At 39.1% G+C, this 478,185-nt stretch overlaps 9 protein-coding genes and 2 non-coding genes across 32 annotated transcripts; 1 reads left to right on the top strand and 10 right to left on the bottom strand.

The window, feature by feature from the left end:
* Positions 1–32,523: 32,523 nt before the first annotated feature.
* Positions 32,524–131,532, bottom strand: col18a1a (collagen type XVIII alpha 1 chain a). 6 transcript variants are annotated; one of them, XM_088082974.1, is made up of 44 exons: positions 131,297–131,532; positions 131,133–131,206; positions 74,887–75,428; positions 71,400–71,483; positions 68,003–68,068; positions 60,971–61,049; positions 57,982–58,044; positions 56,964–57,106; positions 55,746–55,772; positions 55,258–55,464; positions 54,544–54,570; positions 54,297–54,359; positions 54,085–54,162; positions 53,960–54,010; positions 53,585–53,713; positions 53,389–53,451; positions 51,894–51,938; positions 51,567–51,650; positions 50,573–50,704; positions 50,132–50,203; positions 48,844–48,870; positions 47,717–47,815; positions 44,442–44,477; positions 44,021–44,110; positions 43,889–43,918; positions 43,199–43,234; positions 41,572–41,631; positions 41,387–41,464; positions 41,214–41,249; positions 41,060–41,113; positions 40,837–40,908; positions 39,959–40,024; positions 39,630–39,660; positions 39,203–39,256; positions 39,044–39,078; positions 38,825–38,956; positions 38,491–38,650; positions 38,317–38,381; positions 37,474–37,602; positions 36,058–36,090; positions 35,638–35,958; positions 35,071–35,268; positions 34,112–34,227; positions 32,524–33,946 (listed from the first exon to the last, which is right to left on the bottom strand). In XM_088082974.1, exons 1-44 carry the CDS (start codon positions 131,323–131,325, stop codon positions 33,733–33,735), a joined length of 4,230 nt encoding a protein of 1,409 aa, XP_087939100.1. In that variant the 5' UTR covers positions 131,326–131,532; the 3' UTR covers positions 32,524–33,732. The 6 variants fall into 6 exon arrangements, with proteins under 6 accessions (XP_087939100.1, XP_087939098.1, XP_042350655.2 ...); XM_088082972.1 differs by lacking the exons at positions 131,133–131,206; positions 131,297–131,532 and adding an exon at positions 85,946–87,222; XM_042494721.2 differs by lacking the exons at positions 51,567–51,650; positions 131,133–131,206; positions 131,297–131,532 and adding an exon at positions 87,242–87,690.
* A 6,868-nt stretch (positions 131,533–138,400) lies between these two features.
* obsl1b (obscurin like cytoskeletal adaptor 1b) lies at positions 138,401–181,453 on the top strand. 13 transcript variants are annotated; one of them, XM_088082976.1, is made up of 38 exons: positions 138,401–138,759; positions 140,340–141,446; positions 142,853–143,122; positions 144,325–144,585; positions 144,682–144,993; positions 145,128–145,394; positions 145,620–145,895; positions 146,068–146,343; positions 146,603–146,878; positions 147,180–147,455; positions 147,791–148,063; positions 148,239–148,511; positions 148,616–148,690; positions 149,338–151,146; positions 151,604–151,879; positions 154,261–154,536; positions 155,298–155,576; positions 155,740–156,015; positions 156,289–156,564; positions 157,816–158,076; positions 158,530–158,805; positions 158,902–159,174; positions 160,513–160,788; positions 160,876–161,151; positions 162,035–162,310; positions 162,395–162,670; positions 162,800–163,069; positions 163,171–163,437; positions 163,580–163,849; positions 164,720–164,986; positions 166,053–166,319; positions 167,004–167,116; positions 168,596–168,749; positions 172,127–172,288; positions 172,488–172,592; positions 172,706–172,972; positions 175,067–175,340; positions 179,618–181,453. In XM_088082976.1, the coding sequence occupies exons 2-38, from the start codon at positions 140,432–140,434 to the stop codon at positions 179,619–179,621; spliced, it is 11,376 nt and encodes a 3,791-aa protein (XP_087939102.1). In that variant the 5' UTR covers positions 138,401–138,759; positions 140,340–140,431; the 3' UTR covers positions 179,622–181,453. The 13 variants fall into 13 exon arrangements, with proteins under 13 accessions (XP_087939102.1, XP_087939101.1, XP_087939105.1 ...); XM_088082975.1 differs by having other exon boundaries at positions 175,067–175,336; XM_088082979.1 differs by having other exon boundaries at positions 154,261–154,491; positions 175,067–175,336.
* Positions 181,413–208,075, bottom strand: LOC121949393 (carboxy-terminal domain RNA polymerase II polypeptide A small phosphatase 1-like). Of its 2 annotated transcripts, XM_042495066.2 has the most exons (7): positions 207,726–208,075; positions 197,100–197,248; positions 191,702–191,803; positions 187,115–187,171; positions 185,357–185,449; positions 184,161–184,346; positions 181,413–183,987 (listed from the first exon to the last, which is right to left on the bottom strand). In XM_042495066.2, exons 1-7 carry the CDS (start codon positions 207,808–207,810, stop codon positions 183,859–183,861), a joined length of 801 nt encoding a protein of 266 aa, XP_042351000.1. In that variant the 5' UTR covers positions 207,811–208,075; the 3' UTR covers positions 181,413–183,858. The 2 variants fall into 2 exon arrangements, with proteins under 2 accessions (XP_042351000.1, XP_087939114.1); XM_088082988.1 differs by lacking the exons at positions 197,100–197,248; positions 207,726–208,075 and adding an exon at positions 193,529–196,468.
* A 405-nt stretch (positions 208,076–208,480) lies between these two features.
* LOC121948753 (SPEG neighbor protein-like) lies at positions 208,481–212,911 on the bottom strand. Its single transcript, XM_042494203.2, has 5 exons — positions 212,489–212,911; positions 211,578–211,684; positions 211,189–211,496; positions 210,703–210,844; positions 208,481–210,468 (listed from the first exon to the last, which is right to left on the bottom strand). The coding sequence occupies exons 2-5, from the start codon at positions 211,682–211,684 to the stop codon at positions 210,330–210,332; spliced, it is 696 nt and encodes a 231-aa protein (XP_042350137.2). The 5' UTR covers positions 212,489–212,911; the 3' UTR covers positions 208,481–210,329.
* Positions 212,912–213,280: 369 nt separating this feature from the next.
* spegb (striated muscle enriched protein kinase b) lies at positions 213,281–259,245 on the bottom strand. Of its 2 annotated transcripts, none has more exons than XM_042494392.2 (41): positions 258,107–259,245; positions 245,384–245,467; positions 244,693–244,759; positions 242,223–243,778; positions 241,907–242,050; positions 241,605–241,787; positions 240,375–240,541; positions 239,560–239,648; positions 236,578–236,753; positions 236,053–236,313; positions 235,812–235,970; positions 234,556–234,745; positions 234,151–234,380; positions 233,152–233,271; positions 232,900–233,004; positions 232,344–232,550; positions 232,126–232,249; positions 231,428–231,600; positions 230,492–230,604; positions 230,202–230,370; positions 229,942–230,038; positions 229,545–229,745; positions 229,214–229,271; positions 229,029–229,106; positions 228,711–228,883; positions 228,275–228,301; positions 227,982–228,134; positions 227,600–227,642; positions 227,398–227,466; positions 224,543–227,282; positions 224,242–224,391; positions 223,646–223,762; positions 223,077–223,244; positions 222,780–222,902; positions 222,084–222,248; positions 220,687–221,503; positions 219,372–219,611; positions 218,994–219,217; positions 217,672–217,747; positions 216,652–216,801; positions 213,281–216,499 (listed from the first exon to the last, which is right to left on the bottom strand). In XM_042494392.2, the coding sequence occupies exons 1-41, from the start codon at positions 258,522–258,524 to the stop codon at positions 216,244–216,246; spliced, it is 10,860 nt and encodes a 3,619-aa protein (XP_042350326.2). In that variant the 5' UTR covers positions 258,525–259,245; the 3' UTR covers positions 213,281–216,243. The 2 variants fall into 2 exon arrangements, with proteins under 2 accessions (XP_042350326.2, XP_042350325.2); XM_042494391.2 differs by having other exon boundaries at positions 244,693–244,765.
* Positions 259,246–262,830: 3,585 nt separating this feature from the next.
* cxcr1 (chemokine (C-X-C motif) receptor 1) lies at positions 262,831–266,433 on the bottom strand. Of its 2 annotated transcripts, none has more exons than XM_042494597.2 (2): positions 266,290–266,433; positions 262,831–264,669 (listed from the first exon to the last, which is right to left on the bottom strand). In XM_042494597.2, exons 1-2 carry the CDS (start codon positions 266,390–266,392, stop codon positions 263,594–263,596), a joined length of 1,179 nt encoding a protein of 392 aa, XP_042350531.1. In that variant the 5' UTR covers positions 266,393–266,433; the 3' UTR covers positions 262,831–263,593. The 2 variants fall into 2 exon arrangements, with proteins under 2 accessions (XP_042350531.1, XP_042350532.2); XM_042494598.2 differs by having other exon boundaries at positions 262,831–264,642; positions 266,290–266,339.
* Positions 266,434–268,703: 2,270 nt separating this feature from the next.
* Positions 268,704–273,499, bottom strand: nabp1a (nucleic acid binding protein 1a). The gene is made up of 6 exons (XM_042495155.2): positions 272,407–273,499; positions 272,077–272,215; positions 271,807–271,878; positions 271,550–271,634; positions 270,326–270,395; positions 268,704–269,760 (listed from the first exon to the last, which is right to left on the bottom strand). The coding sequence occupies exons 1-6, from the start codon at positions 272,498–272,500 to the stop codon at positions 269,558–269,560; spliced, it is 663 nt and encodes a 220-aa protein (XP_042351089.1). The 5' UTR covers positions 272,501–273,499; the 3' UTR covers positions 268,704–269,557.
* Positions 273,500–274,033: 534 nt separating this feature from the next.
* trnas-cga (transfer RNA serine (anticodon CGA)) lies at positions 274,034–274,115 on the bottom strand. The gene has a single exon. It is a non-coding gene; the product is annotated as a tRNA-Ser (tRNA).
* Positions 274,116–275,068: 953 nt separating this feature from the next.
* cavin2a (caveolae associated protein 2a) lies at positions 275,069–295,985 on the bottom strand. Its single transcript, XM_042494457.2, has 2 exons — positions 295,256–295,985; positions 275,069–278,992 (listed from the first exon to the last, which is right to left on the bottom strand). The coding sequence occupies exons 1-2, from the start codon at positions 295,793–295,795 to the stop codon at positions 278,117–278,119; spliced, it is 1,416 nt and encodes a 471-aa protein (XP_042350391.2). The 5' UTR covers positions 295,796–295,985; the 3' UTR covers positions 275,069–278,116.
* A 12,098-nt stretch (positions 295,986–308,083) lies between these two features.
* Positions 308,084–308,165, bottom strand: trnas-aga (transfer RNA serine (anticodon AGA)). The gene has a single exon. It is a non-coding gene; the product is annotated as a tRNA-Ser (tRNA).
* Positions 308,166–311,876: 3,711 nt separating this feature from the next.
* Positions 311,877–453,962, bottom strand: tmeff2a (transmembrane protein with EGF-like and two follistatin-like domains 2a). Of its 2 annotated transcripts, none has more exons than XM_088082989.1 (10): positions 453,164–453,962; positions 438,254–438,363; positions 397,678–397,807; positions 382,547–382,573; positions 339,842–339,938; positions 327,210–327,358; positions 322,888–322,935; positions 322,560–322,686; positions 315,575–315,733; positions 311,877–312,707 (listed from the first exon to the last, which is right to left on the bottom strand). In XM_088082989.1, exons 1-10 carry the CDS (start codon positions 453,351–453,353, stop codon positions 312,611–312,613), a joined length of 1,134 nt encoding a protein of 377 aa, XP_087939115.1. In that variant the 5' UTR covers positions 453,354–453,962; the 3' UTR covers positions 311,877–312,610. The 2 variants fall into 2 exon arrangements, with proteins under 2 accessions (XP_087939115.1, XP_042350816.1); XM_042494882.2 differs by having other exon boundaries at positions 322,560–322,689; positions 453,164–453,960.
* Between the last annotated feature and the right edge of the window lie 24,223 nt (positions 453,963–478,185).

Raw genomic sequence — 478,185 nt, forward strand, 5'->3', positions numbered from 1 at the left:
ATGCTATGGCATGTCCCAGCATGCTATTTTATGCTGTTTTGAGGTGTTTTTATCTGTTTTTGGGACATGTCAAATTTTGACATTTTTGCCTTACTTTTTTGGTTATTTTTTCAACACGCTGTTATGATGTTTTGTGTCGTTTTTGCACGTTTCATTGCTGTGGCGTGTCTCAGTAGGCTATTTTATGCTGATTTGAGGTGTTTTTAGCTGTTTTTGGGACATGTCAAATTTGGACATTTTTGCCATACTATAGCCTTGCTTTTTTGGTCATTTTTTTGACACTCCATATTATGGTGTTTTGGGCGCTGTTTGCACGTTTTATTGCTATGGCGTCTCTCAGCATTCTATTTCATGCTGTTTTGAGGTGTTTTCAGCTTTTTTTAGGACATGTTATATTTTGAATTTTTGCCATACTATAGCCTTACTTTTTTGGTTATTTTTCAACATGCTATGTTATGGTGTTTTGGGTCGTTTTTGCACGTTTTAATGCTATGGCTAACTCAGCATGCTATTTTATGCTGTTTTGAGATGTTTTAAGCTGTTTTTGGTACATGTCAAATTTGGACATTTTTGCCATACTATAGCCTTGCTGTTGTCATCATTTTTTGACATGTTACAATATGATGTTTTTGGCAATATTTGCATATTTTAATGCAATGGCATGTCTCAGCATGCTATTTTATGCTGTTTTGAAGTGTTTTCAGCTGTTTTTGGGACATGTCAAATTTGGACATTTTTGCCATACTATAGCCTTGCTGTTTTGGTCATTTTTTTGACATGTTATAATACGGTGTTTTAGGCTATATTTGCATATTTTAATGCTATGGCTTCCTCTCAGCAGGCTATTTTATGCTGTTTTGAGGTGTTTTTAGCTGTTTTTGGGACATGTTCAATTTCTACATTTTTGCCATACTATAGCCTTGCTTTTTTGGTCATTTTTTCGACACTCCATATTATGGTGTTTTGGGCGCTATTTGCATGTTTTATTGCTATGGCGTGTCTCAGCAGGCTATTTTATACTGTTTTGAGGTGTTTTCAGCTTTTTTTAGGACATGTTATATTTTGAATTTTTTGCCATACTATAGCCTTGCTTTTTTGGTGTTTTTTTTAACGTGCTATGTTATGATGTTTTGCGTCGTTTTTGCACATTTTAATGCTATGGCTAACTCAACAGGCTTTTTTATGCTGTTTTGAGGTGTTTTAAACTGTTTTTGGTACATGTCAAATTTGGACATTTTTGCCATACTATAGCCTTGCTGTTGTCATCATTTTTTGACATGTTATAATATGGTGTTTTTGGCAATATTTGCATATTTTAATGCTATGGTTTTTCTCAGCAGGCTATTTCATGCTGTTTTGAGGTGTTTTCAGCTCTTTTTGGGACATGTCAAATTTGGACATTTTTGGCATACTATAGCCTTGCTGTTTTGGCCATTTTTTTGACATGTTACAATATGGTGTTTTTGGCAACATTTGCATATTATTGCTATGGCGTCTCTCAGCATTCTATTTCATGCTGTTTTGAGGTATTTTGACCTGTTTTGGGGACATGTCAAATTTTGATATTTTTTCCATACTATAGCCTTGCTTTTTTAGTTATTTTTTCAACTTGCTATGTTATGATGTTTTTCGTCGTTTTTGCACGTTTTAATGCTATGGCGTGTCTCAGTAGGCTATTTTATGCTGTTTTGAGGTGTTTTCAGCTGTTTCGAAACATGTCAATTTTGGACATTTTTGCCATACAATAGCTTTGCTGTTTTGGTCATTTTTTTGACATGTTATAATATGGTGTTTTTGGCAATATTTGCATATTTTAATGCTATGGCTTTTCTCAGCAGGCTATTTCATGCTGTTTTGAGGTGTTTTTAGTTGTTTTCGGAACATGTCAAATTTGGACATTTTTGCCATACTATAGCCTTGCTTTTTTAGTTATTTTTTCAACATGCTATGTTATGATGTTTTGCGTCGTTTTTGCTCATTTTAATACTATGGCTTGTCTCAGCAGGCTATTTTATACTGTTTTGAGATGTTTTTAGCTGTTTTTGGGATATGTCAAATTTGGACATTTTTGCCATACTATAGCCTTACTTTTTTGGTCATTTTTTGACATGTTACAATATGATGTTTTTGGCAATATTTGCATATTATAATGCTATGGCGTGTCTCAGCAGGCTATTTTATGCTGTTTTGAGGTGTTTTCAGCTCTTTTTGGGACATGCTATATTTTGACATTTTTGCCATACTATAGCCTTGCTTTTTTGGTCATTTTTTTGATATGTTATAATATGGTGTTTTTGGAAATATTTGCATATTTTAATGCTATGGCGTGTCTCAGCAGGTTATTTTATGCTGTTTTGAGGTGTTTTTGGGACATGCTATATTTTGACATTTTTGCCATACTATAGCCTTGCTTCTTTAGTCATTTTTTTGACATGTCATAATATGGTGTTTTGGCAATAATTGCATATTTTAATGCTATGGCTAACTCAGCAGGGTTTTTATGCTGTTTCTAGGTGTTTTCAGCTGTTTTTGGGGCATGCTATATTTTGACATTTTTGCCATACTATAGCCTTGCTGTTTTGTTCATGTTTTTTTGACGTTATAATATGGTGTTTTTGGCAATATTTGCATATTGTAATGCTATGGCTTTTCTCAGCAGGCTATTTTATGCTGTTTTGAGGTGTTTTTAGCTGTTTTCGGGACATGTTATATTTTAACATTTTTGCCATACTATAGCCTTGCTTTTTTGGTTATTTTTTCAACATGCTATGTTATGATGTTTTGCATCGTTTTTGCACGTTTTAATGCTATGGCATGTCACAGCATGCTAATTTATGCTGTTTTGAGGTGTTTTTAGCTCTTTTTGGGACAAGTCAAATTTGGACATTTTTGCCATACTATAGCCTTGCTTTTTTGGTCATTTTTTTGATATGTTATAATATGGTGTTTTTGGAAATATTTGCATATTTTAATGCTATGGCGTGTCTCAGCAGGTTATTTTATGCTGTTTTGAGGTGTTTTTGGGACATGCTATATTTTGACATTTTTGCCATACTATAGCCTTGCTTCTTTAGTCATTTTTTTGACATGTCATAATATGGTGTTTTGGCAATAATTGCATATTTTAATGCTATGGCTAACTCAGCAGGGTTTTTATGCTGTTTCTAGGTGTTTTCAGCTGTTTTTGGGGCATGCTATATTTTGACATTTTTGCCATACTATAGCCTTGCTGTTTTGTTCATGTTTTTTTGACGTTATAATATGGTGTTTTTGGCAATATTTGCATATTGTAATGCTATGGCTTTTCTCAGCAGGCTATTTTATGCTGTTTTGAGGTGTTTTTAGCTGTTTTCGGGACATGTTATATTTTAACATTTTTGCCATACTATAGCCTTGCTTTTTTGGTTATTTTTTCAACATGCTATGTTATGATGTTTTGCATCGTTTTTGCACGTTTTAATGCAATGGCATGTCACAGCATGCTAATTTATGCTGTTTTGAGGTGTTTTTAGCTCTTTTTGGGACAAGTCAAATTTGGACATTTTTGCCATACTATAGCCATGCTTCTTTGGTCATTTTTTTGACATGTCATAATAAGGTGTTTTTGGCAATATTTGCATATTTTAATGCTATGGCGTGTCTCAGCATGCTATTTTATACTGTTTTGAGGTGTTTTCAGCTGTTTTTGGGACATGCTATATTTGGACATTTTTGCCATACTATAGCCTTGCTTTTTTGGTCATTTTTTTGACATGTTATAATATGGTGTTTTTGGCAATATTTGCATATTTTAATGCTATGGCGTGTCTCAGCAGGCTATTTTATGCTGTTTTGAGGTGTTTTTAGCTGTTTTTGGGACATGTCAAATTTCTACATTTTTGCCATACTATAGCCTTGCTTCTTTGGTCGTTTTTTCGACACTCCATATTATGGTGTTTTGGGCGCTATTTGCATGTTTTATTGCTATGGCGTGTCTCAGCAGGCTGTTTTATGCTGTTTTGAGGTGTTTTCAGCTGTTTTTGGGACATGTTAATTTCGGTCATTTTTGCCATACAATAGCCTTGCTGTTTTGGTCATTTTTTTTGACATGTTATAATATGGTGTTTTTGGCAATATTTGCATATTTTAATGCTATGGCTTCCCTCAGCAGGCTATTTTATGCTGTTTTGAGGTGTTTTTAGCTGTTTTTGGGACATGTTAAATTTGGACATTTTTGCCATACTATAGCCTTGCTTCTTTGGTCATTTTTTCGACACTCCATATTATGGTGTTTCTGGCGCTATTTGCATGTTTTATTGCTATGGCGTGTCTCAGCAGGCTGTTTTATGCTGTTTTGAGGTGTTTTTAGCTGTTTTTGGGACATGTCAAATTTGGACATTTTTGCCATACTATAGCCTTGCTGTTTTCATCATTTTTTTGACATGTTATAATATGGTGTTTTTGGCAATATTTGCATATTTTAATGCTATGGCGTGTCTCAGCAGGCGATTTTATGCTGTTTTGAGGTGTTTTTAGCTGTTTTTGGGACATGTCAAATTTTGACATTTTTGCCATACTATAGCCTTGCTGTTTTGGTCATTTTTTTGACATGTTATAATGCGGTGTTTTTGGCAATTTTTGCATATTTTAATGCTATGGCTTACCTCAGCAGGCTATTTTATGCTGTTTTGCGGTGTTTTTAGCTGTTTTTGGGACGTGTCAAATTTGACATTTTTGCCATACTATAGCCTTGACTTTTGGTCATTGTCTTTTTACATGTTATAATATGGTGTTTTTGGAAATATTTTCATATATTGATGCTATGGCGTGTCTCAGCATGCTGTTTTATGCTGTTTTGAAGTGTTTTCAGCTGTTTTTGGGACATGTCAGATTTTGACATTTTTGCCATACTATAGCCTTGCTGTTTTGGTCATTTTTCTACATGTTATATTATGGTGTTTTGGCAATATTTGCATGTTTTATTGCTATGGCGTGTCTCAGCAGGCGATTTTATGCTGTTTTGAGGTGTTTTTAGCTGTTTTTGGGATATGTCAAATTTGGACATTTTTGCCATACTATAGCCTTGCTGTTTTGGTCATTTTTTTTGACATGTTATAATATGGTGTTTTTGGCAATATTTGCATATTTTAATGCTATGGCTTCCCTCAGCAGGCTATTTTATGCTGTTTTGAAGTGTTTTCAGCTGTTTTTGGGACATGTTAAATTTGGACATTTTTGCCATACTATAGCCTTGCTTCTTTGGTCATTTTTTCTATTAATTCCATATTATGGTGTTTTGGACGCTATTTGCATGTTTTATTGCTATGGCGTGTCTCAGCAGGCTGTTTTATGGTGTTTTGAGGTGTTTTTAGCTGTTTTTGGGACGTGTCAAATTTGGACATTTTTGCCATACTATAGCCTTGCTGTTTTCATCATTTTTTTGACACTCCATATTATGGTGTTTTTGGCAATATTTGCATATTTTAATGCTATGGCGTGTCTCAGCAGGCGATTTTATGCTGTTTGAGGTCTTTTTAGCTGTTTTTGGGACATGTCAAATTTTGACATTTTTGCCATACTATAGCCTTGCTGTTTTGGTCATTTTTTTGACATGTTATAATGCGGTGTTTTTGGCAATTTTTGCATATTTTAATGCTATGGCTTACCTCAGCAGGCTATTTTATGCTGTTTTGAGGTGTTTTTAGCTGTTTTTGGGACGTGTCAAATTTGACATTTTTGCCATACTATAGCCTTGACTTTTGGTCATTGTCTTTTTACATGTTATAATATGGTGTTTTTGGAAATATTTTCATATATTGATGCTATGGCGTGTCTCAGCATGCTGTTTTATGCTGTTTTGAAGTGTTTTCAGCTGTTTTTGGGACATGTCAGATTTTGACATTTTGCCATACTATAGCCTTGCTTCTTTGGTCATTTTTCTACACTCCTTATTATGTTGTTTTGGGCGCTATTTGCATGTTTTATTGCTATGGCGTGTCTCAGCAGGCTGTTTTATGCTGTTTTGAGGTGTTTTCAGCTGTTTTTGGGACATGTTAAATTCGGTCATTTTTGCCATATTATAGCCTTGCTGTTTTCATCATTTTGTTGACATGTTATGATATGTTATTTTTTGTCAATATTCACATATTTTAATGCTATGGAGTGTCTCAGCAGGCTATTTTATGCTGTTTTGAAGTGTTTTCAGCTGTTTTTGGGACATGTCAAATTTGGACATTTTTGCCATACTATAGCCTTGCTGTTTTGGTCATTTTTTTGACATGTTATAATACGGTGTTTTAGGCTATATTTGCATATTTTAATGCTATGGCTTCCTCTCAGCAGGCTATTTTATGCTGTTTTGAGGTGTTTTTAGCTGTTTTTGGGACATGTTCAATTTCTACATTTTTGCCATACTATAGCCTTGCTTTTTTGGTCATTTTTTCTACACTCCATATTATGGTGTTTTGGGCGCTATTTGCATGTTTTATTGCTATGGCGTGTCTCAGCATGCTATTTTATACTGTTTTGAGGTGTTTTCAGCTTTTTTTAGGACATGTTATATTTTGAATTTTTGCCATACTATATCCTTTCTTTTTTGGTGTTTTTTTTAACGTGCTATGTTATGATGTTTTGCGTCGTTTTTGCACATTTTAATGCTATGGCTAACTCAACAGGCTTTTTTATGCTGTTTTGAGGTGTTTTAAACTGTTTTTGGTACATGTCAAATTTGGACATTTTTGCCATACTATAGCCTTGCTGTTGTCATCATTTTTTGACATGTTATAATATGGTGTTTTTGGCAATATTTGCATATTTTAATGCTATGGTTTTTCTCAGCAGGCTATTTCATGCTGTTTTGAGGTGTTTTCAGCTCTTTTTGGGACATGTCAAATTTGGACATTTTTGGCATACTATAGCCTTGCTGTTTTGGCCATTTTTTTGACATGTTATAATACGGTGTTTTAGGCTATATTTGCATATTTTAATGCTATGGCTTCCTCTCAGCAGGCTATTTTATGCTGTTTTGAGGTGTTTTTAGCTGTTTTTGGGACATGTTCAATTTCTACATTTTTGCCATACTATAGCCTTGCTTTTTTGGTCATTTTTTCTACACTCCATATTATGGTGTTTTGGGCGCTATTTGCATGTTTTATTGCTATGGCGTGTCTCAGCAGGCTATTTTATACTGTTTTGAGGTGTTTTCAGCTTTTTTTAGGACATGTTATATTTTGAATTTTTTGCCATACTATAGCCTTGCTTTTTTGGTGTTTTTTTTAACGTGCTATGTTATGATGTGTTGCGTCGTTTTTGCACATTTTAATGCTATGGCTAACTCAACAGGCTTTTTTATGCTGTTTTGAGGTGTTTTAAACTGTTTTTGGTACATGTCAAATTTGGACATTTTTGCCATACTATAGCCTTGCTGTTGTCATCATTTTTTGACATGTTATAATATGGTGTTTTTGGCAATATTTGCATATTTTAATGCTATGGTTTTTCTCAGCAGGCTATTTCATGCTGTTTTGAGGTGTTTTCAGCTCTTTTTGGGACATGTCAAATTTGGACATTTTTGGCATACTATAGCCTTGCTGTTTTGGCCATTTTTTTGACATGTTACAATATGGTGTTTTTGGCAACATTTGCATATTATGATGCTATGGCGTCTCTCAGCATTCTATTTCCTGCTGTTTTGAGGTATTTTGACCTGTTTTGGGGACATGTCAAATTTTGATATTTTTTCCATACTATAGCCTTGCTTTTTTAGTTATTTTTTCAACTTGCTATGTTATGATGTTTTTCGTCGTTTTTGCACGTTTTAATGCTATGGCGTGTCTCAGTAGGCTATTTTATGCTGTTTTGAGGTGTTTTCAGCTGTTTCGAAACATGTCAATTTTGGACATTTTTGCCATACAATAGCTTTGCTGTTTTGGTCATTTTTTTGACATGTTATAATATGGTGTTTTTGGCAATATTTGCATATTTTAATGCTATGGCTTTTCTCAGCAGGCTATTTCATGCTGTTTTGAGGTGTTTTCAGCTCTTTTTGGGACATGTCAAATTTGGACATTTTTGGCATACTATAGCCTTGCTGTTTTGGCCATTTTTTTGACATGTTACAATATGGTGTTTTTGGCAACATTTGCATATTATGATGCTATGGCGTCTCTCAGCATTCTATTTCCTGCTGTTTTGAGGTATTTTGACCTGTTTTGGGGACATGTCAAATTTTGATATTTTTTCCATACTATAGCCTTGCTTTTTTGGTTATTTTTTCAACATGCTATGTTATGATGTTTTGCGTCGTTTTTGCACGTTTTAATGCTATGGCGTGTCACAGCAGGCTATTTTATGCTGTTTTGAGGTGTTTTTAGCTGTTTCGAAACATGTCAATTTTGGACATTTTTGCCATACAATAGCTTTGCTGTTTTGGTCATTTTTTTGACATGTTATAATATGGTGTTTTTGGCAATATTTGCATATTTTAATGCTATGGCTTTTCTCAGCAGGCTATTTCATGCTGTTTTGAGGTGTTTTAGTTGTTTTCGGAACATGTCAAATTTGGACATTTTTGCCATACTATAGCCTTGCTTTTTTAGTTATTTTTTCAACATGCTATGTTATGATGTTTTGCGTCGTTTTTGCTCATTTTAATACTATGGCTTGTCTCAGCAGGCTATTTTATACTGTTTTGAGATGTTTTAAGCTGTTTTGGGGACATGTCAAATTTGGATATTTTTTCCATACTTTTTTGGTCATTTTTTTAACATGTTATATTATGGTGTTTTTGGCAATATTTGCATATTTTAATGCTATGACGTGTCTCAGCAGGCTATTTTATGCTGTTTTGAGGTGTTTTTGGGACATGCTATATTTTGACATTTTTGCCATACTATAGCCTTGCTTTTTTGGTCATTTTTTTGATATGTTATAATATGGTGTTTTTGGAAATATTTGCATATTTTAATGCTATGGCGTGTCTCAGCAGGTTATTTTATGCTGTTTTGAGGTGTTTTCAGGTGTTTTTGGGACATGCTATATTTTGACATTTTTGCCATACTATAGCCTTGCTTCTTTAGTCATTTTTTTGACATGTCATAATATGGTGTTTTGGCAATAATTGCATATTTTAATGCTATGGCTAACTCAGCAGGGTTTTTATGCTGTTTCTAGGTGTTTTCAGCTGTTTTTGGGGCATGCTATATTTTGACATTTTTGCCATACTATAGCCTTGCTGTTTTGTTCATGTTTTTTTGACGTTATAATATGGTGTTTTTGGCAATATTTGCATATTGTAATGCTATGGCTTTTCTCAGCAGGCTATTTTATGCTGTTTTGAGGTGTTTTTAGCTGTTTTCGGGACATGTTATATTTTAACATTTTTGCCATACTATAGCCTTGCTTTTTTGGTTATTTTTTCAACATGCTATGTTATGATGTTTTGCATCGTTTTTGCACGTTTTAATGCTATGGCATGTCACAGCATGCTAATTTATGCTGTTTTGAGGTGTTTTTAGCTCTTTTTGGGACAAGTCAAATTTGGACATTTTTGCCATACTATAGCCTTGCTTTTTTGGTCATTTTTTTGATATGTTATAATATGGTGTTTTTGGAAATATTTGCATATTTTAATGCTATGGCGTGTCTCAGCAGGTTATTTTATGCTGTTTTGAGGTGTTTTTGGGACATGCTATATTTTGACATTTTTGCCATACTATAGCCTTGCTTCTTTAGTCATTTTTTTGACATGTCATAATATGGTGTTTTGGCAATAATTGCATATTTTAATGCTATGGCTAACTCAGCAGGGTTTTTATGCTGTTTCTAGGTGTTTTCAGCTGTTTTTGGGGCATGCTATATTTTGACATTTTTGCCATACTATAGCCTTGCTTGTTTTGTTCATGTTTTGTTGACGTTATAATATCGTGTTTTTGGCAATATTTGCATATTGTAATGCTATGGCTTTTCTCAGCAGGCTATTTTATGCTGTTTTGAGGTGTTTTTAGCTGTTTTCGGGACATGTTATATTTTAACATTTTTGCCATACTATAGCCTTGCTTTTTTGGTTATTTTTTCAACATGCTATGTTATGATGTTTTGCATCGTTTTTGCACGTTTTAATGCAATGGCATGTCACAGCATGCTAATTTATGCTGTTTTGAGGTGTTTTTAGCTCTTTTTGGGACAAGTCAAATTTGGACATTTTTGCCATACTATAGCCATGCTTCTTTGGTCATTTTTTTGACATGTCATAATAAGGTGTTTTTGGCAATATTTGCATATTTTAATGCTATGGCGTGTCTCAGCATGCTATTTTATACTGTTTTGAGGTGTTTTCAGCTGTTTTGGGACATGCTATGTTTGGACATTTTTGCCATACTATAGCCTTGCTTTTTTGGTCATTTTTTTGACATGTTATAATATGGTGTTTTTGGCAATATTTGCATATTTTAATGCTATGGCATGTCTCAGCACGCTATTTTATGCTGTTTTGAGGTGTTTTTAGCTGTTTTTGGGACATGTCAAATTTTACATTTTTGCCATACTATAGCCTTGCTTCTTTGGTCATTTTTTCGACACTCCATATTATGGTGTTTTGGGCGCTATTTGCATGTTTTATTGCTATGGCGTGTCTCAGCAGGCTGTTTTATGCTGTTTTGAAGTGTTTTCAGCTGTTTTGGGGACATGTTAAATTTGGACATTTTTGCCATACTATAGCCTTGCTGTTTTGGTCATTTTATTTTTTACATGTTATAATATGGTGTTTTTGGCAATATTTGCATATTTTAATTCTATGGCTTATCTCAGCAGGCTATTTTATGCTGTTTTGAAGTGTTTTCAGCTGTTTTGGGGACATGTTAAATTTGGACATTTTTGCCATACTATAGCCTTGCTTATTTGGTATTTTTTTTGACATGTTATAGTAAGGTGTTTCTGGCGCTATTTGCATGTTTTATTGCTATGGCGTGTCTCAGCAGGCTGTTTTATGCTGTTTTGAGGTGTTTTTAGCTGTTTTTGGGACGTGTCAAATTTGGACATTTTTGCCATACTATAGCCTTGCTGTTTTCATCATTTTTTTGACATGTTATAATATGGTGTTTTTGGCAATATTTGCATATTTTAATGCTATGGCGTGTCTCAGCAGGCTATTTTATGCTGTTTTGAGGTGTTTTTAGCTGTTTTTGGGACATGTCAAATTTGGACATTTTTGCCATACTATAGCCTTGACTTTTGGTCATTTTCTTTTTACATGTTATAATATGGTGTTTTTGGAAATATTTTAATATATTGATGCTATGGCGTGTCTCAGCATGCTATTTTATGCTGTTTTGAGGTGTTTTCAGCTGTTTTTGGGACATGTCAAATTTGGACATTTTTGCCATACTATAGCCTTGCTGTTTTCGTCATTTTTTTTACATGTTATACTATGGTGTTTTGGCGCTATTTGCATGTTTTATTGCTATGGCGTGTCTCAGCAGGCTGTTTTATGCTGTTTTGAGGTGTTTTTAGCTGTTTTTGGGACATGTCAAATTTGGACATTTTTGCCATACTATAGCCTTGCTTTTTTGGTCATTTTTTTTGACATGTTATAATATGGTGTTTTTGGCAATATTTGCATATTTTAATGCTATGGCGTGTCTGAGCAGGCGATTTTATGCTGTTTTGAGGTGTTTTCAGCTGTTTTTGAGACATGTCAAATTTTGACATTTTTGCTATACTATAGCCTTGCTGTTTTGGTCATTTTTTTTACATGTTATAATACGGTGTTTTTGGCAATATTTGCATATTTTAATGCTATGGCTTCCCTCAGCAGGCGATTTTATGCTGTTTTGAGGTGTTTTTAGCTGTTTTTGGGACATGTCAACTTTGGACATTTTTGCCATACTATAGCCTTGACTTTTGGTCATTTTCTTTTTACATGATATAATATGGTGTTTTTGGAAATATTTTCATATATTGATGCTATGGCGTGTCTCAGCATGCTGTTTTATGCTGTTTTGAAGTGTTTTCAGCTGTTTTTGGGACATGTCAGATTTTGACATTTTTGCCATACTATAGCCTTGCTTCTTTGGTCATTTTTTCGACACTCCATATTATGGTGTTTTGGGCGCTATTTGCACATTTTATTGCTATGGCATGTCTCAGCATGCTATTTTATGCTGTTTTGAGGTGTTTTTAGCTGTTTTTGGGACATGCTATATTTGGACATTTTTGCCATACTATAGCCTTGCTGTTTTGGTCATTTTTTTTTACATGTTATAATATGTTGTTTTTGGCAATATTTGCATATTTTAATGCTATGGCGTTTCTCAGCAGGCTATTTTATGCTGTTTTGAAGTGTTTTCAGCTGTTTTTGGGACATGTTAAATTTGGACATTTTTGCCATACTATAGCCTTGCTTCTTTGGTCATTTTTTCGACACTCCATATTATGGTGTTTTGGGCGCTATTTGCATGTTTTATTGCTATGGCGTGTCTCAGCAGGCTGTTTTATGGTGTTTTGAGGTGTTTTTAGCTGTTTTTGGGACGTGTCAAATTTGGACATTTTTGCCATACTATAGCCTTGCTGTTTTCATCATTTTTTTGACACTCCATATTATGGTGTTTTTGGCAATATTTGCATATTTTAATGCTATGGCGTGTCTCAGCAGGCGATTTTATGCCGTTTTGAGGTCTTTTTAGCTGTTTTTGGGACATGTCAAATTTGGACATTTTTGCCATACTATAGCCTTGCTGTTTTCGTCATTTTTTTGACATGTTATAATATGGTGTTTTTGGCAATATTTGCATATTTTTATACTATGGCTAACTCAGCAGGGTTTTTTATGCTGTTTTGAGGTATTTTGACCTGTTTTGGGACATGTCAAATTTGGACATTTTTGCCATACTATAGCCTTGACTTTTGGTCATTGTCTTTTTACATGTTATAATATGGTGTTTTTGGAAATATTTTCATATATTGATGCTATGGCGTGTCTCAGCATGCTGTTTTATGCTGTTTTGAAGTGTTTTCAGCTGTTTTTGGGACATGTCAGATTTTGACATTTTTGCCATACTATAGCCTTGCTTCTTTGGTCATTTTTTCTACACTCCATATTATGGTGTTTTGGACGCTATTTGCATGTTTTATTGCTATGGCGTGTCTCAGCAGGCGATTTTATGGTGTTTTGAGGTGTTTTTAGCTGTTTTTGGGACGTGTCAAATTTGGACATTTTTGCCATATTATAGCCTTGCTGTTTTCATCATTTTTTTGACATGTTATAATATGGTGTTTTTGGCAATATTCACATATTTTAATGCTATGGAGTGTCTCAGCAGGCTATTTTATGCTGTTTTGAAGTGTTTACAGCTGTTTTTGGGACATGTTAAATTTGGACATTTTTGCCATACTATAGCCTTGTTTCTTTGGTCATTTTTTCGACACTCCATATCATGGTGTTTTGCGCGCTATTTGCATGTTTTATTGCTATGGCGTGTCTCAGCAGGCTATTTTATGTTGTTTTGAGGTGTTTTTAGCTGTTTTTGTGACATGTCAGATTTTCACATTTTTGCCACACTATAGCCTTGCTTCTTTGGTCATTTTTTCGACACTCCATATTATGGTGTTTTGGGCAATATTTGCATGTTTTAATTTTTGCTATACTATAGCCTTGCTGTTTTCGGCTTTTTTTTTGACGTTATAATATGGTGTTTTTGGCAATATTTGCATATTTTAATGCTATGGCTTGTCTGAGTAGGCTATTCTATGCTGTTTTGAGGTGTTTTTTGCTCTTTTTGGGACATGTTAAATTTTGACATTTTTGCCATGCTTTAGCCTTGCTGTTTTGGTCATTTTTTTGACATGTTATAATACGGTGTTTTGGGCAATATTTGCATATATTAATGCGATGGCGTTGTCTCAGCATGCTATTTTGTGCTGTTTTGAGGTGTTTTCAGCTGTTTTGGGACATGCTTTATTTTGACATTTTGCCATACTATAGCCTTGCTTTTTTGGTCATTTTTTAACATGTTATATCATGGTGTTTTTGGCAATATTTGCATATATTAATGCAATGGCATGTCTCAGCAGGCTATTTTATACTGTTTTGAGATGTTTTCAGCTGTTTTTGGGACATGCTTTATTTTGACATTTTTGCTATACTATAGCCTTGCTGTTTTCATCATTTTTTTGACATGTTTAATATGGTGTTTTTGGCAATATTTGCATATTTTAATGCTATGGCGTGTCTCAGCAGGCGATTTTATGCTGTTTTGAGGTGTTTTTAGCTGTTTTTGGGACATGTCAGATTTTGACATTTTTGCCACACTATAGCCTTGCTTCTTTGGTCATTTTTTTACATGTTATAATAAGGGTTTTTTTGGCAATTTTTGCACATTTTTATGCTATGACTTCCCTCAGCAGGCTATTTTATGCTGTTTTGAGGTGTTTTTAGCTGTTTTGGGGGCATGTTAAATATCTACATTTTTGCCATACTATAGCCTTGCTTCTTTGGTCATTTTTTCTACACTCCATATTATGGTGTTTTGGGCGCTATTTGCATGTTTTATTGCTATGGCGTGTCTCAGCAGGCTGTTTTATGCTGTTTTGAGGTGTTTTTAGCTGTTTTTGGGACGTGTCAAATTTGGACATTTTTGCCATACTATAGCCTTGACTTTTGGTCATTGTCTTTTTACATGTTATAATATGGTGTTTTTGGAAATATTTTCATATATTGATGCTATGGCGTGTCTCAGCATGCTGTTTTATGCTGTTTTGAAGTGTTTTCAGCTGTTTTTGGGACATGTCAGATTTTGACATTTTTGCCATACTATAGCCTTGCTTCTTTGGTCATTTTTTCTACACTCCATATTATGGTGTTTTGGGCTTATTTGCACGTTTTAATGCTATGGCATGTCTCAGCAGGCTATTTTATGCTGTTTTGAGGTGTTTTTAGCTGTTTTTGGGACATGTCAAATTTGGACATTTTTGCCATACTATAGCCTTGCTGTTTTGGTCATTTTTTTGACATGTTATAATATGGTGTTTTTGGCAATATTTGCATATTTTAATGCTATGGCTTCCCTCAGCAGGCTATTTTATGCTGTTTTGAGGTGTTTTTAGCTGTTTTTGGGACATGTTAAATTTGGACATTTTTGCCATACTATAGCCTTGCTTCTTTGGTCATTTTTTCGACACTCCATATTATGGTGTTTTGGACGCTATTTGCATGTTTTATTGCTATGGCGTGTCTCAGCAGGCTGTTTTATGGTGTTTTGAGGTGTTTTTAGCTGTTTTTGGGAAGTGTCAAATTTGGACATTTTGCCATACTATAGCCTTGCTGTTTTCATCATTTTTGACATGTTATATTATGGTGTTTTTGGCAATATTTGCATATTTTAATGCTATGGCGTGTCTCAGCAGGCGATTTTATGCTGTTTTGAGGTCTTTTAGCTGTTTTTGGGACATGTCAAATTTTGACATTTTGCCATACTATAGCCTTGCTGTTTTGGTCATTTTTTGACATGTTATAATGCGGTGTTTTTGGCAATTTTTGCATATTTTAATGCTATGGCTTACCTCAGCAGGCTATTTTATGCTGTTTTGAGGTGTTTTTAGCTGTTTTTGGGACGTGTCAAATTTGACATTTTTGCCATACTATAGCCTTGACTTTTGGTCATTGTCTTTTTACATGTTATAATATGGTGTTTTTGGAAATATTTTCATATATTGATGCTATGGCGTGTCTCAGCATGCTGTTTTATGCTGTTTTGAAGTGTTTTCAGCTGTTTTTGGGACATGTCAGATTTTGACATTTTTGCCATACTATAGCCTTGCTTCTTTGGTCATTTTTTCTACACTCCATATTATGGTGTTTTGGACGCTATTTGCATGTTTTATTGCTATGGCGTGTCTCAGCAGGCGATTTTATGGTGTTTTGAGGTGTTTTTAGCTGTTTTTGGGACATGTCAAATTTGGACATTTTTGCCATATTATAGCCTTGCTGTTTTCATCATTTTTTTGACATGTTATAATATGGTGTTTTTGGCAATATTCACATATTTTAATGCTATGGAGTGTCTCAGCAGGCTATTTTATGCTGTTTTGAAGTGTTTTCAGCTGTTTTTGGGACATGTTAAATTTGGACATTTTTGCCATACTATAGCCTTGTTTCTTTGGTCATTTTTTCGACACTCCATATCATGGTGTTTTGCGCGCTATTTGCATGTTTTATTGCTATGGCGTGTCTCAGCAGGCTATTTTATGTTGTTTTGAGGTGTTTTTAGCTGTTTTTGTGACATGTCAGATTTTCACATTTTTGCCACACTATAGCCTTGCTTCTTTGGTCATTTTTTCGACACTCCATATTATGGTGTTTTGGGCAATATTTGCATGTTTTAATTTTTGCTATACTATAGCCTTGCTGTTTTCGGCTTTTTTTTTGACGTTATAATATGGTGTTTTTGGCAATATTTGCATATTTTAATGCTATGGCTTGTCTGAGTAGGCTATTCTATGCTGTTTTGAGGTGTTTTTTGCTCTTTTTGGGACATGTTAAATTTTGACATTTTTGCCATGCTTTAGCCTTGCTGTTTTGGTCATTTTTTTGACATGTTATAATACGGTGTTTTGGGCAATATTTGCATATATTAATGCGATGGCGTGTCTCAGCATGCTATTTTGTGCTGTTTTGAGGTGTTTTCAGCTGTTTTTGGGACATGCTTTATTTTGACATTTTTGCCATACTATAGCCTTGCTTTTTTGGTCATTTTTTTAACATGTTATAATACGGTGTTTTTGGCAATATTTGCATATATTAATGCAATGGCATGTCTCAGCAGGCTATTTTATACTGTTTTGAGATGTTTTCAGCTGTTTTTGGGACATGCTATATTTTGACATTTTTGCTATACTATAGCCTTGCTGTTTTGGTCATTTTTTTTTACATGTTATAATATGGTGTTTTTGGCAATATTTGCATATTTTAATGCGATGGCATGTCTCAGCAGGCTATTTCATGCTGTTTTGAGGTGTTTTTAGCTGTTTTTGGGACATGTCAGATTTTGACATTTTTGCCACACTATAGCCTTGCTTCTTTGGTCATTTTTTCGACACTCCATATTATGGTGTTTTGGGCAATATTTGCATGTTTTAATGCTATGGCTTCCTTCAGCAGGCTATTTTATGCTGTTTTGAAGTGTTTTCAGCTGTTTTTGGGACATGTTAAATTTGGACATTTTTGCCATACTATAGCCTTGCTTCTTTGGTAATTTTTTCTACACTCCATATTATGGTGTTTTGGACGCTATTTGCATGTTTTATTGCTATGGCGTGTCTCAGCAGGCTGTTTTATGCTGTTTTGAGGTGTTTTTAGCTGTTTTTGGGACATGTCAAATTTGGACATTTTTGCCATACTATAGCCTTGACTTTTGGTCATTTTCTTTTTACATGTTATAATATGGTGTTTTTGGAAATATTTTCATATTTTAATGCTATGGCGTTTCTCAGCAGGCTATTTTATGCTGTTTTGAGATGTTTTCAGCTGTTTTTGGGACATGTCAAATTTTGACATTTTTGCCATACTATAGCCTTGCTTCTTTGGTCTTTCTTTCGACACTCCATATTATGGTGTTTTGGGCGCTATTTGCATGTTTTATTGCTATGGCGTGTCTCAGCAGGCTATTTTATGGTGTTTTGAGGTGTTTTTAGCTGTTTTTGGGACGTGTCAAATTTGGACATTTTTGCCATACTATAGCCTTGCTGTTTTCATCATTTTTTTGACATGTTATAATATGGTGTTTTTGGCAATATTCACATATTTTAATGCTATGGCGTGTCTCAGCAGGCTATTTTATGCTGTTTTGAAGTGTTTTCAGCTGTTTTTGGGACATGTTAAATTTGGACATTTTTGCCATACTATAGCCTTGCTTCTTTGGTCATTTTTTCGACACTCCATATTATGGTGTTTTGGGCGCTATTTGCATGTTTTATTGCTATGGCGTGTCTCAGCAGGCTGTTTTATACTGTTTTGAAGTGTTTTCAGCTGTTTTTGGGACATGCTATATTTTGACATTTTTGCCATACTATAGCCTTGCTGTTTTGGTCATTTTTTTGACATGTTATAATATGGTGTTTTTGGCAATATTTGCATATTTTAATGCTATGGCTTGTCTCAGTAGGCTATTTTATGCTGTTTTGAGGTGTTTTTTGCTCTTTTTGGGACATGTTAAATTTTGACATTTTTGCCATGCCTTGCTGTTTTGGTCATTTTTTTGACATGTTATAATACGGTGTTTTGGGCAATATTTGCATATATTAATGCGATGGCGTGTCTCAGCATGCTATTTTGTGCTGTTTTGAGGTGTTTTCAGCTGTTTTTGGGACATGCTTTATTTTGACATTTTTGCCATACTATAGCCTTGCTTTTTGGTCATTTTTTTGACATGTTATAATACGGTGTTTTTGGCAATATTTGCATATATTAATGCAATGGCATGTCTCAGCATGCTGTTTTATACTGTTTTGGGGTGTTTTCAGCTGTTTTTGGGACATGCTTTATTTTGACATTTTTGCCATACTATAGCCTTGCTGTTTTGGTTTTTTATTTGACATGTTATAATACGGTGTTTTTGGCAATATTTGTATATTTTAATGCTATGGCTAACTCAGCAGGGTTTTTTATGCTGTTTTGGGGTGTTTTAAGCTGTTTTTCGGACATGTCAAATTTGGACATTTTTGCCATACTATAGCCTTGCTGTTTTGGTCATTTTTTTGACATGTTATAATACGGTGTTTTTGGCAATATTTGCATATTTTAATGCTATAGCGTGTCTCAGCAGGCTATTTTATGCTGTTTTGAAGTGTTTTCAGCTGTTTTTGGGACATGTTAAATTTGGACATTTTTGCCATACTATAGCCTTGCTTCTTTGGTCATTTTTTCGACACTCCATATTGTGTCGTTTGGGCGCTATTTGCATGTTTTATTGCTATGGCGTGTCTCAGCAGGCTGTTTTATGCTGTTTTGAGGTGTTTTAAGCTCTTTTTGGGACATGTCAAATTTGGACATTTTTGCCATACTATAGCCTTGCTGTTTTCATCATTTTTTTGACATGTTATAATATGGTGTTTTTGGCAATATTTGCATATTTTAATGCTATGACGTGTCTCAGCAGGCTATTTTATGCTGTTTTGAGGTGTTTTCAGCTGTTTTTGGGACATGTCAGATTTTGACATTTTTGCCACACTATAGCCTTGCTTCTTTGGTCATTTTTTCGACACTCCATATTATGGTGTTTTGGGCAATATTTGCATGTTTTAATGCTATGGCTTCCTTCAGCAGGCTATTTTATGCTGTTTTGAAGTGTTTTCAGCTGTTTTTGGGACATGTTCAATTTGGACATTTTTGCCATACTATAGCCTTGCTTCTTTGGTAATTTTTTCTACACTCCATATTATGGTGTTTTGGACGCTATTTGCATGTTTTATTGCTATGGCGTGTCACAGCAGGCTGTTTTATGCTGTTTTGAGGTGTTTTTAGCTGTTTTTGGGACGTGTCAAATTTGGACATTTTTGCCATACTATAGCCTTGACTTTTGGTCATTGTCTTTTTACATGTTATAATATGGTGTTTTTGGAAATATTTTCATATATTGATGCTATGGCGTGTCTCAGCATGCTGTTTTATGCTGTTTTGAAGTGTTTTCAGCTGTTTTTGGGACATGTCAGATTTTGACATTTTTGCCATACTATAGCCTTGCTTCTTTGGTCATTTTTTCGACACTCCATATTATGGTGTTTTGGACGCTATTTGCATGTTTTATTGCTATGGCGTGTCTCAGCAGGCTATTTTATGGTGTTTTGAGGTGTTTTTAGCTGTTTTTGGGACGTGTCAAATTTGGACATTTTTGCCATACTATAGCCTTGCTGTTTTCATCATTTTTTTGACATGTTATAATATGGTGTTTTTGGCAATATTCACATATTTTAATGCTATGGCGTGTCTCAGCAGGCTATTTTATGCTGTTTTGAAGTGTTTTCAGCTGTTTTTGGGACATGTTAAATTTGGACATTTTTGCCATACTATAGCCTTGCTTCTTTGGTCATTTTTCCTACACTCCATATTATGGTGTTTTGGACACTATTTGCATGTTTTATTGCTATGGCGTGTCTCAGCAGGCTATTTTATGCTGTTTTGAGGTGTTTTTAGCTGTTTTTGTGACATGCTATATTTTGAAATTTTTGCTATACTATAGCCTTGCTGTTTTCGGCTTTTTTTTTGACGTTATAATACGGTGTTTTTGGCAATATTTGCATATTTTAATGCTATGGCTTGTCTGAGTAGGCTATTTTATGCTGTTTTGAGGTGTTTTTTGCTCTTTTTGGGACATGTTAAATTTTGACATTTTTGCCATGCCTTGCTGTTTTCGTCATTTTTTTTGACATGTTATAATTTGGTGTTTTTGGCAATATTTGCATACTTTAATGCGATGGGGTGTCTCAGCATGCTATTTTGTGCTGTTTTGAGGTGTTTTCAGCTGTTTTTGGGACATGCTTTATTTTGACATTTTTGCCATACTATAGCCTTGCTTTTTTGGTCATTTTTTTAACATGTTATAATACGGTGTTTTTGGCAATATTTGCATATATTAATGCAATGGCATGTCTCAGCAGGCTATTTTATACTGTTTTGAGATGTTTTCAGCTGTTTTTGGGACATGCTTTATTTTGACATTTTTGCTATACTATAGCCTTGCTGTTTTGGTTTTTTATTTGATATGTTATAATACAGTGTTTTTGGCAATATTTTTATATTTTAATGCTTTGGCTAACTCAGCAGGGTTTTTTATGCTGTTTTGGGGTGTTTTAAGCTGTTTTTCGGACATGTCAAATTTGGATATTTTTGCCATACTATAGCCTTGCTGTTTTGGTCATTTTTTTGACATGTTATAATACGGTGTTTTTGGCAATATTTGCATATTTTAATGCTATAGCGTGTCTCAGCAGGCTATTTTATGCTGTTTTGAAGTGTTTTCAGCTGTTTTTGGGACATGTTAAATTTGGACATTTTTGCCATACTATAGCCTTGCTTCTTTGGTCATTTTTTCGACACTCCATATTGTGTCGTTTGGGCGCTATTTGCATGTTTTATTGCTATGGCGTGTCTCAGCAGGCTGTTTTATGCTGTTTTGAGGTGTTTTAAGCTCTTTTTGGGACATGTCAAATTTGGACATTTTTGCCATACTATAGCCTTGCTGTTTTCATCATTTTTTTGACATGTTATAATATGGTGTTTTTGGCAATATTTGCATATTTTAATGCTATGACGTGTCTCAGCAGGCTATTTTATGCTGTTTTGAGGTGTTTTCAGCTGTTTTTGGGACATGTCAAATTTGGGCATTTTTGTCATACTATAACCTTGCTGTTTTCATCATTTTTTTGACATGTTATAATATGGTGTTTTTGGCAATATTTGCATATTTTAATGCTATGACGTGTCTCAGCAGGCTATTTTATGCTGTTTTGAGGTGTTTTTAGCTGTTTTTGGGACATGTCAAATTTGGGCATTTTTGTCATACTATAGCCTTGCTGTTTTGGTCATTTTTTTGACATGTTATAATATGGTGTTTTTGGCAATATTTGCATATTTTAATGCTATGGCGTGTCTCAGCAGGCTATTTTATGCTGTTTTGAGGTGTTTTTAGCTGTTTTTTGGACATGTCAAATTTGAGCCGTTGAAAAAATCACCAAAAATCTCATACTATAGTCTGGCAAAAAATCTCCAATTTTGACATGTCCTAAAAATGACTGAAAACTGCTTTACATACTATAATATGGTGTTGCAACCCACAGATGTGAAGTCTATGGACAAAGGGAAGCAACACAATGCAGTGGTTTTGAGCAGGTGGGAAAGCAGTTTATTACTCAGCACAGGCATGTATGAATGAACTTGCCCAGCACCACAGGGCAATATGCACACAAACAAACAAAGGGAGAGGGCGTCGGGCGGAGGCAAAACAATAAACTAAATAAGGAACCCGTTAAGCGTACCCAAATGTATCCCACAGACTACTACAACTTTTTATTCATTGCCAAAAACACACACACCACAACCACCCCTAAAGCCTAGTGTGCCAGACATTTGGTTGCCTATGTGTGGTGTGACAACATACAATAATAACAGCTAATCTAGAGCCCAGCTCCCTCATACACGAGTTAACAGTTACAAGTTTACATTACTCACGCCAGCACAATATTAAGGCGAACTGCCCATGGGTAACCAGAATCACATGACTGGAGGAAGCGCTCATTGAAAGGAAGGAAGGCGGGACCACTGGCACCACCCAATTAGTTGGAAGGACGGCTTGTCGCAGGAGGAGGAGAACAAGCTACAGGCAGAGGAACAACCCAGGGTACTGAAGGAAGGAATCCGCCATGACATGGCTAACCTCCGTTGAAGTCATCAGTCATGCGATCTGAAAAGCTAGGCCGCCAAAACCCCCATACACACAACAACCAAATCAACACTGGCATCTGTAACACATGGCAAAAAATTGCCGATTTTGAAATGACACACGCCATAGCAAAGCATGTTGAAAACGGGCCAAAAAAGGCCAAAAAGTCATAATATACCATGTTGAAAAAATGACCAGAAATTGCTTATTATAGCTCACAAAGACGTGCAATAGTATAACATGTTGAAAATAGGGCCAAAAAAAGGCCATAAAGTCATATTATAGCATATTGAAAAAATGACCAAAAATGGAAAAAAATCTCAAATTTTGACATGTCCCAAAAATGGCTGAAAACTGCTTTTTATACCTCATAGTGACGCGCTATAGCGTAGCATGTTGAAAAAACTGGCCAAAAAAGGCCAAAAAGTCAAAAAATAGCATGTTGAAAAAATGACCAACAATCGCATATGGCAAAAAATCTCCAATTTTGACATGTCCCAAGAATGGCTGGGAACCACCTGTCATAACTCATAGAAATGCGCAGTAGCATAGCATGTTGAAAATAGGGCCAAAAAAGCCCAAAGAGTCATATAATAGCATGTTTAAAAAATGACCAAAAATCGCATACTATAGTATGGCAAAAAATCTCAAATTTTGTCATGTCCCAATAATAGCTGAAAACCACTTTTTATAGCTCATACAGATGCGCCATAGCACAGCATGTTGAAAAAGGGCAAAAAAGGCCAAAAGTCATAATGTATTATGATGAAAAAAATGACCAAACATCACAAACTATATTATGCCAAAAAAATCTCTAATTTTAACATGTCCCAAAAATGGCTTTAAATGACATATTATTCCTTGTAGGGATGTGTCATTTAAACATACAAAGTGGAAAAAGGCCAAATAAGTCCAAAAACAATTTTGACATGTCCTAGAAATGGCTATAAACTGCTTATTATAACTCATAGCAGCATGCCTTTGTATAGTATGTTGAAAAAAGTGCCCAAAAAAGCCCAAAAAGTCATAATATAGCATGTTGAAAAAATGAACAAAAAAATCGCATACTATAGTACAGCAAAAAATCTCATGACATGTCCCAAAAATGGCTGAAAACCACTTATTATAGCTCATGGAGACACATGAAAAAGGGCCATAAAAAGGCCAAAAAGTCAAAAAATAGCATGTTGACAAAATGAAAAAAAAAAATCCTGTACTATAGTATGGCAAAAAGTCTCAAATTTTGGCATTTCCTAAAAATGGCTATAAACTGCTTATTATAACTCCCAGAGGCACGCCTTTGCATATTATGTTGAAAAAAGGGCCAAAAATCGCATGGCAAAAAATCTCAAATTTTTTGAAAAATGGCTGAAAACTGCTTGTTATAGCTCAAAGAGACGCACAATGGCATAGTATGTTGAAAAAAGTGCCCAAAAAAGCCCAAAAAGTCATAATATAGCATGTTGAAAAATGAGCATAAATCGCATACTATACTATGGCAAAAAAATGTCAAACTTTGGCATGTCTCAAAAATGGCTGAAAACCGCTTATTATAGCTCAGAGAGATGTCCCATAGCATAGCTTGATGAAAAAAGGGCCAAAAAAGGGCCAAAAAGTCAAAAAATAGCATGTTGAAAAAATGACCAACAATCGCATACTATAGTATGGCAAAAAATCTCCAATTTTGACATGTCCCAAAAATGGCTGAAAACTGCTTATTATACCTCATATAGATGTGCAATAGCATAGCATGTTGAAAAAACGACCAAAACTGGCCAAAAAGTCATATTATAGCATATTGAAAAAATGACCAAAAATTGCATACTATAGTATGGCAAAAAATCTCAAATTTTGGCATGTCCCAATAATAGCTGAAAATCACTTTTTATAGCTCATACAGATGGGGCAAAAAAGGCCAAAAGTCATAATGTATTATGATGAAAAAAATGACCAAACATCACAAACTATATTATGCCAAAAAATCTCTAATTTTAACATGTCCCAAAAATGGCTTTAAATGACACATTATTCCTTGTAGGGATGTGTCATTTAAACATACAAAGTGGAAAAAGGCCAAATAAGTCCAAAAACAATTTTGACATGTCCTAGAAATGGCTATAAACTGCTTATTATAACTCATAGCAGCATGCCTTTGTATAGTATGTTGAAAAAAGTGCCCAAAAAAGCCCAAAAAGTCATAATATAGCATGTTGAAAAAATGAACGAAAAAATCGCATACTATAGTACAGCAAAAAATCTCCAATTTTGGCATGTCCCAAAAATGGCTGAAAACCACTTATTATAGCTCATGGAGACACGCTGTGGCATAGCATGTTGAAAAAGGGCCATAAAAAGGCCAAAAAGTCATAATATAGCATGTTGACAAAATGAAGAAAAATCGCTTACTATAGTATGGAAAAAAATCTCAAATTTTGGCATGTCCCAAAAATGGCTGAAAAAAGGGCCAAAATAAGGTCAAAAAGTCATAATGTATCCCAAAAATGACTGAAAAACACTTATAATACCTCAGAGAGATGAGCCATAGCATAGCATGTTGAAAAAAGGGCAAAAAAAGGCCAAAAAGTCATAATATAGCATGTTGAAAAAATGAACGAAAAAAACGCATACTACAGTATGGCAAAAAATCTCAAATTTTGGCATGTCCCAAAAATGGCTGAAAACCACTTATTATACTTCATAGAGATGTGCCATAGCATAGCATGATGAAAAAAGTAAAGAAACTATTGTATGTCAAAAAATCACAAATTTTGAAATTTTTCCCAAAAATGGTGGAAAACTGCTTTTTATAGCTCATAGAGACGCACAATGGCATAGAATGATGAAAAGGGGCCAAAAATAGGCCAAAAGTCAAAAAATAGAATATTGAAAAAATGACCAACAATCATATACTATAGTATGGCAAAAAATCTCAAATTTTAGCAAGTCCCAAAAATGGCTGAAAACCGCTTATTATAGCTCGTGGACACGTGCCATGGCATAGCATGTTTAAAAAGGGCCATAAAAAGGCCAAAAGTCAAAAAATATCATGTTGACAAAATGAAAAAGAATCCCATACTATAGTATGGCAAAAAAAACCCTCAAATTTTGGCATGTCCCAGTAATAGCTAAAAACAACTTTTTATAGTTCATAAAGATGTGCCATAGCATAGCATGTTGAAAAAGGGGCCAAAAAAGGCCAAAAAGTCAAAAAATAGCATGTTGACAAAATGAACAAAAATCGCATACTATAGTATGGCAAAAAATCTCAAATTTTGACATGTCCCAAAAATGGCTGAAAACTGCTTATTATAGCTCGTGGACACGCGCCTTGGCATAGCATGTTTAAAAAGGGCCATAAAAAGGCCAAAAGTCAAAAAATATCATGTTGACAAAATGAAAAAGAATCCCATACTATAGTATGGAATTTCAAATTTTGAAATGTCCTAGAAATGTCTAAAAAACTCCTTATTATAGCTCATAGAGACGCACAATAGCATAGCATGTTAAAAACAGGGACAAAAAAGCAAAAAATAGCATATTGAAAAAATGACCAAAAATCGCATACATAGTATGGAAAAAGTCTCAAATTTTGACATGTCCTAGAAATGGCTGGAAACCGCTTGTCATAACTCATAGAAACGCGCCATAGCATAGCATATTGAAAAAAGGGCCAAAAAGACCCAAAAAGTCAGAATATAGCAAGTTTAAAAAATGACCAAAAACTGCATACCATATGCCATATAGTATGGCAAAAAATCTCAAATTGTGGCATGTTCCAAAAATGGCTCAAAACTGCTTATTATAGCTCATGGAGACGCGCCGTGGCATAGCTTAATGAAAAAAGGGCCAAAAAAGGCCAAAATTTCACAATATAGCATGTTGAAAAATGAGCATAAATCGCATACTATACTATGGCAAAAAAATGTCAAACTTTGGCATGTCTCAAAAATGGCTGAAAACCGCTTATTATAGCTCAGAGAGATGTCCCATAGCATAGCTTGATGAAAAAAGGGCCAAAAAAGGGCCAAAAAGTGAAAAAATAGCAAGTTTAAAAAATGACCAACAATCACATACTGTACTAAAGCAAAAAAAGTCAAACTTTGGCATGTCCCAAAAATGGCTGAAAACTGCTTATTATAGCTCATGGAGACGTGCCATGGCATAGCATGTTGAAAAAGGCGCCGAAAATAAGGCCAAAAAGTCATAATATATTATGTTTAAAAAATGACCAAAAACTGCATACTATAGTATGGCAAAAATTCTCCAATTTTGACATGTCCCAAAAATGACTAACTTCTTATTATACCTCATAGAGATGTGCAATAGCATAGCATGTTGAAAAAAATGACGAAAAAAGGTCAAAATGTCATAATGTAGCATATTGGAAAAAAAAATCGCATACTATAGTATGACAAAATAATCTCAAAATTTAACATGTCTCAAGAAAGGCTGAAAAACCACTTGTCATAACTCATAGAAACACGCCACAGCATAGCATATTCAAAAAAAGGGCCAAAAAAGGCCAACTAGTCAGATTATAGCATGTTTAAAAAATGGCCAAAAATCGCATACTATAGTATAGCATAAAATCTCCAATTTTGACATGTCCTAAAAATGGCTGGAAACCGCTTATTATACCTCATAGAGGCACGGCTTTTCATGGGATTTTGAAGAAAGGGCCAAAAAAGGCCAAAAAAATCAGAATATTGCATGTTGAGAAACTGACCAAAAATCGCATACTATAGTATGGGGAAAAAATCTCAAATTTTGACATGTCCAAAAATGGCTGAAAACTGCTTATTATATCTCACAGAGACGCACAAAACCATAGCATACTTAAAAAAGGGCCAAAAAAAGCCCAAAATTTCCCAATATAGCATGTTGACAAAATGACCAAACATCGCATACTATAGTATGGCAAAAAAAATCAAACTTTGGTATATCCCAAAAATGACTGAAAACCGCTCAATATAGCTCATAGAGATGCGCCATAGCATGACATGATGAAAAAGGGGCCATGAAAAGGCCAAAAAGTCATAATATAGCATGTTGAAAAAATGACCAAAAATCGCATACTATAGTAAGGAAAAAAATCTCTTATTTTGACATGTCCCAAAAATGGCAATATAAACTTCCAAGGCCTTGGCGGTCCGATCCTCGGCTGCAGAAGCTAGCTCTGGGTACGTGGAATGTCACCTCTCTGGTGGGGAAGGAGCCTGAGCTGGTGCGCGAGGTTGAGAACTTCTGACTAGATATAGTGGCTCACCTCGACGCACGGCTCGGGCTCTGGAACCAGTCTTCTCGAGAGGGGATGGACTCTCTTCCACTCTGGAGTTGCCACTGGTGAGAGGCGCCGGGCAGGGGTGGCAATACTTATTGCCCTCTGCTCGGTGCCTGTAATGCTGGAGTTTACCCCGGTGAATGAGAGGGTAGCCTCCCTCCGCCTTCGGGTTGGGGGACGGATCCTGACTGTTGTTTGTGCCTATGGTCTAAACAGCAGTTCAGAGTATCCACCCTTTCTGAAGTCCTTAGAGGGGGTGCTGGAGAGTGCTCCTTCTGGGGACTCCTGTTTCTGGTTGGGGACTTCAACGCCACGTTCAACGCGAACGATAGTGAGACCTGAGGGGCGGATCGGGAGGAATGGCCCCTGGGATCTGAACCGAAGGCTGTTTTGTCATTGGACTTCTGTGTCGCCACAGATTGTCCATAACGAACACCATACAGCTCAAGCATATTCAAGGGTGTCCATATGCGACATGGCATCAGGATACCCTAGGCCGCAGTTCAATGATCGACTTTTGTAGTCGATTGCTGGACTGCAGCCGTATGTCTTGGAGCGCTGGTGAAGAGAGAGGGTCGAGCTGTCAACCGACCACCACCAGGTGGTGAGTTGGCTCATGGCGGTGGGGAGGACGCTGTCAGACCTGGCAGACCCAAACGCATTGTGAGGGTCTGCTGGGAACGCCTGGCAAGTCTCCCGTCAGAAAAAGTCAACTCCCACCTCCGGGAGAGCTTCACCATGTCCCGGGGGAGGCCGGGACATTGAGTCCGAGTGGGCCGTGGTTCTGCGTGCCTCCATTACTGAGGCGGCCGACCCGGTGCTGTGGCCGTAAGGTGGTCGGTGCCTGTCGGGCGGCAACACCAACCCGCTGGTGGACACCGCGGCAGGTGCCGCTGTTGATGAAGGAGTCCCATCGGGCCTTCTTGGCCTGTGGGACTCCGGAGGCAGCAGACAGGTACCGACAGGCCAAGTGGAGTGCGGCAGCGGCGGTCGCCGAGGCAAAAACCTGGGCGTGGGAGGAGTTCGGCAAGGCCATGGAAAACGACTTCTGGACGGCTTCGAAGAGGTTCTGAACCACCATCCAGCATCTCAGGAGGGGGAAGCGGTGCTCCGTCAACACTGTGTATGGTGGGGACGGGGCGCTGCTGAACCGACTCGGGACGCCAGGATCGGTGGAAGGCTCCTCATCTCTGGGGCTGAGGTTGGCCAAGATGGTCAAAGCTGCCTCGGTGGCAGGGCCCTGGGTGGACAGGTCCGCCCGAGTTCCTCAAGGCCCTGGATGTTGTGGGGCTGTCGTGGCTGACGCGACTCTGCAACATTAAGTGCGGACATCGGGGCAGTGCCCTTGGACTGGCAGGACTGGGGTGTGGTCCTCTTTAAGAAGGGGACCAGAAGGTGTGTTCCAACTACAGGGGGATCACACTCCTCAGCCTCCCTGGTAAGGTCTATTCGGGGGTACTAGAGAGGAGGGTCCGCTGGATAGTCGAACCCCGGATTCAGGAGGAGCAATGCGGTTTTTCGCCCCGGTCGTGGAATTGTGGACCAGCTCTGGACCCTTGGCAGGGTCCTTGAGGGTGCATGGGAGTTTGCCCAACCAGTCCACATGTGCTTTGTGGACTTGGAGAAGGCATTCGACCGTGTCCCTTGGGGAGTTCTGTGGGGGGTTCTGTGGGGAAAATGCTATAGTATATTCATTCATTCATTCATTTTCCGTAACTGCTTGTCCTCGTAAGGGTCGCAGGGGGGCTGGAGCCAATCACAGCTGTCATCAGGCGGAAGGCGGGTACACCCTGGACAGGTCGCCAGACTATTGCAGGGCCAACACATATAGACAGACAACCATACACGCTCACAGTCACACCTAAGGGCAATTTGGAGTCACCAATCAACCTGCATGTCTTTGGACTGTGGGAGGAAGCCGGAGACCCCACACACACAGAAGGGCACCCGTCCACGGACCGAACCCCGTTCCAACCGGGTTTCTTGCTGTGAGGCAACAGTGCTTATAGTATAGCGTGTCGAAAAATGTCAAATTTTAACATCTCCTAAAAATGGCTGAAAACTGCTTATCATAGCTCATCAAGATGCGCCATGGCATAGCATGTTGAAAAAAGGGCCAAAAATACCATAGTAGTATATCCAAAAATGTCTAATTTTAACGTCCTAAACATTGCTGAAAATGACATATTATAGCTTGTAGAGATACGTCATAGTATACAAAGTGGAAATAAAGGCCAAAAACGGCCAAGATTATCATAATTTAGCATGTCAATGGCTTAAAATGCCATAGTATAAGTATGTTGGAAAATGTGAAATTTTGACATGTCCTTAAAATGGCTGAAAACAACATATTGTAGCTTGTAGGGATGTGTTATAGTAGACAATGTGGAAATAACGTACAAAAAGGCCAAAAACTTAATTTAGCATGTTAAAAAAAAGGCAGAAAACGCCATGTCATGCCATGTCGAAAACATGTCTGGCGAAAAATGTCAAAATATGACATGTCCAAAAAACAGCTGAAAAACATATTAAATAGCCCGCCAAGACACGTCATAGCATTGAAAGTTGCAAAAGCCTCCAAAAAACACCATAATAACGCATATCGAAAAAATTACCAAAAATGCCGTTCCATAGTTGCTAAATATGGCATGTCCAAAAAACAGCTGAAATCCACATAAATTAGCGTGCCGAGACATGTCAAAACATTGAGTGTTGCATAAATGGCCAAAAATACCATAACACAGCATGTCGTAAAAAACGACCGACTTAAAACGCCATGCTATAGTATGTTCAAAATACGAGTCATGTTATTCTGTTGAACGCTGTGATTTATCTTATTATTCAATCATGGGAACAGCTTGCCATCTTCATCTGGAGTTACATATAGATGTATACGTGAGGTAAGAAACTATCTTCTGGTTGGCATATCATTTCAAAGTAACAACTAAATTAGGCCAGCTCTGAATAATTCAAATTAATCTTCTTAATCAAATATTATCTTGAAGCGCCTCCTAACTTTAAAGAAGAGATTTAAGGGGATTTCATGAGCTATCACCAATGACTGGTGACCTAATTCAGTTCTCTTTTAAAATCCACTTTACTTGTAGACCTACAGCAAATGTGTTCATGATTAGCTGGTAAAATCTTTACACATTCAGGCAATTTAGGACAGTTGTGCAAGTGTCCTAATTAGTGAACAACAAAATAATAACTTTACTTTTAATCAAGGCAACAGACTGCATATTATCCACTTCTGGCAGATAAACTGTCCAAAATTTATGACAAATAAATTAGTTATGAGTTCAAGGTTAAACAAAACTAACTCAAAGGTCTTGATTAACTGTGAAGGTAAACAGATGATGTGTAGTCTGACTTGCGGGATGTAGACTGTGTGAGGGCTGGGCAATATATCAATATTATATGTCTGTATTGTGATATGAGACTAGATATCGTCTAAGATTTGTGGATATTGTAACATCATAAGTGTTGTCTTGTCCTAGTTTTAACGGCTACATTACAGTACATTGATGTAATTTTCTGAACTGACCAGGCTGATCTAGCTGATTACATCGACATTACAAATGACGATATATAAAAATTCTCATTGTGTAAATATTTTGTGAAACTACCAATAGTCAGCTCTACAATATCATCACAACGTCTGCATCAAGGTTTTCTGTCAAAGATTGTGATTTTCTTGTGAATTTCTCCAAAGTCCTCAGTCCTACATATAAGCCTGCCTCTGGCTGTCTATTTTAAACACAGCTCTCCCCTTACACTATGTATACCATTTTCAAAATCCTTCTTCAAAACTGCTCCATGAAGAAGCGAAACAACCGCCAAGCTAGCAACCCACATGCTGAAAATGACAAGCACAAAATATCTGTAAATATATGTCTTTAAAGGTTTTTCGAGGTGTTTTCTTTTGTGGGGATTTTGCTGTTTTAATGCTGGGGCTGGCCTCACTATGTGCAGATGTTATATCAACTTCCTATCTTCACTGTTCTGCAAGGTCAAAGTCTGCAGCATTTCCTGTCTTCATGCTGCCTAGGACCGCTGTGATTGGTTCAAACAAATACAAACAACTCAGAACATTTTTTTGTTTGTTTGCGTTGGGGGTTTTTTGGCTTAGTGCAATAATAATGCTCACTTTAGCCACACCTTCCTACATCACTATCAAGGTGCTAAAATGAAGTGTGGAGAAAGGTCTGGCTCCTAGACTGAATATGAAAATGGAGAACATGAAAACCAAAACATCTTCATCGCCCCCTGGTGGCTGGCTTCAGTATCGGTCATAAACCCTACCCCCTTCATAGTGTGTGGGACATGAGCCAAACCAAGAACTCAGAAACCATCTTTAAATTCAACTGACATGTACTTTGTAATTTTAGGTAGTGCTTATCGCCCTGATGTTGCTTTAGTTTTCGTTTTTATGATAAGTTTGTTTTTTAATTTGTTATTGTGATGCTATAAACAATTACAGTTGATGCTTGCGTTCAATGACATGACATTCACAAGCTTGCGATTCCCACAGGTCTATGTGCAGGAACGATACCACAGAGATCAGTACTGCACAGACCATGGCTATGCGAGAGTAGATGATGTATGACCCAGGTGTGTTGAGGGGCTCTTGTTCCCACTGGGGACACTGATTTGTGGTTCAGTCAATGCCACCAGCAACATGTCATTGAGTAGGACATAAAACTGCTGGTCAGGGCTGCTGTGTGAAAACTATCACGGTCACAGTGCCATCAGAGGTCCCTGTGACCATTTGGTGTAGCAAATAAAAGATTTTAAGCCATTGTTCAGGCACATGTACTGTGCATCACATTACTGTTGTAGTTGAAAAAGACTTTTATTCAGTGCCTGGGAGAAACAGTACTGCACAATTTAGTTATAAAAATGGATATCCACAGGTTCAGTCAAGCCATCAGTAGCACTAAGGCCAGGTTAGTCTCTGAAATTCAAACAAGGCTGCTGCAAAAACTGCTCTCTCCTTTACATACTGGTTTTCTTGTCCCTAACACCCGTGACAGCAATCACTCCAACAAAGATTAGCAGCAAACTAATCATTTCCAGCTTACTCACTGATAGGTTTTCATAAAGTGGTAAAAGGGAAGATAATCATTTTAGATTCAAAAGGCTCAATTTCAGCTAGAAGGACTCTTGCCCTCTGGATGTGGGATTATTCATTACAGTAGTGTCCGTGTCCAACAAGGTCATTCAAATTTAGGGTGGAGTAAAAGCATCGGAATGCATTTAAGCAAAAGCGGCTGTAACATTTACATATTTGTTGAATAATACATATGAAAGGATTGGTTTACTATATGAACTTGTTTTTTTAAAGCAGTCTCGGTTGTGTAATAAGGCAATCTCTGATCAGCTCTTTTGAAAAAGAAATTAAATGTCCTGTGCTGTGTAGAATATAAATGAGGGTATTTAGCATTTTTTGTTTTTCCAAATCATTTTTTTTCTTACATAACTTCATTTAAAAATAAATACCTATTATCTTCTTTAAAATAAGTCTTAAAAAATTTGCTGTTCCCCATCATAAACCACAATTCTAGAATGAAATTGAAAAAAAAAAATGTGGAAATGATCAATACCTAAAATTTTAAAAAAAAATGGATGGATAATGCATTTTTAGAAACAGTTCAAAAGGTAAAACATTGATAACCTCAAAAAAAAAAAATTCACAAACAACAAACATGTAATATACAGAATTTAAAAAAAAAAAAAAAAAAGGATACAATTTGAGAACGCATTTAGGTTCTCTGGTCTCGTTCTGCCCCTTGGAGAAAATATGTGCCAATGTCCCCGAGAAAAAGTACCAACACCCCCTCTGTTCGACCCATCTCTTTGGCGTTTATGGAGGGGAGGAGCAGACGATGCAAAGCGTCTCTGCCAGGCAAAGAGCCACAGGGCCAGTTCATTGGATGCCACATGCTCACCAGGCGTGTTCTCGGGGAAATTCAAACTGTTTTACTAGGGCCCAGAACAAAAAACAAAACAAAAAAAAAAAAAACATGGGAGGGTGGTCATGATTTATTTTTTGGAGTGTGATGTGAAGGCGTTCTCAATGCAGAGGACAATATAGGAGCCGGAGCAGCTACTGGAGGACTGCTGCAGGAGGTGGCCACTCTGTAGTGATGATGCCAGACCAGTCACAGCGTGGTCGCCTGCCCGCCATGTTTCGCAGTAATGGTCTGTTTGCCGGTGGCCTTTGTTATTTGATCCATGCCAGACCATTTTCTCTGGCCTGCAGGACAGCAAAAACAAGCTCATAGGTCATTATATACATACAGTATACAGCGTGTGGCCTCAGATTTAAACGGAGACAAAGGCCTTTGCTATACTAATGGCTACATGTTGGCACAAAGGATGTTGTATTGAGGATTATTGTGTAATAATTAAACAAACTCACCATGCACTGTCCCTGAGGATGTCTCTACCATCAAAGGAGTAGATTGGTACATTCTCCTTCATTTTGTTCGCATTGTCACCGAAAATAGACTCCCAACTGCTGAACAACACTTGGTCCTGCAATAGAGAAACACTGAGTTAGTTAAGGCAACAGTGAAAACACAGTAGTAGACAAAATCCTAATAAGGACATTTATGAAATCATATTTGATAGATAATCATATTTGACCTGTAAAAACAAAAAAAAGTTAGCTACAGGGTGTACATCAGGCCTTTTCAGGCCTATGGACACTGTTCAAGTGAGACCAACCTGCTGATCAGTTCTCTTTAAAAATAAAATATGAACCTGAAGGAGAAAATAATCAATGGAAAAAAAAAAACAAATACTAAAATGAGCAGATCATACTTGCAGTGACATTGTAAAGCATGTTGAAAAAAATGCCCTAGTATGTCAACAGAAGTCATAAAAACATAGTACAATATGGCCGAAAATAGTCAACTATATAGCATGTTCAAACAGCCGTAGTGTAATAAAAAACAGGAATAAATCATAGTACAGAATGCGATCGTAAAGTATGACGAAAAATTCCATTGTGTTGTATATCTGTAGAAAACAAACTCATAGTATAGTGAGTCCATCCCAAGTCAGCATAAATGTAATTTTAAAAAATGCTATAGTATAGTATGTCAAAAAATATTTGTTCATTAGCCATAATTGCTTTATCATCTCTGGCATGTAGAAAAATATGCCACAGCCATAGGATAGTATGCCAAAAAAAAAACTACTGTGTACTATATCTGAAAAAAAAAAAGAAATCATAGTACAGTTTGAGGATATGAAGTCACAGCGTAGTTTGATCTGCACTGTTAAAGGACAAGTTTGCGCCTCTAAGTATAAATAGAAATGTGTCAATTTTGGCCCGTTAGTAATTTTGCCACCTCCTCAGCAGCAGTGTCTTACCTTGAGGTTCACGATGGGGAAGCTGTCCCTGTCCGACCTGCGGACGATGGTGTAGAGGTCCTGAAGCTTGGAGGACAGGAAAGCTCTGAAGGTCCCCTTCAGGCCCACGGCGCGCGCCTGCTGGAAGCACAGGAAGTCTGCCCCACGAATTCCTCGCATGTTACCAGTTTGAGGGGCATTCAAGGCGATGAGGTGTAGCTGGTGAGGAGAGCACAGGTTTCTGTTAAAAGAGGGGCCTCTGTAAGACCTGCACATTGGTATAAGATCAATTATTTTAATTTACTAAGTTTAGTATATTATAGCAGATTGTCACCATTGGACAAATATGGCACCATTATTTTTAGTATAAAAGTATGTCCCTGTTTTAAATGCACTACAATGCGACCTCCTCCTCTTTACCACACAGAGCAACAAAAAAAAAAACAAAACCCTTATCATCACTTAATAGCTGAATGTTGAATATTTCAGGGTCACAGTTTAAACCAATTTATCCTGCTTAGCGTGATACCCTAAATAATAAACTAATTGACATTAACATTCATGAGCTTTTGCTGTAACTCCACTCACTCCTGATGCTGACGGCAGCACATGACCAGCAGGCTGCGGTACAGGTGGGCTAGGTCGTCGCTGCGGCGTGACAGCGTATCTGTTGTCAGTCTGTTGGGTGGCTAATCTTCCATCTGTCTGACCCGTGTGTCTCGGCTCTGGGAATCTGGGATCGTACTGTGGGGGGTATCTGGGGTCTACAGGCGGGTGTGGGGGAGGCTCAATGGGTCGTATGACACGATCGCCCTGGGAATAATGGCCAGCTCCGTTGTTTTGGGACTGGTCCTGGGACTGGGGATACAGGATCACTGGTGGAGGCTGGACCTCTGCCACCTCGTTCTCCTTTAAATGAAAATGAGAAAGTTTAAAAAAGTAAAAAAACAGACAGTGAATGAAAAAGGCAAAATATGTTTATTCTGTTTTTAATCGTGGGGCACTTACCAGATCTCTGAAGAAGGGGCTGTACTCTCCGAGCTGAGAGGGGAGAAGAGCTGTTTAGCAAACACTGACATCTCATCTCACAATGACTGAGTTACCTGATCTGACCTGGAGCACGTCATAATGTAGGTATTTTATGTAAACGGCCAAACACACTGAAAAGCAGTAACTGATGCACATCAGTTTATCTTCATTTAGTTTTAGTATAATATGTATATAGTCTAGGCTAAGCTAACAAAGCAGCTACCATAAGCTGTCAAAGCTCATAATAATTTTGGTGCATGTTTGGCAAGAAATTGGTATAGACCATGTCACGTGCTTTCAGTGCTTTGAGGCCTGACTGTGTTTTGAGCAGTAAACATGATTGAAATTTAAGTTATTTTACATAAATATAAAAACTAATAAAACAAAGTACAGTTTTATGATTCAGCATATCTACAACAAATACAATATTTTTTTTATAATCTCACTCTGTGGCTTTATTTCTTGCCCACTGCTGGCTGTAGGTCTGTCACAGCATCTATAAGTCTGTCACAGCAGCTATAAGTCTGTCACAGCAGCTATAAGTCTGTCACAGCATCTATAAGTCTGTCTCAGCATCTATAAGTCTGTCTCAGCATCTATAAGTCTGTCTCAGCATCTATAAGTCTGTCTCAGCATCTATAAGTCTGTCACAGCATCTATAAATATGTCACAGCAGCTATAAGTCTGTCACAGCAGCTATAAGTCTGTCTCAGCATCTATAAGTCTGTCACAGCATCTATAAGTCTGTCGCAGCAGCTATACATCTGTCACAGCAACTATTAGTCTGTCTCAGCATCTATAAGTCTGTCACAGCATCTATAAGTCTGTCACAGCAGCTATAAGTCTGTCACAGCAGCTATAAGTCTGTCACAGCAGCTATAAGTCTGTCACAGCATCTATAAGTCCGTTTCAGCATCTATAAGTCTGTCTCAGCAGCTCTAAGTCTGTCAAAGCAGCTATAAGTCTGTCACAGCATCTATAAGTCTGTCTCAGCATCTATAAGTCTGTCACAGCAGCTATAAGTCTGTCTCAGCAGCTATAAGTCTGTCACAGCAGCTATAAGTCTGTCACAGCAGCTATGCGTCTATCACAGAAGCTGTAAGTCTATCACAGCAGCTGTAGATCTATCACAGCAGCTATAAGTCTGTCACAGCAACTGTAAGTCTGTCGCAGCAGCTATACATCTGTCACAGCAACTATGAGTGTCACAGCAGCTGTAAGTCTGTCACAGCAGCTATGAGTCTGTCACAGCAGCTATGAGTCTTTCGCAGCAGCTATAAGTCTATCAGTATGTCACAGCAGCTATAAGTCTGTCACATTAGCTTTAAAGTTTAACTGAATCAAAGCTGTAAGGTATAAATGCCAATTCTGTAATTCATTTAAAAGAAGCTGTACCACAACTTGCCGCAGTCCATCCCGAACTCTGAGATAGAGATCTGCTTTGTCAATGATGTAGATGAGACTGCCCTCGGCCTGGCGTCTGGCAGTAGCCAACATTGTGTCATATGACCTCAGAACTGTGACCTGTGGAAAACAAGCATTCACAGTGTTACAGTTTTGCTGAGCATAGATGAAATAACTACAAAATGACTGCAAATTTTTCTTAAAATGAAAAGTTTTTTTTTTTACATGATATATGAATAATTTCACTTAGTATTATTAATGCCAGCATAACAATCACACAATCAGTTGGGCGATATTAAAGAAATACATCGGCCAGAAAATTACCATTTGTATATCGATTATTCACTGCAAGTCACGTTGAATTTTTTACATAGTACAGCAACACTTCAGTAAATACAGTATCATGCATGTCGGAGAAGCGTAACTGGGCATATGCACGTTTGAGCTATACTTAAATGGAGCGCGTACACACATGCATGCTTGTAGGTAGAAGTATTTTTTTTTACAGCTGCGGTGCTGAAGTGCTTGAGTTTTATTTTGCACTGCTGGAAGATATTTAGCATGAGAAGGGCTCCAGACACATTTGTATACAGCTGTAGATGTTGAAAATGTTGCTTTAGCATTGGCACTGCCAAATGCATGTAGGAAGAACATTACTCTTGTTAAATGAGGTCCCTAATAACCTCAATTTATAAAGAATTATTTCACTTATTTGGATTCTATGTTCCACATGAAGGCAAGTTCTCTTCACCAACCCATCGTAACGCGCAGTGAGTAACTGATATACAATCATTTTTGCCAGGTTTTCTTTTTAAGTGCAGTGATGGTACTCACCCCAGAGGAGTGACCAGGACTTCCAGGTGGACCAGGAGGACCAGGAGGTCCGGGAACAGTGACAGCTGCAAATGAAAACAAAAGCTTGTTAATGATTTGGCTTGTGAGGACGTCCAATAGAGTGTAAAGTTTAGAAATACCTCAATTATTGAAACATAGAAAAACGCTGCTTACAGTGATTGGGCCTATATGCTCCGGGAAGTGAGGAAGATGCTGGGGGTCCTGGAGGTCCAGGTGGTCCTGGAGGCCCTGGACGTCCATTGTAACCAACCCCTGGTGGCCCTGTTGGCCCCTGGGGTCCAGGAGGGCCAATTATGGCATCTCCTTTTGGACCCTAACATGAAAGAAAAAAATCTAAATTACTGGAACACATTTTTAATTGTCTCACCTCAGTCATGACAAGCAGCTTTGGTTTGGGTTTAATAAGGGGTCATGTGTTTCCTGCTCAGGTGAAACCATAAGTCTGCTGACTAAATGTCATCTGGGCCACTGTACTCCCTGAACTCACCGGTAAACCTGGTCTGCCAGGAGGCCCTGGTGGGCCTTGTACTCCTCCAAAGCGAGGGTCATAATATCCACCACCAGGCTCTCCCTTTTCTCCCTTAACCCCAACATCTCCACGCTCTCCCTTCAGTTCATTCTGTTGGAAATAGTTTAACACCATGAAACACAGGACATGCAGCACACTGATGAAACTGACTGGTGGTGTAGAGATAAGCTACTTTACCTTGAATGTGTAAATGTCAAAATTAGAAGCTGTTCCTGGAAAAAAAGAAAGGTTTTTTAATGACTAAGTAAAAAAGAATAATTCACATCCAAACAGTCGGGCAGTGCAAGTCAAGTCAAGTCAATTTTATTTATACAGCCCATTATCCAAAAAAATTACCTGGGATTCCTGGAAGTCCTCTGTCACCACGCTCTCCTTTTTCCCCTTTAAGTTCTACAACAAATTATCGTTTTTGACATCAGTGAGTTAAACACAATATCACACAGGTGGATCGAACATTAAAGAAAGCCTAGCACTCTGTATCAATGATAGAAATGTCTTCTGTGTTTTATCATTTCATTCCTCAAATCTAGACTTGACAGCTTAATCTCTTGACAAAAGAGTGTATATCCCCTTCAGGCTGAGGCAGCTGGATCAAACTGAAATTAAGATATGAGTGTTTATCTCTGCAGACACTTTAAAGCCTTCCTTAATCTCACTTCCTCGACTGGCACTTTTACTAAACTTCCCTGTTGTGATCCCTCTCTATCTTACAATATTATGTATTGGTGTTAAGACAACAAACAGTGTGAGTTGGAAGTCGTACCTGGGTAATTCCTTGAAGTGTCATCATAGCGCTATGAGCAGAAAGAGATGGTGATCAATTAAGAAATTCCCGCACCAATAACAGAGAAACATATTTATCTGAGGTTTGTGCTAAATTGTGGCCATTTTATAGTATCAATATTGCTTAAACAACAGAACAAACACACCAGATAATGGCAGGTCATTAATGCCCTAACAAAAATCAAGGATGATATGCTTTAGCAACCAGAGGATACATCAAGAGACATGAACTTTGTGTTACACTAACCAGTACATATATATATCCAAAGATTACTCCAAGGTATGAAGTTTTAGAGCTTGTGTACTCACATTGAAGCGATCTAAAGGAAAGGCTGGTCCAGGAGGTCCAGGTGGTCCTGGTGGACCAGGGACTCCCTGATGAAAACACAGTTATTTACTCTTTCTTTCTGTCTGGTGTGTATAAACACAGCCCTACCCATGAGGTAGTAGTGAGATTACTGACATGCAATCCCTAATTTAGGCAGTATTTTGATATTTTACTTCTACTATAACACAGTGGTTGTTAGCACTGATGAAAACGTTTGTATGTATGTAGGGCTGGATATCAGTACTCGCTACTTTTAAGGTATCAAGTGAAATAATCCAGTACCACTAGTATAAAAACTTCTCCAGTCCAGATTCCTGTATTAGACTGTTTTTGCACCAGGGGTCTAATCACTAGTGGTGTTGCAGTGATTCACCAATTTTATGGTATACCATGATATGAAAGTGGACTATTATGGTACAATGTACATTTGCTTATCTATATTAATAAAAAGAAAGTAAAAGTACTTTATGATACACAATAGATAGATAGACAGATAGATAGGTAGATAGATAGAGCCACTTTAAGAGGCCTGAGTTTGGTTCTTCTAAAGAGTAGTATATGTGAAAACACCTTTACATACAGTACTTAAACAGTACAGAACTTAAATGAAACAAGCTAACGAGAGAGACAGTTTTTGATGTGAAATGTAAGACTCTCTTCGTTTTTGCTGATTTATATGTAGTTGACAGGACACATTTAAAAAGGAACTTATAAAATAAGCACCTTTTGTGCCTCTTATTAAACTCTGGCATGACATTGGGATTGGAAAATACACAAATTGATGTTGAACTGTCCTTATTAACATCTGCCACTATAAAATCTGCCTGTCTGAAGCATTAGTAATAAGATGAATACTTACTGGGTAGCCATAACCAGAACCACCTCCCGGCTCTCCTTTCTCACCCTTGTACCCATTTACACCAGGGCGACCCTGAGGGGAGAAAGTCATTGATTAAAAATTGGGTTCTAAATGTAAGCTACAGCAATATAAACACAGGTGAGAAAAATGAGTATGTGGCACTTAGTATAAACACAAAGTACAAAAATATACCAACATAAGACACCTAAAAAAGGGGACTTACAGGGCGCCCAGGCATTCCAATTTCACCCTTTATTCCAGGAGGTCCGTACTGACCCTACAGAAACAAATCAGAAATAAATCAGAAAATGAAAGACAATGTGGGCTAACTGGAGATGGGAGTGGGTAAAAAAAAAAGTGGATTTGGAAACACTTACAGGTGGTCCAACAGGTCCAGAAGGTCCTCTGTCTCCCTACAGGCGTGGTAAGATTACCAGATAAGTTTCAACAATGAATGTATCATAACGTGAGGAGAAGAGGTGTGTATGCATTTTATAAGACAAAACAAGACGTACATTGAATGCACGCAGTCAAATGCAGTGAGACTCACCTTCAGACCTGTCAGTCCTTCCAGGTGCAGAAGATTTCCATCAGGTCCAATTACTAAGCCTGGTTCACCTTTCTCACCCTGAACACAGAACAGCAGCAATGACATGACACAGACCCAATGACAGCAGTGTCTTCACAGTGACGAGTGGCTAAATTAAACACTTGAACAAACAGGCAGAACTTTACCTTCACTCCGTAGCCTGGAGGGCCGGGGTCTCCTCTGTCACCCTTTGGTCCAATAGGACCCTGCAGGATAAAGACATTAAGATTTCTCAAATTACAAGAGGTAAGAACCACAGACATTTGGCAGTAGGAAATATCTGCTTTACCAAGATAAATTCAGCTGTTACATTAGTGTCTATGAGTTTCTGAGTGTGAGTTACTGTTTGGATACTGAGTTTAGAAATCAGTGGATGAGATGTGGGCTTCTTTTGGTAGATGCAGCGCCATCTGCTAACTGTATTAAAGAGAAGCATTTCAGTACTTGCTTTGGTTTGTTTTGTGGATACCAAACTTTGTTATGTTATCTGAATATGGGTATTCCAATTAAATGGAGCTTTAGGTGAGTGTTAAAAAAAGTCAATACTTTTTGCCTATAACAGTATTTGTTCTGTTGTGCTGAGGTTCACACAGGAAAATAACCTGGCCAATACAGAAGCTCATCTCTCTCTCTCTCTCTCTCTCTCTCTCTCTCTCTCTCTCAATAACAATGAGCAGCAAGGTGTGGGATGCATTGACCTGCAGCAGCTCTGCATCCCTGCATCTGCAAGCTCTTCATCTACTACGCTGCAGCTGCTACCAGTATAAAACCCTACGACTGCTCTGATTGGTTGTGGTCATATCGCGATAGTTCATTCACGAGAGTGGACAGGTTCAAGTACACAGTATGTTAATAAATTACATTTTATCTTAACATATAATGTATGTATTTGACCTGGGTTACCCCTAGACACATTTAACCAACATCAAAGAACTACTGGTAATTAAAAAAACAACTGTTGCGTCTCCTCTCGTGGCCTGTGTCTCGGGCAAAAAGTTACACCTGAACACACCACATAGACTTCAGCCAGCAGCACATAATAACTCTCCATACCAGCAGACAGCAGTAGTCTGTATTCTTCATTCAAAAAGGAAAACCAGAAGAACGACAGTACAGATTTAAGACGCCGATAACAAACATCTCCCTCCCTCATGACTTTAGCGGTTTGTTTACTTTCTACACTTACATTTCTCTTCTCTTTAGACTGGAGACAAAAACTAGGGAGAGAGACTCTCTGATGATGCCACATTGATTGATGGTGGACAGCCGGCCTGGTGTGTCAGGGCCTGTAATCATGTCTAATGTGATGTTTTTATCTGTCTGTTTCATTGAGCTCACTCACCATGCTGTACAGAATGCAAATTGTGGCTGTTTGGTTATTAATGACTGATTGTTAACAGTATGAAGCTGATAAAGCAAATGGGTTTATTGGCCTTTAATGTATTTTGAGAACCAAAATAGGTGAAATAAGAACTCTAATTTGGTAAAGGTCGGTGTCTTTAGTAGGAGAGAATGGTCTTCAGACTGTGGGCTCCAGCCAGGGAGGGGAATTTGGGCAGAACTGAGAGGTGCATTAACACAGCGTTGGTTTTGGTCTTTTCATGGGATTTATTCACAGTAATAATAATTTTAAAAAGAATAATGTTGATTAGCATCAAGTATAAAACACATGAGAGACATAGATAAGACACAAAGACGATGCATGTTGAGTAAAGACACTCCATATCCATACTAAGGGCAAGGTACATTTGTTTGTAATGCAGGGAGACTTACAGGGAATCCAGCTTGACCAGGCCGACCAGGTCCTCCCTGTACAGGAAAACATATGTTTCACTTCATCAGATTGGTGTTCTTCTGTGTTTTGCTAACTATTATGCACACATTGTTTTTACTGTTTCTTACAACTGACAAAAATGTTCAAGCAGATTCAAACTCGCCGTACTCTGGCCCTGATGGGTGTGATTCATTCTAAAATGTTAGCAGTGAAATATGTGCAGCTGTCACTCAGTGCAGATGAATGGTATAAAGCTGCCTTTAATAACAGATTGAAATGGAAACAGATGTTTTGTTGTTATATTTGATAAAGGGTCAGCACAGACGTGTGTACTGAACAGCTGTTCCATAATCACTCTAACACAATCAACGATTAGTTAATTGTACGTTTTACCACTTGGTAAAATACTGGTTAACATGCTTGTCTGTCATGTCTCAGGTGATGTCCCACCCTATGGTTATGATTACAAATATACAATCAACTGTGTGTGTAAAAAGCTCAGTGACATTATAGGGCCTTGTTTATTGTATCATCAGACAAAATGCATTTAGATCTCAGTCTGAAGGCAATCTCTCATCCTTTGTGGTACCAATGTAATTTGTTTTTTAAATACGGCAAAATGAAAGCTATGCAAGAGTTGTTTTGCCATATTTTGGTATCAGTATTACTGTTTAACCATGAATACAAACCTGAGGGCCAGCATTGCCAACAGCATCAGACTGTAGTGACACAAAGAGAACAAAGTTAAGTTGAAGACTATCACTGATTAAAACGGGTCTAAGTTTTGGATTTCAGTCTAATGTTTGTTTATGACTACTTACATTGCCATGTGCTTGGTAGATGATTTGTCCTGGTGGTCCAGGTGGGCCAGGTGGACCTGGAAGTCCAGTTCCATCTCGACCTGGTTCACCCTAAAACCATGACACACAGACATGCATAAAATGATAAAGAACTGTCCCAACTTGTAAGAAATCCATGATCAGAAATTAATCCAATGATAAATGTAACAGCTTTAGTTTTTATGTTTGTATTAAATATAAAGAATATAAATATCTTCAAAAATAGTTTTTAAAAAAAAATCTTTTTCCTTTTCAGAAATCTCTAAAGGTCCAAGAGATTAACAAAACTACAGTGAACAATTTACTGTAACTAAAAAGAAACTTACAGAAGTTATTTTATAGACATGTTCATAGTCAGCATAATGTTTACATAAACAGATACACAGGGTTAAATGATATTTACCCTCTCTCCTTTGGTTCCACTCTCACCCTTTGGTCCCTGTAAAGTTAAGGAGGGATGAGACAAAAGACACAATGGTGAAAAAAACTATATGTCCGAAATAAAAGAATAAAAATATATATAAATAAATAAATAGAAAATACAGAATAAATTTGATATCATAATTAAATTTAAAATATTTTTTCTTTGTCAAATATCATTAGGGCCCAAGCACAAACTGTGCGAGGACTCTCTTGGAGAGCAAGGAATTATTATTTTTCTGCCAAATGAATCACATTTTTGGAGGTCTCAACATTCTCAAAAACTCATGAAACTTGGTACTGGTGAAAAATGTTGTATTTTGTTGGTTTCAGATATGGGCGTAGCAAAATGGCTCCACAGTGCCGCCTAATGGCCCCAATGGCCAGTTTCACCTACAATTACGAAATTTGGTACATTTATGTATCATGCCCAGACGCACAAAACGCCCCTTGGACCCACCCCCCCAAACCCAACAGAAAGTCGGCCATTTTGAATTTCATGCTCATTTTTGGTGATTTCCAGCCTCGAATTTTCGCGAACTTGTCCTACAGGATTATTCCAATCGAGTTCAAATTTGGTGTGTCCAGTCTTAATCCCTTGGTGATGAAAAGTTATCACAGGTCCGTGCAAAACTTTTGTGGTTTTCCCATGGTAGGGTGTAGAATTTTAACGTTTAGCTATGAAACAGGATATTGTTATAACTTTGGTGTACATTGACCGATCTGCCTGAAACTTCTTAGGTTTGATGAGGGTCTCTCCATGAACACATCTGTATGACAATATACACTAGTCGTAATAGCGCCACCAACTGGCAACAAGAAGTAAGCCTTGCAAGACAGTTATGTTTTAATTTACATGAAATTTTCATGGTCCGGTCTAAAAATGATGTACACCCAGATGATGAAGAATTTATGTGCCCTCCAGTGCCATCTAGTGGCCGCTGGAAGTACTACATCATGTGAAATATCTCACTCCAAGGTCCAAATTCTCTGCGTGCATTATCCGATTTTCACAGAAATGAACGACCATTTTAGCAGGAGTTCACCTGTACCCCAACATACATGGGTGTGCAAGGACCCTTTCATCACTGCCTGCAGCTTTAATTTATGTTTACTTCAGCAGATCGATGTATTTCCTCACTGAAAACAAGTGTTTTTAAATATCAAATGGGGGGAAAATGCTTTCTTCATTCATCTCAAAAGGTTTAAGAAATGGATATAAAATTTTTATCAATTCCAAACTTTCTTGAAAATATACTGAGTATATGGCCAAAAAAATCTTAACTGAAGGGCTATTATAGGCCAATAACAGGACTTCAGTCGCTTACAGTGGATGGAGTTTTCTGAGCTGTTGTGACCAAAGTATGAATAACAACTTAGCTGTTTCCATGAAAATTGGACAAACTCTAGCAAATGAAAGCTCTTGAAAAAGGTAGAATGCGGACTTTGAGTTAAATTGCTATTTCCACGGTCAAGAATGACTTTCACTGGTGCGTCACTGGCTCAGTGGATAGAGCAGGCACCCCATGAACAGAAGCTAAGTCCTAGCTGCAGCAGTCACAGATTCGATTCCAGCCTCAGCCCTTTGCTGCATGTCTTCCCCCCTCTCTCTCCTCCTTTCACACTTAGTCTCTGTCCTATCCAGTAAAGGCAGAAATACCCCCCCCAAAACAAGAATAACTTTAATTCTTATATTGGGTATGACTTGTGATAGATCCCAACTTTACAGTATATTTAAAGCAGTTTTCCTGACACTGATAAACTCTAAAGCTCTTCAGTGCCTCTTCATTGTGGCCAAACTGTGTTTTAACTTCTTCTGCACTGCTGGAAACAGCAGCAGGATGTGCGAAAGATGATTATTCTTTGTCCCTGCACAGTCCATTTCATTCCCTCTATTATGGTTACTTTTTTACAAAATTGTTTGACACAGGGGTTTTTGTGAGGGGTTGGCACTTTCTGCTACTGTTACTGCATTCTGCCAATATTTGTATGACTTCAGTCTGCATACTCGGTTGTTTTTCCTCAGAACAACAAAATAATAATTTTGTCACCCAGAATGCACTCAGTATAAAAGATGTTATGAATTTACCTGTTAAGGCCTCAAGGGGAAATGTTCCACAAACATAAGCATTTAAAATAGTAAATTATGTTTACCCCGTTGTTTGTTAGGTTATGACATTGTTGGACCGCTGTGTAAAATTTTGTCAGAAATAGTGTATGAATTCTTGCGTTATGACCAAAAGAATGTTTTTTTTTTGCTGTCACAGTGACCTTTGACCATCCAAATCCTATCAGTTAATCCTTGATGTGCCAAAGTTGAAGAAAATCCCTCAAGACGTTCTTGAGATATCATGTCCATGAGAATTGGGGGACGGACAACCTGAAAACATAATGCCTCTAGCAATGGCGCCGGCATGGCGGCAAAGAAACAAAACACAAAGCATGAATGTTTCCTTTAAAGTCACATATCATTTTGACAGTTGCTGTCTGTAGTGTAACATTGTAAACCAAATGCTGCCTAAAATCACACAGGTTTCAAACATCTAACACTGTGATAACACTACAACAACCTCTGCTATCCAGCTGATGTGTGAAATAATCTTATCCCGCCTCAGCACCAGCGACAGCCATGGCCAGAGGTGTTATGTTTTCGGGTCATCTGTCTGTCTGTTCATCCCGTTCTCAGGAATACAGTATCACAAGAACAACATGAGGGAATTTCTTAAAATTTGGTTCTAACATCCTCTTGGAGTCAAGGATGAACTCATGAGATTTTGCTGGTCAAAGGTCAAGGTCACTGGCATCAGACTCATCATCGTGAAAGTGATATCTCATCATTGAGAGTATTTCTCAAAATTCAGCACTAACGCCCACTTGAACTGATTAGATTTTGGAGGTTAAAGGTCACTGTTACTATGACTTCCATTACTTAAGAATTCATATGCCAATCATGACAAAACTTCACACAAATCTGATAACATTATAATCAAAGTGTCACTGTGACATTATAATGTTCTGCAAAAACACTTTTCTGGCCATTACTCAACGTTATATCTAAGGGAAGGGGAGATATTTGGTCAGATCCTGAATTGGTGACATTAGTTTTTGGGTGTTCACCTTGAAACTGTGCTAATTGTGTGGATCTTCTTTGCTGCTGTTGGGAAGATGTGTGTAAAGCGTCCCATTCAATTTGACTGATTTGCGGTGATGTACAAACACAAGATGCTAATTCTAGTTTTTCATGTAGATCTATTTTACCTGAGGTCCGGGGAAGCCGTCCAACCCTGGCCGTCCATCTATTCCTGCACGACCCTCAGTTCCCTTCTGACCCGGTATACCAGGCAGCCCAGCTTTACCCTGCAGAGGTACACCAACAAAAAAAAAACAAAATTCAGTAAAACACAAAAAGTTATTACCGCATTACTTCCCACAATGTGAAAAGTTTACTTGAATTGCCTTTTTTCCCCCCTCTATTTGTTTCATCAATCAGGACAAGGGCCTTATTTCCCCTTAGCAATCAATAAAACTGCAGCGTATTTTTCTGGACCTCAATGGTTTAGGAAAAAAACAAGTGAGACGACAGTAGAGGAGAGTTGCAAGGATAAGTCTACCGCCAATAACCAAACCTGAATTCTAAATAATCTCATTAAGAGCCTTGAGGGTGTGCCCCCTGCTCAGTCCTTGGTGGCTCTACCTCACCTCAGGCTTGTTTGTGTGTTTCAACCATACACTGTATATAAAGATGGACGCCATGACAGCTCTCCCAAAGTGAGGTTATTTCAATATTGATCACCCCCTGGTGTCTGACTGCAGTACAGGTCCTAAGGCCCGCCCCTCCGTGTTAGTGAATGGTCATAGGCTGAACTAAAAACTCAAAGTACACGCCAAATAAATTTTTCCCAAAGATGGTTTCTGTCTCTGAAGGTAGTTCTCATCGCCCTGTTTGTTCAAGTGTTTGTTTTCATGATAAGTTCAGTTTTAATGAGTTATTAAATTATTCAAAAGGGGCTTATCCACCATGATTGACAGCTGTGACAGTCAATCCATGCGCTCACATTCAATGGAGCTGCTCACGATTGGTCAGACAGGTGTTTGGGCGGGAACTCCCCCACCACAGATATCGATATCGGCTCCCAATGACATCACCTTCTCAAAATGGCAATGCTCGTATTTGGGATATTTTAACCTCAATTCAGCATACAGGTGGTAAGTGGGGGCGCGTCATCCATCTTTATTTACAGTCTATGGTTTCAACTAACTTCAGTAGTTTTCAGTAGTTTGCTATTATAAAAAAATAAAACAGTAAATAAACAATGTGAGTTGGAGAAGGGGGAAAGACGACCAGCTTATGACAGATAACTAGAAAAATGACTTCAGTTACTTACAGGAAGTCCGGGCATGCCAGGAGGACCCTGAAAGCAAACATATGATTATTTGCAGCTTCGAGTATATCTTCCTTGCCTATGTTAGCATGCTCACTAAAATTCCACCATATGATAATATGATAATATTCTGAATTTAGTATGGTTTAGTATCATGTAAACAGCATATTCTGTGGAATGCTCTAAAATTTTCCGAATTCATACATTTCTGATTAACCCTTTTAAACCAAGATTGACATCAGCTTTCTAGTGCTGCAATCACAAGTTTTTAAAACCTTTAAACCCTGGGCTCATTGGATTGATTTCCCTTTAAAAACATGGGAAAAAGGCAATGAGCAACTTTTTTTGACTTTACCAATTTTATTTATTTTTCTTTTGTTTTTTTGTTTTATTTCTTGTTTGTTTTTTCTCCTAAATTTCTTGTACTTTTAACTAATTTCTTGCTAATTACTGGGACATTTCTTTTAAAATTGCTTAATGCCTATTCTCATGTCTTTTTTTTTAAGAATTCAAGCCAATCTGCCCAGTTTTCAAAGGGTTAAAAACTAAGGATATGCTGATTTATTAAGGGCATTTATACAGCGCATTTGGAATTAGTGTCTGATTTAGTGTTTTTAACTTTTTTGCAAAAGTTAAAACCAGTAAACAAGGATTTGAAAAAAGTGCTGGTTGCATCCATTTATCTGCTTGAGCTTGCAACTTTTTGTTCTTACTACCATGAAAACTTTACTGACCTCGGCTACAGTGACCACAGCATTACTTGATAGCGACTGTTATCTGAGCTATGCCAAGATGCTTATTTCTGCAGAAATACTACACTAACATGGTTGATCAACAAATTTAAATTACATTTTCAGGTGAAATGTAAATAGAACATGCGTGTGAGGCTAGCTATGGTGATGAACATTTATTTTGCTGCTTCAAAATTTACAATAGTGCTGCCACAAGACTGCATTTTGATTAAGAAGCAAAACCGTAAAAGACTAATCTTATTTTCAGATTTAATTTCTCCTAACTTTCTCTGTCAATGGCACTCTGGAAAATAAAACAGCCAATATCTTGCATCCGATTCTGTCCTACAAAGTGGCTTCATGAACACAGTTTAAAGCTGCTGATCAGATCTGGGATCACAGATGTACTCTGGCTTGTAATATGGGGCATACAAATATTTTAAGAATTGTATCCCAAGTAAGAACTATTGCCTACTTTAAACACTGTAATGTGAAGATTTTAAAACCGCAATATCATCTTCCATAGGACCTGAAGTATTCCTTCAATACGGGGTACTGACCTGTCTTCCTTCTGGTCCTCTGACGCCAGGAAGTCCATTGCTGATACCTCCACCAGAGCCCTCCATGTCATCCTTCAAACACAAAAAAAATTTTAACACAAAGAGCCAAACTAAAATTTGGCTTTTTTTCTCCAGTTTTATTTATTTTAACATTGAATGCTTTCATGTCACCTCAGATGATTTACCTCATTGATATACTGAACAAACAACCTGACCACACCAGTGTATCTGCACCACAGCTGTCAATACACACTGTTTTGTATTGTTACTGAACATCTTTTCAAATCGTCATTTATTTTATCAGAAGCTATCCTGGTGCTCTGTCCCAGACAACAAAATTACACAAATAAAATGATGGGTTTTTTAAAAATCTTTTTCTGGGAGATTTTTTTGTCAACTCAATCAAAAGGTATCTTCACGAAAAACAAAGCAAGAACTTACAAATCCAACACGATAACTTGGTCCTGGAGGTCCAGGAGGCCCAGGTGGCCCAACCGGTCCAATGGGTCCAGGAAGACCAGCCAGTCCAGGTTCTCCTGGAGTTCCTGGTAAACCGGGGTCTCCTCGAGATCCCTGTACAGTGGAATGACAAAATCAGAGTTAAGAATAAAAATACAAAGTTAGGTTAGTAGGCCACATTTAGACGAGAATGGCCCCACTTGGAATGGAAAAGTCTTCCCTTTTCATTTAAATAAACCAAAAATGACACTGTGAGAACTATCTTCGTGTACATGGATCCTCAAAACAACTGAAACTATGTAGTATGCATGCCAGGCCAATAGCTGGTGGTGTAACATGTAATGATAAACATAAAAGAGCACCACACGAATGCACAACGTGCGGCCGTGACGTCACTGTTCTCACAGGATCTGCGCGTTGTAAGTTTACACAGCGACAGAAGGGGTTGTGTTTTCAAAGATTTCCCTCTGAAACACGGTTTCAAAAGTTTGAGTTTTCAGGCCCCCAAAACGTTGTCGTCGTGTGAATGAAAGGCCAAACTGCAACAAAAGTTTAATGTTTCATGCAAGAACCGTTGCCATGTAAACAGCCCCTAAAAGCAAAATCAAAGATTTCACCATTAGTAAAATGAATCTAACAATGTTAAGGTAATGTAGATTTTTTAAAAATCATTTGTTAGTAACAATAATAATAATAATTTCTCATATCCTGCACAAAACCTCTCATACTTGTGTAATGCAGCATTTAGTATGGACGAGTGCAATTTAGTAGTTTGCAGGATAATGTAGCTGCTCAGTGACCCATGCTCATTGTTCTTGGGCCAAATTCAGACATCCCCAAGTGTTAAACCAAACCATAGCCAGCACTCAGATTAAACTTTAAATCAAGTCTGTAGCTGACAATATTTGAGAAACATTTGCATATTGTTAGAAGACACAAATCCCCTTTGATGGCTGACGTGCTGGAGCCCAGTTACCTGCACATGGGGAGGCTTAGGAAAGTAGGAGGAGGATAAATAGTGGGGCAGCAGATTGATGAGGAAAGAAAAGTAGGAGCTCGGCTGGAGAAATGAAAGGGATGAGAGCAGCTTTAGGAATAGTTGGATGGAAGTTGATATGTCATTCTAGTTAGTGAACCTGCTTTACGCAGTTCTGGTATTCCCAAAAACACACCACCAACTTACATTCAATTTATGTACCTATATCTCAGGAGTATGTCTCTTGGAGTGTAGATCATACTATAAAATAGCAGCTACTTTAAGGTAAAAAAATGAACAAAAGGAAATAGGGTCATGAATTCGTACCTTCTCTCCAACTGCTCCTGGAAGGCCCAGCTCACCTGAATCACCCTGGTGTAGCAGAGAGCAAGACAAAAACATTTAATAGAAATGCCAGTTACAGTCAGACTGACATTTAAATTCTTCTTTTTTTGTACGGAAATATAAATTGTAATAATACTTTGGCCTAGTGCAGGTTTGCAACATTTTAAAAAAATATTTGTGGAAACATCATCCAAACCTCAAGCCTCTGAGTGAGTGGTTCCCATGGCAGTGGTTGGCAGACATCAGAGACCCAGTGTTTTAGCCACACGTCTTAGCTCTTTATAGCCTACATATGCTGATACAAGCTGTTGTTTCCCCCTTTTCAACAAGCTAATGTTGGTTATGCACAATTAACAATTTACAGTGTGCCTTTGCAACATTTAACACTTGTGAGGACTGAGAGCATTGAAGTTTTGCCCACTAAGTAAGCTGAAGCAAACATGTGAATGGCTTCCACTGCAAAAGCCCCCAGAAATTGCACCACCAACTTTGTAGCTGGTTTGACACAGTGGCCAAACTGTGGAACTACAGTTTTCAGGTCCGTCATCTGATGCCATTGGGCCTATAAAGACTTTTTTTCCATTGACTTTCATTGGGAAAGAGACGTCTGTTTTTTGTGAGCATCACAACCCCTGCAAAGTTTCACTATCTGGATTTAATCTGTTCAGTCCAAGAACATCTTAAAAGTATTGAAAAGACGCAAGATTTAATCATTTCTTCCCCATTCAGGTTAGTGGAGTGCTAAACTGGAAGTTAGCCACTCAGCCGACAAAGTCTGTCATGCACTGGCTCTGCCCGATGATGTGGAGGATCTGGGTAATATCATACCTTTCATGGCTTCATTAGCCACTGAGCAAGTTTCATAGGAATGAACATGACCCGCCCCCAACGCTGTATCCAGTTTTTCTTTATATATCCATGCTCAGGAAGTGGAAGCTTATTAGCCTAGCTTGCCGATGTTAGTGTTTATTCCCACCAAATGTATTTTTCAACACCCACTGAGTCACTGACAGCTCCCATCACTCAGTGTTGTATTATAGAAAGGAGGGGAAGACGGTCTAGCTAGCGTTAGCTGTGTCTCTTCAATGGGTCCAGTTATGATTGGTGACAAAAGCTGCCTCCATATACATCAACAAACAGAGTATCAGCCAATAGCATATCTCAACTGCCTGGTATGAGGACAGTTTCCGTATATTCTCATAAAAAAATATGTAGAATTTAAATACTTTGCACTAAAATATAAATATTTTGACCTGAATCCATCAACAGCACTAATAAATATACCAGTATACATCGATTTTCAGCTAAAAAAAGAAGTTTGAGGGTTTAGTTATGCTTTCATTTCAGCTTGACTGACACAGATTGTTTACACTGTGACTACTGTTGAGAAGTTTTGTGGTTTAAGTTCACGGGATACCAATATTACATTTTGTCAGTTTTTACAGAGGAAACAATTAATGTCACAATGTCACATTACCTTTTCTCCCTTGGGACCAGCAGCTCCTGGGAGGCCATCAGTACCCGGCAAACCAGGCAAGCCCTAGAGTCCAACAGATTTGGTTCAGGTATACAGTTGATTAAGTTACACTCTATAGTCATATTAATTATGATTCAGAGGGCTTAAAGTTTTATTTAGCTAGTAGTGTTGGGAGACAAACACTTGGGACACCTACAGGTTGACCGGGTGCTCCATCCTTTCCTGGTGGTCCGAATGCCCCAGAACTCGATGCTGTGCCTCCTCCTGCTATAGAGGGACCAGGAGGACCGGGGGGACCAGGGGGACCTGGTGGGCCAGGCAGTCCCTACAACAACAAAACAAAAATGCGTTTGCATAAAGTAGATGTATATTAATCTCTAATGTCTTTTCAGATCTAAGATCGCTATCATCGTATCAAAATGGAAGTATCCAGAAACAGAAACATCTTTTACCTACAATTTATCTTCTTTGTGGTTTGACATTTACAGATGCTAGTTAGAGTCTTAAAGTAATAAAGATGACATGCTTCACTACTGTTGAGAGTAATGTTTATATATTTAATTCTTCTCACCCGAACAGACTCCAGATCAGGAAACCCTGAGCCTTCCATGTCCACAAAAGTCTGAAATACACAAAGTGAAATCAGTTGTAGCTGCAGGACATCACAGCATGTGACCGAGGCCAAGATTAACTCACAGATCTGAGTCCTGGTCCTGGGGGTCCTGGAGGTCCTGGGGGTCCCCTTGGGCCAGGTTGACCCTCTCCACGGTCTCCCTGTGTGCATGAGACTCATTAAGACAACGAAGATTTCTACAACCATTCATCCATTGAATCCATTCAAACTGAAATAATGTGTCTATTTGACACATTCTACTGTACTTTGTCTTTTACTCTGTTGATCATCTGACCTTTTCTCCTTTAGTTCCAGGGTCACCTGGGGTTCCTGGGAAACCTGGAGGTCCATCAGGACCCTGTGTAAGGAGACAATGTTAGGGCATTAGAGGTTGTCCTGGTGTTAATACAATGAAAAGATGAGTGTTAAGGAATAGATATCTTTTTTAAACAATCCATCATCACATGACCTTCTGACAGTTAGTAAGAGTTAAAGTCATTTATAAGTGATCTTGGTATTGTGCAGGAAAAACAAGCGCTTACGGTTTTGCCATCCTCACCAGGATCACCCTGTGAGAATGAAAAAACAAAACAAAACAAACAGAACAAAATTAAATACATGTCCTTGGAGACACATTTGTGATTTTAAAAAATGACAAATAACATTTAAAACTCAAGAGATTTTTTCTCTTGGTTTCTCAATTGAGCATAAAACAGAGAAGATGTGCTTCACAGTAAGGCTGCCCAAAGTATCATATCACGTTTTTTGGTTCAAAATTTAATTTTAAACATTGTACATCCAATAGTATAGAAAGTACCAAAGCTATAAAAAAAAACCCAAACAGATCAGACCAATCAGATTGTCAATATATGGCTGCTCTGATGAAACAAAGAGGAACATGACAATATGGTCTTTAACCTGTGGCTGATACGGCATTCTCTCTGGCAACAAACCCATCGACTGACTGGAGGTGTGAGTTTAGTGACTCTTTCTGTATCAGCAATTTGCACTGATTGTTAATAAAAACATTATCCCATTCTGAATGCCTGAGACTTCTGTTGCTTTTTGCCAATGTATCCATAGAGGTTTAGAGTATCTTTTCAAAAAAATATTTTTATAATAGTATCAAAGTTTAAAATTCTGGTATTGTGACAACATTACTTTACAGTAAAGACACAAATGTAACAAATACAGAAGCATTTGGTTTAAATTTTATGCTTGTTTCAATTTAAAGACTTAAACTATAGTCTACTAACTGGCTCTCCGTCATTTCCTGGTGGTCCCTGGGGGCCTGTGTCGCCTTTTGGTCCAGGTGGTCCTCGAGGTCCGGGGACTCTGGCAGCACCTGTGCCATCACTGCCGACTGAAAACTCAGTTGCAGGCCCTGGAGGGCCAGGGGGACCGGGGGGCCCAATGGGGCCGGGCTCTCCCTTCTTTCCTTGGTAGCCAAAGCCTGCGCTGCCCTGGAGATGAAGAAGCGTCCGTGTTAACTGAGGTTAAGACTAAAACTTTTCCACATCTGTCAGTTCAGGGTGGACCTGTGTTATTTTACTGTGATTACTTTCAACTTCAACGGATATCTAAACAATGAAATCAACACTACAGTTTCCTATTGTAATGTTGTAGCAGCCCTCTCTGTCATTTTTTTTCCAAGACCCCTGTTAGATCATCATCTGTAACTTGATTTCTCGGTGACTTTAATCAAAGAGCCAAAAGCGCAAAAATAAGATAATCTCTAACTTACCTTTGCTCCCTTTTCCCCTGGTTCTCCCTGGAAAGGACAAGCAGAAACACTGCCAAGTGAGTGCCAACAGTTTTCGTCTTGCTTTCTCACCTATGTATGACTAAAATCCACTGACGTGTATCAACAAAAGCACTTCAAATTTCATTAGGAGTCTGCTGAGTAACATGAACTACAGGCTCAAATGCTGTATTAAAATCTTAAGGGGAAAAAATGAAATTAAATCCTGTTTCATTAGCATCAAATCATTACAAACAATATACATCAACCTACAGTAACAGGACAGTAACTTATGTTTGTCAATAGAAATAAGTTAGATGCGTAATACCTGCTAATATAAAGTTAATTTTTGTCTTTGTGTCCATATCCCCTGATAGACTCAATCTGCGTATTAGTTTTCTTTTCTCCTTATTTAATGTATGTTATCACACCATATTATTAAGGTTTTTTTGAATTGTGTGAATGGTGTTTTAAGAAAATGAAATCAATGTCAGGCCCACAATATTTTCCTCATTTGAAATGTGTTCCTAAACTTACAATCACTTTAAAAAACATTTTGGCACAATAAGACATTATACAAGAAATTAAATGTAAGACCTTTTAAATGTATTTTTTTTTAACCAAATTTAAGTCATCCATTCATTATTCAAGCATTGCAGATAAGTATATATGGTAGGTTTAAGTAGGAATAGGGTTGTAGATTAAAATGTAGTTTAATCTACATTTTACCAGCAGATAAGTGCTAGTATAAAGTAAAAAGACAGCATTAAGTTCAGGAATGAGACTTTCATGCAGAAGAGCTTGATTCATTTTGACAAAAAAAGAAACCAACAGATGGATAAATTATATTATATATTTTTTGTGACCTCTTAAATTTATGTTGAAGACTACTTAATGACTTTAAAGCCCTTGTATTTATAAAACAGAATTTAAGATTTTTTGAGGACTTGCAGACACAGTGTTACATTGCATATGCTTGAAAAACAAAAAGGGCTTGCAGCTCCCTCTAGTGTTCCTTTGGGACACTTAACCACATGTCACTGCTATTACTACCACTGCTCGTCTTTGCTTCTGCTTTCAGCCCACTGCAACTTTCCCAAGGACAGATTATGTCAAAAGAAAAAGTTTCCTAGCATTATCAGTGCGTCCTGTTCCCCTCATGCTGCATGACAAAGGCTATTTTGTCCACTATCACAGCAGATCATAAAAAAAGGTCCAAACCTTCTCTCCACGGCCCCCACCCCGCGAGCTGGAGCCAGAGCCAGAGCCAGAGCCAGCCTCTCCCTTCGGCCCAATTGGACCCCTGTCTCCTTTCGCTCCTGTATCCCCTCGGTCACCCTTTTCTCCTTTAGCCCCAACTGGCCCTGAAAACAACAACAAAGGGAGAGAGTCATTTATGCCCTCATGAAAAGACCTTTCAAAAATGATGAATGATTGTATCCCACATCCCAAACAATATACAGGACCCAAAAGAAGAGGAGAAAAGAGCGAAAGAAAATGACTTTTTGCCTGATGGAGCGAGAATCCCAGTGTGCGGGGCTGTGATTTAAAGGCCATGTGAAGGTTTGGAGGAATGCACCTTCCCACACCTGCATGCATGCACTACCATCCTGATATTTATATTCTGCTGTGAGCTGAATTGACCTTAAACTCTTCCCACAGAGTGTGTCACTTTTAGCAGAGCTTGTTTCAGATGCATACCATTTCCTCAGTTGTATTGAAGTCGCACATCTCCAATGCTGCTGACATGCACAGCAACATGATGTCCACTTCAAGCAGGCTTTTTCAGTGATACATCAGCATGGAATATTCACTGAAAAAACTAATACCTCATATCACAGCATAAGCAGCCTAAACTAATATGCAACATTTTCCAATCCTTGTTATTTTTAAGAAAGAAACATCTCTGTGAAGAGCAACAAAAATTGCAAATTCATCTCTCTCTCTCTCTCCCTCTTCTAAAAAGAACTTTGTGTACATTTTTTTTTAGAGGATTACAGCCAGAACGACCCAATTTTCCATCCCCCTGCTGGCTCATATACCAACATGTCTGCCATCCTGCCTGAATTCAAAAGCATAAAGTAGACAGCTCATGCATTCTTTGGATTGTGTGCTTTTGAAATCCATGTGAGGTCCTGCAGGAGGAGCACACATGAAGCAGGCAAAACATTTAACGATAGAATAAAGCACAGGAGGTTTGAATGTTTGTCTCTGTGTTTTTAATTCCACCTCGACCCACCTGGTGACCCAGGAAGTCCGGGGCTGGACTCCACAGAGTGTGAAACGTGCTGGGAGTCACTTGCTGAACACAACGCAAAAGACAGTGTTAAATTCAGTTCCAGAAGAACATTAATTCAAGTCAGTCACACGTGGGCTCCAGGACAAAGTGAGGCCATGTGTGAGAGCTGATCCGCCATTCTGTACATCCAACTTCTTGAGCATTTAAAAAAAAGGTGTTTTTTGAAATGTTGATTTTACTGAGTGTATGATTACAGCTAAGGAACCATTTCAAGTAATCTGTTATCCAATGTGAAATGGACTGGATCCTGATTACTCTGCTTACTGATGCATCTGACAAGACGCTGTGTCTTTGTCCTACAGTTAGCTTAAAATACAGCAAAGTACGTCAACGTCTTTCCAGTTCATGGTTGAATTTTCACAGTTTTAGTCAGTAGGGATGCACAATACTGTACATTTTGTCAGTATGCCAATATATCACAACACATTTGGTCAATAACTGATACCAATAATGATACATCCACTTTTCTCCCAACCTGATTTAAGTTAGCATTGTCTCTTCTGTTGTGGAATTAACATCTTATTATGCACATTCTCATCATGAGGGCCCACCAGCAGATGGAGACATTAAATACGATGCTTTTCAGTGTATGTAATATTCATTCATTATGTAAAAAAAAGAAAAATACTTCAATTTTTGGTTAATGTTTTGTACATCTTCACTTTGTCAACAAAATATAATATTTCAGTAAGCCAGTATCTGCTGATGGCAATGAAAGGGCCCCGTAGGCTCAACACACTGCAGCATTTAGAAAAAAGTGCTGCTTGAAACAATCCAAAAACATAATGGCCTATCAATAACTTAATAAACCAAAAACTATGGCAACAAAAGTATGTCTAAGCCATGTGCCCAACTTTTTAGTGTACCCACCCCCATTGTAATTGTGATCCACTGAGTTTCTCGCAGAATGTTTTTTTTAATGCTGCATGTGTTGTCTAATTGGTGAAGACGTTTCTTCATTTGCTCATGTCGTGTCTATATGCATGTGCTTTGCTAGACTCCACTGGAGGACCCTGTGCAATTTGTAATATGGAAAATGCAGTTAAAGCAGACAAAAATCTGTTTTACTTTCTCTATGGGTCAATCTCTAAGTAAGATTTGGGGTATATTATTCTCAATAGATGCAAGAAACACACACAACACTTTAGTGCCCAAGTTAGAGACTTCAAACCCCTACGTTCAGAGAGACCCCAGATCCCTAGTTAATGACTTAAATCAAGACATTTTTTGTATTAAAATGTTTCTAAATTTGTTTAAATATGCAAATGATTCATTATCTAATCAAATATGCACTAATTTGTGTACATTGCCAGAACAGAAATCTAAACATCTGATAAAGCCAGGTTTAAAACTTTTGTTTAACTTTGTTGTTATATTAAAGTCAAGAGTTTTTTTTTACTGAGGGAATTTTGGATATCTCTTTTTACCTCTCCTTAAACCAGAAAATACTCTCCACAGCCATGAAAAAAAAATCATGTCAATTTTATCAATTTTTTTTTATCAATTTTTCAATTTTTCATCATGTTTTTAGGAATAAAATGTTCTGGAAATCAGGCTATGAATGAGTCATGAACAACCACCTCTGTATAAACCTTCAGAATATCAACAACAGGAGTAAAACTGGAGTTTGGTGTATGTAAGTGCTACTGAAGTGGATATTTTTGGCTGAGAGAATGAGACTCAGTTTTGAGAAAACAGCCTATAAATACATGTATTGTAATAAACCAACATTTTTAGACCAAAAATAACCAAGAAACTTCCCCAGTTGATTACTTACATTTAGACAAGGTTTTGTTTCACATTTTCTGAAATTGTACGTTTAACCCATTGAAACCTGGATTGACATCAGTTTTCTTGACCTGCATTTAGACACGTTTCACTGAAACCTGAAAAAATTGATTTGATTTCTTTTAAAAACATTGGGGAAAAAAACATAATGAGCAACTCAGCAAGAAATGTCTCATTAACTTAAAAAAACATATAAAATGGGAAAAGGACATGGTCAACAAAATATATTTATCTTATTTCTTTATTTAAATTAAGTTACAAGTTAAGTTGTCTTTGCTTTTTTCCAGTTTTTTTTCTTGTTAACTTTTTTGTTTTGTTTTTTCCGAATGACTTGCTTATTTTTGGGCCATTTCTTGTTGATTTGTTTGTTGACCTCAAATGTATTTTTAAAGAAACCAAGTCCATTTGCTCAGGTTTCAAAGGGTTAAATATGCAAATGAGGTAGTACTTCATCAAATATCCAGTTTTTGCATATATTTCCATAACAGAGCTCTGAATTATTTAAAAACAACAACAATAACAACAACAAAAAGACAAAATACATATTTTGAGCATTTTTTTCTAAAATAAAGTCTAAAAGAACATGTTAAGGAAAGAAAATAGCCCAAAATCTCAAAATTTACCAGTGCATGTTTTCACCTGCCTGTCTCACATGAATCCTTATGTCCACTAGATGGAGACATGTGTCAGCATATGCATTTGGTGCAAGCTCTGACTGGCTCAGCTATGCATGTTGAAGGAATATGAACTTTGCAGCACCACGTGCCATTTTAAACATCCCCTCCATACCCAACAGGTGAGCTCAGTCACGTGTGAGCGTCTGCTAGTAATATCTTTTTTCTACCTCTGAAGGTAAAATGATGAATGTATGAAAGGCAGTGATGCTTGCAACACAGCGAGGGGCAGATCAGAAGGCATCTGTAAAAACACTCTGAAAAAGGGCTTAGATGAAGAAAGCACACTAATCTTTTTCACTTCAGTCCGGTAAAGAAATAACATAGAAACATGAAAAATATTGCATCTCAAGTAATTGTTGATCTCTCTCTACAAGCAGAATTTAAGACTGTGAGTGATCTTTAAATAAAAAATAAAAAAATGTAAAATCTTTTCAGGAAGTGTCACTGTGTCCAGATAAACTCACCTGTTTCTCTTGCGATTGTCAGCTCATCTGTCCTGGTCAGTGGTGGCTGCTGAATGGGCCGTGAAGATGGAGGAGTAGTCTGCAGGAAAATAATCATGCAACAGAGAGAGATACATATTTCAAAAGGACAACAGCTGACATTTGCAGGAAGCTACACTGAGCCTGCTCTACATTTAATGGCTCCGGATCCCCCGGTATCCGCCTGTGTTGCAGAAACAATACAATAGCCATGTGTATGGCATGGGAAAAAGTCAGCATTGTGTTACCATTCAATTGCATTAATGTTTATAGTTTGTGCAGCCAAAGCTCTCATCCTAACTAACAATAACAAGCTTGTTTCCCAGCTCTACATGAAGCCTTTAAACGGGGTAAACATGATTGAGTCAACATGTGAAGAGCAAAACAAGTACTGAACTAAACCTTTTTCCTCTCTTATTTGGCAAATGTTATCGCTTTCAGTAATTGCAGTTTATGTGTTAATCACCGTCAGACATCTAATGCCTGAGCCGTGTTGCCAAACTCCTCTTTATGTGAACAATATGAAAGCTGTCGGGGAACATACCTCCCAGGATATCACACTGATCTACACTGCTGTAACCCAGAGTAATAATGACACTCAGAGTACAATAACTGAGTATGTTTGCAATACATATGACATGCACCAACATTTATTACTATTCATTTATGTGTATTTGTGCATGATCCTACCATTGCTGCCACTCTAAACCCCATTTGTAAGCTGCATGGCTCAACTAAAAAAAAACAATGATCAAATAAACAGGGTTCAACTTAGGAAAGGATAAGAGGTGTGTGTGTGTGTATGTATGTGTGTGTGTGTGTGTGTGTGTGTGTGTGTGTGAGAACCCCCATAGACTGCATATGAAAATGGCAATGGCAGCTCTTCAAAACTGAAGCAAAAACATGATCATTCCCTGGTGGCCGGCTGTAGCTTGTTTGGTGGGACATGGGCCAAAGTAAAAACTCGAAGTACAAGTCAAATACATTTTTCCTTATGATGGTTTCTGTCATTTTAGGTAGTTCTTATGATCCTGATGTTTGTTCAAGTGTTCGCATTTCTGATAACTTTGGTTATTTTGTTATTTGTTGCTAGAAAAAGGCGGCTTGACAACATGATTGACAGCTGTGCGTGCCAATCTGTGTCCTTGTCTCTGGTGGTTCTGCTAGTGATAAGTCAGACAGGTTTTTTTGGTGGGAACTTCAAATTGCAAAGATTGCCTTTGTTCACACTGGCTCCAAAAGACGTCACCAATGCAAGATGGCAGCAGCGGTATCTGGGATATTTTTGCTTTAATTTTGCATAGAGGAAGTAGCACCTCCTAGGGTGGTGAAGGAATTGCACGCCTTCCTCTGCTTTGATTGGCTTACCCTGACATTACCCTTGTGGGTCGTGGTCCATTCTAAATGGACCGCAAGTGACTTGTTAACTTGTTGCATTTGTAAAAAACACACTTTATTTTGAAGTTCTGTGAATTTCCAGCACAGAGCTTTTATTTTGAAATGCCCATCTCTGTTTATAATTTCAATGTGTTTTATTTCATTGTGTTCCAAGCCAACATGTTGTTTATCTACTGTGTGGTCTTCAAACTAACAATTAAGCAGAAATCTGGCCCCTGTGGCAAGTCCAGTTGGAAACCGCTGGTCTACGACACCTCCTTATCAGACATCTACCCAGCTTTTTTTTTTGTCCTGCCTTTTCATGATTGCATTAACAAACCAATTTCACTGTCATCTTAATAGCTCAGTATACAGTATTTGAGATAATGCTTTTCATATCTTTGTGTACTTGACAAAATTTAAGATATTTACAGCATAAATTAATGCAGAAAATTGCATCAAATGCTGCTTAAAAATTCACCAGAACGCAGGACATTAGACGTCTGAAACTCAGTATTTTTAGAGCATGTGTGTCCCTTGTAGAAACAAAACCTACGCCTTTGTTAGTGGACAATGGAAAGACAGGTCAGTCTCCAACCTCCCAACAATCCTCTGTCACTAAAAACACAGCTGGACTGAGAGAAGCAACAGGAGTTACTGAAGGTCGGGGGAGGTGGGGTCACTTCTGCTCTCAAACTCAAACTGCCTTTGGGTGAAAAGTAACGAGGGGGAGGAATCAATGCAAATACCCCCCCTAGTCTGCAGCTCATTCCTCACCGCTGATACACCTCAAATTGTCACCTGTGGAATTCAGGCTGAGTGGGATATGAGAGAATGTAGCAGAGGGGGTAGCTGAGGGGGCAAAGTGAAGCCACTGTTGATAATTAACCAGTTTCCTTTTGGAGGAATTCTCCCCACTGTGTTGCACGGCACTGGCTATGCTAAGAATTTGGCCCCGACCGCTAATGACTGTTCTAAGTTGATATATGTATTAATGAGATAAAGAATACCCTGCTTGTTCACTCCTTCACTTATCCATCATAGCTGAGGGCTGACGGGTGGGAGGCTCCGATCTTTAGAGCACAGTGTTGATGGATTTGAACCACACAACCCCTTGAATCTAAGAGCAAGTATGCAGCTCCCTCGGCAATGAGCATGTTCCACCTCCGCAGCAGTGTGTTTATTTTTTCTTTTAGTGCATGCCCTATAAAGTAACACACGGGGAAATGAGTTGGTTTTAGGATGGAATAAAAACTGTTTATAAAATGCAGCAGCCAAGTTTTGCCTCACATTTGTTTGACTCTTATTGACTCTTGCATAATAAAGTGAAAAAAGAAAAAAGAAATTATTCAAGCAGAAACAATTATGTCTTTTCCCCAAATATTGCTGCGTTTCATTAAGACTGCAAACCAAAATGAAAGACTTGCTTTTTTGTGGCAGCAGGGAGAAATAAGATAATATGCTGGAGAGGAGAGAAACCGTTGACTTATTTATTTATTTGTAGAAACTCATGAGTTTTATACTAAAAGCCTAATTTCTTTAATCTTAATCAGGAGATTTCTCCTTTTATACGGTTGCAAGCAGCTGTAACTTAAAGGGACAGTTCACCGAAAATCAAAAACACTATTACCTTTAGACCTATTTATCAATTTAGATTATTTTGGTGCGAGTTGCCGAATGTTGGAGATATCAGCCACAGAGATGTCTGCTTACTAACTAGACGGCACTTGGCTTGTGATTTTTATTTATTTTTTATCTATCTATTTTTTTAACTCATAGGCAATGTCTCTGTCCAGAAATAATGACCTGGCTACTCAGGATAACTGATAGACCTTGTTTTGAGCAGCTTCATGCTCCGATTAATTGTGCAGAGGGAACACCAACTGGCTCACACCAAAACAATCTAGACTGATAAATAGGTACTACTGGTAGGAGTGAAAATAATGTAATTCATTTTTATTTTTTTAAAATTTTGGACTGAACTGTCCCTTCAGAGTTTGCATTAGATTATGGATAGTCTGCATCCTGGTTGTTATTAATTATTCAGGACAGTTTGGCAGGTCTCGAAAAGGCATAACTCCACTTAGTAGCGGCCTTTTCAATTTTTATGGGTCACCAAGTCAAGTCTCTTATTCTTCTCATCTTATTGCCTAAAAGTGTCAAGTCGAGTCTCAAGGCAGTCGAGTCCAAGCTGAGTTGCAAGTCCTTACAAACTTGTCTCAACCTTAAAGCTCTGTCTTTCTTGACATGATGGGCATTACAGACAACTAGCTGTTCTCTACCTAAAACAAGCATCACGTGCAGTTAGAACTAGGCTCTTGAAACATTTCCTCTTTGGGCTTAATGCTCAAGGAGACACTTGGACTCCAGCAGTGACACTGCTCTAAGGGTGACTGACTAGCTCTGCCATCTATCACCATGAATTCCAGGATGACAAAATGGAAAGTTTCCCTTCTACAACCCTCCCCCTGTAACTCATCTCTGCCCAGACTTGCCTTAATTGCACCAGTTGGACAACTGTGCAGAGTTCCTGTGAACAGACATCAGGTGGAAAAACAGCGGCAGATAGGCATTAGATGCCAGCTGTTGTCTTTTACTTTACATCGAATATTACATGATGTTAATGAATGCCTACTGAAGCGATGGAAAAGCCCCCTTATAAAAGCTGCAGAGTACTTGGCAGTAATGATGAGGAGACTTCCGACTGGAGGTGCCTGACCCTGCCCTCCCCTGTCTCCCTCTCGTACTTTCTTTCCACCTCAGTCAGTTCCTGTGCAACGTTGATTGAGAAACCAGCCAGAATAACAAAGCCTTGAGGCAGGGGGCCTCAGACTTGGATCAGATCGAGTCCAAATTGACATCTGGTTTTTCTAACTCTCCACTATAATTGTGAGTGGGAGTGCACACACGCACAAAGGTGGTGGTTGCAGGGTGGAGGCTGTGCTGCATTTCAGCCTGCGTGGCTATCTCTGAGGGTGGGAGGATGTGAGTGGGTGTCTGTGGAATCTGATTGTGAGAGTGAGAGAGACAGAAAGCAGAGAGAGGAAGACAGAAAGACAGAGCAGGGTAGATTGAGACAGTGACAAAAGCAGAGATGAAGGAAGACACCAAGAGATACAAGTACATGCAGTGATTTAGAAACCTTGCATGGGTGATCACAAAAACATAGTAGGAATAACAGTACAAGCATGAGTGAACAGAACAATGCATATGTGCATGATGGTGAAGAGGCTTCATCCGCCAGCCTTTTTGCGTTATCTGTTATGTTAGGCCTTTATCCAGGTGATAAGTCTACATTTCAGAGCACACACGCCTCATCAGACACCAGGTAAAGCCCCTGTTTAAGCATGTGTCGTTCATGCTGAATAACTGTGCTTAAATTAACATTCGGAGCTTAAAGGGACAGATCCTTGGACGTGGGGCTGTTCAGCACACTCCCAGGGGCTGCAGCAAATCATATATTAGTTACCTTAATATCCAGCCACTTCACCTTCCAAATTTATCAAATACCGCCGCTTAGTTAGTGATTTCAGCATCAGACACTGATGTCAAATGCCCCCTCTCACAGCGCTATGATAAGCCAGCAGACGATCTCAGTTTATAATGCAGCCAGACCAAACCTGACATAGCAGTATGATACACCACTGGACGACATCAGTTTGAAATGCTGCCAGTAACAAAGTAATATAAGGAGCTCCAGAGGCCCTATAGAGTGTGGTGGGAGGGGCATTGGATGAGTCTATCAAACCCTGGACTTTCATCTGGAAGCCCCATTGTTTGCTTCTTGTATGCAAAACCATGTTTTTTTTTTACACCTTACCTTGTGCTTTTGTTGCACAAGGAAATGTAGATAAAAACAGAGTGTTTTAACAACGTTGTAAGTTTATTTTGAAAAAGACTGTTTGCCTCTAACCAGCATAAACAGTATATTTCCTGTGAAAACAGAAGTGACACAATGCATCTTAAAGGTGTAAAGTGACACGCTTTTCCTGAATGTCAACAACAAATGCAGGAGGATTTCTGAACGGCACTGACCGGGCAGTGATATTTGACAAATTGGGATGATAATGTGTTGAAATATCAGTTTAAGTAATACATTTAGAGTATTTTTAGGACTTAACCTCATCGTCAAAAATCCCTTTCTAACAGGGAACTGAAGCATTATTTATCAAAAGATGTGTATCAAAAGATGGCGCCGCGGATGGCTGCCTCGGTGTGTTGGTGCGCACTGTTTTGTCTTTAAAGTTGCACTCAAACCTGTATAAATGTGAATTTCAATGTAAATATCAATATATATTTTGCACTCCAAACATTCTTGTATATAACTTTAATTCCATGGTTCTGTTTCTTGCACTGTTACACTGTTACTTGTGTTACTTGTTTTGTTTTGCACTGTAAGACTCGTACTTTTTATATTTTATATTTTATATTTGTATCTTCTATTTTATCTGTTTTCTTTTTCTATATTTATGTTGCACCAACCCACCAGAACAAATTCCTCGTATTGTGTTAACTATACCTGGCAATAAATCTTTTTCTGATTCTGATTCTGATTCTGATTTATGCTCTCTTCACAGCCACCCGACTACTTTGACAAAAACAGTCATTTAACCTTGCACATGGGAGCTGCTCTTCTATTGCTGCCTCAATTGGATAGTTTGTTTGTTACTGTGTGACTTAAATGAACAAGAACTAACACTATAAAACACCAAAGTCACACAATAACATTAAAAAACAAACCGACTGAGGCAGCAGTAGACCAGCAACTCCAGTGTGCTGTGAGTTAAAATGATTTTTGTCATTGGATCTGGTGGCTTTAGAAATAGCTTAGATAACGGCTTCAGTTCCCTGTAGGAAAGGAGTGTCTAAAGTCAGCGAAGCAGTGGTAATATTCTACATGTAGTAATGTCCGCCATTTACTGTATGGAATGCACTGACTATGGGTAAGTACCTCATACAACCCCACATCAAAAATTGGAACTATCCCTTCAATGTTCTTCTTGCTGGCCTTACTGTAAAAGCACATGCAGTAGTGATTTAACCTCAGAATTATATTATTAACTCCTAACTTTAGAAAGCCCTAGTTTTAACTCTACAAGGTAATTTCCTTTGAGTCTTACAAGAGAAAACTCTCCATGATAAAAAGTCTTTGTCTCCAAATCTATAAGACAGAAGCAGCTCAGTTCCACACATCAACTCAGCAGTTTTTAATCTCTCTTGAGGGATGAGTGTTCGCTCACTTATAGCGAGTAACTTGAGACGTCAGTGGTATATCATCTAATACTGAGATGACTCGGTTTGCAGAAGCAGGCCTGCTGTTAATAATCTTTATCGGCCAGGTATACATGTCTGATCAGCTGATTGAGTCCTCCTTAGGGAACAAAGCATTCTTTGTTCATTTTTCCTTTTCAGGTTTTTATATCTTTACACACTTTCCTGTGAGAAAATGGTCAACCAATCCATAATGTTTCAGTACAGTGTACCAAGAAGAATAAGGGTCATATACTGTAAAGAACAGTCATCAATGAAAAATCATTCCTCCTAGCTTAAATGATTACGTGAATACTGTCATACCTATGTAATAAGTAAAAGAGCAAAATAAAAAAAAAAAAAATAAAAAAAAAAGTTGTTCCATACCGTCCATCTGTGTCTCTCTGGGTTTGGGGGTCTGCTCTCTACATAACCACTTCCTTCACCAGAAGCCTGAGGAGACAAAACTGACAGTTTTAATTTCAAGATGTTCTTTTGTGTTTTATTGGACGCATTGACAATTTAAAACCTGTAACATCTGAAAATGTTAACTATAATAATAATAATAATAATAATAATAATAATAATAATAATAATAACTTTATTTATATAGAACCTTTAAAAACAAAGGTTTACAAAGTGCTTTGACAAAAAACAAAAACAGACATATACACATACATATACGCACGTAAACAGACACACACACACGTACACACACACGTACACACATATACATACATAAACACATGCATACATAGATGCATACATACATATATACATACATACAACAACACCAATAATAATAGAATCCATCTGACATTGTTAATTTAACTTTTACAAGAACTATCACAAGGACCCAGGCAACACAAGAATCCAAACAACATGAACTGAGACCCGGAGCACTGTAAATGTGTGTGTCCTGGCACCACATGTTCATTAACTTGATCAAATTAAAGTCAGCTATAAAGGAATTTAGCAATTTAGTTGCAGTATTTTTATTCAACATGTATATGTAATTTATGTATGTTATTCCATAGCCTTTATGGTTTTTCCCAGCCAACATTTGTGTGTGAGGTCCATGTGGGTAGTAAATGGACTGAAAAATAGACCCTATATGGAATTGTCTGCGGGTTCTATAATGGTCCCATGCTAGTTGCCTACATGGGCGGGTTCACCCAAGTGGGCCAGACACAGGTTATGCTCGGGATACCTGGGTACCAAGTAGGTTGAGGCCTAACATGGGCCTCTTATTTGGGGCTCCACAGCAAATACAAGCTGGGCTGAGCTCTTTGTGACGGTATCACTGGCCTTGTTTAGTTGTCTGTGTTGTTTTTATTGCTGTGAATGTTTTTTTTATATGACAAAGAATTCTTTTATTCTTCCCCTAACCCACTTTCTTGGTCAGGTCCCTCTTGAAACAAATACCTTGATCTCAATGTGCATTTTACTTGAAAAAATGAAAATGTTTTTAATCCTGCAATGTATTGTCATTAAGTTAAATGCTGGTATATTTGTTGTATCAGACAATTTAACAATTAAGTAAGTATGTCTCACACACTTCCCTTAGAGGCAGAGTTCTTCAGTATATTTAATATATTGACTGTATCTTTTCTCTGTGTGTGTGTGTGTGTGTGTGTGTGTGTGTGTGTGTGTGTGAGAGAGAGGTTTAAAGACTGAAATCAGAAATCTGTCATTCTCTCATCTAAAGATCTGATGACAACACGTGGTAAAATTTTGACCCTTATTCTGTCAGTAAACACAAGGTTTTGGTGGTCTCACCAAGTGGAGCAGCTGCGAACGCAATGTTTTACTAAACAACAGTAAAGGCTGCTGGTGGGCCGCAGTGAGGCACCTGTGTTTGTGTGTGGGTGGTCAGGGTCAGTGGTGAAAAGGCTGCTCTCACACGCTTATTGGTTACACATTTATAATGGCTAATATGTTGTGCTACATAAAAGAATAACGTCCTGTAAAATACAGTTTCTTCCCCAGACTAATTCACACATGTGAGTTAGTCCAGAACCTCTCAGTTCATTTTCGATTTCGAAAAGCTCTTTATCAAGCACCATTCAATGCCTCTAGACACAAGCTCTACAAGCAATCAGAGCTATGAAACATGTGACAAAGCATTGCACTACAGACAAATGTCCACAGACTACAGTGTGCCAACTGTGATGGCGCAGCATCAGTATGTCTGTGAACAAGTTTTTCTATTTTTGCTTTCAGAATTTGTGCATGAGCCAGAAATGACATCACATTTTTTCATGTCAGTCATCAAATGAAACATGCCCTATATTAGACACTTGTGATTGGCTCAGCCTGGGCCATGTCGGCCAAAAAAAATTGTTTGATTGGGAGGGATACCACATGTATCTCACAAAGCAAAACAACACAAGTTTGTAGACTTGTCTGGTTACCAGGCTACTACTTTAGGGCATCCCAGGCCTAATTTAACTCTTTGTTGAAATTGATGGATCAGTTTGAAATTGTACTTAATGTTCACTGGTCAAATTATTATTATGTAAGGATAAATTTAAATCTGAGTTGCTATGTACTCTTCACCAGCCCTCTCCTGGTTACTGTTTTGCTTGTCAAGCTCTTCATTCTGGCAAATATGCAGTTCACAATAGCCACTTTTTAACTGCCTGTTTGTTGTGTGGAATGGGTGAGTTGTTTGGCTGCCAACTGAGGTAATAACAGCACCAAATCAAGGAATAAGTGTAAGTATCAAGTGTAAAAGGGACAGCCAGAAGGATGGGTGTGACAGTTTCACCCACACTAGATAAAAAAAGTAGCTAGCAGCAGTTAGCTGCTACCTCAAAGAAAAACAACAACTGAAAATGTCCTTTAATTGTTGTCTGTTGCTGCGTATGTTTTATGTCGCCTCTTGTGTTTCCATGACGCCAGCATGCTGTCTTATATCAAACACTGGAGCAGCACGATGCTGCTGCTGTTAAGTTCTGTGTAACAATGCAAAGGTGACATAAAAAAGGACTTTGCAGTGTCCCTATAGTGTGTAAAAAGGGTTAATGATTACAATGACAGATCTGTAGCATCTGTTGATATTTTTATCTGAACTAATCCAGCTTTCAGGTTTGATTAGCTGCAGTTAATAAGCCAATAAAGTTAATGTTAGCTCCATGAGTTGGACAAAAAACTTTTATTTTCAACTGACTCTCGAATGTTTCCAGGTGATTCCTTTTAAAATGTAAAGCTCACTATGCACACTGATGGCTGAAATACTGAGGCTAATGCTGCATGTCCAAAGCAAAAGAAACTGGCATTTTCAACAGATGATGATCATTGTCAAAGAGAAAAAAAAGGAAAAAGAGGAGTAAAAGGAAAAGGAAAAGGAAAGAACAGCATTGTTTTTGTAGTGTAAAGCTGATATGTCCTAGTTGAACAGGTATAATAAGGAAAAAAAATACATCACACTTCATGTCATTCTAACATAACCCTGTGTAGCTGCTTAGCTCACATTCTTGTTTGTTTTTTCTCACAGTATGTAATAAAAGAAGAAAATTTTGATCAGGATTAACTGATGTGTTTGGTAAATGGGCTTGGCTGGGATTTCTATAGTGTAAACGTCCCCATGTATAATACACACCAGGGCGGAGCTGCTGGGCTAAACTCTGACAGCATCCAGCACCTGCTTCCCCACAGTGGGAAATATTACAGTAAAAGTCCTTTTCGTGAAACAGGTCTGTCTTAACTGGAGCTTACATTGTCATGTGTTTTCAATCATATGTCGTCAGTTCTCTTCAAAATTGGATTAGGTGTCATTTACCATGTCTGAGTCATCTTCATCCTCTTCACAGTGTCTCTCAGCAGCACGGGGGTCTCCCACCACCCTCAGCTCACCGATCACCCCCTGTGCAAAACAAGTACATGGCGTATGGATGTTAATGATACATGTAATAATGTCAAAACAGCACACAGACAACATGTCTAACTTTCAACATACGAATATAGGTGCTTATCTCTGAGCTAACTGCTCAGATTGTGTTTATAATTTTCAGGGAATTCCCCGTTTCTGCAAAATCAGAGGGGCTATTGATGTCTCCAGTTTTAGCCTGTGAAGTGCCACTATCTCTGTCCCGCACACACCATCTGATACATGTTCCCACACAGGATACATGCACAGATAGCATTCATGCTATTTGACTGCCTATCAAAGGACCATTAGCTGTGAATGAAGAGGTGGTTTCTCCGCTGCTTAGTTATTTGAAGTCGACTCTTCAGGACACATTTATGTCCTGAGAAACAAAGTTAAATGGATTTTTTAAGAGAACTTTGAAGATAAACAGCAAAGGCTCTTTGACATTTTAACCCCGTCTACACACAGGCTTTTATTGGTCATCTGTTTTTTTGTGTGTAATGTTTAGTCGACGTGTCATGGTCTATTTATGACAAATTGCTTCAGATCTTCACGATAAATCTCAGATCCTTTGCACGGGACAAACTAAACTGTCACTGCAGCATGTTCTTGCATGTGATGGATAACATGAAAAGGGACAGCCACTAAACAAACCCTGTTTCAGAGTGGAATGTCCTTTTTATAAATACATAATGAAAATATTTAAATACCAAAGAAGCTCGTTGAGTCTTGATTTGATTAGAGAAATTAAATTCACAAGACCTCTCTAACTTAGGGCCATAATGGGGTCAACCAACATCGCATGGCCAACAAGTCCTGACACAAGATTCCTTTTTCCCAAATAAGCAGTTTATAATAAAACATTCGGAAAATATCTAACTACAAAGAAATACCTTAGACGGGCTTGCGCAAAATCTGAGCCGTGTGGCAACTAAATAAGCAGATGTCTTCAAACAGAGCAATAAAAAAGATTTTAAAAAAGTGTTACAGCTGAGAGAGGAAGCAAGAGATGATGTTTCAGCTGAGCAAACATGGAAAACTTCATATCAGTGGCTAGACTCAGATAGGAAGTGCTCATTTGTAATTTTGACATATTTAGTAGTGTAAATATTTCTTTATTATGTCACAATATAACCATTGTTATGAAAGTATACTTTTTAGCAGAGGATGGAGGGAATATCCTGCTTTTTTTGACATGCTGATAAAGTTAGTCAAAAGTGCTTCTGCTTTTATGGCTTCATGGCCTCAATTCAGGGAGGTCATTTCTGTCCATATAAGCAGAGAGACTCCGTACTTGGCAACAGTGAACAGTGAAAATGGCAAAGAAAAGCACCACTATCATTTTAGAGTGCAACTCAAAAAGACAAAGATAACAAAGCCATGTTGAAAGTTGTGTATTTGTACTGATAAGGTATATTGCCGATAAAAGCCAGCCATCGAATAAAAGTAATTGAGTAGCTTCTGTCTGACAGTAAAAGTCTTTTAAAGGGGACCACTACCTAGCTTACGAACTCTACTATGCTATTTCCATGACCTAGGGAAGTTCAATCAATATCTGTGTCAATAACATGAGCAACTCTCTCTAAGCCGCAAACCAGAGAATTAAGTCCCAAACTTAAAAAAAAGTCTGGAGCCTGTTTTATGAGCACACAGATGTTTGTTTTCTTTTTTATGACTAAATGAGCTGCATTCTTGTCTTCTCAACCCTAAAACAGAAATAGTTCCCATATACTCAGAAAATTCCCCTGGCTGGTCTCGGTGTCATCTAGAATATTTTTTCTCAATTTGCTGTCCATGGAGCAGCTCCAGAACATCACAAATTTTAGCTTTAGCACTCTTCATTTTGGATTTGGGAGAAAGTTGTTCATATTTACTAATATTTTTGTACCATCTTAGACCATTGAAATAACATGAACATTTTTTTGAAATGATGAAATTTTGATAATGGGTGTAGTTTGCCTTGTGAGAGATTTGCATGGATTAAAGACATCTCCTTACCCCAAAGGACCTGGGTTGTATTTTTGGATGGTACTTCAATAGGAGTGAACTAATGTAATCTACCCCTCAAGACTTCCCAAGAGATGGTCTCTGTCATTTCAGGTAGTTCTTATTACTCTGATGTAAATATAAGTGTTAAGTTTAGTTTTAATGTGTAATTTGATTTTTTAAAAAGAGGGTTTGAGGTCATGATTAATAGCTATTCTAGCAAATCTGTGTGCTCTCGAACAATGGTGCTGCTCTGGTCAGGCGAATGTAATTGCAGACTGCATATATTGCTACTGCACAGAGTCTGACTCCAAATTACATCACCAGCAAAGGATGGCAATGGACGTATCTGGGATTTTTATATACATGGGGTGCCCGCTCTATCCACTGAGCCCCCGACGCCCCCCATATCCGGGATATTTGATTTGATTTTTGTATAGTTGTGGACTTTGGAGACGTGTTGATTATCTTTATACACAGTCTATAGTTGCGCCAGAAGATAAAATCGCCACAGTTAATTTTCCATAGATGTTAAATCTTGTTGCACAGAATTATAAACAGCAGTGCAACACTTTGACTCCTGATAAACCTTTCAACTCATGGCTCCATCACTTGAAGCAGGTCTAGATTAACAGTTTTAACAGTTGTGTTTTTCTAACACAGTACTGTTTTTGATCCGATTGCCTAATTACTGGCTTTCCACCATCACACTAACCTTTTCACTTTGCTCCTAACAACAGCATTTGACCTGAAACTCAACTCTTTTACTGCGCTCCCCCATTAGCTTCTCACTCTGCTGCCCCATCCAACCTAACCCTCTGTCCTATAATGTCAAGTGACAACATGCTGTTGCAGGTTTTCTCTGTGCAGGTAGCCATGGGTGAACTACAATAACACTTTAACAGTCAAGGTCAGCAGTTGTTGTGGTCAACTGCTGGGGTTTACAGCAGTCAAATGACTGAAGTTAATTAAATCCCAGCTGTGAGGTCCTCCAATTATTTGCAGACTGCTCTCAAGAATACAGACAAGTGATGCAGACATTTATGTTGTGGTTTAGAGAGGGCCAATTTGAGCAATAAAATCATATGAGAGTTATTGAGCCAAGATATTTCACATGATTGATAATTGGAAGTCAAAAAACACTTCACACAGCTGGAGTTGTTTCTTTTAACAGTTGTGTTGGTTATAGAAAGAAGTAGTATGGGAATAGTAGATGTGCAGTGTTATGAATTAGTCTGACTTAATTAATGAGTGCAAAAAGCATCATGCAAATGTTTCTTCAGCTAACATGAATGTTATTAAAATAAATAGTGTTTCTTCCAATATAATACAGCCCTTAACTTATTGAATTTCCTGATTTCATGGGCCTGAATACTGTTTTGTTAGAAACAGATGAAGCTTTTGTACATACCAAAAACTTGTCCGGATCAGCTCCTCCAGCTTGCCCGACAAACACCCCAGCACCAGTCTCCAGCTCCATCTCGTCCGGGGACCTCTCAATGCGCGTCACCTGAGGGTCCGTGTCACAGTTGAGGTAGAACATCACCTTCTCATCCCTCACAGCGATGGCAAAACGAGTCCAGGTATCTCTTATGGAGGGCACGAGGAACCTGGCCGCCTCATATGACTGCTGCGAGTCAGGCTCAGTGTAGTACAAGACGACATTCTGGTTGCCGCCCTGCACGGCCGTCAGTTTAACACCCACGTACATGATCTGTTGTGCGGCATCTGTGACGGAGAAGATGACGCCGCCCCTCTCAGAGGTGGGTTTCAGGTTGAAGATGAGGGCGAAGTCTCGGTAGAATGGGCTCGGCAGGTGGGCACGGGCCAACTGACCCGTGTTGGCGTCAGGGCCAAAGACATAACCGGGATTGTTGTCGGGACCGTAGACCTGGGTAATGGTACTTGGAGGAGGATCCCCAATCAGCTGGAGCAGGGAGACTCCACTGTCTTCTAGAGGGGGTAAGAAAAAGGATGTCAGGCCACAGTATGTATGAAATATACTGGAGGTTAGAAGGAAGGGCTGCATGGCAGGGTTTGATGTTAGACCAGACTAAATTAGGCTGCTGGGGGATGACTTAGAGTTAGTGTGCCTGATGGGTGCAAAAGCAACTGTTGTTGGTTGCATTGGACTGTAGTATTTTAAATCTTTGTTGTACTAGAAGAAAGGATAAAAGTAAGATACAGGGAATTAAAACATTGCATAAGGAGGATGGAAAGTTACCACAATCGCCTCACACCAAACGTCATGGAAGCTTTTTTTTTGAGAAGCACTGGCATAGCAGCTGTCCTCAGGGGGCCACAGACAAACAAACCATTTTATATTGCTTGACCAAAATACGGAAAAGGTAGACATCCCCCCAAAAGGCAAAGGAAAAGTCCAGATGAGACGAAGAAAAGTAGATCACTTTAACAGGCATTGCAAGGCCTGTATCCCAGAGACAGGACCAGCTAGTGCCAGAAATTGTACTTGCTAAACTAAAGGGGGATATAAAGGAACAGTCCGTAAAATACACACAGTATATGAAGAAGTGACAACAGAGTTGAATGATTTAGCTCTCAGTGGACCCTCTGAAACCTGGATTGACATCACTTTTCTTCATCACTTTCAGACACAAATATTCACTACTATTTAATGAGAAACCCTAAGCAAATTGGTTCGATTTCTTTCAAAAAAATATGGGGAAAAAAAGGCAATAAGTAACTTGGCAAGAAATCTAGAGTTAGATTTTGCCCAGAAAATTGCATTTTAAGTTTTCATAATTAAATATGAAAAACATATTAAATAAGAATTTAAATTATTTTAAGCACTTTTCCCCCAGATCATTTCCTTGTTTGTTTTGGTTTTTACTTTTCTTTATTTTTATTTTATTTTTGCTAATTTGTCTGTTAATTTTTTTGTAACTTTTGACTATTTTCTTGTGAATTTGGGTTTGCCTTCTTCCCATGTTTTCAAAAAGAAATCAGACTAATTTGCTCCCATCTGAAAGGGTTAAATATGAGTCAACATGTGTTGTAGCTACATAAGAAAAGTTTTAAGCCTCATTAGTTAATATACAGATTAAACAGTCAGAAGAAGAGATATCAAAAGAAAAAGAGTTACAAGTAAAATGAAATCATGCTTCTAGATTTGTTCTCTGCAAAACATCTATGGCAGAAAAATCTTCATAAAGAAAAGGTTTGAAATTTTCTCTCATTTTGACCACTGATACGTCTTCTGTGTGCCGATTAGGGTAAAGATGGATATCTAAACATCTCAGTCCTAAGACAATAAAATAAAAAGCAATACAAAAATAAGACATTTTTTTCTGACTTGTGTGACATCTGCTAAATGTCAGCGCTCCAGGGCACACAGGGACCAACAGCTGGGCCTCCTGCATATCTCTGCTCACTCTTCCATCACCCTGGGTGACTCTGGTGAGGTCAGTGCATAATAATTGGAGCAGTTTAGGAAATACAAGGAGCACAAAGAGCGTTGTGTTTTCATTCAAATAATAGTGGAGATAGTTTGGGGTTTTGCAAGAATCAAACTTGGGAGTAAACCTTTCTGCTTTGATCAAAAGTAATGTGTTAAAAGGAAAATCTCTGTTTTGGGAGAACTCTTAACGTAGTTTCGGGCGCTTTGAAGAAATGCTTTGGTTTACCACCTGGTGACTAATGTGCGAGCTCTGTTGCTGCGTTCAAAGCCTCCCCACTGCCCTGAGTGCTGGAGATCACTGGGCTCTGCAGTTGGCTTTGTTGATAGCCTAAACACACGAGGTGTTTAGCTGAACCCGAGGTCCTGCTCTCTGCTGTACAACCATAAACACCAGTCTGAATTTTTCTGCACGCTGTCTGAGAATTTGAATCTGAGCTAACAGAGAAACCAGTCACACTGTAAGTGGACAGCAATAAAAAAATGTTTTCCAGTGTTAGGGAGTTCCCCTCCGCACCAAGAATCCGACAAACATTACTGAGGAAGATTCTTAATAACTGGATTGTGCATTTTAATGTACACATGTAGCCAGAATATATCAATGAAGCCTTTATAGTATAACATGCCAAGGATACCAACCAAAAGAAAGTAATTTAGATTAAGTGATGCAAATGTGGAAAAAGTTCACGTCTTTTGTGAGATGTGCTACATGACTTGACCGTACAAAATATACTTGCTGGGTCAATTTTAAAATAGTGCATCTTAGTGGAAAATTTAATAACATACTATATCACATATAGCAATATAAAGTCTATTAAACGAGGACCCATATCTATTTATAGTACATCTATTTATAAAGGACACTACAAATGCTACTCTTACATGTCACTTGATAGAATTCTCTCTGAATTTTAAAATCCTAAAACAAAAAAAACTCCAGTTTCCTATCGTTCTGAACACTACATTTTGCCTGATAAAGCTCTAGCTACTGAAATGTTAAAAATTAACATAATTTAATTTCTATTATTATTACTGTCTAATCTTCCCACAAATTTTTGCGGGAGTTTGTCTGCGAACTGTGTCCCACTCATCCCTTTTTAATGCCCTTGTTTTGAAACAGATGTGCAAAGTATTCTTTTATTTTGAACACACTGTTTCCCAGCTACACGCTAATGTCAGGGAGACCCGTTGTCTTAGTTCATAATGTTGGCAATTTCTCCCCGAATTCAAATCATATTTTTTATCTTGCATTATTCTTAGAGGCTATTATTGGTGATTTTTTCAGGCTAGTAAGTGCCGCGATTATGCCATTCCTCAGCTGCAATGACAATGAAGAGACACTGAAATTAGGAAGTCCTGGAAACACTGACCAGTCAGACCTGACTTGGCTTTTTTGGCAAAATGCCTTAATAAGACCTGCTAAACGAAGTTTCAAACAGAAACAACATGAGGAAAATGCCTTTTAAATACGGATGTCATCAGTTAACTGGGGACAATGTTTATGACCAGTTACACAAGGGTTAATTTTGCTACTCTTCACTTTACTGCACTTTTCTACCACTCATTAGGCTATCACGGCTAGCAACGCCATCCAAACCCATAACATCGTGCCAAACTTCCTGTCTCAACTCGCCCCGGTGAGAAAGCGGCTTGATTTTGAGCTGTAAAACCTCTTTAGCATTGTTGACTATGTAATCACTGTTAGCAGTGTCAGCACAACTAATGGGGCTCCAAATAAAGCCTCTTACTCACCAGGGTGACCTCGAGGGTAGAGAGGACAGTGGGCATAATGTTTATGCAGCAACACGTTTCCCCACCCAGAAGGCCTTTCCAGCTGATAAGCGAATGAGCTGCGCCAGCTGTCTGACAGCAAACCAACAATATATGAAATATAAGACATTACCATTTCATCACCACTAAAATTTCACCACCTCTAACTGCATTGAACTTTGGAATGACGCACTAAAGCTCACTGAAGCAATGGAGAACCTGACTAAAGGAAAATCCTTTTCTATTTCACGTTTTTTTCTTAAAAATGAACCTGTTAGTTGATGGTTAATAGGAGCACGCCTATCAAACACAAAATTAATTCAATCTGACATCCCTATTTTTGACCATAAAAGCATGTGAGCACGTTCTAATGGAACCTAGAATACAAGTATGAACCTGCAAAAAGAGCATAATCGTTCTTCTTTCATAAAAAACAGACATTTTCGAACCTAAATTAATAAAAGTCAATTATAAAATTAAAACAGTTCCAGGTTCAGAGCACCTTAGGTTGACTTAGACACCTTGACTGCTGTATGAATGGCAGTTAACAACAAACTCATTTGCCCCCTGCCAACCAGATGTTTACTCTGATAAAGTCAGAATGAGAAACCTTGAGGGTCTCTTCAATGGGCCTGTGCTCACATGTCTGAACCTGGCTCCCTCTTATGTGCACAATTCCAACCAGAGTATGCTTGAAAAGGGCAAAACTTTGCAGTAATTCAGTGGTTTAATCCATTACGTGGGAAAGCAAACCATTTTAATGTAATCCTCTTGCTGCGGATGCTGAAGCTGATATGTGAGCTATTTTTACAACACAAACACTCCATGACTGAGCATGTGTCAGAACTCTTTTAGCTCTCAGTGACGTCACTTGCGCTGAAAAATGTCTCTACTATCTGCAATTCACTTTGTTCCAATAATCTGCAAGCAACATACAATTTGTTAGCGGTAGATTAGCTGTTGGTCATGATACTTTTTGGATTTGTATGCAGATTAAACTTCAAGGCCTGCAATAAGCTGGAATGTGAGGCCTGTCAAACAGAGTCTGGTTGTCCCTCTTGAACAGGATGAATAACCGTCTCCTATAACTCAAACATCTGACTGTCTTATGCATTTGCAGACAGTCTCACACTTGCACACATAATCCAAGCTTCCCAACCTGTCATTAGTGAAACATCTCAACTATTATTAGCCATCACTCACACTGACCAGATGTGCACTTTTTTTGAACCACGTGCAGAATTGACCAAAAAGAAGGCAAATCCAGGACACTAAATGCAGAAAAGGATCACTATTTCGGACAACTCTAAAAAAGGATGCTGGTGTTAATTGTGCCCGATGCCAGTGTAGAAAAATGAAAGCTTGGAAGTGTAAATAAAAACAGTTTAATTACCAGATCTAAAGCAGATGAAAAGCTTCGACCTGCTTTAGGCTTGTGTAGGAATGCTTTTGCTGAAGCCTGCTCAGTGTGTCTGCATTGTCAGCAAAGGGGCCAGCCATGTCATTCCTTCTTAGAGATCAAAAATTGTTGGGTATACAAAAGGTTCACCATTAGCATTTTAAGTGCAATTTCAATTCAGGTTTTCCAAATAGCTTTTGTTAACCAATGACAGCTTCAAGGCCAATCGGGCTTAGAAAACGCCTGCTGATGAATGGAGCGGTGCTGGGTTTATGGTGCTAGTTTGTCTTGTCAAGCAGGCGGCTTACTGACGAGGAACGCAGCTTTTTTTCACTTCGTAACATTCCAGGACGGGGTACCAGAGTTTGTGATACCCTGTTGATAAAGCTGTATATACAGTGTGAGGCTGTATATACAGCTTTGGGAAGTACAGGATCCTGTATAATCCACGGGGAAACATTTGAACATCTGGACAGTCCCAGACAACTTTGCCGTTTCACTGACTACACTCCATCACCATTTCAAACATCCCTTGAGGCCTGTTGTGAAGGGCAATGATCTCTCACCTCATTCTGCAAAAAACAGCCAGTCAGTTGTCTGACCACACTACACCTCTGGAGACATAAAAATAACTTTCAATGATTGTAAAAGAAAAAAAATGTCTACAATGTCTGCTGTATTTGCAGCCAATCACATTAAAAGTGAAGTAAATTGAATTTGGTCACATGATATGGTGGCTGTGTTTGCTTTCTGCTTATTTGATACCTGTTTGATCTTATTTCAATGTATGTCTGGCTGCTTACCAGATTAAGGAGTGTCATTTGCAATGCTTGTGATGTTAAAGCAATGTCAAGTACTTGGTGGAATCAATTTTATGTGGCAAAATGAATGAATTACTAAGAGATGGTTTTATATGATATCAAAACAACTCTCGGACAGTCATTTATTTTTAGCTGATCTTAGAATGTCCATTTTGTTGCTGGATGGAATATAAATAGGGAAGCATATTTTATATTGTGCCGATAAATTATCAGCTGATTATGGGAATTTTATATTATTATATATTATTCTGACAATGAAACTACAGCCGATAAATAGAGCCCATAATACAAAGCCGGACTGCTTTTATTGATTTAACAAGGGCAGCATCTACACATCCCGATACAGTAGGTGGCAACTGGCAAGACACCTTTAAAGTTGGTTTGTGAGCCGCTAATAAACTCAGAGAAGAAGAAGAGTAAGTGCAGCATGCTGACCTGAGAGCCAAACATATAGCAGCTGCTGTGGGCATCTTTCACAGTTTCAGAGGAGGAAAATACAATAGAGCTGATGGTCTGACCCCCATCTGCCCGGCTGCCAACTCAGCAAGCCTACTGCTACTGGTAAATAGGTTAGATGCAGTGCTGAACAACTGACTCCAGAGCAAGCTAACAAAAAGCTATCCCACAGCAAAGTATGTTTAGGAAGTTATTATATACTTCACTTGAAAAAATGAATGAAGGCTGGGTCAAGGCTATGGAATATTAAATCATCCATATTTTCTCACTACATCTTAGACTGTCTTACCCTCAGAAGTGCATAAACTACAGGTTACAGACTTCTTTATCAAAATACAGGCACTTGAAATTAGTGGTTATCTTATCTTTAATGGCCATTAAAAAAACAGGTAATTATTAATTACTAGCATTGACCGAAAAAAATCCACATCCTGCATCACTACATACAAGCACATTGATATACTCAGTTGTAGTATACACACAGCAGCACTTTAATCATTTTATCCTCTGCAAAGAGATACAGTACCATGGTTACTGGAAGTTACAAACTATAACAACATAAGGTCCATTGAAAGGTTTATGATCACTAAATTGAAAAATAAGATGTTTCAAATATCAAGGTTCACATTAACACCATGAATGAATGGACCTTTCCTTTTGTAAATGATATTCTGTGAACCTCAGGGCAAACTTTGCGGTCTCTCTAACCTGATGATGCAGAATGCGCGGAAAAATACTGGAAAAATATATTAAATCAAAAACCCACATCACAGTGCAGGAAGGGGATTTCATGTTGGCTCACCCCGAAGACTCAGCTGTGATCCCCAAACCACAAAAAGGAAGATGGGCCTACCACAAGCTGGGCAAGTTACAGTTTACGGAAGGAGTAATATGATACTGTTTAAGATCTCTGCCATGTTCTCTACCTGTAAGTGACGAACGTTTGAGGCAACATGCAGGGTGTACACAAACCCCTTGCCTCCGCTAGTCTCATAAAAATGTCTTTTTGAAACTGTGGAAGAAAACAGTACATATGATATTCACAGAGGCAGAGTGGAAATGCTTCTATATAGATGTGTTCAAAATACTGAGACAGCACCACTCTCCTTTAGAAAGTCTTAAGAGTGTCACAATTGGGCAATTATCCAGCTCAAGACATCCCAGTGTTTCAGTGCTGTTTTGCAACACTGCCTCATCAGTTCTCGGTTTGAACGTGGTGCAACACAAACCGGAGGGGGCAATGAGTTTTTGGCAGCAAAGAAGACAGACTACGCTGTGCCCATAATTGGAACCCTCCTGAGAGCCAACTTAAAATGATTCCCTGGCAAGCAGCACGCTGAAGAACTGAAGCCAGCTTCGGGCCTTCCTGTCATGAGATACAATATCAATCTCGGCTCAGTGGAACCATGGTGCAACAAATCAGTGTCAGACCACCAAAAGGGTGTACAAGCCACAAAACAAAGACTGAATGTACACACATACCACCAAAAGAGCAGCAACAAGGCATATTTTTAGACCACCTCAGAGGTGCACAGAGACAGGAGTCACTACAGTCTGAACTGACTGAGAGTAAGGGAGTTTCTCAAACAGGATATAGTTTTACCAGCAAGAACTAACCCAAATAAATTGCCGTTGACCTCTAGACCTTGATATGAATGACTGCTCATCTTTCAAGCAGGAGACTGGTAACCATGGAAAAACATCATTAAAAGGCCTATTGTGCCCTAACAATCCTGTCTTACCACAGGGGTGGCCCCCCCGCGGTAAAAGGATCACATCCAACAGATTTCTGACAATGTTTCAATGCACACACCAATATCTCTGCAAGCTTGCAGCATTAATCTCCCACATACACACATCTATAGGCTACATGCAAATATTTTAGTTTATAAACTATTCCATTGTGTTTCTTCACTGATGCCGGCGCCCCTTTCTTAAATCCAACTCAAAAAATATATCATGACACATTCTTCCAAGACAGGTCATAGTGAAATGATAAAGGAATGTGGTGGTATTAAGGAGAATATGAGTGCCCTCCTCCCACACATCAAGCAAACAGAGCTGCAAATAGTGAAAGGGTCTGAAGCTTCCCAGGCATGGAATAGTAGGGGCTCTGATCAGTGAATTTGACAGGTCAGAGGACTCATAAGTGGGTGGATGGAGTAGAAAACAGCCCAAGATTAATTTATTGGGCTAATAAACTGGGAATTTCTGGGCTTTAGGGAACACATTTACAGAGCTTTGTAACACATTATCCTAGCTATTTATGTGTGACCTCATTTAGCTTTCAGCCAAAGCCCACCAACCTGTTAACCACTTTTAAACATTTACTAGTATGACCACTGTGGCTGCAGTAAGAATCTCGGATATCTGGGATATGCATGAGGCGTTTTGTTACCAGAATCCACGTGAATGCTCACAGGAAATATCTAATTGACTTTGAAGATTATCGGTCATCTTCAGAGGCAAAGAGACCTCACAGGGACAGCAGTCACTCAATAGTAATTTCTTAGATCAAGTCTATTAGGCCTCACTCAACCATCAGTCCAACAATCAGTGTCTTTTGGAAGATTTTTAAAGTTGCTTTGTTGAAATGAGTGATACCAGATGGTCATGACTGCGGTGGCTTTATGTTTATCCAGGAATGATTTAAAGTGACTGACGCCACTCAAGTGATACCCAAAGGCTACTCTTAACAGGTGATACCCAACACGCTCATCTTAGTGATGAACCAGCTTCTGGAGAGACTATAAAAGCTGTCCTTAAGGTGTAAATACTTTTTCAGTTGCCTAAGGTTGCAAATAGCAGTCCTACTGCATACTTTAACTTTTTTTTAAGCTTACCCAAACACAAATATGGAGCAGCACTCCGCAATATGAACCCTAGCTTAAAATTTCCCCCCCCCTCCCCAGCCCCCACTCCCCTGATGTAGAAAACCACACTATTGACACACCAACTAGCAAAAAAAATATTAAACAATATTAAACAATTCAAACAAATCTATTTGGGCCCAAATGCATCACTTAGTCCTGGAACCAGAGACATATGTCTACTCATGTCTGTCAATGAAGCAGGCTGTTAGAAAGATAGTGAAGCTGTAAAAAGACACAGTCTTGAACTCTCAGTGATATGAGGTGAAAGTGGACGGCAGGACAGTACCCTGGTAAAAGGTCATAGGCTTTAAAAACATTCATAATAACAGCTCAAGTTTGCTCACAAAAACACATTTTCTCACATAATATTGTTTGATATAATACTAAGAAAAGAGGATGAATCTGAATCTGCACTCATTTGTAGTGTTGAATGTTTGAGTTGTATCCTCCATTATGTCTTAAGTTACCAGGGGCACACATTGTACTTGTTAGACATAAACATTTCCAAAATTTTTCCTATTAATGTTTAGAATTTTACTGTCAACCAGTTTAGTTATAAACTACCATATGATCAATAGTTTGCTGGAATATGTGGAACCTTACTGAAATTTCTGCAACCTCTTGGCTCTAACACTGCTGTTTGAAAGGGACTTTTAACCGTTCTAGTACTGGCATGCAAAATCCATTGAATCCAAATGCATTCACCTGTTAAATGTTTTACCTGAGCACAGTAACTTTCCAACTGCCACAAATACTTTTGCCACGCACTGTAATAAAAATTGACATCCCACTGAAAACCTTTGATGCAAGCATGACTGCTTCCCATGCATGACAACCTAATTTGTCCATTACTAGATGGACAAATGCACATTGAGCTGCCTGCAAGTCACTCACTGTCAAAAGAGACATGCAACTCTACATGCCGAATTATCTACAGTGTTTCATGCACGAGTATTTTACAGAAGATAGGCCTGCGTCAAATGCAGTTTTAGATGCATTAAGGCTAATAAGGCCTGAGGAGAAAAAAAAAACGAATTAGTACTTTATTGCTTACAAATAATTATGTGCGGAAACCTTTTTTACATTTGTTGCAAAAAAATCTGCATATGGAAGCTCTGTAGCTAAATTTGAAGATGGCAGTTACTTCAATCCACTTTTTTGTGGCATGTCATGCTTGAGATTTGCTTTACACTATGGACTGAATGTCTGTTGATGCTATGATTGTACTGACTTAAGTACAAAACCATGTAATGTCCATCACAGCAAAATATTACCCTTTGAATTAACAACTTACAGAAAAAATATGCATCAGTTGGTTTGGTAATAAACCATGAACCTGCTGCACTGTGTGTGTGCATGAGTGTGTGTATGTTTATTATAATGACCTTTAAGTAGTAAGTCACATGCGATCCAATGGACAAGGGAAAAACATACATGCAAAACTGTAACAAGTGCTGGCACCATGCTGTAGCCCGAACGGAATGATAACATCACAGTACAACAACAGCAACAGGACAAACAAACTTGAAACATGCTTCAGTATTATTTTGCAGTGCATGGGAACCAAGATATTGTTAATTTCTTTGACTGTGCCAACAGGGACAAATGTACATTTTTTGGGTGATTATTGGGTATTTGGTAGTGGGAGGAAACACCAGACAAACTGGGGAGTAGGGATACTGAAAACTGGTTCAAAATGAATCCATAAGTTAGGATTCATTTGAACCAGTGATTACCTTTCAGGTTACTAACTGACAAGCACTGATACCCATCCTCCTCGTCTGGTAGAGTGTGGCACTCCACAGGGAGACGTCCCTCATCCAGGAGTGTCCAGCAACTGTCCACCAACACTTCGCAGAAACTCCGGCAAGGCAACACCGGCGGCGGGGCCAGAGAGCCACACTTTGGTACCAAGAGAAGGCAGAAAAACCACTCCAAACTATGGTGGCAAGAAGACTTCAACAGCCATGCCCATTCATTTAGGAGTGCCCTGACTTCCTCCACACTGCTTTGATTGAGGTAATTGGGGACAACAAACCTTTCCCCAACCATGGAGGAGCAAAAAGGGAGAGCAGTATCTAGCAACAAGCATTGTGGGGGTTCTACAACTAGTTCTGATGAAGCTACCCCTGTGTGGCTTTCAGGTGCTGGGCTCATTAAGGTTGCTTGGCTAGGCTCACTTAATGATGTCTGAGTTGCATCTAAGACTTGACCATCTTGGCTGGTCACTACTTTCTGGCTAGTGCCTGGTTCTTGAGGTTGGGCAGCTATGGGTATTAAGGTAGAGTCTGGTCTGTTGCTAGCTTTTTGTGGTTGGGTAATTAAAATGTTGGGGGCAGTAGCTGGTGCTTGGGTCGAAGAGAGTGCCTGGCTAGCATATGGAGCTTGTGTTGTCTGTAACACTTGGTTAGGTATAGCTTCCTGGTTAGCTGTTGATTTACCAGCTGTTAACTGAGCATCTTTCACTAGTTCGTTGTCCATTGGTACCTCGGTAGTCTCTATGGAGTGGATGTCTATAGTTGGGGTTGATAAATCTCTTGGGGTAGAGTTTTCCTGAAAATATTTAGTTAAATTTAATCCATTAGTATTCCAATTCGAGCTACTGTCAAGTTTTACGTTCTCTCCAGTAGTGGTATTGGGGGTTTTGACAAAAATATCAAGTTTTTGCTTTGCTTGCTGCTTATGGACCACATCTGTTTTGTTATGAATTACCCAATCCTTCTTCTCAAACTCCAATTTCATCTCATTTGTCTGGTACTCTACACTACCACCACTATGTAATCCGCTATGATCAGTGGGCATTACAAATCCTTGTTGGTTTTCCTCAAAAACCCCCTCTGTTTCAAAGCCAGATCCCCAGCTAGTTTCAGCTCTTGATACAAATCCTGATCCAGAGCCAGACCAAACACCTGACCCAGTGCTGAATGCCAATTCAGGCTGAAGCCCAGATCCAAGTTCTGAAACATATTCTGTAAAGCTTAAAAGATCAGATCCTCCAGAACCCATACCCTCAAGAGAAGATGTGCCATTACCAGGTTTACGTATGCGTGACGAAATCCTTGCTGTTCCCCTTTCTGATGCATGTTCGTGCTCTGGCTGCGTTGTGGGTATTAGAGTGGTGAGTCCAGGTCCCTCAGTCTGTACAACCTTTTGGATCCCGTGTCCCTCATCAATGATCTCCGCTCCAACCCTTGCAATATTCTCTGATGGTGATTCTCCACTACCTGCCGGACTGCCAGACCCTTCATGGTCCACTGTTGGGGGCAAAGTTGTAGTACCAGTCCAGGCCCAGAACCAAGCATCAGAGTAGACCACCCACAGGGTCAACAAAAACAAAACTCCAAACTGGGTCCTCATTTTAGGTACAATTTTAAGTCCTGACCACATCCACCAGCTTGATCAAGCTCCCAGAGTGAACTGTGACATGTCCACACTGCCACCACACTCCTCACACACACTCTCCAGCTCTGTCTCAACACACACTCTACTATGCAGAGAGGAAAAGTGAAGAGGAGTGCCCCATTCAAAAGAGTGAAGGGGGAGAGCAGGAGGAGGTGTGCTCCGTATTGGCTGCCCTGGCAATATTTCCTCTCCTAACTCCTCCTTCCTCCTCCTTCTCCTTTTGTCACAGCAGTGAAAAGCGATCTCTCCTGCTGACTGATACCTTAGAATTACGGCAGCTTTGCCTTTCAATGTACAATACTGATGCTTTCAGTGTTTTACAGAGAAGGGCAATTTGTTCCCCTTGACTTGTTCTCTTTGTTAAAACATGATAATGGAAAACTACAGATCTAGCTTTAAAAAAATGCAAACTGTTTAAAATTTCAGTGAGAGCTTAAGTTGATGTTGTGATATGTTTAAATCTTTTAGAATCTAACACAGTATCTTATTATAGTAATTGTATTATTTTATATTTCAAAACCACTACCTGTAAACTAAGGAAGTTCAATACACCAAAGCCAGTGAAAGTTTTAACAATTATTCCTCAATCTAAACTGTCAAATTCAAGCAATTAATTCATGCATATCATCTAGTCTCTGCATAGATTTTCCCTACACTACACGTTGCCATTCATTGTTTAATCCAGTTAAGACCCCTGTTTTCAGTGCTCTGTGGTTTCACAATAAACCACGACTCACTTTCTTGCCCAGACTGGTTTCTCATACTGCCTGCCGTGCTGTGATCAGTTGACAGAGACCCTCAACATCTGCTAATGGGAGATTAGTGTTAAAAGGAACAGGAGTTTTGTGCAAGTGTCTTTCTAATAGCACCTGGGTTTAAACTACAGGAAGGCATTTTGTGCATGTAGCCTGCATCGCTGATAGGGAACAAGGGTCATTTGTGCAAAGTGTGCAATCCTCTCAATGAATGTTTCAGATGCTTATGTTGAGATGCATAAATGTCTTGATAAAAGCTGTCATGGCGTGTGGCCACTGATGATCATCCCTGTCTGCAAGATCATGTTTGTTTGAGCTAACATAGTCAAAGGATCAACAACAATGGCATTAAAAAGTATCATGGAAAATACTAAAAGCTATAAAATCCCTGAAAAATGAATACAGCCATCATCTATACAGCTAACAAAAACTGCAAAGACTAGTTAACTGTGACCTATTACAGAAAATAACGCAGTATAGCTCACATAATTATCACAAGGCCAAGCTATTTTTGCACTTTTTGCCCTGATGGCAGTTTCAATGAAAGAAAAATATTGTGTCTAGTCATATGAAAAGAAGCTTCCTTTTGGGTAAAAATGACTAAGGGACTTGTGATTGTCTTGAGCTGGTGTTTGTCTGACTTATTTACAAGAACATTTGTTCCTTTAAGGAATAAAAAAGAAAAGAAAAAGTTTACTTGCCACCATTGAAATAATTTTTAAAGAATCTTAGATCATAAAGAGTGGTGATCTAAGGTGTTTTTATTCTCAATTCAGCGGCAGAATTCTGAGAGGCTAGTTGTAGCATGATTTCATGAACGGAAATTACTTGACCCTCTAGGCAAGAAGGAGTTAACACTCCTAACCAAGCAATTGTTCACTCTAAACCTGTCAAAAACAGACAATTTAATTACAGCAGTTGCTTGAGTAAAAAAAAAAAGAATGACAACTTTCTGTGGGAAACTCATTCTCAAGTTGACTTCAAGCAATGCTTTTCAAGACAAGGGCCATCACGAAATGTTTTAGGAAACATTAAAAGTGGACGGCTGAATCTCGGCACACAAGCCCATTTTCCTGTGGCCAGACAAACTTAGTGATTAAGGCAATCTTTCGTCAGTCTGTAAAATAAACAAAATGTTTATAGTAGGGACTTGGTTAATAAACGCCGGGGTAATAAACTCTGTCTTGTGATAGGTAATGATTAGCCTTAAAAAGTAATTCTACCCCTGCTAATGGACTATGGTTTATTGCATTATTGTATAGACACTTCTTCAGCAAGAATTTTCACAGGGGTCGTTCTCAGACTTTGAATGAGAGTTGACAGTTTTGTGGTTTTACCTTGTGGTTTTATGTCCTTTTTGTAAACAGTTTGTTTTTTTATGTCCTATTTTATGATATTTATGCTATTTTTTCTTATCTATTTTCTGATGTGCAGTACTATGGTCAACTCTGTTGTTTTTAATTGTGCCTTGTTAATAAATGTAGACTGGATTGGAATTTGGAAATCAGATCAATGTAACTTAAAGAAGGCAGAGGTGCCTTTACTGTTCTACACTTCCCATCTCCTGCGGGGAGTCCCACCTGCATGATCTGCTCTTTTATTTTGTCCCTTTCCGCTCTCTAAAAAACACAAGATGCCAAATCCCAATCACTCACAGAATCCAGACAGAAAGAAGAAATCATCTTTAAAAAAATACTCTAATCAGTATTCCAAGGATGGCACAGAATTAGCCTGAAGATGTTTTTGTATGACAGCGAAAAAAAGATTTAACAGAGTCCTGAAATGTTCATACACACTTACTTACTTAAGTGGGAAACTTGCCAAAAGACTTGGGTGGCCAGATATATACCCTGTCACCTTAGAACTAGGAGACAATCTTGGAAAAAGCTGTCAAGGAACAGACAAAATTGCACTTAATGATGGTAGTGCTTTTGTGCTTATGGAGTGACAGTTTTTTCAGCACAGGTAATCTGCAGATATCATAACATGCCTTGAACTTTGTCAAAAGTCCCTCTTTTTCAGCATCCCTTTAATGTCGGCTGCTGCCGGAATAGAGTACAGGCTGCGAGTTTTAATGACAACACGGCCAGAAGATTTCCTGTTTTCAGCAGCGGCATTTGTAATTGGAACAGGTAATTACAGAAAGGATGGTTGAAAAGTCTGCACTGTGCTGTAATAACAAAGAAAAACATCCACTGTACTTTGCAGATGATGCATCTTTTTGAGGGAATCAAATTCAAATTGGGCAAAAAAGCAGTCATTTTCATATGTGTTATTATGTGTTAAATGTGAATTCTATAAAACAGCAGCAAGTATAACTAGATTACTGAAGTGGTTCCTATCCTGGAGGCCGCTGTGCAGTTAAAAGATGTCTTTTAGAAGGGTTTAAGCGCGTCCCTTTGACACAGTTCACATGCTGGTCACTGCAGCCTGCTGATAGAGGACTATTATCTCAGCAGGGTAATCTAAAGGGCCAGTTCACCCAAATTACATAAAATGAATGTTTCAGTGCTTTGGCACCACCGATGGAATTCAAATCACCCTCACTGTATTTGACTGGTTGCAGATAATTTAGCAGCAGAATAAACCAATTACAAAACCAAAAGTATCTCCATGGCTCAATACAAAGACATGTTTTAGACGATTTTGGTGAAGTGACCCAGTAACCTGTCAAGTATAAATTTAAAATGTTTAAAGTTTGCCAGAAAAGTAAAAAAACTAGATCATTAAAAGAAGATAACAAAATCCCAGTATATCATTACTCTTAAAAAACAAACATTGTGGGGAGCATTGGTGTCCTGAGTAGAGAATGAAGTCATGCTACATCTGTGTTTGTGAATATTATATATTTCTTCACCTTTAAGAAATGAAAACCCTAATTTATACATGCAGATATTGCAAAATGGCTTCCCTTAAAAATGTCTGTGATGTCTGCGACCTGTGAAATCCTGAGATGTTTGAGCAGGGGATGAACTGAAATTCCAGGCCACCCTAGTGTCTGTCCTCACAATACAGAGACAATAGCATGAAACCTAAGACCAGGAATGAGTCTGCTGGCTGAGACCATCAATGGGAGGATAAATGATCAACTAATTACAACACCAACAAAACCTGCTGAACATAATCCACAAGGGGCCAAAGGCGTCCAATTTTCTGCCACTGCACAGTAGTATTTTATGCCAAACTGTCATTCAGCTTTCCAAATCCATCTGCAGAGTGCCAATTTCATCAGTGCTAAATATAGCGTCTCCGAATTATTAAAGAATACGAGGGGCATGTGTGTGAAATGCAATCTAGTACTGGAAAGAGAGAAAGGATATATTTGTGGTTTATAATATGGATGTCCTCATCAGATCCAAAGGATTGATCAATGTATTTTTTTAATTAATTTTGTAATGCTGCAACTCCAATAAATAGAGACACATTTTTTTATGTTAAACTTAAGCTGCTGCACCACTCTAAATGGAATTTATTTTTTTTGTTTATTTTAAGTGAAATAGTTTTGCGACTGACAATGTTCAGCTATAAGAGTACTTTGAAGTGGAATTGTGACTATAATACTCATTTTTAGTTTTCTGTACTTTTACTACAGTGCTACACTAAGTGGTTTTGAGAGCAACTCCTGAAGACATTTTTTAGTTTGTTTACTTGGTTAATTTATTTAAAAAATGCTGCACTAAGTGGATTTGTGATAAGAGCTATATAAAAATACCTAGTTTACTTTGTTATTTTGTAAAAATAAACTGTCAAGCATAACAATCTTAATAACTTTAAATTACTGCACTGTGTGCACTGTGCAGCTGTATTATCCAGGTAAATATAAGTACTCTGTGTCGGCAGATAAACAGTATCACATGGCTCAGATCGGGATTAGGGACAAAAAAATTGATCAGGACATTAACACTTAAACACTAACACGGCAAGTCATTTTGACCTACAGTGTAACTGCTGTACAAACGGAGAGGCATGAAACTAGAAGTATGTTACAACCCAGGTTAACAATACAAAACGCAAGGGTCTATTTTCTGTAGCCCTCAAAGCAGCTTGAGGGCCTTTTGGCAGCCCTCCCTGCACCTTCACTAGTGTTATTTCAGCAAGCAGGGGTCGTTGACCTCTCGCTGTGAGTCATAGTGTAGTCACCGTCACAGCCGTTACACAAGCATTAAGCTCAGAGGCACTCAGAGCTGGGAATTTAGAATGACACACATAAATTAGGATGTCCACACAGACACTCATGGACGCGCCCACATATGCTTGCACACACACACACACTCACACACCAAAAAACTAACACAGGCTGCAGTCACACAGCATGTCACCACTGGTGCTAACAGACACAAATTGGAGAGAACATATGGCTAGACACACACACACAGGACTGCCCTGCCTGAGCTGCAGGTTGCAGCTGAGCTGTAGTGTAAACTTATCTCAATTTGAATCAACCACAGAAATTTGAAAAAGCAAAAGGAAATACCTGTGACACAATCATCTTTTAATCTTCAGCACTGTGCATCCACTCTCTCCACATGCTTTATTTTTCTGTTGGCAAAAAGCAAGCCTGTATCCCTGAGCAACAGGTTCTATTCAACGGCTTTCAAGCTAAATTTAAAGCATGTTGTGAATCTTGAAAGCCGCTTTCACATATCTAATCCCTTCTTTCAAGGGCACAATTAGTAATTTGTGGTCATGTACCCTGATCGATCTCGTCTCATGTGAATTAGTGCATGTGTAATTAACTGTATGTCCCAGAATGTCACTTCACTGTCTTTTGAGTAAAACGTTCACCTTGCTAGATGGCAAGCATGGTGGCGTCAGAGAGTAAGACAGTCACTGATCCCATGCTGAGAACAGAGAATAAACTGCATTTGATTAAAAAAAATAGACTCTTTCATTCATCCCTGAATGAAAGAGCCTAATTCAAATGACATCTCCTCTTACATCTCTAAGATCTTCTGCCAGTGAATGTGTGTCACGGACTGTGTGAGACAGCCTGCGAATGAGAGGTGGGGGGTTGGCTAACAGAGTGGAGGTCAGAAGGTCACAGCTATCAGATTAGGAGGGAAAAGGGGTCCCGTTTCCCACAAATAGAGATTTATCACAGTCCTGGAGTGGCCTGCAGGCTGTGAGTGAGTAACCTTGTCAACGGGGTAAATGCTTCCCACTCAAAAATGATTTTAAACTCAAACAGTTCAAATTTCTTTGATTTACTGTTGATGGAAGAGCTGCAGATGAGCAAAAAAAACGTTAAAGCAGTGCTGGAGCGCATACACACTACAACACTGGGGCAAACATCACAAAGGACTGCATTGGTGTGGGCGTGAAAAGACGAAATATGAATCAGGTAGTCAAGTGTAAAGCCTCAACAAAAGGCTTTTTACACTCGCGGGGGTGGGGGTGGGGGGGTTGTTCCTAAAATGAACTGTCTGTCTGACCCGCTGTTCTACCCTGTCAATCACGACACCAAACCATCCAAGGTTTAATGTGAGGAAGCATTTTGGATTCAACACCATTAATGGAAAATTTGCAGATAAAAGTAAGACTGTAACTTCCTTTCTGTAGTCAGTGGCAGTTCTGAAGCCAGCCTCAAGTGGCCGTTCAAAGAAGTGCAGTTTTTGGCACATCCATGTTGGCTTCATTTTTTTTAGCCCTCGATGCTACTCCTTGGATTGCCGCAATGTTAATGGTAATCCGAAAGCCCCATTAGCCCTTTATTCTTGTGTTTGGAGATTGAGGCCATTATAACAAGCATTGATCGAGACCTGAAACAATCAGTAAATACATGGTTTCAAAAGGAAATGGTCAATGATTTTTGGCATTCTCTATCTGTGGCGAGTAGCAACAGTGATAGAAATTGTCTCATAAAAACACTAATTCTAACCTTAAGTTAAAGGAAAGCGAGTTTGCAAACCCCATCACAGGGCTAAGTAAGCACTGATTTGTTCATACACTTCTTTCAAATCCCTGCAGATCTTCAATATTAGGGCAACATTTGGTTGAAAAGTAGTAAAACTACTGATCGCTTTAGAGACTGCTAGGCTGCATCTTTCAAGTGTCTCCACTGAACAATCCAGTATCCTGTAGAAAGAGACAGCCGGGGCAGACAGAGCCCTGCGGGGTTCCTTGCAGTCCTGCTCAGGCAAGCAGAAACAGCTTGGCTGTCACTCTGAATAAGACACATTCCATAACAACAGGAGAATATGTAGCCTTAGGGGGCTAAACAACAGTTACAGTATTGGAAAGAGGTACTGTATATGGGATAAAAGGGAGGCACACATGTTTAATGCATTGAAGCAATGTCATTTTCTCAGTAAACACGCTCATTTCTAAGAGCAGATCAAAGATAGACTGCTGTTCTGCACAGAAATTGCACCCTGAGAGTATGACAACTATATGTTCCACTTAGTGTGAAACACCATGAAACCCCCTGGTGACCAATGAGTGATTGGTTCCTTTGTTGATTCTCTGGCTTTAGATTTAATCAAACCCCATGAACGATGTATGTTTTGAGAACTGCTACTCAAGCACCAGCACAACAGAGGAATTCTTTACATCACTGTATGTACATAAACTCTGCTAAAAATAAATCACAGCCACACAGTCACTGAGATGGGTGCAGTCTTCAAGTCAAATTAAGGCAGGAACCAGGGAATTCCAGTTTCGCTCAGCTGCATCATCACTCTCAGGGAAAACAGCTACCGAAATATTACAATGGTTAAAATAATTATTTAATCAGGTCATAACCTGAAACGTGATATGGTCTTAAAAAGAGATGTGATGGGAGGAATGACCTAAGAACTGAAAAACCAACTGCCAAAATCAAACAAATCCCACTGTAAAAGGACTACTTTTTTGTCAGTGACTCCACTAATGTTGCACTGTGAAGTCAGAAGATATGGAAATGTCTAAACTGTAATTGGCCCATGATTTCTAAGAGGTGTTATCTTAGCTAATGACAGATTGATTCTTCTGCCTAAAACAAAACTTCACAGAGGAGATGAGCTGAAACTGCAGAGCACACACTGACACGTACAAGCTGTGTGGGCTGCTTTGTGGACATTTTTTTTTTAGAGAATAGGTTTATTATTGCCGTGTATAAACAATATTAGTTGTCCTGTTGGAAAGAAAGAATATTCTCACTGTTCTGCTGATCCATTGGGATACACAATCTTTACCACATACTAAGCTGAGGACTACAGCTGCATCCGAAATAACAAGCAGCATGTTAGGAAATCTGATTGTGGCGTAATTTCTGCCTGCAGTATCTCTTCACATCACAGAGTAGCGATGCTGTGAGGAAATAGCTCCCTCTACTGTTTATAATGTGAGCCACTACTACATGCAGTCAAATAGGGTGACAAACTGCCTTATGGAAGTACTTAATTTCTGCAAAGATGGTCTTTATGTAAAATCAGGTTGGTTGTCTATTCAGTAAAAAGACGTAAATACTTTCGAAATTGGTGCTATCTAACCAGAGAAAACAGAGAAAAGAGGATTGTAGCATTCACTTTTGCTTTAAGAGGTAGAAAACCTACAATTCACACCACGCACAACGTGCCACCAGAAAAATAAACATTTCAGCTGGGGATTGATGTAATTCAAGTTTATAACTTTGACACAATAGTGGCCAGCTGGTGACAAACAATCTCACATTACAGCCAAACAGAGCACTAAAATATGTTTCTATAAGCATTTTAGGAGAGAAAAAGGCAGTGCAGTGAACAAATCTTGGTTTATTTTGATCTGTACTGCTTAGTTTTTCCATCTGATCTCCATTTTTTGGCATCTGTTTTCACTGTAGAAAACATGCAACTACCAGAATGCACTGCACTGTACCAGACCAATAAACACTTCCACTCGTGGGTGAAATAATGTGAGCTCATCAGTTTGACATTATGTCGGCTGGCTGGTAACAAATTATCTAATATTACAGCTAAAAAGTACACTAAAATAACTTTCTACAAACATTTTAGGTAACACATGCAACTTAGTCACAGAATCTTGGTTTGTATTTGATCACGAAGTGGAGATTTGGGCAGTGTTTATATAGAGGGAAGCTGGCTGATAATCAGCAAAGTACCCCTTTAATTACACAGCCTTGCCTCAGTTGTCTGTTATAAACCGTTTAATTTTTAAACAAAATGCAGCCTCAGTAGAATGAAAGCAGTTTATTATGTTTTTCATTCAGTGGAGTGTAGCTGACTGTATTGTCTCACAAAGAATACGATGTTAACAGACATTGCAAGTTCACAAAAATCAACATGCTGTCCCACATCCTACCAAACGATGACAAAAAGCAAACCTCTGTAGACAGGTGGTGCTGTCCTAACAAAAACACACCTGTGGAAAATCAAACACAATGTCCACACTGCCTGTCAACGGCAGACAGCACCTCCTGGCAGATAAGGCACGTGATCAAGAGAAAACTTTTCTCTTTTTCTTATTTTTACAAAGCTCTGAAGTGTGTTGCTGGAAGGTAAAAGTATGTGACTGTGCTAAACACTGTTTAATATGATGCTCACTACGATAACAATCTAATTACAAGGTGTTTATTTTCATCAGCAACATCGACGTGGTGGCCGAGCCTCGAGCTAAACTCTCGACACACCTGCACTGTTGATGTCACAGCACACAGAAAAACCACAGACGTGTTCACAGTTATTATGTTTCCTGAATAATGGAACTCGATAATTAAGTCCTTAAGTTGCCGGCTGTCTGACATTTAATAGCCCATGAGATGACTTGCAAGACGACGTATGGAGAGATTATACAATTATCGCCGCTGCCAAAGCAAACCTCTTTTTCTCTCGAGCAAATAACTCAAAACAGATTTTTATCTTTGTGTAAAATATCTACATAATCCGTGTATTGTGCTTCAAAGACACGAGGAAGCGCTTAACACCATTTCTGCTGGTGCTGTTCACAGTTTTCATCAGCAGAGGGAGACGGATTCACTGTCAGGTTTAAGACAGGGCTCAATGGGACACTGACCTTATTACAGTCCAAAGCACCCAGGTCACACGTCTGTCATCAGCATGCACACACACACACACACACACACACACACACACACACACACACACACACACACACACACACACACACATACACAAATATCAAATGAGGGACGGGCAGGGAAGACACACACAATGACAAAGTCCACTCAGGTCATCACGGGGAACAGAGCCTAAATATTTAGTTACACTAGCCTGCAGTAAAGTGCCGTGTTGCACACAGGCGTCTAAATGAGGAAGTCTCCTCCAACTGCTTTTCACCAGCACCTAGCCTCAGAATCACTACGTATGGAAGTTATTTTTTTATTACTTTAAGTAATGGTAGTTTTATTTAATAATGCACATTTTATTTTATTTAATCTTTTTAATAGTAATAATAACTTCAAACTTGCATTTAAAGCCAAGTTATACACTACAAAATATATTTTCAAAATATTGTAATGAAAACATTATACTTAGTATAGCTCCCTACTTAATCAAAACAATTAAATAAAATGAATTTAAATTTTTTTATGCCTAATATTTGAAATGTCAAATAAATACACTAACAACAAAAATCATACTCTTTTGCTTCAAGTGGTTCCTTACAAACCTGAAAAATTTTAAAAAGTTAAAACTGTGTTTAAGGAAATCCTATGCACTTAGCGCTGAGAGATCGTTGTATATAGAACAATGTGGCACTGCTTGTTTGTTTTTTCTCTATAAATTGTTCTTAGTTTTAGAAAACCTGAATGGTAGTTCAGTTCCTTGCTTCCCTGAGTTGATTATTCAGAAGAATGACACAAATACTTGGAAAATAACTAATTTTACAATGCCTTACACAATAAAGGATTGACAAAAGTTATACATTTAAAATTGATTTAAAAAAAAAATATATATATATATTTTTTTTTTTAACATCAATTTTAAATGTATAACTTTTATATATATATATATATATATATATATATATATATATATATATATATATATATATATATATATATATATATATATATATATATATATATATATATATACAAGAGCTCAGTTCTATATCAAGTCTTACTATCAACCACTGGACACAATCTGCAGCTTTTTTATACTTATTCTTCGCAAACCTTGAATCTATATTTGTACATCTTACATTGCTTTATCGTGTGCATTTAAGAGTCAATTCATTTTTCAAAGGACGGCCCGCCGGGACTTGAGGTGAACTTGAAGTAGAGGGTCATCCCGCTCTGACAAATCATTTACCTGCTCTCTAGACCTGAAAAGAATGGAGAGGGACTCTCCCACACCTGGAATCTAGACACTCTGCTTGTCTAAGATGGGCAGGGTTAGAGGGTCGCAGAGTTGGAAATGTCACACTCAGGTTAGCTACATATTTACTACAGAATATGTGGGTCTGATGACCTGTTTGACTTAACAACAAATTTCAAATAACTGTATTCTTATAATGTTTTGTCACAATAAAAACACAAAGCATTTGAAAATGGGATTTCAGCAAATTCGACAGGGTCTTTTTTTCTCGTTGTGGTGGAGGACGGGGTCAGCTGCAGGCGCCAGGTGGCTACAGGTCAGAGGATTGGGCCTGTTTGCTGGAGGGTTAGGAGTTTTACTCTCAAAACCAGCTGGGAAAATGTGGATTGAGGGTATAAATGAGTGAAAGTGTCACCTCCTTTGATGAACTGGCAAAGAAGGTGCTTAACCTTGAATAGGGGCTGCTCACTAGCTCATAATAAATGACTGTAAAGAGTCGTGTGTCAGTCGTTCAACCACTTGGCTGGAGTTCAGAATAATTTCATTATTATAACTTTTGTGTATTTATGCTTTGAACAGCTGTACTTGGTAATGCACAGCCCTCCAACAAATCACACTTGTGTGCAGAATGCAAATTGAGTGAGTTCAGTTTGATCAAATGCAGCCTGTTAATAACATCTCCATTTTAAATCACCAAATTGACAGTTGGGGGAAATGAAAGAAGAAAATATGTCATGTTTTCATTGGTAACCACCAGTTGAGGGGAGTGTGGAGGCGGAGAGGTTAGTAGAGGAATTGCTTGGACCAGCTGTTTCCCTGTGGGTGCCTAACAGGACAGTGAAAGGCAAGTCTGAACCTTTCCTTCCGCAGACATGTGACACACATGAAAGAGGCCAAGGGGTCCAATTTGGGGCCAAATGCTATTTTGTCATCTCATAAAAAATGAAAGATTCCAAGAAAAACAACGAAGGAAAAATGCTTCAGAACTGAAAAGCAGATGCGTATGCAGCCATTAAGACACTGGCTCAGATTTAGAGGGGTTAATAATTTCAGCTTTTGTTAAATCAGCTCATCACCAATCAAAGAGAAACCCTGGTTTTTGCTACATGATCAGCTATGGTGTTGTGTTTGGGCCAGCTGGTGATGACAACGCTGTCATTTTCACTTCACACAAAGATGAAACAATGCGGAGATCGGAAGTCCGGCATTAAGGGTGTTGACTTTGGGGATTAGGATCCATAACCGGATGGGCAGAAAAAAGAGAAATTATCCAGATACTTCTTTGAGAGGCATCTGTAAGTGACTGCAGGGAAATGGAAAACAAAAATGACATCCTTTAAATAATCCTTTGACCTTTTTGTTTTCTCTTAAAGAGGTCATGCCTGTTTCTCTGTGACATGTCTGTGCTAATATATACAGGACACTATGTTTGTCCCCCGAGGATTCGTTTGTGCATATATTTATTTTTTGTGTGGGTTGTTGTTTTTATTATTATCCTTTCCCAGAAGAACAGCCACAATGAATGTGGGTTATGAGAGTTTCTGTATACAGTGTAATCTCAGGGAAATGGAGCATGGGGAGAAACTCTTGATCCCGAAGCATCAACACCAAGACAAGTCAAAACTAGAATTATCGCTTCATGGTTGTCTGCCTCCACCAACGACACAAGTATCAGTTTCCATCCATGTCTGTCCAGACTTATATGAAGCCATGACAGTATATAATGCTTCAAATATGGACACTGCTGCACAGAAGCTACAAATTCTAAAATATGAACTTCACACAAATCCTCCCATAAGCAGCACAGAAGATCTGTACAATCAGTAGTTTTAAGGTGGACAAGGCAAGTGTCACCAATTTAGTATCTGACCAAATTTCTCTCCTTCTGTTCCTGAGTTATGGCGCTGAACAATGGCCAGAAAGTTGACCTTTAGGATATAATGTCACCACTTTATCATATTATGCTGTTAGTTAATTGTATGAAATTTTGTCATAATTAGCATATGAATTCCTAAGTTATGGCAAAAAGCATGTTTTGTGAGGTCATAGCCACCAAAATCTAAATTCCGTTTGATTATAACTGTTTTGTGAAATGGTCTGCTGTCTGCAAGTGTTGCCTGACAATAACTAATAATTTAAACCACAATTAACAGGCTGGTTTCTTTAACTGTCACTCAGACAATCAGCCTTTAGACATCATCATCATCATCAAAGACATCAAAGAAATCATGATGAAAGACATTATGATAGCCATATGGCCTAGCACTAATTAAAGTAAAATAGTTAATATAGCAAGGAATGAATCGGGGCTTGTGGTTTGATAAGTCACTACCATTGCATTCTGTCAATTACAATACAGGCGTAGCAATGTGTATCACCCCCAGCGCCACTGTCTCATCCAAATTTGGTCACCCCATGGCTCCAAAAAACCCAAAATTGTGATGGCCAAAATGCCAAATACAAGAGTTGAAAATGTTTGTCCACAAATCAATAGATGAAGCCACAGTGGCTACAACCACTGCATTACAAAGTCTGTGATTTAACTAACAAGATTAATTTAAAAAAAAAAAGTTAATTACATATCTTAGACCTCACCATAGACCTTCCATCTTTGTTTTATTGTTTTAGTTGCTGCCTATAGTCAGTACTGTAGCAGGGAATAAGCTCTTTATAGCTTGATCAAATGAACTATTAAAAGTTCCCAATTTTTTAAAGGTAAATCAAGTAAGATTTACGACTAAAAGCCTCATATAAACAGGAGAGAGATTGGGTGTTCTTTTGGGCTTGCTTTGTTCCATTAACATGATAACCAAAAAAATCTCACTACTGTGGCCAAGTCCCTTTTTAATGTGGGTTTTGACTTCATGTTTAACTTTGCGAAATGAGTAATTGTGCTGTTTACCCACATTATTTAAGAACTTCCCGTCACACAAAGACTTTGGCTGTTTTTCACTGGTGACCTCTTCAGTGTTTCTCACCCGTGTAATAAAAGGCATGGCAGATAGACTGGTAGACTTGGCTTCGGTGCAAACCAGCCACCGTCATTTTGGATCATTTTGTGTGATGAGCCAAGACATGAATTTACTGGAGTGTTTTTTTTTTGTTATTACTCACCTCATTCCCGTTTTCATTCATCCCAACCTTTGTGAACACTGTGCGAGTCAAATTTATATTTTAAGTATACACAAGCGTGGTGCCAGAGACTTACTACTACTACCACTGTCCAGAGAAAGACAGGTTTATCTATAAAGCTCAACTTAAAGTGTGGTTAGTTCATGTGTCAGGGTTACCGCAGAACACTCAAAACAAAGCATTTTGGATTCATTGCAGATGATATCTCAGTCTCAGTGGCTCACACTGTGTTTATTTCCGCTCACTGACTCATGCCAAAATGACTAAAACTTTGTTCTGCAGCTAAAAAGCATGAGTCAGGATAAGCAGAGGCAAATCGGAAATTTCTCCCACTTGCAAACAGATGGAGGGGAAATCCAGATGCCTATATTACCAGACAGTCAATAACACCAGGGCCTGGCCTTTCATGCTGGAAGGATTTGCAAACATTTATGCTTTTACAAACGTTTATGTCGCGTTCACAAAGATGCTCACGCTAGACAAAGCATTATCTGTTCCAATCTGTTCAGCTTTATGGATAAAGAAGATTGGGAGGCATGAAACAATGGTTTGATCCTAAAAGAGGCTGCCAATCCCTAAATCTAATAGCATCCCATGTGCAACTAGTTGCACAGTAGATGTGCCGAATGGGAACCACCCAGGTTGTGATTCCAGCTAACAGAGATTAAAAGCACACAAGTATATCTGCTTTTGATACATTTAGTTACGGTACGTGTGTGTGTGTGTATGTGTGTGTGTGTGTGTGTGTGTGTGTGTGTGTGTGTGTGTGTGTGTGTGTGTGTGTGTGTGTGTGTGTGTGTGTGTGTGTGTGTGTGTTGAGGGGCACTTGCACCTATATAAGCCAGGGAGTCTTGTTGATACGAGAAGAGCAGAAATTAAGCCTTGGATTTTACAAATCATTGGGTAATTCCAGCAATGTCAACCAGGCCATTTCCTCAGCCTCTTAATCCCAAAATGAGTGAAGCATGTGTTTAAACATCAAAAGGTCCTGGGACTGTGTCCGTTAGGGGAGCATTCTTCTGCGACCATGCCAATGAATGGGAGTCATTTCCAGAAGCTTTACTCAGCCGACCAAGCATTAAGTGCCCTCAATTGGTCTATTAGGGGAAAAAATGACTATAAATTCAATGAAAAACTTTTTGGTGCAAGGCAATGTCATCACCATATCACGCTGAAATCATTAACTTTTATTAAGCTTCACATACCTGCTCATGAAACGTACTCCCAAAAGAGTGTATTTGAAAAGGGGCAGGGAAAGGAAATTAAAGGGGATCTACGCACATTTTGAAAATTAGCACGCTATTCTTAGGGTCTAATACAGTCCAAAACTAAATATGAACAACTTTGACTAAAGCGCTAAAATTCAAATTTGTGACATCAAACAGCATAAAGTCTGGAGCTGCTCCAAAGACGATAAACTCGAAAATATGTTCTAGATGACACTAAATGCACCCAGGCTGAAAGAATGTTCTGAGTATAAAGGTACATTTTCTGTTTCAAAACATTCCACTAAATTAGAATAAAACTCATTTGGGTATTTCAAAGAATACAAACACTCTGTGGGTCCATAAAATCAGGCTCCCATTCATTGTCTATGAAGCAGCTCCAGAGTTTATGCCCTAAGACATCCCAAATTTGAGACTGAACCTTTCTAGGCCAAAAATATATTGGAATTCTTAATTTAGTTTGTGTTCCTCTTTGACAACCTGTATTGTGCTGTGTTTAATAGAATACACAATTACAATATTGTGACACAATTGTAAACAAATATCATATTGTCACTATAGCTGGGCATGCATTTTATTATGTTGTCAGTCCACAAAAAATGCCAGGTAAAAGAATAAATAAATTTAAATAAATGCTAAAAACAAACGTGGCCTACCTTATATTTACATAAACCATTTCCAAAATACTGCTTAACCTTAAGTGTAACAGTGCCATACTGTAGATTACAAAGTTATACAATGCTGTATAAAATGCTGACAAACTATAAAGTCCAAACTGATATTTAATTAAAATGACTACATTTATCAATCACGCCAAAAAGCAAGAAGATTTATTATCAAATTTATGAAAGTGTGTAGACAAACAGTCAAATACATACATACACACACACACACACACACACACACACACACACACACACACACACACACACGCACACACACACGCACACACACACACACACGCACACGCACACACACACAGAGAGACCTCCTAATGACCTTTGCAGGGTCATGTATTATGATGATGGCCGTTTAAGCCATATTTCAACCCAAAAAATGTTTGGAACGTACTATGACAACTGAGGAGTAGATTACCTGGAAGGCGTACATGAAATATTTCTAAGGATACTCTGATAGATTTGTTCCACTGTGTTGTCATTACTGGAAACCGGAACTGTCAAATTCAAGTTCAAGTTGATCACTCTTCATGAAGGATGAAACATTTTACTGTCACCTTTTAAGCCTTTAGGGGTGAGTGTATAACACTCAAAACACTGACTTTGGTAAAGTGAACCATGGTGCTACCCTACCACAGAATATTAACTTTGCGCCTCTCGTGTGAAAGCATTACAGTCAAGCTGCAGTGGTAACCATCCATTTCTCAGAGAATTATCATAAAAAATAAAATTTAAATTAAAAAAAAGTCATTTAACACTGTTCTGAATGCATACATGATAGTCACAGACTGGTACTTTGCTCTAAAAATGATTCAATTTTTTTTTTAGGAAAATAGTTCAGAAGCACATGCAAATGGAAAGCTTAGCAATGAGTCCCCGAGGTGCACCAAGCATACACCATACACATCCACACTTACAGCCATTCACACATGACGTACGTTTTACAGAAAAGGCATATCAAAGGAAATTGTTTTTTCAAGTTTTGCAGATCCATTCTAATAGGCAAGTTGTGGAGGAAAAATCAGGATTAAAAAAAGAGGAAATTCTGTGGCTTTGCATGCTCAGTGGAACTTCATCTCCATGATCTACTGTAAGCAAAGAAACTGTTTGCAGATAAAAGCCCCTTGTGCAAGACAAGACAATACAAGCATGCAAAGACGGTGGTAATAAAACCCCAGAATACTGCTGACTCATCTTCGGCACACAGCAGACTATCCAAAGACACAAAAACACCAGGGTTCAGGATGAGCTCATAGCACCTCCAGAGCAGTGAGACATTTTGATTACACTTCAGTGATAAGCAACTTAAAGATGACAACCACCACTAAAGCAATGTTCAATCATCCTGTGATTTGTGTAATTATAAACTTTTTTTTCTTTGCAATAATGATAAAGATAGCTGTTGCAAAACTGTGGTAACATTTAAGATTTTTTCCAAGTTATACTGGCCATACCTCTTGGGTTCATTCACTAATTCCAGACAGCCAGTGGTAAAGGTGTTTATTTGCTGCATTAGAACCCACCTCTAAACGTCATCTGACACAGGCAATAGTAGATTTTTAACACTTTCACATTCAAATCGCTGTTTCGTATTATTTCAGCCATTTGGGAACACACACGGAGAACTAAGAAAGAAAATGTCCCTGCCTTCAGTTCCTATGATTTGTGGTTTATTCTTTCAACTACTGCAGCGTGCTCTTATTCCCTTCACTTATATTAAGACTCACCTTCCCTTAATCATACCCCTGTCAAGCCAGCAGACAAAACAAAGCACCACAAGACACTGCTGCGAGGTTTAGGCTTCCTGTTCCAACAGGGCGATAAAAATGTATCAATGTTTGATATAATTACCCATACACATAGAAAAAAGAGGGCACTAGTCAGTCAGTCAGTCATTTTCTGTAACTGCTTGTCCTCGTAAGGGTCGTGGGGGGCTAGAGCCTATCCCAGCTGTCATTGGGCGGAAAGCCGGGTACACCCTGGACAGGTCGCCAGACTATATATAGACAGACATAGACATATGGACAGACAACCATACACGCTCAGTGTCACACCTAAGTGCAATTTAGAGTCACCAATCAACCTGAGCTGCATGTCTCTGGACTGTGGGAGGAAGATGGAGAACCTGGAGAGAACCCATGCAGACACAAGGAGAACACGCAAACTCCACACAGAAGGGCCCCTGCCCACGGACCGAACCCTATTCCAACTGGGTTTTGAACCAGGGACCCTCTTGCTGTGAGGCAACGGTGCTAACCATGACGCCACCGTGCCGCCCAAGAGGGCAAATGCACCTTAAATGCAAACTGCCACCAGCCGTTACACAGATGTAGAAGATGAGACCAGCAGCCAAGCTTTTGTGTACGGTGACATTATTTTTTTTTTTTTTTACAGGTCCAGGAGCACTAACCATGTCCAATAAACTGACCTTTATGCAAAAGATTGGTGTTCTTTTAACAGTAAATGAGTGTGGTCATTGAGTTTAAACCCAATTCACTGGAACATTATGATACCAAAAAAGGACATAAGTGTTTAGATGCTGTGTCAAAGCTACGTAAACAGTCAGGACAAATTATTTTAAAGAGAGAAAAAACGCAATAAGGACCGGACTGAATAAAACAACAAACTGAGAGAGACAGACCATCCTTGACCAAAAAAGGTCTTTCTGCAATGTCCATCTTTTCTATCTTCAACGCCCCCACCCCCGGCTCCAAAACCCCAAAGTGAAAACATTCCTACTTAAATTATCTAATTAGAACAAAAGAGCCTCTCTACAAAAAGGGGACAAAAGGGGGGAAAAAAGCATTCCAATCGTGTTGGTTCAGGCTTTGCAATACCAAAATGCTTTAAGTGAAAGAGGAACGGCAGGCAGGCGCACCAAAAGTATCGCCCCAGGGCTGTGGTTTTGTGTGGTCAGTCAGAGAGGGTGGAGTTTTCTACCACCTACAGCCTCTCGGAAACAAGACAGTCTGACTCAGTGCAATTATCAGACAGGAATCTGTTTGCACTTTCAAGTGGGTTTTTTTTTTGTTTGTTTGTTTGTTTTTAACATGAATGGACGGAAATTGTGGCACATCAACAGTTTTACAACCTTGTGTGCCCCTTCACATCACTTTATCTGAATGTCCGGTCCAGACCAGGTTGCCAATCAGTAAATAAAAGTAAATTTCAGCAAAAACTACACCCCTGAGTTGTAAGATGAGAATATCAGAGAGCAACATGAGTCACTGCAAACGCCTCTTATTTCCTCAAAGTAGGAAAAACTGCTGCAAATAATGAATCTTTATGCCGCTGCACAAACTTGTACGCGGGGGAGTAGCAGAATCAAGTGTCGGATGATGGATAAAACATGTCTAAATGATTTGGGCGAGGGAAAACATGGAGGTGTTTTCAAACCCCATGTGATTTACTTCACATCTGTAACACTTTCATTGGGCATAAGGAAAAACGCAGATGACAGTGTAGGAGGAGGGAGAGACAGCAGAAGAGAGGTTGCGGCAGAATTTGTCATCTTCCAGACATATAACAGCAACTGGATTACTATGGGCCTCGATCACTTAAACAGATGTACAGGGATTTCCTTTGTCATTGCTTTGCATTAGTCATTTCACTAAATGGCTGCAGATGGCTGCAGCCATATTTTTTCACTGCAGGGACTTAAGGAGGGGATATAGTTGTAGCCGCAATTCAAATATAATTTTTAAGGGTTGTTAAAGGTCATTTTTTCTAATCACAATCAATCGCAAAATTTCAATAGTATTAATTAAATCGATTAATTGTCTTTGTTAATCACGTTTTCAATCCCATTATTTTAAATTACAAAGCACTCATGTATTCAATTCTTACAAAATTGTCTTAATTAGGAATAAAATGACAGCTGCTGACAGTGACGAGCGCAGCGTTTTATCCAAATTTCAACATTTTTCGACTCTCATTTTTCATTGGAAAATGGACAGATGAATTCAGAACACATTCAGTGTTAAATTAATCCCTATGGATTTATTTTAACAAGTCTCCAAAAAGACACAGCAGTTCAAGGCTGGATTACAAAGCTTCTGAAAGTGAAACGATCACACCGGAGCTCTTGTTGGAGTGGCAGGATGGCGTTAATGTTAGCTACTGGGCTAAAAATAGTCTCTCGCTCACACAAAGCATTACAGAGATATTTGACATTAATGGTGAGACTCGTACACGCAGCTCAATAAGAACAGTGTTGTTGTGCGCAGTCTATTTTCACATAATATTAAAGTGGAGAACACAAATATCCATCATCCATCAGGCATTTACCTTGCCTGAACACAGATTTTATTAGCCCTCTGTAATCGTTAATGTTGAGACCGGTAACAGAAAAAAAGCTTCAGTGATCACACAATGCAACCAGGTAGCGTACACTCAGTGCACTGCAGTGATTTAGCCTTGAGATAACAATCAAGACATTTACTCAATTGACCAAATGATTGATTAAAGAGTAGCTAGAATTTCAGTTGACAAAGATTTTCTGAGAGTTTAATTTGAGGGGCCACCTGTGGGTCTGCGGACTCCCCACAAAACCTATCACCAAAAATGTTCGTTTTCATACTGGGTGAACTATACAGCAGGACATAAAAAGGGGAAGCTACAGACAAGGACATTTTTTTATTTGATTCCTCAGCTGGCCTCAACTGGCCCAGGTCAGTCACCTTCATCCAGCTGAGCATGTGTTTTCTTTACTTAAGACCAGATGGTAAGTAAAAAAAAAAAAAAAAAAAAACCTGAAGCATTTCCACAAGAAGTGAAGCTGGCTGCTGTCTGGGCCTGGCAGAGCATCATCTGAGAACCTGGCATGAACACTCCGCATTGTGCAACCAAATATTGAAAAAATGTTGTTTATTTTTGCCAGTAATTTTCTGTTCCCTAAAATTGTGATATTCTATTCCTACATTGTTTATGTGGATAAGGACGCACCAAAATACAGAAAGTGAGCAACACTTAAAATCTCAAAGCCACTGGGTGATTCTAATCAAATGAGCTGCAGTACAAAAGTTAACGCAACTAAAAATGAGTCACTGTTACGATACTTTGTGACTAAGTTACAGTTGCAGACTTGGCACTGAGTCTTCAAGGACAACTAAACATCACCAAAACTTACAAGACAGCAGTGAAAAAAACAGGAAGTGTCCTAAAGGATTATGTCATCTGGACACAATACTACTACCTTTTAAAGTCTGGGTGGGGCGTACAAGTCTGGTCATCTGAATACCTGCTCTCTTTACTTGTCCCTCTTTCTGTTCCTTGTAAGTTAACTTTTATGACCGGGTCTGAGGAGAAATGCAATGGGTGTGGAGGACACTTAAATGTACACAGGCTGTCCTTGTAGACGAAAGACAAAATGGGAAGGCTTCATCCTTTCATCCCTGGACATCAAAGATTTGACAGAGCCGAGTGGGCTCACCCAGACCCCCAAGTACAGAGCTGAACAACCTAAACATTCCAGCGCTCTCTCTCGCTCACACACACTCTCACACACACACACACACACACACACACACACACACACACACACATACATCAGTGTATCACTCAACAGCAGTGGGCCACTACGCTGTCCCTTCACAGAGCACATAATGGTCTGTTGTCTTTTCACTGTGGTCAGCGTCATACACTGTATCTGACAATTTTCCAATGCTATCATCCTAACGTTTTCAACTTCATCTTTTTTTTTTTTTTGACATTTGGGCCCAGTGGATGAATCCCATGACTGTGTTGATCCCTCGCCTTTTTCTCTAGTGCCACCACCAGGCCAAATAAAATACTACATGTTCTTTTCAACATTTATGGTAAAATATCTGCAAGACTAATGACATTCCAATTGTTCTCCGAGATATAGGCCTAGCGTTTGGTGTTATCCTGCCAACATACCAAATTAAGATGGTAAACATGGTAGTGTGTTGTGATATGATATGACATGATACTGGAATTTCTAACTACGATTTAACTTGAAAAATCCCAATGTTAGTGTTTAGCCCAAAATACCTTTAAGGCTATAAATACAGCCTCTTGGTGGTGCTAGCATGGCTGTAGACTCTAAATCTTAGGGTTTCCCGCATATTAATTTTTTTTTGGTGGCCTGCCATGATTAAAACATCTTGCCGCCACAAATTGATGTTACAGTTTTGGGAGATGGACCATTCATTAAGAACACTATTTGGAATATATATATACCGGTTATTCGGTTATTCATTGCACCACACTCTCAGAGCGCAGATCATATTCTGGGCACAGATGGAGCAGCACAACATCAAACGCAGCTGAACTTCATTGTTCATTGTCCTTGGTAAATAGTTCACTCTCCATCACCTCTGCAGCAGCTGCTTCACTCATCTATTGATCTATTCTGTTCAGCTCTGATCGGATCAAGGGATAAATGATTAATTAATTTTCAATTAAAAGTTGAGATGAGTTCAATCTAGACTGCATTCACGAACTGGCAAAAACATCAGAATTTAGAGAGGGGATGCAGAATGATAAAAAACATAGATGGTACTTCTGTGGGAAGCATTGAATCTTGTGTCCTAATATCGCTTATATTAGGTCACAATATAAGTTAAGTAAAAACATGTTTAAAAATAAGGGGTTAGTAAGTAATTTAGAAAAACAAAAGTTAACTCAAGCACTGTTAATACCCACTTCTTTCATTTTCTTGGACTTATTTGTTTGTGTTCTTTTCCCCCGTCAAATTATTCAGAACATGTTTTGCTTTGGTCTCAGTCCAACTGCCCTGGCTGCCAAAATGAAGACAGATGAATGTGATTATCGTTACTGTCACACGCCTGGCATTTATTTATTCGCATTTTTAGGTTTCATGTCTACTACACTGTGGTGCTATATGTCCAGGCCTTTCAGATTGAAACTTCAAAGGTTTTTCAGAGACAGTGTCAGCAGCATTTAGCTTTTCTGACTGCTTTAAAAACTGTCAGCCTACTTGCTCACAAGTCAAACCGGGACGCTTTGAGCTCAGAGGGCACACAGACTAGATCTCAGAGTCCTGCAGTGTTTCAGTTGGATGGTGGGAGAAGTAAGTGAGAATACACGGCTATTGTCTGCTCTGAGGCATTCTCAACAAGCTGTGACTATTCACCAAGGCGACTCCACTGTGTGTGTGTGTGTGTGTGTGTGTGTGTGTGTGTGTGTGTGCGTGTGTGTGTGTGAGACAGAGGAGGCATGCCGACCCCTCACTTTGACTTTAGCCACTGAGCTTATGGCCATTTGGACTCACTGAGGGGGAGCAGAGATAAAGTGAAGTCAGGACTTAGAGATGGGGCGAGGGAGGGGTGAGGTTGTGACAGAAATCCTTCACCTAATGAACACACACACACCAGAATTTGGAGCTACACACAGCTTAACGCCATGGCATTTCTGGCAGCAGAGGAAGGTGAACTCCAGTTGGGAGGAGGAGGTGGGTGTGTGTGTGTGTGGCCTCGTTTTCTTCGTTCTGACAAACAATGCGCCATTCAAATGGAGAATAAATACAACAAACACTACAAAAGGTATGCCGCAGCGGCTACAAATTGTTACAGGAAGGACATTCGGAGCCTGGATTTCATGAAGCCACACAAAGACAGAAATCATTAAGTGAAAAAAAACTGATGAAGCAGCAGGAAAAGTTGCACTTTTCTTTTGTGTCTTTGTTTCAAGCTTTTGTTAGACAATAATACTTCACCAGAACCTAAACAGCTCAAGATGAGTGGCACATTTCCAACCTTCTCCTTCTGCAAGAAAAACACTACTATGATCCCACCTTCACAATAAAAGACCAGGAAACTATCCGTCACGGCTTGTTAGTATGTGATGAGCGTACATAAGCATTTAATAACCCCTGGGAGGGCTCTGGCTGCTGCTTAGTTCTATGATACACCTTCAAGGGAATAACTTTCTTTTTTTTCTTTCATTTAGAATGAAATGATAACACTCACACAAAAAAAGATTTAAGCTGATAATTTGCAGGTACAGTAGGTGAAAAGTTTTGGCTCTGCCTTTTTTAACCTGCAGAAAGGTACAATGTGCAGACTTTTTTGCCTCCTCGACTTAATAGGTAAGCCAATCTTATAAGTATGCCGCTTCTGAGCCCAGATCAGACCTATTAGGTAACGCTGCAGTAACCCAATAGCACTGCCTCGCTGTATGGGCTGAGCGGCGGTATGCGCGGCCGGAATGTGTCCAAATACCTGAGCAGTGGCAGGACAGAAAAAGGCGTATGGAAGTTAAGGAGCAGGAAGTGAAGGCAAATACACACCTTGTATGAGCCAACACATCCTGATGGCTTTTTCTCCTGACACAGTTCAAACACTATTAACACCCACACATCCGCATTGTCCTACATCCTTTGAAAGATCGTCTGCCATCGGCTCGGTTCTCCATTGAGTTTATCAAGGAGTTATTTCTTGCAAGTGTACTTTTCACCCCATTGTGAATTTCCAGTGATGTATTAAACTCTTGGAAGGTGGCCAAAGTCTTAAAGCAAGGCCCTGTGGACCCCTGCCCCCCACCCACTCTCACAGACACACCTCACCACTTTTTTTTTTGTCCTGGTCTTACACACAATCAGCAGCCTGAGGCAGGACCTCTTGGGTTATAGAGGGTTTGGAAGTGAGAGGTTTGACTCGCCCTCAGGGTGAGCATACTGCAGTGGTGTTGGGGGTATAAAAAAAAATCCATCAGTGCAGTGTTACAGCAGGGCACGACTCACATTCTGCAACTTTACTGGAGATACTGACAACACGTCTGAATGCTTAATTAATGCTCCCTTTGTGGTAAATTGCACAATATTTCAACTTCAATTCATCTTTACACTCAACCACAGTTGATTCTCGGCTGGATTCTTGTCAGTGAAACATAATTTATGCACATTATCTCCTACAACTGTGACAAAAAAACATAGATTAGATCAAAGCATCTTGCGCCTGGAGGACAAGCGGACTTTCAAAATGTACAGTCCACAAACAGCAAAGCGTTTCAGACAAGACTTTAAGTGGCTTGTTGCGAACGAGTTGAAGCATGTCAAATGACTGCGTGCCTCTAAACTAATGCTGCATCAGTTCCTGTTGTCCCTCATGTTCGGCCAAAAACAATCTGATCTGGGTCAATCCAATATCAGGAGTCAGAATTAGTTTAGACGAGAAAAATTTTGGCCACAGTCCTAAATTGAGAGGTTTAACAATAATTGCAAGAAAGCAAAAGAGGTCTGAAGGCCTCCACTTGCCTTATTCAAACTAAACTTTTTAATAAGCAGCTAAAAAGCAGGCTACATGACTTAAACTCAGAGGATTTGACCTCTGACTTTAAGTTGTTTTTTTTTTAATTGAAATGGGATTCAGTATATTAGAAATGCAGTTCTTTTTACTTTACTTCATAAGTTTCATTTATTAGCTTTTTCCAAAACAATGAAAAACATTTGAGCCTATAGGTCAGGAATAAAGCAATACATTGCTTCCACTACCCAGTTTTAACAGACAGGCTGCAATCAGTGAGATAAAACACAGGCTGTTTTCTGACTGCATATATGCAATACCTGGAAGTCTTGATGATCTGACATCAGCTGGTAACAGCATGCCAGGCAGATTTCATCAGCTAAAACAACAATCTCTAGAAGTGAAACGAGGAGCTCAAGGCAGCTTTTCTCAGACCTGTCTGAACTGTAAGTGATGGGAGAACATGGCCTGAAAAAAACTGTACAGTCTAACCAGAAAGTCCTGCTATAAACTAAACCACTAAACAACATGGATGTGAACCACAGACCACTGGGCTCACACATTGTGAGCCTGAGCTCTGCAATTTTCCTACTTGATCCACTTTAACAGCAGCTTCATAACCCATTTCACTCAAACAGTTAACCACCAAGAACATACCAACAAGGGACTGGTTGGAGAAGAATGCCAGCTTGACTCTGTTCATGAAGACTGACGTTTCAGTAGAGGCTATAAAACATCTGCAATAATTTTTTAAGCTTGAGAATGTGTGTTGATTAAAAAAAAAGAAAAATAATTCCTTTTAAAAGGTCACTGGCATATGATTATTTCAACTTTCACAACAGTACCTAAGGGTTTTCCAGGAACAGAGAGAGGTGGAAAAAAAAAGTGGAAGTTGATACCCAAAGCAGATTTGGGAACCCTGCCAATGAGTGACATTGGTTAGACATTTCTTCCGTTGGTTTAATGATTGTGGGAGTTTTCTCCCAGATGATAATAAGCATTATCCAGCAACAATCAAACACTGAAAATGAATGATTCGGATCAACTCTTTAACCTCAAATTAAAATCAAAGAAACCCAAGCCAAGTATCCTCAGGTAAATGCAAAGCTTCGCTCTGACTCATTGATGTTTTGTCGGAAAACATGCCCCTGAGCACAATTTCCTGCCTGAAAGTGGAAAATGAGTTTACATCAAGCTGAAAATTACAAGATGAAGCAGAAGCCACAATCAATTCCATTTGCTTTCAGGGCTCAATGAAAAAAAAAAATCTATTTTCCGATTATTTGAATGATGGGTTAAATGTGAACATGTTAAGTGAATTTGGTAATACTGCTTTGCATTTCTTTATATTTATATATTTAAGTATACTTTTAAGTTCAAATCTGGCTTTGCAATTTTTAAAAAAGACCTTCTTTCACACCATTGACTATCATTTTGTGCTGCATTTTGGAAAAAAAATGTTTTTGCACTGTTAAAAAACTCAAACCAACCATAGGTAGCAACAACTGAAGCCCTAAGTGGTTTCATACATGGCAGCATCGCCTGCTTTGCGAAACTCAAGTTATTCAAATGTGTGCAAAAAAATATATGTTTCCTTGACGAACTCTGAGAAGTGCTTTATGCAACAATGGTATTTATTTTATTCCAGCCATATTTGCTTGGGGGTTTTTTATTGTGAAGCAGCTGCAAAAAGTGTTGATCGTGGACTTCATGCCAGCAGCACCTGCTTTCTGACTACAGTATCGGCTACAGGCTGCATTGTTTCCTTCCAGGTGGTGGTAAGCGCACAAATAGCGTTTTGGACAAACAGCAATTAGAGATGCATATTCTTAACTGGATATCTTACTCTGTGAATCAGACAGCATACAGAGAATTGGCCTGTCTAAGTATTAATAATCAAACTGCTTAAAAATATGAAACCATAAATGAGTATTTTTTGACAAAAACTGGGAACTCAAATGTCTTTAGAGTACTACAACTTGCTGGAGCTTGTTGGCTCTATGAGTCAAAAGGTACATTATGGTCACATTCCAAGACATGCTCATATCTAATAAAATAGAGGCCCACCTCTTTGGCGTGCAGACTGTCCACTGACAAACTTCCCAGGCTATCAGCATTCTTAAGATTCTCCTGCCAGTCACACAGGACAATTTATTGACTGACCATCTAACAACCTTGATGCAATGTTTCAACACAGAAAACTCAAGGTTTATACTTCCAAATATTACACAATGACAACCGCATCAACAAAGCTGTTGCACAGTATCAACATTTCAACAAATCCACAACACTGACACTTCAGGGGTTTGGCTGGAACAGGTGAGTTTTCATCACCCTGGAAGACTTAAGACAAAGACTCAAAGATCAAATGTCTGAGCAAGAAGTCTGGATCATTAGCCACATAATATAAAGCCCATGTCTAGGCATGTGCCGAGACATTGATTCCTCAAGCACTTTCCAAATGCTGCACTCCAGTATGAGAGAACCAGACAGTGTTTGCATACCGGATTTATCTTGTTCAGTGTTTTGTCAACGTCTGACAAAGACTTTCAAATGCTTTGTCCTCATAGACCATCCATGAATAATCATCAATGATACAGATGTTGTAAAGTAAAAAGATAATAAGCAAAGGGGAGTACATTTTTTTACTAAAAGAATTTCATGTGTATATATGAGATAACATTTATCTATTTAAGACAACATTTAACATTTTAACTTTTGCCCAGAGATTTCAAAGCTACATTTTGCAATGCTTGTCAGATGCTGACCTTTATATGGTATTTATTCTCTCTGCAGCAGTGACAAGCTCCTAAGCCATGACCATATTGGATTTTGGGCTGGGCAATATGGCTAAAAAATGATATTGCAATATTTTAGGCTGTATCATATAGGCTAGACAACATATATTTTGATATTTTTAACCTCCTCTCAACAACAGTAGGCTAATAAAATACAACATTATTAAATGACCTACACCTGGAATAAAAATATATAAAGTAGCTATTGTCATATTATGAAGAAAAATTAAGTACAGTTATAATAAAGTGAACAGAATAAAAGCATTGGCATTACAAAGTTCAATAAAACACTGTTATAATAAAGATAAATAAAGTACTCTTATAAAAAAGATAAATAAAGTTCCCCTTTATTAAAGATAAATGAAGGACTGCAATGATAAAGATAAAGAAAATACTGTTATAATAAAGTTCAATAAAATACTGTTCTAATGGCGTTCAATTAAATATAATTAAAATAACTGATGCTTTTATTTTAAAGCATGCATCTTGTCCCAGGACAGAAGTGTCGATGTTTTTTGTTGTGAACTTGGCACTTCCCAACAGTTGCTGTTAGGAGGTAAGCAAAAAGCAAAAAGTTCAACTGTTACTGTAGCACTGTTAAGCGTGATGATTTATTCACTGCTCACTCAAGTTGGAAACAAACGAACAGCTCTCCAGTTAATATATTAATAGCATTAGCAAGTTGTACTGATTCTCCATGTTCACAAAATGTGACTAAATCATGACAGTGTGGAGCTCTGCAGAAACTAAAACTCTCTGCTCAAAGTGGTTTGGATGGGTGGAGGAGTGTGTGTGACGCATCATGTCTGAGAGTCTGGTGCCTGTGGCTTAAAAAAAAGACATCACAATTTAAACTCCATATTCATGATATATTCATGTTTTACATCATTTCATACCTGGAACAAGCCACAATACATGGAATATATTTGATATGTCGTCCACCTCTGATTGAATTTTAATCAAAGTACAGAGAATTAAACTAAATGATGTAGGACAGCTGTATGAAGTGTTAAAGCAGTCGAGAATGAAAAGTGAAGTGAGTTATCATTCCTGTGCTGCTGTCTGTAATTTCATCCTCCTCTAATTTCCTTCCTTTTTCATCATTCTGAGTGTCCTCAGATTAGAACCTTTTTTGTGCAACAACTCAGGTCTCCTCTACTTACAGTATGTTAAAAACAGTTGTTTGACACAATCTAGGTAAGATTTTACAGTTTCAACGGCTTTGAAAAATTTTGAACCTTTTGAATTACAAGGAAACCTTTCCAGTGAGCTATATAAAGCTGAGGGAAAGTAAATGCACCAATGTGACACTTAAAAATACTATTATGCCATTTCAATCCCTCTCTGATCTCTCTCTTTTCATGGCCCATCACATCCTCAGATTCACCATGAACACACTAATTCTACCTGCCTACACAAGTCTGTGATCTACCAAGCAGCTGAAAACGCTGGCAAAGGTGCAAATGCATATGCGGCATATATCAGCATTCGGCATAAGCCAAAATCAATTTCCTTCCATTCCTGTTGTTGCCCCTGAATGCATAAGTAAATAACATCCTTCAGCGAAGATGCGGGCTTCATGTGGAAAGAATGTGCATGCAGATCTCATTTGTGTATTAGCCAGGTTGTGCAAGGAGCAGATTGTTAGATCAGTTTGTCGGCTGGTCCCTTTCTTTGTCCTTTTGCCGGTTCTTTGAACCCGCGAGGCCTCACTCAAGTGTTGAGTTTCAGCTTTGCATAGCACTTCAAGAACGTGTCAATGCAGATCAACACTTTGACAGTAAATCCGACCATGAAAGAGGGGTACAACACTTCTTTTTTTGTCACAAAGCTTCCTCTTTGCATAGGAGGGAGTCATAGGGCCAAACCCTTGACATTTGCAGATACAAATTCCACATTAAGAACACGGCTACAGAAAAATGAAAGCAAAGACAAGCACTTATCTACCCTACACTGAACAATCACATATGTAAATGTATTTTAAGTGGACAATCTTTTGAGTTGGTTCTAAAAGTTGTCGCCATATTTGAAAAGAAGCGCACCGCTGAGAGGCATTTCTTCAATCTTTGTTACTGGGTGACCAATAACCAATCACATCTAACTCAACAAGTCTTTCCCTCAGATGTTCCTCTCCAGACCCCAAAAGACAAAGTCTCATCCTCTACAGTAGGATGGGTGTTGACAGGGGGGCGAACTTTTAGCTTACGGGGCACAACACCTTTAAACACCCCTCAGTGAATAATGCCAGCTCACTTATACTCCACCTTCAACTGACACTTTAATCCCCTGTAATGAATGGTGACAATGGCTGGAGGGGAATGACGTTATGCCTATGGCTATATCAGAGGCCCGGGGGATACAGTAGATGAAGAGAAGTATGTGGGACAAAGAGGGCTTTCATCGACAAGACAATATCAGGGCCCTCAATTAGTACGGGCCAGACTGGGGTCCAGGGTGCCAGCGTTCATTGTTCCCCCCGCTGGGCACTTTAGCACATAAAGCCCACAGGTCATGCTCTTCCTCTGTTTCAGCTTAAGCCAGGCAAAGGCATGTTATAATCCACGTGATGGGGCTTTGGTGAGCTGGTACACCAACTTCATCTGAAACAAGTGAACTTAGTGAACCGGCTGGAAAATATCTTGACCCCACAGCCGAGATGTAAATTGAACTTTTTAAATCTAGCTAAGTATTTCAAAAATAATAACCGGCATAAGAGCTAGGACAGCATAATGTTTATCCCGTCTATAAATATTCTGTCTCTTGTCCAATGTAAACATGTATAACGCTCTGCCAACTCTTCAGACAAGCAACAGGAAACGTTTAGTTTCATGCAGACACACAAACCAGCTCAGATAAGGATCAAAATATAAACTGAAGGTTGGAGAATTCATTCTCAATACAACCTCTCTGCCTGATCCGATCTATGTATAGTGTGCCAAACCAGAAATCTACTTATTCTCACCCAAAGGCATTCAGAGCAGTGACCTTATCATGCTTTCAGAGTTTCACCGAGAGAGAAAGGAAACAAGAGACTGAGAAAAAACAAGCACAAACCCCGCCAAGGCCTAAGGCTATAGCGTGTGCCTGTTTACGGGTCCAGACACTTTAAGCCGACAGCAGGCTGCCAGGTTCAGTTCAGTCACGGACTGTGTTGCCAACCAAATACAGACTACTTATTGGTTATTTCCTCTTCAGCAGTCAGTAGGCCTTATGCTGTATTCTTTTTTTAGAGTGCATATTTTTTGTTAAATTTTTGTTTTGGGAGTTATGGCTACAAAGTAGAACCAACTGTGAAATTCTGGGCCGATACAGATGTTAAAAATATCACTTTGACTGAAGGCCAAAACCAAAATCTTTTGTTGTTATTTATTTTTGCTTTCATAGTTATTTATTCTCTTCTCTTTTGTGCCAGAGAAAGAAAGAAATCTTCAGTATAAAAATAATGATAATAACTGTTTTAAAGCCATTTAACCCTTTTATTACACTACCTTTGATAAGATAAAAAAAAAAAAAATTCAATAAATAAAAAATTCAACCACACACTAATGGAACAACTTTTAAAATAACTTTCTTTCAGATTCTTTCTTTTAAATAACTGTTTCACAAGCCTTTTTCAAAAATATATAGCACACTTCCCTCTCTAACATTATTAGCTAACGCCAAAAAGCTCTCCTCTTGCTGATTTTAACACTGACTGGATTTTCTGTTAACAATGTAGCATAATCGAGGAAACAATGCATCCCCTGACACATCAAAAGTGACTTTTATGTGTCCTTTCACCCCGCCTGCATCTCAGGGTTACGTTTCTGTTTTTCCAAAACGTATTTATTCTATTGTCCCTGAGATGACAAGCTGTTAGTCTCAAACTGCTTTTTAGTCTATACAAAAATTATGTGACACTACAGAAAAACACTGGCCATCAGTGGATGTTGATAACAATAAAATTATTAACTAATACTGATAAACGGCCAGTGAATCACAGATGATATACAGTGTATATATATATATATATATATATATATATATATATATATATATATATATATATATATATATATATATATATATATTAGGGCTGAAACGATTCCTCGAATAATTCAAGTAACTCGATTACAAAAAATGATCGAGGAATTATCTCTGCCTCGAGGAATCGTTTAATTTTGCCAGCTCAAAGCATGGTATTTTGCCCGGACTACTTTTAATGTGGCACAACGCGCTGACGTCACGCACGTAAAGGAATAAAAAAGAGGCGGCGGATATGTTTGGTTTTAACCATGGATGAAGAGGTAGCGACGAAGAAGGCGACGAAAGCGAAGAGAAAGGCACAAAGAAAAGGCAGAAAATGCCAAAAATGTGGGAGCATTTCAAGCTGGACACCAAGGCGAACACTGCTGCGTGTATTCACTGTAAGACAGTGCTTGCATACTACAACAGTACGCCTTCAATGCTGCAGCATCTCCACCAAAGGCACCCTGTTTACTCTGAGAGCGGAGGACCGTCACCGAGACAAGGCAAAATTAAGTTAACGTGGCGCTAATTACTGAGATTAACGTTACTGTACCTTGCTAACATAACGTTTGCCCTGCGGAGGGCTAGGTTTCTATTAATTATGACCACTGTCGATGCGTGGCTAACGTGCCTTTCATACAGGCTTTATTTAATCTGTACAAACACAGCGCTGCAGAGTGATGAGGGTGGAAAATAAAAACATAACAAAGCTAACTGGGTAGTTAAAAAAGGAAACCAATGGTGCATTGTTAGGTGAAATGTCTTATTGTCTCATGTATATTTATAATTGCTCTTTAACTAAACAAAAATATGTTTTATCCGATTACTCGATTAATCGATGGAATTTTCAGTAGGATACTCGATTACTAAAATATTCGATAGCTGCAGCCCTAATATATATATATATATATATATATATATATATATATATATATATATATATATATATATATATATATATATGTGTGTATATATATGATAGATTTTGATTTATCTAGTCAGAAAGAGTATTTGTTGTAAATTCTATTACATTTGCAAAGGTGTTTTACATTACAAAAGTACTACACAACCTTTGTAGCAAAGCAGAGCAGAGCAGCAGCAGGTTCAGTGCTACATCTGTGTCTACACAGGATATGTGTACACACAATCACTGTAGTTAAAAGCACCACATTTATGCGAGGACAGGGCAAGGGAAATATGAGCCGTTACGTGGCCCCTGTGGACAACTCTATCGATTAAAATAGAGGCATATGCGTTCTGTCAGATGCCATTAAGACAGGTGACTGAAAAATCATGGCTGACACACCCTCTGTGTAGACATGCCGTTAGTTTAGAAAGAGCAGAGCCATTAAAATGTGCCAAGAGATGTGAGAAAAGTCAGCACAAGGCAGCCTGGATGCATGCTGACACCTTTACTATTTAACAATTATCCTCTTGCCGTCTTACCTTCTATTCTGCCTTTAACTCGGGTGGACACATTCAAGACAAGAAACTCAAGGTTACAAAAACTTTACACAGCCGAGTCTATTACCGCACCCAAATAACAAGGTTATAAACTGGACTTGTGAAACCGCAGGGTTCTGTTGAACATGGCACTAACTGAGTTTCATGGATGTTTCGGTGAGTCAAGTGGCCACCGAGGGAGGAATGTGACATCAGACCTTTCAGCCCGTCACTGGACTGACAGTGCTACTTTCTCAGTAGAGGAATGGCCCTGCAAATCTTTCACTGGTCCTCTAAATATTTAACGTCCCCATGGTTGGCCTATGTTCCTCCTCTCTCAACCTCTCAATGGATGGCACTGTGCCACCTGGCCCATAACAACCACCCAGTGAATAGAGGGCACCCTTCATTGTCTGGGAGCTCATGATTCACACAACAATTAGCAGCTTCCAAGTTACGAAGAACCGAGGCATTCGCTTCATAAAAATCCAGGCTCAGCACATGATCCAACAACATTTAGTCTTCTGATGGAATGCAACTTAGTACATTTACTCAAGTACTGTACTTCTCCAATTTATGCTCACTGATACTTCTACTCTACTACATTCAACTTTAAGTCAGCTTTAAGCTTTAAGACAGCTTTAAATACTGCTTAGTTTTCAGATATAAATACAGAAGTGATCAAAAAATACATTGTTGAAGATTACACTAGTGGTTGCCAAACATTTTGACTCGTGAACTAAAAAGAATTGTCACCTGAGGCTTTTTATTGTACTACAAATACCAAAGATAAGGATTTGTTAGCAGCAGTTTTACCAAAGAAGCAACTCTCCTTTAATCTTCTCACATGATTTCATTTAAATAACTTTTTGAGGTTTGACTCCTTGACACTAAATTATCCAATATTTCATGGAGAAACAAAATTCCAATGATGAATAGAGATTTGTGTGTCACAACTGTGTTTTTTATTCTCTCCTCTCCCATTCATCATCTCATGACTACCCAAATTTATCTTGTGATCCGAGGGCACGAGGTTAGGAACCAGTGGACAAAACTACCAAACTTTATATTAAGTCATTAGAAGTAGCTCCACCCTGACCTGCTACGACAGTGAAATACACTGATGCGTCATTATTAATAATGTAACTAATTGTATCAGTCAAGAGGAAAGGTTGTTTTCCCTGTTTTGTTTCTTTTTCCACCCCCATCTTTTAATCTTTAAAGGCATACCTCACCCACAAAATGACCATGTGTATATCAATTACTCAGCTTATGTTACATTGAATTCTTTTGGAACATTTTGTTTTTCTAGCATGCCTCCACGGAGAATCCAAAAAAGGCAAACATTCCTCATGAACTGAAGGTCCATAATAAATAACAGTTAAACTATACCGGATCAAGCGCGCTACTTGTCCGTGTGCAGGACTGTTGGTATTGACGTATTTTAAATGTTTTAGTAAAAATGTGTGTGTTTGGGAACACATGACTGAGTGAATGAGACATGAATTATACTCTGGCAGCAAGCTCAGAGTCTGAAAAGTGAAGCCAAAGCGAACAAACCAAAAACTGCAGTTCATCGTATGGCCACTTGACTCCAAATAAGAGAAAGTCCCCATAGACCCCATGCTGAAATGTCCAACTGTCCTGGGGGGTGATTTTTTTTTTTTTTTATCACTCATCCGTTTACATTTTATTAAGGCTTAAAGTTAGGCATATTTAATGGCGGGTTACTTGAGTGACAGGCTGTTTGCAAAGTGTCAATGCAATCTTTGAGTCAGATCCATCCTTTGCTCCTCTGCAGCACCACTTTTTCACCCAAATATGGTCACACACACACACACACACACACACACAAAAACAAGATGGCAACAGCCAAAATGCTTAACTCGAGGCTTCAAAACTGTCCATTATTTATATAGTCTAGGATGATACTGCACGAGCTGTGTGACAGTTTGTAAACTGATGTTTTAATATAGTTTTGCTGCAGTTAAACTTGTATCCTGATTACCTCAATTCACGGAGAATGATCGCCTTGTATTCTTCGTGCACCGTGGAAACATGTACCAAAACCACATTTGGCATCTTCCTAAATTCAAGGTAACTCACTGTGAGTAAGTGATATACAAATAGTCATTTGCAGGTAATTTTTTTTTTTTCATTACCAGAGATTACATCCAATACTGAGTGCACCTGGAAAGTCCACCTCTCAGTTTCGGACAGGTACACTGTAGACAGGCCATGTCATCAAATGCCAAACCTCGCCCAAAGCCCTACTTCCGGCAAGACCATACGAAAGTGGAGGACAGAGGTACAGGACTCAGCAAATCCCTCCTTTGTCACAGGAGCTCTAGGCCTGATGGTAATCTCTCCGTCCCATGGGATTCTCCTCAGTTCACACCCCCATGGTGTGAGATTTGTGAGGGGGTAAAAAGAGAAGTGCCTACAGACATGGCAGCTCTTGAGGGACGGGTGAATGAGTGGAATTCAAGGATGCCTTGAAAAGCGGCCTGCACATCATGAGAGTCAATCACAAGATAAGAAGACGTGGAGAGCAAAAAGAGGGATATAACCACAAAGTGAGGGTCGAATCGCACAATGGCATTCCCGAGAGGGGCCTCGTGAAATGCTGAATGGTCTATTCATTCATTAAAAAAAACGCATTGGGTGGTAGCCGGTGCTTGTATTAACAGTGTTCACATCTGACAGTTAAAATATGCTTATTTCAAGTGTGAATATGTGAAGTGCCTTCGAAATATTGTCAAAGGATCACATCATAACTGTAGGCAGTCTGTATGGTCACTAAAGATCAGCCCTAGTTCATGGAGAGCGTATGGTATAGATTTCTTTGAACGGGAGAATGTAAATGGGTGGAGGAGGGGGTCTCTAGTTTCATGCCTCCCTGTGTTCAGCAGGCTGTCAGTGAGGACAAGCAAACACTCCCTAAAGCTGGAGACAGGGACAAAGTGCCAGGTAGACAGATCTGGTTTCCTTTGCTACGGCCAAATACAGCTTTGTGGTGGAAAAATCTGCACCTGGTGGCCATGGAAACCAGTGTTCACCCAGGATACAGCCTACAGTGCTGACAAACTGACCACGAGAGTACAAGTAAGCCTGAAACGTAATGGTCTCTAAAGAGGCTGAATGCACTTTGCCAGGGAAGTCTGGGCGGTTGACAGGTCTATAACATTACAGTTCACTACTGCAACTGCTGCTGTGGCCAGGACAGTTTTCTTTGTGTTTTTGTTTTTTTGCTGATTAAAGTAGATTGGTAGCTTGCTCCAACATGCTGTAGTCTCTTAGTACTCCTGCAACAGAGCTAATGGACTTAAAATCTACATATTAAGAAGCATTAGCTGTCCTGCCACAGTACTTATTGCATTATTTTGTGTTATGTGTACTGGAACCGCAATTCATTTTGTACAAACGTGTTCCTGAAGCAAATATATTTTAAAAGCATCTCAATATGCATAACTGTGGTTACAGAGATGAACAAGGCTCCGTGTTACTTTTGTTGTTGTTTCCATCTCGCTCCACGTCCAGATCTTTTCAACAAAACCTGCATACACTGTACAGTCCTGTTATTTGCGGAGCTTCACACCTTCCACTAACTGTTACCTCGATTGCGGCTGGGAAAGACAAGCAAATAAGTGAGGGTTTGGCAGCAAACAGGAAAGAGGTGCTGAGAGGTAAGAGGGCACTCAGTGTGCCATTAGTGCTGGAGATAGTTGGGTGTAGAGAGCAAGTGGCCCTACAAATCCTCTTCTCTTGGAACAGAAGCAGTAATTATGGTGTCGCTCTGTATTTTGCCGCTGTCAACCCGGCATTTTGACATCAGGGACGACATGAGAGAACAGCCAAGCGCACCTGAAACACTGAGTTCTGGGAGCACGTAAAAATACAAATAACAGCTGTCAGCTACATTCAAAAGGATGCTCTGCTCTGGAAAGCAAGATGATAGGGGATCACAAATACTGAGCGAAGCCCTGCCAGTGGATTTCTGTACACATGGCAACCAGACTACGTTCAATTCACTCTTTTGACTCGAGTCAGTCTTTTGTATTTTAAATAATAAACACAATCCTAATTTCCTGTAAAGTGAGATCTATGGGCCAGCTAACATTCAGGTATGTTTCTGATGTAAGCACTTTAAGGTAAACAATTGGGCTACATGCACTATATACAATGGACATGCACATAACCTTCAGAATCACAACACAAGAAACACTAACCATTAGGGGCAATCAATGACAATATTCATCATATTACAATATTATATACATACACAATATTGCAATATTATATCCCTCAGTTTGCACAGAGCTTAGCAAAAAGGTATTTTCTTACTCTGCCTGTTCAACCTGGAACACGCTACAACAGGATTGGAAGCTGTCCAGCTTGATCCCACAAGGGGATTTTAAACTTATTTTAAGGGCACTGGAAAAAGAATCTTTGGAGCCTTGTTCCCATTTTTGGTATTTTTTAATCTGCTTCCACTTTCACTTAAATGTTGTATGTACTGTATTGATAAATCAAACGGTCTGCAACGAACTGCCATTATATTATATGATGCCCGAAACAGGTCTCTCTTGAGAATGAGATCCTGTGTCTCAATGAGATTACCTGTATAAATAAAAGTTGCATAAATGAAAAATAAAAATATGTTGATTCTATGGGCAACAATAAAATACTTGCTGATACACTGATCAGAATGTCTGCACTGAACTGCAACAATATGATTTCCATTCAATCCATTCCATTCCATTCAGTTCAGCAGCCTGTGATTGATTTGAGATTATATCAATGAATATCCTCATTGTCTTTTTCTGGGTTGCTTGCCATTATCTGCCTGGTGCTAGCAATGTTTGAATGTTTAAGAAGGAGGTGCGCTTGGATGGAAATGGTGACACAGACACACCATGGGAATTTCATAATACAGGCATATTTTAACTATGACAATGTATCTAGACGTTTAAACTTTGCTTCTACGTATAATACTGGATCCTGGATACCTGAACAGATACATCGATCCTGATCAATGTACCGTTACACCACTGCTCATCATGAAAAGATCCTCAGGCCAGGCAATGACAAACATGCAAAATCCTCCTTTCAATTAATCATGCTGAGCATCAGCCAAACTGATGAATTTCAAATTAATGCAGCGAGTAGGAGCTTGCTCTACTGTGATACATCTGCCATTCAGGCTCAGTGTTTTCCCTTAAATTGATCAGAAACACGTTACCACAGGACTCTGGCCAAATGCACTTCCTCACTCTATTGATACATAACAAAACTATTATTAAATTCATTAGGTTTACGATTAAACAGGTGTAACTCTTTCTTTAAGTGGGGTTCAAATGAAACGGTTAAAAGCAGATGGTTTAAATTTGGTCACATTGTTACATGTGGGTCAAATCTGACACATTCACAAACATTTATCTGGGTTGTGCATAAGGTTACCACAGTGCATTTACATGGCTGTGTATGGTCTGTGTGTGTGTGTGTGTGTGTGTGTGTGTGTGTGTGTGTGTGGTTGTGTGAATTCTAATAGAAGGAATTTAAAAGGTAAGATCTTTTGCAGAAATGGCCTAAAAGTGCCTGAATTATATGAAATACAAATTATTTAATCAGTAGATACAAATCATAAAAAAAGAATATGATAAACAAAGTAACACACATTTACTTGATGCTTCCGATGTGTACACACACTTTAATTCAAACAGCGTGTCCGGTGACGCAGGGGTGACTCTCAAACTGTCTCAAACTGACTGGCCGTGTTATTCAATGTCCAGCACAGATATACAACTCTTCAGATTCACTACAGGATCCAGATGGGTTGAATTAAGTTATCAAAGCAGGATGTGACCACCGTGGTTTTCTTATAAAAACACATCCACACTGGAGTAAACTACACCGTATCTACATCTACATTTTCCTGTCTCCTTAGGAAGTGTTTCTCATATAGAGACGCTTTTTTTGTCCCGGTCTTGGCCAGCTGTGCTGCGTTAAGAGTGTGGTCCTGCTACGCTGTATGAGTTTAAAGAGACGGACAGAAATGACTCCATAAACATTGTTGTGACAGTCTTTATGAAACAAAAAAAACAGCTACATATGGGGTCTCAAGTGTTTTTACAGCAAAGTATCAAGTAGGATTTTAAAAGGCCTATTCAGTCCATTACTGAAGCGCCTAAAACTTCTAACCCAATGATCAGCAGAGAGTTTGGATCAGGTTTGTGTCTTGGTGAGTGACAGACAAAAGACAGTTGCCACATGTGCACAAGTAAGAGCATAAATGCATAAAAGAAGTGTCAATCCTGTATGTTAAATGTTGTAAAAAAAAACTTTTAAAAAAGCAGCCAGAGAGGGAAGTACAGACACCCACTTGACATCTGGAATGACCCCCACCCACAACCTCACACACGTAAGTCAATACCGAAAGTCTCAAGTCGAGCTCGACACTCAAAGATATAAAGAATTGTCCTGGCAGAGCTTTAATGAGCTTTTAAATGCTAGCGGCTGACACAATACAACTAAACAATGCTGGATGGAACTTCCAGGCCTTGATATGAGGCACCTCCAGGGACGTCGATCATGAATAAGTAGGTTTAGTGACTAGAAAATCCAGGGATTAGACATCACAAGGTTCACTGAGTCAGCCGAATCTGAGCACAGTCGCTCCATTTATTTCATTTGAGAGTTGCAATGATCCTAACAGGGGCGCCAATCTAATGGTCGTTCAGCACAGAAAAACAGGCTTTTATTCTTAAAAGGGTGGACTCTAACAATCACAGTACATACTGTGAGATCGAGAGTTTTCCATTTTTGCATCTTGTCAGGAATTCATTCAGTTCAGCATATGTCCATGTCCTGCATGGACTTGTGTTTCTGAGAGTTTTGTCAAATAACCTGCTGAATCTTATTTATTTTATGAATCAGTCTATATACCTGAATCGAAATTATGTTTTTTTCTTTCTTTCTTTCTTTCTTTCAGAATGTCCTTATGTGCCCTTTGATCTGCACGTATGAATATGGGATGTCAATTTACATACAAGGTATCTGACAGGGGCATTTAATATCAAATCCAAAAGTAAGACTTTTAGAAAGGCCACTTCATAAGAATGTGTGTGCAAAGTTTATTGTGTACTTTGTCCTATACACATCTACTATGTTATCATGGATTTCTAAAACCATCAAAATGTATGGCTTTAGGATCTATAATATTGCATTCACTTTCTGAATAATTCATTGCAATATTAAGCAGTTTATTTTGCCCAGGAGAAACTGGTTTAAGACTTTTATTTTGGAAACTTAATTTCTGTCTTTCTCCTGTCTTCTAGCTCTCTCCTTCTGTCAGAGCTCATGGGATGTAGACTTTGTGGTTATTAAATATAGTGTGTCATGTTGCTATTCATTGGCAACCACCTGGGCTATCACTACAAATACTAATACATAGGTGGGGTTTCCTGTTGGCACAGTGGGCCAAAGCACATAATGCACGTGTCACCACAAAGTGTCAGGTCTGAACTCAGTCAAGGACCCTTACTTCCCTCTCTGTCTGTCCCCGAATTTCCTGCCAGTCTCTCTGATATCTAATAAAAGCAAAATGTGATAATAAGACTGCAAATACTTCAGAGAAAATAATTTAGGCAGATATTCTGCATAATAAAACTACTGTTTCTTCATACTACAGTGTTATTACTTGTTCTGATCATCATTCCAGAGTCACGCCTTCAGTGACTGCTCATGAAAACCACAATAGCCACCACTGTAACAGCTATAAACAATCCATTCACTAAAAAATATAAATGTAAATATGTATGTAAATATAAATGCTCTAGTAGATTAAAACACGTGGTACCATGAAAGCCAGAAAATTCTCAAAAATCCAAGAAATTGTCTTTAAAAAATAATCAGCGAAACTGATTTTTGCAGCTGCAGAGAGAAGAAAAACATGAAAGTTCAGATCATCATTCTCAGGACACATCAGAGATACGGAAACGGATGCTTTCCTGCAAAAACTGCAACCATACAATGCGTGTCAACACATGTTTGTCAAACGATGCTCTGCTTTAGGCCCACCATCCCATCATTACAACATGAGTATCACCAACTACAGCTCATCATAATCACATGGAGGCTGCAGAATTACTTCAAATAAAAGAACTGCCCATCAAAAAGCTTGCCACTAATCTTGGTAAAAAATAATATGTATACACCATACACAACTAATGGTCATTCTAAATGTGCTAGAGTAGATAAAGTAATGTGGAGATTAAAAAAAATGCTCTGTTATCCTTTTCCCAGCACACCAAAGCCTGTCTCATTTACCACTTTCTCAAATGTTTCAAATGGTCTTCCTGTACCTCTGGCCATCGTGCCCCTGCACTGAAAGGGAGAAAACCCCAAGCCAGCTGTGATTTTTAATGTGGCATCTAATTCAGCCATTAAATGGCACGGCGGGGTGTCCCCCTACAGCCTGTCCCCTCCCCCTGCCTCCCCCTTGCTCCCCCCAGGCAAAACCACGCTGGGTGCATGTCAAAGATCACATGACAATAGGGATTCCTGACCCAGCCAGGGACTGGGAATGAATCAGACCTAATTCAAGCATGTCGCAGGCAGCCAAAGGCATTGGTCTTGAGACAGAGTGGCAGGCTTTTTCAACCTGGACACACACAGACGGGACAGCATTCCTGTGAAAAAGTTCACGTTGGTTGACTGTTTTACCCTTTTCAAGTGTCTCTATCTGTTCTGATCTCAGCTAAATTTAAATACTGATCATTCTCAAGATCCTGCATGTTAATAAAAATCACAACAAAGAAATGATGGCCAACAGAAGACAGATGAAGCAATATTTGATTAAACCTGTTGGTGTTTATAGCACTACACGGGTTTGATTCATTATAATAGACAGTACAGTGAGTACTAAAAGGAATACAGTCCTCTCTTAAACTTCTAAAATACTCTGTCTAGCTAGTAGTGATCACAGTCAATCAAATATTAATCAATGTCCTCTCAGTTTCCTCTCCCTATCATCTGACAGCGACACAGTTGTCCAACTCAACGTTTACTAAATTAAATGAAGGACATTAGTGAGGTTCAGAGATAAATAATTCAGCAGCAGAAGAGAGTTCTTTCATTCACTGGCTCATATAGACCCTTAACACCATGACCATTGTGTGCGTAAAAGAAATGATCCTTTGTTATTTCCTCTTTGTTCGCATGTGCTCATGTTATAACAGCTGGAAAAATACAAGTAACAACTTGCTGGTGCTAACAGGTCATCACACAAGAGCAAAAGGAGGGAAAAAAGCATTTTTCAGTACTTAGATGCAGCCGCTACACTCACCAGGCTGTGGTCAGACAGCGGACAAACAAAGAAGGAATGTAGGTTTTCTGAACACGACAGACTTTGGACTTGAGAAAACCTGTAAACAGCTCCCAAAGCCACTTTGACCTTCTCAGAATGGACACACTGCTGTTTTATCACTGAATCATAACAATGTGTAATTGCAGTGTTGTAGCAACCATGCAAGTCGGTGTGTTAGTGATACATAAAAGGCTGCTGACAAAGTAGACAAATGTCACGAAGCCACAGAAAAGACAGCAGTGAGCAAACTTCATGCTCAACATACTGTAGCAGATAGGCACTGATCTGAAAAAGTGTTGCTGCAACCTTTTCAAGATAGTTGAGCAAAAAAAAAAATCCTAGTGCTTTTTGCAGCATTTGAATCCTCACTTTCTCAAAGATCACAAAGACTAAATTGAGCAGATAGCTTTAAGCAGCCTTCCAAAACGGACATCCCTCAATATAAGGCACTACTTGTTTTAATTTCAAGCTTTAATTTTGAAGGAACTCTATGTGCATTGTAAGATTTATTCAGCAGAGGATATTAACGATGCACAGGAGATCGCGAAAATGTTATGAATGATGCAAATCTTAACTAAAGAGCGTTTAAACATGCCATGCGAGTTACTACATTCACACTCTGAGTTAGTTCTTACCTGGCCACTGCGATGCAGCTGAGCTGACGAGAATCAGGACGCAGCAGAGAAGGCGCTCCAGCCATGAGGAACACCTGCAGAGGTAGCAAGCAACCACACTCACAACTTTATCACTTCATTCAAAGCGGCCCAAAAAAAAAGTTGACATAAAACGCAAAAAGTACCTCATCTTCATGTCTTCGTTTGTCGACATCGAGTGGGACAGCTACATGGACTGCTGGGGTGTGTTATAGGGTGAAAAGTGTTCACAGCTTCTTTACTGGTCCTGCACCGCTGCTGCACGCGGCTCGAACAGCTGATGGGGACGCAGGCAGCGCTTTGCTGGAGACAGAGGAGACGTGTGGAGAGGAGGAGAAGTGACCTGCAGGAGTTCACATCAGGGACTTCCGCCAGGTCCTAAAAGGGAACAAATTCCGCCGACTGTCAAGTTACACTTCGTGATGGGCGGACTGATATTTTTTTCACAGTGTCGGTTTATGTGAGTTGAAACACTAACAAATTGGTGTAAAAGTATGGCAAAATTCCTCAAGTAATGTACAGTATTTTTCAGCCAATATTACACAGTAAACTTCACATACTACTGTAGAATACTGTAAGGAATTTAACTGTAATTTATCAGTTCTGTATTGCTAGATATTTTTATTTATATTGGTACTTTTTGGGTGCAGCTTTAATATACTGTTGAATAATAACAACAATACCAATTGCAATAATAATAATAACAACAATAACAATGTTATTTTTTATTATTTTGAAAAATATTTTAAAAAATATTCACATTTATGTTTGTACTTTTAGACAGCGACTGTAATGTGGGGTAGAATAATAATAATAATGTCAGTATAATAATAATATAATAATGCCAGTAATTTACAGTAATTTCACAGGAACCTTTCACACTGTAATCTTCACATTCTACCATAGAATACTGTAAAAAAATATATATATAAGTTTTATATTGTTAAAATAATTTACAGTGGTGACACTGTAAAATAATGGTAGGATGCTTGTAAATATAGCTGCCAGTAATTTACATATAATTTTAGAGGAAATTTTGTGAGTGAAATGTATGTAACATGTTGTCGATTATTGTATATGCATGTTCGACAGCTAATGCTGGCCATCCCACAAATACCAGTCATCATGTATAAGTTTACGTTAATAAACATAGAACAATGATTTTAAATGCATTGACTCAACATGCTTCCGTTGTTAGTTTACTATGCAACACAATGCAATGTTATAGTCACTGATCACCAATCTGTTGTTCTCTGGGGGTTAAGTATCAGACATCCCATTTCTTCATGGTGAATTTATGTGATGTCCAAATCATCTGTAATTTGAGTTCTCAATTATATTTCATGGCTAACCTGAGCCCTTTTCTTCCTTTTATAATAATAATATACGTTTTTCTATCACTTTGTAAGGGGTTTAAATATTGTAAATATTCACTTTTTTATGGACTTTTTGGGTGCAAACCTCTTTTGCCTTTTTCTCAGGTTTCCACAATGCTGAAAACAGACACCTTGTGTCTCCCGTGATAAATCTGTCAGGTTGTGCCCCTCTACTGTCATTAGCTGGAGTGGCTGTGAATAGGTGAAAAACTACAGCACGAGCTGTGTAAACCCAACTTTTCCACAGGAAAATCTTGTGTCATTCACGCAAAGTTTACTCTGTCACTACCTTCTCAAGCTGTAGTGGGCTCACAAGAATGGACTTGACAAGATAATGACCACATGTAGTCTTAGTGAAGGCTTATTTACTTTGGTTTATCTTGCTGAGAGGTAAGAGAGAGGTGAGACCTCCAGGAGGAAGAGATTTTTTCCCCTCTTTTCAAGGGATATAAATATGCATACAAGAATGAATAAAAGTGGTGGATCTATTAACATTACAGGCCACACTGTATGTAAGAATTCATCCAAGGGCGATCTTCAGCCCAGAACCAGCCTTACTCACTAAACAACATAAACCATTGCTTAGCCCACCTTAGAAAATTATTTTTTTAACTAAAAATGGGACAAAAACAAAATAAAATTGAACTTCCTAAAAAGCAAATCCTACTTAGGGCCCCCAAAAGTTTAAGGCTGGCCCTGCTTCAGCCTCAGTCCTGATCTATGACATATAAAACAATCAAATCATACTTGAATGTAAGCAGTCTTGGTATCTGCCATGAAAAGCATATATGACCTTAGTTGCAGCATGTTGTACTTACATAAAATGACCACCAGAGGACGAAGTTGTTGCTTATTTCTGCAGAGAAAACATTTGATTCTGGTCCTGTACAGATGTAAACACAGCCCTGTTCACGTGTGGAAATTGCTGAACCTAATAAACAACAGCAATCATGACTGAACTAAAAAAATATATCTTTTGAAATGTTTGTAAAATACACCAAATCCATAAAAAAGGATGCAGCTCAATATAAGAACCTAATATTAATCTCATATTGCAGCAATGATGATGGAAGCCAAAGAGGAAAAAAAAAAGACTTCACCCATTTATTGATATGCATCAGTGGAGTAGCAAGGCAGGAGTGCAGGCATGAACTTATGCATGTCTTAATTTCTTCAGGTATGATTGAACAGTTTTATGACATTGATAAAAAATGTATTCATCAGTGAAATTATACTACATTTACTTGTGCCAGGTACTACTATCGTCTTTATAACATCTTCCAGCATTTAAGGTGAGTTTGTTACCATAGGTAAAGGCACTGGGTTCAGACCTCTGGCACAATCCGGCTGTATTAGCAGCTCTATCTGGAGGCCTCCAGGCTACTGCCTGAACACGTCCACAGCTCAGTAACTGTCTGCTTTGCTCACATTCCAGTGTCAGGGAAAAGAAAGGCAAAATTGTCTGTTAAATGCTATGCTGCAGTGTAACCTTACAGAAAGCAGGGCGGGACTCTTTCTACAATTACTATTATATATAGTGCCTATTTCAGCTCTTTCATCAAAACATAACTACGATTATTACCATTTGATGAACAATGTGTCACAGCTGTCATGCTAATTGTTTTGACCCTTTTTTTTAATATTGGGAGCAAATATGGTAGACATGCTTCAGTGCATAATCACAGAGGATCAAAGGTAAAATGACAACCTATTTATTTTTAAATCATTTAATAATTTTGTACATTGAGTAGAATACCATTTAAAAAAAAAAAAGCCTAAAACTTAAAGGTTTAGTGTGTAGGATCTAGTGGCATCTAGTGGTGAGGTTGCAGACTCACAACCAACCAACCCCATGTACCAAACATGTAAGAGAACTATGGTAACTGAAGCAAAATACGCAGATGGTCCAATTTAAAGCCAGTTTTTGGTTTGTCCCTTCAGGGCTACTGAAGAAACAACATGGCGGAATCCATGGAAGAGGACCCTCTCGGTATGTTGATATAAGTAAACTGCTCATTCTGAGGAAACAAAGACACAATAATTCTTAGCTTCAGGTGATTATAAGCTAATGTAAACTTAGTTATTAATTTTATAATGAATTCCTGCCAACATATCCTCAAGCTCTATATGCTGGACCTCAAAACGTCTGTTTTAAAGGTAGATAGGGGTTACAAGATTTGTTGTTTTGTGCAACAAAAAAAAAAACAACTACATTTTTCTGACCCACAAAAATATACTTGGGGGGGGGGGGTAACTTGGTAACTCTAAATTGCCCATAGGTGTGAGTGTGAATGGTTGTTTGTCCATATGTGTCAGCCTGCGATAGTCTGGCGACCTGTCCAGGGTTAAACCCCGCCTCTTGTCCAGTGACAGCTGGGATAGGCTCCAGCCCATCCGCGACCCTTACGAGGACAAGCGGTTACAGAGAATGAATGAACATTATAATGTAGTGCATATGTTGAAACCTAACGTGACGCTGTCATGTGGTTATGTTTTGGCCAGGCCCGTAACGTCACATGTGGAGGCAATCAAATACATTTTCATGGGAGCATGCACTAGTGTGTGGACTTTATTTATTCTTTCACTTCTGCCAACCCAAGCATTTATTTCAGGGTTCAGATAAATACATTGTAACCAAACCTGTCAGTTGGCAGGTTGCACAATAGACTAATTTAAACTGTTTAATGGGCACAAAAGTTGTGTAAGAAAAAATTCAGAGCAACATTTAAAGAAATAGTCCTTTATTGGAAGATGTATTCAATGCAACATTTTGGTTCTTCTAACTTTTGACACTGCATACCAAATCACCTGAAAACTCGGAGTGGTTTGTTTAATAATTAATTGGTGAAATAGTCTTGACACACTCAGTAGCAAAAATAGACTGTAATGATAAATGGTTCAGACTAACCCACAATCCCGATCCTGTTGGCCAAAATTAAGTAATATTATTTTCTTGGTAGAGTCACTGTTGATGAAACAGTGTTTATAACTAGGTAGTCGCTCTCTTGTCAACACTGTTCAGATTTGAAAGCTTAACACTATTTTCCAATCAAAAGATTTACTGGTCTTGTGATTGGTGACAGCTTGACCCAAGTTTGTTTTCATAATTTTACCCCAGCTTTTTTTAATTTGTTTATCAATCAACAGTTCTAACTGACATGAGTTTAGTGCGACACAGATATGCTCAGGCAGAAAACATTATCAACATCCATGAATTTTGAAACAATAGCTAAAAGGGCATCAAGAAAAACATTTCAGTGTTTATTTGTGTAGAAGTAAAAGCATTTTAAGACCTGGGACTAAAATAGAGGAGAGATTTAATGGTATTTGTAAATCATTTGAAAACTAGTTTAGCCTGTTTGAAGGCAATAGATTGAAATTTGCCCTTAGAGCAATAACAAAACTGTCATTATTGGCAAAAAAAATAAAACAATTTTTTTCTTGAGAGGGTAAACCCAATACACCTGTCTTTTCCATAGCCTATAATAGCGGTGACACTTTTACTTAGATCTGATACAACATACATTAACAATATGCTCTTGTTTTCCGTTCAACATATGGGAGTTCTGATAACATAACAACCCTATAAGTTGTTACTCGGTGGTAGGCACAAAGTCTTTCATAACCAGCTACAGGGCTCTGAGTTATATCAGATTACTCCCAACAGCTGAAATCGGGGGGGGCTTTGGAGCCACTAAACAGCTGAAGGGACACTGCAGCCCACGCTGAGACCAGTCTCACAATCACACAACAGACTCACACACTGAAAACCCCAGGCCCACGTGCTGTCCAATCCCACATGGCATCGGACCACACAAAGAACCGAAAGGTCAAACTGTATAAACTGTTGATACTGGATAGACTAGTATAAAAGCAATTTTGGCCCTCTGATCCTACAAAGCACATGCTGAAAATATATTAATTGGTTGAATCAAAACACAGTGGTTTATTAACTTGACTGCAGCTTACTAAAAAGACACAGTAACGTATTTTAATGAGGCCAAAAATATGACACACACAAGAAAAAGATTCAATCCAGCATAGTTACAGTAGTCACCTCTGAAATCACCCGTTATTTCATTTTTATCTACAGTTTTGTTAGACTTCCATCTTCCATCTGCCTCTGAACCAGTGATAGTACCACTGCTGACACAGCTCTAACACAGAGATGTAAATACTACATGAAATGAGTTACACAGCATATATAGTAACTCATAAGTTAGTATGTGTACTCAAGTGCTGTCCCTGTAACTTTGGTATCTGTAACTCGCTATGTAAACAAACACAGTGGAGTAATGGCGTCCTGAGCAGAGAATGAAGCCGTGCTACCTCTGTGGGTGTTGTAATCCGAGTTTCTCTGTTTTTTCAAGTCCGGGCAGGTGTAAATGTCAGTGTACATGTGTATCCCTCATGCTAGCTTATCACTGCCACTTTGCACAGCATTTATACAGCAATTACACCTGACATTGGGATAGCTTTGTCACAGAAGCATAGCGCCCACACTGCAGTTCCTCTGTGGTTAACACCATTAGCTCTGTCAGCACTGTTGCTGTTGTTTAGCATATTTATTGAGTTAGCACCATTAGCTGCTAGCTGCCACATTCAAGCTGAGAACCTTGTCCAGACAACTCATACACTGAATTTTGACTTGAGAAACTTGAGAATTTCTGTCCACTTCATACTTCTACTTCACCACATTTTAAAGGAAATATTGCTCCTTTTACTTCACCACATATATTTATCAGTTATAGTTACAGTACTAGATACTTTGCAGACAAAGATTTTACAAACAAAAAATAAATAAAATGGTAAAAAAAAAATAGCTCCACCTCAACCATGTACAACATTCAAGTACAACTTGAATATTACGGCTGGGGTAGGCAGTTTAATGTAAGCTACTGGGCAAGAATACCGTAATTCAAATGGACTGAGAGAAAACTAGACTTTGCCTCCTCTTTACTCTGTTTTCAGACTTTGGAGACTTTTCAATCACAGGTCTTTCCAGCGAGAGGCTGGTCCTGTATTCTGAAAGCATGTGCCTGTCCCTTCTCTGAAAAACTGATTCAATGGCAAAGAATCCTGCTTAGAAAGTTGCAGAATTGGCAACAACTGCCTACGCTGCAAAGCAACCCAAAAACAAGATGGACTGATCAAAAGAGAGTTTAATAAAAGGTCTGACAATAAATGCAATAAAACTTGGTTATATAGTTGAAGTGTTTCAGAAATGCAGAGAAACTGTAGCTAATGGTTAAGCCTTCTGCTGACCAAAGCAAAGACTCGCAGCTTAATAATGTATATTTTTTTAGATAAACTGCCATGGCAGCCAAATATATCATATATAATACAAACAAAAAAAATAAATGCAAACTTAAGATACATGATACTTTTTTTAACTGTCAGAGGTCAACAAACTCATTATTTAAAAAAAATATGTCAAGCATCGGAGATGCACAGAGTTGAGGACAGTTTGTTGTAGGACTTTTTAATAAGTTTTATATTTCATAGCGTGTTTTGTATGTGTTAGTATTTACCAGCCTATTGAGAATACACCATAAATTGTAGATTTCTGAGCCATAGTTAACAATGTCAGGTAGGAATAGCTAATAGCTTTTTTTTTTTTTTTTACTGGCAGCACATGGAGCACAGACTTTGTAACTTAAGAACAACTTGTTGAACAAATATTGGAGATTTAATGAAGGTGAGCTTTAACATATTTGGAGACCAGAAGCTTGTTCTTCTCCTTAGACTTTTATTGCAAAGCCTCAAGTAAGCTAAGCAGTCTGCCATGCACTGGCCACCTGAACTATCTTTAGTCCCTGCTGGCAAGTGAATGGAAGTGCCTGACTTATCTTCACTGCTGTCATCGAGGCAGCCAGTATTTTTAGAGGACAGCAGCAGCTGCAAAAGCATTTAACGGTATTCCACGAACAATGACACTTGGGGTGTCTAAGGCTTGAACGACACAGAGATTGGGGGACCACTCTGAAGTTGTTAAACAGGAAGCTGGTGTGGATATTCTGAAAACCTTTTTTCTATTCCTCCTAGCAGACAAAAGTCTGTAAAGATGTACTGGAGTAGAGCTTGGGACCTTTGAGAGGAGCATGTGTCTGAATCTGAAGTCAACTTGGGACATTTCTCAGCCTTCAGGAGACGGGTGGCATTGCTTCTTACCTCGAAGAGAGATTGCAAGTGCGGAATGTATGTTGACGGTCGTTCCCGGCGACTGAAGCGAGGTAGGTCATGTGAGGGGTACACAGCACAGCTTCACAAGGGGCAGAGGTCATTCCAATTAAATCAGACAAGTAAACACAGGGGTTAATCTCCTCTCTTTAAACCTCCGGAGGGAATATTTAAGACACTTTCAACGCAATGTCCGAACTCTGTTAATAAAAACATCTTGCATAACCGACTTTATGCAACTTGTGAAATTCATGTAAACAGCCAATTGTATCAGGTAATATATTTAGGGATTATATCAAATATACTAAATAGATTTCCATCATCATTGAGTTTTTTTATTGTTGAGCAACTGAAATTGTTACTCTAATTTTCCTCTTTTAAATCAACATTTAAAATGAAACATTCAACATTTTTTTAAGAGTTAAGCAGGGAAAAAGTACTCAGAAGATGTTTTTCTTTTTCATTCTGCATGCGTGTTGCATAAGGATTGGCAACAGTTTGAAAAGTGTTAAAGAATTCAAAACATTATTATTTAGTTTTCCAGTATTTGACCATGGGATATTTTTTGTGTATAGCTGTAGTTTATTACTAAAATTACCATTAATTATCATATTTATGTTATGAAATGTTTCAGTAAGAAAAACTACAAAAGAAATCCTGTGTAATATTATCATCGACAACTAGGTGGCTTCAAAAACACTTTCCTGAGATTACCTTGTTTGAGACCTGAAACTTGTTTCACGCAACCAAGAGGACTGAATTACAACACTCCATTGGAGCTGCCCCAAAACACATAAACTCAGTTTACTGATAAATATGTTCTTTCAAGTTCAGAGGCTCTCCAACATTTTAGGCAAAGAATGAGTTTACACAAAAAGGGGGGTATAACTTTTAGTTGGAGAGAGTTACAAACTGTAGTATAAACAAAATTTCTTGGATTGCCTAAGTGATATTTATGACTATGAGGACTGACTGAGCAGCCAACAAAGCATGTGATGGCAGCTCTGTTAGTCTTTATTTGAATGTCCCTGTTAAAATTATTTTCATTTTAACAGTGACATATGATCAGCATATTTTGACTGCAAGGTCTCTTGGGTGGGCAGACTGTGATTTCGGCGTGTGTTTGTGTGAGCACGCGGGTTTCAGGACCTTCTTTGTGATACCTGACACGCACTCCCTCGCAGGTCTTTATTTAGGGCGTACTATATTAAGCACTTTCCCATTGAAATACAGCACCAGCTGTACTGGCTATGTGTTGTGGCTGCTGTTGCAAGAGGGCTCGGCTGTCCCCCCTCTCACTGCTAGCCTGTGTTTTTCTCTCATGCAGACAGATCTAATTCAATTAGCCCTAATAATCATACCATCCGTTTGTGCTGAAACACATGCACGCAAAAGAGGCGGAGGCTGAGCATTTAAATGACAGAAATTGTATTTTTCATTCCAAAATATGAGGGTTGATTTCCGTTTTAACAGTAAGGGTAAAGGTATAATTTTATGACATATACAGTAATTTCATGTTAGTTCTAGCTAGATTGGCTTAGAAAAAAATACATTTTAACTATTTTTATGTCCAATATTATCTCAATCTCAAAAACAATCTATTTAATTAATCCATCTGTTATTTCTTTTTCAGAAATTTGCAGTGCAGAAGTTGAACTGTCTTCCTGCAGTGAATAATCTTTCACTCTCCTGGACTGCTGAAGTGAGGCTGACAACAAAGCAGACATGGATGTGTTTGGTGGTGCACCACGTTTCTTTGCCTATCCAAGACCTGTGGTGGTACAAAGTGGAGCTGATGCAGTTCTAAAATGTCAAATTGGTGGTGATCCAAGGCCTGCAGTTATCTGGGAACGAAACAATGAAAAGATTGACCCACAGGGACGATACAGGGTCTTTGAGGATGGAAATGTTTACAATCTCATCATTTCAGCTGTGACCACCGAGGATAGTGGTCAGTACATATGCAAAGCAAAGAACAGCATTGGGGAAACATATGCTGCGGCCACACTGAAGGTGGAAGGTGAAGCACAGGAGATGGAGTTACGAGAGGAAAATAAGCCACGATTCCTCATCAAGCCCCTCTCAACTCGCGCCGGTCGTGGGGATGATGCCGTCTTCTCTTGTAAGCTCTGGGGAAACCCAAGACCAGAGGTTGTCTGGGAAAAGGATGGCAGGAAACTCAATGAAATATTTGAAAGCACACATTTCAATGTGGGCTTCCAGGACGGTGGATGGTTCCAGCTCAAGATCTTTAAGACTCGTGCTCCAGATGGGGGTGTGTATACATGCAAAGCCAGAAATGAGTTTGGGGAAGCGTTGGCAGGAGCTGTGTTGCTTGTTGATGCAGGCCCGGGACATGAGGACGATGGAAACCGGAATGGCTACACAAATGGCCACTGGAAGGCCCACCAGGGAAAACAGAGGAGCGGTAGGCAAGTGCCAAACCGGCTCAAAGACGACACCATGACCAAGTCGACTAAAGTGAAAATGTTTGCAGTGACAGAGGGTAAACATGCCAAATTCCGCTGCTTTGTGACTGGGAAACCCAAACCAGAAATAATTTGGAGGAAAGATGGCAGACTGATACTGTCTGGAAGGCGGTATTTGTTATATGAGGACAGAGAAGGATACTTCACTCTTAAAGTTCTGTACTGTAAGCAGAAGGATAACGGAGTTTATGTCTGTGCGGCGTCAAATACTGCCGGGCAAACCCTAAGCGCTGTACACCTCTCCGTAAAGGGTAAGTCAAGAGCATTTCAGGGACTCCGGTATTCCAGTTTTGTAAAATGTAAAGAAATGTCAGTGTACATGGAAGAGTAAAGGCTGCCACAGTTGAAGCCTGTGAGGCTTTTTGCAGCGAGTTAAGGAGTGAGTGAGGGTATGGTGTGTTCTTGGATCAGATTTCTATCCATTTGATGCTACGATGATGTCAGTGAGATATCTCTAAAGAGGTACTCTGAGATCATATATTGGGGTAGGGCCAGACAGGGAAGGCAATAATAAACTTTTTTTTAAGTTTTATGGTGGTATAATGTGTGTGTATTGTGTATATACATACATACATACATATGCCTATACATAATATTAAGAATGTAAGTATATACTTGAGAAGTACAATAAAGATAATTCTTTCAATATTATAGAGGCAGATAGTGGCAGATGTGACCAATGCACACTGACGTAAATTTCAAGTACATGGCTGTCTCATCAGTCAGTTGAGTTCGTAAAAGAGCAGGTCATTAGGCGAGTGAGCTGCAAATACAATCAGTAATCAAATGATTTGGCACCAGCTGCATTAAATGCCATCCAATCCTGGTCCACTGGAGGATTAATGAAATGTAATAATGATCTGAAATTCAACCTCAGAGATATCTAAACAGGCAAAGTTCATCAGCTTGAGGTGGATTCCAACAGCAGTGTGATGTCTGCAAAGTCACTTAGCTTGTGAAAGGTCTAGGGGCGTCCATGTGATCGAAGTCTTTGGGTAGGGCATCATATTTCTCACATGGCCCAGAGAAGTCCAAACTCATGGCACCAATGGACAGTATTGTACTGTGTCATTTAGAGATAAAGAAAGTTATATTGAAGTGGGATTAAGGTCAGTTGTGGACAGTAGCAACATTTAAAGGAGATTTAATTGGAATATGGTGACTGTATTTCATTGGTTGTCTATGTATTTGAGATAAACTGGAATTAAACATGATTAAGATAAGGAAATGAAGAGCTTTGCAAACAGACTACTAAATACAGTCCACATTCTTTTGTTTACAACTGTCTGGTACTGTCTGACGGTGTCAGTTACAAACAGTTTATTTCCTATCTAACACCCCGATGTGTTAATGACCCTTCCATTCCTCAACTAAATGAGCCACTTGTCTCATGATTTTGCTCATCTTGTTTGCTTCACTGGAATTTACTGCCAAATATATTTCAATTTACACTGTTTACTACAAGGACATAGAAGATGTGCTGTGTTACTTTTTGCAGGGTTGACTTGCCTGAAGAATTTATATTGATCAAGCAACACTAACATTTTAATAACTTCCTAATAGGGACATCTTCAAAAATATTTTTAACTTAGGTTATAATTAGGAAATGTTATGTTGGCTTAATCAAACTGGTGTGTTTCCTCTTCTTTGGTGCCAGAGCCGCCTGTGCGGTTCAAGCAACCTCTCATTGATCTAGAAGTATGGGAGCGAGATTTGGCAGTTCTCGAATGTGAAGTTCCAGAGGACTCTGTTCCTATCACATGGTATCTGGAGGATAGACGACTGCAGCCAGGGGCCAAATATGGAATGGAGGAGTGGGGAACAAAACGGCGACTAACTATCCGTGACATCGGAGTTGATGATGATGGGATTTACCTCTGTGAGATGCCGGATGGGGGCAGAAGCATTGCAGAGGTAGCAGTGAAAGGTAAATCCAGATGAAATTGAAAAGTACAAGAAAAATGCTTAAGTATGGGCAACATAATTATACCATTTCAAATAAAGACTATGTGGTACATTTATGTATTAATGGAAGATCTTAAACTGTGATAACACTAAACCGTAATTTGTCTGTTTTCTTCTGTCGTCTTGAAACATGTATGCTGACAAAGTCTATGACTAAAACTTTCAAAACCCTCTTGTTATACCATTTTTTTCTCTCATCCTTTAAGCCAATTTGGCAATTGAGAAACAACTCACATCCTTGTAGATGAAAATTGTATTGGCAGTGAACATAAAGTCCAATGTCTCAATGTTCCACCCATTCACACACACATTCATACACTGGTGGCCGAGGCTACTGTGCAAGATGCCATCTGCTACTCAGTTAAACATTCACACACACACTGCCATTCCAATGCACAGCCAACAGGAGAAATTTGGGGTTCAGTATCTTGCCCAAGGACACTTCAACACGCAGGCTAGAGGAGCCAGGGATAGAAGTGCCAATCTTCCAATAAGTGGATAACACACTCTACCTCAACCCCCCCTCAACTAGTGCCAACTGGAAAACACCAAATAATAGTCCATTATAAGACTGTCCTTCTGAGAAAAACGACAGTATCAGTCGTTCATAAAATATTCCAAACCATATGTGTGTGTTCAAGTAAGAAAGTACCGTAGTGGGTTAGAAAAGGTGAAAGTGGCTGGACCTGTCCAAAAATCATTGAACTTTAACATGGGAGACAGTTGTTCCCTTTGCATTATCGACCAACAGTCAACAGTTTCTTGTAACCATGACCACAATCATTTCCCAACCCTTACCATCTAGTTATTTGTTTAATAATGACAGTGGACGTCCCATAACCTTAACAATGCAGTCATTTTAACCAAAACAATAATGTTTCCCTTCACCTCATGAAGTTGGTTAATTGCCTAAATCTAACCAAATTTTTATAATACCAGTGCCAGATCAGAAAGGGTTTTATTTGTAACAATACTGAGTTGTTACAAATTTTGGAAGGTAATGCAAACAATGTTATCCTGACAATAAGAGTTTAGAAAGAATCAGAAAACACTTGTGTCATACCTTTTTTTGTCTTTGTTTAATTTGTTAGGTCCTTGTTTTCCATTAGATAATCAAAGTCCTTGTCCTGGTAATGTGCTAATAATTCACTCACTTTCTTACAGGGACAATTTTGCGGAAGCTTCCAAGAAAAGTGGATGTTTTAGAAGGCGAAAATGCAGCCTTTTGTGTTGAAGTGGAAAAGGAAGAAATGGACATACATTGGTACAAAGATGCCATTGAGCTTCGTGAAACGCATCAGACCATCCTAAAGTCCTTTGGTCGAACTCATATCCTAGTTTTCGTCAATACAATGCCCCAAGACTCTGGCCTAGTGACTTTCCTTGTAGGCAGATCCAAAACTTCCTCTCAGCTAAGAGTGAAAGGTAGGACTCCTCGTGGATTATAGCATTCCAAAGACAATATTTGCACCAGAAGTTTATTTATATACATTGATAAATAATGGGTTTCTCCTGTTTTAGCGGCCAGACATTGTCCTCCGAGTTGTCCAGTTGGTGTGCAGATCAACACGGAGCGTGCTAATGCAGCTCTTCTCTCATGGGTTCCTGCTCAGGACTCACGAAAGAACCCTCCATCTGGATACGTGCTTGAACGACAGGAAGTGGGTACTGGCTCACAGGAGTGGCTACAGTGCCTGACCACAGACTCTGCAACCTCTGTGGAGATCCTTGGTGATAGCGTACCATGTGAAGCAGATTATCGATTTCGCATATGTAGCGTAAACAAGTATGGAAAGAGCAACAATGTTGAGTTCCCCAGAGCTGTTCACTTGGGTAAGTTCAGTTACATCAAAACAGCAGAGCTAAATCAGTTATCCTGTGTGGTTCTTTGATCTTGATTAATGAAATCAAACCATGGTTGAGGATATTTCCTGCTAAATCACATATAAACTGATTCTCTTCTCCAGTTCCAGTTGCCAGAATACAAGCTCCCCTACAGGATGCCTTGGTGCCCGAGGGGCAAGATGCCCTCTTCTCTATTGAGCTCTCTGCCTCAGTTATTGGCACATGGTTCTTAAATGGAACTCAGCTTCAGGAAGATGAACGTTATTCCATGCGCAGGTCACGAACACACCAATCTCTTCGCATTCGGGGAGTACGAGATACAGACAATGGAGCTGAGATCACATTTATTGCCTATGGCATTCGGGATTCTGCAGCACTCTACATACAAGGTATGTATGGGTCACTGTCATAATTTGCTTCATTATGTGTCTTGGTATGCCTAACATGTACGCCATTTTTCATTTGTTTATTTATTGTAACTGGAATTTGGACAAATGTCCAAACTTTGTTCGACACCAATTAGATGCAAGATGACTTTAATGTACTGTATTCTTCAGTCCATTATCATAATTGACAAGACTCAATTACACAAAACATTCTCAATGTTTTTGCAGCTCCTCTTGTCAAATTTTCACCAATGTCCGAAATGGATCGAAACAAATTTGTAGAAATTGGGAACCCCATTGTGCTCTACTGTGAGCTGTCGGACCCTGCAGCTCCAGTACATTGGTACAAGAATGGGGTGGAATTACACACAATGGAGGGTCTGCATATCCAATCTGAGGGCACTATGAGAAGAATTGTGATCCAATCAGCAGAGTTCTCACATTCGGGAGTGTATTGCTGTGATGCCATTGATGACGTCATCAGGTTCAATGTCGAAGTAGAGGGTGAGTGGAGTGAGTTTCTTGCAATACTGGTGTCTTTTACTAACCATCTTTACTGTAATATTTTACCCCCCTTTTCCTTTTATTATTTAAAGTACACTTGGTCTTCTCTTACAGTCTAACTAACCAAAACATATTAGATTTATAATTTAACAATTTATCAAAATATCCATAGCCCCACCTCTGAGGTTTACAGCAATTCCAGATGCTGAGAGGAACAAAATCGTCGAAGCTGGCTACCCCATTGTTTTATGCTGTGAGCTCTCAGATCCTTCTGCCCAGGTGTACTGGTACAAAGATGGGTCAAAGCTCCATCCTCAAACTGGAGTAGATATTCTAACTGAGGGCTTGGCCAGAAAACTGATTGTCCATTCAGCAGAATTTTTCCACTCTGGGTTATACTGCTGCAAGACAAAGGGTGACGCCATCACGTTCAGTGTGGATATCAAAGGTGATTTGTTTAACCTTTAGCAATGTAAAACATTAACAAGTTCCTTCCCAGCAAAGCAACTAACTCCAATGACACTTTTATATGTTGTCTGTTGCCTTTCCTCTTAGCACTCACGAGTGCAGCTAAGCTGTCATCTTTTTTTTGACTGCAATATAGCATGTTAGCAATGTGGCTGTTAGTAAATAGATTATGATGAATAATCTCACAGGCTGGCATGAGGTTGATTTTAGGTTGACATAAGCTCTAAACATATCTATAGCTCCACCTGTGAAGTTCTCAGCAATTCCTGAAGAATTGAGGACCAAGTCGATCGAAGCAGGCTGCCCTATTGTACTCCAGTGTGTGGTGTCGGATCCTGAGGCCCACGTGTGCTGGGACAAGGATGAAATGCAGCTCATTTCAAACTCTGGATTAGAAATCCACTCAGAGGGCAACACAAGGACATTAATTGTTCAGTCTGCAGAGCTGTGCCACTCAGGTGTGTACAGATGCACCACACAGGATGATACCATGGAGTTTCAAGTGGAGATCAAAGGTGACTTTACACATTTTATCTTGTGCGTTAATATTATAACCCAACCTCCTCTTTCTAGATGCCACTAATAATCCCTGCTTGTATTGTATGTGGTTTGAAGAACTGTTTCACACATATAACCTTAAAGAACTGTTAATATACTAGGTAATTATTAGCTACAATAATTATTTTTTGCAATTGCTGTGCCCTGAATTGAACACTTCAACAGCCTTTTAATTTTCTGTTCAGCAGTTACATTTTTGCAAGGTATCTATTTCCACAGTCTTGATTTTATTTAGCTGTCCTGAATTCCCATTGCTAGCTTTACCAGTGACGTACTCGACTATCTTTGATGTTGAGAGAACCAAGTCACTTGAAGCGGGCAAACTTTTGGAGCTGGAATGTGAGGCTGCAGACACCACTGTGCCTGTCTGCTGGTATAAAGACGGTGTAAAGCTCTCCCCGCAGAATGATTGGGATTTACAGAGTAAAGGCACATTGAGGAGACTCATTATCCCATCTGCTGAGCCCCTGCACTCAGGGCTATACAGCTGTGAAACCTCTGATGACACTATTCACTTCACTGTGGATATCAAAGGTGATTTTTATTTAAATATGCTGAATCTTGGAGCAAATCCTAGAGCTTTCTGGTGACTAGACGCAACTAACATTCACTATATGCATATCTGTTTGTCTGTGTTCAAGTCGTGTTTTGCGTGAAGTCATAACTTTTTTATACAATGGTAAATAATCTCTACTGACAAAATTAAAATATATGTGTAATCCTTGATAATGTGAGTTATTCCCCTTTAATTTGATTTGAGTTATAAAAAAATAGTTACCCATTTGGGAAAGCTGAGCCTATAACCCCTTTCTTAAGCAGAGTGTAAATATGCATATGTTCGCAATTATAATATGAATCATCATCTTTAGCTCCGACGCTGCCGTTGTCGCCCTCACCAGAGGTTGTGGAGACGCAGTCACTTGAAGCAACCTGCCCAACTGAGCCAACACATGAAATCTCAGACCCTGCTTTCCAGGTGTCATGGCAGGAGGATAAAGAACATGATTCTAATACAGAGCCAGATTTTGAAATGGAAGGCATCAAGAAGACCCTTGTTATTGAACCAACTCATCCTTCAAACTCTGGAGCATACTATTGTGCAACAGCAGATGATGTTGCCCAATTAATAGTAAACAAACAAGGTGATTTTGCAAATGTGTTTTCAATTTTAGTTAGGACTAACTCTTTGTGTAGCTTTTAGTTTGTCTTCTTATTTGTTGTTACAATGCAGAGCTAATATCTGTAAAACTATATTTCTTTGAAATCACTAACATCTGGGATGTACACTGAAATTATCCCCCCAATGATTGTCTGTAGTGCCACCTCCAACATATCTGCTTGATCCTGATGTTGAGAAGACCGAGTCTGCTGCAGCGGACTGCCCAATTGTTCAGCAATTTGAGATTTCAGATCCCATTGCCAAAGCCTGTTGGTACAAAGATGGAACCCAGATCTATCCAAAAAGGGAAGCTGACTGTGAATCACAGAGCAGCAGCCAAGCCATACCCCATCAGTCACATGACTTGTCTGGTGATGGGAGGTTTGGCTGTGAAACATCTGGTGATGCAAAGTTAAATGTGGACATGAAAGGTGGTGTTCCACATTGTACCTGCACATTTAACAATCAAGTTTTTAGTCTCATACGTGAAGCCATCACCCAGCTCATTGTTTTCTCTTTGGCTTTGTCCAAACAGCAGAGCAGTGTCACTATGGTGACGAGATTGGTGAGATAGCTGATGCATCTGTCCAATACACTGTGGATGTCGAAGGTGATTTGATATATTTCAACATCAATCATCCATCTTAACCCAGCACATAAATGCCACTAACAATAGTGGTGTTAGCTCAATCATCTGAGGCATCTGCATTTTTTTTCCCTTTTCAAAGTTGCTTTTTGTCATATTGAGTCCTGGTCTCATGTCATTTCCTGCAGTGTTTGGCTCTTAAACATGTGGGTGTTCAGTAGCTGCATAGCTGCTCCTCATACTAACATATATGTTGTGTCTGTCAATTAATTCTTCATTTTAACAGCCATCTTTGCTTGTAATAAGCAGCTTACCACTCTTTAAGTCCATCTTTTGTCTTATTCATCACAAGATCCTCTCATTCACATTGCTGCCCTGAACCTCTCAATGTTGCAATGACAACGAACTCTTATCAAAGACAAGAAAATTTTTGTACTTTTAAGGTGTTAGAGTACTTACTGGTGGTATGACAGTTTTAGGAGTCAGTGGAAGGGGCAATTGTGGGAGCTCAATCTCAGACCAAACCTGGTCGATCTTCTTGTTTGTCTTTGCAATGAATTATCCCATAACTCCATGCTAACCCACACTGATGTAAAATTCTGTTATGAGAAGACGTATTGAGACCATCATCCACTGAAAACCTTTCTCTGTGTACATCACAATGCTTATAGCTACATCGCCAAGGATTTCTTCTGACCAAGAACAGAAGTCCACTGAAGAGGCTTATCCTGTTGAAGTTGACTGCATGCCCTCAAAATGCAATTCTGGCACCTTTTGTGGCAAGAGAGGAGATACAGAGACAAATGAAGAACATTCCAGGCAAATGCCAGCTTCTCAATCAAGTTATGAATGTATGACTGACTGGATTACAACTAAACCGCCTAAGGAGCTTGCCAACAGTCAACGAACAACAAATGCCCAAAATCCAGTTTACTGTAACTCTGTAAAGCCAACAATAATGCAATCTGACATACACCATCACACTGATAAGCCCACAGATTCACGAGGTGAGGAGTTCATTTACTATCTACAGCATGCAAAAGCCCCATCCGAAGAGCTTGATAATTCCCTGCAGACAGCTGTCCAGACAGAAGAGTTCTGTCATTTTCTACAAAGTGCAGCTGTTGAATCAGAGGAATCCACTCTCAAGACTCTAACTGTCCAATCAGAAGAGCCGTACAGTTCAATACAGATGCCGACTGTCCATACAAAGCTAGGTAACCCCCTGCAGACTTTAACTGCCCAGTCAGAGCACCTTACTAACCACTTACAGATTTCCACAGTCAAATCAGACAAGCTCTGTCACTCCTTAAAAGCTGCTACCCTGCAGTCAGAGGACTCATTTAAATCCTCACATACTGGAACTGTTAAATTAAAGGAGTCCTTTAAATCCTCACATACTGGAACTGTTAAATTAAAGGAGTCCTTTAAATCCTCACATACTGGAACTGTCCAATTAGAGGAGCCATTTAAGTCTTCATATGCTGCAACTGTCCATTTAGAGGAGCCCTTTAAATCCTCAAATACTGGAACTGTCCAATCAGGGGAGCCGTTTAAATCTTCACATATTGCAACTGTTTATTTAGAGGAGCCTTTTAAGTCTGTACAGGATGCAACTGTCCAATCAAAGGAGACTAAATCTGTACAGACTGCGAGTGTCCAATCAGAGGAGCTTTTTAAATCTGTACAGACTGCGAGTGTCCAATCAGAGGAGCCTTTTAAATCTGTACGGACTGCATCTGTCCAATCAGAGGAGCCCTTTAAATCTGTACGGACTGCATCTGTCCAATCAGAGGAGCTCTTTAAATCTGTACAGACTGCAACTGTCCAATCAGAGGAGCTCTTTAAATCTGTACAGACTGCAATGGTCCAATCACAGGAGCCTTTTAAATCTTTACAAGCTACAGTTGTCCAATCAGAGGAGCTCTGTAGCTCTATACAGATGCCAGCTGCGCTGTCAGAGAACCTTCATAATTGCTTACAAACTGATACAGTCCATTCAGAGGGGTCCTGTAACTCCTTGTGGACTGCAACTGACCAATCACAGGAATTTAACAGACCCCTACAGATGACAACTCTCAAGTCAGAGAAGCTCAGTGACTTACCTCACACTGCATCCCTTCAATCGTTGGACTTGTATAACCCTAAAGAGGCAGAAATGGTCCAACTAAGGGAGCATTTGCCACATATCAGATTGGATGACCTCTATCACACAGGACACACAGCACCTAAACACCCAGAGGTGCTGTATCAGTCCATGCGGGCCACAACAGTCCAAGCAGAGTGTCATCCCACCATGAAGGCATCAAAAGACCAAGTAAACAGCATAGTTAACTCTGGGCAAAGATCATCTTCCCAGTTTGTGGAGCCGCACTTTATCAAGCAGGCATCCACTGTCCTATCAGAAGAGATCTATCTGTCAAGGCCATGTGACAGTCACTGGAGTGACAGTGTCACTGCAAATAAGGTGGCTGTTGAAGGTGATTTAAATGGTTAGCATTATGAAAACAAAAAAATGGACGGGCACAATGTTGATATTGTGCAAAATGAAGAGATTGCTTTTTGCAATCCTTGACATTTTGACAATTTCTACATTAACATACTTGATTTTTGTTCATACTAAAACTACTTAAGTAGTCAATGTAAAACTTTGAGCTTGGGTGGTCTGTGAGGAATATTAAAGATAGGGAAAAGAGTAAATACATTAGCCTAAAATTCTAACATGAATGCCTAGTTATCAAGTCTAACCAGATATACCTTTTGTTAGATTACTAACATAAAGACATATGTTTTACCACAACTTATTTTAACTCTTAAGATTTATTGGCATGACTAATCTTGATTTGAGATTTTGCTCTTCTGTTGTTTGAAAGCATACTTGTTGTAGTCAGTAATAGTGATGCAATTTTCTCTTGATGTTACCTCAAACATCCCCAGCTCCACCTGTGACAATTACAACACTTTGTGAGGCTGAGAGGAACAAGTCTGTTGAAGTTGATGAACCTATAGTGCTGCGATGTGAGATATCAGATCCTAACGCTCAAGTTAATTGGTACAAGGATGGAATAAATCTACGTGAAGCAGCTGGGCAAGACATGCTGGCAGAGGGTTCCATAAGAACACTGGCTCTCCAGTCAGCGCGGCTGTCTCACGCAGGGACTTACAGCTGCAAGACAACAGATGATGCAATGCAGTTTCATGTGGATGTTAAAGGTGACAAAAGTTGTTTTCATCTGTTCTGAAAATAGATTGAAATCAGGGCAAAGTGCATCCAAATGCTTTCGCTTTGCTTATAAAAAGTTTTTTTTTCCCCTTGGATTGATAAAATAAAGTTTTTTTTTTAAGAAACAGAGTACCAGAAGAAGTTTTGACATTGCCATTGTTTAAAAAAATTATCAAATCACAATTTGCTCTCTTAAAAGATATACCATGCAGCAATTGTCGGTCACTGTTTGTAAACACAACATCTAAACCTGCTCTCCATCATGGGAACACCTTCAAGGTGACGCCAAAGATTAGTGGCACCAATACAGCAACTGACCTTATTATCTCTAGATGCAATATTTTTTTTCATCAGTGGTAAAAGCTACTCTGACATAAGGTCTCAGATTTCAGCATTTTAGCTAGAGTCATGAAGTGTAACAGGCAACTCACTAATGGTGTAAACTATGAACAAAAAAAAAAAAAAAAAAATAGCCAGTATAAGCCACCTAAGTGAGGCATAGCATAATAAGCATAAGTTCTGAATTCATTATAAACACCAACAGAAAGTGATATTTGCATTTTGGAGCATAAAACAGCAAACTTAACACCAAACTCAAAACTACTCAGTCCAGCACTAGGGCATGATGGGAATGGGGGCATCACTACAATAAGTCGGCAACTGGCTGGAGGGAGAGCACCAGGAAGTTGATTTTTTTTTGTATATATTGAAAATTACTGCGGGATACTTGGAAGATAGCTTGTATTACAAAGTGGAGATGACGGTATGATATAGTGTAGAAGCTACAGCAATGACATCTAAAAGTTACCCAGGATAGTACTGCTGTGAATAAGTATAATGAGGAACTAAGTACTCACAGATCTCTTCTTAGTGGTTATGTCTCTGAGTGCACCGCCTATCACTAAGTGGTCTGTTTACACGACGTGACGGAGTTCTGTTTTATCAGATGGAGTTTGGACAGAGGGCGTGCGATGTGACACAATATCTGATGCTCACATCCAGTTAGGACATGGTGGTAAATACAATAAGTCCTTAAGTAAAACCTACCTACCATCTACAGCAACCGCGTTCTGAACTCAGCTAATTACTTGGCCAAGATAAAAATTACCTGTCACTGCATGGTTCCATCTGCTTCTCCTTTTTCTATGTCCGGGAGTATTTAGGTAGCTCGCGTCGTCTTTCATTTGCATAAAGTGTTGAGCTCACACTCGCTTAAGTTAAGTTCTTACTAACACTTTTAAATTTAGTAACAAAGCTGCATATGTCTGTCCTTTTTTGGAAGGTGTTCACATGCTATTAAGTTGTTGGTTGACTAAATTAGGACAAATATGAGTAATGGACACAAGCAAAACTAACTTAAGATGGGTTAGCTAATGTCACTGGTAGTGATCATGGTTACTTTGGCTTGGGAAGATCATTTCTAAACACTGACTAATCAGCCAGAGCCCTTCCCTGATCTTGAACAACATTCAAGGTTGCTCAAATTTCCCAAACAGTACAGTAATATACACTCATTTAGCCTTGAAAACATATTTCGGTTCTTCAGGAAAATGGACATAACAAAACTTCTAAGAAAATATGTTATTTCGGCAGAGGCAGAATAGAACACATAGCTTGAGAAAGAGATGGGACACTGGTTCTCTATGGCACATGACAAGGACATGTCAGTCAAGCAAACATGCCCTGAAGAAACACTACCCCTTTCTTTAAGGTTTAATATTCCTATTAAGACTCCCCCAAAACCCAACCAGAACAAACAGAAGAAGCAAACCATTTTAGCAGTCAGTTGAGCTATATTTGAGCCTAACTTCTTGGAAGTTTTCAGTCACATCATACAAAAAATAGAATGGCTTATGTCAAGTGGTCAAGGTTTCATTATTCCTTTTCACGTTTTGCTCTATCATGTTGCCACAGAAGTGCCTCCAACTTTACAACCTCCTGCTGGCAATGCAGGAAACTCTGTGCTGAATCATCCTGCTTGCACACCAGCAATGCCAAAATGTGTTTAAAAAATAGATTTACTGGGAAAAAAAGGCTAATGACTGAACATGAAACTCCCATATTAATAATGAAAGCCATCAATTAATTATATCCAATATTTATACTTCATTTATCCTTTCTCATAAAAATCTCAGTTTTCTGTTTTACTTTTACTTTAGATCCACAAAGTGTTTAGTGTCGAGGCTGAGTCAGGTATAATTGAAAGCCACATATTTTCCTATAAATACTGAATCAAAATAGCTGGGTAGGATAAAGGTTTTTATGTATATTAAATATATGCTGCTGAAGCCTTTGGATTGCGCTTTGCTTCATTTGGTTAATGGCAGTATCTGTTGTATTGACCAATTCTATTTTACATTCAATCCTGTAGCTCCGCCTCTGAAGTTTTCAGCTTTATCTGAGGGTGACCAGAAAAAGACAGTCATGACGGGCTCTCCCATTGCTCTACAATGTGAGCTGTCAGACCCCACGGGACAAGTCAGTTGGTACAAGGATGGAACACAGCTCTTACCTCAAAATGGAGTAGAGATCCAGTCAGAGGGGAATTTGAGGAGTCTAGTTGTCCCATCAGCAGAGAGGGCTCACACAGGCGTATACCGCTGTGAGTCAAAGGATGATGACATCCAGTTTGCTGTGGAAGTAAAAGGTGATGCTTAGAAACTCAGCAGCGCTTTTGCTGTCTTGCACGGCCAACTAACCGGTAGCAGCAGGGTTTAAGTCATGTTTGTCTAATTACCAAACAGAAGTGGTTAATTTTTCCTCTTCCCTATTTTGGTCTGATCTACTTTGCTAAAACAAATGGAAATGAAAAGGATTCTACTTTAAAAATGTACGTAAAGTTCAATTTATGTTAATTTCTTATGGAATGATACAGTATATTATGTCAGTCTAAAGATATAAAACTCCTTATCACATCTAATCATGTTGCCCATTATTTACCTGAGTTAATCAGTAAATACTGGACGTCCTAACTCTAAGTATCTTTTTAAAATGTGCAGCTTCACAATGCAGCTTCTTTGCATGTCCATTATCTTAAGAAAGCTAATGCTTTATGTGTCTTGTTCTTTTTCCTTAAAGGCACAATCTGAATACTTTATCATAAACAAACAATTCGTTACTTTTTATGTTTGTGTATTACCAGTGCATTTTGTCTCTGCTGTTTGTCTGTGTACAATAACTGTGGATTACTTTGAAATTTCTGAACTTGACTCTTTTAGCCCTTTGAAAATCTTTTTCTTTCACTCATTGTCCTTGTTAAGCAGGTCGTGTTTATGTTGTTTGTTACGTTGTTTTGTCATGAAATTATTGGTAATTGAATATACAGTAGGTTGTATATTTAATTACAACAAGAAATGACATTTATGAAGTTCACTGAGACGTTCTCTTTGCAATATCTTAAACCTATAGCACTACCTGTGAAGTTCTCTGAGCTTCGAGAGACTGACAGGAGCAAGTCCGTCCAAGAAGGTTCTCCCGTTGTCCTCAGCTGTGAGCTCTCTCATGATCCTTCTGTTCATGTCGACTGGTACAAGGATGGGGTGAAACTCCTACCACAAAACAATATGGAAATACAGTCAGATGGTCTAACGAGGACACTACTCATCCACACAGCTGAAAACATACATGGTGGCACCTATGAATGTTCAACATCAGATGACACCATCACATTTAAAGTGGACGTAGAAGGTGATTTATTTATACCCTTACTATCTTCTTATATAGGTCCATCTTATTCTGTGGTGTGACTGGTGAACCAAATTTGCTTTATTCTGATTGTTCATGGGAACATGATATGACTGTCTGGACAATGTGTTGGGTCCACTAAACCCTTGTTATTCCCTTCTCTTAGGCCGATCGCCTCAGATCATGCCAATCCCACTGTCAGAAAAATACAAGATGATTGCAATTGGTTGTCCAATAGTCCTCCAGTGTGAGGTCTCAGACCCTGTCGCCCAGGTTTCCTGGTTTAAGGATGAGGTGGAGCTGTTTTGCAAAACTGGCCTTGATATGAAAAGAGACGGCTGCCTGAGAAAATTGATGATTCACTCTGCTAAGGTCTCTGACTCTGGCCTCTACAGTTGTAGCCTTGCTGATGATGTCGTGACATACCATGTGGATGTTGAAGGTGATTTTCTTGTATTCAGTTTTAATTAATAAGCTTCCAGGTGTGAGATGCGCATTTAACGATTTCCCTTATTACCCTTCACTGAACACTTCTTTGCCCAACTGCATCATTTTTTTTATAGTATTCTGTAACACTGTCCAGACACATAGAGCTTCATACACTCTATATACTGTGCTAAATCATGAAAACCAAAAAGTTTGATGAACACTACTTGTTAAATGACGTTGTGACAGCTTAACAACAATGCTCTGCAAATCTTGTAACACCCTCCAGCTACTCCTGTAAGGTTTTCAGCACTCCCAGATGTCGCAAGAAACAAATTTGTTGAAGCAGGCTGCCCAATTATGATGCAGTGTGAAGTCTCAGAGCCAAATGCCCAAGTCTATTGGCACAAGGATGGAGAACAGCTATCTCCAGAGAGTGAATATGAGATCCAAACAAAAGACAAACTGAGAGCATTGGTTATTGCATCAGCAGAAGTCAGACACTCTGGGGTGTACCGCTGCGAGGCTGCAGATGACCATATAGAATTCAAGGTGGATGTTGCAGGTGATCTAAGTATTTTGAGCTTTGTCAGAATGACTAACTTCTTTTAGTGAACGCTTGGCTACTAGATCAACTTTTTATTTTATGCTTTAATATTCAAAGATAAGGTGGACTGATACGTAATTATGTACTTGCTATGGTTTTGGTGGACAAATACTAGAAAATGTATTGTTGTGACGTCTTAAATTTGACCAAAATAAGCACATAAGGGATCAGCCATTATTCAATATTCAAACTGTGGCAGTGATGTGCCGCTCAGTTTTTTGAAAGGAATTGTGGTAAAACTGCACAATCTAAGTTTTATTTTAGCAGTCGACCGAATTACTATGTGAGAAAGAGGTTGCTCATAGTAACAAACCACACCACTTCTATAGTTTACCTCAGCTCCATGGAGCACATTGTTTTGGTCTTACAGCCAGCAACTTTACTGTTTGGTTCAGTCTAACTTTCGTTAATCCTGTTTCAAGGCTGCAGCAGACTATTGTTTTCAGCCCAAAAAACTTCAGATTGTATTCTATTTGTCTAGCATAGGATACTGACAATGTTAGCAACTAGCTGATGTATAGTCGAGCATTTAGCAGCTTAAGAGCCAGATATTTTCCTCAGGAGTTGGTGGAGACCCTAAACTCAGCTAAAAGGACTAGGGGCCATGAACATAACTCCCAATGATATGTTTGCTCTCTGTCTACTGAGTTTGTAAAAAGGCAACTGTTTGCTAACAACTTTGCAATATGTGAACTACAAGAGGTCAATCTAATTCACCTGCTCAGTCCAGTTAACTGTAGTGGCGCACATGACTCCCAATTTTTGAAAGCTGACACTTGTTGCAGAATGCAGAGCAGACTGTTGTGCTCACCACTGTTTGACTCTGGTGAGACTTTTGAGTTGCAGATGCTGAAGGCCTCCTGGTCTGAAAGGACATTAAGGTTGTTCATGTCTTGTACTGACTACTAAGATTTGATGAACAAATAAGAGAGACAGAGCAAAAAAAAAACAAAACCTGATTCATGTTTCATTTTGCTGGCTCACTCTTTGCATGTCTTGCAATGTTGAACTGACTGATCTCACTGTCACCCTGTGCCTGTGTAAAAACGTTATTTTATCAAACATTTTTTTAACCATTTGTTTAATCTGGAATTAAAGAGTAAAGCCTTCAGCCGGTAAATCCAAGTGTTACATAGCATAGCAAATCTGATTATTTGCTGGTTACTGTTCGATGAACTGAAATTCCTATAGCACCAGTTTGATTCTCAGCTGTTCCAGAGGCTGAAAGGAGCAAATCTGTTGAAGCAGGCAGCCCGATCAATCTGCAGTATGAGATCTCAGACCCCACAAGCCAGACCCGCTGGTGTGAGGATGGAATAAAACTCTTGCCAAAATCGGGAATAAACATCGATTCAGAGGGCAAAAAGAGGACACATGTTATGAAGTCAGCAACATCTTCATGCTCTGGATCGTACAGTTGTAAAACTGATGATGATTCAGATTTCAACGATTTCTATGTGGAGGTGAAAGGTGATATGCTGAGCATTTTCTTGGCAAGATGTTGACATTGTAGAGCTTTGTTCACCTTCATGACCTCTAATATCAAAGGAAGCAGAAGCTGATCATCATTTTCATCATAGACAATGTCCCTCTAAATATCCTAAATCCATTAAACATTTAGTTGCTTTTCACAGAAGTGCTTCACATTTAATAGCATGTATTTTTGTTGAGTCCACTGGGTTTTCCAACACACCTATGTATTGCATTAAATCAATGCACTGCTTCACTTTTTTTTTTTTGCTCCAAAAGTGGATTAACACCCACTGATCATTATAATGTGTAGGAGTTGCTATCTCAAAAGGCTTGAGATCAGCATGTCTAAGCTGTGAAAACTTGGCCTTACAACTACTGCATGCATTAGAATAAAAAGTCAATGCAATGTTTAGACATCAACTTACTTCTTTTGTGTATTGTTTTCTGCAGCGCCACCGGTAACATTTGCTGATATCCCAGAGGAGGACCTTTTCAAGAGTGTTGTGGAGCAAGATCAGCTTGTTCTGTCATGTGAAATATCACGGGCTGATGGTGTGGTCCAGTGGTATAAAGATGGCGCTGAAATTCAACCAAGCAACAATGTTACAATCCAAGGAGAGGACACCAAGAGGACTTTGATAGTACATTCAACCCAACTGTCTGACACAGGCACGTACACATGCCGAGCAGGAGACAACATTCTAATGTACAAGGTTAACATACGAGGTAATACATTACTTGAAAACGCACACACACGAAAAAAAATACTTCAATTCACTCACAGTGGGAGATGTCTCATTGTCATGTATTATTCTTCCAAAGAACCTCCAGTGATGATAATCTACCCCAAGGAAGATGTCCATCTTGACCGTCATGTCCCTGAGGAAATTATTCTGAGCTGTGAACTGTCTCGTCCAAATGGTGTTGTCAGCTGGTACAAAGACGGCCAAAAGCTGCAAGAGAGTGAGAACATCAAGCTCAAGATTGAAGGCCCTTATCGACGACTGAAGATTATTTCCAGTGGAGTCGAAGATTCTGGAGAATACGTCTGTGATACAGCTGATGCGTCAATATTCTTTCACCTTAGTATTACAGGTAAAATCCTTGATACTTCATACAGTTTATGACATATTCATATATATGTAGGTACTGTGGTGTCTTACTGAAACCTTGTGAGTAAAAAAAATGTCCCATTGCACCAAAAGGCCATTTGGTCGATGCCCCAGTATTTTAAAAACGAACACACATTGCTCTGATGACCCTGTGAAGATTCATACACCCTGCAGTTATAAAGGTCCATATAAATGGCTGTCAGAACTGACATCCGGTAACTTACGAACTACACTACTTGGCTGCCCCAAACATCAGACCTCCAATCTGACAAATAATCAACCATGTGTGTCCATAAAGAAATGTGATTAGCTCGTTCCTCTTGGGGGATGAAGCCCTCACTACCATCGCATCACTGCTGCAAGGAATGCCACATAATGCCAAACAGAGAAGAAGGATTTTTAGATTAAATAGCAGACTGTGAGGTCTTACAGCCTAGTTTCTACAATATTTTTTTCTCAAATGGCAAAGGCACGACCTGATCTACTCTGCCTCTGACTCGCTTATCATGATATGATGATCTTATACTAACCCTTTTCACTCTTCATGCCTAAAGCAAAGTAGGGCGGGTGATGCCTTTGCCACAGTAGGACGCTGCAGTGATGTTATTCTGCAAAGCAATTAATCATGTGCTTCTGTTTGGGCAAGTGTGTAGGCCATTTTTTGTAAAATGGGCCTGTAAAGCAATGTGCATTTCTTCATGGGATACCAGGATATCGAGCTGTCAACAAATGGGCTTAAGGTCAATTGGGATATTTTTGGACACCTGAGGTTTTGGAATTGTGATCGGTCTGAACAGGTGTAATGACAAAAGTGTTTGCCTGTTCTGAATGGCCACAATCTAAGTTTTTTTGAAAGGGCTGCCATCATAGAAAGGGAAAAGACATAATTAATAGTGCAAATAGGGACAACACCCACTTTCAAACAGTCTCTCCTCAAGGGCATTTGCGATGTTTCATTTTAGTTGTACACAAAAAGTGAAAAGTTCACATCTTTTCTTCCCCTCACACCTGGCGAATTGTAATGTGAAGTAGGCATGCTTGTTAAGTTATTGGTTTTGGGCAGTCTGGAAAGAAAATTGTTGAATGCACCCCAATCAATTTTGATGTTTTAAAGGAGTTGGAGGAGTAGTTTTAAGAGGCTGTTCAATGATCTGACAAGCACTTTGTTTAAAGCAAACCACGATTTTTAACATTGCCAAAGTTAAAGCTTAAATGATTCATTCGGGGTCAAAGATGTATGCAAAGACAGTCCTGTAAGTGATACATTAACTTGACACCAAGATGAGTAATGGCAAAACTTGATGATAACATTCCTTTCCAGAACCACCAGTGCGGATTGTGTCCCCAAGTCAGTCCCAAATGGAACTCTGCCAGCAAACCTCTGAGAGGATGGTGTTGAGTTGTGAGATCTCGCGGCCAAATGCAGTGGTGCGTTGGTATCGAGATGGACTGGAAGTGGAGGAAAATGACAACCTTATTCTAGAGGTGGATGGTGTCTACAGAAGACTCATTATACCTGAAACTACTGTCAAAGATTCCGCCGAATATGTCTGTGACACTGCAGATGACTCCATGACATTCTTTGTAAACATAGCAGGTAAAGAAGAATGAAAAAGTCAGCCTAAGTGTGTTGCTCTGTCAGAGTTTCTGTCCATTTCTAACATGTAACTTTCCAAATGCACAGAGCCTCCTGTTCGCTTTGTACGCCCAAGGAAGATGGCAGGTAGGGTTGATAAAATGGCTGGGGAGACCCTGGTTCTAGACTGTGAGGTTTCAAGATCAAATGCAGAGGTCACCTGGAAGAAAAATGGGGAAGAAGTAGAAGACTCCAGGAATATCACAATCCTTGAGGATGGTGTCATGCGTCAATTAACCGTTCACTCGCTAACACTGGAAGATGCTGGACAATATGTCTGTGATGCAAAGGATGATGTGATGGATTTTCATGTAAATGTGCAAGGTAGGTTATTGTACTTAACTCTGAAACAAGTCCTGAAAGATGAACATTTTGAATCTTTTTATCTTTACAAGTCCTGTAAATTGTGCACTCAAGATCCAGACAAAGTCAATACAAAGAACATGTAAATACAGACCAGATCATTAACTTCATGTAGATACTAAAGCCTCATTCCTACTGCACAAAAAAAACTGCTCACTCCCCTTAACAACTTTAATGCAATAAGAATACGTACAATCAGCAGTTACACCCAGGGCACATGACTCTGCAGTAGTAGCGGGTATTTATCACCTCCCATAAGCATTGAAGGAAAAAACAACATCTGAATGAACATGCTAATTTTGGCTCCTTAACCAGCGAGATGCATTATTGCACAGTCACAAATCGCCCTCCATCTCCTCTGAAGCAGTGCTAAAACATCTTTCCGAAGTTGTCTGCACAGAGTTTGAAAGGAGACTGAACAAGTAAGAAAGAGAAGGAACCACCGTAAAGCTTTCACAGACCTCTGTCCACGCTGCTCTCTGATGTTTGTCAAACTTCAGTGGTAATTATACTGAAAATTTGCTTTCTACTGTTTACCAGTTATCCAGTCTGTCCGTGACATCGCACAGACACACCAAAACAACTTTAACACACATACTCGTCTGCTGCAGAGCTGTGTATTCAGCAGTCTGGGAAAGCTGTCTATGGCCTATTTTTAGTGGGTTTACCCATGTTAAAAAAAACCTACATGCACACACTAAGGTTGGTGGGCAAGGGAGAGATGAGATAACTTCTAGGCACAATGTAAAAATATCATCTTTTGTGTACTTTTTTTTGTGAGTGTTAAATTTAATTCAAAGGATTTTCTATTCCAACAGAAATGTTCTTTCTTGTTCATTTTCAGAGTTGCCTGTAAAAATTCTTGGAAAAACTGATGCTAAAACAGAAAAGCAGTTCTTAGTATCAGATGACATTATTTTAGTGTGTGAATTATCAAGATCCAATGCCTCAGTGAGCTGGTACAGAGATGATCAGCTAATTGATGACACTGAGCGATACTGCAGCGAGGAGCAGGGTGTTTTCCGATCATTGGTTGTCCTAAATGCCAGGCTTGAAGATTCGGGAGAGTACACCTGTGATGCAGTGGATGATAAGATGGTCTTCTATATCACTGTCAAAGGTAATCATGTTACTAAGCAATATAAATATTATCTGTCTTTCCTTCACTCAGCAGGAAAATAATGCAATGTCCTTTTATGTTCAGATCCTCCAGTACAGATCATTGGAAACTCAGGCCACCCAGAGCATCATATCCTGGTAGCAGGGGATGATCTTATTTTGGAGTGTGAGGTGTCTCGGCCAAACGCCGCCGTTCAGTGGCTATGGAATGGCAAGACACTGAAACCAGACACTCGTATAAAAATTGACAGCTATGACGTTGTGAGGAAGCTTGTTCTCTCTGGACTTCAGCCATCAGACTCTGGAAAATACATTTGTGATGCCTTTGATGACAAACTGACAACAATCGTTGAGGTCCAAGGTAAGATTTAAATTACTTTGAAACATGTTTTACGTTTATTTTCTATAGTTTCTGTTTGATTAACAGATTATTTTATGAATGAACATGGAATTTACAAGAAACTTCTTCATAAATCTTTTTGTTTCTCAGAACCACCGGTCAAATTTGAGAATAAAAAAGACAGTAATAATGTCTCAGCCTACGAAAATGAGAGTGTTACGCTGTGTGCCACTGTGAGCCGGGCAAGAGCTAATGTTCGGTGGCTGAAAGATGGCCAACTATTGAACGGGGACAACATTCACATCTCCAGTGAGGGTAATACCCACAAGCTCACTATTAATCCCCTGCAGCTGTCAGATTCTGGAGAATATGTCTGTGACGCAAAGACAGATGAGATGTATTTCAGTCTTTTAGTCAAAGGTAAGAATTTGACACTCCTACGTCCAAGTAAACATTAACTTGATTGTAACTTTCATAAAGTTAACATCTCTGGACTTTTATTTTTTTTCTCTGCTCATCAGAAATGCAGGCGAAATTTATTAAACCATTGGAGAACATAGTGTCTGTGAAGGGCAGCAGCCTTATATTACGATGTGAGATCAACAAGCCCAAAGGAGATGTCCAGTGGCTAAAAGACGGCCAAGAAATCTCTCCAAGTCGACGGCACACAATACGGGCACAAGGTCGAGAACGAAGCTTTACTATCCACCAACTGGTGGAAGAAGATGCTGGAGAATATTCCTGTGAATCCACAGATGACAGGACATCAGCAACTGTCATTGTAGAAAGTAAGTCCATTTTAATCACACGACATTAAGGCAGATCAGATAAAAATAATGCATTAATAATAAAATAGTTTTAAAAAGTTCACGTGCCCTTGTAATATTTTGAGCATAATGAATCTAATTTAGCTGAATGCTTTGCCTTCAGTTCCCCGTGTTGTTGAGTTCATAGCGGAGCTACGTAACATCACGGTCCGTGAAGGAGAAGACGCCGTATTTAAGTGTGTGGTTTCACCAGAGGACACTCGGCTGGTGTGGCGCCTAAATGGAAAGCAAGTTGCTCTGAATGAGCGCACTGTCATTTCAAGTAATGGACTATGCCACATGCTCTGCATCCACAACTGCATGGTTTCAGATAGCGGCAGGGTGACAGCTGATGCAGAGGGGTTGGTATCACAGGCAGAGCTCCAGATTCAAGGTGAGTCACTGTCCCCTCCATTAACACTATGTCCATGTTTTTTTTGTCTTAATGAATCACCAATGTTAAAACATTTAACAGCCAGTTACTGTACAGCAATCATCTTTCTGGTGTTAATTTTCAACTACAAGAAGTTTTAAGAGAGATTTAGACAAAAGTATTGTAGGAGAGTTTAAACGCCTTTAAACTATTACTACCATATCAGCATATGTATGTGACAAATAATGACCCTTTCAGACAAACGGGGTTCCTACAGATTCAGGCAAGTTTGATTTAAGTCTTTCTAAGACATTTGAAATGCCACTCTGAATTAAATTTAAGACCAATTTTACATTAATCAAAATTGAAGGAATATCCCAATTATATACCAATCTGTGTGACGTTAATGCTAAAAAGAGGAATTCAGTAAAAAAAAAAATGTGTATTCATTTGTTTGTTTTGTTTAGGTTTTTTTTAGATTTTACAATGCAACATCTGACAAAAAAAGATTCACAATATCATGCTTCTTAAGTCTAAGCATTATTAAGACTATTTTGAAAAACTAATTCAAGACATTTTAATACTAATTCAGGCCTTTTTTAGATGAATTAATTTAATGCCTTTTAAGACTTTTTTAGGGTTTGCGGGAACCCTGACAAATTCCTCTGGTAGTAGAGACAAGTGGCTCAAGCTCACTTTTTGCTTGATCTCTGTGTTTGAACTCATATGTAATTTTGCTGATTATCTATATTGTATTTTGCTTTGTCGGGGAGTTGCTTCAGAGTACCGTTAGGCAGAACTATCAAAGAATTCATACATAGTGTAATCATACAAAGTTCCTGATGGACATGATGGATGCTGCTATCTAGTAATTCCTAAAATTGTTTTTAGAGCAACAGGTGTTGTTCACCAAGCAAATGTCACCAGTTGTAGCCGAAGAGTACAGCGATGCGACTCTAGAGGTGGAGGTGGGTCTGGACACCGGAGAGGTGCAGTGGATGAGGCAAGGAGTACTGATCCACCCCGGAGCCAAGTATACGGCAAAACACAAGGGCCAAAAACACAGTCTCACCATCCACAAACTGGCCATGTCTGACCGGGGCACCTACAGCTGTGAAACGCTTCATGACCGCACGCAAGCGCAGCTCACAGTGGAACGTGAGTGCGCACGTGTTCTCACTATGCCCTGTTGTTGTTTGTTTACCGCCGTTGCTGATGCCTCCACCTCTTGCACACCCTCGATTGCTGCTTCTTGTGAAGGCGATGCTTAATTAACTGAGTAAGAGTAATTTGAGTGAGTGGGGACCAGGGTGGCACTTGTACTGGAGCATGATGGCAACCAACAGGTGACAGTGTTACAGCCCACGCTGACTTTCAGACCAGGATTGACACAGGATCAATCAAGCCCTGATGATTTCATTACCTATGTCAAAGGCAAATCAGATTACTGTTTTCAGGGAAGTGCTTAATAAATAACGAGTTAAAATACTACGTTTTGGAACATTATGCAAACAAAGTAATCCTTTAATATAAACAACTACCACTTAAATGTCTTGAAAGCAGCAAGTTTGACACACCATAAAACCGGCATCCTGTAGTGATTAAGACGTACTTATGCTTGTTTTTCTTTGTGCAAGCTTCTTATATTTCTTAGTCCTATGATCCACAGGCCAGTGGGTGAATTAAAGGCTGTTCTTTCAACACTAGTGTGGGTGGGAAGGGGAAAGTCAGGACTTCAGGCTGCTGTTGGCACCTCCTATGAATTTGGATCTCCTCTCATTGCATCTAAATTTACACCCTGGCCTTCAAAACTAAGGTTGCTGTCATCAGGTCTCCAAAATAAACACTCCTTTTTTTCCACAGGGAATGCTTGTCTGTGTTAGAATAAGTGAAAAATGTTGGCAGTTTCAAAGCCGGCTTTTGTGTAAAGCCCCATACTCAAATGACTTAACTATTGGCTTGTCAATGTGTGCCAGCTCGTATTGTTTAACTGCAGACGTACAGAACAGACTCCAAGCCTTTTCTGTAACAGAAACTGGACACCATGTCTGCTGCTCAGTGTTAAAGTGGAATGAAAATGCTTGCTGCTAAGGCCAATCTGTCAAATGTAGCCTTTGGTTAACTATTATTTCACTAAAAAGTGCCCACAAGGTAAACAGTTCTAAGTATTATGTGCACTTGTTGGAGTACAGTCTTTTACACAGTTCTGCAATTGTCCTTACAGCTCGAAAAGTCACAATCAAGAGAGGGCTGACTGACATTAAAACCACAGAGAGAGAGACGGCAACTTTTGAGGTGGAGCTCTCCCATCCCAATGTCCCAGGCACCTGGACGAGAAACGCAATCAAGCTTAAGCCGACAAATCACTTCCGTATGAGTGCCAAAGGAGCAGTCCACAGTCTAACCATCTCTAACCTCTCAGTAGAAGACACTGGCACGTTTGTGTTCTGTGTGGAAAATTTGAAGACGTCTGCAAGGCTTGTTGTGAAGGGTAGGTAATTCAGGAAAGTGATTTTTGCCAATATTTGATTTCACCATTCATCTTATATAACAACAGCAGTTTATGTGGTCTAATTTAAAAAAAGTGAATAAAATTATTTATGAGGAAATGCACTTATCACAAGGGTGTAGGGTTGTCAGAAGTCCCCTACAAGGCCTGCTTTGTAATTTTCCAACTCATAAACCATGTACAGTATACCGCAGTACTACCAAAACAAGATTTTACTGTACTAATTTTGTTGTGACCTCAGACTGGTAGCTAAAGTGGTCCACTCAGAGCAGACCGGATGCCAACGAGTTGAGGCATGATAATAGAATAGAGTGACGGCTCTACTTCTGTTGGCTTTATCCGGGCTCACGTTACAAACATGAAGTAGCCTAGCATAACCCAGTGAAAAGCAGTAGCTCTGTTCACTCATATCTGTCAGGTGCTAGTTTAACCTCCTGCTGTAAAATAATCCGCTCCATGCCAAGTCACTAAGTATGCATTATCCCTTTGAGCCAGTGGTTAAAACTCTGGTGATGACAATTGGATGAAAATCTCATCATGGTAAATTAGTCCACATAACTGTATCGCTACTTTAATTTTGAGCAGCAACGCACACACTTGTGCCTTGTTTTGAGAAGTTTAAGAATGTTTTTTCTTACCTTACCGAGCATGCTTTTTCTCCACCAGAGCCCCCAGTGACCATTCTCAGAAAGCTGGAGGACCAGAGGTTCCCTGACGGGGCAGTAATCTCTCTTGAGTGTGAACTGTCAAGACACAACGTTGATGTGAAATGGACGAAGGTAAGTGTTGGATTGGTTTGTTTGGTTTTTTTATAGCCAACAATATTCACGATTTTCACAAAACGCCAGAGCCAAGACAATCGATGATAAATTGTTACAAGATGTTATTAGTTGTTATTAGTTATCAACATCAGTTCACTTCTAACAAAAGAAGTCAAAAGTCAGAAAAATGCATAGCCAAAGTAAAATCTCCTGCTACAAGACGGTTTAACTCATGGTTCACAAAAGCTTTATCAGCAATATTGTTGCCCAAAAAACTACGGGTTGGATTCATCAGAGGCCTTACAATATAATATTATCAGGATAAGTTAGTCACAATAAAATATACTGCAATTTTAAATGTTTTGCGATATGCTCATTATTCCAACAAATATGATTTATAACCTTTTAACTGTGAATAATGTCCCCAAAGGAAAAAAATGTCAACATCTGTTTCATCAAATAGGATAAACCTGCTCATGCTGATGATTTTTAATGCAGCAAGATATATAGCAGAATGAAAAAGCAATACATTTTTTTATTATTATAGTACCTTTCCAAAAGATTAGTTTGTATTTGCTATAGTAATTGTGTATCTAATAAAAAAATGTATACTTGGCATTTGTGTATCAGTACAATATAGCCTAACAAAATATTATACTCTGCTGTATTGATTTTTTTCCCTGACTTCTCCCAATTACACACTGTGAACACACCGTTTTTTAACTTGACAAATTGAAAAGCTCTCTGACAGGGTGTTAAAGGTAAGCAGATTTAACTTTAAAGATTTGTCCAGAAGTTCCAGCTATCACAATTCAAGCATGCTTTAACCCATAAACTGTAGTTACTGCAATATACACTTCCATAACACAGCAATCTTCAGACTGCATGTAAGTCAGCAAAGTTAAGGAATGCTGATTGCTTGTTTACATGACTAGCCCTTACACAAAGCACTAAATCATCGTGATGGACACCCTAAAGATCACAACTCTCTCTAAACAGCCAACATCTTTAATGACACATTATGACACAACTTTGTTATGATCAGTATAGACCAATAACAAAAATATATATTTCACTTAAAAGTATGTGAAGGTAACTCACACAGTGTGGGGCGAGGGTGCCACCTTGTGAGGTAAGCGCTGTATCACCAAAGTGTATGCACAAAGTCCAAAAGCCAGATATAGTTGACAAAGTGTGGGTATGAGAGTGGAAGAAGTACATCGGGATGTGAAATCCAGACTTAAGCTGCCAAGTCATACGGACCCATGCTGTTTGTCATAGTTAGTTTTTTCAAATACTGCTATTTGACCACCGTAGTAGGAGCAAACAACACAACATGATCCTCACAAGCTAGCACCCTGTCCAGAACAATTTGCATGACATGATGTCAGCTTTACAATCGCTATTGAAAAAATGCATCACATACAGTTTAGGATGTTTGGCTATTATTATTGTATTTGAAATTAAATCAGTGTTGTTGTTTTTTATACTTTTCAGAATGGGGTTGAGGTGAAGCCAAGCAAGGATTTGCGCATTTATGCAATGGGACGGAAACGTTTTCTTCAGATCATGAAATGTCATGTCAGTGACTGTGGCATGTACACCTGCGATGCTGGAGATGCCACTACATCCTGCACCGTGGACGTCTATGGTAAAATCAGCTGTCTTTTACTGTAAACTACACACAAAGCCACAAGTTTCACAGCGCTGTGATACAGTGGTATGAGTTGGCTGAGGATGTGTAATATAATTACACAGAACAGCACTTAATGGGTTGGAAAATACTAAAACACTGAAAGCCCAGATCATAACATACCAAAGGCCTTAAACCCTGGGTAATGTCATAGTCCATTTCTACCTAATTATTGTGAGAAACTAGAGGCCACAGAGCTATTAGCTGCATACACAAGCTGCATCTTACATTTTTTTACACCACCTTGCATCAGTAATTTGTCAAGAAATGTGGCTAACTCAGCTACAGGACACTTAATTCAGATTTTTTGAGGCGGGGTTTAGGGGAGTATTTAAACATTGCATACAACAGTCAGTCAGCATGCCCCCAGTTAGGAAAAACAGACTGGAGTCCAACATGGAAGCTAAGCATTGTTCAACTTTGGATGGGTCAGCGGCAAAATGTACATTAGCCACCTAAAAAAGAATTTTTTTTTTTTTTAAATCAATATCAGTTTAAGTATAAGCTAAATTTAGTGGTGGATGAGGTGCCTGAACCCACAGCCTATTTTAGTAAAAGTACAGATGTCTTACTAAAAAAAGGCTGATAGAAGTTGACATCACAGATTAGAATAATACTTGAGTAACAATTTTAAAGTATAAGTTTCAAAAGTAACATTATTATATTGAAAGAAAGCAGTCAGAATTCTAAGGATTAAGAGGTTTACTTGTTCGTAACGTTTCCCACCATACAAATGGAACCTATAATTTACTTTTAGAAAAACAAGGTCTCATTTTGCAACTTAGTACAGATAGTCCCAAACAGTACTGTAACAAAGTATTATTATTTAGTTAGATCACACCACTGGCTATGTTTAAAATATTTTCATAGCTTAACAATGTTCTAAGACAGTAATTCACATCAGGAATATGAGGCTTTCTCTATATCTCTCTCTTTTAAGCCAGACAGTAAATAAACTTGCTGAACACAGGAGCTTCTGGTCTACCACTTCCTCAGAAAGTCAATTTTTCTGTGTTATTGTTTGACTTGGGGTTTTTAAAAGGGTTGGCACAGATTCAACAAAGTCACACAATAACACAAACTGACTGATGAAAGCAGCAGCTGACCATCAGCTCCGCTATTCGGCAAGCTAAAAATTCAGTTATTGACTATTGAGTCTGGTGGCTTTGAAGAGAGTATACATGGGGAACTGAAGCCATAAACGGCTTCCTCGTGAAAATGGGTTGTCTGACAGAGAGGCACACTCAGGTTGATAATGATTTTTTAGGGATTTTTTTCGGTTTTGTTTGTTTGTTTGTTTGTTTGTTTGGATGGCTATAATAGGTTTTGTTGCTGACTCCCATTCACATGAATACATTGCTTTAATTCTGAATCGGACTCCAGCCTGCTTCTTTAATGAGGGGGCATACCAACTACTGCATTTAATATAGTGTCTCTAGATAAGTAGCATATTCAACCCCACTTCAGAAAATCCTTCTCTTTAGAGAACTTAAAGACGTTTGACCAGCTACAGGTAGGTCCTTTACATACAAATGACATGATAACTTGATCCAGTCCCTCACCGACTTTTTAACAGTTAGCTAGAATGACTCAAAAGTTATTTTAGCTAATCAACAATGCAGCTGGTCAGTGCTCCAAAAATAGAATTTTGACTCAGCACTAAATCTACTCAGAGAAACATATCTTTAACGTTAAACTAACACTTAAAAATACCAGCAAAACAGTGGGCAGACATTTAACATGACATAACATGAAAAAACACAGGTGTTGTTAAGAAATAAATACTTCATGTATTCAATTTATCCTGACTTGTACTCTGCACAATAGCTCACTGTGACATTTCACCATACTTTTTGACATTAGTGCCGCCTGTGCTTTCACTACTTTGACAGTCGTTCCTTGTAACATTCGTTATGACCATAATGTGAAAGAAACACAGTTTAAGTTTGGGTGATATGTTTCCAATTAAGTGAGGTTGTAACTGCAAGTCATAGTAACGTAAGCTAACCTTCACAGCACTGTACACACAGTGTATAGTTTGGCGATGCTAGGTCAGATCATTTTAAGCAGAACAACTGTTAACAGCACCTACCCTTACTTCACTCTCGCAATGGCAGATAAGTGCTGGCATCTTTGTTGCTGTTAGCCGCTGTTAGCCGCTGTTAGCCACCCCTCCGTTAGCTGCTACAATGCGCTGCTTCTCTTTAAAAGTGGGAAGTGTTTTATTTCCGAACATATGGCGCCAAAAACATCCTCGGTTAAGTTGCTAGCGATAGCTTGAGAAGCGCAAAATTGTGCAAACAGTTGCTTCGTTCACCCACACAGGTGACTCCAGGTGGGGCTGATTGGACAGTTTCCGGTCTGCGCCATTCCCACGCCGGCGCGCGCCGAGTGGGCGGAGCCTCCGCGTTAAATTTGAACTGCGTATGTACGTCACCAAGACCATACGTTCAATACAAACAAGATCAAATAAGCATATAAGATTAGTAAAACAGAAAATTGTTGAATGTTGTTCAGGCTTGAATAAAATGACACCGTGAACATTAACTGCCCATGTAGGCAATTACTTGTCACTTATGAAAGTGACCATGACCTTTGTCCTGTTGACCAACATTGTTGGTTGTTTTTTTGGTCAGGTGACCAATGACATGTTGCTGGTTAAGGTCATTGTGATAGGTAATGTTACAAATTTAAATACCTCATCAAAGTCATGTAACCATGAGATTTATGGTTGTTGTAGTATTGCTTTCCATATTTCGAATTTCTTCTTTTGCTTTGTTTGTCAAAGCACTTTGTAAACACAGGGTTTTAAAAGTGCTAGCCTATACAAATAAAAATAACAAATATAATAAAGATAATTATAATAATAAATATTAGCATTATTAGTTTTAAGCTTTATGAAAAGTAGGCACTGCCATAGTACTGTTACTGGTGGCTAGACTGGTAGCAATATTTAGCCTACTATTATATGCAGTAATATGCATAATACAATGATGACAACTCTGTTATAGAAATGTACTTGTTTATTTATTTATAAAAGTCTTAAAGTTTCTTATTTGGCTTTGAGTTAATGACAGAACAACATCACAGCCTGAAATTACCAATGAATGTACACTTGCAGGCTGTAGCACAGAGAGTTATATTTACAGTCTTTAAAGAAGGAAAAGGGATTCATATACTGGAGCACAGACATCATGCTCCTTCCTAGGTCATTTTCTGACAAAAAAAAAAAAAAAATTGTAAACTGTGGCTGTTATAAATGTTACTTTTTTAATTGAGGTTTGACAAATTTAAGATCCAGGCGCCTATTTTAATTCTATTCATCCTCTTGGCAGAGCGTGAGCTGCAGATCCTGCAGGGCCTGGAAGACTTGGACATCCAGGAAGATCAGAACGCAGTGTTTGTCTGTGAGGTCTCAGTGGAGGATGTGCCAGGAGAATGGTACAGAAATGGAGAGAGGATACAGCCCACAAGCACCATCAAGATCCGGCAGGAAGGTCAGCTTCTGAATTACAAACATGCATTTCATTGTTCCTGTACAGCTCTGATGATGATTCTCTGCTTATAAATAGTGTAAAAAAATACTTTGATAGTCTACACACACACACACACACACACACGTTAGATATTTTTAGCCATTAGAATTAAGCAAATTATTATCTGGCTTATCATTTGCTTATTTTATTCTTATTTCAGGGACCAAACATTTTCTTCTTATGTGCAATGTGAAAGCAGAGGACTCTGGAGAGATCAAGTTTGTCACCAGACATGTTGAATGTGTTGCTTACTTGGAGGTGGAAGGTAAAATGAATAGATGATACAAGGTGGACATATAATATAATGCCAAATGTGGAAATGTTAGGTTTTTTATGAATGGTTTATGATGAATCTAAATTGCACTTTGTCCCTCTCAGAGCTTCCTGTCAACATAGTGAAACCTCTGCAAGATACGACTGCCCTTGAAAAGAGCCGCGTGCTCCTCGACTGCACTGTATCTAACCCCAGATGTAGCATTCGCTGGTACAAAGGCGCCAATGTCATCCTGCCCTCAGAGCGATTCGAGATCTGCAGCGAAGGCTGTTATCGCAAACTGATCATCCAGCAAGTGGTTCTCGATGATGAGGGCATGTACAGCGTGCAGGTTGGAGAGTACACATGCTCTGCCAAACTGACAGTAGTGGGTAAGAGGGTTCATGAGTCATTTCAGCACTAAGTCATTTATAATTTTGCAAAATTATTAAAAATTATAATCTGTGTGATAGAATGCAATGCAGTGCAAAAAAATGTAATCTGACTTTTAATAGGCATACTCATCCAAAAAAAGAAGCTATACTAGGTGCTATTTGTTAACAGGATAACATATATAGCATACCATTGCTCTTGTTATTGGTGTGTGTGTTATTGATTGTCCTATAAAAAGTATAGACAGGAGTGACAAATACCAGGGCTTAAGATGTCATAGCCCATCAACCATGCTTCCTCCACTAAGGCAGAGGGAGCAGAGGATCTCATACATAACTTCATAGCTCCCCCTACTGGAGAAAAGCTCACACTTGTATTTTCTTCCGTCATAGTGGGACATCACAGTCAACCTCCTTTTTTTGACATGCCCATATTCCTTTAACTCTAGCCATTTTGCACAGTTCTTGATTTTTTTTAAACATTTGTTGTGATGAAGGATTGAAAGGTGACTTGCAGCCCCTCACATACCTCTTTTACACCAAATAAGCTTTGTTTCTTTGAACCGGTTCTGGTGAGGTTTCAAAGAACCTTGGGGCTGTCTCGTGGACAAGCCATGCTAATGTAAGGCGCTTTTTGGCTGTGCGTTAGCTTGCTTGCCATTGACTTGGCCACCTTAAAGGCCATGACACACCAAGCAACACAGCAGGGGGCGACCCAGCAGGGGGCTTTCATCACTGTTAGTTCTCGCATGTCAGCTTTGTGTGTCATGGCTTTAACCACTGTAATCAGGGTGTGTCATCAGCGCAGGGCGTTGCACAGTGCACAGTGGAAGTAAACAAAAGCAACAAAATTGCAGATTACATTGTTTACCTGCAAACTTTTCTTCTGTTAATACTTCTAATAATAATTTGTTTTTAGCCAATAAATCAGCATAGACAAACTATCAATGAGACCACTGCAAACTTTTTTTCTGACAATTTCCCACTTGACCTTTTTTATCTGTGCAACCTGTGGAATATGACGCACCCACTTATGGTGTTATGGTTTACACTTAAGGTCAGGAAATACCTGCTTTTCTTTTTAATTCTCAGCTTTTTTTTACTAATTTATTTTAATTTTTTGGTTCTAAAACTTTTTTGTTTTTTGGTTGAAATAGTTCAAAATTAGGTGCTGGAACCTGAACTGAACCGGCTCCATGTTGGTGGAAAAGGGGCAACAGAGCTGCTCACACAACTGCTGTGGTCAGCTTGAATTCATATTTAATTTCAGACCTAATCCAACCCGCTGGAGACAGACTGTCATAATAATTCTTTTTATAAATTAAAAGCGTCCTGATGAGCATGGTACTTAACCCTTTGAAACCTGGATCAAAATTACCTTTTTGAGGCGCATTCAAATGCCTTTCACAAGTATTTAAACCACTGAACTCCAATATATTAAAAAGGGGAAAAAAGTCAATATGCAACCTGTCAAGAAAATGTCCCGCAACTTGCAAAAAAACAGTAAATTTTGAAGAAAAAAAATAGGGAAAAATTATATTTATTATTATCATAACTATGTATTTTAAATTATTTGCACAGAATTGCTATAATTGTAAAGCAGTTTTTCAGGTAATTTCCTTGTTATGTTTTTTGGTTGTTTCTTGCTAATTTCTGTGTCATTTCTCCTTTAGTGTGCTCATTGGCCTCTTCCCATATTTTTAAAAGAAATAAAATTAATTTTCTGAAGTTTCAAAGGTTAACTTGTTAAATGATAACATTTCTTAGTAACCAAACCTGACCTTATCAAAAGGGTCAGGACTTTTTGGACACATCACAGCAGAAAAATTAAAAATGTCAAAATGTCTGTTGTGAAACACATATAATTATTATACCTTGAGCCCAAAAAACAAAGGGAGTAAAAATCAAGCAAAAACAGACTCTGGTTCAAGGGGTCACAAGTTAAAGATCTATCACCACTCACCACTTAGGACAAGAAATCAAATTAGATGAAGACCAATGAAAAGACTCCAAATTCACCAGGAGGCAACCTTGCTGAAAAAAAAGAAAGTGTTATAAGTTCACAGCTTTCTCTCTCTCTCTGCTCTGACTCAGCTCAGTCACAGTTAATGGTCAGAGAGCTGACAGATGTGGAAGTCATGGCCCCCGATGAAGCCTGCTTTGAATGTGAGGTGTCAGTCCCCGTCCTCAACGCGCCCGTGTGGACTCTGAATGGAGAGCCCTTACAGCCGAGCTCCCGGGTCCTGCTGGAGAAGATGGGCACGGTCCACAGGCTGACCCTCAGACAAACCTCCCCGGACATGAGCGGAGTGGTGGAGTTCACCTTCGGGAAAGCAAAAAGCAAAGCCGAGCTCCGGGTGCTGAGTAGGTAAAAGAAGTCACAGTTTACTTGACATTTATTTCTCAACATATTTTCATTTTAACTGTATTTGCATTAGTCAGTAAAAATCATAGGCATGAAGTAATATATCTATGCACATGTAGGTCTCTTTCAGACTTTTAAGTTATTACAGTGTTGCTATGCATTTGTGTAACAGGATTTCACTTCATTCACAAATATGTCAAAATAACAAAAAAAAGCTTAAAAAAGCAACTTTGTAACAGATTACAATAAAAGGAAAAATAAAAAATGATAAATGTCCTTAATGATAAGTTAATAACACTTTTTTTTTTGTAATAGCCAATAATTGAGTTTGTATCCTTGGACATGCCATCAGAGATTAACGGAGTACTAGATAGGGATGCATGATATTGGATTTTTTTCCAATATCTGATATATAACAACTCATTTGGTTAATAACCAATATTGATATATCCACTTTTTCTCCACCTAATTTTAGTGATCATCAAGTCTCTTCTGTGATGGAATTTATATCACATAATATTATTCCACCAGCAGATGGAGACATAAGATACAATGCTTTTCAATAATAGTCCTTCATTGGGCAGCACAAGAAAAATACTTCAACTTCAGGTTGATGTTTTGTACATGTTCACTTTGTCGTTACAAAAATATATCGGTTTGTCATATTGGCAGAAATCAGCATGTTGGCTGATTCTGATATTTTAATTTTAAAGCCAATATCTGCCAATACCACTGATGTTCTGACATTATCGTGAATCCCTATCAATTGAATATTGTTTTAATATTGCAAAGTCAATTGCGTTACATGTTTATACTATTGGAACAACATCAGCAATATGACCTTTTCTGTCCAAACTAACTGTTCAGTCCTTTTCTATAGACAACACTTTCCAGCCTGTGCACAAAAGCGATTATTAATTATAAATATACAACCACCTCCCTCATTGTGGACTTACAAAAATTAACTATAAAAAAACCTATGAAATGGATTGCAATGAAAAATGTAAGCAAATATAACTAGTGAAACTCTGCTGTCTTGGCCAGGACTACCTTGGAAAAGAGATTTTGAATCTCAGTGGGAGTATTCCTGGTTAAATATAGGTATAGAAAAAAGGGTTTTATACATTTACTTAAAACTTAGCTATATTTGCTTAATTTTGTTAAGTTGTTGCAACCTAAAAATGACAAGATTAAATAAATATTTTATAAATTTTTCAATTTTTAGCAACTTCAACAAAGCTGTGCTATACTGTATATCTGTATTCTGCCGGCATACTAGTCAGTCATATTTGCACGTTCTTAAACATGTCAAGAAAACAGAACTTGCAGACCTTTTAAGTTCATTTATGGCAAAATCCTCTTTGTCATGAACAAGTAAAGTCAGACTAACTTGGTTTCCTGAAGTTGCTCAAACTTAGAAAGAACAAGATCATTAAACTTGTCATTTTGAAGTTGCAGCAACTTCACAAAATGAAGTAAACTCAGCTAAATTCAAGTACACTCAACACTTACATAAATTAGGATGTATAGTTATTAACATGATGTATGGTTATATTTACTTTCAATCAGTTTCCAAGATTATTTTATTATTATTTTATCTTATTTTAAGTAAGATCAACTTGTCAGATTTTGCAGTGTGATGAACAATAGTTTCCTATTTAAAATTATTCTTAAAAATTGGGGTTTAAGCTTCTAAAGCCTACAAACAAAGACAAAGAAATGTATTTATAAATATTCATTTGTTTTTATATTATTTATTTATATATGTGATTTAGTGAAGACTGATCATTTTTTACCCCAAGGTTAAGAGGAGTAAACAGAATGTTAAGACTACACAAGGGGTTAAGGGTATTTTGATGCCAGTAACTTTCTGAACACATTGTAACGGAGTACCTCCAGTGTAAGTAACCCAATGATGTAATTCAAAATACAACCACTAGATGGAGGTAATAACAAAGTCTTAAATTTTGCTCTTACTGATTTCATCAAGTATAAAGTCTATGGAGCAGCTCAAGGCTTCACATCCAGTGACATCACAAATTCTAGTTCTAGCAGTATTAAGTGTTTGAATTTTGGAGAGAGATGTTTATGTTTACTAATACTTTTGGACTGTCTCTGACAAAAGAAATAATGTATGGGATTTGAAAATGGGTATAGTTCCCTTTCAAACCTTTTGAAACCTGAGCAAATTGTTTTGATTGCTTTTATAATATGGGAAGAAGACAATGAGCGATTTCAACATTTTGAAAGAAATTAGTAAAAGCACAAAATGATTACCTGTCAATTAGCACCCAAAAAATATCCATAAAGTAAAAAAAACAAACAAACCTGCAAAAAATGCTTACAAAGTACTAATAATTTTTTAGCAGCATTTAAAAAAAATTATGATAATTATAAATAATGTTTTCTGGACATTTTTTCACTAGCTTTTTTAAGAAAAAAATCCAAATTGACTAATTTCTTTCCATTTGTGAGAAATTTCTCGTTAAGTTGTTCCCTGTCTTTCTTTCCCCATTTTTTTGAAAAAACGTCAATCCAAGTGGCTCAGGGTTCAAAGGTTTAACTACTTGTGTAAACGTGTCTCGCAACACAAGAAAAGAGATGTCCGTCCAGGTTGGGTTTTTAGGGTTTTTAACTTTTCAGATAAAGAGCCATATCTGCAGTAGAAGCACCACAAAAAAGGACATAAATAAAGATAAAAGAAAAAAAACACTGACCCGTCAGCTTGATCCTGAATTGTGAAGATGGTGTGTTAAAGTGTGTCACACGAGTTGCCGCTGCACATGCTGCAGTAAATACAATAAATGCTTTGGCTCCTCGAGCGCTAAATTCTGTAAATAATATAGGGTGTTTATGGTCCTACTCAGTCTGCATGCATGTAGGTCAAGCAATATAGGGCACATGGCTACAGAACCATCTCGAGCTATTCAAATGTGTAAGAAAGTAAACTATTTTTAGTTTTATTATGTTGGCTTTAAATGAAGGAGTATTATGTTTAATCATCTGGCTCAGATTGTGAACTGATGTGAATTCATTGGGCTTTAAAGAGAAGCAGGTGTGCAGCAGAACCAGTGCTCGTGTTCAGCTGAGAAAATGAAAAGAAATAAAATAGTCAGATATGCTAAATGTGATGTGATGTACTGGTGGAAAGTACATTAACTGAACCACTGTACTGAGAAACTTGTACTTAAGTACAGTAGTTTCATTTTCTGCTACTTCACTACACTAAAAATATTGCTGTTTTTAGTCCACTGATATTTTTAAGTTGGTGTTATTGTTGTTGCTCTTTGGGTCTTGTGAAAATATAAATTTAAGTTAGCTGCTGTGGATGGGGACCAGCACCAAAATGTAATTTAGCCACCAAGAAAGTCCCACCTGAAAAGCAGGTTAAATCGGTTTAAATGCATGTTATATTGAGTTTTTTCAGCTGTTAAGGGCTTCAGCCGTCACACAATAGCACAAACTGTGACACTCCAATAACACTAACTGTCTGAGGCAGCAGTAGAGCAGCAGCTCCTGTGGTCAGCGATATTAAACTACTGTTTTTCTCAATGGAGTCTGTCTTTGAAGAGAGCCATATAATACCTCCATTTTTCAGGTGGAAAGTAATGTCTGACATTAAGATAAAGCAGTCAAAATACTCTTAATATTGCATACAGTTAAACTGATATTGATTTTTTAGGGTGGGACCATATTTAGGTGGTTTAAATACATTTTGTAGCTGACCCCCTCCACAGCAGGACATTGCTCAGCTTCCATGTCGGACTCCAGCCTGCTTCTCCAAGCTGAGGGCATGCCGACTAACATCCACTGTATGTAATATAATGTTTATGGATAAGTAACCCTTGAACACTCAACACTTTAAAAAGGGTAGATTTCTGTTGCACAAAATTATTATTTTGGAGTTTTCTCAAATTCTTTGCTGGATAATTTCAGCTCATTAGGCTTCTAAAAACCTTTAAATGCAGCAATCTGAGAGAGAAAAGTCACTCTCTGGTCAGTTCTTACAGCTCATGTCCACACTATGGCCATAACTTGAAATAGTGGGTCTCAAGGGGTCACACACTAAAAAGCTTTGGAAGTACTGGCATAAAGTTAAAAGAAGTGCAGTTTTAATAAAATAATGAAATAATTTGCAACCGTTTTGTAAATGTAAAAACTATCTTTTGTGTATTTGGAAGATTACACAACGCAGGTTTACAGTTTGACAGAATAAGGTCAAACTTGAGCGATGCTCTCTGGTTCTCGGTCTAATTTTTTCCTCTGCTCACATTTCACAGGTGATCCGTGAGTGACATCTTCTATCTGTCATCGCCTATTGACAGGGATTGATTGATTTTTGTATTGATGCTTTTTAATTGTAACATTGACATTGCTTCTATATTCTACAAACAGTATGTCTATAAAATTGGTTTAAACAGGGTTGTGATGGATTTTCATGCAGTTCAGTTATTTCAGGGAGTGGATTTTCTTTCAGTAACTCGCCTTTGAGAATTTCTGTTCACATAAGAATGTCATAGTCAGTGTGTGAATACATTTGCAACACCTCCTTTATCATAATACAAATTGCAGTTTGGATGTAAATAATGTGTGCAAGTGATCTGATGTTTAGGCTGAATGTGTATCTGTGCCAATAAATCTGATTTGAATACTGTAAAGATTGAACAAGTGGAAAGTTACGAGTTCTACATAGTTTGAATGCAATTCAACCACAAAACATGTAAAGATGAGAGTCTGTTAAAGGCCAGATGCTAATGTAGAGCAAATAAATGTAAAATCATCTTATATCTTATATTTAGCCAAATCTTGTTCAAGTTGCATATACTCATTGAATGTGCATGTGCTTGTGGTATTTTAAAAAAAATGCCATTTTAAAACCCTTTGAAACCTCAGTATATTTGGCTTGATTTCTTTCAAAATATGGGAAAAAAAGCAATACATATTAAAAGAGGAAATTATCCAAAATGAGCAAGAACTTAGTAAAATGAACAAGAAAATGACCTGAAAATAAGTGAAAAAATAAAAAATAAAACATTGAAAAAACAGAAAAAAGAAAAATCAAACAAGACAAACAAAACTTGGAGAACTCTCTAAAAAAATCTATAATAAATCTGTAACAGTTTTAAATACGTAATTATGATCATTGTAAATACTTTTTTCCTAGATTCTTTCTTTGTCTTTTTTCACTAGACATTTTCCCTAGCCTTTTCAAAATATTTTTTTAAATCTACTAATTTCTTGCACTTTGTGGAGCATTTCCTACCAAGTTGCTCATTGCCTTTTTGTCAATGTCTTTTTTTGTTTTGAAGAAATCACACCAACTTGCTTTAAAGGTTTAAATCCTTGTAAAGGGCATCTGAAAGCACCACAAGAAAAGTGACATCACACCAGGTTTAAAAAATGACTTTTTGCTACAGATGCAATTTTGGTCCTTTCCACTACTTCAGTTGGCTGCTTTGACACATACAGCATCTTTAACCATGGCTGATTTACAGACTACATGTTGTGCCACTTATTATGCAATATAACCTAATATGCACTCTGTGTAATTTTCCCATATTTGACAGCATGTTTTTGTGTGGCTGTTGTGACAGTGACTTTTAGTCTTAGTTCTCAGTATTACCACACAGGAAACACAACATTAGTTTCCAGTTGATTACAGCCATCTATCCATATCAAATTCAGATATTAGAAAAGATCATCCAAGCAACAATTAACATCTCTTTTCATCATTTGTCTGTTGTATAGAAATCATTTTTTAAGATTTGATGAGAAGTTTGAATGAGGAGAGTTCTGTCTTGCAGCAAAGGGCTTGTAATGTAAATACATTGGGCCAAAAATCAGGTAATTTAGGAAAGAAATAGGATAAGAAATTACTTGATTACCTTGATTGATAATCAGGGCATGCTAGTTTTGTTGCTGAGCGGGTGTTGTGTTTGAACTTTAACAGAGAATGATAGTTGTTTTCATATGAAATCTGTTTCCATATTCCATTTTTCCATTTGACTTGTTTCCACCTCTGCCATGTTGTGTTGAACGTTAGCTATGTGAAAAAAGTACTGTAGTGAAATATGACCTGTTTCAATAAAACATGCTTTATTGACGCAAGGTAAAAATATCTCTAGTCGTTTTCCAATCTTTAACAATTGTCAGCAGCAATTTAAGAACTCAACTTGTTTTTTTGTTTTTTTTAAACTTGTGTCACAATGTTAATACTCTCGTTGCTTACAGTAAAAAAAAGTTAAATCATTATTTAAAGACAGGTTATGGTTTTTCACATATTGTCAAAGCATCTTCGTTTTTTCAAAAATCTGAAACCAATGTACACACCGACGCAATCACACTGAAACCCACACGCACACATACAAATATACACACTCGCTTCAGACTGAGTTAAAGTGAATCGGGGCTCGATCATGTCAGACGCCAGTTTCCCCAATTAAAACTGTATTTGGAGCTCGATGCGGCAGTACAGTTTAATGTCTTACACAAAAATCAAAGTTTGGATTCAAGTTTACCGATCAAAGTGTGCTTTCAAATCAAACATCAAACTTATTGAAGTCGCCATGGCAGGGATAAGCCCCCTCCTGCACACATGAACAGTATTGCATGATTGATGGGCCACGCGCTGAGGTGGCCCACTCAACTAAAAAACTCTAAAGATAAAATAACATTAGGTAAAATAACATTAAAAACCAAATTAAAATGATTGCTTAAAATCCTGTTATACTGTATATACAAAAATAATCTCACCATTTCTGCAGTAAATTATTGTGTGTGGAAGGTCCGATCACTGAGCAGTCAATCTGTTTTTTTAACCCTGATCCACATTTTATATGTCTACCAGAGTTGCTGGTATAGATGTATGAGGTACACCAGGATGCAGGTGTTTTCTGACAAGACTGGGCATAAAACAAAGGGTATAAAAGGGTTACTACACATTACCAATTAGATTCCAGTAACATTAGAATTTAGTGATTCAACCTTATCAGTCATCCGTAATGTAGTGAATAAGGATTTCAATCAATGGCAATGGATTTCAGGATACATTTTCCCACAACTACTGTTCCATTTTTTTTCTGCCTAAATGCAAAAGCTTAAGTGTACGGTGCATTTTGGAGCCAAATTCCTCCAACAAAAATTATTTGTTCAAAGCTTTCCGAAGACATAGCGAGTGCACAGTCCATGTCTTTTGTAGTGAAATGTTAAAGACATAATTACAAGAAAATTATCTAAGTTTAGTGATTGTCTTTTAATTATGGAAGCCCACTTCCACCAATGTGATGGGGAAAAAAAAAGATCACGTAAGCCATTATGATAAGAAAGACTTTGTTTACCTCCATGGTCCAGTCAAGCAGATCTGACAGTAAATTGGGATATAAAATGATATGGGATATAAAAATGGGATATAAAAAAATTAATAACTTAATTTAATCCTATTGGACATTTGTGTGGATTTTTGTCATAATCAGGGTATGAATTCTTGATTTATGGCCAAAAAATATATTATTATTGTTCATTGTTGAGTCCAAGTGGGCGTTTGTGCCAAATTTGAAGAAATTCCATTGAAGCGTTCATGAGATAACATATTTACAAGAATGAGATAGATGCAAGGTCACAGTGTCCTTTACCTTTGACCTGTGACCACCAAAATCTAATCAATCCATCCTTGAGTCCAAGTGAAGGTTTGTATCTAATGTGAAAAAATTCCCTCAAGGTGTTCTCAAGATATTGCCTTCACGAGAATGTGACAATAACATCATGCTATTTCTCAAAATAATGACAATCTCAAAGAGATAAGAAATTTTCTCAAAATAATTGAAGTACCTTGGTAGCTAAGATACAAGTCATTATTTCGAAATGTTTACTTTTCTTTTTTTCTTCTTTTTGCAAAAAGTCCATCAATATTTTGTGATAGGTCATTGGTCTGAAATACTAAGTCAGTTTTCTTAATAAAGTTTCTTATCATAATGAATAGCAGGATCTTTTTTATCATCACATGTAATGGACATGGGCTTTCATATTTACTACATACACATTCAGCCATTTTAAGCAAAAAAAAAGTAAGTTACGGGGGCTTGAGGAACAGTCTTGTGCTGAAATGAAAATGACTGACGTGGCTCATTTGTAGAATGGCACTGACCAACTGTTAACACAATCTAGGTTTACAGCATACTTACATACTAGGTCACTGCTGTCAACGTAACGACAACAGCGACACACTAGCTGCACTGCAAAAGATAACTACTGCAGTCATTGAATCTCATATTCAGGCTTTATCTAGTTTTTTTAAAAAAGGAGAAAAAAATCTCTCACTGGTACCAAACCCTGCTGAAAATTGCTTTTCACTTTTTTTGTTTTGTTTTGCAATATACCGTGTGAATACGAGATTAAATGAGAGGCATTTTTTGCAGTGTGGTCCTTGTAGTTGGAAGCAGCGTGGAGCCTGTGGCCCACCAGCCTCCGTGGCCCCGTGACAACAGCTGCTGGTGATTATTTTCATCCTAATATCCTGCCTCTGTTAACTTGAAGTCCTCTGCTGCTGGAGAACATCATAGATGTCATCCACTTTGCTTAGTCTCTCAAAGAAGGGGATAAGGTCGAGGAGCTCGGTGTCTGACATGTCGTCAAACCAGGAAGCTACAGGAACCTGGAGGTTTGAAGAAGCAAGAGGTGGTGGAATTAGAAGAGCTTTTCAATGTTCCATAGTTCTTAATATTATATACTTACTGTATTAGTCTTGTTCTAAAACATGATTTTAGTGAACATTACAAATTTTTGTGCATTTGGTGTATTGTAGAGAAAGAAATAGAAATGGCATACTGCGTTGTCGGGATGGAAGATGTAGGAGGCTGGGGAGTTATCAATGATGATGACCTTGTTGAGGTCTCTTCCTAAACGGCTCAGGTCTTTTACGTAATTCCCTTTGTGGAAGACACACGACTCTCGGAAGAGACGGCTCCGGAAGGCCCCCCATTTGTCCAACAGGTCAGACACAGGATCTGCGTACTAAAGTGGCAGCAGAAATTATGATAAATCCACTGTTTACTCTCTTTTATCTCTGTTTTTGGTCTCCACCCCATCAAGAGAGAAAAAATTGTCTCTTCGGCTGCTAAATGCTTCACCTTGGTTGCTAGTTACTCTTTGTTGTTTGGTAATGTGCAGTGGGTTTTTTAATAGCTTTTTCACAAAAATTTTGATCGGGGTGAACCGAATAAAGCTAGCTAAAACAAAAATATAAGTTTGAGGACACTGAAATGCCCCATAGACCTTGAGGTTCATTGTCTCTTGGGTCGTCACTTACACATACACATAGTTGTTTGATCCATTGTTTATCTAAATAAACTGATTATCACAGATAATAAACCAGAGCCCATCTATACCCTTTTCATTAAGTATTTAGTATGTTAATGTTGTAGTACTTTACATATTATTTTTGCATGTATTATTTGTAATAGTAAGCTTGTTAAACTAGAACATGATGGCCTATGCCGACCTACAACCAATGTGCATAGAATTTCAATGAACAGTTTGAGCATGAACCTATTGTACGTGTCAGTAATAGAAAAGTGATAAATACAACATTTAAAGTTGGAAATTTTTTTTTAAATTCAAAAGACGGCAGATCAGTATTTGATTTCAGACGACGTACACAAAATGTACCCATGATACTACTATCTGTAAGTGTTTTGGACAAACATAGCAACCATAAAGTATCAAGCATGAATGAGTTACGAAGTCACAACCGACGAGATGATTCACAAAGTTAAATTAAGGTTAGCACAGTTCGAAGTAAATGTGAAAGGTTAAAACGTGCAATCACCTGACAGGTATCATAAATATATCTTTATGTATGAGGGCTCTATGTGGGTCACATACAAATCAAACCCATATGAGGCTGGACTCCCAGTTATTCTATAACAGGTGTCACTTATCACATCAAGTCTGACCGGTCTGCAAAATGCTGGCCTGAAAAATCACAGTCAGTAAGTAACAGAGAATAACAATTTCAATCTGACCTTTGATAAGCTTGCGGTGAACAAAACGCACTCGAACAATTCTCCCATCCTCTTGAGGAATTCGTCAACATGCGGTCTCTTTAACACGTACACCTGGGTGGAGACACAGAAGGCATAGGAGTATGAAATCCACAGTTGTTGTTGTACCACATTCTTCACTTATGAGGGATGTGATCAGCAACACAAACTACTTAAGTAAAAATATGTAGATAAAGGAAATGGTGATCGTACTTCTGACCTGTGCTTCAAGATATTCTGAAGACACATCAGCACCCAACAATTTGTATTTGTGGTCCATGTGGGTAGTAAACAGGCTGAAAAAAAGGCCCTATATGGGATTGTTAATGGGTCCCATAATGGCCCCACGCCAATTACCCAAATGGGTGGATTTTCTGAAGTGGGCCCGAGATAGAAAGAATTCAGCCCACTTACTACCCACATGGGCCTCACATACAAATGTAGGCTGGAATATAACTAACTGACTAATCTAAATTTAGGCTTTTTAAAGAGCAAATCTTGTGTAAAGGTGTTTGCTTTAACTTAATGTTATAAAGTAAATGTTGACTGGAAAACGGAGGTTTAATTTACAACACATAGGAAGTGCGTCAACCACAGTATCAATGTAAGTTCTTTGCAGTGACTATCCCCAGTAGCATCCAAATGGTGGACAGTGGAACAACAAAGCCAAGTAACTAAAAACTCTACCCAGCTCTGTTGCTAAGCTCTAAGGAAAACAGAAAGCGATCAGTTGTCTTTGTGACAGCAGCGCCAACAATAATACCACTTGAAAACGCAAGGTGGTGGGGGATAATAAAAAAAGTTACCACTTTCTGTTTCCATTTTAATACATAATCTTTCTCTCTTTTATATATGTATACATAAATATATATAAAACAGTCTCTAAGCATGACAGTTATGTCTTTATTGAGATAATTTTGATAATTCTGTATTGCCCAAATGACATCATATTAAAAAGAAAACACAAAAGCTATCATTTTTATTCCAAAAACATTTCATGTAAACATTCCAACAGGACTTAATATCTACTTCCACTAAGATGCTGGCGGCCTTGTTTCTGAACCAAGTCATCCCGAATAGGCTTTCCCCACTTTAACAAGCCTATCCTGGATTACTTGAAACAGACCCAGGCCCTTTGGACAACAAAGCTCCTCTGTCTTCTGGGAGGCCCAGCACAACACACTGCGGTTACCACTTTGACGCCTGCAGGGAATAGTCACTGCCATTCCCCCGCACCAATGAGCGGGACATAATATGCACCACAGAGCGAGATTGATGGCCAGTGATTTCTGAGAAGCCTGCCAGGGTTTCCTCATTTCGTCAGGCCACGTAAATAGCCGCCTGCTGCTTGGAGCCATCAACAGCACGGGCTACAGCACTGTCAGGGGGCTAGCACAGTGCTTCCAGTGCAAAATAACCATGGAGGGTTTTTCAATTTTAATCTCTTCCTTTTGTATTTGAGAGTTCTTGAGGTATCATACTATCCTGGGTAGATTACAGCACAGATTTTGGTTACTGGGGAGTGATATATGCACTACAATAATGGTCAGTGCACATTAAATGGTGTCCGAATCAATCCTGCTTTTTTTAAACAAATGCTTAGGGCTTTATGCAGGAAGTCTATTAAGCTTTTAGTAACTTCTATGATGTCTACTTTCTGCTTTGTGGTGATGTGACTGAAGCAACATATACTAAGATGACAGTGTAGCAAATGGTCACTTAAGCAAATCAAGTGCCTACCTGATGAACTGTTCCATCAATTTCCACTGGAATGATAAAATCAGCATTGTTCACTGGCTGTTGAAAACAAAAGTAGAAATGTTAGGTCACTTAGATTAAAAATAAATAATACTTTTCATTTTAATCTCCAAGGGAAATCTACACTTTCCCACACAGATGTGAGTGATAGCGACAAATCTGGAGGGAGAACGTGTCAGATAGACACAAAGATGTCACCTCAGCATCTTTTAAATAACACAATACTGTAAATAATATGGATCTGTCACTTCCATCATTGAAATATGGGCCCCACAGAACGTGACAAGGGTCATTAAATGTATGATATATTGAGGCAGTTCTCATGTCTAATATATGCTTCTCAAATGTTAGTATCACTCCAAGCATATTCTATAGGAGGCATCACAGCATGACCTAGATTGGTAAACTGTGAGGTAATGCAAGTCGGACGGAACGAGGTTAACAAGAACAGAAACAAAAAGTTAGAATTAAAGCACAGTGATGCTGGTTTATGTTCCATCCTGCAAGTTTGAATTTAGTTTAATATTTTTCATTTGAATAATAATTAATTAGAATAATTATTAATTAATTGATTAATTAATTAATAAGTTACTTTTTTCTAAGAACAAAAACGTGTAGCATTCAAAGCAGCCTGAATATGTACTAAAGTGCATTTTTGTATCACCACCAGTACAAGTCCAGGATTGGCAGCTGTTTTTTTCTTGTGGTTTTATCTGCCTCTTGCTTTGAGTTGTTGGCTCACTTCTCCGTCAGTAACCACTGACTACTCTGATCCTACTTTAAATGATATAGTCACTATCTTAACCTAAATACTTGCTATCACAACATACTTCCAAAAACACTTTCAAGAATATCAGCTACTTCAGCCAATTCAATTAGTATATTGCGTTTTCTGCTTTATTGCATATGTGGTTTATTTGTCATTAGTAATATTCCCATTCAACTGTCAAGAAATTTTGAGCAACATTTTGAAATACGTTAAAAAATAGTAGGAAATTTGGTGTTATTTGTGAGCTGTTTTGAGTGAATGTATTAAGCTTCGAAAAGCATAGTTTCATCAGAATTGGGCAGTGTAGGCTACCAGGGTTTCCCGAACATTCATTTATCTGTGGCGGCCTGCCACGATTAAAACATCTGCTGCCACAAATAGATTTTCTATTTTTGGAGCTGAACCACTCATTAGGAGTGCTGCTGAAACATATACCATTCAGTAATTTATTGCACCACACTCTCGGAGCACAGAGTGTCCTCTGGGCACAGACGGAGCATCAGGAAGTTAGGCGCATTGAAGTGAAACTTAATCGTTCATTCTGCTGGGTCTAAAAGTTTGCATTCGCTCGCAATAGCTGGTCCTCTCATTCATCAATCTGATCTGATCAGCTCTGAAAGGATAAACACACTGTTGAAAACACTGGGCTACACTTTCTGCATGGCTATAACCTTCCATTAAACATAGAACAAGTAAAAGTTGCAATTCAATCAAGCAAGTTTTAATTGTTCTTTCATGTCAGCTAGTACTTGCCATGCATGCTGTCCAGATATGAAGACAACTTAATTCAGTGATTCTGTGGAAACAGCTTATCAGTGATGTGAGTTAAATGTTTGCTACATCAGAACTTATACAGCGAGGCCTTTTCCATATCACATTGAGTGAATCAACTTTTTCTTCAACAAAGGCAAAAACCACCTTAAGCAAGCATGAAAACTTTAGTATAAGTTAGGAAGTTTTAGTGAAACTTTTTCAGGCCATTTGTTTATTTTAAAAATAAACATTGTTAAAACTTCTAAACTTCTAATACCAAGTCTAATACCAAGCTCTGCTATATTATACTACAAACTTTGACCCATATCTGAATTCTGGTCCAAAATGACACCATTAAAGGCCAGCAATAAAATATATGAGTTTCTGATTCTTTATTATAAAGGCAAAAATTACTATTAAGAAACTGGTGACATATTACTGGAGTTAGACAGGCGGTTTGACTTTGTTGGGATGACTTAAGGGTAATAGAATTAATCATTATTAGTATTCAGGAGTTGTACACCATTGGGCACTTTATGGTAGAGGTGCATTTGTTTCATTTTATCCAGTATTTCATGTTATATCAATATTTTATATTCAAAGAGTAAAAAAAAATGTCTCTTAGCACACAGGCTATCCTCTACCTTTCACTTACAACCAACACCAAAACTGTGTTACCTATGTTTAGCATGTGTGTCAAGTAATAATGAGGTTTATTATCCACCTTATGTTAAACATGGAGTTCACAGAGTCTGACCCTGTTTACACATAGCTAGTGGCAATATCCAGTGTCATCCTTTAGGACAGTCTGTGACCTGAGAAGGACCAAACACCACATGGCATTCATTACATAATTTGTCGTGACATGGGAGCCTTGACTTTTGGCATTGACCACTTTGTTCACCCAATGCTACCTTAAAAGGTATCAGACTGATCAAAGGAAGCCAGTTATTTGTAGAAACAATGTAAAACTTAATACGTTATTTGAAAGCATCTATATTCGGATTATATTACCACTGAGAGCTAAACATATCTGTGTCCTCAGCAAACTACTAATCATTCTTGTAAATCAGATTTTAATGACTTTCTTTACATCTCACTTGGATTTCAGGGTGCAGGTGGTGGTGGTCTGCATCGTGTAACCAGAGCATCATAAAAATATATGGTTAATGTTTAGGCGGCACATGAGCCCGGTACTTTACGATAAAAATAAATCATGTGCCTCCTAAAAATATGCAAAATGATGTAGTGCAAATCCCTTTGCTATTTTCGCCTTGGCAAGTAGATTGTTTGCTTTGACAGTCAACATAGACGCCTAACAGCGGATACTTAATGAGGGGGTTTGGGCTATTTTTGAATACTTGATGACCTTTAAATAATTAAAGGTCACAGGTATAAAAATGTATAAATGTAATTTAGTGCAAATGAAACAGGTGGTAAATGACTCAGCTAATTTGGATGGAAGTGAGTTATTTTTTTTTAGGTTTAAATATAATGAAATATTTTTCAAATTCATACATTTGCAATAAAGTTTTTTCAGTGATAAAACAATTATAGTTACCCAGCGTGCACCACTGTTCCCACTTAGATTATTACACTTAGTGCAAAAACCCTTTTTGGATGAAGCTTATGTGCTTAGAATGGTAATGAAGACATAAACTCAAAGTGAACAACTGCTTTTGGACTGTAACTAACAAGCTCTTAAGTAAATTTTAATGAGCTTCATTGTGCCACGGTGACTGAAGACATGTTTGTCAACATCTGAACACCTTGGTAAATCTCACTTAAAGAGGTAGCTCAACACTTTAAAAAAAATAGTTATACTCTTTCTTGGTTAGAGTTATATGAGAAGATTAATACCACTGTCATATCATAATGCAAGAACCAGCTAGCCTGGCTCCCAGCATCTTTTCCTTACCAGAATCAGATGTCAGTATGTCGTTGGATTTTGGATGTTGAATGTCGGACGTTGAATTTCGGAATGAAAATCAGGTTGGCAATATCTTAAATGTCAAATAATGTTAAAATTTCATGTTGTGTGGATGTTGACATGTTAACGATGTGCAGATGTTGGGTTTTGTTCTCCATACCTCACAATTAAATGTCTTCATTCTATATTACAATGAAATATGTTTGATTTTGGTTACTTAACAACACAACTTTAAAGCAAAAAAATATTGTCCTCATCTGTTGTCAGTGTTCTGGTCAAATATACATTGCCATTAGACGTCTCACATTTTAATCACCCAACGTCACAACCCAAATTTGATCAAATATCAGTGTCTAACAATGTTGGTGACCAGCTGGGCAAAGCTGACTGAATAACACATTATATCTTGTTTGTTTTTAACAATAGTGTTAAAGTGGCAAGTTATGATTTTATGGGGGATTATACATTGTGTTTTTTTGATTGGGACATCTCCACTGTTTCCCTGGTAACCTCACAGTTGAATTAAAAACTCCAAGAAGTTAGTGCTATAAGTGCATATAAGACGTGCCAAATTGAACTGGAGTGGAAACCCAACGGGCACAAACCAGCACTATGCCAATTAACAATGCACACAGTTATAAGCTATAAACTCCGGTCAGAATTACAGACATAATCTTACTTTTCATGATAATTATCTGCATTTATTTTAAGAAATCAAAGGAGGAAAATATTAATACCTGTGAAGTAACATTTTTAAATCATAAGAAAACTTTTAAATCAAATTGCAGCAAACAACACTGCATGACTCTATCCCCGACTTACAGAGATCCAACTCAAAAACACTGAGATGAATCGACGATATTCTAACCAGTGCAGTCTAATTTTTCAACTAATTAAAGCTGACACCATTATTTGAATAGTGTTGAAACCACGTAAGTATTCTACACATAGTTACGCAAGGTATTTGGATGGATGATGTAGGAGGATTTTGGATGAACTAATGGTTTAATCATCTCTTTTGGATAACTGTCTGCTAGAGGTTGCTCTCCTTTTTCTCTCTCCCCATAGATCACAAAATATACATATGTGAGAAATTAGGTCACGCAGACCAGCTTACCTTAAATGAACTATGGACTAGTGTTTCATCCAAATCAATGACCACACAGATCTTCCCTGCGTCATTGGATTTCATCCGTGGAAGCAGCGGTTTTGCTGGAACCTGAAGACAAAAGGCAAATTTAGATCTCATAGCTCATTGCATACTTAAATTAAGACTTTCTTTTAGCTTTCATGCCCTAAATATGAGCAGCAGCCTTTCACTATAAGAAATTACCATCTCGATTTGTTGTGAAAGACTTACAGCTCATTGTGTGTGTGTGTGTGTGTCTGTGTATGCGCTTCTTGCAACTGAATTGGCATTTGTGTTAGATGTTACAAGAAACCTTGGATGATACAGCTGCTGCCACATTGATGGAGCGTGTAAATATCACCTTAGTGTGTGTCGTCCTTCAACAAGTGGTAAGAGATGGATGTTTATTAATGTGATTCTGATTCTAAAAACAAGCTGGCATAATCAAACAAGCTGCCTGTAACACTGACGCATGTGTTTGTCTGTGTAGAGTGAGCTGCCACGTGAGGATAATGGAGTTTGACACTGTCTGCCAAGCTGGGATCTCCAACTTAATCACTGCCGCAGTTGGTAGTACAGTCTCAGTGATTTAAAAATAAACCAACAGTACTAACTACAGATCTGCCTTGGTTCTGGGGAGGGATGTCAGCACTTAACTGTCAATTGGTATATTTAACTGGTAACACATGTTGGTCTATAATTTAATATTGCTACTCTTCATTTTGCTGCACTGCACACCACATGGGTCTGGTAGAAGCTAGACAGCTAGCAGCGCCACTCATTCGGCGATTTCCGCACATCGTCCCAATGTCTTGACCCAACATCGTATCTGTAAAAAGATCATGCTCATGCTCCTGTCTTCCCCCAGGTTGCTCGGAAGTAGCTCAATTTTATGTCATAAAAACCTTTTTAGCATTGTTGACTATGTTATCACTGTTCGCTCTGTTACCACCGTAACACTGTAATATCAGCATAGCTAATGGTGCTAATATAGTTAATGATTCTAAAAGGGTTTTGCAGCTCAAAATGAAGCTGCTTACTCACTGGAGCGGCGTGGGGGAAGACCGTAGGGTGGGCACAGTATTTCATCAGTAACATGTTCTGCCACCTTGACACCATTACTGGCTGTAGTCTCTAAATGAGCAGCATGGCTAGTTACCCAACATTAGCTTCCTCCCAACCCAGGTGGTGCACAGTGTTGAGCAGCACATTCCTTGTGCTGCTTTCAGATGCCTTTCACCCCTTGAAACTTCAGCAAATTGGCTTGATTTCTAAATCTACTAATTTCTTGCAATTTGTGGAACATTTCTCGCCAAGATGGTTGCCTTTTTCCCCAATATTTTTTGAAAAAAAAATCAAATCAATTTTCTCAGGTCTCAAAGTTCAAACATTTTTGATAGGCATCTGAAAGCAGCACTAGAAAAATGATGTCGCTCCAGGTTTTAAATTGTAAAACCTTTGAACCCAGAGAAAATTAGGGCCACTTTCATGGGAAAAGCTAGGGAAAAACCATATACACTAAATATTTATAATTATCATAATTCGTATTTAAAATTATGTTACGAAAGGTCATTTCCTTTTTTTTCTTTTTTAAACATATTTTTAAGTGTTTGTAATTTTTACAGATTTCTTTCTAATTTTAGGGTAATTTCTTCTTTTGTTGCTCATTGCCTTCTTAATGGATGCCGACCTGTCGAAGCAAAACTAAGTAAAACCTACATATCTAAATGTGACTTTTAAGTTTCCCCACAGTTCTGAAAACTCAGTGTTATCAACTCAAATACATCACAGCTTTGGTGCAAAGACATATTGTACCTCCTCTATTGGTGGATTGCAGTACTCGCAATCACAAAGCTCAGAGGATTCATCATCACTCTGTTCCTCTTCTGAATCCGTGCTGTCTTCTGAAGTCTTGTTTTCCTCAGTACTTCCCTCAGTTTTTGTAAGTTGCAAGACAACACTGTGAATAATACTTGAAGTAGGTTTGTTACCAAATCCACAGTTGTCGTCTGATTCTTCAGTTTGTTCATTAGTTAAGCTGTTGGCTAAATTTTCCCTCAGTTCAATAACTTCAGTAATTTCAAAGCTTCCTGCCTTGCACTTCTCTTTTTCATTCCTTGAAGCATCCCAATGGATTATCTGATCATATGATCTTCCTTCCATTATAAATCCATTCAGGGCCTGTTTCACAGATGACTGAATGCTTTTGATCTTATATGCATAGTATTCCTCAACACCTGGCTCGCACATCTCTCCACTTTCCTCAGGGTCTACAAGTGACCAATATGGCTCCTTTTCTGAACATGCGAGAAATACTTTGTCTTCAGGCTCAGTTGTGGGTAAACATTCAATGGTAGAGGTATTGTCACAAATAGATTCATAATTTGGAACATTAGATTCTTCTTCATAAGCATCACCTCCGACAAAAATGTCCTCTGCACATGGCGCACTCATACTCTCCTCATTACCATGGGACAGGCAGGTCTCACTTTCTTCTTCTTTGCAGATTTCAGAAACATGGCCATCAAACGCAGAAGGTTCCTCATCAAAATTGTCCTCGTCTTCCTCTTTTTCCTCACTATTCTCTGCATAGCTGGCATGAGCTTCTGAGTCATCTTCCTCAACTTCATTCTCTGCTAAACTTGATTCTGTTTCATCTACGAGTTGCTCCTCTGACTCATCACCTCTCTGACTTGCATCCTCCTCATAAGTATCTTCACTTTCTTCTTCAGGGGCATCCAAACATGTATCAGTTTCCTGCACAAGAATTTCCTCATTGATTTCTTTATGTTTGGTCTCACATTGAATTTCAAGATGCAGGCGGTCGTGGATATCTCCTCCATCAAAGCACGAGATGTAACGTTGCTTTTGCGCAAATGTGTGTCCATAATAGTCAGCCCTGTCGAATAGATCGAAGTAATCCTCAATAACCACATCGACATTTGGCATTTTCTTTTTATCCATTTCACTTTGGTCAGCATTGCTTTGCTCTATTTCTTCATCATCTTCAAAAGATTCCCACTGGGTCTGCTCATCACTTGAATCTTCCTGAGCTCCTTTGTCTGATTCCCCGCATGAATCAAAAGAGCGATCTGAAGGAATGCTGCCACTGGGACAAGTCTTGAAGGATTTGGTTTCAACAGAAGAGCAATCTGAGGAACCGTCTTCTTCTGTGCCGAACTCCAAGGCCTTATCAGAGCTCTGCTCGAAAGTAGCACGTTCTTGATCATACTCTTCATTTGTTTCAGAGTAATCAGTTTCGCACATTTCACAGTGATCTGCAGATGTTTCTGATGCAGTGGCTTGCGGAGAATCTTCCTCAGTGAGATGGTGTGTCTCGCAGAATTCACTTGCAAGAGGACCATCCTCACAGTCATCCAAATAAATATCTGCAGGTGAGTTGAAGTGTGAGGGATTTACATATTCAGATAATTCACAGGTCTCTTCATCAATAAGCTCTGTTTCATTCTGTTTGTCTTGTTCAGGTGGATGACTCTCTTCATCGTCATCATCATTAGTGCATTCATCATTCTCACTAAATTCAGTACCACAGTCCAATAAGTCCACTGAGTCAGAGATGTAGGGTGTGAAACCAGTCATTTCACATTGCTCAGAGTCCTCTGTTGATGTGTCTGGCTCAGAGTCAAAGGACTCACTCTGCTGATCAGAGGACTCATATTGTTGCAGCAAGTCGAGGTGGTCTGTGCATTCAGGTATGAAACCAGACATTTCACACTGCCCAAAACTGTCACAGTTCACTGCCAATTTATCTGGCTCAAAGTCAAAAGACTCGAACTGCTGATCAGAGGGCTTACATTGGTGAAATAATTGGAGGTGTTCTGCACAGTGTTCACAGCAAGGACTACATTTGGAAGCTAAGCTATGATTAGCACGTTGCTCAGAGGACTTGTAAGGTTTAAAACACTCACAGTGTTGAGCACATTCGTCAAATGGTTGGCTTAACCCCGAAGTCTCACACTGACCAAGGATCTGGCCGGATTCAAAAAATCCATCGCTTGAGTATTGCTTAAAGCTTTCAGAGTGTCCATTGCAATATGTGCATGATTCAGTCTCATCTCTGTTTATGTTGCAATGTTCCACACAAAAGATAGAAGGGTCCATGTCACTGCTGACAACAGTCTGCTCAGTATAATCCACAAGGACCTTCATGCCAAGTTCAGCACTTCCCTTTGAGGGGCTGGTTAAGTCTGCAGGCTCTGTTAATTTGGGAACCTGGCATTGTTCAGCAAGCATGGCCTCAGTAGACAGCTCCCCTTCCTCGGAGACTTTGCTCTGCTCAGAGTTTTCCAAAAACATCGCAAAATGATTTCTCTGTCTGGATTTTGTTTGTTCAGGGTTTTAACTCCATGCATTTGTTCCGGATCATTCAGAGTCCAAGTCCAAATGACTGGCAGGTAACTGGAGGATCCATTCAGAGTGGATATTCACATGGCTGGTGGGGGGAGTCACTGAGACCACAGCCCCCAAGAGAGAGTAACAGCAACAGGAGCAGCATGCATGTTGATATGACAGTTTGTCACAACCAAAACTGAGCCTAGCACTTGACTCGACCCTCCCTTTGCCAGAGACCAAGCAATTTATTTTGGGGACTTGGAAAGACGTGACAAATAACTTCTGGAATATCAAATCTCTATAAAAGGCTGAACTAAGGCATAAATCTGAAACTGACACCTGAGAACGTCTTGACCACTTGATCTTCGGACCATAACTGCCAAAAGCCCTGCTGTTTTCCAAGAATACACTCAGTGAAACCACGGCGTGTATTGTCAATTGTCCAAAAATGTTACGTAAAGAGATAGTGGTCAATAATTGATGGACTATCTGGCACTGTAGCATGTGTAAACATCCTTATTTTTCACATTTTTCATATTTCATATTTAAACAAGCTTTACACAGGTATTCTCTATTTCTAATATTAAATAATTGATTAAGTGATGATTATTAGTTTCTATAATTGAGCCCTCATGCATCCAAAAATGCTTTTAAGACAACATATTCGTTATCGATCCCGATGATTTGTAGCATACCTACAGTAGCTGATTTTTGCGGATTTTTGCAAAGCAGTGATCTTCTGGTCAGACATCCCCTTCTGTAACATTAACACCACTTCTACCCTTCTTGTTACACCAAGTCATCTTGATAGATGTCTGAACATGAAGTGCTTTTCAACACCGCTATACATCACTTCCCAGCCCGTAAGAGATGCTCTTGTAAACACGAAAAGCTTTGAGCCAAGAAAACATGTGTTTCAGGCATCACACGGCTTACAATCAGTCTGACCACATGCAGCGTGAAGACGATAAGGGTGAGCGAAAGTCGATATCACGAGGAAGAGTCAGAGAGGGATGCAGAGAGATGAACTTACTTTTGACAGAGTTCCATTTTCTTCTACCAGGAGGGGGGCATTGTTTTTTAGCGGAAGGGGCTCTGATTCTTTGTTACATAGACAACAGAAGAGACTGTGGAGAAGGCCTCTGCTGCGAGGCTTCTTTGAGGGGGAAACTTCATTGGCACCTGGAACAGAGTGACACAGAGAAAAACCATGAGGCGTGATGCTCATACTGTACCGACATTATTCTTTCCTGGTACTAATTTCAGTGCTTGAATAACTGTGGGAAGTGGGCTGATATCAACCTAGAAATGTTGCTAAGCAAACCTGAATAGGACTATTCTTCAGTGTGGAGCATCAACTCAAGAGGTGTAACCAGTCCAACTGCTCATTCACATATATTTTATTTGTAATTCTATTTTTATTGTTTATAATGATAGAATTCACAAAAACTAAACAACTGAATTTGGGTTTAATTCATTTTTTATTTGTTGTTCTTTATCTGATTGCACAGCTAGTTTTATTCTGTCATCGACTAATAAATACTCTAGGTTTTGTTTCGGTCACATCCGGCCAGGACTCGACCCTTCTCATGACGTCCATATTGGCAGCAATGCTGATCCAGTATATCCGATCTGTGCATCACTCAGGCTGGACAGACTTCAGGACCCCTACTGTGCCCTGGCATCTTGTGTATTGCTTGTCCACTGCTATTTTAGTTGTGCTGCAAAAGGTTAAAAGACATTGCATAACAAAGTATAGGTGTAGATTTCAGCCCTGGAAATAGTCAGGTGTAGACATCTTGAACCGGTTACCTTTTCAGTGTATATTTTGTTGTTCAAATACTAAGAATTTGTTTAAATGGATGACATGAAGGAGAGCAATACTGAACTCAATGTACTGTAAACATAGGTGACATTATTTTTTTTAAATAACCATTTTCATTATTTTCTGTATTGGTTGTTAGGTCTTTATTTTTGTGATCACTGTGCAAACTGTTCGTGCAAAATTCTGTCATGACTTGCACAGCAATGCTCTTTTAAAGAGCAGCATATGGTAATTTTGCTTGATTTTATGGCATATCTGAAGATTAGGCAAACCTTACCCCTAAGCCTGCAATACACTAACAGATGTATATTGTTGCAAGTGGTAACAGGGCTCAGCAGTAGAAGAAAATATTAACTATTTAAAAAAAAACACATATTTGCAGAATTCATGCTACAACTAATACTGCAAAATCAAATGACAAGTTGTGATCAAAGTTCCTCTTTAAATGTAATATTGATGGGAAAGGTTTCTGTAAAACAATACATTCATGGGGATAATGTTTATTTTATGTTATTATTGAGCATGCATTCTCCTCCACCTGCACTTGTGTTTTTACAATACCCACTGAGAACAGATATAAACAACAGTCAAATTCAAATAGATTTCATCCTTGTGGCCATGTCTTAAGACTGCATTCACATTTGATCCACCTTAACATCACTGACCCATGTACCAACTGCCATTGGCACACACATGTGGTAGCAAACATCCCATCAACTGGTGTGTGAGTGATGAGAGTTTACAAAAAAAGAAAAAACTCTGACAAATTAGCTGAGCCTTGATGAGCAGTCAGAGCTGTCAGCTAAGGCATTAGCATGTCGCTCAGACGTGACTAAATCTGTTGCCTCAGTATGGGGTATATCACGGACCTGTCGGCTTGCTTTGGGTGTAAATGTGTAATGATTGCAAAGTAGCGCAGATGAGCAATGGGTTTCTTGTTAAGCCGAAAACAAACAGAGTCTGTGGACAACACAAAGAAGTGTTGTACTTCTTGGCAGGATGTCTGAAACACTTCCTCTAATGTGGGGATTGGAAAACAGAAACACATTATTAAAGGACGCAGTGTAATAGTTTAAAATATGATTTTATTGTTGACTTGCTCCTGGCTGAAACAAAACTTTTAAACAAAAAAATTCTAAGTCTATTTAGCACTATTTTTCACTAAACAAAAGCTGGCTATTTTCATTACCTTATATTATATTCACTAAAACAGTCCCTTGAGGTAAAAGGTGGTCAATTTAATTACAAAACACAAACCCAGAAAGATAAGACAAAAAAAAACATGAAATTTGGACAAAGTTTCTCAAAAGTTAAAAATTTAAGTTAAAATTTTAAAAAATAAAATAAAATTAGTCAAAAGTTTTCATATCAAATACAAAAACAGCATTTATAATAATAACTTTTACAAGCTTTATCTATTCGGTCCGACTTAATCCCCGAACAAGCCTGACCTACTTTCAAATGTTATTCTCTATGACTTTGGCCTGCTGACTACTTCATTCAACAGAGGCTCAAAGCAGACGAAGCCACTGGAGAGCAGTCATAATGGCCCGGGCATGCTTGTCGGGACATACTTCTGTTGGTCCCAAGATGAAAGGTTAGTGTGCAAACACGTGTGAAGGGACAGGGCAGGTGAAGCTTGTAGTGTCAAAAAACATCACGCTGCACATTGCATTACATCTTCTGATATTACACATCATTCAGAGTGCTTAAAATAGCCTCCAGAGCAGCTGCTGACAGCGGTTAATGATGATATTCTGTGTTTATGTATATATATAGTGTCGTATAGTGCCACCAGGCCATAAACAGTCACAAACAAAACCTTTTTTGTAACCTACAATCTGTGGCAGGAAATGGATAAAGTACTGTATGTGTTTGTACAGTACAAGAAAGCTTCAAGGCAATGCGAAACAATTTTATCTGTATAATACATTTCATACACAGAGGCAACTCAATGGGCTCTAAAAAAGAGAAATAGAAATGCACTTAGCTTCTTCTTTGCATAAAGATGTCTATAAAGATGCAGGAAGCAATAAAAAAAAAGATTCAGCTCATGCACAGAAAAAATAACTAAATTATAGCTGCTGTGCAGCTGTGAGAAGGAACCGGGCAATTTGATGGAGCAAGAAGGAGAAAAAGAAAGAGGAGAAAGACAAATGAGAGATACAGGAAGGCCCATTAGCGGAACTTCCTGAACCATAATTATTTCAAACTTAATAAATTAATTAAATTAAAAATATCTTTGAAAATATGTCTTTAATCCAAAAAGCACAATGCAGGAGTATGCAATGACATGAATAAGACTCAAACTTGTAACAACACTAAGGACAAGTCATGATCTTTTAGAGCTAGTTACCAAATGAGAAACCACAGATTGGGCTTACGCTTTGACTCTGTCAATCACCATCTGCAATTTATTTTTTACAAAGATTGATTGCTTCATAGAGAAATGAGTGATGTTTAAAGATGCTCTTATGTCCACTAACTGCAATAGTCTACATGTGGATAGAATTCAAATATACTGACAAAAATTCAGTTTTTGAGATACAATTCTGACGTTTCCACACTATTTCACCCATGACATCAAAGTGTTTTCTTTTTTCATGAAAACTGGACATTTATTTCGCTGTCTAAACGATGATGCACGGTGGACACATTTTTTTGGTATCTGAAAAAATCTGGTTGGATCATTTGTGGAGGACAGTCTTAAGATGCCGAGTATTAAATTTGGTGTCAGTTGAGTGGAAAATGTGGGAGAACATATAGGCCCAATTAGTTTTAGAGATTTTGCAAAAAATAGAGAGATGGACTTCATAATTCCTGCTAGCTCAAAGCAAATAACTGGCTCAGGTGGTGCTACATTGTGGTCAAAGCTGCAGTTGTAGAACATAGAACTGATTTGTTATGAATGCGAGTTTTAAACTCTAGACTGTTGCTGTAACCACCATCAGAGCTTTTTCCCCCAAAACTTTAGTTGAGGGGATTTTGGTGTCGAACCGAACCTTTGTGCAAATTATTATTTTCATGTATCCAAAGACACATTTTATGTTCAGAAGAAAAGAAGACGACGAAGAGGAAGATTGGCAAAAACAAGAGGGACCAGCAGAGCTGCCCGGCCTAATTAAGCCACTGACACTGAACACCCTGTAACATCATGTTATTCCCAAAGCTTCCATTTCGGGCCTAGCCTGGAATTTTGTAGGGGCGTCCAGAGGGATCCACCCCAGAGATTTTATTTTAAAAATAACAAGCTCAAATCATCATTTTTTTAAAAAACCCCTCAGCCGTCTTATTAATAATCAAAGTACATGTCTTGACCACTGCAAAAATGAACTGTGTATCTCAAAAAACGTTGTTTACAGTTGCAGATTAGTTAGGAATTGTGATGTTAAAAAATATAGTTCTGAGAAATTAGCGGTATTTTTTCACCTCTGTATGATAACATTAGTTTATTAGAAAATTAAAGGGGGTTTCTTTCACTTACACAAATTTACAAATCATTTTCAGACAGTTTATGCAGTGTTCACCTCAGCATCATCTGCTGTTATCTGTCCATCTTTGTCAACTGTGACTTTAGCAAAATATGTTGGTGGGTTGGATTTTTACCTATAATAAAATGAATCAGAATAGGCTCCCACAAATGTCTGCATTACAAACATCGAAATGAAAAGACTCCTGCTGACTCCTGATAGAATCGGTTAAGGTCCAAAATAAGAGAGGTCACAAAGTACAAACCGCAAGCCATTTGAACTGGTTTCGGTTACATTCCCCTTGGGTTTTTGGTTTGGAAGTAAAGATAGCTAAAGGTCTGGTGGATGACATTTTGTAAAAGCATCAACATGATCTCATCCCTACTTGTCATATTTTGACTCTGTATTAATATCCACATAAACATGTTTATTTCTGCCTTAAATTTGGGCATTTTAACGTGGGTGTCTATAGAGACTGACTGGCTTCTGAAAGCACCCTCAAGTGGCCATTTAACTGCCGCTTGGTCAAGTATTAGATTTTTTTTTTTTTTTGTCCTGATGATCATCAGAATCAAGTTCAGGAATCACAAAAAATGTTACACTTCACCCTGTGGGGGACATGAGTATGTGTAGTAGATTTTGTGGCTATTCATTGAACAGTTGTTGAGATATTTTAGTGTGGACAAAAGCCAAGCAACAACAACACTGCCACCCCCCACCACTAGCATGGCTAAAAATATAGTGGGAGTGTGACATGGGTGGACCCATGTCCTCACAATGGGATACATCAAGTTGAAAACACTGGAACAATAATGAAACTGATCAGACAGATCAGCCCAAAATCTAAATATCAATACAACAAGTACAAGTTAGCCCTAAGTATCTGAACAATAACAGCATATTGTGTCAAGTTATTTCCAATAGTTTGTTTACTTTGCTCAAAAATGTCTCACAACATGTGCAGAATAAGTGATCAGCCAAATGTCACGTGCGGGTTAGATCCAGACTTGCAGGTGGGTCAACTGTGCGACATTCAGGACCAAGGACACCTTAAAACACGACTGACACTCAGCTGATATGTAAGAGCTACACACTGATCAAAGTTGTCTGCAACCACATTTTAAACAACACTAGGGAAATACAACCCTAGTTTAAAAGAAACATAGCCAGCAGCGTTCTAATAAGTAAGCTCATTCACACCACAGCAGGTGTTTAGATGAATGTGTCCCATTTATGATTAATCACATGAATGACGTGGCTGATAAATGACGGCAGCAAATTGTTGTTGTGTTTTAATGCCTGTGTGTCCCCTTTGGTCATTCTGAATTTTTCCACAAGCTCCTTTTTCCTCAGCAGCAGTTTGTCACTCGCGGGGTGAAAAATGTATCTGCTGGTCCGTTAAGAGCTGATAATGGATGAGGAGGGCTGCTGCTGCGAGTGACCGCACACCCGGCAGAATTCATTGTTAAGTTTCATATCTTTATCTATATCTGTGTATCTCTGTCTCTAAAAAAATATAGAGATAGATAAAAATATACAGATATATAAAAACATACAAAAAAAACCTTTGGGATTTCTAAATACCTTACTGTACTGTAATACCTTTTAAGCCTAATGGGAAGAGGAGGAAGTTAGTGTACTCTTCTGTATATTACAGGGTTTTTCAGCTGATAGGTGGCTAGGAAAAAAATATGGGTATACCCTGTATACCTGCGTATACCCTCCACTACGCCACTGGAAAAAGGAAAACTGTACTGCAACATTCCTCACGCCTCTCTGCCCGAGAGGCTCAGACACTGATAATGAGGTTACAGCATATCGGAGAGGCAGCAACGACCTCACGCCACATCAGCATGTTTCAGCCCACTTAGTTGAAAGCGGGCTTATCTGGGACCCTTTCAGGCTGGGCATGGCTCTGCACCTCAGCTGCTTCTATTCCTATCCAGACACAGAAAGAATGAGGCCTCCCACGGCCGACTTTCCGCCACTTTGACACCTGATATCCTGTTACAATCTGACAACTCGCTTCACGCCCCTCCAGAGCAAATGGTATAGCAGGTTCACGGTGGCTCAGCTGCTCAGGTCAGATCAAGGTTTAAATATTTTGCAGCTGAAAATATTCAGCTCACATGTCCAATTACGAACAAACTACAATATTCATTCCAGTTGAAGTTACTGTGCTGACATCAGTTATCAGGAAATGTGGCTTAATGGCGCAGAAAATGATCACTGAAAAGAATCTAAACTATAAATATACATTAGTAGCAGTATCATCATGGCCATAGAGCTGATTAGAAATGCAGAAGTGTTGCTAAATAAAGACGCACCCAAACATAGATTCAAACTTAGGTCAGAACTTTGCAAAGACTTTTGAAAGAAAGTTCCCTGAAGTTAATTCCAATGTGGCTGCAGCAACTTGTGAAACTACAGAAAGGCTGAAGTCTCCCCTTTGTGTTTCTCTGGCCCCTCACTTGTGGATAGCAGCCATGTTTTGGGCTCATGACCTCTTGGCCAGGAGGAAGTAACCTGAGAGCAGGATGGAGTTGGCCTTTATGAGTAAACTGGGAAGTGCTGCCACCCTCTGACTGAATTCAGCACTGACAGCAGAAACACAGCACAGTTTAAGAAATACTTCACCCTCACTTTTCTTGCTTGTCCTGCTCCCCCAGATGCAGAAGTCTAATACAGTGCTGTTTGGTTGTGCGTTTGTCATTAATTAGTTCATTCTGATTATATCAGTCGAATGTATGAATGAAACTTTTATTGCCCCCAGGGGGATTTTCTTTGCACAAATGAGCATACGTTAGTGTGCTGAGCATAAGCACATTAACAACAACACAACATGAAAAAAAACGCAAACACATCATAAAATGTAATAAAAAAGCATCATCACTGGAAATTTGATAAGAAATAAGTTATTAATTAATTAAAGTTAAGTTGCTTTTAGCTTTTTAGCAATTTTTTAATCTAAACTGAAACTTTCAACATCATATACAGCAAGTTCCCTGCAACTTTTTATTTATAGCCAAGATGAAGTTTAAATTAAAAACTAAGAAATATAAAGCTCCCTGAGGTTTTACAAAGTAAAAGTTCCTTCCATGCTGACACTTTTTTTGCACTTCTTAATCAATGAAATTTATCGGCAATCATTAAAATAAAAAATGACGATACAGATAATCAGCATAATGCCAAATATCAGCCATAATAATCAGCCTGGCTGATAACGTGGCGACCCTTACAACATGTGCAATACAATCTTCACTAAAACATGACTATTTAAAACTGAACTGAAAGTGAAACTTGTCCACTCACTCCTCAAAGCCAGAATCCAGCACCAATGCTTTTAGTGAAAATGCATGTATTCAGAGAGTTTGTAAAAGGATGCTATCCTAGTTTTACTGCTGTCAAATGTAGTCCCCAATCAGTCACCATATAGTATATGGTTCAGTATATTGTCAACATTTTTCGTGGAGACATGCACAAAAAAAAGGCATGACAAATATATTTACAAATGGTCACTTTCTGGTTGAAGTATTGCTTTGAGCATTTCATATTTACAATCGACTACTGAAGTTGAAGAGAAACCGAGATGTTGAGTCTTAAAGCTATGTTTAACGACGAAAGCACATCAAGCAGCTGCAAACTGCTGCTCACTGCAGTAATTACATTTTTCTGCAGCTGGGATGTTTGTTCATGTGTTTTAGGCAGTGGAAAAGTCCTTCTTTGTAACAGCGGTCAACATGTCACAAGTCACAGGTCTCTGTTGAAAGTTAAACTATCCCTAACTTTTAGTTTGGCCACGCTCCCTGCAGAAACAAGCAGGCACAGCTCGAAGCAGCCGCCACAACTTTTCACGGCTTGGCAGTTCACCACTGCTTGGTGTGTTTTTGGTGTTATATTGTTAAGATGCACATTATTGACCCTCACTGGGAATTTTGTCTTCATGACACTTTAGCCACCATTGAGCAACCAGCAGCCAACTGTTCTGACACCAGAGCCTTAGACAGATAGTAGGGAGCATTCCTAATGATTAACCTGTCTTTGTCTTTAAGATGGGAGGAAGCCAAACTAAAAAAAAAATAAATAAATAAACCTCAGGCAAATAAATACTAGGCAGTGCTTTGCATTGTAAAATAAATGTTCTGCATTAGTACAGCAGCCCTTAAAGAATATTTCATGTTTTGAATCCCCACAGACTTTTATCTTAAAATGTCCTAATTGGGGCACCCTGTAGCTCACCTGAGAGAGCACGGCCTGGTAAGTAAATTTGTTTTGGTCACTTAAACTAATTTCAACAAAAAGTGAAATGAGCGTGAATTTTTCACAACTCACCCCTTTAAATTTTATTCATTAAGCACCAAAGTTATGCATATTAAAAGGCTTGCATGACGGGCTGCGTGGCCTCACCAGTCTGTGAGTCAGCTCAAATACGGTCACTTCTGGCCCCAGAAATCCAAGGCAGCAACGACCGAAATACCAAACAAAAGTCTACAAACCAATGTGTAACATCATTGTAGCTACATCCATTATTTATACACTCTGCGGTTCTAAATCTGCAAGACTGCACGAGCCCCTGGCACTCCCTCATCGACTGCCCTCGTCACAGCCACCACAGTTAACACATGCATATGGAGCCCCCTGTGGAGCAGCATCCACGTCTCTCTGATCTGCCTTCATTGGTGGCAGCCACCCAGGTAATGATTTTGTTCTAAGCCTCAACATTGTTGATACTGTTGTGAAATTACATCACTATGCATGAGTGCATGGGTATTGAAATAAATTAATATGTAAGTAAGATGTGCTACTTTATATATATGATAAATATTCAAATAATAGCCCGGGCTATTATTTGCTTAAATCATTGACCTCAACAGGCTTATATTTAGGCATGGCATCTATATGGGAGGGGCTCTTAATTCTTGTTGCTCAGCAAAGATGGGAAATACAATCAAATTATATATTTAACCCTTTGAAACCTTGGGAAATTATCTGTTTTTTCCCCAAAACATGGGAGGAAGGTTATGAGCAACATAGGAATAGATGACCCGAAAGATGTTAAAAGTACAAAAATTTGCCTAGGAATTTACCCAGGAAATTAACCCAGATAGTAAAACAAACAAAGAAAGAGCAAGGCATTAACTGTTTGTTTTAATGACTATAATTCTGTAAACATACTTTTAAATATAGAATTATGACTATAGGCTAGTTAACTGGAGACTTTTCCTTCACTCTTTTGAAAATAGTCTTCAACCTCTGCTAATCTCTTTTTTTTGTATCTCTCATGTTTACTATGTCAGTACTACTGTCTTTTTTGTTGCTCATGTTGTCAGTAAAATTAATTTAATGATTGAATTGTGGGGAATCTTACCAGGCTAACATTGTGAGTCGTATGTCCACATTTCATGTCAGTCTAAACATATATAAATTATATAACATATATTGTATGCATGATCTAAACAGCTAATTAACAATAACTCCAGGACGTAGCCAACAACCCAACTTTATAAATCTTTATAAATTTATAATTTATAATCTTTATAAATACTAAATTTCCATCCGGGGATCAATAAAGTCGTCTAAGTCTTAGTCTAAAGAACTTCTATGAAAATGAGCATGGCAACCAGACTGGACCTGAAACTGAGACAGACCTTTATTTATCAAAATGTGTAGCCACACCGGGCTTGTAAAAGGGATTGGCTGTTTAACTGGGAATAATCTTTTATTTGAAGTTTAATGTTAACCATAATTTTTAAAAAATATTTATTTGAGAGGTGCCCTTTTTCAGTATGAGCACCAGCCCCCTGGAATGTCTGTGCACGGCCCTGCGTAAAATGTCAATTTTAGTATCATTGTGTACTAATATGTTAAAAAACACCATGTGGATAACTTGAGGAGATGATAAGAAGAAGCTCAACATCAAAGTCCAAAACAATAACAGTGACCTGTCAAAGTGACCCCGCCCCCTCTGAACGGACCCATTCTTTGACATGTCCTACTCAGCCTGCATTATCTCACTATTAAAACTCGACACAATAGCGATAAAATAGTAGCCTTTAAGCTTTCGGAGTCGTATTAATCCAAATTCATGTTCTTTTTGTACTTATACAGCTCCTGAGAGGGTGCCCACGGCTTTGGCCTACCCAGAAGGAAACCGGTTTCAAATTTACTCAAAACTAGTCAAAATGTTCACAACTATGAGCCGGAGGCAGAGGTTACTCAGGGGGAAAGGACACTACCAAAGCTCGCTCACAGAGCTACGGTTTGCATTTGTGACACGGTGGCAGCCTAAAAACACCACAGTCTCGTGCCTCGCTGATATTGTCATGCGCAGCTGAAAAGTTCAGAAAACTTTTCCCAAACTCACCGTCCTGACGACAAGTCGCATTTTCCTCCTCGTCTCTGATTACTTGCGTGATTATCGACGGCGAATGGTCCATTACATCCGTCATTAAGACAAGGACCTTGTTGCTGTATAAAAGTAGTTCCGAGGAGTTACGGCAAAAAAACAATTATTTATATTTTGCCACTCCCTGTCTGCAAACGCGCATACTGACCGTAAAAATAACGAAACGCTCTAACCGGTGAAAAAATGAACAAAACAAACCATCTCGGACCAAGCTGCTCAAAAATGCAAAAGGTTAAAAGTGTCTAAAATAGTTTATTTGTAAAAGTTTTTACGTTGAAGAAGTTCATCAATTTGACCATGCTAACATGGAACTTGACGGTTTCAAGGAAGCCCCATTCTTAAAGCCACAATGCAGGATGTGAAGCTTTTCACTCGCGTTAAATATCACCGTGCAGCTAACGGGTCAGTCGGAAAATGTTATGCGGACATTTCAGTACGTTTCTGGCGTTTTATTCTTTTTATTTTTTTTTATTTATTGTGAGTGTTAATTCGCTAAATATAAGTACTATAACATGTGTAAAACTGGCCTTTTTCATAATTTTACTTTCAATAGGAAAATGTCTCCGTTTTCTAGCGTTCAAGTGAGATGTTTCTTGCGCGTGGCGAGGTTTTAAAGTTTGTTCAGGCACAACTTTGACGTTTGCCGGGGGCAGCCTTGAAACCGACCGGCAGAAAGAGGAAGTTAGGGACAGTCTTTAAAGTGCCCACAACGAACATCAAAGTAACTATTTTCTTAAAAAAGAAAATAAAAAATCTCCAGCATGAGTCATCTCACATGTAACCTAAACAAGGATGATTTTTTAAATTCGGGGCTAGACATTTATAATACAGGCAACAGGCTATTTTTTGTTATCTATTTATTAACAGAAAATGTTGGTGGAAAGTGGCCTTAAAAATAACAAGAAAACGAAGAAATAAAAGTGTCTAAGTTATATTTAAAGGGAGCACAAATTATTATTTTCATTTTCTCACATTTTCGACCTCCGCTAGACAAAAGCAGGCTGCCAAATGTCAGGCCAGATCATTGGCTGCTAGCCTTTTTTTGGCACCCAGAAAGTCAGGTCTCTCTGGGGACCCTGTGAATTGGCACAGTTTGAGTTCATTGGTGGCTTTAAACACCACTCTTGCCAAACAACACAGAGGAAATGCAACCCCACTCATCCTTCTCCTCAGGAACACACTTATTTCCGATGCCCCTCTCTACCTTCTCTGTGTCTTGTTTACATGTGTTTAGTAGTTGCACTTTATGTACATTGCCACCCAGCTGATCCACACATCAGAGTGAGACCTCCACACAGCCGATTCAGTCAGTTTGATTTTAACACAAAAAGAAGCTTTAATTCATATTCACATTAAATCTGCAGATTTAGTTCCTCCTCACTCAGATTTGTCTTTTTAATGTGTGGGTTATTTGATTATTCTATATTATCACACTATTGTTACATTATTTTGATACAAAGTGGTAGCCACTTTATGAGACTTCAGATATCTGCCTTCAGAGGACGGCCTTCTTTAGGCCAAGAAATGTCTCCCCTCACTGGATATATAATGATCTGCAATAAACAGGAGCTTAAAATGTGCACTGCACTAGTCATTAGTAATATGTCAACATTTGTGTACCTGCTGCTTTTTGTCTTTGATAAATCACCTTTCACAGGAGACATTATAGTCTCTTTTCTTTTTTTCTTTCTTTTTTTAAAACAAGAATTTCAGTGGAGAGTTTTGGTGTTAAATACATTGTAATCTATATTTCTATCACTGCAGTAAATATATGTGTGTTCTTCCACAGGTTATATCAATGGTCAAAGGGCTCTGATAAATGACATTGTACTTTTTTTCTCATTTGGTGTGATATGTACAAGAAAGGGCCTTTTTTCTTAACATCAGTTCAAATACATGAAAATACATGTAAAATTACCATTAGAATACACCCCCACACACACAATATGTGTGGAAAAGCAAGTGCATTATACCTGACAAGCTGTAATTCCTCTGATCACAGCTAGATGCTGCTGACGGCAACATCTTTGACTGTGCATAATTACTTCCATTACTGTCAGCCTTGACTGTCAAAATGCAAAATCATTTTTGTGCACAGGAAGTTGTTGCCCTTATTGTTGTTTTCTAATGAGTGGCATGCATCATTCCATCAAGGATAAGTAGGGGAGAATGGGGTCAATTGGGACATTTTTGCATCAACATGAAATAAGCTGCTATCACTCATAGACTACATAAACAGCAATGAAAATAATTTAATCCCTGAACAGATACATGTGTTTGTTCATAATTTATCATTTTTTTTACGCTGGGTTTTGCAAATCTAAGTCTTAGCTGTTATTATTAGCTGGGACAGGAGAAATAGTGCAAGTTAATGATTTATTACAGTTATAAAAACAACACAAGCCTCTCACATATGCCCTTTAAGTAACCCTCTCATTTTAACACTACTCATTCATGATTGAATCAATAGCATGAAATACAGCACAGTTTATTGTCTACTGGATTGCACTTTAAGGGAACAGAGGCTCATCAGGTTGGTATTTGTGAAGTAGAGAGGTTGCATCAGAGGATGTCGACACGAGCGAAGGACTGGTCTGTGCCCAGATTGTTTTCCACAAACACCTCATACTTGCCAGCATCAGACAACTTTGCATTTTTGATGGTCAAGATAGTGTTGGTGTCTCCGACATCAAAGAATACCCTGAAAGACAATGGTGACCCTTATTTATTAATATTTTAGTTACATTTCCCGAGAATTAGAATCACAATCAGTACATTTGCAATTTCTCTCTTGGAAGGTGTCCTGATAGCATTAGATTGGAGTCAATGCCAAGTCTACATGTACACAGATCTAAAAAAAAAAAAAAAACATTGTAAACATATAGATAGAAATTATAAAGCATTCCTCCTAACCGAGTCTCTAAAGAGAGCCTACCTGTCATCTTCTTCAATGTCATCTCCATCTTTGAGCCAGGCAACATCTGGAGGAGGCTCCCCGCTTATTTCAGCCTTGAGGACAACTGTTGTCCCTCTCTTGGTCTTCATGTTGTCTGGACCTTTGGAAACCTTAGCAGGAACTGGGAAAGCAGGAGGCAAATACTCTGTCAGCCACATGATTTGTTAAGGATTGTATATTGCCTTAAAGGTAAAGTTGTGCTGCAGACATGAGCATTACTTGAGGAACAGACTATAATGAAGTCTTGGCCTCCAACATGTCTGAAGAGGTTTCTAACAGGAGCAAATTAACTGGCTCTGTCCAAAGGTAACAAAAGTGTATTCAGAAAATGTTTGACAATTAAACTAAAGTACATTAAAAATTCAGAGTCCTCCAAACATGCCTAATGAACAAGACATAAATTCATGCATTACTGTAATGTACAGAAACAACGACTGCCAGCTAAAGCCAAAAATATGTGCACACCTTCAACGAGAATACACGCAGATCCATATGTCTGTCCGAATGGATTTTTAATGGAAACAGTGTACTTTCCCAGATCAGCCAGAACCCCATCTCGAACCACAAGTGCCACAAAATCCGGGTCTTCAAAAACATAGCGGTACTTGGGACCATCCTTCAGCTCTTTGTCGTCCTTGAACCAGACAATGAAAGGATCTGGAAAAGCGCTGACCCTGCATTCTAGCTTTGCAGCGCTGCCCTCAACAAGAACCACGTCTTTAAGCTCCTGCAGGATCTTGGGAGGGCCCTTTTCTCGAAGCTCTTTACGCGACCTATATGAGAAACACAGGAATATAAGATTCATGCTTTGACCTCTGCTGGAAGGGCAATGATGCCAACAGACATTGAATTACCTGTGGCCGCGGTATGAGGCTTGGATTCGGATAGCAGCCTCCTGGATCTGAGGATCGTTGATGTTCAGAGTGCACCCAGGAGGGGGTGCAGCCTTCGCTTTAGACATCTGCAATAGTTAAAGGAGGTTAGCACTGGATGGGTTAAAATGTATCAAATATCCAATTTGGCCCGTTTCACAGCAGACCTTTTGGCATGTCATTCCAAGAAAAGCATAATAATGTAACTGATGGCTCTGTTATACTCAGGCAGTCAAGTAAGCCATGACGACGTAAGAGCTCATTTATACTCCTGTTACATACGAAAATAGATACATCTGTTTCAAACATTGTAACTGTCACTGCCCTCATACTTCCATGTGTCCTTTGTGATGGCACAGATACAGACAATAGATGGCGAATTAGGGCAGAAGTATCAGAAGTATCACACAACAACAACAACAGAAAAAGGTGATGGTGGTGGAGAGGCAGCTTTGTAAACAGAGGTGGTTTGTGAGGCTGTTAAATACATTGTTACATGTGGATGGAGAATTCTTTTCACTGTTACTGATTCATTCTGTTTAACAATTTTTTAAAATATCTTTGTCGTCTCCTACGGTCAAATCTGGCGTGAACTACTGTCGGACTGTTCAGTTTTTATCTGTAAATGTAAGCTTTCCAAAAATGTGCACAAATTCGGACAAAATGAAGGCAGAGTACTGACAGAAGATTCCAATCACGTCCATGTAATGTTCAGCATAAATGAGCCCTTATGGAGCCAGCACACAATAAGAGCCTGAAACTGAAGCAGCTAAATGGTATTCAGCCATCATTAATTTCAACAGAAAGTATATACTCTAACCACTAGAAAAGAAGAGTTAGGAGGAATTATGTTTTACAAATGAATTCATATGCATTACTTTCACATTTCTTACCTTGGAGATCCTCTTGAAACTGCACTCTACTTGAGATCCACTCCAGAGTCAGCAAACCTGGAACACTTGATGCTTTATATCTAGAGCTCCTCGAGGATCAAGGAGAACAGCTCGTCACCCAGACGTTCCCTTTCCTTCTTTGGATTGTGGAAATACTTGACATGACAAGAGGGATTGAGGATGCGCAGCAAATGTTGCAGAGATACTTTCCCATCCTTATAAAGCCTGTATATCAAGTACTCCTGAGAATCCTCGCAGCAATTAATAGTTTTGGTTGGGGTTGAAATGTGAGTCGTCCCTGATGAGATTACACAGATAATTGTTGGAAGGCATGGCTTCAGCCTGAACTGAGAACTTTCTATGACAGTATCATAAAACCATGTCATGACTGTGACCTTTCGTTAGAGTGGAATCACTTTTTTATGTTGTTTCTTTTGTGTTAATCAACTACAAGCACCACATATAGCCATTTTCCATCAAATTAGCTCTAGGTCATGATCAGGTTCAATTGAAAACTCTTAGCGCCTCGATGACATAAAGCAAACCAGCTGTGTTTTCAAAAGAGAGCAAACAACCGAAGTAAACACAAAACTAGATGGATGATTGCATTGATTACCTGCAAATTCTTGTTCCGTTTCTACAGATATTTGTTTTTACCCCAAAAACATGCATTGACAAGCACAAATCATCAATTACATTTTTTTTTTTTTTAAATTCAGGAATAGTTCATAGTGAACTTTTCACACGTAGTTTTAATGGTTTGTACAAACAAATGGCTCTATTGTATTCACATATTTGTAATATTTTCTTTATTGTTCATAGCCTTAACAGCTGTCATGCCTTTTTCCATGCCAGATTCAGAAATTTCACAAAATAAAAAGCAGCAGCTATAACAAACACAGTCACTCAATAAATAAACAAATTGCGAAACACACACAAAGCAGTCACATTCATATAATCAAAATAAAGAACTTGTCATTCATTGAACAAACTATGTTCTCTGTGGGTCTAATATCCATCACGAGGCACTGCAACACATTCCACAACATACGGCATAGGATTGTAATACAAAATGTGGAGCAATAAACATGTTTTTTGTTTTTTTTTTCAAAACCCCGTTGTCTGCTTACAAATAAACTCATTTTATAGGTTAAAAGAACATAATATATTGCACAGACGTTTAGAATTGAATGCAAAGTTGCATTCTCATGCTGATCTTGCATGTTTTCATTCAGGTTTAAAACTCCCTCTTCTTTTCTGCATAGGAAATTGACGGAGGCAAAAAGACCGAGCTGCAGAAAAGGGCAGTATTTATCTAGCCATAGCATTAGAATATATAGAACTAGTAAAATAATTTCATATAATCACCAACGATCTGTCAGTCAATACACAGATCAGAACAACTTTTGCTGAATGTGACGCAGCTTTATCATCGTTAAAAGAATCATCAGTGTCTGATTGCGAGTCGTCGATGCTCTTCTTTCACATGAACACAATCCGTCACAGAAATTACATGTTGCGTGTTAAGTGTGCAAATCTGTACTCAATAAACACGTGTGAAAGCAAAGTCAAAAAAATCATAAGTCTGACATTTGTGCAAATGTTTCACATGCTGGTCTTAAAACTGAATTTGCCCTCATGAGGCAGAGAAATATCAAAGAAAATACCAGAAAATAAAAGATCGATTGAATAATGCCTCACTGATTGATGATCGATGTAACGTTTAAGCAAATGTGCTGGTACTGACGCCCGAGGATGCACTTCAAAAACAAATATTTAGGTTTAACCATCTTTTCTCTGAGGTTAGACTGAATAACAGATTTGGAGACAGACATTAAACACTGAGTCATTACCTTTACCTAACTTTCAGTCCAACTGAGGGACAAACAATGTTGTCCTTGAAGAGGATAAGTTCCATGTTTTGAGGGACTAAAATCAGAGGGAAAAAATAGATTAAATGTTTAATTGACCTATTTTGTAATAGTTTGATAAACCAGGCATGTATCCTCTCATTTACATTCTCTTCATGATCTTCTTTTTTCATAATGTTATATTATGTATTTATCAGGAGATACATAAATCACTATATCATATATGGTATGGAATAAGAGAGGCTGTCTCTTATAAATTAACTGAATATATCCTGGGGCTAAAATTTTATGTATTAAATTTATGTCTTGATTAATTTATACAGTGTACGCTTGTATGGGCTGAAAACCAAATGGGTGTATGATGCTTAATTAAGGGAATAAATAAATAATAACTTAGAATTATAACCATTTTAAATGTTACATAAATGTATTTGTAAAAAAAAAAAAAAATCAGCCTTTTAAAAACTAATTTATAAAAACCAAATTACTCTTTTCAAAGCAGTAGCTGTTAGCAATTAAAAATTACAGCAAAAAAAAAGAGAACTAAAACACTCAACAATGTCTTTATAAACATCCTTTCTCAGTTTTTTTAATGCTGACTAATGCTTACTGGTTAAGGGCACTTGGAGGCACCCCAGTATCACCAGTGGGTTTCTAAAGCGATTCAGTTTACCACTAACCCCCTGAATAATCTTACATTTAATAATGAGCTCAGGAAAAGTGCTGTATGCACATCCTGAGAATACATTGACTGACTCAGCAAACTTGTAAACTTCATTTCAGTAAACTCTGCATGGCTAATCACACTGGATCCTTTACACTGGGCTGAGTGGAAGAGCTTAGTTGAACTGGAAGCCAATGTGCTGGTTGGTAGCTTACTTGTGGTGAAGGGACTGTCAGCTGCCGAGCACCAACACAGTGACAGTCCTGCATGGAGCCACTTCTATCACTTGGAGCAAAAATGACGATCGCGTGATGAATTCCAAAACAAAATTCAGATTTTAACAATGAGCTAATCCTCTTAAGTAACATTAGGGAAGAATTTTGTGCTGATTTTAAGAGTGCTTTTCTAATAGCCCTTGTAGAGAATCTTTCAATGTATCCTCTGATCTCAATAGACACTTCAAAAACTCACAAAAAAAGTAACTGGAACTGCTACACTCTTGACAATCACTTAGATGCTACAGCAGTATAAAACTCAGGAACTGTAGCATTAATAACACAGCTCTAATTAAAGTTGGTGAATGGAGAGCACTACTCCTGGCTCGCAACCAAGGAAACAGAATTAGACATCATAGAGTGAACTTCTGGTCAGAAACATTTGGATATGAGACTATAGACGGATGCAGCTGAGTTGTTACTATGGAAAGGCATCAATTGTTTTTTCTTGTTTTGAAATTGTGCTAAGTATTCGTTATTTTGGAATCTCGTGAGTAACGCTTTCATGGTGAGTTACTACAAAGTATCAATATGCATTCCCTCTAATCATTGTAGAGTTGACAGTAAGAAAAGAAGTCTGTTATCCAAAATGTTTGCGAAGTTACAAACCTTGAGGTACTCACTTGACGACAACATCCCGCCTTACATGAACAAGGTCCACCATAGAAAAAAAATACAGTCAGGCTCTTGTAACTTTGTAAAAGTTCCCTTAAGAGTGAAAACTTTCTTTTAGATTCTCTTTAAGAACCAGAAAAGAAAAAGAAAAAACAGACGTCTCTGTAGATCACAGCCACTGCTGGTTTCTTGAGTTTCTTCTTCCGACCAAGTTCAACAACTCAAACCTGAAGTGACCACCCCACCTCAGGGCCCAAAGTCTTGTCTCGCTCTGAGGATGCCCCCCCAACCCCCCTGAAGTCCTGACAACTGCTGTTTGGAAGCCTGTTTTCACTGGGTGACAGGTGTGGTGGGTGACGTTGGCACATTTGGCGTGGCGGGGCTGGTGGGGGTTTGTGGTGAGCTCTGGTAGGACCGTAGGAGGACTTTGTGCTTGGTGGCCACCTCCTCTCGCCTGCGCTGCTGGTCGGCCAAGAATTCCTTGAGACGGGTGGTTGTAAAGGTGAGAGTCTGCCTGCGGAGGCGCATCAGGTAGGCATCCTGAAGCCAGGAGTTATTATAGCAGTCCTTAATGGAGGGACGGGCCCTGTATGTTAGAGATATTAGAGACATTTGAAAAACAAAGTAGGCCACATACAATATTTTCTAAAACCTGCTACTCCGTGTAGTAAAATGACATCTCAGCAGAAAGCAAACAGACATGTTAGGAATTAAAAAAGGGACTCGTGTTCAGCTTACCAAGGGTAGCTACAGAGGATCTTTTTAAGAAACAGAGAGGCACTTTGGGACACATTCTGGTAGAGTTTAGAGAGGTCAAACTTTGCCGCCTGGATCCTGGCTTCAGTCTCCTGCGGATCATTTTCAAGGAAAGGCGACCTGCCACTCAACCTGCAAAATAAAAAGTAGTTTTCACGCTCGCGTATCAAGAATACACAAGTGGAAATAACCATTTTTTTGCTTTAACTTATCATTATAAAGTAAATGTTTATTGAACAAAGTAATATCTGTAGATTAATAACACCAAATGCGTTTAGATTGGTTCCCTATAATCCTCACTTTCACTGTGCAGTTCTGTCTGCCACCAGGTACCATCTCCCAGGAAAATGAAGGCTCGATTTTTGTCACAAATTAGGTGCATCAACTATTGCATAACTAAAACAAGGAAATTTAGTTAAAGGAAAAGTTATTACAGCACTTAAATTTTGCATTGGTGCCTAACAAAACCACCTCTGCAGAAAGGAATGAGGCTGGAACGATAAATTACAATATAAGCCATCATATCTTAGTGGTTTCACTTTGGACTAAAAAAAAAACACAAATTACATGATGTTGACTGATATTTTTTATCTGAATGTGTGTGTTAGTTTTCCTTGTTCTCCTCAAATTCTTGCAGCTTTTTGTACCTTGTACCTTGAAGTTGAGATGAGGACATTGTGTTGATAATGTTTGCTTCTCTCGTTGCGCAGCTGAACTGTCATCTGAATAATTTCTTACTAATGGCTCCGCCAGCTCCACCGGGGGGTTGAAAAGGTTTTTCTTGGTTCAACTTTAATTAGGTCAATTTTGAATTTAATCAATATCACAAAACAACAAGATGACTGTACAATGTAAAAGCACAGTGCATGGAAAGACCTGATATCTGAAATGTAAATGCAGCAGGCAATCTTTCAATCACAGGCCTCGTTTGACATAGATAACACTATTACATTTCTATTTAAAGAGAGCTTACTGGGCGGAAGCTGTGAAAGCAGAACTCACATGATGAAAGTCAGGACGCCCACGCTCCAGATGTCAGCTGGAGGACCCACAACATCCCCTTTCAACATCTCTGGAGCTGCAAGAAGAACAGTATTCTTTATTTTACACACAACTTCAATTACATTTGCAAACAGTCTTTGTACCTCACAGAGTACAGTTTATAACGCGATGCCTTAATTCTGCACCTGTAATAACTTAATATTGTTTATAGCTTTTTAAAATATGTGAATGCTGAGGCTTAGTCAGTTTATAATTCTCCTGTGTTTTCATAGCTGGTACACACCCACTCAGAATACAGTTATATAAACCGTACACATCAACAGTAATGCCAGAAGATCTGTATCAATAGAGTAAATCAACAAACTATCTTTCATTCATACTCTTTTGGAATTACATGTGTCATCAAAGGTGTTTCTCATTTTCTTCCTAAAGATTATATAATGCACATATAAAGGTGCAAAAAGTTATGTTTTTACTACCCCAGTGCACAAAATGACTAACAAATCCTGAGCAAAATTTCTGAATGGGGGCAGTAACAGTAGCGTATAACACTGTGGCAAACAAAATCAGAACTCCGTACAAGACACAGAAAATTAATGCTCTGCAATAAGGTGGTTAGCTTAATCTGTTAATAGTTATGCCTGTTAAGTCCTGTTTGCAGCTGTGTCAGGGAGAGACACTACATAGTACTTAAAATGTCCTCATTTTCATATGTTGTCCTCACAGTCACTAATAGCTGATGGATGTGGTTGTGTAAAACTGAGCATGCGGCATGATCTAATCGTCATGCTGCAACTGCTTAATGTTCCCAAATTCATTCATTGTTTACAACACCAATTAGCATTAGACCAGCAGAAAGAAAACAACAGAGTAATTACCAAAGTGGATAATGCTGCTATGGTTAATGCGTGAGCCAACAACTTCATCCAGCAGACACAAAGTTCAATATTTACTATCCTCTCAACTCTGATTTGGTCTCTACCACCTCCTAAACTATATATCTGGTTCACTAGCTGCTAAATGCTCCACTATGATCACCAGCCAGTAGCTGACTTTGTTTGTCAAACATTTGGTGCTGTGCAGGAAGTGTGCAGTTGGTTTATTATAATGAAAAAAGCTGCCTGCTGTGATGGGAAAGGTGCTGATGAGAGCAGTGAGACTGACTCACAACAGTAAAGCTGTGGGCCATAAACCAATGAGCTGAAAGATGCAAATAAGGTCCTTAGAGTGAAGAAAATTAGGGTGTAATTTGATCTATTGTTAACATAAAAACATTGACTAAAGCAGCTTCAATTTTACACTCTTAGTGGTCTTCGTCTTACACATGTACTCCAGTGTTCCTATGGGAGGGCTGAACTGCTTGAGGAAGAGAGGGTTATAAGTCTGAGCACTGCCAAAGTCGATGATCTTGATGACGTTCATGTAAGTGATGATGACGTTCTCTGGCTTGATGTCCAGGTGGAGGATGCGTCTCGTGTGGAGGTAGTCCAGACCCTGGAGGATCTGCACGATATAGGTGACCACGTCATCCTCTGAGTAACGGAACCTGACAAACACCAGGAAACAACTTGTCAGAGGGAGAATATTTTGAGGCTCATTGATGCATTTCTACGTCAATTCTGCTTATTTATTATGAATGAAAAACCAGGTAATGACTTCACATCAGAAAATCAAACTGAACAAAGCTGCGGTGGCTTCACCTGTCTATGAGGCTGAAGAGCAGCTCCTTTCCACTGCAGTACTCAGAGATCAGCACCAGGTAGCGGGGTGTGACATAAGCTTCATGCAGAGCCATGATCCTGTCGTGATGAAGTGACTTGAGGATGTCATATTCCTGCAACACCACCTGCTTGTTGTCGGCCTCATATGGAACAATCTTAGCCATGAAGAGGTTGCCTGTGGCGTTTTCCCGGCACTCACGGATCACACCAAAACGCCCCCTGTGTGATAAAGAATAAGTCAATAGTATGTCCCTTAACTTTTGGTAAAAAAATCCAAATGAAACATATTCATAATGCAAACATTTTAAAACAGTTTACCCTTTGCCCTTTGAAATGAGTGAGTACTAATTTTGAGGGGCAAAAAGTGAACAAACTTCAACATGTTTTACTTTTACTTTTCAATGGAGAACTAAGCAGAACATGCTATCAAACTGTTAACTGCTCCAAAGGTTTATACACGTTTTTTGTCAGTTTATGTTTTCTTTACCTCCTGATGATTTATATTTGTTTTATTAGCAAAAGCTGAGCTGTGCTCTAAAAGAGAGCCACTTGGCACTAACTGTTTTTTTTATTGGTCACTTGTAGGCAGTGGAACAAGCTGTAAACAAAGTAAGTATTATTGGAGTTGTGTCTCTAGCCACCTAACGAATGTCAGTCCAGTATACACTAGCTCTGTTTTCATACCAACTCCTGATGCTCATTAGTTAGCGTACAATCAGTTTGTAGAGCTTTTTTGCTAAAAACTTTGGTGTTTTCACCTGAGTCACACACTAGCACAGAAACAAAAACAAAAACAAAAGCAGCAAGGTAAAATGACTGTTTTTGTCAATGGAGTCTGGTTTTGGAGGGAGCATAGATAATTTTCACTTTTAGTTGAGTTCCCTGTTGTAGATGGTTGTCTGTTTGGGAAGTACTGAGTGTACGACTGAACGAATAAGACTTAAACTATACTGCATGAGATGTGTGAGTTTGTAAATGGATGCTTTGAAGTAGTTTTGATGATGTTAAACACATCATCTATGACTTCAATTTATCAAGGCTTTTCTCTAAATTTTGTATTCTCTATCAAGGTAGAGGCATGTGAGACAAACAAAGTTTTCTTCATAAATTCACGTAACACAGTGTGTAATTTATATAGAAATGGTCATTTGGGCAGTAAAGTATTCTTATAATCTATACGTATCAAAAGTTTATTTTCAAGGTACAATTTGCTGTGAGCTCACCTTTAAGTTCGTGTCTCTATATCTCTCTCTAAGTATCAATATTACAGTCAGGTTTTGTCAGTAGTCACTACCTTGCTTTCTCATCCATGAAGGTGTAAGGCTTCTGTGGGACTCCCTGGCGCAAAGATCCCTCTCCAGGCTTGCCCAACGGCGTCCTGCGTCCCGAAGGTGTGGCCCGTCCTGATGGCGTGATCCGCCCAGATGGGGTACCGCGGCTGTCTCCTCCCTGCATCAGTGGTGTCAGACTCTGCACCACCACCACAGGTGGCGAGACGGGTAGCGAGACAGGCACGGGTGGTGAGACGGTCACAGGAGTGACTGAAAGTGTGGTAGTTGTTGGGGTGGAACTGGGTTGAGAAGGTGGAGCAGCATGAGCGCTCACAGCTGGCACGTACATGGGAAGAGAGGAAATAGGTTTCCCAATGGCAGGCCCAGGTGGTGGTACAGGAGAAGGGGATTGGGTGGTTGTGGGTCCCACATTTACAGGACTCTTAGGTTTGGGAGGGACAACAGGGGGCGGTGCGAGTTTGGTCTGGGGTTTGCTCACACTGATGCTAATGGTGGTCTTGGCTTTGGCTGGCGTGGTTTGGGCAGCCGTGGGGGTCTGAACAGGAGCTTGTTCTGAGGGAGCTGTACTGATGGGCGGAGTAACAGCAGGAAGGCTAGCATCAACCTGCACAGCGGGTTTAATGGTGACTGGAGAAGCAGATTTAGCCACCGATGGGGCAGGAGCTGACGTTGAGGGAGGGGCGGGTGTTAGTGTTGTGGATTTACTAGGAGCCAGTTTAATGGGAGGCACTTTCATGGATGACATCATCACCACAGGGGGAGGAGGAGAAGTTGCAGGAACAGTCTTGACCACCACTGTAGAACTGGATTTAGCTGGTTCTAATTAAAGACAAGGAGAGAGAGGATGACAACACATGCATTGTGATGATCTACAGCTCAGACTTATTTTGCAACACACCGTCAAATGTGCTTGAATCATTTTTAATGTATGTTTGCTTGGGCCCACTCCATCAAGTTTGAGTTTGATTCTTCTGGCATTGTGACATAAAAGAGTGATTTCTCAGTTTGAATATAATGACCTGTTGTCAAGCGTTTGTTAAGCGCTGCGCCAGAACCAGTGAGGAGTAAAAACAACAAAGGCAAGCCCTGTAGACAGGAAAGACACTGCTATCAAGGCTGTTATAAATCAACATGTCTTCACCACACATCAGTGTGGACTTAAACTGACATTAGATTCAGGTCTATACTAGATGTTACTGATTGGTTGGGGAATACTGACTCCCCTTCCCCCACCTAATTTGGGCAGACTGGAGATTATGTCAGACTGAAGATGGAGACGGAGTGTAAAGACTTAACACTGTCTGATATCAGGTAAGGACAGACATGAATGAGTTCACTCAGAGCAACTTAATGTTCATCAAACAGCCTTCTCTAAAGTAAACACAAAGGTCTCACATACCTGACACATCCAGGCTTACTACTTCAGAGAGGTTGCTGTAGGGGCCTTGGCCAGCTTTATTGACACATGCCACCCTGAACCTGAAGGAGCCCCCTGCTGGCAAGTCCACCACATTGTAATAACAGTCTGCCACGCCTGTAGCCACGATCAGCCAGTTGGTCTCACCTGGGGAGTAAAAATAACATCAGTGCATCCATGTTCTTTGAAGAGACAGTTTTTTTAGTGGATTTACATCACACTTGCCATTTTTCTACATCAAATACACAAACACACCTTGTTTTGTTATTTATAAGTCTCACTTCTCGTGTGTTGATGAATCATTATTGTATTGCCATTTTCATTCTTATAAATGGTGGCTCATATGTGGCAAGCCACTTTGTTGTATTTATGGTTCAGGTTTTTACAACTAATCTGTTCTCAACATATAGTTCACTCCTTTACCTTTACTACTGTATGCCACAGCCTACATGGTGCTACTGATTTGCAGTAAATGTATGTTGTTTAATATCGTGGCTGATGAGATTAGGTGTGTTTCATGGTTGTTTTGGGAAAAAAACAATAATTCCTGGTAAACTCTCCTCAATACTCTGACTTCATTATGTCTTGGATCTATTAAAACTTATGAAATAGATAACATTTGTGGACATCTCATTTAAAATGGAATAAAAAATGTAAACAATGCCATTAGACACTAACCCTCTGCTCTCCTCTCCAGAGAGTATGTGCACGGGGCCATAGTGTCTGAGGGCCTCCACAGTACCAGGGCTGTGTTGTTGTACTTCTGAGGTATTTCAGGGGTCCCAGGACGATTAGGTAAACCTGTAAAACAAATATATTGGTATGAAAAACATATCACTTGCCCCCCAGCTTCTTTCCAGGCTCTCTCTGGTCTATTCATCAACCATATTTATTTATATATAGAACCTAAAGAACTAACTGGGTTTACTGCTCCTCACAGACAGACTTAAAAGTGATGAATGTCTCAGTTCTTACGAGCAAGAGATATTGTGCAAGAGCTGGACACAGTGGCCAGGGGGTTTGTAGCGACACATTCATAGACTCCTGCATCCTTCTTGGTGGTCTGCATGATCATCAGTAGCTGCCGGCCATCAGGGCAGGCAATCATGTTCATCCTGGCATCAATCTCCAGGGGCTTCTTATCTGAGGAAACATGCAATAACAATGGTCTTTTACAGAATTATGAGATATAATGAAGACGGAATTTTATTATAAATGAAAACAATGAAAAGTGACAAAAAATATTATGATAGAAACTATAAAGCACTTATCAGAAGGTAATCACACACATAACTGCTGGTTACTCCATTTCTAGAGTAATGAGGAATTTGTTTATTTATTTGCAATGTATGCAACCTCTGTTGCATGGTGCATGGTACCATATGTTCATATGTAGCAATATGCAGTGCAAGCCATCATGGCTTTGCACTCATGCACCCAAGAATAATTATGCAAATTACTGTAGCAAGTGAAGTGATTCTGACCGTCCATCTGTGAGACCATCACTTAAGTAACACTGCCTTGTTTACATCAGAGATCTTTACCCTTCATCCAGGTGATGTGTGGGTGGGGGCTCCCTGCTGGCAGACAGCTGAGTGTGACTGGATCCCCCTCCAGCAGGACATGATCTCTCAGTTTGATGTGGAATACTGGAGGGAAATCTGTAAGCAAAAGACACGAAGCCAATAGTTAATAATGTTCTTATTGTTATATGATATAATGCTTACAGTCATTAATATAATGTATATTGATGAGCGAAATTAAAAAGTAGGATTTACTTTACCCACTGACAGTTAAGACCACCAGCATAGGAGTCAATGCATAATTTCTGTCCAAGGATAAGCTAGAAACATATGTGTTTGTGTTCTTCCCACAATTGTACATATATTATATGATAACATGATCAGCATGTCAGCACCTCCAATTTTGCAACCTCAGGGTGATGACAAGAGCAACAGTTTCCACTCTTTCTACTAAGCTAAGGTAACTGGCTGCTTCCTCTAGCCTTATATTTAATGGACAGATATACATGAGTGGTCTTCCCATCTGACGTTTGGGTAGAAAGGAATACCTTCCAAAATCTCAAACTTTTGACACAGTAAAATCAAAATCTGTTCATGCATAGTCTTGTGTGACTTACCAGAGGCCAGTTTGGAGTACTGGCGTGTGCGTAGGGAACTATTTTCTCTAGAGATTGCTGATGGTATGTCAGGCTGTGATACTGTTTTGTCACGCCTCCCTCTAGTTAGGCCCCATCGATCCCAGCGGGATCTGCGCTCAGCCTCCGCAACTTTACAGAAAAGCAAAACAAAAACAAAAAAAATAAAAACAATCAATCCATGAATCAATCATCATGCATTTAGGAAAGTACAACTGATAAAACTTAAGTTAAATGTGGAGTAAAAATATTTCAATAAGATGCTTAAGTAATGGCTTCATACCCTTTGTTGTTTCTGACTTTAGGCTGGACATAGAGTCTAGGGACTCCGATGAGGCACCATTACTGGCCTGAGATGCCAACTGGTTCTGAGGAACACTGGGAACCTTCGTGGCACGGCTCTCTGATGTTGCACGACGAAGCATGGAAAGAATGGGTGTCCTCTTGGTTTCCTTGTCCTCTGATGCTCTCCTTTCCTCTGAGTAGCTGCGAATTCTTGTGGAGATCCCAGCCACTGTTGATTCAATCTTTCTGCGCATTGCCAAGACTGGTGATTCATTAGCTTTCTTAAGCTCCTTTTCATCTTGTTCTACCACCGTATTATCTCCACCATCCATGCGCGTCATCTCAACCTCCTTCTTGTCCTGTGACCCTCTGCGGCCGATAGTCCAAGAAAGCCTACGTCTTGAAGCGATGGAATCTTCCTCTTTGGTTGTTTCGTCCTTGCGCTCAGTTGACGGCGTTCTCTTCAGGCGCATAGAGAGCCTCCTCATAAAGCCTTGGTCCTTTTGAGCTTCGCGAAGGTCCTGAACTGACTTGGACTTCTCCTCAAGTCTCCTTTGTGCTAATTCCAAAGGTGCACCAATTGGCCCAGGTCTGTATATCTCTTCACCCGACTCTGTGGAGTCTGATGAGGTTGCTTGTGATTTGTCCTCATTCTTTGACCGTGACAGAAATTTCAGACTTCTTGTTAGGGAAGATTCCCGTTTTTTGAAGCGGGCCTCAAAGACTTCTTCAGAGGTAATGTCCTCAAAGTCATGTCCTGCTGAGAGCTCTTGTTGGGATGAGGAATGTGCAATAGTCTTTGGCGGACTAGGTTCTTTTGTCATCATTTCTGGTGACGCTACCCTGGAATATACAGCAGGGTGCTCAGTGGTTGAGATGATGGCTGGCTGTGGTGCACCAGGTAAAGCAGCGGTCATGCTGGCAGGTGAAGGTGTGGGTGCAACTGTTTCAGTTGGCACAGAGGATGATGAGGTGGCTGGAACAACAACAGGTGTAGAGGGGCCTAAAGGTTGTTCATTGGGAGGCTGAATTGCAGGGACCATGATGGTCTGCATTATACTTGCATAAGCTGAAGTCCTTCCATCTGGAAGAACAACTCGAGCAGGAGGCGAGGGTGTTACATAAGTTGACACAACATTTGTTGATGGATGGGAATATTCTTGTGTTGGTCTCACCATAACTGAGCTTGTGGTTATGATCATATCAGAAGATTTAGCAGGTACTTCTTCCTCAACCATTTCTTCGGAAACATCTACATCTTCTTTAGCACTTGATTCAGCGATTCTTTCCTCTCCTTCTTTGATACTCTCTTCTTCTTCTTCTTCTTGCTCATTTCCTCCTTCTTCCTCCATCTTCTCCTCTAGTTTAGAGCTTTGGACCACAGGGGGTGGTGTGGGAATTCTCTGGCCCGTATACTCAGACTCAATCATTGGTTCTTCTGATATGCTCATGTCCTTCTCTGAGAAACCACTTGTGCTCGATCTCTCATCAAAATTACTATCTGTAGTCAGCCCATCCATCTTTTCGTTCATAGTGTCATCAGGTTTTATCTCTCTTTCCATTAATGATTCCTCGCTTTCTGTTTTGGTTGGACTTTCCTGCATAACAGACTCTGGTGTCGGTGGTTTTGGTGAAGGTTCCCTGGGAGTCACTGGACGAGAGTCTAGCTTGATTTGCTCAGTGAGAGCTGACATAGATATAGCCTCCTTGAGCCTTCTCTCTTCTACCTGTGCAACAGGAATCTCCAAAGGAGCTCCTGACCGGCGGTGTAATGCTATGGGTTCTGAATCACCTTGACTAAAAGAAGCAGTTTTGCGCAAGACTTTGGGTTTGGGAACTTCCTCTGTAGCACAATCGCTGGATGCAGCTCTGATTAGTGGTGGTGGGCCCAAACGAGCAGTGCGAGGGTAGCGATCTGAGGATATTGCACGTTTTTCATCTCCCATTCCCAATGTTTCCAATAGAGGTCCTCTCAGTCCGCTCATCTTGTTGTCCACCGAGCCACCACGAAGCAGTCGCTGTCTCATCAGTTCAAGTTTAAGAGCATAGTCTTCTTGACTCATCTTGGCAGTTCCTGGGCTGGTGCTTCTTCTTGGTAGCTCCATAGAGACAGCCTTCTTCAGAACTCTTCTTCCATCCTCTTGGTTTCCTTCTCCAGCTGCTTCCTCAGGTGTAATGCGGAGCAGCAATGCGCTGTCAGCTGAGCCTCCGCGTCTTAGTTCACCTCTTCGTCGTCCACCCTCTGGTTTGTCTGACTCCATGCTTGAACCTCTTCGCAGGGGTTTTCTAGTCAGCTGTGACTTTTGTGGTAATTCTGCAAGTGACTCTTCATCTGAGGAACCCCTGTCATTGTCCTGTGACGACCTTTTCCGCAGGCGGCCTTTGCCTGTTGATTCGACTCCTTCTTTGTCCATTTCTGTCGAGTCACACTCCATTGCCTCAGGGGCTTGATCAGGAGACCCAGACCATTTACTGGATCCTTCCTGCTTTCCTGTTTCCTGCTCATTGCTTTGTATGTCATTAAGTGACATCCTTGATCCAGAAAACTCCATGTTAAGTGGCATTGGGATAAATGGCAATTCATCAATGTCTTCATCAGAGTCTGAAGATGATGATGGCAAAGGTGAGCCTTCTTTAAGGTGCCTGGGAACTGCAATGGAGATATGGCTGGAGGAATCATTCAACAGCTCTGGGATTGACCTCAAGACCATTTTTGATTTATAGCTGATTAGTGAACGCTGTAAAATAGAAATATGATAGCATAAAAAAAAGATGCAACCATTGAATGCCTTATAAGCATTTGGGGAGTAATGCAATAAAGTAAACCAAAATAGGAAATAAAATAAGCCTCACCTGCCATTTCCTGCGTGACACAAACTTCTTCAGGGCCTCTGTACTTATGGCCTTCCCCTTGCTAAGTGTCTGTACAATAAATAGACATTCAATGTAATGAAAAAGCTGTGAAAAGGGCCTCGCTCACCATCTTCAAGAATAAATTACTGCAGAAAGAGGTTGTGGGTGATAAACTCTGTCGTGTGAAGTGGCCTTGTCTTACCTTGAACCAAGGGTGTCGGAGGCATTCTTTAGTATCAGGTCTCCTACAGGAAAATGAGGCATATTTCAGTTCTCTAGATTTATATACATTTGTTTTATTGTCTAGCTTGGTAAAGTGTGGTCTCTTAGCTATCCTATGTGACAAGGACCAAAGGGAGACTTTGAGTGTTAAAGACAGGAGCAAGAAAATAATTGAATATAAAAAAACAAATGTTCATCTGTTCAGCAACTATTATTAGAAAAAATAATTAACATGAGGGACTTTGTCTTCTTAATCACCTTATAGGGAACAATTTCTAAATGCAGTTACAGAATGGTGAATAAATAAATAAATAATAGACATAGAACACATCTTGATAAAGAGATCCAGTAATTTTACTCACAGTCTGTCTGCTACAAGCAGCTTTATGATGAATCCTTTAGCCTCTCTGCAAAGGTCAGCAAACATGCTCTCCTCAAAAGCTACATTATAGTTCCTGATGTTCAGTAGAGAGCTGCGGTCGTTCTCTCCAGCAAATGGAGAAACTCCAGTCAAACTGGAAACAGAAACAAACATTTTTAATAATCACCTATGGATAATCCTGAACAGGCAAACATATCAAAAACTAACACTGATATTCAGCATCCTGAAATACATTTAATAACATAGAAAATAAAAGATAAAAATTTTACTCACCACAGGTATGCGATAACTCCGACTGACCTAGGAAAATACAGAAGAGAATTAAAAAAAGGTAGTGTGTTGTGGTTTTGGCAAAAAAAGTTTAATTGATCACATATTAAGGCTGAATATTTGAAATGGTTTTAATACTGCTGTGCTTTTTGTGTTCTTTCTTATTGTTAATGTTTACTGCAGTTATTCTGCTGTTTTCTGCTTCTAACCAAGAACATTGTAATGTATAACCTTGTTACATTTATCTTTTTAATACAATTTTTAAATTTAAATCGTATGCCCTTAATGACAATTTTTTCCTCTGGTACCAACAATGTTATCGAAAATGGATATTTTTTAGTGTATTGTAACAAAGTTAGAAATTCCAGTATTGTGACAACAATAGTGTGTTAAGATAGAACAACAAATAGTTTTGTTATAAATTAAACTGATACTCTACCAGATGTCTGTTGCTTTTGACACAGGGGTCTGATTGACAATTTCTGGAGCTACAAATTCTGGTGTGCCATATTTGCAGTACTGAGTGTCATCGGGTGTGATCTGCACTGCATTGCCAAGGTCACAGATTCGGATCTGATCGCTGTGGGAGTCTGCCATGAGGACGTTATCAGGCTAAGGAAAAAAAAAATTATTTTATCTTGTTCTGCCATCAGAATACATATTTTATGGTGATTTGGTATATGTAACAACAACAACGTTTTTATTTCCAAAGGAAGACAATGAAAGTGCGGGAGAGTGAGGATCCACGAGCATCTACCTTAATGTCCAGGTGTATGATGTTTAGATGATGAAGGTAGTCCACACCCTCAAGCACTTGTCTTATACATGAACGTACCTAGGGTCCCAAAACACAAACATATCCGTACAGTTGTCATTTATGAGACAAATAAATTATATTAAATCGCAATAACATTTGTTGAGCAGTCACAAAACAGGACTTACATCAGACTCCATTACTGTAGATTTTCGTGTGAATCTGTCGAGCAGCTCCTCATGGCATCTTTGAACATTAATTAAGGCTATTCTTTCTGGACCTTAAGATGAAGTGTTAAAAAAGTGCTAATTATAATACATTTACAGTTAGTATGCAAGCACACAGGTTGATTTCCATTTTAACAAGACAAGTTTTTTCATAGAAATTTTTCCAGAACAACACAACGCTACATAAAGGAAAGAGACCTAAACACTTTATTCGTCATTTCACTTCCTTTTCAAGGCTAATTGTTTATTCTACATGAAAATACTTTGTGTGATGGCTGCATAAGAAGGATACAATTCAGTGATGATGATGACTGCATTCTTTTTCTCAAAGGCATCCTGAAAATAAAGGATTCTCTCATGGTCCAGCTTGGAAAGCAGGTTCATCTCTCTGAGAGCAGACGCCTTCTTTTTGGCTCGTGTGGAGATAAACTTTGCAGCATACTCCACTTTGCCAACCTTTTGGGTCACACGTTTCACATAGGAAAATGCACCTCTGGAGGAAAAAATCAGGAGGAAAAATTAGTTCATAGCTACTTAACTGATATGAGTAATAATTCCAAATATAGACGCAATAAGACATGAAAAAACACAGCCTCATTTTGTACATAAAAAAACTGATTCAAGTGCAGACAGTGGATTTCCTGTATTATATTGCATCAAAGTATGGAATTTCAAAAGTAATGTCCAACCTTCCAATTTCCTTGTGGATGTCATAGTTGTCAGTCAGTCTGCGCATTTTCCTGAGAATAGTCTCCTCGTCATCCATTGGATCCTCTTTACGTTTAGCTACAGTAGTGAGCAAAGGTTAATTAGAAATGGGCATATGTACAGCTAAATCCAAATAAATACAAGCTACAATGGTCATGTTAGTTCCTTCATTTAGCTTGTTAGCTGTGCAGTAAGGGGACTGACAGATATTTTTTATGGCTCTGAGAGATTGACCTCATACCGTCATGAATGGTGAGTTCAGCTTTACAGGACACAGATCCTGCCAAGTTCCTGGCAGTGCAGGTGTAAACCCCGGAGTCTTCAGGACGAGCATTTAGGACGACCAGGGAACATTCGTTATCATCGTACACAAATGTGTAATGACAGCTCTCTGACAGCAGGATATCATTCTGAAAGCAAACAGTAAATGATTTGTAAATTTACTTTTGAAGAAATTATTCTGCTGTGTAATTCAGTTTATCTCGGTAACTACTTATTTAACTACTTTTGACAGCTAAAAAGTGAAAAAACCTTGAGCCAGAGGATGTCAGGAATGGGCTTGCCCTCCACAACCACAGCAAAACGAGGGGTCTCTCCAGCGCAAACATCCAGGTCCTCCATGATAGTTTCAAATGTTGGTGGAGCTGTGAACAGAGTTGCAAAGGTGAAATACCAAGTTAGCTTTAGATAGATAAATGCAAAGATGGATAGTAGAACTGTAGTGCTTTGTGTATTTTTCCGGTGCACAAAGCCACACTCAAGAAAGACGATATGAAGACTGACACTAGTAATACGAAACACGAGTTCACAAGTTTCACCCACAAACTGTTTGCCATACACCATTAACAGCATATCGAAGGTTAGCACAAAAGGTGTATTGCTGAAGTTCAAAGACCCGCCCGCAGGTTTCTGGTCAACTACAACGGCAATGGAGCCAAAGTTGTATTTAAGGCGAGGACGAGATGTTGCTGTGCTGGTATTGCCCATTCTAGCTCACTGAATTAGTTTACTGGGACACTTAATGAAACTAAGCTATCATTAATATTAATAAATCAACCTATGCTTTTTGTACTATGACGTCCCAAAATGTGAAAAAGGTCCATTGTAATTGTAATTTTTTTTCTTCTATTTATTTTGCATTTTTATTCAAATTTAACAATAGAAGTCATTCAGTTTTATAGCATGTTCTAAGATTTTGCCTTGTGGGACATTGAGATCAGTGCTCGTAAAAAAAAAATAGCTTACCAAAGCTGCCAGCGCATAAAATGCTACCTCAATGCCTCGCAAAAGGAATGTGTCTGTCTTTGACACTTGCACTACTGAGAAAAAATTTTTAAAAAATTAAAAAGTATCCTCTTTTTTTTGAGTGGGTGGGTGGGGAGAATCCTAAATAGGGGTATGAAACAAACCATGAATTTTGCGTACCATTACACCCCTAACAGATAGACAAATCAGTCTACCGCCTACCTGCCATCTCTACGTTGAAGGTGCAGGTGTCGCTGCCATACTTGTTGGAAGCCACAAACATCATCTCGCCGATGTCAGCACTCTTCACTTTAAGCAGCTTCAGCGTGTGCTGGTCATCATCTGGCATTGTCATCTCGTACAGGCCTGGCTTGCTGGAGAGGACCACCCCCCTCCTGTGAAAAAGTGTTTGTTTTGTAAACCAGGATTCATATGATGCAGGCAAGAGAGCCGGTGTGGTGAATGTTTGGCTCTTGCTTTAGTGTAAGTCAGGGCACAATATATGAATCTCTTCGTTGCTATGGAATCTTTGAAAATCAATTTAAGTGAGAAAACTGCCTGCATGCTTTGTCATGCTGCATTTATGTCTGTCACTCACATACGCTAACTATCCTGTAATACACTGGGTCCACAAGGTGGCAACCTTTCCCCCTAGATACTGCTTGACTTGCATGAATTCAAATCATATGATGACAACATGGATGTTACACTGAAAACTACAATGGCAGTGTTGTTCTATAACTATGGCTATACAAGTTTTACACATTTTTTCTTTGTTCAATAAGATTAAAATACAATTATAATTGACTTTATATAACTATAATGTATATGTATCAAGGAAAGCTGCAAGCTCAATCATGTAAAAATAAAGCAAAGAAAAAGAAATAGAAATAGAAACTTGATAGAAGAGTGACAGATACCTCTTCCAGATGACTGTAGTGTTGACATGATTGAGGGTGATGGTGATGGTGACTGACTGGTTTTCCATCACATATACAATTTCTGGCTTATCAATAATCACTGGAGCCTCCTGAAGATAGGGACCTAGAATTACATCAGAACAGACACATGGGTAATATTTAATAAACCGTTAATGCACACTGATGGATGGATGGTTGCTCTAGAAAGCTGAATGTACCTCGGTCCAGGAGCTGCACTGTGTCGGTGGTAAGTGAGGGCTTGCTGAAGGCTTTTGAGGTGATGGTCAGCACCCTGAAAGCATAGCGCACACCTTTGGAGAGGGTGGTGATGGTGTAGGTGGTTTCTTTCAGGCCAGAAGCTATGATGGTCCACTGGATGGAGCCCAGGGCTTGTTGTTGGATAGCATACATCAGGGAGCTGGGATCTGAAAAGAAAAGGTGTTTCATGTAAAATGCTACGCCACAATTTGAAGCAACTTTTTTTCCCCCCACAAAAATACGATAATTTTGTTACTCAAGGAAGCATGGCATTTTGCTATTTTTAATGTTAAATGCAGGTAGCACACACAAGATAAAATACTGTGTCAACTGTCTCAGTATGTATATCAGTCTTTCATTTTACTCTGTATTAAAGATCTTTATATATTTACTCCATGTTAAAATGCACAGTGTTGAATATGTTAGCTTTAATGTCATCAGGATAGATTTTTTAGGAATATAATTTACTTATTTCATAAAATGAACAAAATAATTATGAATATATTTTTTGTGTACCAATGGAAGGGTCCAGCCTCCTTGGTTTCTTCCAGCTTAAGATGATGGTTTTGCCAGTGATGGATTCTATCACCGGAGTCCCATCCGGAGGGTCAGGGAGGATATCTGAAAATGATTACAGTGGAATGAGAGGTTCATAAATGCTTCTGATATGCCTTTCTCCAAACAATTCTGTTTGTACAAGCAGTTCTTGTCTGAGGCCCATTGTGTTGCTATTGAGGTGCATGCCAAAAAAAGAGGAGTGAAAATTACCTGTGACATAAAGATGAGCATAGCAAGTGGCCTTGCCAATTTTGTTAGAGATGACACTCTTGTACACACCACCATGTGCATGGCACACAGAGCGGATGACCAGGCTGTGGACGTCACGATCTACAAGGGGAAGTAAATGTCTGTTACCTTTGTGCAACTTAGCTTGCTGTGACAATGTCAAATTGAATGCAGTCCCCAGTTATGAAACACTTTGACCACGACCTTTACTAACTTTGATCAAGTGGTTGTAGTTGCCTAAATCTAACCAGGCCTTAACCATACATATTTAAAAAAAAAAAAAAAACTTATATGAACATATTATGTAACTGCAATATGAGCAAACGTAACTGTTGTTAAGTTACACGGTGTTCTGTTTAACAAAATATATATTTAATCATGAATTCAATTGAGCACATACTCTGTTTTTATAAATTATCATTTTCTTTGTGTCCCAAAAGTGAAAATAAAAGGACTGCTTATTGTCCCTGAGATTATTTGCTCAAATCAAATGGGATCAAGTCACTGACGGAATGGTAACAAAAATACAGGACTTTCCTCGAGTACTTTCCCAGGAGACTGATGTGTAGGACCATGTGACCTTTGAGTGAACCTGTAAGTCATGAGTCTTGAGTCATCATGTTTTTTTTCCTAAACCTAACCACAGTGACTTTACTTGCCAAACTTTTAATTATGTAACTTTATGGTAAGGAAGTAAAGTAATTCTTGGGGCGCTAATTTGTAGTGTTGGTCTGAACGTTATACATTACATACTGCCTTAAAAGGTTTTAATTAATGCAAGGCTATTCTCCATTGACTTTATTAAATGATTTTTTGTTCATGTAGTTGCTCAAGTCCTTTTTTTATTTTGATTAAAATATTCATTTCACTTTAGCTTTCAATAAAAATGCTGAAATCAGTTGCCCAGAGTGAAATTGCTCTGTAAAGGTCGAAGTAATTCGATACACCTGAGTGAATGTTAGTCCATTTTGAAACACCTACACTGTGTCATCTTTCTGTCCTCGGTGCTCTCAATCCTTTTGCCGTTGTGGAACCAGACAATGGTGGGGTATGGCAAACCGGCCACTTTACATTTGAGCACAGCCTCCTTTCCCTCGATCACATCCAGGTCATAAAGGGGTTTGATGAAGTCAGGCATGGTGAAACGCTCCACCTCGTTCTCTGGGACCTCTGGCTCCTCTGGGATCGATGGCATCTTCTCCAGTTTAGCCCTAAAAGGAAGGGAGGTCCGGGAACAGAAGGATGGAGAGAGTGGCACACAGGATATGTGGTTTATTGCCCTGTGTCTGTTAGTGCATAAAGTAACACTTTATAATCTATAATCTAGAAACGTCCATGAACACGCAAGCACTATGTCCTAACATCCAAAGAGGAATATGGTCTTACATCTGTGAGGAGATGGCTGGTCGTGGTTCTTGTATGTAAAGTTCGGCAGAGCTCTCTGCATCACCGTGAGTGTTACGGGCCGAGATGGTGTAAAAACCCTCATCCTCATTAGTCACATGAGAAATGATGAGAGAGTGGCGGCCGCCCTCCTGAAGAATTCGAATGTCCTCACTTTCTGTGAGTGGATGGTCTAAAAAGAAAAAAGAGGTTTTATTTTTATTTATTTAATTTTTATACATGGCTTTAGTTATAAAGTGTGTTATACATCATAAAATAAAAAGCAAAGCTCAGGGAGGGCAAGAAATATCAAGAAAAATGTAAGAATACTAATACTAACAATTTCACAAAGGCTTGGATGTGAAAGGGAAAGTTTGGATTTTTTGAAGTGGGGCTGTGTGGGGTACCTCTCCATAATCAGTGTATTACCTACAGCAGATGGCAGTCGGCACAGCCCCAGTTTGGAGAGGTGGTAGGAGTTCCAACACATAAGCTAAGCTTAACTGCTGTGGATGGGGGCAGCAGCAAAACTTATTTTAGCCACCCAAAAAAAAGTTCCATCTAAATAAATCTATATCAGTTTAAGTGTCTGTCATATTGAGAGTCCGTTCATGGCTTTATCTTTCCGTCAGAAAGCCCATTCTGACAGGGAAGCCTTTAACGACTTCAATTCCCCATCTATGATCTCGTCCAGATTATCTTGAGAAAAGAGTAGTTTAACATCACTGAAGACAGGAGCTGCTGGTCTTGTTCTGCCATTATTATTTAGTTTGTACCTTGATTGTTTAAGTTTTTTGTTTTTGTGTCACTTCGGTGAATCTGAACTAACCCTTTAAAATGCCAAAGTCACACAGTGACACAGACTAAGGCAGCAATAGACCTGCAGCTCCTGTGTTTAGCGATATTAAAATATTGTTCTTCTCAATGGAGTCTGGCTTTGATGAGAGCGATATAACGGCTTCACTTCCCTGACAACAAGGTTAAGTGGTGAAAATATTCTAAATATAGCAAACTATATTGATATTGATTTTTAGATGAGATTTATTTAGGTGCCCCAGTCCACAGCAGTACTTTGCTCAGCTTCTGTGTCAGACTCCAGCCTGCTTCTCCACACTGTGGGTGTGCTGACTGTCATCTGTTGTATGTGATACACTGACTTTGGATAAGTACCTTATACAACCCCACATAAAAACATCCCAATTATACCTTTAAAGTTAAGATGTTCTGTGATGTTCTGGGTGCAAGGAGTACAATCCTACCAAAGTGACTCCAAATGACCCTTGGAGATGGCGTCCCACTGACTTTGCAGTCAAATCGAGCGTTACGCCCCTCTATAACTTCTAGAACGTCCAGCTTGCGAGTGAAGAGAGGTTCAATTGAAGGGATGACTTTGAGTCTCCCACATGAAGTCAATTCCTCTGAAAGGTAAAAACAGACAACAGATACATTCATTTTAATTTTACACCACACACATTGTGATCTTCTCTCCTTTCAACATACCTTTAGCTGTGCTGAGCTTGCACGTGTACGTCCCGCTGTCGTCCTCGTGTACAGAGTTGAGCAGCAGGCGGCACTTTCTTCCATCGAAGTGCATCTTACAGTTGAGCAATGCTGGCTGGATCAGTTTTCCATCTGCAAGCCAGTCCACATCCGTGTCCTTCGGTCCGATGACATGACACTCAAACAAAACTGTCTCTCCAGCCTTGGCTGTGATGTCCCTGACCGGGCGGATGATAGCCAGGCCTGGCTCAACTGGCGGGGCTGGGTGTAAATAAAGGACATTTTCTGAAGAGTGCTGTAAGTGATACCTGGTGCTGTGAACTCGTCACTGGTCATGTTAAATGGTTTTATTCACTTTAAAGTATGGTATTAATGTCTATGCTATCACAAGAAACTACTGTCGGAACGTTAGTAGCAAATACAAAATTGTGAAAAAGTTGAACTAACAAAAAGCATCATAATCAAACAGATAAAGAGAGTCTAATGTGTGACAACGATTAATGGAACATTTAAAAATAAGAGTACCTTTTACATCAAGCCTTCCTTCACACTGCTTTGTCCCATACTCGTTGATGATCTTACAGGTGTAAATCCCAGAGTCCGACCTCATTGCGGACTTGATGGTCATGTTAAAAGTGCCATCTTCTGTCTCACGTACAATGTGACGTGGGCCTGTTTTCACTGTAACTCTGTCCCTCAGCCTACAAAAGAGGAAAATAAAGGGGTTAATTTTTGTTTTAAAACAAGAGAAAAATGACGCATCATACCACTCAGAGCTTTTTTAAACTTAATTTATGCAACAAAGGATGACCAAGCACATACTTTTTGTCAACCACAGGCGCTCTTCTGGCTGGTATGAAGGGGGTGGCGGTGTGGGGGGATACATTATCCAGGACTGCGAATATTATGTTTAGCACATTCTTTTCTGCTATTGTCTCTCGAGAGTCAGGATGACTAACTCCAATGACAAAACTTGCCTGTGCGAATCAGCCTATTCTTGTCTCCTATATTAAGGGATAAGGCTGGCATTATTCTATATTACACTTATAATAATAAAATCCCATGAAAAGACCAAAACCTAAGATGTTTTAGTCCATCTGCCAATACATTCCACCTTCTTTTCCATTGAATTTTATTAATGAAACTCAAACTACCATACCAACTTGTTAAAATAAATCATATTTGATCTGCAATTAGTTTGAATTCAAAATTGTCAAAATATAAGTGAAAAAGGGCATGCCTTGCACTTATCTGACTCAGCGCATGCCCTGTTACTGTTAAATCAACATTGCATGCTCTTTTAATGATAAAGAAACAGTGCGTGCCTTTTGCTTTATCAGTAAAAGACACCAGTGTTGTTCTCGTCTTCTCAGTAAAATAGAGAAAACCAGCGAGCCATGCTGACAGAAGACCATCTGAGAAGTGTGAGAAATTATTTTTAATGCAACACCAAAGATGGTTCATAAGGGAGTATTTAGAGCAGAAGAGTGGTGTATGTGGGACTGACTCAAAACTACAGTGCTGCAGTGCTCATGCCCGTGGTAATGAGGGAACATGTCACCAAGTTCACAGCATAGCCCTCTGGTATGTTTTTAGAAGTTACTCAACAATAATGGAGCCGTGTGGCACAGAGGAACAAGACATAGCAGGCTTTGGTTTTTTCATGTGATATGACAAAAATAAAAATATAGAATAGTGCCAGCCTTATGTTTTGAAGCTGTCCGAGCTAACAGCCATTAAGACTGGCTGATAGAACATAACATTAGGTTCTACAAACACTAATAATAAAAGACCTCACCCTTGTAAGGATATTTCAATCCGATCCGGCTATTTTTGGATTTCCTAACTATAAAGCATAAAATTGCTGGATGTATGTATGTACAAATGCATATATATGTGTATGCATGTATGTATGACATTATGTATTTGTCTTTCGCATATATCAAGAACCTTCTACCTGATCTAGTTCACACTTGGTGGATGTATTGCTGGGGACCCAAGTACGTGCATTATCATATCTGGGGAAATTTAAACATGCAGCGCATTCAATGTTAATAAACTTGAATAAACAAGCGAACAGTGCTCTGTGACTCTGTGCAGCGGTGGGGTCAGGGCTACAAGGCCCTACAGGGATGAGCATATCTTCATCTATGTAAGCAAGAACTCTATCGCTCGCTTCAGTACATTCAACTACACATGAAAAAAGAGAGATGTTACATTGTAGCAAACTGAAACATATCAAGCATCCGTGATTAACTTCAATGCTTTTCAAATCAATGCTTTTGGTCACAGACCCACGAAGCGCAGGCCTCTACAGAGTCAAACAACATGTCGTCCACTGCGGGCTGGTGTCTGGTTATGCCTCATTGACTGCAGTTTGTGCTGAATATACAAACGTTATAACCAAACTCCTCTTCTCTTCCCTGGAGTCAGCAAGCATGAGTTGATAGCCTACAGAAAAACTGCCATCTGCCTTTGAAACCAGAAGTGTGTAATCTTGCCAAACTTACTACAGTAATAATGTTACTGCCTCTAATTAGATCAATGCAATACTGTTGCAAAAAACTAATACGCCTTTTCAGAAAAATTGTAAAGCCACTTAGCATTCCTCTAGTCCTCTTGACGATGAGTAGCTGCGGATGTACAGTATTTAGTGATTGACAATGTTTTTTTGTGAAGCAGAAGTATAAATATACACAGTAAGTAAGTAGTATATGAGATGCATTTTTTAAAAGTTCTTCAAGGCATGTTCTAAGTTATTTTGTTGTGCAATTCTCGAGAAAACTGCGAGCAGCGATACCACAGGCCAAGCCATCAAATGTTTTGAACGAGCACTGCACTCACTGACTGTGAATTCCAGATTGTTGTCTCAGAGCTCATTAGCTCAGCCAGACATTTGTGGGTCTGGGCAAAAAGCAGCTCCATGGTAAACAGGGGAAGTATGATTTTCTACTCTTTTCCCTATTAAGACTCTTTCTGTCAGCCTGGAGGTTGTTAGGCAGTAAACATGAATCTTCCACTTCCTTTAACAGATGAAATAAAGCTGCACGCTAGAGAACAAACTCTGCAGTCAAGCAGTGATGTGCGAGTTCACACTTCACAAGAGCTAATTCAAAGTTCAGTTGACACAGTTAAGAATGACTTAACTGACTACCAAGACACAGTGCCTGGAGAGTTTGAAGAAAAGGTTAAGCAGCCAAAATCTGTAAATCCGTATCCCAAAGTAGCATCCAGGACTCCCGATCACAGCCCCCCCCCCCAAAAAAAGGATGTAGTTTATGTGCATTTCTTTTGTTTTTTAAAACTTACTTAAAATGATATGACCATCATTCACTTGCTAATACGTGTTTCCATGACTGGTCAGATGCTTCAACGTGACATTAGGGTTAGGGTTCATGTATAACTCTGCAACTAAGCAAGCCTGATGACAGTTGTGATACAGAGAAAGTCTTTTCCATGTCCCATGCAACCAACGAGTTGAAGTGGTTTGATGAAGTGAGAACCTACCAATAGAGCATGGGTTTGGGCTGTCCACTTATTCGGACAGACATGGTGACTTCCTGTCCTTCAATGACAGCTTGATCACTCATAGTTACCTGTTTGAAATGCAATGCAAGTTAGAAACTGAGAGGTGCATTTTATTTACTTGTACAAGTTATATTTGACAGATGTGTTGATGTGATGACCACAGTGGATAGCATGTTCATACAGAAAAATTAATATTGACAGAATAAAGGTCATCCTGTACACATAACATTTTCATGCAAACGTTTACCATTCATCAGAAATACAGCTGATTAAGTGTGTGTAAGTGTAAGTATGCCAGACATACAATTGCATACTCAAAAGACCCTGACACACCCAGCTGACAGTCAGCCATCATTCAATGGTGGGCCATTGGTGATAGTAAGTTGACCTAGTGGCTGCAATGTGACACTCGTCTGCATTTTCCCCACCAATTCAGAGTCGGCAAAAAACGTCAAGAGGGAGTGAGAATGAAACAAACTTGTGATATAAGGTAAGATTGTTTCTCTTTAGCCATTAAGCTCTTTAGCAGAAATGTTTCTTGATGGATTGTGTTGTTGGGTAAATTGTCGCTGTTCTTTTAATATCGGATTGAGTTGTTAATGTGCTAATTGGCTGACTAGCATAAAGACCGTTTACACATAATAATTTCTGGCTGAGAAACAGCGTTGTGAGGTGACGCTGCTGGGGGCTTTCATTGCTGCTAGTTCTCTGATGTTGGTTTGGTGTGTCTGCACCTTGACAGGTACATATTAACCAAGTACATATTAATCAGGCCTAGTTCTATATATTCTCACCAGGAAAGCAGGGGGTTGCCTGAATCGTGTGTCAATAGTGTGCTTGAGCTCTGGCCCTCCAAAATCCATGCCTTCCTCCAGGGGACTGAGATACTCCTCATCAGATGTAATAGGGCTGCTGATATCCCTCGGCACACCCAGGTTTCCCTTTAGCTCCTGCACAGATTCTGTAAAAACATAAAGGTTACATTATATTTCATGTTGTAGTTTCAGATAATACCGGTTACAAACAGTTCCCATATGTTATTGTGTATCTGTAAACTTTATTTTTTTCATACTAAGAGCTTAGCTCAATGAGAACACAGGGGTTCAGGGAGTTCATGTAAAAAAAGACAAAGAAAGCTTAAAATATAATTAAAGTCTTAGATGTCAAATGTGATATCCAAACAATAGTGGATTCACAGTGGGTGGAGTCAGTGAGCTTCAGTGGGCAATTTATAGGTTCAGTTTCGCCTCTGAGTTGCTATGGTAACTATAAGTGAGGTTGTTCAGCTGGAATATATGGCACAGACATTTTGCTCAGTGAGATAATGACAAGGGAGCAGGAGAGAAATCAACTGAAACACAATGCCCTGTTGGGAAGAGACCACAAAGATGTTCTTTTTAGGACAGAGAAGATGGCTTTCCAAATTAAAAAATATTGTTAGATACATTGGCCTACTTTTGGATATGAAAGCTATTTTCCATATCAATCTATGGGAATATTCTAAGTGTCCTATTCTGTCTTTGACTATCATAACAATAATGCAATCACTACATCCTCATTAAATGAGCAGAAATGCAGTATATATCCACACTGATAACAATAAATGAACAAACATTTCTGTCATGGTGGTCACAGCAGCATGATGCTTTTCATATTAATGGCCATAATCTTCTATCTAGCTGAAGTGCTCTAATTTAATATAAACAACTGAGTAATTTTGACTAACCAAGCAATTAATGCCACTTTCTCTGCAACATAATGCTAATCAGTTTTGCAGAGTCAACCACCACATAACAGTACGCAAATGACCTGCCTAACTCTCCCTACAACTGGCAAGTACTTGTTGCCTTCATTGATTGGACTGGTTAGGTTTAGGCAAGAGGAATGTGGTTTTTAAGGGTTAGTTTATGAATGTCAGAATAAGCTAATCAGAGGCACCATCCTAGGATTTGCAAATTCTAAAACAATACTACAGTATATATACCTACTTAAGTTCCATCTGATATCCCCCAAATCAAACGTACCTGCTTTGACGATAAGGGTGGCATTGCTGGACGCTCTGCCCACCTGATTAACAGCAGTTACACAGTATTTTCCAGCATCACTTATTCTAGCCGATTTGATGAGCAGAGTATGTCGTTCACCCTCCACTTTGACTGTATAATAAGCAACGCCGGTGATTTCAGTGTTATCTTTTGTCCAGGTAACTTTAACAAAGAAGACAGAGAAGACAAATCATATCATTTGTGTATTGCTTGTTTGAACATAAAATCTGAAATGATCTTTGACATTTTCATTGTTAAAACACAAAAGTACAACATGTTACCTTCAGGAATGGGGGTGCCAGCAATGATGCATTTTAGTAGTACATCTGCACCAGCAGATGCTACAGTGTCCTGCAAGGGAAACTCAAATACAGGTGCCTCCAATGGGTCTTCTCCAGCAGACACATAAGAATCATCTGAGGAATCTGTACAGTTTAGCAAAAGACAAGCCTAAAGTCATTCTCCCCTGTGATCAAATTAGAGGAAACCCCCCTCTAGTACCAACTGGATAATTGGTTGAGTAAACATGGAAAGCAAGCATAATTGAACTTCACACTGGTACAGAACGCTAAATGAAAGAAGCACAACAGATCTAACCTAACTCTGGAGACATGGGTCGAGGACGACGATTCTTTCCTTTGGTCTTTAGCTGTCGTCCCTCTTTGGCACTAGCAGTAGACTGCTGAGGCTCACTTGTCTTCACAGGAACATCGACTTCCATTTTTTCATCTTCAACAATAATTGCAGGGATTCTTATCTTTAAGGCTGGTTTAGATGGATCCACTTCCATTCTCTCCTCGGTTGGAGAGACTGGTGACACCCTTGGGGGCTTTGAAGGAGGTTGATGAGGAAGATCTTGCGAAACGACAGCCCTTTTTTGTACCAATGGACTTTCAGGTCTTGTTTCAATTTTTCTTAATGCTACCTCTATTGGCGTCTTTCTCCCTGAAGTCTCATCCTTTTGTGATGTTTGCACAACAGATTCTTGAAGGTGTGGGGATTCTTGCATTCGAGATACCCTTTGTACAAGTGGACTTGGTGGCCGTCGTTCAACCTTGCGTAATGTCATCTCGGCAACATTTCTGCTTGGTGACTCTTCCCTTTGTTGATGATAAAATGCTGGTGATGATGATCTCTGAAAGATTTCTGTTACTGGACTGACTCTACTTAATTCTCTCACCGATCGTTGTCCTGGTAAGTCAGATAATTGCATCGACTCTGGGGTGCCTGCAACTTCTCCAAATCTACTGATTGTTACAGTTGTTGAACCAGTGCTTGCTGTCCTTTGGGGTTGGGACTTCAGTTGTTCTTGCTGTGTTTGCTGTTGTTGTTGCATTGGTTGCTGACTAAGATCCTTTTCTCTCTGTTCCCTTGCCCACTGGGCGCGTTCCCTTTCTTGAAGCTTTTGAAGGACCTGAGGAGGGATGGGTTCAATTTTCCTGAAAGGCTGGCGCTGCTTGCCTTTTAGAGTGAGTTGTTCAGTTGAAAACGACTTTTTCATATGAGGTTTGCCTACAAGCTTCTTAATGCGCTGGAGCTCTTCAGTAAACTTGTTCTCAATGTCTTGAACTTTTTGGGAGTAGCGAGGTTTGTCCTCCAGGGAAGCAGCTCTCTGTTTAAACATAGACCTCCGTTCAGCAGCATCCTCTTTCAAAGCCTCTCTTAGATCTTCCCTTGAACTTTCTCTAGAGATGCCCAACCGGCTTCCTCCATCATCTGAATCTACAGATCCAGCACGATTGAACCCTGCCCAGGATCCTCCCGAGATGGAACCCTCTGGAATATCAAGGCTTCGTCTTCGCTCTTCTAAGCCACGGACCTTCTCAAATACTTTTGAGCTTGCCCTTGTAAGCTTTGGAGATGGTCTGAAAGTAAATTCTTTCCGGGAGTATTCACTCAGTGGAGTTTGTGATCGGGAGTCCGGGGTGCTACTTTGGGATACAGATTTTGGCTGCTTAACCTTTTCTTCAAACTCTCCAGGCACTGTGTCTTGGTAGTCAGTTGGCAGAACAATTTTCTTCCGCAAGCTAAGAGGTGTAGTTGAACCAGAGCGACTTGGCATTGGAGAGGAGGAAGGGCGTTTGACAAGTCTTGGGGATGGGGGTGGGAGGGCTTGTGGGGGAGATTCTCTTGAAAAATTCTCTGACTGGCTCCTGAAATAGAGGATTTGAAGCAAAATCTGTTGGATTCAGTAGGTTGTTACTAATTAATCTGTTGAGTATTGTATTTAGTATGAAATGCAAGTCCAAAGGTCAGTCCCTCCAGGATGTTGCAGTGTTGAGATCACAACAATTTATTCAAATTCAGCTAATCCCCCTGATTTCTGCGCAACCTTGCAATTTTGTCAAATCAACGCAATTTTACCGCAAATTTGACTTAATATAGGTAAAATCTAATTCCACTGTAGACGTGAGGGGAGCGTATTGATTCCCTTACCCCCCCCACTGCTGTGGGACTGCAGCTCTGTGCCTGGAAAAGAGCCACACACACATGGTGACGGGGATAACTGTTAGCATCACACGGCAACTTTACTCAACAATTCTTAAAGGTTTAATCTGCGAGATTATCAGCTGTGTGTAGGATGTTAACTGCTGCTGCGGGGCATCTGCCCAAGCGGCAAAATATGACAAGTAGTAACGAGATCACAATGTTCTGTGTTAGCTCATGCTACCCGGGCAGAGAGAGCAGGAGGAGAGCAGCTCACGGAGATGGTCTTCAGTGCTGCGTTGAATGGCAGTAACAGCTGATCAGCTGCGCTCACAAATAAATTTTAATTCTGTGGGAAACACTGAATGCTCATAATAATAAGCTCCAAATCTGTGACAACATCATAACTATCTCTGCAATTTTCACTTGCCCCAGCAATTTCATTGCCAAACAAAAGACCTATAAACACTGCAACACGCATCACAACTTTTTTAGAAAAGCTGCCGGGAATTTAGGCATTTCAGGCTGCAACAATCCCAAAAACAGTCCACGAAATCCTGGAGGGATTGGCTGATACAATCAGCAGACTATTGTCTTTTTTAAAAACTGCTAGGGTTATTTGCATGTTTCTTTGCCTTGCCTGGTTGTGTTAGAGTGATCCTCATGTCCATGTGTTCTACTGTCATCTTCTGCACATTTGTCCATCACTGCACCTCATGTAAAGAGGAGATATGACATATTAAACAGGTAAGCCATCAGGTTCTTGCGCTGATTATATAACAAGGCAAATTAATCTTAATTTCTTTTCTAAACATCAGATCAAAGGACAATTTGAAAAGTGGTAATGAGCATAGTACTCCTCCAGTCTACACAGCATCTTAGCGCCTTTAAGCGCTTTGTTTTTGTTTTCAAGCATGCAAGCACAGCTACCATCAGCTTTGATTTTAGCCAAAACTCTTCCTACTCAGCACTCAGCAGAGACAGACAAACTTAGCAACCAGCTGGTAAGCACAGTGGAGCAATTAGCAGCTAAAGAGCTGGTATTTTACTACTGTGTTATATTCATCACATAGATACAGATACCACAGATTAATGTAAACGTAACTGCTGATACCTTTACCATGACAACTTAATAAGACAATATGTTAGTGATGTGTTCTCAGTTCATTCCACTGCCAGTTAGTGGCCAGTTTCCTTTGTAACTCAGAATCCTCATTAATATCTATCATTGTTGTATCATTATAGCACTGATTGAAATGTGTAAAACATAACTACAAGAAAATCCAAAATTGTCTAAAGGAATAATTACAAACGAGGGACATGGTTGATACCTGTATGCACAGCCTGGTCCTCAACATCCCCACTATCTTCTTTGGTCTCAAATTGGTCACCTTCATCCTCTGTTGTTTCGGAATCTGAAAAAAAAGAAAAAAGATTAGATGATTGGATTAGATTTAGCAATGTTTGAAGAACACTATTGATTAAGTCAGTTAAAGAGAATCATTTATGGTATAAAACTATTTAAAAAAATAAATATTATACATTTTTTGATCTTTCAACGCAACTGGAACAATGTTTCCATAGTGGCAGAAGAAGAAGAGAGAGCACACCGTTACTATAGGAACCAACAGACTACATTATCCTATTCACTTTACCCTTTAATGGTCTTGGTGAAAGGCAATTGGAAAATTCCTCTGCAAATTCATGGTGAAGGTGACATTTCAAATTTGCAATATTTTTAGACCAGACTCCCAGCTATGAATGAAAAAACAACATGTATGCTAGTCTAAAATATATTAAAATATGTACTTCCAAATCTGCAATTCAGAAATCACATTAACCTTCATCAGCTACAGTTTATGTATTTTTATGTTGGACCTCATCTCTTTTTTAGTTCGACTCTCAGTTGACCTGAAAAGTTGTCACCCAGTCAAGCTAAATGTACTAAATTTGCTACAGCTGAATAGCTGTTGAGTCTTTATCAGTCATACTTATTTCATCAACAACTGCAAGTTATCATCAAGAAAGGGAATATAATATGTGAATGCAAAATAAAGATGGATTTTAGTATTTCAAGGGGAACAATTCTATTTTACCCATTTTAAAGCTAAAGATTTGTTCCAGCTGTACCATCTAAAAGATATGACTATTTTCCTCAGTCTGAGAGAAAATTCAGTCATTGGTAGAACTCAAAATAGAAAGCACTATTGAGTCATTGGCATCCCAGCAGCTCTCATGAGGTGTTTGCTTCACAGTAGGTGGAATTACTTAAAAAAACAGAGGCTATCTGTTGTTCCCTTGCAGTAAGAGAACACAATAGGATAATGTTGGCCATACTGAACACGGAGGAGAAAGACTGCAAAATGCTCACACAAATTCAGTGGCAAGACAAAATCTATCACTCTGTAGTACAGAAAACAATTAGATTTGCATTGTCAAACAGATTTTTTCCCCTAAAAAACAGCCAAACCAGTTAACTCTTTGTGTTTCTTAACATGTAACATATTTATCAAGACCATGATATTATCGAAAGCTTTTAATTCTACATAACAAGTCATATATCGATGCAATATCAAGACATATGGTGACATTACAGAAAAATAAAATAAAACTCACGTGGGGACTTTGAATGCAATCCTTTTTCCTTGGTAGTATCTGGTGCTCTAATGAACCTTTACTTTGATATTTTGTATTATGTATGAGCATGTTCCAAATGCCACCAGAGTTTGGTACACTGGTATACTTCTGAAGCATTAATACTGAAGCAGTGCTCACATACCAAAAAAATGTAAATGTAGATAGATTGTTAGATAGATTGTTCAAAGAGCCAGTTATTCTCCCACCAATTTTAAAAGAATTTAGATTCTAGATTTTAGGAAAAAAGAGTGAAATACGTTGCTACAACATCTCTGAGAGGCCATTAAAATATTTTACAGGCTGTAATTTCGGCAATACTGCACGTGCTGTATGGGAGTGCTAATTTTAATATGACTGGGTATACACCAGAGCATCTAATTAAAGGTTCACTAATTTTTAGCCATGCTGGTTGTGTGGATCGAGGGATGGCAATATTAGTCAGCACACCACTTTGGTCCAGACACTCATTGTTTCCAGCTGACCTATTCTAATGACTTTGGTGAATTTTGATTGGCATCAGATGGCAAAAGTATTTTATCATTTTCAGTGCTAAGTGCAAAAACAGCATACGCTATAGATGACTATGTAGCATATTGTTGTACATATGTTAGTGTGGAACTGGGACACTGTATTAGTCTTGTTGACCACTAGCAGCACAAGGGAACAATGTTTTAATGAGCAGGTCCCCGTTTTGTTTGCACATGCACATACTGTTTACACAAGTGACACCATACACATTGCTGCTGATGTTCTTAAACTAATCCACTGATTTGCAGTTCAGAAGGAGATTCTGAGGCAGCAAACATGCAAAATCACATTAAATGTCAATGTACACACTAGCAGAACAACAAATTCAACATGGCCCTTTTATGTCCAGACTGACAGGAAATTACTTTTCTATAGACAGAACGTTCAGTTGTACATACAACTGATAATCAATCAGTGTAGCCTCAGTAGAGTTAACCAGAAAGGAGACAAAATCAGACAAAAATGAACGGCAATAAAATAAAAATAAAATAAAACAACTTTAAATGACTTTAAAGGAAATGTTATTGGTCTTAAGAAAGGTAGAGCAGTAAGCATGTTCCAAAAGAGGAAGCTGCTAGACTTCACACAGCTTAATTAGTTTGGCCTGACAGGGGTATGGTGGCAGTGAGTGACTGCATGGGGTATTACTGCATATATCCTACTACAGTCCCAGGAAAGTGGTTCATAAACCTGTCACTGCAACCCTGCAGAAAACCATACAGCTCAAGTTACATCCTCCAAAATGAGATTTACACTTTGTTGAGTATTACCTCAATATCAGTTTTACACTCTTTGTTGTTGTGACATTTTTTAGAGGGGAAAAGAAAATAGACTTTTGTCATTCATCTTCTCTATTCCATTTTTTAATTCTGCTAATTTGAAAGGACGGTTATTCCCAAAACATTTTTCTTTTACCTGTAGTGCTATTTTTCAATCTAGTTTGTCTAGATGTTAGTTGCAAAGTGTTGGAGATATCGGCCGTAGAAATGTCTGCCTTCGCTTCAGTAAAATGGAACTAGCTGGCACTCGTCTTGTAGTGCTCAAAAGCTCCAAAAAAATCAGGTTAGATCAATTCAACAGCAATATCTCGCTCCAGAAATTACGAACTGGTTACTCAAGACAATCCACAGACCTTGTGAGCATTTTCATGTAGGAACTATTTTCTTTCTAAAGAACTACCTGCCGACCATATCACTGCACACACGTAAGCCTGAATCCACTGCTAGCTCACCTAGCACCACCGAGCCACAAGTAGCTAATGTTACAGTTCAGCCATTAATGTTTACATTCCACGCTATTACGAGCACTTTCGTCTATGAGTAGATGCACGCTTCCTTCTGCACAGTGACATGGTTGGGAGGCATAGTTTGTAGAAAGAAAATTGTTCCTACATGAAACCACTCACAACAAGGTCTGTGGATTACCTTGAGCAACCTGGTCATGATTTTTGGAAAGAGACATTGGTGTTGACTTTTTCCAACCGTCCAATTTTTCTTTTGCACTTAAAAGTGATAGTTCTGGATTTTTGAAGTTGGGCTGGATGAGATACTAATGTACTATAATCAGTGTATTAGATACAATACCTAGCGGTCAGCACATTCCCGGTTTGCAAAAATAGATGGGGGGCGCACCCTACAGCTCAGCATTACCATGCTGTATAAAGGGGCTGATATCAAAATGTGTTTAAGCCACTTTAAAAACACCAACCTTAAAAAAATACAACATCCGTCTAAGTGGACGCAATATTTAGAGTGTCTTCAACGTGAAGTTTCATTTCAGACAGATCTCATAACAGCTGCTAACAGCACTTTCTGACCCAAACAGCGCCAAAGGCGAAGGTTGTGTGACGGCCAAGTAAAGTGGTGAAAATACTAAAATATTATTTCCTCTTAGACTGATACTGAATCTTATTGGTAGGCCTGTGTGGTGCACACCCCATCTGTTTCTGCAAACTGGGAGCATGCCAACTGCCAGCTACTGTATGTAATATACTGTTATACATAACTATCTCATCCAGCCCCACTTCAAAAACTATCCCTTTTAGGAACCACAAGCCAAGTGCTATCTAGTTTAATTATTTGGAGAAAGGGCATACATTTTTTTACAGCCGATATCTCTAAAACTTGGAAACTCACACCAAAACAATCTAGATTGATCAATAGCTCTACAGTTACGATGGAAAATATGCATTTTTGACTTTTGAGGGAACTATCCCTTTAAGGCTCACACTGTAACATGAAGGTTAGAAAATGTTTCAGGGTATTGTTCATAGTTTAAGAACCCCATAACTGTGAAAGGAAACTCTAGAAATAACCCCACCCCCTTACACGAGCATTGTCAGTCTGAGAAACACAGTCTATCGGCATTTTAGTCAAAGTTGCAATTCTCTGAAGTTAGTTCAAAGCAACGCCTTGAGGTCTGTGGCGTCTAATCAGAGTTCTAGTTTCTGCTGGCCAAGGTGATTATAGTCCACAATAAAATGGGTCTAATCTCATTTCCCATGTGATTAAAGTTGTACAGAGTAGCTTCATCTCTTTTAATCATTGTCATTGCATCTGACGCTGTCAGCTAAAAAACATTGTGTGGTCAGTTGTTGAAAAAAAAAAAAGGTTTTTGTCAACATCTCACATGTAATATTTAACAGTCTTGTATGTTCTACATACAGTAAATCGTCAAATCAGTATATAATACATAGACATATGACTGACAAAGATAACATAAAATAGCACTTGCCTGATTTTTTCTTTGGTCTGGATTTTTTTCATGGCCACTGTTGGTATGTCCTCGACAGGTATTTTTTGTCTTGGCTTACATTCAGCAGCAGGGTATTCCCCGAGATACACTGGGGGTTCCGAGCCATTACTACACGTCTGAATCAGGAAATTTTCTATGAAAACATCGCCTCTTAATATCTAACTTGGATATAAAGGTTCAACTTGTTATATATTGTAAGTCTGCTAACATGCAGGTCAAAGCTTCTCAATCAAAGCAGTAGTGCAAAGAAAAAACGAAAAGAAGGCACTTTAATCCATTATATAACAAGTTGCGCCTTAGAGTGTCAGCACTTCTTCTGAAAGAATCCGTTTCTGAAAAGCACAGAGCATTGATCTCCAGCCGCAGGTGGAAATGTCTGTTGAATGCATATCATCCACTCTGAGGGAGCCCCCCTGTCCACACAATAGCGAGCGACAGTGTAAGCATCTTCCCCCGCTGTGTTCCACCCCACAGGCAGTGCACACCGATAGGCAGAAAAACCAGTGGGAGTGATCCAGCCCTCTTGAGATCAGTGTTCTACAGCATTGGTTGACATTTTTCATTTTTCCTTCCTCCCCATGTGTCTGTGTCTCTTATTCTTCAACCGGTCTAACGAGCCGATGTTGTGTTGTCGGCAGGGAAGGGGAGAATCACTGCAACAGCTAAAGGGAGCTCCTCACTCCTCTGCATTGCTGGAACACTGTTAGCTCTCACAGCAAATGTGTAACTGGCTGCTTAGACTGACTACACAAAGCCATCCTATTTCCAAAGGATATGATGGATTTAATTGCCCTAGTCACTGCTTACGCACATTAAAGAGCTATCAAGCTATTGTACTGCTGTAGACGACTATTTGTGCTGCTGCTTCTGTTTGATACATTTGGTGTAATTATTCCTGAATATTCGGTATCATCACATGGTACATTTTGAATGACTCAGTATCTAAAAATGTTTCCCCTGAGGGAAAGGAAAAGGCATAACTGCTTACACATTTTATTTCACCAACGAATATAACTCAGTGCACAGAAATAGCTACGCTCAGAAATGTCATTTCAATTCAAATAACAGCACACTGTGCTCAGGACAAAAGAACACAATGAGCATGCTGAGAGTTTCTTCATACACTTAAGTAAATACACATCTTTAAATCAACCAAAGCTAAAAAAAGGGCATTACTTTACAGCATTATACATGAAAGTACATCGATAATAACGCTCACTAAATTGCTAATGGTTGAAGTCACAAAATGTACTTTTATAATTGCAAATACCTACAAGCCTTAATTACATGGTTTGTCGATTATGTAATATCAGGTCATGGAAAGTACCTTTTTGTTTCCCTGGCAGCTGCACTATTTGTGGACCTTTTCAGTTCTTTTTTTCCATTTATGTGTTCAACATTAATTTAACAAAGGGGAAATCTGACATAATCCTCTGTCTTGTGACAAAAATAATGCAAAGTCTTAGTGTTGGCTGAAGCATGCTTTGGCAAAGGCTATGTGCTGGAATATTACCCTGTGGCAGAATAATTATGTCTCCTTACTGGTGATATCCGTGGCCAGCGGCACTATGTTTTCAGGTTGTCTGTCTGTCCCTCTGTATGTTCGTATATAAATACATCTGTCTGACCGTCCCATTCTCATATAGACGATATCTCAACAACAACTGGATAGAAAATCTTCAAATTTAGCGCCAATGTCAACTTGGACTTAACACTGACCAGAGTAGATTTTGGTGTTTTGTCAAAGGTTAGGGTCACTATGACCTTGTCTGTCTTATTCTTGTGAACACTTAAACTCAAAAATGCCGTGAGGAATTGTTTTTTGGTCTCTTTTTTCAAATCTGGCACAGACCTCCACACAATCTGGAACTGCACCTTAACGGGTTTGCAGAGGCATACAATTGTGAGGCTGTAAATCTGGTTGTGTTCTCACTGTAACTGTAGGCATATTAGTTGGTCTGAGTAATGTCTTATATTAAAGTGATATTTTATAACAACTTATATCTAACGCTACCGAAATGAAAACCGAGGCTGCCAGTTTATCCGGCCTTAAAGTTGTTTGATTACTTTCACATATCCAGTGTTAACATGACAGACTGACACTAAAATGCTAAATACTTTAATGCAACATTAGCTTTTGTTTTATTAAAGCTTCACTTAAGAATTGTCATATTATCAGCAAATAAAATGATTACATGTAATGTGAAATAAGTTGCTTTTAGTGATGAAACCACAGATAATTATTACTAAACTCTTCAGTCTCTTTCAGTTCAGTCTATTTTTGCTCTTGGTTTTAGTTTTGTTTTGGATGTTATGGTCTGCAAATTACTTTCCCTGAAAATAGTTACGGATGCGCCATAAAAACTTTAGAGGGTGCTAATGTGTTAGCACTTTTATTTCCAAAAGGTACCACTGGGCATGACACAACTTCATAAGACGAGTGAAAATCAGCTTGTTTCAGGAACTCTCTTTAAAGTGAAGCCAAAAAGTGATTTGCTCTTTTTTTCTTTTAACCTTGTTTCAATTTACTTATTTACTTGTTTGTATTACTCAGGTCCAGAAAATTACACCTGCAACATTAGTAGAATAACCTTATTGTACTACCACAATTCTTACTATGTTTAGGTCACTAAAGTATTAATTAATATTTAGACTCATCTTGCACTGGGAACATTTTGTTTCCAGGTGGTTCCTTTTTGTTACTCCAGCAGCCACAAATATAAAATGATGTCATTTTATATTGAAATATTTCCAACTGGAGTGAATTATATTTCAAGACTGAAGAGCTAACTTAAGAATCACAATTTCCTGAGAGACTCCAATACTAATCACAGTTGGTTTCTATTTTTTCTTTATTTTGATACATGATCCAGTATTTGCTTTTCTTTTCTGTATATTGCTACCACTACTGTTTTGCATTTTCTGTACATCCAGTAGGTAGTATTACAATCCAGTATTCTCCTATTCCTCACGGCTTAACTAAAGATTATGAGCTTTAAGCTTTCCTTAAAATAACATACCACATTAAACCACAAAAAGCAGTCAAGGGATTATGTGTAGCTGACTTGGCAAACTGCTCTGCAATTTGCTGCAAATATGTTTTACTGCTGTCACCTTTAATTATGAGGTTATAAATAGATTTTAAGGTTTGACTTAATGCAAAATAACAATTACATTGGTACTGTATGTGATCAGATACTTTTGAATCCACACTGCAAGATAGCTGATGATCTCAAAGAGGCTTAATAATTCATCACCTGGGACAGATTTCTGTATTTCAGCCATGTTTACTTATTGCCATGTCCTCTTGTTTTCACAAACTGTTACTCCTTGTACATGATATTGTACTGAATATGAGCATATGAAATATAGATCCCTCATATTCTTGAAACTCCACATCAAAGTTACTGTAATTATGACAAAATGGTCTGCTACTCCAAATCTTTAACATCTGATATAAACTTTACAATGGGAATACAAAGGAATCAGGATTTATTGTCTTTTAAACAAGATTCATTTGTCGGTCTATTATATCGACCTATAAAAGCAACATGGTGCTGTAGGGGATTTCCAGAGTGTAGCAGAAGCTCCACCTGTTCCCTCACATTAATGGTCGGGGAAGACAACACGGTGAGGAAAACTATCCAAACACACTGGAAAGGAGCCATGGTCATGCTCAGCGGTGACGTCTAAGCTCTCAGTATTAGGTCTCTCCGAGCAGTATGTTACTCTGCAATCTTTAAACTGTAAACAGGCAATTTAGCTATTGAATATGGGAATATAGCTATTAAATAATTTACTGAACTGTTAGGAATCACCAAACTCTAGATCTTCACAGCTCTGTGCAGCTTTTGGCATCTTTCAGCTCAGTATTTTGGTTATACTTCCTGGAACTTACTGTTTGGTCTCACCGACATCTTTAACCTCCAGTAACATGACTATAGGAAAGTTGCCTTGTATCAGCCGGATGTGTCAATAGGCAGCTGTTTGCTTACAAGTTCACTGTATCCACCCAAAACATGCTAACATCTTAGTTTACAGCTCATTTACACTGCCCCCAAGTGGCCAAACATTTGTTAATGCAGGTTTGAAGCTGCACTAATCAATATTTTCATATACATATAGTGATCAAGGCATAATTTGGAGTGGTTCACCAACAGATGATTATCCCCCAACTCTGCAGTTCACCTCACCTCTATGGAGCATTTAGGTGTCTTTCATTTCATTATTTTGGGGTTACATCACGTCTTCACCGTTTTGGTTCACTCTCTCTGCTCTCATCAGAGCAGTTTTCAGTGAAAAGCTGAATGCTATGCGCCTAGCAACAAATGGAAGACAAATTTAGCAACAAGCAGGTGAGCATAGTGGAACATTTACCTGCTAAAGTGCCAGATATTTTTTCTCAGGAGTGGGTGGAGGGTAAAAATAGATGTGGCCAGGGAACATATCCCCATGTGAATGCTGATGCTGCTCTGTGTCTGTGTAAATAGGCAACTATTTGCTAATGCATTCATCATAACAACTTTATATGATGATAATATTCCAATGTTGAGCTTAAAACTAGTTTTGCTGCATTAGTGACCAAATTAAATTTAAAGAGTTGTTTTTATTATTATCTTTAGTTATCTTTGGTTTTGCATATCATTTACTAATTTGTGGTATTTATCAAAAGGTTTTGACTAAATAATCAACTGACTGCAAAATAAAAAGCAGAACTTGATGGAGGATAGAGACACTATTCATTAAAAGCAGGACGGATCATGATAGATGCCCGACGTCACAACATAAGGCAGACATCTTTATGCATATTTAGTAGATGTTATGGATTCAAAATTGGCCCTTTCCCTGATCAGTACAGGGAGGGAAAAAAGTCATACAGGGCCGGACTAAAATTAGCAGTGATGTCTTCCTGTGTAACAGGAGAGACGTTGGCCTGCTAACATCACAAAAATCTAAGGCCTGGCACATTCCACTGTATAAATAACTAGGGAGAGTTGGTGGATGAGGGGGGCGGTACAGAGACATTTTCAAAGAGGGAGCGAGGGAGAAAGGGCTCAGGCAGTACCATTGAGTGATGGGACAGCTGGAGACTACGCACATGGCAAAGCAGCATAGAGATGAATCCAACTGAAGGTTAAAATGGTGAGCCAAAGGAAAACTTCTGAAGAGATTTTTTCAGATCTTATTTGAGGAAAACTGATAGGATTTTGACTACTGAGTACTATTAGCCTCAAGATATTGTGCATACTAGAGCACAAAACAGAGGATCCAGGAACATATGATCACTGCTTATTTTAGTATCATAGCCTGTTAATGCCAATGATGATCTTCTCCTGATCAAAGTCACAAAACTGAAACACTGATCTTACTTGAAACAGAGCTATGGGAATATAGGTGACTGTTGCCAGCTTACATGAAACCACTTTTCCTGTAATATCCTCAGTGAGCTGTGCTACCATGATTACTACTATCACACAGTTATCACAAGGGTGTTGTGAAATAGCTTACTTCTCTATTTTACTGTATTTCAAAATAAAGTGGCTCCCCTGTCGTGATGAATGCAATGCAAAGGTGGCTAAGTAACAAGTGTGAAAAAATGGAAACAGCACATTAATTGTGGCATACAATATATGCCACAATTAATGCCAGAAGTTGCGATTAAAGCTGGGGTAGGCAGTTTTATTTTGGCCCCAGTGGTAAAACAAATCCCATAATAAACTTTGAGCATAGTCTGAGATAACACTAGACTGCTGCATCTCCTCTTGGCTCTGTTTTCAGACTTGCCATCAGGCCATGATGGCAAGGAGGGGCTGAGCAAATGAGCTGCACGCAACTCTACAATAAAATAAGAGAAAATGAATCAGTGCAAGGGTAATCTATATAAACATATATTTACATCTCAATTGCTTTTCCAAGAATCACAAAATAAAGTTTTACTGCCGGCATCCTATCAATAAACTAGGCAGATGGGGTCCTGTTGTTCATTTCAAGTGCTCACATTTGATGGTACATCTTTTATGTGGACTATATCCAAGCATCCAATATTTATACAGTATATGAAATGTAATACACTGTGGTTGCTTGCTGCCCACACTAAAAGGAATCCTTGTCATCACGTCGTCCAGTCTGCAGACATCACCACTCTTTTATTCCCCAGTTTTTGAACTGAGCTTGCACAAAGCATCTTGTTGCTTGAACTTAGCAGGGACTGTTATGTAAGCACTCAGTCCTTTATTCTACATTATCAGAGATCATTTGCCCAAACTTTATCAGTATTAAAATGATAAACTTAAAGTTATGGTATTGAACTGTATTCAGCAGTGATGAGTCTCGACATTTACCCTCTCAGCAGGAAAAGTCAGTTCTAAATTGAAAAATGCGTTTCCACCACACACTGCAGAACAATGACAAAGTACCTGAGCGGATATATGAAGGGCATATTTGTGGAGCTGGTAATGTCATTTTTCAAAGCAGCTGAGGTGGCCAACGCACTTAGATGAACTGAATTTAGATCAGTGCCGGAGATCACAAGATGCATGAGAAGAGGTTTCGTCAATCATGATGAAAGTGCTTTAACAGAGAAGAGCTGCAGCGGCCTTCTGAACATCCTTGGCTAGAGATTGAGGAATCTGACTGTAACACACTCTCAAAAGCTCCATTTGGTCGAATCAATCAAAAGAAAGTGTTTTGAGAATTATTTACTTTTAGAGTCTCTGCATGCATGGTGGACAACTAATCAACTTTATCATCAGATGGTAATTTCCAACAGCAATACCCACAATTCTTTACTAAAAAAAACCCTATTGTTTTCAAATTTTGATTTCCAAAAGAATAACACACAAAAGGCATACTGGCATTTTGATAACAGAATAGTGAACTTCCAGGAACTTGAAAATAAATATGACCTAATAAGAGTGTAAATGTTTGCAAAATATTCTGTCTCCCAAAAACTTCCATCTCTAAAAAATGTAGTGTTTCATCTAGTTACAACAACCACTTCTCTATCCTCTCTGCACAACAGAAGGGCGAACTGCAGATCTAAATGAATGACTCATTTTGGATAAATATCTTTAACATTATAAAACTACAGCTAATGCAATAATGTCATTTGCCAGTGCATAGTGACTGACCTATCATACATGAAACAAGTTACTGTTGTGAGTTTATTACCGTGCTTATTGCTTTTGTGCGCCTTACCAGATGCTTTGGGTAACAGTTTTGGGAAAACTAAACATAGCGGCTGTATGTGTCTTGGAAAGTAAACAGATTGTATGCAATATTTTCCAATATTTGTTATCATGTGTTTTGTAACTTGTAGCAAAGAAATATTTCATTTATATATTATATTTATATTTAATATATAATGTCTTGGTCTTTCTGTTTGGCTTTACATCTAAAAGTAATGTACATGCCACTGTATTATTTTACATTTTGTTTCCTTTCTTTTCTTTCCTTTTGGGCCTGTGTCAACCAATGAAATGAGATCCAATTATTTGATGCAGGATTTTTGACCAAATGTTCTTTTCCAAATCACTGATGAACAGAAGTCCAAAGATGACGCTAATGATTTGCATTGCCTTGCCATGTAGCAGATGTAACAGAAACCATTTAGCCCCTTAACAACCTACATGAATACTGAAATATGACCATGATTTATATTGCAGTTGTAGCTTGTGTGCTGGATGAGATATCAGTCAGCATTAATGTTCCAGCAAAAGGAAAAGGAAGCTCAACAGGCTCACGTGACGTCTTCGATTTAGTACTTGCTTGATGTAAGTGGCTGGGCCTTTTGGATGACTGCGGCATGCTGGGTAATTTTCATGGAAGTTGCAATAAATAGTCGTGTTGTTAAAACCTAATATTCTTACATACATGTACCGGTGCATTAGATGACTTAATTATGTGATATTGTTATATACATTATTATAAAGGGGTTCAGGAGGAACTTTAGGGGCCTTCTTGCAACATTTTTTAATAGTTAAGGTTTTTGAATAATTTGAGTGTAATATTATGCTTTAGTAGCTCCTTAGAATTTTTTATTTAGACACCACGTGGAATACTGACATCAATAGAAACTAATTCCTTTCTTTTCGAGGGCCAGCGTAGATACATATGTGATAAAATGTTTTCCTTACCTTCACCCAGATCCAAGACAGCCAGAACAGCGCTGCTCCGGGCCTCTCCCACGTGATTATTGGCGATGCAGGTGTACAGGCCAGCATCACTGGGTTTGCAATCCCTAATCCAGAGCCCTCCGTACTCCTGGTTCTCCATGTTGAGGAGGTCGTCATTGTGGTACCAGTACAGAGAAGGCTGGGGGTCTCCAACCACAGTTACTTTCAGACGGATGTCACAGCCTGTACCAACAGCGGCGTTCCTCATTTTCCGTGTAAAAACAGGTGGAGTTGGGGTGGGAAAAGTGGGTCCTCGGGGGTCCGGGACGACCTGATCGGGGTTCGCTTTGGACCGTTTTGGGGGGATGATGGGGCTCGGGGGTGCCGCTGCTTCATCAGCCCCTTTTTTCAGGGTCATTTGTACCTCGGCTTTTCTCATGGTTGAGCTGATTTGGTAGATTTAGTAAATGTGTGTGTAGATTGTGTGGCTTTAACACTGACTGGGCCCTCTCTCAGTATTGTAAATCAAAATCCAGTGAGGGCATTAGAGTCTATCAGCAGCCTTCACATACAAATTACAGTTAACAAAGCTCTCACATTTTTGAATTTACGATTCAAGTCTTATCACTTGAAAAGCCCAATTCTAATATTTAGAATCATATCTGCGGTAGATAAATTCTCCTCAAATCGCTGTTCTCTGACCTTAGTTGTTATCCAAAGACAAAAAAGAAATGGTTGATTACCACGTTATTAAGCAGACAGAGATAGCTGCCACTCTCCTGCCCAGAGGTATTTTTAGGGCAAGACCCACTGGATCATGTTGCATTAACAGCTCCTTTGACTTGTCTCTTGGAAGTGATGGCCCTGCTTTCCCCCTCCTTTTCCTGATATTCCCCGACTTTCCAGCCTTTTCAGATTATTTCCCAGTAGTGTTGAACTTCTCCGTGAATCTTCAGCAAGTTTCCTCTTTATTCCCAGTGGCCTTGAGATCTATTCTTGCTTGGCTTCTGTTTGAATGCAAGCATCAAGTCCTGTCCAGCAAGTTGCACGGTAACCCCCCGCCCTCCTTGTCCTATGAGCTAAATCACCCCACTCATGATCTCCCCCTACTTCTGCCAGCCTGTCTGAAGGGGGAAATGACAGTCAGGGCCCAGCAAGCCTTACAATGACAGCTGCATGGTGATCCGTCTGCCCAGTCACTGTGAGGATCCCGCCCCCTTGTCATTTTTAGCCAACCTGAGGTCAGTAGAACATGTGAGATGGTGCACAGCACTTGGCACAGAGGAGGGGGTGGTCGGTACAGGACACAAATTTAATTTGTAGGTCAAATGTGGAGGCTGACGTGGCCTCCAAATTCTGTTGACGTGGTCAGATATCATGAAAACGAAAATATTATCACTGCATTAACATTGTGAGCTGGCAGCTGTGGTTCTATAAAAGATGCTTCTTCTTCGTGAGGCAATATCCTGGAGTGCAGAGTAGAAACATCCAATGAAAATTGGTGGTTAGATCGTAAAACACCTGAAACACAAGAAACAAAAGACAAAAACAGCTTGGCATTTGTCATGCATTTCTACATATCTGAATAAATGGAAATATTTTCATCAAATTGAAGACAAATGATTGCAACTCACAACCATTTCAAACGTGTGCTGCTGCTAAATCAGTCTATTGCTATGCATACAACTCTACTGCCAGCATATTGCTAAAAATATAACAACACATCAATGAAAAGTCAAAACGCCCATGTTCCTCAGCAGCACAATTTAAAATGCAACTAACTTATTTGTAACTTTACAGCTAACTAGCATATTGCTCCATGTACATTGCGTGCATTCTCAGCAAGAATAAGGGACCAAACCAAGTCCTTTATTCACGACCTGAATCATGCAGTTCAGTGTTGGAAAATAAAACTTCACAAACAAACAAAAATCTGGTAACTTAAAATAAATCTTAAGTAGGCTAGTTAACATTAGAAGCATTTACGTTAATTCATGGACAAAAAAAACAAAAGCAAAAGTGACTGTAAAAATAATAATCAATTATCAATAAAGCCATACCAATATAATATTTCAAATAAATCTGAAATACATGTTACTGTGAACACATGGTATTGTTACATATATGGGCTACTGCTTACATGTTGTTGCCTTGTGCCAGTGGTGTAAGTAAAAATACTTTGCTACATTACTGAAGTAGTTTTAGTGAGTATCTGTACGTTACTTGAGTTTTTATATTTCCACCAACTCTTTCCACAAGAAAAAAAGAAGGGAGGCAGTAAGGAATGGTAGGGGAGGAAATGCTGGATTTTGTGCTTTAAATCCTGTAAACTGGGAAAAGCCTTTGTTTTCTTTAAGTGCATCATGGGCTCCATTTTTAAAGTGGCTTGTTGCAAAAAAAGTAAATGGTCATAGTTCTCGGAATTATGACTGTTTACTTTTCTATTAACATCATTTACTTGTACTTTTACTTTCAATGCTGAAGGACATATAATAAAAACTCCTTTAATACTTCAGTACAGTAAATATCAGATAGTTTTAGATTTTTACTCAAATAAGATCCTAATGAGTGACTTTAACTTCTGCCAAAGTCATTTTATGGTAAGATCTCTGCACTTTCAGTAAGTGTGGCTTTCAGGCATTTTATCCACTATTGCTGTGTGCTAACACATTCTCAAAAATAGTCAGGTGGCCAAGCATAAATCCAACATACAAGACCTGAATGGAGTGGTTTAATGTTGCAAAATAAGACTTACCTCTGGGAAAACAAACTAAGAAATTGAAATTAATCTAATGTTGGCTAGCAAACATTACTTGCATTAAAGTTATCAGAAGATATCAGCATGCCACAAAAAATGTCAAAAGCAACTGTAAAAGTAAATATCAATGCAGCCAAAAACGCTTTCAATAGCTCAAATGAATTTAAGGTACTTACTGTCAATACATAACATTAGTATTCTTACATTGTTTGCATGTTGTTGCTATATGCTAACGTTAGCTTTGACAACACCTTGCTCTCCACAGATAGCTCCAGAGCTGTTTCGTTAGCTTGAAACAAGTAATGTTAGCATAAACGCAACACAGAGGACCAGAATGAAAAGGTCCGATGTCCTAAAATAACACTTACCTTCAAAAGAAAAGCAGGAGACTTGAAATAAGTCTTGAAAAAAGTCCACAGCTATCAAAATACTTCCACAAGCAGACTGAAGTACATAATGGACCTCTGTCGCAGTAGCATGTCACTGGAGGAAAAGCCAGGTGAAATTGATAACGTTACTTGGCTGGCTGAGTTCCATTAAGTTTCCCAGTAAACTATTCCAGTGAGCCAGCATGGACAACACATAGGCGGTCTATGGGACAACACCAGGGCCTCCTCTATGTGGAATGCGTCTCTCATTAATGTAATTGAATACACCTGTGTTTCCTACTGTGACGTCAAAACTATAAAAAAAAAAAAAAAAAAAGATCTATGACCACCTTAGACTGTATATAAAGACAAACAGAAAATCCAGCTATGTGGGCTATGTGGTAACCATTAAGGCAAGCACAAAAGGTTTTTAAACCAACTGTAAATACTGAAGAGAATGTTAACTATATTTAATATATTAACTATATTATTAACATTTAATACTATATTGAAATGCTAACCAAGATAATAAATGTATTTCACATCAAATTCACTGCATTATTATTGTTAGTTGCAGTCTAGAAGGCTAGTATTAGCCTTTTAGTTTTAGCCTTTTGTCCTGTTACCCTTTAATTTGCCTCAAATCTGCTGGTTTGAGTATATTACTTACTTACTTACTGACTTACTTACTTATGTATGTATATATGTATAAATTTATCATTATTATTATTGCTATTATTAATGTATATATCAATTAATTAATTAATTTATTTATTTATCTGTATCCATAGGTTTTATCCTGCCTCTGGTGTTTCTTTACTTATTATGGTGTTTCCTCAGTTCCTGGTTTTAGTGAGTACTCTTATTTCAGTAATTACAAAGTCTTGCTTTTTTATCTTTCCTATGTTATATAATGTCAGCGGTTTTCAAATTTGGAAATTCTTCCTACAAGAAATGTAACAATACCTTTAATATCTATAACACTATTCGTAACAAAGTTTGTGCATTATTTATAATATCCTGACTGAGACACATTATTCTGAAAAAATACTACAGTTGAATTTCTCATTTTCAAATACGGAAATACATTTTCTCATTTGTAGAACATACAAATAAACTGTTGATGTTATTTAAAAGTTCCTCAGTTTAATTTTAACTTCTTTTTTTTTTTTTACAAAAAGCTGTAAGTGAAGAGTGCCAAAGTTCAATCATATGTCCTTTATGTTGTAATGTAACACACAAGCACATTAACTTAGCTGAATGATTAGGTTTTATGGATTAAACCTAAATAAACTGTGGGGAAGACTAATCTAATGTAGTAATAAGCAAAATATTTTTCTTCTGCTCCTTTTTTGAAAGTAGCGATGGCTGTCGGCTGCACTTCCCTCAGACCATTTTGTCAACAAACTACTGTAAAAGGGGGATTTTTTTCTAAACAGAGGCAGAAGAGCTTGCCTCTTTGACCTCCAAGTGATTGCTTTAATGTTGCTGCTGCTGTCATCACAACTTCTGCTATTTCTCGAACAAGCTGCTAAACTACTAGTCTTATCTCGTAGCAGCTGTTCATATCAAATGAAAAGCTTTTCTGAAATATGAGGCGACTCAGACACAGAGCAGACTGATGTTTATATAAAACTTTAATGATGATGCAACTATACAGACAAATTGATTGTCATATGAATGAAAAGAGACACAGAAATGTCAATACATTACTATAAAACATAAATGGAGTTATACAGAACTGTACAGGATAGTTCATGTTGCACTTGATGCAGTGCACCCTGAGTAAAATGCTCTGTCATGAGACAGTGGTTTGTAAAACTGAATAGAAGAAAATCATTTTTGATAATTCACTTTCAAATGCAACTAAATATCTAACCATCTAACTAACCATCTTTACAAAATGACCATTTTTAGCTTTTTCCAGAGCTTTCAGCTACATCTGAAGGTATTTGTTAGGGGAAGTTTGTCTAAATGCTGTGACAGAGCAATATAATGTTGAAATATAGTTAAACTTGAAATTGAAACTTGACAAACACATTTCCAAAGCTTTCCTGTGAACTAGACACGACTGAAGAAATAGAGGGGATTTAAGTTAACAACATCTGGTATGAACAGAAAACCGGCAACAAATTATATATGATGAAAAAACAGACCAAAGCAAAAATATAGAAAAGGCAAAATAATATATATTTTTTTACAAATCTGTTGAAATATTTAAGACAACTTAAAGAAAATTTTGAAAAAAGTCAAATAATTATAAGTTGTGATAAAACGTTTTTTTAAGTATCAAAACTAGTACTTTGCTGTCCAGCAGGTGACATGATGCAGTAAAGAACACAGATGTGATTAATTTCTCAGAATATTTCAAAATGTCTCTTCTCACATGAACGTTGATGTGATTTCTGATGACAGTGACGACCTGCTGGTTCTGGACACAGATGCTCTCTCCAGGAGGCCCATCTTCCTCATAATCTGCAACAAGCTTTTCCTGAACTTCTCTCCGACAAACGCATACAGCACCGGGTTGACACAGCTGTGCAGCAGGCCCAGACTCTGAGTGGCAAACATGGCCTGATCCACTGCCATCCTCGCCGGGCACCGGTACGGCACTATCTTTGCCCTGAAGAACGTGTCTGCCATCACTGCAATGTGGTACGGCATCCAGCAAAGCAGGAAGGCGACTACCACGAACACAATCACTCTCATGGCGCGCTGCCGCTGAAATCCCCCGCGGATGTGAAGGAGGCGCCGGATTGTGACGCCATAACAGGGCAGCATGATGGCCAAGGGGATAAAAAAACCCAAAGTGTGGCGGAGGATTCTGGTGGCCAGCCGCCACACGTCAGCACTGATGGGATCATACTGCTCGGCACATACAATTTGACTCGAGTTTTGAGATTGGAAGGAGGAATTTAAAAGCCCTGGCAGAGACAGAAGCACTCCAACAGCCCAGACAATGGCGCACACTCCCCAGCTGACTCGCTGTCTGTTAGCCCTGCGCGCCTCCATGGCCCGCACAATCACCATGTACCGGTCCATACTAATGCAAGTCAGGAAGAGGATGCTGGAGTAGAAGCTCAGCTCTTGGAGGATGGTGACGATTTTGCACATGGCGTCTCCAAACACCCAACCCATCGTAACAGCCGTGGCCCAGAATGGGAGGGTGATGGCCAACAGGAGGTCGGCGACTGCCAGGTGGAGGAGGTAGAGGTCAGAGGGAGGCAAGGACTGCTTGCTCAGGCCGATCACCAGCCCCACGACAAGGTTTCCAGGAATGGCCAGCAGAAAGATGATGACATAAAACACGCTGACAACGACCGTCACTCCATCTGGGACGGTGAAGGGGTCGCAGGGCTGCGTCTCGGGGTTTACGATGAACTCCGTGTCATTATAAGTAAAGTTGAGTTCATCATAAATTGAGCCAAAGTCTATAATAAAAGCAGATGTGTTTGGATCTGAGGATAGCAACACAAATACAGTTTTAGTAAATACATGTCACTATCATAAACCTAATGAAAATACTAAATGTACTTTTTAACAGATCAGACTGTCCACATGCAACAGGCTGTACATACAAAGTCACCACAGGGGAGACCAGGGTCAGTTGGGACACTTTTCACTCTCTTACATATTTCTCTGGCATAATTTATCTCATTCCAACGCATTCTCACTCCCAACTCGTAACATATCACTGCATTTTTCAGTGGACTTTTGACATCTAAATGTGATGCACTAGGTATCGTGGATGAGTCTGTTGTTGACATTCTGGGATGTTGTGTCTATTTATGCCTGTTACATGCGTTGTGTGTTTCAAAATACACAATTTCTGCTTGTAGCATACAGTCTTTTTCAAAATTAACGTACAACGTCGGTAAAACAGCTGTTGTTTACGTTTATTTCCTTGTGCAACAAACGCACACAGTTAGATTTAGAGAAAACATCATAGTTTGGCTTCATATTCATATGGGAAGCAAACAGCAGCCTCCCAGGCGAAAGTTGAGTGTTGGCTGGACTCGTCCATCAACCCCCTTCCACTCCCCCTAAATGGACTTTCCAGTTCTAGAAGTTTTGTTGTTGTCTGTTTTAAATTGACACCGTCCCGCGGCATTGCATACTGATAGTCATTAAACAACCAATATAAACAATTTAATCATTTAATTTAAACAAGAACCGGAAAGCATAAATATTTAATGGAAGACTTTTTTTTTTTTTAAAGCAAAATTTTAAAAAATAATCCACAGGAATGTCTGATCACTTTTTTCATTGATAATCAATAATAATAATAATAATAATGATGATATGAAAATTATTTTTAATGTCTCAAAATACAGGTCAAAACTTTTACTTTTACAGATGATTGGCACATATAGCAGCAAACCACAGAATCAGTGCGCCAACTAACCTCGCTCACGTGACTCAACTTTGTGACAAAATTGTTAGTCATGTTACCATCAGACTTTTAAATCTTATATCAAATTGTAACTGATTCCTTTGTCTATTAACTAGGAGTAAAACATTTCAACTATATCTCTCTCACACGGTTTTATAATACCATTAGTCCACAGACCACTTAAAAAAAACTTTCTTTAGTCTACCGTAACACTGAAATATTAACCCTCCAGAAAGTTGGTGACTCTCAGATATTTTAACATAAAAGATGAGTGCAGGTCAGGAAAGCAAACATTTTGATGTTACATTTTTGTCTGTGACCTTCAAAAGATCTGAAAATAGCTGTGTGCCAACCAACCCCAGTCTCCCCTACAAGACACAAACTAACATGCTGTTCAAACATATTTCTTACATATTTCTTACTTATAACCTGGGGGAAAAAATAGCATGGAACCATAAAACATATTATTTACTCTTTTGAGAATAAAAATGAGGCAGCCTGAATTTCTCTAAATGTTAAAATAATCTCTGTCAGGGTATTAATTTGCACACGCTCAATTTCTATTATTACTATTTCAGAGAGGAATTACGGGCTTCCCATTGTAGAGCTGCCTGCTTGTTAAATACATGCATTGATCAAATATCAATCAATATAAGAAAGTTATTCTGAGGATGAAATTACTCACCAGACATTGTGGTGTCTTCTTTATGGGAGGCACTGTGTATGTCACAAGGAGACAGGGAACAAACGATGTACTTCTCGACACTCCTCCTATCACCAGTAACCATGTGCCCACTTTCCTGTTTGCCTCACATACACAAAATCTGATTTGCTCAAGAATTCAAAACGAATATATAATTTTACATACATTAAAAGAAACACCACATCTTTAAAACAGAGTAGGAGGCTGTGTTTAAGGTCTTATATTTTATAGGTAACTACACTATTGACATTTTTAATATTAAAAGGTATGTTTATTTAAATCTTTAAAAATGATTTCTTTAAATTGAGTGTAACAAAACATACTATGATATTACAAATGTCTTAATATTTTAAACTTGATCTTTTTCTGTTTTTATTTATTTTAACTTCTCAGCATATTTGTGTTTGTTTATACATCAGTGAGACTTTTTTTTTCAATAGTCATTGTTAGGTTATTTCTTAGCCACGGTGCTTCCCTCTAAACAAACCCATGCCTGAATCATCCCTGTCATGAGATGTGCTGTCACGCTGTCAGCAAAATCGAAAGGGAAACCATTAGTTCATGAAAGACTTATGACTTCAAAACAAATCACTAGATGCATTATCAACATATGTAAAAAATGTGGCACGACAAAATGCTCAATTTTGCCTGATTTTCCAACATTCTCAAAACCTCTGATGTCTCTGTTTAGATTAAGAAATTTATATATAAAGAAAAAAATGTGCATAACACTTCCCTACATTTTTTTTTATATAAGGTAAGTTATTTGTTTTACAGAACATAATCTACACCAGCTGATGAAGGCAGCAAGTTCAAACCTCGATCTGGGCCTCCATCAACATGAAGTGAAATCTAAAATATCACATTATGTGACTACATTTCTGATCAACTGCTGCTGAGAGGAAGTCCCTGGCTCATGACATGCATCTGTGTTGACACATGAGCACCGAGCATGACATTTCCTGCCACACTTCTCATGTGTTTCAACTTCCAGTGTCACAAGTATTGCGTTTTTTTCACAAGTGGGATTACATAAACATGTTTTGAACATGTGGGTCAGAAAAATAATTGGGCCATGAAACTTCAGGACTGGGGTTTTTAGATGAAAAATGTCCCTACGGTCCTTCGTTGCCCTCTCATTAAATGCAGCACAGAAAACAATGACAGGCGGTTTTGTTTCTATTCCATCACACTTGACCGCTTACGTTATTTGAGAAAAAAATAAGTTTCCCTTTTTTTCTCAAAGAACAGAGCTGTTAATTAATCCTTTGAAACCAAAACCAAAAGTGGCTTGAGTTCTTTAAAACCATAGGAAGGCAAAAATTAAGGGAGAAATGTCCCAAAAAATACAAACAAAAACATTTCCTGAAATTTGTAAATTAAACAAAAATAAAATAACTTAAAAAAAGTTTTAGTAATAAGTTATTTAAAAAATTCTGCAACTTAACTTTATGTATGTATGTAAATGTTTATGACTATTATTTTTTTTCCCCCCAGAATTTTTTTTCTTAACCTACTAATTTCTTGCAATTCCTAAATTCCTTCCCAATTTCCCTCTTGAAGAAATTAAAGACCAGTTTTTTAGGATTAAAGATTCAAATACATGTGAAAGGTGTCTGAAAGCAGCAAAAGACAGATGATGTCGCTCGAGTTTTCAAAGGGTCAAACTAAAAACACTGTAAAATGTGTACACATTTACTCTCTCTTGAACAGCATCTCCACAACTCTACAGGTTTGGATGCACTGAACAGGAAGAAAGTGTGTTTAAGATGAAATGGGGCAACATCGACACCCAGAGGCCTTGACATTTAGGTGCTTGGTGCAACAAAGGATATGAAGAAACACGGGGTTTGAATGTTTGCAATGCATTGCTTCAAAATGGAACACTAAACATAAAAGCTTTTGGTTTATAAACATGTGACAAAGGAAGTGAAATAATTTCACCACAGCCTGCATAAAAAGAGAAAACAAGTACACAACCCACTACTGAGATAGAGCACATATTTTGGAGTGCCTTCCAGCAATGTGGTGCATATATACAGCCACTAGATGGTGCCATAAAATTAAAATGTCACATGAATTTAAGGAGGCTTATATAAAATGTGATCAGGATAACAAATCCGTTTGGAACATGTCAGATCTGTAGTGGTCAGTTGAAGGGATTTATAACATTCTTGTGTTGGGGTTTGACAATGCCACAAGTATCAATAGTACCAAACTGTAAATGGTTTGAACAAGGACTAAATCAATAAACACTTTTTACTCAAGGTCCTTGCATATGAACAGTCCCAATTTGTGAGTAAAAGCCATATTACTGATGTTTTATACCTTTTTAAGTGCAACATATCCAACTTGAGACAACTGATTGCCATTAGCAGTAACTTACAGACTACATGTGGCAGCAGAATTACTGTAAAATTTATTTGGTGAACGGTTTTACCAGTATTTAAGTGGTCCCACCTTGATCAAGGTACAATTGATGGCAAAAAAAATGTTTTATGAAAAAAAAACAAAAACAATTTAATGTCAGTCTACCTACCCATCATTAAAAATTCTAAACTAACACCTTTCCTTTCACAAAGTCACTTCGGATACATTTAGAGGGAGAGAGAGAGAGAGAGAGAGAGAGAGAGAGAGAGAGAGAGAGAGACCGACCCTTTGACGAATTTTGTGCATTCAGTCCATGAACTCACTTTCACCAACTTAAGGCCTTTTCCACCAAAGAGCTGAAGTGGATTTCCTGATTTAAATGACAGCCAAGTTTGCCGCGACATAAATTAAGAGCAGAAAGTGCATCAAGTGTTCAAGTAGGGTGTGTAGTTTTGAAAAAAGCATAACAGGGAGGGGGGCTTAGGACAGTGTATGGGGGCAGGAAACACTGGCACACAACTGGCGATTTGCAGTGAGATTTAGAGGACACGGCTGTGGACTGAGAAGGCTAACCACAACTCAACCACCAAGGCTCGACTATATGAGAAGTCCTGCTAGTGCATCAAGTGGTAGATCACAATCACACTGTGCTGCTTACTGAGAGCGCTATTCGTCCTACGCGCGACATACGACACATTTACAGTAACTATGTTAGCCTGTATAAAAATGATGCAAGCAGTCCCTAATTTAGTTCATTTTGAGAGCCAATACAGTCTGTAAAGGGAAAGGGCAGAAATGTAAAAAGAAAAGAAAAAAAAGGGTCAAGGGGAAGTGGGGATGTCCATAGTTTTTCCACTTGATTCCCCCCCAAACCCCAATTTCATCTTTTGGCACGCCGTGGGTCCCTGCCATTGCTAATGGTAACTGAAGACTTTGCAGCTGTTGGGGGTCCTGCAGCGGTAGCCGGAGGCGCTCCGTTGCCAGGCGTCCGCCCGTTGGGTCGCCCAATGCTCCCAAATGCAGGGTCACGGGGGGCACCAGGGGGTGGGTTGTTGTTGGCAAATGGCGGCATGGCACCATTACCTGTGGGGTGAGAAATACAGGTAGTTTTCTCTGAGAAAAAAATCTTGTATCATTAGGTCTTGTGTACAGAAGACATTCCGACATAAAAGTCACTGTTTCTACTGTCATCAGAGAATCCACAAATATTAATAATTCCTAACTAATGAAGGATAAATCCCATTAAGCTGTTTGGGGATTCAGACTCCTGGTGTTGTACATGCTGACTCACTGTCACACAGTCATGGCTCACTGGGACAGCTGAAAAGAACACAGCGAACACCTGTGCTTTTCCTACAATGGCAGGTGAGAATATCTGCTGTGACAAAGGCCTGATGAAGATAAAATAGGTCACTTCACTACTGGTCACATTTTAAGTTCATTGATTCAATTTTGTTGAGTCTATATATGTTATGTACATAATGAGAAAAGCAGACTTGTAGTGCTGGCACGCTACACCAACATTCTTCAGTCATTTTGTACTGACACTGTTGATGAGTACTGTTCTACAGAACATGTACACCCTTGCTGTTTCCTGTTAGTGATGACTGGTAGAGCAGTGATTATTTGCATAAAGAAAGATACTAACCTGGTGGCGCAGGTGTACCTGAATTCTGATTTGGTGGAGAGTTCCCCCTCTGATTCTGGTCTGGTTTACCCTGTAAGTGGAAGAGAATTTCCCTTTTAAAGCGACAGTCTGCAAATTTCATGAAAATTATTTTGTCACTTTTGCTGAAACTGTCACTATATTCTGATGCATGAGACAGATAATCTGTGAAATAAAGCCATGTCCCTCCTGCTTTTCATACTGCTTCTAATGAAACTGATTGTGACTCTAAACCACCAATCACAGCTAGAGTCTGACTACACTTTCAATCCTATCTGTCACTTCTTGTGAAGCTCTGATCAAATAACAAGATTCTGCACTGCATTGCTTATTTCTCACTTCTAATGTTTTCAAAAACATATTTTAGTGTACTGTTAAGCTGTAAAATGAGAATGTTTGCTCCAAGAAGTAGGCAGTGTCTTGTGTTGCCATGACACTTTCTAGCATAGCAGCCAGGTACCAAATTCTCATTTCATAGCTAAACAGTACATTTAAATATGTTTCTGAAAAGATGTGAAGTGAGAAATAAGCAAGACAGTAACAGAATGTTGACTGATATTTGTTCAGCGCTGCCTAGTTTGACCACAGTTCTTGAGCAGTGATTGACAGCTGCTTTAGAGACTCTTAAGCTCTGATTGGTTGTTTTTGTTCTCTACCAGTAATGTTCATTTGTCTTTTAATTCAGTCTTGATCCAACTTAGTATAAATTATTAATATTTTGTGTTAACAGCTTTTATTTTGTTGTTGTATTTTTCTAATGTTTTTTCCTCTAATCTCTTGTTTAATTCTACCTTAATTCTTGTCTTGTAATAACTCAGCATTGTTGTTTAGCTTCTCTTTGTTATATTGCATCTGGGTTTTTTTGCCTCTGCTTTACTTTGATTGTCAAAACACTTTGTAAACTCTTTACAAGTTTTTAAAGGTGTGATTTAAGAAAAATTGTTAATGTTTTCTAAGTTCTACATTAACACCTGTCCACCAAACTGACACAATTCAAGGTCATTAAACAACAATATGTTTAAAGGAGGGACTGGAATGACCAGTAATTGGGCTGACTATCTTTTTCAAAAGAATTTCTAAGCTAAGTGTTGTAACTTTATTTGTGAAGTACTCCTGTCATGGACACCTGAGCAGCAATTGCAAGAGAACTGCAGGGGGCTGACATTCTGTTAGTGACAATTTGGGAGTGGGTGCATGGCTACTTACAGATTTGTTTTGCTGGTTTGTTTGGGCTAGCAGCTCTGGGTTTGGTTCACTGAAGTTGGGCACTTCTGAATACACCATGCAGAACCTGTGAAGACAAAAGCAATGTTTTAAGATTCACAAACTGCATTGAAATTGGAATTGTAGTTTAAAACAATAATGCGTCTGACAATAAGGCTTTAAGATTTAGATTTGTTTTTCCTTCACAAAGTGCCCAGGAACTTTACTAAGGTAAAATACATTTGTGTCCAGTCACTCACTCTCCAATCTTCTGCAGATCCCCTCCTCTTCCAGTGTATAGGGTCAGGCAGCCTTTCCATATGGATGCATAACTAACACAGAAATCTCAAAGTTAAATCTTGTACAAACAAAAGATCATTTAAAAGTCACAGAATACGAAACAGGTACATGGCCACCTGTTAAATTCAAGTATTTGCATGTGCAGTGATCTGTCAGTAACAATATACATTTAAAGTTAACTAAGCAATTCCTTTTCACGTCATCAGTTTCCTGTATGGGAACAAGCCTACCCTCTGGTCAACTTGATGATGTCCCCTGCCTGAATAAGGCTGCCGAGCTCGTCCCAAACTGAGATGGCGATGCTCCCGCTCTTGTCTGCCACCTTGCACGAGCGCACCTCATGACCATCTTTCGTTTTGGTCACTCGTCCTAATAGAATAAAGTATGGATAAGTTAGACAACGGTAGACTTCCTCAAAATACTTCTACACGGAGATACACAAACTAGAGTTTTCAAGTCCCAGGTGACGTTATTTTTTTTTGCTGTCCCCTTAAAACAAATCACACACGAGTTGATGATATGGAGAGAGACGCTTCAGCGTCACGGTCCAACTAACTTACCTATTTCCAACACGATGAAAACGATATTCAGATTTTTCGACCCCGGCTTCACATCCTTTATCAAAAACAGGGCCTCGCCTGCCGCGGTTGCCATTTTAGTCGCGAAAAAACAATTACTGTTCGTTCCCTGTTAGTTAAACTCAGTGGGAGTAACGTAAACGGCTGGCTGTCGTTACTTTGCAATGGGTAGCGACACTGTTAGCTTCAGCTAAGCTAACTAATTAGCCTGTTAGCTAAATGCTAACTTCACACTACTTCAAACACTAACGTTGTCGTCACCGCTGTTAGATGTAAAGACCAGCTTCTAACGTAGTCGACCGTATTCAAGCCAACCACACTTAAACCTGACATTGGATGAATGAGCCGAAACCTGACATTTAACGTTAACTGCCCTCTTCTAAACGGCTAGCAGGGTGGCCAAATTTGCTTACCGACTAGCTCTGCTAAGGAACACCTCGCCAGACGTTGTCTTGTCCCTACTGAATGCTAGTTGCTAGTTAGCTCGCATTCTTTCGATTTCAGGATATGAATCTCCGAACATATATCTGTTCACGGTTATCGCCATCATGGCAGCTTTTCACATAACGGAAAGCTATGGAGCCAAATAGCTCAACAATGTAGCTACACGATTAGAACAAATGTCCAACACATAAATACAACACAAATAGTATTACTGGGCTGAAAAATCCAGAATCCCGAGTGAAAGCTGATGTGTCTATTTTAGCAAAGACCGCTCCACTGGCTGCAAGTTATACCAGAGCTTGAGAAATGTCTGTATTGCTAACTATTTGAAGACAAGTTATCTCCGTAATTTAAACAGCTCCACTCTACGTTAATATTTTCATATCGATCGCATTTCCTTTGTGTGCCTCTTTGCTCGCGCGCAGTCTGGCCAAATTCTTTGTCTTATAAAACCTGTGTGTCTATCTCTCAACTGTGACCCCTGCAAAGTTTAGTTGTTCGAAAAGCCTTATGTTAAATGCCCTACTTATATATGCCTTAACACTAAAGCTCTAAAACACTGTCTAAAATCTGTACAGGCTGTTCACTGCACGCTTTCCCCCTGCTTCAACAATGCTCCAAAAACTACGTCAGAACTGACTGCTGGCCGTATTTATACTACCCGGTCGGTTCCATTATTCTGCTAAGGGCAGGGGTACACGCATAGAAATTTCCTTTTGTGTGCGCTTATACAATCGATTCGACAGTTAGTGACAGTCACTGGGCGTGTATTTGTAAATACAATGCAATCACAAATAAAAGCAGATAATATGCTGACATGTGGACAGAAAGGAACGAAAGTAGTTGGTTTGTACCATGATTTGTACCAAATGAGTTCCATTCACAAACAACGCGAGAAAAAAAGAGAGCACATGTGAGAGTTCAGATGAACTCTGGCGAAAATATGTAACATGAAGCCACACTATCCATTTATTTTATGTCATTGTAATTGTTCCTACACTTATTAAAGATCCTTTTTAGGCCCGCGTGACTTAAAAGTTCGTCGGAGCGCAAATTACGTCCACATGGTAAATAAACAGCAGTTACCTACATGAAAAAGTCGTTACAGAATTATTCATGTTTGACTGTTTCAACTGTGTTCCATGTTCCAAATTAAAAGAAAGTACGTCACGAACAGGATTCGAACCTGTGCGGGGAAACCCCATTGGATTTCGAGTCCAACGCCTTAACCTCTCGGCCACCGTGACGATGTAACATAGTGGTGTCACGACGAATGTTTTTATCAAGAATTTAATTCAATTTGATTCAAATGTGCGTGTTTCTGGCCCGTTAATGGTAGTGGTGCTACTGATAATGGTGATAGATACTGTCGTGGAAGACGTAAGGACTGTTATCTTGACTCCGGACACAAGAGGGAGACAAACACCATCAAAACATCTCGGCTCACTCACACAAGTTGAGGGGAAAAAAACATTGGAGGTAGTTATTATTATTGACACTTTCGAATAGCATTTCTCGATTAGAGAAAGACGGCGTGTACGTTAGCAAAACAACTAAGACACATTCTCGCTGTTTTATTTTGACGTAAAAACAACACAACGTGACACATAAAACGCGGGATACGCTTTGCAGAGCCCGAATGGTGTTCTGGCGGTTTTGACATACTGTTTTGACTCCTATATGGTCCCTATTTTGTACGTGATTACTTGCAAAATACTGAATCTGGAGACAGTTCCGATATTAAAGGGCCAGTTGGATGTACAAAAAAAAAATCGCATTACTGCTGAAAATATTCGAAGATTTTTGTCGCTACCAACTGAGGAGAATAGAAATTCATTTAGGAGGTAGCAGCAACATTCTCAGATCATGTCCTGACTTCTTTTTACAGGGACTATTTCTCCTGTAGAAAGCAGTTCCACCCAAAATCGTTAACAATTTATAGCTACTGAGTATTTGGATAAAGCAACGGTTTACCTTGATTTCATTTTCAGTCTATCATGAATCCACAAACTGTGTTACGTAAATAAAGACTGACCAACTGGACCACTCCCTCCACTGAGATTAATCCTCCAGTACCCTATCACCTACAGTTAGGTTTCCTAGATTGCAACATTATAAACTACAAACTCACTGTGGCCTAAATAACAGCAATCTTAACTTCATGTTAACTACAGACTGCAAATAAAGACCACAAATAACATTTGAATGTTATAAAATCTTTATTGATGTATACAATACTAAATTCTGAATGGAAATGCCTCCATGTTTACAGGATGCTCAACACTCGGGTGGCAGGGAATCTTCTGCTGTGAAGGAACCTCTTTGGTTTAAGTGGTTAACTAACCGAACAGGCTATTAAGTAAGAACAATATGAACAAAAACAATGTTAAACATATGATATCTATGACAAATGCTGTAGATATCTGCTGGTTGAACTTTCTAACAAAACAAAACAAAAAAATCTCACATATGGTCCAGAATAAACAATCTGATTTCAAGACAAATAAAAACAAACACTTACGCAATACACAAATTTAGATATAACATTTCATCATTAGCAAAGAGAGATATCACCAATGCAACACATTTGCATGAATGAGCAGAAAATACCTCAAAGCAAGTCACATTTTAACCTCTACAGGAAAGAATGTACACATAAGCCTAGTGTTCGATCCCTTTTCAGTTAGATGATTTATACATAGAAGAATTCAAAAGAAAAACAAATCTCAGAATGACTAAACACATTTAACAAACACAGGTAACACGTTCTTTAAAATCATTTATATTTGTATATTTGTGTTTCTGCTCACAGATCCCAATGAGAAAACTGGCAGGTTAATTCTTGTAAAGCATTAAGCACCTCAAAGGCTTTAGGTCAAGATGAAAATGCGCCAGCTAGTTGACGTGCACTACTTTTCTCTTGTGTGTAGCAGACCTCAATAAAGTATGACTTTTTTGCATAGTTACAAAATCAAAAATATTTAGGGAGATATTTTGATTTTAATAAGTAAAGAATCAATTTTTTTTAAAAAGTATAATGGATGTAGTGGGGTATAGGTAATAGAATCCTGCACTGCCAGATATTGCGATTGTATTTCAGCTCCCAAGGTCTAACGCATTTTAGACTCACAATTTCACATACATGCACCTAATCCCAAGGCAACTTCATCATCCTTTCCAACAACTTAAGTCCTTTACCACACATCCCGACACCCACACTTGTCCTCTTTCTGCTACAAACTCATGCCCAGGGGCCACAACACCTGTGGCTCCAGAGAACGCCTTCCTCTCGTTGCACTGTCTCAACAAGGAGGCCAAGGGCATGAAAAATGGGCTGAGCAGGAGTCATCCGTCAAAGCTAGGAATGCTGTCCTCTGCCTTTATCCATTTCTGTGACCTCTCTAGTATCTGGATCCTTGGCACCTGGAAATACTTTCTCAATTATTTTTAGGGAGTCATGGCATTAGAGATTTGTAACCAAGGCTGGTGCTGTACTAACGATGGGCAACAAGAGAAAGGTTAATTTATGAAACTTTCAGGCATGACTTCAAAACATGAAGCTGTGTTTGCACCTCCTTCGAACTTAAGCGTCCTCATGTTTTATAGGGTTGGTATCAAGCCTTGACTATTTATGCCCCATAAAGTGATAGCTGTAAGGAATTCCTCAAAAGAAGAAAACATCAGGCATGTTTTACTATCACTCTTATCAACAAAAACACATCCCTGCAGGACTGCAATTACTAATACCAGCCTGTGCAAGGTAAAGGCACTATGGGAGCATGTGTGTGTATCTAGGAGGAGGAGATTGAGTAATGGTGCCCTGGCAAATGTACAGGATAGTGTTTAGGTCTTAAACATATGAAGCTGAGTAAACATTTCACCTTGCAAGTTACAGATGCCTGGAAGAAAAACTTACAAGCACCTGAATATCATATAGCAACTCAAAATCAATTCATAGATACAACTTTACTGTATAAATTACACACACTCAAGGCAGTTATCATAAAATTATAATTTTGTGGGGAATAAGATACCTAAATACCTATAGAGTTGTGTGGCTGACATAGAAAAAATAATTCCTGTACATAAACATACAAAGTTGCCCTGCTGAAAAGACATAAGGCTATAAGAGGCACATTTAGTATGTCAGTATTAAAACCTCTAGGGTTCTTTCACCACTAATGCACTTATCTAGGCATCTAGACTAGCTTCTATCCCGCAACGATGTCCTTCATTTGCATCAGTGTAATTTAGCACAAACATATTAACTGTTATTTGCAAATACAGTAACTTTATCTTTTATCTTTGTTGATTGGTGTGATTTGCAAGAACATTTAGATGATTTCAAATGCTATGAATTTAATTTTCAGCCCCTGGAGATTCACTGTTACTTGCTGAATTGGAAATCACAAATTAGTTTTAATGTACCACTAGTATGCATGTGGTGTTGTAGGTACTTAATCAATGATAAAGTCTAAAATCAAGAATTGGATCTCGCTGAGTGCAGGTGAAAGACAGCAGACAAGACAGTGCCACTTGCACTACTGAAGTATAGTCACCTGTTAGTCAAGATCTGAGCTTTTTCAGCACAGGTCCAAAGAATTTAGTCAACAACCTCTAGTTCACTACAAAACACCCCAGGACCTTTTCACTGAAAACCCTGAAACTTCCCATTCCAATTCTTGCACAACCTGGCAACACACTGCCTAAAAGGCTGTGGGCACTACCACTGTTGCCAGAGATTTACTATTTTTCACAAAGAAACACAAAGAACAAAGAGGCTATTTGTCAGTGAGGAAGAGCGCTCCAGAGGCAGACAAACCCAGCAGGAGGGAGATAGTTGGCCCAGAGCCCTGGAGATGTGCTGCTATTGAAGAGGTGGGCTCTGGTAGTTGGGAGTGAGTTATGGTGTGTTGATGCTTTCTTTGGACAACCCTGCTACAGGGTTAAGGAAGCACTCACACAGGATTCCAATATGCTGTGAGGTCTTGGTGTTAACCTAGTTGCGTGTACAGTCTGAGTCAAAGCTTTGAGACTATTCTGATGATAATAAAATATAGTGTTGAGGGAATGGTCCAAGGATGGACTACCTTAAGAAGCTGAGAGTATGTTTCTAGTGTATACATATGGGTCTTAATGAATAGAGCAAAAGACTATTGAGAAGGGAGGGATAGTTTGTGCCTGCTGGGTATTCATTCAAGAAAAGAAACAACAGGAAACCTGAATTGATGCTTAAAATTAAACCATATTAGGACACTTGCTCAATAGTAACTGTTGCTGAGGAAATCTGGGCTTCTGCTACTTTCTCAACAGCGATTTTATGTTTCTCATCTTCTTCCTCTTCCTCTTCTTCCTCCTCACCAACATCTATAACCTCTGGAACTGCCAGGCCAGCAGAACGATTGCCATTGATCTCACACGCAATGCTTGGTGCCTCTCCATTGAATGCCAGCTCTGCCTTCATGCTCTCTGGGGTGGAGGGACTCAGCATCTCCTGTATCTGCTCCACAACACCTTCCTGGGTATGCACCTCCGCCAAAGGAATTTCCCCATCTAAGCTTCCCAGAGCAGGAATCTCAACATGGGCTTCCGCCCCAGGTAAGCTCATGTCACGTGGGGGGTCCTCACCATCTCTGACTTTCTTGACGTTGAAGGTCATGGGAGATACCTTGAAAGAAGAGGATTTGGCAGTCGGGCTCTTGGGATGGTTAGGGGTGAGGCTCTTCTTGAGTTTCTCACGCTTCTCTGGTGGCACAATCTTGTCGGTGAACTGGTTCACCTTTTTCTCGATGCTCTGGCGCGAGAAGGCCTTCTTGAGACTGTCAACCTTCTTCAGGCTATTGCGCTTGAACTTGTCAGCCCTTCTCTCAAATGCGTGGGATGTGCCCGGACTGATTGGACCCTCGCACTCAAACATCTCGCCTTCCTCTGGGTGTGCTGGAAGACCATCATCTTCATCGGAGGACAGGCTAATGGTATGAAGACCCTCCTCGTGGGCACGGCTGCCATCAACAGAGCCGGTAACAGACGGAGCAGGAAGGATGGATTCTGCATCATACTGGCTTGGTTGTGGTGTCTTCAGGGAGTCCTTGACTAGCACACTGGCAGGAATCTCATTGTCTTCCTATGGGAAATAGAGCGACAGAAACAGGAGGGTTAAGAAGGTGGTTATTTGGATCAGTTATGAATTAGCATAATTTTTTGAACCAGGCTTTAAACTGACAAGGAATTGCATTGATATCTTTGTCTGAATTGGTTCTGGTCAAGGTTTGACTATAAGCAAATTTTTAAGTTCCAACAGGCTGTTCTCATCTCTCACTGTTAGTATGTATACCTACTGAAAGTTCTTATATAACCCATGTTATCATGAGCTAGTGAATTGTAGTCAACCCATTTAATCGGGAAGGCTGTGATCATATAGCGAAATCAACCGACAGAAATAAGGTCTGAAGTATAATAAAGAGTGAAAGTTTGCGTAAGGAGGCAGCTTGGGGTGGTGGATGGGTAAAACAAACACTGGACTTTCCCCAAGGAGACCAATGTGGCGACTGTGAGATACCAACTTCATTTTTTATTTTAAGGTACCTCATCACCATGTGACTTTTCCTAAACTTAACCTGCATAACCTTACTTGCCTAAAACTAACCAACATAACTTTACGATGCCAACTATGTTTCTTTTACTAAACCTAGCCTGTGTAACTTTACATTAAGTAAGTAATGTGATGACATTATTCATGTCACTTATTTGTTAGATATCATAAAGCCATTGTATGTGTGTTTTCATGAGATATCATACCGACCATTGTATGAAGATGGATCAGCACTTGTATAGCACTTATCTAATTGTTCAACTTCAACCATTCAAAACGCTTTCACACTACGAGTCACATTCACCCACAGACACATCCATACAGTGGTGGCTACTGTACAAGGTGCTAGCTGGAACTAAGTTTTTAACTATTCATTCATTTACACACCGATGGAACAGCCGTCAGGAGCAATTTGGGGTTCAGTATCTTGCCTCTGGTCATGTTTGGCCATTGTAAATGGCCATCTGCATTTAACACACTACACTGGGTTGGTCTACCTGCTGAGGACTGAGAAAACCAGTCTCTGCATGCCTCCCCAGTCTTCTCAACAAGACATCTGAGGATTTCCACCTGTTACTCTGCAGGAGTCGCACACTTTCCTCCTTTTTTTTCTCTTTTATGTCTCCCTTTGCCTGTAACCCACCATCCATGAATACATTTATGACCATAAAATGGAGAGCAGTAGGTTCAATATCCAGAGTTTCAATTTGTTTCTCCTCAGTCTCTTCTTCCTCCCTCTTACTCGCTGCCCATTCATCTGTGCACAATCACACAAGCACACACATGCGGGCACACGCATACACAATGTTCCACTCCACTGGGGATTTATGAGCTAGAGTTCCCACCCCCCACTGCCCCCATCCTTTCACACCCAGGAGTGAGTGGCGAGTGGAGATGCAGCTTCAGTGGTTGATATACTCCACTACACATTCGAAATGCTCATAGAGAAACCCTCCCAGTGACATCAGCTTTAAGTACCACCAGTGGATACTTGGGTTTGAGTTGACCTAGCACAGTGTGCAGCACATTTTTATTTTTTTAAAGTTCAAGTGCAAAACATGCCTATGTATGGGCAGTTAACATGAATACTTTCATTGGCCAAAAACATATAAAATCCAGTAAAGGCTTGATGAACTGATTCAATACCTTCACACACCCCACAGAGTACTGAACATGCTTAAGTTAATTCTAATTACTCATTCTCATTTATGCTCGATGTTAGATACGATTACAGAACCATCAATACTCTGCGTTATTTAGTCTCTATTTGTTTGCGATTTCTTGAAGCTTACAGATACAAACAAAACAGAGCAGCACCACTAGACCACTCGCTGGGGGAGTTCAGCGTAGTTCAAGCAGGATACAACCATAGGAGACTACGAAGAGATTTTAAAAATGGTGTAAAGGAACATATCAGAACAGTATAGTTAAAAAAATTCTCTGTCCTTTGTTGCTTGTTGTCTGAAAATTTTGGACTATGCCCTCTAGTGCCACATATTGACTTTACCTATACCAACATAAATGTCACATGAAAGCATGAGGGCAGTGCCTTTTTCAGCATTTGAAATGGATAAAACTATTTTCGTATAAAAAGGGAATATACAAGAGCCTTACCAATGCAGTATCACCATTAAATGAGGACTGTTTTAGCTGGTTTTAGTTGTTATTTAATTCTGATTATAAGCGTTGTGGCTGCAATTGGAATTGAAACTATGCAGACACAAGTCAATAGTGGAGCAACTCATATTTGAGATGTAGCACCACTGTAGGCCCCTGTCACCCTCAGTTCACATTGGAATGACACACTTTAAAATAATAGTTGTTTGTGTACACCATGCTTTTCAGAATGAGTCTACATTTAAGCATGACTGCATTTCAAAGAATGCGTGGCAGCTCTGAAGACATTACAGCAGTGCTGAAAGTTACAGCATGCCATGGGTTGTTGAAGGAGTAAGTAATGCATCTCTCCTGAGGTGTCATTTAGACATACTTCAGGACTGGGCCAACCAGATGGTCTTGAGGAGTCCTGCTTCTTGTCAATTCCTCACTCATCACCAGTGGCAACAACGGTATTGTACCTACAATCTGTCTTTGGCCCATTTGAGCCGATTCTGCTGCTATTTTCATGAAGTCGATAAAATGTGCAATAATAATAATAATGCACAAGCTGTGACTATTATATGATTGGATATCATGCTGTAAAAAGGCGTATGACTTTGTGATTGAGATATGTAAACTCAAAATCATGACATAAAGTGAAGTGGTTAGGCAGTGATTTAAATGTTTAGTCTGTATCAGTCGATATTGTTCTTACAGACTCAAATACTGAATATTTGCATTGTCACAAGAATATTAAGATGTATCTTTTGCTCCTAAAATCACTTCCAAACTTTTTGCATCAATTTTTGCAGTTTCTTGATTACATAAACTCTGTACATGGAAGACCTAAGGCTATTTAAAACGAATACTCACAATTTAGTCCAACACAAGTTTCATCCACAGCAGTGACGCCTAAACATTCTCACAGTACTGTATATGGAAAGCTCTCAGAGATGGACAGCCATGCAGAAATCCTACTGTTTTTACGACTTTTACAGACACCTGATACCACTTGCCTTGATCTCAGACATGCAGGCATGATTCACAGTTCAGGTGTGTGCCAAGCATGTGTGGTATCTCCCAGATAAAGCTAATAAATCTGTCAGCGTGCTCTTAAAGGCACAACATCAAGTGCCAGGTTTACAGGGGTAGAGAAAAACACAGTGACTGATTTAGTTACTGGTTTTTATGATTTTTCCCCCCATAGGTAACACTTGTAAAACATCAAGGAACTGATTTTCTGTATATGTTGACAGTTTGTGAGTTTTTATTTATCACCAACAACCACTAGGGGTATGTTTTCATCCCACAGAAAGCTGGGAGTTGTAAAACAAAGCAGGTTTGTAACTTGAAATCCAAAAAAGACAAAAGTAGCACCTTGGGTAAAAGCTCTGGTTACCGCCACCTCTGGTTTGGTAAAACTGTAATTCCTCCCTTTCACTTTTGCTTTCTCCTGTCAAATCAGAATGAGCAGTATGTGAATGCCAAATTTTGTTGTTGGTCTGACAGTGCGCCACACCCACAGAGACTGTGTGGATCTCGACGCGTCCATGCGGAATGAAATCAGAAAGACAGGGAGTATGTGGGTGACAGCTGTCGTGCTGCACACGTTAGATAATGCAAAGAAATCTTACTTAAAGCAAGATTATCCTTCACAGTTTATGCATATTTACCTTTGTGTGTGTGTAACATTTCAATGCAGACAGAGTGAAATTGTTTTAACCAGCATGAATTGTGAAATAGCTTAAGGATAAAAACACCCACCTAACCTGACCAGTCACGATTAGAGCCAATATGGCCTCTCCTGACCCTCACTGGAACGTTCCCCAATAATAAACACTAATCTTCCCTGATTGTTTGCCGGTGTTAAAGTTTCTAAAGATTCACTTGTGACTCCTCCGCTCCAGTCTGGGCATGCCATAGACTTTCTGATTTGGCTCGAACATGTTTGATATAATCACTGTGGGTGCTGGAGTGTGTGGGAGGCAGAAACTCAAACTCAAACTCCCGCCAATGAAAACTGAGTTCTACTATTACACACTGTACTGGACATACTGCAGTCAAACAGAGCACTTTTGTTGATTAATTCACAAGTTACTCATGGTTATAAATACAATCAATGCCTCACTTGTCAATTTTAATTGATGAGAGCTTGTACTAATCACACAGCAAGAGTCTCCTGTGTTAATCATGGCCTTTTGACTTCATCCGGCTCTTTTTCTTCATAGTTTCTTTGGTTTGATGGGTAAAAATGCTGTTCCTGTTGCTTGGCTGTCCAAAATATAAAATACAGTGAAATGAGTTTGTCCTCAGTTTAACCCCTACAGTCTTGGCAAGCAAGCTAGAACAAACAAAATCTTCCTAAATATCATTTGACCCGATCTGTCCTATGTGTGTGTGGACCTCACATTCTGGGACTTTTCTCTTGGGAACCTTGTTAATTAATGCATCCTCTTAGAGAGCACTCATTAGCCACTGAGACTGTGTTATGTGTATGTATGTGAGTGTGTGCACCAGTGTGTATTTGTGCAGTCATGTAAGACATCAGCCATTGTTTTAAAAAAGCTGTTTAAAAGAGCAAGATGAAAGTAAATGAAAATAAATTTGGAGCAAACCAAGAACAAAGTTAATTTAGTGTGACAGCGAGTTTACTGTACGTTAAAGGGCACACGCTTCAAACGCTTATGTAATGGAGTTTAAGATCTCATTTAACAGTTGCACGGCACAACTGCCATCTAATTGCAAGTCCTGCAAGGTGTTGGTAAGCCAGAGCTTATGTAAGTCAGTTCTCTGGAGTCTCCTGCTCTTTTCAAACAGCGAGAGATCAGGGCGGGGCAGGGCTGAGTCGCCGCTCATTTAAAGATTTCAGATGGGCTCAAGTTACTTTTTGAGTGTGTGTCTGTGTTTAGACCACATGTGTAATGATACCTTATACTGTTTCTTTTGCATCTGCTCTCTTGTCTTTGTTTATGTGTGTATGAGAGTGTGTTAACGTGTGTCTAATAACACTCGATTCAGCCTTAGCTGTACCTAGTGTTTGGTGCTGACTGACACAACTTTAGCAGACCTTCACACTTCACAACCCAGCTAGCAAATTTTGGTTCTAAAAACGTTCTGAGAATGGTACACTTCAACTAATGCAATGTTTTAGTGACGTTTACAGTGGCAATTTTCTTGTAGTTCCCAGAATGTTCGTTTAAACACATATTCCAAAAAAACTAAAATGAATTAATGAATCAGTGATTAGCAATTGGTGGGTGAATGCTGCTCTAATTTTTGCGATGTCTCACACCACTGACACTTGTCAGCTGTTTTTCAGCCTATGCAGCATGTTGCATTGGTGGTGAAGCTGTTGGAGCTGGTTGGTGGGAGAAATCACTTTGATTGGCAGTTTAAACTAGTTTACAAGTGGAGAAACTAAAGTGAGGAAAGTGAACAAACAACTAACGCGAAGAAGGCATGAGATCAAACTTATTATATTTAAGCCATTAAGCACTTAAAAAAAACGATTTCTAATTGTTTGTGCCATTGTTTGCTAGTGCACGGTAAATATCATTTGTTTTTTCAACTTTGGATCGTGTTATTAAAGGGCTAACTGGCTAACTACCATGTTGTATCAGCCGACAGTCTTGCGGTTTGGTACGGAAAATTATTTCCACAACATATTTGCAAATTGGCTGTAGTCTTTGCCGTGTGTTCAAGTGGAACTTTTAGGCTGTGACACAGGCTACATGAGGCGCCACTAGTTCTTTAATGTCACTTTGGTGTGTCAAGGCGTTTACACTAGTTAACTGAGTTAACATCTTTCAAAGATCCCATTTTAATATTGTTTGAAGGTATTGATTTCAAATACTGTATGCAATGTAATACTGTGTTTGTAGCTATGTAAATATTTAATATTAGAAGAGCAAACATCTCCTTGCAGAATTTTGCCACAGGCCTCACGTTACTGAAGTTTGCTAAAGTTAGCTGCATACAGTAAACAAAATCAATACATTCAAACAATATTAAAATGGGATCTTTGACAGAAGTTAACTTGGTGTAAGACTTCTGACATGATGGCCTGAATTAAACAGGCAATCAAAGGTCATGGTCAGTATATAAAGTGCTCCCTCGTGAGGATGCTTTTCCACTCACGGATAATGTTCTATGCACTTAAATCACAGATACATGCCTGGTTTTTATGTGCAAGTATTTTGAGACTAATTAAATTCCATGAATTCCTCCTTGATTATGTTACACTATCTATTGCATTCCATATAAATAAAAGATTCAAAACACACACATGCACACAGATAAAAAAAAAACATGATAAAATCTCCCCTGTGGTTAGTAGGGTAGATTATTGCACATTATCAGTTATGTGTGCTAATGTGTATATGCGAATGTGTGTTATAGCACATTAAACAGGTGTGTGTTCCTGTCCCTTCAGACGATGAATGGAGGTTTTCTTAAGCCTAAAAGGCCAGGTTGGTACAGGTGTGTTGGCACAGTGACTCATGTGCCTCCGGGGGACTGCACCAATGAGAGGGTACACCATCACGAACACACACTCAGAAATGCATGCGTGTGCACATTTACTATGACCAAGCCCCTGCAATTATTTTGTTTGAGAGTGAAAAAGACAGAAGGAAGAAAAGAAAATGTAGACAAACTGAATGCTACTACAGATGCTTCTTATTGATTGATCAGATTTTTTTGTACTGCACATTAAATACAAGGTTTTTTATTCTCTAAATTTCCCTCGACCCTCCTTTAACCTGGATCGACATCAGTTTTGAACAACTTAGCAAGACATGTCCAGCAAATTGCGGGAAATTAGTAAAAGGTGACATGAAAATTAGTTAAAAAGGGTGAAATAATAATAAGAATAATAACAATAACAATAATAATAATAATAATAATAGAGGATAAATAATTTTGGAGAGTAATTTTATTTATTTCTTCTTTTTTTTGCTTATTTTCTGGCAGTTTTCATGTTACTTTTTTTTTTTTTTTTAATAATTTCTTGGTCAGTTTTGGGCCATGTCTTTTCAGTTGCTCATTGCCTTCTCCTCATGTTTTCATAGTAATCAAACCATTTTGCTCAGGTTTTAAAGGGTTCACACTCTCAATATGTCTATCCACTTCAACCTACATTCATTTAAGATGTCCAGACAAAACACACAAAGCTTCGTCCAGTCAATGAACAATTGCAGTAGTGTCTACCTGAAACTCACCTGATTATGCAAATTTGCATTCATCTGCATGTGTTTTGGTTACATCCCTATTACAGTACAGAGAGTTGTTTCAGACTTCACCCCAACCCAACTTGTTGCGTAACATCATACCCCCTCCACTCCCACCCCCAACCAAATGTGCATGAGGAGACATCTGTGGACAAAGGAAGGAAGGAGGAAAGGAAGTAAAGGAAATGGAATTCTGCGATTCGTCATGGGACTGGGCAACATGATAAACTTTCAATGTAGTGTACACAGTGGATTGAAGTCTAAACGCTACACTGAACTACAAATATCCTATAGGACTAACAACTGTTAAAATCTTATCTTAGGGTTCCCACGGTCATAAAAAAAACTGGAAAATACATGGAATTTCAAAAAAGAATTTGTCAGGCCTGTCAAAGTTTAGAAGTTAGTAGTTTGTTCAGTTCCAAGGCTTAAAAAGAATATGCCCACATTATGTTTCAGCTTCGTTTTTTTTCGCATCCAAAAATAAGTATATAATCAAATGCATTAAAAATACATTCATACTATAATCATTTCTATTTTCCTTCATGCTTGAAAGCAAGTGTCAGACTGATGTAAGAGTTTGTGTTACTATGTCCATAGTTTGAAGTGTTAGAAGTGAGTATTGACATAACCAACTATTAGAGATTGGAAAAGATTGTGGATTCATTTTCGTAGAATAGTTGAACGTAGAACATTTGAAGTAAAGCATACTATACGTTCGTGTTATACATTGTCGACAGTCTCGGAAATTTTATCATGGGTCATTAAAATGTCATGTGAAAGTTTTGTAATTGTGTCTACAACAATGTGTGGGATAGCCAAACACAATACCTCCATATCAAGTACTCAAAATGTAACAAACATGTTCCAATTATCATAAATCAGCGACTTCACACCACTCAGAATTATGCCTCTTGGCCTGATACCCATAATGCTTTGCATAACAAGTCATGGCATTCTTTCCCATCCGAGCCCCTCCCATATCTGCCTCACCAAAAGAAAACACGGCATGTTTACTGGCCTCGCGAGCTTGTGTAATCACGCCACACAATAACCGATTCAGGCGCGATGTCATGCTGACGTGCCGGCAGAACGAACATCATGGCAATCCGCAGAGGCGCCGATTATTCCTCCTGATGACATAAATGATGATGCAGGACGTCTGTTCAGCCAGTCTGTAATTTACAGGACAGCAGTCCTTGTACTTTGGATGATGACATGTTTCATTTTCTGCCATACTTGCTCCCCAGTTCTCATAATGAATTTCATACATAGCATGGGGTTCATTATAAACGCCCCATGGTTGAGTGGACCAACAGGCTCCTTGTCACTTACTGAAGTTCCTTTACATCAAGCAGATCACATGGCTAAACTGGCAATTCCCCCAGCTCGTCTTGCACCATCCCCTCTGCATGAATGATGAATGAGGTAAAAGGTCATTCCTGTGCTTTTAAAGTTCTTGTTGGTCCTGTCTTCACTCTGCTTCGGCTATGCTAATCTTCTCTAGCTCTTTTGTTGGAATCTCCCAATATCCCCCATTGTTTCAGCACAATCCCAAACTGTGAGTATCACTGCCATTGTTCGATAAGAGCTATGTGGAGATACCGTGAGCATTTTTTGATAAGGCTACCACCAATTGTCACAATGTTTACCTCCGTTTGGAAGTCAAAGGGCACAAGTGTCCTCAGAAGAAGCCCGGAAGTCATCACGTTATCTAAAGACTTGCTGTATTTTCATGTTTTATTTAAGAGCAGAGAAGTAAGAACACTGAGAACCAGTGTGGCTATTGTTTTCTCTTTTCCTGCCATGGATGTTGTAGCCTTGGCCAGTGGATTGGATGGATACCAAGGTTTTGAAAAGTCAAGAAGGAGCAGACACGTAGACAGAGAGTCAAAAGACAAAAAAGAAGGGAGGTGACAGGAGGACTCAAAACAGGATAATTGTTTTGTTTTTTCTGTTGTGTGCTGAAATAACACTATGAGCTTTTTTAGCAGAAGACAAGTGCAAAACTCTCCCAAAAGCACCATTTAAAAACTTTCGTCCTTCGATAAGTCAAGTGAGAGGAAGAAAGAGTGAAAACGGGCGTGTGTGTAAGGACGCAAACGAGCTTTGTGACATTGCCTCATAAATGCCTGCAGCATAAAAGCTGCCACCTTTATTTATCTTTGTATTCACAGCTTTGTTTTATCGCCCCTATTACTTTGTTGTTGTTTTTTAATTGCATCAACTTTTATTTCATGGCAATAAATGAAACTGACATAAAAAACAAAATAATTAAAAAACAGCTTGAGTCATCTAGCTTATGCGCCACATCATACATAATGGTCCTGCCGTGGCGGCTCGCTCAGACTTTGTAACATTCAGCACTTTCCTGTGTCAATGAAGCTGTTGCAACTAGTCTTCCACAGCAGGAATCTGCAGATGCAAACTTGCCTTTACCACATAGGCTGAAACTGTTGAGCAGACTTGTCAAACCTGAATGTGACATCAGGCTGAAGAGCAAGCACTTAAGGTAATACCTCCCCATCCACATGCAATCTCTCCACTATACAGTTTGCAAACTTGAGTATAATCTGTTATCCAAACTCACTCTCGTTGTATTAACATTAGTCAGCAAAAACAGACCCCATCTCTCACTTCGTCCATCGTTTTTCTCCTCTATATTTATCTCTCTTTCACACTTCCCCGCTCCTTATTTTGCTTTCTGAAAACTCCAGAGGATTATCTGAGGAATGAACCCCAAAGGGAAAACTAAGAATGATGACAAAGCTGTAAACAAACCTCGTTGCTCATTTAGAGAGCATGCCTAGAAGACTGTGCAGTCGTTTATTATTAGACTATTATCACTGAGACCCGCTTTGCTCCAATCTAACAGCCCTCTTCCAAAGAAATATTGTGCTTCCGATGCTTCACAGCTTGTACAATATGAAGGACAAGTGATTTGTGGAAAGTATGTAATTGCAATATTTCTGACCAATATTAACATTCTCTATAAACTGCAGCCTTGTATATGTGGCCCTCATAGTATCAAATATGATCTGTGCCAAATATAATAAGCCTTTTTACAGAGGACATTTTGACTTGTCAAGGGCAGAAAAGCACAATTGTGATGAATCCGACTGATTTAATGATTCTTCATCTCAGTTAAGTGTCAAGATAAGCAAGTACAGTGAACCACCATGCACAATACTAAAGCTTGAAAACTGGTTCAGCTGTACCTATTTAATTATACCAGTTACACCTGTGCTTTTTCTACTGCGACATGTCAAAATGTCTGCCATGAAAAACTGGAGTTGAGTTAGCATTAAACTCTCTACTGGTTCACTCATCTCTAAGTCAATGTGTTTTTGGTTAGATGCCTTAAATATGGTCTGTGGTTAACACAAACTCAAGAGACATTCACATTTTGTTCAACAACATAAAATATGTCATTAAATACCCCTCTTGTGAATTTTGAAGCTTTTATGTCTTCAAAAGGGCAGTTGCTAACAAGTGGCTAATTGATTTGTTTGTAGCCAACGTTAGCTCTTTGCCTCTGGTGATTACATTTAGGCTTCAAAAATCCTGACAGCGGTGTTCATTTGTGAATGTCATCTTGTTGAACAAAATGCCTAAGTATCAAATATTTCCAGCAATACTCCAAAATCCAATGGAAAAATCTCATAGGCTCTCACAGGGCAACATTAATGTATGTGTAGCCCTATGGAAAAATGTAAAAAAAAAAACTGGATTATACCCACTTGACTGGAATCAGCCAATTGGATATATAATCAGCATTATTAAAAGTAATGTCTCATTTCTGGACAGTAACAATAGCTGTAAAGTTACAATAAGTACCCTGTTCATTTTAAATTCTCCATAGGTTAAATCTTGGTAATATGTAGGCCCAAAGTGTGTGAATGCACTGAAACAGCTAGCACTGCTTTAGGCTACAAGCTGGTGCAATATATCACCTGGTCGAGGGACACCCACAACAAATCTAAGCTGTAGCCTACAGCCAGTGGCCTGCTCCAACCTGTGGAGATGGATGGGGTTTTATAAAAGAGGATTCTGCACTGAACACACGCAATATATGCACCGTGATTACACTCAAATATCTGACTGCCCCTGAACATACATTATTTTGGATGAATAAGTGTTCTATATTTAGCTTTAACACTACTAAGCTCTCTTTCTCTCTTGCTGTTGCTTCTTTAGGGTATGGCTTACTTTGTTTCTCTTGCAGTAAAACTTCAGTTGTGCCACATTTGATTTGTACGCATGAGATGGGACACAAATGGATCAGACACAGCTGACTTATTAGGCCATTATTTAACTCTATTTACCTTCAGAGTAATTATCTTTGTGTCATTAAGCTAAAGTTAAGAGCTCAGGGTGAGGCTGGGGACCAAATTACCTGTTTGTCCTCCATCTTAGAGTTTGGAAAAACCGCTTTAACTTCCTGCCGCTAAGATGTCTAAGATTAAGACACAAGCTTTGGCCGAGAGTCGATGTACAAAAGCACTATGACGATTGGTAGCAAAGCAAACAAAAAGGCAATGACTGAAGTGAAGCCGATCACTCAAAACCTCTAAACCTTTGTAAGGCTTGCATGTACTGACTGATGAGTAAGGGTGTGGTGATAGAGGTATAGGTTTCACAATCGAAAGAGTTTACAGCTTATTCATTACAATTTACTGGGACTGGAAACAGCTTCATTTTCAAGTGCTATTATTGTTGCCGCTGCTTTCACATAGACATCACTTCTCTCAGACATCACTGATCACTTTCCGTTTTCCTCGGCCTAGCAACTACCACATTTTCCACAATTACTGCAGTTGTTCTACCGTCCAGAATTTCATCTACTGGGGATTACTTTGGCAACAGGGGATAGCTACCAATAGCTACGGGGGAAAAACAAAGGTGCTATGATCTTTATGCCTTCAAAACAGGGTATGATTATGGTGTGATTATAGACAGCAAGCTGCCATTGCTGAAGCAAAAGAGGCATGTCGCCTTTTATATTCAACAGTATCTGCCTCTAGTGTGTCACAAAACAAAAGCATCAGCAGTGCTTTATAATCAATAACAATGGCATAACATGTCAGTAATAATCATCTACCCTCTCCATTACTATTACACTACCAGATGCTTTTTAAATCTCCCACAATGGATGACTGGGATTAATAAAGGCTTATCTTAAAGTTAGCACTTCTCTGCTATGCTAACTAGTCTTAATTGTGTTTTTACACTTGCTTGTCAGTTTGACATTCTGGATATATCATTGAATGCATACTGTAGACCCTTATGTCTGCTTCACTCTGAAATCGCACTTAAATTTTTCAAAATTTAGATATTTTTTTAGGGAGTGCAGTTAGTGACTGTCTGGGCTAACAAGAAAGGGGTGTGGCTTACTGAAAGATCAACTGCATGGTGACAACAAGCTTATAGGGAGCCAATGACGACACAGATGGTGTCATTATTCTTAAGCCATTGCATTATGCAATCAACATTTATTTCACAACAAGTTACAGCAAAAGAAAGAAAAACATGTCTGTGTGCCCTTTAAGTGAGAATCATTCCTCATTCCATCACAACTCCAACAACACTTCTATCAACAAAAAGCATGTCGCAGTCATTGTGTTTAGTTTGGCTGGGGAGCTTGTTTCTCTTCCCTTGCAATGTGATACGAACGTTCTTTGATAGTGTGAGCGCTCTGACTGTTGTCACTCCCTGCCAGTCTGCGATTAGGGATCCAAATAACACAGACAATCACCAAACATCCTCTTCCCACCCCACCACGAGAGCCGCACAACAACTTCTTTCTTGCTGCTAAATATCAAGTGAAACTCTGAGCCGGGCCCCTGTGTGCAAGGCGGGAGAACAAATGCAATTCTCACAGCGTTCAAATTCAATTTGCCATTGTGGCTGCCTTGTTTGTTGTGATGAAATTCCACTGTGAAATAAACACAGATGGGGAGATTAAGATCCACTCAGACATAAACGACTCCTGTCGCAGGAAATGAAAATTCCAAATATACCGTAGTTCACGTAGCATGCCACAGTGATGCAATTAAGATAAGTTATAAGATCTCCAGGGTGACTGTTGATATTTAAACACTCAGGTAATGAGCCTCTGAAATTAATGTGTGCCACATAATGGAAGAAAATATCTGCAATCCAATGCAAGACGTTTCACCTTCACAAACAGTAATTACCAAAACCATTTCTACACTGTACACAGTGGAATCTCAGATGACTGGGAATTGTGTGAGCAAGAGAAAAGGCCCAGAGCGGGGAGGGCCATGTGGGGACAGGAAAAGCACTGGTGCACAAAAACAAACAAACAAGGGCCAAGCATCGGTAATTAAGTCCCCATTAGTTCTTGTTATGCACAGGAACGCAGCGGAGCGGCAGACAGCGCTGCCATTTCTGACTGACCGCGGCCAAAGCCTGGAGCGGGTATAGACCCCTGCTCCCTGCAACAGTCGGTGTTTACCCAGAAACCCTCTGTGTTTCCACCTCAACTGGCACGTACAGGGTGATGAGTGTTCTGGATCAATTTTGTCAAGCGGGGAGGGGAGGAGAAGGGCCTCCTGGCCAATAGCTGCAGGGCTGGTATCGGGAGTTTGGCTCTGGGGCCTGTAGCAAATGTGCGTTATCAAATAGTAGCGTGAGGCGTGCAGCATGTGCTTTCACGTAGTTTCAGGGAATCAGGACAGGTGGCTGGACCAAATACAAAAAAAAGTGCTCACATGGAAGTTGGAGTTAAAGACAAAGAAACAGCAGGAGAGAACAATGTGAGATGTGAAAGACAGTGGGACATTTAAACATACACCAAAAGATATCAGACATGAAATTTAGAGCACAACACCAGATGGAGAAAATCCAGAAAACAGACACAATACTAGAAGCAAAAAGAAAGATTAGGTGAGGGAGAAAGTGATGGACACAGAAAAGAGTCAACACAAGCTCGGGGAGGAACAAGGGCTGAACGGTTCTTTTATTTCCCACTCCCCCTTAGGCACGCCAAGTCTCATTTACCAGCTCTGTAACTGCATACACCTGACCCAACACATCAACATAACATCCAATGGGCAAGTTACACGCACACACATGCTGCACACACATACCTGGGCCTTACTACACCCATCTGCAAATGCTCCGCTCTTTGTCTGACTCAGATTTAGAGGGAAAAACTCAGCTCAGCAGAAGTCAGATCAGCACCTATGAGCAACATTGTTAAACTAAACTCCTCCATGCTCAATTAATATTAAATAATAGATCATATAAACAACAGAAGAAAGAAAAACTATATTTGTAGGCAGAAAAACATGAAAAATCCAAAGCACATGCGATATTTGACATTGCATTGAAAGCAAACAACACCGTCCACTCTAATCTCCAAAGCAACAGCACACTCCCTTCTTGCACATAAAAACTGACAGGGGATTCAATCAAATCGATCCACGGGACCTCGCCCAGAGACAGACAGAGAGCCACCTTGTACAGAGTAAGGTCTTGGCACCTGTTGCATTTGAACAACAGAGCCTCAGTACCTGGGAAACCAGATAACAACGGCAGTTAAGAGCTTTCTGTGGCTCTGGCTGTGTCAACAACAGCCCCCCTTTCGCTGCCTGGGCACACACTTGTAACCACATGCCGCTCAGACGCACCCACACTGACATCTGGGCATGAAAAACCATGCATTTATTCAAGCACGAAGTATACTCTGAGTGGAAAAGCATCCGTCAAATACAATATGGAACTGCTCTCATCTTTTACAGCATATATCAAGACTCCAGATTGAAGTTAAGGCCTCTCTTTTACGTGCTGTGCAAACAGAAGTTTCAACCATTTTAGAGATAAGTGAGACGTGGGTTATGTAAGGATACTTTCCCGGGGAAATTGGGAAGTTTATCACTTTTTAGCACCAGTATAGAGTTTTACCCTCACAGGTGTGATATGGCAGTTGAAGTGGTAAATCCATCCAAAAGCCATCTGTCTGTCTGAATTATGACTGTGGGGTGTAAACAGATCTAGTCAAAGTCAGTGTCTGAGCCCTCCTCTATTATCCTCTGCAGCTCCATTCCCAGACACACCCTTCTTCTCACACACACACGCACACACACACATATGAATGAACCGACTATATGCGAGGAAAGAGCCTTATATGCATGTATATAAAAAAAGTTATGATCTTAACTCATGTTCAGATTCATCACTTTTTCACTTCTATATTAGTAGAGGTGTTTCGATTAAGAAAATAAACAACTCACTACATCATTTGTCAACTGAGCTCTACAGGCTGCCACAGTCCTGTTTAACAAGTTTTAAGTGCTGAAAATATAATGAAGTGCTGTTCACCTACAGTACATCATCTGTCAGTGCCAACCAGGCAAACACACCCACTACTGCAGTCAAATGTGAGTGCAAATGTCACTTACACACACACACACACACACTCACACACACACACACACAGTGAAAAATGAGGCCTCATGTGGCATTAATGATGCAAGTACATCCAATGAAAAAATATATAACATGCCTAAACTTCAAAAGGCTAGGCTGGCAAATAAGTATTCCATTTCTAAGAGACACATTGAAAAAAAATTGAAACAGCAGAAACCTAACTTTCGGATTTGAGTATGCATTAAGCTCCAAGAACATTGGATCTATCCCATATTGCAATTTGATAGCAACAATCATTATATGCTATCATGTTGTGCCTTAAATGAAAACTTTTCCCGCATCAACAGTTTGTAACACAGGGCTCTATTAGCTACACTACACCTAAAGTCCAGTCCGCACCCTGAAGACATTATTATGACATCATCTGGGTTACTTTTTCAGACGTTGGAGCTCCCTCCACTGCCAAACAAGACAATATTCAACTGTTTTCAGAGACGACGAGTGACCTGAGTGAACACAAAGATACTAAAGAATCTTTAAACCATTGTATCTTGCTATCACCATGCCCCCTCACCTGGAAGATGAGCACTTTAAAGTGGTTCCTCTTAAGCAGGTGGCTGTGGTTCGCCTCCAGCTTCTTCACCTGCACGGCCTGTCTATCTAAGCGCGTGCTCACATCCTTCAGGTGCCCGCTAACTTTGCGCGAGCGCTCCAGCAGCTTGCTGACGCTGTTGGAAGTGCCGATGTGGGTTTTGGACAGGCGCGTGACGTCCCCCTGCACGGTCCGCACGGCGCCCTCGAGGTCGGCCTGCCGCTTCTCCATCCGCTGCTGGTTCTCCTGCACCGCCTCCATCATGTTCACCAGCTTGTCCAGCAGCGCCACCACCGTGATGGCGCTCACCTGGCTGGTGGGGCTGCCCGGCGCCGCCGCGGTCGGGCTGGTCGGGAGTTTGAAGCCCATCCGGGAGAGGGTGCCTGTCGGGGTCGGGGAAGACGGGGCGGAAGACGGGGTGATGACGAGCTCCGAGTTTTCGGGCTGCTGCTGCTGAGGGATGGTGTGGGTGCTGCCGGTGATGCTCCCGCTGAGCTCGGCATGGGACGCGTCGTCTTCCATGGTTCACAGGTGGTCAAGTGTCCCGCTTTAATGGGGCTAATTCACCGAAACACAAACACTTTAACAGTGCTTTTACTTTCTTGAAGCTGCTGTCACTTGCTCCAGCTGAGAACTGAAGGCAGGGTGTTTTACTTCTTGGACTTAATTCAGCATCCACGCCCCTTTCTGTCTTTCCCCTGTCCACACACACACTCACAAACACGCTGTGAACTTTCAAAACACCTCCCCTGCGAGCCAAAGGGAGGGGCGTGGGTGCCATGGAAACCGTGCAGGCCTAGCCCTATTGACAGAGCAGAGGTAGAGTTGGTGTGTGTCCTTCCTTGTATGCTAGCCTGCTTTGTGTTTTCATGTGACTGCCAGCAACCATTCCACTGTGTGCATGCCTGGCTGCATTTGCAAAATCTGCGTGAGGGTTACTTTTGTTTACTGCACCCGCTGCTGTGTTTTTGTACTGTATAAAATTGTGCTGGACTGCATTGTAATCAAAGGGGCATACACAATAAAGAGATAAAAATCCAAATCAGAAGGCCAGTGTTTCTTGTGTTTCAGGAACTTTGCTGAATGTTTCTACTCATTTGCTGTAGACAAATAATGGACTATATTTATGTCAAAGTCTGGTGTGTTCTTGTTTCATTGTGCCAATGCGTATGTTATACCTCTTTTCCACCGAATTAACATTAGCATGCAGGTTTTTTAAACATGGGGAAACCCACTAAAATAGTTAATAGATTCCTTTCCCACTGCCAGTAGACCAGAGCTGTGTACACTGCTCTGCAGCTGACGAGTAAGCCTTTCTGTGTGTGTGCTGTTTTTTTGGTGTGACACATTTGACATCACAGAGAGCCTGTAAAACAGGTTATTAAACAGTTGAAAACAACATTGAGGCCAGTGAAAAATGATAATGTAGTTACTTCTTTTTAAACTCTGCTTCCTATTCAGTCTCTCTTTCAAACTCAGTGCAGACTCATTTTGAAAAATGTTTGAGTGCTGGCTTGAGCACAGAGACAGACAGTATTTTGTGGCACCTCTGTTGTTGCATCTTGCTGGTGAGGAGGCTAAAATTAGCGTGATCACCTGGGTGTTTATTTTCATCAATGCCGTTCAGAGTTGGTAAATATGTGTGACTATTGCAGAGTCATTTGACCTTAACGTGAATGCTTATTATAACACTCATTACATTAAAAAGCCAGTTATTAGCAGGGATTTTTTTTATGGGAAAGGAGCTCTTTACCCTCGATCCATGTGATCCACCTGATGTGCATGCAGGTTTTTAACAGCTTTAGCTTGCTAAAAGTTGGAAATAGACTTCTTTCCCATTGTCAGTAGACCAGAGCCATGTGCAAGGCTCTGCAGCATGCAACTAAACCTTTCTGTGTGTGTGTGTGTGTGTTGTTTTTTTGGTGTATCACATTTTACGTCACAGACAGGCCGGAGAGCCGGTTAGTAAACAGTAGAAAGCAGCACGGAGGTCAGTGAAAACTTCACAGTGGTTACTTATTTTTATATATCTCTTATTTAGTGTCTCTTTCAAACTCAGTTCAGACTAATTTAGATTTAGATTTGAGCACTGCGTGGGTGGAGATGGATGGTATTTGTCATTGTTGGCTAAAATTAAAGCTTTCACCCCGGTGTTGTATATCTATTGAAGCTGGAGTTGGTAAATACCCCTGACTACTGGAGCTATTTGGCCTGGGTATAAATGCTGATTATAACCCCTACATTACATTAAAAAAGCAAGATGTTAGAGGGCAGGAGCATTTGTTTTGGGGTTTTTTGTGCAGTGGGAAATGAGCCGTAATGTATAACTGGGTGTGGGTGCCCTAAGAGCGTCCTTTTCCTCTCCCCCCTCTTGTTTTCGAGCTCCGTGTCATGGCATGGGGCACACTGACATGGAAATGTGGAAATCCCTGTTTCAACAATGAGCTCATCTGTGCCCTGGTATGATGCCCTGGCCTCTCTCAATCTGCCTCTTTGTCACCATCACTGTAAATATTTCATTCACAGTAACACAATCACTCTCTATCTAAAATGATTTACAATCAAAGAATTATGTGGTACGTGTCAGTGTTTTGCAACAGGAGTGCCTGGATGTCTGTGCATTTTTATCAAGGGAGAGAAGCATGTGTTTTTATCTGTGTGATTGATTGTGTAAATCTACAGCATTAGAAGTAGGACAAGAAATTTTATTTGATCACTGCGGACTGTGAGACGTATTCAAGCCCACACCTGAATTTTATTGGATTGTGCCTGATATGGTAAAGGCTTGGTCAGCCACCATCTCATCTAAGATCAATAAAAGGTATTCACACCCTTAAACTGCGATTAGACTTTCTGCAACTACTGGTGTGCACACACAGAAAAGACACACCTTGTTATGTTGGCAGAGACCACAGTTCCACATTAACAAAAGTATTTACCTGTTGTTATTACTGCATTCGCTGGCGTGATTGTTCAAATCTAAAGAGGTGCTGGTGGGTAGATTTTAAGACAGAGACAGGCATGCTTTTTTCCCAAAGCAGTGCTTAAATATGAAGAAAAGAATATGAGGTGAAAAAATACTCTTGCTCCAAATGATGTCACCAGAGCAAGACGGCAATATCCAGGATATCCTGGCCTCATTTTTGTACAGTGATAGTAAGTGGGGACATGTTGTCCATCTTTATATATGGTCTATGGTATTTACCAAAATGTCAAACTATTCCTTTAAATAAAGAGTGGTACCTTTATTGACAAGAAGGCCATTTGTCATTTTTTTACTGTGTCAGTTCAGTCTTTTCACCAGCTATATGCAGTCAGAAGCACTCCTGACAGATTCTCCCATGTCAACATCTGAGAATAACACCTCTTCTTGAGGTTACACGCTCGATAAGCTTCAAAGCTGTCAGAGTAGAGTGGAAGTGCTAGACACACACTCGCCTGCACAAATTTCCTTCCTCCTCCAACTCAAAACCCCAGTGTTTCTAACCCCTGTCTCTGTCGCCGCTTTTCCTTAGAGGCGAACATTTTTGTCAACATTAAAGTGTGACCTCCCATTCCCAGCGCCTGAACTCTGACTTTTCCCACTTTCACCCCTCGGAGAGAGTGGAGGGAATGACGCTCCCATCCTGTCTCTCTCCCAGCTGTCCCTCTCCCTTATATTCCTTTCCTTTCCACTGCTCCCCGCTTTTCTCCATCACTCCCTTTCCCCTTTTTCCTCTTCTCTCTTATCGCCTACTTTTCTGAATTCCTCCAGTGTATGTTTTACACGTTAGTTACATATAACAAATATTACTATAATAAATTGATGTCATGCACACAAGCTGTCAATGAATGAGTTCAAAAGAGCTGGTGAATGGACACCCATAAGTCGGTTAATGGATGTATTTGCCCCCTGGAGGCCTAGAAATGCGAGTGCATGATCTAATTCTTACAGTTCAGTGAGTGTTTGTTAGACAAGATAACCAATAATTTCATTTATTTATTTATTGAAAAGATCTTCGATCATAATTCACGTCTTTATATTCTGCTGCTATTCACCTGGTATTAAACATGCATCTGTGGTGATCCATCTGAAGTGACCACTTGTAATCAGATCTCATTTCCCTGCTCTATAGTATATGCAGATACAATATTTCTGTTAGTGAAGACCAAATGCATTGTTGTTCTTAAAATCTGACTGCCTGAATACCCTCGTATGATTTTGATTCGATTTTGGATGAATGGGATATGTAAACAACTGCTGTGTGGAAGTGGTTTAGGCTACGCAAATGACCTATATGGACCATCTCAAGATACATTCAACACAGCAGGTTCAATAAATGCTTCTGTCAGCTGAGTATGTGATCCTTTAATGTAACTCTACTGGTGTACAATCTGCTGAAATAATATGACCATAAACAAATATTTGATTGAAAAATACAACCCTCAAACAAGTGGTGAAGCTGCTGCACTAGAAACAGCAATCAGCATATTCCATCATTTCAACAAACATGCTGCTGCAAGTCGCACCTTTGGATGAATGAGCTTTATGGGCTGGGAAACCTTCCTGGAGTTGCTTCAAAACCTTCAGCAGGGCGTGTGGCATTGCTGTAACCGTTGGCTGTTGGCAAACTACCAGAGTGCATGACTGGTTTGTCTGAATATGAATTTTGTGCAGTGCAGATTATTCAAAATCCCTTTTCACAAAAGTAAGAAATGTTCCCTTTTTTTCAGCACTCTAAAAAAAAAAAAAAATTGCCTGCTCGCAACAGCTTTCTCAATCTTGTTCCGCTGTTTTTGTGACACTTTTGCATGTGCTACAGTCAGCGTCATAGCATCCATAGCCCCATGTCCTCCTCTGGGCTGCTCCAGGCCACATGTTTGTCTAAGTTCCTGCTTGATGTGGAAACAAGAATGTAACAGAAACACCTTGGGGCGAACTTCACGGGGACTCTAATGATGGTTTCTCACACAGATGGAGACACTTAGGCCATTATGTTGAGGAGGAAATACTCCTATGGAAGTGTACTGTCTGGATTTTTGCTTCAGTAGTTGCCTTAATACTGTTTGTGTGTTTACAGGTTGTGAAATGTACAGACGCATGTATGTCCTGGGGTTAAATACAAAGGTAAAGAACAATACTAGGAAAAACAATTAACTTTATTTGTATAGAACATTTCTAAACAAATGTAACAAAGTGCTTCACAGAGAAAAAATGAGGACAAGAGTATGTAACAAATAAAATCTCCTAATGTTTAGATAAAAGCTGTTATAAAATAAAATACAAAAACCCCATTTTAAAACACTTTAAAGGCAACAGTTCATAGCAGGTTGGAGAATGTAAAGATAGAAATTCCTTTTTGTCAAATAAAATTTAATTAAAAAATGAAAAACTGCTGGCCCACAAATGGAGGCTATAATGTGGGGTCCCACTGACCACAGGGTCATGCAAAGTTATTATTCACTTACTGTGGAACTAGTGAATGGCTTGGTAAGGCACTGTGGGAGTCCAGGTGCCGTGGAAAGGGAAAAAGAGGAAGTGTTGAAAGCTGAAAAATGTTTAACTTTATGCAAATAAAGGTTAAAACTGCCTCTTGGCATTTGGCAGCAGGAGGATTAGTCTGACCTGTTGTCGATACAGTAAATGTCTCTGGAAAACTCAATCACTACTGCTGTGTTTCAGTTATTTCAATGTACCTCTCCTCCAAGGTAACAGATCTAAGCAAGAATACTAGTTGCCAAAAAAATCACAGAAATTGTTTAATATAGTTTTAAGTTTCTTATTTATTGACACAAAAGGGCTTTTCACACTGCACATTATAGCTCTGGGCTAGTTTAGCTGCTTTTCATATACACATTATTAACTTAAGCTGGGGGCTACCCGATTTACACTGCACTACTACTGGCCTTGGGTTTAATGTCCGTTGGAACATGTTATTAATGTTTACATGCTAGAATCAGGCCCCCAGGAACACCGTTCAGTCTCACTTCCAATATTTCCCAGTGGCTGGCATATTTCAGCAAAAAAATCCCCTGCAAGGCTAATGTTTTCTCAAACACAAGCCTGTCCATATCTGCAAATGTTGTTATGTCCTGAGCAATGACCAAGAAGTAGGTGATCTTGCACGATTTGTCTGCTTGCAATGGGTCCTCTCCACCAAATTTACACCGGAGTCTGTTTACAGGTCTTGGGGAGTGGCTTACTGCTACATCAGATGTGAATAATGTTGTATATATATATTTTTTCTTTGCTCCAGAGGGAGCTATGTAAATCTAATTAATGTCCCCAAGTGATGTTTCTTTCTGGGACCAAAAGCTGGGGTTGAAGACTGCCAGTTAGAAAAAAAAAAAAAAAAAACATCTCTGGATGTGGAGTTACAAAGTTGTGATCTTCTCAGGCCTCTTTAGCCTGCTGCTTATCTCTGCTGCAGGCTAGAGGCTCAAGACTACATTAACCGTGACAAGGAAGATGAATGCAAGGAATAAAAGGCACTATAGCTCTTGTTTGTGCTGTATCGATTTTTATTTGAGTCAGACAGTGTCATGGGAGCGCAGAGCTAAATCGGTGGAGTGCTCTTTTAAGCGATAAGGTCGCACTTGTTTGAATTTGTTGGATCTTTGCTGCTGCATTTTGGACCAGATGCTCTCAAGAAGAGCAACTCTAGTTCATACAGGAACAATGGAATCACAGTAGTTCACAGAGGACAAGACACAGACATGGATAACCGTCTCCAGGCAAGCAGATGACTGAAAATATCTCAGTTACAAATAGTTTTTATATCTCTTGTGTGTTGCAGCAAAAAAATAGTTGCATGTTGAGGCCAAGACATTAAAATGCTTTGGATGTAGACCTTAAGATAGATTGTGTTTTTTAAAAAAGGTCTTTATTACAGTAGTCACACTCCATATGTACATTTTTCTTTTTTTTAATAGCCATCCACCTGCTTGCTTGTACTTCATAGTCAGTTTGACTCGCTCTATATTACATGATACCTGCAAGAGACACAAAGATCAGGTTCTCTGATCGATGTTGAACCCTGTTGGGACCCCTTAATGCACCTGATTACCAACAACAGTCCCACACAGGTGGTCACACCTATGATGATACGATGGATACCCGGCAGTGTTTGATTTGTATAACCAGCTCAGACTGGATGTCTGGGCACACAGTGGGAAGGAAGGCAGCAATGGTACCCTTTTGTCGCTAAATCAAAGGCCCCCACAGAGGGGAAAATGGCATGCTGGGACCAAAACAGATGGCGATGGATCTTTAAATGACCCTTTTTCACAGACCAGCGTGTGTCCAACACACGTTCACTTAAAGGTGGCCTTGTACGCTACCTTAAGAGTGTGTGTATGTGTTTTCTGTGGTGCATGATTTCTGTGACGCTATCAGTTCTGAAGCTAATGGATCAGGGTGTTGAGCTTTACACACATAGAATGTGAGGAAAAGCCTTGTGTGTGTGTGTGTGTGTGTGTGTGTGTGCTTGTTTGTTTGTTTGTGTGAGTGTTTATGTTTCCATGTGTCCAACACCATCAATTGTCAAACCAATGGGCCAATCCTTCCCTGCCATACGAGCTGAGGTGCAGTTTGTTGATTGTAAAATCAATGTGAAGGCTCTCCTGGTCTGACGGCTCAGAAAGTGTGGATTTGTGAGAGACAGACACGTGCCTCTCGGCAAAATGGTTTGATTTTGCTGTTATTTCATTTGTCAGCGCTACTTCTCTCCACACCACGAGTGATTTCCCAGATTGTTCTATCAAGCAGAGGACGTGGTATTAATCAGTGCTATGTAGGCTGCTTTATCTGCATATCATTGCTTTTGGAAAACAAGCCTGCACGTTCAAACATGCTGTCTAAAGATGCTGAGGAGCTCGATGAGGAGTTATGCATTTCAAAGATAAGTGTCAGATTCCAAAGCTGAGTGCCTATCTGTTCAGTGTTCAGCTCAGTGGGTGTTGGGCTGGGAGTGTGTGTATGAGGAATTATTTATGTGTATGCTGGTTGTTGTGTGTTGGAAACAGACTGAAGTTAATAAACTAATAAACTTAAGGTCATCTGAGATTGATCACTGAACACATCAGTGTCTGGCCAGACCCTTATACATGAAGTCATGACACAAATTAGAAATTCACAACACCCATAGGCCTAACAATGTAAAGGTGTTAACCTTTGGTGCCTTTGGTAAACACTTTTACATTGCCCAACAGCAACTAGGTGTCGTTGTGTTCTTGTGTTGTCAGTCAGCAGGATAATTTATGTGCTTAAACTCATACAGCCTTCGAAAAAATAATAACATGCAAAAAATTCAAAAATTATTTCAGCCTATTTTCTCCCAAAGCATAGTTTTGAGAAGGTAATGGTACAGCTTTGCTACAAACACCGTATCAGTATACAAGTAACTCTTAGTTAGCACATTAGTTCACTAAAATGTAACGTCAGCAATAACTATGATACTTCTCTATTGTCCTCACACCTTGCTATTGCTAAAATGCTAAAAATTAGTTACAAATGTCTTCATAATAGACAGAAAATAAAGTTAGACGTGCCCAGTAAGACTTTCCTACATATGAGATTTAGTTCCGCTTTTAGCATATTGTTAAGGCACTTTTCCCCAGTCATTTTAAGCAAAAAAAAAAGTAAACTTTAAAAAAAAAAAAAAAAGCTTTTACGCGGAAAAGTGGTCCACCTCACGCCTGTGGACCCTCTTGTGTTCCCATTAGTAGACCTGGAGTCCCCAGATGTGAGATCTGCAGTTAGACCCTCAGACTTGAGGCAGCAGGGTCATGGTCAAAAGGTCCATAGTGTACTGTTTGCAGACGTTTCATAATAAATTGATACTGAAAAGACAAGATTTCAAGTTGCATCTGAGATTTAGTGGTGCAGTCCTCCATCAACCACCTGTTAAAAGCTGTCACTGGAGCAAACTGCCTACACTGGTCTCTAATTTAAATCTTGATCACACAAATCCAAGTAATAGTGGCAAATGGTCCTCCCACAGATGGCAGATATAAAAAAAATCTCACCACATGCTGTCTGCATGTGACTAAAGTCTTCCTTTATTTCTGGAAACAAGGTGTGGTGGGGCAGCTTAATATGTATGACTGTTTGAAGTTTTTTACCTGTGTATTCCACTTGTTCAACTTTTTATGTTAATTAGGAAAAAGTGGAGTCCTCTGTGGGACAATCTTTCTGTTTGCCGATGACAGCATTCGCCACATTCCTTGACCTCAGATGAGAACAGATACTCAGACGTTCACAGAAGTTTCCTTCCTACCCCTCCCTGGCCTTGGGCCCGCTGGATTTGAGCCGAAACCAGCAGGAGAGGACAGGAAACTGACAGGATTACACTGACTGGGTCTGCTGGTTGCTTTGCAGACACACAGATGTGTGTACAAGTAGGTGTGGACGGAGGTTGAACTGCAGGGTACGGCGTCCCGGAGGTGTCACTGAGAAAAGACAAACAAATTATACATTCAGATTACAAATTAGTGCTCTTGTTTTCATTACGTGTGTGAGAGTATTACATAATATATACTCGATTTAGTAGTGAAACTAAGAAGTGCACTGTGAAGGTTAACTGCTGCCTTCACACAAAGTTAAAAATAAATTGTAGCCCCCAGGTAGCTAAAATGACTTGGCCCGGCATTGGCCCAAACTCAGCATACTGCAGGAAAAATATGGTTCTGCATCCGGTTGCCAAATCAGGGTGAGATTGGGATGATTTATGCTCCAAAATTAGGACACATACTGGCCTGATTCCAGCTGCCATCACTGGTCTGTTATCAAAAATGACTTTGCCCAGCATTGGCCCAAATTCAGCATTCTGGAAAAAATAAGATGGGTAGCATCTGGTTGTCAAACTCAGCTGACAGTTTGGATGAATGACGCTCTAGAATTGGCCCAAAAAAAACGTACTTGATCCTGGCTGCCAACACTGTCATCACTGGGCCGTTATCAAAAATGACCTGGACCAGCATCGGCCCAAACTCGGACCACATTCCCAACTCAGCTGAGAATCAGGATGAATGATGCCCCGGAATCAGGCCAAACAAACGGTGCCGATTCAGGCTGCTGACTCTGCCATCAACACAATATCTGCATTAGAGCCGAAACCCTTTTATGCATGAATTATTAAATGAACAACAACAAAAAAAATTTACTTTTAAACTAGAGAAAAGACATGCTGATTTTTTCCCCCCTAAAACATGTTATCTTGAGGTGCCACATATCTGTCCTCTGCAGAGGACATGATGCATCAACTGTGTAAAAAGGGACTTTATAGAATGCAAGTTAAGTCCTAAAAACATGTTGTTTTTTAAATATTTACTGAGAGCCAGTGGCTACACACGAGAACACTGAATAACAACATTTAATTTTTTGGAACTGTATTTCTTTCCATTAAATCACTTTTTGTACTTCTGATGCATGATGTGCAGTGGACAGATGTATTTTCAGTCTCAGAAATAGTTTTATCCACTTCTTTTTTTTTTTTTAAACATTTTATGTAGTTGACAAACTGTTTGTTTTTTTTTAGTTTTTTGAACAGTGATTCCTGAGGTTGATGCATGCTCTATATTTGCATTTCCCTTCACCATTTTCAATTTAGATGCTGCGTCTCAAAATAACAACAACAAAAAAGCAAATATATTAATCAAGTAGACTTGTAGACAACTCTAAAGGGGTCCACCACCTGGTGGTTGGGAACTGGTACTACAACCTAAATGGTTCAAAATGGCTTCAGTCCATTGTAGTTGACACTTTGCATGGATTGACTTCAGTGACATGAACACTGCTGTGCCACACGCACAGTAAGGCCCTCTCTTTAATCAGTGTTTAAACAGGTTATCTCATAGAGCGATGGCATCTCAGTACAAAACAGTGTTTCAAATAGGACATCCATGGAGAGCAAAATAGGACACATTTGTTTGTATTATTATGCTGCTGTTTGGTGACTACGAGGATTTGTTTTTATTAAATATAAATTAAAAGAATATTCAGTGACATGCAAACATATTGGGTGAGATGATCATCTCACACATCACAGACTGTGTGACATTGTTGAGCAATGGAAAGGCTCAACTCATCATACATGAGTGGTATTAAGTAATTTATGAGTTCTGTTTTTAGGTCTCTGTGTGTGATCGCCTCCGCCAACTAAAGCACAAAAACTGTCTGTCTTGGAGCTAAAAACAAAAAAAAAGCCTGACATTTAAACGCAGTCCTGTGTGCAGAGGCAGATTATGGTTAACAAAAACAGCTAATGCCAGTTTGTCTGTATGCCCACAGGTCCGTTTTAGAAATGCTTTGAACAGTTTTAAGTCTACCAGAATGACCCCTGGATGACCCTGAGCATAATTCCACTGCAGAAAAACTCATACATGAACTATGATCTTTCTCCTTATTAGTCTGGTGGTGTTTTAACAGCAATGTGACTTTGATGTTTTCAAAAGCACTTGAAGAATGCTGGTATTTGTGCTCTTTTTCTTTAAGGCCATAGATAATACACCAACTCATTCTGTGAGGGAATGGCTGTGGCTTTATTAACCAGCGGGATGAGGGGAGTAACAATCAAAATGAAACTGAGGGAAAGGGTGAGCGGAAATGGTTGTATAAACAAATGTATATATTCACATAAAACAAGGCAGTACAACTGCTCAAAAAATGTTACACCACTACATTAACTTAACATTTAAATGATTGAGTCACAAACAAACAAAACAGGACTAAAGACTACCACTTTCAGAGCACAACAACCAGTTGCTTCAGTCTTCTGCCCAAAACACAGCACTTAAACTGCCACACTGACCAAGTGGCTCTAACTGCCTGCTCCTTCAGTCCTTTTATTCGCTGCATGCTCCTAATCAGCAGATTAAACATAGGTGTGCTCAATCACTCTCTGCAGGTGAGGAGGAGGAGAGGGTGGCACCTGGAGGAGCACACACAAAACAAACAGGAAACAGGCACACAAGCAGATGTACTGTATTTGACCGTTGACAGTCGGTGTTGTTTTTACTGCCACTGTCATGGTATTTTAGTTATTGGCATAGTTTGTATTTGCTGCTTGTGTTGATTGCTGTAGAAAGACGGCATGTTGCCAGAGGTGGCATGGCTAATTCTGTACATTGCATAATTGCACATACTCAGTGGTATTTTGAATTTATTTTTTTTGTTTTTGTTTATTTATCATTTTCAGAGGCAGTTGTATGAATACTTTAAGCATGTTATTATTGTTGTTGTGGTGGACTATTGCACCCCTTAAGTGACTGTATGCCTGGTGCTATATTTATTGTTGTATGTTATACTGTGCCTTTGCTATGTCTTAATGTTGTATGTTAACCCGGTGGCAAATTTATTTGCCCTTTGGGGATATATATACAAATATAAAGTGTAGTGTCAATAATTAAGTAGGCTACCGTTTTTTTGCTATGATGAATGCACAAGTAGCTCAAAGTAAAACTACAGTACTTAATGTAATGTACTTTGTTTACACAACAATTAAGCCCAGGCTATAATTTTGAATACTTAATTACTGAATAGGTAAGATTAAACTTGTCAGGATGAAATGTTAAATTATGGCACATTACTGTAGTTTATCACTCACATCCGATATATTGTAGGCAACGTATAAAGCACACATCACCAGCCACAGTCAAACACATCATATACAGATGGACATGTCTGTTAAGCTAAGCATTTCGGGGAGATGTAACATGCTGTTGTTGATACAGCGCCTACTTTGTCAATTTAACCGCTGGTATTTTTCATACATGGTCTCCTGATATCTGCTCACTGGCCGGCAAAGTTTCTCCAAAAGTCGAAAAAAAGTTCGTTGTCGGCAGGATTCGAACCTGCGCGGGGAGACCCCAATGGATTTCTAGTCCATCGCCTTAACCACTCGGCCACGACAACTCATATGGCTACATACCATTTAGAGGAAACAAAAATGGCCCAGTTCCATTTAGCATTATCGCTTTTAACCATTATTGCTGGACACAGTCCTGAATAGTCACCCCGCTCGCATTTACCGGCAACAGAGCTGCTGTTTGGGTTATAGAGAGGACAGCACCATCTGCTGGCCGTGGACACTTGTAGCTGTGGACTTTCATTAATAATTGGAGCTTCATCTCAGTGTTTTGAAAGTTAAAAAGTCGGTTAAAAACAGCGAGAAATGAATACGTTTGTCGAGGGCGATAATAAGATATGAACGTACACTGGGAGATGGTCATGGAAAAAATCTTCGTCAGTTTTGTGGCTCCACTTATTTTTGATGTTAAACGTCGTCCATCAAAAGGAGCATAAAGAACCGGACTTACAACACCTTTTTACGGATACTAAGTCACAAAAGTAGAAACGTTGTAGGCATACGCCATTAAAATTCAAGTCATGCATTGAAAATATTATTAAAGGTACGGTATTAGACCTCTTTATAAAATACATCCAGCGTCTTCAGGACCCCGGTATCAAACTCACCTGCCAGCTGGGACTCTTAATATAGAGACCATGTCCTCCGTGTGTTTAGGATGGGTTTCTCCAGTTTCCCACCGTGGTACAAATATTTTCTGGTTAGGTGAAAGTAGTGTCAGACTCTAAATTGTCCTTGTGTCAAAAAGTTTTTATTTTCGTAAGTGAGAAAGTGAGCGTGAATGATGGTCTGTCTCTGTGTGTCAGCTCTGTGATGACCCCCACCTCACGCTGGGTGTCACGTGGAATCGCCTCCAGCTCCCTTGCTATAGCCTTACCCTGAGAGAGAAGCAGAAAATGAATAATTCTAGTCATTCAAATTTAAACAATTTTGTATTTTTTTCCCCCAATACATAAGTAGATACAAACCCAGCAAGCAATTTTTGGTTCTAAAAATGACTTGAGAATTGTACAATGCAACAAATACAATATTTTTCATTTTCAGTGGTGAGTTTTCTTTAAGTTTCCAGAAAGTTCTTCTTAAAGTTAGGGTAAGACACTCTATAAACATAATTTTTAAATTATAATTATTTTATTTAACATATCACATTACATTACATTTTCATTTTTAAAAAGTCTATAATATTCACCAACATATTTTGAATGTTGCTTTTAAAATGTTCTTACTTTGTTCTCGTGTAACATTGCGGGAACGTTTTATCAAAAAAGAATATTCTATGATCTGTCACCTCTCAGGATCACCAAAACATCCTCAGAATGTTGCAGTTAAATGTCAGGTCTTAGTCAGCATTTAACCTAAAAGGAACATTGTTTAAAAAGTTCTTTGACCATTAGATTCAAATGTTTTATTGAAAACAATTTTGCGACTTGTAGGTAACGTTAGCCAATGTGTTGTGGCAACGCTCCGCTGCTAGATGCTACCCCACAGTTTGGCTCATGTTTGGGAGCAAAAGTTGAAGTTTTTTGAAGTCAATTTTCCAGTCAGTGTTTGATGTCCACAGCAGCAGGTCGAGTTTTCCTCAAACTGATAAATTAAATTTGATAGTCAGAAAACATTCTGAAATGATGTAATGTATTTCTGACTTTGAACATCATCTTACCTTAGAAAGAGTTTTATTTAGGGTCATCAACGAGCGCGTGAAAAAATCTGTCTCTTTCAAAATGACTGACAGAGTGTCCCCTCCCACCCTGACAGCGTGTGAAACTTTAGATTAGGGCCCATGGCAAATATTAACTCAATATCCAGCTCAATTTATTAAAAGTGTAGCAGTAGAATCAAATGCTTTTGAACAGGGTCCCCCAGGAACCCAAATACGTATGTACTTTTAAAAATCAGTGGGGCTAATTAAAACTGAAAATATGAAGTCATTAGGAACACATTGATTGACAAGGTCATGAAAAATTTGAATGACATAATTAAGCGCCAGTGAGAACTATTCCTCTTGGGTCTGTAGTTAAATTACTCAATGTATAAAAAGACTCATGTAAGTGTTACATTACAGGCCTGTCATATTATTAGGTTAATTTTACTGATGCATTAATGTGTGAATATAATTTTAATGTTGTAGCTGGTGAGGGCAGAGCCATTTTTTAACTGCTTATACTTTAATTTATAAATGCATTACATCCTGTATGTGTATATCATTTGAGAAAATGTATTTTTTATCGTAACTAGTAAAACAGGTGTTAAAAAATATAATGCATTAAAAAGTAGGTCCAAAACATTTCCCTCTGAAACGTATTTGACTAAAAATGGAAATGATAAAGAAACACAACTCACATCATACAAAATTGCACTGAAGTGAGTGAACATGGTTAAATTCCACCACTGAAAAGCAAACATAAAGTCATTCAGAAACTAGATCATCACAAAGCTGTCGAGGATGCTGTCGGCATCTATTTATCTTGAACAGTTTTACAGAGCACGCCTTGAGACATTTGTGGAAATAAAAAACTCGGTGGCCATAAATGAATAATGTGTGTGAACGAGGTTATTAAGTCATGGCTGCGCTTTAATAAGGCGTGGGAACTAGATAACTCCAGATGTGGAGGGATGGTTGCCAGCTTTGGATTATGCAGTGAATAAAGGTAATAATACTATCAGCAGAGTTCTGATCACATCATCAGGGACGGCCCAAATCCCTTAACAAAGACAAATGATTGACAATAAAAGTTTAATTTTTTTTTCTATCAGGAAAAGCAATCTATGAAACTATTGGTGCAGGTGCCATTTGGTTTCTACAACCCTGATACAGTCGGGTCCCACACCAAAATGCTGCCAATGGTTCAGTCGCCTGGAATGATGTGTGGCTGAGAAGTTGCCGGTATCAAAACATCTTCCTTTTTTCGCATGAATGCCAATTTGCTGGACATCCACTTGTATCCTTATATTATATATTTTATATTTTCATATTTAATCAAGGTCATTCTACATGGACAGCAGTTAACATTAAAAGCTTCATACACTTTACATGTGATCAGAAACTGATATTTAATACCTGATCTAATAAAAAAGTTTCTTACCAATGACCAAACATTGACTTTTGCCCGCCATGTTTATGCATTTATGACGTCAAATCGGCAACTGGAGTTGCAAAATGACGTTATCAGTGTTAGTATACTCACCCGCCATGCTTTATGGTTAAAAGTCTGCGTGCTTGCTAAAGCTAATAGATGCATATACTAAAATATGCAACTACTCAAAGTAAATGATAGCTACTGGGAATAAAATAACAACATATATATATTTTTTACCATCAATTGTTGACAATGTTTCCATGCTTTCTGCCATTTCTGCTGCCCTGAAATGTCATGCAACAGTCACAGCTAAGCAACTCGTGTATCATTGAAATGTGCTAATTTCCCACTTGTAACTACGACTTTGGAGGGCTGCTCATGTGCTCATAACTCATAAATAAAATAAATATGACATTTCTGTGGAACACATGAATAACGCATAAGTGACTACTACAGACAACATTTTTTGAAATTGGTCTAATCTAATCTAATCTAAGGAGTGGCATCTGTCTGACATATATCTATGGTTTTTAATATATTATATATTATATATACATATATTAGAGAACAACATGATTTTGACAATGAAAAAAAGTAAACTAGAATGCATAAACCAGACTTCACATCAATGTAAAATAAGTTGGCCACACCACAGACAAAGAGTGACACAGCATGTTACATTTCGTGATATAAATTATTTATTTACATTTACAGAAAAATGACCCCATCAAGACAATGTAGTAATAACTATTGGAAATAGAACCCAAAGATACAGAAGCTGACGTCATCGTCACAACCGAACAGAGAGCTCTATAATAACATTGTGCCCTCTGTCAAAGGTCTCCTATAACACAAGGTGCAAGGCATCACGTGTAGCCCCGAAAACCCCCCCACCCCCCTCCCAGACCGAACAACACACACCTCATTTAAAGCCCGTTACCCTGCTTTGCACTACCCCGTTTTGCTTTAACCCCTCATCTAGAAACGACAGACACCGGCTAGCCCGCCTCTACCAAAGCTCACACGTCTAATACACATTCACACACACACGCTCACTCTCATTCCTCGATGCCGCCCCCAACACCCTATGGTTCAGTTTTTCAGAAAACCCCTGGACGGAAGAGACAAGGTGCAGGGAGACACATCTGCAACTGTTTGGGGGGGGTCGGCGGCGGTGGTGGGGACTGATGTCAGCATGGCCCCGACATGTGAGTCTCGTCACTGACTGGTACGCCAGCTCTGTCTTTGCTGTGCCACCATCCTCCCTGGGCATCCTTAGAGTTCATACTGGGAGAGAGGGGGCGAGGAGTGAGGGGAAGCAGATCCTAATTTTTCGGGGTTGGCCTACAAGGGGGAACATCTAACGCCACAGCGCTCCGTAAAGTGGAGGGGGACTCTGTCCGGTGTGTCTGGGCTCAGATCAGCCGAGTGGAGGCGCGCATGGTGTTCTCTGTACTGAAGTGGACATTGTTTTGCTTCTGCCGGTTGATCCTGTTGGTCCGGGGGCACTTCCTGTACAGGGGAGAGGGTGAGGGAGGGGTACGAGAAGATACATGGAGGGTTAGCTCTGCAGCAGGCAAAGCTCCTGAAATGATTTCTTAATGGCCTTAAAGGATTCTAAATTTAAAATCTGACTCTGCACAAAAAACTAATAATGCATCAAAATGCATGTTTTTGCTAATCTTTGACACATCCAAGATAGGGCTGGGACGAAAAATACGCCGACGCAAGAACTGCACGTCGATGCGTCGTCACTCAGAATCAAAAAATGGCGGCGGCCGCGGCATCGAGTAGCAGCCACTTTTTGATTCTGAGTGATGACGCATCGACGTGCAGTTCTTGCGTCGACGTCATCGATGACGTCGTCGCGTCGTCCCAGCCCTAATCCAAGACTGTGATTTAAAAAAAAATCCCCCAGCCCCCCACCATCCATTATAAAAAATAACTTTAATGTTTTTGTTTTTGATAAAAATCAACAGCGATGCCATGTAATCAAACTGGAATAAAAAGGGTTAAATTCCCCAAAATGTTTAAATATTTGGTATTTTTAATCAGGACTGAAGTTGATTAAAAGATTTAACACAAAAAGGTTTTTTGTAATATACAATATTTTTATGAAAGTTTTTGGAAATGTACATTTTTGTCCTTAATAGCCTTATGTTGTAGGTCATTAAAAACTGACTGTGCGCCTCCACAAACCCGTCAAGACGTACATTCACATCCATGTCCGTGAAAACAAGCATACTTCACACACATCCTCCCCCCGGCAGCACTGAAGACTTTAAAATCAGCACACTTTCAAGGAAGACACCCAAGATTAGTGTCACCAGTTTAGTATCTGACCAGATGTCTTTCCTTCTGTTTCTGACTTATGATGCCAGAAAAGTATTTTTGCAGAACATTATGATTCCTCAGTGACATCATAATGACCCTCTGCATATTAAAATGCATTATTCATCAGATATTTGTGTGAAATACTGTCATGATTAGCATATGAATTCTTAAGTAATAGCCAAAAACATAAGGTCACAATGACCTTAACCTTCAACTACCAATTCTAATCAGCTCATTCTTGAGTCCAAGTGGATATTCGTGCCAAATCTGAAAAAAAAATTAAATAAATAAATCATGGATTCAACAAAGACTGAACTGAAAATCAGGACTTAAATACAAACTAGACTGACAAGGGGATGAAGAGCAGATTGAGAAACAGGGAGGAGAAGCTCAGGTGAGCGGAACAAGGTGATGAGGCCGAAGAACAGGCAGGGAGCTGATTGGCTGAGAGAAACTGAGGAGCAGAGGAGGACTAACGAGGCTGATGTGAGACAGATGTGACAGAAAACAGGCGGGAAAAGGACAAAGGCAGGAAGTAACTCCTGACACAACACATGAGGAAAAAACTACAAAATAAATCAGGAAACAGACTGACCATGATGAGTACATGAAACAAGGAAAAACACAGACAGAAAAGGCCAAAAGACAACAGGAGAAAAACCCTGTTGTGTATTTTGATTCAATCCAACACAGTTCTGTCGCTGTAAATACTCACCAAACATGTATTAATCCACAACTGAAATATTATTTTATTATACAAAAAATGTGCTTGACTTGTTATCATTTTTTGGGGGGAAACATATCATTTTAATTATCATGATTATACATTTAAAATTGTGCTACAGAAACTTTTTTCTTATTATTAATTTTTTTTTTCATTTTCTCCAAGTCATTTCCTTTTTTTTTTTTAATTTATTTTTTTAAATGCAATTTTTTTGGTAAGTTTCTTGTAACTTTTTTACTAATTTCTTGCTAATGATTGGGCCATTTCTTGTTAAGTTGCTCACTGCCAATTTTCTCAGGTTTCAAAGGGTAATTATCTTGCTTAATTTATTGGATATTTACTTGATTTTCTTAAAAACTCTCTGGCGACAGCACGGTATCTTGCAGGGAGTCCTTTTCGAGCAGACCTTTTCTGACATGTGACAGAATGTTACACATAGGTGGAGATGACCTTTCCCACTCCCTCCTGTTTGCCCTGTTTGTAAAACCGAGTCTTTATAATAAGTAGAATTCATGAACAATCCCAGCAACGTTCAGGGAACACAAAACATGAACTACAACTGCGTCTGCCCGACAGAGATAGGACACCGAGGTGAGAGTGTTACTAGGCACTAAAATATATGTTTGTGTAGCTTCATTCATTCGTTTACACATTTTTTTATTCACCGGCCTCCACTGGAAGGAATGAGAGCTGCGTGGTGTATTGTAGACTTTTACAAGGCTGAGCATTTTTATATATATTTTGCATTAAAGAATATCGCTGAGCAGCAGGAAACATTAATGGTACAGTCGCTGCATTCGCTGTGATAATTCTCTCCTTCCCCTCTCGCCCTGCCCCTTTACAACTGCTCCCCCTCTCATTTTGTCCCTCCTCCCCTCCTTTGCTCAGAGGAGCAGTTTTGTCTCGGCCAAAACTCTTTTAAAATCTTTTATTAAATGTCATAAATTGCTTAGGTCAGCCGGAGGCAGACAAGCCTCGGGCTATATATGTGTGTGTGGCTCTTTACTGTGAATACAAAACGTCTGTTCAAACGTCTGTGTGTGTGCCTGCCTACACAGATATCTCCATGTATCTGTGCTTGTATGCACACGCCGCGTGCTTTCTGATGTGTGTGTGTGTGTGTGTGTTAGTGTCCGCGGGGAACGTGACAGTACTTTTCTCTCTGTGGTGGAAGCAAGGTGACCTTTCAGCTGTTTCTTCCAGGCTCAGGAGCTCTGCAGGCCCCCCTCGTGACTCCCAAATACAGACAACATGGAGAATCAGGCTGCCAGGCTCATTAGTACGCTGCGTTTCAACGCGTGTCAGTGAGGGCATGACTCACCTGGTAATGCAGAGCACCACCACACAGATGATGACCACCTGGAGTGCTCCGATGATAGAGGCGATGAGGACGTAGTGCAGTTTGCCAGAGCCCGGCACCACATAGAGCACATTGTACTCTTTGATGTCACACTGGGGGCCTCTGAAACCCGAGTGACAGCTGACAACACACACACACACACACACACACACACACACACACACACACACACACACAGAGGCAGAAGAGAGAAGAAAGAGTGTTATTTCTTTGCACTGAGAGGCAGGTTAATTATTTCTGTGTTTTTAATTGAGTTGTCTGTACCTGTTTGGTAAAGACATTGTGGTGGAACAGCTTTTTGTGAAACAGTGTAGCAGCTGTGTCTTTTCTTCGCTGTGACTGTTTAGATGAGTACGACTGATAAAGCTTGCAGTGGGCAAAGGACGGAGTGAGAGAGGACAGTTTGTTCATGCTCAGCGGCTAAATTCATCATCATTTTGTCTTGAGCTGTTTTGTCCATACACACTAGAATCACAGTCACATTTGGGCCGGTTTATTCGGCACCATTCTGGAGCCTAATTCATGCCGAATCTCAGCAAAGTTTGGCAACCGGACGCGACCCTCGTTTGAGCCCGGACCGGGCCAGATCATTTTTTGATAACTGCTCAGTGAAGGTGGTCCTGGCAGCTGGAATAAGGCCAGTTTGTTTGACTCAATTCTGGGGCTGAGTCAGGGTCGGCTGCGACCCCCCCATTTCTTCTGGCGTGCCAAGTTTGGGCCAATGTTGAGCCAGGTAATTTTTGACAAAAGCCCAGAGAAGGCAGCTCTGGCAACCGCAATCAGACCACTTTATATAGCCCGCTTCTGGCGCCATCATTCGTGAAGAGAACAGCACTGCATAATATTTACTTACAAAGCACTTCAGGGCTTCTTCTTCACTTCCTGGGTATCTCACATGTCTAATAAAATATAGAACAATGTCTTGCTGCACCAGGCCCAAAGACTATTTGGTCCTCGAATATCATTATGTTAGTACTGAAATTGGGATATTGGCTTTTAAATATTATGCCCCACATAAGTGGAACAACCTGCAGAAGCTCTTAGAAATTGGACGCGCTAATCCCTCTTAATCAATTGAAATCTTTTTTGACTGATGTAGAGCACAGTGAATGCATGTGTTTTCTTTGAGTGATGTTGTCCCATGTATTGATGATTTGGACTATTTGTGGATGTATGCAGTGGCTATTGTGTGTTTTTGCTTTTAATGTGCACTTAAATATTGACTATTAGTATTAGTGTGCTTTTGTTGCTCTTATATGCAACGCAGCTTGCTCTCAGTGCTCTTTTTGAATAAATTAGAAAGTAAACAAATACATTTAAAAAATAAATAAATAAAATAAAATAAACAAAAAAACAAACAAACAAAAAAAAAAATCAATAAATGTTGAGTCTCTGCCAGATGTGCTCGGCTTATTTCTTTTGTCGTGCAGGGTTTGGGCTGGTGCTGGGCCAGGTAATTTTGACTACATAGGGAGTAATCAGTGGTAAGGCTTAGTTACGAAACAAACATAACTGTGACACTGGGGCTACAGAAGCTACAGAAGATTACACATGGAACCTGCATGAACTGTGTTTGGATGGCCTGTGTTTTCTACAAGTTGTTTATGCCTCTTGGGAGGAAACAGAGGATGAATACAGGCATATTCCAGAAGACAATATGAGAGGAAAAAATGTGTTTTTTAAAACTTAAAGCATGTAAACCTGTTCTAGTAGAAACCCAAAATCCAAGTATGAACCTGAAAATGAGCAGAATATGGGACCTTTAAATCACGATTGTAACCAGGCAACGTCAGCTGCTAAACAGATGCTGGCTTTGATCGACAGTGTTGTTGTTTGATGACCAAAAGAGGATGAAGGAGAGGAGATTTGGCTGTTTTTATATTGCTCAGGTGTTTCAATACGGACAGTGACCTTTACCAAACAACCTGAAAAAGCTAGTGAGGATGTGCAGCGTTGTCACGTGTAACTGGTGTTTTCCAATGTGGCCAGTTTAGTGAGGACACAGTCTGAGAGCCAGACAGAGAGAGAAAGAGAGAGAGAGAGAGAGAGAGAGAGAGAGAGAGAGAGAGAGAGAGAGAGGGAGACTAATGGAGATGATCCTTGTCCTCAGAGAGAAGCTAAAATGGTCCCCCTTTTAATCTCTCGTTCTCTCTCCATCTCCTCTTCTTTACCTGCTTTTTCTGTCTCTGGGGAGGTTGTTACCCACAAACACCTGCATACCCTTGTTTTGGTACCAACAGGCACATGCACGCACACACACACACACACACACACACACACACACACACACGCGCGCACACACGCACACAGAGAGAGTCTCCTTCACATTCTCCATCCCTTTGACCTGACAGCGTGTACGATGAACATTGCAACCTTGTTCTGTTTGGGGTTTGTACTCTGTTTACACACACACACACACACACACACACACACACACACACACACACACACACACACACACACAAACACAGAGACATGCACCACTCCCACACACACCACTGCTCTTCCCCTCTCATTAGTACACATCCTGTAATTTGAGCAGCCAGTAGGGGGCAGCAGAGATCTTTGACACTGGCTCTGCGCGGCGCTGCTCTGTATGCATGAAGAATGTCTGGTTGGGTGAACTGGGACGAGTGAGGTTAGAGAGAAAGGAGAGAGATAGAGGGAGCGAGAGATACCAAGACCCCCTGGCTGCCACACTATCAGCCTGGAAGAGATGGCAGACCTGAGCGGCACACATGCGCCCGCTGTGTGTACGTGTGTGTGTGTGACTGGGTGGGTGGGTTTTAATATCAGCCCTAAATACACGTCAGCGCTGCCTGTGTTCAAGTGTGTTGTGTGGATGTGTGTGAAGTGTGTCTGCATCTGTTGCATTTGTTAATTATTTTTTATTTCTATACTTACAGGGTCAAAAAAAAGACCAAATCCATCAAAGTGAGGACATTTTGCTGCCCTTTTTGTCTTTACAGGATATATCCAATTCATAGATCGTATATTTGTTTTTACTTTGTTTGCATTGATCTGACCATTTTATTAAATTCACTGCTGAGATCTAGGAATCACTAAAAGAAAAAAAGGCCGGGGCAAGAAACAAAGCCCCTGGTTGGCCAAACTTAGGAACGTTTTCTCTGGTTGTTTTTGTTGCTTTGTTTCTCTTCTAGGTGAGCCTCCATCACAGTCACAGGCTGATTTACAGGCTAAACTGTGCAACACAGTCCTCCTCTGCAGAGGCTTATCGCAGACGAGTTCTGACTGAACTTTTGGTTTAGCTAAACAGTTTTGTTGAGAATCTTTCTTAAAAACTGAGCTTCAAACCTCTCGGGAGTAATGTGAGCTCAGTTGGTGAATACAAAGTTAACATAACTGAAATGATGGAAAAGCCAACAAAAACTATAGCTGTAATAAAATCCTTATCATCCCCTCAGTGGGTGGTTTAAGGTTGAGTCTTGAGGTAGGCCTGGGTTCAGTGTACGGGCCACGCTGTCTGTGTGAGCAGCGTGTTTCGTAACAGAGCCTCTTGCTTTTCGCTGCGGCGGCCGTGTTAACAGGATAGAGAGGCTGCACTGTCTGCGCGAGCAGCGTGGCTCAGCTGAAGCTCATCTACAGAGTCAGCGTGTTGCCTGTTTTTTCCACATGACGGGTGTGGTTCAGACAGTGAAAATGATCTATTGATCATAACACTGTACCAGCAACTTTACACCACTCACTTCAGTGCCAATGTCTCTATCTGTAGAATATCTCACTGACATAAAAAATATATGAATACTAAGAAATGCTTAATGCTTAAAAAACCCAACACTTTCTCAGTTTCATATTAAAAGCCCTCTAGCCTTTCTGTGAACAGAATCCCTTCATATGTTAACCCTTTGAAACCTGGAGCGACATCTTTTCTTGTTATCATCTGAAAGCACATGCCTTTTAACCTCTGAACGCTGTGAAAATTGGTGTGATTTCTTTTCTAAAACATGGGAAAAAAGGCACTAAGCAATTTGGTAAGAAATGTTCCTCAAATTGCAAGAAATTGCTGAATTACGAAAATAATTTTTAAAAAGCTAGGGGGAAAATGTGTAGGGAAAAAGCTAGGCAAAAACTAGATTTATAATTATCTTAATTATATTTAAAATTTCCAAGTAATTTCTTTGTTTTTGTTGTTCTTTCTTTTTATTTTGATTTGACATTTTTATTATTATTTAATTTATATTATATTTAGTTATTTTACCAATTTTTTTTTACTTTTCACAATTGTTTTTTGCTAGTTTTTGGGTAATTTTTTCCTTTGTTGCTCATTGCCTTCTTCCAACATTTTTGAGTGAGATAAAACTAATTTACTCAGGTTCCAAAAGGTTAACACAAGGCTTCAAGTTTGTTTCGTATGTGAGACAAACATGTCAGAAAGACTGGCATGGGAGGTAGCAGCGCAGCAGCAATGCCTGTGTAGACCCCACGCGTGTGAACCACAGGAGTTCAGCGAGGTAGCCGTCATGTGAAGGCAGAGGTGGGCGGTGTGGCCAGGGTGTAAGTCATGGTTTCGAGTAAGATAAGGCATGTAGTGCTAATGTTAAACCTGTGTTAACACATTTTTTTTGGTGACACTGAAACATTATCACTCTATTAAGTTGCTATGGCTATGTGCTAGCAAACTTATTTATACATCCAGCGGAAACCTTTATGTTTTTGGCCACCTGATGAATGTAAATCTAAAGTGTACTCACTTTTAGGTCTGTTTTTGGTCTCCACCAACTCCTGAAGGAATTATATGCCTCTTTAGCTGCTGACTTTGTCAGTCTGCTGTTTGTTGCTAAGCAGTGGGTTTATCAGAGCTTTTTAACTGAAAGCCACACTGATGAGAGCAGTGAGGGTCAAAGTAAACAGTAAAGTTGCGGGCGGTAAAACCAAAACAATGAGCTGAAAGATGTTAAAAAGTAATCAGTGATTACAGTAGAACAGCTTTGAGGTTAGTGTTAACAGTTTGGTCCTCATTGGGGACAGACACTAAAAACTGTATTAGTACAAGATTATTAGCTGTACTGATGTCAATCACTTGCACATTTTTTATTGTTACTTTTTTTTGCTTCTGTAAAAATTAATTTAATATCTCATAGCCTTTGGGAACTCGCTGGTGACACGTTCGAAGTGTCAGTCATCAGTGATGGTGACAGCTGCGTGGTGGTGTATTTACAGCCAAGCATTAGCATTGGCAGCCAGACGATGGTGCGACAAAGTGTGGTTTCTCAGGATGAAACTGTCACCAATTCTACATGAGACTTGTGAAACAACATCATAATGTGGGAGGGAAACACCAACATCTTCATTTAGCAGTGTGAAATCCAACATGGAATTAATTAGAAGCAGTGCAGCATATTTGACTGGTCAACAGCCAGATTACCCAAAAACCTCCCCCTCTCAGCACACTGGCTCATATTCATACAAGATAAACAAGCCTGATGAAAATAAATGGGCTCCAGCATTTGCCTTAAGTTGCTAAATTTACTCTGACTAGCCGTCTAACATGACACACTTTCTTTCTGTGTTCACAGATTAGGGAGGGAAAACATTACCAAATTTGTGGTTGAAAGTTAGAGCCGCACTGAGTCCTCTTCTCTGCAGGATTTGTTTATAGCCACAGTAAACTCTGTTACAATGTAAAGCACTGAGGCCAATAATAGCTGAGAAGGATATACTTCAATTGATTGCTACATAAGAGTTCATGCACTGTAGCCCATAATTAGCTACTACATATATAATCTTATTGATTGCTAGATATTAAAAAGCCATTCAGCTCATTATGAATTAATAATCAATAGTCCCAGCTCAATGAATTAGGCTCAAATGACACCATATTTAGAAAATAGTATTTCCTAACTCTCCAGTAGGAATTTTTTAAACCTGTCCTCAAATATTGCTGCATTAACTGTTAAAGGGGTAGTTTGGATCTTAATAAGTGGGGTTGCATGAGGTACTTATGCTGTGTCAGTGTATTACATAGAGTGGATGTCGGTTGATAGGTCCCAGCTCAAATGCAGGCATAAATATAAGCAGAGAAATAATGTGCTGCAGCAAAATGTGTTTTGCCACCAAAAACAAGGCCCAACTAAAAAAATAGTTTAAATATAGTTTAAGTGTACACTATATTGAGATTATTTCAGGCTGTTCTCATGCAATGTTTATATGCTTTACTAAGAAAAGTAATGCACCAAAATTTGTTGATACTCAATGTAATCATGAGCCAGTAAATGGTGCATAACCAGTGCATTTTGGAAGGCTGCGATCACGTGACAAATGCGCAGGTGGAAGTAAAGAAGGAAGTGGTTCCATGAGGTTCATTTAGAAGGCAGGTTGGGACGTTGATCCATCACAAAACAGAACGGTGTTCAGAAATGTGTGAACTTTCACTGAAGTCATTTTAAGCTACATTGTCACAATGTTTCTTTTCTCAAACCTAACTACAGTAACAGTAACTTTACATCATATACATCACTGTGTTAACGTAACGTCATTCGTGGGGCGCTAATTTGCAGGCTATCATACAAACAATTGTATGAGAAAATGTTGAGTATTTCCATTGATCGTGGCAGCGTTACACCTGCAGCTCCTGTGTTCTGCAAGGTAAAGTTACTATTTTTGTCAAAGGAGACTGATGGATTTGACGAGAGCATAGATAATGGCTTCAGTTCCCTGTTGGAAACTGCTGTGTGGCAAGGTACGGCGATGAAAATATTCTAAATATAGAACACACTTGAATTGATATAGATTTTTATAGATGGGACTTAAATTGTGTCAAACCATGGGTTTCCTGGTGGTTAAGATACAAACTATATGCTATAATTGTGATGTCCTTAGTCGATTTTTGTTTTATGTCATACCCTCCCTTTCTTTTCTCTTTTCTTGTCACCTCTGTCACTGTCAACCTTAAGAGTCCAACGTGTCTGTGTGTGTTTGTGTGTACCTGCAGGAGGGCTGTGCCTGGATGCTGGGGAACTGACACTCTCCGTGGACGCAGTAGTTTTTGTAGTGATCTGGACAGGGGATGTACAGGCCGCGGGCCAGCTCGTTTCGCGGATCCTCTTTTTCCTCTACTGTGCAAACACAAACGCACACAGACACAACCATTGTACACTTTTTGTACTGGGATGAAACAGATTTCAGTAAGATACAAAGAAATTATTAATAAAAGGTATAAAAAAAAGTACAAATGGATGTCCTGAAAGCAGAATAGAGTCAAAACTAATGCAGCTTTATACATGTTATTTGGCCTTGGTTAAACATGCACTCACCCGTGAGGTCGGTCCGTGCAAAGTGTCCATCTCCACCTTTGATGTCACCTAAAAAGACCAGAAGCACATTTGAAGTGATCTCAGGTCACCAGCACCTCTCCTACACCTCCAGCCGTCTCCATTAAGGGTCACGTGTTCAATCTGGTGCCAGTGCAGGTGGAGAGAGCTGAATGTGTATTATCATCTCCACAAAGGCTTCATTTGGTGTGTGCACCTGTCGAGTTAATACGTATTAATGTGAACTATTCTCTTCAGAAGTGAGAAGCCATCTCCCCTTTGGTATTATACTGAACAAAAGGTAGAATGGAGCAGAGCCGCGTAGAAAAGATCAGAGGGAATAATGCACTTTTGGCTCACCTTATTGACGCTGCATTGAATTCCCCTTTTCACAATGGCTAGACAAAATCTCCCTCCAATCATTATCATTTTATTGCAATTGATTTCTTCCAGTGGTCCGTGAATTTATTCCCTCGAACGGAGTCTGTGAAAGTATTTCCCAGGTTTATGATGCAATAATTTTTGATTTCTCTTATTTATTTCTCTTTTTCATTGGCTCGCGGAACCACAGAGGAAGAAGAAAAGAAAAGAAACAAAGCAGCGTTTCCGTTAGATCAGAACCTAGAGCCCGTTTATATGACATCCACTTAAGAAAAATCAAATATAAGACTAAATGAATATTAAGACTGCTCAGAAGGGAAACACTACAATCTAAACAAGACTACAGCTACAAAAAACCTTCTGTTTTTTTTCTGCCTTCCTGATTTAAGTTTTTCCTGCTGCAGCTCCACACACTGATGACAACTTGAGGTCTTAATGATATAACACTTCATTTTATGAGCATCTGGTGCTGCAAGAGCATAAATGAAAAACAAAAATTAGACTCATCAGAGCTTTTTTTCTTTTACTATGAGCTACTGTGGGACGCAGGACTATCTCCAGGAAAATAAAACTGGAATTTCTACCACCAGTTACACTGCAATTACAGTTTACATCCATGTCAGCGAAACACACAAGCTTCACACACATTTCCTCATTTCCTCACGGCAGCACAGAAGATCTATACAGTCAGCACAGTTTCAAGGTAGACACCCAAATGTCTCCTCTAAAAATGAACTGTTTCGGAATAATATTCTGAAAATCTTATTTTTATATTATAATATATATATATATATATATATATATATATATATATATATATATATATATATATATATATATATATATATATATATATATATATATATATATATATATATATATATATATATATATATATATATATATATATATATATATATAATATAATAAATAAGGATGGGGATCCCGAGCTGGTTCCAGATGAAAACCGGATGAAAACCGGTTCCAAAACGGATCTTTTGGAATAATATGCCTCTAACCTTATGGTTTCCTTTTATAGATGCCATCATGTTTTCCTGGAAGATTGCGAAACAGTTTGCAAAACAGTTGCATCAAATTAATGTGTCTATGCTGCTGGACACTTGCAAACAGGAGGAAGTCATGTTGGAGAGGATGAGACAGCCAAAAGTGTGGCTTCATTTCCAGAAGACAGATGATGACAGTGCTGCTTGCAATATCTATACAGTTATTATAATGAGTAATATAAGTAAGTCTTGAAATGCAAGCAGTATGCTGAAACATCTTTCTACACAACATGAGCTTAAATTCCAGTCATGCCATGCAATGTATTTAATGTTATCGATAGTCTACACACGAATGCCACTGCTTCCCCACCGAGCAGCATGTCTGTTATTGTTATGATAACGTTAGAGCCACACCAGCAGGCTCTGATCTTTTTCTTTGACTAAGAAAACCTATTTGGAAACGAATACTGTACAAGACAGACTTTTGCTACACTGAGTTCAGGTCATAGACTGCAAAACAAAGATCATCACAGCTTTCCAAAACTAAAAAAGTGAAGCCAAAACATCATTATTGCCCCCTAGTGGCCGACCGTAGTATAAGTCATAAACCCTGCCCCGTCTATAGGCCCTGTTTCCACTGCTGGAACTTGGGGGGAGTTTTAGGGGGTCTTGTCAATTGGTATTTCTCCTCCACAGGAACCATCCGTGTAGGACAATTTTCGAGAACTTTTACAGGGGCTAAACGAGTCCCTCCCTCGCGGTATGTACTTCTGTGCGGCCCCAAAAAGCTTTCAAAGCCATTTTTAATGCTGCGTTCATGTGATGTCTGAATAATTGGCAAAATTCACATGAACAGCCTCTCATGTTGTAAAAACAACTCTGCAATTTGGAGATAATAATAATAAATAATAAATAATAAACACGAGTTGTCAACTTGACTCCATAAATGCATAACATGGCAGGCAAAGGTCAATGTTTGGTCAATGGAAAGAAACTTTTTCATTAATTAATGTATAGAAACGGCTATCAACCTCTTGTTTAAACACTCTTAGCATTAAAATGCAACCCATCTTCTTGATAGCTTCCATGCTGTTCCCACATTATGAACTTCAGAGCACATAAACACAATAAAGTCTGAAAAACAACTTTCTGACTTGGGTACTATGACCTTCTGACATCACGTGTGCAGCATAAATCCCTGCAGAAGAAGAATGTTTGCGTCAACTGTGGAGTCCAGTGGGTCGTACCGGGGACCTACACTGCAGTGCCCGAGTTCCAAATAGTTGTGTTGACACCAAAAACCTATGTAGCCCTTCCTTTTATTTAACACAGAAAACTGATCAGAAATCAGTGGGAGATTCAATAAAGAAACATACCAATTAGCTGAATCAATACCGGCATTGGTATCAATAAAATCAATTCCCATCCCTGTGACACATGGGGAAACACTGTAATCCAGCAATCTACATATCAAGGTGCCACCAACATGTTGTCTACTTCTCCACAGGTCTCAATCCCTCACTTTCTTGACATTTGTTTCTCTCTCTTCTTCTCCTGATTGAAACAGAGCACATGGAGCTGTGATCAGATCGATCGGGATGGTCCGACCCAAAGGGTGTAACGTGGGGGAATACAGATTTCTATTTGTGTTCCAGAGCTGGTTAGCCCTGATTGCTTTACCCCCCATTACTTCTCAAAGCCTACATCTTGGTTCTCACATCTCGATCAATTGTCCTGTTGGTCCCGGGTGGATGCAGAGCCAATCAAATGTGTGCAAATGTAACCCCTACACAATAAAAGCCACTAACAATTGAGATGTGAGCACCTCCCTGGATCTCTGTCTCTGCCCTTCTTTTTTCACATGATGGCAGCCAAATGTTGTTGCATTAACCCTTCTGACACCTGAGTAAATTGATTTTATTTCTTTCAAATACACAGGGAGAAGGCGACAAGCAATTTAACAAGATATGGCCAAAAAATTGGCAAAAAAAAGGAGAGAAGTAAAAAAGTTACATAAAATTACCTGAAAGTAAGCAATAAAGGAAAAAAAAGAAAACTCTGAAAGTAAAAATATGCATTTATTTTATAGATTTAACTAAATTTATTTTTTCTATAACATAATTTAAATTATTGTAATCATAAATATATTTTTCTAGACATTTTTCCCCATTTTTTTGGGAACATTTTCTAATAATCCTCCACCCTTTTTAAAAACATTTTTTTGGGTACATTTGTTATAATCTTCTCTGATTCATGCAATTTGCAGGATTTCGAAAGAAATCGAACCAATTTTCATCAGTTTTCAAAGGGTCAAACAGATCGTGAAAGGCAACTAAACACAGCACAGAAAACTGATGCCGATCCAGATTTTAAAGGGTTAAGCAATATGAGTAAATATAAGGAGAAATTAAGATGTTAGTAGATCATACCTCAAATAAAAAAAAAACATACCATATTCAAAAGACTAATTCTTATGTGCCTTTGTCTTCTCTCACATGGATTAGCAATATGACTCAGTTTAGGGATTTAACCACATAGAGATTAATAAAATAACTTTATCCCTGGAACCGTTACAAACAAATACTGCACCCAAATAAAAGATACTACACTAAAAATGGGGGGGATTACCATTCAGTAAAATTATCAATATACATGGCAGAGAAGGCTATGTGGGATTTGGGGATTATCTTTGCGCACTATTCCAAAATATGATTGAGCGAAAATATCTGTAATACTGAAATGCTGCTGCAGCTGGAGGGAGATACAGAAACACGCTGTCTGCATTTAGCTCTGCATGCTGCCTCATTTGCCTCGGCGGCCTCACTTCAACCTGAAGTGAACACCTGCCTAGGCAGTCAGATTGACGGCTTCTGCTGTGTGTGTGAAGGTGTTGTCGTGAGTGAGAGTGTGTGCGCCCGTGTGTGTTTTCGTGGGTCTGACCTTGGCAGTGGCCCAGGTACTTGACCTCGATGCGTTCTTGCTTCTGACAGGATGCCTCCTTCACCTGGCAGGGGTTGTCATAGGAGCGACCGTCTGAGGCACACACCGGGTTGAAGCTGATGTGGGAACAGTCGATGTTGCAAACACACCTGCAGAGCAAGAGATCGCATTAGAGTTGTAAACATCCTGGCATTTTATTTAATATCTCTGTCGACATCTAAAATAAATGAGATCTGCAGTATTAATGAAAAACGAGAGCATCTTTATTCCGGGAGACTTGTGCGTGTGTGACTGCGAGGGACACAGACTGAAATTCGTTCAGGGATTAAAAACGAGACAGAAAAAAACACAGTACAGCTTGCACTCTGTCAGGACGTTGGACCATGCATAGTAATCCTGTTCAAACTGGGTTTCGGCACATTCAATCTGACACAATGGCAAATGGATTTAACTTTGCAAAAAAAGAGACAGGCAGCACAGAGGGCTTGATTGACAAATGATGTATTCTTACAATGGCAGGAAGCAATTAATAATGAAAGAAATGTAGATAACAGAGCTGTACATTTTTGTGTTGCAGAAAAAAAATGGCCACCATTCACCATACTAAAGCTTTCAGATATGTAATTTATTTTAGATAACATTGAAAATAGCCTAAATGGAAAATAATAATGCATGAGCTAATACTATCATAGTGCTCACTGAGACAGCTTGGTGAAAAAAAAAGTCAAAGAAGATTGCAGAACAGCTTGTTCCTGGTATTACACCATGTCTTTTTAAATGTCCTTCAACAAAACCTGCTCGGCTGAGAAATTCTAAAAAAAAGATCTCGATGTAGATGCGGACGACTGCGGAACATTGGCTCCAAGGCCACAGGCATGTTTGGGGTATTATTGTCACAGCTGAGCTGTAATGTGTGGCCTACATTGCCTTCAAACAGAAATTCTCTGCTGCTTCCACAAGCAAGTCGGACCAGTTGCCAAGAGAAAATGTTGGCATTGAGCATTCTGGAAACCACGTATATATTTCATTTGCAAAGTTCAAAATATCATATCAAAGTTTCTAAAGTGATGTAACATGTAGGAGGTGTAGGGGATGGTGGATAGCAAGACACCCAGGTGAGATGGCTGCCAAGCTGAAGACCACCGAGACCACTGTTCAACAAACAACAAAACTTGTTGTTTTCAGCAAAACATTGCTGTTTCCATCAGATTTTTAGGCTGTAAATGTAGGTGTTTTGTAGCAACTTTTTGGTAGGTTTCCATTCGCTTTTTAGGCTCCAAACATGGGCGTTTTAAAGCAACCCACCACTGTGTTTCCTTCCTTTAACTGGTCTGTTTTTTTCCCAGCAGCTCTTAAGTCAGAAAACTTGTGTTTCCTGTCGTGACCCATCTGTGTTATTTTATATCTTTTACGCTACAAATATGGGTGTTATGTAGCAACTGCTCTGTTTTTTTCCAGCAGCTCTTAAGTCAGAAAACCACCAAAGGTAGGCGTTTTGTAGTTACCCATCTGTGTCCACTGGCTTTTTAGGCACTAAACATGGATGTTTTGAAGCGACTGGTCTGTTTTTCCAGCTGATTTCTAGGCCCCAAACGTAGGTATTTCGTAGCAACATGTCAGTGTGCTACCATCAACTTTTTAAGCTCCAAACGTGGGTGTTTTGAAGCCACCCATCACTGTTTCTTTCATCCTATTAGGTTCTAAACATTCATTTTTTCATTCCCAACATAGGTGTATTGTAGCGACAATACAGTGTGCTTCCATCTGCTTTTTAATCTCCAAACATAATAATAACCTGCGAATAAAACATATCCGTGGTTTGCAGAAACACATAACGCCAACATTTAATCTAGTGATTGTGTTGAGCAAGTTATGATCAGTAATTGAATGCATTTACTGTTTGCAACTGATGATTACTTTAAGTGCAAGTTGTTTGATTTGAAAGTTCGGAAAAGCTTTTCTACACTACTGACTAAAAGTCTAATTAAAAGTGGGTTAGTTTTTGTATTTGGCAAATAGCTGCTTCAACCCATATACTTTTTCTTCTTTGTGATATATTGAATCAGTTACTTCCTCACATAAACCTGATGTTTCTGGTGTGTTTTTGTGGCAGACACTAATGCATCCATTTCTCTGTGACTCAGGCGCTTACTTGATGCTTTTAGCTCTCTCAAATTAACCGGGCAATTTGCTGTCGCCCCACAATTTTCGGTGAAATTTAAGTGTGAGACATTCTGTGTTTGTCACTGTGTGCGTGAGTCTGCGTGGGCTCCTCTGCGTGTGCAGCATCTGCACATATTACAGATAGAGAGGGAGTCAGCACAAACACCTGTGTGCATGTGCATGAGTGTGTGTGTGTGTGTGCGGGTACTTTGGCACATGTGTAGTGTGACCCTTAAATGTGTGGCAGGCCTGATCAGCAGAAATTACACCCAGATTGCCTTCCCCAGACAGTTGCTGCTGAGTAGCGCTGAACGTTAGATTCTGTAATTATAAATCTGTCATTATTCTCCTGGTCTTTTCATTTTCCCCTGGTGGCAAGCTCTCAGTAAAGCACAGGCATTCAGCTGTCTTACAGCTGCATTTGCATACGCACCCACGTGGGTGCCCACACATGCACACGCAGACACCTTCTCAATCAGCCACGATGATTCGTACCACTGACATTGATGTTGATTGAAACGCCGTGCAGTAAAGCGTGGCAGTGCTCAGCTACTGTTGTAATGATGGATCAGCAAAGTAAGAGTGATGTGAAGAAAGGCTTCGTTATGCCTCAGAGAAGACACAGTTGTATCCAAAATCCCACATGACACTGAAGGTGAGCCGGCGTAGCTCTGAATGACCTGCCGCTGCAGAGGGTTACACAATGAGACTGTGACACTGTGATTTAAAGGGTCAATTCACCCATATTGCAAAAAAAATAAAACATATTTCCTGACTTTCCAGTGCAGTCTGTAGCCATTCACATAGTTTGGGTTTTATTTGCTGAGGTTTTGAGATAGCCGCCTCAAGACCTCACTTCTTTGAAAATGAAAAAATAGTCCTGAAAATAACTGTTGACAGCACGTCCTGTGTATTATCCTGACTGAGAAAAGTGAGGACACTGTCTGTGGAAAGATATATAGCGGTTGAATTTTTCAAAATGGACTTACTCCACCACAAATGAATTTCCATTTGCTTTCAATTAGAGGTGTGGAAATGACAAGCATCAGAGGTATGGCTGCGTTGATACACAACCAAAGACACAACTCAGCTCATCATGACACTTGGCAAAAACTGATACAGCTGTCAAAAAAAAAAAATCCTTTCAACACTCTCTCACTCTGCGTCTGATGTGTGTGTGTCTGTCAACTCTCTCGCTAGCTGGCTATGTATTCACATATGCTGAGCTTCTTACTGAAGTTAAAAAAATCCTTCACAGATATGCCTGACTCTACCGTATACAATACTGCCTTCAGTGTTTACATTGAATTTTCAGTATGCCAAACACACAGTGGTATTGTAAAATCAATCAGTAGCAATATACATCTTGCAACACCTTCCAGCAGCAATGTGCATGTTGACAGTAAAAGAACACAGGCCCCCTGGACTTCAGTATTTGAAGGCAAAAATTCTGACTTTTATTTACAAGGACGTGTGCCCATACAGCATTGTTTAAAATGCTAAATTTAGGATGATGACATGGGTGGAGGTAAACAATACCCATTTGGCAGCATTTAAGCAAAAAGGAGCCAAGTTTCCAGTGTATCACTTCCCATGTTTACTATTGTTATGGTGTGGCAGCACACATTACTTTGTGGGGTTTTTCTCATTCAGATATTAGAATTAAGAAAATAAATCTTTTAGACAGAGATAATTAAAACTACACACACTTTTTGACAAAGTAAAAAGTAAAAATTCTGACTTGGCTAGGGATACATAGGGATAGTGAAAGGGGAGGAGAATTCCATCTGAAACAGGCAGCCGATGACAGGCTCATACACTCAGACTTCATCCTGTGAGTCATATATGATCGCGATATAAAGTTACATAGTGTCAGAAGAAGAAGAAGAAATGTGTCTACCAGTAGAGATTTGGCAATACGGTTCTACCATGGGTTAGTTTTGGGGCTGACTATGAAGGAAATCAGGGCTGTATTCTTGTATGATTCTCATGTGGTCTCGTGACTCTCAGGAATCAAGCTACCTCGCAAGGAAGTGTGATTTGATCGGACAAGATGGAGGAGAGGGAAGTCCTAAATAGAGAAACCCGTAAAAGTTGAAATAAATATTCTCAAGAACCTTAAAACTTCTATTTTGAAAGAATTTTAGCTCTACTGTGTAGTTTTTAACTCAGATATCGTCCATGCTACAGCTGTTGTCTTGTTTGTATGTTTTCCTACAAAAAGCAATGCACCCAAATTTATACATATCCAACTTAATCATGAGCCAGTAATTTGTGCATGACCTAGTTTATTTCCAAGGCAAAACACAGGACACAGGACTGTATGAACTTTGAGTCATTTTAAGGTACTTCAAACCTTACCACAGTAATTTTACATGCCTAAACCTAATCTCTGTAAGTTTCCATTAATTACATGACTTTATGTTAATGTTATTTCTGAGGCACTAATTCATGGGATATCATACAAACTGTTCTATGAAGATGTGATGCCATGTAAGGCAATTGTTTTTTGTTTGTATCTAGAGTGTTTCCACCAGCAGGTTCAGTTTAGTTCAGTTCAGTTCAGTTCAGTATGCACTTTTTGCATTTCCATTGTGATGGATGGTACCTTTAGTACCTTTGGAACCATCCCCATTTTTGGACACCCTTCTGTTGGGGTACCTAACAGAACCTGGTACTACAAGGTGGAGCAAAAAACACTGCAGTCCATTGACTGGTCAGTAGAAAATCAACACTCTTTGCTTAGGGCTGAGCTGTGCTTGGTTTTAACCACTGTTTCTACCGTGAAAAGTTCTTCATTCATTAGTAAACTATAACTCTAAATGAGAAGATGTTTGCAGCCTCTAGGAGCAGCTGCAGACTGAGAAAAAAATTAAATCCCTGGGCCAACTGCTGGCAACTAAGGTAAGGTGGAAATTCAGGTGGAATCTAATACTCGGAGAAAAAATGTTTCGAACAAAACAAGAAAAAATGTTCCTTGTTACTGGTATCACCAGTAACAAGGAAACAAGTGACAAGTGACAAGTACTCAGCAGCAAGTGACAACAACCCTGCCCACATGTAGGAGTTCTGCTTGTGGTGGAAATGCTACATAGATCTAGAGTCTAGGTACATGTTCGTATGGTGGTCCTTTTGGTTCTAAAGACACTATGCCAAAAGCCTTTGGTGGTAACAGTATTTTAAACCTTCCTTGATTGAATTTTAATTATATTGTGATATAAACCGTTACCATGATATAAAATTACGTACACTGATAGATGATTTTGGCCATATCCTCTGCTCCTATTACTACCTGCTATTACTTTTGTATTGGCTCATGGACAGTGTATCTAGACTAGTTTCAAATCCTCTAAGACGGACAAATACACACCCCTTCTTCCACTGTATCAAAGTGGGTGCAAATACCTCACAGTTAAAGCCAGCATTATCTGCAGAGCTAGATACCATGAGAGGCAAGCGATATTTTTTTTGTAGATTGAGTTAACCTTTAAAGATTATGAAACACAGACTCTAATTTTGCAATAGTCACCCTCAAGACAAGATTAGCCTCACAATTAAAGTGTCTGCGTTATCATAAAAGTATCTAAATGAGAATAGTTTTAGCATGAAAGAGGAGGCAGCGGAAGAATTTTGAGGAACTAAGCAGCAATCCTAAGAGCTTCTGAGCTAAAAGGAAATTTCCACTTATAAGGAATATAGGCTTAACACTGCACACATGTGCATATATACATCCACATTAACCCCCCCTACCCCACAACCTCCCATCGCAGAAGAGCTTTTAGAGTCTTGGCCGTCCCAAGAGGCCGCTGTTGGTCGGTGGCTGATGTCTGGGCTTCATACATTTTTAATGAGGCCTCTCACTTTCTCCACAATAGGCACTATACCACCAGACTGCAGTGCGTCAACACATCCTAATGCTACTCGCACACACACTCAAACACCCTCAGACAGGCATGCACAAACAGTCATATACATGCATCAGACAGCAAGCGCTTTGTGATGAACCTCGGTTTTTCGTTTTCGTCACTCACACACTCAAAATCATTCCTTCACACATTCTGCTGAGAGGCACAAAGGGGCTGAGAAGTATTAGAGGTGTGTGTGAATGTGTGTACTCTACATACAAGAATGTGTGTGACGTGTGCGTGCGGATGCTTTCTTAGCAGGATGTGTCGTATTGATTAGTTCTCCACGATTATTTCTCCCCTGCCCCTCAGACTGTCTGCTGGCTCCCAACAGAAAAGGCCACTTTACACACATGTAAACACTCGCAAACACACACCACAGCATACACACACAGCAGCCGAGGCCAACATATCCACTGACTGCCTCATGTTGTGTACAAATCCTAAGCAGCAAACCCTGGCAAACTAACTGAACATAGCATTGATTTTCATAATCCTTAGCCTCAAATTTCACTGTAATCCTTTGAAAAAATGAGAGAGAGAGGCAAACAGGCAGAGAGGGAGAAGGAGAGAGAGAGAGAGAGTAAACAAATCAGCAATGATGAAATTAAAAAGGGAGGGAGAGCATATATACTGTATGTACACATAGTATATATACAAATAATTAAAATGATCAGAGGCAAAAATGGCCCTCTGAACACACACACAAACACACACACACGCAAGCACACACGCACACACACACACACGCACCGCACACGCACGCACACGCACACACACACACACACACACACACAAAATAACTACAAATAAAGCAGAGGTGTAAACATATTTTCACAAAATGACTGCAAAGAAATGCAAAAGACTACACTCACAAAATGACTTGAAAAAGGTGAAAAAAAGTTACAGACTCAGAGATGCAGAAAGACAAAGAAATCACAAAATGACTGCAACGAGATGAAAAGAGACTGCAAAGAGATGCAAAAACAGACTGCAAAGACTCACAAAATCACTGTAAAGAGATGAAAAGAAACTGCAAAGACTCTCAAAATAACTGCAAAGAGATGAAAAGAGACTATAAAGAGATGCAAAAAGACTACAAAGAGATGAAAAGAGACTACAAAGACTCACAAAATGACTGCAAAGAGATGCAGAAAACTACAAAGACTCACAATGAATACATAGAGATGAAAAGAGACTACAAAGACTCACAAAATAACTACAAAGAGATGAAAAGAGACTACAAAGAGATTTAAAAAGACTACAAAGGGATGAAAAGAGACTACAAAGACACAAAAATGACTGCAAAGAGATGAAAAGTGACTGCAAAGACTCAAAATGACTGCAAAGAGATGCAAAAAGACTACAAAGAGATGAAAAGAGACAGCAAAGACAAAAAAATGACTGCAAAGAAGGGCTGCAAGTGATGATTATTTTAACAATTGATTAGTCAGTTGATTATATGTTGAGTAGTAACTATCTCACTAACACCCACCCATGTCTTTCCTTTTTACTCTCGGCAGGATGGACACACGAGCCGGCTATGAAAAGCTCCCTACTGGTTTCTACAGAGGTGCAAACCCAGCGCTCACACTGAAAGTGTCCCTTCAGCCCCTCTCTGGCTATCGTGCCATTTGCTCCTCCTTTACCTTAATTCTATCAACACTGATGGGTGCTATTGATGGGTTTGAAAGCATGGGTTTTTGTGGGTAATTACAGTTTTACACCACAAATGGATCTAAATGGGTTTTTGCGTCACTCTATTGATCCTTTAAGGGGTAAATTGGTCTTTTTTTGCCTTCTGCCTGCCTCCAGAGCACAGAGAGCTAGTGTAAGGATAGTGAGGCTCTTTACAGGGTCAAACGCAGTTTAGTTCAGCCTAAATAGTTTCAACGGACATGCAGCATTTCTGACACACCAGAGCTCAGTTTTCCGTATTTGAATCCAGATGGTGAATCATAAATGATGACAAATACAACTAAAGAAACGTTCATTTTTCTCTTGACCAGACTGCTCTGTGAAAGCATCATTTCTGAGCACATTATGACAATAACCCTTCATTACAATTGTCATGAAATCTTTTATACTGTCAGAATGTAAGAACATAATGATGAGGTATAAAAAATAAAGTAAAAACAGCAAAATGTCTTGTGATGATTGAATAACACACTGATGGTTTATTTCTCTAAAGGCAAAGGTTGTTGATGCCACCCGCAGTTACAAGTGTCTCAACAATTATTTATTTATTTATTTTGTAAAAGATTATTTTTTTGGCATTTCTGCCTTTATTAGATAGGACAGAGTGATAGCGTGAAAGGGGGAGAGAGAAGGGATGACATACAGCAAAGGGCCATGAGCTTGAATTGAACCCATGGCCATTGCAGGACGGACACTGCCCTCATAGATGGGGTACCGGCTTTATCCACTGAGCCACCAGACACCCCATTATTTACAACTTTTAAAAAAGACTTTAACCTTGTTCCAGACTACTGAATTGGTGGATTTTTTTTCAGGAATTTTAAAAAAAGGTTTTAATGTTGTGCTCAATCAGCCAATCAGAGCGTTGTAGTTGAGATGAGGAATGTGGAGGTCATCTTCTTTGATAAAGCAAGAAAAATGGTAACAGGAAAACGGCCATAATAAATGTGACATTGGGCACGGCCACTACTGCTTTTATTAGAGTGTCACCGTGGAACACCACATACAGTAAGACCAGCTTGTAAGAACATTTTTGTCTTTTTTCGCAGAGACGACAACCTCTTTCATGATGTTGACCTATAGCAGCACAGAGCACTCTGTGCACTTTGTCATGCAAGTCACAAAAGACAGCAAGCTATGATTAGTCAGGACGTAATTTGTAGTCATGTATTTTGGCCGAGTCACAGCAGGAATTCATGACATCATAATGCGACACAGTGACCATGTAGTGCGATCCCAACAGTAATGTCAACTCTTGAAGGTCTGAAACTCTGGAAAATACATCTTTTCAATTTCTAAGAAGATCGATACCACTCTCACATCTAGAGAATGGTATCAATCTTTTCATCTAACTCTGAGAAAGTGAAGAGGAGGATTTCCCAAAATGTCGAACAACTCTTTTGAAATGAAGTATTTCTCAGATTAACACAACAAACGTTAAAGCTACAGTTGGTATCTTTTATAAAAACAACTTTTTGCTGAAACCATCACTTTATCCACCCAGTAGTACATGACACAGATCATTTGTGAAAAAAATCCTCCTCTTCTTACGGCTTCTAATGGCATTTGCTAGAATCTGTGTGGATAAAGTGAATATAGTGGCATTTTCAGAAAATATGACATGGCAGCTTCCACATCAGCTGGAAGTAACATGGGCAGGGAGGATACATCCTCTGATTGGTTAGGGCAAAATGAAAAACTGCTTCCAAACAGAACATAACAAACATGAATAAACTTCTTACTTGAATGATGAAGTGAAAACAAAATGGCACTTCAGTCTCATTATCAGGCCACTTCGAGTACCACATACCCCATAACACTTCATACAGTGGCTAATAATTTACAAAGCAGTATTTATTTATCACTTTGTATTGTTTGTATGAAAATAAGAAAAATGCATTTTAATAAACACATCACTTTGCCGTCACCTGGCTGTTGATTACAGTCTTCTCTCTCCACTCATTGTTTGATTAACTGACGGCTTGTTTGATTAAAATCAGCTGCCGCCTGATTGGAATAACCTGTCATTTTAATCAAAATGATCCGGCGCTACGGCAGCGGTTGGCTGCTGTTTGATGAAAATTACCTGCTGTTGGGTTGCAATCACCTGTCTGATTATTCACCAGAAACATTCTTGTCAAAACACCTTGGGACTTTTGAAAGATTAAAGAGTACTTGTACTTTCCGTTTTACAAGAAAAGGACTGTGAAATATTCATATGTCTGCCGGTGTCAACTGCTTTTTTAACGAGATACATTATTGACGTCGGCTGCTGCTCTTTTCTTATCCATTGTCTTCTGATTGTCGGGACAAACGTCCCATGGTATACATTGTGTAATGGCCTTTGTTCTAGTTGTGCTGCACATGCTAGAGGCTCCATTTTCCTTTGTATTTTCAGCTTTGTATGCACACATCATCTGCAGTGCGCTGTGCTGTCGTGACCTTATGATTTCCACCTCTAGGGATTAAGAAATTGTCAATAAATCCATTTGTGCGTTTTAGTAGAATATTAAGGTGCATTTGTGGAAGTGGGTGGCATCAGGAGGAGTGGACTCCAGCTGTTTGGTATTTGCAACAAGGCTCAGAATGCATCATGAAACCATTCGTTGGCATTACGGTTATTGCACACCAGGGTACATTATCTTTCCATTACATCAGGCAGTTTGATAGAGTCATACTCTCAGGGCACTTCTAATTTCCAGCGGTACGTCTGGGATTTCTTATAAGCACTGCCTCCCTTTTGCTGATAGCAGCTGATCCTCGTTCCACACCAAATCAGTAATGCTGAGTTCATTTAAGCTTCACTCATGCTATAGAGAGCAAATACACTGATGTTACTGTCTGATGCTGAAACCAGTTCAACAGTTGACCATAGGGCTGGACAATATGGCGGAAATGAAATATCACAGTATTTTTGATCAAATACCTTAATATCAATATTGGAGTGATACTGTAGGGTTGACTATTGGTGCTATTGACTCTTGGCTGCCTGTAAAGCAGGGTAGGCCACTGTTATAATCATCAAAAAGAAAAAGTTGCATGTGTATTGTTCAGTAGGCTATACCCTACATTTTTTTGGTTATGGAACAAGGAAAAAAACAAATATATCTCCTTCTAGCCCCTCCAGATAAAAAGTATCACTTTTACACATTCTAAGATGCGACATTTAGCTTAAAATCCACAAAACCTGTCTGAAAAAGAAGAAAATGTCAGATGATTTAATGAAAGTCTACGATGCCCAGCTGTTTAGTTGTTGGACCTTAATTGGAGCTGGGTGATGGAACAGTATGATTGGTCTATGGTAATGCAGCCTTATAGGATAACGTGTAACTTTTCGACATTTAAAAGTCGAAAAACGACTAGAACAATATTAGTTGTGTACTTTCATTATCCTACATATTTCCAACAATGTTCAAACCCAGAGAAATCTATAATATTAATCAAGGGCAAGGTCCATGTCCACTTTGCACTCTCTACCAGAAGTTGTAATAGATAGACTTTTTATTCAACTTTTAAACCACATGTTTTTGGTCCAATTTTTAGATATTGATTGTTTTAACTATATTGTTTTACACTGGATGAAGGATTTTGGTCATCAGATGTTTGGATCTAAAGTTATCAGAGAAAAAAGTGAGCAAACATTAGAGGCAGCTTGGCTCAAGCCCATGCTGTGCCAAACAGCATAAAAAACAGTTTTTCACATGAAACTGCTTTTTTAAGCATTTTTACCAGTTTAAATCACCAGGTCAATTTATTTTGGAGAGGAGGAGACCTCTGTAGATAATTTGGCTCACAGTAAAAGACCTCCCGAACATTTGGATCTTAACTTATCAGAGAAAAAGGTTAGCAAACGTTAGAGGCAGCTTGACTCAAGCCCCTGCCTTGCAAAATAGCATGAGAGAAACACTCATTTTTAACACAAAACAACTTCATTCAAAGCTTTTATCAGTTTTAATCGACAAGTGAAGTTTGTTTTTGGAAAAGAGGTAATTCTGCTCCCGGTAAAAATGGCAGAGAAACACATTTTCAACATCAACCTGCTTTATTTAGTGCTTTAACTGGTTTAAATTACCGGGTCCATTGGTTTTGGAGAGAAGGAGACCTCTCTGGAAAATTCGGCTCAGGGTAAAAAACCTCCTCAACAATGAACACCAAAGGAATTCTACCTGAGAGAAACTGACTGATTGATCTGTCTTTTGTTATTGTTTTGATTAGTAGACCCCTACCCGCAGAAAATTACATATTGTATGTTTAAAACCAGGAAAAGACAACACTTGATACTGCAATAGCCAAAATCTCAGGTAGTATCTAGTGTCATATAACAATATCGATATAAGATTGATATATTGAGTGTTTGTTATGTACCCTGGATTATAATTCTGCTTCTTTTCTTACCCGAGCCAGAAACCCGATAACATATTACCTGCATCTGTCTCTTTTCCAATGAATAGTTAAATTCATGATAAACGTTATTTCTTGACTGAACTAGTTTTCCTTGTGTGAGTGAAAGTCATTTTTGGCCTGACATTGGCAAGTCCTGTAAGGATAGTAATTGGATTTCCAGAATAAGCGAAAATCTCCTTTCTCTCTGTGCCCTGCTCTAGTAATTGAGGTTAAATGAAATGGTCAACCATGCACTAAACCTCAGTGGGTGTTCAGCTGCGGATGTGTGCAGTATAAAAAAGAGCTCTAATATAAATCCTTAGTGTTGAAAATCACTAACATGTTTCAAATAATAAATAAAGGTGGTAGTTTTTGGGGATAAAAAACGTCACAAGGTGTCAAGATTACCAGCTGTGGAGGTTAACTGCTGCCACGTGGCTTTGACAAAAAAGTGTGTGTGTGTGTGTGTTTGTGTGAACTCACCAAACATCCTCTGCGTCCACATCGCACTCAGCCCCAAACTGGCAAATATCACAGGTGGACGTTTCCTTCTGCCCTGCCTCGGCTGAGCCTTCTCCTCCTGAAAGCGTCAGAGAGAGACAAAGCAGAATGTGTAACGCCTGTTTCATCCAAGACAGATTTGCAACGTGCGACTATATTTGTCTGACACCCAAGTGGTTCATTCAGAGGGAGAACAAACCTGTAACAAAGGCCCGTAACAATGCACCTCTCACAATGCAATGTGACCGTGAGAAATCAGCCTTGGACAACTCAAGTGCATTTATATTCTGCCATATCTTGCCATAATCCCACCAAAGCTATCTCCTTCATCCCTTCGCGCCTTCCCCTTTCCTCCACCCTTCCCCTGCTCCCTCCAGACTCCCCTCGCCTCGCTCTCATCTATCACTCCCAGTATCCCTGCTGATCTTTTTGGAGTCCCTCTTTTATTTCATCGCGCTGATTTTCTCTCGCTGTGAGTGCGACGTCTCCTTGGCGGCGGGGTGGGTACTGGCGTCAGGCTTATGGCGGCTTAGGGACCCCGCCGGTGCATATCACGCCTCATGAGCGGCCGAGGGGGATGAGGGAGAGGGAAAAAAAAGCAATCTGGCCAATCTCAAATTGCTTTCTCCTACCACAGAGGACTCCTCGAGTCTCTGCACGCTTTCGCTCTTCTTCTCTTTCCCCTCGGCCCTCTTCTCCATTAGAAAAGCTCTATTTTTAAACTTACTAAGGCCCATGAGGACAACTTTGGAAAAGGAGATGAAGAGGTGGAACTTGGCATCATTTCCACATGTCATATCTTTAATCTCCCCAACACACATGCGTGCACAGACACCAGGAGATGCTGCTGCCGTGCATCGCTCCCTTGTGTCGCCACTTACAATTTCCCTCCTGAAACTTTTGTTATTTCTTGTGATCCCCAGCGTGTCGTTGGGTGAATTGAAAAGAACTCTGGTAGAGAGGTTTAACCTGATTTTCCACTGTCAAGCTTAAGTTGGGTTCAACTCTTATTTTAAGGTCAAAGTCAGTTTCTTCGCCGTCCTTCACCGTTCACTGTCCCTCTCCGTAACTCTCAGCTTGGATTTTGTGGCTGTTGGGTCAGATTATCCCAACAGCTTCATTTCAGCCTCTTTTGCCTGTGTCCAAACACACAATGCAGCCCGCAAGATTGAAAAGTTCCTTTGCTGAAGATGTTAAGCTCCTTTCAAACGCCCTGCCTCTGCTTCTAGTGATTTTTCCTTTTGAAGCTGTGTCTGAAGCTGCAGGTGTTGGAAGGCAGCCATGGTGGTGAGGCAACATCATTCTCTGAATGCTGAACATTTGCAGTCAGGTGGCAAGATGTACATTCTGTATTCACAGCTTTGGTTCGCTTTACCTTCAGGTCACAAGACTGGCAAGACTGCAAGGTGTGAAGCTGCGATGGCACGCGGCCCACCAGTGGAGCCTGAATGCCAAATCGTCTTACTGCAGAAACCATTTCACCACACACTCTCATATATAATTCTAGAGTCTAACCTATTCAAAGTGCAACTAGAGCTTCATTTGATTCCAAAATATTGTCAATTTTTCTTCAAAAATTTCCCTATTTGATGATAATTAAGCAGCTTTCTTGCACAGAATAAAGTGATGACATTATGAAAAACATTTTGGCTCGTAGTTTCATGGCATGTGGAGGTACATACTGTATGTGCTGGCAGCAGCAGTACTTGCAAAGCTGGCACTAACGCAACTCTTTATAAAGCCACCTGTCTCTGCTGCTGATATCATGAACCTCATTATAGTTCAACTCAACTACTGGTCAAATTTCATTTCCCCACTGAGATCCAAAACAGCAGGGAAACACTGGGTCATTCATTCATTCTTTGTTGCTCATTTCCTTAAAGGTGCACCTTAGCAATGTCACTCCTGAAGTTTAGTTTATTAGTCACAAGTCACAGCCTGTGAATACTGTTGCACTGTATAATGTCTTCTGTAACTCTGAGGGGGGCTTTCTAAAGACTGAAAAAACACCCAGAAGATGTCATCAGAAATATTTTATTTTGGGAATGACATTTAAATTTTTGTAGAGAAATGTTAAAAGAAAGACTTTGTTCCAAACAGGGATTATAAGTGTTCTAAAGAAGTAGGCGAGGGAGGGTTAAAAGAAAGACATTATCAAGTTGAATTGTGGTGATGTGTTCAGTCAGGAAATCTGCACTTGAGTCTCTCTCTCTTGAGCTTAACAGCATTATCTAAGAGCAATTGTGAATCACACTGAGTGGATAATATAACCAATTTCAAATCCATGTGCATAAAAAATAACCCGCTGAAATGTAAAATGAGTGATTTATCATGTTATATAAAAAGATGATCCAAAAAAGAAAAAGAACAGTTGCTAGCAAAAAGTACTGAAGGATAAAAAAAAAAGAATCATGTGGTAACATGCTGTTATAGCTTCTCAATAGTGAGTTCCTTATATGTTTCCCTTGTATCAGCTTGAGTACTTTTAGTCTTCAGTATGCTTCAAGCTCCAAAACCTCTACAGGTCCTACCATTAGGTGTGGGGGAATAAACTGATTACGAGTTGCTTTGCAGTTCTCTCTTGAAACATTGTATTTCATGCAGAAAGGTCAATCATTGGAAATTGACATTGGAATGATTACCTGTAACAGTCTGTGAGACCAGGCTGTATGTTTCTCTTGGCTGAACCTTTGGATGGTGAGACATAACGTATGTAAAATGTGTCACTGTGTTGTGTGTTCATGTTTCTTATGTTCCTCCTATTTGTTACTACTACTGTACTTGTGAATGCATTTAAGAGATATTTATTGCACATAACATGTTGTCAACTCATGTAATGTTAATCTGTCTCCCCTGTTTCCCAGGTGAAGCCCTGTCGGGCATGAAACAGAGAGGAGAGAAACTAGTACGATTGTAAATGACAGCAAAATGCAGTAAAGACTCTCACTCTGAGCCGGGGTTTTCAACTCATTCATGTATTACTGGCGACTTGCCACAATTAAAACATCTGCCACTACAAATAGATTGGACATTTTTTGGAGCTGCACTGTTCATTGGCAGAGCTATTGGAAGACTGTTTGGTTACTGATGCAGCACATGACTGAAGCACAGTGTACTCCAGCAGAGACGGAGCAGCAGAACGTCAGATGAAGTGACAGTGAAACCTAACCGCCCACTGCGCTGGATCTAAAAGTTTGCATTCCCTTACTTCTGCAGCAGCTTCCCTCTCATCAATCAGTTTGAAAAGCTCCCACCAGATCAACGGATAAATGATCTACCCTGTGACTCAAACTCCTCAAACTGCTAGTACAAAAAAAAACAAAAAAACCGAGCTCTCCCTGCGTTGCTTTCACACGCACAGACAAGATTGTTTTTTGAAATGGGAAATTTACTGCCCCCACACCTTTATTGTCAGCTGCTGCCACACATAGATTCTGTGGGAAACAGTGAATGAGCTGATTTGAAACATTCCCACAGCTGAAGGGGAATCACTACTTTTAATTATAGATCATTAAAATACGTGTTTTAAAATAGCAAGTAATCACACAGTATGAAAAAATAAAGCATGTATAATATGTGCATCAAGATGTATTGATTATCATTTTTCAAACTGCATCATAGCCCTCTCAATCAGATTCAAATTGAATCAAGAGGTTCCTAGAAATTTTCACCTCATGTAATTCAATTGCATGGTTCTGTATCTTGGTAAATGGCCATGTTCTTCGAACTCTATGCCCAGAGTCTGTAAGGCAGGCTTTCTGTTATAAATAAGTTGTCTCAATCACTAGGGTTATTATTTCTTCCTGGGACACATAAGAAATTACACACAGTAAACGTAAACACTGCTCTTCATAACCAGTAAACTGATTTGGTGTGTAAAAGCGGTAAAGTTCCCCGTTTAAACGCCCTAATGCAAGCGACAAACCGATGTTTCTTAATTCATCTACTTCTACAGCGTGCTGTCAGTGTTGTTCTCAAGTGTTCAACTGTGCATGACAGTTCAATTATACGGGCTTGTTTTTTGTATCACATCAGAGTGTAGGGTACTGTCGAAGCAGGCGCTGCAGCTGAATGACTTAGCTAGCTGCGACTCTTTGACCGCTGACGTCAATGTAATTTTCCTTATTTCCACCCGTCGTGTATGTTGCGGTGTGTGAAATTTTCACAGGACTCTTGTGGGCAGCCAGTCTCTCTCTGCTTTGTACGCTGTCAAATGATCAGCTCCACATAAAGGCTCGTGGGCAGGCAAGCATGTAAGCTCTCCCACTACTCTCCTCTCCTACGATAGAGAGAGAGGGACTGTACAGGACTCTCTAATGCCTGCTTGTATTTTTCACCGGTGTGCACGTACATGCACAACGCTAATACCAACATTGTCTCCTTTCCCTCTTCTTTCTGTCCTTTGCGCCCTAACACTACAGCTAAAACATCTTGTATGCACACTCTCACACACACACACACTCTTCCCCAGATCCCCATGCACGGTACTACAGGCACAATTACCAAAGGCGACTGGGGACAGGCAGTGTTTTCCACTCCTCAAATCCCTGATAGAGTCTCCTGTAGCACTAACACAACATCTCCCCTGTTTCTGCGTTTGCTAATCCCTGGAATCAGGAGACACGGCTGGGTAATGACTGAAATGATTAGCCCATCTACTGCCCCCGCAGGCACCCCCCACCAGCTCCTACATCACCTAGTATCGATCTGCGCTTGGGCCAGACCAGTCCCTGGCCTCCTCCGTGACTACTGTCCTAGCCTCACCTTCATCTCCACCAAATCCTCTCTTCCCTTTGTTCGCTTTTGTGTCAAGCAGTTGATAAACGGAACACTTTCTCTGTGAAGCTTTTGTGTGACTTAAGCAGAACAGGAAGGGGAGAGAAGAGGAAGAAAAACAAGCAAGTGCAAAGGCAAGAAAAATTGATGAAGTTACTAGAAACAGAAGAAGAGATTAGAAATGACAAGCTAAAGGGGAGATAAGCAGGATAAGAGATAAAACGAGGTGCAAAAATGGCGGATCGTTCACAAAACTACTGTGCAGCTTCCTCCAGGGGTTAAAGAGTGTCTTAATCCCCTCACTGGTGTGTGGAGCTTAACATTGTAAATGCTGTGCACATGCATGTATGCACAGAAACCACATGAAAAAACACAGAATGTGATTTCTGCTCTTAATATTGGGATCCACCAGCCATGCACTCACCAAACTTTTCCACGAGAAAATGGAAAAATTTTCAAGTTGTACAATAGAAGCAAAGACTAAAAGACAGATGCGGCAAACTAGAAAAAATATAACTGATGACATGGCAGATATATAATTTTTTTTTTTTTAAGTGTTTATCAAACTGGAAGAAATGAATGTACATGTCATTTGCACATTAGCTTAAAACATAAAATCCATAATAAACAAACCAAAGCAAAAATTGTACTCAAAAATGAATCTTTTTACTGCTTTATTCTGTGTCCCCTTTCTAAATCTGAGACGTTTGCAGGTCCATGAACACAGCGCTGGTCTCTTCATGAGATTTTTTTCCCTCAGCAGCAGTTTGCACAGTTTGAGAGTAAGCAGTCAATTGATCTGATCAGAGCAGATCTGATCAGAGCAGATCAGATCAGATCGACGGATAAGAGGAGCAGCTGCTGCAGAGGTGAATGAAAGCAATTTTTTTTTGCACAATGAAAGGCTAAGTTTCACTGACACTGCGCCTGATGTGCTGCTCCATCTGTGCTCGGAGTATGCTCTGTGCTACAAGAATTTAGTGCAATGAATAACTGAATTGTCTATATATTCCAACAGTGCAGACACGGGAGAGCAGTGACAGCTCGATAGATATCTACACCGGAAAGAAGCATAAATATAATAAATGAGTCTTTTCATCTAATTTTGTATTGTGAATTTTTGAACAAATAGAACATGATGTTTTTTTGGATGATGGATTTAAGAAAACAAACAAAAATAACTAAGTGTGCAAGGGCTTTGTCACTGTTTGCGCTGAAATCACTGTTGCTGTTGTTCCATGTAACTGCTTATCATATACAGGGTGACGGTGGGGCAGGAGTCAATCACAGGGCTGACACATAGAGACAGACAACAATTCACACTTGCATTCACACCTCCGGGTAATTTAGATTCAGCAGTTACCTAACTAATTAATCAATATGCCACTGTAAGCACTGTTTATTGAGTTAGCATGGCTAGCTGCTATCCATCGGCTTAGACACCCACATGTTGATAATTGTGAGACATTTCCGCCTCAGACTCTGATTTATAGATTTGTCCAGGCACTCCAGTTTGTTCTATTTCTTTCCTGAATGTCATCATGTTTATTTTTCATTGACAATCACAGCTTGCAAAGTTTATGGAAAGCAGGGGAGAGCGGGGTCGGTTGGGATATTTTTATATCGATATGAAATAACCTATTACTCATATACTACTTAAACAGCAATGACAATAATTTGACCCCTGAACAGAAGAGTCTGCTAACAATTTATCAAGTGTTTGAGAGCCCAACCCAAACATGAAAAGCATGATTTTGTTAAAAATATGAGAAGATTCTGATACAAAGCATAAATAAAGAAAATCACCAAAGGCACTGGATAAAAAATGAAAGGTGGCCGCTTTCAAAAATCGTCATTGCAAGAAGGGCTCTAGTGAGGAGGACTTTCAAGAGTCCTCTCAATGAGCTACATGGTTTCATGGCAAAGATGACAGGAAAGATGTCGCTGCTTTATGGCTGTTAAAAGTTAGTTTTCCATATTGTTCTCATGCAACCTGACAGAGCTTTTGTCCTCCTGCAAAGAAGAATGAGGAACGAATTGCAGTGTCCAATATGTCCCCGAGCCGATCGACCCATTGACACAAACCTCGGGCTGTAACTGCTGCCAAAGGTGCCTCTCCTATATATATCGACATGAGTGGTGAATGTTCTTGTGTTTTACATTTGTATTCTTTCTTGTTCTTTGTCTGCCTTTCTTTCTTTCTCACGCTCATCTCATCTTGCACTGCGCAATATACTATCGCATAGAATATTTTTCCAACATTAACTCACTGTACTGTATGTACAAGGACACAGGCATGGAGTGCCTTTCTGCATGTGGATGCATCAGTGAGACAAAAAGGGAGTTTTACTTAGAGCGACAGGAAGAGAGATCATTCATTTGAGCGAGCATACGGAGAGTACGAGACACAATTTCTTTGAGTGGGCACACACAGACACAAACCCATGTGCACACACAAAGACACACACCCAAACGCAGACGGGGGATTTGGGGCACTCTAGCATGCAGCTATCACACGGATGATGAATGAAGCCCACACACCCCTGGAAAACAGAGCAAGACCACTGCGACCTTGGTTGCAAACACACTGGGGAGAGGAGGAGAGGCGAGGGATGGGAGCGAGACATGTGCTGATACATCCTATAGGTAGCTGGGTGTGTGTGGTCACTGAATCGGATTCTGTGTAAACCCCACATGGCTCACTGTTGTTACTAAGCCACTCTTCAAAAGCTTTTACAGCAATTTATTCAAACTCCCTGGAGCTTTTTACTGATTTGTTTGGTTAATACGGGCAAATATGACGACCATGTGTTGTAACATCACCATATGGCATTTAGCACCGATGGAATCTGTATTGTAAGCATGTATGGATATTGAGTATAGCCTGGTAAGCTATACTGTTTGATCTAAGTTTTTTCAGCCACCATTAAAAATTGGCTAAGGACAATCAAGCTTACAAAAAAAGTTGAGGTATTTCACTACTGGAAATTTTTTTAATTGTTACTATATCACCAGCAAAAACACAGGAAAAAGGCTATTTTGTTTAAAAGATAGAAAAACTAACTACCAGAATGCACTGTGCTGTACCGGACCAATACATGCCCCTGCTAGTGACTGACATACAAACTTGACTGTTTTTCCACAGGAAACACTATAACAGCTGGCTGGTAACAAATCATTTTGTATTACAGTTCAAAAATTCGCTAAGATATGTTTCTGGTAACATTTGAGTTGAAAAATATGCAACAGCATAATAGAATCTTGGTTTATATTTGATCAGCATTACTTCATCTAAGTTTTTTCAGCCTCTGTTTTCACAAAACAACACACAGTATGGCACCCACCTCTTGTTGATAAATTTGCTTTTCACTGACAAACAGTGCACTAAAATATGCTTCTGAAAATATTTTAGCTTAAAAATAGGCAACGCCATAACAGAATCTTGGTGCATACTTAATCATCACTACTTGCACTGCCTGGTAAGCTATACTGTTTGATCTAAGTTTTTTCAGCTACCATTTAAAATACAGGAAACAGTATGACACCCACTTCCTATTCAAAAATTCTAATATTACAGCTAAACAGTGAACTTAAATATGATTCTTAAATGAGAAATATATAATACATTACAGTGCTGTTTGATAAGCACTGCCTGGTTTAACTGTTGGAACTGAGTTTGGTCTCAGGGGTGGACCACTCCCTGTGTGTCCAGTACTGGACATAACAAAATTGTAGAAATACAATCTGTAGTTTGAGCAACAGCCCTATGGCCAGCAAAAAACCCCACTAGATATAGTGTTTTACTTCATCCAGCAAATTGGAGTTGAGAGATGAGCAAGGAGATGGGGGGAAGTTTACCACAGGTCATTTACACATACTACCCACATTGTTATAATTAAAGGCTGGTTGAAAATTGGCAAAGTATCCCTAAAATGATTTAATGACAGGGTTGAACAATGCAGATTAACTCATGAAGAAACTTCCTGTTATGTACAATGGGACAGTGGAACACCCTGTTGACAGTATGCTTTAGCCTTATTGATATTGATGAGGTAGACAAAATATTTGATACATCTCTCACTGTTACAAAATACATTTAGCAATTTCCATTAAGGTAAATCAACACCTCTCTAAAAACAGCGTCAACAAAAACTGAATATTACAACCTTAAAGAAAGTGCAGGACTGGCATTAGTTTTATATGTGTGTATCTGATAAATTACTCCTTATGCATATACTCAATCACACTGAGTGTCCCCAAAGACTTGTATACAGGCCACAGAATAATTGCACCATTCCAGTGAAACAAAGTTAGGCCCATTGGCAGCTGTGATAAATCGTACAGAGGGCTGTTTTCTTCCCGTAAATGGACATGTGATCCATGTAAGGTGATACAGGAAGCCATAAGCATGAGCCAAATAGCTGATAATGGTCCGGGATGATGATACCAAATCTTTGATACAGTCACATTGTATCTGCCTCACACTGCCAGCAGTACACGCAGTTTGAACTCTGACTCATCTGCGACGTAGTCTTTCAGTTGTGTGGGGAGCTCTATTAAAAGAAGACGGTGCTGACAATTAAACTATGAAAGCCATCAATCAAAATGGCATTATCAACGGGCCGCTGCCCCAAGTGGCCGATCCGACAGGGCGAGCTGGGCCAGAGAACAGAAGACAGCCAAATAATCCATAAACATAATGGACATCAATATTGAAAAGATGACAGATGAGACTGCCGACAGAGGCCAGGATTCAATTTCTATTCTTTTTTTTTTTTTCCTGCAGGAGACCATATCGCTTTTCACAAAGTCATTTGTCAGCCATAAGGCCGATGAGGAGAAGCCGAGCTCCTCCAAAAAAGTGTGCCAAGGGCGGTTGTTCCAGTGACGTGAATGACAAAATGAATCAGGCACGGGGCAATAATGACTGTGATATAAATAATGATACTATCAAAATGCTTGGTGGGCATTGGCAGGGAGAAACTAAACACAGTCCATGTAGTAGTACTTCAACATAAAATCCGTCAAGCAATATTTTAAAAGGTTGGGAATGAGGAAACAAAGCGCTTGTTTTTCACATTACACTGGAAGGAGGCATCAAATTTTGACTGGTTGAGTTGTTTAACTTGACTGAAGACTGACACTGACCACACTTCATTCACATTGCACACAGTTCAATCTGAGTGAACTTTGACAAGCAAAATAGCAAGGCTTTCCAATGTCCATCCAATTCAAAGGTGGGTCAGAATGACCTCTCATTCAGAGAAGATTGATTATAAATATCCTTTTTTATATAACTACACAGCAAAATTGTACAAGCAGCAGAATAGGATTGGATGCTGTCGAGCTGCAGTGAGTGCATTTTGCCATTGAACACACCATAACTCAGATCAAGTCCTCACCAGGGTGAATTTATCACCGGCCTGCTCTCATGTTTTTCAGAGTCAATCAGAAATGACAGCGATCATTTGTAATTGAGGCATGCTGGTGCATGTCACTGAGATGATTCACATGCGACCTTGGAACTTCAGTGTCATATCGTATGGTTGGTTCTCTTCATTCCTTCAGCAGGTAGTTTGTGGTGCAATGGCAGAGGTACATCAGAGACAAATTTCCATCCCCTAACTATAAACAATAATGGTTTTCTGATTTAGATACTTGTTTACTTACTTTGTATGACCTTTGAATAACTTGCCTACCATGTCTTACTGGCTCCATGAATCACAACATAGATCCTTCACTGTCTGAGCAAAGCAACTTTTAATATTTTGTGAAATTACCTTATTCTGATGACCTGATGTCCCTAATGAAGACTAATGCCTGTATAGGAAAGATAGATAATATGACAGCTCCTAAAAAGTGAAGCCAAAACATCTGGATCGCCTCCTCGTGGCTGGCTGCAGTATAGGTCATAAACCTTGCAACTTCCATGGGACATGGGCCAAACTAAAATATCAAAGTACATCTCAAATATATTTTACCCAAAGATAGTTTCTATCATTTTAGGCAGTTCTTATCACGCTGATGTTTGTTCAAGTGTTCATTTTTCTGGTAGGTTTGTTTTTATTTAGGTATTTGATGCTATATAAAGGAGATCTGGTGACATGATTGACAGCTCTGTGTGCCAGTGGTGTGCTTGTGATTGGTCGGGCAGTGGAAATTCAATACGGTGGAGATCACTACTGTGCAGACTCTGACATCCCCAAATGATGTAACCACTGCAAGATGACAGAGGCAGAGACATATCCGGAATATATTTGCTTCATTTATGTACAGTGGAAAGACAACACATTCTCATGTCAACATCTGTTCAGGTATCCTCCTGCTGCTGACATTCCGGGAAGGGGTGTCAATTTTAGCCTGTTAAATGCATAGTGTCTTTCAAAATACACTTCTGTTTTCACAGGAAATGTACAGTTTGTGCTTATTTGATGCATACAGCCTTTTTAAAATAAATGTACAATGTCAGTAAACACTTTGTTTATACATTAATTTCCTTAAGCAAGAAAAGCATGTGATTAGATTTATAAAAAATGGTTTGGCTCAAAATTCATACAAGAGGCGAACACAGTATCACAGTACCACAAAAGGTGCCATCTGGCTTTGTTATGAACTGTTGCTGCCCAACGATGTATCATACCCCCTGCAAAAGATGGCTTTTGTTGTCGATGTCTCACCATGTGGTGGCAATTGACGACTTTGGAATGACAATTGGTTAAGTGGACTGGCCATCCACTAATCAGTGGATTGACGGTTCAATACCCAGCTCCTCCAGTCCACAAATCAAAGTATCCTTGGGCAAGATGAACTCCAAATTCCATGTGTGAATGTTTAACCGAGTAGCAGGTGGCACCTTGCATGGTAGCCTTGGCCACCAGTGTATGAATGTCTGTATGAATGGGTAATTTTGACATGCAGTGTAAAAACACTGAATGTTTGGAAGACTAAAGGCAATGCACAAATGCAAGTCCATTTACCATTGGCGCCAACCTGACAGATTTCTCTCAGGCAATACAGTAAGTAAATAAATAACAAAAGTGTTACTGGAATTTTGACTGCCTGCACACACCTTGTGAGTAGGAAGCTGTGCCAAAAAGCTCTCTTCTTCTCTTCTGATGTGACACACCAAAACACTTCAGCAAATAACCTCCTGTCAACATGTTAGCTAGTTAGGTAGCAATTAGCACTTACACTTGACGTTTTGAGAATCATTAATTGCATTGTTTTTTGTTGTGGTTGTATCAGTTGTCACTCAAAAACTTTCTCGCTCTTTCTCTCTCAACTTTCTACGATTCATAACAAACTCAGTAGGACCTACATAGAAGTAAATTCAGCAGACAACATTTTACGAAGGTGACTGAGTGGCTGAAAGAGAACCTGACTGACAAACATTGCTAATGCATTTTGCACAGAGTAGCTCTGACTTTGGACAAGTTTATCCTTTTGAAAACGTAACCACTTAATTTCAAAGATGTCAGCTATTCAGACAGGTAAGCAGTCAGTGAAGCCTCCTTTATTTGTGCTTTAACAAGAAACCAGGTGGCACCATTATTTCTGAGTGAAGCAGCAGACAGTAATGTATACTTGCATTCTCTACTGGATGGACCTGGGGAATGCAAATCAAGATTTAGGCTGCCAGGGAATGTTCAGCTGTGTCGATGAATGTTTGTCTAAAATCTTTCCTGCCACCCGAACAAGGTGGTGTGGCTGCAGCCTGGTAAAACTACTGTTGGTGGTGACCATGCAGCAGTTAACGAATCCGCCAACAAGGTCCCCAGCTGGGTCAGAGCCTTTCTGAATGGATTAAAAGGAGGAATTATGGCTTTAAACCTTCATCTTTCCCAGCTTTGATAGGATTAGACCCTGCATTCTGCTCTCCTCACGCCTGAATGGTTCAGTGACTGTCTTTCATTCCCGTCACCTATGTGCAGTCAATAGGAGTTCTGGGAAAGTGTTTTCAGGTTGCTCCATAAACTTGAGGCCTGGGTACACCTCCTGTTTGCTCTATTATTAACTAAACCTGAGGGTTGGGTTTAGTTCTTAACCACTGAAGAGATGCCAAATTTTGGGGAACACTGACATAGGGCTGGGTATCCTTTAGAAATATGAAATCAGTACCAATTCCAGTACCCTTTAAGTGATATAGATAGAACCTCATTTGATAGCGTTTTTTCCCCCACTTAAATTGATATCCATCATGTGACTGGAAACACTCAGTTTCATTTTCAAATATTTTGGTGGTATCTCAGCACTCTGAACTGCCAAATACATGGCACGCAACTTCACCACACCACAGGCTGTGTGAGTTATAGCTGCTGGAGTAGTGGGTCAATCCCATGTTGCATTAAATCAAAGAACCCTTGCTGTTATTGGCTGCAAGCACAACTGACCTTTTGACTGGAGAACTTCTGAAACTACTTGGTGCAGGGTTGTTTCAGTCAGTACTTTAAAAAGTGTCAATTAATAACTTTAACCAAAAGTATTGTTCTTCTGGCATGTTATTGTGTCCTGGTTAGAGCTGGACATTTGAACATTTTTTAAACTGGTGCCAACTGTGACAGTACTTCGAACTTCAGTTAGATGTTTTAGGACATATGCGTATTCACTGTCGTTAAGCACATTTCTCATAATGTTAATAAATTCCTTTTATTTTTGCTTCAAATACTAAAATGATAGAGTACATTTTTGGATTGCTCATAATGAGAAATAATGTCTTTTTCTACAAACATTATATTTTGTTAGACAAAATCCAGACTTTCGAACATATAAACATGTAAAAGAGTCAGTAAACATACAGAAGAAAACAAAACAAGGAAAGGAAAATAGCATTTACAAACAAGAACAAGTATAATGCCACAAAATTAGAAAATAAAATATAAATAAATAAATAATCCATACAAGAAGGAGCTGGTGTACAAGAACCTTTAAAGCTCCAGGGGGTAAAATATTTTTTAATCGCTATGAAATTTGTTGATTTTGCTAGTTTTGAGAATGTGCGCAAAGCCAGATGCAGACTAGTGTGGGTTTTAACAGGAATCCATCAAATGTCACACAAGTCACCCATGATTTCATCCCTTTTTGGGCTGACAGTCCTGATCAGAGAAGTATCTGGGGTTGTTTCCTTATATAGTTCTCAAGTGTGTCTTTAGAAGATAAATTAAAAAAAAAAACAACAACTATAAATACAGTTGTTTTTATGTTAGTTTCCACCATAAAAAACATCTGAATGACATCTGGAATTCGGCACAGCTAAATAGTATGTAAAAGGCATGTCACAGTGCACTGCTTTGGCAACAACGGGGTGTGGAATCAGCTTTTGTGCCTTTCTTCCTCTGTATTTGATACGGCCCTTTTTTTTAACAGTCCCTTCCTGTGTTGTGTACCCAGACAAGATTCCTGTTTTAATCCGGAAATAAGCTGAACTAGCCTAAAGCAAGTCACATTGGACTTCAAATAGCAGAGGGAGAAAGCAATGCAGGCCATTCCTCCCTAAAGAGGACACCCATCTATTTTAAGTTTGATTTTACTAATGCATTTTGACAAAGCAACAGCTCTGGCCCACAGCATTCTCTGTCTATTAAACTGGTGACAATGATTTTTCTTTTAATCAGCCACACAAAATAATTCAAACATTCATTTCTGCTTAATTTCAAGTGTATTCAATTTTATATTAATGTAGAAAAGAGCCCCACAGAGGCTTTAAAATGCAACAGATCACCATTATTTGGCAAATGTTTTTTTGCCCATCTCTCCTTCCTTCCATTACTCCATTATTTGTGCTCATACACACAGCTCACAGAGATTTTGAATTTCCTATCCATATCTCACATCACCATGCTTGTTGGAAATTCGATTAAATTCCCTCTCAGTTCGCACTTGCAGCTAGGCCTCTCTAACCTTGGCATATTTACTCTCCAAGCCCCAGCACAATGTGGAGAATATACAGGAATGAGCTGGCAGGGAGCAACAACATCCTCTCTTTCTCTTTTTCCATCGTTATCCATGCAACCTTGTGGAAAATTGTGATGCACTCTTGTCTGTCGAGTGGTCGTTCTGCAAAAAACATCTGGTCCCATGTGGCTTGTATGGGCCACAAGAAGACCACCTTAACCATTGTAGAGCTTTAGTGAGTAGGTACAAGACACACTTGGTTGTATGTTGAAAATTACCCCCAAAAAACACACCCAAAACAAGCTGAACAAAAATGCTACAGTCGAGAAACACACACACACACACACACACACACACACACACACACACACACACACACACACACACACACACACACACACACACACACACACAGATGTGTGGCTAATTGGACCTCTGTTTTTAATGTTGTCAACAGAATGTTTGTCCACTTGTCATACTTACGAAACTTAGTTTGGCATTTTTGGAAATGTATTTTGTTTCTTGCTGACAGTTTAGATGGATAGAGTGATCATATACTTTTAAATCTGTGTATTACACACAGATTTGAAACTGGGAGACAATTTGCCACCTCAGCATAAAAACAAGAAGTTGGGGTTAACAGCTAGCTAATGGAGATGGCCATTTTAACATCAAACTATTTCAAAAACATCTTGTGTAACTTCTATGCAAATTGCTATAATCTATATAAAAATGGCAAGAGATCAAATACTACAATTGCAAGAGCATATAGCCAGTCAATTTACATTATGAACACAACAGCCCACTATGTTTCAGCTATTCAGAAAGACCAGTGAAAGAGGGCTTTAATGCACAAATAAATTGTGGTATGAAGGCTAAGTGGAGCACAAGCTGACCTTAAACTGGCATGGTTGGTTGTTTTTGCTATCCATGTGGTTGTTCAAGGTGAATATTTTTTTGAAAAGCTGATGCTGCTGACTGGGTTTATGGCTAAACCAAAAGAATCACTAAGCCTCAGCTGCAACCTCAGGCAAATTTATCCATATTTTGCCACTTCCCCTTGGTTCAAGTGCTCAGCTATCAACCCCCCTGTACCCTCACCTTGCAGATCGCGAGCCCACATGGAAAATGAAAAAGACAGCAGTTGACCAATGACTGAAAGTAGTGGTATGGTAGTAGTAGTTGATGAGGTGGTTGATATACTGGGTAGATGGGAAGGTTACACAGGAGTGTAATGCAGTGGATGCTATCCTCAAAATTCCAATGGCTCTTAAGCTGATAGATGGGTATAATGTAAACATTCAGAAAAAGAATCGGGTATACCTCGTATACCAGCGTAAACCCTCCACTTTCCCACTGACTGTAAGCTAATGCTAACTTTGACCAGCAATGTAATTATATACTGTGTCATTTGCTATAGCTGTTACTGCTAAATATGGCTGCTTGTAGCTAGCTCTCAGAGCTAATTTGGGGATGGAGACAATGCTTCAAGTGCTTTTCAACTGCACCATGAGTAGCCACTGTTTGGTTGTTGAGTAGCTCATCATCACAACAGTATAATGAGAGTCATTATTGTCCATATGCTCAAGCACTGTATCACTGTCAACCAGTGGATTTTATTTTGAGGCAAGGATGGCAGCTGTCAGACATTTTTCTAGTGGAAACATTCATGTCCATTTTTTAGACATTATTCACTATAGCTGTGAGGCTCAACATATCTTTATAAGGTTTAAAAATGAGGACGGTTAAGAGTAAAGCCATATTTATGTTTGGCTGTTTGATATGGTAGGTATTGTTACGGAGCTACACTGTTTAAGTTAGCATGACGTTAGCACGAAGCTACGTTTGATTAAAACATTTCCTACTGTGGCCAACAAAAATCTTCACAGCTAAAGCAATACAAATGTGAGTTTCATTGAGACAAATGCCCAAGGCAAATATTTATGTACTGGATATGCACACTTTGCACTTATGACCCATGATAAAAAGTCAAAGCAGCAAACGAGAGAAAAGTTGCGGATTTAATTATCCACTTTGTAAATCGATTGATAAAAACCAATTCTGCCTCCTACTCATAAATATGTTGTTTTTGATGCTTTAGGGCACTTTGGCAGTGAGAGTGGATATTTCAAAGCCTTTACTGACCCTTGCTGAGTGCGAAAAAAAATCAAACCACTACAACATTGCCTTATTAACAAATTAAAACAGACTCTTCTACCCTCAAAAGACCTGTGTTTACTTGCTGCTGTATTAGTTGAAAGCGTTTGCTATGACTTTGCACTGGTATCAGTCCAGGCTTGAACCTTGTGTTGGGGCTTCTCTTTCAAGCTGATGGGGTGATGAGTTAAAGCACTGCTTTCATACTGAAGCAAATATCAGGAACAAATAGCCAGAGAGGAGGCAGCTGTCCTGAAAGACACTATTAATAAGCTTTTATACTCACATGGACTTTCAGTATCCAACAGTCGCTTCAAAAGCTCTATTTTCATTTTGTTTCTTATTGCTCGGGGCCATTTAAGAGCACATTAAAATATGAATTTCACCAGGGCTTTCAGAATGCAAGGGAGGACATCTGTAGTGTTGCTTCTGTAGGGAGAGCTACAGCGTTTCACTTGAAAATGTTGTCAATGTGGACAGGAGAAACTTAAATATACTTCGAGGGTATATATAGAGTACACTTCTTGACAGCATACAGCCAACTCACAGAGGATTAGTTGAATCCTCATAAATTCTGCGTGACCTTGCAGATTTTTCCAATCACCACAACTTTTCTGCAAATTTGACCAATCATTAAAGTTTCCTGTGAGCTTCGCTAATCACAGCAGTACGCTGCATAACGTCATCAAACTCACTCTGATCTTTCTGGTTGTGAAACTGTTAACAAGTTTGACACATGTCTCACATGTACCACCTAAAATAATTGCTAAAGACCGTGCAAGGCAGTTCCCAGATGTTCTGGGTAAACTGTTTTGCAACACTTGTAACAGTGTGGTGAAACACTTTTGTTTTGCAAAACACATCAGGAGAAGCTGAAATGGTTGATAACAGACAAGACAAATTGCCATGACAGCAGATGTTGTATCAAGATCTATTGTATGTGCTAAGACGATCAAGGTAAGTTCAATTAAATTTACATAGTTGGTGCTGTCAATGTTGTATGTGTATATGACACACTTAGAACAGTGAGATTTTATACTCATTGCTTGCCGCCCTTGATTTTTAGTTAATTATACAAAAAAACTATTTTTTTTTCAATTTTCACTTCCTCCTGCAGAAAAAATAATGCCTAAACATGCAAAATGCATTGGATTATTTTACTAAAAAAGCTGCCAAAAATTCAGGAACTGTAGGCTACTCCAACACCACAACACACACATGAAATTCTGGAGGGACTGATAGATCAACATGTAGAAATAAAATGTTCCAATAAAAAGATGTGATGTGAGAAAGTGATTAATTTCCGACTCAATTCCCCAGCTGGGAAAAGAAAGCATGTTGCATAAATTAGATGTTTCAAGAATTGATGCAATGGTACTGTATAGGAGAAGTTACACTTCGCTCAACGCTAGAACCTCGCAGGATTGCGGATATAACCTAAAGGATCGAAATGATGGATTTTGTTCTGATAGGTGATTAACCTCTACTGAGAATCTATTTTAGCAACAACAACAACGTGAAAGGTGCTGTTTGAGCTGATTAATGTACAGATAATTATCACCTTACCGCCTGCTCAGGAACAAACAGCAAACACAGCTAGCGAGCAGGAGCATTTTGTCGCATTACTTCATGTTAGACCGTTCACTCCTCATTTCTGACACAGTGCAGTACTCTGATGACACATCTTTGACAGCTACTATATTTTCTTTTTGTTTCAGGTCCTTTAGTACAACTACCACAACCTCTACATTTGTTATACTCCATCTTCTGATTTCTGACAGCAGAACTCGAGGCTCCAAGGTGTGCAACTATACAGTTTACTTTTTGGTGAATAAAACGTCACAAATGGAGTGGGGTGGATAGCTTTGTACGGCAATTTTAGGGGTGCAGGTTATACTAATTATCAAATTTCACGAATGCAAAACTCCTCTTGAACAGGTGGTATTCATCAGGCTGAAACAGGAAATTTATGAGACTAAAAGAGAGTTTGGTGAATGTGAGTTCAAACATTGGCAAAAAAATGTGACAGATGTAAGAAATGTTAAGGAGAAATGAAAAATGATTTGCATTAAGCTGTTCTTTTCTAGTAAGAAACACAATGTAAAATTGAATATCAACGTGTATTTTGCACTCCATTGCCACATGCCAAAAAAATCTGTACCTATTTTGGAAGTTTAAGGGAATTTCAAACTCAGCAAAACCTTGTCATATATTTTGATATATATTGGAATAGATCGTTTGGCCATAGAACAATTTATGTAACTGCATGGACACCTTCTCTGAGCAGACACTCCCCTGACGTCCCCATCTATTGACCCCTCTGTCCTTGGGCAAACACACACTTTCGTGGTCTTGGCACCGTGCTGCCCCTTCTGTCCCCGTCACCTGCTTGCTCCATTATGCATCGGTGACAGAGAATCTCAGGAAATGTCAGCCACCAGCCTGCGACTTCTCTGCACCAGCTCCACTGGTTGTCGGCCGGCAGCCCGCTGAGCCCCACCATGCCACATCTAATCTCGCCACCAGCCTGCGGGGCCAATCTCACACCGCTGAGTGTTGGAGAGGAGCCGTGGGCAGCCGTATGGTGGGTGAGTGGCGGCACGGTTTGGTCTCAAGGGAGGAGGAGGAAGAGAAAACTATGGGCTAATGGCTAATCCTGTGTGCATAAGACCACCAGAGAGGATTGGCCGGGGCTAAACAGAGAGCTACAGGGGGATAGAGGATTGAGGATATCAGCCCAGGCGAGAGGAAAGGAGCTGGAGGAAAGGGAGGAAGAGCCATATCAGGGTGTGGAGGTTAGGACGGAGGAGATGCCAGAGCTGGTGGTCACTGGCAGACCTATCTGACAGCACAGATATCTGCACTGTAACACAATCATAACAAAGAAAATGTAATTTAGCAGCACAGCAGTTTTTGCATCACCGCATGCAGTCCACATTTAACCAATAAAATCAAGGAGCCGGACTGCTTTAACCAACACCAACCTCAGCAAACTGTGGCTTATTTCCAAATATAGCAAATACAAATTAACATTCACCTGGATTTGTCTTCCTGCCCATCTTATAATTTAAGATCAATATTTATCCATTCATTATTCATTTAGCTCTGAACGCTTCTGAGACTGTCCTTTTAAAAAAAAAACAAACTATGACAGCATCAGTCCTTTCTGCATGTGCAAAAAAACAGTGTACGTTGACGTTCAAGCGACAACAGCCTCCAGCTCCACAGGAATTAAGATGGGAGGAAACGAGGGAGTAAAGTGATGTTATATAAGTCTGCAAAGAGAGGATCGACAAGCTTAAGGACTTTAACACAACTCAGTTTCCTATTTCCAGCTGACATTTAGAGCTGATTTCTTTAAAGCACGACCATGATACAGGGCTGCGCATTATGATGATATTATACTATCATTTTAAAAATGATAGTAAGTCGTTAAGTTGTAAAGTTGTTATTTTAGATTTTTGGTATATAATGAAATATGTCTTTTCAAGGTTTTCAAAGCTGCATTTCAAGAAAGTGATGTTATTTTCTGATTTTAACAGATTATTCTAGTTCTTCATTATATCCACATTAATGATTATTAATCAAAAATCTCTGTGCGTTAATATTTTGTGAAATCACCAATAGTCAACCCTACAATATCGTCACAACATTCATCAATATCGAGATCAAAAATATCATGATATTAATAAAGTTCAAAAAAAAAATTATCATGATATTTGATTTTTTTTCTCCATATTGCCCAGCCATACCATGTTTATTAACCTTTCCATGCTTTAATATTATAACCATGACAATAAAGCTTCTCTAAGCTTACATGTCTTCTTCAGGTCACACATTAACCACAGCGTTGTTGAAAGTTTCCATACAAAGTTTCAACGTATACACATGATAATAATATGCCAGTGTAACATATTTTGTTGTTTGCAGGAATGCAAAAATCCAATTTTTTTTTTTCTTTTTCTGGCTGTTGAGGTTGTTATAGAGCTTTGATCAGGCCCCCAAAAATTAAGACCTGAGCCGACACAAACCTATATATTCTGTCCAAACCCTGCCTGAAGCATGAACAATGGCAGCAATTAGGGACCAGAGATTAAATTTCAATTGTAATTTTGTATTTAAGTATTAAAAAACCTATATTACAAGCTAGAGTGAACAAAAGTATTTTCAACATCACACCATTATTTACGATATGATTAAACCCTTAAAAGCTAATATCTCTTCATCAAAACATGTGACACACTCAAACTACAGTCAAGTAACTAACTTAACTAAAACAAATATACGTTTAATGTTAACTCTTTAAACCTGGAGCGATATCACTTTTCTTGTATTTGTATTTAAACCCTTGAATCCTGAGCGAATTGGTGGATGGATTTCTTTCAAAAACATCATAAATTCATATTTGAAATTGTTGCAGAATTATTATAAAATTCTCCGCACTTTTTTCAGGTAATTTTCTTTTCTTGTTTTTTTTAACCTTCTTCTGTCTTTTTTAAAGCTATTTTTCAAAGATAATTTTCCTGTACTTTTTTTTTTTTTTTTTTTACAAATTTTTCTTTTTTTGCTCATCGCTTTTTTCCTGTGTTTTTCAATGAAAACAAAGCCAATTTTCTCAGGTTTCAAAGGGTTAAATTGGCAATCCAATGCACTGTATTTACAGGAAAGTCAAGCTCAGATTTACCCTTAAACTGACATTTAATGACTATAGCTCTCTGTCACCTTGAACCAGTGTTTCTGTCTCTCTCTCTCTCGCTCTCTCTCTCTCACACACACACACACACACGCATGCATGCACGCACGCACACTCACACACACACACACACACACACACACACACACACACACACACATCTGTCATACACGAGATGAGTCAATAGAGAGGTTATCAGAGAGCCACCTCATACACACCCCTTACGTGCTTCTACAGGAAAAGACCTTCAACAGCCATAAAAATATCTCATCTGTAACCTCATGTTAATAAAAGTCATTGTTGTGAATAACAGAAATAGTCCGATAGAGACAAAACTTTACAACAAAGGCTGTACACCATTTACCTTAAGGGCACAGGGTGGAATCTTTTCTTCTATTCAATATTTGCCTTTATTTAATATTTTTCATTTATGTAATTCATTTGAAATATCGATTCACACATAAGCTGTCCGCGAAGCACTTTGCTGAATTGCTTTAAAAATTGTTATGCAAGATTTGTTTAGTTATTGATGCACTACATGGAAATGTATTGATTGCAAAAACATGAGAACAACATTCTGCCAAATAATTTTGACAAGTCTGTTGTTGGATTGGCTGAGTTTGTCGTGGCCCTGAAAAGCATTGGAAGGAAATATGTGGCAGGGCAATATTCCAACAGAGAAAAGAAGCTCAGACACAAAAGTTCTTGTGTTTTTTTTTGGTTTTTTTTGTGGTTCTTACCATTTTTATCTCCATACCAGCCAGGCCGATGTGTTTTGCTGTAACACAAATTAATCACAGTCAAAGAGGTTGATGGAAGCAGTTCCTCGAAAGATGAAAATCTTTGTACAATGTGTTAATTGCCTTGGTGGCCTTATGAACAACACCTACCAATGTCATCAACAGCTATTCAGTACTCCCTTGCTCATTCTTCCACCCAATTTTTGACACTCCAAAGCCACATGGTAGCTTTGAGGCAGTAGAGCAAAGCAACATGCCGACACCAGTGGAAGAAAGAGGAATATAGTTATTAACCAAAGACTGTATATTAGAAGTGGATTTAGCCTCTGGATCTGAAAAGTAGAAGTACCTTAAACCTGAGTTCCTTAAATTAGGCAGCAGGAGGCCACGTGCAACTTACAAGGCTGAAAAATGAAGCCAATGTGGATGTGCAAAAAATTTGCAATTCCTAAAATAGCCACTTGAGGCTGGCTCCAAAAGTGAGTCCATCCCTATAGACCCCCACTCTGTTTAGAGCACCCAGAGGTCCAACTTTACATAAAAAATAAACATGTTTACAGCTGTTTCTGTTGCTAATTTCCCGATTTATGACAACTGCATGGGGGATGAATTTGTTAATAACTCACCTATTTAGCCTTAATGTTGTTAGGGCTTAAAATTACACATGATCACAGGCTTGGCTGCTTTGAGTGACAGGTGGGCGCCCTCTGTAGACAACTGCGACAACGCTGGTTTGGTAGCCCCAGATCCACAGAGTGCAAGCATAGCTGTAGCTGTTGGTATTTCAGTATGTTTTCAGTTCATGACTGTAACCTTTAGTTCACCGAAAAAGCATTTGGTTGTACTAAAAGACTGTCTAACAAGTCAAATGTTCAGGTTTTTTTGGGGTAAGTACACTTTTATTTTAATGGTTTTAAGCCTGTTTTTCAGTCGCAAAAGTTACCATTATGATAAATACAATTAACCATATTATGGAGATGCATCATGCTAACCATGCTAGTTTACAGTTATCCCCACCCTCTTGTCTAAATCTGGTCAATTCTGACTCCAAATAACCAAGATGACAATGGCTGCAGTGCCAAACTCCTCCACAAACCAATGAGTAACATCATGGAAGCTATGTCAGTTATTTTTATGCTGCCTGTGGTTGCAAATCGATTGTTTAGAAGTCTGAGGAAAGAACCCTACTTCTCACTTGATTTATTACCTCAGTAAACGAGTTCCTAATGAGTTTATTGTCTCAGTCTCTAGTTTCTAGTCATCTTCAATACAACATGATGTTTACTTAGTAAATTATGGTATCGTTATAGAGTAAAATGAATGATAAAGCTGGGTATGCTTTAGGGAATAGCTACCTTGTGATTGACAAGTTGGGACTTGCAATTCAGGATAGAGGCATAGCTATTTGTAACTTTAACAACTCTGCACTAAATATTAATTATCACCACCAGCTCCAAAAAACTAAAATGCCAAATTCAAGGCTTCAAAACAGGAGTCTACAAACCGAGGGGTGACATTCCAGTAGGATACATCCTCTTCCTTTATACAGTGTATGCTATTAGCTTAAATATCCAGTTCAGACATGTTTGAAATAGAAATGGACTTGTCTTTGAAAGCGGAAAACATTAGGCTATTTTTTTTGGCAAATCTTAGTCTGTGTATTGCAGGAACTATATCAATTAGAAGAGAGAATAAAGGCTTCTTTTTAAAAATGTTATTTTGCATCTGCATTTACAGCTGTACTGGAAGAAACCCAAGACAACACCATTTTAGAAGAAAGAAGTCTGAATAGATGTCCGTGGAGGAGCGGATGTGACTCAGAGGCTCGCCATTTTCACCATTATCTCTACCTATTGTTCATTACTGTTGATTACCCATACTGAAGTGGTAGTTGAAAAGTATTTCGGGAAACACATTACAAAAGGAGCTAACAGGAAACTAGCTGAAGTTGAAGGAGATGAGGTAGATGACTAAATGTGAACACTGCGTGGCCTCGGCTGAAAAAGTCAACATCTTTTCTTAGCCTTCACTTTATGATGCAGCGCTTTCATACTGCTTGTGCTGATGCAATTTCAGAGAGTAAACAAACACGTCGATTGCTCCTTTACTGCCAATGCACCATCCCAAACCTCAATATGATCTGCTTCTCTAATGTAAACAAACCACTAACCATGCTGGGCATTCCCAAAGCACAACCTATAAGTTCTACTCTCAAAACACAAAGCCTTTAGCATGCACAGTTTTCCCCTCACTTCAGTGCCACAAGGGATTCGCCCACCCCTCCAGAGAGGAGTGCTGAAGCCCACAAATAAACAGCCTTCAGATGTTTACATATGGAGCACAACGCTGCCGAAGGCCCGCAGAGAGTGAGAGGAAAGCTCATTTGCACTGTTGATGAGAAGAATCAGAAAGGGCTGCCTTTGGTTTATGATGATTCAAACTGTCTTTAGGTAGCAGAAGTAAATATTACAGGCATATATTGTTCATGGAAGCAAAACTGGTGTGATTTTTTTCAGAGTTGTACACTTTTTGTTTTTACATATGTACTTTTATGAAGCAAACATGGACCAATCAAATACACTTCCTGGCCAAAAAAAAAGTCACCACTTGGATTTAACTAAGCAAATAGGTACGAGCCTCCTATTGGATAATTACTGCATGGGCGATTATCTTTCAGCTGGCAACAAGTTATTTAACCCCAACTGGTGCAATGAGTTGCTTCTCATTTCCTAAACAACCATGTTGAAAGACACATCCTGTGGTCGTGGAAAAGATGTTAGTCTGTTTGAGAAGGGTCAAATCATTGGCATGCATCAGGCAGAGAAAACATCTAAGGAGATTGCAGAAACTACTAAAATTGGGTTAATAACTGTCCAACGCATTATTAAAAACTGGAAGGATAGTGGGAACCCATCATCTTCGAGGAAGAAATGTAGCCGGAAAAAAATCCTGAATGATTGTGATCGGCGATCACTTAAACGTTTGGTGAGATCAATTCGAAGAAAAACAACAGTAGAACTCAGGGCTATGTTTAATAGTGAAAGTTTAATAGTGAAAGTAAGAGCATTTCCACATGCACAATGCGAAGGGAACTCAAGGGATTGAGACTGAACAGCTGTGTAGCCTTAAGAAAACCACTAATCAGTGAGGCTAACCTGAAAAAAAGGCTTCAATTTGCTAGGGAGCATAAAGATTGGACTCTGGAGCAATGGAAGAAGGTCATGTGGTCTGATGAGTCCAGATTTACCCTGTTCCAGAGTGATGGGCGCATCAGGGTAAGAAGAGAGGCAGATGAAGTGATGCACCCATCATGCCTAGTGCCTACTGTACAAGCCTGTGGGGGGGGGGGCAGTGTTATGATCTGGGGTTGCTGCAGTTGGTCAGGTCTAGGTTCAGCAGCAGTATGTGCTCAAAAAATGAGGTCAGCTGACTACCTGAATATACTGAATGACCAGGTTATTCCATCAATGGATTTTTTCTTCCCTGATGGCACGGCCATATTCCAAGATGACAATGCCAGGATTCATCGTTCTCAAATTGTGAAAGACTGGTTCAGGAAGCATAAGACATCATTTTCACACATGGATTGGCCACCACAGAGTCCAGACCTTAACCCCATTGAGAATCTTTGGGATGTGCTGGAGAAGGCTTTGCGCAGTGGTCAGACTCTACCATCATCAATGCAAGATCTTGGTGAAAAATTAATACAACACTGGATGGAAATAAATCTTGTGACATTGCAGAAGCTTATCGAAACAATGTCACAGCGAATGCGTGCCGTAATCAAAGCTAAAGGCGGTCCAACGAAATATTAGAGTGTATGACCTTTTTTTTTGGTGGTGACTTTTTTTTTTGGCCAGGCAGTGTATTAGGCTACATTGTACATAAAATCAACCTTTTTCATTTAAAAGTGACCGCAATCTTGGAGACCACCGTTAAGACCAGTTTTCGAAGGTTTTGACCTCGTCTCCAAATCAACCACAATTTTACTCGGTCTTGTCCCGATCTCAGATTCTGGATTTTTTTTTTGTTTGTTTTTTTAAGTGCAGGGATATTACTAAATAGCCTATGAAAAAAAGAGAAAAGAAAAAAAGGAGCGTTTAATGAATGGTTAGGGGGATTACCGTGGTTTCAGCTCCTTGGTGTCTGTATTTGTTTGCTCAAAGAAAACAACAGAAAATTCCTACAGTATACCTAAATACTACGGGTTGACATATGACCAGCCTGGATGATTATTGGGGCCAATATTTGGCATTTGTCAATTATCTGTATTGGTATTTTATTTGAATGATCACCAATAAAATTAATTAATTAAAAAGTGAAGTGTCAGCATGGGAGGAAGTTTTACTTTGTAAAACCCCAGGAAGCTGTTTTCATTCATTTGTTTTTTATTTAATGTTTCAGTTTTGATTAAAGATTTGCTAAAGGCATTTTGATTGCAGTTTGTTATATTCCAAAGTCTAAATTTTGACAGAAAGATTTTCATTTTTATTTTAAATTCATCTTGGTTCCAAATATTGGTTATCTGTCTCATTAACTATTAATAATGGGTATAAGCCCTGAAAAACAATATCGGTTCACACCTAGTGTTTTTATGGGAATGTGGATTTTTGGTTTGAGGAGTGGTTTCATGTTTGATATTTTTGTTTTTAATGCAGTGTGGGACATGTACTGGTCTGTCTTGGTCTTGACTCGATCTCATTACTCTGATCTTGATTGTGACTCGGTCTACATTTAGGTGGTCTTGACTACAACACCAAGTGCCAGTGTTCAGAATTAACTGTGTATCTTTGAGTTATGTTATGATTTCTAATGTTAACTGTAAAATAAATGCACTAACGGGGCTCGCTGTTGAAACACTTGTAATGTAGCTAAGCATCTGTTCAACCATCATGGCTTCTGTAAACAACAAGATGAGAAAAACAACAATGAAACAAATATCTACACTGTGTCCAGCAGTGATCACACCTCAGCTCTGAATTTAAGTCCCATCTAAAATGACCTGTTCTGGGTTACTGCTCAACTGAGCATCAGCAGAATAATAACTGCTGCAATTATCTTCAAGCAAATGAGAAAATGTTCTCCGTAGTAAAATGACCCACAAGAGAAACCTCTCTCTCGCTCGCTCTCTCGCTTTCTTTTCTCTCTCCCGCTTTCTTTCTTTCATCATACCTGGAATTGAGGCCAACATCTCTCTGAGTCCGTAACTCAAATTGCTTTGCTAGCATCATCCAGCCACACACAGCCTCTAATGAGCTGCGCTAGCTCACTGCTGAAGGAGGAAATGACAGCTGGTGTGATTACAGAAAACTGGGACCTGACCAAACTGTAACTTGTGTAAAATGATCTGGGGAAAGAGAAACTCTAAAAAAGGAACATCAATTGAGTTAGGAATCCAATATTTTGGAGAGAAAAGGGAGAAAAATATTATAAATATCACCATGGAGACTGAAAACCTATGATGTTGTGAATAAATTGGGCACATAACAAATAACAGTAGTAATTGATAGGGATACATTTCCGTATATTGTGATGCTGTGAGTAAAGTGATGTATTGCTTATTTTAGAGCACGTGTCAATCCTCGCAGTACGTCTGTAATGACTGTCTGTTTCAGAGGCCTCTGTTACTTGTTCTTATGCTAGTGATATGTGGTTACATAGCAGTGGTAGAGTCAACTGGCTGAATTACAAAACCCCACAGGGATTACATTTGTACATTGTTATAAAGCAGGTACACTGAAACTCTACATTTCAACAATGCTGTGTCAACGCGTGGTTAGGTTTAGGCATAAAAAATTCACATCAAGTCAAGGTCATGTTTTTGTTTAAAGTACCCTGTTAAGGGGGCACAATCTCTACAAGAAAATTAGCTATGTCCAGGTAAAAAACAGTCGCATTTCATGCTAATATGTCATCAGAAATAGCGGCGATGTCTTAGTAAAAAAAAAAAAACAATTGCTTTTCATGCCATTGTCAAAGCAACAAAGGTAGTAATGTCTTGGTTTAAAAAAAAAAAAGCTTTTCACGCCACTATGACAGTGGGAAAAGCGGTGATTTTTCTCGAAAAAAAAAAAAAAACAACAGTTTCCGTGCCTAAAAGCTTATAGAAAATCAGTAACTGGTGGGTACAAAACACCCACATTTGGTGTCTAAAAAGCAGCTGGAAACACAAACACTAAATCACAACCACTTTTGTTTGTTGAATATTGGTCTGCAGCTTGGCAGGAGTCTCGCCATCCACCATGCCCTCCACCTTAAGATGACAAAGCAACATTAAAGAAACATTGATATGATTCATATGAAACATACCAATGTCACATATTTGTGGTTTGCAGAAACATACAATGCCGACATTTTCATCTGCCAACCGATATTCAAGTGTATCGTTGTTTTTGTCGCCTAGTAACAGTGGTAACACTAGCAGTCATTTTTTAAAACCAGAAGAAGAGAAAGAGGGCTGAGATAAGCGTAATGTTCCATTACAAGTGTTTTTATCAGGCTTACATAAGAAGGCATGACCTGAAATCCCCAGGGAAGGGCCAAAAGGGCGGGCAATGTCTCTGCTGCCGCTGTATGAAGGATTATGAGCCTTCATTTATCTGGGACATCCTATCTGTTTCCCTGAGTACAGTCTTTACAGCCATGACACTTAGACTGTAAGACTGTGTATACAGCAGATGGTTACGGCACAATATAACTGAATATCACTGAGCTGATATATAGTATGCCAGGTTTCCCCGCAAGATGATTCAATCTGTCATTTGTTTTATAACCCGCTGTATGTTTTGACATCGTGAGGAACTGCTGATAGATTTGCACTTTTACAATCTACTTTTCTTGACTTAAATATGAAGATTTACACATCTGCTGACTGTCAGTTTACACCAATACTGGAAAGGGCAATTCATTACAGTTTACAGTCCTTCTGTGAATACGCCCCAATTCTCTCTCTCTCTCTCTCTCTCTCACACACACACACACACAAACACAACACAGCTCAAATTCTTTCTTAAAGTGCCCACCTGATTCCCCTGCTCACTCTCTTAATCCCAGTCAAATCCTGCCATTACAGAAAAAAAGCCCAGTCCTCCCATCCTTCTATCCCAATATCTGCCCCCCCCACCTTTCTGTCCAACCCTCCGTTTCAGTGGCCCCCGATTTGGCGCAATCTTGCTCCCCTCCCGCGCCACTCTCCTGGTCTCAGCCCTGTTCCATTATTTTCAGGATGACAAAAAAATATATATGACAATAAAATCCCCACTGCCGATGTGAAGAGCGAGGGCTGGCCCAAAGGTGACCCTGCTATTCTCATCAGCCTCCGTCCCACTTTTCACCCACCTCCGCTGATAGCTCTGACACACGGCGGCTGCCACTCGCCGCTTTCCTTTTTCACACTAGATACTGTCTGAACCTCACCACCAACACCGCTGCCGCCACCCCAACTCATCTCATCCTGAGCCCCTGCTGTGCGCACACACACACACATGCAATGGAAATTTTAATAATAATTTCAGAGTGGTATGATTGGATACATTCCCGTGGAGAGACGAAGGAAAAAGCAAAAGCGGCAGAGGTGAGAGATGGAGTAAGGAGAGAGAGTGTGTGAGAGTGTGAACGTGTGTGGATGAAGGGATCTAACGACTTTGCTTCTATCTCATTTGCAGATCCCATCCCTCTCCGTCTATATCACCGCGTTATCCCCGTGCCAAAATAAGGGCTTATCGGCCCAGCCTCTCTTATGTGCACTGCCTGAACGTATGCTCTCTGAGACCGTGAGATAGATCTGTTTTAACGTACGGACTATCTTGGTGTGCATTACAATGAACCTCATACACCCTTCCTTTTCATGTGCTCTATCTGTAAGAAATGAGGCTGTTTGTGCACACAACATGTTTACCAGAACAAGGTCCTAAACCCTTTATCTTTAATTCACAATCACCGGCTTCAAGCCTGAATATAAATTGAGTATGTATTGCTGCATTTTGGTAGATGTTTATCCAAAGGGAATCATATAGGCCAACAATGAATTTTTCCCCTCTATTTTTGGTATAGCAATGCTATATACTGTAGCTTAGGTTATATGTATCAGGCACAATGCTGTTGGATTTAAAAGCAAAATGCTAAAAATGCTTGAGGATCATATGATACATGTACAATGTCTGGTTAAGCCTTTCAAACCTGGATGGACATTTTTTTCTGCTGCATTCTGGTGCCTTTTACAAGCTATTTAACCTTAAATCTATATTCTATTTCTATTATGTATTTAACCTGAAATCAGAACCTGAAATCAGAACAAATTGGTTTTATTTCTTTCAAAAACATGAAAAAAGTCAAGAAATTAGTATAAGGTGACAAGAAATTGACCAAAAACATTAGTTTTAACGAGAATGGGAGAATTGTTAGAAAATGAGCAAAGAAACTAGGGGAAATGTCCAGAAATACCAATAAATATTTTGGGTACCTAAAAGTATATATAATTAGAATACAAATATAATTATTATAACTCTATTTTTAGAATTATGATACAGGAAAAAACAGGGGTTTACATATAAACAGTACATATATTTTTACTTTTTATATTTTTCATCGTTTTTTGCAGTACACTTTCTTGTTTGTTTTTATTTTTTGCTTATTTTCAGGTAATTTTCTTGTAAATTTTTACCTATCCTGCTTATTTTTAGGCCATGTCTCAACTAGTTACTCATTGCCTTCTCGTGTTTTTTTTTGTTCCAAAAATCTGACCCATCCACCACTCAAACCTGAGTCCTTACTGGACTGCCTCCATCTTTACTCCAGTCAGCGCATTGATCATGGGATCGCAGCCTTCCAAAATACTCACAAATTACTGGCTCATCATTAGATGGATTATGTACGATTTTTGGTGCATTGCTTTTCGTAGAAAAATGTGTGAAAGGTGCATGAGAACAGCCTGCCGAAACCTAACCATAGCATTGTTTAAATGCAACATATTGCTATTCAATGAGGTGATAACAACATTCTGAACATGCTACTCAGTAGGAGTAGTAGGAGCCTTACTTTTATTTATTATGCTTGTAACCATTAGTAACGCTGATTTAACTAAAAGTGGCTGACAGTACAAACGTACAGAAAATTAACTTAATGTGTCATGTAAGGGATAGATTCAGTGTTTGTGATAAGACAAAAATTGTTGTAACAAGTCAAACTTTCCAGTTTACACTAAAGGTTCACCTGAACTGTGTGATAAAAGCAGCGGAGCTTTCCTTTAATGTTGAGTCTATTGGTGCAGAATGTCAACTTCAGTAAGGTTCAGACTTTTCAACAGGACTGGAAGCCTATCTGCCCTTCGGCTTTCACCTGCCTATTAGGGTGGAACATATTGGCTAGATAGGTTGTGTGTGTGTGTGTGTGTGTGTGTGTGTGTGTGTGTGTGTGTGTGTGTGTGTGTGTGTGTGTGTGTGTGTGTGTAAGACATGCAGCCTAGAATGACCAAATAGGACACGCACAAACATACACACACACACGGGTGGGCCGGCGGTGGTGAGCCTTATCGCTATGCCACAAAGTGGGAAGATTAGATTACTCACTTCCCTAAACCTCTAACTTGGTTACCATAGCAATAGCAGTGTGACTGGGGCAGACGCTGGTCATTGTGGGGGCTGCTGAAGCGGGAACGGACAGTGGAACAATCAGCAGGGGAAGCGCAGGTCAGCCAGCTATTTTACCTCAGCTACTCACCACCATGTTCGAGTCTATTCTAACTTCCAATTATTTCCAGAGTCAGACCAGGCAAATGAGCTCATCTAACGTGCGCATACTCCAACATCTATTCCCCACACACCAAACACTGAGACAGTGTGAGATTATTCTTCATTACTCTTAATGTTAGTTAATATTAGCTCTAATACCGCACGTTTTTGACTGATTATGTTGCTCCACACTGTTTGGAAAGTCCATAACTTAATAGCGTAGAGTGCTACCTCGTATAATCATTTTTGTGCATTGCTGCATACCGACCGAGGGAGATCAATTGAAATTGAATTCATAATCGCACCATAGTGGAGCCTCGCCCCTAATTCAAATTAATGGAGTGCTTGCAAATCCATAGTGTTGTGGGTTTGATCATTAGATTAATTACCCCTATCAGGCCATTGTATTTCAATTAAGCCGAGTACAGTGTTTATCCTTTCATTAGTTAACACTCCAAAAAGTAAAATAAAGAGTGGAGGCACATGAGTATACAAACACAGGGGCGTATTACCAAATTCTGGGTCTTACATTTAAACAGTCTCTGTGTTTTCTTTCTTTTTCCATTGTGTTTCCTAGAAATGACATGTGGCTCTACAGCTGCAGTAGTAGTTTATCCACTTGGCTTTAACTGCATTTGGAGACAAACCAGTTGCAAAGGCTGTATAAACTATTGTGTGCTTTAGAGGGGTGAGAGGGGGCTCAGGGGAATTAGTCAAAGGTGACAAAGAAAATATTATTAATATATTATTTTTTAAATTTTTAACAAGGGTGACAATTATTACATTTTTTTAAATATGGAAAATGTCCAGAAAACTATATATATAATCATTATAATTATATGTTTAAAAATGATGCTACATTAAAAAAAAAGTACATATATATTTATTAATTTTCTGGGTATATTTTCCTGTTTTTTCAAACTTTTGTCTTTTCACTTATTTATTTATTATGTACACTTTATTTTTTTACTAATTTCTTACTGTTGTTTGGGCCATGTGTTGTTAGGTTGCTTATTGCCTACTAGGTTAAAATATGTTCTTTCTTTTAACTGATGTATTCATGTATTCAGCCAATTTAAATTTTATTATGGCATAAAATACTTGAAACCCAGAGTTTTTATTCCAGGTTTTTGAGCCCCCCCCACACACATTTGGTTTATCAGTCCCACTTTCCCCCACTGTGACGCTCCTCTACAAACACAAATCTACCACCCTCATCCATCTAGAGATACTGTTGTGTCATCAGTAATGACAGGGTTGTGATTCTTCAAGTCTCAGCCTGAACAGCATTGAGCAAATAATTAAAGACACACACAAAGGAAATCAGGTAGCTTAAAAGATTGAAAGAGACTTGGAAAAATGCCTCATAAATATCAGTACTGAGACTGTGAAAAGACTCTTGCTGCCACTGAGGACTCATAATGGAGTCGTCTTTTTACCATTCAAACAGAAAAATGGCTCTGATAAGTTACGGGACACTGTTTCGACCTTGACAAAGCACTTCATTTAGATAAGAGTTACCCTTCAGAACTGCAGTGGAATTAGGTCACTTTAATGCTGGGAGCCCACAGAGCATGACAGGGTTTAAATCTTTGACTTTGGGGCTTGAGGCAGAAGTGTCCTGCTGACTCGCAACCAGTGTTCTCGTTGGTTCTATCTGGGACTGATTTTGGGTCTGCTAGAGGAGTTTTTTTAAAGTACATTTTTAACATTGAATTAAAAAAACAACAACAACAGAGAACGCGCAGTCCTCATGTATATTTAGTTTTTTTTTAAAAAGATAGTGAATAATTAAAGTTGCTGGTTGCCAAATGAATATTTTAACAAGCTGAATTTCCTATAGAGTCCAAATATTCCAGAGGAAATTAGTGGTCAACTTCATGTACTGTTTCAGCATCATGTCAGGGATGCCCATGCTGATCGGTCCCGCTGTCAGTCCAACACTTCCACGCCACGCTGAAATATATTATTCAATGGATTGCATTTAAATTTTGTACAGAAAATTAATGTCTGCCAAAGGATTAATCTGAATCACATCTTCCTTTAACGTCACCATGTGGTTGAAATTTGTATAATGTTATCACTGATTATACTGTATCTCTGTATGCATGGTGTCCCCAAGAAAAGTTGTTAGGTCTGGTGGCAAATATCGTTGTGCCTTTTTTAACAGGGGGCCGGCGTGGTGACAGGATCACAGATCCAGAGCTTTATTTTACATTTTACAAGTCAATTGATGCTAACGATGCAGATCTGATATGCATTCACAAATGTTTGGGGGGGTAGAGATCTCATCACAGCCCTCGGTGTCATAGGAGATGAAGACGAATAACTAAGTAAAGCCTCATTCCCACTGCACAAAAGACCTGTCAACACCCACTAACATCTGGATTTTTAATGCAATAAGAATGTGTATGATCTGCAGTCACTTCTAGGTCAAATGACTGCAGTAGACACAGGAATTTATTGATTTTGGCTCCGATCAGCATTAATGGGAACACAACACCCAGGTGAATGCTGTAATGATCCATTCTTTGTGAGTTTGCGCATGAATTTCATTCATACTGTTATTTCTCCCCTCACAAAATCTTTAAAATTTTGGAGCTCAGCAACAACACTACAGCTTCACAGAGCTGCCAACATAGCTCCGTATCCTCATTTTACCTTTTTGAGACCTGAGCAAATTGGCTTGATATCTTTTGAAAACATGGAGAGAGGGCAACGTGCAAATTAACAACACATGGTCCAAAAAAATACCAAGAAATTAGTAAAAACAAGTTACATGAAAATGACCTTAAAATAAGACCCAAAAAAAGTAAAAACAAGAACAAATAAGAAAATGACCAAAGAAAGTGCAGGAAATTAAAAAAAAATATCTATATATAACCAATGTAACATAATTCAAAAATATATACTTATAGTGATATATATATATATATATATAAATATATATATATGTATATATATATGTGTGTGTGTGTGTGTATATAGTTTTATGGACATTTTCCCCAAGTTTTTGATAATTTTCCTATAATTGTCCATCTTTACAAATTAATTTCAAGTTATGTACTTCGTCAGCTTTCACTAAATTCTTATCATTTGTGGGACATCTCTGGCCAAGTTGGTCATTACCCTTTTTCCCCATGTTTTTGAAAGAAACCAAACTAATTTGCTTGGGTTATATAGCTTGTAAAAGGCATCTGAGAGCAGCACAAGAAAACTGATCTCGAACCAGGTTTTAAAGGGTTAAAAATACAGTCGCTGAGACCCAAAGAAACCTTTTTAGTCTTTGCTTGTCCTTTGTTCCTCCATGATCATGTGAGTGCAATTCAATTTCTCCACTGTACAATTCGATTTGGACAAATGTCTGATTCTGACTAAAGGGGCCATGTGACCAGACTCATGTCCTCGGGGTTTCTCCCTGCACGCTTGACTTGTGGTCTCACTTATTAGATGAAAAAAAAAAAAAAAAGAAAAAAAAAAACACACGAGAGACTCAAAGAAGCACTATGCACACATGCACCCTCCACACACACATTCACACCCCATGAAACTGGCAACAACCCAGCTTGACCGGAGCTTTATGTGTTTAGATTTATCATTGGCCATTAAAATACATTTGATTTTTACCAGGATGGCTTTCGGCCGCTGCTTTCCTCTATAGGAGTCCAACCCTCCTTTTACTACCACTTTCTTTAACCTTCTCCCCTGCTCATAAAACACCAGCAGCTCTCCTCCACCTCCACCAGCTCCCCTCCTCCTTCCCTTTCGTCTCTCCTCGTGTATCTCTCCATCTCTTCTGACCTCTGCTATGATTCTATCTTTATAGGGTGTGTTTGTGTTTCTCCTCCTCCTGTCCTTGCCCTCCTCTTTCGCCCTCTCCCTCCTCTACTGCGCAAATACCCTCTCTGGCCCCGAGCTATTTTTTCTTAATTGTCTCTTTTCCTCCTGAATGATCGATTCGTCAAATTTATCCGACAGTTTGAGAAAGCTGAGAGTTCTCCAGCTTCTACTTTAAAACACCCAGAGGTCTCAAAAGGTGGGCATTGATAATGAGTTTTCATGGGGATATTCTGAGAAAACTGATTTTTTAAATATGTGAATAATGACAATAAACTATTCACCCCTTTGCTGCCTGATGATCCAGTGTCTATTTCTGCTTTTCTCTTTTTTCTTTCCTGACATCACAGTCAAGGTGACCTTTCTTTGGGAGCAAATTTGTTCTAATGTAGAATTTGTACTCTTTACTACATAAAGAAAAGTTCTGCTCTTCTAGCTTTACATTCTCTCTTTGTCCTGGACTTTTCACTGGAAAACCATAACCTTTATACACTTTTATATCAAATATATTTTTTTGAGAGCTGAAATTTGATTTCTTTTCATGCAAAAATGTGCTCATAGGCGAAAGCGTGCAGAGGTATGTGAGTGGCAGGACTAACCTGTAGCTCAAAGTGACAGAGTGGACTTTGGGGGCTTTATTGACCAGAAAGAAGGATTTGCTGAGTCTATTACACGGACAGAATTTATGCAAGACAGCCTGTCTATGATTAATTTGTCTTTCACCCCCAAAAACTTCACAAAGTTGAATCAACGCCTCTTTTAAATACAGGTTAGACATTTGTGTTTTCACATGCTGTGTTTCACTTTTAACATCCCAAAAGTAAAGGCTTTCAGGATGAGGACTAACTGAATCTCTGTTAATGCTGCCTGGGCTGTTGAATTGTGAACATCCCCAAATTGAATAAAGAGCAGGACAGAGCTGCTAATGTTAGTCTAAACTCTGAAAGCATCAAGGACCAGCTCCCACACAGCTGGCTAATACTACACATTGGATTTGCTTTTGTGAAATGTTTGAAGCTTTAACACTTTCAAATCAACTCATACCTTTGCAAACAGTCAAATGCAGGATGTTATAGGTTTGCACATGGCTATTTTTTGTAAGTTGTAAGACACCAGCATAACCCGGTGCAGTGGTGAAGATAAAAGACCAAAACATTCACAAAAGTTTTGAACAAACTAAGGGGCTGATCACACCGAGACGTATCGCTAGAGAAGTGCTCCTGTGGAGCGCTCCTATTGGGGGCTCCTATCAGGGGCTCCTATCAGGGGCTCCTGTCGGGGGCTCCTTTCGGGGGCTCCTTTCGGGGGCTCCTATCGGGGGCTCCTATCGGGGGCTCCTGTCGGGCACTCCTCTCTTGCTGTTACACAATGAATTTTTCTGGCTGTTTTTATTTGCACATAAAAGTTTAAACATTTTCAACTTTTCAAGTGAAGGCGTGGAGTTGCACAGCTCATCAATGTCACTTTTGGCCATGCGCACGCAGCCCCGCTCCACAGGCGCTCCCAGCTGTTTGTCCAGATGCGCCTCCAAGGCGTTTTTGGAGCGATTAAGATCAGTTTCAGCAGAGTCACCAGCCACCACCATTGTCTGGACTCCATAGTGGGGGATTTATCTTGCTGCTCAGGGGGAATGCCACTCGATTACAAATCTAAGCCCCAAGGACTTCCTGTCAAATCTTTATCACATATCCTCTGTTAATCTGTACACCTGTAATCTGTATTAAACAATTAGCTTTACTTTATTCACCTGTCTCTCCTGATTGAAATGAGTCATCCTTAATATCAGTCAAAGAATGCATATAAAACCACTTTTTTTTATCAAATGCAAAGGCTGAATTGGTTTGCTGTTGAAATTAGAATTCCACTGTTAAAACTTACTGTGGTCAGTAAGATATTACAAGGTCTATGTCAAAATTACTTTACCAGCTATGTTTGGGACTCTAACGGCCTGAATAGGAGGGGTATTGTATCTAATTTGAAACAACCCAATCTAAAAAGTGAAGTAGGTAGAAACACCTGAGAAGAAGAGTGGAATCAAATCCAAAAAAACAAAATTAAATCCACCCACTGATGCCATCAGCTGAAAAATGGATGCCGAGTAAGTTAGTATGCTGAACTGTGCATTCTATGACAGGTCTAAGTTTTCGGTCTGGTTTTTGAGTTTAAGTGTTTTTTAGAATTATTTTTACCATTATTTTTATGACATAAAATGTTGACATTTTTATGTTTTCTTTTGTATAAAATGGGATATTAGTAGCATATATAGCATTTTCTTTACCTGTCTGCCTCCAACCTTAAATTCAGGACTGCAATGTAAATTAGTAATGTGACTTTATTGCAGTTTCCTGATGTGCTGTATGCACATTTGTGTATAGCTTTTTAATTTGTGACTTTTGGTTTTCATTACAATATATAATGCACTTTTCCGTGCTCTTTTCATTCCAGACTTTTCCGTGGGAAGTAGTATTTATATAAGAGAGACCCTGTGAATGCTTGTTTATCCAAGGATGCAGGAAAGTTTCGACGGCGTCCTGCTGAAAAACACTCCGGGGAAGTGTGATCCTTGTCCAATATAAGCACAGAGTTAGACAAGAATGGCATTGCTTGATGGAATGACAATAAAAGAGACAAATACTCATGTCAGTTTTTACAAGCCACATGTGAATACATTATGCAATTTGTGTTATGCTTCTTACACAGAATTCTTGTCGAATAATAAAGTTCAACATAAAGCACAGCATGTTCTGTATACTGTGTTCAGAAGACATGAAAATGTTTCATTTTGTTTCTTCGTGCTCATGTTTCTTATCGCTGCCTGCCCTCCTTCTCTCCCTCCATCTCTGTATCACTCGCCTTCTGTTTCCTCAGCTCTGTTATCTATTTTGCGACTTTCCTCGGGCCATTTCTTTATCCCCACCCCCCTCCCACCCTCCCACCCTTCCCTTCTCTCTCTCTTTCTCTCTCTCTCGCTGTCTCTTGTTGACCTAGCACCAGTTTCATTTCCGCTCGTTCATCCGTCTGTCTGCTGTCTTTTTTTCTTTTTTTTGGAATTAATCTCTTTTCCAATCTCTCTCTCATATATGCTTGCCGAAGCTCCATGCATGACAGTTAATGAAGGGACGGCGTGGGCAAACAGAGGACGACAGATAGAGACGGACCAGAGTAAATATATGCATTCGTACAAACATGCACTGACACATGAGCCTGACTAAAGACCGTCTGGGCTGACGTTAGAGTCTTGTTAGTCAATTAAGCAACAAATTAGAGTCTCACTTGAATGATGCATTATTATTCAGCTGGAGGTTTATGAGTGATTAGTTACTCACACAAAAGTTATTCATAAAAAGTCACTGGCAGCCCTAAGCTCTTCTCCATCATCACAATAAACTCTCATACACTTATCACTCCCTCCCAAATCGCATCCTCTTTCAGTTCCAGCGTTTATTATTTCCAGTATTGGTCACACGGCATTCTGAGAAAACAGCTGCTATGACTGTCTTTCATTCAGCACTGTGAAGAGAAGAAAATGAAACACGTGCGCAATCCCAAATAAAAAAGATGAAGGGAGTGAGGTTTCCGTGACACGTGTGGTCTTTGCACATCTTTTTAAAACAGAATAATTTCAGTGGGACGAATACAAAGGCAGCGCACATGTGCTGTATCAGTGGATTTGAGTTTTGGGTCTCTAATGAACAACACACACAAAAAAAATCGGTCAAATTAATCTGTTGAAAATTAGGATTCCAACAGGACTGTGCCAATAATGTTTTACTGAACTATGCACAAAAGTTTTGTAATTGCTGACCATTTTCCAAACCATTCTTTCTTTTTCTAATTATGGGATAGGGTGCTGGGCAGTGATAATCAACTTACGGCCCGCAGGCCAAATCTGGACCCCAATTGGGTTCTGGGTGGCCCCCCAACCATTTTCTGATTCATAATAAAAATATAGTGATTCACACTGGGAATTGTTTTCATACTTTTAGTATCCATACGGTGCCAGTGCAAAACAGCGTCAAAATAGAGCTTGTGTATCAGAAAAAGTGCCAGACAGAAGTAAGACCCTAATGTCCTAAAAGTCTAGAAACATCCCTAAATTTGACAAATGTTCTGAAATCCTAGAAATGTCCTAAAAACCTAGAAATGTCAAAATTCGTCGATATGTCCTAATATCCTAGAAATGTCCAAAAATACTAGAAATGTCCTAAAATCCTTGAAATGTCCGAATTCATTGATATGACCTAATATCCTAGAAATGTCCTTAAATCCTAAAAATGTCCTTAAATCCTAGAAATGTCATAACATCTGAAAAATCTCCTATAATCCTAGTAATCCTAGTAAATGTGCTAAAATCCTAGAGGAATCCTAAAATCTGAGAAATTTCCCAACATCCTAGAAATGTCCTACAATCCTAGAAACATGTATGAGGCTGTTGCGACTGGCCCCTGGCCTCCTGTCATTTTGCAAACGTGGCCCCCAAGCAAAGCAAGGTGAGTATCCCTGGTGTTGGTGTAGGTGTAGGTTTAGGTAATGGACAGCAAATCCATCACAGACCTTATTTTTTAATTTTATTTTATTATTAGTATAGATTTCTGTCACAGTTACTTTATCATTCACTGCAGCAGTTGTGAGCAAAGACTTTTAAAAAATGAATCAGCATTCCCACTAAAACTCTTTTTTATGATGCAATCAAGGCCACTTTGATGTTGTTGTTTTTTTCGTAAACACTCCCTGCTTCCTCCTGAATTACCCTGCAAATACAGAAATGAATTTGATCTGAAAGAATGATGAATGAAATGTGTACAGATACAGATATAGCAAAACAAAGAATGCTGGCAAGCAGAGGAAGCTCTTTTGTTGCTTGACAGTTGTCCCGTCTGGCATCAGATTAGAGCTGAAATAATATTCATAAAGACTGATGTTGTCTGTCCTTCCTATTCACGATGGTAACACAGACTTGCTGGCTCTGCTGCTAAATCTATTTACACCATTCTTTTATCTAACTCTTATTATTCTTTCTTTTATTTTCTCCATTTATCTGCTGTCACGGTGCTTCTGCAACAACAAAAGTCCCCCCAAGGGGATCACTAAAACTTTACCTTACTTTATCTTTTTGCAAATGGCCACCTGGGGGCGCTGGAAACAAGCTGTGAAAACAACACTGACACATTTATATGGCATAAAATTGTTTTGTTGAACGTGTCAGCAAACAGCTGCCGATTTACACATCCAGCAGAAATGGAGCCACATTAACTCGAGATAACTTATTTTTAATTTTTAATTAACTTGTATGGTGGCATGTTGTATTTTTGTTTTTTAGATGTTTTTTTTTAACTAAAGACAGCTAACTACTGCATTTGACAACACATGATGAGAGTGGTGACACAGAACTAAATATATAAGATTGTAGGCCGTCAAACCAATACAATCAGCTCAAAGATGCTAAAACATTGTAGAGATGAGGGGAACTGCAACAACATGCAAGTACTCATGTGATCCATAATTTATATAAAAGTAATGAATGCAGCAGCTTTTAACTAAAGACCAGTTGGTGATGCCATCACTCCAGCTGCAATACACTGAAATGCAAACTAATATGGACCAGGACCCAAAGTGGGAGGGGAGAGGAGGCTTATGTTTCCTCCCTACTTCCTTCCCCTCTTTGAGCCCTCTTGCTCGGACCACACCCATGTCCAAACTTGACCTTCATTGTGACATTCATGATTCCATCTTGCAAAGTTGTGACGCTATAGCGTTGATAAAATTCTTCTCACAGTCAGACAGAAATACATAAAAGCACTTTGCAAAATACTCAACACAGTTTCTGCCACAATTGGAGTTACCAGAATATTTTTTTTAAAAAAATTTGCCATTAAGAGACACACACACACACACACACACACACAAGGTGCAAACAATGCAAGTTGAAGCAACTTTGTCACAGCTGATAATAAACAGGCAACAAGGAAGTGCTGCGGGCTTTCAAGACATTCTTCAGAGTGGGGTTCTTTTTGGGGAGTTTTTCCTTAGGTGATGTGAGGGTCTAAGGGCAGAGGGATGTTGTATGCTGTAAAGCCCTCTGAGGCAAACCGTGTTTTGTGATAATGGGCTCTATAAATAAAATTGATGTGACTTGATTTGACAAAGAATGGAATTTCACTGTCATTCCTACAACCCCATAATGTTTGGAAATACTGCAACAGCAGCAAGATTAAGTCATTTTATCTCCATTGAAGTTAAGAGAGCGCTCAACAGAAAGTAGCCCGCTCGGCTTGCAGAAGTCTCTAGTGCACCTGATCTATGGGCTGCACAGTGCAGAATTAGTGACAATCACCAAGAATTTTAAAAGCTGCAGTTAAACTTTTTTGGCTTCATGTGCCACTGAGAAACTTTCATAGGAATGAACTCAGTCCAGCTTTTCATACATCCATGGTATTAAAGCAATAAAGTGTAAACATGCAGGTATATTAAAAAGTGGTAACCTAACACTATGAGTTACAGAAACTAATGCATATAAATTATTGTAATATGTGACGTATGTTCATTGTATTTCATTATTTTTAGTGATGTAATGATACTGAATGATTATTTAATGATATTAAGAACTTAAAGTGCATTCAACTCAAACTTATGTGTTTGCTCAACAAAGTGTAACATATTGCTAAGGGCCATGAAATACCACAATGTTCTTTAAATAAACTGCAGTTGTCTGGTCTCACAGTTCGCATGTCTGCTCAGATGCTGCCGAGCTGCGAACAAAGTGTCGGCGGAGGAAGACCATGAGCACAGACAGACACATTAAACAGCAGCACATACAGCATGGAGTTAAAACAGAGGAGGAGGAGGAGGAGGTGAGTAATCTTACCGTCGTCTCCTGATCCTGAGCCTGCATCTGCGGAGGAGAACAAACACCATTATTAACCAGCGGCTCACAAAGCTACAGACATTAGCTGAAAAATTGTGCGTGTCTGCATGTGTAAGTATGTGTCTTGGCCAGTGTGAATCGAGTGTATGTGTGAAGAGTGCGACACTTTGTGCGGCTTGTGGGTGTGTTTGAGCGAGATGAGATTTCTCTAAAGATGATGCAGAAAAGTGACACGGGGAGTCAGATTTCAGAAAGAAAAAAAAAGGCGCAGGGTGCCCTGAGGCTTCGAGCATCTTCTCCTCTCTACAGCGCAGTGATGATAACACCTCCAACTGTGGACCTTTCCGTCTAAGGACTGTGGGAAGACACTCATGACGTCTCCAGTTGTCCATGCATTTGTGTGTCAGTGACTCCTCCATGGCTCTCACACTGAATCTGTGTAAAGCTCCCTCAAACACACTGAGCTCACTGAACTGTTTAACAATATGGCTGTGAAAGGGATACTGATGAGCACTTGGAAGAACAGGCACCGTGTAACTTGAGCCGCATCATAAAGCGATCAGCTAAAATGCCCAGCGCCGGAGACCAGACGCGGGGCCTCAGAGGACTGGAGGGGGATAAAAGCTCAGCTCCATATGAAACTCGTGTGAGAGGGCTTTATATGAAGAGGTGCACACGCTAAAACACATGGAGTCGGATCAGAGAGCTGTCTTGATACTTTAATGACATGAGCTTCGGGTCGATAAAATACATTTCTGACGGGATAAAACCGTGTCTCCAGAGTGATGATTCTTTGAGGTCAGCGCAGCAGACGGCCAGATGTACCAAAGGCGAGAAAGTCTCAAAACAGCCAGTTAAGATCTGATTATAACCACTGAGGTGGGACTGCCTTCAAAATAAAAGTAGAAATGTATTATTTTACTGGCAAATTTGAAATTTGAAGTTTTGGACAAATATATTTTTTCTTTTGATGGACAGATTTTTTTTTTTGGAGGTAAACAGATTATCAGCCTGGTGGATTATTAGGGCTGATATTTGGCATTTTGCCAATTATGCCATGTTTCCATGAGCTGCTTCCTGTTAAGGTCCGACAATTGATGGTGACATAGCAATGCTACAACAAAGGCAGTAAAGAAGAAAACTGCCAGCTAGCAAACATGAATTCAAACAATGCACAAGTTAAAAAGTGGCTTTGCAACCTTTTAAAGAGAAAGGAAATACATTTTCTAGATTTCTGGGATACATGCAGGGCATTTTGTTGAGTGACACTAAAGAATAATAGAAATATGTTTACAAAAAAAAAAGAAAAGAAAAAAGGGTAACTTTAACGCTGAAAAAAAAATCTCTGTACACTAATGTTGGAAAAAATCTCCATCCACAGGCTCTACAAAAACTGCCCTCTGTCTTAGCTCTGTTTAAATCTGCAGAATTTCAGTGACCTTGGTACATGCGGGACACTAAATGTGCAGTGTTTCATGAAAAGGCTTAGTTTGGAGGATCAGGCTAAAGTCAGAAGGGGTTCATGGGGGATCAATAAAAACCTTTAGTATCTGTACAAGGGCAGAGGTTTTCAGGAGAGAAAGACTGGCATTAGAAAATAGAACAAAATGGCAAGGGAGATAGGCACAGGCATACTTTTCTGCCCGCTTGTCTGCCAAATGAGGGGTCACAAAGAGGAGATACTACACAATTTTATTTTGTGAGAGGCACTGAAGAGTGAGTAAGAGAGCAGAGGAGGAGTGCCTGGAGAAAAAAAAATGGTTACCTCCGCAGACAATAGATGATTGAAGAGATTTTTTTTAAAGATTTTGGTGCAATTTGATTAGAAAAGGAGAAAAGCAGATAGAAGAAGAGAGGAAACCTTAGGGGATCTGTTATTAACCTTACTGTGCTGCTTACATCAGAGGCTGTACAGAATTAAACACACACACACACCCACCCCCTGCTACCTGCTTGCATGAGTGTACTTTCTACCCTCTAGTGTATATGAGGCTTTAAAGTTAGGCTTGTAAAAAAAAAAAGGTGCTCATATTCCAATGGGCTGTCTTTATTGTGAAACCTTGTGATTTTTCGGAGTCACATAGTCTGTGACACGGGCAAGTAGCTTGGCAATATTTCTCCATTCTTTGAACAAAAACTTCAAATCCCTCAAATGCTTGAATGCAAACATGCAGCACTCAAACGCTCACAAACACAACCCATGCGAAATATTTCCAACAGCAACAAGAGTCGGATTATTTCCTGTGAGCTGTGCCATGTACAAATCTGAATCTTCAGTATTTTCAGCTTGAAAGGCTACAGTAGCTGTCTGGGGAGATGTAGAGCAAGTCTTTTTTTCACCTTTGAAATTATGCTCCATCAAAGCAGAACTTGATAGGAACATTTTCTGCTCAGTAGGAAACATGGGTTTTTAATCCGCTGACCCCAGGGGTTGGCGGATCCTTGGATTCTACAAAAATCTTATATCTTCCTGACCAATTAGCTTGCTCGATAGAACACAGACCCCAAATTACAATCTCAGAAATGGTGGACCTTTGAGCCATCTGTATATCACGCTATAATTTGCAAGAATTGCTTAAGTTTCCTCACTGATTGCCATTACAGAATAGTTTTCAGCTTCAAAGCCCCAACCAGCTCAGTATCTTTAGGATATTGGATGTGCATATTGAATGATTCACAATTTACGGCCAGTGCCGACATGCCATTATAATGAAGTGAGGCAAAAAGAAAGAGTTCGAACAGTGGTGTAGTCTAGTTTATTGTACAGGGTATATTGTGATCACCAAGGGGTAGCACGGCAAATGGCTGGTTTGTCTTACCAAAAGTAATTTTAGGCCTCAGCGTGGTGTTTTTAAACATAAGAAGACTTAAGGCTTTTTGTTCCTTAAAATCAATGCGATCCTTCAGATTAAAGTATATATTTGTCTTTATGAGGAAAGGAACAAAGAATCACCTAACATCTATACAAATATATGGTACTTTAAAACAGACCGAAAATGGTAACTTTACCCATACCCAGTGTATGTTGGGCCCATGTGGATAGTAAATGGGCTGAAAAATGGGCCCTATAAGGAGTTGTCTACAGGTTCCATATTGGCTCCATGTGAACTGTCCAAATGGTTGGGTTTACCCAAGTGGGCCCCACATGGTTTATGTGAGGGCTACCTAGGTACCACGTAAGTGTGGACCAAAAAGGTCATCTTATCTGGGGCTCACTTGGATAAACCCACCCATGTGGGTAACTGGCATGGGGCAATCACAGACCACACAGACAATCCCATTGAAGACCCATTTTACAGACCATTTACTATCCACACTGGGCCAAACATACAAATTCATGTTTTATCAGAATGTGATTCCTTAAATCTAATACTGAGTTTTCAACTACTCTATGCTACAACAAGAGCATTATAGAATTCCCACAAATGAGTTATAACATTTAGATTTTGGTGCGCCACTCCAAGATTTTTAGTAGCCCTATTTGGCCAGCTGTGAAAAATTTCTGGGGGCACCGCTGCAAAATATTCATTTCATCTGTCGTCCGTATTCTACAGGAAACTAATGTTGGCATTGAACGTTATCCTGACATTAAATTTTGGTCTAGCAACCTCACAACCTAAATTCAACCAAATATCATGTTTAAAAACATTGGTGGTCAGCTGGGATAATTCCCTCAAGATGCTGCAGAAAGCACACATCTTAAAAACTTTGGCACTGGATATAATCCAGGATTGTGCAGAATCATCTAACACTAACGTTCTCGTCTGGCAACGGTGTTGCCCCAACCTAAAATGTCCTTGAGAGACACCTTGAATCCCCTGTGGGGTGCTTCTCTGTAGTTCATCTTGACTTCTGACCTCTCTGGAGGAGAGCAAGCAGAACAAAATCTCCCTACAGATCAATAACCTATTAGATTATCATTACTTAAAGTACTTAGAATTCAGATGGAATTTGCTGCTCATTAGCAAAGAGGAGACATGGATTTTTTTTGTACACAGAATTAGTGGTGTATTGATGACTTCTCCTGTACCGTATGTGTGATTATACCGACACCATTACACTGATTGTCATTTAGCTCCAGGTCTATGGCAGCAAGAGTGTGCTTCCTAAATCATCACAAACATATGGCTGCTGTCATCTGTTGGCGCTCAGGGACCGCAGAGCGACAAAATGGTGATTTAATATGTCATCAACATTTTAACAATGTGTCAATTAAACCTTCTCCCACCTCTCCATTTAATGACTTCCTTAAAGTTCTACTGTTCGCATTTGTGAACTGAGTTGGAAAGTGCTATGTTAGCGCTTGCCTTAGCTCAACTCTCTCCTTTGGGGAAAATAGACTGCTTGGTTTGTTTCACTTCGCTAAGCTAATGCTCCTCACTGTGCTGGGCTAGCACTTGGCGTGATAGGAAAGTGGTACCATCCTGTGGTAATCAGCTCTCACTGGCTTTGTACCGCTGAGAGCTCTTCCTGTTATCGGCCTTTAAATCAGAACTTTCTTATCTGTCGCTGACATGAAGGTAATAAAGACTGGAATTAACTGGAATAAAGGAAGTGTAAATTTGCTTCGTCGTCTGACATATGTTGCACTGAAAAAGTCAATAATGGGCTAAAACGCCCCACTTTGTAAGACAGCACAAAGCCAAACCTCGGTGATCTAATATTGTGCATGGTGTTCACACTTTTCTACAGCACCCATTACAAGATTCTTTTCCTTAGGGACAAAAAACAGAAGGCTGTGGTATTATGTTTGTCTATGCCTCAGTGTCGTCACTTAGCATGAAACTGGCACCTCAGCAGGCCTCCTGTTTACTGTTTGCAATGGCAGCAGACTAACGTCTGGCCTTTTGGCCTCAGCAACGTCCCAGAGGGTTAATGACCACATGAAACCGTGCTGTCAAAAAACATGAGAGGAGACATGGAAATGTATCGAAAAGTGTCACAAGTGTGTTAAGGTTTCAAATCAAATAGGAAACATGACTAACAAACACTCTTCCTTCTCAGCTACTGTTGAGACAATATATACTCAAGTTCCTTTCAAAAATTTTGATTCTGGGTCAGTACTCAGTGGCTGACCATAGTGGCTGTAACATGGTTGTGTGGAAACTGCTTAAAAGTAACAAAAGACGATGTGAGAAGTTGTCACAACTGCTGGTTACTATGTCTATAAGCTGATTTAACATCAAGTATGTACAGAGGATGTTTTCAGCAAATAAAGCTCTGAAAACCCATTTATGCTACCTGGCCAGCATCAAACGGCAGAAAGACATAGTTAACAACCAAACTGGTGAAAATAGTTGAGCTTTTAGCTGCTAAAGAGGCAGATATTCCCTTCCGGAGCTGGTGGAGACCAAAACAGAGCTAACAGGAGTTAACACTGGACTAACATTCATCAGGTGACTGGAGACACATTGTCAAATTAATGCTGATATTGCTCTGCATCTGCTGGAGCTGGTAATAGGTATTATTCGTGAAGATGTTATAATAACTACTTCATGAAAGTGTGACTTGCATAAAATTGCTTTTGAAGCTAAAAAGAAGAAAATTTAGAAAAATGTGGAATTTGCAGTTCCACAAAACCTATGTATGGGCGTTCTCATATTAGAGATGATTGATTCATACTATGTTCTGTATTCAAGTACGCTTGCATCATAATCTACATGAAATTTGTTTACGCTCTTGTGATAGTGTAGAAAAACACTAACTGCAAGATCCAAAGCCTGTATGGGTCACCCTTCACATTATGCCTACTACTGTTTATATTCTGAAGATAATAGAAAATTTACATGCACAAAATATTCCTGTTCTTGCCCTAATTCTGAAAAAGACAACATTCCAACTAAGCTGTTTACATAGCTAATGAAAATGAATATTCCATTCCATTTACATGTAGCCGTGCATACTTTAATTAACATCTCCTAACATGCCGGTTATCGTGTCAAAATATAGAAAAGTAGAATGGTTGGAGCTACTTATCATTTTGCGTCTTTGCATCAAAAGTGTTCAAAAGTTTTCCACTGGTGGCGGACTTGTTTGACCATGCAAACACAGTTTCCCTCTTTTATTCCATCAACCACCTTCTTGAAATGATCAACACTGTGATATCTGTGCATTTCCAAAAACCTGTTAATATTCAAGTCTTTCATAATGTTTAAAAGTAGGTGTGTCTTCTTTTGGGCATGTATTACTACACCAGTATTGCAAACTATTGGCAAACTGTTTCGCGTACAACGTATCCATTAAAACTCACAGAGCTGAGCGTCAACAGACAAGAGGTTTTGTGTGTCAAGCTGTGGTAAAAACTTTTTAAATTCCAAAATAATAGCATTAAAACGTGAATTATACTGGTATATCCAAAGTCTTAATCGGAAAAGGCGTCTTGGTCTAAATGGCCTAATTTGGAATATCTAAACTGAATATGTAGTCTAGATGGAAAAATAGGTCCATGCGCATAGGATGGCATAACTTTTTAAGTTAACAACATACAAAGACAAATGAAGACATTTCCCCATACAATTCTGACCCAAGGAATTCAATAAAATTGTTATTTTTAGGATACACATCTTGACCCTACTTAGGGCCAAAAAAAGAGCAACAAACAAGCAGAAAATGTTTAAATCACATCTATATTTTCCTTATTTATTAATAACCTCTAAGGCCCACTATTGTAAAATTGCCATATCTATTTTACTGTAGTAGTACTTATGTATACCTATATAATGCTGTTTACATGACCCTCAGCAAATTCAAGATATTGTCATATTCGGAATAATAGTGGAAAAATAGCATGCATGTAAGCGTAGCCAATGTCAAGAGCGACCGTCTCCCCTGCCTTATTTATCGCCCATGTTTATGCAGTTCAGAGAATGAGATCGACAGATGCTGCGTGCATACACACATATCGAGAGAAATCATGGCATTAAGAAAAGCATTTGCAACACTACTCACGACTGCTACTAGTGTTAAATAGCAGTCTCTTCCGCATTTTGGCACAGTTGGTTTTCACACCTGATACCAACTATAATCAAGTACACATGAAGCACACTCCAGACGAATATTTGATTTACCTTGTTTAGGTACGGTAAACAGTGTTAATACTAATCAAACAAACTAGACTTTCAGGCCAAGTGTACTTGGATCTGGACCTGGGTACCCCACAGCTTATGAAGATCATGTGATATGCTCAAAAACAACCAAGTGTAGCAAGACTGTTGTCTCAACTTAACAATGCTGGACTCCCTGTTGTTTTTCTTACACCGATCCACTAATATGACGAGTGCTTTTCCGAGAGATGTCTATTCCATGATGTTTCTCACCCCGGCGAGGAAAACAAGTATTGGCACTGGCAAGTTGACATATATCCATTACACTGTGTGCTGTTGGCGCTAATGGGATTCTGGAAGATGGAAATGGAAAGGAGGACAGTGAGAGATGGAGAGGGAGAGAGAGAGGGGGGGAGCGATAGAAAGAGGGAAGGTTTTGTGGCAATGCATGTACAGCTTGGGTAGAGGAGTTTTGACGCTTGCATTCCTCACAATTAGTTACTCGTATCGCTGGTATTTGTGATATCTTAACATTTTCCACTGCTGCACTCATTTAGCCGAGAGTATCACCTAAATGGCTAAGTGGTGAAGAGAGCAGAGAGGAAACTCTTCAGAAGTAGCTGCCTGCCCTACTTTTCCACATGAAAGGTTGGTGTGTAACACTTGCTTACGTAAGAAAGCTCCCACACAGCAATCTCGTGTGTTGGACTTTCAAACACAAAGCAAGCGTTTGAAACTTTAGATATCTTCATTATCTCAAAGATGTCAAAGATTTAAATTAACTGCATTTAGCATGGTTTAGTCTTAATTACTTGGTGTCAGTTTTCTCTTAATATGCAAAGTCTACATAAGATGGTACTAATTTAATCAAGCAGAAAGATTGCCATTCATTTATTATTGTATTGCTGTGGTGGATTTAATCTATCTATTTTTTTTAGATCTAACTTAAAGACATCACTTTGCTATGTCATGATAGGTTTGAACAACAATTGCTTTAATGTGTTGAATATGTAAGGTCTAAAGGTGTTTTTATTTTATTTAATACTTTATGAAATAACTTTTTATTAACATTATTTTTAAATTAGTGCATCCCACTGAAACCCATCTGACAGGAGCTATTTTCTAGCTGCCTTTGACATTTTGGAAGCTACCACAAACAGAACCCAGTAACGCTCACATTACGAGCATTGTGTTGATGATAAAACCTCAATAAATGAGTGGAGAAACATAATGAATGCAGTCGCGTCCCTGCAGGGCACAAGGACTCATTGAATGATTTGATAAGTTGTGAATCACACACTATTGCCTTAACAGGCACAAAATGTTAACCTAAATGAATACCCATCAGAGATTTCAGACTAATGTCTGTTTGTTCAGTTAAATTGTCAGTGACATTTCAAAGTTGCAGTTCAATTGACACGCATTAGCGGAGATATTGTAGCATTTACTTTTAGTATAAAAGTGTTGTAGATTTTGATAAACTAAGTGCATTGAGAATGTTTGAAAGACAACTCAGATGGAATGCATATAATAAGTGGGACATTACACCAGTGTTTGCGTGATATAATTTCTAACCAAAAGATGAATTCCCATTGCGTTGCTTTCCTTTGACGTTTACTCTTAAAAGCTCCATATACGATGAAAGTTGGTCAATCTCAAGAAATGTTTCTAAGAAGGATAAGGCTGTGAACTTTAAGTGTTTTAATCAAGCAGCATCTTCCAAGGCTGAAAAATGACGCCAATACTTGCCAATACCAAAAACTGCAGTTCCTCCATTGACCACAAGAGGCTGGCTCCAAAAGAGCCCCCATGTTAAAATTCCAAGCTGTTTACAACCTGGTACAAAATATGTTTTTGGTCTCTATGGCTAATCTCAACATTCATGAGAACTCAGGGATGTTAAAATCAGCTAGGGAGACAAAAACATGGGTGGATTTTCTTTATAACTCACTTTTTATTAGGGGTCAAAGTTATGCATATTTAAGGATGGGGCTCCTTTATTTCCCCACTCCTCCATATTTACAACCTCTCGTTCAAATTTGGTAATTGCTGGCCCCAAAAAAGCCAAGATTGCAACGGCTAAAATGCCAACTTGAGGCTTCAAAAACAGCTTTTCAACAACCATTATGCAGTCGATGGTAACAACATAGTTTTGTGACACAGTGCATTAAGCATATTTAAGGTGGGGTCCCTTAATTTACAGGCTGTCTGCAAGGCTTCGCTGCTGTCTGCGAGTCAGATCAACCCCTGGCTCCTCAACAGCTCCAGTCTCTCGTCACTTCCAGCTCCAAAAACCAAGATGGTGACAGACAAAATGCCAAACTCAAGGTTTCAAAACAGTGGTCCACAAACCAAAGGGTGATGTCACAGTAGCTATGTCCATTACTTTTACAGTCTGTGGTTTTAGTTAGTCGAGATAGCTTTTAATTTCTACAGAATTATGACTCCGGGTCACTGCTACATTAGTATTACATTTAATACTATTACATTTCTGCAGAAACCTTTTTTTCCATCTTTTGTCATTTATTTCTTTGTCTCAATGATGCATCTTATTTGTCTAATTTAAAGGGTTCACAGTCCACACACAACAGTTTTCCTCTTACCTGCAGTGCTATTTACAGTCTACATTGTTTTGCTGTGAGTTGCAGAGTGCTGGAGACATCAGCTGTAAAGATAGCTGCCTTCTCTCCAATATAATGGAAATAGGTGGCACTCAGTTTGTGGTGCTAAAAACTAAAAAAAAACTATATTTGAAAAACTCAACAGCAATGTATGCATGATTTTGGGGTGAGCTCTCCCTTTAATGTTTTTTTAAATGTGTCACGTCCAATTTATCACTGTTCCCCATCCAAATGTAACAAGGTAACCACACTAAAATTAACTGAAACCACAGAATGACCCCAAATGCAATATTTAAAATTAAACCCACTGTGCTATACTTAGAAAAGAAGAAGTGAGTCAGGCTCCAGTGAAATGAACACTGATGCGGCCTTGTTCTGGATAAATGCCAGAATCAAGTGTACATCTGAGTGTAACATGATGCTGAATAGAGCATCTACTGTAGTACCACTGTCACGGTCTGTTTGTCGGAAGACTGCACCACAAATACATCCTTGTTTGAACCCTGCATTAACTTCTCAAAAGCAGTGCTTGTTGCATGAAAGAAAGGGCTCTCTATCCATTTCTCTTACAAAAGATGGCAAATCCACATCACACACACTGGCTTACACTATCACATGTCTTGAAAAGGACCTCGCACACAAGCCACAAACAAGCAATTTTAGAGAGAGATGCCAGAGATTTCATGTGACCGTGCACAGTCATCCTGCCCGCTGCCACACAGAAGACCTCACTGCTGCTACTGCGGTAACATTTCCACCTCGGTCTCCACATGTTCCCTCTGCTGAGCTGTGCCCATTCAAGGGCCTTTTAATGGACTTCAGCCTGCTGCCTGTCACTGAGGGTAACTGAGTCAGCGACTGCTCAGCTCGAGCCAGCAGTACCATCTTAACCGGAGCAGTGATTCACATATGCCTCAGAAACAGCCAACATCACCTTGCCAGTGGACTCACTCATTCACAACTGAGCACATTATTCACAACATGACTCACTAATTGGTAGATTCAGAAAGGACTCCTTGGTGGGCGTGAGGGAGGGCTTTATCTGAAGAACACGCTTATCCATTTAGATTTGTAATCATGGGATTAAACACATTACATTGGTCAAACCTCATTACGCATGTTCCAACAAAATAAATACTGGGGGTGAGAACATCAGTGCCTGCTTTTGTATGTATAAACGGTCACGGAGACCGGTGCTATAATTGATAAGCCACTGTTCCTTATTGGCTGACATTCATTCTAAATAGTTTGATCAGTTGTCTCTATAAAGGTTGTGTGTGTGTGTGTGTGTGTGTGTGTGCGTGCGTGTGTGTGTGTGAGAGAGAGAGAGAGAGAGAGAGAGAGAGAGAGAGAGAGAGAGAGAGAGAGAGAGAGAGAGCATGTGTGTGTTTGTGTGTGCGTGTCAGTAAAAACAATTGTCACAAGGAGATGCTGATGCAAGACTATATTGGAGCAAGAAATGAGTCAACTTGTTTATTTATTTTAAATGAGATAATTCACATAATCTGTGAAAAAGTTTTACTAAAATGACAAAATTATTGTTTTTGGCTTGATCAGATTGACTGAGATCTTCAATATAATCTGATGTAGGGCACTTGATGACTTTCTTGACTCATCTTGACTTTTTTTTCTTACTGATTCACTTAGATGGATTAATTGATTATCAAATTAACTGGCAACTAATTCAATAGCTGACCACTAATACATGTGTTGCTTAATCCTTGCAGTTTTAATCTACTGACTAAAATGTTAACAGTTAGCACTGACTAAAACTATACTAAAATAGTTTTGTTTTTGTTTTTTTAGACTAAGAAAATCCTGAAATACCCAGACTTTAGTCAACTAAAACTTGACTAAAAAACAGAATGAGGCTGACTAAATATGTTAAAAACTATAACTTAATTTTAAAAAGTGGTTGCCTCAGTATTCATTATTGTGTTGTATTTTATTCTAAATTCAAGCAGCAACCTCCATGGTAGAAAAAATAAGCCAACACACAAGTGCAAAAAACAAACAAACAAACGAAAAAAAAAATGCAGTCCATCAAAAGGCCAATGAAAGCTAGGTCCAGAAGCCAGTCAATCTCTATACGCCTTCCATGTTGAAATGCACCTTTTTTACAGCCTGGTGCAAAAAAAAAAGTCTCTAAAGATAATTACCCCTGTTAATGACAACTATATCAAGGGTATATTTTTCATAACTTAACCATTAAATTTAATTAAGGCTCAAAGTTGCACATATTTAAGCTTGTGGCCACTTAAGTGACAGGCTGTCTGCCACTGTGTCCTCAGCCAGATCCACCTGTAACTATTCCACAGTGCCAGCCTCTCGCCCAAATATGGACTCCTCTGGCCCCAAAAACAAGATGGTAACTGCCGAGATGCTGAACTTGAGGCTTCAACATTGCATACTGTAATCCAGTGGTAGATGTCACAGTAGCTACAACCATTATTTTTACAGTCTATGGTTAAACTCTAAGTTGCTTCCAGGTAACCATACATAGGCTGCTATGGTTGAAGCTGTTTCTCTAAGAGAAACTGTGGAATATATTGCATCATATATGTTGTCTGCCAATCAATAAACAAGTTGCCTACCAATCAATATTGATTTATGATATGATTAAATAAATAAATAATGCTACAAGATAAACGGGAGCCTTCAAACAGACCCTGTGATCTTTCTCAGCAGATACTGCCTCCAGATCAGCTCCAAAAATCATGACTGAAACACCTTCAGTCATGGACTGCTGGTAGAGTGGAAATTGACATACAGTATATAGGAACATGTATCATTAGGTTAAAGTAGTTGTTTTAGTCACTGTGGTCATTTTAGAAAAAGAGTCCTCCAGGTACATTTCCTGGTGATAGAAACTAGGTGTATTCATTAAAACAGACCCGGCTGATGCTCAGTCACTGGGATGAAAATGTCATTTTATGACGATCTTATTTCTACTGCTACCTATAGAATGACTTCATATAGTTATTCCCAAACCTTTTATGAGCGAGAACCTTTAACTTTTATGGCACTGCGTACTCCGAGCAGCACTACTGGTCTCCATAACACTGCTAATGAAGTGGCTGACCTTTTCCATCCAAAGACGCCCACTCAGCAGCTTAAACACCAAACTATATCAGCAAACAGTAATCCCAATTATGTAAGATAATTACACAGAGTGCTTTTTCTTTCCAGCCACTGGAAGGATGAAAACAATGGGCGATGCCAGCATTGGAAAGGAAGCTAAAAGTTGTTACTCAAATAAGAGGCTATTTCCTAAATATTATGGATAATCTACAACAAGCTATACAGTCGAAGACTATAAAAAGGGAGAAACAAGACAGAACTTTATCAGTCATTGATGTGAAGCAGGGGGGTTTATCTCTGTAAGTATATTAGTTTTTAAAAAGATTAGCCAACCATGGCCACCGCCAGCAATAAAAACATATTTTGAGGCAAGACAGTACTTAAACAGAAAAGAAATTAACTAGTTTTACTGCCTTGTGATAATACACCTCAGTGAACCAGTCAGCTTAGAGTTAACATCCATGTCTGTGAAAACATGGATTCTTCACATACATCTTCCCCCCCTGCAGCACAGAAGATCTATACAATCAGCACAGTTTCAAGGTGGGTATCCAAGATTAGTGTCACCAATTCAGTATCTGATCAATTGTCGCCTTCTGTTCCTGAGATATGACGGTGAGTAATGGCCAGAAAAGGGTTTTTACAGAACACCAATATCTCCTGCTAGACATGATTTTTTTTTTTTAACAAGTGTATGATTAGTTATGTCCACAAACATGTTTTGTGAGGTCTTTTGTGAACTTTAACCTTTGACCACCAAATTCCCATTAGTTCATTGTTGAGGCCAGGTGGACTTTTGTGCCAAATTTGATGAAATTCCCTGAAGGTGTTTTTGAGATACCTCATTCATCAGAAAGCCGCGAACAGGGTCAAAGTGAAAATGACCTTTGACCACCAAAGTTTCATCAGTTTATCCTTGAGTCCAAGTGGATATTTATGCCAAATTTGAAAAAAATTCCTTAAGGTGCTCTTGATACATTGCATCCACTTGAGTGAGACGGATGCAGTGTCATGTTGGCCTTGACCTTTGACAACCAAATTCTAACCAGTTCATCCTCGACTGCAACTGGATGTATGGTCAAATAACAAGAATTCAAAAACTCAAGTTGTTCCTGACGTATTTCCATCACCATAATGAGACAGATGAGGTCACAGTGACCTTGACCTTTCAATAATCACCACCAAAATGTAATCAGTTCATTGAGTCCATGTGGACGTTTATGCCAAATTCAATGAAATTCCTTCAAGGCATTCTTGAGATATTGCATTCACGAGGATGGGACAGATGAAAGAACAGAGTGGACAACCCAAAAATGTACTGCCTTCGGCCATGGCTATCACCAGCCTAAAAGAAGTGCACTAGAGAGTGTCCAGATTTAACCAAAACTGAGTTAAAAACACACTTAAGCTGGATTTGTGCATCCCAGTTGGTGATTTTGAGTTTCTACTATTCACTGTATACAATCTATTCTTTCTTGCCCTCTGTTAGTCACACAGTAAGCATTCATTTTAAAAAACACAGGCAGCCTCTGAATCCCTTACAGAATTAATTCAAGTCATCTTTGAAGAAGATAAAAGAAAAAGAAACCTCCCTGAAAAGACTGAAATGGCCATCAAGATGATGTGTGATTCAGCCACTCAATTTTCTGCTTTGTTGAGCATGCCTCTTGGCAACAGTGTTACAGTAACCACCTATGACAATTTGGCAAGTATTTGCATTTTATGCCTTTTGACATTCATTTAAATCGTTACATAACGAAAGGTCACAGCTGTCAAGCTTTCTTCTACTTTCTGTTTAACACTCCAAATTTAAATAAACTGTATAATTAACTTGTTCAACACTCTGCATTTGGCCATGAGGCCTGCTGAGCCATGCAGTCTGCGCTTTCTCGTGAGGACATTGTGTGGCTATGATGAAATCTTCATCTGTTCAATGAGAATACTTGTCACTGTCATCGCGGTTGTGCTTGTTACATTAAAGTTGGGAAAATTACATCAGGCTGTCACCGCTAGCAATTTTTTCATCATACATACATACATTTCATCATCTCAATGCTTTGAAGTAATGCATCACTCTGTAATTACAATCCTCCATCCACTGGAAGCATTTACATGTATTGATGAATATAATAAATATGCATGAATAATTGACCAACTGTATAAACAATGCTGAAATGGGATACGGTTTACTTTTCCAGCATCCGAGCCGCACGTCATCTGCATGTTTGCAGACAATGTGCAGGAAGTGTTACATTTTACTTGAGTATTTTCTTTCTGTGCACTGCAGGGGTGTGTTAGTGTCTGTGCTCCCCTGTGTGCGTGTGATTGTGATGTGTATTTGCCTGTTTATAAATCTGTATAAGTGCAATAATGTGAATGTACATACCTGCAGGACAGGCACCTTCTGACATAATAAGTACTTCAGACTGCTGCTTGCAGGCGTCCCTGCGCAGGAAACACTCGTTCTGGTAGTTTTGATTGTTGGAGCCGCACACCGGGGCATAGTCATTGTTGCACTGCAGAGAGGAGAGGAGGACATGGTTAAGAAGATTACGATAAAAAGCTGAGGAGGTCATACTGAGGTCGTGAAAAAAAACTCATTGAGAGAGTGTCCTAAAATAAATCTGAATGTTCATTTAATATCTAGATTGTCAGGATAGATGTCATTGTCTTGACAGGGTAAGTACTCACTTAACACTGCTTAGCGCTTAATCATGCGCTTAATGTGAGGCCTTGAAGGGTCATTTCATTAAAGGTCCCTTATTGTAAAAAGTCAGTTTTTCGTGTATTTTTATCATAAGGCAGGTACATGTGTTAAATAAATAGTGTGATAGTATGTAAATGCTCAATCCACAGACGAAAGCACACAGTCTGTGTACAGAATCTGTGCCTTAAAACAAGCCGTGAGGAATTCTTTGAAGTTGTGACATCACAACTGTAATATATAAAAATAGAAATTGCTGCACTACAGAGCTGTTACACACATTCTGGGCTTTTTAGTAAGGTGGTCTTAAAGAGACAGGCACTAAAACGGAGTGTTTCAGGTAGAGGGTGAATACAGGTATATTCAGGCAGACAGTGTGAGGAAAATAAAGTGTTTTTGACCACTAGAGCATGCCAACATATTATAGAAGAAATCCAAAATACAATTATAAATCTGAAAATGAGCATAATATGGGACTTTTGATGCAACTTTAAAAAGCAATTGTGAAGATCAGATTTTCTCTATATTTGCATTTTGCTAGCCTTTTTCTCTGTTGAGTCGAGTAGCATTTTCTAGCGATGAGGATTGCACATTTAACCAGCTACAACTTCTCCTGTTTAGAATTCCTTCAGGGTTCATTGTTCAGGAGATTTTTCCAGCAGACGAATTATCCACAGAGATCTTCTCCACTCCAGGACAAATGTCCCTGTCTAAAGCCAGTGTTTGGGTTGTCTGTTCTGGGCTGCTGTATAAACACGGGGAGCAACATGACGGACTCTCTGGACGAGGACCCGCTCCCTCTGTAGTTGTAAATGGCTAATTTTAATGTGACAAAAACACAGCGACACATTTTTTCAGGTGATTATACAGGAAAGAAAACTATTTTTATTATACTCTACCTTTAAACGCTATGGGTTTATGTTCGGGGGTTTTTGTCTGATTTTGTGTTTAATATGAGCTGGACAGCATATTTTGTCACTGTGAAGTCTATAAATGACATTTCAAGTCAGCCTTGTGGAGAAATACGTAAAAGGTTTTTGATTTTACTTGTGCAATGAACCCGATGGCTTACATCATAATAATTATAAAACAGCATGTAAAATAAAACAAAGAATACCAATCCTCAAAGAGTCAATGTACTGCAGAAGCACTATTGTATAAAATACATACAGCAATTAAACCGTGCAGAAAATTACAGATTCAGGACACTTTAATCATATTGAAACAGACTGCACAGTTGGCAGTTTGACAGATCTATAAATTAGTTTGGAGAATTACAGGGTGTACTTTGTTTATCACTGGCTATCCACATTCGGTTACAAAGACCGATTGGCCGCATGCCTCGTCAGCATTGTTTTCAATTATGGAAGTGACATATCACTGCAATTACAAACACATCACAATTTTTAAGACCCTGGAAACACATTTTTTTCTATTAGCTGCACATTATGAGTGATGGGATCAGACATGAACACAGTAATTACTGTCAGAGTTTGTGCAGTTTTGGTTTTTCACTGGTTCAACCCTTTGAAACACGGAGCGACATAATTTTTCTTTGCAGTTTTAAGACACCTTTAACAATTATTTAAATATTTAAAATCTGAGCTACTTGGTACAATTTCTTTCAAAAACATGGGGGGAAAACACTGATCGCCTTAGTGAAAAAAGTTCCACAAAATGCAAGAAATTTCTAGAATTAGGAAATTACTTTTTAAAAAGCTAGGGAAAAAAGAAAATAATTGAGGAAATCATTTAAAGCACATCTACAAGGTAATTTATTTCTCTACTTATTTTTTTGTGCATTTTCTATTAAATTAATTTTTAGGTAATCTTCTGGTACTTTTTCTTTTTTACTATTTTCTTGCTAATTTTTGGGTAATTTTTTCTTTCATTGCTCATTGCCTCATTCTCGTGTTTTTAAAAGAAATCAAACCAATTTGCTAAGGTTTCAAAAGGTTACAGTGAATGGGGCTCCGTTGGAAAAAGATGATTCCACACATCATTCAGGATTTAAAAACATGTGAATCAGAATCTGATGAAAAATTTTATCAAATCACAGCCACACAAACATGACCGAGCAGCTTAATTGACTTTAAGAGTCTTTTAATTCTTTTTAATGCATAATTTTTCATGCTCTGCGTGTCTTCAGAGAAATGGTCGGCATCTACCCCTGCTCACCCCTGGTGTTGCTCCACTGGAGCAACAGCACGTTAAGTGACTTGCTCAAGGGCACTGAGCAAAATAGCTGCTAAGGTACGGGAGAACATTACTCATTCATTTCCCCACATGGTTTGTTGGCTTTGGAGCAACTCTAGATTTTGCCGATGACTGATGGCACAAGTGCACCGAGTCTTAGTTTTCATTTTTTGTTGCTGCAGTGGAGAGATATTAATTTGATTTGATATTGATTCCCCTTTGCTACACTGCAGGAATAACAAACATGATTATTCAATTCAGAAATATTCCCTCCTATTCCCTGGGAAGAAGGAATGGCTATCAGACGGTCCAGAGAAATTGTCGCTCCGTGGTCACAGCCCCATAACCTGATTAAATTTAAATGTGCTGAAAAATGGGCACTGTGTGAAAATGTGTTCCTGCTGGGTGTGACATTGCAAGGACAAGGGGCTCGTTTGAGAGTTCCCACAGGACCCAGGCTAAGGAGCTCATGGCTCTTTGTCTCTACTTCTGTTCCCCTATAAGTCTCTTATGGATTGACCTGGAATTTGTTCTCTCTGGGCCATATCGTCTGTCTGTGACCTCGCACAACACTACGGGCTCTCACGAAAGCATGTGACACATATGCAAGCCTGTGTATGTTTACAGGCACAACACATTACATAACATACAACACAGTACACACAACACAGGGCTGAGTCAACATACATACTAAGCCTTCATGAAAATGCATTTGCATTTTCTATTTTCGTTCTCGGCTCACACTAAGCCCCAAATCTGAGCTGTTTGAAAACATTCTCCAAAGTGAATTCATTTGAAAATGTCTGCCTAGAGTTTTAGTGTGGACAGGGGACAAAAAAAGGCGACTTTTCAAACAATGGTGTAAGCCGCTCTGACACAGCCAGGTGCTATGAAGCAGTAAAGAGAGCACTCATTTTAATTGTCAGTACAGCCGATTACACAAAGCAGTTGCCGACATTGACCAGTATTTATTCTTAACTGTCAGAAAAAAAATGATTATTAAGGATTTAATATGCAGAATTTCCCTTAAAAACAACATAAAGACTCTGCTGGTCAAGTGTTTAAGACTCTGGTATAAATAAAATAAAATAAATATTCTTACATTCTTCGGTATTGAACTTCATCGGACAAAATCAGTAACTCATACTTTGCATAAGTGGTTTTGTTGAGGAGGACTCTAGGCTTTGGGGGTATTATAGTATAGAGGTTAAACAGGGTATTGAGATGATTATATTTTCAATACCACTGAAAATACAGAAAAAAATTTTTGATAAGTGTTGCAGAGATGCTGAGGTGATGTAATGCACAGCAGGCCAGTCTTCACTGGTGGAAGAGGCAGCTGAGCTGAGAAAGACTGCATCTGTGAGCAGTGGGGACAACGTTACAGGACTAGTTAAAAGCTGGCCAGACAGCTGGGAAAAACATTGGTAGAGCCAGCACATCTAAATAAATGAAATTAAGGATTACTTGCAGCAAACCCGAATTGATTATTGAAACAATCAAAGCCAAGACGGTTTTATTTTGTCTCTGTAATGTTTGAATGAAGTGTGTTTTATGAGGTAAAAAGGTTATAATGATAGTCTTACATACTACTATATATATACTGTACAGTGTTTTACACTTGGCTTTTTCTCCCTGAACAAAAGGCCAGACAGAAAACTAACCAAAGATGTTCAATATAAGGTATGTGAGAATGTGTTTGCTTGTTGACAGGAATCATATCGTAGTCATGCTCCGTGATGTTTGATGACAGGAAAATACAGTATGTAAATGACAACAAAGGGACAGTGCTGGGTATTAGAAAAAGTATACTGTGATCACAGGGAGCAGGAGCAGACTGGACGGAGATTTAACCAGCTGAGATTCAGCAGACAATCTGTACCACTCATCAACAGCTGACTTTTGTTGTTTGGCCACCAAAAGAGGACAACACTTCACAAATTCCCTATCATTTAGGTGTTTGAGTGTGGAAAGAAATCTTTAATCAAAGGACCTAAGAGCAGCAGTGTGAACGCACATTGTTTTCACACATCAGCTTCAGCTGGCTTAGTGAGGATGTCATCTGAGACACACACAAGGTCCGATGGCCGCGGGGAGAAGCGCAAAAATAACCACGCCATTGATTCAGGAGCCCAGGAGCATTATAACGATCAAGTGTGCGAACACTGTTTTTAACCCAGCTGAGGGGAAAGACAGCGGAATCCACACAAAGAGAGTAAAAGGAGGAGGAGGAGTAAAAAAGGGAGAGAGAGTAACTGCACACTGGCTGCTGATCAAAGGGATTGAGATGCAGGAAGGAAAGAGGCTGTAGAGGAGACGAGAGGCAAACATGATGAGTGAAATCGGGCTTAGGGGGGGAAAGAAGTCAGTGGAAATGGATGAGAGTGAGACAGAAGGGGACTGAGGGGTAATGAAAGTAAAGAAAAATACAGAGGAGATGCAGACGGCTAGAGAGAGAGAAAGAGAGATAGAGAGAGAGAGGGAGCCCTGGCTCAACAAACTTGGCACGATAAAAAAGAACCACAGTGCCTGAAGAAACCAAGGCAAAAAGAAAAAAAGAACATCATAAAATAAAATAAAAAAAGAATGAGAGGAAGAAATGGGGACACAGACAGAGAGAGAGAGAGAGAGGGAGAGGAATAGAAAATCCCCTCAAAGGAGAGCGGGAGAGAATGAAAAAATGGCAACCCCACAAAGGCGCTTGGAATAGCTTACTGCAGGGCCCGCGCTTTTTTTTGCCATCCTTCCCCTCTGTCTCCCCCCCTCCCTCCCCTTCCCCTCGCTCTCACACTCTCCCATCTGGCTCGGGCTGCTCTTAACCTGGGGACTCTCACTTTATGCCAGGCATGATGCAACGGAAGGGAAAGCTGCCCGGCAGAACCCTGCGGGTGTCTTTTAAGAGTGCCTTCTTTCCCGTGAAAACTCCCCCACCCCATCTCTTGATCTTCCCCAGTATTTGGCTCTCGCCCCTGCGGAAAGGAGAGGAGTGATGAGAGGATGGGTGATTTAAAAGATCCGTCTCTCTAACAGGAGGTAGAAGACGGAGGCTGTGGTTGTGTGGAAATTACAGTCACACCCAGGAACACTCGTATGCTTGTATTTAGGAGGATCCTGTGTCCTGTGTTATGGTGGCGTGCATCGCTTTTATATTTCAGGTGAGGCAGACCAGAAGTGAGTGACTTAGACAGGTACGGGGCGGAAATAGATTGCCAAACATAAAATAAGACGAGACATGAAACACTGCACTTCTTCATCTCAGCTGAGTCTTTCAACTGATCTTCAAGCGGTCTGGTTGAAAAAACTTTGACACTCAGCTGCCAAGTTTCTTATTTATTCATGTGGGACTTCTCTTGACGTGACAGTGAGGAAGAAAGCGAGCCGAGGTTACAGATTTCAAACTTTCGGCTCGTATTCCTTCACACAGCACTTCTTTACACAGCACATGACCATAATAGAGACAAAGGCGCTCTTGTTATAGCCTCTGTCAGGGCGCTGCAGCTTTGATCCTTGAATTGCTTGATAACTGGCAGTGTGTGATTTAGCGCTCGGCTCATATAAGCTTTGTCAGCTGTTGCACTTTATTGCTAGTCGGGCTGGATGACTGTCAGCTCAATGTATATGAAGAGGGTTCATATGGTCATGAAAACCTGGAAAATGCAGGGCATTTGCAAAAAGCAATTTCCAGTCCTGGAAAAGTCTTGAAAGATGAAAGATTTAGAAAGGTCATGGAATTTAGTTTTCCAAACCTGTACAATAACCTGTATTATAATAATAATCCAACATTTTTTTCTATTTTTGCAATCTCTGGCTGTGATAAATGGGATATTTTTTAAGAAAAAAAGAATAAAGAATAAAAACTGCCAAAATCTTTTCTTAAAAATAACCAAAGATCTTTTAAGAAAAAGAAAAAAAACCTAAAAAGTTTTAAATAAAAAAACAAAGAATCACCAAAAAATTGTAAAGAAAAAAGAAATTGTTCTTTTTTAAATTTTTAAATATCTCTAATTTATTTTTAAAAAAGAAGCCAGTTTACTTTTTTTATACAAATTGGCAGTTACACAAACAAAAAGTTGTATGCTCCGCCCCTAAAGCCAAAATCAAATATTTGACCTGCCTCACTCCTTCTGCACCACCCCTTCCCCTCTCATATGTAAGGAAGGATAAGGAAGTTATATTTATATATTCAGTTCTAATCCTGTTTTGAATTTTTAAAATTTTTTTTTCATAATAGACTTTTAAAAACGCTTTTACATAGTAATGAAAAAGAACTGATAAGGAGTGTCAATGGTCATTTCAAAGAATGTATGGTGTTCAAAGTTTGCCACTAAGTCATCATGAATATTTATGAACCTTACATAAAAAAAGACAAATCTGAAATACGTGTTCGAGGAAGGAGATTCGGGAAGAGCAAAAATGTTAATGAGGGGGGGGTGAATGAGACAGAAGGTGAGAAAATTTGATCCTCAACAATTCTCTGCAGACAGGCTAGCGGGGGGCATTGGCCGGGGCCATATGGCACGGCCTCATGTGCCTGCTGGCTTGGGCTTTGCAAAAGTCGCAGACATTGCCCAACACTTCCACTGTGACAAAACCTGGACAGTCGTGTGGCGTCTCCACCGAAGACACAGCGACAGCAGAGGTGTCGATGGTCGTGTGTGTGCTCATGAAAGGGCTTCCTGACAGAAAATAAGGAAGAGAGAATAAATGAACATGCAGGTACGCTTGATTAAACATTTCTTTTCTTCAGAGTTTCACTGTCTTGTGTGCATTTAAGTTTCCATTCTTTGATCCATTTGTCACTAGAAATTTCAACAAACCTCCTGCAGGGGCTGCTGTGGCTCTGCCTACACTCAACTCTCTTCATCCAAGTTCCAAAAGCTAAGCTTTGGGACTGCAGCCAGGACCTGTTGTCTCTCTACCTGCCTGGGATCGCTGCATCACACACATGCACAGACACACACAAACACACACACAAGGCAACAGACGCATTCCACCGTCTGAGCATTTTGTACAAAAAAAAAGGCATCAGCGCCTTACCAGGTCACAACACACAACAACCTTGCAAAACAAGCAGAACCATCATCATTCAGTCTGTGCCTCTATAGCAGCTCCCAACGCTGATTTCACAGAGCGTCCGACATAACTGCTGGCTGACAGGGGTGGAACAAAGACAGGTGGTGGGAGGAGGAGGAGGAGGGGGAGGAGGCAGAGGAGTAGGGGGAATGCAGAGTGAAAAAGCAGGTTTGAAGAGGAGCATGTGAGAAAAAGGAGGGAGGTGTAAGAGATAGAGGAAAAGGAGATGCAGGGAGGCCAGCAGGGTGACAGAGTGGAGGAGGTAAGAAGGATGAAAGGTGAAAAAGTGCAAGTGATGGAGGATGATAGGACGACAGCAGCGACAGGAGCGAGGAGAACAATGTGGGGGAGTGGCGAAGGGACATGCACAGCAGAAACCGCACGAGAGGGAACCGTACGAGTGGGAGACAAAGGAGAGGAGTGATGCAAAGTGAAGGCGAGTGCACGCGTCAGTGCGTGACTATGTAGCGGAGGGAAGGAGCATGCCAATTTGAGGGGTAGAGCTCTGCAAAATTCAGCGAGAGCAAACATGACAGGATATCAGCATCAATAAGCGAGAAAACAAATGACTCATCCGTCCGTCCATTGGAGCTCCACTTCACCCGAACCCTGCAGTCTCCACATATGCAAAAATGATCAGCATTCCAAGCAACAATTAGTCAGATATTTGCAAATTGTCCAGATAGAACTCACACTGAGGTATGTGTGGACTGCAGCACAGCGGGGGGGGGGTGTCATGCTGAAGTGAGATATTCATTGTACAAAACCCACGTGATTATTGGAAGTGAAGTTGCCATTCTATTTCTATGGTCACACCACTACCACCACCACCACCACAGAAAAATGTGTTATCAACCATCCAGCCAAATTTGAATAATGATATCAAGTATGAAAAGTTAGGTTTCAAATTGTGATAAAAAAAACAGTATTCTCTGGCTGCAGGCCCATCAAAAAAAAACAAACAAACAGAAATCAAAAATGGTGAAAAAATGGTCTACCTCCACAGTTCAGCAATATGTTGTTCACATTTTCACATTTGTATCAATCTAGTATCTAAAATTTGTGCATATTACTGATTTAATTTCACCTGGACTTGAAACAAAGGATGGAATAGTGCTTATTTTTAGACTTGTAATTTTAAATTATGCACTCAGTTACACTACAAATATTCACATGACATATAATAACTTAAGCCTAAGTGAAACATTTTGATGGAAAGTAAAATAATAGCTACAAGTCAAGACACCAAACAATCAAAGCTGGATAGCAACCTTTAAAGTGAAAACATTTTAATTTGAGGCGGTTTGATGAGCCAGGTTGAACTTTGCTTATTTTGTTGGGTCTTGTGATTAACTGATTCATTCAGCAGACAGCTGTGTGGCTTTCACTAAAAATGAGAGTAAAATACGTAGTGTGTGGGGACATTACACAAAGTTGCATCCCTCTCTCTGGTAGCATAGTTAAAGCACACTGACCTGACATGAACCAAAAAATATCACAGTTGGCTTTGTGGTTGAACCAAATAGCAAGAGGAGGAGAGAGAGACAGACTGGGGCACAGTTTTCAAGAGGGTGGACACATTTGCAAATTGAGTAATAATGCGTTAGGACTCCATCTGACAGGACAAAGATGGCACCTCAGTAGGTGGCTACCTCTCTAAGCTCCTCACGAGAGATCCAAAAGTGCTTCCCCCTCTGCTGGGAGCATCGCAGACTGATGGTCCCTGCAGTGTGGCCTCGGTCTGCCCCATGGGTCTGATGCCAGGTTACTAGTACTTTAAATACCTTTCAAAGGGAGGCACCCAGTGGGACAAGTTTACCGAGTGCCTGAACTGCCTGAAGCAATGTTTGTCGATGTAGAGGAACAGATTGCAAACTCCTCTAAACATCTCTGGACTCCTTGTGGTCACAGAAACCATATTACAGATAAGGTAACTTACTTGTAATGCTTGTTAGGTGTTTGTTCAAGCAACCTTCATCCTGTATGCAGCAGAAATCTCAAGTCTTTCTTGGGACATCCCTTCAAATATCTGCTTCTTATCTTTCAAACTTGTTCTGAGTACCTATCACTACATTTCTGTCTTGTCTGTAGTGCCCGCCATTGTCGTTATTACTCTTCATTGGCTCTGCTGCACAGCTTGGCGGTGTGTTTGTCACACTTATGTGGCACTGATTAGCTAATCCAAAGTCCTGTCTCAGGTCATGATGCCAGACAAATACGTCAAATCAATTGCACAGTAAGCATGAGCTGGGCCTACATAACAAAAAACAAACAAACAGTAAAACCAGAGTTGCAATGCCACTTTGTATTCCTGTAGGCACAGTTTTCCATGTGTACAACTGGTCAGAAAAAGGCCAACAGATGCCCCTTCTGGGGAATCTGCATCTACAAAGCATTCAACCAACGCAGCAGGTGCTGCACTTTACTCTGCCTGAGCCCTATGCTAATTACAAGGAGAGTCAGCAGCAACACACTCAGGCAGGGCCCAACATTCATGGCTAATATTCAGTGCAGAGATGCATAAAGATGAGAAACCGGGCATCTGGAGTTCTGTTACAGGTTTCAGAGTGTGATCATTACATAAAGGGTTACAGTACATAAAGATTTAGGAAAGCTTGAGTGTAAAGACTGACCAGTTCAGAGACACTGATACCACAGATCAACGTTTCCTTAACAGACTGTATGATATCTTATTATTTAGTGCCCCATGAATGACGTTACATATTTAATATAAATGTATGTTCATTGGGTTTAGAAAAGATTTATGCAAGTAAAGTTACGTAGGTTAGGTTTAGGAACAGAAACATGGCGTGACAAAAATTAAATTGACTCAAAAGTTCTCTTGGTTTCAAACGGTTCCAAACTCTGGTCACCGTGGGGAAAGTCCTGTCATCGGACACATCCGCCGCTCCAATCTGTCTCCTTACAAAGACTTTAAGTCCCCAGAATGTGTCCTAAAACCTAAAAATGAGATCTTTGCATCTTGAAGTTAATGGGTTTTTCAAATTTATTTTTGGATGAATGCCTGAAAAACGGTTTGTGGTTAACACAAAAATACTCTAAGGTTTGATTTAATGAATTTTGAAGCTTTTATGTGTCTTATCAAAAATATGGTTGCTAACAAGTGGCTTAATGAAGCCACAGAGGGTCATCGAGGCAAACACGATTTACAGCCTCACCGCGACAGAGTAGTAAGTTGTGCGACTATTTAATGTCACCTAACATTAGCTTTTCTTTGGCGTATGCCGCAGAGATTTTTTCTTCAAAAATCCAAAATCAAATGGAAAATTGCAGGCTACGCTAACTTATGCTTACCCTTCAGAAAAATGTAATCCCTGGAGCTCTCTATACTACTTCCTTTTTTACTCCTATCAGCACATTGGTCATGTTATCACAGCCTTCCTGATTACATGTGTTATATACGAATTACTGGCCCGTTATGATGGTTACATAGGAATTGTGGAGCATTACTTTGCTATACACATGAACTTTGCATGAGAGCAGCCTGCACACATGATTACTTTGAATAAAACTAAGCAGAATGCCAAAGTTGTACTTGTGAGCAACAGTGGGAGAACATGCCATGTTGTACTTCTCATGTGCACTTTGCCTTGGAATTGGGTGTAAAATTTAAATGTTCCGTCATTTTCAAAAATAAACGACGTATGCAACAAGTTGCCATTGATGTTCTCTGTAGTCAGACCCTTTCTTTTTCCACTGATGGCAAACTATGACATACATGAAGGTGCTTGATACTGACACAAGGTTGACGAGCAGTAAACAAGAGATCTGAAAAGAAGATTAATTTGTATTTCTAATGAAATTAGGTTTTAGTGACTCTGCAAGTGCAAATGTAAAGTCAGGCTGCATACATACACACATACATACATACATATATATGAAGGTTGGTGCATGTATTTTACCACAAATAAAAATATATATTCAGTAATTAAAGAGATGACCATGAATAAAAACCTTAAGAGTTCCTATGAGTGTGTTATGCAGTTATTAACTATACGTCTACTAAGCCACTGTATGAATTATGAGATCAATGTTAATATTAATACACTTCAAGATTATAAAGTAGTATATTTTTATACCATGTTTGCCATTCAGCTGTAAGTTTTCTTCTTTATATAGAGGCTCTTGACTAATTAAGTGAAGCATTGTGTCACCGTACAGATGCTCCACTTATGACAAAATGTCTAAAGTTGTAAATTATTTGATAATTGTCATCAGCAAGAGATTACAGGCGCTGTAATGCTGTCCTCGAACACAGGGTCTACAGATTCCCCTGTCAGTTTGCATTTAGACAACAGCTGCAAAAGTATCAACAGAGACCATATCACAAGCTAATGATATGACTGGCTCAGTGGGGCAAAATTTAGAGCCCTGCTATGCTAGCATAGAAAGGGACTGTTGTACATGCAAGCAATGTGGCAGATGCTATTCAATGAACACAACTTAACTGGAATGTAAATACTGTGGCAGCCTTTCTGCCAGCGACTCTCATTCCCGAGACAGCGCACTGGTATGGACTTGCATCTAGGCTGGATGCCTTTACTCCCAGTGGCTCACACCCAAGACTAATATCTAACCAGCACCATCTATCTGAATGACTGTCCTGCAACTTAAAAACTGTACATTTGCTTATTTAAATCCCAATTCTAAAGCATTATCCCTCACCCCAATGATTGACTGTAAACAATAACATCTGATTTTTACCACTGTTCTACAAGCATGTTAGAGAGAGCAAGGTGTGCTAATTCTACACCTCCTCACTGTAGTCGCCTCACTACAGAGTGTTAGTTCATACGAGGTCACTCTCACAGCTGGTCTGCAGTCCGCAGCTGCCAACCTACATGATCACGAACTGTACGTCACCATGGATACACCATGCCTTAAAATGCCTAAAGTAGATTAATTTTAGAGATGATATTTTTGTCTGAAACTAACATGAAAAGACAATTTAAGAGATAGTTGTTAAGGTTTGCATGCATTTGAAAAATATGTTTCATAAAACAGCAATGCAGAATTTAAAGACTGGTATCCTCTTTTTTGAGTGTTTTTTTAAAAGAACTATTTCACAGATATGAAGGTAATCTCTACAGTAGAAAGACACAAACACTTTTAAAATTGTTGCTTCATGACCAGAGAAAACATAGAAAAAGGTTATTTTTACTCAAGAGGTAAAAAAAAACTACAAGTACCAGAATGCTATGTGCCTGACGTAATGAGGAGTTGTCCGTATAAAACAATGGTGGTCGGCCGGATCTTGTGTTATAGTTAAATGGGAAACTAAAACATGATTCTGAAAACATTTGAAGCGAGAAATATACAATTCTGTAACTGATCTTGGTTTATACAAATCTGATTAGCTTAGTTTTACCATTTGTTTTTTTTACCTCCATTTTCACTGTGCAGTACGCAGTGTGACGCCCACTTCCTGTTCAAAAACTATCACCATTATGATGACAAGGGTGTTAAAAATCGTTTTTGAAAACATTTTAGGCAAGAAATAGGCAGTGCACTAACAAAATTTTGAATTACATTTGATCAGCACTGCCTAGTTTTACAGTTTGATCGGATTTGGGTCCGAGTTTGAGAGATAGAGCGATGGGCGGGTGTGCCTCTTGATCTGCTATATACTCTTTGAGCGCATGGTGGCTGCAGCAGGGTTATTATTAAAAAAACTTCACTGTGTAAAAATTTGGTGAAAGCACTAACACTAATTAACCCTAATATCATGGCAATATCAATAGTGTATTTGATAAAAAATATTGTGGTATTTCTTTTTTTTCCAATACTGCCTAGCCCTATTTATGTATAGTTTTTGTTACTGTACTATATTGTTTAAGTTTTATAAGCTGATTTTTTTTATATTATTGTTTTGTTTTTTAATTCTTATTTGAGTCTTCATTTTCATATACATGATATATTTTTGTTGTTTATAGTTCTTATTAATATCAATTTAATTTCCAGTGAAGTTTACTACATACCTTTTGTTTGAGGACATATTTGCTATTATGTTTATGATCACTTCTTTTTATCCTCTGAAATTTCCCCAAACTCATCTTGGTCATAACCACATTCAAGGGATCATTATCTTTAAAAGTGCTTAATCCAAAATTGTATATAAGATCATCAATTGTCACTGTCACATTTTATATTATCAATTTCAAAAATCCAGTATTAGTCAAGTTCTAGCTGTCTAATTATGTCTCAAACAATAAAAGAAACCAATAGTCTACGTAAAATTTCTGTAAGTTGTACAACAAGGCAAACTCAACATCTTAAACTTTTACATAGCCTATCTCCAGAGCATGATAGTGCATGTGGGCCTGTTGAGTATCCTCCTAAATACAGAGTCAGTGGCTCAGAACTGCTGAAAAGGGATTTCATTCAGCTGAAGGACACTCCTGGGAACCTTTCTGTGCAAGCATCTCAGGCTCTACCCCAACATAAAACAGGGGTATGAAATGCTTCACTACACCGCTATCCCTTCATCAGCATGTGTGGCATATAGAACGAATTTCAATGACAACTTTGACATTTTCTGGGGGCGCTGAAAACTGTTTCAAGAGGATAGAATCCACTGATCCCAGCTGAGAGCTAAGGTGTTATGCAAGAATTTATTACATGGCCTTCAAATCCTTCCTTTGAAAACATCTGAGTGTATCCGAAGTCATCTGAGGGGAGACACAGAGACATATGGAGCTGAGAGCGAATCTGACACTGTCTGTGCATCAATGAAGTACACCTATAAGTAAATAAAGAAAAGGTGCCCTCCTCCTCCACCTGGGGCAAACTCCTACAGAGAGATCAGTGATTATGAAGCATAAGGTAAGAGAGCTTTTAGATTATTTTAACTCCACGCCAACACTTTGCTGGATTTCTCTGCTACTCCCTAAGCCTAGCCTGATAATTAGACTGAATTGCCTTCTTGTTTTACCTCAAATGTGAGACGTGGGTTAGATGGAGACATCTAGAACCAGACTACCATTAGGATTCCAACCAGTTTGCCTGTTAAATTTGTCTCTCTGGACCCCCATCTTCCCAGTCAAACAGGCTGCTAGAGAAAGCAGTTTGTGAAGGACTTTTCAGACTATGATAAATGCAAAGCTTCTGTTCTGCCAGGGCCTTACTTCACTCGATACGTAGTTTTATTCACCTAGATAAATTAATAACATTTTTTTAGAGCGTTCTCTCAAGAAAAAGAACAGCATCTGCATTTTGGCGAATGCTCAAAAAAGTTCACACAGAGTTCCCACACACTTTCATGAACAAAATTTTCAAACTTTTCTGTCAACTTTACCACCAGCTTCTCAAGGACTCATACATTTCCATGACTTACTAAACACATAGCAAAAACAAAACTGTATAGCACACTTTACTCCAAATTCTTATTATATTATAACAGGCAGTCCGCCGACGCGAGGCTGTAGAGCTCCTGGAGTGTGGAGGTGATAGCCGACTGTTTGGTTGAGCCATTGGTTAGTTTGTTTGGAAAGAATGCTCCATACCTTATAACTACCCCACTCTACTTTCAGAGCAGTTAAAACATAATTAGAGTATGCATCGGCGCACCGAATGACAATTACATGCCCTAGGATGCTCACGTGAACTGTTCCATCTCAAACATTTCAAAGAATTCAAAAGCATTCATGATGTTTAGGCAGACACTTTTAGATTTGTGACCCTACATGTAAAATCACACTATCACAGCACTATGTTTCTTGCCCTATTTGCCTGGCAAAATTAAAACATCAGATTCAAACTCTATTCAAACAGAATTCCACCTAGCTAGCATACATTGTAAGAGAAGCAGAACTTTGGGGAGAAACATGTGATGGTACATGGATATAACGGAATAATTTGATACATATTAGTTGAGAGTAACGTCAACATGTACAGAAAATAAATTTGCTGTTATGTCAAATTATGTGGTAAGGTATCTTCAGAACGTTACAGTTAATATCATTCAACAAATATGGTAAACAAAGTTTTAAAAACTGCATGACTTTTCCAAAACATTCAAGGAATTAACTAATTCCACTAATCCCAGGCCTGGAAAATGCTTTAATTTCAGGCCTAGAAAATGCTTTAATGGAATTCCATGACTTTTTCAGGTTTACACAACCTTGGAACCCTGTTTTAAATGCATTTAATATACTTTGGAGGGGTAAAGCCCTCTTGCAGCCGTAAGAAGCTAAAAATGTTCATAAAGGGAATGCGTGACGTTCATATAGAGCCACAAAGTCCACAGAGGAAGAGGTCACGGTCACAGGACATTCACAGACGAGTCCACTGTTCCTTTCCTTCAGCAACATCAGTTTACCATCTGCTAACCTTAACCACGCTATATGACCTCAAACCATGATAATTTTCTTAGCAACCCCAACGAAACCTCAAATGTACCATGTCAAAATCAGAAAACATTTTATCTTTGAAATATTAACGACTTTAGAGGTCACTGACAAATGATGTTGTCTTGCTGATAACGCCCGCAGATCAGAAAACGCTTACATGTTGTTCAGCAGTGCAAAGGATTTTGTTGGGGGTTTTTTTTTGTTTTTTTTCAGCAGATTGTTTTTATTTTTACAGTTGCTCTGGGTCTATATAACAGTTTTTCAATCACATAATTTCCCTGTGCTGTTGTTTCATAAAGATACATATTGGGTGTGATTATTTTTAGAAAAGCAAGTAATTACTTGCAGTCTGGAGAAAGAAGAGGCTGAGCCTCCACAGCCCTCATGCTCAGATTTTTATTGTTTTGCTGCTTGTGTAGTAATCCTCTCATACAGCACTTAAAAAATGTGAATAATTTTAAATATCATTTCATGCTTTTCTCATTTTTGTCTTGTACGGCTGTTTTCTAAAAAAACAACAAAAAACAGAAAACAGAATTACCGCTTTGCGGCTGTATGCCTCCACAAACCAGTCAAGTAACACTTTCAGTTTACATCTATTCCTATGAAAACAAAGATGCTTCACACACACATCTTCAACTCGGCAGCACAGATGATCTACACAATCAGCACAAAGATAAGTGTCACCAATTCAGTATCTGACCAAATGTCTCCCCTTCTATTCCTGAGTTATGATGTTGCGTAAAGGCCAGCAAAGTGTTTTTGCACAATGTAATGATGACAAAGAGAAATTTTGTCGGAATAAGTGTATGAATTTAAAAAAAAAAAAAAAGGAGTATAAGAGTTATGGCCAAAAACATGTTTTGTGAGGTCATAGTCACGTTGAGCTTTGACCCTCCTCCAACAAATTCTAATCAGTTTATCCTTGAGTCCATGTGGATGTTTGTGCCAAATTTGGAAAAAAAAATCCCTCAAAGTGTTCTTGAGATATCATGTTCACAAAAATGAGACAGACAACCCCAAAATATAATGCCACCGCTATTGACGGCGAGGAGGCATAAAAAGCAATTTACTCCAAAAATAAAGTGTATGGTGGGTCATTCACACAAGCTTTTGTGAGTAAGGATGATGAGGCCACACACAAACTAAGAGGCACAGAAAACTGGCAATTTGTTAGAACTTGAGGTAGTAATGCAGCAATGTAAAATGCAATAGACTTCTAAGAATCACTATAACTAACTGTTGTGTCATTTAGGACTCATTGATCATTGCTGTAGAGCCCCATAAACATTAATAGTATACAACTTGTAAATTTTAAGTAAGTATTCAGTGGCCAACCGAAAAGCTGCTAATGGATGCCCGCAATTACTCAACTTATTCTATCTCAATACTAATTAGGTTTCTGAAAAAGGAATACAAGAAACATTTCCTTTAAAGAATAAAAATACATGTGCATCAGTAGCATACAGTACAGTAGCTATCTGACCAAGGTCCAAGTAAAGCAGCCAGACAGCAACACATTAGGATAGAGGATGTATCAGAGGAGAGGTGAGTTGTGTACAAAATGCTACATTAACGCTTAAAGCTGTTCCATCTTTTCAAAAGATGGAAAGGGGCACCTCGACTGATAACTGTGTGAGGACGGCGAGAGAGAGTTTAAGTTTCTATCAAAACAAAGCCTGAAACACTGTTTACAATCAGTGTTTGCCATCTCTGATTTACTGAGACAAGAGCGTACACAGATGATCAAATCAGCAACAGAGGGTCGGGGTCGGACGAAAAGTGGAAGCAGACAAACACATGCATCCGCAGAATCTAATATACAGGCAGAGCAAGAAGGAGAATATTATTCCAGTCACTTAGCTGCACTACAGAGCCGACAGAAGAGTTTTGAATAGCTTTTATAAATCCTTTGTATAAAATTTCAGCGGCCATTTAAGAGCACTGTATATGGACTATCACTGGTGTGCTGCAGCTAGATATTCTTGTCCTCTGTCAGGAGGTGCATGTGACCGACAATAGGGAAGAAATGACTGGCCAAAGTCTTTTCAAACAACACTGTCCACAACTTTATTTGATAGTTTGAACAACACATGTCCAATGAACATGCGCGATTCTACATGGAAGGTCTCTTTACATCATCATACCATAGAATGGAAAGAATGGCAAATAAATGTACAAATAGCTGCTTTCTCCTGACCTATTTTAGCTACACATCTATGAACATTTAGTACGTGAGGTAATGTACTGTAACGTAACATAAGGTTGGGTTAGGTAAGGAAAGGTAAGGCAAGATAAGGTACGGTTAGGTTAGGTTAGGTTAGGTTAGGTTAGGTTAGGTAAGTAAGTTAAGGTAAGGTAAGGTAAGGTTAGGTTAGGTTAGGTTAGGTTAGGTTAGGTTAGGTTAGGTTAGGTTAGGTTAGGTTAGGTTAGGTTAGGTTAGGTTAGGTTAGGTTAGGTTAGGTTAGGTTAGGTTAGGTTAGGTTAGGTTAGGTTAGGTTAGGTTAGGTTAGGTAACGTTACGTAACCTAGGTTAACGTAGCGTAGGGTAGAGTAGCATAACGTAACCAGATTTCCCCCACATTCATTTATCTGTAGCGGGCCGCCACGATTAAAACATCTGCCACCACAAATACATTTTTCTTGCACTATTGCAATATATACCATGCAGTAGTCATTGCACCACACTCTGGTAGCGCTCTGCATATTGTCATCACCAACGTGTTGCTGTCACTGCAAAACACCAGTAAACGTTCATTGTGCTGGGTTTAAAAGACTGCTTTCATTCACCCTGCACTCCTCTTCACCCACTGACTTGATCGGCTCTGTCTTGTTCAACTGATTATCTATCCATGCCATGACTCAAACTGCTGCTAAGGAATATAAATAACTCATGAGTTTCACCTGCTCTGCCTTCACGCAGGTGCAAAAATGTCCAAATTTAGAATGGACACAGAATGAAACCACCGTCAGCTACTACCACAGGTAGATTCTGATTCTGTGGAAAACACTGGTGACGTAACATAACGTAACAACATATATTAACTTAGACTTTGATTTTTAAATCTTTGAATTAAAACTATTTATTTTATTCTATTTTTGCATAATTTTAGCTTATTTATTAGTGCTCCTATTTATGAGCTAATTTTAAAGTTTTAATGAATAAAAATTATATAAAAAATTACAAATACAAGGGATCTTGATTCTTGAGTACGAACAATAAATACTGAATATTTACAACACAAATTGGTCTAGTAATAATAAGAGTACATTAGCTTAATAACACAACCACACACAGCTAGTTTTAGTCATGATCTTGGGTTTTGATATTTTGTCATCTGGAGGACTTTTTTTCTTATTTCATGTTATTGATTATCTTTTTATCTCTTTCCTGTTTTATTTTGTATATTCACTCGTGCTATTGCGGCTTTTACTTCCTGTCTCTGTGTGTTCTCCCACCTTAATCTTTGTCTGCCCCGCTCTGATTAGTTTCCCCTGTCCTTCACAGTCCTCTCACCTGTTCTCACTTTTCGCTGTGGTTTCCCTGTGGCCTTAGTTCTCCCTGCCTTTGCCTGTTTCCAACCTGTTTTCTGTCACAAATATCAGTCTCATTACCTGATCTTCCCTGATCTCGGAGTCTTCCCTGCACATATGTTCTGTATTATTGGTTTTTGCTCCACCCTCGTGTCTCCTACCACACCCCTGTTGTCAGCTAATCCCTGTGTTTCCCTCCGTTTGCTCATGTCCACCTACTCCAGCTGTGTCTCTTTCTATTTATTAGTTTCTTGTGTATTATTCAATAACACTTAAAATAGCTGGTACTAGCTTAATAATTGGAAGCTGCTAACTTTACATTTTAGTAATAACTGCAATATTTGGGACCCAACCATTCATCCAAATAATTCACAATGACAAATGCAAACCTACACTTACATGAACACATACGCATCTCCACAAACAAAAGACTGACCTTTCACAGAATCCATTGTCAGTTTAATGGAATACTTCACCCCTCAAATGACTATTTGTGTCAAATACTCATCCAGTATAATGCTGAATTTGGGAAGAAAACCTTCTTGCATGCCTTCACAGTGGAGCGTAGAAAATTCTTGATGAATTAAAATAGTAAAACTATATCATAATATCCATTTCCAAACTCTCACACATGTGCAGTATAGTCCAAGTCTCCTTTGTTCAGTTGTATGCTCAGTACTTCCTAAACACATGCATTTCAGCTAAAACCTTATTTTTTGTAACACTTCCACATAAACAGTCTCACCCACAGACAAGTAAGCACACCTGGGCCAGCATGTGCATTTAAACTGAAATCCGCCTCCCTGCTCGTTCATTGACCAGGAGCTCCCGTCACACAGCTACACCTTTCCTTTCCTGGCCAGTGAACGAGCTGAAGGGCAGAATTTCTGCAAGAGTTCAAAAGCCTAGGCGCACTAATTGTTCATGCATAAGCCTGAGACTTGGATTGCACGAGCTGTGTGTTTTCAAATGGATATTTTGATACAGTTTTGCTTTTGTTAAACACGGATGCCCTTTACTCCAATTCATCAAGAATTTCCTCAGGTTTTGGATTTTTTGTTTACCATGGAGGCATGTGAGAAAAAGTTGAAAAAGGTAAGGGGTAAGTAATTAATATAAAAATGATCATTTTAGCTGTAATGTATTCCTTTAACACTGTGGACTGACCAGACTGACACCACTTAAATACACAACAGATGCAAGATGACTCAGGCAGTTACCACCACTGCTGGGGAAGAGTGCAGCAGAAACAAGGGATTTATACATTTGTATGTCAATCACTTCTCTTTATTTGTTTGAGCTTGACTTTAATGCCTACTGATGACTGGATCAACTGTTTGTGGTGATCTGTAAATGTGACTTTGATGCATTTTTGTAGTCTGGTTTCTACAGCTTGAGAATAAAATCCTGGTTAACTCATGAAAATGCATTTGTGAAAGATCATTTCAAGGGTTGTGACTGGGAGTTATTGTGAATAACACTTGATTAGTACACTGATGTCTGAGCAAGTGAAATACTGATAAAAGATTAAGAAAAAAATGCATTCATCCTGAGCAAAATTGCTGTGCAGCAGCTGAAATACAACGTCAAAAGAATGCACAAGATTTTAACCTTTTCCATGATGAATAGGACATGATTTATTTGATGAAAAACAATTATTCAATTCATCCTCTAAACCATTATTTTCATTTTTATTTATTTTTTTATTACTCCTAGGCTTTAAATCTACAAGTTTCTGGCTACGGCATGGACATCCACCAAACCTACAACCACTATTACTTTGATGTTAGCTATTTCTTACTTCTTTTTTTTATTACTGTGTATTTTTCAATGTCTTTTTCATTTCATCCAAACACACACAGGTGTCAAAACTCTACACATTATTTTTTCCTCATTCTAGCTGCTCATTGAACTTACTTGGGAGAATCTGTACACCGAATGATCAATATCCCTGCAAGCACACTTGACAATATTGCTCCACTCAGGACAAAACAGACATTATGTGGTAAGACATCACTGTGATCAGGCAGCTTTGTGAAAAAGTACAACAACAATAAAAAAAAAAAAGAGCAGCAGAGCAGCCAAAAGAAAATGGACGCATTATGGCATTTATAAAGAATCAATAGTCACCTACAACAATGGTCTTCACTCAGCAAGTGGAGCTAATGGTTGCTGCACAGGCTGGATCCAACCCTACATTGTTTTACCATACTGTTTCACGCAACTAAACCCACAATTAGAAACACGTTTGAGCAGCACTGCAGAAAATTGTAATTGATGGAGAATAAGCTGTCAGACATATTTTCAGTGTTCCATTTTAAGGTAACTGTGATTTTTTAAATCAGTCTCATGATTGAAAATAACATCCATCAGAATATCATACCTTCCATCACTTCACAGAGTTAATTACAGCACACGCTTCTCTGACAAAAATAATTAGTGGCCTGACATTTAACACAGGGGAAAAAAAGTCTCTACTGATCCTTTTAGACCTCAGTAGAACCTTCAGCATGGATGTTTGATGTGCATTTCAGACACATTTTACTGAATAAAACCTCTTTGTTAGCCATGAGGGATAGATGCATGATATTTTAAGTCTCAGTTATCTCTTTCAAGGTATTTTCATCAGACTGCTTTATGTTTAATGCTTAGCAGGTCACTACATACAGATAGTAAGAGCTTTGATATATTTCCATCATCACTGAGTGGATTATCTTCTCTAAAGGCTGACACACGCACAGCCCACCAACAAAGGTGTTTTCACTTATCCTGCCTGATTAGATGTCTTCTGAGGACAGCTTTATTGACATCTCTTGGACTGGTCATATCATTTAGTGTGTATTACACCTTTATCGTTCCAAAGTGTCATGTGGCCCCCCTGGCCTTCATCTGCAAAATGTCATTCATATTAACATTTGAATGTATTTTAGCCACTTTAAAAAAAAAGTGTTACCTAAAAAACCTATATCAGTGTTACATTATTTTCACCACTTGTCATCAAACAGCCCTTTCTTTGGCACTATATTTTCTCTACCGGAGAACTTCCATATTCCTCTTCATCTCTCTCTTTCAGTCAGTTCAGCCTCCCTCTGCAAAAGTTCTTCACAATCACTCACATTTAAATGATTTTGTATTTGTTGTTAATTCCAATAACCGCTGAAAGTCTGCAGGAACAGCTGGCCTGCGACATAAAACATGCAGCGCAGTTGCACTCATGCTTAAAAATATGGAAGTTCTCTAGTAAATGTTCCTCCTACAACCCCACTTCAAAAAAATCCGAACTGTCCCTTTAAGGCTTAAGTAGTGCTTTAAAATTAAATGATTCATTATTGTAATTTTCTTAGTACAATCAGTGAATACCAGTAAGGCAGCAATAGAAGACCACAGCAATGTGTGCACAGACTTTACTTTACTATTTACTATTCACAGAGTAAATACAACTTCAATACTCTACCTAATTAACTCTTTAATTGATCTTTTGTACATAAAAGTGGCGTCTCTGGTGCATATCATCTAAATATAGTGGCAAATGCAGGAACAACAGGCTGATTTTTAAATGTATTTTGGGTCATAAAGAAGCGTAAACACACCTGACATTTCATAGACCAATCCTCTGAGAATATTAGGCTCTTCATGTTTATGTGTGTATGTGTGTGTGTGTGTGTATGTGTGTGCATACATTTCAGCATTGTGGGTTGCAGACTCCCACTGGGAAACCACTACCGTCTATCTATTTTTTCTAGGACTGTGACGAGCTATACCCTTTAAAATGTAAAAATTGCCCTTCTTGCAAGATGCATTCGAGTTGAAGTAATCACATCCACACAATGCATATTAGGGAGTCGCTGTATGTGTTGATGGTTAGATGGCAAGGCTGTAGTACTGCCTGGCCTTCATGCAAACACACATGCGCACACACACACACACACACACACACACACACACACACACATAATGAGAGACACATACAAACAAAGACACATCCTTCATCCACAGAGACCTGACTGATAGCCTGATCCATTTCCTGTATCCATTAGAGGCGGCTCTAGATTATGCAATTCATCCCAAGGCTATCATCCACCTCTATCAATAATAAACATCTCCACGAAACTAGGGCTAGCCTCAGAGGATGGAGACGGCACCGCCCAGCACGTTCTACTTCTGATGAATCCCTCTGTCTGCTCGGCCCACACTGAGCACCGCATTTGCTTTCCACACGACTTCTCTTCAGTCGCTGAGACCCCCCCCCCCGGCGCAATCTTTACTTATGCCTTCTCGCACTTATCAAGGCTGCGGCTTTATCAACTCTGACAGAGACGTCTCAGTGCTTATGGTGGTGGCAGAGAGCACCTGTGGCTCATGACAAGAGACAGACGCTCTCGCCCAAGATTCCTCTGCGCCTGTGATGCGCCCTCTTTCTTTCCATCAGCTAGCCCCGTCTTCATGTGAGTGACGTCTGGTGCAGAGTTTGTGACATGACCTGAAGCTGGGGTGGGGTAGTAAGGGAGCTTGGAAAGCAGGGAGAGTGCGCTTTTTAACACAAATGTTGTGTTTCATGTTTATGCAGATACTCGGTGCAATGCATTCTGCACAGTCATTCATATGAGGCTGCTGTCACTTCCTAAAGCCAAGTCTCCTTCCAAATGTAGCAGCAAGTTTTACAAAATTTACAGAGAACCGCCCCCTCCCCGCCAAAAAAGGAGGTAATTAATGCATATAACTATCCACACCTGTTGTGTAAATATTAGTAGTTGGGCACACCGAGATCAACAGTTGGCACTAATAATCCATGATCGCGGGGCCCTGTAGCTCACATGGTAGAGCCAGGTCATCCACTCTCTCTCCCCCTTTTCACTCAAGTGCTATCCTATCAAATAAAAGCAAAAAAGGCCAAAAAATAATCTTAAAAAAAAAAAAACATTTTCGAAGAAGATGGTGCAACAAGATGTCTTCATGTTCGTCAAGAAAAACAACTGAATGCATTTTGTATTTGATCAACGGAAAATAATATACTATTTAATCCCTGTACAGTGGCACTTTACTCCAGTGCAATTTCCTTTAATTCAAAAATTTTCTAAAGAATGTATTTTAAAAGAAGACTAGATGAGGCATATCACTGCCCTTTTGAAACAAGATGTAGTGTAGTCAAGAGCCAGTAACAAAGCACTAAATATATCTTTAGTGATATAGACATTTATCCATTTAAAAACAAAGGAGACAGCCATGTCACAAAACCAGAATTGGACAACTTGTGTCAAGCTGTGTATCCAGTGTCACTGTGTTGAAACAGGTATCTGTCACATTATTAGCCTCAAGCTAAGGGACTGACCTTCTTTCATGTGAAACCAAGACAACTAACACCCTAATGATGGCTCACTAATGAAAGGAGGTGATGCGGTTGGTGTGTCTGAGATAATGGTTGCCAACAGAGTTGGGTCAATTATATAAATCAAATGTATCAAACTTAGTTTCGTGGAAAGACTGAGCTTAATTTACCCACTGAAAAAGAGTTGCAGACTGTGTTTGCTGTGCTTCACAGGCCCAGCAAAGTTTTATTTTGCTTTGGAATAACTTTTGCAAAGCCATACCACCATACCCCTGACACTCAGCAGCAGTTGATGTCAGAGAAGGTGAACGGGAAAAGAACCAACAAACCAACAATAGATCCCTGAGGAGCGCCGTCACAGTGACAAATCTGTTCTGTGCCTGACACTGTGTTGTATTCCACAGACTGCCTGGACAGAGTGTTTGTCAAATGTTGTCTGGGTAAGTGACAAACTCCTCTCCCATGATGCCCTGCCCTGTTTTCCGAACACTGGTCAAGTCCTTACAATGGAAGGAGAGCCAAAGAGAGAGTAGAAGAGGACAGAAATGGGGGAGGGTGAGCTATTTGGACAAGCGAGGAAGAGAAAGAGACAGACAGAGAGTAATGGAAGAGACGGGAGTTACTGTGACAACGGGAAGATGGAGAGAGATAGAGGGAGACTGGGAGGTGGCTGGCTTGTGCTTCTGCTCTTTAACCGCTTGGCAGTCTTCTCTTGATTAGGGCCTAGCCCGCCAGTCCCTTCGGAGTCTCCCCAGCCGAGTCACAGGAGACAGGCTCCTCTGTAATAGTGTCTGACAGGCCAGCCAGAGCCACAGAGGAGCTGACACAGACGCTCCGTTTTTCAGGAGAGACGGCCGACACAATTCCTCCCAAAGTCCCGTGTCTTCCCTCTCCGCCTTGGCGAAATATTCTCAACGTAAAAGGCAGCTCCGAGCCAAAATGTGTTAGAAATACATTTTGTCCCTGATAAGTGTACATCATATACATTATATCTTGGTGCAAGAGCTGAGGTGTAAAGGAACAGCTTCCCTTGAGCACATTTAGCCAAAACATGATGTTTTAATCAAATTGCAATTAAAAAGAAAAAAAAAACAAGATGTGATTTAATCACTTTTGCAAAACTGACTGTGATAATATGCCCTGCACTGATATGGCAGCCCTGAGATGCAAAAATATGAAAGCATAATACATTTGCTTAAGAAAAAAATCAGTCTTGTTTTTCTGTATTTATGAATTGATATCTTAAAATTTGAAGACATGTTTCCATGACAAAAAATCTGCTCACTTTTCTGAGTTAACAAGGTAATAATGTGATTACTTTAAAAAAAGACAGAATTTATTAGATTATAATCTCATTAATTCAGAAAAACAGAGCAGATTTATTTTCTCAAGTAAATTCATTACATTAATACAACACAGAATTATAAATGATACATTTTAGAACAAATCAGTTAGAAAGCATTTTGAAAAAGAAAACAAAACAAAATAATCAAACAGAAAAAAATAAAACTATTTACTGTGTTGGCCAAATGCAGCATTTTTTTCCTCAGGGCAGCTCCAGAATGATTTAAACTTTATGGATTATGAGTTTTTCAGTCTTAGATTAGACAATTGAAACATCTGCTAGTTCAGCCTTGGGATTTCCTGTTTTTTTAACTTTTACATAATTGTAAACTGAACATTGAATATTTAGTTTGAATCACTGATTGGACAAAACATGGCATTGGAGGACATTTAATGAGTCCTTGGAAATTTTATAATTGGAAAAGTAAATTTTCATACAGCTTAGAGCATAAAACCCAATCAGAGCGCAAACTATTTAAGATTTCAGGTAAGTTGTTTTCATTAATTATCTTGAAAAATTGTAGCCTCAGCTTTTTTCTAAGGTAAAATTAGCTGTTTAGCTACCATCTTTTTCACCAGGTGTTGCTGTTTTCTGTTCAGATCATGGCAGGTACAGTTGGTAAAGTAAGGAATAACCTGTCCTACTCTCCCTCTGACTGGGCAGTGCTCTGTGCTACATTGGTTGGACTGGTCAGGTTTAGCCAAGAGAAGTGTAATTGGTTAGGGTTTGGGTAAGAATGTCAGGGTAAGACAATCAGAGGCAGATCAAGGCAGGCCATTCCTTCGCTATCCTAGGAAACATAATTTTGCATCTGGGTATCCAGCAACAACCAAAAGTATGTTGTTGTCATTGCCACCACAGGAGAATGGTCTGTGAATTCATACCATTAGACCACTGAAAAACTGCAAATGACATTTGCCACTTTTTTTTGCTTTAATGTAAAGCTTTTTTAACCCATGGCAATCAGCGTGCTTCTACGAAAGCACAGCAAAAGCAGCAAGCGAGACACTTCACTTTTGTTGAAAACAATTACAAAAAAAAACTACCCAGACTGCTAAAAACTGCTCTGATTGGGGCTTCATACATGCTATTTCTTGAATAAATAATAAAGAAATAATCTATCCCTGTCAGAAAGCAATTAACGGTATAGTAAATAGTACATAGCATGTGTTTCACAAACACAATTATGTCAACAGTACACTCCATGAAACAGAGCAGCATGTGTCAAACACTCAATTCCTTCATCATCACCTGCTTTGTTTGAGCTGCATGCTCTCATAGTCAGACCTAAAATATGTGGCTCAGAAACTTGCCTCCTGTGCTAACTCGTCTTGCTGATTTTAATTGGTATATTTATCATGCAAAGACAAGAGGCGGTGGTGCCTCACCGCAGACACCTCTGACAGGAGAGATGCAAGAACCTCAACAATTAATTGACCCAAATTACAAAAAAAGCGAATATGTTTTCTCACAGTTGGTGTTTGGCCCTGCGGATCGTTTCGGTTTATTTTACGGTCGTGATGAGATATCCGACTCCGATACCTCTGCTGAGACTCTAATATAACAGAGAAGAGTCGTCCTCCTCAAAGCGGTGAAAAATTAAACTCTGTAACCTTTCCAAACTACCCTAGATGATCCAAAGACCTTTACAGAGTTTTTTTCTGTTCAAGAAGTTTCAGTCGTTTTGAAGCAGAACAAAATGCTTTGAACGAAAAAAAACTCCATTCAACACCATTATATTGCAGTTGCAGCAGAAATTTCAGATGGATATCTCAAAACCACAGCAGATAAAATTAAAGCTGTTTGCATGGAGAGAAGCCACTAGGGGTGAATTGAACCTTCAACAGTCCAAAGGCTCACAACTCTCCTACAAGCACAGCGAAAATAATAAGAGGACCGCATACATGGGAGACATGACAGGGAAAGACAGATGAGAGGATGGAAGAAATGACAGTGACGGTAGGACATGCAGGGTTGAAAGCACTGGAGTAAAGAGGATTAGGCTATGCGAAATACTGATGAAACAATCCAGCTTATCTTATTGCAAAAGAGGACTACATCAATTTGCGTAGCCAGAACAAAAGGAGCACTGAATTGACTTTATTCACCAGCCAACACTGTCACCAATGCAAAACAACAAAATTGTGCCTTTTTTGAGATTATCTTTCTTGAAATTTGAGGAAGGGAAATATGCACCAAAATTTTAAAGGGATAGGTCAACCCCAAATCAGAATGATATATTTTTTCTCTTACCTGTAGTGCTACTTATCAATCTTGATTGTTTTGGTGTGAGTTGCCAAGTCTTGGAAGTAAAAATGTTTGCATTCTCTCAAATATAATGGAACAACGTATTTTCATACAACAGTTCCTATGACATCTAACGTATTAGCTCTCCACAAATGGAGTTGTCATATTAAATACTTAATATGATGTTAACTACTTAACTAAAGGTTCCATAGATTAGTTTTAGGCAAAGTATGTTACATAGGTTAGGTTTAAGAAAAGAAAAATGATAAAATAATGGAAAGCTCACTTGGTTTGCACAGTCCCAACACCAGTCTTCTGGGGTAAAGTCCTGTGTTTGTTTTACCCATCCACCACCCCAGATCGGCAGAGTAGGCTGTGCACGAGAATACGAAATACGGGAGATTTCCCTTTCCATATTGATTCAGTAAGGGAGAGTACATTTTATTTTTCAGGACAGGACCATCAGGTATTAAACACATGGCAACATATTCCTCTCTTTAGGTAGGCAGTAGAAACTGTACTGATGGTTACAATCCATTTTTGTATTTGGTGCATGTTTAACACTGTTGTAGCCACAAATTTAGGTAAGTCTGCTTGTTGGTAACATCACAGACAAGGACAGTGCAACAGGTACCTGAACTCTGCTAATTTAACCTTAGTCAAATATCTGTTATTCAATTCAATTCAATTCAATTCAAAACTTCATGAAGGACTCAGCTCATGGAGAGGTCCATGTTAAAAAAAGCAAAGTATTTGCTAAATAGAAGTTGAATAACTTTCAAAAAGAGCCGCTGTTTAGCCACCAAAATTTATCACTAGGACTAATCATAGACTGACATCACAATTGCTTCCTGCACCTTCGACTATTTCAACAGAAGTGGCACCCATAATGATTTCTACAGTAGCGCCCTCAAGAAAAAGGTAGATACTATTTCCTTCTTCTGTCAGAACATTGTTCACAGCATCCCTGATTCTGTGGGCAAATGCAGATTCTGGTACATTTGCTTTCGAAAGGTACAAACAATGTGTGAAAACAGCCTAAATGGAACTAAATGGCAGTCACCTTGTGGTGCTTACAGTGCAAAAAAAAACTAAAAACATAAAAAAAAACTCAACAGCAACATCTTTTTCCAGAAATCATGACCCGGTTACTCAAGATAATCCACAGACCTTGTGAGTGGTTTCATGTAGGATCACCTAGCACCACTGAGCTAGCCAACATCATAGCTTAGCCGAGGAGGACACCATTAATGTTTACATCCCACACAGTTACAAGCCTTTCAGTTTAGATGCACTGTTTGCATGGAGCACTTATCAGTTTTTCTTTTACTGCTTTTAGTAACACCAACCGTTCCAACTAAATTTAGGTAACAGTAAGGCACAAGAATGACTGTTTTGTATTATAAACAAACGTGCCTTTTCCTAATGTAATATTATAGGGATCAAACTACCTCTGGACAAATGTGGCCTTAAACAAATCAACAAATCAAATTGCAACAAACGTAAATGACTTATTCCGAAAAAGTAGGGCTTATCCAATTGCTTTTAGCCTTTAGCTGCGACTTCAAAATAAAGTAAAGGGCCCTCTTCAGCGATCTCATCATCACTCAGCATCAGCTGCTGTAATTGATTTTGTACAGTGTGAAAACAAAAGTGCATTCAGGTTTATGAAAGGTCTGATAAGCAACCCTGAGATGAGGCTGGCATTTTATGTTCTGTCACCTTAGTCACAGATGAATGCTCATCATCATCTTTGTCGGGGTCCCTGCTGCTACAGGCTGTAAGTGCAGCCGCCTCTACGGGCCTGCATCAGGAAATAAATTCACCGTTCCTCACAATCTCAGTCCCAGTCCGTTCACATGGCCCTGGATAAAAGGATGATAAATGAATGCAAATATATGGAATGGGGTCTGCATCAGAAGCCGGTGTCAGTACCACCTGGGCCTGTGTGAATATGTGTGTATCTGTGTAATCGGAGGTATTTCATTATTTTACATAATTGTGTGAAGATGTGTTTCTACGTGTGCTAAAGGAGAGTTGGAGCAAGGAAAGTGGAGGAGGAGGGAGAGGGCGACTAGCGTTTGTGAGTGTTTTTGAGAGGTGTGTACCAAAAGCATTTTCACAAGTCCTTGTTTAGTGCAATATGAAGGACGCGCTGCCCTTCCACACCCTCCCATCAACATCATATGAACCCACATTAGCTCTCATCCCTCTCTGAAGTGCAGCAAGCTTTAGCAGTCCAGCCATCACAACCCAAACATTAGACGGCTTCCGGCAGTGAAAGGCGGGAGAGCAATTTGAGGTCAGGCATTACAGCGAATAGTAGCCACATCAAACAACCAGCAGGGAGCATATTGAAGGCCAAATGTGCTACCGACATTATCTTTTATATAAAGTCAATAACTACGCTATGCTGACTGAACGCGCATTATGATGCATATTAGGATGTCAGAGGATACTGTCTGCACGTATAGTGATGATTTTAAACCACTAATGTGTGAACTGATGTTACATAAGCTGAAATGGTATTTTCTCTGTCTGTGTAGCCGTGAGGGTCCATGTGAAGTAAATGTACTCATGTGTCCACCTCCATGAGGTTCTGGTGTGGAAGTCTGCATGCAGCCCAGAATTTACGACTGTGTGCACCAACTGAACATGTTTTCACGTCTATGTATGTTGACTATAAGTACGCAAATCTAAATATAAAGACTGATATTTGGACTTTGGAAAAACAATGATATGAAGTGCTTCAAAAATCCTAAAACCAAGAAATGAAACATTTTAACACTCCAGGTTCCCTTGTCTCAAAGTCGATGGGATTTTTGAACGGTTGTTTGGCCAGATACCTTGTGGTTGACACAAGCTTTAAAGACTTTCATGTGTTGTTTCAGGCGTTTTAAAAAAGGCGACTGCTAACAGAAAGAGACTACAGAACATCATCATGCCGAGCTTTACAGTCTTGTTGTGGTAGGGATGTTAAGGCAGTTCGTAACACCAAGTTAAATGATGACGCTGATTGACATTTAGGCCAAACGATATACGGATTGAGTTCTGGTTTGGGAGTTTAGGGTTAGGATAACCCCAAATGAAATAGAGAGCCCCAGGCATGAGTCCTAAAACTCGCAAATAAGTTAGCATTTTAGTACCACCAGTTCCCTCACTTTAAAGTCAAAGGGTGTTTATTTAATCAGTTTTTGGTTAGATGCCTGAAATAAGGTTTGTGGTTAATACAAGCTGAAGAGACTTTTACTTTTTATTTTATGATATTAAATATGTCAGTAAATACCCTGCTTGTTGCTATTAAGTGACTAAATGAGACTACAGAGTGCCATCAAGTCAAACACGGCTTTACAGCTTCTTTGTGGTCGGGATGTTAAGTCATTTGACCGTGGTGTAGTTTTTTAAAGCCTAACGTAAGCTATTTACTTCTGCCGATTGCATTTAGGCTTCAAAAATCATCAAAGTGGTTTTAATCTGTGAAGATTATCTTGCCGAACAAAACGTGTAAGTATCATAAATCGGGATGTCCCGATCTGATCCCAAAGATCTGTATCGGGGCAGATCAAGGCATGTTTTCGCTGATGGGGATTGGCTCAATTGAGCAATGCTGAGTGCAGCCTTCGTCAGTTCTCCAACTGTCCTCTCCACTGAGCTCTTGTGTGTGTATAATAGCAGGGACTAAACGCCACCTGAGGCGAATCCCATAAAAAACACAAAAATGCAGTAACATTTTGAGACTGTTTGTTATTTACTCGAGTAATAAGCAGTTGTTACATCAGCTCGGTGTGAGAGTCTGGTGTTATGCTCGAATCCATAGCATACAGTGTTTCACCGGCCTGCACGGAGGAGAGACAGACAGCAGTGCAGAGGTCAGGATAACTGCACCCGCAACAAATTTTGCTTAAGCAAAATGCCAGAAATAGTCATTTATTAATGTAGCCTAATCTGCACAAAGGATGCATTGACACCTACAATAATCACTTAATTGAGTTCATTCAGGTAACTCAGACAAGGCTGCACCTAGGCAACCAACACTGAAGAATAACCTCCAGTGTAGACGGTATAAAGAAATTTACTCCGGACAGCGATAAGGCCAGAGTGGTTGAAGGTTTGTTGTTTTTTCTTTACTTTGACATTTTGTAAAAATAAATAAATTAAGAAACATATTAGGTAACAGCTTTTGTGCAGGGACTACAGAGCTTTTCAGTTATCACATGTAAGCTACTTTATTTATTGATTTCAATAAAGTAAACTTTAAAGTACTTAAAGTGTGCATTTTGCAGCTGTATTTTTTAGGAAAATAGAAGTATCAGATCAGCACTCGCTATTGGCAGATACTCAATACTAAATGACTCAGATTAGTGACAGTGAAAACTTAATTAGGACATCACTAATCATAAATGTTTGTTTGCCACAGAGCTTATTTTCTGCAAAAATGCTAATTCCAATGGAAAAATCCCATAGGTTTCTGACAAGGGAACCAAGCATCATCCCTGGAGCACTTTCTGACATTCGTACATTGACACATTTCTAAAATCCCTTTATGTGCTTTTTTTTTAAGAATTGTGACCATGATACTGATGGGAACATTTAAACATCTCTAGTTATATATCTGCTGACATATGCAGGGACACTCATACAGTATATCTGCAATCAGCTTTCACTCTTGAATTACATAACCATGGGCATTTTTTTGGCAGGAAATGAAATGATTGAAATTGAACACCAGATTTAGCTGTGAAATCCAGTGAGATTAGTTGTATCCGGGAGCTAACATCTCCTACATTTTGAAAAAAGGCAGGCTTTGTGCAAATGAAATGCAAGTCTTCTGCACTAAAGGACAACATAGGATGTGGGAGTTAGGTGTGAGCAACCAAAATTCTTTGGGTAATAGGGAAAGATCACGATCATGGGTAAAAGAAACCAGCGTTTACAGTCTGTAGAAGACAGAATGTGCACAGCGGTCTGCCACCCACTCAAACCTCCTCCTAAGAAATTTGCGGCCGAACAAAATGATGCTTCTTTTGTTTTTTCTGCTGAAAGACAGCATACATGGTTTGCATGCCGACAGGTCAGCGACAGTCTCAAATGTAATAACAATGATTTGGACTCAACCAAAGAATGTTTCTATTTTACATTTCATCTTTATTGTGCCAATATGAGCATCAAGCCTGCCACTGCTGACTACAATTCATTTTTGTGACTCAAAGTCAATGACTGCAATGGTGTTATAAGACACTACTCGATGAAGCATTCAGTGAAATCTTTAGAGCTCTTGTGTTTTTAAAAATAGCCCCAAGGAGGAGACATAAACTTCTCTGAGTTATGGTGATTTTATCGTCTTTTCATTTAAATTTAAATACCATTTAAACACTTTCCTGCACTCTCACATTGGGGTAAAAAAATGGTTTAATGCATTTTGAATGTGGGTGAAACCTCATTCTTGGAGCCTGCAGTCGCAATAATTATTGTATTTTTTAGCAGCAGAATGATGGAATTTACCTGAGCAACTGAGAAATTTTTTACGGATATTTGAAAATTAATGGAAAAAGAAATATTTTAATACAAATACTGTAATTCTGTTTTTTTCCCAATATGACTCAATCATTTATGTGCTAATTATTATTATTACTAGTTCAGATTCACCAAAGTCACACAATAACACAAACTAACTGATAGAGTAAGCAGCCGACCAGCAGCTATGGTGTTCAGCTAGATTAAATATCCTTTTTCCTCTCAATTGATTTTGGTGGCTTTGACGAGAGCACAGATAGGAAGCACACAGAAAGCTGTCTGACAGAAAGGGTATGAGATGGAAATATCTTAAACATAACGTACACTTAAACTGTTATTGATTTTTTTAGGAGGCTAAAATACATTTTGCTGCTGTCCCTGTCCACAGCAGCACATTGCTTAGCTTCAGTGTCAATACTCCTGTGCCTGTTTTCCCAATGTGGGGGCATGTCGACCACCATCTATTTTTGTTATTACACAGGCTATAGATAAAGGCTGGGGTGATTCATCTGTGTAAAACGTCATCATCGTCACCATCATCATTCAACATGGCACTATGAACTGAACTGCTCTAACAAAATCCTTGCAAACAAGCCGGATGTCCTCTACCATGCCACGGTAAGCATCCTGCAGGGTTAAGTAACAAAGCAACAGTGCTATGTGCCAGTGAATCACTACAAACATTTTGGTGTGATTGTCTTGTTTGCTCTGCATCATTCTGGGGTCAAACCTAAAGATATCCCAGCAGTCAGCAGGCTGTGTCTCTGGAGCCACTGCTCTGTGTCCTGACTGTGAACCAAACTTCAGACATTATCCAGGCGTCGTATATTGGGACGAATCAGTTGGTGTGATCTTTCTGGTGCCAACCATAGATAAAAAAACATTTGCATTCACTTGCTGAACTTTCTTGTACGTATTTTATTGACACGTAGTAAATCTGTCCTAAATCTGGAAGACTGTAAGTACTTCCTGGCCTGTAGTTAGCAGCGCTGAGCTGTAAGTAATCCTGACATAAATGACCCATCACATTACTGACATCTGCTGTGATCACATCTGTCTCCCATTCATCTGCAAAACCTTCCACAGGAGTCTCCTTAAACGTGGGACGTTTCCACAAATATTTCTTTCCCAATCTGTTGCAATGTAGTAACTCATTTGTAAACAAACCTGCTGCATCCATCCCAGTTGTCCAAGTCCCTGCCCTTTATGACTTGAACGCCTTTCAAAAAAATTATCTACATCAAGACTTGTTTCTGCCAGTTGAACTTTCAAAAGATGTGCAGCTGGCACACATTTTACTGGATGCTTTGCTTGTGTCTTTTGCCAATAATTTTTATTTCAATGCAGTGCATTTTCATGAATTTTATCCTGTCGGCCATTTATATTTCCAGCTGGCAGATTGTCATATTTTTCAAATGTATGTATAAAAAATGTTTGATAAACAATAATTGATAACTTGGAGGCTAATATAATATCACATATATTTTGAAAAAGAATTTTAACATTAAGGTTTAAAAGTTCTAAATTAAAACACATACTAGGTATAAAAATAAAGTGAAATACATACAGTGCACAAACATTCTATTTCCTGCTTTAATGCAAAGTCCTTTTCAAGACCTGCATGTGTCTCTGAATCATTATGCTGTGATTGGTGAGTGTATCTTTGGCCACCTTGCTTGCACTGGCAAGTTGCACTAAGGAGCTTTGACATTTCAGCAATGTCTTCACCAGTAGATAACATACAGCTCGAGTGTGTAAGATTTAGTGCCATCTATTCATGAAGTTGCAGAACTGAAATGTCTCTCATGTGCCAGGCATGTAGGAGAACTATGGTAGCCATCGTAAAAAAGCAAACACCTGAATGGCCCTATCTAGAGCCAGTGTTTGGTTTGTCCATTATGAGCTACTGTAGAAACAACATTGCAGACTCCATGGATGAGGACCTGCTCCAATAGTAGATACAAACAGCTAATTCTAAGGTTACGAAAGCTCAACTTTTCTTATTTTCAGGTAAATATGCACTAAGAAAAACATAGTTATAGACATTATATACTAGGTGTGGACGTGGTATTGCAGTATACAAGGTTGTTAAGAAAATACAGATTTTCCTATTGCCATGAAACTGATTAGGAGATGATTTACTGTGACAGCTCATGCCACCAGAGGTCAGTCATTACTAATGGAACCAGCAGCTAGGCTGAAAAAGAGTGGGCGGGGATAATGTTACAGGACTAAAGGACTAAAAGTTTGGAAGTACTGCCACATATGACTTGATCTTCTTCTGACCTCCTTCAACTACAAAAGCACATTATTGGCCACATGACTTTATTCAACACATCATCTCCGTGCAGCCCTCTAGTGTGTCGGTATCGCAACAATCAGTCCTCTAGCAACATTTTTTTTGCACATTTTTATCTATTCATTCGGTCATAGGTATTTTTTTTCCCTGGCCTCCATGCTGCTGTCTAATGTTTTCTTTTTTTTCCAATTCAACTTCATTGAAAAGACTGAATATTACAAAGTCAGACATGACAGAGAATAGAAATTGACAAAAAGACAAGTGACAGACTGAAACTGAACAATGAGGAAAAACCAAACAAAAAACAAAACAGAGACATTTTGAAATCATATAGTAGACACATTAATAAATGACAGGTTATAATGATGTATAGTCAACATACTTTTCTTGTCATTTAAATGTTCACGAGACTTTATCAAACTTAAAAATCTATTTAAAAAACTGATTTGTTGGTCATCAGTATTCAGCCTCAGCAACACTTGACTAATGACACACAGTACATGCTGCAATGACTTCTAACACCAGTAACACGGCTTTAAATAATAAAAAAAAGATTCACAACTATCTTATAGTGAAATATCAGGATGGTATAAAGGTATGAAGAAATAGACCTAAGCCTATAATATATAATTTTCACCAAGAGATGCCCCTAAATCCTACAAACTGGTCCTTTAACAGTTATTGCAAGACAAAAACTAATCGAATTATGGACTAAATTTGTCAACAATCCTGAAGAAAAACAAAATAAGATGCACCAAAAAAACTACCCGGACAAACCACAGAAACATGCATGCATATAATTTCTGTATTTAAACTGCACTCATCCAGAACTCTAAAAAGAAAACAGCATGCAAGAAAGTCAGAGCTGCATACAGTTTGTGTGTTATGAAAAACAATTTATAGTGACTCCCAAACCCCAAGAATATTTTACAAAACAACATTACAGAAAGCAATGAAATGTGCCATTTACCCTTTGGTGGACGGTTTTAGCTGAAGTGTTTCACAGCGCCACGAGCTCACATATTTTTAGAATGTATGACTCTTTTGGGAATCAGCACCGTGACCTGACATTAACAAACCCAAACTGGCAACAATAGCTTTTCCCAGCAGCTATTGTGAGATGAATTACAAAGAAATGTGATGTGATTAGTCAGGGTATGGCGTTGTTTGACGAAAAAAGCAACTCGTTTTCAGGTACGGGAGAGAGTGTGTTGCTTTGCAGCAGTTTGACTCCGGTTAGTGAGTGAAAGTCTTGGCTCTTTCAAGAGCCAGTGTGAGACGAATCTAATGCATCTTGGCAATGAATAGTGTCCATTGATTCCACCACATCAAACTCACTTCCTCTTCACAGAGCCCCTTGCATGTCTCTTCCTTCGGGTTTTTTGTGTGTGAGAGTGTGCGTGCACGCGTCGATAGATTCTGTTAGAACAAAGAAAATCCATCCAAGATGAGAATTTATACAACTTTCATGTCTCCTCTGACAGTCCTGAATGAACCGCCAACAGGAGAGAAATGTTGAAGCTATTTATTTGACACTGATTGAGAGAGACTGATTATTTCGAGGCACGGCAACGGTTGCGTGGCTAGGAAGGTCATGTTTACGTTGACTGATGAAACAAAGGAAGCCTCGGCACAAACAAACGGAAGATGCATAGATGAGTTGACCTCAGACCCCTGGTATTAAGCCAGAAATTGTGGTATGACCTGCTCTTTTCTGAGAGCAGAGAGAGCGCCTCAGTGCACAGCGACAGCAGTATCAGTGTGAGATCTCCTGAAGAGGAATGGAGCTGTAATGTCATTTATCTACAGGCCTCTGTTAACGTTTGCTCCCAGGAAAGTACGAAATTGAGATAAAAGCTGGTGACCAATCGAGTGTCAGCCTGCCTAGTGCCTGGCTGCGCTGATGACGTGCTGATAAAAGCGACGGATGAGAACACATGCTACGTCTTCAGATCTCAGTGGCTTCATTTATCTAGGGCCCTGCATAGAATATTAGTCTGCAAAGCTTGCAAACGTTATACCAAAATCAATACTCGGCTGACTGGTTTGCTCCTTTTTTATTATGGGCCTGGTCGTAAAGTTAAGTATGAGTCATTATCAAGAACAGCATAATTTCCCAGATTTATGCCATTAACGAGGGCCTTTCAGTCTCTGGTCTCATAAGTGGCAGTCTTGCTTATGAATGTGTAGAGCGTACAGTGGTCCAGGATAGGGACATGGGGTTTCACAGGGAGCCATAAACCACCTCCTCACGGGGCTAATATTGTCCAATCAAGACAATGGACTTCGATCCAGCTTATTATATAGAAGTCTTTAAAAACATTGTTTCACTTTAATAATATATTACCCTTCAACTTAGCATATGTTTCCAGCAACATATGTTTTTATTAACATATGCTCTGTCTGGCTGAGTTTTCTAGCTCTACGGCCAGCTTTTTCTTCTTCAAGATCACTTCTGATTTCTGTGAATCACAGTGTGTAAGCACTTGACGTGAATCACTTTAAGTTTCAAGTAGAAACAGTAACATATGTTTTTATTAGGATGTCTCAGAACATGCTAATCCAAGCTTCCTGTCTTTCATGCCTCTTCTCAGCAGTTGTTGGTGTACTATGTAACCATACACTAATTTCTACTATATATTGGACTAAAAACTCTAAAAAAAAAAAAAGATAATTGAACTTTTTAGCAAATTCTTATACAACTAAATACTATAGCAACCCACAACTCCTGTCAGAATCCCTCGACTGAACCTTGACTAAGCTTTGCCACCCACAATCACAATTTTTGAAACAACAGAGTGCACTAGTAATGAATCCTAAAACTTGCAATTTAGCATTCCCAGTTCCCTTGTCTCAAAGTCAATGAGTTTTTGGATGGGGTTTTTGGTTAGATCTATGAAATAAGATCTGTGATTAACACAAGCTTAAGAGACTTCCATGGTTTGTTCTACGGCATAAAATATGGCAGTTAATACTCCATTTGTGGGTTTTGAAGACAAATGTGGTTGCTAACAAGTGGCTAAATGAGACTACAGAATGTCATCATGCCGAACACAGCTTTACAGCCTTGTTGTGGTGGGGATGTTAAGTCTCAGATTGTGGTTCATTTATAGCCTATAGCCTGCCGCAAGCTTTTTACTTCAGGCGATTGCATTTATGCTACGAAAATCATGAAAGTGGTGCTCATTTGTGAAGATAATCTTGCCAAAGAAAGCGTGCAAGTATCATGAAGGTTTGTTTGCCACAGAGCTCATTTTCTTTATTGATCTAAAATCCGATGGAAAAATCCCACAGGTTTTTTGATGAGGGAACTTGGGTGGTGCTAACTTCTGTGTTGGCCTAAAGAAAAATGAGCTTTCACGCTTATTTAAGGTGACTTTGTAGGAAAAGAGTTACATAGCCTAGTTCTTTCGCTGATTGAGACTTGCCTAAAAAGCTCTTATTTTTGCAACATTTCAAAAGTTTGCTTAAAATTTGCTCAACATTTTTTAATGAAAACACTGCTACTGAGTCCAAGATTTCAGACAGAAGTGGACAAAAGCAGACTTCACATTTTAAGCAAGTGACTGTCAGTTTTGTTCGCTTAAATAATTACAGCTGTCACTGGCAGATGTTATCGGCTGTAGCTAGGTACTTAATTAAGCTAAAATTTGCTCCATGAACTGATTGAAAACACTGTGTTCAGCTCACTTGTTCAAATCTTCAAACAGTATCCTTTCACATTCAACGTGACGTGATAAGACGCTTTTAGGATGAGGACTGACAACCGTATTTGACAAATCTAAAGCATAATTGTGGTATTGTTGGCTTGGGTTGCTGGGATGTAAACTTCCTCAAATCCAATAAAGCCTCACAAAGCTGCTCATACACTCCGCATTGGAGACAGTGGAGAAATACGACTCAGTGAATGTTTTATTCATGAACAGGGCTTTGTTTGTTTTGGGGTTTTTTTTCCATATAGCAATTAATGAAATTGCCTTGGAAGTAACACTTAAGTAGGGAGTAAGTTAGTTGTGCTAACCTTTGCATCTTGCATATTAGAGCGGATAAAACCCTGTTTAATCCATTTCTCACACGTCTGCTTGTGTTTTTTGGGTCAAAAGTGGCTTTTAAAAAAGACACCACCCTTTTCACTCTTCAACTAAATGCAGAGTAATGTTCTTTCTCCAGCTCCAAGCACACTGCTTCAACTTGCAATAAAATCCAAAGCTTTACAGGTCTGCTGTAATTAGTTATGGTTGCTAAACTATGATCGGACAGTTGCCTTTCGGAAAGGATTTTAATGAATATAATTAACACCAAACATTCCGAAAAAAACAACAGTAAAACAATGACAGAAACATCCCAGGTCTTACCTTGAAGTCGCAAATGCACGTCACCATGTTCCCAATTCTTAGACACTCTCCATCGAACTTGCATGTGTTGGTGTCGCACAAGAACAGATCTGTGTCCCGGTCATCAAAACCTGGAGGACCAAAGCCAACAAGAGAAATCAGTGACGAAGTGTTTCTCTGTTCAGCCCTCAAGCATCTCTAACCTGAGCCCCGTCCAGGGTCGTCCATAATGAGCGTCTACCATTAGTCATGGCTCCCACAGCACAATGCTCTCTTTGATCACATACTGTGCACTTTAAAAAGACAATGCTAGTACACATCCTTGTCCTTAGCTGCCAAAATGATGAAATACATGGAAAAAAAACTAGTCTCTGGTCTCTACTGAAAGCATGAACAAAAGATATTTCTTCATTTGGTGTTGAGATGATGGCGTTGAACAGCACTGTTTAATACAGCAAGTCCCATAGGTGTTCAATAGCGGTGACACCTGGTGACTGTAGAGGCCGTAGCATATTATTCACATCATTTTGCGCCTCGTATAGAAGCACTGATTGTCTTCTCATTTATTCAGGGTTTTCTTGTGATATCTGTTTGTGCAGAGCGAGGCTTACTCCAGGGCGTTGTCCTGGTGAGGCAAACCTGGGATATGATCCGATTCAGGCTGCGTTAGGGATCTCAAATGACTCCAACAAAGTATCCTGAATCAAATCAAAGAGTCACATGGGCATGAGACTAGACTGGGCTCGGGGCTATTAGTCTACCTGAACTGATTGCTTACAAAAAGCAACCCCATGTACATGCAGGCTTATGCATTTCAAAGTACATCCAAGCGAATTTCAGCTGACATAGAGCTGGAAATGTTTTTGTTAAAGCATTATGATTTATCCTTGTGGGGCACTTACCCTGCAGTATAAACTTGTTAATTCAAACGTCAAAGGAGCAAAGGTGATTTTTAAGTTTGCTGTTGAAGTAAATTCAAATTGCTGGTGAAAAAGTTCAACTCAATTTAATAGGTAACTGGAGATATTGGCACAGGACACACTGATATTGAGTCATGAGGATGAAAACATTTCCAGTAGCATTATCTTATTAAACCCCATGACTTCAGCTGTTAAGGTGGAAATTTAATGAGATAAAAAAAACATACTCTGTGGTTACTCTGATGATGAATTACTAATTACCTGATGATAACACCAAGGGGGCTGATTACACCCTGTTTTGGGATGTTGTGTAGTCCTGAGATACAGTAAGACTATTTCTTTTGTGATTATAATTTTGTTCACACTGTGTGTGTGTGTGTGTGTGTGTGTGTGTGTGTGTGTGTGTGTGTGCGAGCGAGTGCACGCGTGTGGCTGTGTTTTGGAAGGCTTAGTGTAAAAGTCATTATTATGCATCTATAAAATCTGCAACATCAGCTTTACGAGACACTAGAGCCTGACTGATATAGCAGTTATATAAGCTTATCACAGATATGTCAGTATCTGCATAAATCTGCAGATATGCAAAACAAAATTACAGTATATTCATAAATGATAGGCTGCTTTGCTGTTTGTGGTTAACCCACAGCTTTTCTAATGCCAAGTTTAACATTTTGCTGTTGTATGCTTTTGTTTAGCATTTATTATATTTGATTTAATCTTTAGCAGTATAACTGTCACATTTTAAGTATCCCTGCCCAAACTCTTTGTGAATGTGTTGATGACAAAGAAATATAAGATATGTAGTTATCAGACTTAATAGTTCATCAAGCTTCGGTTGTTCCCTTTGGCTCAAGAGCACATGCAGGGCAATGAACCCGACAGACTAATTGTAGCTTCGTCTTGTACTGACACAATTTAAATGTCATTATTTGTATGTGTCTTCAAAAACATGATGTTGCTTAACAACTTACGTTTCCCAAATTAGCAGCCCTTAAAAGAGTCATGGTTGGGCGTACCTGATATAACATTACGACATGATGTGACATGATGGCATGAAGTTACGTACACAAGTAATTTAACTCAAAAATGTATTTGATTTCAAAAGGAACATGAACAGGGGTCTCCTAGGTTAAAGCCCTGTGTATGTTTGGCCCATCTATCCACCCTGACAACCTCCCTATGCAGACACTGTCATTCTTAACTCTACGCATTGGTTGTATAGAGAGAACTTGACAAAGTGTTGAGCCCTGTTCATTCCTATGAGAGTTGCTCAGTGGCGCATAAAGCAAAAAAAGTTTGACTTTGCAGGTACAAAATTCTCTTCAGCACTGTGTAGCCCACAGAGCGGGCGGACAAGAGGTTTTTGCTGGCTGAGCAGCTAACTTCTGGTTTAACTTGAATGGGGATGAAATTATTGAATAGTGGTGTTGTTGTTTTTCAAAATGTTACCATATTAAATGGATCCAATGCTGACAATGGATGGAGTCAATTAGCTGGGGTTGTGGTGCTAAAAAAATGTATCCACTGATTTACAAACATCTCTTTCACAATGTAAATCTATAGGTTTTTTTTGGCCCCATGGCATCACATGACAAACCCAGAAGTTGTAATTCCATTTTTGGCCACTAAGTCAAATTTGCTTTAAAGGTCAGGACTGTTCCTGGGGGCTTGATATGACGTCTCCTGAAAACCGCAGCCCATTGTTCACATCATCACCGCCTCCTAGCTCAAGATTACGTGGGTTATGTTAGAATTACACAGTATTACTTTTTGTAGGTGTAAGTATGAACGGTGAATGAGAACAGCCTGCTGGCACAAATAAGCCAATTACTTCTTTGCATCTCATATTCTGAAGAAATGACAAACAAAATAAGCTTGCAAAACAAGCAAAACAAGACCAAACCAGCCAAACAGAGAACTGTGGAGACTGATACACTGACTAGAGTTAGAGATGCAACACTTTATGTTATTGTCCCTGCTGGTTAGGATAATAAACTAAAACCTGAGAAAAAGTTTGCAGCAGCATTTGGGTGTGGCAGTCAAAACATATATATAATGTTTAATTAAGCATTAAATATGACAAATACTGTAATTCAAGAGGAGCCTGAAATCCAGAATGCGTGGTATAACTGGAATCTGAAGCAGAGGATGAACAAATATACTTATCTTTGATGTTCGCAGATGTTCAATGCATGGTTTGTTTCTTCATTTGTCTCAGTTCATGTTCAGTAGCCTCACAGAAAAAATTTAAAGCTGTGAATGCAAAGTATTTTAGATGTGTCTCAGATCAAGGGAATATAAAATGAACATATCGATGCCCAAACATCTTTTCAAAGTGATAGAATTAAATTTCAGGTAATTTAATTAACTTTATTTAATCTGATTTCAGCTCTCCGAAATGAGAGCTGAACTCATGTTATAAAGATATTCTCTTTTGACATGATGTCCGCTATGGGGAACACAAATGTCAAATTCACCATAGCTCTAAATGCAACCAGCTAACAGTTAGTGTTACAGTTATCTCCAACTTATCTCAACTATGGTCACTTATGGCTCTAAAAATCTAAGATGGCAAGTCAAAATGCCAAACTCGAAGCTTCAAGCTTCTCTCAAAGCGTGTGGACAGTACTGGTCCATAAACCAATGGGTGACATCACGGTAGATATGTCCATTATGTTTGCATTCTATGGCTAAAATACAATTAAAAACAGTTTAAAATAAATGTACAGTTCTACTGTATAAGTGATAATCACTTCCACAACCTTTATAATTTAAAGTTTTACAGGTGCTATTGATACAAAACCTCACAAGTGCTGTACTCAAATAAAAAAAGTTTAATGAGACTCAAAATGAACCCTATTGCTCTGGCAGAAAACAGGCAGATTTTATCACCCCACAAAAAAACTATTCACCATCGACATCACGAGCCAGATATTTTACAATGCTACTTTCTATTCATAGAAATTCTTATTATAATAGACACTTAGACTCAACACCTTCTGTAACCTAGCTGTAATAACCGATGCCCTTCCCTACTTCTAAAAGCCCTCCTTGGCATGGAACAACCTATCAGGCAATAATACCCCATGGAAGAGAGGCCCAATGTTAAAATGAACCTGCTATTTGCCAGGGTCCTGAATGACCATAAAGTGCAAGCTCTCTGTGCAAATATACAATCATCGAGCCAAGAACAGTGACATGAGAGGTCTCGACGCTTGGAGTGCATGGATGGAACAAAGCCCTTAGCCCAAAGAGGGCCAAACGAGGCAATCTGGACAGCCGCTAAAAAATTGGCACCCAGGCAACTGGCATGGTGATTCCCACCGGAGAGAGGCATTGTTATGACGACAATCATCCTACTGGCTAGGTGTATATAAATGGGAAAACATCAGATCCTTTTCACACCAGCTGGTGGACTCTTAGTCAGAAATGTTTTTTGAGTGATATATTTCCAAGCAACTAATTTGGTAGTTTGATAGTTCTGCTTTTATTTTTCAAGGTTTTTGGAAAGCCGACAATGGAAAACCAAAAAAGAAGCTATTCTTTTTATATTTAAGGGAAAAACAAAGAATGTGGCTCCTCCTTGTGCCATTAAAATGTCTTTTTTACCGAGAAACAGATGTGCGCTTGGACATCTCCAGGCGCCAGTAAGAAGAACACATTTATCACTTGTAAACAAAAACTTAGAGGGATTCATTACAGATGGAGTCATCCTTACAAACAACTAAACAATAAAGACTCATAGATTAAACAAAAAAAGGCAGTTTCTCTACACTAGAATCGCAAGAGAGATTGTTCCTGTGAATGGTTTACAAGGTTGCAAGTGACATATCTGCTTTTGTTATGCATGTCAAGCTTCTGAATGGAACAAGTAGAGAACATAATAGAATAAATCTCCCAGATGATCACCTCTCAGAAACATCAGGGCCAACGGGGTTTCTAGCTTCAAAGAAAGGTCTACGCAGATCTCAATTAATTATATACTATACTATACTATGATTGCCTTAAAGCAAGTACAAATATAGATTTACAGTACTGGTGCAACCTGAGACGCAGTTTCTCCTACATGTCACATACAAGCTCAGGGAATACAATATTATATATATATATATATATATATATATATATATATATATAGATAGATAGATAGATAGATAGATAGATAGATAGATAGATAGATAGATAGATAGATATTCTTAAAATGCTGTTACTGACACAGTAATAAAAGTCACAAAATCATTCTAACATGCAATTTAGTTTTCAAGGGATGTTCTTTCTTTCTTTCTTTCTTTTACCCATAATACAAATTCTCCATAGCTACAATTCCTTTTAGATTCTCTCAAGAGGCAGCTGTTTTAAATTCTGCAAAGTGCATAAGTTAAGAAAAATATCAACATCACTATGAACAAGATTTGCTGTTAAAAAGCAATTTCTCTATGCCAGAAAAACAAAAGCTTTTGTCATAAATGTGTCTAAAATAAGGGCTGTCAGGGACATTTTTCCTACAGTGAAACTTATTGTGTTTGTAAGAATCAGCTCAGAGCGTAGTTTAAATCTAAACATGATAAGTGGATTTCTTTGTTCAATAGCTCCTTTTCAGATGTCCACAGTTTGAGCTCCTAGGTTTGTCCAAAGACAAATCGCTTTCCTTGTTGAGTAGATAAAGATACTAACCCTGACAGCTCTGCACACCCATTGAGTTTTTAGAGAATGTAACATCCACATCCGCACCATTTAACAAAGTAAAGCATTTACTGTTATTGTTCTGTCTCCCAACACCTGGGATACATTTCTGAGCTGAAAGTCACTTCTTACAACTACAGAGTGCCTGTCAGGGAAAGAATAAAAAATAGAGTGCCTGTGTAGCAAAGGAAAGGAAATCAGAGAAGTGACAGTAAATGTTGCAAAACACTTTTCTCTTTCCTGCCAACACTTGGGCATAGATCACAAAAAGTTGAAATCAATACTAAGCAACATCCTCTTGATAAGAGGTATCTTTTAACTTGAGCATTTTCAGTGTTCAAAGATATTATCACCAGCAGACATAAACTATAAATGCCAGTGTTTGGGAGCTCAGTCTATATGATGGAAATGAGTTCTAGAAGTATTGATTATCAAAAATGTCCTTGATGAGTTAATGAATCTATTCAATCATTTGGTATGATGGGAAATACTGTGGGACCATCAAAACTAGGGTTGGGTATTATTTGGGGGGTTTTCCGACAATAATGCTACAACTATACTTTTCAAACAATATAGATTCCTTAACATTGCCTGAACAGTGCATGAACAGAAACTTAAAACAAAAAACAAGACAAAAAACTGCTTTTTTTTATTTGTTCATTCTATGACAACATGTCAATTTACGCCTGCAAAATACAGTGTGTCTTTTCAAAATACACTTCCATTTTCACAGGATATGTGCAATTTCTGCTTGTTAGATGCAGTCTTTTTTTTTTCAAAATAAACGCACAATGTTGGGAAAAAAAATGGGTATTGACATTTATTTTCCTTTTGCAACAAAAGCCTGTGGTTAGGCTTAGAAAAATAACATAATAGTTTCCAGGTCAAAGTCCAGGGTTAGTTTGACCCATCCACCACCCACCAGCTCCTCATATTACTTTGTTGCCAACAGCGTTTCAAATTGACTGGTGTATCACACCTCTGCAAATGGTGCGTTTGTGCCACGTTGTCTGACGCCGAAATCACTGACCGACTGGGGGTATTTGATGAGTTCGGAATGAGAACAGGCTGATCACAACCCGTGCACGATGTAGTGACAAAACTTTACAGGTGTGCAATTGTTATCACAACCACGGCCAAATCTGAAGATAGGTGTGGTCCAAGTAAGTACACCAGTAGGGAGGTAGGAACTCGATAAGGCACTTTAGGCTCCCGGCTCACATTCATTGTCTGTTGGGGATTGCTGCAACACAGCTGGATGGGCTCTAGTTTTACTTTACTATGTATGATTTTTTTTAGATTATTTTTAGGGCTTTTTGCCTTTCTTGTAGAACAGCTGGTGAGTGACAGGAAACGGGGGTGGGTTGTTGGGAATGACATGCAGTAAAGGGCCTGGGTTGGAATCAAACCTGGGTCCTGTATGATTTCTTTTTGCTCTCAGCGCACCGATTACAATGAACCTACCACAAAATGTTAATGTATGCTGGTTGATCCAGGTTCAGGTGCACAGCCCAAGTTGCACTGTTTCAGAAGCCTGGAAAACTTACACTTCCTGCTCCTGCCCTGCCGTTCCAGGAGGAGATTACAGTGAGCTGAATAATTAACGAAAACAAGCTGGCAAACATCAAATATTGAAAAGGTAATGTTTATATGCTAACGATTAAGATGGCAAGCGAAGCACTTACTTGTCTAAAAGAGAGAGCTTGTCAGCCAAATGCATCTCCTCCTACCTACCTGGAATTTCACAACACTAAGAAGAACGAGGAGACCCCCCCCACACACACACACACACCCCACCCATTTTAAGCATTGTTCTGATCAATAATTAAGTAGGCTAAATTAATAATGAAGGCTGAACAACCACAGCGGTGAGACATCCTTTCTTGACCTCTCTCTTGCCAGGCCTTTTTTTCTATATCTTTGCAACAGGTTTTCAAATGTTTGTCACACACAAAGTTATTGTTCAGACCTAATTATGATTGTGTATTAAAAGGCACAACAACTTGAAGCACTCCAATCATAATCACAACAGGTACTTTAATCACAGCAAGTCTGAAAATAAGGCATTTTCAGTTAAACAGCTCCCCTAAACTCCCTCAATGCAGCCAGTTGCCAATTACTAACTTTTGATCCCTTTTTGATTAGACCTCCCTTTAAGTGCCTGGTGTTATTCAAGGTTTTCCGCTGCTGTTTTCTCTCTGAGGTGCAGACCTGCATGCATGAGGAGCACTTTTGACCTCCATGTTGACAAATCTTGGAAGCAGATGGCCAATTCTCTCCAGACTACTGGTAATTCACTCCACTTGATGGGATTTACAGTGGGCTTTGCATATTTTGCACTCATTCCTGTCACTTCAACTATCAAAGCATCACATGGCCTTTCAAGGTGAACAATAGCAAGGGGGTTCAGTCAAGAAGGGATTTGTGGCCTCTGCTCAGAAATTCTCCTACAGTTGTCAGGTATATCAGGGGCTAAATACAGTGCTGACATTTATACAGTACACCCATGACAATACTGCAATCTGTGACTGTTCTAACGCTGATAAAAACTGAACTGGACCGACTGAACTGGGTACTTAGGGAGGCATTCAGCAAGAGATGCGTATTAACATTCTCAGCCTCAACTTGTTTTTGATATGGATGAATAAAATGGCAAAAAGACATGAGCTGATTTTTGGCCAAAGTGTGTGAGTGCACCTATTAAAGATAACACAGACTTCGCTCATTTATCTAAAGTGATACAAGCCAAAAAATTACAGGCAAAATGCCACCAATGGTTTGACTGTGATAATTACACAGAATGTTGAATACACACTCAATTGTGCTGGGTGAACACAAAATCCTGTCCAAGTTGTTTGAAAACAGTTGGCTCTCCATGTTTATTTACATGTATAAAAACTTGATGGAGCACCATTTTTCCAAGTAGGTAAATTACCATCATAACCACAGCATTGCTTATTTATGATTATTTGGCTTGTTGGGTTAAAAAAGCTTGTGAGGCTGCACCAATCAATGTTTTTGTATCAAAAATACATTAAATGACTACGAGTATGTGAAAGGCTCGTAGTAAAGAAACCAAAGAGAAAACTGGTTCTGTGAAGAGTGTTTTAGCTTCTTTAGCTCTGATAAACACACTGACACATTATTCCGACTAATTAGTGAAAAAGGTGGAGCATTTAGTGACTGATGATACAAATGGTTCCCTCAGAAGTCGGTTGAGACCAAATCAGAGCTAAAAGGAGAGAAGTTGGACTTGCCAGATGCAATGTTTCATTGCATATCTTGTTTTGCTGCCCCCAAGTTGCTAAAAGTTGGGGTTTTACAGCAGCTGTGGAAAATATACCTGTATCGAAAGTTTAGTATTTTGAAGTAATTTCCAGCTGGTAATGTTAACCCAAGGTATGTCAGAATGAAAGGGGCTCTATATCCACATTCTGTGTTGTACTGACACTTACTAACCGCTCAACCTGTTCTCATTCCCAGGTCGACAAATATCAACGCTTTGCCACGTCCCTTGCAGGTTTAAATTACTGCAGTGGGGAAGAGGCAAAGTTCATAGGTTAGCTTAATGACCATCGTGCCACCATCTAAAAAGAAAAAACAGTGTCACATGTAGTCCAATATATTCACTTTTTTCTCAACTGAGCCAGGGAGCAAAAATAAAGATGGGAAAGGAGAATGATGCCGTGGTGAAGCCAGAAACATTAAGTGCAGCAGTGAATGATGCACACTTTGCTCAAGATGTACTAATATTTTGTAAAAATATCCACCTTGTTCAGATGTCTTTTCCTTGTTATGTTCACTTTGTTTTAAGTTTTTAATATACAGAGTGAACACAAATTTAAATGCAAATACTTAAATTGCTGATCCCCCGTGCCACCAGACTGAAGCCAACCACGCCAATAAGTCATCCCAGGAGTTGAGTCTGCTCAGGGTTTTGTTTTTTTCAGTGTGTATCACCGGGCCTTAAAAAAAATTGAGGCGAAACACGAGAGATAATATCATATGCCAATTTAATGCGATCTGTTACACAAGAAGCTGCCACCCCTTTCTTTGTTTGCTTTTGGCCATAAAAACATCACATATATAATATTAATGTTTGTAAGTGGTTAAGTGCAGTAAAAATGACTTTAAATTAACTGCACTAATGCACATTAACTCACACGTAGGATAAGTCAACCTTCAGGGCCTTCAGTCAGAGAGACTTTAATGGAAGAAATGTTTTCATTTTAGCCAAAATTATGATCTTTTTCCAAAAACGTCAGGGTTAACTGGCTTAAAGCCCTATAAGCAAACGTCCCCCAACAGCCATAAAACGTGAATTATTAACTAGACAATGTAACAAAAGTCTAACAATCAGCTCAATAATAACTGTCAAGGCTCACACAGTCACACAGTGTTAGCTTAAGCACTTCTACGTAGCATAGATTAGCATAATTGCTAGCGGAGTTTAGCTCAACAATTTGCATATATTATTTCTTACTCACCGCTGGTTTAAGTCACTGCATCTCCTGACAGAGGAGCACGGTTGAGTTTCAGCCTGCATGCACGTTTTTTTCAGCCTCGTGTTGTTTAAACAGAGCAGGTAATGTTGTTGTGATGCTAACAGAAGTTAGCAGTAAGATGTGCCTCCAGGCAGGTACGTCATCGTTAACCCCATAACGTCATTGTTTACGTGCAACATGTGCTCCGTCTGCTGACCCCTATTTTCTCCCAAATCCAAAATATTTCCACACCTCTGACTTCCCCACTGAAAAGCGTTATCTTCATCACCATTCTCCTTGATGGTTGCCATTATCTTCCTGCAGCTGTTTGACAGTGACAAAGAATTTCAAAATAAAAGCGCATCCTAAATATGATGGAATGTGTCGATTTTTAGGTTAAATTTTGCAACCATAGTCATAGTCTATGTTTGCAACTATCCAGTTGCATCTTTGACCTTTAAATTGATATATTGATCCAGATCGATGGATTGATACACTACTACAACAACGAGTAGCTCGAATTAAAACACAAATGGAGGCAGCATAACTTCATCCTCTGCTCGGGATGCCATTGCTCCACATAGCAAATACCTGTTTTTTTTGTTTGTTTTGTTTTGTTTTGTTTTGTCTTGTTTTGCTGTATTAACCCTTTGAAATCTGGGTAAAGTGGCTTGATTTCTTTCAAAAAAAAAAAACATGGGAAGAAGACAGTGAACAATGAAAGAGGAAATTATCCCAAAGTTAACAAGAAATTAGTTAAACATACAAGAAAATTACATGGAAATTAGTAAAATGAATAAATTAATAATTAATAGAAAAGAAAAATATAGTAAAAAATGAAATAATCTGGAAAACAAGCTCAAAATGTTAATAATTTCTACTTTCAAATATGTAATATAAAATTATAAATATAGTGTTTCCCTTGTTTTTTTTTTTCTTTTTCCCAGATGTTTTCCGTAGCTTTTTAAAAATAATTTTGGAAATCTCTAAATTTCTTACAATTTGTGGTACATTTCCTAGGAAATTGTGCATTGCCTTTTTTTTTTAAAAGAAATTGCACCAATTTGCCCAGGGTTCAGAGGTCTGAAAACAGCACAAGAAAGGCAACGTCACTCCAGGTTTCAAAGGGTTAATGCTCCAAATGTCTCATACAGAACATTTAATCTTTTTTCCCCTTGGGTAAGTTAGTTTTTGTCTAAAACTTTTACCTCTAAGTCTCTGAAATGTAGCATATTTGACTGCTTAAATGATGATGTAGCTGGAGGAATGAACACCATTTCCAGTTTACAAATAACTGGAACAAGTCAAGGCCTTTTTTCACACTCCTGACAGTGTTAAAAGCATAGGTGTTCCTGATAACATTAACAATAGCTCTGTTCTAGCCATCATTAGTATCCCAGTAAGCTAAGACTGTGTGACAGTGAGACAGCACACACAATACCTGAAATCAGAGCAGCTAAAATGCATTCAACCATCATTAATTTGATTATTAATGCCTGGGACATGTCAAGATGTCCTTAGTAAAAAGGGGCTAAAAGTTCCTCTCTGTAATTTACTTGTGGCCTATTGTTTAATTTAACAGGAAATAAATTAATCAAAGATGTAGGAAAATCTCATATTAACACTTCATTTTCTATAATATAACTCCACAGGGGTGACAAAAACATTTCACAGTTCAGTTGTTGATTTTAAGTCCTGTGTGTTTTACTTTGGCACTTCCTGAGAGTAGATCACTGGCTCCAATACCCAGACATAAGGCAAATATCATTAATTTGCGAATCGTATAGCATGAAAAGAAGTGGGAACAAATGTTCTTTTCTGTTGCAGTCTCAGCGGAATATGACTCAAATATTATAAAGTGTTTTCACAAATCCCGCCTGGTGCGGCTTTAGACATTACATGTATCGCAGTGACACACTGGGCTCACCACAGGCGTCTTCACACCAAGTCTATCTCTGCACTTGCAATAGAACAAAGAGTAACTCAGTGTCAAGATCATTTTGGGATCCTCTGTTCTGCCTCAGCGAAGCCTTCAATAGCAGTGGTTCATGGTCATCCACAGATGCAAACCAAACAGAATGACAACCTTGTCAAACTGCATCCTTTTTTCTCCTTCTGTTTTATTTTGGGGAACAGAATCTCATTTAGCACTCGCACAACGGGAGCACTGCTGAAACTGGAACCCTGTTCCCATTTTCATGACACTACTGCCCATAATTATCTGTGCCTTAGCACCGAGGTGTCACTGAACTCATCACCAAAGAGTTTTTCAGCCCTCCTCATTCTCCCCAGGCTGGTAACTGTCACACATTAGTGTTGTTGTTAAAGTGCACGATATGCAGGAAGGAGTGGATAATTAAGCCCTGTGCAATTAATGTGTTTTTTTATTATTATTGAAAGGGGTTTATCTTTTTCATGATGGACCACGTGTCACTAGTTCTGTCCTATTAATGATAATTGATGTGCATGCGTGCTAGTGTGTGTGTGTGTGTGCTTTGTTCTCAGTATATGCACTTAAGCCTCCTCAAGGCGTGTTGGATAAAAGCCTCGAAATGCATATGAGAGTGTGTCAGGAAGTGGGGAGGTAGGCAAGTGTGTATTTGGACAGGAAGCATAACATTATCGCTCATGATGAGCAAATCATCACCAACATCAACAGCAGCACAAAATGACTCTCCAGTTCAACACAATACATATAATTATAGGTGTAGATTTTAGGGGAGACGCAGGGGACAGGTCCCCTAGATATTCAATGCTTTTGTCCTGCCCACTAAAACATTAAAGTAGCAGAGGACTTTTATTTCAGCAGTCTGCCAGTGAATTATCTGCTGGTAACAAACTGCCGCTGAGGAAAAAACAACAAAATTCATGGAGAGCTCCGCCTGTTACACTGCATTTAGGGACCCGCAAAAACGTCCAAATGTAGAGATCACAAAGGGACACACAGGCATTGAAAAGACACAAAAAATAAAGCCCCCCCCCCCCTCCCCTCCCCCCCGGCCACTGCCGCCACAGATTATTGGAAGTAGTTATTTATTTGAATTCATTAACTTTTTAAACTTCAAATGTCAACATCTGTTCATCTCACTTATATATTATATATATAAATTATATATATATATATATATATATATATATATAGATTTATATAATTTATACATCAATTATATAAATCTAGTCAAGTACCGAAGTTTAATTTGTATTTGTAACGTTAATAATTCATACAATTAAAAAAGCAATACTTGGAGTCTGTGTATTGATACGATATTGCCATGCAAAAATATCGCTATACTAAGTTGTATCAGTTTCCTTCCATCATCATGTACAAATTGGTGCATACATATATATAAATTCACAAAAATGCAGGAAGTTCATGTCTGGCACTCAAAATACCTCTGCTTAATATTCATCCTCTTACTCCAAGTAAAAAACAAAATAAAATGAAACACAAAAACAAAAAAAAATATCTATTGCATATGGTAGGTATAGAGCCAGATCTTCCAGTGAAAAATCTGAAAAAAATACCCTCAATTACCAGAGTGAACCACCGCAAACTCACAAAACAGAAGTAATTCATCAACTGGCAGTCTGAGCACCTTCAGACTCTAAAGCTTTATCTTTAAAGAATTCAAAATGCTTAAAATGATGACAGCAACCTACCAAATGTTATAAATCACCATAATAAAAACATGTTTTTTCATTCGGTCTTATTTGATTAAATGATCCTAATTAGCCTGTTATGATAATCAAATTCATTTTTAAATACTTTCACATTCAAATGAGATCCACTGAGGTCTTACTGTGATGTTTCTCATATGTCATGGAGATGTGTCCCCTCTCTTTATAATAACATCCCAGTCTGCTGCAATTCATGCTGCAAACAGGCAGTCATGGCTCCATATTGATGCGCGGCTGTTATGAGCTATAATATCAATACCGCTTCTGCCCATGAGTGTGTGGAATCGGCTTGGAGCTATTTTAAGGGTTCAGACTTGGACAGGCGACAGGGGAAATATATGGCGGCACAGTCGGCTGATTTACAAAGGGAGGCGAGGCGCTGTGTGCTCTGCAGACCAGCTCCGCTCCTGTTTATCGCTTTGGGCACCGAGGAGAGGAAAAAACAAGTTTATAGCTCGGTGGCCTATAAAAGAAACGACTACATTTATATTTAAAGTAACACCTGATGAAACGACAGGGGATGCGGAATAAGCTAATCAAACCCGACTTGCAATTTAGTGCGACTGAGTCCAGAATTTGGAGAAGTGAAGCTCAAAACAGCTGTGATCAGTGTGGAACAGTTACGCAGCGACCGCATTAAGTATTTTTTGACTTAATGCGACTGTGTTCCTGAAAACTAACAGTGTTGTTATTGTCATCAATGTGGCGCACATCGCGATATTCTTTCCCCGATCACGCTCTGCTACATTTCTCCCTAAAATAAATCCTCGCAGCTGCTGTTTTCACTTTGTCTCAGATCGAAATCATCGATCTTCTCGCCTGCCAGGTGATTTTTCTGACATGATCGGCGGTGCATGCATCGCTGTCATGCTCCGAGACAAACTCAACGAAGCTAAATGCACATCAAGCGACCCACAAAAAACCCCCAAAAACTCTGCATCCTGTCATCACAGGGGCTTTGCAGTGTGCAGGATATCTGCAGCCTATATGTGCTCCACGGCACAAACACCAAAAACCCTGGATCATAATAAAGCCACAACAATAAGAATGAGCGCTTCTAAACTTTGATTCCTCTAATGCGTCCTGCTGCTTTATTTACTTGGCACACATGTAGATAACGCACAAACAGAGCCCGGGGCAACCCAGCGTCATGATAGGACTCTCACCGGAGCAGTTCCAGCCGGTCGGCGTCTGGCAGTCGCTGAGGGAGGACGGAAAGGCGCGCAGCTGCTCCACAGGTAAAGTGGCGAGAAAGGAGACGAGTGTGATCCTGAGCCAGCCTCCCGCCGTCCCGCTCCACTGGCGCAGCCGCCGGGGCTCCGCGAGCGGTGCCTGCGCCGCCACGGAGGGACCCATATCTCACTGGCCCCGACAGCACAGGCGAGGAGGTGGGGAAGTAGAGACGCAGACTCGCACCGACAACTCCAATCCCTGCAGGTTCAGCGGGGCGCCTAGACACCGACAGCAGACCATTTTCCGTGCGAGCCCGTGCGCCCCATGTAGCAGTAGTCCCCGTGTGTAGACTTGACCAAATGGGTTCCGCCCGATCCAGGGGGGTATAGGCTGTAGAGAGGTGGAGGAGGAGGAGAAGAAGAGAGGGGGGGAAACTGCCGAGGTGAGCGATGGAGGTGGGATGGAGTCGGGTGGAAAAGTTAGCCAGGCAGGCAGGAAGACTTGCGAGGAGGGGAGGATGCTCAAGGATGAGGAGAAGGGGGGTAAAGATGAGAAAGAAAAAAAGGGGGGTGATAGAAAAAAAAGGTAGGTAATAAAACTGTAAAACTGAGAGCCAGAGTATCCTACGGACAGGATTTGGAGACGACGGCAGTTGCGTGATAGTATCCAGCGGGTGAAACGGGCAGACCTCCTGCACGAGCGGAGCGGTCCTCACGTTTACTTTGTATGTGCGGTGCGTTCAGAGGCGCAGCGAGTTCTCTCTCTCTCTCTCTTTCTCTCTCTCTGCCTCTCTCCCTCTCTCTCTCACCAGCAGCTGGTTTCTACCGTGGTTATGATCACGTGGAGTATGATGCGATGAGGGAGAGAGGGAGGGGGGGTTGCTCCTCCATAATAATTGGAATATCTTACTGGTGGAGTAGGCAAAGGAGAGGGAGACAGAATGACAGAAAGAGGGGCAAAAAGAAAAGAAAAAGCAAAGAAAGCCAGAGTGCTCCAGGCTCAGTCCTATCAGTCGGTGATGTCTCCACCATGGGCAGTATAGGAGAAGATGCACTGCCTTTATAATTGGCCGGGAGCATTTAAAAATTCTGCAGGAATCAATTCGTCCAGCCTGGCCTTGGATAATTGCTCCGCTTTGAAACGACACTGACGCTATTCCTGGATCTCTGCCTCCAGGCGATCCGAGGAGACCTCAAGATTATTCAGTTTTTGGACATAACCCACTGCTGTCACGCAGGGCAGAGTATGCAGCGACTAACTGACACGCTTTCGGCCATGAAAGTCCAAGAAAAGTGTAGCATCTGCGCGTGCTAAAGAGGCAGAGTCCAGCATCAGGTTGAGAACACTCCTCTTTGAAGCACGGAAATTAGAAGCCATGCGCAAGGAAAAGTCCACAGCAAACAAAGGGGTTGCTGTTAAGACCTGTCACGACCATACAGACACTTGACCTCATGATGCTGAGGAAGCAAAGCTGCAGCTGCCTGTAAACAAATAAAGCTTTTATTGCTCTTCACTTAGTTAGAGATCATTACATGGGAATATTCATCGTTTGTCTCTCTGTTAATGGGGTTCATGACATGTATGTTTTATCTGCTGCTGCAGCAACTAGTCCCATACACATACACACACACACACACACACACACACACACATTCACACACACACACACACACAGAGGTGGAGGAGCACGAGGACTCAGCTGAGATAATGGTGATAATGACTAGGCTGCATGCAGTTATTCTCATGGCAAACCTTTGCAGGAACATCATGCTTTATTTGCATATCAGGATTTAAATTGAGTGTAAACATCTTGGGACACTTATAAACCTATAAGGTTATTCTCAATGTTGCCACTGAATCGTCTGACTCCGTAACGTGAGAGAGATTGCTGCTGGTGCAGGAGCTACTGAGAATTACTTAATGCTGTAGTTATAGAGGTTTTCGGCTTGTTTTGAGCTCATTATTTTGGATTTACTGTATGGAGTTACTTTCCCACAACACAAAAAACACCAACATTTGCCAAAATCTGTTTTTCATATGTAACTGTAAAGTTACAATTAGCATTCACACCCAGGTCAAATGACTCTGCAGTAATCAAAGGTATTTATCACTTCCGGTTCCAAATGGCAGTGATTGAAATAAAACTCAAAGGTAAAGGCGTTAATTTTAGCTCCTTTCAGTAAAATGTAATGACCGTCCATCTCTGCCCAAGTAGTGCTCAAACATTGCTTCAAATAAATTGGCACAGAATTTGGAACAGAGACTGAAGAAGTGAGAAATGAACCACAGTAAAATTTTCATGTCCTTCCTGAGCTGAGATGTTGAATGTGATACACCGGGGGGAAAAAACAACAGAATGGCATGCTCATCTGTTGCAGAGCTGTGTACATGGCTCTGGCCTACTAGCAATGGGAAAGGAGTCTATGAGCAGCCATCTACAGGTGGCTGTTTCCAGCATAATCGCTCTGATTAATTCATTGTTTCCTACATGCCTGGGACCAAAACAGGGTTCTGAGGTAAGTGAAACAGACAGAATCTGGATCTGTGAGGACAGAGTTGAAATGAAGTCAGCTTCATACATTATGTTAAAAATCACTAACTGTAGCAGTATGATATGATGGTTGATTTTTCAAACTAAATGAAAAAAAGTCGATAAGCTTAGCTAAATTGAAACTATGTTAGCTATGATGTAGCTAAATGGACCACTTTTTACGATAGTCTGATTACATTATGCCTGGTTATGATGAAGGTGCAAATGCCGAACTCACTGAAAATGACAGAAGCTAAATTTAAATGACCTTGTGACAGTTTTTCCATGTTGTAGGTAATGGTTGTGAAATCAATTTATAAGCATCATATCTAAGTTATTTCTTTTAATTGACCAGACAGCATTTGTAAAGAGCAAAATAGACACATAGCTACAATGTGGTGCAACTTACTTCAATGCCATTTTGGACCTGGCTCTGCACTCTCTTTCTGAAGTGCCCTGAACTGATGTTCCACTCACATTACTTTTGAAGCACTACGATAATGTTAATTCTAGGGTGAGTTTTTCCCTATGTCCTCATGCTGATATTGACTGAAAATCAACACTTTAAAGTTGATATTTTAAAATAAATTTCTTCAGGATTTGTGTGTCACAATGACAAAATGTGGTGCTGGGAACACCTATTGTTGTGGGAACTACTGGTGCTTTGCCAGGTGGTTGTCTATCCCCTGGCTGTCTGAGGACAGATTTTGTAAACATGTCAGCATCTCAACTGTGCAAGATGCAGTCACAAAACCTTACAGGTGTTTAGTTCAGATCACAATGAAGGCCAAGTTCAAAGATGGGTGTGGTCAGAGCATGGATGCTGAAATTATGGGGGAAGGAAATAGGAAAGGGGCCACTGGCTGCTGGTTTACATTCAATCAAGGTGTGAGGGATCCCAGCCCAGGGTGGTCCCCAAAGTTGCTTTGCTGATTTATTCATTTATTTCTTTATTTTAGCCACTTGGGGCAGCGGAAACACTTTAAACCTTTAAAAAAAACGCTTTAAACCTAACACTGAAACATTATCACCTTTAAGGTTGATATTGCAAACTCATTAGCAAACAATGACTTTTTTACACATCCAGCAGATACACAGCAACATTAGCATTTGGTGGAGTCATGTTTCTGCCCCGATGAATGCAAGTCTCTACCAACTCCTGAGGGAAATTTCCAGCACTTTAGCTGCTAAATGCTTGACTGTGCTCACCAGCTAGTTGCTAACTTTTCCCGGTTGTTGTTTGGTGCTGGGCAAGTCATGCACAGTGAGTTTTTTTGTAGTTGCTAGCCGAATATATATGAGTATGGCGCTGATGAAGTAAATTAAAACAGAGGAGTTGTCTGTTGTTAAAACTGTTGGTTTAAAGACACTAACATGCTCTGTAGAAAGTTTGGAGATAATTCTCAGTCACTACAAGTGATGCCTTTCTCATACACACAGTCTTTTGCTTTATTATTTATACATATATTTAACAGTGGTGGGAATATCAGTGTTACTGTAAGTATGTCTGAGCATCTATGTGACATATGTTTTCATGTATTTCTGCCACACACTGGCCAAAAAAATGATTTATTAGTTTAATATTTTGGGTCTATATATTTTGCCTCATCATTTAAGCCAAAGTACAGCACAGTTTATTTGGGTTAAAGATGTTTTTATAATAATGTAATAAATGATGTTTTGCTTCATATAAATTCCACAGGGGGACATCATGTCTTGTGTGTATATTTTACAGTGTGATGAGTGTTTGTGTAGGCACTCTGCTATTAAATTGGACGACACATAAATGATTGAGTTTAAAGGTTCGTGATTAACCTTGGAAATAATAAATAGTACTTTGATAAAATAAAATAAAAATAAATCCAAATGTGGGCTATTATAAAAAGATTTCAGCCATATTTCATGGTCTTCATCAGGGAGAGAGTTTTCTGAGTTGTCATGGAGATGACTCAGTTGTTATTACAGTCTGATTGTGATAAAAAGGATATATATGGAGGAAGAATGTAACTCCATCTGCTGATGAAGGCCACAAGATGTGGCTGAAAGCTGAGAGGAACGTCCAGTGGTCTAAGTGAGTGGACTTTGTGCAAGAATTTTTATTTATCAAGATAGAAATCAGTAGCGGATACAGACAACAGTGGGTTAAATATGTGTGTGTGTGTGTGTGTGTGTGTGTGTGTGTGTGTGTGTGTGGGCAACCAACTGAAACTTGGTAGGATTTACCTCAGTGTTCATTGTTGATGAGGTTTTTACTGGGAGCCTAATTATCCACAGAGGTCTCTTCCTGTCCATAACAAACAGACCAGCTGATTAAAACTAGTTAAACCAGTGAATGAAGCAGTTTCAAATTACAAATTGGTGTTTCTCCAATGCTGTTAGGCATCTTGGAAATGGGTGGCTCGCCCACCTCATGCTATTGTGTTCTCACCCTTTTTCTCAAATAAGAAGTTAAAGCGTACTCACCCTTTTCTGATCCAGATGTTCAGGAGGTTTGCACCAGGAGCCAAATTGTCCGCAGAGGTGTCCTCCTGTAAAAAACAAACAGACACAGTGATTTAAACCACTTAAAACACAGAATAAAGCAGTTTCACGTTGATGCTGTTTAGAATATAGCAACAAGAAGCTCATCCACTATATGCTACTGCGTGGTCACCTTTTTTCTCCAGATGCCAAATTATCCTTAGAGGTCCATTCCTCTCCAAAACAGATGGACCAGGTGATTTAAACCAGTTTAAATGCTGAATAAAGCAGTTTTGCATCACAAATCAGTGTTACTCTAGTGCTGCTTGTTGTGGATGGGCACCTTTCTATGGTGACCAATACAAAATTTTAATGGCTCTAACTGTACCCAGTGTTTTGTTTTTTTGTCTTTTCTGGGCTACTTTAAAATCATGGTGGTGTAACACGGTGATCTCATAAATGAGAACCTGCTCCCTATGTAGATATAAACGGCTCTTTCTAAGGTAACAAAAACGCAATTCATATTGTCACCAAAGCAAATACATGTAGTATATTCCATTTCTGCCACTACATCCTCTTAAATCCTACACACTGGAACTTTAAGGTGTGTTGTCTTTGTCTGTAAATTTGTCAGACAAAATCTGAGCATGGCAGCAGCAGAAGTTGGCAGAGTGTGTATTGCGTGAGTCAAAAACTATGATGAGGAAGAGGAAAAGTGAAAGCTAACTAGCAGAATAGTGGCAAGACAGCCCAAGGCTTTCTTTATGCTGGTGCTAATTTGGAATTCAAAGCAAGGCTTCTCTCTTTGCTTCCAGCACTCTTCATTTGTCCACTGAAGCATTTGGGCATAGTGTACAGTTGCTGCTTTCCAGGCAACCTTGTGTATAATCTGCTGTGTGAAATAGGAGTATAATAGCAGAAACTGGAGTTAAATATGAGTTTTAGTGTAATAACATTTGAGAAGTTGGTTAAACCATTTCTCTGTCGGCAACAGAGTCCTTGATGTGAAGTGTGTGTTTTTTTTCAGCAGCACAGCTGTGGAGAGGAAGCTTTAGTCCTTGCTTACATCACTGACACCTGTAACACAGTTGCCAAACCTACTTCCACTACGAGTCCTCCTAATTCCTGGCAGAAGGAGAGGAACAACACCTTGCCAGCATTCTGTTTTTTTGAGCAGTCACCAGCAGGACCAGACTGGTCATTTTGGACCAGTTTTCCTGGTGGGCAGTTTGAAGTGTGTTGGCTTATGCAGCAAACTGCAAAAGAAAGAGCAAAAAATGTCAACACCTGGAGGCTGTGGCACTGAAATCTAGTCCAGCTGAGAGGCCCAGACAGGCTGTGAGGTGGGGGAAGCTATCAAATGGCCATGGGTCATGATAAGACCATGCAGTCGTAACTCAGCTGCTTTCAATACAGTTTATTTAATGCAAGGCCATGTCAGTGAAGGCTGGCTGGTATGAGTCAAAGGCCCAGGAGTATTTTTCATTCCCAGTCCAACCTTTTTTATTTGTGTGTGTGCCAAGGCCAGTCACCACCACAGTGTGATCTATACCAGAGAAGGTTGACTTTAGAACAAATTTCCTTATTAGGCTTTTTTTTGGTCACTGGCAGGGCTATTTTTCAAGGCTAGGCTTCACGGGTGAATCATAAAGCCAAGAGGAACTTTTAAGAGTCTGACTCAAGAGATTTGGAAAAATGTGCCAGAGTCTGGTCCTGCTGATTTGTACCACAGTCATCACTGAAATGATGTCACAAACAAAAGCCTACACTGCTAGGTTTTGAAAAAGCTTTACAAATAAAAAAAGCCATTGAGCAACTTTGATTTGATTTGATATTTAGTTATTTTGAACATGTAAAAAAGGAAATAAACAAATATTGCACAAAACAGACAGACAAAAAGCAAAGTAATAATTACAAACAATGAAAAACATAAAGCAAAAGAAATATCTAAAAATGACTTGCTTCACATAGTCAAAAAGGAGTGAGAAGAAGTAAAAAAAACCCTTTTAAATCCCACCCCTTTCCCATAAGTCATTGAATTATAATTAACTAGCTTCTTTATCCATTTAAACTTTGTACAAAATATTCCACAAATTGCAAGAAAAAATCTAGGGAAAAATATAATAGAATCATATTATAATTATCACAATAATATATTTACAATTATGTTAATGAATTTTTATTAATTTTTATTAATTTAATTTAATTAATTTTTAATTAATTTATGCACTTTTTTAACTGTGTTTTGTTGTTGTTGTTTTTTTGTTTTACTAAATTTCTTGTCCTTTTTTTTAAACTAATTTCTTGCTTATTTTGGGCCCATCAATTCTTTTTTTGCTCACTGCCTTTCTCTTGTGTTTTTGAAAGAAATCGATTAAGTAAAGTTAAGTTAGAAAAGAAAACATGGTGAAAATGTATCTTAAAATATCTCAAAGTTAACTCAGTTTGACAGTGGATATGATCATCAGGCTCCAGGGTGAAAGTCCTTTGTTTGTTTGACCCATCCATCCATCACCTAAGCCTGCCTCCTTACACAGAGTTAAGCTTTTTTTTTTTTTTTTTTTTTTTTTTTTGGCTAAATAAATAAGTATCCTTGAAATAGCCACCCACAGACACCATGGTACATATGAACAACTCTGTGTATTTGGTTGTACTCACTGTTTTTGTTTAGAGGTCCAGGTTACTTCAGGTGTCGATTGAGTTGCAGGATGTATGGAGAGTTGCTGGATGAGGATAAACTGATTTGTCTGGCTCATATCAAAATGTAATAAAAAAAAACCCCAAACAAACATGCCCACAAAATAAACAAGCCTTTATAAAAACAAAGTTCAAATCAGAATAGCCATGAATGAATTTATCAAACACCCCTGCTTGACTAATTTAGCACACCTGCCTTTAATGAGAGGATCATGATATGCCGGGTCAGGTGATGCATTCAAATGACTCAAACAAAAATGGAAATTATACAGGCTTGCTAGAAATGGCTCAAACAACTACCTTCTTTATTCCCATCAGCGCATTGGTCACTTGATCACAACCTTCCTAAAATGGATTATATCCTAATTACTCACCCCATATATGGATTCTGGTGCATTAGTTTTCATCGGTATATGTACAAAAAATGCATGAAAACAGCCTTCACAGCAACATGTAACTGCAATTCATACTGATAATAGAAAGAAAAGTTATTGTCATGAAAATGAAGTCAGTAATTATTTATTGATTAAGGACAACCCACTTTGGTGGTGTACGCAAGTCAAAAGCCCTCACTCCCATTGCTTTTTATGTGAGTCCACTGGTGGTGTCTTGAAACATGTATGAGCTATGTTAATCCAAATGTAAATGGACTGCAGTCATACAGCACTTTTTACATAAAGTGAAAAAGCTTTTACATTTGCCTTTGGCTCTCCCATTTACATAGTCACACTGAAGAAGGTGTAGCTGCCATTTAATGCGGTGGCCTGTCCATCAGAACCAACTCGGGTTTCATTGTCTTGGTCAAGGACACTTCAACATGTGGACAGAAAGCTCTGAGGATCGAACTGCCAACCTTGTGATTAATAGACAACCTGCTGTGCCCCCTGAGGTGTAGGTAGGTTGGTGCCATTGCTGCCCTTTCAAAGGAGACATGGACCAACCTCAGCTAAAGCGATGATAAATGGGTTAATAATGACACTGGTGGCAGCAATGGTGTTAGCCTCTGGCTAAAACAGTGGTTTTGTCCCATCAGCATTGCATCTTGACTGGAGTCTGAAAGAGCTTTTCAGGCCAGTTAATGGTTGACCAACGACCACATTGTCACACACACTGTATCATCCTGGCTCAAGGTTAGTGTTGCCCTACTTGCTAGAAGCTAAACCATCCATCTTCCTGAGGCTACCCCTACAGACAGTTGCCTCTTTTCCGGGTGAAGCACAACCTAAGAGGTGAATACCTTTGCTGTAAGCAAGCTAATAAAAACATGTTGGTCTCGTGCACCATCCTAACGTAACCAGGCTGGGTTACTGATCAAATCAGCGTCTAGAAATCAGAAAGTGTACATTTTGAGTCATGCTCAGTGATTAATCTGTCCTTGGGTAATAAATGTATCTGGCCTCCATTCTTGTGTTTGCAGCCAACAGCAGGACATTTGGTATGTCTTGTCTTCTTCTGGGAGCACAAATTTACCTTGTAGTTTGGCCTGCCTTATATTTTCTCATGAAGGATGCAAAAGGAATTTGGGTTTTCTCATGTCACGTTTTCTTGTATTTACCTGTCTTTTAATGCAAGACAAGATTGTTTTTATTTTATTTATCTTACACAACAGATTCCAATTAAGAGCTTTATATTAAACAATGTTTACATACATATAATGGTGAAGTTAGGGTTAGGTAATTATATTTATTTCAATATAATTTATGTGAAAGAAACATGATTGATAAATGTTCAACACAGTTAAACCACCCATTCACAGGGAGTGGCAGCACTAATACACCTTAAATGCAAGTTGCCACTCACTGTTAAATAGAAGAAGAACAACATTCAACGCGCTCATAAAGTCTCTTACATCTATGAACATAACTTCTGCCTGAGTTACGTTAGATAGACTTTTATTAGCAGTGGTGGTTGTTTAACAGTGAAGATAACTGCCATGATCCCAGACCAGCCTACTTCTTGATGTCATCAAAGTCTGACTTTTGTTATTGTTTGAATTCAAAAAAAGAAATTTGAAACTGTGTTTAAAACCTTTTTGTCTCTTTAATTTGTTTACATGGTCAGCTAATGTAAACACTGTCTGTACCGTCTGTAAAAAGGGTTTGACACACTACTCTTTTGTCTATTTATTCTTTTAAATTACTGACAGTATTTTCATTTAATTAGTTTTTAATCTACTTAAGATCTGTGAAATTTTTCACTGTTAAGTGTTTGTCAAGTTCTGACAATAAATAGTTAAATAGTTAAAACACAATTAACTGTCTGGTTTCTCCAGCTTTTTAAACTTGAAAGGAACAATGATTTGACATTTATCAGGATAGTTATCGATGTTGATATTGATAACTATTGGCAAAGAAAACATTTTTCAAATCTTTTTATTTTTTAAAAATCTTTTTATTTTTTATTTTTAAAAATGTTTTTAAAAATTTAGAACCTTTTTATTAAAAAAATCACATCAACTGATCAATAAATAATAATTTTTGAATTGTTTTCTCTCTTGCCTATAGAAGTATCTCTTGTTTTACAGTGATATGTGCTTTTTTTTCTGCCATACCTATCCAAGCCATGCATGGCTTTGAACTCTGCTCCAGAGGCCAGGAGTGCAAATTCATCCGCACTTTAACATTCCTGCAGTGGTCAAGAGAACTTGGTCTGTTGTGTAGGTGGACTCTTACAGAGAAATGCCAGCCATGCTTGAGTCAATCTCTGTTTAAAACTTCCTCCACATGGTTTTGCTGGGTGTAAAATGAAAAACTATCTTGGTTTTGGATACGCTTTGCCTTAAGGCCAGATAGTTGTTCTCTGCTACCCCACACAACTCCAGCAGAGCAGAAGGTCAGCACAGAACAGATGGTATGGTTGAGTCTCCTTTTGATTCCTCCAAAAGGAGACTGTTGAGTGGTGGCTGCAGAATTTCCAAGTAGCTTTAGCTTTAACACTGATGAATCAGAACACGCTTTGCACTGCAGCTAAACACAACATTTCTACATTTCCTCTTCTGTCTGTGGCTCATTTCTCCCTGCATTAGTCTGACTGAATGCTTAGTCCGGTATCAGTGACGCCCATGCAAGCGATGTGAGGAGGAGGTCGGTCTGAATGCAGCCTAGCCTGAGGCTAAAGGCTAATTACATTTCTGACTTGCTGAAATGTACACCGTCTCCTGAGAGAGCATTCTGGAATAACACTCAACCCAGTATCAGATATCTGATGATTGATTTTTACCTCATAATTACTCTAATGTATTAATAAATCATCCATTTCTTTAGTAAATGCAGGTAATGACAATGTCATGGGAGACATTTGCTGGTGTATGTTACCCATGCCTAAAGTTGAAAGGTTAAAGTGCACACAGAGGCGTATAAGAGTGTCAGCATGTTATTGTGATTGCTGTGATGCATTATGACAACATGATACTGGGCTCCTGGAAGCATTTTCTGGGTGTGGGTGTTACTGGTGAGCCAAGCTGGTGAGCTTTTCAAATTAAACTTTTGTTTCAGCAGACACTGATTACAGTCATGACTCTAACGTGTGAGTTTCTCCATAGCTGCAGCACTTTGAAACAATGATTAAGTGCAAATTCTTGAGAAGAGAGTAGGCTTCAATGTGCAGACCTGCTGTTCCAGAAATTGTCATCGTCATCGCCACCAACTTAAGAATCATTATTCATCATAATCACCACATTTATTGCAATTTGCATCCCACCTCAATCATTATTCTTCTTCATGCCCTCACTGGCCACAATATCTGTCATTGTGGAGTTATTGATTTAAAAGGCTTATTGCTGCCTGATGACAATCATGATAACACAACATAATTGCATTTTAGTTGAAGGCAATTTAACCTGTACACCAATAACAGCACCTAAATTTAATTATTATTATTATTATTATTATTATTATTATTATTATTATTATTATTATTATAACAATAAGAATTGTCATTAATTATTTATTTATTTTTATTTTATTTTTATTATTTTATTTTATTTGTATCGGAAGTGAAAGAAAATATTCTGAACATTATGCAAGTGTATAATGAATGTGTATTTGTGTGTGTTTTGAAGGCTTCAGTACAAACCTCATGCTGGTGCTATTAGCATAAAACCCCCCTCCTGGGTATGGCTACACTGGTTACTAGAAATTATATGTATATACTAGTGAGGGGAACCGTTGCTGCCTGGATCATGTTCCCTGGCAACAGTTTTTTTTAGTGTAAGAAAGCGCTTTTATGCAATGCATGCAAGCTGTAGGGACATGGTCTGGGTGGATGGTGGGCGTACAAAATGCAAGACTCTGATACCCAAAACTAGAGATTTTTTCAAGTTATGGGAAAGCTCTCGGTTTAAGAGTTTTAATTCACTGGCCCCATTTGACCCGTGAGGTTTGGGCCACACCTGGCTGTAATTTCTGAAAAAATTTCCCCAGGCTTGAATCATTTTTGGTTTGCTCCTCTTTCACTTTTTTTTTGTAATGCAGACAATATAGTCTGTATAATGTCATTAATAATGCATGGGCTGTGTTGCAATGAACCCATCCCAACTCCCTACTGATAAACTATTGTTTTACAATCTCTTTTAACATTTACAGCATATAACAGTGTATGGACTGCGCTGAACATTCAGTAGCAGAAGGCACATATTAAATACTGTGTCCCAAATATCTGTTACACACACGCACTAAAATTACTTAAGTTCTCAGCTGGCAGAAAATGTTCCCACAACATTGGCTGATGTTACCTACGAATTGCAAAAATGTTTTACAGAAAACATTTTAATCTAATGATCAGATAATTTTTTTAAGGATGTTTATCATTTCAAATAATGTCCCTATAGGGTTAAATGCTGACTAAGACATAAAATTATAACTGCAACATTCTGAGGATGTTTTGGTGATGTTTAGAGGTGACGGATAATAAAATATTCTTTTATAAACCCACAATGCTACATGAGAACAAAAGAAAAATATTTTCAAAGAACATTCTGTAATCTGAACATGTCTGTAATCTGATGCCGGAGATTAAACACCATTTTTTTAAAATGAAAAATGTAATGTGATGTGTTAACAAAATAAACAAACATTTTTTTTATGTGTATAGAGAATGCTTCCCGAACTTTAAGAAGAACATTTTGGGAACTAAAAGAAAACTCTGAAAACATTGCTAAAACATCGGTTACATTGTATCATTCTCAGAACATTTTTACTGGGTTGACATTAGCTTGTAAGAAGTGTTTTCCTAAAGTTTTTTTGTTTTTACGGTGGGAATTTGGGTTTTTAATTTTAACTGCTGCTGTGGTTCAGGCTTGTAAACTATGTGCATACAGAGAGGGTCAAGTCTGATTGATTTCGGCCCAATCAAGTTGTATGTGGTTTTAGATAAAAGTGAATGAATGAACCCAAAACCAAACCAAACCAAACCAAACATTAGCATTGCATTAGTTGACAAGAGTGTATATTACACAAAAGCAAATAAAATGTGTGCAAAGATTTTTCCAATATGTTCAATGTCAAGATTTTATGACTTGGTGGATACAATAATAACTATGTTTCCTGTGAATTATAGTTTAACAAACTGAACTTTGTAAAAGTAACCCAGGCAACATTACATCTCTTTCTAAATGCTGTTGCAAATTAGTGAGCATAAATTTTGGCAGAGGTTTACAGAGCTTAGTGCCTGGAGGGAAGGTTTCATCCTCAAATTTAGTAAAACTGTGCCTTTGAATTAATAACTAGTCCCAACAAATGACTTCATTATTTCTCTCACCTCCATGCCATTACTGGACTGTCAAGACTTTATATTCAAGACTGAAATGGCTAAATTGATATTTTATAACAACAATGTATCAAATGACAATAAGAAAACGTTTCTGTCCGACCGTGTTCTCAGGTGATGTCGCAAAAGGTGAATTTTTTTTGCATTGGAAACTTCAGTAGAAATAGTATTTGATGATTTTGGGATGAGAACAGGTTGGTTAAGGCAAGCACAGTTGCTGTGGTTTGGTTCAGTAAAAGAAATATGGTGAGGACATATCTTGCAATGACTCAAAGTTCACAAGGTTCTGAACACCAGTCTCCTCCGGAAAGTTCTGTGTTTTATAACTCATCCACAACGCCAACCCACCTCCTTGCAGGATCACTCTGCATAGCTTTACTGTCAGCGCAGAGACATGATTGTAGCCCTTCAGAATACGTGGGTTATGCATGAATTACTGGCTCATCATTATGTGAGATATGTTCACAATTTATTGCATTACTTTTTTTAAATTTTTTTTTTACGAAAAACGTTCATGTACAGTGTGCAAGAACAGCCTGTTAATTTAGAGCTACAAGGGTTTAGGTTTTAACATTGACAGAGTTTTGACAAAGACATATGCTGATACCCTCAGCTTTATATGCATTACTCAAAGCATAGCCACTACACAATACCACAGTATACAATTGAATTTTGTTATTCCTTTAAGCAGGAGAGAAGCATACCAAAGATACTGTATTTTTCACAAGTAGGTGTGCTCTGCACATGAATCACAACAGTAATGAGTGCATCCATCCCTGACACAAAGCCATTCAGTCCATGAAATATCCATCATAAATATCCCAGCGTGCTTTCAGTCTGGTGCATGCTTGAAGGAATGAATGAGGAAGTAGCCTTTTCCTCTTTCCCACTCATGGGAACTAATAGAGTTAGCCCGAGGGTAATAGCCTGCGGTAGAGAAAAAAGGCAGCTGCAGCGCAGTAGTTACAGCCAAACTATACCACTTGGTGGATACTTACACAAAAAGCGCCACACTGAAAGATGATCCCTTACATATTCAGTATGGATGGTAACAGTGGGAGTAAGTTCCTGGCAGTATTAGTGCCGACTCTAGGGCTGCACAGGCCCACACAGTTTAGCGATTTTTTTTTCTTCAGAACAAATAAAATTTGCCACTTCCCTGTGGGCAGTTGACATGATATGTGCCGCTTCAGTTTTGTACTGCACCCATAACTTTTTCTTTTAGTGAATCCATCCCCACTTATTTTCCTTAATTCACAACTTCCATTGTGTTCTCTCTTTTTTGAAACTATCTAAGACCTACATTCATTTTTTTTAGATGCTGGAGAACTTTGTTCAGCTCACTCATTCAGGCTATTTTCAAGTTGTCTTGATGGAAAGGACTTGAGTTTTCCTTGAGCTTCAAAATATGGGACATGTGTACAGAGAGCCTGAAACATATTTAAAGGGATAGTTCAGGATTTTGAAGTGAAGATGTATGAAATACATGTGTGTATAGTCAGTGTATTACATAATCTACTTATAAACTGTCATCCAGATCAACACAATCTGTATTTGGCAGGTGAACCTATTCAGCAGGTTGTTAACTTGAAACTAATGAATGCGATAGATAGTCAACTGTCATTGGTAGAACATATAGACACTGTTGTGGGGAATATGGGTAATGGCATCTCCATAGCAAGATAATGCCTTCCTTATATTCCAGGACACATTTAGGGACAAGAAGTTAAATCTTTAATCTGTATGGCCCTAAACATCAAAAGATGTACTGGATAAGTACAAACTTTCCAGAACAGAGAATCTAGCCTTATCCTACATTGTCCCATAAGAACAAACACGGATAGCTTGCCTTGTAAACTCTCATGGCTAACAGTAGAGAAAAGGCTTGCCCTAAGCACTGACACATTCTATTACTGGAGATGGCAAAATTCTGTTACCTTGGCTAAAATGTAATAGTTTAAAAAGGACAGTCATTTATCATGCCATCAATCATTGGAATAGCTGCCCCCTTAACATACACCAATCCAATAGTATCCTTATTTAGACGTCATTTACGACTGCATTACTTCAGCAGCTGATCAGTGGTTCAGCATTGGTCACAACTTGTTCTTTTTCTCTGGTGGTGGCCCTTGAGGCTAATTCATAGACTGATCATGGGACTAATTAATGTGAACATTATTGAATGTGTATCAATATGGATGCTTCAGGGAACTTCTGCAGCAATTTAATGTAACATTAACTAAGGTGTGATGGAATGTTGTTTTTTTTGTGATCAATCCAATGTACGTCACAGACATACTCCTAGATACAACATGTGTGAATCAGCTGATGAGCATCCTTTTAAATAAATGAATAAATACTTGGTAAAGTCTAATGTGTAGTTTGGTACTGTAATAGTTCCATTTGGTACAAAATAAAGACTTTATGCTCTTTTTACGTGTGTTACCACTTTCCATTCCCGACACAGATAGTGGACCATAATCATGCTATAATATCTGCATTATACACAAAATCTGGCACATATCCTTCTTAGTATGAGTATGTATGTGCATGTAAAGTAATTACATCGGAACAGATGTGGGCATGTGCAAGTGTGTGACTAAGTGCATCAGCAACTTGCATACAAAGTGAGCCTCCCATACCTGCAAACTGGCCACCTCTGTGTTTGAACAGTGATTTTAATGAGCAGGTGCTGGGCAGAGGAACAAAAGGCATTAAACAGCTCCTCTCTCCTGATTGCAGCCAGCCACGCTCCTCTGAGTGAGATGCTGAGGGAGAGATAAACTCGTACCATCCACACCCCCTCCTCTCACTGGGTCTCTATGCTCTGTGTGTGTCACCTTCTGTTTGATTGCACTGATTGCTTCGGAATAACAACCAGTCGCCACAAAAATTTCACATCATTAACTTACGTACCATGAAGAGTTATAATATTTACAATATGTGCCACTTGCAATGAGTGTACTGACAGTTTTCTTTAAATATCTAAAGTGAGAATTTGCATATTCTTCAACATTCCTGTTAATGTCTGGATTTTATAGTTTGTAGTCAATATTATAGTGCAGTTATTGAAATGTTGTTTTATTGGTAAAACCCCTAACACTGATATCACTAGGCTGCAGCAATACTCAAATCTCTTACTGAAATGTACAGCCCGTTCTCATTCTGAACTTCTAAAATAGCGCTGCTTTGACAGTGCTTTTGGCATAAGTGTGCAACACCAAAGGGCACCTTTCGAGTATGCATGAAATACTGCTGGACAGTGTCAGGTGAGCACACAGCCAGACAGAACCACTCGCAGTGTTATTAGTGACGTCAGTGTGCATTTACCATCTGTAAATTGCATAATATTAGGTTAAAATAAATCCATTGGGTTTTAGTTTCACATGGGACACAAACTGTGGTCTCCTGGTTGAAAATCCAGTTTTGTTTGACCCATCCACCTCCCCTGCCTCCCACCCTAAACTGACTGTCTTGCTCTTTATACCATGCCAGTTTCTTTCAACATCAAGGATTGCCATGGATGGCTTTATTTTGAAATTAGCCTTAATGTTGTTTTCACACACTGAAGGATGTGACAAAGAATTGCTATTTCAGCCAGTAAACCAATCAATAACTATACAAATGGTCACAAGTTACAAGGTACACAACTTTCACAAATTTCTGACACATCTATACCAGCGCATGTCTTTCATAGTCAAAATGCCAACAGCAAATGCTCAACCATTGATTTTGAAATTTGTTGGCAGATAGGTAGACTACGCACAGTGTAGCCTATTGTATATTCCATATTAGTGCGAGCCCCTACAATGAGTCAAATAAAGAATTAGCCTCCAGTAAAAGTTACGAAGGTTTAGACCTCGGGGTCCTCAGTGGTAGCTGGATTTTGAAGCTGTGACTGCTCATAACATTTTACACTTTATTATGAGTGAATATAAAGAAGCTGAAGCCTAACAAAACAATTTCAAAATAGGTAAAGAAGGACGCCTATCATCACTATATCAACGTTTTCATACTTTTATATATACTACTTCCTCTAATCCAGAATGCAGCTCTTTATGTGCGCCACTAGGATTTCACTGTAAAAAGCATCTGGCTTATATGTGTAAATGTTAAAGCATCCATTGACTGAATATAGTTTGTGTTGTACCAAACAACAACAAGGAGTGACAGAGGAAAATGTCATGCATTTTTACTCAGAGTGCTTTCATGTGATAATAAAATATCACAGGTAATGTCAATGAGGGCATCTGTGGCATCAAAACCAAGAAGCAGAAAATGCTACTGATGGAGTTCATAATGTGTTCCCTACAGAGTGAGGCAAATAAATGCAAAATGTCCGTCAGACACGAGAAACAACGCAACTGTTGCACCCCAACTGAAAAATGTCAAAATGACACAAATGCTAACAAAAGAAGCAAAAAGGTGAGAGATTAAAACAAGAAAGCCATGATGCAAAACAAATGACATAATGAAGTGTGTGTGTGTACGTGTGTGTGTGTGCGTCAAAGAGAGAATGAGAGAGAGACTGCATTTGTCCTCAGAGAGAGACTGGAGAGATATGATTTGTCATATTTCTAGAACTGTGTTATTTGTAATAGAAAGGTTCATTAGTAAAGTGCATATACAGAAAACGTTCATGGAGTTAAAATCCAGTCAGGTGTAAACTCTATCCGAATTAAATTTAACTGAGGGGAAATGCTGGTGCATTGTGAGATTATAATATCGGGATGGTGATGCATATATAGCCTGGGATGGGCAGAAATCCACAGGAAATGGACTCTAAACATATTTTATATACAGTTTGCTGATCATATTAGAAGACATTTCTAAGAGCTTACCAAATTGGTCTTGAGAGAGTCCCAGGAGCTGATCCCAGCTGACATTGGGGGAGAGGTGGGTACACTGTGGACAGTTCACCAGTAGAGTCAGACAACTACTCACAACTACAGTCAATTTAGAGTCACCATATAACCCAACCTGCATGTCTATGGATTGTGGGAGAAAGGAAGATGGAATTGTCCATGTTTCTGGATTGTTCTGATAATCCAATGTTATCCTAAGTCATCACATGTTACTGCTTTGCAGTCGACTTTTCTACATGTTACGCTTTAGGTATGCTTCTGTGTTTGCGGTTACACGTTCAGGATGCTGTTATTGTGATGCCAACAAATGCACATGGTGCGCTGATGTGGCACACGGTTATGTTTGGACAACACATGGAATGTCAACCAATGCTGGGACATCAACAAACGCACATGCAGTCATGGGTAGTTAAAATTAAGGAAGGAGGCATTTGGGAAGGTGTAAAAAAACAAAACAAAACATGACATTCAGACAGGAAGTGAACACCAGACTCCCGTATGACAGTCTAGGGTTTGTTTGACCCATCCATTGGACGGGATGTATAATCCATGGTTTGTGGTTGTGGAATCATATATTTGTCCACAAATCCTGAACCGAACAAGACAAAACACGCCCTGAATCTGCTGCAGGTATCAGTAGCAATAGAGTCAGGTTGAGTTGAGAACACAGGATTGTTGTACTGAAGCTTATCAGCAAGAGAGCCCACACAGCTACGGTCAGCCCCAAGGGGACAGCATGTATCTGTGTGTTGCCACTCTTTACTGCAAGCTAAACTTTATCACTCTCTGTACACACAGCAATGAGTGACTTTGTAACATTATTTAAGGTTGTATATGCCTCTTCTTATGTGGCTGGCAGCTAGTTTGGTATGAAAGCAGAGTGGGCAGGAGAAGGCATGCTTTAGTCAGTGTCAGACTTTAGAGTGCAAGCATATGGCTTTTTCCTGGAGGCTAAAGGAACGGTGGAGACCTTGAATGAATCAAACTCGCAACCTTCGGAGTAGAAAAGAATCGTTAATGTTTCTGCGCTGAATAGTACAAGTTCTAACATAACCTGTAACCCAACAATATGTCGTTAGCAATGCTCCGCTGCTCCTTAGCCTTGGAAGTAAAGTAGACCTCACAGGTAGTTAGCTAGTGATATGCGCTTGCTTATAGCAGTCAGCAGTGAGAGCAAATGTTTTATCCATTGCCTAAAATTTTACTTCTGCACTTTTTGGTTAAGTATCGCTCCCATAATAGCAAAATACACACCATTCAGCATGTTGAGAAGATTAAACGATCAACAGGCTCGCCATGTCTATTTATGGTTGCATCTTTACAGTATGATTGAACAATCAGTGTTCAAGGGGTATATCATTGTATACTTAAGAAAGAAATCAAGCTCTTCCAGTTAAACACTGTTATTGCGGTTGAGATATCTTTGAGTGAACTTTTCTTTCTTTCTTGCTAATTTCATAATGGTGAACAGAACTCTATGGCCTTTCCTCATCAGAAGGTTAGCAAATGACTTTCTTTGACATTTCTGGAGGCTTTTCTTGGCTCATTAATGAAGTTTTTCTTCTTTACTACCCTGACTAAGTGGGTGATGTTATCTATGTCATTCCTATAATAACCTTCATGCAGGGATCATTAATACAGTTTCTATGTGAATGTTACATTTTGGTTCTCAAATAGAAATTCATGCTGCAAGAACATGACCTGTGCATGAAAATGAAATACTTTTGGGACATTGTTGATGGGTATGCATAGAAAGTATGTTTTTCCCTTGAATTGAGCTCTTTGCCATTTCAGCACAAGGGAAGTGAATTGTACATATTATACAAAAAATTGTATGCGCTGACAGTCTAATCACATGTGATTCCCATGTATGGACTGAGGAGATACCGTCACACAAATAGAGGATGGGAAAAGCAATTATTTTGGCAAATGTAATTCGGTGACATTTCCTCCACATTGTTACAATAAGCATGTAACTAACAGATGGGTCCATATACAATAACTGGAGCAGAGAAATATGCTTCACTACTCACACATAACCATATATATCCATCAACCAATCTGTGTTTTTAGGGATTTGTGAAGGTACAAACAAGTGTGTTGACCTCGAGTCACTGTGCTTTTAAGTTTTTGTATTTTTAATTAGCTTATCTGCCAAGATAACCTTGTCAGTGCTTCACACAGCCGTGAAACCAAATCCTGAAAGGTCAGTGAGGACAAGAGTGAACAAAAATCAATACAACTGGCTGTGATCACAGATGACATTTTACAATGGTTTTGTCACTTTGAAAATAACTTTTTGGCACACAAGATGTCATGTGTGGATTAATTTATGACCATAAATTATTTAAAAAAAGAATAAAAAGCAAACATTTAAAAAAATAAGAAAACTCATACTTTTTTCAGTACATTGGAGGAGACTAAAAATATGTCTAGAATTTGTAAATTGTGGCCCAATGGCTACATATAAACTACAGGCATGCTTTTGCAATATCACCTTCGCTGCAGTCTAGTCTCTAATAAGGTTTGTAGGGCACTCAAGTTTTGAGTGACAGCAGGCAGTTATGAGAAATTAGTGCAATAGCCAATGGCAAAGGAAAGAACTATATTGAGAAGATGTTATCTAGGCTAAGTTGCAGACAGAAGGAGAAGGAATCTGTTATTGTCACGCTTGTATCTTTATTTTCTGGGTTGACCTGCTTGATTTGTTTTTTTGGCACAGCTGACCCCAACTCATTTCTCACACTGATGGACATGGCCAAAAAGACAGACGCTGGTAGCCTCCAGGCTTTCACAGAATGCAGTAGGTATGTTATGCACTTTTTGAATTTGCATGGCTTTATCTGAACATCTCTTGTGTAAGTGACGATCGTCACTTATACCCCTTTTCGATAATATTAGCCCTGGTTCTTCAATTGTTTTATTAAAATTCTTGAAAACCTTGGTGCCATCTAGCCAAGCAGCCCAGAATCATTGTAATAAATGATGTGTCATAAATAACGGACATTGCTCAATACACTAATCTAAATGCAGCAACATGCTACATTAAATTCCTGCAACTTTTGTCCTGTTATCACAGACATTTGTTTTCATGCAAAAGACAAGCATAGATGAACTATAAGACCACTGCAAGCTCTTATTTATTGGTGATTCTCTACCCTCTCTTTCCAACCTATCAAATTTAACACACCTACTCATGTTACGATTTCAGGTCAACAAAAATTATGTTATTTTTAGTTCCAACTGGGAACTGTGTTTTTTTTTTGTTCCAAAGCTATTTTGTTTTTGGTTGTCATGCCTCAAAAGGTTTGAAATTAGATGCGCCAAAGGAAAGTAAGCAGTTCATGTTGGTGGAAAAGGGGTGTCTGTAATTTGGAGTTGCAGAACTGTCTTGCAATAATAATTATCATTTACCTTTACTTTTACTGTTATTATTTTATGTCCTGTGCTATACCATGTAGAAATCCTTATTGTACTTTAATGATCCTATGCCTGCTTGATCATATTTCTTAATATTGTAGGTTTTGTTTTTACTGTTCAAATAAATAAATACTGAAAAAAAACAATAACCAAAAAAAAACTGATAACTTGTTATCAGTCCTACACCTTGCACTTTGGATCTATAAAAAGACATTGTTAGAGTTATACCAGGCATGTAAGTTTTGGTTAATATTGCTTTTGATAGCCCAATATTTATTAATCAGTAACTTACTGGCTAATTTTTAAGAAAAAAAAAACAAAAAACAAAATAATGGAAATTCCTTTTATTCTGGCGCTCTATTGTCTCAATGAGCTTTTGCGCCATCAGAGGCAGTGAACTTTCATTGATTTGTGATGTAACCTTAAATATCTTGCCTTTTATTATATTTTCTGTTGCTAATGGTGCTAACAGAGCAAACAGTAGTTAACAATGCTACAGTCCAAAACTGAGCGTTTATTCTCACTGCAGCAACCTGGGGGGCACAATATTTCCTCTGCTATGTTATTGGGTTGCAACAGAATTTCTAATGGTAATTGCAGAATAAATGCCGCCACTAGCAAAATGAACCTATAGAAAGACATATGTAAACACTCAAAAACATTCTTGATTCTTAATCAATCAGCAGTTTACATTTGACATCCCTAGTCTAAACAAAGTGCTGTTTCAAAATGTAAATACTGTTGACAGAAGCATATTAAACTTAATGCAGTGCAACAAGATTAAGGTAACACACGCAAAGCTCTGACATCCCCTTAAAGCAACACAAATGCAGCAGTGCTTAATGAAACAGCAGTCGAGACAAGTCAAATCTGGTTTTCTTTTCTATCTCATATCTAACTAGAGTGAAAAGAAGAAATAACAAACACACACACACACATGCACACACACACACACACATGCACACACACACACACACACACACACACACACACACACACACACACACACACACACACACACACACCGACAGTTGAGGTTCCTGGGCTTGAAGCAAATTATTCAGTGACAACACATCCAGTGTTCGGAGGTCAGGGATATACTGAGCATAATAATTCCTTCAGCAACATCCAGGTCCTCCTGAGGCTCACGTAACTCAAAAGGAGGAAAGCCCTCAGGATCAGTCAGACTCTACACAGCAATCCAGAATCAGACCATGAATGTTCATGTGCACAAGGGATTTCACCTGGAATTTAAAAGTCTTTTCAAAATGCTTTGCATGAAAGTCTTTTTTTCAGTCAGAAATATTTTGGACTTTGGACTACTATTTTTCTAACTGGGGGAGATGAAACACCTGTGCTATCCCAGTACTCTTCACAAACACCTCTTCTCTCAGAACAGCACATTGTGAAAGCCACAGTCTATGCTGTGTAAAAGTGTAAAAGCACAATAGCCGAGCAAGTGGAGATGCTTTTGGCACAGCCGAATGATTGAACTCTCTGGCATTCAGGGACTCACCTCACCTCAGCACTTTGTGGCAGAGCATAATGTTGTGGTGTTCGGTGACCAGCCAGGGTTACCATGAGGCCACCTCAAAGCTACCCTACCTGCAGACTTTAAATGTAGCATCTAAAAGTGTTTGTTACAGGCTCTATCATCTAAGCCGAGCCAGTGGCTGGCTTAGGAAGCACATTTAAAGAAAAAAATAAAAATAAAATTCTTACCCACATGTCAAAAGAACTGTTTGTAGTATGTACAAAGTTTATTTTCACCTTTCAGTTTCTGTAGTCACCAGCAGCAGGGATGTGTGTATTGTATTTGCAGTCTCCATTTTTTTTAATGTGCCAAGTCAGGACATTCGTTGAGCTAAGTCTTTATGTCAGTGCTTCATTATGGGCATGGCTCCCACAGTGGGCACAGTCTTCAGACACAACATGATCTAAAGGTAATTGACCTTCTGTTTTTTTTGTATGAGCTGTTACACACCGATTCTAAGTTTATAGAGTGAGACCATTTATGCAGCGGCCAGCTTTTCTAATTTGAGCCTCTCCAAAGCCCACACTTTCAGATGTTGCCTAGGTGCCACCTTGGCTTTTCGCCTGCACTGCATGAAAGGCAGCAGCTGTGGTTGGTTACAATTAATTGCACTGTTGAACCAGTTTCATCAAAACTCCTGTCTAAACATCCACAGAGACTTCTCAAGCTCAAACTTCTAAAGCATTGTCCACTTCTTTGCCATCCAACTGCATACTTCCAATGTTCCAATCACTTTCTTTGCCGATAATTTGGCTTAAAAGTTTAGTATGCAGGAATTGAAGATTACTGTTTACAAACGGTATCACCAGTGAAGGTAGAAAAGAAAGCCAACCCCAGATTCACTCTCATTTTGGGACGAGCTTTGTAGCATTTCACCTCACCTCAGTGCAATGTGTCTGCGATTTTTATAACTTCCTCTTGGATGCGTGCAGCTTAAAGACTGGCACTCGGGTGTTACCTTTTAATAAAGTCCCTCTCACTGTGCTGTGTGCCCAGAAATGTCCTAAAACAATGTCCTGAGCAAAATAATAAGGAATTAAGAAAATACAGCCTCCACTTAATTCTACTGGGTCATAATTTATAATTGAGAGGGATTACTTCTGCATGAGTCTATAAATTGTCTTTGTGACATTTAAGGAGGCTTCCAAAACCTTGTCAGCATACTGTACAAGTGGCACACCTCTAAAATCCTTTCTGTACATAATGGGTATCCTAATTAATGGTGCGGACTTGAGTCACATGACTTGGACCTCAGTCAGACTAAAGTCACAAATTTGATGACTTTAGACTCCACACACAAAAACAAAAAAAGACTTTCAACTCAACTTTGCTTTAACACCAGTGACTTCACTCAGATTTGAGCCCTTTACATATGAAAATACCAAAGTTTAAAAAGTATGTTATCAAAACAGTGTGCAACAAATCAGTTTGACTCCTGAATAAACGAACTTTAGGGCTACTCACTCTGAGCAAGTCGACACTTAATTCCACAGATCCACCTTGTTTGAACCACACTAATAGCATCCAGTCAGGTAACCAAGAAGACCTAATGTTGCCATACTGAGTGTCACTTGACAAAAACAAAACAAAACAAACATACAAAAACTATGCGGTGGTCATTAAAAAACAAATAGCAGTATGCAAAATGTGTGGGAGGAAAAATTAAAAAACAGAACACAACAACCCCTTACTGCATATGGGTGTGTATGTCTAATATTAACCAAGTAAGTGAGCTAATGCTTA

Source organism: Plectropomus leopardus, chromosome 10, assembly GCF_026936395.1.
Source record: "Plectropomus leopardus strain MGB_pleo_1.0 chromosome 10, ASM2693639v1, whole genome shotgun sequence".
Lineage (NCBI taxonomy): Eukaryota > Metazoa > Chordata > Actinopteri > Perciformes > Serranidae > Plectropomus > Plectropomus leopardus.

Bases quoted from the DNA above. Each gene is read 5' to 3' on its own strand.
- tmeff2a (XM_042494882.2), bottom strand. From the start codon at position 453,353: ATGGGTCCCTCCGTGGCGGCGCAGGCACCGCTCGCGGAGCCCCGGCGG. The intron at 438,364-453,163 runs GTGAGAGTCCTA...TTGGTCCTCCAG, and splicing joins GACCGGCTGGAACTGCTCCG to GTTTTGATGACCGGGACACA. The intron at 315,734-322,559 runs GTACACACAAAC...GTGTGTTGTCAG, and splicing joins CAGGCACAGCCCTCCTGCAG to CTGTCACTCGGGTTTCAGAG.
- LOC121949393 (XM_088082988.1), bottom strand. From the start codon at position 196,030: ATGTTTTTGGAAAACTCTGAGCAGAGCAAAGTCTCCGAGGAAGGGGAG. The intron at 191,804-193,528 runs GTACAATATGTC...TTTTGTCTTCAG, and splicing joins GCAATCCACCAATAGAGGAG to GTTCCAGCAAAACCGCTGCT. The intron at 183,988-184,160 runs GTATGCCATTTC...TCAAACCTCCAG, and splicing joins TCTTCCATCCCGACAACGCA to GTTCCTGTAGCTTCCTGGTT.
- col18a1a (XM_088082972.1), bottom strand. From the start codon at position 87,215: ATGGGTTCTGGAGGATCTGATCTTTTAAGCTTTACAGAATATGTTTCA. The intron at 54,571-55,257 runs GTTAGTAGACTA...TCATTCTCACAG, and splicing joins CAGGAAATGACGGAGAGCCA to GGTGATCCTGGTGAGGATGG. The intron at 38,382-38,490 runs GTAAGCAGCGTT...TTTCATTTGCAG, and splicing joins AGCATATAGGCCCAATCACT to CTGTCACTGTTCCCGGACCT.
- nabp1a (XM_042495155.2), bottom strand. From the start codon at position 272,500: ATGGCAACCGCGGCAGGCGAGGCCCTGTTTTTGATAAAGGATGTGAAG. The intron at 272,216-272,406 runs GTAAGTTAGTTG...TTATTCTATTAG, and splicing joins TTTCATCGTGTTGGAAATAG to GACGAGTGACCAAAACGAAA. The intron at 269,761-270,325 runs GTTAGTATCTTT...CTCACCCCACAG, and splicing joins AGGTACACCTGCGCCACCAG to GTAATGGTGCCATGCCGCCA.
- cxcr1 (XM_042494597.2), bottom strand. From the start codon at position 266,392: ATGGTTACTGGTGATAGGAGGAGTGTCGAGAAGTACATCGTTTGTTCC. The intron at 264,670-266,289 runs GTGAGTAATTTC...TGCTATCCTCAG, and splicing joins AGAAGACACCACAATGTCTG to ATCCAAACACATCTGCTTTT.
- obsl1b (XM_088082975.1), top strand. From the start codon at position 140,432: ATGGATGTGTTTGGTGGTGCACCACGTTTCTTTGCCTATCCAAGACCT. The intron at 148,064-148,238 runs GTGATTTTGCAA...GATTGTCTGTAG, and splicing joins ATTAATAGTAAACAAACAAG to TGCCACCTCCAACATATCTG. The intron at 162,671-162,799 runs GTAAGATTTAAA...TTTGTTTCTCAG, and splicing joins AACAATCGTTGAGGTCCAAG to AACCACCGGTCAAATTTGAG.
- LOC121948753 (XM_042494203.2), bottom strand. From the start codon at position 211,684: ATGTCTAAAGCGAAGGCTGCACCCCCTCCTGGGTGCACTCTGAACATC. The intron at 211,497-211,577 runs GTAATTCAATGT...TTTCTCATATAG, and splicing joins GCCTCATACCGCGGCCACAG to GTCGCGTAAAGAGCTTCGAG. The intron at 210,845-211,188 runs GTGTGCACATAT...CTGCTTTCCCAG, and splicing joins TGCGTGTATTCTCGTTGAAG to TTCCTGCTAAGGTTTCCAAA.
- cavin2a (XM_042494457.2), bottom strand. From the start codon at position 295,795: ATGGAAGACGACGCGTCCCATGCCGAGCTCAGCGGGAGCATCACCGGC. The intron at 278,993-295,255 runs GTGAGGGGGCAT...TATTTCCCATAG, and splicing joins TTAAAGTGCTCATCTTCCAG to GAAGACAATGAGATTCCTGC.
- spegb (XM_042494391.2), bottom strand. From the start codon at position 258,524: ATGAGAAAAGCCGAGGTACAAATGACCCTGAAAAAAGGGGCTGATGAA. The intron at 230,039-230,201 runs GTATGAGGTCAA...TCACTACTGTAG, and splicing joins TGAACTCACCATTCATGACG to CTAAACGTAAAGAGGATCCA. The intron at 222,249-222,779 runs GTTAGTGTCTAA...TTTACTCCCCAG, and splicing joins TCTGGAGAGGAGAGCAGAGG to GTGAGACCAACTGGCTGATC.